The sequence below is a fragment of the Cervus elaphus genome, chromosome 8 (assembly GCF_910594005.1).
Source record: "Cervus elaphus chromosome 8, mCerEla1.1, whole genome shotgun sequence".
Classification (NCBI taxonomy): Eukaryota; Metazoa; Chordata; class Mammalia; order Artiodactyla; family Cervidae; genus Cervus; species Cervus elaphus.
In genome coordinates this window covers 36321124-36807265 of record NC_057822.1, presented here as the reverse complement: position 1 = coordinate 36807265, position 486142 = coordinate 36321124, and the positions used below count along the sequence as shown (strand labels likewise).

Below are 486142 nucleotides of genomic sequence, written 5' to 3'. Positions count from 1 at the left end.
CAGGCGAGAACACTGGAGTGGGTTGCCATTTCCTTCTCCAATGCGTGAAAGTTAAGTCGCTTAGTCATGTCCGACTCTTAGCGACCGCATGGACTGCAGCCTATCAGGCTCCTCCGTCTTTTCCAGGCAAGAGTACTGGAGTGGGGTGCCATTGCCTTCTCCGTCTTTCCTGGCAGCACTAGCCAAACCCAGGGTGTGAACATCATTGCATTACTTAGGTCACCTGCTCGCTTGTCCTAAAGGGCAAGGGGAGGTCACAGACCTAACTCTATCACAGGTGATTGGGGTAAGTGGATACTTGAAGAGAGAAGGGGTCTCATCTGAACTATAAATACATAAATTAAACGTGGAGAGAAAATATTTCCTCCAAAGTCAAGTCAGTCTGCTCCTGCTAGAAGAGAGAGAAAACCGATAGTCAGCAATGAAAACAGACCTCCTCCCATGCATGCATCCTTTAGCTCCTTGCTGCTTAGAGTGTGCCCAGCGTCACCTGGGAGCTTATTCAAAATGTAAAGCCTCAGGCTCCACCCCAGGCCACTTTAACACTCCCCTAGGTGATTCGTCTTCCCTTTAAAGCTTGAGAAGCCTCAGCTCTTCCAGTTCTCTCTAACGTGCCTAAGGAGAAGGAGCTCCATGGCAGACCACTCACAGACCACTCACAGATAAAAATTACCCCTAAAACACTTCGAGAGAATACCATCAACTCTGATGTCAGAGAGTTCGGTTATCAAGTGGTGGAAATGTGTGACTGGCGAATGACTCGTCCTGGAGACTTTCCAAACTCATGTCATTCTCCCTTGGCTGAAACCTACTTCTACCAATAGTGTCAACACCTTCTTTCGGCCTGCTTTTGGCAGCAATGCGATTTGGTACAATTAGATAAAATCACAAATCTTTGGTTAATAATTTTTTAAGACTAGCATCTGTGTTTTCCTTCATAAAGTATATCTTTAGACCACAGAAGATTAAGACATTTGTCTGATAGCACAAATCACAATAAAAATCTTTTTTCGTTGTTAACTGAAGTACAGTTGGTCTCAAAAATGTGTTAGTTTCAGGTGTAAAGCATAGTGATTCAGTATTTTTGGCAGATCATATTTCATTATAGGTTTTTATAAGATAATAAGACCCTGTGCCATACAGTAAATCTTGTTGCTTATCTATTCTATGTATAGTAGTTTGTATCTGTTAATAACATATTCCTAACTTGTCCCTCTCCACCTCCCTCTCGCTTTCCGGAACCATGAGTTTGCTTTCTATGTTTGTGAATCCTTTTCTGTTTTGTAATACATTCATTTATATCATATTTTAGTTTCCACATACAAATGATATAATTTGTCTTTCTCTGTCCAGCTTATTTCACTAAGCATAATTCTCGCTACATCCAATCACTGCTATAAATGGCAACATTTTATTCTTTTTTACGGCTGATATTCCTTTGTATACTGCAGCTTCTTAATCCAGTCATCTGTTGATGGGCATTTGGGTTGCTTCCATGTCTTCGCTACTGTAAATAGTACTGCTATGAACATTGGGGTGTATGTATCTTTTAAAATTAGTGTTTTCAATCTTTTAAACTATATATCCAAGAGTAGAATTGCTGGATCCTATGGTAGTCCCAGTGGTGCCTGTTAAAGAACCCACCTGCCAACTGAAGAGACTTAAGAGATAGGGTTTGATCCCTGGGTCAGGAAAATCCCCTGGAGGAGAACATGGCAGCGCACTCCAGTATTCTTGCCTGGAGAATCCCATGGACGGAGGAGCCTGGTAGGCTCCCTGCAGTCGAGGGAGCTGCAAAGAGCCAGACACAACTGAAGTGGCTTAGCACACAATGCATGGTAGTTCTATTTTTACATTTTTAAGGAATCTCCGTAAAGTTGTTCACAGTGGCTGCGCCAATTTACATTTCCACCAACAGTGTACGAGGGTTCCCTTTTCTCTACATCCTCTCTAACATTTGTTATTTGTAGACTTTTTGATGATGGCCATTCTGACAGATGTGAGGTAATATTTCATTGTGGTTCTGATTTGCATTTCTCTAATAATTAGTGATGTGCCTCAATAAAGAGTTTTTTATTATTAACAAGGGAAAGAAGAGATGAGTAACTCAGATGTAATGTAGGATGGCAGGATAACTCCTTATATAGCTTACGGGGGGAAAATGTTCCTCTTTTATGATGTGGCACTTACTTGTAGAACTATGACCCAAATAATTCAAGGCTAGAATGTTGTCCATGTCAAAAGCACAGTTTCCAGTATCCTAAAATTGTTTCAAAATACTGTCCTTCGCTCAGTTTTCTTAAATACCTTGAGGAAACATCATAGACACGCCCTTAAAGCCTCCTTTTTCCCTTTTATGCCTTTTCCATCACAAACGCACCACAGCTGTTCCCACTTCATCCTCATTCCATTAAAATCTTCTCTGCCCCAGGTCTCGTTGAGGCAATAGACCTATGGCCTCCAGCTGCACTTTGTTTGGCTTGTTTTCAAACTCAAGAAGGTTCACACACAGAAAATCCCAGACTTGGACCTTTGAAAAGTTAAGAGATCTGGCAACAGTGGGCCCACATTCATTCGTGGTAACGATTGTCTGGAACTGGTCCATGAAGGATGAGATGGATTTCTTCCCTCCGTTTGTCCACAACACCCACCCGTGCCTGTTACTGCTCCCAGCCCACATTTATCCCCTGTCACTTATTACTGTGAAAGTTAGAAGTTGTAACCTCTCGCCTAGATCCACTTGTCTCTCTCTCCCTCCCAATTTCTTTCTCATTTCTGTGAAAGAAAAGTCCAAAAGCATAAGCCCCAATCCTGGAGTAGGAGGACAGAAAGGTCAGGTTGAGTAGGTCAGGTCAGAATTGACTGGGAGCCTGGGAAACCAATATTTAATAGATTTTACCCTGTCTCAAGAAAAAAGAAAAAAAAATCTTAAGTAATATGTTCCTTTGATGGTAGCAACTGGCAATTTTCATGTCCCTTATAAATACATTTAAGGTTCTGCTCTCATCTACATTTATCATAAAACAGAAGAAAAATGCATGTTTGGTTGTGTCCCCGCCCATGATAAATAAAAATGTTGTCAAGTGAGAAAACGCAGAAACTACCATCTTACTCAGTAGGCCTGAACTTATGAGATGCCTGCTTGTTACTTTTAGAAGTAGAAGAAAGATGTTCTCACCGAGTCAAGTGAGGGGCATGTTCTTTAACCCAGGGCTGACGTTGAGTCAACCTGGACCTTATTCAGTTGTGTAAGTTTTTACAATATTAAAAGACTTGCTTTCCAAGACTCTACCTTATCAATGCCTGCCTTTTGCCCCCCAGACCTGTTCCGCCAGGTGTCACAGACCTCCTCCAATTCTGGCCCCTATGAGGTGAATGCTGGGTACAGCAGAGAGCTTCCACGATCCTGTTCCAGGGTCCCCAGAAGTCCTGCCTTCCAGGCACCACCAGTTGCTGTGATCCGCTCAGGGCTCTGGAGGGCTGGCCTGGGCACACCAGCTGTTTGGGAAAGTCCAGATTCTCCACACGGGCTTCTAGCAGCCTGCTGGCCCACCGGCCAGCCCACCACAGCTTTTACTTCACTACTGCTGTCCATGCATTGGCCTCCAAGTCAGAGGAAGCCTGGAGTCCTACAGGGGAGATAACAGTTTTGGGCATCCTGAGAGTCAAGGACGCAGTGCTCATGGAACCATACTTTGGCTGTGGCCACAGGCTACCAGTCTCGTTTTTCCCCAGAGCCCTCCTCTCCTAGGGTTGCATGTAGGAACTGCAGTCACCACAGATGGACTCTCACCAGAGTAAGGAGACGGGTAACAGGCACTGAGAAGGCAGTAGGAGCTTCTGAGGCCAGCAAAGGAGTTTGTAAGCAACAGATAGGTCCTGCGGAGCCATGCAGGGTACTACTGCCTGAGATACTTTAATAGTGCCTGTTGAAATTAACCTCCATTTAAAACCCACCAAAAGCCCAAAGAAAGTAGGCATTAGCATTAATTTTATACTTATTTAGTGATTGTCTCTATAGGCATCCTTATATCCTTACATTAACTCCTGTAATTAAATAACTGTAATTCTCAGCATCCCCATTTTACAGATCAGAAAACTGAGGCATAGAGAAGTTGTTTAAAACTTAATGTGCAGAGCTGGAATTTGAACTCAAGAAACCCAAGATGTCTGATCTGGCCTAATGGATTACGTTTGATCCAATAAATATTCTAATAAACAATTTTCTTGACAATGATAAAGATACCAAACAAGTACTACATACATAAAAGAGAAAACTCTCAGCAAGCTGTTAATTGAACAAATGATGGCAGAGGATTATGGATTATAAACAATCTGATTCATATAAAGAGAAATTTTCTTTTAAAAAAAAATCATTCAATAACAAATGGGAACTAATTGGAACAATTTTCTGCCATTCTCTTTGTTAAGTTCGGGCCCATATAGGCATCATTTAGCAAGTGACGTGTATATCAATCAAAGATCAACCAGATATTTCTAAAAGTTAACAATGTATTATATTTGGAAATTATTAGGAAAATTGGATGAATATTTGTACCAAAATGCACATCACTCGACAATTTCATTATTCATACTGTTTAGAGAATAAAAGCATTTTTTCTACGTATTTATTTAGATAATGTGCCAGTTGCTAAATAATTGGTCTTCTGTATCCATGTGTCCTGCATCCCTAATTCTACCAACCACGAAACCCACAGATGCAGAGGGTTAACTGTACCAGGACATTTTGCATAAAGGATGAAAGCATCCACAGATTTTGGTTTCCATGGATAGGGCAGGTCCTGGAACCAGTACCCATCAGATATTGAGGGATGACCATTTTAACATCACTCTTGCTTTCAGCACCATATAGCTTTCTTAAATGCTTCTTTTCTTTCTCTTATGACACTAATAACTGAATTAAATTTCTTGCATTCATTATAAGCATGGCATGCCAGTTAGATTTTTTTCTTGTAAAAAAAATTTTTTTCTTGTAAAAAAATTATACTATAATTAATAGCATAAAATGTGAGAGTGCCTGATCAAAGCTTTAGTTGATAGTTTGATTTTTAATATTAGTAAGCAAAAGGTTTTCATTAACATCAGAAAACCAAGACACAAATAGATACCAAGAGGGGCTTCTCATTTTTTTTTTTTTGCTTCAACTGTAGAAAAATCAGAAAGCACTCATTATGTGGACACCCAAGTATTAATAGTTTATCTCTTCCAGTATAACCAACGTATTGAACAAGCATGAATCATATAAGTTGTGAGCAGAATGCACATTTATTATTGTGTCTTGCAGTTCCTTTAAACATTAGGCAGTGGCAGAAATCTTCCCCTTCCCCACGCTAAAGACTTGGGCAGACTCGTGATGTTTCAGTCCCTTTCGGATAAAGTTCTTCTGGCTATAAAAAGAATCTCGATCATTAAAAAGTATCATTTCCAAAATTAAAATACCCAGCCTATGGAACGGTCAAAATTCCGAAGATAAAGTCGTAAGATCTGTACTTCTCGAGCACAGATCTGCCTCAGGCAGCAAGCCTGCTTTCTCCTCCATGGACTCACTTTGTCTTCTTCCTGACAAAAGCTGTTTTTTCTCCCTCCAAGAATAAGGCTGGGGGAATAAACAAAAATAAGGGAATAGGAGACATCTTACTTGATAGGAGACTGGGCATCCTGTGACTGGCAGGTGGTTTAAGCAGATTTCTTCTCTTTCTCTGTGGGCTTCCAATGGTATACCTCCAGCCCCTTTCTGCTAATTCTTCTGTCCCACTCAGGCAGCCTTACTGGACATGACCTTGATGACTTTCCCCAGTCCCTCTCCTGCGCAGCCCTCACCTGGCCCTCTTGTATTACCAACTCTCCGTACTCTGGGAGTTGAGGCAGATCCAACTCAGAAGCGCTCCTAGGGTTCCAGAACCAGAGCCATCAGCCCTTCTTTGGCTGCTGAATTTCTCCGTCCTGCAGAAATCCAGTGTCTCCCAATATTTGTCTCCCAGCATCAAGGAACACACTGTAATGTTTAATGTTCTTCAAGCATTTAAATCCTCTTTTTATTAAGCTTGGGATTAGAAAGGAGGTTTCCCTAAGGGTGCAGTGCTAAAGAGTGCAGTAGGCACAAGAGATGCAGTTTCGATCCCTGGGTTGGGAGGATCCCCTGGAGTAGGAAATGACAACCCACTCCAGTACTCTTGCCTGGAAAATTCCATGGACAGAGGAGCCTGGCAGGCTATAGTCAATAGGGTCACGAAGAGCTGGACATGACTGAGCAACTACCATACATGAGGGCTAGGAGGCAAGACCTCTCCACAGCTTCCCCACACCAAAACAAAGGTGTGACTTGGCGCATGACGTCTCTGTCCAAAGAAATCTCATCAGCTTCTTCTCATCTGGTCCCTCTCTATGTCCCCTGCCCGTGTCTTTAACCTGACGGAAATGAAGTCCTGGAGATCGTTTCCTTTATAAAGCGTCACGTGGGCAGGAACGGTTGTTACTCTCACTTCCGCGTGACGGCCCTGCAGTAGATTCTCAGGTAAAAAAACAAACAAACAAAAAATCCAGTTTAACATCCTGCTGCCTTTTCTTTTATGCTCTGTTGGCTAGGGTAGTCTCAAAATGTGGATGCCTTTAAAACTAGGAAATGAATAAATGCCACAAGCACTTGCTGAGTGCAGCACCCTTATCTGGTCCAATGGCCTCAAGGCATCCAGAGTCAAGTGAGGGAGACAGGTGATACCCAACACGCCAACACCTGGGATAAACAAGAATCCGTGGTGGAAACTCAAGGTTACACAAAACCTATGGGAGGGAAAGGAGGACGGAATAAAAAAAGGGGGAGATTTCTAAAGCAGTTCAAAAGCATGAGTGGAGGACACATTCTGAGAACATGAACGCATTTGGTGTATCTGGAGCATAGGTGGGTCAGAGTAAATGAGGCCAAGGGGGGTGGGGAAGGAAGCTTGGAGCCAGATACTGGGTCTTCTATCATATTCACAAGTTTGGATTCTATTGTGTAAGCTGGAGCCGTCATGAAAGGTTTCTGAGGAGGAGAAATGACGTGATCATTTCTGAGGTTTAGAAGAATAATTTTGACAACAGTGTAGAGATTGGACTGGAAAGATGAGGGTACAGCTGAGGGAACTAGGGAGAGGGGACCAAGACCCTGAGCCAGGAGAGTAGCAGTGACCACCTGAAGGAAGAAAGACACTCTTGACATCAAATGGACAGAACCAGGGGGTGTGAATTGTAAGAGAAGGAGAGAGATAAACTTGAGGTTGATAATTTGGGTAACCAAGTGGATAATAATATTGATGCCATTAACAAAGATGATGTATGCAGGTGAAAAAGACAGGGTGTCAGTGGGGAGTATTCATAAGGCAATCTCAGAAACTTGTCGATTCATATGCAGATCTTAGAAGTGGAATCATGACCAAAGACGAATATGAGTATCACTCCAGATTCTGGAGGGTCCCGAGGCAGGAAGAGTAGACAAGAAAAGGACAGTTGGCTTGCCCTGGTCATATCTAACCCAACTGTACTGCTCAATAATGAGCAATGCTCTCGCCGATCATCCCAGAGCGTGGTTCTCTCTGAATTCAGGCCTTACCCCTTAGGGTGAATGAATCCAGCAGCTGTGAAAGCAGTGTTGGTGACCACCCCAGATCCATGATCCCCCTGTTGTAAATCTCTGCGTGCGTTGCTAGTTTTAAGGAAAACCTCATAAGTGGGTATGATGCGGGTTACAATAGTTCCTCCTGACATTGGTTCAGTGATTTTATACTTAACTCTTCCCAGATCATCAGCACTGGTTCTTAATTTGTCCCTTGCCCCTAAGACTGTTTCATCTTAAGTAGGCAAAAGGTCTTTTTCCTGCAATTTTATTTGTTTTTAACATCTCTCCATTAAACACCAGTTATGTTGGCTCCATTTATTTTGTCTATGGATGAACATCTAGTCATCTAGAAATAACATCCTTCAAGTCAACAAGGACCAGTACAGTGTTATTAATTTTGCCATCTTCCCATAACACGTAACATTTGTTCTCCTTTCCTCATAACCTGAAACAGAACTTTGAAAAAATCCTAACATACAAATGATGGTATTAGTCCTGGAGACTGGATGAGCTCATGCAGGCTGGGCTTACAAAAGAGAGAAGAGTTAAAAAGTCCAAAATGAAACTTTGTGTAGTTCGCATATTTAAGGGACAGAGAGGGGAAAAAACAGGTGTGGGGGGAGGAGACTAATAGTAAAAACTGAGGACCTGTGATTTGAGAGAGGGGACTGAGAAATCTCAAGAGTAGATGTTAAATAGGGCTAAAATCTGCAAGAAGTCTGCCAGACAGGAGAAATGAGAAGCTGATCATTCAGTGACTTTACAGAACAATGGTGGATGCTGAAGATAGAACAGGCTTCTTGGGCTGTAGTTCTTTATTTCTTTCACATATGACCAGGGGGAAATTACATAACTGAGCCTTTGGCAAAGAAATATCTCCTCCAGCTCCCAAAGGGCAATCTGCAATGAATTTCCCACTCATAGCTTGGGGAACTTTGAATATAAATGTTTTCTTCTGGAAACGCCTTTCATCCAGGGCACACAATATTTGTCAGCATTGTCAATGATGAAAAGGCAATTTCTCTTCACTTTGTCAACTCCTCCTAGCAGTCAGATGACTATTTTTGAAAACTAGTTCTATTTCCCCTGGTTCACAAGTACTTGCATTTGCTACCTTGCCAGCACATGGTTGCTGACTTTGATACTGACTTCTAAATGAGCATAAGTAGGTTTATTTTTTTGTAATAAAAAGCATGAATACAAAATTTCATAGGAGTAAATAGACTGCTAAGTATATGAAGCATTCCAATACTATCTCAAGGGTTAAAAGAAAGTGATTATGTCTGTTCATAACTGATTTATTTGTTGGTCTTAGATTAAATCTTTTAACTAAAACTTTCAGCCTCAAAAATGAAGATAATAATTCTTTCTTATGTCTTTGTGTTTTAGCCAATTACATTTGCAGAGTGATTTATGATTCTCAGATAAAGATTACTGAGTTTTCTAATTTAAACATCATAAGAATAATAAGTGATGAGTTGATGAATGTAAAACCCTCTGCCCTCAGGACCAGTCTGGAAAACCACAGGAGATTAATTTTGGTTATATAATTTACTGTGATTTCTTCTCTAGATAGACTTGAATATATTATACAATCATGCAATCATTTGTACATAATCGCCTTTGAATTATGTTCTATTTTGATCTCATTCCTGTTTTTGCACATACATGAGTGTGAGCATGCTTTAAATATTCTATGACATGCCTATTCTAAAATTAAGTTAGTTTTCAATTTCTTAGGAAATGAGAAGAGTTTCTGATGACTCCAGAATAAAAGGCGGGGGGCGGGGGGGGCGGTGCGCTCTGTTGGCAGCCAGCTCTTACTGCAGACTTGTAGTTCTTCCCAATTATGTTGCCTGTACTTTCATTCCTGATGCCAGAGGAATCATCTTTACCAAGCATATGCGTGCATGTGTGCTAAGTCACTTCAGTCGTGTCTGACTCTCTTGACCCCACAGACTGTAGCCTGCCAGCCTCCTCTGTCCATGAGATTTTCCAGTCAAGAATACAGGAGTGGGTTGCCATTTCCTTCTCCAGGGGATCTTCCCAACCCAGGGATGGAATCCAGGCCTTTTCCATCTCCTGCATTGGCAGGCAGGTTCTTTACCACTGCGCCACCTGGGAAGCCCCCTGATCAAGCACTGGAGCTGCTGCTGCTGCTGCTGCTAAGTCGCTTCAGTTGTGTCTGACTCTGTGCGACCCCATAGACGGCAGCCCACCAGGCTCCCCTGTCCCTGGGATTCTCCAGGCAAGAACACTGGAATGGGCCGCCATTTCCTTCTCCAATGCACGAAAGTGAAAAGTGAAAGTGAAGTCACTCAGTCGTGTCCGACTCTTAGCAACCCCGTGGACTGAAGTCCACCAGGCTCCTCCATCCATGGGATTTTTCCAGGCGACAGTACCAGAGTGGGTTGCCATTGCCTTCTCCCTGATCAAGCACAATGATGCTTAATTAGAGAGGAACATTAGCAGCAATACAACTTGCCTAAAGAGACGGGCTATTTACCTATACTTTGTAAGGGAAACTTTGACCAATAAAAAGTGAAATCATATTAAATATTAGAGCATAAGTGGGTGGCTTCCACACATTTTAGAACATGGGTTAAATATAGGAAAGCAAGTAGAAGACTTCCCCTTGACTTTCACAGCTACATCCAATGTCATTCCATTTTTATAACAAAATTTCTCACCAGTTTTCTACACAAAGTTTCCCAGCATCAATTTTGTACATTGCAAAGAAAGATCCTAGCTGTGAGATCAGTAAAGGAAGTAAACACCAAGAGAAGTCTGTTTGGTTTGTTTTTAAAAAATGCTAGAAAAATAGAGATGAAAATTACCCGATGTGACACAGCATAAACTATGGAACAAGATGAAATTCCCTGTTGTTTCAAAAGTATATCAATCACAAGTGCCATTATTCTCTATTCAAGACAGTTGACTGAATCTGTTTTCTTATGTTTGAACCAAGGAGTAGAATTGTACTCAGCTATTTCTGGACCCCAGCCCTGACACCCACAAGAGAAACCCATAGCAACCGTCCCCCGATTGGTAGTATTTTTCTAACTCGCTAGGCTATGGTCCTGACACTATCAGAAAGGCAAGTCATTCTTTTGAAGAATTAGGATATTTTTCTTGCCAGCTAACAGATTTTCTTTTAGCAGATGACTGTCATTCTTAAGCACGCTAGGTAATATCTCTAGATGTAAAGAGATTGTAATGAAAGGCTGTATACGTCAGGAACTCAAAGAATGACTGCTGGGCGTATGAGAAGTCAGACTTTCCTTCAGCGGCATTTCCATGAAAATGACAAGCTAATGATCTCTAAGTTAGTGGCTATAACTGACAACCAATCTTAAGATGGTTAAATTAAATTACTTAGCCACTGCTTAGTATTTTAGCAATCCATATATAGATACCCATAGGGAAATTCTAGTATTCATTGCTTATTACCTTTTTAAGGAAATCAGAAGTTTATTGCTTTTCAAGTATGTCTTACATGCTCTTTTTAATATGCTTTCTTTTAACATGGCTTCTTTTAGTCTTCACAGTAACTCTATGAGATAAATATCATTATTTTGATTTTAAGGAAAGACAAACTTATAGGGCTAAATTAACTTATCCAGCATCACATAGACAGTAATGGTTAAGCAGTGAATAACACGGATCTCTCTGATGGAAATTCCCATACTTTCCCCATTAAACTCTAGAGAGGGTATCAGTTATCTACACTAAAAGGACACACTAAAATTGACTGTTTTATTTTATATAAAAAATAATAAAAGTAATATTTAAAAATAATAAATAATATACAATAATGTTTTATTTATGGCAATAAAATATCCAACCTGATCCTGAAAGGAAACCATGGGGTAGTATATAAAGAACATGGGCTTCCTGGGACGTCCCTGGCAGTCCAGTGGTTATGATTTCAACTTCTAATGCTGGGGATGCGAGTTTGATCCCTGGTTGGGAAGTGAAGATCCCACATGCTTTGTGATCAAAAAGCATATAAAACAGAAGCAGTATTGTAACAAACTCAACAAAGACTTTAAAACTGGTCCACATTAAAAAGAGAGAAAAACAAAAAATAAAAAGTAAAAAGAGAAAAACGCATAAACTTTCTAATCCTGGCCTTATTGCTACTGGTGATGTAACTTTGGGCAACTTATTCAAATTTTTGTGCCTCAGTTTCAACACATGTAAAATGGAGACAATTTTAAGCATATTAAAAATGTAACTAAATTAAAAATGAGTGAATAGCTCACCGGATTGTTGGAGATTTTAAACAAAATAATGTGTAGGGTTGTTTAATAGAGTACCTAAAACTCTGCAAATGCTAAATTTTCTGCTGTTTCACCTTTTACATTTTTCAAAATCACAATTAATGAAATAGCACAACATATAATTTTACTAAAAGAACATACAATACATGGTCTTGTGTACCATGCTGTTTTCCCCAAACATGTATACATCTTTCAATTCAATAAATGTAGGTTTGCATGATTTTTTTAATGATTCTATTCCTTTCCATTTGATGGATATATAGTTTACTTAGCTAATAATATATGTTTGGACATTTGCTCTGTTTAAAAATTTCACTATTATAAATGATTCTCCTTTCCTACATCTCTGCACAGAAATCTATTTCCTTAGCAAAAATGTATAGAAATGGAATTATTGAGTCAAAAATTCTTTGGATTTATAAGAGCTTTTTACACATGTAGCAAAGTTGTCTCCAGAAATCATGTGCCATTTTTTATTCCCCAAATAGAAAGATATTCCCCAAGGCCATTTTTAATCTTTGCCAACATGTACATACATTAGTTTTTCACTTTAAAAGTTTGTGATAACAACTGATGAGACACTCTTTTCTTACTAACAAGAAAACAAATGAAAAGCAGCCAGTAAGTAAGACCAGGAGATGTAAACTTACTCTACAAAGAGCCAGATAATGTTTTAGGTTTTTTCTCATCATACATTCTCTGTCTCCTCAACTCTGCTTGGTAATGTGAACACAGCATCCCCCCCAAAAAAAAAAATGTAAAACATTATCAACATGGAAATTAAAATTGTGTATAATTTTCACATCCCATAATTTTATTCTTATTTCAATATTTTTCATTTAAAAATATAAAAATTATCAGCCCACACAGACAGAGGACTGGATTTGGCCTATGCTGTCATTTGCAGACCCCAATTTGAATAGATGTAATGATTCATGCTACCTGATTTTCACATAACAAAAGCAAAGGAGGAGACAGCAGAGATAGGTGATCAAATGGTTGAAGAGACTGGTGCTGTTCAGTTTTAAAAAAAGATCTGCTCCTTCCCATAGGCCAAAATGACTCCAAATCCTGCTCTGTAATTTATGACCAGTGTGGACTTCAGCAACTTTGCCTCTCTGAACATCAGCTTTTCCTCACTTATAATGAAGTTGGAATCATCCATTTGGTACACTTAATTCACGTGAAAGCAATTAAATAATAGCCAATATTCATTCTTCAGTGTTATGGAAAATTCACACATGAAGTGTTGCATTAATATATTGAATACAAGAGTTAAAATGGACAGTCAAGCTGATATTTATTCATAAGCAGTCGCCTTGCTTTGCCTTGATTACAATAGTAATGAACCTGACATTCTGGTCCGTTGAAGTGATTATTCCTCTGAATTTGTCTTCTGCCTTGAGATTTACTAAGCTTTTTCAGCTCAGTTCAGTTCAGTCACTCAGTCATGTCCAACTCTTTGTGACCCCATAAAGCCAAAGGAATTTGAATCAAGTACTGACTTTAATTAAAATAATCTATCAATATTGGTTCATTCAGTTCAGGTCAGTTGCTCAGTCATGTCGAACTCTTTGTGACCCCATGGACTGCAGCATGCCAGGCTTTCCTGTCTATCACCAACTCCCAGAGCTTGCTCAGACTCATGTCCATCAAGTCAGTGATGCCATCTAACCATCTCAACCTCTGTCGTCCCCTTCTCCTCCTGTCTTCAATCTTTCCCAGCATCAGGGTCTTTTCCAATAAGTCAGTTCTTCACACCATGTGGCCAAAGGATTGGAGTTACAGGTTCAGCATCAGTCCTTAAATGAATATTCAGGACTGATTTCCTTCAGGATTGACTGGTTGGATCTCCTTGCAGTCCAAAGGACTCTGAAGAGTCTTCTCTAACTCCACAGTTCAAAAGCATCAATTCTCAGTGCTCAGCTTACCTTATGGTCCAATTCTCACATCCATACATGACTACTGGAAAAACCATAGCTTTGACTATCTAGACCTTTGTTGGCAAAGTAATGTCTCTGTTTTTAATATGCTATCTAGGTTGGTCATAGCTTTTCTTCCAAGGATCAAGCATCTTTTAATTTCATGGCTGCAGTCACCATCTACAGTGATTTTGGAGCCCAAGAAGATAAAGTCTCTCACTGTTTCCATTGTTTCCCCATCTGTTTGTCATGAAGTGATGGGACCAGATGCCATGATCTTAGTTTTCTAAATGTTGAGCTTTAAGCCAACGTTTTCACTCTTTCACTTGAATCAAAAGGCTATTTAGTTTCTCTTCACTTTCTGTCATAAGGGTGGTGTCATCTGAATATCTGAGGTTCTTGATATTTCTCCCTGCAATCTTAATTCCAGCTTGTGCTTCATCCAGCCTGGCATTTCACATGATATACTCTGCATATAAGTTAAATAAGCAAGGTGGCAATATACAGCCTTTATGTACTCCTTTCCCAATTGGGAACCATTCTGTTGTTCCATGTCTGGTTCAAACTGTTGCTTTTTGACCTGCATACAGGTTTCTCATGAGGCAAGTAAGATTGTCTGGTATTCCCATCTCTTTAAGAATTTTCCACAGTTTGTTGTGATTCTCACAGTCATAGGCTTAGGCATAGTCAATAAGGCAGAAGTAGATGTTCTCGAATTCTCTTGATTTTTCTATGATGCAATGGATGCTGGCAATTTGATTTCTGGTTCCTCTGCCTTTTCTAAATCCAGCTTGAACATCTGGAAATTCTCGGTTCATACTGTTGAAGCCTCGCTTGGAGAATTTTGAGCATCACTTTGCTAGCGTGTGAGCAAGTGCAGTTGTGTGATAGTTCAAACATTCTGTGGCATTACCTTTCTTTGGGATTGGAATGAAAACTGACCGTTTCCAGTCCTGTGGCCACTGGTGAGTTTTCCAAATTTGCTGGCATATTGAGTGCAGCACTTTCACAGCATCATCTTTTAGGATTTGAAATAGCTCAACTGGAATTCCATCACCTTCACTAGCTTTGTTCATAGTGATGCTTCCTAAGGCCCACTTGATTTCATATTCAAGGATATTTGGCTCTAGGTGAGTGGTCACACCATTGTAGTTATCTGGGTCATGAAGATTTTTTTGTATAGTTCTGTGTATTTTTGCCACCTCTCGTTAATAATATCTTGTGCTTCTGTAAGGTCCATACCATTTCTGTCCTTTATTGTGCCCATCTTTGCATGAAATGTTCCCTTAGTATCTCTAATTTTCCTGAAGACCTCTTTTGTCTTTCCCATTGTATTGTTTTCCTCTATTTCTTTGCATTGATCACTTAGCAAGGCTTTCTTATCTCTCCTTGCTATTCTTTGAAACTCTGCATTCTGGTGAGTATATCTTTCATTTTCTCCTTTGCCTTTAGCTTCTCTTCTTTTCTCAGCTATTTGTAAGTCCTCAGACAACCATTTTGTCTTTTTGCATGTCTTTATCTGGGGATGGTTTTGATCATTTCCTCCTGTACAATGTTAGAACCTCTGTTCATAGTTCTTCAGGCACTCTGTCTATCAGATCTAATCCCTTGAATATATTTGTCACCTTCACTGTATAATTGTGAAGGATTTGATTTAGGTCATACCTTAATGGTCTAGTGGTTTTCCCTACTTTCTTCAATCTTAAGTCTGAATTCTGCAATAAGAAGTTCATGATCTGAGCCATAGTCAGTTCCCGGTCTCTTTTTTGCTGATTATATAGAGCTTCTCCATCACCAGCTGCAAAGAATATAATCAATCTGATCTCAGTATTGACCATCTGGTGAAGAAAGGTTTTTCAACAATTTATTTAATCCTTTAAATCAATCCTGTGGGGTATATATTCTTGCCACATTTTCTGTAGTGAAAACTGATATAAAATAGCATTGAACTATACAGAAGACAGCTAGTAAATGAAAGAATTCTAGTTGAACAGGTTTTCTTCCCCCAAGTCCAGACTTCTCGTTCCACACCCAGATGGAGCCTCTCATATTTGAAAAGACTAGGCAGCTGCCTTCTCTGCTGTCCTCTTATCCCAAGGCAGTCACTCATGGCCTGACTCTCACGGAGATTCACAGTGGGTCTGCCCCCTCTGCCCACAGTTCCTGCTGTCATAAATAATCAGGGTTTAGAACATGATCTTTCTCCTGCCAACTCCATCATAGTTTGTGGAACCACCAAGGACACTGCAAGTTAAAGACAGCTAAACCCTAGGCAAAAGGATGGTGGGGATGGGGTGGGAGGGTGGGGCAGACCCACGGAGTGTAACCAAGTCTCACTAAATATGGAGCTATAGCCTGAACTGATGATCTGGTCCTTGTCACATCCTTGTCCTCACCTAATTCCCTTTCCATGAGGCCCAAACACAACTTCCGTGTTTATGAGAGTCACGTGTCCCTCTGTTTAAACTAGTCTGCATAGATCTGTTTCTTCTAACCAAATAAGCTCAAAATAAAACATACTGAATGATCCATGTAGCATTTTTCCCCTCCCAACAATATATAAAGACTTATATAGATCCATGAAATTTTCGATCAAAATCCCATTAAAATTTACATATCTGTATAATAGTGGGCATGTTTTAAAAATATCAAAGTAGTCAAATTAGATTTTGAATTATTTCTCACAGAGGGTAAAGACCATTGATTATTACTAACCATGTAATTTATTTTGGATGACGCCTAGTCCATGATCAAATGTTGATCAAAACCTTGAAGACAGAAGTTAGAAGACTGTGTTTTTGTTTATGGCATTTTTTTCTGCTTTTTCTATGATAAACACTACTTTTTTAGTTAATCGTATTTGTATGACAGTTGGAGTTCTATTTTTCAGTTTTTTTATATAGTCACCTTTTCTACATTATATGAATATAATATATACAATATATATGAATACATATATAAATATATGTATATTTTTTCAATTTATTTTGTTGATGTATAGTTAATCTACAATGTTGTGTTAATTTGTGCTACACAGCAAAGTAATTGAGATATATATATGCACAATATTTTTCATATTATTTTCCATTATGATTTATCACAGGATATTGAATATAGTTCCCTGGGCGATGCATTTAGGACCTTGCTGTTTATCCATTCTACATATAATTGTTGCATCTGCTAATCCCAACCCCCAATATATCCCTACCCCATGCCCCTCCCCCTTGGCAAATGCAAGTCTGTCCTCTATGTCTGTGAGTCTGTTTCTGTTTTGTAGATAATTTCATTCATGTCATATTTTAAATTCCACTTATAAGTGATGTCACATGGTATTTGACTGACTTCACTAGGTCCATCCATGTTGCTGCAAATGACATTATTTGATTTTTATGGTTGAGTAGTATTTTGTTGTATGTATTTACCACATCTTTATCCATTCATCTTTTGATGGGCATTTTTAAATTATTTCCATGTCTTAATGAGATGGATGAAACTAGAGCCCATTATACAGAGTGAAGTAAGCCAGAAAGATAAAGACCAATACAGTATACTAATGCACATATATGGAATTTAAAAGATGGTAACAATAACCCTATATGCGAAACAGAAAAAGAGACACAGATGTACAAAACAGACTTTTGGACTCTGGGAGAAGGCGAGGGTGGGATGTTCTGAGAGACTAGCATTGAAACAAGTATACTATCAAGGGTGAAACAGATCACAACCCAGGTTGGATGCATGAGACAAGTGCTCAGGGCTGGCGCACTGGGAAGACCCAGAGGGATGGGATGGAGAGGGAGGTGGGAGGGGGGATCGGGATGGGGAACACATGTAAATCCATGGCTGATTCGTGGCAAAAACCACTACAGTATTGTAAAGTAATTAGCCTCCAACTAATAAAAATAAATGAAAAAAATAAAATAAAAAGTAATTTTGGATTAAAAATAAATAAATAAATGATTTCCATGTCTTGACTATATGGTACTGCTAGAACACAGGGGTGCACGTATCTATTTGAATTATAGTTTCGTCTGCCTATATGCCCAGGAGTGGGACTGCTGGGTCAACTGGCAACTCTATATTTAGCTTTGTGAGGAAACTTCATACTGTTTTCCATAGTAACTGCACCAATTTACATTCCCACCAAGAGTGGAGGAGGGTTCCCTGTTCTCCACACCCACTCCAGCATTTGTTATTTGCAGACTTTTTAATGATGGCCATTCTGACCAGTATGAGGTGGTACCTCACTGTGGTTTCCGTGTGCATTTCTCTAATAATTAGCAATGTGGGGCATCTCTTCATGTTGGTCAATGGTATGTCTTCTTGGAGAAATGTTTACTTAGATCTTCTGCTCATTTTTCAATTGGGTTGTTTCATTGTTGTTGTTGCTACTGAGTTGTATGTGCTATTTGTGTATTTTAGAAATTAAGCTGTTGTTGGTAGCACCATTTGCAAATATTTTCCCCTAATCTGTAGATTGTCGTTTCATTTTGTTTATGGTTTCCTTTGCTGTACAAAGCTTTTAAGTTTGATTAGGTTTCATTTGTTTATTTTTGCTTTATTTCTATTGCCTTGGGAGACTTAAGAAAACATTGGTCCAATATATGTCAGAAATGTTTTGTCCACACTATCTTCTAGGATTTTTATGGTATCATGTCTTACATCTAAGTCTTTAAGCCCTTTTAAGTTTTTGTTTATGGTCTAATATGGGCTTCCCAGGTGGCACAGTGGTAAAGAATCTGCCTGACAATGCAGGAGATGCAGGGTCCTATCCCTGGGTCAGGAAGATACCTTGGAGGAGGAAATGGCAACCCACTCTAGTATTATTACCTGGAAAATTCCATGGACAGAGGAGTCTAGTGGGCTACAGTCCTTGGGTTCGCAGAGTCAGACATGACTGAGCACTCATGGGTATATAGTCTAATACATGCATATTTTGACTTTACTTAGATTAGAGTACAGTGGCTCTTCATCCAGTTTGGACACTAAAATCACCTGCAAAACTTTGTCAAAATATTTGCACACTTTCCTCTCCCCAGTGATCTGATTTAATTGATCAAGGATGCAACCCACATATTAATATTTTTAAGCCCTTCTGGTAAGATTCTAATCACCAAAATTGAAAAACCAATGGTTTCAAGAAATCTATCAACTTCTTCTAGAGTCCAATTAGTCAGCACTAGGATTGATAAGTGTATAGTTTATTTCTTGATCAGATAAAAGGATATCGATCCAGATGCATAACATTTTGGATCAGGAAACAGGAGAAGAGCTGAGTTTTGCTGTATCTGTAGCTCAGAAGTGCCATGTGAAATGAATCCCCAAGAGGGTCTTGAGCAGGCTAGGCTGATCTTGGTTCCATCGATAGGAATGATTATGCTGAAAATAAAGAAAAATTAAAGTATTTGATCAATGGTTACCTTTTACCTTTTTTTTTTTTTTAAAGAGAAAATCATGAGCTGTCAGAGTTTGATAGCATTTTAAATTAAGTTGCAAACATTTCTGCAAATCAGATTCCCTTCCTCTGTGGAGGAAGTGCTGCCCAAGGTCACACTGCTGGGTTCTCTGCAAGCAGATTCCCAGAGGCAGTTGGGGTGCAAGAAATAATCGTATTCACTGTGGAACAGAGAAAGCTCTCTCTGCAGGGGAGGGTCAGGCTCTGGGGTTTGTGCTGCTGCCTCATGACTGAGTTGTGGACAGACTCCCACCTTGAAGCAGAGAACAGATGGAACAAGGGGTAAAATCGGTGACACAGCAGTGTGGAGAAGTGTTACAGTGAGACTGCTTCTCCCTGGTTATTTCCTAAGGAGCCCAGCATTGACAGCTCTCCTCACACCAGTGCTGATTATTGCAAATTGCAGGGCACACAGATTAAGCTATTTCTGAAAGCTTGGCCAGTTACACACAAACAAACCTTTCATTAGTAAGAAAATATCCATAGACATAAGTGCAGATACTGCATTTTCCACATTTTAAAAGGACATGCTTTCTAAAATGAACAAAATTTCCTTCGAAATTGGTTCCTGTGCAGAAATGGTTTAGTCTCTAGGAAAACATGAATCTCTTCATTCTAAGATTGGTGGTATAAAAGATTTTTTAAAACATTTTATCGTATACTTCAGATGGAAAATTAAATTGAAGGATAGTTTTCTAAGGGGCTGCTCAGCATTTCCACCTTAATAAAACAAAGCTTCCTTCATTACATTGCAGCATAATATAAAGTAAAAATATAAATATCTTCATCATCACAATATAACAAACTGCATAATAATGAAGCCTGAGAATTGAAAATAGTTTAAATATTCAACATACTTATGTTAAATGAAAATAAATACACAGTGACTCAGCAAATATGACTTCTAGTATCAGGAAGCTTTCCTACTCTTTCAGCCAAAGAAATGTGATTGTTTATAACACTAGAAACAAGCAAAAATAGGTTTTAAGATATTGAAATGTACCTGAAATACAAGGTACTCATTTCTTCCTGTCTTAAAGCTGTAGAATAAAAAGGTGTTTGTGTTCTTGAAGCAGAGCTCTCAGACAATTGATAGGAACCAGAGGGTTGGCATGAATTAAAGTTAAAACAGAGATCTGATCTATTAAGGGACTGATCATTCATGTATTGTGATTCCAAATAAGTGGATTCTAAAATGATGTCAGCAGCTAGCATCCACCCCCATCGTCCACAAGCAGCAGCGAGTGATAATGTCACTTACCCTGTGCTTCAGGGATGTGTTGACTAACAAGATACCAAGTGGCAAGGAAAAAATTAAATGAAAATGTTCTAGTCATCTTCTCCACATAATTGCAAGGTTTATATAAGACCAGCTCTGATAATTACCAGAATTGTTGTTTGTCCATCTTCCCCAGTGTCACTCCATGAAGAAACATTATGGATTATAAAATCGAGACAAAATAAAAAAGGCTAAGCAACAGAAGAGTTCATTTAAAAGGCTCAAAGCCTATGGCATCACATCCAAAGAATGATACCAATGATAAAGTAGAACAGGCACTGCTCCAACTCCTTTACTTATATTGTGGTTATTTTGAAAGATGGCTGCAAATTCTTTGACACTCTTCCCATTGAGAGGTGGAATCTGTGTTGCTACTTCTTGAATTTGGAGGAAACTTAATGACTTACTTATAATCTATGGACTGTAGCAAAAGTATTGCTACATGGTTTTTGAGGCTGGATCACAAAAGACTAGGCAGCTTCTACCTGGTTCTCTTGGGATGCTGTCTGGGTGAAGTGAGCTGTAAAAAATCCATCTACGCAGAGATTGACACTCAGAAGTGGCTGTGCATATTTGCTCCAGTGGACAGCCTGGGCTGAACTCCAAGCTAACATCAACTGTTAGCCACGTAAGCGAGCTGTCTTAGGCATATAGACCATTTAAGTTTTCAAATAACTAGTCTCAATTCATGACTACCTGTAACTGCGTGAGAGACTCTAAATGAGAACTACCCCGCTGAGACCTCCTAAATTCCTGACTCATGGATCATGAGCCCAGTAAAATGGTTGTTTCATGCCATGAAAATTCAGACTAATCACTGGTTATGCAACAGTTGGAACCAGAAACTATATTGATTCATTTAATTTAATCCTCACAACAGCTGTACAAAGTAGTTACGCTTGTTATTCTTGTTTTTCAGATGAAGATACTGACTCCCAGAGACGTTAAGTGGTATTTACAATATTACATGGCTTGTGAGCTGCAATGCTGGTATTTGAATCCAGGAAGGGCCCAGGTTTCGGGGTCCTTGCTTTTAAGAATGAAAAGCGGTTATCATTTCTTAAGTGCCATGTTGAATCCTCTTGGACTCACCTGATTCTAGAGCCAGTGACCACTTGTTCAAGCTCTAGTCACTTCTGCAGAGACAAATACTATTTGGACTCTTGCCAACTTTACCTTGACTGGTGCCCCTGCCACATACACGACTAGTAACCCAGAAATCCTTTTGGATGCTGAAGCCTGAGATGCGGCAGGAGCCTCTCTGTGTCCACACATACATGTCCAGGGAGTGTGTGAAGGTGTCACTGAACACAAGTTTGTGTGCTCAATGCACAGTGAGCCCAAACACACTGAAATATAGTGTGGAGCAGAGGAAGGTTTATTTCAGTGCCGTGCAAGAGGATGAAAGGCTCACGCTCCCCCGCCTCAAAGCCTCAGCTCTAAGGATTTTTAGCAGAGCATGTTTAAAGACATAGAGAACAAACGTATGGATACCAAGGGGGAAAGGAGGGGATGGGGTGGACTGAGACTGACATATATATCTTATTGATGCGTAAAATAGATGACTAATGAGAACAGGCTGTATTGCACAGGGAGCTCTACTCAATGTTCTGTGGTGACCTAAACGGGAAGGAAATCCAAAACAGGGGGGACATATGTACGTGTGTAACTGATCCACTTTGCTGTACAATAGAGACTAACACAACTTTGTAAAGCAACTAAACTCCAACAATTTTTTTAAACAAAGTGAGGGAGGGACATGGTTGGTTGTTACAAACTTCTTGATATAGGAATCCTTTGTTCTTGCGGCTGTCCACATAGGTCGGGTCACAATGTTCCTGTAAACCTCCAACAAGACAATTGTTATTCTCTGTTCTGCACCTTTTTATCTCTATATGAATGGAAAAGTGTTATAGTTTTAATGGTCAGAGGCTTGAGGATGGGCCATCCTGTGTATTTCCAGCTATAGGCGACATTCTTAACTCAAAGCAAAAGCAACAGAAAATGAAGGTTCAAGTAAAAGAAACAGATCTCATATGGAGTCAGATTTGTTCTTCCCTATTTCAAAGGAACTAATACTCCATAGAGCAAACCAAACCTCCAGATACACTTTTTTTCGCTTCATTCTGTAGATACACTCTCTTGAGAAGCAGTTACTCTGAGAAGCAGGTTCTCAGAGAACAGTTTCCAGATCAAGCAATTAATTGCTCCCGTTACAAGGTAGTACTCAGCTTGGTAATGCACCATCCTGTTAGCTTTCCTCCTTCCTTACCTTGTCTGTTTTTAGTTCACTTTTACCCCCTTGAATTGCAGACCCTAGTAAGAGGAAACATGTAAACCATTATTTCAAGCCCTGTTTTCGGTGAAATTTTGGACAAGATAATAAATGAATAATGATGATGTCAAACATGTTCACTACGTTATTATACCTACCTATAAATAATATATATAGCATTATTTTGTGATGTTATTGTTACTGTAATTCTGCACGTTTTTTATTTTGGAAAATTCCACACGTTGATACATGGAACTCTAATTTATACATGTTAAATGCTATATATAGTACTATATATTCCATCATGTGACTATGTCATAGCTAATTTATCCTCCTATACATGGGTATGCATAGGATGCTGAGAATTCACTACCAAAATATTGTTGTGATGAGTAATTATTGTTCTTATCGTTTTGTTCATATATGTGGTAAATCCTCCAAAGTCTACTTCAGGAATTTTGTGCATATATTTTAATTTTCATAGATATTGCCACATTAGTCTCTAAAACTATTTTATAAATTAAGTCCTTGCTGGCAGTTCTATTCTTGCCAAAACATAGTATTAAAAGACTTTTTAGAAGACTTTATTTTTAGGGCAGTTTTAGATTTACAACAAAGTTGAGAGATTTCTCATTTTCCCACTGCCCCCAAACCTACATAGCTTTTCCTATTATCTGTATCCCCCATACCCTACTAGAGTGGGATATCTGTTAAATTAATGAGCCGACACTGACACATTATAATCACCCCAAATCCATAGTTTACCTTACAGTTCACTCTTGATGTCACACATTCTATGGTTCTGGATAAATATATAATGACATGTATCCGTCATCATAATAGCGTATGGAGTATTTTCACAGTCTGAACAATCCTCTTTGTTCTGCCCATCTGTCTCCCCTCCCTCACCAACCTCTGGCAGCAGCTGATATTTTTACTGTCTCCACAGAGAATGACAAATAGTTGAGGTCATACAGTTTATCACCTTTCACATTGGCTTCTTTCAGTTAGTAATATGTGTTTAAGCTCCTCTATGTCTTTCCATAGCTTGATAGCTCATTTTTTAAAAAATAACAAAATATCATTTAAAAATGACTCTCCCTACCTAGGAACATGGTATTTTTGCCAGTCTCTATGCCTCTGAACAATTTATGGTATCTTTTCCACAATGGCATCAACTACTTTTGTTAGATTTATCCCTGAATATCTTAGAGATTCACTTGCTATCCTGTAGATGAAACAGACAAACCTTAAAACATAGATACAACATTCAGAGAATGATAAATTTTATGAAGCAAAAAAACAGGGGAAAATAATAGCTTTCTAGAACAGGATAGGGATGACAATTTCAGGCAGGTTAATCAATAGTCTTAAATGATGAGGTTATACTTGGACTGAGACCTCAGTAGTGAAAAGGTGCCAGCCTTGTAAAGATATGGAAGAAAACAGACCAGTGGTAAAAGATTCCTGAAGGGCTAGTATACCTAGGGCAAAGTGGACTGGTAAGAGTTGGATGTCATGAGGTCAGTCATGGAGAACCTTGCAACCCAGAGTAAGGAGCTCAGAAAAGTATGAACTTGGGCTTTGGAGCTTTGCTCTGCTCGCTGAAGGACCACTGGGACTGCTCTCCTTAGAGACAGCAGCTATTTGGGCTAATGGTGCCCAAGACACCTGGGCTATATCCATTCCTGCATAATGAGTGTGAGCTTAAAGTAAGCGTGGTCTCTCCCCTCAAATTCCAAAACTGCAGCGAATGTATTCATTGTACACTTTGACTGGTAGACACACGATGACAGCAATCATGCCTCATCTTAAAATTCTAGTGCGTTGCTGCAGAGTAACAGCAGGCTCTTGCCAAAACTGTTTTTATTAATTACTATGAGTGCTTATATTACTACTAACTCTCAGATACTTACACAGCATTCTGGATTCTGCTTACTAAAGCAATATTTTCCAAAATCCAGACTGTTCTTCTCTGCTCAGTTTATTTGCAAAGAATGTTTATTTATACACTCATCTGACAACTTGGCACTTGGCCAATATTCGCCCTTCCATTTAAAAGAGAGGATAACCTTCAAGCCTGACTTACATTTGGTTACATCTGTCTGGATCTTTTTGCAATTTCCTCTCACATGTTTCCTAAAGCCCTATAGCCAGATTCTTCTTCTGACCCAAAGTCACTCTATCACTGGGTACCATCTTTGGGAAAGCTCCACATTCAATTCAGTGTCTTACACAGTGAGATGATAATATAAGAAGTGATTATCATGGAGTAGTTTGTTAATTTCAGTAGTATGATTAATCAAATTAACTTAGTTCTTTGGTTTCCTCCTCTGAATAAAAGAAATGTATTAAAGAAAGCAAGGTAGAGAAAACCATGCAGGGAGGGCAGATCTCTTACCCAAAGGCAAAAAAATGTTTGGAGGTTTTCAATGAGGTATGAGAAGTAAACCATCATGGTAATCTTAATTCTCCACTAAAATGTTATTTTGAAAACAGAACTTTACAGTGCTTATTATAGATTTTTTTCCACCTCCATATGACTCATTACCTTAAGAGGATTTGGGAATGGAAAGGACCATTAGCTCTTCTTCTAAGAACGATTAGCAGGGTTCTTTCACACGTCCTTAAGCAGCTCTCACTTGCATAATTCATAGCACTTCTTCCAAACCCTCACAACTTCACAATACTCAATACTGTAATAGAAAGTTACAGGATAACTTTGAAGCCAGACTTCACAGTTTCTATTAGCACTTTTACTGTGTAACCTCAGGCAGGTTATGTAACCTTTCTATATCTCATTTTTCTCTTGTTGGTTTTTTGGATCAATTAATTGATAATCTTAAGACAAACCTGGACATATAACAAGTACTCAATGACATATAACAAGTCTGCTATTAATATTTTTCTGAAAGATATCCAGCTTTTTCTATTAAATATCATTCTTTAAAAAGGACCTAATTGATTACTTCACAGCTTTACATAGGCCATCAAGACTGAGATCTCTCATATTCTCATTCTTCCCCTTTTCCTTCTAACTTAGCCTCTACCATTCTTCCTTTTAATCTCCTTTCTTAGGAATTACTCTTCCACCGAAGAATGATGAGTCCAGAACTTTGCTTCAGATGCTTCAGATGCTTTGTTAATTACTCTTTCTCAAATATACCCAGCATTTCCTTCTAAAATGACCCTTTAATTTTGGCCCATAAGCATATCCGAATCTCTTATTTAAAAAATTTCCATGGTACAGACAATTTGAATGACAGTTTGACAGTTTCCTACAAAGATAATCAGTCTTAAAATATAGTCCAACAATTACACTCCAGGGAATTTTACCAAATGAGTTGAAAACTTACATCTATCAAAAACCTGCACACATAATGTGTATGACGTCTTTATTCATAATTGCCAAGGATGGGAAGCAGCCAAGGTGTTCCTTCAGTAGATGAGTAGATGGGGAATTCCCTGATGGTCCAGTGCTTAGGACTCCACACTTTTACTGCCAAGGCCCAGGTACGATCCCTGGTTGAGGAACTAAGATCGTACAAGCTGTTCGGTGTGGCGAAAAAAAAAAAAAAAAAAGAAGGATAAACAAACAGTGGTACCTCCATATAAATGAAATTTATTTAGCCATGAAAAGAAATGAACTATCAAGTTACAAAAAGACAAGGAGGAAACTTAAATACTAAGTGAAAGAAGCCAATCTGAAAAAACTACACACTATTTTATTCCAACTATAAGACATTCTAGGAAAGGTAAAACTATAGAGACAGTGAAAAGGTTAGTTGCTGCCAGAGGCTGGGGAGGCATGGGAAAGAATGAGTGGGAAAGGTGGAGCAGAGAGAATTTTTAAAGCAGGAAACTACTCTGTACATCATAGTGATGGATAGATGACATTATTTGGAAAAACCTATGCAACTCTACAGCATAAAGAATGAATTTTAATGTAAACTGTCAATTCAGTTAATAATAACCTATCAAATTGGCTTATCAATAAAACAAATGTAACACATCAATGCAAGAGAAACTGTGGGCTGGAAAAGACAGGATAGATGAGAACTCTCTACACCTTGGGTGCAAATTCTTCTTTAAACCAAAACTTCTCTAAGAAATAAAGCCTATCAATATTTTTTTTTAATTTTAAGAGTATGTAAATTGTTTCACCGCAGCACCTAAGATAGTATGTTTTTTAATGAAAAACTTGAAGAAGACATTTACCAGGGGGCAGGAATCTTGGGGGCTATCTAGAATTTTGCCCACCCTACCCTATGATGTCACCTCTCAGAAACATCTTTTGTGACAAAAAACTAAAGTTGATGTCCCCTATACTTCCAAATTCGTATCTTTTTTTTCTCATTCTGTGCAGTCACCTGAATTACTTTACCTATTGATATTTCCATGGTTTCAATTACCTTTTCTATCATGTTAATCAATTTATCCTACCCTGTTAACTTTTCTGAGCTCTATATCCATAGTTCCAGCTGCCTCTTCATGATATCCATTGGAATTTCCAATAGATACTCAAGGAAAATTCATTAATGCTCCCACACACACTCATAAAATAAGAACATGATTCTCCTTGCCAACTTTTCTCTCTTTGAATGAGATCATCATTACTCAGTTGCTCAAAATAGAAAATGTAGAGTTTCGGTTGATATTTACTGAAAGCTTAGTATAGTTCAGGGACTCTCTTAAATTCTTTACAAGTGTTAACGTTAATTTCACAACATCTCTATGGAGAAAGTACTATTAATTGAAAACCTTAGTGAAGAACCTTCCCCAGGGCATTATAACTAAACAAGGCAGGGTTATAGTCAAAACTTTTTTGGCTAAGCTCCTAAGCTTTTAACTACTGTGGTATTTTTCTTTCTCCATGCTCACTTTGTTATCAAGTCCTATCTATTCCGCCTCTGCAAGTCCACCGCCTCCTTATCTCTAGCTCTACTGTCATGTCCTTAGTTCGGGATCTCACAGGATATTTTCCTAATCTTCAGACTTAGATGCCCACATGCAATCTTGCCTATTTCAAATAAGCTCTCCATTCTAGTCATATCAGTCATTTTTAAATGGATATGAAGTCTTTACTGCCTTATTAAAGTCTTCCTATCCTAACCAAATGTTATATCCTGCTGTACATAACCTTTCTCCATCTGATTCCTGCCTATATTTTGTCTTGTCCCTTTGTTTATAATTGAATGTGTATCATGTCTCCAATTGAACACTCTTCTTTGCCTGTCTTCCCTTCAATACTGTGAATTTCTTATGGCCAGGAATCTATATAGATTAGTGCTTGGTGTATGAGACAGACTCAGTAAATATGAATAAACTATTTAGAATCTATTTTTCTTTATTTCAAGATTCATATTAAAAGGTGTCTTCAAGAGGAGCAAAACTGGAGTTAACATGTACTCAGAGCTTTAGTCCTGCCCTGGCAGCTTTGAGATCCTAGTCAGACAGGCCATGTGGTAATAACATAGAAGCCAGAGACATTTAGCAACATGAGAAATTGAGAAACAATTCAAGAAAATTCAGTGAAGATCCCAACACTGAGACTTAACATATTTCCTAGTGATCAAATCTAAATTTGGCCCACTGAGACATATTACCTCTCTTAGAGTAGAAAACCTTTGACAGCCTAAGTAACATTGTGAGTGATGGCGGCTACAAGCAAATCAGAAGAAATATTGAAAGTTTAGCCTCAAGGATTGTGTATAAAGAAGTTTTGAGAAGACATAACAAACATTTGTTATTTCCCCCATGCTGTTCACAAAGCAGACAGCACTAATCAATAATAGTAGTTTTGTCTTAAAGTACCTGCCTTAAATTCAGAGTCTTTTGCAACAGAAAGGCCTTACCAATTGATCTGAGTTGACACAAGAAAGAAAACCTATTTACCATCTAGCCTATAAAAGAAACCTGGAGGAGAGCATGGCAACCCTCTCCAGTATTCTTGCCTGGAGAATACCCATGGACAGAGGAGCCTGGCGGGCTACAGTCCATGGGGTGCAAAGAGTCGGACACAACTGAGCGACTAAGCACAGAACTATAAAAAAAAAAAAGTTCTGTGTCAAGAATCATGAAGATCCCGTCTCCTTTGGGATCTACCATTAGCCAGCTAGGAAATCACTTTGTAACTCTAGGTCTCATCACCCTTATCAGTAAAATTTGGAAGTAGAGGTAGATTATCTCTAAGTTTCCTTTGTTTGTCCTAGCTCCAAGTGGCTCAGTGGTAAAAAATCCACCTGCTAATACAGGAGATGCAGGAGACTCAGGTTTGACCCCTGGGTCAGTAAGAGCCCCTGGAGGAGGAAATGGCAACCCACTCCAGTATTCTTGCCTGGAAAATTCCATGGGACAGAGGAGCCTGGCGGGCTACAGTCTATGGAGTTGCAAAGAGTAGGACACAACTGGGCACACATGCACTTGACTTAAGCAATGGAAAGTATTTATGAATTATTGAAAAAAGCATGATTATAATTCTAAGAAATGAAATTACTCATTGATGTTATAAAACATCATTGCTATCTTTTCCCTCCTGACAGAGCTGCTGATACTAATTATAAAATTATTTGTCCAATGGTGGTTAAAAAAAAAGTTCAACAAATTAAATGAAGACATTATTTCTCTGACTGAAAATACCAATAAATACACTATAGTTCTCTCTATATGGAGTAGACACAAATGTGGTTAACAGAAACTATTTCTATCTGTTGAGATAAGGCTCTGGGGTTTCTGATTCTCCATTTCTTGGGTCACACCAATATCTTTGTTCAAAATGGTGTGCGGCTGTGTTCGCTTGCAAATATTTGAATCCACAGCAATGAATTTTTCACTCAAACTGCTTCACTTGGCCCCATCCCTACTTGTTTTACTACCAGATAAAACATCTAACAATCACTTATAAACTGTTGTATAGGGCTTTGACTATGACAACTTAAGTAAAATGGCAGTTATCAATGAGACAGTCACCCAAGTTCACTAAGGAACTATAAACAATAAACCACATTTTCTAACAGCATGATTCAAATGTTCTTTCTCTAGTTGTAATAATTGATACCCACAACTTGCTGGTTTGGCAATATTTCTGCTTTGGCAAAACAAGCATGGTTACTTTCTTGTGGTTACCATTTTACAATAAATTCTCCCATCAGAGAACTTTCAAGCTTTCTCTGCTTTGCCAAGCTTGCTTCCTTTCTGGTTTACACTTCTAATAATTTTCATGTGCTCCTTCTGCTAAACCCCAAGGGTGGACTCCTGACCTCCTTGCTAGAGGTGTGAATGATGCCAGGGTTAGTGACTGCTCTGCGGTTTCCCAAAGCTCCTCCTCCCTAGACCTTGACAGTTCTTCAGATGCCAAGGTTGGGAGGCAGGACAGGGGACACTCCTAGGGTGCAGTTCCGAAGGGAGGAAGCCGAAATCTGGGGGCTAAGGAGGCCACGCAGGGGACCTGCGTGCGATGCGGAGTTTGGACCCTTTTGGCCATCCCAAGACTGCTCAACCTGACCCCTGCACTGGTCTCCCGCCCGTGCGTCCGGCGCGGGCCGCTGTCCACAGTGGGAGGTGCTGAAAGCAAGGAGCGGGCGCGGGGGCGGCGAGGCGGACTGCTCCTCCGAGCGCCCCCCTCCTCGCTCCGCGGCTCCTCCAGCCCTCCCCTCCTCCTGCAGCCATGTTCCGCGCTCGAGGAGGGGCGGGGGAAGGGGAGAGGGACGGGGGATCAGGGCGGAGAGAGTCTGCTCTGCCTCGGGGAAGGAGGGGATGAGAGTTGGGGAGAGCAGAGGGAGGAAGAGGCGGGGGCAGCGGCTAGCGAGGAGCCAGCGCTGAGTCCTGCAGTAGGACTCCCAGGAGCCACCATCATGGTGAAGAGGAAGAGCTCCGAGGGCCAGGAGCAAGACGGCGGCCGTGGTATCCCCTTGCCCATCCAGACCTTCCTGTGGCGGCAAACCAGGTGAGGGGCGCAGAGGGCGCACCGCGGGCGCCCAGGGCTGGGGGCGCTCCTGGGGCCGCTGGGGTTGTGGTCGCTGCTGCTGAGGCCGCGCCACAGCTTGCAGCTCCCTCTCTGGGGCTGGAAAGCAAGCCCTCCAAACCCGCTTAAAAACACGCATTTAAAAAAATATTTCAGTGAAGTTTGACGACAAGCAGATTGGCAATATACGTTATTTAGGGGGCGAGAGGGCAGAGAACCTAGGAGGAGGGGGCGGGGAATTAGGGGAGATAATTATGACTGGTTGTGCTCCTGTGTCCAATTCCCCCTCCGTCTCCTGCTGTAATTCCAGCCCGTTGACCTGTTGTTTTTCCAGCTCCTGCTTGTCGAATATCTGCTATGCCCACTTGTTAACCATTTTTGCTCGGATCCAGCTAGTGTAATCTTCCTGGTTAAAGCCTCTGAGAAGACTCATTTTTTATAAGAATTTTCTTTTTCCAGAAAAAAAAAAAACAAAAACCTGTAACCTATTCCAATAAACAGGAAACAAGGTTTCCATTATTATTATTATTGTTAGAGATTTGTCAGATAAGAAATTAGATTCTGAAAATCATAACCCACAAGCTGGGTTCATTCTTCAGTTTTGAGTATGACTGTACATATGAGTAATGCAATACTTCTGACCACTGGCAATTTAGGATCCAATTAGATAAAAAGTCTTCAGAATAAGAGTTGATACAGAAAATGTAGAAATTCAGACCTTTTTCGTATATGTAATTGCACATAAAAAAGCAAATGTCAGCTGTTTAACACCTGCTCATTAACAAGGCATAGGGAGGCATGAAATTTGACTTTTGCACGTCTTATCTGTTGAAAAATGTCATAAGGATGCTCTAATAATAATTTTGCCTGTGTTTATAATAATTATCTTTCTTAATTTTTCAGTGCATTTTTGAGGCCTAAATTGGGAAAGCAGTATGAAGCCTCTTGTGTGGTATGTGATATTCATCATTTAATGAGTATTTCCACATATCAAGTGGTAATTTGAAAGAATGATGTTACATGTACTGACTATACATGTTAATTCACTCAGCGAACATTACCGAGTACCTACTATGTGCCAGACACACTTCTAGATGATGAGATGGAGCAATAATCAAAACAAATAAAGGGTTTGTATTCTACTGGGAGGGGGATGGAACCCTCATAAATGAACAAAATAGATAGCCAGCCAAATGGTGGTATATACTATGGAGAAAATTTAAGCAAGAAAGGAAATTATAGAGCACTAGGGTGAAGTTTTCATGTTAGAAGCAGTGGATAGATAAGGCTTGCCTGCTTATGTGACCCTTGGACAAAGGTTTGAAGGAAGGTACTGAGGAACAGCTGAGAGAAGAGCAGAGGGAAAGTGAGTCTAAAGGCCCTGAATGGGGAGGAGTGGAGCGGAAGAGAGAGTGGGGAGGTAACAGAGAATCAGGAGACGGAGGGCAAGTCATAACAGTCAAGTCCTTAATCAGCAAAATTGAGAAATGTCATCAAATCAACAAGACGTTATTTTATGTAGTGGAAGCTCATAAAATGCAAGCCTATGAACTACTCAAAAGTAATATGCAATATTGAACTTTTATGTCTTCCATTTTTTGTGCAACTCCAAAGTGGATGATATGAAATAATTATGAAAATAATGCTATGAATATTTATGCAAAATAGAGTGCACTTGTCCTGACATTCTAAGGAAATCTCATGACTTAAAAATTGTCTTTTTACAAGTTGAAGACAAGATAATAAACTGTGAAGCAAAATTAAAATGGGATTTTTACAGACTTCATTAAAAATTGGAGCTCACATAAAGGTATTTACATTGTATGTGAAAGTGAAAGTCACTCAGTTATGTCTGACTCTTTGCAACTCCATGAGCTGTAGCCTGCCAGGTTTCTCTGTCCATGGAATCCTACAGGCAAGAATAATGGAGTGAGTAGCCTATCCTTTCTCCAGGAATCAAACTGGGGTCTCCTGCATTCCAGGCAGATTCTTTACCATCTGGGCTACTGGGGAAGCCCCAAGTTGTATATATTATAGCCTAAAAGTAGAAACCTACTCATTTGGATATTGACATGATATTTGCAAATAACCAGACAGAGAATAGATGACCTTCTAGTAAGGAGCTCTGAAATGTGTTAAGGCCACAAACTATTACAGAAGCCAACTGGAAAATTAAACACCCCACATACACACACATATATGCACAAAACACAGTCAACTAGGAATTTATTTTTTTGCATTTCCTGCTCTTCACAATTGTCACATATACTTTTTATATCTAACTTTTTAATGGAATTTATTGTACTAAGCTCAGGTTAAAGTAATTTGACACTTAAATCTCTGCGTCTTCCTCAAACCAAGCTTACAGTTATACTAGCTTAAAATAACCCTGACTTTTCTCTCTTCTTGGCAAAGATATGTCTGACATTTTAATGTAGTCACATAATATCGAGTAACTAAGTCACATTCATAGCTGCAGATAGACAGTGATATAAGTATAGAAAACAATTTCCCTGGTTTAAAATGACAAAAAGTTATATTAGTAATATTTAAGAAGAAAATGACAGTAAGTATCTAAAGCTTCCTGTGGTTATAAGGTATATAACTCATTCTCTAAAAGTGCATTCATCAAGACTGTATAAATCTTTATTATCTTTAATGTCTAACATACACACCCTTTACTTAATGAATAGTTAGGAACCAAGGGCTGAGGAATTTTAAAGTGTTTGGATCTGCCTTTATCTAGTTTCTTTAAGAAAACCCCAGAGACTACATCTCTGATCAAACTCCTTACCAAACCCCAGCATGCCTTTCATTATGAAAGTGAATTTGTTTTCTTTCTTGAGTCAAATTGAAATAGCTTTCTTTGAAGAATCTCTGTATTAAGTCATATTTTTCTTGTATATCCTAATAATTCCAATAATACAGCTTGAGCCCTTGGGACTGGTATCATGATTGTGGAGAACACAATTCACTAGACCATTTGGGACATCAAGTAGCAATCAAGTTCTGTTCATACAAGTCAAGTGTTTATTAAGTTTATTCTAATATTTGGCAACTACACTTTCCCCAACACCCTACAATAATATCTTCCTCCACCTTCAAAAAGAAAAAAACAACTCAATAGGTCAAACTTGTTCTGGGGGAGGGGTAAGTGCTTTGCTTGCTGAAAGTACTGCATCCTTGACCAGGACGGAAGATTTAATAAACCAACAAAGCAAGAAAATGGCTTATTTTCCTCCTCTCTCCCTCCCTTATTCTCTCCCTCCTTTTCTTTATTTATTCAATAGGTAATTAACTATCTTATGGTTCCAGGCATTATATAAGGGGTGTCCTATGCCAGGTCATTGCTAGGCACATGGAGTAATTCAGGGACTCCAAAATCAGATCTCTTGTAAGAGGTCTATCTTATTTAACATTTGTTGCATGTTCACAAAAATTCTGTCCCTCTAGATACTTTTACAAAAGACATCTCACCTTGGTCTGCAGCAGTGATAGCTCCTTTAGACGATCCAACCACATTTTATAAAATACTACTTCTAAACACTTCATACAGTTAAATGTGGTGTACTCTTTTTGATGGGAGCTTATTTTAGTGAAATAAAAATCATTTAATAATTCTGGCCATATACTTTGGATCAAAAACTTAAAAATGGTGTACTCAGTCGTGTCCAATTCTTTGCAACCCCATGGAGCCCCGCCAGTCTCCTTTGTCCATGGGATTTTTCCAGGCAAGAATACAGAAGTGGTTTTTCATTTTCTTCTCCAGGGGATCTTGTTGATCCAGGGATCAAACCTCCATCTCTGACTCCTGCATTGGCAGGCGAGTTCTTTACCACTAGCGCTACTTGGGGCCAGGCGGCGCTACGGGTAAAAGAGTCTGCTTACCAGTGCAGGAGATATGAGAAGTGGGTTCCATCCCTGGGTTGGGAAGATCCCCTGGAGTAGGAAGTGGCAACCCACTCCTGTATTCTTGCCTGGAGAACCCCATGGACTGAGGAGCCTGGTGGGCTATAGTCCATAGGGTCGCAAAGAATCGGACATAACTGAAGCGACTTAGCATGCAGGCCAACTGGGAAGCCTGTTTGAAAATGGGTAGATAATAGGAAATTATCGTTGACTCATTTCAAGTCAACATTTACAATGAAATGCATTGTGAGTGCTCTCTAAAGAATTTGGACTAGTGATTTGCAACTTTTAGGTTATACAATACCTTGTCTATTTTTCCACCCATCTGAATCTCTAATTTCTTATTTTAATCTTTTTTGTGTGTGTGTCTACAGTCCTTTGAAAGAGTGTTAGTAGAAAACAAGCTGCATGGCCTCTCTCCAGCCCTCTCTGAAGCCATCCAGAGCATTTCCAGATGGGAGCTGGTGCAAGCTGCTTTGCCTCATGTCCTCCACTGCACTGCAACCCTGCTGTCCAACAGGAACAAGCTAGGTTGGTGCACCTGCATTTCTTCTCCAGAACACACCATTGTCCTCATTCACGGTAACGCTCATAATAACACCCACAATAGCAACCTGTATTACTACTTTCCCAGGCACTTGGCACACATTCTCATTTAATTCTCACAAAATCTCCCTTAGTTTCATATCACTGTTATCTCCATTTTGCCAATGAGGGAACTAGCTCTCTTTTGAAAAATTTTTTAATTTTGCAGGTAAACTGTGAATATTTTCTCCTTTTGAACATTAGAATATTATAGAGAAACTAAGGACTCTTGCCTCTTCAAGATGAGTTCTAACCAGAGTTGTCCTTTAGTCCTCCGAATGTCTAAAGCAACCACCTTCATGAATTTGGCGTGCTCCCCTCCAGATCTTTTCCCAACTTTGTAGTAATGTGTGTATGCATGCATGCCTGCACATACGTGTTATTTTTCTTGCTTAGATTATTTTGTAGATTGCTTTTCCCACATAGCATTATGTGGGAAATATCTATCCCATCTATCCCAAGCTCTTCTCCATCTGGTTCCTTTCCCTTATGTGGCTCTTTACTCAAGTGTTCCCTTTATAGAGGGGCATTTCCTAATCACATCAGGCCTTCCCAGGTGGCTCAGTAGATAAAGAATCTACCTGCAATGCAGGAGACTCAGAAGACATGGGTTTGATCCCTAGATTGGGAATAATGAGCATACATGCATGCAAAATGGAGTAGCTATCTTCAGAACCAATAGTCTTAACCATTGTACTCTTTATTTGGAAATATATGTGGGTATCTGGCTGAAGAGACATGAGGCATGCAGTTTCTTTCCCTGTGGCAACATATCATTCTATAAAGACTGCAGCCAGTTAGAAAGTCCCCAAACAAGAATGGACCCTTCTCACAGTGGCTGTAAGTGGTACAGAGAAATGCTAGTGTCTCCCAGGAAATCAAGCCACAGAACCTTAAAGCAAGGATGTTCTTCCCAGATGCAAGGCTGACATCATTGTCCTGGTCACAGAGTCTGCCTTAACCTGACTGTGTGGTTGTGCTATGCAGGACACCAGGATAAACTGGGTGTTGCTGAGACAAAGCTCCTTCATACCCTGCATTGGATGCTCCTGGAGGCCCCACAGGACTGCAACAGTGAGCGTTTTGGGGGCACAGACCGAGGTTCCAGCTGGGGTGGCAGCAGCAGTGCTTTCATCCACCAGGTTGAAAACCAGGGTTCTCCAGGGCAACCTTGCCAAAGCACCTCCAATGATGAGGAAGAAAACAACCGAAGGAAGATTTTCCAGAACTCCATGGCTACTGTGGAGCTCTTTGTGTTTCTGTTTGCTCCTCTGGTACACAGGATCAAGGTAAGCAGAAAGCTGATTAGGGTTAAGGGAGACTAGAGGTCAGGTGAGGGTGGGCTTCAGATGATATTTCCATATTTGTGTGCCCATGTCTTTGTATGAGCTTATAGGAAGAGAGCTTTGTTTCTATATTAAGATATTAACCATTATTTCAAAACCATGATTCTCCTACTTAAAAATCCTTGATAGGTCTCCATCTACCCCTTGATAATGCCCAACATATTAAATATGACATGTAAAGTCAACCATGATCTGGAGCTTAAGTCCTCTCAACTGACCACTGCCAATCCCTACTGCCCACCCCATGATCCAGTTCTGGGAGCCAGTGAACCATTCCCTGAATATGCACTTGCTGTTAGCTCTGCCCTCCTTTTGCTCCGTGGTTCTTCAAACTTCAGTGTCGTCGTTTCCATGAAGCTTTTCCTCTGACCTTCCCCATGGAGACCTAGTCACTGTCTCTTTTGTATTTCCAGAACATATTGCAGGGTCTAGAGCAGAAGCTTTTACTTTTTATGTGCTGCAGACTTATTGACAGTTTGGTGTACCATGTATGAATTTCTTTTCAAAATATTTTTTAATGCATAAAATAGAAAACGTAGTTCATGGAAACAAATTGTATTAAAATACAGTTATATACAGGTACCCCTTGGATCTAAAAGAGACAATATTACCTGAAGTCACTGTGCTACCACTTTCTAGCTGTGTGATGTAGGTGATTTCACTTGACCTCTTGGATCCTCCGTTGCATAAAATTTTGGATATTTAAACACAGGGTGAATAAATGTGAAGACACAGTACGTGAAAATACATGGGGAAAAAAAGTCAAGTACATGGAAAGAAATCAAGAACTATTTGTTACTTCTGAGAATGAATAAATTGCAACATTCCATCTGAGTGCTCTGATAAGACATAGAAGGAGTTAATACACTCAACTATTCTTTAACAGGATATTAGGATCCTAATGAATGTTTAATTTTTGCAATATATTATATATATATGATGGAGGAGGAAATGGCAACCCACTCCAGTATTTTTGCCTGGAGAATCCCCATGGAAAGAGGAGCCTGGTAGGCTGCAGTCCATGGGGTCGCAAAGAGTCGGACACAACTAAGCAACTAAGCACATATATATATGAAGGTGGTTGTAAGACCATTAACAACCATTATGGGGGGGATGGACCAGAGAGGCTTTTCATCCATTTTATTTTCAGTTAAAATTCACTTTTGATTGGTTCTGTCCCATTGCTGATAGGACTAGAACTGAAATTACCTGTGGACTCTGAAAGTGCTTCACATGCACTGGCCACGTTGTCTATCAAAACTATTTAAAAAAAAAAATCAAATGTGATTTAATTAAATTTCTGCTTTAAAAACATTACGCTTTCTATTTTTAAAAGTGTTTGATAAAGGTTACGCTTAATGGAAACGTTAACTGAGAGTGTCTCCCTGGCCAATGAGACCTGCAGGACGTGAATTCTGCCCACCTGCCTGGCTTCATCTCTCTCAATCTCACTGGCCTCTCTCTTGTTCCGAAACTTGCAGGCTCAACAAAGGCTCACCTTCAAACCCAAGAAGGTTGTCTTTGCTTTCAGATCTTTGCGCTGGTTTTTTCCTTCTATTTGAATCATTTACTCCCACCTTCCACCCCTAGATTTTCTCATGGTCATGTTCTTCTCGTCAATTTACTCACCGTGTAGTTGTTACCAACCCAGCAGTACTTCCTTGGCTACTTAAGTGCCACTAGGACATGATCTACGTTTTTCATTGTTTCCTTCTTTGCACTTATCAGTACCTGAATTTATTTTTTATGTTTCTTCACATGTTTTTACATGTAAACATGTTTACATGTTTCTTACCCATCACCCCCACCAAACCCGAGGTTCTTGAGCAAAAGGACACACAGCGGTGTCTGATGTGTCTAGAATAGTGTCTGCATATATGAGACAATCAATAAATATTTAATGACTGTCACTGAATAAACCCAAGTTACTATCAGAAGCTGATCCAGGTGCTAAAAGTAGCAAATACGCATAGGCACATAGTCCCTTAAATAGAAAGGGCAAGAAAGAAAACTCCGTAAGAAAAATATCTATTTGTAAAGAATAACATATCTATTTGTAAAGAAATATTATCTAGATTAAAAAATTTGGAAGTCTCCAGAATGACTATAATTTTATTTGGAAACATGCAGAGTGTCAGTTTTGGAAACAGTCCTGAGTTAGAATCAGTGCTTGCTGCTTTGTATTCTACATAGAAAGGACATTGAACAATTAACTTCTTTAAGCCTCAGTTTTTTCAAGTATAAATTGAACATGAGAATAATTTTATGGAGTATTGTGAGGATTAAACAAAGTGCTTACCTGATGCACAAAAAGGCATCAGTAAATGATAGTATTTAGCATTGGCACTTTATAGCTATCAGCATTATGAATTATGAGTAGACAAGTAGCCAGATCTTCTTTCAGGGGAGACTACACAGATAGTTGAGAAAAGCTGGCTCAAGGTCCCCAAGTTTATCTCTGGCCTGGGATTGGAGTATTTATAAGGAGGTAAAACAATCCCTATAAAACATGGCACTGTGATTAATACATAGTATTGTATTCTAACAATTATTGCTGGCTATTATTACTAGCACTATTGTTTTTATCATTTTTCTAGATGCCATAGGGAATAAAAATATTAATGAATCAATAGATTTCCCTATAAGGCTTTTTTTTTTTAATCTGAGTGAGGGGCTTGCTTTTTTCAGCGGGGAATGTATAATCCCTTGATCGGAGTTGCTCAGTTGGGGCACCATTGGCATTTGGGGTCAGATAATTCTTTGTCCTGTGCTTTGTAGGATGTTTAGTAGCATCTCTGGCTTCTACCCACTAGATGCAGTAATACCTCCTCCCTCTGATTTGTTATAAACACAAATGACTCTAGACATTGCCAGATATCCCTAAGGAGTGGGGAGGGGTGAGAATTGCCCTGGATGGAGATCCACTGACCTAGATTTTTCATTTGCCTGCTAGTTATCAGGCCCTATCTTCCTTCCATATCTGTGCTCTAGCCATGTCAACTGCTCCTCATCAGCACCATTAATGGCCTCCTTATTCTTCCATTGCATTTGCTCTTCAGAACTCCAGCCAAAGATCAAGACCAAAAGCCACCTTTTCTTTCCAGCCCCAGCGATCTGCATGCTCCTGGGGCAGAAACCAACAGCCATCTAGACTGGTATGCCTACACATTGTGCCATCAAGCTCCATGCGATGCCCCACTTGCCAGTCCTTGTCTTGTCTCCCTCAAGTCCCCACCGCATGCTCACGTAGACAGTGTTGTAGGTTGAGGCTCTTATAGGACATGGTGTTCTGGGAGTCATGAAGGGCTGAAATCCAGTCTAGGCATGAGCCTGTGCTTCCTCTTCTCACCTTCCCAAACCCTTCCACTTGCTCCTGCTTTCCTCTAGTATGTAACAGTTCTCACCTATCATTTCTAATTTTTACAAACACCCACAGGAAGGTAGATTTTACCAAAGAGGAAACTGAAGTCCAGAGAGGTGATAATCAAGCTCATTAAGTAGGCAAGGTGGGATTCAAATCCAATTCCATCTGACTTTCTACAAAGCTATACTGTTTCTTGGTTTCTGTGCTAGAACTCGTCTAACCAGGGTCATCAGCCGCCTTGGGCTATTGAACTTAATCTTGACTTTGCTGTCTTCAATTCATTAAACCTCAGCTGCATTTGAACTAACCTTCATTTCTTCTTGAAGATTTCCATTCCTCTGGAGACACCACACTCTGCCGGTTTTTGTTGCATCTCTGGCTCTTTCTGCTGTCTCCTTTGAGAGCTCATCTTCTTTGCCTGCCTCTGTAACATTGGGGTTCCCCAGAGATGCAACCTAGGCCCTTTGTACTTTCCACTGTATCTTTTCTTTGGAAGACTTCCTCTCCTGCTTCATTTATTTACCATTTGTGTCCTGATAGGCTGAGGTCATCTAATTTTATATTTCTAAACTAGCCTTCTCTCCTGGCCTCTAGACCTTTTCAACTAGTTTCTCCAAATAGATGATCGATAGACATTTCAGATTTTCCCTGGAATGAGCTCTTGTCCTGATGTTCTGTATTTCAGATGATGGACCCATTCACATAAATGCAAAACCTGGGAGCTTCCTTTGATTACTCCTTCATCCTTACCTACACATTCTGCTAATCACAGAGTTCTACACATTTTGTCTCCTAAATATTTCTAATTTTTTTTATCCCTATTTACTCCATAACCCAAGCTTTCATCATCTCTTCCTTGGGCCTCTTACTTGGGCCAGTGTCTAACTGAATTTACAAGTCTCCTGGCTTGTCTCCTAAAATCCAACCTTAACACCAAAGTGATCTCTCTAAATGCAGATCTGACTATATCACCAATATGCTTAAAGTAATTTGCTAATTTCTCGCTCTACAGAGGGTGAAACTCTAGCTTCTTTGTGTGATAAATGGGGCCTCCATGTTTTGTGTTTTTTTGGCTACCTCTCCTGCCTATGAGCGCCAAATGCTTGAAGGCTCCCTGAGAATATAAGGTGGTTTATTCCAAACCTATTTTCATTCTGGTCATGTTACCTGGAATGCCCTCATAACCTGCACTTCTGCCTAGAAAATTCCTACTCATTCTTTGTAATTTCATTCAAGATCTAGGCTCCCCTCTTCTCTATCTGTATAATATTTTAGATGTATTTTTATTGTTATTTTTAGTTTATTTATTATTCTTATCTCTTTGTGTGTCCATCTCTCCCACTAGATTGCAAATGGTTTGAGAATAGAAATTATCATTGTATCTGGGGTAGTTAACATTAATGTTTGTGTTTAGTAGATATTTAATAAATATTTGTTGAATGAATTAGTTTACTAATTAACAAATACATCTAAATGACTCATTCTTTTGTAGGACAGTGTATAATTCAATGGATTTTAATACTTTTAACTTAAAACTAGCTCAAATATTGTGTAAGAAAATTAATATTCTGAATATTCTGTCAAATATTATAATTCTAGGCCAAATATAAATGACGACATGTGTTACAACTAAGGAATCCACTTTAAATATGCTGTCAGTATTTTCTTGATTTGATTATATTCACTTATTCCTTCAGTAAATATTTATTGGATGTCTACTGAATGCTAGGCACTGTTCAAAGTGCTAGAGAAACTGCAGGGAATTAAACAAAATACAAGCCCTCAAGGAGAATTTTATAAAATTCATATGTCTAAAGTAAACATCTTTAAAACAGAATTTAAAATAATAGTTGTTTAAGCAGATGTCTCTAAGTTACTAGAAAACACATTTAGAATTGCTTCATGTCATCACAGAAAGATTTTCATTGCAAGCTAGAAAAGAAACTGTAATGTGAAAATGTTGATTTTTTGAATGTTTACACCTTCTGGTTTTTCTTAGAAGCTTCCCAGACCATTCACCCCACAGTTATTTGAATGATAAAGAGCACCTTCTCCAACTACAGAGCATGTGTGCATATATCACACTGAGTGAGCCATTGAAGGGGACTCTAGAAGTGGAGTTAGCTCTCAGAGTTTATGCGTACATCCAGCTTAAAAGGATGTACAAAGAAACACATCCACATAAGAGTTGGCCATAGCTTCTGCAGGTATTTGGGTCTAAAGAATGATCAGACTGAGCTGGTGTTATTTGGAGAGTCTAATATATGTTCAGTTAATCAACAATTATGTATTGATATTCAAGGAAAAATACACAGAAGGAGATCTCAATTTATCTTCAAGAAATATACAGTCTAGCTGGAAGTATATCAAACAAAAAACAAAATAATGACAGTGACTGTCACTGAGTGGTAATTGTCACATTGAGAGCAGATGTTAAAAGCCAGGATGTCAGTTTAAGAGAACTCACTTCCTGTTGCCATGTCCATTGGAGTTTTGTGCCAAGACTACTTAGAAGAAACATGGAAAAGAACCCATCTCTGAAACTAAGAAATTATCAAAACCTGACGAATTGAGCATTCTGCATTTCTGGAGATAAATCTGATATACTTTGCACACTGTTAATTCCTTGCTTGCTGGATCTAATACCACACATGATATCAGGCAGTCTTCCCCATGTTTCTTTCAAAGGAAGAGGGATTCTTTCCCTTTAACTTCAGACCTGTCCATCCAGTTGTTTACCCAATAAGTCTGCTGCTGCTGCTGCTGCTAAGTCGCTTCAGTCGTGTCTGACCCTGTGTGACCCCATAGATGGTAGCCCACCAGACGCCCCTGTCCCTGGGATTCTCCAGGCAAGAACACTGGAGTGGGTTGCCATTTCCTCCTCCAATGCAAGAAAGTGAAAAGTGAAAATGAAGTCGCTCAGTCGTGTCCGACTCTTAGCGACCCCATGGACTGCAGCCTACCAGCCTCCTCCGTCCATGGGATTTTCCAGGCAAGAGTACTGGAGTGGGGGTTTAATGTCTAACAGACCTCTCAAGCTTAACATGTCTAAAACTAGACTCCTGATATCCCCAGACTTGTTTCTTCTTCATCTTGCCCATCTTTATCAGAACCTTGAATAGGACCAGGTACACAGTAGGTGGCCTGTAAATGTTTGTAGAATGACTGTTGAATGAATTTGACCAAATGCTTTATGTGCTTTTCCAGTATGGCCACTAGGTGCTTCTCCGTAATGAGTACCACTGTGGTGCCAGGATCTTGGTCTGTAGCTCAGAGTCCCCTCTATACCAACATAGAGATTGAGTCAGGGATTTCAGCTAGTCTTTCCAGTTGAGGCTTCCTTTGGTACTGAGCTGCATTGATTCACCATTTGCAGAATCCTTGTCTTCCCAAGTTTTTCAATTTTTTGCTAGCTCTCGTTCTTCTAGATCAGTGGTTTTCAACCGTAGCTAACATGGGAGTCACTAGGGGGAACTTAAGCAAATCTCACAGTGATTCTAACTTAATTGGTCTGGTTAGGGGAACAAGTGAGACCTGAGCCTCCTAGGTTTTAAAAGCTCCCTGGGTGATTATACTACGTACAAGCCAGGGTTGCAAATCACCACCCTAAGTGAATTCCTGGGTCTCAGTTGTGCTCATTAATCTGCAATCACACTCTCTGCTTTCATGTCTATGTTGATTTGAGAGGCTGCATTGTTGAAAATGTAACCTCAGAGTGTTATACGTTTGTACTTACACAACTGCATTATAAACACCTCAGCCACTCAAAGTGATGTAATGAAGCAGAGAATGTGCTTCCTGGCAGAGACCTTCAGTGGTAGACAAATTGAATGAGTATGGGTTGTAAAGTCAGTGTAATTCAGCAAATGTTTATTGAGCACCTATTGTGCACCCAAAGCCTAACACTGAATTTAGTATTGTGATGGTGACAGAGGCTGTGGAGGAGGAGAATCCCAGCTACATCTCTGCCCTCAGGGAATTAGATTGTTGAGAAGGCAGCAAGAAAAAATAATATACTAAGAAGGGTCTAACTGTAGGTTACTGATTCCATGAAATGCAAGAACAAGAGAAGGACTGGAGAATAGAAAGTCAAAATGGCCAGCATCTGAGGATATTGCCGTATGAGAGAGAAAGAGGACAATTAAATCATTAAGAGGGATAATATCAATATCAATAACCATAAGTAAAGAGATCTGCCTAGGCCCTTGAAATAAAAAGGACTCATTGAGTGCTAATAGAAAACAATAATTTGTATTTTGTGCTCTGCCCAAAGTTCCATCTTAATTAATTACTAATTTTGCCTAAAAGATATCACCATGATTTTTGTAGTAATTATGATGACGATGTGTGTGTGCTCAGTTGTGTCCAACTCTCTGCGGCCCCGTGGACTGTAGCCCACCAGGCTCCTCTGCCCATGGAATTTTCCAAGCAAGAATACTGGAGAGGGTTGCCATTTCCACTTCTAGGGGAACTTCCCGACCTAGAGATAGAATCTGAGTTTCTCCTGTGTCTCCTACTTTGGCAGGCAGATTCTTTACCTTTGCGCCACCCAGGAAGCCCATTATGATGATAATTTAAGCCTATTGGTTTACCCTAGAAACACTCATCTGAGTGAGGAAGGAAGATCTTGAAGATCAGCCCTACTTTGAAAATAATCTTATGAATGATGTTCTTTTTTAATACAATCTTTAAAAGTTACTTTCTGTTTGTAGTTATTACAAAATATTGGCAATATTCCCCATGTTGCACAGTACACCCTTGAGCCTATCTTACACACAATAGTTTGTGCCACAAACTATTGGGTGAAAGATGTTAATTGTTGCGTTGACTGTTCCCTTCAGCCAGTTCTTGGACATAGATCTTCTTTGTCTTCTTCTAGGAATCTGACCTCACATTTCGACTGGCCAGTGGACTTGTTATATGGCAGCCCATGTGGGAACACAGACAGCCTGAAGTCTCTGGCTTCACAGCACTGGTGAAGCCCATCAGGAACATCATTACAGGTTTGTGACTCAAACACCTAGTGGGATGGTCTCAGCATACATAGGAATGAAGGTGATGGGTGGTTTGCTCTTAAGAAACCAAGAGGAAGAAAATTCCTCCAGGGAGTTGTCTAGGGGCCCCTGGGTGCAGGGTTCATTTACATGATGAGAAACTCTAAATCAGGAGCACATGCTGTGGATAGTATGACTTTGGGTAAGTCATTTAAACTTCCTGTGCCTCCATTTCCTCATCTGTAACATGGGAGTTACAGATATAACTCCCATATAAATATGGTAACAAGTACTTACAGGATTATGATGAAGAATAAATGAGCTGATATATGTAAAATTGCTTAGAAGAATGCCAGGCACATAGGAAGTAAATAAGTGGTAGCCATTATTATTATTTCATGTTAATCATAATTATGATGGATGGAGTAGCAGCGCCTTAACAGTCTTGCTTTAGTGGAGGTTTGTTGTTGTTTGCTATCAAAGCATTTCACTGCTGGGATTGTCTAATGAAAGAGTCCTATTGTCGAGCTGTGGAAAGAGTACAACATGATAGCTTGAAAAGTGCCTGGAAAGCTCATGCTTCACCCCAGATCTTTTATCATGTATATAACCTGACCTCCCCCAAGTGCTTTTATGTCTTTAAGTTTTAGTTGCTCAGTTGTGTCTGACTGTTTGTGACCACATGGACTATAGCCTGCCAGGCTCCTCTGTCCATGGAATTCTCCAGTCAAGAATACTGGAGTGGGTAGCCTATCCCTTTTCCTGCAGATCTTTCCGACCCAGGAATTGAACCAAGGTCTCCAGCATTGCAGGCAGATTCTTTACCAACTGAGCTATCAGGGAAGCCCCAGATTCCATGTTCCTTAACATTTTCATCTGTAAAATGGGTCTGGTAATATACCATAAGCTACTATAGGGTTATTGTAAGTATTAAATGAGTTGATATATGTAAAAACACTTAGAAAAGAACTTGACAGATATTAGGTAGAGTGTGTGCTCAGTCACTCGGTCTTGTCTGACTCTTTGTGACCCCATGGACTGCAGCCCAATAGGATCCTCTGTCCACAGGATTTCCCAGGCAAGAATACTGGAGTGGGTTTCCATTTCCTACTCCAGGGGATTTCTGACCCAGGGATTGAACCCACATCTCCTTCGTATCCTGCATTGGCAGGCTGATTCTTTACCACTGAGCCACCTGGGAAGCTCATGTTAGGTACTATGTGGATGTTAACTGTTACAATTTTCAGTATGGCTAATTTTTTAGCACCTTAACCTATCGAGTTGGACAAATAGATGAAGAAATCTATATTGATAACCTAGAAATGCAAAGATTTTTTCATCGGTCGTTTGATTTCTCTTACAATACATGCTATTAAATGTCTTCTTTCAAGGTTTTAATGATCTATTAAAATGGGTTTTTGATTCAAAAAAGAGATGAACTTCCCTGATGGCTCAGGTGGTCAAGAATCTGCCTGCAGTGCAAGAGACTCGGGTTCAATCCCTGAGTCAGGAAGATCCCCTGGAGGAGGAAATGGCAACCCACTCCAGTATTCTTGCCTGGAGATTTCTATGGACAGAGGAGCCTTGTGGGTTACAGTTCATGGGGTTGAAAAGAGCTGGACACAACTGAACATGCAGGCACACATTGAAACATATACGTTATCATATGCAAAAAATAAAAGAAAAAAGGAAATAAAATACCTTACATAACTTATATAATCTTATAAAATTTGTGATGAGATTTCATCCATATTTGCAGCTAAGAGAAGCTCTCCTATCAATAGTCAAAGTCAGACCTGTGAATCACCAAATCAAGACACAAGACACCGAGAGGTGAGTATATTATAACCATAAGAAGAAAGGTAGATATTCCTTGAACACAGCGAGGTTTGAAGGGTAGGATTTGACCAGTGCTTTATCTTAGTAGCTAGCATGTAACACTTAATAAATGTTAGTTATCATTATTCATTCCACATTAAAGTATCTTGTTCTCAATTACTGAATCTCCTAATATTTGCTAGGCAACCCTAATATAAGTAACATAATACCATAGCAGATGTGGAGGAGGAAGTAGAGAGGAGGCTTAAGATGCAGTCCTACCCCTAAAGGAAACTAAAGTTTAAAGACAAATCCACATAAAACAGAAGATGTGTAATAAAACAATATAATTTGATGTATGTTCACCAAGCACTACTTGATTCAGAAAAGAAAGAAATGAAGGCCAGGGTAGTTCAAAGTCACATAGAAATGTATACCATCATTAATTTAATATGTGTTAGATGACCTCCTTTCACATTCAGTTCAACATGTGGAAAATACAATTTACTGTTATCCATCAAAATTGGATCCTCTTTCCAACTCATGCATTATTGCCAGGATTATTATTATTATGCATTATCATCATGCTTTTTACCCTCAAAACTGAAAATGTTAACATCTTGATATGTCTCCTACAGAGCAATTGCTAAGTATAGACACTGTGCTTCATATGCTATATTTCGTCTATTCTCAGATATAAATTTTTTTCACTTTTAACACATTTGAAATATAGTGTATTTTTCATGATCTTTGGCCTCTTACAATCTCTCTGCCTGGTATAAATTTTGATGCGATTGTCATTCTTGTGTAGCAAAATGTGATCATTTCGGCATCTAAGTTTGCAGAATCAGGGTCAGTGGCTTAGGAGAATGTCAGAGGGGATAGTGGAACACTCATAAGAAATAACACTCTTGATGGAGTGTAAATTATTCTGTGGGAAAAATATATATCAACAGCTCTGAGTTGAAATTTATAAATGTGAAAACATTTTAGGAATACCTACACCAATTTATTTCAGTTATATTTTCCTTTTTACATATACATGGGATGTATTTATACTTCTCAAGCGGCTCAGTGGTAAAGAATCCAGCTGCCTATGCAGGATATACAGGAGATGTAGGTTCGATCCCTGGGTTGGGAAGATACCCAGGAGAAGGAAGTGGTAACCCACTCCAGTATTCTTGCCTGGGAAATTCCATGGACCGAGGAGCCTGGTGGATTACCATCCATAGGGTCACAAAGAGTCACACAAAAACAGCATGCACATGCATGGGGTGGATATATAATCAAAAGATCTGCATAAATAAGGCTAAGTAGACCTTTTTAATAACTATAAAATAAAAAGTCCTCACTACTAAGAACTTAACTAACAGAATTTTTTTTTAGATCATACATAAAATAACAGTGTCTTATAACTGAAGACATCTTGGATACAATGAAATACATAAATTCAACATTTCAGTCTTTTTAATCCTCTCCATTTGATTTCTTGCTGAGTTATATTGTTTTCTTTTCATTCTGTTGCTAGATGTGCACTGCTATCTTCTAAATCCAGGTCCTCCTGTGTAGATTGCAGCTGGAACCACCTGATTGGATTTTCTACCTCTAGCCTCTCCTACTTCATACAAATATAGTTCATAATGCCTGATTAATCTTCCTAATGCATCATTTATTTATTAACTCATCATTCCACAGAGGCTCATTATATACAAGGCCCCATCCTTTTATTGCATCCTTTCCTCCTTAGGTGCCTTTAGTGGGTCCCCTCACCTCAAGACCAAACTCCTCTCCCTGGTTCTCTGTGCCTTCCACCACCTAGCATCCTCCTTCTTAGGTGACCTCAATTATCCCTTCAGTTAGTAAAGCACTGCTCCCAGGATGCAGGGCTTGCAGCATTAGCCTCTGAGGCTTTGCTCAGACAATTCCCTCATACTGGATTGCTCTTTCCTCCCTTCACCTATCTGAATTGTATCTTTCCTTTAGGGACCAATTTAGACCTTGAGCCCCCTTAAACTCTCATCTAATTGCTTTAACCCGCACTGTCCAGTATGACAGCCACCAGATCCATTTGGCTACTGAGCACCTGAAATATGACTATTTTGAATTGATCGAATAGTCTAAACTGGTGTTAAGTGTAAAATGTACACCATATTTTGAAGAAAATGTAAATATCTTAGTAATATTTATATTGATGACATGTTGAAATTAAAATTTTGGATTAAACAGAATATATAGTTAAAATTTTAATTTTGCCTATTTCATTTCACGATTTTAAAAATAAGATATGTGTCTCCTATTTGTGGCTTGCATTGTACTTTTTTTTTTTTTTGCATTGTACTTCTATTGAACATGATGCTATAATCTGTGTTTACTTGTTTTAAAACTTAACTGTAAGTTCTTGATTTCAAGGCTCAAATTCATCTACTATATTTTTTATCTCCAAAGCATCTAACATGAAACATACATAGTATGTTCTCGCTTAAGGATTCTTTGATCAAATTCAGAAGACTTATTTTATCAAACTTCTAGCTGTATTCTATTCTTTCTATGCATCATGGTTGAACAATACTTTCTTATTTTACATGAAAATACAACAGAAATTGTAAGGGGGTAAAATTCTGTGATCAGTTTTTGTGGCTCTATCTTTTAGCAAAGAAATTTATCTGTAACACTGATGGGAAAATATCTCACATCGGGCAGAATTACATTTATCAGATAAATGTAATTAAAGTAAGCTACTCTGTCAATAAAGTGAAATGAATTTGTGCTTACAAATAAAGGTTATTGTATTCAATTGGGAAAATGTCTTACATCTCCCCTCTGATGAATGATGAAAAACTCTGAACCTTGCACTTTTGTTTTCATGTTTTGGCTTTGATTTGATTAGCTGTTTCTCACTTACCCTTGTTTTCTGCCTCATGCCTCTATTCCATTCACCTCAGTACTGACATATCTTTGACGAATTATTGTTTTGTAGCTCTTCTTCTGTAGATACTGGATATGGAGGTGAAAAGAGAAAAGAATCAAGGGCAAAATGAAATAAAGGACATAAAAGTACTTAGCCTAATAGGCTTCTAATGATACAGGGGCTTTTTAGAAGCCTGTTTCTCTTCCTTCTTAGATGAAGGCAAAATCCCTTTGTCTATGACATATTTATGCTGCAAATTTTGTTTAATTTAAAAAACAATGTATGTATAATATGATAATTCTAGAAGATATTCCTGAAGGAAAAAAAACCCACTAATCTACTATCTCCAACCCCAAAAGGGACTCCAGGTGGTCTGTGAAATGTTCCAGTCAGATTCCATTTCCCCCAAGGCCACCGTTTCAGGCTGCCACCGAGGAAACTCCCTTGATGGAAGTCTGTCCTCCCAAACTTCCCAGGAAAGAGGACCATCACACTCCAGGTACATGACTGCAATATGATGGACAAAAATGTATTTCCAGATCCTCAAAGCTAAATATGCATTTCCAGCTACTTGTATAGCCTCTCTGTCTCTTAAAATGTGTAAATGTGTGATATTTGTATACATATTCTGGGTCAAAGTATAATTAGGTGAATACATCCAGAAATGAGTTATAAATAGCTCATTTAAATACATCCAGGCAGACGTGGTAAGACATGATTTAATGAGATGTCTGAATTGAATAATATTTTAAATATTTAAAAGCAGAAGCTCAAATGATGCTACCAAAAGATTATGTTGCAGGAATGTGAAAGGATCAACTTTAATGTATAAAAATACTTTATACTAGCAGATCCTTTTATTAAGAATGGGTGCCTCTAAAGTATGCACAGGGAATTCAGAAGTCTGTTCTTTGTGAACATTCCAAAGCTGCCTCTGTTAACTGGTGTCATAGTGAATTTGCTTACCAATGCCTTCTCTAGGGACAAACATTAGTCCACTTCTTCCTGCTCCCTGATGAAATTAAGGAAACCTGGATTCATGAGGTTTGCCTTTGTGGCCATCCATAAACTCCACTTAACAGGGGAGGAGACCATTTGTATATACCTGTTTTCAAATAAGGTTACTGTCTAATGGATAGTGTTTTAAAAGGAGGTATGTTTAAAATACCTTTATTGAAGTATAATTTATATACCATAAAATTCACCCTTTTAAGTGTACCCTTTAATGGCTTTTAACAAATTTCCAAAATTCTGCAACTATCAACACACTTCAGTTTCAGAACACTTCTATAACCCCCCCCAAATATCCCCTCTGTCTATCTCAGCCACTCCCATTCCCACACCCTGATCTGGATGATCTCTTATCATGCTTTTTGTCTATATATGGTTGCAATTCTGGATACTCCAAATAAGTGGAATTATACCATGTGTGGTCTTTTAACAGTATTTGACTTCTTTCCTTTAGCATGGTGTTTTAGATCATTGCATATGTCAATAGTTCATTCTTCTTTATTGCTGTAATATATCCATACAACAATATTCTGTTATTTGGAGGTACTACATTTTGTTTATCCTTGCATCAGTTGACGGGTGTTTGGGTTGTTTATAACTTTTTTGTCTATTGTGAATAACACTTTGACGAACATTATATATAAATTTTTGGATGAGCAAATGTTTTTAATTCTGTTGGATAGACACCTGGGAATGAAATTGCTGGGTTGTATGGTAAATTTAAGTCTAATTCTTTTTTAAGAACTATCAAACTGTTTTGAAAAATGGCTATACCATTTTACCTTTCCACCAAAAATATCTGGGGGTTCACTTTTCTTTATATCCTTGACAGAATGTGCTATTAGTTGTTTTATTATAGCCTTTCTAGTGGGTGTGATGTGGGATCTGACTGTGGTTTTAATTTATATCTTCCTAGTGAGCAATGATGTTAAGTATATTTTCATGTCTTTTATAAGCTATTTGAGTATCTTCTTAGGTGAAATATCTATTTAAACATTTTGCCCAAGTTTTAACTGGGTCATTTGTCCTCTTATTATTGAATTGTAAGAGCTTTTATGTATTCTGAATACAAGTCTTTATACCTCTCCCCACCCTGGAAAAAGATCTATAGATATTTCCTCTCAGTATTAGCTTGCCTTTTTGTTCTAAAATGATCTACCTTCTTCTGGCACCAGACAGATAAAAGAGAGTAAATGCATAAATAAATTATTTTCAGTTTAAGAATAAGAAGGCAAACAGGACGGGGTGGGCTCTTTCTCTTAGATACCTAAATAATATGGAGGAGATGGCCTCAGGAAGATCTGGGAAGAGCAACCCAGGCAGAGGGAACAAGCCTAAAGGCTTTGAAGTGGGAATAAGTTCAGTGCATTCCAGGAATGGAGGGAAGGCCAGTGTGACCAGGGGCTAGTGATGAGCAAGTGGGCAAGGTGAGGGAATCAAGCCAGACAGGCCATAAGCGGTCAGATCAGGGAGCAGCCAGGAGGCCATGGTCAGAAATCTGAATTTTGTTCCAGGTGTGATGAAAAGTCATTGAAGTTGTTTGAGCAGTGGAGTGTAATGTCACTGAATTATACCTCTTAAAGATCACTCCAGATGGTTTATGAGAATAGACTTGGAACGAAAAGCAGACACGGAGATTAGTTAGGAGACACTTGCCATGGTCCGGGTGGGAGAAGAGGTGGCTTGGTTAGGGTGGAGGTGGTAAGGGTAGAAAGGCTGAGGTGAGGCTGCAGTTGGGACATATTTAAGATAGAGCTGCCGTGACTGGATGTGAAGAGTGAGAAAAAGGAAAGGATCAAGCATAGCTTAAGTTTTTGGCTTGAATAACTCTGTGAGTAGTTATTAAATTTATGACAGGAGGAAGACTGAGAAAAATCATGTATGAAAGTATTCTGAACCTACTTTCTTCTACCTGTGTCTGTGGCCCCCACCGGATTGTCCAAGCCACTCGTCACCTCCTGCCTGGAGCCTTGCAACAGCCTGCTTATTAGTCTCCTCTCATTTACTCTTGTAACTGCCCAATAAACGATATACAGTCACGAAAAAACTTAATCATGCCACTCCTGTACTTTAACTTTTTCAATGGCTGCCCACTGGTATCAAGATAAAATTCAAAATCCTTGAAATACCCCTCAAAGCTCCACACTATCTGGCTGCTATCAAGTTCTCCTGTCTGACATCAGGCGATTACTCACATCCTATTGCTAGACTCCAATGTCTTTTGAGTTCTTCACATGCAGTGTACTTCCTCTTTAGCTCTGAGATTTGGAGTATGTTATTCCATCTGCCTGGATGGTTCTTCCATCTCTCTTTATTTAACCAGCTCCTCATTCTTCAAGACTCAATTTAAATATCATTTCCTTACTTCCTAGAGAAGCTTTGGCAAATTTTAAATCTGATCACAGAACTCCCTGTGTTCTCTTATAGTACAAATGGCAACCATAATTCAAAGACCTGTGTTGTCTAATAGATTAGACAACAACTAATAAATTAGTTGTCTAATAGTTATCTCCTTCACTGGACTGTAAAATGCATGAGCAAGGGACCAAATCTCCTTTATTCATTGCTCTACTTCTAGTGCCTGGCACATGGCCTTAATGAAGGGCACTGAATAAGTGAATAAATTTAATCTTCACAACAGCTGCACAAAGAAGACACTGTTCTTGTTTTAAAGATGAGGAACTGAAGCATAGAGAGATTAAATGACTCATTCAAGGACACACAACTAGAAAGCAGATCTAGATTTGAGCTTAATCTAGACAGTTGCATGGTCTACACTCTTCACTACTCTTCCACAAGAAGACTGGTCTTTAGGTGGAGCACAGTGGTTCCTATAGCAAACTCCCCATCTTCTGAATTATGTTTTTATGGAAGCCTCTTTGTTTTTGATCCCTCATTAAATTAAAGGAGGAAGTGTTGTGGTTCTTTGCCATAATTGGTCATTTTGGGGAACAAATGCTTAACATCACCTTCCCTGACCTCTCCTAATAGACCTGAAACTCAGTCTGTATTTGGTTCTGACCTACTTGGATCTTTCAGTACTTTAACCCGCATGGCCATTCTATCCTTCCTGTCACTTTCTCCTCTTCTTTTGCATGTTATGCTGGTTTCCTTCCCCTTACCTTTCAAGCTGAATCTTTGCAGACTTTTCCTTTGGCTTCTCTTCCATGGCCCTCTTCTTACTGTTGCTGTTTCCCTCTCCTCCCACATTCTCCCTCTGAGTAGTCTTATTTGCTGCCATAGTTTCAATCACTCACTGTATGTTCAGTTCAGTTCAGTCGCTCAGTCGTGTTGAACTCTTGGTGACCCCATAAACCACAGCAAGCCAGGCCTCCCTGTCCATCACCAACTCCCAGAGTCCACCCAAACCCATGTCCATTGAGTCAGTGATGCCATCCAACCATCTCATCCTCTGTTGTCCCCTTCTCCTCCTGCCCTCAATCTTTCCCAGCATCAGGGTCTTTTCAAATGAGTCAGCTCTTCACAACAGGTGGCCAAAGTACTGGAGTTTCAGTTTCAACATCAGTCCCTCCAATGAACACCCAGGACTGATCTCCTTTAGGATGGACTGGTTGGCTCTCCTTGCAGTCCAAGGGACTCTCAAGAGTCTTCTCCAACACCACAGTTCAAAAGCATCAATTCTTCGGCACTCAGCTTTCTTCACAGTCCAATTCTCACATCCATACATGACTACTGGAAAAACCATAGCCTTGGCTAGATGGACCTTTGTTGGCAAAGTAATATCTCTGCTTTTTAATATGCTGTCTAGGTTGGTCATAACTTTCCTTCCAAGGAGCAAGTGTCTTTTAATTTCATGGCTGCAATCCGAATCTGCAGTGATTTTAGAGTCCAGAAAAATAAAGTCAGCTATGGTTTCCACTGTTTCTCCATCTATTTGCCATGAAATGATGGGACGAGATGCCATGATCTTAGTTTTCTAAATGTTGAGCTTTAAGCCAACGTTTTCACTCTCCTATTTCACTTTTATCAAGAGGCTCTTTAGTTCTTCTTCACTTTCTGCCATAAGGGTGGTGTCATCTGCATATCTGAGATTATTGATATTTCTCCCAACAATCTTGATTCCAGCTTGTGCTTCATCCAGCCCAGTGTTTCTCATGATGTACTCTGCATATAAGTTAAATAAGCAGGGTGACAATATACAGCCTTGACGTTCTCCTTTTCCTATTTGGAACTGGTCTGTTGTTCCATGTCCAGTTCTAACTGTTGCTTCCTGACCTGCATACAGGTTTATCAAGAGGCAGGTCAGGTGGTCTGGTATTCCCATCTCTTTCAGAATTTTCCACAGTTTATTGTGATCCACACAGTCAAAGGCTTTGGCATAGCCAATAAAGCAGAAATAGATGTTTTTCTGGAACTCTCTTGCTTTTTCGATGATCCAGCAGATGTTGACCATTTGATTGTTGGTTCCTCTGCGTTTTCTAAAACCAGCCTGAACATCTGGAAGTTCACGGTTCACATATTGCTGAAGCCTGGCTTGGAGAATTTTGAGCATTACTTTACTAGTGTGTGAGATGGGTGCAATTGTGAGGTAGTTTGAGCATTCTTTGGGATTGCTTTTCTTTGGGATTGGAATGAAAACGGACCTTTGCCAGCCCTGTGGCCACTGCTGAGTTTTCCAAATTTGCTGGCATATTGAGTGCAGCACTTTCACAGCATCCTATTTTAGATTTGAAATAGCTCAACTGGAATTCCATCACCTCCACTAGCTTTGTTCGTAGTGATGCTTCCTAAGGCCCACCTGACTTCACATTCCAGGGTGTCTGGCTCTGGGTGAGTGGCAGTGATTACATCTTCGTGATTATCTGGATTGTGAAGATCTTTTTTGTACAGTTCTTCTGTGTACTCTTGTCACCCCTTCTTAATATCTTCTGCTTCTGTTAGGTCCATACCATTTCTGTCCTTCATTGAGCCCATCTTTGCATGAAATGTTCCTTGCTATCTCTAATTTTCTCAAAGAGATCTCTAGTCTTCCCCATTCTATTGTTTTCCTCTATTTCTTTCATTGGTCACTGAGGAAGGCTTTCTTATCTTTTCTTGCTATTCTTTGGAACTCTGCTTTTAAATGGGTATATCTTTCCTTTTCTCCTTTGCTTTTCACTTCTCTTCTTCTCACAGCTATTTGTAAGGCCTCCTCAGACAGCCATTTTGCTTTTTTGCATTTCTTTTTGGGGGATGGTCTTGCTCCCTGTCTCCTGTACAATGTCACGAACCTCCGTCCATAATTCATCATGCACTCTGTCAGATCTAGTCCCTTAAATCTATTTCTCACTTCCATTGTATAGTCATAAGGGATTTGATTTAGGTCATACCTGAATAGTCTAGTGGTTTTCCCCACTTTCTTCAATTTAAGTCTGAATTTGGCAATAGGGAATTCATGATCTGAGCTACAGTCTGCTCCCAGTCTTGTTTTTGCTGGCTGTATAGAGCTTCTCCATCTTTGGCTGCAAAAGATATAATCAATCTGATTTCAGTGTTGACCATCTGGTGATGTCCATGTGTAGAGTCTTCTCCTGTGTTGTTGGAAGAGGGTGTTTGCTATGACCAGTGCGTTCTCTTGGCAGAACTCTGTTAGGCTTTGCCCTGCTTCATTCTGTACTCCATGGCCAAATTTGCCTGTTACTCCAAGTGTTTCTTGACTTCCTACTTTTGCATTCCAATCCCCCATAATGAAAAGGATATTTTTTTTGGGTGTTAGTTCTAAAAGGTCTTGTAGGTCTTCATAGAACTGTTCAACTTCAGCCTCTTCAGCATTACTGATCAGGGCATAGACTTGAATTACCGTGATATTGAGTGGTTTGCCTTGGAAGTGAACAGAGATCAGTCTGTTATTTTTGAGATTGCATCCAAGTACTCCATTTTGGACTCTTTTGTTGACTATGATGGCTACTCCATTTCTTCTAAGGGATTCCTGCCCACAGTAGTAGATAGATGACCCTCAAACCTTTACATCTAACCTAGAGAACTCTTTAAAGCTCCAAACCCATGTTATCAAGAGACTGAGAGAAAGCTCTTCTTGTTCCTCCCAGGTAACTCAAACTCAGTCTGTCTAAAACCAAATGCATTCTCCTGCCTCCTGTATTTCAGTAGATGGTACCACTATCAACCCAGACATCCTAGTCAATAATGTGAGGTTTACTCCCTTCCAAGACCTTTACATTCTGCCTTCTTAATCTCTCTCAAATCCTCTCCTCCTCTCCAACCTTAGAGTCACTGACTTAGTTCAGATGCTTATCATTTCTTATTTGGATTTCTGTAGGTTATCATAATGGTATCTCTATATTCAGTGCTGCCTCCTTTTAGTCCATTACCTATATAATGTTACAAAAGTAATTTAAAATATATATCTCATCATTCTATTCCCTTGTTAACAAATCCTCAGTGGCCACGTATAGTTTTTAGGATACATTTCAAACTCCTTAGTCATCATACCTAAGTCTTCATGGTCATTCATGCCCAAGCTCACCTTTCTCAATTTTTCACTTGACACTTCTTTTTCCATGCTTATTTTCGATACCAAAATCTACATTAGCTAACAGTTGCAATACAAGTTACCAAAATTTCTTAGCAGCTTAAAATGAAAGACATTTATTATCTCACACAGTTTCTGAGGATCACATATCTAGAAACCACTTAGCTAAATGACTGTGGCTCAGGGTCTCTCAATAACAAGCCAGATCTGCAGTCATCTGAAGACTTGAATGGGCTGGAGAGTCTGCTTTCAAGGTGATTCATCTAGCTGTTGACTGAAGGGTTTAGTTCTTCAACACCGGGGCTTCTTCAAAGAGCTTCTGTTGACATGGCAACTGGCTTCCCCAAAAACACATTATCCAAGAAAGTGGATGAGGATCCAAAATGGAAGCTTCACTGTCTATTATAACCTAATCTCCAGATGGAATCTTCAGTGTCTTTTATAAGCTAATTACCAAGGTAAATGCCATCAACTCTTCTATATTCTGTGTATCACACCAGTCAATCCTCGTATAGTGAGAGGACATTACACAAGGTGGTGAATGCTAGGAGGCAGGTATTGAGGGCTATTTTGGAGGCTAATTTTAATAAACAATAATGATAACAATGTAACCATCATTTGATGTATAGAGATATATATATAGATGACTCTATGTCTATATTTTTATTATGTTATTAAGGATCTTCATATGCCTTCTTCACTAATTCTGTTATACATATTCCAAGGAGTTTAATTTAAATGTGATGTCTTACCTCAAATATAATACTGTGCTTCTGCCTGACTTTAAAAAATTGTGAAACAATGTTAGGGTGAAATATTGAGGTCATAAAATACCCAGGAACTTAAATTTCCTGCATAATTTTTCTCAACCACACTAAGCATAGAAATTTGCAAATATTAAATAGTATATGATCTTTTTTCCTCTGATAAAATTGATTGTTTATGGCTTTATTTTGATTTGCCTGTAAAGACAAAGATAACAATGATGTTCAAAGTTTCCTCTTTGTGAAAGGACATTGTTTTTTCCCATTTTTGAATATTGCCATGCTCAATCGTCTATGTATATATGCATTCTTTGGCATACATATATGTACACAGTCACCCATAGCACACATAAAACTACACGTGTGAATCAGTGGCACTTTAGAAAAATGAATTATGTCTCCTCTTTGCCTAGCTGCAGTGGCTGGTTGCCATGGAAATGATGTACAAGGTAGACCTTTCAGAAAATGCTAATTCTAATGTGTCTTCATTGGAGGAGTTCATGTATTAATCAGAAATAAAGAGAACTTTAATAACAAAACAATGCAAATATGTTAGGAACAAAAGCTATCTGCTTTTATCAAAGAAATCCAATTCACCATCTCTTTTGTCCTGACCTTTACTGAGCCAAGCATCACTCTTTATGGAACTCTGCAATCATAGAAGAGATAGCTAGTTTTTTAAAATTAATGTCAGATTTCATCTTTAATTACCATATGCATAGAGTTAATTTCTGCTTCATTAAGTACTGCACGGGGTCAGGTCTAATTCCCACAGTTCTCTGCCTCCATAGATTATCTATTATTTCTAAAGTGTTTTCCTGCTTCAGATGTACTCTACTTGCATCTCCCAACACTAATTAATAATAACTTGGTTTCCTTAAAGCCATAGTTGCTTGGAAAATATACTAAGACAATTCCTATCTTTTTTTGATACCCTTTTTTGTCATAATGAATTCTATGCATATCAAAGAAGTATATGCTAATTATGGAAAAGTTTTAAGGTATCAAATATTTTTTAAAAATCAAAAATCATCCATGAGCTTATCAGTTAGATATAAACATTATTTTTTTGTATATATACTCCTCTTCATTACTTTTATGTATACCATTTAGAATAAAACTGATATTCATCCTTTCAGAAAGTTTTCATTTTTTTCCTACAAAACAACTTATAGAATCATAGAATATTAAGTTTGGAAAGAACTCTTCTATCATACAGTGAGCTAGCTTCATACCATCTTTACTCACGTAAGTTTCTTTCTCACATTTAATTAGGTAGATAGTTTATTATAATTAGTTAATTACAATAACTTTTATTGGTTATTTAGTGACAAGTTGATTGACACTTCTGTCCTAAGTGAAAAATTATTGTTTATTCTTGCCCTTTGTTGATTATTCACCCCAGTGTAACTCACACTTTAAGCCAAATAAACTGGTACTTGAGTAACATTTACAATTGAGGTACTTCACGTTATAATATTTGCTATAGCGAGACCTGTTAACGTCATTCTTGTTTCAAATAGAGTTTCTTTAAACATTAGCAATTGAAATGTGAATTTACTTAGCAAATTTTGATTGCCTAAGTTACAGACTCGTTTTTAGTCTCTGAGTGCAGCTCTTTATCGGTGGGAGTTTTGCTGTTATACGTCTGATTATCAGTTGACCTTATCTGTTAGAAAGTAGTTAATGACTATGAGATTCAACTGTACATTAGTAATTACTTTCAGTCAAATAAACTTTGTGTGTAGACATAAATATAATCATCTGGCACCCTCAGGGAGACAAAACTGTCAACATATCATTCCAGTTAGTGTTTCCATGTAGGAATTGTTTTGGATGTTGGCTTACAAGTACAAAAGTCATGCATTATTTGTTTCTCAAGGGCAATTGTCCTCCAATCTTATTAAAATTATTTAAGAATTACTTGGAGAAATTAGGAGTATAGGATGAACAGATATAAACTACTATATGTAAAATGGACAAGCAACAAGGATTTATTGTATAACAGAGGGAATTATATTCAACATCTTCTAATAATCTATAATAGAAAACCGAATCATTTTGCTATGCACTTGAATCTAACATTTTAAATCAAGTATATTTCAATAAGAAAAAAAGATTAACTGGAGATATTATAAAGACTCCTACATCGTATTGCCAGCAATAGTGGCTTAGTAAGTTTGGGATAAGACTTGGGAGTTTTTCATTTTTACCAACTCCCCTTCTCCCTACCCCCCTCTTTGAGGGGCAAAGGGGCAGAGCAGCTGTGGGGAACTCTGTGGAGGGTGATTAATAAGATCTGTGACCTTCTATGACAGCCGTAAGCAGATCTCTGGGAGGGAGGAGTCTGGGGAAGGAATCGGTGTCCTTTTTCCTTCCCACATCCTGTGGGAGCCTCCTTCTGCAGAATTCATCCTGGAGCCAAAGGCCTGGGAGCCTCCTGTACAGTCTGTACAGACCAATCTTTCCAGACATGGAGGTAGAGAAAGGTGGAGAGTGGATGGGGTCAGGGAGCAGGGGTTGGAGGCAAGTAAGAGATATACTGCCCCCCAAATTACATATATAAATATTTACATTACATATTTATTATATATGTATATTTTATATATAATATATATACAGAGTTCTGTATAAAAATGTGTATATCATACAAAATATATATAGTGTATATATGAATAGACTTTCTGTATATATAAGTAGTGGATTTTTAGTCCATATTGAGAAAGTTCACGGTCTTAGTTGGCTGAAATTCTCTAAAAACAGAGGAAGTACACAACACTGAAGTGGTTAGCTTCACCTGTATTTTCCCAGGTGAATACACTAGAGTAATCAGCACCCAGATAAAACAGAACATTACAAGCACCCCAATCTGATAGATCATGTAACACCTAATTCATGTTTGTTAAATGTATATACTACCAGCATTTATTTGCCCATTCTCCTTTGGCTGACTTTGAGAATGTTCTCTAGTTTTTTATTGTAACAAAATTGCTGCAACAAACATCCTTATGCATATCTTCCTGTGTACATGAGCAAGAGTTTCTCTAAGGTAGAATTTCTGGATCACAAGGTAAGGACTAAAGTCGACTCACTTCAGTTCAGTTCAGTTCAGTCGCTCAGTCGTGTCCGACACTTTGCAACCCCATGAATCACAGCACGCCAGGCCTCCCTGTCCATCACCAACTCCCGGAGTTTACTCAAACTCATGTCCATCAAGTCGGTGTTGCCATCCAGCCATCTCATCCTCTGTCATCCCCTTCTCCTCCTGCCCCCAATCCCTCTCAGCATCAGGGTCTCTTCTAATGAGTCAACTGTTCACATAAGGTGGCCAAAATATTGGAGTTTCAGCTTTAGCATCAGTCCCTCCAATGAACACCCAGGACTGATCTCCTTTAGGATGGACTGGTTGGATCTCCTTGCAGTCCAAGGGACTCTCAAGAGTCTTCTCCAACACCACAGTTCAAAAGCATCAATTCTTCTGCACTCAGCTTTCTTCACCATCCAACTCTCACATCCATACATGACCACTGGAAAAACCATGGCCTTGACTAGATACTGCCAAACTGCACCCTGAGAGAGTCTGCCAGCAGTGTATGAGCATTCCCAAGTATTTTTACCCTCAGTAATACTCATGTCTTCAGTTTTCTGTAGTCTCACAGATCTGTTGAGTGTGAAGTGGTATCCCATTGTGGTCTAAGTCTACATTTCCCTGACTATTCACGAAGTGAAGTCTCTCTTATGTTTATTCCCTCTTTATGTTTTCTTTCTGGTGAAATTTCCTTCCATACCCTTTGCCCCATTTGAGCTATTTGTCTTCTTTCTGTCTTAAAAGCATTCTTTATTAGGAAGAAGACTAATCCTTTGCAGGCTAAATACATCGCAATTATGTTTTACATTTTGTAAACTTTTCAGTTTGTTTATGTTTTTAATAGAAGTTTTACATTTGAAATAGTCAGATTTATCAGGACTCTCTTAAAATAGTTGGGGATGTTATCTTCTTTAAGAACCCTTTCACCCATACTCAGTCACATCCAACGCTGTGACTCCCCACTGACTGTACCCCTCCAGGCTCCTCTGCCCATGGGGCTTCCCAGGCAAGAATACTGGCGTGGGTGGCCATTGCTTTCTCCAGGAGTTCTTCCCGACCCGCGGATGGAAGCCATGTCTCCTGCATTGACAGGCAGATTCTTTAACACTGAGCCACCTGGCCCCTGGGATCCTGTCATACTAGGTCATAAATATTCTTAGTGTTCTGTTTTGCCTTTTCAAAGTCTCTAGTTCATCTAAAGTTGCCTTTTTCTTTTTTTTTTTTGATACATGATGGTATGAAATAAGGATTTTGTTCTACCACATAAATAACTCAATTTTTCTCTCACCATTTCTTGGATGGTTATTTTCCTGCAAATGTGTAACTTTATTGAGTATTAGGGTCAGTGTACACATATGTGAGAGTATGATTTTGGGTTCTCCATTCTATTGCATCTCCCTGTTTGCCTGATTCTACCAATATACTATTGTCTTGTTATTATACTTGTTTCTGATTTTTGTTGTTGGTTTTAATAAGTTAATAATAAGTTTTATAAAAGGTTTTCTGTATCTACTAAGAAAATCATGTGGGTATGTTCTCCTATAATTTTTTTTAGGTAGTAAATTACTTTAATAGACTTTCTAATAGTAAGCCATCCTTAAATTCCTGGGAAAAAACCAACTTGTGCATTGCTGGATGGAGTTTGTTAATATTTTGTTATTTTTACATCCATGCTCATAAATGTGCCTTGTGGTTTTCCTCTCCTGACTGTTCTTGTCTGATTTCAGTAGCAAATTTACAATAGTCTCATGAACGCCTTCTTTTTCTGTCTTTGGAACACTTTGTATAAAACTAGAAATTCCCTTTTCCTTAATGTTTAATGAAATTTGACTGTAAACTTTCTAGGCTTGATACATTTTTTAAATAAATTTTATTTACCACAATTTCCTTTTTAAAGGTGGTGGGCCTATTTAGGTTTTAATTTCTTCTTGACTTAGTGCAGTTGGATAAATATGTGTTCATCTGGGTATTCAAACTTTTAATCCCCTTAATCATAGTGTTTCCCTCTATTTCTGAAACCATCACCATATCTAGTTATGTCTGCTTTTTCAATGATCGTATCTTGATCACACCTTTTATTGTATTTCTTGATTAATTTTTATTAGTTTTGTCAAAAAATAACATTTGATTTTGTTAATCCTATTTTCCTTTGTTTACTATTTTATTAGTATATGCTCCTCTTTTACTTTCCTGTCTTCTGTACTGTTTGGGGATTTATTACTTTTTTTTTTTTTTAACTTACTGAAGTATTAGCTTGGCCAAGAATTTCATTCAGATTTTTCTATTCCATCTTAGGGAAAAACCTGAACAAACTTTTTGGCCAATGCAGTGGATACTTACTTCATTATTTTTTACTTCCTATGGTTCCTTTAAACCGCAATAGTCTTGTAATACTCTAAATGTTCTTTTCATCCCACTTTATCTGTATTTCACAAGTTTTCATATGTGGAATCATTATCATTCCATGTAATATTTAAAAAATTCTCATTGCAACTTTTTATTTGACCCATGAGTTATTTCAAAGTGTGTTTCTAAATTGGCTAACTGATTAGAGCTTTATCTTTTTGCTGTTAATTTCTACTGGAATTCAACTATGGTTAGAGTACTAGGTTTATGTGAGATGTTGAATTTTCCATTTCTTTCGAGACTTAATTTGTAAACATTTCAAGGTACAAGAAAACCAATGTTAAGTGTAGTATTCAGATCTCTTATGGTCTTCAGTTCAGTTCAATTCAGTTGCTCAGTCGTGTCCGACTCTTTGCGACCCCATGGACTGCAGCATACCAGACTTCCCTGTCTACCACCAGCTCCCAAAGTTTGCTCAAACTCATGTCCATCAAGTCAGTGATGACATCCAACTGAAAGGTTGTTGCTGAGCCATGAAAGATGCCGGGATTCTTGGCCTCCAGAGGAGAAAATTCAATCCAGGGTCAGTGATGAGGCTTGATTGCTCAGAGATTTTGTGTAATAAAGTTTTATTAAAATATAAAAGAGATGGACAAAGTTTCTGACATAGACATCAGAAGGGGGCAGAAAGAGTGCCCCCCTGCTAGCCTTTAACAGTTTGTTATATACCTATCAGCATGCTGTTAATTAGGGAAAGGAAATGTCTCAAAACTCAGAGTGGCACTGGGCTCCTCAGCCACAACATGCATTTTGATTGGCACAAGGTTCATCCCAGGCCATGAATCTTGAAGAAAGGCAGGTTTCCAAATAAATATATAGTTTTTTTTTTTAACATAGATTAGGAGAACAATGTATGAGTAAAACATACTGATTTGTTGAGCCCTTATCAGTTCTGAGTCTTATGGGGAACCCACTTGAAGAAAGAGTCTAGGGTAAATGCATAGTTCATTAACATAGCTTAAGAAAAACATTTCCATAAAAAAAATGCATTGGTTAGCTCAAGGTTTGAGAAAAGTTAAGGTCAGGTGGAAGCTGGTGTTGTCATGGCAACACAGAATTTTAAGAGAAAGCTCCTTTTAATTTTGCATAGAGAAGGGAAAAATATCTGACACTTGTATTTTGTTTCCTCTTGCCACTTAAGAGACAGAGAAAAAACGTCTGACACTTGCAGTGTATTTCCTCTGTTTGGAGACCCCTAGCCTTCCTGCCTGTTACCCTCTCACAACCATCTCATCCTCTGTTGTCCCCTTCTCCTCCTGCCATCAATCTTTCCCAGCATCAGGGTCTTTTCCAAAGAGTCATTTCTTTGCATCAGGTGACCAACGGGTTGGAGTTTCAGCTTCAGCATCAGTCCTTCCAATGAATATTCAGGACTGATTTCCTTTAGGATTGACTCCTTGGATCTCCTTCTAGTCCAAGGGACTTGCAAGAGTCTTCTCCAACACCACAGTTCAAAAGCATCAATTCCTCAGTGCTCAGCTTTCTTTATACTCCAACTGTCACATCCATACATGAGTACTGGAAAATCCATAGCTTTGACTAGACGGACCTTTGTTGGCAAAGTAATGTCCCTGCTTTTTAATATGTTGTCTAGGTTGGTCATAGCTTTTCTTCCAAGGAGCAAGTGTCTTTTAATTTCATGGCTTCTGTCACCATCTGCAGTGACTTACTTATAGTCTTACTCATTTCTATATGCTTGATCTGCTATTTGCTTGAAAAATGTGTGTTAAAATACCACTATTATTGTTTGTTTATTTTCCCCTTGCATGTCTCTTAGCTTTTGCTTTAAGTGTTTGGTAACATTCTTATTAGGTATATACATGTTAAGAATTAGTATAGCTTCTTGGCTTAGTTTTCCTTTTAACATTATGGTAACCATTATTTATACCTAATAATACTATGGTAGGAAAGGGGACCCCTTCCAAAACTGGGCTCTTGTCTAACACTCAGAAATGAATTGTCTAAGGAGACACATGTGCTGACAAAGCAAGAGATTTTATTGGGAAAGGGCACCCGGGTGGAGAGCAGGAGGGTAAGGGAACCCAGGAGAACAGCTCTGTCACATGGCTTGCAGTCTTGGGTTTTATGGTGATGGGATTAATTTCTGGGTTGTCTTTAGCCAATCATTCTGACTCAGAGTCCTTCCTGGTGGTGCATGCCTTGTTCAGTCAAAAATGGATGTCCGCGAGAAGGATTCTGGGAGGAGGTCAGACATGTGGTGTCTCCTTTTGACCTTTCCGTAACTCTTCCGGTTGGTGGAGGCATATTAGTTCCCTCCTGTCGTAAAACAACTCACGCAAATGGTTACTATGGTGCCTGGCCAGGGTGGGTGGTTTCAATCAGTGTGCTTCCCCTAACAATACTTTCTACCTCAAAGTTTTTTTTTTATTATTGTTACACCAACTTCCTTTCAATTGTATTTACATGTTTATACCTATTCTCTCCCTTCCTAACTTTCTGTGTCCTCAAATATTAGGATTTTATTTCTTAATTAGAATGTGACTAAACCTTGTTTTGTAAATCCACTGTAAACATTCTTTTATCCCATTAATGTATTCAGTATTCATTTTGATAACTGACATTTTGGATTTGTATTTTCCATTTTATTTTATTTTATACTTTTTATATACTTCTGTATTTTATGTTTATGTTTTTCCTTCTCTGTCAACTGATTGTATTTTCTCTAATCTCCTTGTTTCTTCTTTTGGAAGGAGTTTTCTATTATATGGCTACTATTGAAAGTATAACATAGATTCTTATCTACTCAAAGTCAGAATTAAATGAAATCCCAATGTTTCAGCTCCAGTCACTCTGTGCCTTATTATATACTGTCATATACAGTTGTGAAAACATCACCATAATCAAGATAATGAACATACCCATCACCCTTTAAAATGTCCTTGTGCCCATTGTAATTTTCCCCCTTCTGAACCCCACTCTTTCTTCATTTACAGGCAGCCACTGATCTTCTTTCTGTAACAGTAGGTTAGTTTGCAATTTTCCAGAATTTCGTATAAGTGAAAACATACTCTTTTTACCCAGCACAATTATTGAATATAATACTTTTCTCCTTTTTATTGCTAAGTAATATTCTGTCATATGAATATATCACAATTTGTTTATTCACTCACCTGTTGAAGTACATTTGTGTTGTTTTAAGTTCGGGACCATTACATTCTTATAAAGTTCTTTTCCACTCCATGTCAGTTAAAAAAAAAAAAAAAGCCAAATTTTTTTCTAGTACTATTATGGCTTTATATTTCTGCATCTAAATTTTAATCTATCTTGATTTTATTTGGTGAATAAAATATATTAATTTAAGATAGGCTAAATTAAATTTTTCCTGAGGAGTAAGTCAATTATGCCAATATTATTTATTGACTAGTATATTCTTTGAAGTAATTTGATTCTTGATCTTTATGTATATATTAAATATTTGTAAATACTTGAATCTTTTGTAGCTCATATTTTATACTACTGAACTCTTGTTTAAACCCTTGACTAAATATTATTGTTGTAAAACACAGATTAATATCTTTTTTTTTTTTTTTAGATTAATATCTTGTAATTCATACTCTTTACATTTCTTGTTAAACCTCTCTTGGTTACTCCCAATTTTTTTTCATCCATTCAATTAATTTCTTTGGAAATTTCATTGGAATTTGTGATATTGTGATTTATAAAAAGAAACATATAATATTTTGTCTTCATCCTTGTTTCTGGCACAAAGTCCCTATAATCCTTAGGGTATCCTAAGTGATGAGTGGAACAACTATCTTTTGCTATGTTAATAAGGAGACTTTTGGACAGCATGTAAGTTTAAAGGGCTTTTGTTTGTTTAGTTCTTTACAGTTTCCTTGGCTCCTTTACATAATATTATCAAATTTAAATTTAAAAATCTTTATGAAGTACACATAAGGATTATTCCCATTTCTATCAAGGTACAAGTCAACCTGATGGCTTAGTATAAAAGAAACATCATGATATGAACCTCATCAGTTTCTATAGACCCTCATCATTGTCCACCACCACCCAAATTACTAACTGTACCAACTACTCGAGTCTCCTCCACCTGTTTGAAACTCATGACTTCTTTTTAAACTCCATTCCTTCATAGGCACTGTTTCCTCTGACTGAAATGCTGACCCACTCTCCTGACCAATCCTCAATTTTGCCTGGATAACTGCTACCTGACCTTTAAAACTCTCTCCAGTGTCTCTACTTCTAGGTAGTATCTAGCAGAAGTAGAATGAGTGAGACCATTTAGGAGGGTGGTAGGATGAAACAGACAAGCGACAAGTAAATGACTAAATGAGCCAGTGAGAAAAGTGGAAGCTATAAGCCATGTTTTGCCACCCCTGGGAATGTATGACTTCTGATATAACCATGTGCTTTCTGCCTTTGGAAACAGGGTCTCTCTCGTGATACCTCCATGCCAAAGGTCCCGCTATGCCACCTACTTTGACGTTGCTGTTCTTCGCTGCCTACTCCAGCCGCACTGGTCTGAGGAAGGCACTCAGTGGTCTCTGATGTACTATCTACAAAGACTGAGACACATGTTGGAAGAGAAGCCAGAAAAGCCCCCAGAGCCAGATATTCCTCTCCTGCCCAGACCCAGGAGTAGCTCCATGGTGGCAGCAGCTCCCTCACTAGTGAACACACATAAAACCCAAGTAAGAGCATCTCAGGTCCACTGTTTTTTTCAACAAACAACTTTGCCATAACAGAGTCTTTTTTCTTCTGTGTATCCAGCTCTTATTTATCCCATTGCTGACTGATTGGTGGGTTACTCTGATACTATTATCCTTTCCTTTCCATCTTTTACTACTGGACCATTTTGCTGTTCTGTTTTGCAAAATTCCATTTTGCATTTAATTGACCATCCAAAGAAGTGTTTTCTAAATGCCTCTTACACACACTAATCTAGAGTAAACTTCTGTTGATCCATAATAATGGAAAATGGGTCTTCTGGCTAATCAAAGTGCTAGTTAATAAAGAGTTTTTGTATATAACTGTCAATTACCAATATTATAAAGTGCATGACACTGGCGTTTTACTGAATATGACTTAACCTCCTTTGCATAGCTCAAAATTTTCCTGTGCCTCAATGTCATCTATCACAATATTGGTTTTTGATATATAGTCTTGCTCTTTATTATAGATGTTTGAAGGAATAAACTGAATATGTACTGATGACATCCCCATGAAAATCACTTTTTGATAAATGAAAGTACTAATAGCAGCTTAAACACTTGTTCTCTTTTTCAACATGTTAAATATGTAAAGTATGATCTGCAATGTGTTGCAGTTGTTTGAGTTTATTGAAATGTGAATTGGCCGTATCTGAAATATGCCTGCATATTCTGAAAATAAACAAGAGTGATATCAGAATGAAAAGGAAATATGTTCTGTTTTAGTAATAGATGGTTCTGCCCAAAGTGAATATCTCGCTTGGTGAATCACTAAATGGAAAAACACATTTTTAAAATAGAAAAAGAAATACCTACCCCCTTCTTATTTTCTTGGCTTTCCTAAATCTGGAACTTTGTGGCCTCACTGTTGAAATCTCCAAAGAGAAGTTACAATTAATATGAAATATATCTCTATTATAATATGTAATATATCTCTAAATCCTTGACCATTAATCTATTTTTATTGTCTATTAAGGATCTCACCATGAAGTGTAATGAAGAGGAGAAATCTCTCAGTCCTGAAGCCTTTTCCAAGGTTTCATTGACGAATCTACGCAGGTCTGCCATCCCAGATCTTTCTTCAGATCTTGGCATGAACATTTTTAAGAAGGTGAGTAGAACCACTTAAAAAAAAAAAACAGCTACAAAAAAACAGCAGGGCATGAAATGCTTCTGATTGTGCTGCCGAGGCAGGTGGGTTGAGGAAGGGACCTCAGAGTAGAGGTCCGCTCCCAGCTACAGCACTGACTTGCGGCGTGACCTTGGGCAGCATGACCTTTCACATTCTCTCCCTGTACAGGAGTGCGTCCCATTTTCCACATTATGTGGGGTTGTTAGGAGCTCAATCCTGCTATGTGTAAAGTGCTTCTAGTAGTGTGGTCATGGAGATAGTTGTGGTAGCAGTGATGGTATCATACATTTGTATAGCTCATCTCATTCTACCAAGCACTTCACGTAAATAATTCTTATATAATCCAATGAGACTTTTATTCTCCACAATTTGCACCTACAAACCTGAGTCTTTTTGCAGTTCCTTAGAGTAATGGAATCGTCATAGAACACTCATTCCTGAAGTCATCTCTGTTTTTAAGGCAATAGAAAAACCAAGCTTTGTGATAATGTAGTAAATCCTTATAACTGACCACTAGCTTTACTATGGTTACTTCTCTTTGTGAGTGACAGTGTAGGTTTCCATTCAGCAAACATTTATTGCACATTCACAAGAATCTAGAACACTAAAATTGGGAAATTAAAGGTGAGTCTTTGTGTAAATAAACTGACTTGGGAATTAGTTGATTGGTTCAAATTCCACTCCTACCATTTTCTACCCATGTGATACTGGCCAAATGATACTGGTTTCTTCACTTATAAATGGGTACATAATATACTTACCTCAAAAGGTTATGATAATTGAGATAATGTTGGTAGAGTCTTTATTGGGCCTCATACTTAGCAAGTACTCAATAAATGTTAACTATTATTCTCAACAATAAAAAAGAAAAAGACTGCACCTTAGAAACTTTAGGTAGTTTTAGAAAGGTTGAGTCCAAACTCAAAACTAGGTTTTCTAACTAAATATTTCATGCTCTTATTAATCCACTCTTCACCTCTCTTTTTTATAAGCAAATGGAGCTAATCAAATAGAAAATAATATGTGTAAGATAATGTATGTGTGGTGGCTTATTTTTTTCTTTTGCAAAATGACTAGTTTGTGTCAATGAAGAACACAGAATTACCAACCTCTCTATAAGCTCAGAGTTTGCTATGCAACATTGATAATGCAGTAAAAGACAAATGCTGTAGTTTTTCTAAAAATGTTAATCAGTGGGGGAAAAGAGGTTTTCAGTTCTGATTGCATATGAGAATCTCTGCAGAACTTTTAATAAATCAAGGGCCTGGGCCTGACCCTGGACCTATGAAGTTACAATTGCTGAAGATTAGGCCCAGACATTAATACATTTTAAAAACTTCAAGCAATTCTAAACTCTTAGATATTACTGGATCTTGAATTTCTTTGATTGATAGGAGTCATAGGGTTGTACCAATGCATATTCTGCATCTTCTTTGCCTCTCGTATGAACAGAGGTATGCATCTGAAGTCATTTGGCTGAAACAATGGATCTGTCTTGAAAAATGGAATAGAAAAAGAGTGTTTGGTCTGTGTGATGACTCAGGACTCCTATACACTAACCCAGGGTTTCTCAAGTTTTACCGAGCATCAGAATCACCTGCAGGAATTGTTAAACATTGCTGGCCCTCCCCTTTTGGCTTTCTGATCTAGAAAGATCTGCATTTCTGACAAATTCCCAGGCACTGATGCTAGTCCAGGGACCGCACTTGGAGAAACATTCCTCAAGCCCAACCCGGCAGAAAAACCTGGGAAAATATGTTATCTTTTTCTTAATTTCTTTCACTCCTTTGCACATTGTGGAAATTTTTCCCGTCTCTACTGGATGACATTTGGTGACTTTCTGGGTCTCCTTTTCCTGGAACATTTCCCAAATTTTACTCCAACCCTTTGGGAAGCAAATGGTAACCTTGCCTTTGCCCTGTGCCTGACCTTCGTCTCTCATCCCTATAGTTCAAGAGCCGCAAAGAAGACAGAGAGAGGAAAGGTTCCATCCCATTCCACCACACGGGGAAGAGGCGGCCTCGGAGAATGGGAGTGCCATTTCTGCTGCACGAGGATCACCTGGATGTGTCCCCAACTCGTAGCACATTCTCCTTCGGAAGTTTCTCTGGGCTCGGAGATGACAGACGAGGCATGGAAAAAGGAGGCTGGCAAACCACCATTTTAGGTGACCACAAGGACCTTCGAAAGTAGGGCAGAGCTTCTTTGACCTGTTTAGAAATCTGGATCTAGGGCTCCCAGGGAAATCTGTACCTTTCTTGAATAGTTCAGTCGAGAAATCTGGGCCCAAATACAGCCTCCCCAGGACCCAAATAATGCTGTGTCTTTACAGACAAAGAAATGGAAATAATTGAATTATGCAAGAATCCTGTATAATTAGAGAGCCCTATTTCTGATCATTCTATACAATGATTCTTTAAATTTTATTGAAGTACAGTTTATATATAATATGTTAATTTCTTCTCTATAGCAAAGTGACCCAGTTATATGCATATATGTATTTGTATATATATTTTCATATTCTTTTAGTATTTCATATTCTTTTCACATGATATTGAATAGAGTTCCCTGTGCTGTCCAGTATGACCTTATTGTTTATTCATCCTATATATAAGTTTGCCTCTGCTAATCCCAGAGTCCCATTACTTTCTTCCCCTCCCCTGCCTTCCTCTTGGCAACTGCAAGTCTGATCTCAGTAGTATGTCATTCTAGACATGGAAGCATGGCCTTAGAGGGCTCTGTGCATTAACTTTGTGAATCCAAAGGCAGACTTTTCTTTCACTCAGATATTAAAAAAAGAAGATGTAAAGAAAAGAAAAGGGAAGGGAGGTTTTTTTTTTTTTCTTTCTGGATGTCATATTAAGAAGACCAGCTTAAAATCAAGAGATGACAGCTAGCGGGGGCCTAACAGATGGTTTCTGACATTTGGCTTAGATTGGGGCTGACCTTCTCACAGGCAACTTCATCAATCATCTCAACCCTGAATGTTCCCAAGGCAGATTTAATTCCTGCTAGTCAGCTGTGCCTTGCAGACTTCCTAATATCCCCTGACTGTCACTGCCATCCTTTGGACAGACAAAATCTTGGCAGAACATCTTTCAGAGTTTCTAAACTTCTTGTGGTTCCTGTCCTTCTCAGGGAAATTTACCAGGCGGGGCAGTTCCGACGCGGCCACGGAGATGGAGAGCCTCAGCGCCAGGCACTCCCACTCCCATCACACGCTGGTGAGTGACCTGCCAGACCACTCCAACAGCCACGGGGAAAACACCGGCAAGGAAGGTGGGTCGGAGGCGGCCCCTGCAGGCGGGACTTCAGGTTTCTTTTCCTGTTTCCTGTTTTCTCTCCATGTTCCATTTTCATTGTAATCTGGCTCCATGTGCTTTTTGAAAACTTGCATTTGTGTATTTTATGGCTGGATTATTTGTGAGCCGTCCTTAAAATTTCCTTAGTAGCAAGAGCTATGGCATAGCACACTGTGAACACCATGCCTCTCAGAGGAAAAACAAGGGCAACCCATTCTATATTTGTTTTCACTAGAGCATAGACCTACAGGAAAGACTTCTAGGACATCTGTCACATCCCTCTGAAGGGCTTGTTCATCTTCAGGGGAGGAAAGTCCCTACCTTCTAAGGCCACTGATTCCCTTTCCAGACAGCTGCTATTCTGTGCTTTATGTGGAGCAAACGTATGCCTCTGGATGAAATCCAAGATGGGTTCTTAAACTGTGCTCTTCTTAACCTATGAGTATAAATTTAGTCCCTCTTTTCCCTGGACTGTATTTCAAGTATCTGATGACATCTATTAGTTACCACCACAAATTTATGTTCCATAATTCTTTTTATTTATTTATTTATTTTAAAATTTTTTTCTTCCATAATTCTTAAGCAGAAGAGAAAAAAGAATCTTGTTTTTTGTTGCCTAAATATATTAAATAAAACCAAATATTTTCACAGCTACAAAGTTGTGGGGAAATATTTCAACCAAACTAGCTTAACTATTGGAGAAGGAAATGGCAACCCACTCCAGTATTCTTGCCTGGACAATCCCATGGACAGAGGAGCCTGGTGGACCCCAGTTCCTTGGGTCACAAAGATTTGGATACAACTGAAGCGACCAAGCACAGCACAGTGTAACTAACCAGTAGGGTCTATCGTCTAACTGCATAAAATGCACCAGTTAGACAAAAAAATTCTATCCTGGGTCTCAAGAAAGCCAGCTAAGAATTCACATTTTCTATAGCCTTCATTGTTCGTTAGATATTATCATACATGACTCAATACCATGGGAGTTGACGATAGCCTTGAGACTCTCCATCAAATATATGCTATAGCTGTGATTGTGGTCATGATTTAAATAGTAGGTTAAGTGTCTAACATGATCTTGTAAGTTCATATCGGGGAAATAAGACATTGCTTTCCTTTTTCTAGTGCGATCTCAGATCTCCACTATTACAGTTGCAACCTTCAATACCACATTGGCATCGTTCAACGTCGGCTACGCAGACTTTTTCAGTGAGCACATGCGGAAGCTCTGCAACCAGGTGCCCATCCCTGAGATGCCACACGAACCCCTGGCATGTGCAAACCTGCCTCGAAGCCTCACAGACTCCTGCATAAACTACAGCTACTTGGAAGACACAGAACATATTGATGGGACCAATAACTTTGTCCACAAGAATGGCATGCTTGATCTTTCTGTACGGAGCAAGAATTTTTCTTACTGAAACTCAAAAGATATTGAATCTTTGGTCCAGTTTTTACAATGTTGGGTAAAATGGACATATAAGTTCTTAGAAATGTTGGGTCTTTAAATGAAAAAGCTACACTTAAAAAAGAAAAAACCTTTTACGAGTGTATCACCCATCTTAGATGCACCTTTTCTTTATTTTGAGAATTACTTTAGATTTGATCTGATATTAGAATATTTTTATAATTGAGAAACATTAGTGAATCCTGAATACACTTAGTAAATATCTGTGTATTTGTATTTGCTAAGTCCCTCATTTTCTAGACAAGTAGTAAAAAATTTTGCTTGTTTTCTTTTGTTATATAGGCAACATGACTATAAACCACCCAAACAGCAAGAGAGAATGAATAGAAGTCCATTAAAACATTTAAATCTTCATTCTCAAGAATGCCTATCTTGATTATAGTTATTAGCAAATGAAAGGGTTGTTATATTTTACAAATATATTTCACACAATTTTTTTTATTTCACATTAGGGAACCTGGCTCAGCAAATAATTTAAAATATTAAAATCAATAGAAAGACATAATTTAAACATGCAAATACTTTGCATTTAAAATTGAATGTAAATAACGATGCAATTGCAAATATTCCTCTATTATATGCCTAAGGAAACTTTTGGTCTTCACCGATTATTAGTGGAAAGGATTATTGGCAGAGGATTAAAACACTTTGATTTTAGAAATCAGTTGAACAAGTTTCCATTTGGGCAAATAATTGCTCTCCCATTAATCCATTATGCTTTGTTATCTCCATTAATTGTCTATATTATGGCAATTTTAGAGTCCTTAAATGAGATAACACACTTATACATTTTTAATTCCTTGGGTGATTTGTTGATTAAGCACATATACAAGGTTCCAATGCAGCATAATAAGATCATCTGAAAATTACCCGAATTATTTATACTTACGTGCATAAAACAGCCTAAAAGAAATGCAATAAATGGAATAGCCAGATCTATTTAGGAAGAGGTAATTCAAGTAACTTAATTACTCTCTGGTTACTTTTGTCCTCCCCCAGGTGGTTCTGAAGGCCGTTTATCTTGTCCTTAACCATGACATCAGTTCTCGCATATGTGATGTGGCGCTGAACATTGTTGAATGCTTGCTTCAGCTTGGCGTGGTGCCCTGTGTAGAGAAGAACAGAAAGAAGAGTGAAAACAAGGAAAATGGAACCGTAGAAAAAAGGCCAAGTGAGGGAACTTTCCAATTCAAAGGAGTATCTGGAAGCTCCACCTGTGGCTTTGGGGGCCCTACAGTGAGTGGAGCTGGAGACGGTGGAGGAGATGAAGGAGGAGGTGGTGATGGAGGAGGTGGAGGAGGTGATGGAGGAGGAGGTGGAGGAGGTGGAGGTGGCCCCTATGAGAAGAATGACAAGAACCAAGATAAGGTATGAAGGAACCAGCTTTTGCATACTCATGAAAGGTTATTCCTGATTTCTTTCCATATTTTTGCTTGCCAGCAATTTGTTGGCTCAATAGCCGCTAGTCACTAGTCCATCATAAGCAGTATGCTTATGCATGCAGTATGCATGCATGCTCAGTCACTAAAGTCATGTCCAGCTCTTTGCAACCTTATAGACTGTAGCCCACCAGGCTCCTCCGTCCATGGGATTCTCCAGACAAGAATACTGGTGTGGGGTGCCATGCCCTCTTCCTGGGGATCTCCCAGATCCAGGAATTGAACTCCCATCTCCTGCATCTCCAGCACTGCAAGCAGCTTCTTTACTGCTGAGCCACCTGGAAGCCTCTAATAAGCAGAATAATTCTTCTGAAGAACATTAAGTTCTTTCTCTTGATTTAAGGAGCACATTTTTAGGTAGCCTGCTTCAGTCACAGGTAAAGAGAAAAACAGGGGGTATTTTTCTTTAGTAAGTTGATTTCTTGGCATTAGTTTAGAAGACTAGCCTTTGTCCTCTTACATCGCAGCGTGTCACACCCAGGTGTCTATCGTTTTCATTATTGTTTCTGAATTTAATTTCCTTTGACTTGACAACACCTGATTTATGATTTCAGCACTTAGCATCAGTAATTAGTTTTCTAATTTGAATTTTAAATAAGAATTACTGCAGCTATATTCATATAATTTATGCTGATTTCAATTTGAGATCTTAGTTGGAAAATAGAAATTGAAATCAAAAAAAGAGATTTGAATCTCTAACAGGTGACAATCTACACATCAGGCCAAGTGTTTACAAGTATGAATGATTTCACGGTGCAGAGTTCTACCACCTACATATTATCTTAAATATAAATTGTTGTTTTTTGCAGGGCATCAGGTTTTTACATCTGAAGGTGTGCAGCGTACCTTCCTCTTTTTTTTCCCCTTCCTCTCTTTCTAGTCCTACCTCATGCCTGTTTAATTTGCATTTATCATGTTTCTTTCCTCATTTTTCCCAATATTTGTGGACTCTCATCCAATAATTCCTGCCGCAATATTCTTAGGTTCCCGAACCTAACTTTTCCTTTAGGATTTCTTCTACTGCCTCACGCATATTTATATGTCTTCCAATTCTAATAGAATCTTCTGGTACTTGATGTTTCCAACTTTTACATTCCAAAACATCACTGAGGACAATTCAAGGGTCCTCAGATCTCATTGTAGATGAAAATTATCAAAGTGATGATATTAATCACAAGGGATTTGAACTTGGATCCTAAGATCTAAGGGATTTTTCAGTCAAAAGTTATGTAGGAATTAGGAAACAAATACAAAGTATAAGGACCACATTTATAAACACAGCAAATAGTAAGATTCTTAACTTAAAATTGTTAATATGTTGTTGGATTCTGTTTGCTAGAATTTTGTTAAGGATTTTTGCATCTATGTTCATCAGTGATATTGGCCTGTAGTTTTCTTTTTTTGTGGCATCTTTGTCAGGTTTTGGAATTAGGGTGATGGTGGCCTCATAGAATGAGTTTGGAAGTTTACCTTCCTCTGCAATTTTCTGGAAGAGTTTGAGTAAGGTAGGTGTTAGCTCTTCTCTAAATTTTTGGTAGAATTCAGCTGTGAAGCCATCTGGTCCTGGGCTTTTGTTTGCTGGAAGATTTTTGATTACAGTTTCGATTTCCTTGCCTGTGATGGGTCTGTTAAGATCTTCTATTTCTTCCTGGTTCAGTTTTGGAAAGTTATACTTTTCTAAGAATTTGTCCATTTCATCCAAGTTGTCCATTTTATTGGCATAGAGCTGCTGGTAGTAGTCTCTTATGATCCTTTGTATTTCAGTGTTGTCTGTTGTGATCTCTCCATTTTCATTTCTAATTTTGTTAATTTGGTTCTTCTCTCTTTGTTTCTTAATGAGTCTTGCTAATGGTTTGTCAATTTTGTTTATTTTTTCAAAAAACCAGCTTTTAGCTTTGTTGATTTTTCCTATGGTCTCTTTAGTTTCTATTGCATTTATTTCTGCCTTAATTTTTAAGATTTCTTTCCTTCTGCTAACCCTGGGGTTCTTCATTTCTTCCTTCTCTATGACATTAATTAGAGGTACAACAATCTAGCATTACCTAGCAAAGCTGAACACATTCATGACCCAATAATCTCACTTCAGATATATTCCATAGAAGTGTGCACAGGTACACCAGGAAAAATGCACAAGAATGGTTATAACAGCAAAAGATAGGAAACAAGTCAAATCTATCAACAGTAGACCAGATGATTTTTATACTCATTCAATGATGCTGTGTAGCAGTGAAAAATGCATGGCTATGTCAGGTTGGATTATTCAAAAATGTAACTTTAAACAAGGTTTTAAGAATTCAGAGTATGGTTCTATTTTTATAAAGTGTCAAAAGAGGCAAAACAAAACAATGTATTATTCGTGGATAAATGTACATAGGGAAAATTTACAAAGAAAAGCAAGGGGATAATAAACACAAATTTTAAGTGTTAAAAAAAAAAATAAAATAAAAAAAATAAAATAAAATTGTTTTACCTGTCAATCTAGGTGGCAACTCAAAGAGACAATAGATAGAACTATGTCATTGTGTCACAATATTCAAGGGAAAATAGGAAAAATAAAAGTTGTCAAATTTTGATAAGCTCTTATCAGTAAAACTTACATATTTTCTAAATTGATGAGGCTTTGTTATGTTTGGGGCTTCCCAGGTGGTGCTAGTGGTGAAGAACTGGCCTGCCAATGCAGGAGACATGAGATATAGGTTCCATCCCTTGTTATGTTTATTGAGGATTTATGAAGTTTATTATTAGTATTTTGTTTCTGTTTGGGTTTTGTTTTAGTTCTAAAATTACACCGAACTAGTATTCACATCTAATTTTTTATTAAAGAGCTACAAATGTCTTGCCTATCTAGATATTATATATAATCTAGATATTATTAATCTATTATATTATATAAATATAAATCTATTCTATGTAATGTAGATATTATATGTAATATATAGATATTATAAACACTAGAAACTTGATAATATAGATGTTACTTTGACCAGTTAGTTTTGATTAGGATGGGATCTTACGAAGTCAGATTGTGTTCTCCAAAACAACCACAAAAGATGCAAATGTTCTATAATTAGTCCTGCAAAATAATATTCTTTGTAATGCAGAGAATTTATAAAATTGTACCTGAACATAGGTCAAGTGCATTGCACTTGTGATTCACACAGGTCTGCACTGCCTCCAACCCATCTGTTATTTTCAGTGGAATTGGGAGTTTATCTAATTTTGTAACCTAGTAATACCAGAAGCATGGGGGAATTGATTAATTCAGAAAAGAAGATCTGATTTCTATTTCTATATTTGCCGCAAACGAGTACTGAGAACTTGAAATGTTATTTAATATGTGTCCTGATTTCTGCCTATAACATGCTACATCTTTCTGAATGTCTCCTTCTGGAGGAGCTGAAATCCCAAGGACATCTGAAGATCCAAAGAAATACAAATAGATATTTGTATTTTTTACGAAAAGCTTTGGGAGCTAGGAATTTTTTTAAAGGAATATTTAATGGTTTTTGAATGTTCATAAGTCAGTCTTCCAAATCAGCTCTTTCCCAGGGTGACCTTTTCTGAGGCACGACTGCCTCTGGCCACACAGGCTGTGTACTCCACAAGAGCTCTCTGCTAAGGAGGCCAGGCAGGACTGAAATCAGGGCCAGTCAAGCCTGCTTCTACTAAGAGGCACCTTTTAGTAGAAGGTGCCTACTACTCACTTCTTCTAATTCATCCTCCCAGAACAGTGCCTTTTCTAATTTGCACAAAGTTGCCCAAAAGGATAGCAGTGCCTCACACCTAGAAATGGGCTTCCCTGGTAGCTCAGCTTGTAAAGAATCCACCTGCAGTGAGGGAGACCCGGATTCGATCCCTGGGTTGGGAAGATCCCCTGGAGGGAGGGCATGGCAACCTACCCCAGTATTCTTGCCTGGAGAATCCCTTGGACAGAGAAGCCTGGTGGGCTATAGTCCACGGAGTTGCAAAGAGTTGGACACAACTAAGTGACTAGGCACAGCACACCTAGAAATAATCATTAACACTGGTTTTGCTATTATTATGCACCTTACTTATTTTGCCTCACAAACTCTGTGAGACGGGTATTTTATGATTCCCCTTTTGTGAGGCATAGGGTGTTAAGTAGCTTGCCCAAGGTTATGGAGCTAAGATTTTAATTTAAACTTAAAACATTTCTGAATTGGTATAGGAAAGTGAAAGTATTAGTCAGCTCAGTCATGTCAGACTTTTTGTGACCCCATGGACTATAGCCCGCCAGGCTCCTCTGTCCATGGGATTCTCTAGCCAAGAATAATGGAGTGGGTTGCTATTCCCTTTTCCTGGGGATCTTCCTGACCCAGGGAGTGAACCTGAGTCACCTGCATTGACAGGTGACTTTACCCTCTGAACCACCAGGGAAGCCACTGGTGGAATATATGTACCTATAAATAAATAAATATATGTGTGTTCTATGTCTGTGTATATATATGTATGTTTGAGTCTTCCATTTGCAAGCATCTGAGCTGCAGAGTTCCCAAGAAACAGACTCGGACAAAGAGATGTGTGCAGGAGGTTTGTTGGGATGTCCACTTGGGATCGACATCTGTGAAATGTAAAAAAAGTGGGATGGAGCCAAGAGAGAAGCTGAATTGCAATGTAGTTGTAACACAGGCTTCAGCCCCTTACACAGGGGACCCCAGAGTTGGGATGGTTCTTCAAAGTAACCCCTGGGTAAAGTAAGGGAGCCCACCTTATTCCATGACCTCCCTCCTAACCCTCTTTATGCCCTTGGCCGGTCATTGGAGGCGGACTGCTTCCAGGAGGAGAGCATAACGTGGGTCAAGGCAGATCTCTTTAGCTAAGGGCAATGCCTGAAGAGGAGCTCACCTGAGAGTTATCAGCCATCAGTACTTCCAGCCTTGATTCGTGGCAGGAGAAGGGGACGACAGAGGGTGAGATGGCTGGATGGCATCACCGACTCAATGGACATGAGTTTGGGTAAACTCCAGGAGTTGTTGATGGACAGGGAGGCCTGGCGTGCTGCGGTTCATGGGGTGGGAAAGAGTCGGACACGACTGAGCGACTGAATGGAACTGAATACTTCCAGCAGCTCAGAGAATGACTGTTCAGTTCTGAAGGGGGGCGTTTCTGGGCGTCACAGCCACTACCTGAGCCTTTGGTTAGAAAAAAAAATGACCCAGTTACATAACATTAGGGGAGCAGAGAGAGTGTCTCATCACATAATGAACAGCACATGATGTCTAGATAACTCTCATACCTGACACACCCTCCCTGCTTTTGAGTATTCTTTCTATGTGGATGGCCCCAAAGTTTATGTATCAACCTGAGCATATGACTGTGGAAAAGCCCTTCACAATTTACAGATCAAGGCTTATTCATTATTTTATATTTGGCACAGTAAACTGATGAAGTAGGAAGGGAAGCTATTAAGATCAATTCACAGGTGGGAAAACTAAAACACAAAGAGATTGGTTCATTTATCTAACGTCATGTGCAATTAAGGAGCAGGAGCTGGACTCTCAGGTGGCTGTGCTGACAGCAGAGAGTCACTAGAAGGACCGAGGAAGGTTGAAGCTTCCTGAAGGTTATGGTGCAGATCTGCATCGTTCCTTAGCAACAGCTTCCTTATGCTTCTTTGGAAACAATTCAAGGGTTTTCTGGAAGCTATGTTCTCCACTTAAAGCAAGGATTATATGAGTCAAAAGAGAGGATAATAACAGTCCCCTATAAATAGGGGACTTCCTATTTAACCTCAAATGAAGAACCCATGCTGAATATTTACAAAAAATTTTTTTATTTTCCCTTTGTTTATACATGAGTATTATAATACAGCAAAAGCAAAAAAAAAATAGAAAAATCCTTCAAAAATGCCAGAAATTCCACATGATTTCAAAGTTTCAGACTTTAAGCAGTTCCAGAAATTTAGCAAAAATCCTTGCCTAGTGATGCTATCGGAACACTGCTGGTAAAGGTACCTTCTGGAAAAAGCTGTTTGCCTTTATCATTGATAGTCCACACTGTCCCTCTTTAGACAGTCATTCTGATCACCTGTCAAGCGTTATGAAAGCACGTCTTCTACTGAAGAGGTCTACATCCATATCCTGTATCACTAGAGGGTATTCAAAATGCATAAATATTTTTCTTTCTTATAAATCACATTCTAGATTTTCTAAAAGTTAGCCTCCCTGTTGAGCCCTTGACAATTCTATTTCCCAAACTTCAGGGGCTCACTATAAAACATATACTTGGTTTAATAATAAAATAGAGTTTCAGTAGCAAAAGAAACTAAGTAACTAAATAAACAGAATCCTCTTTCTCTCTCATTCTGGGTGCTAGGATGAAAGTACACCTGTAAGCAACCATAGGCTTGCTCTAACCATGCTCATCAAAATCGTGAAATCCCTGGGATGTGCCTATGGTTGTGGAGAAGGACATCGAGGGCTCTCTGGAGATCGTCTGAGACACCAGGTATTCCGGGAGAATGTAAGAGAATTAAAGTAGATTCCATTTCCTCTTCGTCTTCCCTCCTTTCAAATTAGGAATGAGTCCTTTGACAATGAGGGTCAGTGTTCCTTGAAAAAAGAGTTTGTTTTGTGAGGGTAATTAATGCTGTCATAAGGTGGGAGAATTCCCATAAGATAATCTCAAAACATCTAAAACCCAGGCTTAGGAAAGTTTAATTGGGAAAATAACTTCTGCCTCCTGCCTAGGGCAGGCCAGCTCCCAGTTGGTAAAAGGATGTATAATTGGAACATGTGAATTATAGTTTGAAAGAACATTGCAAAAATGGATATATTTAGCAAACTTCTGATAGTCTGTGACAAATGACTTTTTAATCACCTGCCTGGGTACTATGGAAGCATATTTTGTATTAGAAAAAGGGATCCACCTTTCAGATGGAGTTTGTTGTTTTTAGATATGGAAAATGGCCCTTATTGGGACAAAACAGGACTACAAAAGTAACCATTTTCTGGCTGCTTGGTTTGACAATGAACCTTGGCTGCTAAATATTGGGTTGGCCAGAAATTTCCTTCAGATTTTTTCATAACACCTTAAGGAAAATTCAGATGAACTTTTTTGGCCAACCCAATATTTATGATCACATCCCTTTGAACTGTGTGAAACTTGAAACTCTGCCCTGAGGTTTGCAAAAAATAATTCTTGTAATGGAACATGGAAATATAACTCTAGCTCATTTTCACTTGCCTCTGCTGATGACTACTTTTCCCTTCAGACTTGGGCAATAACCCACCTCTACAACAAGTTCAAGCTGGAAGAGTTGCCTCATACATATTTGGAATTGAAATAATAAGAAAATCAGTTCAGTTCAGTTCAGTCGCTCAGTCATGTCCGACTCTTTGCAACCCCATGAATCGCAGCATGACAAATAAGAGTTTGATGCAAATTTGAGTCTAGGAAACCCTTTGGCATATCTTAGCAGAGTTTTAGGGTCATGTCAAAATCTAATGCCAGCCATTTTTCTTTGGTATTAGGTTTTGTCATGAAATGTTCACACAGTTTCAGCATGCTGGCTTTCTTTTTTAATCAGTCATCTACCTACCTACCCATTTATATATTATTCTCTTTTTTTTCTATTCTATTGTGTCATATTAGTTTATTATTTGTATGTGGGGGGGGTTATTCATAATAATTACTTTCTCTAAATTCTGAAACTTGAAAACTTTGACCAAGATCTAGATTTTGGGGCCCCAAATTTTAAGAAATCAAAATGATAAATAATAATGCAGTAGAAGCTGACATTTGCCCCCATCATTGCATATATGTTTATGATTTTGGGTCTTTGATTTTTATTCTATCAGTATGAATAAATGCCCTCAAGGCTAAAATTGCATCACATCTCATGCAGAAAACTAATTCTATGAAATGAAATACCAAAATAAAAAAAGAAGCGTCATGCTGTAGCTGGAGTTATAAACTGGTTCTGATATCAGGAACTGTCTTTCTACATGTGGAGAAGGTTAGGGCTAGTTGGATCAGAAGCCACTTGTGAGATTATTGTTACTGCTTAGTCACCATGTTTTCTTCTCTCAAGAGTACTGAGTGTTTCCTATCAGGATATCCAGTTTTCTACTTGCCTTCTAAACTTTGTTGACTTATATGGCAGTACCTCCATTTTCTTGTAGCCCAGTTTTATACTCATTATTGGGATTATATTTACTTATCCATGCTTAGTAAACACATAGTCCATGAGATAGAAATTTGAGAAATCTCCCCTGGGAATGTCTAATTCAAGAAGCTAAATATTTCCAGATTTACCTGGCATTGGATTTTCAGAAGTTACTTAGCTTTAAATGCATAAGAATATTTCTTACCTCTACCAGATCAAGTCCACTATACTTTTATTTTTTTAATAAACCAATTATTATCACAATGGTATTCATCAAAGTGCCTAGTAATTCCAGGGTGTTTCTTAGAATAGTTTAATCATTAGCTTGTAGTCCCAAATTATTGAAAGGGAATTCACTCTTTATATCTCTTGGAGAAGTTTAGAATATTCATTCAGAATCAAAATACTTACAGTTTGATATTCTGATTCTTTCTGAGACTTTCAGTTGAACTCATTCAGACATTGTAATGGCCTCTAAAGAAGAGATTTGAAACTATGCCTTTTTTGGTGTATTTTATAGAGAAGTACTTTAAAACTTCATTTTATAGCAAACAGCATTAATTTTATAAGAAAAAAAAATTGCTTGAGATCTAGAAACGAGTAGCCTCTCTAGAATTCAGTTCAGTTCAGTTGCCCAGTCATGTCTAACTCTTTGAGACTCCATGGACTGCAGCATGCCAGGCTTCCCTCTCCATCACCAACTCCCAGAACTTGCTCAAACTCATGTCCATTGAGTCAGTGATGCCATCCAACCATGTCATCCTTTTTTGTCCCCTTCTCCTCCTGCCTTCAATCTTTCCCAGCATCAGGGTCTTTTCCAATGAGTCAGTTCTTCCCATCAGGTGGCCAAAGTATTGGAGCTTCAGCATCAGTCCTTTCAATGAATATTCAGGACTGATTTCCTTTAGGATTGACTGGTTTGATCAACCAGTAGCCTCTGGAATAAAAACACCCAATTTCTCGACCTAGTAAAGGAAAAATGAAAGGAAAAAAGAAATCCTCCTGACTTTGTGATATAGATGGCAAGGTCACAACAAGAAGCCATTGCTAATTACAAGTTTCAACCTTTTATAATCTTTCCTCTCCAGAGTTCTAAGAACTTTTCTCTGGGCCTTGATTTGTCAAAATGGTGATGTAACTTAAATTATCCTCTGACCCACCATTAAGGACCCAATTCTCACAAATTGCTGTCCTTGCTTCTGCCTGGTTGTCCAAATTCTCCATTAAGGTTATCCTCACTAAGCCAACTGTTTTTTCTTGATTGTAGATTTTCTCCCTCAACTCAGTTCAGTTCAGTTCAGTTGATCAGTTGTGTCCACCTCTTTGTGACCCCATGGACGACAGCATGACAGGCCTCCCTGTCCATCACCAACTCCCGGAGTTTACTTAAACTCATGTCCACTGAGTCAGTGATGCCATCCAACCATCTCATCCTCTGTCATCCCCTTCTTCTCCTGCCTTCAATCTTTCCCAGCATCAGGGTCTTTTCAAATGAGTCAGTTCTTCACATCAGGTGGTATTGGAGTTTCAGTTTCAGCATCAGTCCTTCCAATGAATATTCAGGACTGATTTCCTTTAGGATGGACTGGTTCGATCTCCTTGCTGTCCAAGGGAATCTCAAGAGTCTCCTCCAATACCACAGTTCAAAAGCATCAATTCTTCGGCACTCAGCTTTCTCTATAGTCCAACTCTCACATCCATATGTGACTATTGGAAAAACCATAGCTTTGACTAGATGGACCTTTGTTGGCAAAGTAATGTCTCTTTTTTTTAATATGCTGTCTAGGTTGGTCATAGCTTTTCTTCCAAGGAGCAAGTGTCTTTTAATTTCATGGTTGCAGTCACCATCTGCAGTGATTTTGGAGCCCCCCAAAATAAAGTCAGCTGCTGTTTCCACTGTTTCCCCATCCATTTGCCATGAACTGATGGGACCGGATGACATGATCTTAGTTTTCTGAATGTTGAGTTTTAAGACAACTTTTTCACTCTTCTTTTTCACTTTCATCAAGCGGGTCTTTAGTTCTTCTTTGTTTTCTGGCATAAGGGTAACATCATTTGCATATCTGAGGTTATTGATATTTCTTCCAGCAATGTTAACTCCAGCTTGTGCTTCATTCAGCCCAGCATTTCTCTTGATGTACTCTGCGTATAAGTTAAATAAGCAGGGTGCCAATATGCAGCTCTGATGTACTCCTTTCCCTATTTGGAACCAGTCTGTTCTATGTCCAGTTCTAACTGTTGCTTCCTGACCTGCATACAGATTTCTCAGGAGGCAGGTCAGGTGGTCTGGTATTCCCATCTCTTTCAGAATTTTCCACAGTTTCATTTCACAGTATCATTTTCCCATTTCTTTCCATTGGTAAGGACATTCTTTTTTAAGATGATCTTGCCTTATACAAGATATCAACTAATCTGTTATGTCATTCCACTTCCTTTTGGTAATTGGTGGTATCTAAATACATTTTCTCCAACAGTCACTATCTAAATTAGTCATGAGGCTACTATCAATATATTATGAGAAGTATAACCACTCTGAGGAGGCAAGACCCTGGCTTCTGATTTTGGCTCTGCTGTGAAACTTGGTGCATTAGCTTGGACAAAGTCCTTGATTTCTTTGAGTCACAGTTTCCTCCACTGTAACACAGGGAAACTCTTCAAGTCATAGAGAAGTGTGAAAGTCAAATGCTATGCATTTACAATCCATATTTTAAACAGCAAAGCACTGCACAAATGTGATTTTTCTCTCAAAGGTAGGAGGGGACTCGGGGGCCCCCCGAGGGTCCCAGATAGCATTGGTGTGTCCTGTCTGTGACCTTCTCCAGCCAATGATTGTGACTTTGTTTGTTCTGATGGTGCGAATTACTCCCTTTTCCTTTGCTAGATGACAAAATTGTTTGCTGGATCATAAGAAATACATTTTTGTGTAGCAGGGCCTAAGGCACGGTCAATTGGTTTTCGTATCCTTAAGGCCAACTTCTATTTAAATACCAAACTTCCATATTCAAAAGCAGACACAGAAATAAACAAACTAAGCTTGCTTTATTTTATGTCTCTTTCATGTCTCAAGGGTCTTTCCCTCCTGACCATATAAGAGAACTCTGGATAAACACTTCCTAGAGCCCCCTCATGCCATCTGTTGTTTTAAGTCACTTCAGTCATGTCTGACTCTTTATGACCATTTGGGCTGTAGCCCACCAGCCTCCTCTGCCCATGGGATTCTCCAGGCAAACATACTAGAGTGGGTTGCCATGCCCTCTTCTGGACCCAGGGATCGAACCTGTGTCTCTGTGTGTCCTGCATTGGCAGGCAAACTCTGTACCACAAGTGCCACTTGGGAAGCCTCATGCCCTCTATTAAATTGATTTAAATTCAAAATAGCTGAGTGTGGGGGAGGTTGGCTTCTTCTCCCTGTGTAAAGCCTCTGAAGTTTCTAATCCTTGATTACCAATCCTATCACCTACATCAATTTTACACTTTTTTTCATTGATATCTTAAAATCTTGATCTTGGCAAAAATACTGAGCTATTCCTGGGGCAGCATTAGCCTTTAGTTTGGGGTTTTTCCTGAGAAGAAGCCCTTCTCAAAGTCATCTCCCCAGCCTGTCTCTGCTCGTCTTAGTCTCAGATGCGAGGGGCTGGCAGAGCTGGCAAATTACCATCCAGGAGGGGTGCATGGGGACCTTTGCCTTCTGAAGGCTTCTGTCTGAGACCAGTTGGTATCCCCAGTGTAAGCTGGTACCTGTGACTTCTTCACTTTTCTTCCTTCCTTGCAGGCCCAGAACTGCCTCACTAAGTTATACAAGCTAGATAAGATGCAGTTCCGACAAACCATGAGGGATTATGTGAACAAGGACTCTCTCAATAACGTAGTGGACTTCTTGCATGCTTTGCTAGGATTTTGTATGGAGCCGGTCACTGACAGTAAGTAAAGCTGGGCCGAGTTCTAGGAGAAATCGCTGCCAGGTGAAGCAGGTAGTGTTTCTGAGACGCCCTAAATCTGTGGTAATAGAATGGAGAGGAAAAGATATATGTTCTGTGTGTGTGTGTGTGCATGCATGTGTGAGTCCTGTGTGTAATAAAATATAAACTGCGAGAAGCTTGCCCATCATCTCTGATGATACATTTTGGAGGCTTTTTGAGGACAGCTTAGCTCTCAGCAAATGGGAATTCAACTCGGTATAGCCATGACATCTCACCTGTAGAGCCACCATCCTCACACGATGCTCACAGCACGCCTCTGTCTCAGAAGACTTTGTTGTATGACTGCTGAGGCAAGGATCAAGGAACAAAAGAATATTTTCATTAGTTCAACAAAAGGAAGCGAGCACTTTTTATGTGCCCGGTGATTTTTTCACAACATAAAATAGGAAAGAGAAAAAATGACTGTAGTAAACATAGTAGTAATGTAACTTCGATATACACGTACGCTGAATTAAAAACAAACAAACAAACAAAAAATGGACGAAGGGATCTACAGATAGGCCCATAAACTATAGCTTTATGGCTTTAAGAAAACTCCATCATGGAGCCCTATATTACACGGATAGACCAATGAACTTACAAATGGCATCCACAATAAATGAACACTTTCAATACCACTTGAATACAAATGCAGTAATGAATGAAATGAAGGTGATGCATGAAGCCTGAGTTGAGTAAAATACACATTTTAATTTAAAGCCTTGGAAGAAACATCTTTTTAGTACAGGTTTTTATGATTTATATAGTATTAATGTGATAGTGGTTGATTAGATTACAATGGAGCTGTGTTTGATGGATTTAGAAAGTTTTTCTGTTTGTACCCCAGGCTTTATTGTTTGGTTTTCACATTAAAGGAAAATATTGTTCCCCTATAGATTCCCTGAAATAACCTATGTTATTGAAGTTGCTTTAATCCAAGCACATAACAAATTGAAAAAAATGACATAAAAGTTGGAGTTGAGATTCTACAAGAGAAATTCTTGATTGCATTTTTTTCTCTTTTTAAACCTGAGATAGAAATTGTAAGAGCAGACTAAGACATTTCTTTCTGTAATGTAAAGTCTAAAGATAACCCACAGCCCTTTGATGCAGACAGTGAGAGGTTAGTCATAAAGTATGTAATCAACACTTTAAAGTGATGGATTCCCGCTGAGATTCTAGAGAAGGTTAAGTGGCTCATAGTGAATCATCCAGCAGATGCACACATTCCTGTCTAATCTGTCTTGAAGCTGCAGGTAACTGGCCCCTACAGTCCACAGGTGGCTTGCAAGCTTGCAATACGCTCGCAAGTCCACAGAACACCCGAAGTGTCCATGGAAATGGGAAAAACTGGCATAAAGTGCCACAGTGGGTGATGGCCTCAGCTCAGTGGCATTTCATGTGTGAATGAGTTAGGAGGTGGCTCCAGGAGAGGTTGTAGATTTTTCCATTTTATATGCCCGTGGAGTCTCTGGAGGCAAGAAGCTTCTAGAAGTCTTGTATAGCTTTTGTCCAGAACTCAGTCTCATTTTTGGTTTCTGGGGCTGGTGTTAATTCCCCTCCAGGGCCCTGTCTCATCTCTTCCCTCCACTGCCCACTCACTTACTTGGCCCTACCTCACTCCCCTTCTCACAGACTGAACAATTTCCGCTGGGAAATCAGCGTTCGTCACCACCAAAAAAGGCAAATCAAGTCTGTCTCCATTGAGGGACCACTTAGTAAATCATCTTTTTAAAAAATTATTGTCTATCTAAACACTACTTAGGTTTAAAAATTTTTGTTAGGGTCAACAGTTGTCCTCTTTTTGTTGCTAAGATTTATTGACAAAAACATCCACTAAGTGATAGATTTTGTCATAGTAATAACCCTGAAGGAGATTATGAGCTGTTTATTTCTAAATCCTCACAGAGATGATCAAATCTGGAGTGTCTTTAATCCTCTGGTTCTGTATTTTTTGTGTGTGCATGCTCAGTTGCTTGGTTATGTCTGACTCTTTGCAACCCCATGGACTGCAGTCCACCAGGCTCCTCTGTCCATGAAATTTTTAGACAAGAATACTGAAGTGGGTTGCCAATATTTTGTGTAGCCCTTCACTAATTCCTGGATGCCAAGTACTTCATTACTTCTTTAAACATTGTATCTGAAAGGAAACACTGCCTTTAATTGGTGCCTTTGCATTCCAGACAAGGCTGGGTTCGGAAATAACTTCACCACGGTGGACAACAAATCCACAGCCCAAAATGTGGAAGGCATTGTCGTCAGTGCGATGTTTAAATCCCTCATCACACGCTGCGCTTCAACTACTCATGAATTGCACAGCCCTGAGAATCTGGTGAGATACCTTTTCCTCCCACAGAAGTTCTCAGTCTTATGCCGTGACCTTGAGAAAGAGAAGTTGAAATCTAAAACTATAAAGTTAAAATATCTATGTATTTTCCCAGTGTCACCAGCAACTCACAGTAGAAACCCAGCAATACCTTTCTCCTCCCTGTCACTTGTCATCATACCTGCAAATAGGCTTATCTCTTCCATCTCAGAGGTTCTGTGGTAATTGGTGAAATAGTTGCCAAGTATTTCGAGCCCTTCAGAAGCAGGTACTAGAGCCCAGCATGTTGGCTTGTGAAATACTAAAGAGTGTTATACCAAGCTTTTGTTTGAAACCGCATTTACTTTATAACTAATTCAGATATGCTGCTGAAATGGGTTTTGTCTTTTTTATCAAACACTAATCTTTTAGCTACACTTCACAAAAGACTGTGTTAATTAAATCACCAAGGCCACAAGTAGAGAGCGCCAGGTTTTAAAAGATTAGTGTTTATTGCTGCCAAGAAGATTGTGGTTTGGGATAGTAAAATATAGATGAAGACTGACACATGATATGACTAAATGAATTCAGGTCTCTCAGAGGAGTAAAGAAGCATTTCTGTATCTTACTAATCTGTTAGCTATACTGACTCCTATGCAGAAATCAGCTCATTGACATATATGGACACTGCTAATCTACTTAAATCAGAGAAATAGTTTTAAGTTATTTTAAATCATTGAAACTATGTATTCACTTGAGATAAACAGAACAAAATTCTGAATGAAAAGGAATTTGATTTTGCTGATTGTCAAGCCTCCCAACAAGGTTCTCGGAGGTTGAGAATAACTTGCATACCATCCAGGTGTTCAGTTTGGTCATGGCAAGAAGTAATTTGACAAGTGGATTATAGTATATGTGAGCTCTTATAAGTCTTACCCTACATGCACATGTATAGAAGAAATACTACATTTCTTAATTTTATTTAAATCAATTTAAATTTGGCTTTGAACCTCCATTCCACCAGAATGGCTAGAAGTTGAACCTCAGTCATTCTTGGGTCTCCCAACTTCAGAGAGTAGGGCAAATATTCTCAAGTCTTAGGCAGGACCCAGGGCTTGTGGTGAGGCTCCATGGGTTTCAAACATCAGTTATTTCTGTTAGTTCACATGGTGCTCTCTGCTGCTTAGGGATGGGCACTCTGGTGAATGTGGAACCCTTGATTTTGGAGTCTTGCCTTCCATGGAGGAGCTACCACATGAGTGAGAGCATAAGGCCTTCTTCTCACAGGACCAAAAGGATACCTTATGTTCTCCTCAGTGGCCCTTCCTTCTGCTTTTCTAAAGATTGTGGGCATAACTGTCCCAGTGGTCTTAGATTTTGAGGCCCAAAGCTCTAAGGTGTTTTTTAGGCTTCTATGTTCTTCTTTGTCATGAACCTTTCCTAAGAAGAATATACTAACTACCTTCTTAGAGAAGACAGATGGGGAAATGCTGAATGCAAAGCTTAATACCTTAAAAAAAAAGAAAAAAGTCCTGCATTAAATGTTGAATCACTAATACGTTGGTTTTAATAGCCTTGTGTCTTTGCAAGTCTATTGTCAAGTTCATGCTCAAATGGGCTACAACATACATATTATTTGTTAAGACTATGTAGAAAAATGTATCATCCTTGAATGTAAGGCTCTATTAGAATTGTCTAGAAGGTTTAGCATAATTTATCACAGTGATGCTGAAAATTTGGAGAAGTTGAACAGCGAATGAAATCTGTAATCTAGACAAAATTCTGATTCCCTTATTTTTGCAGGCATCTAAGAGTAGTCCCAAGAGATATAATTAAAAGTTTGGAGATTCAATTGTTACAAAAGCGTCTCCAACTAATAAAAATAAATGAAAAAAAAGTGTAAACTGATGTCTTTCTAATATCACCGCCAACTTTCTAAATATGTAACATGGTGACCATCCTTTTTCATACTAAAAATGACAGGCAAGGTTTTTGGTAATGTTACCATAGGAACAGTGGAGGGACAGGATACCATTAGTTGCACTGTAGTAATTTGTCTTCCTTTTATGATCCCAAGGCTCATCTAAGTCCAAGGAATTACCTTCCACCCCTCTTCCTATGAATATTCTTCAAAGACACAACTATCTTTCTTTTCCCACACTTTCCTTCTGGCCTCCAAATAGGGGCTGTATTGTGACATCCGTCAGCTGGTCCAGTTTATCAAGGAGGCCCATGGGAATGTCTTCAGGAGAGTGGCCCTCAGCGCTTTGCTTGACAGTGCTGAGAAGTTGGCACCAGGGAAAAAGGTGGAGGAAAATGAACCGGAATCTAAGCCTGGAAGAGGAAAAAGGTTGGAAGCTTGAGCTCTCTGAATATGAGGGTTTGCCCAGTCTGTAGAATATAATGTCCTGTTGTATTGTTTCATGATGTGAAATTCCAGGGCAGGGATGAAGGACTGTCCTGTATGAGCGATACCACTGGCAGTGGCCCAGCTGCAGCTTAGAAAGCGGATGAGTTTCCTATCAAACAAATGCTGCCTCGGTATGAATCAGACCTCAGTTGATCCCGAACTTTCATGCACTGGAACCTTACTTCATAGCTCTTACTTATATGGTAAAATGTTATCTATGTTTTAGTCCCTTCAATAGGTATAACTTATATTTTTTGTCCAGAAAGAAAAAGCAATTACTGATACCATATCATTCTGTTCAGCAAGTAATATTTTTAACATGGTGAAAAGATAAACGGCTGAGACATGTCCAATTCTGTTTTCTTCTAGTAAACATGAATTTAAGGGCTTTGCAGGTGGCTTAGTAGTAAAGATTCTGCCTGCCAATGCAGGAAACATGGGCTCACTTCCTGGGTCAGGAAGATCCCCTGGAAAAGGAAATGGCAACCAATTCCAGTATTCTTGCCTCGGAAATTCCATGGACAGAGGAGCCTGGCAGGCTATAGTCCATGGGGTCACAAAGAGTTGGACATGACTTAGTGACTAAACAACAACAAGGAGCAGAATTTATTGTATGCCTATTCTATAAGAAATGTCACTTATGAAGATTAAAAGAGATGCCTCAATCTAACACCCTGCCTGCAGTTACTGCCTCTGTGTGCAAGGATGGTACTGTAGTGTTCTTAGGCAATAATGCAGCTAGGTCATAAGTTAAATGGTAGGACATAAATTCCATGGCAACATAGACTCATGATGATACAGGGAGTGTGCAGTCCATTTAGGCTGTCTGTAACAGTGTTTTGCTTTATGAAGTCTATGAATTGCTGAGAAGTGGTGTCCTGCTCTGCTGTGATTGGTGGAATGCACCATTTGCACAGGTCAGAGGCGGGAAGCGTGGTGGATAAAGGCCAGGTGACTGCCGCACCTGAGGAATGTCGAAGCTTTATGTCCGGTCGCCCCTCACAGACTCCAGAGCAGTAAGTAGAATTAGCTTTGTCTCCAATGCAATGGGCTGAGCACTTACCCCTGGAAGAAATTCTATTTTCCAAGCTGCTATTTGCTTTTCCTTTCTGTTGAACTTCTCCTTGCTTCTGCCCTTTACTTTTCATTCCCGTGCGACTTATCTCTACAGGCTCAAATCACAAGTAATCAACTTCATGCTTCCAGGAAGCCTCCCTCACTGCCTTTCCTATTTCCAGCCTCTACCCCACTTCTGTCTTCCATGCACAATCTTGCAGGTAAATCTTGAAAAGGAACATGTATAGCAGGTGCAAGGGCGATGTCATCCACTTTCTTGCTTAAAATATCACTTATAAATCACTTATAACTATCAATAATTGAAGCTTTATCCAGAAATATGTAAGATAATCTTCTCTCATGTCCAGCTTTACCTGAAACGACTCATCTGTTTCATCTTGGTTCTCTCCAGAGATCCACTCCAGTGCCTCTGTTATCAATTTATTTCCACTTTTGATAATGGCAATATCAAAAGCATCATGAAAATAGTGCCCCCAGAAAATGTTAGGATTATTGTAGAAACTAAATACAGTCTAGTTCTATGCAAAACTCATTTGTATTCATTCTTCTTTTGAGACCTGTTTACTCCTAAGTGATGTTGATCAATACTTAAAATATGGTCCTTTTAGTATACCATTCTATCTCCCAAAACCATTATTTAGTACAAAATGATTATTCTTCCAGAAATTCTGTAGGGGATTCTAGGTTTTATGGTATCCCCTCTGTACAGTCAAGGAAGTCATGTCATCACATAGGACCCTGGCAACCCACAACAAACAAGCAAAACCTTTAAGGAACAAAAAGCCTGCACAATTCTTACAGCCCTTCAAAATTTTAGAAACTGCCCCTAAAATGAGTGGGTAAAAGTAGTTCAGTTGCTCTGTTGTGTCCAACTCTTTGCAACCCCATGGATTGCGGCATGCCAGGCTTCCCTGTCCATCACCAATTCCTGGAGCTTGCTCAAACTCTTGTCCATCAAGTCAGTGATGCAAGTAAAGAGAAGGTAAATCAACTCCATGGGTCCAGAGACCATGTGAGTTTTTACTTAACCACTACAGCCCCAGTGCCTCAATAGGCCTTGCTGGGTCCATAGTAAGCTCTTAATATATATCAAGAATGAGTGTATGACAGTCAATGAAAGGATGGACTTATCGAATTACCATTAAGCCTTTGTCTTCTTTAATTTCTATTCTCAAAATTGAAGTTTAGTTTTTCCTTTAAAGAAGTTTCTAAGGACACAGTAAAAAATCCCAACTTAAGTTCTAAGGGAAAAAAAAGTGAAAGGCAAATTTCCTTTCAGGGAATTTTCCCTGAAAGGCAAAGATGTGTCTGTAGCTGAATAACCAACCACAAGACTAGTTAAAAGTCCTTACATACGGAATCTATCTAAAAAAATGAGAGAGGACTTTTTCCCCCAAAATAACACTAACATCTATTGAGTTAATCTGAACAAGAAGAATGATTTAATAGGTTAACTAGATTTAAAACATAAAACTATCTACCTTGATAAGTGATTTAGTTTTCTCAGTTACAAATACTCTCTTTCCGTGGTTCTGTAAATACCACCTGATTTCTTAGCATTTAGCATGTGTCTATTCTCTCCCTTGAGGAAAGATACATGTTTTAATGTGCCTCTACATAACAATTTCCACTTGGAGCGATGTCGTAGAATGTCAAGTATGGGAATTTTCCCTGATCCAAGTGGGCCCAGGAGATGAGCTGCCATGTCCTCTGTTTAGCACTGAAGAAAGGTAGGTGGGTAATCCTGGCTCCTACTCTGCCATCTCTTTCTCTCTGTTCCCCTTCCCGGCCTTTCATACCCTTTGCTTCTCCGTTTTCCCTCTTAAAAATCACATTAAAAATTCCCTCTTAAAAATCAAATGAGTGATATTAAAAGCAGTTCTATGTGCCCATTTCTCGGAAACTCATGATTGATACATACCCTTTGGACAAAGCTGATTTGGCACTTTATTGTAAAGCTGGTCAATTATAGCTTCCCTGGACATTTCCCCACTCAGGCCACATGGTCAATATGCTCACCATTGTGTCACAGATTCCCCGGAGGTAAAAAATGCTTCATACACTGTGAGCATTTGATAAAATAACTGGGAAGTCAGATTCGGAAACACTGATTTAAATTCACACTGTAAGGGCTTCCCTGGTGGCTCAGACAGTGAAGAATCCTCCTGTAATGTGGGAGACCTGGGTTCGATCCCTGGTTTGGGAAGATCCCCTGGAGGAGGGCATGCCAACCCACTCCAGTGTTCTTGCCTGGAGAATCCTCATGGACAGAGGAGTCTGGTGGGTTATAGGCCGTGGGATCGCAAAGAGTTAGACATGACTGAGCGACTAAGTGCCACAATATTTGAGAAACAGAATGTCCTGAATGAAAATATTAAATAAACATTTTGGGCTTGCCTGGTGGCTCAGTGTTGAAGAATCTGCCTGCCAATACAGGAGACAAGGGTTCGCTCCCTTATCTGAGAAGATCCCACATGCCACGGGGCGACTAAGCCCGCGTACCACAACTTCTGAGCCTCGTGCTCTGGAACCCAGAAGATACAACTGCTGAGCCCAGCACTGCAGCTACTGAAGGCTGTGTGCCTAGAGCCCGTGCTCCACAATGAGAGTAGAAATCACAATGAGAAACCCTCCCACCGCAACTAGAGAGTAGCCCTCACGGCAGCAAAGACGAGCACGGCCAAAAATAAATACATAAAATTATTTTTAAAATGATCGTTAAAGGTTTTATTACCCTCATGACGTTCTGAGAGAGAAAACCTGCATCCCTATATAAATATCCCCAGAAAATGATTGCTTTTATACAGTACTATCCGATTTTAGGTAGATCCCAGGTTTAACCCCAATGCTTATAAATAAATCATTACCTAAAACCCCCCCAAACAAATTTCATCATATGTTACTATTTTCTCTAACCTTTTCTTTCCAAATGACTGAAGTAATATATGTTGATCAAGTTGCCAAATGTGGAAAACACACAAAAAAAATAGAGAAAAATAATTTTAAAATCAAAATACCTTCAACTAGAGATAACCACTGTCAACATTTGGTATATTATGCTGAATACACATTTGAGCATGTGTACACACAAGTTTGCACACAGACACATAATCACATGTGTGCTTCTTTAAAAATAATTAAACTGATGATAACCTGCTTAATCCATTTATTTGACTACTGCCTTTTAATTTAACAGTATATCGTGAACGTACCCCATTTCGTTAGTCTTGTGAAAATAGCATTTTAATGACTACAGAGGGTGCCATCATATGGAAGTCCCACAATTTCTTCAACTCTTTTCCTAGAATTGAATATTTAAATTGTTTCCGGTGTTTTGTCATTGGCCCAAAATCTCAGTGAGCATCTAACCTTCTTATATGTACATCTTAGTATATTATTCCATCATTTCCTGGGGATAACTTCCGGGAAGTTGAATTTCTGTGTCATTGTTGTAGCTATAGGCTTTACATCACATATTACCAAATTACCTTCCAGAAAGGTTGAATCATTATATCTCACCATGACTGTATCATAGTACCCTTGCTTTCGCTCCATTTCCCTACCCCTTCTTAATCTTTGTCCTTTTAATGAGTGAAAATAGGGATCTGATTTCAACTGACCCTTTTTTTGTTAATACCTGATGAAATTAAACTCCATATTACCATTGGCCACTTGTCTTTTTCCTCTTGTGAAATGCCCCAGTCAAAAATCCCTTTGGCAATGTTCCCATTTGTCTTATTAAGTCAGACTAAACTTTTTTTTTTTTTACTTTTAAGCCTTAAGATTCTTTCACATAAGAAAGCTAAATAATCAGGCATCATAAAAATAACAGTGAAAAATTACGATGCATTCCCTGGGTGTGGTGATTGTATTTTATTTATTCATTCATTCAAATATTTTTAAGAGTTTATTTAGGGCCAAGAATTATATGGTCCTGGGGTGGAGATGGGCATAGGATATGGTACTACACACTGCTCAGGGAACTTCAAAGAAAAAGTTAAATATTTACTGACACTGTAAGTGTTTTTTTATGACCCACACTCACAGACGATTACCTGCAATAATATTTAGTCTTACATTATGGTTGAAACAAAATGATGTCCTCAACTTGACAGCTGAGCTGTAAGTATTTTCAGGAAGAGCTCAGGGAGTCACGCTGGGTCTTCCTCCTTCCATTCCCACTCTGCCCCTTGCTAATCCCAGCCCATCACAGGTCATCTTGCATAATTTGCCTCCGTGTCACTGACAGGAGGTTGAAAGAGATTTAAGAGACTTTCACATGTGTTGTCAGGCATTTAACCATCCCCTCTGCCTGCTTTCAGCGATGAACAAATGCAAGGGGGAAACCTGGGGCGAAAAGATTTCTGGCGCAAGATGTTCAAATCCCAGAGCGCGGCAAGTGACACCAGCAGCCAGTCTGAGCAAGACACTTCAGAATGCACCACTGCCCATTCAGGGACCACCTCTGACAGGCGCGCCCGCTCCCGGTCCCGCAGGATTTCACTCCGGAAGAAGCTTAAACTTCCCATAGGTAAAAGTATGTCTTTTTTATTTTATGGATGCTCTTATTCCCTGCCATGTGCTCAAATCAGCTCATAATCAGCACAGAGCAATGCATGGGAAAGTAGAGAAAGGGAAAACTTTCAAGTCACAAACATAGGGTGATTCATTCATTCATTCATTCATTCATTCCTTTCAGCAGGTATTTCTCAAACCTTTATGTGAGCTTCTAGGGTGCGCAAACCCTGTGCTAAACCTCAGTGATTAAATGATGAGCAACATTTCACGGTGTCTGACTTTGCTGAACTTACAATCTATGAGGGGTGGCAACCACTGAAGCAGATCATTATACAACAAAGTATAGTTGCAAGCTATGAATTTTATGAAGGAAATCTACATGGTGCTGTGAAAGCATGCAATAGCAAGACCCAATTGCAATGGGAAGAGGAGGCAGAAATCAGGGAAGGCTTCCTGAAGGAGGTGACATTAATATCTGCTGAGTACTTGGGAGAAGGAGGAAGGAGAGCACCCCAAGTGGTAGAAATGCAATATGCAAAGGTATTAGGAGGGAGGGACATGGAAGAACTGAGACAAGAGCGGCTGCATGACAGTGGTGGAGCCACAGAGACCAGAGTATTGTGGGCCTTGCAGGTCACTTGGCTCTTCATCTTTCAGCCCTACAGAGGCCAGATGGGATGTTGAACAGGGGGGTAACATAAGCCATGATCAGGTAAATTTTTTTCTAGAAGATCACTGCATGGAAACATACTGGAGGCAGCATGAGTGGGTAAGGGACCAGAGGGAAAGCTGCATTATGGTCCAGGTATAAGTAACGGTAGCTTAGATGGGTGGTGACCATGTAGATGGAAAGAAATGGACATATTTGTGAGATACTTTGGAGGTAAAATCAACAGGACTTAATGGAATATGTGAAATTTGACAAGGACTGCATGGATTACACTTTTAATCACCCAAGAGACCCAGGTTCTTTTTGTCCTGATCTTAGTCATGCGATCTTATAGTCCAACAGTGAATGTTTTTGTTCAAAGCATGTACAATTTCTGTTCACTTTTGTTTACATTGGGTCATGTAACTTTCATTGCTTTTTGGGCCTATGCTAACATTTTTGTCTAATCCATTTGGGAGAAAATGCTATAATGGTCTAATTTTGTAAAAAATTATTAACTAGGAAACTGGCTGAAACGCTCCTCCCTCTCGGGCCTGGCAGATGGCGTGGAAGACCTCCTGGACATCAGTTCTGTGGACCGCCTGTCTTTCATCAGGCAAAGCTCCAAGGTAAACAGGACGTTACTTACGTAAGGGAATGTTGTAGTCACTAACAGAAAAATGTCAGGGCTGAGAAGTGCTAAACACCTGGAGGGGCTGAAGAAATTCTCTTCAAGTTAAGTAAGTTTGGGGAACTTAAATGAACTATGGAAACTAAGATGTCTTAGTATTAGGCAATCACAGAAAGGAAAAATGTGACAAAACTTTAAATAAAACTGTAACGCCCCTTCCTTCTTCCTTCCCCACAGCAAAAAAAAAAAAAAAAAAACAAAAACTGTAACGCAGCTATAAAGAGGTATATAGCTATTTGTGCCCGTGCTCAGCTGTGTCTGACTCTTTGTGACCCCATGGACTGTAGCCCACCAAACTCCTCCATCAGTGAAATTTTCCAGGCAGGTGTATTGGAGTGGGTCGCCATTTCCTCTTCCAGGGGATTTCTGGGCCCAGGGTTCAAACTTGCGTCTCCTGCATTGGCAGGCAGATTCTTTACCACCGAGTCACCTGGGAAGCCCCATATAGATATTAATTCCCAGCTACTTTTAACACACATGTGAAATCCTCACATCTTGAGATTCTATCGAAGGACACATAACTGTACAGTGTGGATATATTTCTTTTATACACACACAGAGTTTATCTTTGTTCCCTCCTTTTTCTACCATCTGAACCATTCTCCCCATTGACAAGAATAAAGAAGTTCAGGGTGATTTTTCCCACTTCTTGCCTTCATCTGTTAAGCATCATAGTAACCTGCAGTTTGGAAAAGGTCATAATTCTTACTGAAAGCCATTTCTGATAAGAATCTTCCTTGTGACTAGTTCATGGTCTGCTCACAGTAATTGTCAGCGTGTGATGGAAGTTACATTCCTTTATATACAAATTATTTGCCTAAACTTTTTCTTCTTAGATCTCACTAAAACCAATTTTCTTCTATCTCTTTCAAAAATAATATTTTGAAATTATAAAAAGAATATAGCAATATTATGAGACATTTAGAAGATATATTTGTAATTCCTCCTTCATATTCTTTTTACTAAAAGTTGGCCAAGTATTTGAGAGTCTGTGAAGTATATAGCTTCTTTACTTTGCTGTAAACAAACACATTTTAAACATTAGGGGGAAAGCATGTTATTGCACTTTAATTATAGGACACCTTGTGAATCCATTTTTACTGATTCTTACATAGAGATTTGAAATCTTCTATTTGTCTATCTTTTACTTTCATCTGATTCTCAGCTGTGGTGTTTTTTTATAAAGGATGAATAAGACTTCTTCATAAATCTGAGTTTGGACTTTAGCAGAATTAAACTCTAAGAATATCTCAATTGTTTACTAAACTATTTCCACAGTGCCCAATTATTTTACTTTCAATCTGTGACCAAGACTCTCCTTCAAAGTATAGTTGTAAGTGATATCTTTTTTGGTACATGGAAATAAACTCTATAGACTAGCTAACCAGATATGGAAATCAGAAGAAATGAAGTGACCTTTATATCACAAACAAATTATTTTTCAAGGTAAAGGTTCATTCCAGTCACTAAGTCATGTCCGACTCTTTGCAACCCCATGAACCCCAGCATGCCAGGCCTCCCTATCCATCATCAACTGCCAGAGTCTACCCAAACGCATATCCATTGAGTAGGTGATACCATCCAACCATCTCATCCTCTGTCATCCCCTTCTCCTCCTGCCCTCAATCTTTCCCAGCCTCAGGGTCTTTTCAAATGAGTCAGCTCTTCATATCAGGTGGCCAAAGTATTGGAGTTTCAGCTTCAACATCAGTCCTTCCAATGAACACCCAGGACTGATCTCCTTTAGGATAGACTAGTTGGATCTCCTTGCAGTCCAAGGGACTCTCAAGAGTCTTCTCCAACACCACAGTTCAAAAGCATCAATTCTTCGGTGCTCAGCTTTCTTTATAGTCCAACTCTCACATCCATACATGACTACTGGGAAAACCATAGCCTTGACTAGACAGACCTTTGTTAACAAAGTACTGTCTCTGCTTTTTAATATGCAATCTAGGTTGGTCATAACTTTCCTTCCAAGGAGTAAGCATCTTTTAATTTCATGACTGTAATCACCATTTGCAGTGATTTTAGAACCTCCAAAAATAAAGTCAGCCACTGTTTCCACTGTTTCCCCATCTATTTGCCACGAAGTGATGGGACCAGATGCCATGATCTTAGTTTTCTGAATGTTGAGCCTTAAGCCAACTTTTTCACTCTCCTCTTTCACTTTCCTCAAGTTTTTTAGTTCTTCACTTTCTGCCATAAGGGTGGTGTCATTTGCATATCTGAGGTTATTGATATTTCTCCCGGCAATCTTGATTTCAACTTGTGCTTCCTCCAGCCCAGCATTTCTCATGATGTACTCTGCATAGAAGTTAAATAAGCAGGGTGACGATATACAGCCTTGACGTACTCCTTTTCCTATTTGGAACCAGTCTGTTGTTCCATGTCCAGTTCTAACTGTTGTTTCCTGATCTGCATACAGGTTTCTCAAGAGGCAGGTCAGGTGGTCTGGTATTCCCATCTCCTTCAGAATTTTCCACAGTTTATTGTGATCCATACAGTCAAAGGCTTTGGCATAGTCCGTAAAGCAGAAATAGATGCTTTTCTGGAGCTCTCTTGCTTTTTCGATGATCCAGCAGATGTTGGCAATTTGATCTCTGGTTCCTCTGCCTTTTCTAAAACCAACTTGAACATCTGGAAGTTCACGTATTGCTGAAGCCTGGCTTGGAGAATTTTGAGCATTACTTTACTAGCGTGTGAGATGGGTGCAATTGTGCGGTAGTTTGAGTATTCTTTGGCATTGCCTTTCTTTGGATTGGAATGAAAACTGACCTTTTCCAGCCCTGTGGCCACTGCTGAGTTTTCCAAATTTGCTGGCATATTGAGTGCAGCACTTTGACAGCATCATCTTTTAGGATTTGAAATAGCTCAACTGGAATTCCATCACCTCCACTAGCTTTGTTTGTAGTGATGCTTCCTAAGGCCCACCTGACTTCGCATTCCAGGGTGTCTGGCTCTAGGTGAGTGGCAGTGATTACATCTTCGTGATTATCTGGGTCATGAAGATCTTTTTTGTACAGTTTTTTTGTGTATTCTTGCCACCTCTTCTTAATATCTTCTGCTTCTGTTAGGTCCATACCATTTCTGTCCTTTATTGAGCCCATCTTCACGTGAAATGTTCCCTTGCTATCTCTAATTTTCTTAAAGAGATCTCTAGTCTTCCCCATTCTATTGTTTTCCTCTATTTCTTTGCATTGTTCACTGAGGAAGGCTTTCTTACCTCTCCTTGCTATTCTTTGGAACCCTGCATTCAAATGGGTATATCTTTCCTTTTCTCCTTGGCTTTTCACTTCTCTTCTTTTCACAGCTATTTGTAAGGCCTCCTCAGACAGCCATTTTGCTTTCCTTTTTGCATTTCTTTTTCTTGGGGATGGTCTTGATTCCTATTATTTCCTGTACAATGTCATGAACCTCCATCCATCTATCAGATCTAGTCCCTTGAGTCTATTTCTCACTTCTGCTCTATAGTCATAAGGGATTTGATTTAGGTCATACCTGAATGGTCTAGTGGTTTTCCCCACTTTCTTCAATTTAAGCCTGAATTTGGCAATAAGGAGCTCATGATCTGAGCCACACTCAGCTCCTGGTCTTGTTTTTGCTGACTGTATAGAGCTTCTCCATCTTCAGATGCAAAGAATATAATCAGTCTTATTTCAGTGTTGACCATCTGGTGATGTCCATGTGTAGAGTCCTCTTGTGTTGTTGGAAGAGGGTGTTTGCTATGACCAGTGCATTCTCCTGGCAGAACTCTATTAACCTTTGCCCTGCTTCATTCTGTACTCCAAGGCCAAATTTGCCTGTTACTCCAGGTGTTTCTTGACTTCCTACTTTTGCATTCCAGTCCTCTACAATGAAAACGACATCTTTTGGGGGTTTTAATTCTAGAAGGTTTTGTAGGTCTTCATAGAACCGTTCAACTTCAGCTTCTTCAGCATTACTGGTTGGGGCATAGGCTTGGATTACTGTGATATTGAATGGTTTGCCTTGGAAACAAACAGAGATCATTCTGTCGTTTTTGAGGTTGCATCCAACTACTGCATTTCAGACTCTTTTGTTGACTATCATGGCTACTCCATTTCTTCTAAGGTAAAGGTTAGTATAAACACAAAGAATTTCTTTTGAATTGAGTTACCTGACTTCTTGTTTTTTTCTTAGGTCAAATTCACCAGTGCCGTGAAGCTTTCTGAAGGTGGGCCAGGGAGTGGAATGGAAAACGGAAGAGACGAAGAAGAAAATTTCTTCAAGCGTCTTGGTAAAAATCATTTGACCTAAGAACTGCATGCAACTTTCATTACATGAAACAAACATTTGATTAGATTAAATGATCTACTTTATATTTTCCTTGATTTCTTAATAGTTTTTTCCTCATATGTATGTTGCTTGCATTACTCTTCACCAAGTCATGGCTGACTCTTTGTGACCCCATGGACTGCAGCCTGCCAGGCTTCTCTGTCCATAGGATTTTCCAGGCAGAATACTAGAGTGGATTGCCATGTCCTACTCCAGGGGAGCTTCCCAACCCAGGGATCGAACCTGCATTTCCTGGATCTCCTGCATTGACAGGAGGATTCTTTATCACTGCGCCACATGGCAAGCCCTACCCTTTAAATAGAGATGTATATACATATGTCTCTATCTGTTAACCATTTGGTTCAACTCACATTGGTGGATGTTCTACTGTGTTCCTCATTCCCTAGTGGGCCCTGGATTTACAAAGAATAAGGCACAGGCTTTTCTTCTGCTGTTCTGTCCTTTATTAAAAATCTAAGAGCGTTAAAGAACCTTCAGATATCCTTTTATCCACCCACCATCTACTTAGGAATTCTGCACAGTAAATCCCTGACAGGTGGCCAGCCACCCTCTGAGCACTTCCACCGAGGGGAAGCTTATGACTGTACAAAGCAATCTGTTTCAGAACTAGACAGTTTCCATTGTTAGAAAGACTTTCCTTATATTCTGAAAATATACTTATCCATACTTTTGACTCACTGGTCTAGTTTTGATATCTCTAGGCAGCCCCCCCCCCCCCACCACATACGCACTTATACACTCATTCATACACACATTGCTAGTTTCACCTATTATCTATTTCATGTTCTCTCTTTTGATCTCACTTCTGCTGGTTAAATATTGTTGATTCCTTTTGTATTCTTTACATAGAAACGTCTCTAGATCTATCACCATCCCAATTCTATTTTACTATATACCATAATTAGATGATATGCTTTACAAAATGGGGTGCTTCAGGTGGACTGTAATACACCATATTTGACTTTAATCAGTGTAATAGATAGTGTAACTGTTAAGCTCCAGGGGTATAACTAGTAGATGAACACAATTTAAGACCGCATTGTCTGTTTTCACATCACAGCGTTGGTTTGTGTTGAATTTGGGATTAGCCTTTGCCAGTTGTCCTTTACATGAATGAATATCATGTATTATTTCAATGTAGCTATTATTAATTCTTCATCTCAGAATAAATAATATGTATTGTTTCATTAACATGAAGGGTAGTTAAGTCACTTACCCAGGAAGGAAGTTAAGAGATAGAACCCAAAACAAGTTAAATTCTGAGTCTTCTGTACAATTGTGCTATAAAAATCCATCAGCAGGGATGTCCCTGGTGGTCCAGTGGTTAACACTCCACTCTCCCAATGCAGAGGGCATGGGTTTGATCCCTGGTTGGGGAACCAATATCCTGCATACTGCAAAAATCCATCATCAGAGACATACACATTTCCCTATTTTCATCCAAGTTGTTGATATTATTACTAAACAGGAAAAAAAAAAAAACCACAGCTCCTAGAATACATATAGTTGACTTTTATTGATTAACAACTTGTGGCTACAGTTTTCAGCCAATGATACATTTAATATACTAGTGATCAGCAAGAACTTTTCCCACATTATTACAAAAACATCATCAGACTTTACCAAAAAATTATCTCACTGATACCTTTATAACTCTGTCAAAAGGAGGAAAGTAATTTAGTTTAACATGATATTTTCTTCACAAAACCAAGTGGTTCCTATGTGGTTTTTATTTTGTTGTGTTTTGTCTTTTTAGTGATCCTCTCTATCTAATTCTCTGTTACAGAATTTGGCTAGGTATGCATACATCAAGGGGCTTCCCAGGTGGTGCTAGTGGTAAAGAACCTGCCTGCCAATGCAGGAGATGTAAGGGATGTAAGCACTGGGGGGAACCCTCCTTGGGTTGGGAAGATCTCCAGGAGGAGGGCATGGCAACCCACTCTGGTATTCTTGCCTGGAGAATCCCATGGACAGAGGAGCTGGGCAGACTACAGTCCATAGGGTCATAAAAGGTCAGGTCTGTGGTTTCAAGAATCTTCCTATTAATTCGGAACTTTGTCATTTTGAGTCCTCTTGCACTCTTTCCTCTCGTATTTCAGAGAAGATACATCTAATGTTCAAAGTTCTTAGTATTAAAAACAGATTTTTGTGGTGGTGGTTTGAGAAGGAAGTGTGGAGCTAAATAAAGTACATTCTCTGATGTGTGCTGTGTTAGCTGGATGCCATTTGACTAGTACTGTGATTGCACCTTCAAGTCCTCTCTGTGCCCTGGAGTGTAATTTGATGGAATTGAGACCTAACCTCAGAGATTTGGGGCTCTCACATTTGTTGCCTTCTTAATGAAGCTTTTCTGTACTTTCCCATTTGTGAATTTTTCTCTTTAGGAGAAAAGAAGAAAGCACGATTGAGTTGTTTATCCGCCTTTTGAGTTGTTTATCTCCCTTCCCTTCTTCAAGTAATAGGTCAATATTTTTATTCTTATTCTTATTCCAAACGTGTTATCATTAGTCTTGCTCATGCACCTTAATTTCTTCTGGATTTTGTGTTTTTCTCACCACTTTTCTTACAGACTTCAGCCATTGTTTCACGTACTCTTTATATTTCATTCATAAATAGAAAAGACCTGATACAAAATATTCACACATCCTGAGTCTAGGGTGAGTTTGCGTCAACAGTACCCACAGTACAGTCTCTACCTGTGTCTCTAGAAGACAAAATGATAAAATTTGGAACTGATTCTGGGCTATTTAATGTGTTTTTGACTGAGAAAAGAATATGGTTTGTACATCATCATTCTTTGTCCATAATCTCTGGCTTGTTAAAAACTTAGAAAGTATTCTATGAGATAATTCTTTTGGAATGTCTTGCAAAAGACAGATATCCCCAGCTATTCTACAAAATCAAAACATTATCTGCTCATCTGAGTACTTTGTATTTTGCAACAACTGCCGTCCTTGACCTTGTAAACATTTTAACTTTGAACCTGCTTTTGCTTTTTATTTCTTTTCCTTTTTCTAATACTTTGCAATCTGTGAATAGATGATCACTGTGCATCCATTATAGATGCATTGTCCATTTCTTTCTCATTTAAATTACTTTAATTACCTATTTTCTCTGGTTCTTTAAAGTTGTTGAAGAAAACAAATACCAAACATTCTTATTCTCAGTTTCAATGTAGTACCCTAACTTTACTGGGTTAAGATAAAATGTAATATGTGGTTGAATTTTTTTAATCTAAGATTTTATTCAACAAATGAAAAATACATCTACTGAACATTTTACAGAACTGAAATTACATTCAGAGACTGGCCATCTTTTTATTCTATATTTTCCTATTTGCTAAGAATATCTCATTTTAGAAATCATATTGTCTCTATTTGAAGGAAGATATTTCATTAACTAAAACAATGTTTTTTTTCCCCAACTGATCAGGAAAATTGACTGACTTCTTTGTGCTCAGCGCTATCATGAATTGTATGGAAAATGCTTCTTAAAGAAATACTAGGTTTTGAAATGTCCTTTGAGATCTAGCAACCTTTTGGAAATGCATCCTATGTAAATTATACATCAGTTAATTTAATGTAAAAAATAGTAAATAAGTGTAACTAGAATGTATTGAGACTAAAAGATTAATCATGATGGAGCAAGCCAAGAGGCATCCTTACATTAGTAAATGTATATAAAAAATTAATAAGGAATAGGTACTTTTTTTTTTAGGAATAAGTACATTTTATAAGCAAATTACTTCTAATGTTTCTTTCAGTATCACAATATGAAAGGTCAACAGGGTACAACTAGACAGTCTGTAACATGTACAGTGTTGATTAATTTCTTACAGTAAATTTTCCTGACATAATCACAACCTTCAGCAGGATGTAAAAGTCTTCAACATAAGCATTTGGGTATTCTAAAGACATAGGGTGGCTTGGTGGTAAGAGAACAGGCTGTTTGTTACTAGTTTGAATTTGAATTCTGACCTTATCACTTTCTGTTGCATGAACTTAAACAGGGTTAGTTCATCTGTCCCCCTCTTTATCTCTCTGTTTCCATTCTTCCTCATTCTCTCTCTTTTTAAAATCATTTTAAAGATCTGTCTTATATAGCTGTTACAAAAAATAGAATAAATTATACAATATCTCTCATACAGTACTTGGCACATACTAAGAGCTCAAAGAGTTAGTAAATATATTGTTTTCTACTAACACTCTATGGGCTTCCCAGCTGGCACTAGTGGTAAAGAACCTACTTGCCAATGCAGGAGACATAAGAGACTCAAGTTCGATCCCTGGGTCAGGAAGATCCCCTGGAGAAGGGCATGACAACCCACTCAAGTATTCTTGCCTGGAGAATCCCATGGACAGAGGAGCCTGGTGGGCTACAGTCCACATGATCACAAAGAACCAGACATGACTGAAGTGACTTGGCGCACAAGCACATTAATGCTATATAGATACAATGGAAATTTTCCATTGTATCTTAAATAGCTTTTATTTATAGCTATGTACATAAATAGCTTCTGCTTATAGCATGATCCTTACATCCTGGACTTATGGGTTTTTACCAACTGTGCATCGTCTGTGAATGATTCTTCACAGAATAGGTTCTTACCAACAGTGATTGTTTTGATCATTTCTGTTTTCATTATTTTATTTATACTTCTTAACTGTGTTGTTTCGGAAGTTCTTTCTATCAAAATGACACTTTCTTGGGAATTCCCTGAAGGTTCAGTGGTTAGGACTCTGCAGGGGGCAGAGATTCGATCCCTGGCTGGGGAACTAAGATCCTATATGCCACCTGGCATGGCCAAAAAAAAAAGGAAAGGAAAGGGAGACTTTCTTTAGTAATATTGAATACATATTTTAAGAAGTAATTATCTTGTCAAAAAATATTGAAAAAATGGTGGTATATTTATTCTTAATGCTTCCTTTAATAAAATGATGAAAATTTTTAAATAAATTAGTTAAATAAAAATAATTTTTTTGACCATCCAGTCTATCTTATACATTAGTTCTGTTACAAATTTGAGAGTTATCACTTAATGTATCTTAAATCTTAATTACGGTAAGAAATAATGGAACAACTTGATTCACTAAAAGGAAAAATCTTATTATTTGGGAATCTATCTTAAATTCAAAGTTTAAATTTAGGTACAATTAAAGTTATAAATATTTAATGAATGAGATATCCTGTGACATGTGTATCTATTAAAGGACTGTATAAAAATGATTAATAAAGTGATATATAGATAGGAAAAATAATAGGAAGTTACTTGTTCTAATAGTTTTGCTTATGTTCGATGAGTAAATAGAATAGTATTTTGAAAGACAGCTGTCTGAAGACAATGTTGTTCAGGAAATGTTTGGTCATTATCTGTAGCTTCTAGCTATGCCTTCTTAGGACCATTTGAAATTCTGTCTTCTGAAAGTTTTTCCATCTTCAGATTCATTTTGTGCTACTTCCTTTTGCATTTGATACAAAATATGCTTACACTAACTAGAAAAAAATACTGAAGGTGCTGAATATGGAATTTTTATTCTGGAATATTTATACTTGAAAAGGAAACACACCCATAAGGAATGAAATATAGGAAATGTTGATAATGATATTTTCATTATATTCTGAGCCATTTTTGTACTTATGAAATTTTCAAACATAGACAAAGAGTAAAAAAGGTGGTCCAATGGATTCCAAATATCTGTCACCCACTTGTAATAATGAAAAAATTTTTTGCAATTTGCTTCATCTTATTTTTGAATATGTTTTAGAACAAATTCTGCACATCATATAATTTTACACCTGTATAATTCAGCATGATACTGAGATATTTTGAAAGCTGTTGACCAGGAATTGGTAATTATTTTTATACCATGCCATAGTTTTTTAGCTTGTGGTAATAAGTCCAATGGAATCTGTTCCCCGAGCTTAAACTGCTTTGAAAGAATGAAAAACAGGTGCTGACCTTTTTCCACTAGTACACGTGATGGCTGACATCCCTATATGTGACACGCTATCATGGTAATCCAAGCTCATGACTATAAATACCACCCTTTTATTTACAAAGAATGCAAGTAATTAAAAGGGTAAGTCTAACTCTGGATTTTATTTTTAAGTGCAAATTTGTGAACATTAGTGTTTATTAACAGAAACAAATTATTCACCATATATCCTGCAACTACCAATTACAACACATGCATGTAGGGCCCTTTAGTTGAGAGCAACAGCTATAAGAGCCACTTTTTAGCTGAGGCAGCAAGTGGGAAAGTGGGGCAGTGCTTGGGCGAGATTAAGGTATTTTTTATAGAAGAGGTGAGAAAGCCATTTCCTATAATGGCATCTGTGACTTAGTGAGGACCTGGAGTTTGCAACACTGCAAATGAATGGTGTCAGTATACATTAAGCCAAGCACTAAATCAGCCTCCTGGGGATATATTCTGAAGTGTTAAAAGTCCTTTTCAAAATCATGGGAAGCAACTTGGGCTTGGTTTTTAAAAGTATACTCAATATTATATAAGAGATTATATATATTACACATAATGTAATATACATTATATAAGAGAAACTAAATAGTATATGTATATGTGTGTATACACACACACACACATACTAGAAATTATAAAAAAGCTATGAGATATTTAGGTTTTTTTAAAAAAGGAATTGTTCAGTTGCTCAGTCGTGTCCGACTCTTTGTGACCCTGTGAACTGCAGCAGGCCAGGCTTCCCTGTCCTTCGCCCTCTCCCGCAGTTTGCTCAAACTCATATCCATTGAGTCAGTGATGCCATCCAACCATCTCATTCTCTGTCACCTGCTTCTCCTCCTTCTTTCGATCTTTCCCAGCATTAGATTCGTTTCCAATGAGTCGGCTCTTTGCATCAGGTGGCCAAAGTATTGGAGCTTCAGCATCAGTCCTTCCAATGAATATTCAGGGTTGATTTCCTCTGGGGAAAATACCTGGGGTTAAAAAAAAGATGAAAAACAGTGCTCTGTGTTTTTCTTCCTTCACGTGTGATCCTTAGACTTCCTGTATTAAAATCAGTGACGTGTTTGTTAATATTCCTAGCCCCCAGACCTATGGAATCAAAACCTATAGCAACAGAATCTGATATTATGCATTTTAAGAAACTCCAGACAGATTTTCATTCTTATGCAGCTTAACTGGAAAAATAAGTGAAGATCTATCAGTGGTTGCCAAACCTCTGATTACTGTGTGGTATCAAGCTGGCAGTGTCCTTGTCATCTATGAGGCTTTACAAAGCTCACTTTCTCATGCTTCTTCCAGAGACACTGGTTCTGGAGTTCTGAATAAGATTCAAAACTTCCCAGATAATTCTGATGCACAGCCAGGTTTGGAAATCTTGGAATTAAATGAGCACCTCCCAAGTCCTTTACAACTCTCATTTTCAATGATTCTTTGCACTGGCACCAAGATATCAGGATACTGTCTTTGATATAAGTTTTTTGTAACAGACTTGAAGTTGCACAGTGATATTGCATCTTCCATAAAAGCAGAATTTAGCTGTTGATTACAGGAAGAATTATTTTCAATAATCCCCTTAGCAGTGTTAGAGAAGAGACCTAGTATAAAAATGATCAGGCCCTATATTCCCTGGTGGTGCAGATGGTAAAGAATCTGGCTGCAGTGCCAGAGAGCTGGATTCAAATGGGTCAGAAAGATCCCCTGGAGAAGGGAACGACTACCCACTACAGTATTCTTGCCTGGAGAATTGCATGAACCTTAGGAGCCTGGTGGGCCAACAGTCCATGGGGTCACCAAAGAGTTGGACATGGCTGAGTGACTAACACTTTGACTTTTATATTTATCTTTTTAATTTTTAATCTTTAAAATTTATTTTATTGACACATAGTTGATTTACAATGTTTATTAATTTCTGCTGTATAGCAAAGTGATTCAGTTATACATCTATTTATACATTATCTTTCACATTCTTTTTCATTATGGTTTATCACAGGATATTGAATATAGTTGTCTGTACTATCCAGTAAGACCTTGCTGTTTCTCCATTCTGTATGTAATAGTTTACATCTGCTAATCCCAAACTCCCAATCCACCCCTCCCTCACCCTCTTCCCTCTTGGCGACTATGAGTCTGTTCTCTATGGATTGGACCCTATATTTAAATAGTTGTGTAACACCCCATATTTACATATGCAATGTGTCACCAGATGCTTAAAAGTCAAGGCATGGCCAAATCAAGCATTAGATAGAGAGGAGGGAGGTGTAGGTCAGGAAAATGTTCTCAGGCCAACACTACAGAAAATGTATTGTTGAAACTTCAAAGCTCTTTTTAAACTTACAACCATTACACTCTCTCTCCTTCTTTCTTCTAACATGGGAAAACCTCCACAGGTTGCCACAGTTTCGATGACCATCTGCCTTCCAACCAAGATGGCGGAAAAAGCAAAAACGTGGTGAATCTTGGAGCAATCCGACAAGGCATGAAGCGCTTTCAGTTTTTGTTGAACTGCTGTGAGCCAGGGACAATTCCTGATGCATCGATCTTGGCAGCTGCCTTGGATCTTGTAAGTTGTTGCAAGAATTTTCTCACCCTGTACTCCGTTCCAGTTAATTCTGCTAATGGAGGAAAGCGTGAATCCCTAATCCTAACCCTAACTATGGATTTATGTTTTGGCCTTATTTTTTTCCCCTCAGCATTAGTGGGAAAAGGAGGGGAAAGGTGGTGAGGTAAAAGAAGAAAAGAAATGAGGGAAATTCTTAGTAAATAAATTCTATATAGCATCATAATTTAAAGTTTATGAATCTTTTAAATATAATACATATATTAAAATATATAAAATATATTCTGTATAGCATCATGATTAACAGTATATGAGTCACATTCCAGAACAGTATGAGAATTCCTGGCTTAAAATCTCTCTGACATCTGTTAGCCAAACACTGTAAAATGAGATTAAATGTAATAAGAGTAATAATAATATTATGTCTACCTCCTAGGGCTAGTGTGAGGATTAAATGAGATACTGGATATAAAGTCTTCATCACAATGCCTGAAATATAGCAAGTCCTCAGTAAAGTAGGCCATTATTATTGTTAATTGTTATTAGTCATGTCTGTCATGTATTTATCCTTTAAACTCTGTCTTGGTTTAATTACCTATTAGTTGAGGGAGAATATGAAGCAAGGATCAATTGAAATTAATAGTGCAGAAACACCTTGAGCATCATGTGGCATTATTCACATGTAAGAGATTCAAGAGTATAATGTGGATCTTGTTTAGAAAGTATTTTTGTCAGGTAAACGAAGCCCAGACATAGAACTGTCTCTCAATTTCCTTTATTTACCTTCTGGTTTAATAAATTCTTCATATGCTATATAAATACTGGGTACAAAATGCCAGGTAAATATCAAGAAATAAAAGTCTTTTATATTAACATTTTTAAAAGAATTAAAGTAGACTTTTTACAGCAGAAACCCTTTAGCCCATTTTATAACTCACGATCATATAAATGCTGGCCACTCATATTTTTACCTTGGAAAATCATCTAAAGCTTATAATTCATGACATTTTTCTGTGACATTAATAGTTTTTACTGTCATGATATTTAGTGACCAGCAAGGTATGTAGCTTCACGTAAGCCTGAAATGCAAATATCACTGTAATCACCCAAAGGTTATTTATATAAAATTTTTCAGTCAGTTTCTCACTCTTGGATATTGGCCTTTGTAAATATTTTTCTTAATTCCAAAGTGGTTAATGTGTATTGATATACGCTATGGTGATTGTAAAATGCAGAGAGTCACAGGTCTCCAGGAGAGCTGAGGCAGGTGGCAATATACAAAGAATGAGATGCCTGTCTAAAGCGAGAGGGCTGACAAAGCAGAGAGCCAATTTCTTGTTATCTAAGTGGGAGAGTGGTAACTAGCCTGTCACTCTCTTGAGTCATGCATGGTTCTTCTTAATCACATCTTGATCTACTCTGAAAGGAGCATATTAAAATAAATTAATGTAACAAATTGATAAAGAAAGGACCACTGAACCTTTAGAAAATGAGTAAGTACATGGTTAGTTCACAAAAAATACTGAAGCCAATAAAGTGTGCCACATTTTGTTTGCACTTCAGAAATGCTCATTAAAATAGCCATAAATTCCTGTATTATAACTGTCAGATTTATAATGATTAGAAAGTGTTCACAGAGTATAAAATATCATGGTGTTGGTAGCAGTGGGAGCAGCGGGATTTGATTAGGGAACAGAAGAAAGTATTGGAATAACAGGGTGAGTAACAGTGAAAATGCAGTAAGTGTGAGCAGAGTTCTCGGCCTCTCCTGAGTTGTCAGTAGTTTTTGACTGGATCTAGTCATAGAGGAAGAGAAACATATATTTGATATGTCAAGTATCAAATGGAAAGGATGGTGAAATTTGAAAGCCTGGAAGTCAGTGTGGCTTACAAGATACTCATCATATAATAATTGATTAATTAACTCAGCCAGTATCTCTTGAAGATTTCCTATGTGCCAGGCATAGTGCAGTAAAAGATAACACAACAGAACTCAACTGGAAAGCATTACCTGTTTTGCAACTTTCCTTATGAAGATAATATTTGTATGATGATCTCTCTTCTAGACAGAGTGTACAGCATTCTTAGGTTAACAGACTAATAATTAATACTTACTGTGTGCCTACTGTATTTAAAAAAAAAAAAAAAATGAAACTCAGAAAGACCAACTGGCCAGGGCTTGAAGTCAACAAATGATAGCGCTGGATTAGAGCAGACCCTATATTTTATACAACACCATGTTGACTCTCTCATTTAAAAATTATGTGAGATCACTATAGGAACTATAAAATGTGAAAAATAAGAAGTTCTATATTTTAAACCTGATAGTTTAAATGTGGTTTTAAAAAGTGATGATGACAGCAGCTATTTGAACAATTTATTAAACACACAATAGCAATGGTGCATTAGAACTTTATGGATAATCTGTGCTGTAGAGTTCCAAATGTACTATTGTGTCCATCTTTGTCTCAATTCTGAAGTCACAGATACTTTGGAAAATTTTTAGACAAAGGAACCATCAAATTTTATTAACATTTACTGATGGTATAAAACAGAAGGAATAAATACTTCCTACATAGAAGGCGTTTAAGATTTATAAGATATGTGGGCATGGGAAAAACAGGAGGCTTGTCACCAGCAGGTTGATATACTTGAAGATTTAATAAATAACCCCAGTCAAGCAAATTAACACTGGCTTCTGAATGGAGATTATGTTAATAAGAATATTGATGAACACTTTGATAGTCATCAATACTTTGTCTTGATGCTGGAATTTTATTCCTTCTCATCAGATGTTTCCATACCTATATAATCTCTAACTTCTATAATGCTTAGAGTTTCCAAGGAGATTTAATTAGTGGCAGAATTCCATAGAACTTTAAAAATTATTCTACATCTTCCAAATAAGATTGTGGCCAGTTAGTAACAAATCACTAGATTCTCCTTTCTTCCTTTCCTGTTGGACCAATTCTGGTCTGCTTGATCTTCTCAATCTTATTAATCTCATGGTAAGAAATAAAATAAAGGAGATTTGATGTTTATAAGCAATATCTTCAAGCTTCAAAGTAAAGAAGCATTTTCTGATCATTATAGATATTCAGTGATGAAGTAGATACATTGAGAAGTAATGAGCTCTTTGTCATTACACTGGACTCAATGGGGGAGGTTTACAGGGGGACTTAAGAAGTAGGTGGTTAGTGTGAATTTCTTTATTATCTGAGAGTCTTTGATTCTAGGTCAAGGTCAAGGAGCATCCAGAGGTCAGTATCAGTCAAGATTAAAAGGAAACAGAGGAATTACAGGCAGACCTGGTTGGTTGAAAAAAAAAAAAACAGATGAGATAGATGATGATGGTGTGATGGTAAAAAGAGGGGCTAGGTGATGATGGTGGTGATGGTATAAAAAGAAGGGATAGGTGATGATGGTAGTGGTGGTAAAAAGGGGCTAGGTGATGATGGTGGTGATGGTAAAAAGAGGGGATAGGTGATGATGGTGGTGATGGTAAAAAGGGGATAGGTGATGATGGCAGTGATGGTAGCATTTCTGGTGGTGGTGGCGATGATGGTAGTCATCATGATGATAGTGATGATGGTGGTCATCGTGGTAGTGGTAGTGGTGGCAGAGATGAGGGTAGAGGATAACAAAGTAACATTTTCATTATTTATCATAGTTTATAAAGCACCTTCATATTCATTATTTTATTTGGTGATATAAGAGGACAGGATTAAGCCAGGAAATGGTCTCCAAATGATGGCACCCTTAACTCCAATTTCTCAGATACAGAAAAGTGAAGGAACCGAAATCACGGGTGAATGCTGGCAAGAGGACTGAGAGGAAAGAAAGTGTAGCTGCATGTCCAATATGTCTGAAGCAAAGTGGCATTCTGTTTTTACCATCATTTATGCAAGTGTGGCAATGGCAGTTGTTCATACCTGTTGATTTGGGGTTAAGAGCCCCTTGAGATTAATGTTCACAAATGTCTTTTATTAGATGTGTTATTAAATTTTGTATCCTCTGTGTTTGGTTTCACTTAATATCTGACCTCATCTGCTTCCTGACTTTCAGAAATGCTTCACTTTTAAATATGTTTTGCATGTTTTCCAATGCATTTGTGGTTTTAGTGTATAAATATATAGGAATAGAAATATGTAGGTACAGATATCCATCTAGTCAAAGCTATGGTTTTTCCAGTAGTCATGTATGGATGTGACAGTTGGACTATAAAGAAAGCTGAGTGCCGAAGACTTGATGCTTTTGAACTGTAGTGTTTAAGAAGACACTTGAGAGTCCCTTGGACTGCAAGGGGATCCAACCAGTCCATCCTAAAGGAAATCAGTCCTGAATATTCATTGCAAAGACTGATGTTGAAGCTGAAACTCCAATCCTTTGGCCACCTGATGTGAAAAACTGACTCATTTGAAAAGACCCTGATGCTGGGAAAGATTGAAGGTGGGAGGAGAAGGGGACAACTGAGGATTAGATGGTTGGATGGCATCACTGACTCAAATGGACATGAGTTTGAGTAAGCTCCGGGAGTTGGTGATGGACAGGGAAGCCTGGTGTGCTGCAGTCCGTGGGGTCTCAAAGAGTCGGACACGACTGAGCGACTGAATGGAACTGAACTGAGATATAGATATAAATGACATAGATGGATAGATTGATGATAGATACAGATGTCAGATATATATGCAGACGTATATGTACATACAGATAGGTACAGATAGGTAGATAGATAGATACAGATGTAGGTATAGATTCTACTATTTCATCCTATATGATTTGGGAGAGGAAGGGAAAATGAGTATATTCAGTTCATCATCATTTTATAGTCCAACACTCTCCCATCTCCTTTTTGTTGTTTGCTTTTGTTGGATGTTGCGTTCATTTTTTTAAGTACAACTTAAATGCAATGTTTACCTTATGATGTGGTTTTTATTTCAGAACAGTTTTCATTGTCTCTTTACCTGCATCATATAATTTCAATGTGATTTTTTTCTAGTTTACAATTTTATTCAGAATTAAAAAACATTATTAAATGAAAGAAATACTAGAAATGTCAGTGTTCAAAGTCTTGCCCATCTGAAGGTTTTTCTTTTAAACAATCCTCTTGTCATTATTACTATGACTATGAAGGGATAATCGGTTCAGTTTTTATTTCAGCACAGCTCCTCCTCACACTGTTTCTCTTCTGTATAAATTTAATAAATGCAATTATAAGACATTTTAAAAAAAGACATGTTTTAGAAAGGATTTGTTTCATCTTTATATTGATATAATCTACAAGCACAAAAAATAGAAAAATTGTGCAGTTTGAACAAAAGGCACTTTTGTCTGTTTTATATATATTTCAGGTGAAATTATCTTTCATTTTTTATCCAGACAAATATATAACATGCACATACATAGTGATGTCTCATCTACTGGTAATTTACTGGCATGAATAACATACAATAATGTCAATTTGCTTTAGTAGCAATTCCATGAATATAAGAGAGTCCATGGGATCATAGTTTTCTCCCTAGTCTGTGGAAAAAGAAAACCTAATTCATGTTAAATTATAATAGCTTCATAAATAGATAGCTTTAGGAGAAATGATTATATAATTTGTATTCTAAGTGGGACACTTTTGAGAGTGAAATGGGGTGTTATCAATAATCATACCAATTAGACATAAACTAGAACACTCCTGGGGAAAATGAAACATTAGGTTACCATATAGTCATACTTTTAGGTTCACTGCAGCAAATTCAATCCACATTGGAGTTTAGCATCATAAGACTACTTGGTGATCAATTGAAATTACCTTTTTTCAAGGAGTTAGGAATATATGCAGACTGGGAACTCTAAAAGCAAAGTAATATTGTGTTTTCTTTTGAATCATAGGAAAAACTGAAGTAATCCAGAAACAACCAAAGCTAAATGGTCCAATTATTCACTTTATTCTAGTGGTACTCCTATACTGAATTTTTTTTTAAAAAAATCTGACTATGAAATGTCGCAGTCGGGCACATTTCAAATTTTTTTAAGTCCCTTGCATTCCTTTCCTAATCACTCACCCCTACTTCCCAGAAGGCCCTGCTGTCTCGAACTTTAATTTTCCCTGTGCTTGGCTTATTTTGCTGCATGAGTTTGTATCCCTAGAGAATATGTCATTTTGTTCTCTTCCCTCATGCTGTATTTTAATATATCCATTTTGATATAATTTATCAAAATTTTCTTTAATGGTTTTTTCTTTAGTCTTTTTAAAGAAATCCCACAGTAATAATAATTATACACATGTTACATTTTCCTCTAAAATTGTAAAGTTTACATTTCACATTTAGGTCTTTAACTGGAATTTACTGTGTGTATAAAAGTGGGATTCTTTCCTTTTTTTCTTTTTATTTCACATGAAAAAAAACCTAGTGTGTTATTTTGACTAATTCATTCTTTAGTATCTGATATGCAACACCATCCTAATCATGTGTCCAGTTTCTGTATATGCATGGGTGTGATTCCAAGTGTTTTTCTGTTCCATTCCCAGTGTACTCTGGGTTACTCTCTGTTAATAGCTTACTCTCTTAATAGTTACTCTCTCTTAATAGTTACTCTCCTTAATAGCTCAAACTTTAAACATCACCTAATTATTCATTGCTCTTCCATGTAAATTTTATAATTAGCTTGTCAATTTCTCTGAAAATTCTTTGATATATTCTTGGAATTACATTGAGCCCACCGATAAATTTAGATATATTTAAAATTCAAATTGAGATTCAGAGTTGAACTGATTATTCAAAAGTTCTATTTCTCTCTGAGTCAGTTTATGTAATTTTACTTTTTTCAGTAATCTGTCAGATTTACCTAAATTTTCATATTTGTTGGATTAAAATTGATAATTTTCTTATTAATATTTGTAGCATCTGTTATTATTCCTAAAATTGTCTCCATTTTTCTTGATTAGGCTTGCCAAGTATTTGTCAATTTTGTTAGCCTTTTTTAACAATCTTGTTGATTCTCTCTATTGTGTCTTGTTCTCTAATTCTTTAATGCCTTATTATTTTTTTATTGAGGTAGAGTTGATTTACAATGTTGTGTTAGTTTGTTTTAGGTGTACAACAAAGTGATTCAGTTTTATATATATACATATATATATATATATATAATTTTTTTAGGATTATTTTCCCCCATAGGTTATTATAAAATATTGAGTATATCCTGTCCTTATTTTTTATTCTTCTTATTGCTTTGAATTCATTGCATTATTATTTAGCTTATTAGCTGATGGCTAGGCTCATACTTTTATTTTCTTTTGTTCAAAAACTGAGTAGTAGAATTTTAGCATTACTACTTTAATCACATACCATAAATTTTGATAAGTAGTATGTTTGTTACAATTTATATTTAAGCCTTTTAAAATTTAATTATTTCCTTTCCCATGAGTCATTTAAATAGATGCATGTGCATTTCAACTTATAAATTTCAGAGTTTTGCTAGGTAACCATTTTTATTGATTTATAACTTCATTTTTAGATACTGATTTTCTGGAATTAAAGTTGCTTTATAAACTAGATCATTATATAATTTTCACAACTGTTCCATGTGTAGTTGAAAAGAATGTTCATTCTCTAATTGTTGGGTATAACATAGTAGCTTTTCTTTCCTTTTTCTTAATTGAAGTATAGGTGACAATAATATATTAATTTCAGGTGTACAACATAGTGATTTGGCATTTATATGCATTATGAATTGATCACCATAAAGCTAGTAACCAACTGTCACCATACATGTTATTATATGTTATTGACTATATTCCCTATACTGTACATTATATCCCAATGACTTATTTATTTTATAATTGAAAGCCTGAAACTTTTAATCCTTTTCATCTGTTTCACCTAAGCCACATTCCCCACTCAACCCCCTAACCCCTACCTCTGGCAAGCACCAGTTCTCTATGTCTGTTTCTGTTTTGTTTGTTTATTTTTGTGTTTGTTCTTTAGATTCCAAATATCAATGAAATCGTACAGTGTTTGTCTTTCTCTGTCTAACATATTTCACTTTACATATTCCCTCTAGGTCAATCAGGGTATGGTGTTTCATATTCAAGCCTTGTACATCCTTTTTTTTTTCTCCTCACTTAATCTGAGATGACAAATCAGTTTAGTCGCTCAGTCATGTCCAACTCTTTGAGACCCAATGGACTCCAGCACTCCAGACTTCCCTGTCCATCACCAACTCCCAGAGCTTATTCAAACTCATGTTCATTGAGTTGGTGATGCCATCCAACCATCATCCTCTGTCGTCCCCTTCTCCTCCCACCTTCAGTCTTTCACAGCATCAGGGTCTTTTCAAATAAGTCAGTTTTTTGCATCAGGTGGCCAAAGGATTGGAGTTTCAGCTTCAGCATTGGTCCTTTCAATGAATATTCAGGGCTGATTTCCTTTAGGATGGACTGATTCGATCCCCTTACAATCCAAGGGACTCTCAAGAGTCTTCTCCAGCACCACAGCTCAAAAGCATCAAGTCTTCGGTGCTCAATTTTCTTTATAGTCCAATTGTCACATCCATACATGACTACTGGAAAAACCATGGCTTTGACTAGACAGACCTTGGTTGGCAAAGTAATGTCTCTGCTTTTTTGTCTAGGTTGATCAATATTCAGAAAAATAAGATCATGGCATCTGGTCCCCTCACTTCATGTCTAATAGATGGGGAAACAGTGGAAACGGTGAGAGACTTATTTTGGGGGGCTCCAAAAATCACTGTAGATGGTGACTGCAGCCATAAAATTAAAAGACACTTGCTCCTTGGAAGAAAAGCTATGACTAACCTAGACAGTATATTAAAAAGCAGAGACACTACTTTGTTAACAAAGGTCTGTCTAGTCAAAGCTATGGTTTTTCCAGTAGTCATGTATGGATGTGAGAGTTGGACTGTAAAGAAAGCTGAGCGCCAAAGAATTGATGCTTTTGAACTGTGGTGTAGGGAAAGACTCTTGAGAGTCCCTAGGACTGCAAGAAGATCTAACCAGTCCATCCTAAAGGAAATCAGTCCTGAGTATTCATTGGAAGGACTGATGCTAAAGCTGAAACTCCAATCCTTTGGCCACCTGATGTGAAAAACTGACTCATTTGAAAAGACCCTGATGCTGGGAAAGATTGAAGGCCAGAGGATAAGGGGACAACATAGGATGAGATGGTTTGATGGCATCACCAACATAATGGACATGACTTTGAGTATACTCTGGGAGCTGGTGATGGACAGGGAGATCTGGCATGCTGCAGTCCGTGGGGTCACAAAGAGTCAGACATGACTGAACGACTGAACTGAACTGAACTGAGGTTGGTTATAGCGTTTCTTCTAAGAAACAAGAGTCTTTTAATTTCATGACTGCATTCACCATCTGCAGTGATTTTGGAGCCCCCAAAATAAAATCTCTCACTGCTTCCATCGTTTGCCCTTTTGTTTGCCATGAGCTGATGGGACAGGAGGCCATAATCTTAGTTTTCTGAATGTTGAGCCTTAAGCCAACTTTTTCACTCTCCTTTTTCACCTTCCCAAGAAGCTCTTTAGTTCTTCTTTACTTTCTGCCATATGGGTGGTGTCATCTGCATATCTGAGATTATTGATATTTCTCCCAGCAATCTTGATTCCAGCTTGTGCTTCCTCCAGCCCAGCATTTCTCATGATGCTCTGCATTTACATAATTTATATTTAAACAAGCAGGGTGACAATATACAGACTTGACATACTCCTTTCCCGATTTGGAACCAGTCTGTTGTTCCACGTCCACTTCTAACTGTTGCTTCTTGACCTGCATACAGATTTCTCAGGAGGCAGGTCAGGTGGTCTGGTATTCCCATCTCTTTAAGAATTTTCCACAGTTGTGGTCCACACAGTCAAAGGCTTTGGCATAGTCAATAAAGCAGATGTTTTTCTGGTATTCTCTTGCTGTTTTGATGATCTAGTGGATGTTGACAATTTGATCTCTGGTTCCTCTGGCTTTTCTAAATCCAGCTTGAACATCTGGAATTTCATGGTTCATGTACTGTTGAAGCCTGGCTTGGAGAATTTTGAGCATTACTTTACTAGCATGTGAGATGAGTGCAATTGTGCAGTAGTTTTAATATTCTTTGGCATTGCCTTTCTTTGGGATTGGAATGAAAACTGACCTTTTCCAGCCCTGTGGCCACTGCTGAGTTTTCCAAATTTGCTGGCATATTGAGTGCAGCACTTTCACACCATCATCTTTTAGGATTTGAAATAGTTCAGCTGAAATTCCATCACCTCCACTAACTTTGTTCGTAGTGATGTTTCCTAAGGCCCGCTTGACTTCACATTCCAGGATCTCTGCCTCTATGTGAGTGATCACACCTTTTTGGTTATCTGGGTCGTGAAGATCTTTTTTGTACAGTTCTTCTGTTTATTTTTGCCACCTCTTCTTAATATCTTCTGCTTCTGTTAGGTCCATACCATTTCTGTCCTTTATTGTGCCCATCTTTGCATGAAATGTTCCCTTGGTATCTCTAATTTTCTTGAAGAGATCTCTAGTCTTTCCCATTCTATTGTTTTCCTCTATTTCTTTGCACTGATCACTGAGGAAGGCTTTCTTATCTCTCCTTGCTATTCTTTGGAACTCTGCATTCAAATGGGTTTATCTTTCCTTTTCTCCTTTGCTTTTCACTTTTCTTTTCTCAGCTATTTGTAAGGCTTTCTCAGACAACCATTGCATCTCTTTTTTCTTGGGGATGTTCTTGATCACTGCCTGTACAATGTCACAAACCTCCATCCATAGTTCTTCAGGCACTCTATCAGATCTAATCCCTTGAATCTGTCACTTCCACTGTATACTGGTAAGGGATTTGATGGCAAAGTTATCCATTTACCTTGAAGTTCCAGCAATTTTTGTTTCATTGATTTAGCAGAGGCAGGTAGTCTAGAAATATAATAGAAATATAATATATATCAGGTCCTATAAAAGTATTATCACTACCTTGTTGTCGTTCAGTCACTCAGTCATGTCCAACTCTTTGCGACCCCATGGACTGTAGTACACCAGGCTTCCTGGAGCTTGCTCACACTCTTGATTGAGTCGGTGATGCCATCCAACCATCTCGTCCTCTGTCATCCCCTTCTCCTCCTGCCTTCAGTCTTTCCCAGCATCAGGGTCTTTTCACTACCTAGTGACCCAATTTATTTCTAGTATATAAGGATATATTTTTCTTTGATATTAATACAGTTGAAACAGTTTTGCTAGTTTAGCATTGGACTTGTATATCTTTTTGTAAACCCTTTCCTTTCAACATTTCTATATCTTCGTGTTTTAGGTATATCTCTTGTAGAAAGCAAGTATTTGAATTAAACCATTTTAATGATCTTTTTCCCTAGAAAGTTTAGTACATTTGCACAGATTATATTTACTTGTATAGATTCAGTTCCGTCTTCTTCGGACTACTTACCACATTTTTTTCACTATTTCATTTTATGTGTGTTCCTATTTCCATTTCATTCCTTCTTTCAAATTGTGTTGGATTTTTCTTTGCTTTGGTTTAGCTTTGTCTTATTCATTTTCCCTTATCAGTTTGAAACTTGTTATATTCCATTTATATTTTTAAAATTGCATGCATATTTAACTCAATGCAGTCTAAAATTAATGAATATCTTTACTTTTCTTGCAAACAATGAAAGACTGTAGAGGGTTTTAATGCCAGTTGGCCAAGATCTAGTTCTCTGTTTTTGTTTTAACATTGACAAAGTTTTAACATTGACAAAGTAGACTTTATTTTTATTAATTGTTAGGAAAATGATTTTTAAATTTGCCCCGAAGCTTAGTATAGTCTTTGCCCACCATTTTTCCTTGCATCTCAGACGTCCCTTTCTAAGATCTGTGTCCTTCTTCTAAAAGAAACCTTTCAGACATTTCTTTGGTGATGATCAACTGGCAGTAGCTCTCTCAACTGAAGTTTAATCAAAAATACTCCCACCTGGAATATTGGCTTTATAAAGGGGTGTGTGGCCTGACCTTCCACTCCACGTGAACACTGACATTTAATTTGTGGCCCATTGAAAACCCATACTCCGGTCTTGCCATAGTCAATAGAAACCCTTGGGGCAAATATTCCTTCACTAGTTCACACATTTCTCCCTACCTTCACTCCAGAATTGAATTTTCTTGTAATTTCTACTTTTTAATGGTCTATCATCTCATATCAGAAGCAAAAGCAGAAATAAAGTGAAAAAAAACTTGGATATTTTATCCAGCATTTTTAAATGTCTAAATCAAAAGATGTTTGTCTTCACACTTAATCCATCATATTGTCAGAAGTAGCAGTCCTTATTTGGTTTTTAAAACAATTACGCAAGATATTAGCATGATCTGAGTGTTAAAATGCCAGCCCAGCCAAATCATGTACTCAATTGTAATGTCTGCATCTAGCCTGACACTGAATCATTTCAGTTGCCTGCAGCTACTGCAGAAATGCGCAGGGACAGAGACAGCCTGTCAGTTGCTTAATGATCTCGGGCAGAGAACTGAATACAAGCTAAGTAATAAATACTGGCTCACAAGCACATGCCCTCTAGCAAACAAGGTTCCAGTGTGCACAAAGACCGAGAATAACTGCTTTTTCCCAGTGGTCTTAAATAAATAGGTATCTTACACCAGCAAGAGCTTTACATTTTTTTGTAAGGCAGTAAAAATATTATTTAATTCCCCAGGGACCAACATAAACTATTGTCTTTAGAACAGTTCCTGCCCTGTGTTGTTATGTTTCCAGGATCAATCAGGGTTTCTTCTTACATAATAAGTTTAGATATAGTCTTTCAGGGGAAGGAATGTATTGTAATTATAACCTTCAATTAGCCGTCATATCTTGGTAACAATATTTTCTACGTCCCCAGGCAAAATAAAGTACAGCTGTTTGAATTAGTATTCTAGTTCTCTGCTTTACCTTCATAAAGGAAACATTCAAAATACATAACGATCTTATCAAATGCAGGAAAAAGTGCCAAAAGAAGTCAAGGGAAAATAGCCTGATACTTGAAGTTTTCTAGTTGAAGAATGTTAGAGAAATACTGCATAATGCATGATGTTTTGTAATTTTAAGTAGACAGCTCTGTAACCATTGCAGAGAGCACCTTATGTACAACCAAACCATATGAAATTGATGATATGCTACTATATTTGACCATCAAACTTAGAAATTCCATGAAGTTCAACCTAACATTTTATCTCACCAGTTCAAATTGCTTCTTGTTTGTCTGGGAACTACGAAGTTATGACATAATGGAACTGAAGCTGCTCTGTGGCATTATGGAACATAGAATAGAAAGGTGATCTGGCAGCCATGTTAATCAGAAAGAATTTAAATCTGCCTACTTTTCTTTTAGGACCACCAGCAAAATTTTCTGTGGTATATCAACGGTACCAAAGTTTGTTTTGATGTTCAGTTTTAACTATGTCTCTGAAACTCCATGGTTCTCTTCCTCCATGCAGCCTTCTTCTGATTCATTTTTCTCCATTTGTGCTGTTTTTCTCTGTGATGTGAATCCATCCCTACCCATTCTGTCATGTCTCCATTTTTTTGCTGCTTCATCGGATAGCTCTGAGCCATTAAGAGGCAAGTTCCATCAAAAGAGGGAAAACTGACTTTCCTTTATGTCCAGGAAGAATCCTTTGTCTAAGGTATTCCATAACCCTGCTCCTCAAATCAATACTTTCTAACTTACACTTTGAAAGGAACTTATAAGGAAAATAATTCCGTATGGCCACACCCACAATATAATGCCTTGACTACTCCTTCACACACTATGAAGTTGGTTCTTGTTGCCAAGGATCTTCCATGAGGACGTACAGTTGAGTCCTTAGCTTTATACTACAAGAGCACCCTCCATTGTCCATACAGTAACATACACACTACAGTACCATAGAAATTGTTAGTACTCAGGGTCCTCTTGACTATACGATCCCCAAGTCTGCTTTCACCTACAAGATTCGTGAGGTTTATAAGAAGAAGTCAATATTTGAGTTACTCTATGTCATCATCCCTTAATGCAGACAGTGACTTTCCAAAAGTTACTGAGTTTGACAATTTACGTGAATTAAATTTATCAATAATAACTAACCTTCCCTTTAATGTTGTGCTATATAGTTAATTAATGGGAATTATTTTGATAGTGGTCTCAGTTCTATTTCCCAACTTAAAGTAGGATTTCTTAGGGTCAATAACTGATAATGTCTGGGTTTTATCATAAGAAGCTTTTGAGAGCAGAGAATTAAAATTGTTTTTCATTCAAAATGCCTTGAGTTTCCTAAGCAAATAAAACATATTGTCTAAAGAAGCCAAGCCAACCGACATGGGAAGCCTTACATAGCACAGTCTGGGTTTTTTGATTCATCTTCTGTTAGTCTTCTCAGTGCTATTTAATAGTTAAAAGAAATATATATATAAGAAAAACAAACTCTGCCCCATACGAGTTAGGTTAAGTTTTTACTCTCATTAATCATGAAAAAGCTAAAGCTCATCACCTAATGCTATTCCACCAGTGTTGTTTCTGTCCTCCTGTCATTAAGCAATGAATCTCATTGCTTTATATTGGAAATGTGTCAAAATGTGACATGATAAGAATAGATTTGCATCACTTGCCTTGTCTTCCAGACTGGAGTTCCTTTTTAGAGATAGATGTTCCAGGCTTTTCCAAATGCAGATTAGCATATCTGAAATCTTTAGTAAACTGAATATTTAATACAAGGAAAGAGTATAGATATTTAGTTGGGGTGTTATGGCACCATGGTAACGATAAGTTTAATGCAGAAATTCATCTGAGCCTTTGCATTCTAAAGTCTTTCTATCCTTCTGACCTGCTATCAAGTCTTGGCACCAATAAAGTTGAGGATCGTTTCTCATCATCACTGTCCATCTTTTATTAATGATAGATGCTCATCATTGTGTTTATCTTCTATTCTGCCTTTTCACATAGATTAACTTTATCTTCAATGGCAATATGTCATATTTTTTGTAAAATTACATCCCAACATGATTAAATTTCTTATTAGGATTCTTGGTAGTTTCATTTAAGTTGTAAACAATGGGAAAATGCTTAAAGGGCTAACTTGCTTGAAACATCCAGGGTATTTGAGATAGTGTGTTACCTGACAGTGTGAAGTAACTGCCTCTGCCTGAAGAGGAAGGGATTAAGGAAATCTTCTTAGAGGAGGTAACTACACTGAAGCTTACAAGTGGGAATCTGCTAGATAGAAAAGGGGCTTAAAGGCTCTGCAAGTGATGGAAACAACACATGGAAAGGTATGAGATGTCTTATCTGGGAGACTAACCAGTTTGACATAAGTGGATCACAAAGCACTTGAGGTGAGGACAGAGAGAGAAATGAACCAAACAACAAAGGTCAGTTGCCTTTATTCATTGATGAGTCAGATGGATGGACCATAAAATATATTTTAAATGGGAAAATTATGTGATTACTTGTGTTTTACATGACATTAATGTTCATTTTTAAACGGTAACTTTTTACATGCATGCTAGAAATCATCTTTTCCCCAGGTGTATATAAGCATGAATTAAGACCTTGAAGATACCAAAGAGGTACAGATCTGAGCATCAGAGAGACCTGAGAATGAATCCCCTGTCTGCTTCTTCCCAGCTGCATAAGAGTGGAAAAGTTATACCTCGTATTAAAAAATATTAAAATGAGGACATTATTCCACAGGGCTGTTATGATAATTAAGAATTACAATTTATAAAAACTAGTTGGAACATAATTGATATTCTCTATATATTAGCACCTATTTGACATTATAGATTGAGGCATTGTTAAGAATGCTATTACTTGAATCATGAAAACTGTTTCCATTTGAAAACACATGGGACATGGGACATGGGATTCATTAGGTAACTCTAAGATGACAGCAAGGGCTTCCCCTTGATAGCTTGATAGGTGGTAAAGAATCCACCTGCAATGTAGGAGACCCCAGTTCGACTCCTGGGTCAGGAAGATCCCTGGAGAAGGGATAGGCTACCCACTCCAGTATTCTTGGGCTTCCCTTGTGGCTTAGCTAGTAAAGAATCGCCTGCAATGTGGGAGACCTGGCTTTGATCCCTGGGTTGGGAAGATCCCCTGGAGAAGGGAAAGGCTGCCCACTCCAGTATTCTGACTCTATAGTCCATGGGGTTTCAAAGAATCAGACACGACTGAACAACTTTCACTTTCAAGATGATAGCGAATATTGTTATATATATTTTTTAACTGACACAAGTGAATGTTTGATGTATGTATTTTTTGTGACCTGTTGACCTATGGGAAACTTCACATTCTTTCCCACATTAAATTTTTCTTGGCTTCTAAAGAGTAGGTATCTTACTCTCATAAGTTTCTGAGTATTAACAAAAAGCTCTTGCTTTTATTTTTCAAGCACATCTTGATAAGATGGAGTCAAATTTTTATTTTCCTGAAGAAATGCTGTTTTTCATTTGTCAATTAAGCAATTTCCTCTTTGTCAAACATTTTCAATTGAAACCATGCCTATTTAAGCAGAATTTGATCTGTTGTTTATGAAAAATTAGAGAAAGAGCCTAACTCAACTGAGTTTATTTATTCATTCATTCATTTATTTGTTTTTTTCTCATTTCAGGCCCCATTTTATTCTGTTTACCCTCACAACTCAGCCTGATGTAGTAAGCTCTTCTTTTTTTTATTAGCCAAAGTGAGAGAGCAGTTGCATGTCCTTGGAGTTTGTGGATGTTTGTGGAGTTTGTGGATAAAAAACTGACATCCTTGGTTAATCTACATCTAGTTCTAGAAATTGAATATATGTTTGCATCATGCTAATTTTAGGTTTTAAAAAGCTTCATATTTAAAACCTCCTTATTAAAAGTGATTTCACACTCAAATCCCCACTGTCTCTGAAATATGCAAAGATAGAGTCATGGAATTACTTAAGATTCTCCATGAGGAGAAAACTACATGCAGAAACCAACTTAAAATGTCTCATTATTCAATACTCAAATTTGCCTTCATGGATTCATTTTCCAGAGCTCCCACTACTTCTGTAACCATGTTAACACTACCCTGGGAAATATCGCTGCTGCTGCTAAGTCGCTTGGTTGTGTCTGACTTTTTGCAACCCTAGTGACTGTAGCCCACCAGGCTCCTCTGTCCATGGGATTCTCCAGGCAAGAATCCTGGAGTGGGTTGTCATTTCCTTCTCCAGGGGATCTTCCTGACTTAGGGATGAAACCCAAGTCTCCAGTGGCTCCTGCATTGCAAATGGATTCCTTACTGCTGAGCCACAGGGGAAATATGGCTAAACCAAATCAAAATACAAAGGCAAAAATGAACTAAGAGTACATAGGCATTTCTCTTTAAGGTCAGATTCATTGTTTGTTAATCCCACACTACTCTTTCCTTAACAACCCTACGCAGGAAGCGCCGGTGGTGGCCAGAGCAGCATTGTTCCTGGAATGTGCCCGATTTGTGCACCGCTGCAACCGTGGCAACTGGCCAGAGTGGATGAAAGGGCATCACGTGAACATCACCAAGAAAGGCCTTTCCAGGGGACGGTCCCCCATCGTGGGCAACAAGCGGAACCAGAAGCTGCAATGGAATGCTGCCAAGCTCTTCTACCAGTGGGGAGACGTGAGCTTTTGATTTTCTTCTATAAAAATTAGGCCGAGTGAAGTGAAGATGTTTTGAGCTTCTGTTTGTTCATTTGTTTGGGAGATAATTTGAGTATCTGTTATGTACCAAGTACTGAACAAAATATTTCAGGGGGAAATAATTCATTTAATCTTCCAAATAAATCTACAAAGTTAGACATTATTATCTCTTCTGTCTCCCTTCCTGATCCTCTGCCTCTTTCCTCCCTGTAAATGTAAACATTCTCAGCACCTCTTATCAGTTCTTCCTTTAAAATCCCCACCAGGATTACGTTTATTCCTGTGTTTTCTACTGCTAGCTGTATGCCAGAAGCACCCAGTTCTCTATCCACAGCACTTTTCAGATCCCTGACCAACTTCACCAACTGTACTTTGGAGGCATTCACTTAATGTTCTGAGACTAAATCTGACCAAACTAAAACACTTCTCTCCATTTAAACACACCCCCATCTGTAACCCCTCTTGAAATTTCTCTTTTTTCTGATGGAACTACCATCATCTGAAATGACAGCCTTTGAACATATTCTCAACCTCCTTGCCTTATTGATTCCACCTCTTCCATGTCACTGATGCCCTTTGAGGTCAGATCTTCATTACTTCTCCTCTGTGTGACTAAAGTATTTTCCTATTTGGTTTCCTCCCACAATTTCCCCTCTCTGACCCATCCTACACACTGCCAATAAAATCTCCCTTTGGCATAGCCCGTCTAAAAGCAGAACATTCATATCTCATCTCCCAGCCTCCAGACTCTCTCCTTCCAATTCATTCTCCAAATTGCTGTCAGAATGATTAGGCTAAAATGCAAATCATGTTATAGTGCTTCAGTGGCCCTTCTTTTCCCTTGGGATAAAAACCCAAATTGCTCAGCCTGGCATCTCGGCTCTTTCCACAATCTTTTTTCAAATCACACCAATTATAGATGATAAAGTCAATGAGCTGATGTATCTAAAGGACGTTTATCTCAATCCTTTACATCTAAGAGGTGTTCAATGATAAGTTATGATACTAAATTTTGAAAGCAGGGTATATGGTTTGTCTCTGCATTTTTAGACAGCTAGCACAGTGTCCTTGGAAGGAGTGATAAGGCTTCTCCCCCGCTCAAAAACTGCCTTTCATCCTTCTTCAGAAGGCAAAATGAAGTCCAGCTTCAAGAACTTTGGAATCTGGTCCCAATTTACCTTTCCAAGCCCTCAGGCACATTATTTCTGCTCACAAAATGGTGCTTCAGCCAAGTGGCTTAGTTGATAGTCTCTGAACACATCAGTGCATGTCCCTGAATATGGGTCTTTGGGAACCGTCCATCTGAAATATCCACTTTTCCACCTTCCCCATTAGCCTAACACCAGTTCTTGAGAATCTACAGGAATGAGACTTTGTATGATTCTCTGAAATGAATCTAATGTCTTCATTTTCTAATATATAAGGTAATTTCATTCTCTTTCACCACTTAATGTCCTTTTTTCATATGTTATTATCTCCCCTATAGACTGTAAGCTCCTTGAGGTAAAGAGCAAGAGATAAAGTCAGACACCCTATGTTTGAATCCCAGTTCAAGGCTGCTGAGTGACCTTGAGCAGGTTTTTTCAAGCTTTCTAACTTTTCTAATTGCCAAACAGTGATATTTCTTTTATGAAAGTTTATAATATATTCAGGCATATTAAATAAAGATACTGATGCACTATAACAGTTTATTCAACTTTATGTTTTCTTTAGTAACTAGCGAATTACCTCACCTAATAAATATTTGATGAATGAAGAATGAATAAACATATCCCTAAAACACTTTGAGATGTAGAGCTCTAAATTATTATTTAGATACTTTATATTATCCCATGTGTTAAAAAACGCCGCGGGAGGAAAAAAAGCCGCCTCTAAGGACCGGTGGTAAAGGCCTTTATTGAGCGGTCCCTCTCGGGCAGAACTCCCGGGGGCGGGTGAGGAGACAAAGGGAGTCTGCGAGGTATGAGGGGTGGGGAGGGGTTTTATAGCCAGGGCCGGCGTTTAAGCCAGGTCTTTTCATATAAGGAAGAAAGCGTGGGCTACAGCGGCAGTTAGTGTCCGAGGGCTCTGTGTTGGTACATGATTGGACCAGGCTGCAGAGGGTCAGTCCCCGGAAGTTAGCCAGCCTCCGGAATTTGCCTTGCGGAACTTTTTCTGGGGCATGCCCCGACCTTTCACCATGCAAGTTCATTTTCTGAGAAACCTTCTAAGTTTTGTGAACTGTGGGTTTAACTTAAATTGCTTGGTTTCAGAATCTGGGGGAGATCAATGTAGATTTTTCCCCCTTTGACTCTCACTATTAAGTCTTCTGGCTCCACTCAGACTCATAATTCCTCGTGTCCTTCTGTCGGGGGAGTGTGTAATTTCCTCGGTTCTTTCTCGCTGCAGCAAAAATTTGAAGTGATGGACAGACCAGTGTTACAGCTTCGTGTTACAGCTCAGTTTTATTTAGAAAGCAAAGGAAAATACATTCTTGAGGTGTGTGAGGGGGTGTCGACCCGGAAGACTCAAACAGAAGAGAAGCCCCCAGCTCAATTTTGGTTCCTCTTTTTATATGTTTTTTCCGCCTCCCCCTGGGCCTGCCCTATGTAAATTGGACTAGCCAGAAGTACTGTTTGTTTTACCTGAGGTCCTCACTCCAGTCCTCAGACCTTCCTTTTTTCTCTTTTCACGGGCTTTTCCCGCTTTGTCTTTTAGCCACTGCCATTCTGGACTCCTTTTTCCTATTCTAACTACCTAACACTTCTTTAGAGAGAATTTCTAAAATAGTAGCATCAGGACAAGGCTTTCTGTTGAGGTGGTAGTTTTTGCTTTCGTGTTTTGTTTTGTTTGCTTAGAACTTCTCAAGTTAGCAACCAAGCTGCATTTCTTTTGTCTTGATGTGGTTTTTGTTACTCCACAATTCCAGAGTTTAAGGAGACCCCTTTGTTTTCAAATAACCAAGATGTTCAAACAACATGTATTTTTATTTGAAGAGCTCTAGGCATATCTTTTGAGCTTTCCAGGTGGCTCAGTGGTAAGGAATCCACCTGCCAATGCAGGAGACACAGGAAATATGGGTTGAGTCCCTGGGTCAGGAAGATTCCCTGAAGTAGGAAATGGCAACCTGCTCCAGTATTCTTACTTGGAAAATTCCATCGACAGAGGAGCCTGACATGCTGTTGTTCATAGGGTCACTAAGTGTCAGATGTGACAGCATGCACATGCACACACGGACGTATTTTTGTCACTTTCCAACAGCAGATCTAATCTCTTACATGCCCAGAATTTAGTCGTTTTTCTAAATATTTGAAAAGGATAATGCAGGAGGAAAGAAGAAAATTAGCTGGAATTTTGTTCTTACCAATGCACAGATTACTCAAACTGTCAGACCAAGTTCAGTGCTCATTTTAGCTTTTTGACTCTCTTTCCTATATATGTGTCTCTTCTTTTATTCTATACAGTATGTAATTGGAATGTGAAAGGAATTAGAGGTAGCATATTTGGTCTCTTTGGGGGAAGTTACTTTTTTTAAATCAGACGTTTAGTACGCGATGATTCAGAAGAACAGATAGCAAGCATTGATTTTGTGAATACCTTATAAGAGCCGATGTTGATTATGTGTTGAGGTAAAAGTCATGTTTCTAATGCTGATGTTCAGTACACTCTCAAAAGAGTAGTTAATATTTCAAAAGAATAGTTAATATTTCTTTCTAATCCATAGCATATCATGAAGGGGAAACAAAGTCTATAAGAAAATCATTGATTGCATATATGATGAAAGATACAAATAAAGTTGCAGTTGTAGAAGTCCTACCAGCCTCCAGACTCATTAGCATGACAGTGCTATCCTCATAAAACTGCATGATCAGAAACATGCTGAGGAAATGCGGCTTCTTATTTTTTTCCTCCGTTAAAAACAACTATCTAGGACTTCCCTGATGGTCCAATGGTTAATTCTCTGCACTTCCAATGCAGGAAGCATGGGTTAGATGGGGAAACAATGGAAACAGTGAGAGACTTTATTTTTGGGGGCTCCAAAATCACTGCAGATGGTGACTCCAGCCATGAAATTAAAAGACTCTTGCTACTTGGAAGAAAATCTGTGACCAACCTAAGCAGCATATTAAGAAGCAGAGATATGACTTTACCAACAAAGCTCTGTCTAGTCAAAGCCATGGTTTTTCCAGTAGTCATGTATGGGTGTGAGAATTGGACCATAAAGAAAGCTGAGTGCCAAAGAATTGATGCTTTTGAACTGTGGCGTTGGAAAAGACCCTTGAGAGTCCCTTGGACTGCAAGGAGATCCAATCAGTCCATCCTAAAGGAAATCAGTCCTGAATATCCACTGGAAGGACTGATGCTGAAGCTGAAACTCCAGTACTTTGGCCACCTGATGTGAAGAACTGATTCATAGTAAAAGCCCCTGATGCTGGGGAAGATTGAAGGTGGTAGGAGAAGGGGACGACAGAGGATGAGATGGTTGGATGGCATCACCAACTCGATAGACATGAGTTTGAGCAAGCTTCAGGAGTTGGTCATGGACAGGGAGGCCTGGAACGCTGCAGTCCACGGTGTTTCAAAGAGTCAGACACGACTGAGCAACTGAACTGAACTGGGGAACTAAGATCCCAGGTGTCATGCGGCATGGCCAAAAAAAAAAAAAACCTTTTTAAATAAATAAAAATAGTTAAAAGAAAATGCAACTGCATACTCTCTTTTGTGAGATCTATAAAATAAATGACCTTTGAGGAAATAAAAATACTTTCAGAAAAGTTTTGTGTGAGAATAAATACCATTCCAGGTCCTATAAGTCTAGGCTGAATGACCTTGGAGCCAGCATTAGTGCCTTCCTTCTCTGGATTCCCATGTTGGGAAATGTGGTGGTAACAACACTATGGCAAACAGAGGACGCTTATGCTGAAAGCAGTCCCCATGAACTGATGGCTGACGACCTCTGTAATGTGAGAGCCTCTTTTACAGTCTGACATACACCTCACGCTGTTTCATTCTTTTTCTGTGCATGGTAGGCAATCGGCGTCCGGTTGAATGAGCTGTGTCATGGGGAAAGTGAGAGTCCAGCCAACCTGCTGGGTCTCATTTATGATGAGGAGACCAAGAGAAGACTGAGAAAGGAGGATGAGGAAGAAGACTTTTTAGATGACAGTAAGGAGACTCCCTTTACTACAAGAACCCCTGCTTGTAAGAATCTCTGCTTTAGGAGCACGTAATATTTCTCTTTCCTCTTTCACATTCTTACCACCTTGGCATGTCTTCCACTGTACCTTCTCCCCATTCCCTGTGCGTGGATGTGAGCATGTGCATAAAACCACACAAAGTGAGGGCAGGAGCCAGAGGAGAAGACTATGGACATGAGCAAACAGCTGTAGACCCTATGAAACATTCATTGCTTTGTAGTCTCTGACTCCTAATATTGTAAATGTCAAGATCAGTTTTAGTCCTCCTTGAGAAAAAGTAATTGTGGAAAAGTGCTGTTCCAGAAAAGGGTTTGGTCAGGTTTTGTGTTTTTTTTTTTTTTAATTACTCTTGAAGATATAAAAAAGGGCTAGACCAAATGAAATTAAACATGAAAAACTTCTCAAATCACTAAAATATTAAAATATTTAATCATGGTTTATTATCATTTTTAACATGAAATTCAAATTTTAAGATTCAGATTATTAGAACTATGAATGTTTGATTTACTGTACTTATTTATTAAAAGTATAATTGAGTCTCGTCATAGAATAGAGACAAAGAGATTCCTGAACATCTTTCTCAACACCATTTTGTGCAACACCATTCTGTTCTATACCATACAAGCTTGTGTGTCTGTGTACCATTGCCTTTTATGGACTAGCAAATTCCAATATGGTTTTGGAATGAGTATCATTAACTGATGAAGACACTGAGGTCTCTTCCTTTTGACCTACCCTAGTGATTTGAAATGCAGATTCCCTGATGATGTCTTAAGGATTATCCTTAGTTAAGTGATGCCAAACCTACTTCATCTTTAAAGGCATGAAATAGAAAAGAATGGCTAGAGTGTAATATTAGACAGAACTAAATAATAATCAAAGAAAACATATTGTCCTCTACTTTCATACCAATAATTTTTTTGCATTTTCCCATCATTTTGCTCTTCCTCAGCCCTTATAAGAAAATCTTGACTTAGCTGTTGGCAAAACACCAAATTTTGATGTTAGTCTTTTAATCTAATGATGAAAGTTGTTCCCAAAGATTCCCTCAAGTTCACAGGAGTCTGGGTTATCCTAGAATGACTCACAAAATTGGGTCTGATTTGTAATAGGACTTGAGGATAATCCAGCAACCACAGAATCTAGTTTAGGCCTGCCAGGAGACATCCCCAAACTGCCCCATATCTCCTAGGGGTCCTTCAGAACATAGAGAAGCCAAAGCCTCATTAGATGGAAGCTTCATAGGCGAAAATGGTCTCACATTTCCATGAGACCACATAAGTATCACTGGCAATATGGTATGCTTGATATAACAGTTTTTTGGTGAGACTATTTGTAAGTCAGTAATTGTTCCCTGTAACAGAATATTTCAGATGATACTTATGAGAAAGCCTGGACTAAGACCAAGCTCATTGTCTATGGGACTGACAAGAAGAATCTAGATGATATCTTTAGGATTATAAGCACAGAGCCAGAAGTTGATACTAAATAACTAGTGTTCAATTATGTTTTAATAAACAGTTGCACATCTAGGCAAGTTCTAGAGTCATGTAGACTCTAGAACATTCATTCACTGCATATAAGATTGGAATGTCTTCTTTAGTTCCACTTTCAAGTCAATACATAGCTCAGTTTGCATTTTAAAAATAATTATGGTATTAGCAAGTATCAGTCTGGAAACAATGAAGGAGTTTGTCTTTTTCATTCTTTTTTTGTTTGTTTGTTTTGTTTTTGGGGTTTTTTTAGTACCATTTTAAAAATTTTTATTTATTTTAATTAGAGGCTAATTACTTTACAATATTGTGGTGGTTTTTGCCATACACTCACATGAATCAGCCATGGGTGATTCCCTCCCACCTCCCTCCCCATCCCATCCCTCAGGGTCATCCCAGTGCACCAGCCCTGAGCACTTGTCTCATGCATCGAACCTGGACTAGCAATCTATTTCACATATGATAACATACATGTTTCAATGCTACTCTCTCAAATCATCCCACCCTCGCCTTCTCCCACAGAGTTCAAAAGTCTGTCCTTTACATCTGTGTCTATTTAGCTGTCTCACATATAGGGTCATCATTACCATCTTTCTAAATTCCATATATATGCATTAATATACTGTATTGGTGTTTTTCTTTCTGACTTACTTCACTCTGTATAATAGGCTCCAGTTTCATCCACCTCACTAGAACTGATTCAAATGCATTCTTTTTAATGGCTGAGTAATATTCCATTGTGTATATGTACCACAGCTTTCTTATCCATTCGTCTGCCGATGGACATCTAGGTTGCTTCCATGTCCTGGCTATTGTAAACAGTGCTTTTTCATTCTTAATAAGAGGCAATGTCCCCAGCCACATATTACCTCTGTAGAAAATATAATGGTTTTCATGGGGAAGCAATAGCCAGATATCTTCAGAAAGACCAAAATTCTACCTACTATCAAAATAAGCTATGATTATATATTATATCAATTATGAAAGCCAAATACACAGGAAATATTTTAGAGCTATTTAAAGATATTTTTAGGAAGGTTAATATGTAATGATATAGTTATTGCTTGATAAGTTGATTCATTCAAACTATTTTCTTCTGTGGGAGACATGTCTTTGTCTTCTTTTCTGAACACTGATAAGTAATCAATATATTTCTCCATTATTTGTGATGTCATGTATCTGAGAACTAATCCTGAGGATTTAAGTGTCTATAGTGTTACCTTGGCCATTATCTGCCTTTATAACAAAATCCATTTGTTGGTCTATGGTGGTTACAACGTTTAACTCATTCAGAGACTGGTATTCTTCAAAGCAAAGGAGAATATTTGCATATTCTAGTATAGCTATTCCTTAATATGACAGGCTAGCTTGTATAAACTGTATAACATGGATGACCAAGTAAATAAGTCTTGTTTATGCTACAGAAACACATCTGGGTTAAAGCTGAAACAACTTCACTGCCCTAAGAACATTAAGACAGATATCTCTTACAAAGTAAGCCGACAGGACTTTCGTAGTTCCAAATCTATTCACGGCCCTATACCATGTATAAATCTGATTGAATAGCTATGTGAAAATCTGGCAAGGCTGCTTTCTGTTTTTGTTTTCACTAAAAGGCTATCCAGCCTAGTGGAGCTGCATTTTGTTTGTAATGCCTTAAGGGAAATAATTCTTACTGATTGACATTTTAATACTGAGGTATTTGTTATAGAATTGCAAAATGGAGGGGAAAAGAGGTGTAAGGTGATGTATAGATTATGCTAAAGGGCTCAGGTAAATGAACATATACAGGTGACATCCTCATTTACAGTTTTATTTTGCACATGGATAGGTAACATTCTCATATACAATTTGATTTTACACATGTGTAGCTATGTCCATCAAACCGTGCCTCTGTATTTTTTATTGGTTGTTTGCTTATGAAAGAACTCTTTCCTTCCATAGGTACTGTGAACCCCTCTAAATGTGGCTGCCCCTTTGCCTTGAAGATGGCAGCCTGCCAGCTTCTCCTGGAGATTACCACCTTCCTACGAGAGACGTTTTCATGTCTGCCCAGACCACGCACTGAGCCTCTGATGGTTAGTGAAGCTTATTAATAATGAGGCTACTTGGAGAATCCAGCCAGGTGGCTTGGTTTTCAGTAGTCACAATTTCCTCAAATATCCAATGAACAAATATTATCATAAATGTTAAAAATTCAACCACGGGATTTTCATATATAAAAAGAAAATCTCTCTTTATCTATTAAAAAACTGAAAATTGACTTTAAAATCACAAAGACTGCACCACTGGGTAATGTCTAATTGATCACTGTCAGTTAACCTAGGAATGTCTAAGCACCTTTCTACATTCCTTTATTCTGCAAACTGTGAGGAGTTTTATAGCCAGTGATTTTCCAGAAATCACTGATAGGTTTGTTTTTTTCATACTCAGTTCAGTTCGGTTGCTCGGTCATGTCCGACTCTTTGCAACCCCATGGACAGCAGCACGCCAGGCCTCCCTGTCCATCACCAACTTCCGGAGCTTACTCAAACTCATGTCCATTGAGTCAGTGATGCATCCAACCATCTCATCCTCTGTCATCCCCTTCTCCTCCTACCTTCAATCTTTCCCAGCATCAGTGTCTTTTCTAGCGAGTCAGTTCTTTGCATTAGGTGTTCAAAGTATTGGAGTTTCAGCTTAAGCATAAGTCCTTCCAATGAATATTTAGGATTGATTTCCTTTAGGATGGACTGGTTGGATGTCCTTGCAGTCCAAGGGACTCTCAAGAGTCTTCTCCAACACCACAGTTCAAAAGCATCAATTCTTTGGTGCTCAGCTTTCTTTATAGTCCAACTCTCACATCCATACATGACCACTGGAAAAACCATACTAACAATTCATAAATTTATGTGCTTCCAGTGAATTTTCTCATTTAAATTATGAATGAAAAGACTCAAGTCTTTAGCATGTAAATGTCTCTGAACAAATATTTTATTCCTGCAGCATTTCTTATGGATACAGATAGGCAGAAAAAGACCATGTGTGCATGCACACACACATGCACATGCACACACACACGCACACACGCACACATGTGTGCACAGAAACACAAAGACACACAGGCAGGCATACATTACAGACACACTTGTATGCCATCAGGGCCTGATTTTTTTTAACTTAAGATACAAATTCCTGCAAGAGCCAGGAGTCATCACAAAGCACTTTGGACAGAGGTCCATCTCAGAGCCGATTTTCTTGGCCTTTTGTTCTCTAATGGGCACCATGCTTCCAGTGGTTCTTTTATTATAGGCCTTACCTGACCAGAGCTGAGGAAGCAGACAAATCTTTTTTTTCTCCCCTTTATACAAAATTTACACTACCAGAGAAACTGGTACACTAACAATCTATGTGCTTCCATTTAGGTGAATTTTACAGTGCGCCAACTCTCCTGCTGTTTTGACCAATCCCAGCAAGACCCTACTGCAGTCCTGGGGGGTTGGAGGTTGGCATGAGGAATGGAACCAAAAAGTCAGTGCTCTGGTATTCCTGAGTTGTTCCTCTAACTCTGATTTTCCATTGTCTGCACAGCCCATTTCCTCACATTCTAAAACTTAAAATGGAACTCTTTGTAGGTAAAATATGTTTTCTAGAGAAATGTGTCCACATTTGGACTGTGAAACTGCACCATTTAAGTACTACGAAATGGAGTTCCTCCTACTGCCCTTATTTAATTTCATGTTATCCTGAACCTTTATTTTTCTGAATTGTCACCTTTACTATTATATTGAGACTACTCTAGAAAATCAAGTAAGTCTGCCATTTAAACATGTTTAAGTCAAGGTTAATCTGTAGGTCTCTGTGAGTGTTATTCACATCAATATTCTAATTATACTGAAGTCTTCATAAAAGCTCAGAAACACATCTGTTAAATTCTCAGATTTTCATTTTTTATTTATTTTTTAATATTTATTTGGCTGTGCCAGGTCTTAGTTATAGCATGCAGGATCTTTAGGTGTGGCAAGCAAACTCTTAGTTACAGCATGTGGGATCCAGTTCCCTGACCAGGGATTGAACTTGGGCCCCCTGTGCTGGGTGTATGGAGTCTTAGCCACTGGACCAGCATGGAAGTTCAAATTTTCAGATTTTTAAAGGTCACCATTTTGACGTATAGTGATTGAAAAAAAATAAGAACCTTAAAGTCTGATTCAGTTATTTTTGTTCTTTCTTTCAACACTATAAAGCTATAGTTTAATGTTCCTTATTATTGTAACAAATTTCTTTTTTTAAAAAATTAATCAAATCTTTAAAAAATGACTGTAAAATCAACTGGCTGTCTAGTAGAAAATGCCAAAAAATTAAACTAAAACAGAGGCTGCAGTTATTCAATCAATAAGAGGAAATTTTTCATTGCCTTTAACTAGGTCTCACAAATCCTTTGTTCATTGAACTATAACTTTTATTGTCAAGTATAGGTTCATAAATTTTGGGGGGATGTGACCTTTGGAAAATGGGAAAGAGCTCATGCTTAATCTATGTAACTATACTTGATGATAAAGAAAACTTGAATCACACTGTTAACTATTACAGAAAAAACAGTATCATAAAACCATTTTACTAACACAGAAACTATAAATGCTTGAAATAGGTTTTTGAGAAGTTGCACAAAACAGTGAATCTAACAGGCTAAGCATAAATACCATTAAAATGAAATATCCTAAAGTTTTAATGAGACACTTGCTGTAAGAATATTTATAGATTTGGGGGATATTTTATTAACTGAGTAACATTTTTAACAGCAGTAAAAATAAATAGCTACCTGAATGTCCAGAATAATAAAAGTATAAGCTAGAAAAATAATCACATTAGAAACTATAAATATTCTAGTATCTGAGACTTGAGGAGGGGGGAAGATAGGGAGCATAAACTTTCTACCAAGAAAGTCTTTCTGATAGAAATGTCATAAGATCATTTCCTTGTGAAATATTTGTTTGTTTGAAAAAGTCCTGGTTATATCCGAAGTGTGCAAGAGAAAGGGCCTTCCCAGCTGGTGTTAGTGGTAAAGAATCTGCCTTACAAGGCAGGAGACAAGAGATTCAAGTTTGATCCTTGGGTTGGGAAGATCCGCTGGAGGAAGACATGGCAACCCTCTCTATATTCTTGCCTGGAGAATCCTATGAACAGAGGAGCTGGCAGGTTACCATCCATGGGGTCGCAAAGAGTCGGACAGTATCTAGCACACACGAGGAAGAGAAGGGCAAAGAGCCTAAAATACAATAAATCAAAGTTAATTTGATAGAGCTAGGCAATCTCAGGAGGTCACTCACTGGATAGTGGGGCGTGGAGGTTAGTGAAAAGGAAAATTAATATCAGCTAAATAAATACTTTTACCAACTTAACATGTTTTTTCCATCTACATCTCTAGATGGAACTTAGTTACTTGTTTCTCCCCCCAAAATGACTTCTGGTAGCATTTTTATTCTCTCTTTTTGTAAACCATACACATAAAGAATATCTAGGAAAGGGGAAAAGCAGCATTTTAACAAGATTTATCATCTAAAAAAGCATAATAAGCCATTTTTCTTCAAGTAGTGATTAACTTCCAAACTTGAAAACACAAATTTTTTTAGAGAGTTTTGTCTATAAAACTACAGATCTATTAAAATGTTTCCCTGTTGAGTTGGTGAAACCAGTAACTGATGACCAAGCAGCATGGAATTAAATTAATTCCCATCGGATGCCAAGATGATCCTTAATAACAAAGAAAAAGACCATAGAGAAGTCTCTTTACATCTATGTTCACTCATTAGGGAGAACAACGTATCAAATGCTTTTGTACGAGATTGTGCTAGAAACTGTACCAACGGTACCAGTGGGATTTAACAAGTCGCATTATAAAGAATACACCACTGGATCCCAAATGCTCCTAAAACTAAACAATCAGTGAAAGTCGCTCAGTTGTGTCCAACTCTTTGCGACCCAGGGCAGAATACTGGAGTGGGTAGCCTTTCCCTTCTCCAGGGGATCTTCCCAACCCAGGGATCGAACTCAGGTTTCCCACATTATAGGCAGATTCTTTACCAGCTGAGCCACCAGGGAAGCCCAATCAGAAGCGAAACACAATTCACATTCATATTTGCAGAGTAGATGTGAATATTTGAGAGTAAGGCTATGAGAAAGGGTGGTATAAAGGGTGCAGAGGTGGGAGTGAGGGTGATGCAGAGACGAATAAGCTGTAACAGAACCACCACAGGAACAACACACAGGGAAGGAGCAGAGGGCCAACGCCGGCCAAAGGAGGGCCAGGAAAAATCTGAAGGACCTTCCTGAAAGAGATCATATATGAATACAGCTTTGAAAGATAAGTAGGGTTTTGACTAGTAGATACCAGAAGTTGGAAGAAATAACTACTTTAGAGAATCAGAATTGTTATTACTTTTTGTCTCAACTAAGAAGCTTATCTAATTAAATTTGGCTGCCAAACTGGAAAGTAGTTAGGTTGTTTTCTTTTTCCTAAAAAGGATTAATTTCAGAGGAGCAATTATATTCCTAGAACATTTTTTGACAAAGTTAAATAGAACTCCATGTGGTTCCTTCTTTTTTCTAGATGTGATACAGTTTTCTGAGTACCAAAGGGTAACTTCTGTTCTTAATTCAAAGGGAAAAGAAACTATAAAGTCTAAAAGTTTCATTTACTAACAACAGTTGAAAGTATAAGGTTTTAATCTCAATACAAACTGGGTTTTTCAAAACATCTTTTGTTTTTCAAGCTACTTGAATCCAAGGACTTATTGTTTCATAATTAGAAAAAAAATCACTGTATAAAAATAAGGTTAGCATTTTATATATTTTTCATTTATCAGGTCCGAAAGTGTTTTATAGATTAATGATTAAATATGATCTTCAGCATGAGTGAGTCTCCATTCGTAGAACAAATCAAATGTCCATGCTCACCTCACAGATTTAACTCCTAGTAAATACTTGCATTCCCTACTTTCGGCTATGGGATCATTTTGTTCATAAGCGGATGGTAAAGGAACCCCTCTTATATTTGAAATCTTCCTAAAAGAGAAGGAGAGATTCTCCCATTGTCTGATCCTGTTCTGTGCCTCTGGCCGTCATACACGAGGTTTCTTAAGCCAGAACTGCCTTTTCCTACCTGTTTGCTGAGCAAATTTTACTTAATCCTTAGGACTGAATTCCAACATCACCTTGGTATTTGTTTTCTGTTTCTGTTCTGGGATATGATGATATGTAATAAAAAATTTATGTTTGGTCTTCATCTGCATTTCTGGCACAGTGTTCCTAAAACCCTTGGAATTTCTTAAGGAGGGTGACCAAGGTGTCTTAATGAGGTGACTTGTGTTATGTCTCTAGATTACCTAAGGATCAGCTGGACACCGAGTGATTAGAAAAATGAAAATTTCAGTACCACTCCCCTCACCTCTAGGTGACACTGATTTAATCAATCATGCCTATTTAATGAAACCTCCATAAAAACCCAAAAGGACAGGATTCAGAGAGCTTCTGGTTAGTGAACATGTGATGACTGGGGAGAACGGTGGCCTTGGAGGACTTGGAAGCTTGGTTACCCTCACCCCATTCCTGGCCCTGTGCATTGCTTCCATCTAACTATTGATGACTATATTTTGTTTATGATAAACCAGTGATCTAGTCAGCAAAATATTTCTCTGGGTTCTGTTACCACCTCTAACAAATTAACTGAACTGAGGAGGGGTGTTGTTGGAACCTTCAATTTATAACCAGTTGGTCAGAAGCACAGGTAACAACCTGGGCTTGCAATTGAATCCTTAACCTGTGGATTAAGGAAAATGTTTTCATGGCCGCAGTCTGAAACTGGCATAAGGTAGATGGAAATTGACTATTTAAATGCTGTGTGTGCTATTCAAAATGGAGTGAGGTTTGCCAGAAGACCAATGCAGTGCTGGGGAGATGCCATCATTCACATGCTCCCCACTGACATTGCAGGACTTGGAGAGCTGCAGACTTCGTTTGGACCCTGAATTGGACCGGCACAGATATGAAAGGAAGATCAGCTTTGCTGGCGTCCTGGATGAAAATGAAGACTCAAAAGATTCCCTTCACAGTAGTAGCCACACCCTCAAATCAGATGCAGGTGTTGAAGAGAAGAAAGGTATGGATAAAGCAAAAATTAATTCATGTTTCTGGGTTTCTCAAGGGATATTTGGTCTGGGTCTAAACTGCAGAATTGTGCACGGAAAGAAATCCACATTGTTGGCTCCATACAGCACTAACAGTGTTCACTCAGTGTTCACTCAACTAGGTAATCATGCCAGTTAGGAGTTGAACTCTGCAGTCAGGGAGGTTCTAATTCTAGCTCAGCATCTCTCCATACCCCATTGAATATAAGGTGCCATTAGTTGTAAAATGAACCGTTATTTTATACACCAATAACAAAGGAAAAGTACTCCCCTTTCAGCTCTTACACAATGCTTTCTTATCAATTAATTTGTGTTCTATTCTTATTGAAAGAAGACTTTCAGACGTAATTAATATAGATTTTTATTACCAGTCCGTATGATTCTCTCTGCAGGAAAGTAAACTAATTAGTTTTCCTAAACTATCTTCAATTCAGAGTTCAAATTCTTAATCACTTTTCAACTCAAAATTGTCACTGTCTGTATTTTTACGTATGATAATGTCCTCTGTGTCATCAGAATGTTAGTAATACATCATTTCTTAAAGGAATCTATAAAGCTATTGGTGCTTGTTACATAAGCCAACGTGCAATTGTATGAAGATAGCCTACCTTCAATTCCTGCTTCAGGAATGTTGCGAACACACATGACTTACCACCTCAGCCACTCCTTCACCCAACTATCATTCAGCTCCTGAGACTTAAAAGACACTGGCACCCGTTTTATACATTTTGTTGCTGGTGCTTTAGACACTTACATGAATACAAGCAATAGCAAATGTGTCACAAGTACCACCTGGCTCTAGTGATATCTTAAGATGGCATCAGTTGTAAGCCAAATCTCAATTTCAGAGATGTTCAAATGTAAAAAAAAAAAAAAAAAGTGCATCTTAAAATGGTGGAATAGAGTAACTAATCATGTGACCTTGTCCAAGTATAGCTGCTAAGCCAATTTTCTTCTCTGTAAAATTAGATTATTAACACCTACTACATTGGAATGTTGAGAGCTTTAAATGAACAATGGGCTTCCCCAGTAGTTCAATTGGTAAAGAATCTGCCTGCAATGCAGAAGACCCCAGTTCAATCCCTGTGTTTGGAAGATCCCCTGGAGAAGGGATAGGCTACCCACACCAGTATTCTTGGGCTTCACTAATGTCTCAGTGGGTAAAGAATCTGCCTGCAGTGTGGGAGACCTGGGTTCGATCCCTGGGTTGGGAAGATTCCCTGGAGAAGGGAAAGGCTACCCACTCCAGTATTCTGGCCTGGAGAATTCCATGGGGTCGCAAAGAGTCTGACACGACTGAGCAGCTTTCACTTTAACTTAAATGAACAATGCAAGTAAAACGTAAACTCAATAAGGACACAGTCTCTAACTAGGAGATAATAAATAATCATTAGTTTTTTATAATATGTATTATGAGCATATAGATCAAAACCCATGCAGAAAATCCTAAATATGAGTTAAAGATTGCAAAGTTTTAAGTTGCTCTTTAAAGCCTCCTTTAAACTGTTAACTTCTCTGATTTTTGTATTTCTTAAATTTTATTGCCCTTCAGTGTTTTTCTAACAAATTTCCATTAAGTGAATATCAGCATATTTGGAAAAAGAGTCAAAGACAGTTTTCTCCACTGGTGTATTTTCTGTAGTCAGTAACTCCATAAATGTTTGGTAGTTCAAAGAATACATGATTCTCAAAAGAAATAGCCCTACAGAAGACCTAAACAGACATTTCGCCAAAGAAGACCTTGCCAATAGTCACACAGAAAGATGTTCAATGTCACTAATTATTTGAGAAATGCAAATCAAAACTGCAATGAGGTATCACCTCATGTGAGTCAGAATGGTCATCATTAAAAGTCTACAGATAAACACTGGAGTGTGGAGAAAAAAGAACTTCCTACATTGTTGGTGGGAATGAAAATTGGTGCAGCTACAATGAAGAACCATATGGAGGGTCATTAAAAACTGAATATCGTTACCATAGGATCCAGCAATTCCAGGACATAAATCTGGAGAAAACCAATTAGAAAAGATACATGCATCCCAGTGTTCACTGCAGCACTATTAACAATAGCCAAGATATGGAAGTAATCTAAATGTCTATCGACAAATGAATGGATAAAGAAGATGTGATATGTATATACACATACATGTACATACAATTGAATATTAGTCAAATAAAAGAGAATGAAATAATGCTATTTGTAGCAACATGGATGGACCTAGATATTAGCATATTAAGTGAAGATAGAGAAAGACAAATATCATAAGGTATCACTTATATGTGAAATTTTAAAATATGATACAGATGAATTTTTTTACAAAACAGAAATAAACTCACAGACATAGAAGGCAAATTTGTGGCTAACAAAGAGGATAGCAGGGGGTGGGGCAGGAGGAGGTACTACTATATATAAAATAAACAACAGGATCTACTGTATAGCATAGGGATGTATACTCAGCATCTGTAATATGCTATAATGAAAAAACTATAATGAAAAAACTCTGAAAAAGTATAGCCTTAAATAAATAAAACACAACATGTTTAAAATATTTAAAACTTTGTAAAGAGTGGGTATATTCTGAAAAAAAAATCTTTTTAATATTTCAGATCAGATTGTTGTCACAACATTTAAAAATGTAAATATATTGTGTTGAATTTATGGTGAACAAAAGCCATGTTGCAGGAAGAATTAGCCAATTTTTATCAATTTCTGATAGCAAGAAGTATCAAGTCAAGGTTTGTTCAAATACTTCTGACAAAGAGGACTGCATATGATGAGAAACTTCCATCTTTTTTTATCACTTTTTAAAAATTGAAGTATAGATGCTTTACAACGTTGTGTTTCTACTATATAGCAAAGTGGTTTAGTTAGACATATATATACATTCTTTTTTATATCCTTTTCCACTATGGTTTATCACAGAATATTGAATATAGTTCTCTGTGGTATACAAAGACCTTGGTGTTTATCCATTTGCTATATAAAAGTTTACATCTGCTAACCCCAGCCTCTCATTCCACCCCTCCCCCGACTCCTTCTCCCTTGGAAACCACCAGTCTGTTCTCAATATCTGTGATTCTGTTTCTGTGAAACTTACGTATTTTAAACATATCCTACAGGGACTTTTTTCCCCCACTCAAAATTATTATGTTAGTTATTATTTAAAGTAGTTGAAGCAAAAAGTGTTAATACTGATATGGTTACATTTCAGCAGAGTAAATTCTATATCATTTTAAGAAATAAAACCTCAGGTTTATTTTTAAAAACACTAATCATGATTATAATTTATGTAAATTGCCTTTAATGTTCAAATGTACAAGCATTTTTCTTCTCCTAGAATGGTTATGGGATTATATGAAGCTATTTATTAAGAGCAGAAAGCTAGAAGTATAAATAAAATGAGAACATATTCATAAAATGTCCTTTACCAGTTGGCAAGAAACTTCTCAAAGATTCCTAAATACTCCTTAATCCTTTTAACAAGCTGATACCAGATGCTAAAGCTGATGTGAAAATGGGGACCGCAGGGACCCTGCTAACTCAGATTATTAAAATTTTATTTAAAGTTTCATACCATCTGTTTGTATAACATCTAAAAATGTCAGTTCTTGAAATAAACAACCTGAGGACAGTTGGATTCTACAAAGGAAAACTAATATGAAATCATTCTTAGAATGAAAAATATCTTACCTAAAATCTCCGAGCAAGATCTGATATCATTTTATCCATATTCCAGATACAAACTAAGACTGGCTTTCCAGAATACAGATACCAAGACTTGTGTGATTCCTCAATAATCATGTACTGAACATCTGCTGTGTACCAGGCATTATTACAGATTCTTAGAATACAGCAATAAAAAGGGAAAATGTTCCATGTATATTTTAGTTTAGATTAGCTAATAATGAATAACATTAAATTCTGGACTTTCAAGTAGAAATAAATAGTATGAAGAGATCAAGTTGGTGTCAGAGAATTGGTAGTGACCTGGAGGAGGAGGGATTCTAGTCACAAGTGACACTGGGCTGAGACTTCCATGATGTGAAGAGTCCAGTGAGGCTGAGGGCTGAGAGGAAAGTCTTCCACACAGAGACAAGAGTGAGCACAGGCTCTGATGCAGGAACATGGGAGCATGTGAAGAAGGGCAAGGAGGCCAACAGGACTGCAACAGAATGAGTTGGAGGAAGTATTGAAGATGGGGTTGAGCAAAGGTCAAATAAATAGGGCCTGTAAATATGGTTAGAAATTTAATTCTATTTAAATATGTCTGATAGTTGTTGGGAGATTTTGACCAGAAAAATGATATAACAAATATTATATATGATTCAAACTGTAGGAGTAGGGTAAGAGAGTACAGTTTGTTGGTTATATTAGTCCAGGGAATAGGTGATGGAGCTTTCAAAATCCTATATTTGGAAGTGTTACATCAGCAGGACTTGCTAATAGATATAATGTGGTATTAGAGAAAAGGAAAAAGCAATGTTTTAGGCAATATAGATGAATTTGTTTCTTTAATACTAGTTCTCATTGTCATGGATGTACTTTACCAAATCTGAATCCTAACAATTATGTCCTTTGTAAATAACCAATGCCATAATTCTGAATATTATTTTTTCAGTTATATGATATTTCCAATTATCTTTGGTAGTAGAACAGGGTTCTCAAAGTTAAATTTTTTGCATCATATTAAATTGGGGTTACTGTACTGTATTTGTAAGCAGAAAAATATCATGAAATCAGACAAAGAATGCCAAAGTGTGCCTCTGTAAAATTTTTAAATTCTTTTTTTAATCTTTTTGTCTGCTTCCCAGTCTATTTTGACATAATTGTATTAATAGTCTTTAAAAATAACTATATTCTGTTTCAAATGCATTTCAGATAAGTCATAAAGTCTCAATTGTGCCTAAAAATAATACTGAAAAATACAGTGGATGAGTTTGTGCTATTACTAAAATTGAGCATTATGGTCTTTGTGGAACGTATTCAACTGTGCTGCAAGAACTTCTGTCTGGATGTGAAATTCTATCCAGATGTGCTCAGGGAGCTCCATGAAGCCATTGCCAGCTGAGTGACGATAATTTTAGTCTTTCTCAATCATGGGTATAAATTAGAGATTAAACATTTCACATAATTCAACAGGATTTCTTCTAGGCTCCTTTAGATGTCACTAAAAGTGTATACTTAATTAACATTTTATGGAGTGGTACAAGCTTCTATCATAGTCACAGACTAACACTCCTATGGGTGAGAAACTTGAGACTAAAATGCAATTTTCCTGATTGGGACTAAAATATTAATAGCTGTGTCTTGCATAATTAGTAAGAAATCTTGTTCATGTCTTAAGAAGGAAAACTTAAAAAAACAGCCCCTTCCTGAGTATCACTTGAAGCCCTGAAAACTTTCAGAATCACCCTTACGGTATCAGTATGTGACAATCCCAGATCTTCAGAGGAAAAGTAAGGAGGTGTGGATGTGACTATGGGAAATAAGGATGCTTTTGATTAAAAAGTAGGTTTCTAGCTGAATGTGTTTCTTTTACCCTTTAATTTTCCTCACTGATGACTGTTTCTTCCAGAACACTAAAAAGGAGTAATGCATGTTCTTCTTGGTATATGTAGACTAAGGTTGGCGCAGGGTGTTGCAACCTTTGGACTCATATCTCACCCAACCTTTTGACTAAGAGGAGCAATCACTAGGCGCATTGAAAATGGAACCATTTCACCCTCGTGTTCACCCAAAGCACCCCACTGAAAACAGATCCTTTAGTGCCTTTGCTGAGGAGCTGAGCGGACCCCACTGCTGATTGTTGGAGAGTGAAGCAACTGTTGTTTTTATTTCTTAATGAGGTATTCCCAAATGAAAGGGTTTCCCATGAAGGGGTTTCCCAAACTCACATAAATCTGTCTGTCCCATTTCAAAAGACAAAAACACATGACTGATCGTTCCGTGAAATCAAGCAATGATGCTGTGTGAACATGCTAACGGTCCTGGAGGACTCCGTGGTGAGGGCGCGCTCATGCTTGTGAATTCTGGGCCAGAGAGAGAGAGCAGGTTGTTCCCAGCACCGATGAGCTGTGTGTCCAAGAAAGAAGCTGCACCAGCCTTTCCTGGTGGACCCAGCCTCCTGCCCGTCCAACAAAGCTGCCTGGCTGGGCACGTGGGAGAAGCTCCTTGTCCAGACCAGCAGAGAAGAGGTTGTTCAGTGACAAAGTTGGGGAGAGCTTGGCTCTGACGCTGACTGGGGAGAACTAAGGGGGAAAAAGCCCTATTTTATTCTTTTAATACAGTTCCCAGCAGGAAGATCAGGATAGGAGGTTCCCGCCTGCTCCAGATTAAAGGAACCCGCAGTTTCCAGGTGAAGAAGGGGGGTTCCTTGTCCAGCATTCGCCGGGTCGGCAGCTTAAAGAGCAGCAAGTTATCACGGCAGGACTCAGAGTCTGAGGCTGAGGAGCTGCAGCTGTCCCAGAGCAGGGACACTGTCACTGACCTAGGTAACATAGAGGAGTGGGTGTGTGCAGGGACGCGGGGGGTAGGAAGACAGAGCCCAAATCCCCATACAGCTCAAGTCCATTTCCGTCCATAGTCGGAGGGCAGCGCTGTAGGTTAGAGTGCCCACGGGGTCTGTAAACGATGTTGCCTTCCAGAGTAGGGCTGCTCCAACCTTACTGGGCACAGGGTCAGCTGGGAGCCTGTTAAAACTCAAAATCTGATTCAGCATCTCTGAAATAGGAGGCTGAGATTCTACCCTTTTAACAAGCTGCCTGGTGACGCTGATGCTGCTGGTTCAAGGATCACGGCTTGAGCAGGGAGGATATAAAGTCTACAGTAGGGAAAGAAAATACTTTAGTGACAATGACAGATTTTTTTTTTTTTTTTTTGAGATCCAAATACTTTATGCCTTTATACTTCTGAACAGGACCTTTAAAGCAAAATGTAGACATTCCCTTGATGTTAAGCTGACTTAATGTACTCTGTAAAATAAACTCTCTTTCTCAGTGAAAACAACCAAAATTTTAGAAAGGAAAGATTGTCTACACCTAATGACTAGTGACCTTCAGCAAGTTACTTAACTTCTTGGGAATTTGTTTTCCCCAGTTACCCAATAAGAATAATTCTGTGTGCTCCTTACCCACAGTGAAAAGATGCTCTAAAGATAAATTAGGAATGATTATAAAGTATGTCAAGCTCCTGAGAATCAGATTTATATACAGTCAGAGTATTAGAGTTATAGACTGTCACCTTAGGACCCAAAGAGACTGTGAATCCCAAAATGTGTTAGTCCTATGGGCTCTGATCATCATCTTAAGAGACAAGAAAAAGATTAAATGAGCATGCCAGTAGGACTCACCAGCTGCCTAGAGTTTGTTAGGTAAAAGTTGAAGCACATATTCTTTGCCATTCAGTCCCTGTGTGAAAACCAAAATGGAAAGCTCTACTTTAAAAGTAAGTTATTTCAGAAGTTAGTTAGACATTATCCAGGGCTTCCCTGGTGGCTCAGAGGTTAAAGCATCTGCCTGCAATGCAGGAGACCTGGGTTTGATCCCTGGGTCGGGAAGATCCCCTGGAGAAGGAAATGGCAACCCACTCCAGTATTCTTGCCTGGAGAATCCCATGGATGGAGGAGCTTGGTGGGTTACAGTCCATGGGGTCGCAAAGAGTCGGACACGACTGAGCGACTTAACTTTCTTTTTCTTTCTTTCTTTATCCAGGGAATGTGGATAAATTATTGATTTAGCCTGCTGAAATAGGAGCTGAGTATCTTTAATCAAAGAGAGTTTAAAATAGAAAATGTTTCTACACCTACCCACCCTTCCCTTTGAAAATAGCTAATTTATGCATTAGTTGAGATTCAGCCTATTTTTCAAGAACATAATAGAAAAAAAGCCTCATGCCATCTTTAGTTACAGATCTGAGCTGTAACAGTATCATCAGTTAGTCTGGGGAAAAATATTATTTGAATTAATTATTTAAATCGATCCCTTTAGCCTAACCAGTTAAGTCAAACTGTCTAAGCTAGAGGCATAGTTTTGTCATAGAAAATACCCAGAAAAGCTGGTAGATTGGAGCATAAAGCTTTGTTGTCTAGTATATTAAGTATACTCTCTAGTATATCTGGTATACTAAGAATTCCTGTGACATGTCTCTTTTAGAGAGGAACTTGGACAAAGAGTTATCCTCAACTGGGCACAGTTACTTCCAAATTCCCTTCGTTTTTCTGAGGCATCTTTGAAGTAGCTCTGATAGCAAAGCCAGCTGGTGTGAAGGACAGTAACATTAGCTATGGTCACAGTCCCAGTGGAGGTGGCAGCACTTTTTGTGGCCACTGCAGGTTGGCTGGTGTCCCTACTTACCTACACCTGCGAGGTCTGGGCAGTCTGGAATGGGTTTGGGCACACTCAACCAATAACTTGCTCATCTTAGCAATTCAAGGACTTGACTCTGTGTTTTTTTTTTTCTCTGCTCCCATGTCTCAAAATGGAAGCCACTGTAACAGAGATCATAAATGTCTTTGTAATTGCTGGTTCAGCTGGTGGTAAAGGGAACAGCTCCTATTAATATTCCTCCAGTAAAGTCAATGCTATGCCCTGTAACCCATTGGCCATGGTAGTGTGCCCTAGGATTCAAAAGCATGGACCATGATACCATAGCAATGTGCTCTCCAGGGAGACAGAACGGTACAACCTTTCTTGGTGTTTTTCTTTTGAAGAAGGGAGTCCTTGGAGTGCAAGTGAGCCCAGCATTGAGCCCGAGGGCATGAGTGCAGCCGGCGTGGAGGAAAATTACCACAGGAACATGTCATGGCTTCATGTAAGTAGGAGTCTCAGAAGGAGCCCTGAGATCCATTTCTTTCGGCACTGGGGGGAGATCTGTGAAGAGAGGACAAAAGACTGTACTAAAAATATCCATCCATTTCAGCCTCTTGGAAATCTATAGGTTCACATTTCAGCTGAACCTCTGGATCCTCACTAAGATGGGTCTTCTGCTGGACTGTATTCATTTGAACCTTATCTAAGACCAAGGTTGGCTTGGGAGTCAGTATAAGTCAGGGAGAACCCTGAGGGACCAGGCCAGGTTGGTGGTCGAGAGAACCTGGGTAACACAGTCAAGGCCTCATGATCAGTTTTACACAAGTCTTCACAAATGCTGAGAGCAAGATCATGGTGTCAGTCTTGAGTCTGCATTCTATCAAATTGTAAACCAGGACATGGAGAGTCTATGATTACGGTCACACCTCAAAGGGCTCTCCTGAGGGCACAGGCAAGAGGGAGTCCCAGGCACAGATTGCAGTTCAAGGGCATGAAGAAAGGAAGAGAAAGCTCAGCAAGTATGATGTGATCCACAGTTGGCAGGGTACCGGCGGCACTGTTATTGATGTTAGTTATGGAATGTCTCCATCCCCTCTTTCATCTTACTTCTAGTAGGGTCAGATAAGGGCTGCCTGGTAAGTCACACTCAGAGTGTACAGGGCTATGCCCTTGGAACTGGCTGATTCCCAGAACCAGCTGATTTTGACAATCTCTGAGATAACTGTTTTTAAAGTTAACTTTGTAGTTAAGTCAAACCCACATATGAAAAAGCATACAAAACCTATGTGCACGGTTCAATAAATTCTCATAAAGTAGACACATCTGTGCAACCACCACAAAGTCAAGAAGAACATTAGCAGTACCTTAGAAGCCCTATCCAGGCCCTCTGCCAAATACTACCCTCCCTTACGGGTCACTACTATCCTAACATGGAAGATTAGTGTTGTTTGTTTCTGAAATGCATGTCATATGCTGGGTACTCCGTTGTGTCTGGTTTCTTTTGTTCACATCAGTGTAAATGCTCTAGCTCTGGTCTTCTTCAGGATGACCAGGTCTCTTCTTGGCTATATTCATTTCTATTAAAATTACCTTGTTAGTTTCCATAAAAAAGCTTCTACAACAGCCTTATATTGAATATAAACATAGTTAAAATTGAGGAATCGAAATTCTTTATTAAGTTTCTAATGGATAAAATGGTCTACCCTCCATTAACTTATGTTCCATTATTTATTTAAGAAGTCTTCAATTTTATTCTCATATTATTTCATTGTTTATTTTTTGACTGCACTGGGTTGGGTCTTCATTGCTTTGCTCGGACTTTCTCTAGTTGCGGCCAGTGGGGACTACTCTTCACTATGGTGCTAAGACTGCTCATTGCGGTGGCTTCTCTTGTTGCAGAGCATAAGGTCCAGGCGCACTGGCCTCAGTGGTTTGGGCACCAGGCTCTAGAGTGCAGGCTCAGTAGTTGTGCTACATGGACTTAGTTGCCCCCTGGCATGTGGAATCTTCCCGGACAGGGGATTAAACCTGTGTCCCCTTCATTGGCACGTGGGTTCTGATCCCTCCAGCACTACCAGGGAAGTCCCAATCGCTTCAGTTTTTTTTTTTTCCCCCATTTATTTTTATTAGTTGGAGGCTAATTACTTTACAATATTGTAGTGGTTTCTGCCATACATTGACATGAATCAGCCATGGATTTACATGTATTCCCCATTCCGATCCCCCCTCCCACCTCCCTCTCTACCCAATCCCTCTGGGTCTTCCCAGTGCACTAGCCCTGAGCACTTGTCTCATGCATCCAACCTGGGCTGGTGATCTGTTTCACCCTTGATAATATACATGTTTCGATGCTGTTCTCTCTAAACATCCCACCCTCGCCTTCTCCCACAGAGTCCAAAAGTCTGTTCTGTACTTCTGTGTCTCTTTTTCTGTTTTGCATGTAGGGTTATTGTTACCATCTTTCTAAATTCCATATATATGCGTTAGTATACTGTATTGGTCTTTATCTTTCTGGCTTACTCCACTCTGTATAATGGGCTCTAGTTTCATCCATATCATTAGAACTGATTCAAATGAATTCTTTTTAATGGCTGAGGAATATTCCATGGTGTATATGTACCACAGCTTCCTTATCCATTCGTCTGCTGATGGACATCTAGGTTGCTTCCATGTCCTGGCTATTATAAACAGTGCTGCGATGAACATTGGGGTGCACGTGTCTCTTTCAGATCTGGTTTCCTCAGTGTGTATTGCTGGGTCATATGGCAGTTCTATTTCCAGTTTTTTAAGGAATCTCCACACTGTTCTCCATAGTGGCTGTACTAGTTTGCATTCCCACCAACAGTGTAAGAGGGTTCCCTTTTCTCCACACTCTCTCCAGCATTTATTGCTTGTAGACTTTTGGATAGCAGCCATCCTGACTGGCGTGTAATGGTACCTCATTGTGGTTTTGATTTGCATTTCTCTGATAATGAGTGATGTTGAGCATCTTTTCATGTGTTTGTTAGCCATCTGTATGTCTTCTTTGGAGAAATGTCTGTTTAGTTCTTTGGCCCATTTTTTGATTGGGTCATTTATTTTTCTGGAATTGAGCTGCAGGAGTTGCTTGTATATTTTTGAGATTAAACCTTTGTTTGTTGCTTCATTTGCTATTATTTTCTCCCAATCTGAGGGCTGTCTTTTCACCTTGCTTATAGTTTCCTTTGTTGTGCAAAAGCTTTTAAGTTTAATTAGGTCCCATTTGTTTAGTTTTGCTTTTATTTCCAGTATTCTGGGAGGTGGGTCAGAGAGGATCCTGCTGTGATATATGTCAGAGAGTGTTTTGCCTATGTTCTCCTCTAGGAGTTTTATAGTTTCTGGTCTTACATTTAGATCTTTAATCCATTTTGAGTTTATTTTTGTGTATGGTGTTAGAAAGTGTTCTAGTTTCATTCTTTTACAAGTGGTTGACCAGTTTTCCCAGCACCACTTATTAAAGAGGTTGTCTTTTTTCCATTGTATATTCTTGCCTCCTTTGTCGAAGATAAGGTGTCCATAGGTTCGTGGATTTATCTCTGGGCTTTCTATTCTATTCCATTGATCTATATTTCTGTCTTTGTGCCAGTACCATACTGTCTTGATGACTGTGGCTTTGTAGTAGAGCCTGAAGTCAGGCAGGTTGATTCCTCCAGTTCCATTCTTCTTTCTCAAGATTACTGTGGCTATTCGAGGTTTTTTGTATTTCCATATGAATTGTGAAATTATTTGTTCTAGTTCTGTGAAAAATACCATTGGTAGCTTGATAGGGATTGCATTGAATCTATAGATTGCTTTGGGTAGTATAGTCATTTTGACAATATTGATTCTTCCAATCCATGAACACAGTATATTTCTCCATCTGTTTGTGTCCTCTTTGATTTCTTTCATCAGTGTTTTATAGTTTTAGTTTTCCATGTATAGGTCTTTTGTTTCCTTAGGTAGATATACTCCTAAGTATTTTATTCTTTTTGTTGCAATGGTGAATGGTATTGTTTCCTTAATTTCTCTTCTGTTTTCTCATTGTTAGTGTGTAGGAATGCAAGGGATTTCTGTGTGCTAATTTTATATCTTGCAACTTTACTATATTCGTTGATTAGCTCTAGTAATTTTCTGGTAGAGTCTTTAGGGTTTTCTATGTAGAGGATCATGTCATCTGCAAACAGAGAGAGTTTCACTTCTTTTCCTATCTGGATTCCTTTTATTTCTTTTTCTGCTCTGATTGCTGTGGCCAAAATTTCCAAAACTATGTTGAATAGTAGTGGTGAGAGTGGGCACCCTTGTCTTGTTCCTGATTTCAGGGGAAATGCTTTCAATTTTTCACCATTGAGGGTAATGCTTGCTGTGGGTTTGTCATATATAGCTTTTATTATGTTGAGGTATGTTCCTTCTATTCATGCTTTCCGGAGACTTTTTATCATAAATGAATGTTGAATTTTGTCAAAGGCTTTCTTTGCATCTATTGAGATAATCATATGGTTTTTATCTTTCAATTTGTTAATGTGGTGTATTATATTGATTTATTTGTGAATATTAAAGAATCCTTGCATTCCTGGGATAAAGCCCACTTGGTCATGATGTATGATTTTTTTAATATGTTGTTGGATTCTGTTTGTTAGAATTTTGTTAAGGATTTTTCATCTATGTTCATCAGTGATATTGGCCTGTAGTTTTCTTTTTTTGTGGATGGTAGCCTCACAGAATGAGTTTGGAAGTTTACCTTCATCTGCAATTTTCTGGAAGAGTTTGAGTAAGATAGGTGTTAGCTCTTCTCTAAAGTTTTGGTAGATTTCAGCTCTGAAGCCATCTGGTCCTGGGCTTTTGTTTGCTGGAAGAGTTCTGATTACAGTTTCGATTTCCTTGCTTGTGATGGGTCTGTTAAGATCTTCTATTTCTTTCTGGTTCAGTTTTGGAAAGTTATACTTTTCTAAGCATTTGTCCATTTCTTCCAAGTTGTCTATTTTATTGGCATAGAGCTGCTGGTAGTAGTCTCTTATGATCCTTTGTATTTAAGTGTTGTCTGTTGTGATTTCTCCATCTTCATTTTTAATTTTGTTAATTTGGTTCTTCTCCCTTTGTTTCTTAATGAGTCTTGCTAACGGTTTGTCAATTTTGTTTATTTTTTCAAAAAACCAGCTTTTAGCTTTGTTGATTTTTGCTATGGTCTCCTTAGTTTCTTTTGCATTTATTTCTGCCCTAAGTTTTAAGATTTCTTTCCTTCTACTAACCCTGGGGTTCTTCATTTCTTCCTTCTCTAGTTGCTTTAGGTGTAGAGTTAGGTTATTTATTTGACTTTTTTCTTGTTTCTTGAGGTAAGCGTGTAATGCTATGAACTTTCCCCTTAGCACTGCTTTTACAATGTCCCATAGGCTTTGGGTTGTTGTGTTTTCATTTTCGTTCGTTTCTATGCATATTGTGATTTCTTTTTTGATTTCTTCTATGATTTGTTGGTTATTCAGAAGCGTGTTATTTAGCCTCCATATATTTGAATTTTTAATAATTTTTTTCCTGTAATTGAGATCTAATCTTACTGCACTGTGGTCAGAAAAGATGACTGGAATGATTTCAGTTTTTTTGAATTTCCCAAGGCTAGATTTATGGCCCAGGATGTGATCTATTCTGGAGAAGGTTCCATGTGCACTTGAGAAAAAGGTGAAATTGATTGTTTTGGTGTGAAATGTCCTATAGATATCAATTAGATCTAGCTGGTCCATTGTGTCATTTAAAGTTTGTGTTTCCTTGTTAATTTTCTGTTTAGTTGATCTATCCATAGTTGTGAGTGGGGTATTAAAGTCTCCCACTATTATTGTGTTACTATTAATTTCCTCTTTCATACTCGTTAGCGTTTGCCTTACATATTGTGGTGTTCCTATGTTGGGTGCATATATATTTATAATTGTTATATCTTCTTCTTGGATTGATCCTTTGATCATTATGTAGTGTCCTTCTTTGTCTCTTCACAGCCTTTATTTGAAAGTCTATTTTATCTGATATGAGTATTGCGACTCCTGCTTTCTTTTGGTCTCCGTTTGCATGAAATATTTTTTTCCAGCCCTTCACTTTCAGTCTGTATGTGTCCCTTGTTTTGAGGTGGGTCTCTTGTAGACAGCATATATAGGGATCTTGTTTTTGTATCCATTCAGCCAGTCTTTGTCTTTTGGTTGGGGCATTCAACCCATTTACATTTAAGGTAATTATTGATAGGTATGGTCCCGTTGCCATTTACTTTGTTGTTTTGGGTTCACATTTATACAACCTTTCTGTGTTTCCTGTCTAGAGAAGATCCTTTAGCATTTGTTGAAGAGCTGATTTGGTGGTGCTGAATTCTCTCAGGTTTTGCTTGTCTGTAAAGCTTTTGAATTCTCCTTCATATCTGAATGAGATCCTTGCTGGGTACAGTAATCTAGGTTGTAGGTTATTCTCTTTCATTACTTTAAGTATGTCCTGCCATTCCCTTCTGGCCTGAAGAGTTTCTATTGCTAGATCAGCTGTTATCCTTATGGGAATCCCTTTGTGTTTTATTTGTTGTTTCTCCCTTGCTGCTTTTAATATTTCTTCTTTGTGTTTGATCTTTGTTAATTTGATTAATGTGTATCTTGGGGTGTTTTGCCTTAGGTTTATCCTGTTTGGGACTCTCTGGGTTTCTTGGACTTGGGTGGCTATTTCCTTCCCCATTTTAGGGAAGTTTTCAGCTATTATCTCCTTGAGTATTTTCTCATGGCCTTTCTTTTTGTCTTCTTCTTCTGGGACTCCTATGATTCGAATGTTGGGGCATTTCACATTGTCCCAGAGATCTCTGAGGTTGTCCTCATTTATTTTGATTCTTTTTTCTTTTTTCCTCTCTGCTTCATTTATTTCCACCATTTTATCTTTTACCTCGCTTATCCTATCTTCTGTCTCCGTTATTCTACTCTTGGTTCCCTCCAGAGTGTTTTTGATCTCATTTGTTGCATTTTTCATTTTTAATTGACTCTTTTTTATTTCTTCTAGGTCCTTATTAAACATTTATTGCATCTTCTCAATCTTTGTCTCCAGGCTATGTATCTGTAGCTCCATTTTGTTTTCAAGATTTTGGATCGTTTTTATTATCATTATTCTAAATTCTTTCTCGGGTAGATTCCCTATCTCCTCTTTTGTTTGACTTGGTGGGCATTTTTCATGTTCCTTTACCTGTTGGGTATTTCTCTGCCTTTTCATCTTGTTTAGATTGCTGTGTCTGGAGTGGGTTTTCTGTATTCTGGTGGTCTGTGGTTCCTTTTTATTGTGGAGGTTTCACCCAGTGGGTGGGGTTGGACGATTGGCTTGTCAAGGTTTCCTGGTTAGGGAAGCTTGCGTCGGTGTTCTGGTGCGTGGAACTGGATTTCTTCTTTCTGGAGAGCAATGGAGTGCCCAGTAATGAGTTTTGAGATGGGTCTATGTGTTAGGTGTGACTTTGGGCAGCCTGTATGTTGACACTCAGGGCTATGTTCCTGCATTGCTGGAGAATTTGCGTGTTATGTCTTGCTCTGGAACTTATTGGCTCTTGGGTGGTGGTTGGTTTCAGTGTAGGTATGGAGGCTTTTGGATGGTCTCTTATTACTTAATGTTCCCTGTAGTCAGGAGTTTTCTGGTGTTCTCAGGTTTTGAACTTAAGTCTCCTGCCTCTGGATTTCAGTCTTATTCTTCCAGTAGTCTCAAGACTTCTCCAACTATACAGCACTGATAATAAAACTTCTAGGTTAATGGTGAAAAGATTCTCCACCATGAGGGACACCCAGAGAGGTTCACAGTATTACATATAGAAGAGGAGAGGGAGGAGGGAGATAGAGATAAGCAAGAGGAGAAAAGGGGGACTCAAGAGGAGAGAGACAGATCTACACAGTTCTCTGTTCCCAAAGTGTTCTCTGTCACCCAGACACCCACAGAGATTCACAGAATTGGATTGGGAAGAGAAGGGGGAGGGAGGAAATAGAGATGATCTGAGGGAGAAAATGGAGAGTCAAAAGTGGGAGAGAGTAATCAACACACTCCTGAGTAAAAAGGGTACTGAATATTGGATTCTTAAATGTCCAATATTGATATCAAATACTGAAAAACAAAGGTTAAAAATCTAGAGTAGAGGTTAGACTCTTAAAAATACAATATTAAAAACAAAAAGAAAAACACAAAAAATTTTAGAAATATATATGAAGTTCAGTTTAAAAATAGGGCCTCTTTTTTTTTTTTTACAAGGTTATAGTGAAATGAAAATGAAAATTAAGGAGTAATAGAGGAGTAACAGAGGACTTTAAAAGAAAATAAGAGAAAAAAATAAACAAAAAAATTTTTTTCTAATAAAAAAATAGTAAAAATATATGAAAATGAAAGTTAAGGAGTAATGGAGGAGTAATAGGGAATTTTAAAAGAAAATAAAAGAGAAAAAATTTAAAACAAAGAAAAGAAAAAAAATTTTTTTTTTGTAATTAAAAAAAGGAAAAAAAGTAAAAATATATCTAGGAATTTCTCTGGAGCTGTTGCGGGCAGTGTGGATTCAGTTCAGTTTCAGATAGCTTCTCATTCCAGCTTACACTTCTCGATATGTATGGACCCCTTCCAGTGTAGTCAGTGTTACCTACAGGGATTTTAATCTGTTGCACCTGTCCCTTCTGAAGCGGTTCCCTTTGTTTATTTGGCTTCTGTTTGCTGGTCTCTTCAGTGTCTAATTTCCGCCCTGACACAGGCGGGCGGAGGTGGTCTCTTGTTTAGGTTCGCTGGTTCAGTCGCGCTGCGGGGAGGGAGGGGCGCTGCAGACAGATATCGCTGTGTGTGGGGAGCACTCACAGTTTCCGGCCACACTGGGTTTGCCCCGCTCACGGGTGTGTGCTCTCCCCGTCTACACTGCTAAGGCTCCTGGCTGCTCTATAGGGAGTCGGCCCTGCATGACGTGCAGTCCCAGTTTTCGTGTTCTCCACAAAAGCGCGGACTCGGTTGGGCCTGCGTTTTGTGCCTTCCCCGCCCAAGCAGCTCAGGCAGCCAGGAGCTTGACAGGCGCACTCTCCCCGGGTGCGGCCCCAGCCTCAGTTTCCAGGCGCGCCAGTCGAGTGCTTGCGCCTTGTGTCTATTCTTGGGAGCTGGCCTCTAGCTGCGACCCTCCTGGCAGATGTCGACCATCCAGAATCTCAGGAAGTCTTTGGTTAGAAACTGGAGGCCTGTTTGCAGTTTGGTAGGGGTGCCGTCCATGGGGCTGAGTTTGCCCCTTTCCCCTCCTGCCTCCGGTGGGGGGATGGGCTGGTCCACCGGCTAGCTCTTCTCTGGTATTCCTCAGTCCCTTTGTTCTGCGAACGGCCAGCAGTGTGTTCAGGCCAGTTAATATTCTTTCTCTCTTTTACCATCCCACAGTTTAAGTTGCTGTCTCACATTAGCTCCCTCCGGTTGCCCTCAGGACATTCGGGCCCAGTCCTTACCCTAAGCAATGCCACCCGCTCCTCTCCGTTCCGCCCCCACTTGCTGGTGGCGGATGCGGGCGTCTGGGGTACTTTTCTGCTGGGAGTTGCTTTTAGGCATGTAATCTGTGGGTTTTATTTATTTTTCCTCCCAGTTAGGTTGCCCTCCAAGATTTGAAAACTTCCCCCAGACCCACCAGTGCGAGGGTTTCTTGGTGTTTGGAAACTTTCTCTATTACAACTCCCTTCCTGGGATGGGTCTCCGTCCCTAGCTCTTTTATCTCTCTTTTTATCTTTTATATTTTGTCCTACCTCCTTTCGAAGATGATGGGCTGCTTTTCTAGGCGCCTGATGCCCTCTGCTAGTGGTCAGAAGTTGTTTTGTGAAGTTTGCTCAGCGTTCAAATGTTCTTTTGATGAATTTGTAGGGGAGAAAGTGGTCTCCCCGTCCTATTCTTCCGCCATCTTGGCTCCTCCCCCCTTCAGTTTTATTCAATAATGCATTTTAGTTTTCTGTACCATATTAGCCCTCTAGAAGTGTTTGTGTTAAAGACCAGAGATATTTTTTCAAAATCACTGGTGAATCTTCTAGACCTAAAAATTTCTTTGTAGGAAAGTTTTTAATTACATATTTAATTCATGTCATATGATTAAAATCATTCAGATTTCTATTTCTTCTGGGATCTGTTTAAGAAAATGGATTTTTTTCCCTGGAAATGTGTTTATTTTATCCAAATATTCACATTTATTAGCAAATAGATGTTTATATAGTCTCTTAAGATCATCTTAAATTCTGTGGGATCTACAGTGACATGCCTTTACTGTTCTGATATTGATAGGTTATATCTTTCCTTTCTCTTTTTTTGATCAGTCTTGCTAGAAGTTTGTCAGTTTTATTAGTCAAAGAACCAGGTTTTGGCCAGGTTCAAGAATAACAAGGGCAACCTTACAGTTATTTGTGCCCTGCCTCATATCAGTATAAACAGAAATGTTGAGCATCTTCGATGAATCTTGAGAGAGATCTGGATATTCTGTTCACACAAAACCTGTAGTTTTTAAACTTTGAAGAGTGTGAGATATTGTTAGATGAGTTTGACAGGAGTGCGTTGTTACCGTTGTTTACCTTTGTCTCATGGTAAGCAGACCTCTTCTTCCAAGGATATGCATGGCATCCTAGCCTAGTAGGTCTGATTGGTCTTATTCATGTAGACTTACTTTATGTTCTCCATCCAATATGGCACCTCACAGGTTAGGTGTTGGGGTCGGAACTAGTTTCATGAAGGATAGAATCATTCAAAAGATTACCCTATGCAGATTTGACTAAACTTGCAGCTCTAGGAATGCTACTGCCTTTTTAGGAAAGCAACTTAAGAAGTTTTAAACCCTAGGACCTTCATTCCTTTTCTTAAAATAACCCTATCCTTTAAATCAACTAAGTTCTTTTCTGGAATCCTATTTGGGAAGTCTAGGAGATATGAGAATTTGAGCCAGATCAAGCCATAAGTGAAGAGCTAGAATAACCCAAAGCTGAAAATAAATTGTTTGTAGAGAGAGGAAACAAAGTTCTACAGTAGGTTCAGGCCCAGTTGAAGGTTAGAGGCCAGGGTGGAAGATACAGAAATGTTTTCAAGTTCCATGTAGGTGGGCTGGAGTTAAAGACATCCCAGAGCTGTCAAAGGCCAGCCAAATCCTTTGGGATGGAACTTTTCATCATTTTCTGCTCTTCTACTGGCTCCTTCTACATCAGAGCTGAAAAAAATAATATAAGTTTGGAATCTTCATTTGAAAATATCTGGGAATCATACAGTCCCAAGTTTTTGAAGATCACTTAACCTTTTATTGTTTCAAAAAGAGCTTTCTCTCAAGTGTGAATCCGGGGAGCAAAAGAAGTCAAGTACATAAAGGCTTGTAAGTCTTTGTTCTCTTGTGGGAATTATTGTTCTCCCATGGAATTACTGTGATCTTAAGACCCATTAAGGAAAACTGGCGTTCTGACTTTGATGTTCTGCCCCACATCGTTGCTCAGGATTGGCCTGTACCCTGGTTGAGCCTCAGTCACGCCTGTGTTGCAGGTCATGATCTTGCTGTGCAACCAGCAGAGCTTCATCTGCAGCCACATCGACTACTGTCAACCTCACTGCTACCTGCACCACAGCCGCTCCTGCGCCCGGCTGGTCAGGGCCATTAAGCTGCTCTACGGAGACACTGTGGACTCCCTCCGGGAGAGCAGCAGCATCAGCAATGTGGCTCTCCGGGGCAAGAAGCAGAAAGAGGTGAGTGAATGATCACGTGATATGTACCAATGATAGGGAAAACAATGTCCTAACAATCTTTTCTCTGTAAATGCAAATTTCAGCCCACTGCAGTGGTATAAACCAGGCTACAGGTCTATGTGGGTTTCGATCAAAGATAGACAATGGGTAGCTTCCTTGGGGGCTCAGCGGGTAAAGAATCTGCCTGCAATGCAGGAGACCTGGTTCAGTCCCTGGATTGAGAAGATCTCCTGGAGAAGGGAATGGCAACCCACTCCAGTATTCCTGCCTGGAGAATTCCATGGACAGAGGAGCCTGGTGGGCTGCAGTTCATGGCATCGCAGTCGCACGCAACTGAGCAACTAAAACTTTCACTTTAGAAGAGGGGTGCAGAAAAGACAAGTGCTTTGTCTTCATGTCCATGAGCAAATATAGACTCTTTCTGTGGGTTTTGTCTTATTTCTACAAATAAATATAAACTCAAAGGGGCATTTTTGATGAGTTGCTGTGGTAGTCAGAATAATGTCCCCCTAAAGATGTCTGAATTCTAATCCTTGGAACCCATGAATATGCTACCTCACCTGGCAAATGGGATCTCGCCTAGGTGAATAAGTCAAGAATCATATAATAGGAGATTATCCTGAATTATCCAAGTGGGCCGAACATAGAGATGGAGTTGTGACAATAGAAGCAGAAGGCAGAGCGATGCAGGGTATGAGCCTAGGCAGCCTCCGGGAGCTGGAGAGGACAAGGCAGTGAATGAGTGCCCCAGAAGGAACACAGCCCTGCCGATCCATTTTCAACTTCTGACTTAGAAAACTGTTAAAATCATAAATCTGTGCTATTTTTTGCCAAGAAGATTGTGGTCATTTTTTATAGCAGTAGCAGGAAACTGATACAGTTTTACCTTAAGAAATAAGTAATAAATGGCCCGACTTTTCACTGACAAATAATAGACTCAAATCAGACTAAAGGAAACATCTTCGAGAAATGATGACATTTTCTCAGTATTCAGCTTTCCTGTACTCAGTACTTTCGTGACATTTTCTCAGTATTCAGCTTTCCAGTACTCAGTACTTTCCTGACAATTAGACAGCTGAGCTGGCTGAAGATGAAGACAGTAACCAGGGTTGCCATGTTCCTGCCAGGGAAGCCCTGAGTTACCCACCTGCCCCCGAGAAGGCATGATGGCCACCGCGTGCTGCCGGCCGCATCTGCAGCTGCTTCTTGCAAGTGGTTTTGCCAAAAGATTTTTATGTAATACCTATTCATCTCAGTGAGCATTCATTGGGCACCTGCTGTTGGCACAATATGAGGCCAGATATTCTTGGAGAAACAAAAAATAAGTAAGTAGGAGCAGAGGATCTTTCTACTAAAGAGTTTGTGAGCCAAGTTTGGTAGGGTGGAAGGATGGCAATAAGATGCAAATCAAACTAGAGAATATAAGCAATAACAAAAATGCACACTTGAGTTGTATAGCAATTTATAATGCTTTCAGTTCAGTTCAGTCACTCAGTTGTGTCTGACTCTTTGCAACCCCATGAACCGCAGCACATCAGGCCTTCCTATCTATCACCAACTCCTGGGGTCCACCCAAACCCATGTCCATCGAGTCGGTGACGCCATCCAACCATCTCATCCTCTGTTGTCCCCTTCTCTTCCTGCCCTCAGTTTTTCCCAGCATAGGGTCTTTTCAAATGAGTCAGCTCTTCGCATCTGGTGGCCAAAGTATTGGAGTTTCAGCTTCAACATCAGTCCTTCCAATGAACACCCAGGACTGATCTCCTTTAGGACAGACTGGCTGGATCTCCTTGCAGTCCAAGGGACTTTCAAGAAGTCTTCTCCAACACACAGTTCAAAAACATCAATTCTTCTGTGCTCAGCTTTCTTTATAGTCCAACTCTTTTTAAATTATGAAAGTACAAGGAAGTGACTTTGACTAATATAAGAGCTCCTAGAGAAAACAATGTATATCTTATACATCTCATACATGTGCTAATTTCCCTTCTGGGATATGACCTTTTAGTGTTTTTTCTGAAACATATATATGACAAAGTATACATCATTGACAATGTACTTTTCAATTCTTACAAATCTTGTTCAGTAGATACTCTTTACCCCATTTTACAGATGAAAACATTGAAGTTTAAAAAGATGGGATTGTCCACAATCCCATTGTCCTCAATATCTAGAATATATTCAGCTAGCCTTTACGTTAGGAACATGGATTATCAAAATCAGGGCTTTTTCAACTAAACTCTCTTACATCTCATGGTATTCAGAAAACACAGATTCTAAGGGAAGATCCAGTCCCATCACTTCATGGCAAACAGATGGGGAAAGAGTGGAAACAGTGGCTGACTTTATTTTTCCGGGCTCCAAAGTCACTGCAGATGGTGATAGCAGCCATGAAATTAAAAAATGCTTACTCCTTGGAAGGAAAGTTATGATCAACCTAGACAGCATATTAAAAAGCAGAGACATTACTTTGTCAACAAAGGTTCATCTAGTCAAGGCTATGGTTTTTCTAGTGCTCATGTATGGATGTGAGAGTTGGACCATAAAGAAAGCTGAACACAGAAGAATTGATGCTTTTGAACTGTGGTGTTGGAGAAGACTCTTGAGAGTCCCTTGGACTGCAAGAAGATCCAACCAGTCCATCCTAAAGGAGCTCAGTCCTGGGTATTCATTGGAAGGACTGATGTTGAAGCTGAAACTCCAATACTTTGACCACCTGATGTGAAGAGCTGACTCATTTGAAAAGACCCTGATGCTGGGAAAGATTGAGGGCAGGAGGAGAAGGGGATGACAAAGGATGAGATGGTTAAATGGCATCACCGACTCAGTGGACATGGGTTTGGGTGGACTCCAGGAGTTGGTGATGGACAGGGAGGCCTGGCATGCTGGGGTTCATGGGGTTGCAAAGAGTCAGACACGACTGGGTGACTGAACTGAAGGGAAGGGAAGATCAGGTGGGAAAATTACATAAACTGCTAAATGATGACATAAAAAGAAAAATACATATATGCATATATTCTTGTACATGTATACATATATATGGACATGTCATTTCTGTTTGAAATGTATGTGTCTACATACCTATTTATATAAATATATATATATATTTGTACATGTATGTATCTCAAACATAAATGATACTGCATCCAAAGAAAGCTTATTTAGATAAGTTATCCTTCCCATAAAAACTCCCTTACCTATGTAAAAAAGCCTGTAAAATATGTTGAAAATTATAAAAATACACCAAACTAAATTAATGTTCATTGTTCACCATGTACATGCTGAGATTTCTTACTTCCATACCTTTGCTCCAGTCATATCTTCACCTGTAATCTATACGTGGCTGAACCCAAACATCCTTCAAGATCCAACTCAAGAGCCACCTCCTCCTCGAAACCTTTTCTGATCTCCCTAGTGTTCACCACAGGACATACTGTAGGTGGATGATTAATTTCATTTTTTTGTTCCCTTCTTCCTCTAAACTATAATGGTGTTTTATTCTGCTTTTCATATTATTCATTCAGTGATTCATTCATTAATTCACCCACTCATCCGTGTGTCTATTCGACAAATTTTAAAGACTTTCTGGACCATATTGAGTCCATGCTGTGTGCTGGGTATAATAATGGCCACAGAGATATGGCACTGTCCTTGTAAGATGCATACAGTCTAGCTGAGAGACAGAAATTAATCAACTCAGCATCCCTAAGTTGGTGTAAAATTGCAGCAGCAATAAGCACAATAAAGGGGAGAACTCTGTGCTGAGATCTTATGAACGAGGCTTTGAACTTATCGGGGGAGATAAGGCAGTATCTCCAATAAAGTCACAGATGAGTTTTGGCTGAAGGATGCCTAGATGTTAACTGAATACAGAATTCTCCAACCAGAGAGAAGAAGGAGCACCAAGGCTGACGGCGAGGTTCAATCTGGTCTGCGCTCTGCTTGCTTCTGCAGCCTCGTTATGTACTGCGGTCGTCTGTGCCCTTGTCCTCTGAGGCTGTGGGAAGGATTTTAGTCTTTATCCTGTGATAAAGCACTGAGAGCTTCTACGATCCCTCTGCCTACAAAGTGGGGCTACTTCCATCCCTATTTCTCTTCTGCCACTTAATTATAGAACTTCTCGAGAACTGAGGCAGTCTTACACATTTTGTATCCTGTGTAATACCTAACAGAGAACCTCCCTATAGCAGAGGGACAATAATATTGAGTGAGTGAGTGGGCTTTAGGGTTCTAGCATGTTTCGTGTGTGCCCTCCGATTCTGGCCCATGCAGGACAAAGCAGCCTGAAGCAGCAGAAAATGTTACCACCCTTACAGATTGCTCACATTTCTGAAGTGTGAGTGTAAGTGAAAGTCGCTCAGTCATGTCCGACTCTCTGCAACCCCACGGACTGTAGCCTGTTCTCCAGGCCAGAATACTAGAGTGGGCAGCCGTTCCCTCCTCCAGAGGATCTTCCCAACCCAGGGATCAAACCCCCATTGCAGGCAGATTCTTTACCATCTGAGCCATGAGGGAAACCCCACATTTCTGAAAGGGAAAGGGAAAGAAAACAAGGGTAAATGTTCCCTAACCTTAACGCATTTAAATTAGTCATGCCAGTGGAGAGCTGAAAAGATGTATTGAGTCTTCAGAGATAAACATATTTCCAAAATGCCAGCCTCTTGTTCAAGCTTTTTCTTTTCATTTTCTCGTGATGTTTCCATTTGCCTGTTCTGAATCTGTCACATAAATGAACAATATGCACATTTCCAGAGGCCAGATGAAAACAGAATAGGCCATAAATCAAGACTAAAAGCAGTGGTTCTGATTAAAATCAAGACTTAGAGTAATTGGTATTTCATTCCTATTTTCTTTTTAATCGGTTTTTATGGAAGAATATATTTGTGGCGGCTAGTACATTTTGTAACCCATCTAACTCTGATCAATATGCTAATCTTCATTTCAGTGCTCAGAGCCTCACTGTACATTCTGTTAGCCTGATTAGTGCATTTCTAACCTTGTTATAAATCACTTTCACCAAAAGGTAAATTCACCAAAGAATTCTTTGATTTTTCCTATATGTCTGTACCTTGTCTAATACTATGTTCTAAATAGAGTACATGTTCAATTAGTACTTGCTAATGGAAATTGGAGTGGATAAAACATTTTTTTTTCCTTTCAGTTTAAAAGGAGAGGTAAATAAAAGGTTGGAGAAGGAAATGGTAACCCACTCCAGTATTTGCCTGGAGAATCCTATGGACAGAGGAGCCTGTCAGGCTATGGTCAATAGGGTCACACAGAGTTGGACACAACTGAAGTGACTTATCATGCATTATGCAAATAAAAGGATGTTTGTTTGTTGTTATTTACTCACTAAGTCATGTCTGACTCTGACTCCATGGATTGTAGCCCGCCAGGCTCCTCTGTCCATGGGATTTTCCAGGCAAGAATACCGGAGTGGGTTACCATTTCCTACTCCAGGGGATCTTCCTGCCCCAGGAATCGAACCTGCATCTCCTGCATTTCAGGCAGATTGTTTAACAATGAGCCACCTGGGAAGCCCCTACTAATAAGCAATAGATGCCTTCAAAACTAGTCTCCTACAACAAGTTAACAAATCAAAAAGCAACTGATGATAACTTTGTTAGTCTGAGTCAGAGTCACACCAGTGTAGGACTTCAGGAACCTCACGTAATATACTGAAATGCCCCTCACATATGTACCCATCTTTGATATCTATCTTTTAGGCCCAAACAGGTCACTCAAGGAGAGTTATTAGCCCATCACCCTTGTGTAAAAGCCTTTCCAATTCCCTTCCCTTTCCACTATAACAAGCATCCTAATTATCTTGAAGCTGGCAGAACATACCGTGCTTAAGCATGCATGCTGAGATACACATATTTGATACCTGAGAAGCTTGACTTATACCCTCTGTCCCCAGCAGACAGAATTAAACAGAAGTCTACATTTCCCAGAGTGTGAGAGACATAAATGTTTGTCCTTTTTCTTCTGAGTATTTTTCTTTATCAGAAAGAAAATTCTGGTTAAAATTCCCATAAATTAATCAAAAGTATTATTCAGAAGTAACCCTGAAAGGACAAAATGTCCAGCCAAAGGAGAAAGCAATAAAATACTCTAAAAATTCAAAAACCATATTTTAGAATAACTGTAATGACCTGGGGAAATCATCATCATAATATCATAATTAAATCAAATGTCTAAAACTGTGTGCCACTCATTCTGGATGCGAGGGGAGTTTGGAAGAGAATGGATATATGTGTATGTATGGCTGTTCACTGTTTCCTTGAAACTATCACAACATTGTTAATCGACTGTACCCCAATACAAAATAAAAAGTTAAAAACCAAAACTGTGTGCCACATACATAGCGTCATCACAGCTTTGCTGTGTAGGGGGACAAAAGTCTGAAAGAAATCAAACAATGACCATCCCGGAGTTGGGTGTTATGGAGATTTTGGTTTCTTTCTTCATAGTTTTTCTGCATTTTCCAGGTATTCTGCAATTTGCATGCGTTTTTTATAGATAGAATAAAAGCAGAAAGTTGCTGCTTTTTAAATACCTTGACTTTTCAAAAAGCAAATCAGATATACTGCTACATTTATATGGAAAATGACTGCCATGTATGACTTTAGAATAGCTTTAAAATTATATAAAATAGGCAAAATATTTATATTATATATTGCTTTTACTTTCACAAGGGGAAAAAAAGCAATGCAGAATTTCTCTCCCCAAATGATATGTGTTCCCAAGTATATGCCTCCAGTATTTTTTTAATCTTCAGAAAACACAGCAAGAACTCTGGTTCATTTGTTTCCAAGTAGATTCATTTAAAAGTTCATTCCTTACCAGTCATATAATAGATGCATTGTCTTGGGTCTTTTTGTCAGTTTTGAAAGACTTCCTTGGAACATGCATGTAGTTTCAGCTTTGCTTTTTCTTTCAAAATATTTCCATCTGTAACACTGTGAAGCTCTGTTCAAAAATTCTTAAGGAGTTCATTTTTTTTTTTCCCTTGGCATTGAGGGAGAGAGTGTTTCATTGACATGGCACTGGAAAAACAAATGAGCCCTTATACTGTGCAAAGGGATGGATTCCCTTTTTGCACAGCCTGGAGTGCAAAAATAGGAGACATCAGGACTCAGGATAAATACACAAGGGCCTGCCAGCATCAGTGACCATCCTCCCAGCTGCTCTGTCCACTCCATTCCTCGCCATGTAGAGAGTCAGGGGAAGAAACTGTCTCCTCTGTGAATGCTAATGAGTCAGGGCTGTTTTACCCTGGTGGAGGGGATGGTTTGAAAGAAGAGCTGCTGTCTCATATAGACAAATATGATTTAAAAAAAAAAACACTTTACCTGGATGATAGATGATTATGAACTCATATTTCCTTGATGGGTCGTTTACCTTTCACTTCCTAACACTTCCCTGTGAAATATTTTCTCTTCCAATTGATTGACTTGTAGCATCCAACCCTTTAGAGGGACTATTAGAGAAAGTGGATTTTAACTGATGATATTTTAAAAGATTTGTGCTTTTAACAGCTTGGTGGAAAAATAGTTAGCCTTGAAATGGAAGTCGGGAGAGCCTGTCCTTTCCTTATTCTGCTAATAACCAGCTTTGCAGTTTGGTCAAAGCTACTCTATGGGCTTCCCAGGTGGCAATAGTGGTAAAGAACCCACCTGCCAGTGCAGATTAGACATAAGACACACCGGTTTGATCCCTGGATCGGGAAGATCCGGGAGAAGGGAATGGCAATCCACTCTAATATTCTTGCCTGGAGAATCCCATGGACAGAGGAGCCTGGCAGGCTACAGTTCATAGGGTTGCACAGAGTTGGACACTACTGAAATGATTTAGCACAGCAAGCTACTCCACCTCTCTGGATCCTGTTCTCCTCAGTGGTAAAAGAGGAGTTTGTTGCTAAACATCTCTAAGTGCCCTCTTCACAACAAACTTAACTGCTTTTATCGCTTTCAGAAAGTGCAGACCCATGAAAAAGCCTTAAATCATCTGTTGCATTAGAAGTGGTTACCTGGAGAATTGGGGGAAAAACAGCATTGCTGGTTTTTGAGAGGGCACAACACTCTGCCATCTATCTCATGTGCTTTGCAGTGCTCAGATAAATCATGCCTGAGGACACCTTCTCTGAAGAAGAGAGTTTCAGATGCCAGCCTGGAGGGGAAGAAGGACTCTGGAATGCTGAAATACATTAGACTACAGGTATTAATACATGGTTTGAAAACATTCATGAAGCAGGAACAGGGAGGGAACTTCAGATAGCCTTATTACTAATGTTTGGAAAAGACCCTGATGCTGGGAAAGATTGAGGGGAGGAGGAGAAGGGAGCAACAGAAGACGAGATGGTTGGATGACATCATTGGCTCCATGGACATGAGTTTGAGCAAACTCCAGGAGATAGTGAAGGACAGGGAAGCCTGGTGTGCTGCGGTCCATGGGGTTGCAAAGAGGGGGACACAACTAAGCAGCTGAACGACAATGAAAGTGTGGGATATACAATGCCAATTGGCACAGTGTTGGCATAACAGCCCCCTCTAATTTGGTGAGAAAGAGTGCTACCAAGTGTGCAAGAAAAAAATCCCTTCTTGCCGGACAGCCAACTTCCATAAAGACAAGAAAGCTTGGCTAGAACCAGGCCTCTTTCCACTCCAGGGGAGCCAGCTTCCCACCAGTGTGTGGTAGTGATGCTCACAGGTCTTGGAATGAGACAATCTGGGTTCATATCCTATACCTACTGCTCTGGCTCTGGGACCTTGGGCAAGTTAGGTTAATTTCTCTTAGTTTTAGTTGCTTGATCTCTAAAACGGGGATTTTAACACTGGACCCTGAGAAAGGATCATTGTGTGAATTGAAAGAGATAGTACACTTACCTACTTATCCAGGGCTTCACAAAGTTATATTGTTATTACAACCTAAACTCTATATCATAATACATTTTCCAGGGGAAGAGAGAAAAAAATTTCATGTTTTTCTAGAAAGTGTTTTAAATGATGGCTAAAGACAGGCTTGCCCCAAACTGACATTTTTTACCTCAATTATTTAAAATAATGGATTAAATAGTATTTTGTGGGCTAACCTGGACTAATAACCACACTGTATAATATTTTGAAAGAAAAATACCATCCAAGTTCACCGGCTTAGAAAACTAACTTTCTGAATGGAACTCCTTTGTAAATTAGAGGCTGCTCACAGTTTTCAGTGGAAATCATTCCTAATAGGAAGGAAAATAAGATGCTGTGAAGGTCCACCAGGACTTTTAACACAAAGATTTACTGACTGAAATCCTTTTTTCTCAGAGAGCTGTACTTATTCTACAGTTTATTCCCTAGGTGGTTACAAATTACTTTTGTGGTGAAAGTGTTGTAAAATAATATAATTTGGGACAATTATACATCAACTACTAGGGTATAAAGCTTACTTACTATACATCATGCCAGATATGTTCCCACTTTAAAAAGTATTTTAAGGTCATTTAAGGAAAGTGGATAGAGAAGTGACCCTTAACTTTCAAGAGGAGGACAACCACCAGTGTCTTCGACAGTTTTAAGACATCATTTCCATCTTTTTTGCAGGTGATGAGCCTGTCGCCTGCTCCATTATCTCTACTGATCAAGGCCGCACCAGTTCTGACAGAGGAGATGTATGGAGACATCCAGCCGGCTGCCTGGGAGCTCCTGCTCAGCATGGACGAGCACATGGCGGGGGCAGCAGGTAAAGCCAGGCCTCCCACGACCCTGGTCCTGCTGCCATTCATCCCAGCGTCTCAACACGAGCGAGGCGCATTCATCCCACCTTCACACTGAGGTCACATGGATAGCAGTGGCTGGACCTCTAGGCAGAGCTGTGCGCTAAAGGGAAACAGGCCTAGGCTGTCCGTATACACTTTTCACGTCCCTGTGTAGTCTGCACAAAGGCAGCAAGTCTCTCCCAGGATGTTAAAAATTACAGTGATTTCCCCCAGAACCTACATCTTCACTGTATTTCACAAAAGATTCTTTTGTGTATGTTGTGATTTCCCAGATTGACCATGAACTACCATCATTAATTTTATTAAATCTTAGGTAAGTCATGTTCCGTGTTCAAATTACAATATTGAAACAAATATCTAAAATTTAAGTGATGTGTCCAAAGCCATGTAGCTAGTAAATGGTAGAGGCAAAAATCTGGATTCTTCATCATTTTGTACTTTTTGTGCATATTCCTTTAGTTTTGTATGGTTACTTTAATTGAAAAATACATAGTAAAAATTCAAATAATGTAAAAGTATGAAATTTAAAACTGTCACCCTCCATTCCATGACTCCCAGTCCCCTTTCTCAGAGGTGGCAATTTTTAAATTTCCCAGGAAACCTTCTATAAACTATGCATATATAGTACTTTTGATGTCACAAAGCACTTTTTCATATATTATTTTATTTTATTCTAACAAGACATTTGGAGGCAGCTATATCAGCATCATCATCAGTAGTTATGTTTTACCAATAGAGAAACACAGGCTAAGACGTTAAGGGACTTGGCCAAGATCAGTTTCAGAGCTGTGACTCAGCCCCAGTTATCCTAAGAGTTGGCTGAACATGCCTTGAGGTTGTGGGGGAAAGTACAAGGGAAATTTTTTTTTTTTTTTCAGTGGGTTTTGTCATACATTGATATGAATCAGCCATGGATTTACATGTATTCCCAATCCCGATCCCCCCTCCCACCTCCCTCTCCACCCGATTCCTCTGGGTCTTCCCAGTGCACCAGGCCGGAGCACTTGTCTCATGCATCCCACCTGGGCTGGTGATCTGTTTCACCATAGATAGTATACATGCTGTTCTTTTGAAATATCCCACCCTCACATTCTCCCACAAAGTTCAAAAGTCTGTTCTGTATTTCTGTGTCTCTTTTTCTGTTTTGCATATAGGGTTATCGTTATCACCTTTCTAAATTCCATATATATGTGTTAGTATGCTGTAATGTTCTTTATCTTTCTGGCTTACTTCACTCTGTATAATGGGCTCCAGCTTCATCCATCTCATTAGGACTGGTTCAAATGAATTCTTTTTAATGGCTGAGTAATATTCCATGGTGTATATGTACCACAGCTTCCTTATCCATTCATCTGCTGATGGGCATCTAGGTTGCTTCCATGTCCTGGCTATTATAAACAGTGCTGCGATGAACATTGGGGTGCACGTGTCTCTTTCAGATCTGGTTTCCTCAGTGTGTATGCCCAGAAGTGGGATTGCTGGGTCATATGGCAGTTCTATTTCCAGTTTTTTAAGAAATCTCCACACTGTTTTCCATAGCGGCTGTACTAGTTTGCATTCCCACCAACAGTGTAAGAGGGTTCCCTTTTCTCCACACCCTCTCCAGCATTTATTGCTTGTAGACTTTTGGATAGCAGCCATCCTGACTGGCGTGTAATGGTACCTCATTGTGGTTTTGAGTACAAGGGAAATTTTAAATAATATTTTTATAATTGACACTGGCTTGTCTATAGCATAGACAGTACTCTTTTTTTTCTCATTATTCATTGACTTTGTAACTTACCATGGAATGACCTTTCTCTTCCTAGTATTTGGCTCTCCCCAAATTAAAAAACAACAATGATATTACGTTTCATAAATTCTCTGTTGGTTTCTCAATTTATTCTACCTCTTGGAAGGGTAGACGTTTCTAACTGAGTCTACCTTTTGAATTTTATTGTTACTATAACTAATGTAACTTTAATGGACATTTTTATGTACCATCCTAGGGTTACTCTGAGATGACTTTAGACATTTCCTAAAAAGGATATTTCAGCATGCAATTTCCTTTTTTCATCAGCTTCCTCTGCCATTGACTTTTCACTGTGAGCCAAGGAAAACGTTGCTTCAAATGAGATTTCTACAGCAATGTCATGCCGTCACTGCCCTCACACCAGATGTTAGAAGATTGTGGGTGGTACAAAGGATGGTGCCTGGTTTCCAGTGGCTGAAACAGGGTTTTCGGCTGGTGGCCTAGCTGTATAGCTCAGTAGTCATTTTCAAGAGACAGAAGCAGTTTCCTCCTTCCCCTCATCCCCAGGAATCATACAACTTAAAAGATGTGTAGCTGATGGTTTGTTGACTGTCTTTAGCGGCCATGTTCCTGTTGTGTGCGGTGAAAGTCCCCGAGGCTGTGTCCGATATGCTGACATCAGAGTTTCACCATCCAGAGACCGTGCAGAGACTGAACGCCGTCCTTAAGTTCCACACACTCTGGAGGTTTCGCTATCAGGTCTGGCCCCGGATGGAAGAGGGAGCCCAGCAGATTTTTAAGGTGAGGGCTACTTCTGGGATAATCCCATGGACAGAGGAGCCTGTGGGCTATAGTCCATAGAGTTGCAAAGAGTCCAACATGACTGAGTGCGTCCAACATGACGCGCGCGCGCGCGCACACACACACACACACACACACACACACACACACACACACACACACACACACACACACACACACACACACACACACACACACACACTTCTCACATGAGAATTAGATTAGCAAAGCCAACCCAAGGTTCAGTTCAATCCTGCAACTTCAAATCCACAGTGTATGGCCCAAGAGATGCTTCTTTTTCCCCCTTCTCTGGTTTTGTAAGCAAACCTAACTCCAATACGAATGAATTCTTGTTCTTTAAAAAGATTAAAATACACAGAAAGGTAAAGTAAGACAATCAAATTTCTATAAACCTCATGATCACAGTACCATCCCCAGAGGTAAGCACATAAAACTTGCAGACATTTCACTATATATACACAGATGTTTTTGGAGGATGGGGTAATTAACATGAATAGAGATCATACCGTTGAAACCCTTCATTTTATAAATGAGTAAAGTGAGGCCCAGAGACATTCATCATGTGTTTTGTAACAGCCTGTGCTCTGTAAGATTATTTCATGATTTTACTTCAGACTCAATCTAGTTTATTTCCCATCTTACTTCATTCCTCTGGTATCAACTAACAGATCCCACCTCCCAGTATAAATTTCACCCTGCCATCACCAGTGCTCGGAATGCCATCCGTCCCGATGTTTGACCCTCCCTGGGTCCCTCAGTGCAGCGGGAGTGTCCAGGACCCCATTAATGAAGACCAGTCTGTGAGTAATGGACACTTCCTTTCTTGTATCTTCAGGTTCCATGGTATACTTGTAAGAGAGAAGAGCAATGAGTGTGAGAGACAATGTGTTCTTGTCATCAGAATATAATAACACAGAAGAACAGCCACAAAAGTTCTTTAGTTCTTCTGAAATAGAACAGAGGGAACTAACTTCTGGGGTGAGCATTTGCAGACCTGCAAGCTAAGACAGTTTGTTCTATAATTCAAAGCAGCAGCTGCCTTATAAAGCTACTAAAACCATTAGGCACTGGTTTCTTAGCCCAAGGTAGCACTTTTGCTGCTCTTTATTACAGAACAATTTATTTAACCTGTATACACTATCCAAGGTGCTTCCCCGGTGGCTCAGATGGTAAAGAATCTGCTTGCAATGCTGGAGATCTGGGTTCGATCCCTGGGTTGGGAAGATCCTCTGGAGAAGGGCATGGCAACCCACCTCAATATTCTTGCCTGGAGAATCTCCATAGACAGACGAGCCTGGTGGGCTATTGTCCATGGGATTGCAAAAAGTCGGACATGACTGAGCGACTGATACGGCATAGCACGCTATCCAAAAGTGAACGATATTGACCCTGGACGAATAAGAAAAAGAACTGAGTTGGCTGCTCTTATTTTCCTTATTTGGGCCTTAGTCTGGTTTTTACCTTGTTGATCTTCAGTATCATCATCACAAACATCACTCAGAGACCTCAGGTGCACCCTATTCTAATTTATCACTGTTCTATGTAATGTAATTAATAAAGAGCTAACTTTAGAACATAGTCTATTTATAAGCAAGAACCAAGAATATGTGCCCTTTGAAAAAATAAATCTTCAAAATATGCCTTTTTCACGTGTTACATAGCATTTTTCTAAATTTCGAGAGTAATGTAGAAAATTTTGGAAAGTAAAGCAAGAAATAAAGAACATATCTCTATACACAAATTCATGATTATTTCCTTGCATAGTTTCCCGTGAAATTTAGGGCAATCAATATGTGAATATTAAAGATTTTTGATAGATCTCACAAAATATTCCCGGGACAATTGTACCATTTTACTCTCATACAACAGAATGGGAAAGCATCTTCCTTATTCAAATTAACTAGTGTTATCTTTTAATGCCACATTGAACAGCAAAAAAACAAAGTTATTAGCTTTTTTATTCACACGTCATTAAGAAGTTTGTTGAATATATGAAGTGGTGTTGAATATTTTTGCATGTCACATATATTTTCTAGCCTTTTGTAGTTTTCTTTGGAGAGCTGTTTATTTGAATTCTTTACCCATAAGAATATTTTTATTTTAATTCTTCTGCATACACTACCTTCATATCTCATGATTTTGTGCCAAGATAAAGGCACACTTGGTTCTTCCTCATATATGTAGTAATTCCAGCATCTGAACCACTGGAATAAAGTGGTATAAAGATCTGGTATACCACTGATATAAAGATCTTTAGTTTTTCTCCCATACATGCGATGGAAATGTTAGAGTCAAGTCCATCCTCTCTCCCAAGTTCACAGTGAATTTCAATCGAAGTCCTCTGATTCTATATTTAGTTCTCTTTTCCTTATTCCACAATTCTCGCTTTGTTTTATTATAATCAACCAGCTTGACCCCTGACTCTGAAAATGGATTGCCATGTGGCCCATCAATGCCCTTAATTGCTGTTATGTCATTCTTTATAGGAAACTTTTTGTCTTATGTTAAGACGTTGCATAAAGGGAGTTTTAATGACTATAGTCCTTCAGAAGAGTGACCAGTACCCCTTGTCTGTCTCTTAAATCCTACAGACCGCGGGCCAACAAAGGCATGTAGAATTGCCACTGTACATAGACATCAAACTGGTAGTGGAGAATGTCAGTGATCACTTCCCTGTTCTGACACCAATGGCTTTATCCCTAGAGGTCTTGGAATTTGTCTCAGCATAAGCATCATGATTAAGACAAACAGAATGGTCACTTTGCAGAGTGAATCTTGTCTCCTTTATTGTTTCTTATCTATTATGCTTTTGCTGCTGGTAAACAGAGTCAGATTTTACATTCAACCTTAGTAACACTACCAACTCATAGATCTCTTTCCTCCTCCTTCCCGTGGTTCTGACTTTCTCTTTTATTAACCTTACAAAATAAATATCCTTCATTTAAAATCAGTTCAAGAAATTTTGGTAAGAAAGTATTAAAAATGTTTCTTTGATGTCAGTGTTTAGAGTGAATCATTGATCTTTTTTATCCTAAAAGTGAAAAAAAAAGACTGTTTCTAGAAATTACAAACATCTTTGAAGAATTATTCAGACTGAATGAAAAAGAATAGCTTAGTTATACACAGCCTGGAAACTTGGTAGAAAAAGAAACAAATAAACAACATGAAACTAGATCACGATGCCCTAAACATTTCCTGAGAACAAAGTACCACATCTGAGTCATTCAGTAGACCACTCTTGTCTGTGACCATGCAGAAGAGTTGCTAGTAAACAAACTTGCCTTCATGTCTCCATAGAAATCCTTTTCAGCCCGGGCTGTGTCCCGCTCCCATCAAAGGGCAGAACACATCTTAAAGAACTTGCAACAGGAGGAAGAGAAGAAGCGTCTTGGTCGAGAAGCCAGCCTCATCACTGCCATCCCTATCACCCAGGAGGCTTGCTACGAGCCCACCTGCACGCCCAACTCAGAGCCAGAGGAAGAAGGTGCCTCTACACACTGGACTTCTTGGAGGGCTGGGTCTCAGAAAAGGGAAAGGACGTGCTTTAAAATAAACACTGACAATTTCATGTGACTTGAGGTGATAAGCGCCCTCTCTGTCTCACTTGCCTCCTGACACTATCTAAAGAAAGAGAAAATTTGTCTTTTTCTAAATGTTTAGAGCTGGCCCGTTTATGGAAAAGGACATTAGCCACATTGAATGAACTAATATGATAATGGATCAAGCAGTGACTATGATTCAGGCAACAGCTGAACCCAGAGTGTGTGCTAAAATATATTCAGTCTTTCATCATTAAAAATGGGGTCAGTCCATTAGCTGCTTTCAACCTTCACAAGTACTGGCAGTTTGTCAGAAAATGATTTATGGGGACTTCTCGGGTTGTCTAGTGGTTAAGACTGCACTTCTAACACAGGGGGTGTGGGTTTGATCTCTGGTCAGGGAAATAAGATCCCATGAGCTGCATGGCCAAAATATATCTGTGTGTGTGTGTGTGTGTGTGTGTGTGTGTGTGAATACACATCAATAATGGAAAAGGAAACGGCAACCCACTTCAGTATTCTTGCCTAGAAAGGCCCATGAACAGGGGATCCCAGCAGGCTACAGTCCACGGGGTCACAGTCAGGCATGACTGAGTGACTAACACACATACATATATCAATAAAAATGGAAGAAAATAAGTAAAGACAAAAAATTGTAAAGAAAATAATTTATGAACCATTCTAAATTCAGTGATTTTCCACCCTGCTTTTGTGAAATTTTGGGGAGGAGTTTTCTGTCACTCTTTCTGCGTTTTTTCCTTTCCTAAGTACACTCTAAATCATTTAAAGCCTTACGTTCTGAGAGCTGTATACACTTCGATGTAGTTGTGATGATAACTGTTGTTACAAAACCAAAGTTCACGTTCCCTGTTTTCTTTGCCAGTAGAAGAAGTCACCAATCTGGCCTCTCGTCGACTGTCTGTGAGTCCGTCCTGTACCTCCAGCACTTCCCACAGGAATTACTCCTTCCGCCGAGGATCAGTCTGGTCAGTGCGTTCAGCCGTCAGTGCTGAAGGTGTGTCCTCTTACAAATGTGTCCTTTATTCCTTATGTGTTTGAAACCATTTCATGACTTCATTACACTGTTTTCATTAAATAACTTGCTTCCTGATTTGAAGTTCTGAAAAGATAGATTGAGTGGTATTCTAAAAAAAAAAAAAATTGTTGATTTAATGCAACAAATGTCCTTGATAAGTTGGTTCTATTTTGATTATATTAATGTAATCATATTGCTGAGGGTTTAGTAAAACATTATTCTAGGCAGTTTTCAACCCTGACTACACATTGCAGTCAACCAGGGAGCTTTTTTAAAATGTCCAGGTAACACCCAAGATCAAATCAGAATCTCTAAGGGTGGACTCACCACCTCAGTGTTTTTAAAATTTACCCGGTGATATCAGTGTGCAACTAAAGAGTCAGCGGGATGTTTTAGGATGCTGTTCTGGAATAACAATAATCAAAGAGCAAAGCTCATGCCACTCCTGTAATGAAACCTGACTCCAGAGGAGAAGCGTGATGCTCTTCAGGTCCAAGAATTTATAAACTATGCCTCTCTAATGATGAGGAACTGTCTGGGACTCACTGCTTCGTGATTATACAGATTTCATCACTGATTTATGAAGTCATCAAAAAGTTAGACAGAAACCAGTTGTTCTCAACCCTTTATTGCACAGCCCTGGAAAACTTCAAATGCTAACTAAACACAACTTACAGGATGGGGGCCCAAAGATACCTATATTTTTTATAGCACCTTTACTGAGATATAATTTACATACCATAAAATTCACCCTTTTGAAATATGTAATGCAATTGGTTGATAGTATATGTGCACAGTATATAGTAGAGTTTGCAACTGTCACTGCTACTTAATTTCAGAATATTTTCATTATCCCCAAATAGGGATACCTTACACCCTTTAGTAGTCACTCATCCACCACTTCCCCCAACTCCAAGAAAAAGTAGTCTACTTTCTATTTCTATGGACTTGCCTATTCAGCACATTTTATAGGAATGGAACCATATAGTACATGGCCTTTTGTGACTAGATTCTTTCACTCAGCATAATATTTTCAAGGTTGACCCATTTGTCACATGTATCAGTTCTTCATTCCTTCTTATCACCAAATAATATTCCATTGTATGGATACACCAGATTTTGCTGACCACTTCATCAGTTATTGGACATTTGTGTTGTTTTCATCTCAGTTACTATGAATTATGATGCTATGAGAAGTTACGTGTAAATTTTGTGAGGAATATTGTCAAGCTACTTCAGAAGTTTCTGTATCATTTTATATTCTTATCAAAAAGTGTGAAGGCTTCAGTTGTTCCACACCATTGAAAAGACACGGTAATCTTGCAAATGAAGAACAAAGTTGGAAAACTCACATTTCCTAATTTCAAAACTTAGTACAAAGCTGCAGTAATCAAGATTGTGTGGTATTGACTTGAGGATTGATATACAGATCAATGGCATAGGTTGGGACCAGAAGTAAACCATTACATGTATGTCAGTTTCATGTTTAGAAAGGGTACCATGAAACTTCAATGGGGAAAGAAGAGTCTTTTCAGCAAGTTATGCTGTGACAACTAGATGTCTACACACACCAAAAAAGTGTTCTATAGGCAGGCCTTGAACTGAGAAATGTTGTTGCGTTAGAATGTTCTGAGAATGTCCCTAGCACTGAGAAAAGCTTCCCGGTTATGTCTCCCTCCTCAGATGAGGAACACACCACCGAACACACGCCCAACCACCACGTGCCTCAGCCCCCGCAGGCTGTGTTCCCAGCGTGCATCTGTGCAGCCGTGCTCCCCATCGTCCATCTGATGGAGGACGGTGAGGTGCGAGAAGATGGAGTGGCAGGTATGGCTCTGACTAGTAAAACCATCTAGTAAATACTTGAGGTATTCGTCTGACAAAGGACAGTTGGGTGCTCTTGAAGACATGAACCATTGGCCACACATGGAGTTCTTTTCTGCACACGTTATATTTACAGATTTGCTATACACTGGACTCCGCTTTCTCCGGTCATAACCTTTATGACCAAGAAATTGCATTTAATATATGTAGTTTGGTCCAGGAGTGTTGTTTATGTCCAGAGGACAGAGCAATGCTTATTTGACCTCATAGGAACCAAATAGTGATTTTAGCCACCTTAGAAATCTTAGTTACTGGCTTGACATCTTTAATACCATCTTTCTCAGTTGATTACCTTTTCAGAGGTAGTATCTATAGAGGATAGCTACAAAATGAAATAATAAATGAGGGGTAAAGATGAGTTACATTTGTGACAGATAACAGATTAATATTATTTTTTTAAAAACCTTTATAACTTAATAATGACTTTTTTAAACCCCAATAGAGAAATGGACAAAGGATATAAACACACAATCCGATGGCCAGTATCATCTGTAAATAACACTGTTGTTTAAAACAACAATGAAATCTTACTTTTAATATAAAAAATTACAAGGATTATTTTAAACAAAAATATACATGGTTGGTAAATATTCAGAGAAAAGAGCATTATCACACCTTGCTGATGGCAGTAAAAATCTAATGCAAGCATCTTGAAACAGTGTCATAGTGTGCATCATAAAAGCCTTAAAAGTGTGAACACCCTTTGACACAGATCTTGATCTCTAGCAATTTGCTAAGGCAGTATTGAGGGGTGAACAAAGGTTTATATAGAATACTGAACATTGAACATATTAGAAAGAACAAATATTTGAAAATATTATAATAGCTGACAATAGGATATTAGTTCATTGTGGTATTTCCAAATGACAGCATTCTGTGCACATTAGAAATAATATCCTAGAAAAATATTAATACGATAAGTATTCAATTTATTGCTAATTAAAAATGTGAGTACCTAAGAGTATTTTCTATACAATATTATTTAAAGATACATGTAAATATATATTTCATGTGTATGAAAAATCATACTCTGAAATGTTTATAGTGTTTTGAAGAGGGAGTGAAAAAGTTGGCTTAAAACTCAACATTCAGAAAACTAAGATTATGGTACCAGGTCCCATCACTTCACGGCAAATAGATGGGGAAACAATGGAAACAGTGACAGATTTTATTTTCTTGGGCTCCAAAATCATGGCAGATGGTGACTGCAGCCATGAAATTAAAAGACACTTGCTCCTTGCAAGAAAAGCTGTGACAAACCTAGACAGCATATTAAAAGAAGAGATGTTACTTTGCCAACGAAGGTCCATCTAGTCAAAGCTATGGTTTTTCCAGTAGTCATGTATGGATGTGAGAGTTGGATCATAAAGAAGGCCGAGTGTTGAAGAATTGATGCTTTTGAACTGTAGTGTTGGAGAAGACTCTTGAGAGTCCCCTGGACTGCTAGGAGATCAAACAAGTCAATCTTAAAGGAAATCAGTCCTGAATATTCACTGGAAGGACTGATGCTGAAGCTCCAATACTTTGGCCACCTGATTCAAAGAGTTGACTAATTAGAAAAGACCCTGATGCTGGGAAAGAGTCAAGGCAGGAGGAGAAGGGGATGACAGTGGATGAGATGGTTGGATGGCATCACTGACTCAATGGACTTGAGTTTGAGCAAGCTCTGGGAGATGGTGAAGGAAAGGAAGCCTGGCGTGCTGCAGCCCATGGGGTTGCAAAGAGTCGGACACGACTGAGCGACTGAACAACAAGACATGTCTTATTCTCCTCCTTGTCTTTTCTGTATTTTTCATGTTGCAAGCATTAAATGCCTTCCTTAAAGTCAGAATAAAAATAGTGTTATAGACATAGTTTTGCAACCAATTTCAACCTAACAAAAACCTGCATTTATTTTAATTATTTATGAAGCTACATGGGAGCTAAAGCTTATTTTGCATATCTCTTGTTAATATTATTCATAAAGCTCAGTTTTAACTGGATGGTTAGCTTCTGAAGCAAAAAAGATGGTATAATTTATTTAAAATATAGCCTGAAAAGTAAATTCATGCTAAATTTCACATTCCTAGTTTAGGAAATTGAACTAAACTATTTAAACTGAAGATCATCTATTTCTTCTCCACTACTCACTTTTACCCACCTGCTTTCTTAGCCTGGGCACTTCCAGGCAGTCTTAGCCGGCTACCTTCCCCAAAGAAGTAGCACTTTTTCTTTCACATTCAGTTCAGTTCAGTTCAGTTCAGTTCAGTCTCTCAGTCATGTCTGACTCTTTGTGACTCCATGAATCGCAGCACGTCAGGCCTCCCTGTCTATCACCAACTCCTGGAGATTACTCAAACTCACGTCCATCGAGTCGGTGATGCCATCCAGCCATCTCATCCTCTGTCATCCCCTTCTCCTCCTGCCCCCAATTCTTCCCAGCATCAGGGTGTTTTCCAATGAGTCAACTTTTCGTATGAGGTGGCCAAAGTACTGGAGTTTCAGCTTCAGCATCAGTCCTTCCAATGAACACCCAGGACTGATCTCCTTTAGGATGGACTGGTTGTATCTCCTTGCAGTCCAAGGGACTCTCAAGAGTCTTTCCCAACACCACAGTTCAAAAGCATCAATTCTTCGGTGCTCAGCTTTCTTCACAGTCCAACTCTCACATCCATACATGACCACTAGGAAAAATTATTTATTCCTAAACCATCCTCATTAGAAGTGGGAACCTTAACTATTACTGGCTCAACTATGTCATCTTTTTGAAGGAGTTATTATTGAAAGCATTTATGTGAACAATATAAGGTCAGGTCTAATTCATATGCATTCTAAACAAAAACATATTTTCTAAAACCCAAAAGATTACATTAGAAGTTTCTCCATACAGCAAACAATGAAATAGGACTTTAATAAGTACTTACCACTGTTAATATTAGGATGATTTCCAAAACAAAGATTCATAAATGTATTCTCGTTTATTAAGGTATAGTTGACTTATAACATTGTGCTAGTTTTAGCTATGCAACATAAACATTTGATGTATGTGTATATTGCAAAATGAATACCACAGTAAGTTTAGTTAACATTCATCTCCACACATAGTTACAATGTTTTTTTATGATGAGAACTTTTAATATCTATTCTCTTAACAGCTTTCAAATATACAATATAGTACTGTTAAATATAATCATCATGCTGTACATTTCTAGGATTTATTTATCTTAGAACTGGAAGTTTGTAACTGTTTGATCACCTTCATTCAGCCCCATTGCCACCCTCCACCTCTGGTAACCATTCTGTTCTCTGTATCTATGAGTCTGGGTTTTTCTTACATTCCACATGTAATTGAGATCATCCATTTGTCTTTCTGTGTCTGACTTATTTCACTTTGCATAACACCCTCAATGTCCATCCATAATGTTGTTAAGTAGGAGAATTTCCTTCTTTTTAAGCTTGAATGATTTTCCACTGTATATCACAAATACATTCTTTAGAGAAGCTAGTATTTAAAGACCATCCTATACACTTTTGTCACTTTTTCTTTATAGGCTAAAGTATTCAGAAACAGCAACAAAGAGAACAATACTTACCTTCAATAGAAAAAGTGTTCATAGAACTCTGTAAGGCAAAAATTTTAGAGAAACCAATTAAAGCTTAGAAATTATTTGAACACTATATCTGATAGATTTATGTCCATTTAAAATGAATGTTCAATTTATTTTCTCTTCTAAAGTGAGTGCTGTGGCCCAGCAAGTCTTATGGAATTGTCTAATTGAAGATCCATCAACAGTTCTTCGTCATTTTCTGGAAAAACTGACCATCAGCAATAGACAAGTAAAATCTATGTTTATAGTAGTTTTGTGTGTGAACCTGGTTAAACAACAAGCAGTGGACTTTATTGTGATATTCATGCAACATTGGTTGACACATAACCAAGAAGTACTCTGGATAATGATAATAATGAACAAATTAAACTTTGCTGTTTTCTTTTGAATTTTCCCATTAACTGATGTCTCCATATGAGTATGGTACACTGCTAGTAATGACCATAGATACTGAAAGATTCTCAGTCTTTTAAACAAAAATTAAATTCAATTTAATATTTTCAGTGTTGAGTACATTTACTGAATTCTGATTGGTTGGTAGTATGTGATACAGGTAATATTATTAGTGTATGTTGAAACTCTCCTTTAGTCAAGAAATTTAATTTACCAGTTCACCCAATAATAAGAAAATACCAAAGAAAAGTAGCTTTCTGAGAAATGACAAAATACACCAATAATTACAAATTATTTCTTCATTTCTATATTGTTGTTCTGTTTGCTGGACAATTAAGTTTAGTTTCTGAAAGGAAGGTTAATTATAAACATCTACCTAGGAAACAGAACTATGAAGTTTAATAAACCTAATTTATTAATAGTTTCTTAAGATAGGTCCTCGTCACATTTTCATCACACCCGAAAGCTATAGAAAATAGAGTTGAATAAATATACAGCTTTCCTGTGATTTGCCTGTGAGTCAGTCTATATTGCTATAGTCTGATTGCCTATAGAGTCAGTCTCAGGTTTTATTTTTTAAAAATGTCTGACTATTGCTTAGTAACTTCATATGCTAGCTTCCAGGAGAATGCATTACAGTAGGCTTAAATAATTTAATAAGCATCACAAATACTATATTAAAATGCTGAACATAAGAGAAATCAACATGTGGGCAAAAGTAAGAAAAATTCCCCCACCGTGCTATTCAAAAAGTTAACATCATTTCCTACAACATGGTAGGAAAGATGAACGAGACATAGACTCTGTTGCTCTTTCAGGATGAGTTAATGTACATGCTGCGCAAACTGCTCCTGAATATCGGAGACTTCCCTGCTCAGACCTCTCACATCCTGTTCAACTACTTGGTGAGTCTCACCTCCAGTAGGTTGTAAATGTTCATTTCCAAGTAAGAAGCAACAGTGCGTGAAAAAGACCTCGGGATTTTTTCAAATAAACTTTCGTTAACTGTGTGCCTGAAGTTGCATCATAGTCAGCTGAATTCACCACTGTTTATATGGGAAAACTCCTCCTGGCACCATCCTTGGCATGTGATGGGCACTCAATAAATGTCTGTTTCCTCCCTGTCTCTCTTTAGCATTATACAACTTCCTCATGTCAGTCCTTAATTTTAGTTTTCTGTTGAAAAATGTATGTGTCGTTTTTAGTCATTCTTTCTCTTTTCATATCTCCCTGTTTAGAACACAGACACACACACACACACACACACACACACACACACAGAGGAAAATGTTGCCCTAGATACAAAGTATTTGTGAGTGTATTTTTCCATAGCAACTCTCTATGCTTTACATTGTTCTCACAGCTCCTTCTTGAACGCTCCAGAATTTGCCAGTTTCTTCACATTCTCCTCCTTATACCCTAAATGAATGTGCAGTTTGGGGACTGTTGGCTTGATGACTGTTCTTTTAAACTACACCTTAATCCAAGCAGACAGATGGCCGAATGAATTTCAGTGCTGGGACAATGTTCTCTCTCCCTAACCATCACTGGTCTTCTGCAAGTGGGGAAATAGAAGAGTTATCCATATGCATCTGCAGCAGGATGATAAATTTAACTCAATGCTACTACTCTGATGTGCAAACAAAAGTTGTAATTCCTTCCCTATGTTTATGACTGAGGTGGTTTTCATTATGAATGCCCACCTGTTGGTGGACAAGGGGAAAAATATAAATAAGCGTCCAATCCAGTTTTAAGTTCAGATTGATAGAAATATATAAATAGTACCTTTGGATAGTATCTGGTCTCTCTTGTCTAAAGATACTTAACTTCTAGGAACTCTCCTCTCTTCTAACTTCTTTCATCTCTAGATGTTATGTGCTGTGTTATATGTTATAACACATATGTGTTATGTTATGTGTTATGAGTTGGGGGGAAAAAAGACCTTTGCTCAGAATTCTATCTCCTGTCCAGTGTTTGCTCCAGCTCCTCCCCTTGTGAGACAGAGCTCTCTATCTGGCTGGTTGCTGGATGCCTGACTGGTGGAAGCTGAAGCCCATGGCTTCTGTAACTTGCAAACCTTTTCTACTCCCAGCAGAGCTTGCTGGGAGACTCCATCTCAGCTCCTGCTGGTGCTACCCACCCCTCCGAGTTCTGGTTGTCCCATATGGCTTTAGATGAGGAAGTCCTCTGACTAGAGCATCCTGCCTGGTGAACCAGCCTATGGCAGTTCTATCCAAAAATCTCTCCAGCCAAGCTTTCTGCTACTTTTTCTCCTGTCTGCACTACTCAACACTCCAAGGTAGATTAGCACAGCCAAAAATATAAGAGCCTCCTTCGGTTTAAGTATGTGCCCTGCCAAGTTTATGTTACAGCCCAGACTGGTATTAAAAGGCTCTGTGGTGAGCTCTTGTCAGAGACACAAACACTGGAGGCAGACGCCCCTTTGGGGTGCCTGCTCCTTCCCCAAGTCACTGGATGGGGGAAACACTTATATTGCTCCCCTCCATCCTTTTACCCTGGGACAAGAAAATGGACATTTCAGTTCCCTTCTTCCAGATTCTCCTTTCAACTCCAAATAAGCCTTAACACTAGACATAAATCCTCCCAACTATGTCATTGATAAGTTCCTAGAGCAAAGGGCTGGGTACACATTGGCCATTTGCTGTATAACCTTGTTTTATATAAACCCCAATCTTTCCCTGAATCCCAAGCACATGCATGCTTCAGGTGAGCTAGAGAAAGGGGTTTTGTACTCAGAATAGCAGAACAGTGAAGGGTGGAGTCATGTTTTAAACCATTACCCCTATTGTACCTCTCTTTTTTCTAACAACTATTATAGTATGTGAGATAGGGAGTTGGAGAACATGATCTTTATCTTCCAGTCTTCGTTAGGAACTTTTAAACCCACTGCCCAACTTGACTCAGTGATCTTCAATCTGGGGGTCTTAGTCCATCTAAGGGTATGTGAAGACTTTTGAAGCAGTTTGCTGCCCAAATAGTTTTAAAGGAATAAATCTCCAAATCCTCATTTTGTAAATATGCACTGACACTTCTTGAGCATGTCTGCCATCTCAGTCATCACCGTACATCAGAAAGGCCCACTCTGACCCTCCCAGGTATCACCAGGCTGCATTGATAGACGTGTAAGACAGGGAAAGAATCTGATGGACTGTATTAGATTTAAGGAAGCCTCATTTCTGATTGATTGAGGCCCTTTAAACCCACAAGACTTCCTACCTTTTCCTGTCTTCTATAGATGTCTGCTAGATATGAGGTTTGGCCATCATTGGGGTGTTCAGCCTTCAGAGTCACCAAAGTGCACTGGGTTAGTGACACTGATTCTTTCAATGTAACTGGAAAGTTTTCTAGGTTTAGCAAATTTTTCCAGGAAAAAGTGTAAAATCCATGGGCAGTGGCTTTTACATTATTTCTTTCTGATTCTGTTGTGCATTATTGAATAAGGTAGCTAAAACTAATTTCACCAAATATGCCAGAGTATGCCTGAAAAATCCCATGGACAGAGAAGCCTGGTAGGGCTACAATCCATGGGGCCACAAAGAGTTGGATACGACTGAGCAACTTCACTTTCACTTTCACTTTTCAAGTGAAGTATGCATTCCAATTTTTTTCAACATACAGAATGTTTAACATATTCTATTCATATTAACAATATAAATTTATGATGGGACATTTTAAAGGTTAACTTAAAAATATACAAAACGGCACACAGTTTTTCAAAACTTATTCCAGAGGACACAAACAAAAACTCACTGACTTAACCAAGCAGAGTGTTCTTAGGTCAGACCATTAGACATAATCCAAATTGAAAATAGTGTTTGGACAAACGTCACATAGTCATTTTGGGTGGTCCGAGTACCTGAGCTACCGAGTGACTTGAAAGCTGGAAAAAATGATCTTTTGCTTTCCTCTTAAGCAGTAGGTAATTTGATGATAATGCAAAAATGTATGGCAACCTGCTCTGGCCAGTTTTCCGGTTATACCTTCTCCTGCCCCTGAAGATGCTAGAGAAGCATTTGAACAGAGAATGCAAAGGCAAAAAAGAATATCTAATTAACAAAATGTAAAGCTAAGGAAATGAGAATGTGAACTCAGAGTCATGGTGGCTTTGTGACCTCTTCCTGTCCTGAGTTGCAGGTGGGATTAATCATGTACTTTGTGCGGACCCCCTGCGAGTGGGGGATGGACGCCATTTCGGCCACTCTGACTTTCCTGTGGGAGGTGGTCGGTTATGTGGAAGGCCTGTTCTTCAAGGATCTGAAGCAGACAATGAAGAAGGAGCAGTGTGAGGTGAAGCTCCTGGTGACCGCTTCGATGCCAGGTACTGCCTTTAGATGACATAACTTTTCTAAGAGCATGAATACCCCTTTTATAGACCAAGTGTCTCTTTCATTCATGAGAAAACTTGCCAACCCTGGGATTGAGTGCCTCAAAGAATTTTTGTTGAATGCAATCTGAAGAAACACAATAGACCCTTTAGAAGTCAGCAATTGCCAGATGAAAAGGGGGCCATCAGAACTGAGATCCGCGTGAGTCAGTCCTTGAAGGGTTGCCAAGGTGAAAGATGTGTTTAAGTCTATCGCAGAGGGCCAGCTGAACTGAGAGCCTTTTTGAATGGATTTTTGGCAGTGCAAGGAGAATAATATTGTTTGCATGGCATGGACCCCAGGCTTTTGTGAACTCACTGAGAGATGGCTTTATGAAAAATTGCAAAGGGGAAAAGCAGGAAGGAGAATTACAAAACAACATGCAGTATGATAAAAAGTCTAGATACAGTTCCTTTTCACTTTGGATAGCTTGTCTTTCTTGGAGATAAAATAAATGTCACCAAGCCTTTATCCTTGTGCAATGACTAAGAAAATGTGAGATGATACATGTATTGATATAAAGAGAAAGACAGAATTATATATAAATAAGAACACAGTTTTTATTTAACATGGGCAGCAAAGAGCCCTGTGTTAAAATCAGAGCACTGCCTCTAATTGTCTGTATGATTAATATTAGCTATGACAAGTTACATAATTTTTAAAGCTTTCTTTTCAGGTAAATTGGGGATCTAATTCATATTTCACAATTGTGAGGAATAAATGAGTTTAGGTTTGTAAAATACTTGGCTGTCATGTCTGACACACAGTCAGCATTCAGTAAATGGTAATTGTGTATTTATGTGTCTACAGATTATTCAGCAAAGTGTTCATTTTTATTAAAGAAACTCATATTGTCAGGCATATACTTAAAATCAGCTCATTGAAAATCAAGGTCTATCGTAATGTTCACAGAGATTTATAATTGAGGAATGAAGTAGAAATATTGTCTCACCAGCCAAGTAAAATACAGAAAAAGTAAATTTAAACTACATTTCATGGGACTTTCCTGGTGGTCCAGAGGTTGGGACTTCACCTTCCATTACAGGAGGTGAGGCTTTGATCTCTGGCCAGAGAACTAAGATCCCACATGCCTCGCAGCCAGAAAACTGAAACGTAAAACTCAAGCAGTGTTGGAACAAATTCAATAAAGACTTTAAAAATGGTCCACATTGAAAAGTCTTTAAAAAAATAAATCATAAGCTGTGTTTTAGGTACTTGTTTAGCTTTTGCTAGTCTCTCTGTTTGTATTTTCTCAGCTATTGTTTAAAATTTAGGAATGTATTATTTGTTGCAGTGTTTAAAGCTTGAATTCTGCCTCTTCCAGTAAATAAATGTCTTTGACTAAGTCACTTATACATTCTTATTTATAAAAATAAGTTCTCTGTTTCTTCATTTGTAATATGAAAATAATAACACCTGTGTCATAGGGTTGTTGTGAGATTTAAATATGGTTATACATAAAACCAGTTAAAAGTATTAGGAGCTCCATAAATGGTAGCTATCATTATTAAATAATAAGGAAACATATTTAAAGCAGACATCGACTATAAACAAAGGAGTGCAGATAGTAGAATGCACAGCTCACATTAAAACCTCACTAACAGAATCCTCATCTCACATTAAACCCTCACTAATAGTCATCATAATAACAAGAAAAACATCAGCTTAATAATATTTCAATATTTCATGCTTTGTATTCAAACATCTTTATAGTAGAAGTCAGTTTATTATGATTTTTACCTACTGTAGGTACCAAAACCTTGGTAGTTCATGGACAGAATGAGTGTGACATTCCAACCCAGTTGCCAGTCCATGAAGACACTCAGTTCGAAGCCCTGTTAAAGGTAGGGATGACTTTCAACAGAAGTGATTTTTTTTAAATGCACAATGGCTATGTCACTTCGCTGATCATCCAGTTTAGAATTAAATGGCATTTTTTCTACCTTCAAATAAATATGTGCATTTATTTACATCTTCTAGAATCTGCCCCACTTTTGCATGCTTCTATTTCCTTGCATATTTTCCCCACTTTCACTGACATTTTAGCTCTGCACTGAAGTAGCCAAAGGCTCCCTCTCAGCTACAGAGCTCATAACACTTGTCTTCAGATGCCGAGAATCCTACTTTAGAGCATCCTGGTATGGCTTCTGATTGTTCTGGAGCTGCCCTGGGCTTGTACACCAAGAACGCTGGGACGAACTCTAGTGATCAGGTGACTCACACAGAGACACTTATTTTGGCACTGAGTTGACTGATACACAGTCTTGACTTGCCACTGACAGGAATGATTGGAGAAGCAGGAGATATATATATGTCTTAGAATACATTAGGTGAATCAAGAAAGTATTTTTAATGGTTATGGCAATTATGTACCTCCAGGGAAATGCAATCCATAGCTACTCATGCCTGCAAGGTTTTAAAGGAAAAGTAATAAGTATACTAGTACAATGATTCCTCTTTTATCTGGAGTCCTAACTTTAGTCCCAGACATAAGTAGAAAAGACCTCTGAGAAAACCAGCTCGCCAAACCTATGTATCTGATTTCAGTAGAAAAGGTTGTTAGGTCTTCTCTAAGTCTCACCCATTCATCCTCAGAGAATCTCTCAAACCCAGGGAAACAAACTTCAACATCCATTTTCCCTAGGCAGTGAGTTCAAACCCAGGCTCCACCACAACCAGTGTTACCGAAATAAATCAAATGACAGGCTCTCTCTAGCCTCAGTTTCTTTTTCAGCAGTGCTCAACATTAGTGCAAGTCATATAGGTTTTCTCCCTGGGGTGGGAAGATCCCCTGGAGGAGGGCATGACAACCCACCCCAGTATTCTTGCCTGGAGAATCCCATGGACAGAGGAGCCTGGTGGGCTACAGTCCATAGGGTTGCAAAGAGTCAGACACGACTGAAGCAACTTAGTATACCTACATGTATGCACGCATGCACGCACACACACACACACACACACACACAGGTTCTCTACATGGGAAGCCTTGAATGTAGAATATAGTAGATAGGTGCTCAATCATTGCAGTTCCTAATACTCTTAATGCTGCTACTAAACATGCTTTCTTCCTGATACTGAGGCCAGTAGATGCCACTGTGTCTCCACAGTTCATCAAGGCTGTACTGTAGCTGTACCTCGTTTAGCACTGTGAGGGCAGAGCAGATAGTTTGTGTGACAGTGTCTTTTTTAAATTGAGGTGTGTATGTTAGTAGCTCAGTCATGTCCAATTCTTTGTGACCCCATAGACTCTAGCCCACCAGGCTTCTCTGTCCATGTGAATGTCCAGGCCAGAATATAGGTGTGGGTTGCCAGTTGCTTCTCCAAAATTAAGGTATAGTTGATGTATAATATTATATAAACTTCAGGTGTACAGCCTAGTGATTCACAATTTTTAAAGGTCACATTCCATTTATAATTATTGTAAAATACATTCTGTGTTGCACACTATGTCCTCACAGCTTATTTATCATATATTAATACATATAGCTTGCACCCCTTAACCCCTACCTCTATCTTGCAAGATCTTACACAGTCTTTATGTTATCATTTCTTTAGATGGCTATGTGCCTATATATATTCATATATATGTGTATATAATATATATACACATATATGCACACATATAATATATACAATGTAATATATAAATACATATATATATATTCCTTATAAGAAATTACCTTGTTTTTATGGCATTTTTGTCTTTCATCTTACTGTTTGGCTCATAATATGATCTCAGTAAATGTTTTTTTAAGATTTGTTGTTGTTGTTCTAGGAGTGTCTGGAGTTTTTTAATATCCCAGAATCACAGTCAACACATTACTTTCTCATGGATAAACGGTGGAACCTTATCCACTACAATAAGGTGAGACTGTACAGCGATGACGCTCGTGAAGAGTTGTGTCCGAAGCCCGTTATGCCTTTCCTGAGGGCAGCTTCCCTCAGGGGTGTGCCACTGTTTCATGGTGGGGAGTGCGGCTCTTGGATCACACTGTCTTACTGGCAACATAGGTTTGGACTGGCCACTTGGCCTTCATACCCTCCAGTTTGCTTGCCTGTAAAGTGAAGGTGATGACGGGGTCTACTTGAGGGCTGTTGTAATAATTGAAGAAGATAAGTCAAGTAAGGTATTTTGTCACTCATGATTATTGCATCTAAGTGAAAGTTAAGTTCCCATATTGTAAGGACATATATTTATTTGGAATGGTAACATTGTTCTTGTTTCACTATATTAAGCATGATCATGGAAACATGATCTAATGAGCAAAAGGAAGCCTCAAGACCAGTGACAGCACTTTACAGTGATTTTCTTCTTCTTCCAGAATGTGCTTCAGTAAATTGCCTCTGGCTCCCTTGCTCCTGACGGGGCACTTGGGATTGGGAAAGTGTACTTGGGGAGTTTGAAGCTTTCCTGAGGAGGGGCTTCACCCCTGGGATTTTGTAGAATTTGGCCGGGGGGTGAAGTAGTAAGAATGTAAACCATTAGAAAATACGTAACGTATGTTTGTCTGCCCTTTGGGGCATGAGAAAATGAGAGTCAGAGTTTGGTCATTTGAACTCTGTTTTTGTCTTTGTGTAACCCCACCACAGACCTACGTGCGGGATATTTACCCGTTCAGGAGATCCGTGTCTCCACAGCTGAACCTTGTACACATGCATCCAGAGAAAGGACAGGAGCTCATTCAGAAACAGGTGCCTGACCACCACAGTTTTCTGCTATTATTGTGCCGTGTTACTGGGATAGACGATCTGTAAATGGTTGCTGGCCCTGAGATCCTGTGATTCTGTTATGATCTCTAAAGAGAGAAGGATGGGTTCTTGATCAATAGACAGTTCCCCCCAAATGGTGTAATTTTTAAGTTTTGCAAATTGGATCATAATGTAAAGGTATTAAATACTCACTTGGAGTAGTACTTTGATGAATCACTGGGTATAAATAATAGAAATTTTCTGTTTTATTTACCTACTAGTTTCTAAGTATGGATTTTCACTCCAGATTGGGAATACATATAATGTAGCTATAAGAAGGTTGTCTCAGAAATTTCTGCTAGCTGGAAAAAAATAAAAGGGATCAATGGATAATGCATGCCTGTATGCTAGGTGGCTTCAGTCATGTCCGACTCTTTGCGACCCCATGGACTATAGCCCGCCTGGCTCCTCTGTCCATGGGATTCTCTAGGCAAGAATATTGGAATGGGTTGCCATGCCCTCCTCTCAATGGATAGTAGCATACCTGAAAATGGCACTGAACCAAGGTTCAGAGATCTGGACTCAGTCCTAGCTCTGCCTCTGACCAGTGATCTGACCTTTGGTATGCTGCTAACTTCTCTTAAACTAGGAGGAGAACGAATCAATCTTCTGTACTTAGATTGAAGAGCAGAATAACATTCATACATCTCATCACAAATCAAACTGAACTTAAGAAAATTCACTGTTTTTCATGTGAAATATAGCTGTAGTCCACAGTTCTGATGATGCAATTTTAATGTGGTCTATGTGTTACATTCATTTATTTTTAATAAAATATCAAAACAAAGGGCTTCCTTCATAGCTCAGTTGGTAAAGAATCTGCCTGCAATGCAGGAGACCTGGGTTCACTTCCTGGGTCGGGAAGATCCTCTGGAGAAGGAAATGGCAACCCACTCCACTATTCTTGCCTGGAGAATCCCATGGACAGAGGAGTCTGGCAGGCTACAATCCATGGGATCCTGAGAGTCGGACATGACATAGTGACTAAACCACCACCACCACATGTTACATTCATTTATTTTTAATAAAATGTCAAAACAAAAAGCTTTTATCTCCTCACTTTTTCTGTACATAGCAAGATTGCCAATTTGGCAGCAAAGTATTCAGAGATATCTTCATGAGATGGCATAGAATTCAACTAGTTAAGTAATTTAAAACATAGTTAATATTAACTACCTAAATTGCATTGAAAATAAAGAAAACAGTGAATGTGTTACAAAGTGTGAGGTGTTGGGAGAAAAGAACTTAAATATTTAATTTCTAAAGCAATCCCCCCCAAACTATACCAGCCTCTGATTTTGGCAGCAAAATAATGAAAGCCATAATCAATAACAGCTCTTCATGAGCGAGTTGTTTTAAAAAACAATGTTTAAGAACATGTTTTAAAAGAAGAGCATAGGGGCTTCCCTGGCTCCTCCATGGTTAACATTTCACCTTCCAACGCAGGGGGTGTGGGCTTGATCCACAGTTGGGGAGCTAAAATCCCACATGCCTCACAGCCAAAAAAACCCGCATAAAACAGAAGCAATACTATAACACATTCAATAAGACTTTAAAAATGGTCCACACACACAGAAAAAAATCTTTAGTGAAAAGAGCGTAAAATAAGACTCTTACTCTATGTAAACTCCAGCTTGTGATCTTAAGACTTCGAAGTTCCTCAGGGAGATAATAACATGCAGATTGTGGTTCTGGGTCTGGTCAAGCTGCTGATCATCCTCCTAATCACATTCCCCTGCCCTCTGACCAGGAACAGAAAAGGCACTTGGAAAAGGAACATGAGCCCCACGTTCATGCCATCTAAACTCGGGGCTAAAGGGCCGCCAATCTAGGCCCCATTAGCTTTTGTCCCAAAAGAGGTTTTTCCTGGATCCCATTCCAGTCTTTAAGAGGCAAACCCAGAACTGACAGGAAACAGCTTAAGGCCTCAGTGGAAATGAGGGAAGCAAGTGGAATTAACTGGCTCCTATTGGAGAAGGCCTCCCATCTTATGACATCCACACAAATGGGCTCTACTTAACACTGAGCTGTTCTTGACAGTACTTGCCTTGCGCTCCTTCTCCAGCCTGGCATGAGAAGCACTTCCTTCCGTAGAGCAGACAGATGCAGAAGTGAGAGCCAATTAAGTGTTGTTTGCTCTTTCTGCATGGTAAGGGAAAGAAAATGCTTTCTCCTTCCTTTCACTCCCCCCACCCCTTAATATGTACCTAGCCTGTTTGCCATTAAAGATTGTACTTTGATTTCTTCAGTCGTGGTGGTTTCGGGGTTGCCCAGTTCTGCTTTTCACCTGCTCTGCCCTGGCCCGCTGCTAGGTGTTCACTCGGAAGCTGGAGGAAGTGGGGCGGGTTTTGTTTCTCATCTCCCTCACCCAGAAGATCCCCACAGCCCACAAGCAGTCCCACGTCTCCATGCTCCAGGAAGACCTCCTCCGACTGCCCTCATTCCCTCGAAGTGCTATTGATGCGGAGTTTTCACTCTTCAGTGATCCTCAAGGTATCAAGAAAGAAGGCTTTCCTCTCTTGGGCATCTTCTCATGGCCTAGTGTTGTCCTCAGCTGCAGAGCGTCTCCATCTTAATCAGTAGACAGTTCTCTAAATCAGTGGCTCTCAGTCTTGAACGGGCATCAGCATCACCTGGAGGACTGGAGGACTTGATAAAACACAGATTGATGCATCCCACCCTCCAGTCCGCAGTTTCTGATTCAGTAGCTCTGGAATGGGGCTTGGGAACTTGTATTTCTAACAAGTTCCAAGTCCCACGGCAAGGTTGATGCTACTATTCCAAGGACCAAACTCTGAGACCACTGCTCTGAGCTAATCGTAAGCAATTGAAGAAAGTAGTAGGGTGTTGTTGGGGGAGTACTTGACTGAGTGAAGGACAAGTATTTCTGTGAAGTTCAAGAGGAGGCAAAATGAATATACATTGAGAGAAATCAGAGCAGTAGTTGCCTTTTGCGGGGGTAGGCGCGGGGGGTGGGGAGAATGGATTTCCCAGAAAGGGATTTGAAGGAATTTTCTCAGATGATAAAAATGATTCATATATTGATTGGAATGTTGGTTACAAGTGGGTATTTTTGTCAAAATTCATTGAATTCTACATTTAGCCATCTGTGTGTTTTACTCTATGTAAATTACCTGAATTGAAAGAGAAAAATAGAGAGAGAGAAATAGAAAAGGATCCCTTTTGAAACCACATTCAGTTATTCATTTGGGCCAATTTACTTAAATCAGCATCTTTGTGCTCTGCATCTTCATCCAGATGCTCAGACTGATGGTACACGAGCTCTAGTCCAACCAGGAGTTAAAAGACCAAGGACTAGTCCCAGCCCTGCCATTTTCTTTCTGAAATAACTTATTTTTTCTCAAAGCCACAGCTTAGGCAACAGCAACACACCACACTTGCCGGCCCTGTCTTGCCCACAGAGATGAATCAAAAGGGTGACAGAAAAGCCCTGGGAAGACTCGAAAGTGTTACAGAAATGCCAGCAACACTGTGGGTGTCAGCAGTAGGCCTTCCCATCCCCTAGTTGGCGACAGCAGGGCCCTCGGGTTGGACTGCCCTCCGCGCTGACATGGGGGTTGGCGTGGGGCTAAACCTGCCTCTGTGTCTTCATGTCTCACAGCTGGAAAGGAACTCTTTGGCCTCGACACTCTTCAGAAAAGCTTGTGGATCCAGCTCCTGGAGGAGATGTTCCTGGGCATGCCTAGTGAGTTCCCCTGGGGAGATGAAATCATGCTTTTCCTCAACGTCTTTAATGGGGCTCTGATCCTGCACCCAGAAGACAGTGCCCTGCTCAGGCAGTATGCGGCCACCGTCATCAACAGCGCTGTGCACTTCAATCACCTCTTCTCCCTCAGCGGCTACCAGTGGATTCTGCCCACCATGCTGCAGGTACGTGGGCCTCCTCCCCTGCCTCTCTAGAAGGTCAACAAGATCTATGCTGAGACTTTAGCCAATTGAATTATCTGTTTTTGTGACCTCAGAAGGCACCAAATGAAACCCCCACAAAGATTTACCAAAGGTCACAGTATTCCATTCTATCCTGAGTTCTCCCAGATCTGAGCCACGGTCCCCCATTTCTTCTGGGCCAGTGGTTCTCGAAGTGTCATCTCTGGACCAGCAGCATCAGTGTCACTTGGGAATTTGTTCAAAACGCACATTCTTGGGCCCCATCCCAGACCTACTTCACCAGAAACTCTGGAGTCATGGCCCAGGAATCTGTGTTTTCACAAAACCTCTGTATGGTTCTGATGCCCTCAGAAGTTTGAGAATCATTATTCAAATGTGAGGCAAGTGTTCAATTGCTGTTTCTCCCAAGAGATTTTGCAACCTCTCTCTGAAAAGAGGTTTTCAAAATTGCCATTAAATTTGGTATAATGAGGTGGTTGGAGGAGATGAATGTAGTAGGAACAGTTTTCACTTAATCATGTTTAATGTGTATGTGGCCACATTGAGGAGTACTGAATAAAGTTCAGAAAGGGCCTGGGGGCTTATCCTAGTTGTCTATTTTTATGGAAATTTTAATAAATCATGGAAGAAGTAATACATGCTTATGTACAGTGGAGTTTGCTCAACATACAGGGGCAAGAAATTGACTTTTAATATCATCAGGGCTCTCTGTCCTCTTTTTAAATAGTTGGAATGTTATCTATTATCTGTTATTATAGTTTCTTAAATAATTATCAAAAACAATAAATGTTCATTATAAAATTCAAAATAAGAAAGTTTAGATAAGAAAATAAAGATCATCTATAATCCTCCTTCCTAGATAATTATTGTTTGCACATCTTGAAAATCCTGGTGCTCTCTCTCTTACGTTTTTTAAAACAGAAGTTGGATCATACCATATGTTCAAGTTTTTGCCTACCTTTTCTTTTAATGTGACACTAAGAATGTTGTGGGCATTCTCCCTGTAGCTACATTTAGCACTACATAGCATCTCTTAAAAAATAGTTGCATAGTACTCTGTTGTATGCATACAAATAATTCACTTAATCCCAATTGATGAATGATTTGAGTTGTTTCAAATTTTCAGCTATTTTAATGCCTTAATGCCTTGCAGCAGGCATTCCTGTTTATACATCTTTGGTATTTGTTTAATTGTTTTCTTATGACAAATTACTAGTCATAAACTTTCTGGGGAAAAAGTATATTTATATTTTTTTGCATTATTATGTATATTTCTAGATTTCTTTCAAAAAGGTATATACCACTTTACACTCCCCTCTATCAATGTATGAAATCAGTCATTTCCCTCCGTGCTTCCCATGGCTATGAGCTTGTAAAGCAAACACAGCTTTAGTAAGCTGTTGGGGCGTTTTCTGAATACGTGGTATTTTCCCGCAGGTGTACTCTGACTATGAAAGCAACCCTCAGTTGCGCCAAGCCATCGAGTTTGCCTGCCACCAGTTCTACATCCTACACCGCAAGCCCTTTGTGCTCCAACTCTTTGCAAGCGTGGCCCCCCTGCTGGAGTTTCCTGTGAGTAAACTCTGTGGAAATAAAAAAGGACCAACCCAATGAGAAAAACCCAGTTTGTTTATTCAGAACTCACTAGAGCAGTGGATTCCTGGGCTGTTTATTACAGGTTGTGGACCAGAGTTCTGTTTTTATGGATGGCCTGGTCATTGTCCATTTCTGTCATCAGGCTCTCTCAGCTCTCTTTCTTCAACCTGTGGAATGCAAATACCCCAAATCATTTCTCTTTCAATAAGAAATTTGTCTTTCTTCAGCATTTCTCTTCAAGCCTCATTTCAGCCCCTAGGATGTAAATAGACCAATTCTCTAGTTTTTTTAAATGAATAAAAGAATGGAAAATAGAAAATGATAAAAGGAAAAGTTTCTCAAACTTATGGTTTCCTGGGGGGAAGGGATGGTTATGGAGCTTCGGATGGATGTGTACACATTTCTACATTAAAAATGGATAATCAACAAGGTCCTACTGTATAGCACAAGGAACTCTGCTCAATGTTATGTAGCAGCCTGGATGGGAGGGAACCTTGGGGGGAGAATGGATACATGAATATGTATAGCTGAGTCGCTTGTGCTATCCACCTAAAACTATCACAGCTTTGCTAATCAGCTATATTCCAATATAAAAATTTAAAAAAAAAAAAGGAAGAGTTCCTGATTCTCATTTCTATCACTGTCCAGCACTTACCCCATTTTATTTTCATTTTTATGCAGAATATTTTTACCATGTCACATATAATACATGTATTTGTTTCACTAATATGTATCTCTGCCACACCCCACAGTAGAATTTGAGCTCCATTAAAGTGAGCTCTTGATCTGATTTTTGTTTGCCTTTGCTTGATTTTAGTTGTTGTTTTGTTTGTATGGTTTTTTGCTTTTGTTTCTGTTTTGCTATAACCTCAGTGCACAGAATGAGGCCTGACACACAGTAGGAATTTAATGAGAATTTGTTGTTTTTAATGAATGAATCAAAGCCATTTTACAGAGATGGCAAGTATCTACCCTGGAGATATTTCAATAGATTATCAAATACGAACCACAAAACTCCCAGGGTTTTCAAAATAAGCTTCTGTTTCTCAAACATATTTGATTCCATTATGGAAATTTGGAGGGAAATGCTGAGTCCTACTATCAAAGACCGGAGGAAACACAGGCATAAACTGTTCTGGCAGTTCACATTTCTGTATTTTCAAGAGTTTCCACAAAGATCTCTTTTGTACTGGATTAGCTTTTCCTCTTGATGCTTTTGAACTGTGTTGTTGGAGAAGACTCTTGAGAGTCCCTTGGACTGCAAGGACGTCCAACCAGTCCATCCTAAAAGAAATCAACCCTGAATATTCATTGGAAGGACTGATGCTGAAGCTGAAAGTCTAATACTTTGGCCACCTGATTCGAAGAACTGACTTATTTGAAAAGACTCTGATGCTGGGAAAGATTGAAGGCAGGAGGAGAAGGGTACAACAGAGGATGAGATGGTTGGATGGCATCACCAGCTCAATGGACATGAGTTTGAGTAAACTCCAGGAGGTGGTGAATGACAGGGAGGCCTGGCGTGCTACAGTCTATGGGTCACAAAGAGTCAGACATGACTGAGTGACTGAACAACAAGCATTTAATAGATCCTTTAAAATCAGGCATTCCATTCCAAAATCATACAGTAGCATGGTTGATGCAGAATTATGTAAACTGAATACCACCCGGATAATTGTCATCAGTGGCAGTGTTTATGAAACTTGAATTCCTGATCAAACCATATTTAGTACTGAGGTAGGAGTTAATAAACTAAAATAGCGTTTCTTTAAATTGAAGTATAGCTGATTTACGATGTTGTGTTAATTTCTGCTGTACGGCAGAGTGATTCAGTTTCACGTAAATACGCATCCTTTCTATGTTCTTTCCCATTATGGTTTATCACAGGATATTGCTTATCAGTGGACAGTTAAGTTGTCTCCTTGTTTTGGCTGCTGTGAATAGTGATGCTATGAACATATGGGTGCATGTGTCTTTTTGAATTAGAGTTTTCTCTGGATATATGCCCAAGACTGGGTTTGCTGGGTCATATAGTAGTCCTGTTTTTAGTTTTCTAAGAAACTTCCCTACTATCTTCCATGGTGGCTACCCCAACTTACATTCCCACCAATAATGTATAAGGGTTCCCTTTTCTCCACACCCTCTGCAGCATTTGTTATTTGTAGACTTCTCAGTGATGGCCCATGACTCTTCTTTACGCAGGATGCTGCCAATACTGGATCCAGCAAAGGTGTGTCAGCCCAGTGCCTGTTTGACTTGCTGCAGTCCCTGGAGGGAGAGACCACTGACATCCTGGACATCTTAGAGCTGGTCAAAGCTGAGAAACCTCTTAAGTCATTGGGTAAAAGCAAACTTTGCCTTGATATTCTATTTCTCTTTGTCATATTTTTAGTGACTTTATACTGAATATTTTGAACTAAGTCAAAACAGCAACATAAGTGGGGCTTACTATAAGTTAAATGAATACATTTTCCTATCCCCTGTTTCTTAAATTTCTTGTAATTCTTAAAGTGTTAAGGATTTTCTACCATGAAAACTGGGAGAAATACCAACAACCTCAGATATGCAGATGGCATATGGCAGAAAATTAAGAACTAAAGAGCCTCTTGATGAAGGTGAACAAGGATAGTGCAAAAGCTGGCTTGAAACTCAACATTAAAAAAACCTAAGAACGTGGCATCCAGTCCCATCACTTCATGGCAAATAGAAGGGGAAAAAGTGAAAACAGTGACAGATTTTATCTTCTTGGGCTCCAGAATCACTGCGGATGGTGATTGCAGCCATGAAATTAAAAGACGCATGCTCCTTGGAAGGAAAGCTATGACAAATCTAGACAGTATATTAAAAAGCACAGACATTACTTTGCCAACAAAGGTCCGTATAGTCAAAGCTATGATTTTTCCAGTAGTCATGTATGAATGTGAGAGTTGGACCATAAAGAAGGCTGAGCACCAAAGAATTGATGCTTTTGAACTGTGGTGTTGGAGAAAACTCTTGAGAGTCCCTTGGACTGCAAGGAGATCCAACCAGTCCATCCTAAAGGACATCAGTCCTGAATATTCATTGGAAGGACTGATGCTGAAGCTGAAACTCCAATACTTTGGCCACCTGATGCAAAGAGCTGACTCATTTGAAGAGACCCTGAAGCTGGGAAAGATTGAGGGCAGGAGGAGAAGGGGGATAACAGAGGATGAAATGGTTGGATGGCATTACCAACTCGATGGACATGAGTTTGAGCAAGCTCCCGGAGTTGGTGATGGACAGGGAAGCCTGCTATTCTATTAGAGGAGAGTTTTTTAATTACCAAAAAAACCACTTTTATTTGTCATATGATTATTCAAAAATAGAATAAAATTTTTAGTCCCTTAAGATGAGGAAATTGAGTGTTCACAGTGTATAAATAAAGTCTAATAAAGAAATACCTACAGAATATCACTAGAGAGAAAATGTTGGGAGTGATAAGCTCCTCTTTATCCCTGACAGAATCCACTCTGATTGTGTGCCTTGACCTTCTGTCCCTTTAGACTTCTGCTATGGAAACGAAGACCTGACCTTCTCTATAAGTGAAGCCATTAAGCTCTGTGTTACAGTGGTGGCATATGCTCCTGAATCATTCAGAAGGTAACTGCAGGCTTTTACTCTGTGCCTTGTAATAAGTAAATATGGCAAGGGAAATAAAGCTGAGTGAATACAAAGGTTATGTTTGTTAATATTAGCCTGTAACATTCTGGCAAGTCCATTTGCAAAACTAAATGTAGGAAACTTGTCATAGCAGTTACGAAAAATACAGTAAATCTTTATCAATTTGAAATCCCCTAATTTAGAATTTATGCAGCAGCTTAGATGTTTAGGAAATATTATCCTCATGTGTAATTGAAATTTGATTTGCTATTAATTTCTCAATAGACATTTAATATATTTAAGAAAACTCCTTTCGGGGAAAAAGAAGAACGTCTGTCACACAAAGAGAAGGAAGATAAATCATTTTCCAAGAGCAGGGAGCCTAGAGGCCTCACATGGAGAGTGTTGTTCCAATTCTAGGATGTTGCCTCTGATTTATATATATACCTATATATATATATGTTTGTGTGTATAAATGATATGTGAAGTGAAAATCAGTCTCATCTCTCTATTAAAATAGGTCTTTTAAAGGCAGAGATAATAATTCAAATGAATTATGGATATTTCCCTTTTATTATACATGCTTAAAAATAATTAAGTTGCATTTTTTCAAAATGTTCCGTTATTCTGACTTAACCAACTCTTTGGCCTTTCCTCCTCCTCCTCCTCAATTATGTAACATTAGGAAACCTCTTCCTTTTAATTCTCAATGAGATAGTCAATAATTTTTATTTGATATGTAGAATTTTTCAGCGTCTGATAAAGTACTCTTTAGCTTGTATAGAGTGGTGTGCTGGTGGACATTTAGTGACTAGATCTCTGTAGCTTTGCCATTTTGCCAATATGTAGTCATTGCTAAACACAAAATACCAGAATGACATCACTGAACATGGTGTTGGAAAGAAAGGCATACAGTAGGCTTTCCTTTCTTTATTTTTGGCCCTACCCTGTGGCATGTGGGATCTTGGTTCCCTGACCAGGGATCAAACCCTTGCCCTTTGGCAGGGCTGGACTGCCAGGGAAGTCCCAGTAGACTTTCTTGACTGGTTATTTAGCCTTTCCAACACATCACTGGCCACATGTATTTCAAATGATATCTTTTACTCTGTGACTTATAATTTTACTTCCCTAAGTTTGTCTTTTGATTAACAGAGCTCTTCATTTTAATATAGTCCAACGTATCACCTTTTCCCTAATTTTTAGTTCTTCTGTGTCCTCTTATGAAATCTTGGCTAACCCAAGGTTACAAATGTGACCTCTTATAGGCCAGGTGCTTCATTGTCTTTACGTTTACATTTAGGTTAACAAGTCACCTGGAATTAATTTTGGTATGGTGTAAAGTAAGGGTCAAAGTTTTTTTTCTGTAGAGATATCTAATAGGCAACAGACCCAGCACCATTTATAGAAAAGACTAGACTTTCTCCATCATATTGCAGTGCCATTTTTGTTAAACATCAAGTATCTGCAGATTTGTTTTGTATTACTTATTCTATTTCATGTATCTATTTGTCTATCCTTGAACCAATGTTATACTGATCTTACAACAAGCTCAATCATAAGCCTGACATCTGGTAATATGTCTTTTTATAGCTGTGAAATTTCCATCTTTAACTATAGGAATGCTATTTGCCTTAAAGTCTGTTTTGTCTAACATTATAGTTACATCAACATTCTTTTGGTGTTTGCTTTTATTGTCATCTTCAACATTTCTGTATACTTATATTTAACCTGTCTCTTAATAGCAAAATATAGCTGAACTTTAAATGATTCATTCTAGTAAGTAGCCATTTTTCAGACCTGCATCACAATGACTGTTTCAGATCTGATTCTTGCTGTAAAAATGCTTAAGCTTTAGGATTAGGAAGTCAGCCTCCTAAAGAAGAGTTTAATCTTGTCTCAAATTTGTTCCAGCTAGAAAATCACTTTTGGCAAATTACTAAATGAAAGTTTTGTTGATGGTTTTCTGAGGTTCATTTCTCTACATCGACTGAATAACTCCACCTATTACCATTCTATTGGGTTGGCCAAAAAGGAAGAGTTTATAGACAAGCCCAAACAAACTTTTTGACCAATTCAATATTATGCTGTCAACCAATTGTATATATGTTAACTCTTATATCCCTTGGACTGTAGCCCACCAGGCTCCTCTGTCCATGGAATCATCCAGGCAAAATACTGGAGTGGGTTGCCGTTTCCTACTCCAGGGGATCTTCCCAACCCAGGGATTGAACCTATGTCTCTTATGTCTCCTGCATTGGCAGCCGGATTCTTTACCACTAGCACCACCTGGGAAACCCACTGGGTGCTTGATTAATTCATTAATTAGTGTTAGTCAATATTGCCAGCAGCTTTAATTACTCTTGACATGGGTGGAGTGGGAAGGGGACTCAGATATTTTTCATCTCTCTAGAGGCTTCTCATTTCTCCATGCTCCAAAATATTAAATAGGATGTAAAATTCGCTTTGGTTTTCTTTCTGTTGATTGTAGTCTTCAGATGCTGATGGTCTTGGAAGCTTTAGTGCCATGTTACCTACAAAAGCTGAAGAGGCAGACATCACAGGTGGAGACGGTACCTGCTGCCCGGGAGGAGATCGCTGCTATGGCTGCTCTTGCCACCTCCCTGCAGGCCCTTCTGTACAGCGTGGAGGTCCTCACCAGGTAATCCCGTCGGCAGAGATGTCCACAGCCATAAACAACCTGTATCCACCACAAAGAGGAAGAAAAAAAAAGTGATGGCTAAAATCTCTAAAACCCAGTTTATACCCAAACTTGGGAGTTTCCCAGGTGGCTCAGTGGTAAAGAATCTGTCTGCCAAACAGGAGACTCGGGTTTGATCCCTGGGTTGGGGAAGATCCCCTGGAGGAGGAAATGGCAACCCACTCTGGTATTCTTGCCTGGGAAACTCCTTGGAAAGAGGAGCCTGGTGGGCTACAGTCCACGGGGTCGCAAAGAGTCAGACACAACTTAGCGACTGAGCGTGTACTCAAACTCAGCCCTTTATGGCTAAAACTGCAAACATTCCCTGAGTTGTTTGGATAAATAGTGCTAAATACTCTGAATAATAAATAATAATGATAATAATAATTAGTAGTAGTATTGTTATTGCTAAACACACATTTGCACATAGCTTGCTGAGCTTCTCTGGCAGTTTTAACCCAGTACTAAACAAATCTTTCATAAAAGGGCTAATTTAGTGACTGTGAAAATGTGATCCACATTTTTATTAGCTCTTATTTTATAAGACATGAAATGTCAGCAATTTCAACTAAGCATTTATATTATTTTCCTATTTGTAAAGAGTTGGGATTTTCGTCCTATAATGTCAGAAGCTACATAACAGACATAAACTACAAAATTTTATTCTAATGATTCAACTGGTAGATTCCCCATTGGACAAGACTCATAAGCTCTGAGAGAGGGGACTGAGGTATTTGGGAATGGAAAGGTCGATTGACACCAGGGTTCACCCTAAGCAGAGTTCCAAGAATTTAGTCCTGTCATAAGATTCTTGGGTGCAGAAACAGAAGAACTGGGTGACCCTGGGCCCACGGAAGGGCTGGGCTGATGAGGCCTGGGTGGAGTTTGGGGTAGTAGGGGAGGAGGGATGTCTGTGTACAAAAGATAAGGTGAGTGGGAATGGTAGATGCAGAAAACTACATAGTGACTGACTTCCCTTTTCCATTTTCATCTATAATTAGCTGGGAGGAGATGTTCCTCCCCAGGGGTGGAGGTGGGGAAGCCTTCTTTCTGCATTGGTGTCTTTGTTCCTCCATCCCATTTGACCATATCATTAGCCTAAAATTCTGTGATTTACTCCCATCAAAGGTACCAACTTCTTCAGCCCCATCTTGCTCAATCAGTGGAGGGACTCACTGAAATCTTTCAGTCCAGCAAGCAGCAGCAAGTGAGAGGGGGCTTGAGGTTATCATTCATTAAGTTCAATCCACATTTAGTTCCCAATCTTGCACTGCATTGCCAGCCTAGAGAAGAACACAGCCCAAAGTCTTGGGTAAACTATCTGTTGAAATGCCCACATGCATCTAAACTGAGGAAATGGGATGCTATAAAACAGGGACCCATGACAAATTGCCTCATCCCATGAGAAATGGTCCCCAGTGCTTTGATGATGGTTTTCTGAAAGTCCAAGGAGAAAGAACATCCCAAGGAGAAATACACGACTTATATTCTTCCTTCTGCACCCACCTGCGTATGTCACGAGTGCCTTCCTGAGACTAGAGGAAAGAGAAGTCAATTTCCCCAAGTGCCACTTGATTCTTGCTCTGTATAATACCCAATGATGCTTTCTATTCCTTTTTATAAGGATAAGTCAATTAATTTATCCAAAATTGACTTAACCAAAACTACATAAAGAATTATCGATGGAGCTCTGATATTTAAAATTGCATGGTCTTAAATATTCCAGTGTACTTAATATTCTTTTGATGGAGTGGATGACTAGCCTCACTGGTTGGTTATAATTATTCACAACTAAACTGGCTTCATTGTTTTTACAGAAAGCAAATATTTAATAAGAAGAATATCATTTCACATTTACAGTCTTAATTTATGTAGCTCATGAAAAAACAACAGTTCTATAGATAGTAACACATAAACAAGTATATTACAAGTGTATCAGTGTTAGTTTTCCATTGTTGCATAACATGTTGCCACGACCTCAGAGGCTTAAGACAAATAATATCACATGGCATGGCTCTGTAGGTCAGAAACCTGGGCAAGCTCAGCTGATTATTCTGCTTAGGGTCTCCCAAGGCCAAAATCAAGATGTAAGTTAGTCTGGCCTCTTATCGGAAGGTTCTGGGGGAAAATCCATTTCTAAGCTCTTGAAGATTTTTGGCAGAATCCAGCACCAGGAAGCTTTGGGTTGGAGGTCCCTTTTCCTTTCTGACCTCAGCCAGGGGCCACTCTCTGCTTAGAAGACACCGATTTCCCTTCTCACCCAGAACCTCCAATCCTCCAGCTGACAATGGTGCCCTTGAGTCCTTCTTAGGCTTCAAATCTCTCTGCCCCTAGCAAGAGAAAACTTTCTGCCTTTTAAGTACTGGCCTGTGACTCATTGTAACAAATCTGCCTGCCATGCTGGAGACACAGGAAACACAGGTTCAGTTCCTGGGTTAGGAAGATCCCTTGGAGGAGGACATGGCAACCCACTCCAGTATTTTTGCCTGGAGGATCCCATGGACAGAGGAGCCTGGCGGGCTACAGTCCATGGGGTTGTAAAGAGTTGGACATGACTAAGCACGCACGGTAAGATTAGGCCTACGCAGATCATCCCCCTCTTGCCATGTAATGTACCGTAATCATGAGAAAAACACCAGGGCAGGAGGAAGGTCTTGGGGCCAGCTTTAAATTCTGCCCACTATAGCAAAGGCACAGAGGGAGACAGTCTGGTGTTATCATTAAAGGTTCAGTTGCCAACCACAGCCAGCATGTAGAAATTGAGCATAATAAAAGCAAGCCTTAAAGAGTTTATATAAGCAATTGCTTTAAAAAGCCTTATCTTCCTTTCCATGTCACAAATGACACAGAGGCAGCTAACCTAATACTCAAAGAGAAGATATAAAATGAGATGATTCTTATCTATTTCTTAGCATCAAAATTATTGACTTAAATAGAGATTCATTTACTCACGTCCCTGGGTAGTCTTAGGTGTAAGACTAGAAAGGTTCACTAGAAAGGTTCTTTGCTTCTCTGATAGTTTTGCAGAAAAATCGAGTGGTCGATTATGGAGTAGTTGGCCTAAATGATATGTGCATCCCTTTTTTTTAACCTACTGTCTAGAATGGCTAACTTCCTGGTACCTGTAGATTTGAAAAATGAATTCTTAACTTTCACTTCATCAAAACAGACTTATAAGTCTGATTTCATAAATGTCTGGTTTGGAGTCCTAGTCCATTACTCAGGACCAAGAAACAAAAAACCTTAAATCTCATTGATAGACCTTTGGGAATTGGTATTCCCTTTTACGTGCCTCCCGGAACAAAGACAGCACCAGAGTATGACAGAAAAGCCCAAAGTCTTTATAAGACTCTAAAACTGACTTAAAATCTGTATGAGCTGCAATAACTTGAGGATTTCATAAGTGTCTCCACTTGTGTTGTTTTGTTACTGTCATTGTTGCAGGCCCATGACGGCCCCCCAGATGAGCAGGTGTGACCAAGGGCATAAAGGGGCCACCACAGCCAACCACACCATGTCCTCTGGGGTGAATACCAGGTAACTCCCTGGCCTTATGCTTCTGTGGTCTCTCAATTTCATACAACCTGAATCTCAGCCATTGGGAATGAAAAGAATCCTGACACTAGTCAATATCAATACTGAGGGTGAGATTCTCCAAAGAAAAGAAAAGAAGGTGAGAGTTTAGAGTTACCTGAAAAATCTGAGGCCATTTTTAAAAAGTGTCACCGTCATAAATGAAGAGAAATAAGACATCTTTAAAAAATGGCGTTCCTTTGTTTGTGTGAACATGCAAGATGTTCTCTGCCTCCTGGGTGGTCTTTGAACTATTCCACTGTTGTTTCATTTGCCTTTTTGTTGGACACAGATGAAACAATAATAATCAAGAGGTGGTTTCTCATTCCAGGTCAGTTGTGCAGAGTCAACTTTCTTTCATGTGGACAGATTTTCTGCAGACATTTCATCCAAACTTTGACTTAGGTCCCTACATGGTGCTTTCACGGTTGTTGACTTAATCATCTTCCTTGTTTTAGTGTAACTCAAGATACTGGCTGGACTAGTTAATACTTTACCTGCTTCATTCTGTGTAGGTTAACCTCTAAATACCCTGAGACAGAAAGAAATGTTCAATTTGCTTCTTCCTCCAAGGAAGAATTTAAGACAGGGCAAACCTAACATCAGTTTGAGAGAAAGTTCTCTTTTCCCAGTGTGGACTAGTTAGTGCAATGATCATAAGGAAAAACGAAATAATTTTCTAGTCTCTCTGAAGCACATTTTAAAGTGTGTATCATTATTTATGTAAATTCCCTGCTCATCATATGCTTATGTTAAAAATGAAATAGATTTCAAACTAGTGTTGACTTGGGCCTCAGTGTCTCACATTAACTAAAAATGATTCTTTGGGTTTTGAGTAATGACTTAAGTGATGCTTAGGGGTTTCTCTCCCTGTAGAAGGGCATGGCAACCCACTCCAGTATCCTTGCCTGGAGAATCCCCATGGACAGAGGAGCCTGGCAGGCTACAGTCCATGGGGTTGCCAAGAGTCAGACACGACTGAGCAACTAACCACAGGGGTTTCTCTAAGCGTACTGAGCTATGTTCAACTAGGCTAGATGAAAGTTACACAGAGAAAGAAGGCTTCTAAAGTCCTATTGCCAATCACTCATAAAAGGAGAAGTCTCTAGAACCGAAAGGAAGTCAGCCATAATTTCCCCTCTGGTCCCCTAAGATATAGCACATGATGTTAAAATTGTAAGTAGATTCACCTTACCTTTAAAGTTTTCAAAAATGTCCCTCATGAGACCACATTCTGTGAGTTTGGGTGTGTTTTTACAATATTTGTCTTTCTACAAATTATCTGGCAATGGAACAGCTTTCCTGGCAGCTATTACTGCAGTATCTGTGATAGCTGAATGACAGATCAAGATTTTATGCTTTAGAATTAGTACATGTGTTACGGTGAGCTTACCAAAATGTGTAGCTTCAAAGGCTCCTCATGAGGAAAAGTCTTGAAGAGGACCCACCACAGGGCCCCTGTTCTTGCTCTGATAGTGACTCAGACTGTTTTTCTGACTCTCAGGTACCAGGAACAAGGCGCCAAACTGCACTTCATCAGGTACAGAAAGACAACCTAACTATTTTTTAAAAAAAAGATAAACACCTTTAATATTTTGGAAAACATCTTAGCAATTGTTTATTTTTACACAAACATACACAGTCACATAATTATATGTAAATAGATTGTCTTCTACGGTCCTCTTTGTGAAACCTGCCTTTTTTAATGCAACACTATGTCACACCCATCTTTCAAAGCCAGTAAATGTAGAGCCTTACCTTCATGTATAATGATTGGATATGTCTGATTATAACTATATACTCTAATTTGTTAATCAAGCCTCTATTTGTGGGCTATTTAAGCTGTTTCCAATAGTTTGCAATTATAAGCAACCATGTAATGGCTAGATCCCATTGGGCAATTACTTATTATTTGACTGTCTTCCCCAAATGGCCTCTGGCTTCTCCAGGACATTGCCTTTGTTCACACTTCTTTCTTTTGAGAGGGAAGTTCTTTCTCATTTGCTTAATAGTTATTATGTCTTTTTAAAATCTTTTCCTACATGATAAAAGTAAAATTCACAACCCATTAAAGCATATCCTTCATCCTAGATTGCCCGCTTAAATCAAGGAAAGCCTTACAACACTAGAGGGTAGTGAGTTTTAAACTTTTTTAACCATGAGCCACATTAAGTAATACATTTTTTAAAATCATGAATTAAAATATACTTTGGGGGGTAGAATCTCCTACATATTTTATTCTTTTTTAAATTTAATTTTTTATTTTATTTTTTACTCTTTTTAAAATTTATTTTAATTGGAGGATATTAATTATTGTGTTGGCTTCTGCTATACATCAATATGAATCAGCCATAGGTATACATATGTCCCCTCCGTCTTGAGCCTACCTCCCACCTCACTCCATCCCAGCCCTCTAGGAAGACAACTCTAATTTTGTACTATTTAATAATTCTATCATCTTCTGATGATTTGCCTTGTGAGCTGGGGTATGGTTCCATCAGGTTTCATTTCATTCATGCGTGGCATCCTAATTCCGCATAAATCCTCAGGAAGTGACTAATGTAAAGTCACTACAGTTTGGGGTGATAGTCTCTTCTAGGATGATGGACTTTCTTTATTTTTCCAATGAGTTTCTCCTTGGCCCTGCCCTAATAGGCCTTGGCTTATTGGCCCTGCTTCATTAACTTGGATATAATATAAGGCAGGAGTCCCCAGACTCTGGGATCTAATGCCTGATGATCTGAGGTGAAGCTGATGTAAAAATAATAGAAATAAAGTGCATAATAAATGCAGTGTGCCTGAATCATACCCAAACCATTCCCTTCCCACCCTGTCTGTGGAAAAATTGCCTTCCATGAAACCGGATCCTGGTGCCAAAAAGTTTGGGGACCACATCATGTTTTTCTTCAACATGATACCCTTCTTTCACAGCTGCCCACCACACATACCTTCCCAGACCCCCAGTTAATAATTTTTATTGCCATAATTTTTAATAATAATTTTATAATTTCCCCAGAGAAAACCTGCACTTACTGGAGGAAGGGCAGGGCCTTCCCAGGGAGGAGCTGGACGAACGGATCGCTCGGGAGGAGTTCAGGCGGCCTCGGGAGTCTCTGCTGAACATCTGCACAGAGTTCTACAAGCACTGCGGGCCCAGGCTGAAGATCTTGCAAAACCTGGCCGGCGAGCCTCGGGTCACGGCCTTGGAGCTGCTGGATGTGAAGTCTCACATGAGGTACCGTCCTCCTTTTCTCGCCCCTGAGTGTGCACACCGCCAGGGCAGGTGGGGGGTGGGGGCGGTGTGCAAGGTGATTGAGACGGGGCAGGATCAAAACTTGTGACTGGTTGAAATTGATTTGGTTTGGATACATGACAGATGGAGCCCTCTGGGAAAATGGATGTCAAATCCATGGAAAAGGATCTTGGTGTGGACAGGGGGAGATATTCTTAAAGTCAGAGAAGCCCAGTGGATATTTGCTTCTCAATAAGAGAATGAAAGGGATCTTGTGTCACCTGAGTTCTTATAGAAGTAACGTTCCTCCTACTCTTGACTGCCCCAATTCTAATTTTTCTTAAGAATCCAGTGTCTCCTGTCTCTTAAACTGCACAAAAAGTGCACAGCTGCTTTCTGCCCCAGAACTTGCTCTGCTCCCACAATATCTGAGGACTCAGTGATGGGCCTACAGCGAAGGAGCAGTTTTAACTCAGAAGCACACTTTGGTTCAGTCTGAGATTCCTTTTATACACATTGTGCATGGTAGCCTTCCAGTATTTCAAAAATGTCCTGGTAAAAATTCTGCACTAGTTGAGGCCAGTCACCATGTAAAAATTTGTACTCCTGGTGTATCAGAGAGAGACCCCAGAATTACATCTCTGTGCACTCATATTTCCTTCATCCTAGGGAAATGTCATTTTACTTGTTACTCAGACTATAAAGCCTGTGTCTGTATTTTCAGGTTCTTCAAAGGAACATGATTCCAGGGGATCTTCTATTTTGATTTATAACAGTTTGTAAAGGATTATAAAAATTCCTGGAAAGGAAAATTCCATGGGTAACTGAATATTCCCTTGAAGAGTTTAGTAGATCTATAAAGCTAAAGGTAGGCTTAGGTTCTAGCCTTTCAGAAATAACATTGCAATTTGGCAAAACACACCAATTTCCTGATTATCGCCTCATTTTTCTCCCTAAAATTATCCCTTGAAAAATTTAGAAAGTACTAAGTGAGGGAAAATGAGAAATGTATGAAGAACACAGGCTCTTTCTCCTTCAGACTGATTTCACACTCTCTGAGTTGGCGCACACCCAGAACTCCATAGCATCACATGTGTTCACACTCCCCACTGCGCTGTGATGGGAAGAGCTTATTTTACACTAAGAATTTCAGCTCCAACACTGGGAAAGGGGAAGAAAGTTTGGAGCGTTAAGCTCCTGTTGCCATAGTAACTCAATGCTTCAGTCAGGCCATCTCCCCTCCTTTCCTATTGATCATGGCTTGTTGTTCAGTCACTAAGTCATTTCCAACTCTTTGTGACCCCATGGATGGCAGCACCCAGTCTTCCCTGTCCTTCACTATCTCCCAGAGTTTGCTCAAACTCATGTCCATTGAGTCGGTGATGCCATCTCTCATCCTCTGTCATCCCTTGCTCCTCCTGGCTTCAATCTTTCCTAGCATCAAGGTCTTTTCCAATAAGTCAGCTCTTCTCATTAGGTGGCCAAAGTTTTGGGGTTTCAGCAACAGTCCTTCCAGTGAATAACCAGGGTTGATTTCCTTTAGGATTGACTGGTTTGATCTCCTTGCTGTCCAAGGGACTCTAAAGAGTCTTTTCCAGCACTACAATTCGAAATCATAAATTCTTTGGCACTCAGCCTTCTTTATGGTCCAACTCTCACATCCATACATGACTGCTGGAAAACCATAGCTTTGACTATATGGACCTTTGTCAGCAAAGTGATATCTCTGCTTTTTAATATGCTGTCTAGTTTTGTCATAGCTTTTCTTCCAAGGAGTAAGTGTCTTTTACTATTGTGGCTACAGTCACCATCCATAGTGATTTTGGAGCCCAAGAAAATAAAATCTGTCACTGTTTCTACTTTTTCCCCATCTATTTGCCATGAAGTGATCATGGCTAGCTGACCTAAGTTATTCCACGTCATATTTCCAGAGTCAGAGATACGCTACTATCAACAGACATTTTGTGGGAAAAGATTCCTAAAAGATAGGAGAGTAAATGAAGAAAGAGAGGAGGGAGACAAAAGCTGGAGAGTGAGGTCATAACAATGAGTGAGTAACTTGTCCTGTAACCTGATGGTCTGTATCTGGATTCCTTAAGGCATTTGGAGGAAGGGGAGATCATGAGTCAGAGAGGCCTGGAGCTCCCTCTAGAGGTCAAACCCTGTTAAAGATTAAATGAGCTTGAGAAAGGCAAACAGCTTCATGCCTGGCACAGACCTAGGGATCAATAGATACCAATGCCGATGAGAAAGATCCAAACACTATCCTAGACACTGGGGATGTAAAATAAAGCCCTTGTCTTAACAGGATCGCAGTCCAATACTGAGACACACATAAGAATGCAGACTGCTGAGTTGCAAGTACTATCTATCTCATGTGAGTGTTTAGTTTATTATTTTACCAAGTACTTGAGGCAACTTAGAAAATCATATGATGCAAAAGGACACAGTTTACAAATTAGAGAGTCAGAACGATGTGAAAACTTAGCAGCGAAATAATTTTTTTAACATGGCAAATCTATGATTTTATCATATTAGATGCTACTCATGAGCTATAAATTTGACTTTGTGCTGTCAATAGGGAGACATGACCAATCGTAAGATAATAGTGTCAATAAGATAAAAACAACTAGTTTCTTGGTAAAACACCACCTTTTTAAATATGAAGAACAAGAAGTATTTATTGTTGATGTATGGTAAAAGGAAAGAGTAGTGTGACAGACACCATCCTTAACAACATCCCACAGTAGATAAAGGACCATCTTCCTGGGACTGGATGCCTGTCAGTGCTGAGAGTTGCATAATGTCATCATGCAATTCAGCAAGAGTCAACTGTATGGAGCCAGCATAAGGTCATTCTAGGGCACCATTATTTCATGGCCTGAATCTAGAGAAATGTAAGCAAAACTTTTACTAGCAGGGAATATTTAGACTAAATGCCTTCTAATCATGCAATTTCTCATAACAAATTTTCAATAAAAATGGGCCTTCCTTGTTCTCTGGCCAGAGTTTTCTAAGTAGTGATAGTTCCACATGCTTTGACCTTATACCAATCAAAGTATATAATGAAGGCCTTCTTTTATAAATAAAGAATACATTTGGATGTATGTGTAAGTCAGAGCTCACTATATAAGTTCTAGAACTGGGGACGTATAGGTAGTACATAAATTTCAAAGAATGGATAGTATCAACCAAGGAGAGAGGGTAGATTTAAAGAAAAAAAGAAATGGGATGATATAAAAGAGGATATATTTGCAAGAAGTACTTGATTTGAATCAGAGTCAAGAGGAGTGTTGAAATGATCTGTACCCCTGCATTTGCAGAATATATGATTGATTGCAAGGCTCTCAAGAAAAACATTCTTGATTGAATAGTTTCTACCCCAAGGGAATTTATTGCCTCATTTTCTCAGACCAAAGCTGCTTAAGCAGTGGAACAGAGAACAGTAAGCTCTGCAAACGCATTTTTCCTCCCTCTCTCTCTCTCTCTCTGCTTCCTCCCCTCCCCTTCCCCCTCTCTCCAACTTTCCCTTTCTCCCCCTCCTTCTCTATCTTAGGTTCTCAAGATTATTCATGCAATAGTACAGCAAACCCTGTATTAAAGGAAATTTTTGTTTTATGCTGAAATATATTCATGTTGTAACAGCCCAGGGATGAGCATTTTGGGGGCTCCAAAATCACTGCAGATGGTGAATGCAGCCATGAAATTAAAAAACGCTTGCTCATTAGAAGAAAAGGTATTACCAACCTAGACAGCATATTAAAAAGCAGAGGTATTACTTAGCCAACAAAGATCCGTCTCCTCAAAGCTATGGTTTTTCCAGTAGTCATGTATGGATGTGAGAGTTGGACCATAAAAGAAGCTGAGTGCCAAAGAATTGATGCTTTTGAACTGTGGTGTTGGAGAAGACTCTTGAGAATCCCTTGAACTGCAAGGAGATCCAACCAGTCCATCCTAAAGGAAATTAGTCCTGAATATTCATTGGAAGGGCTGATGCTGAAGTTGAAACTTCAATACTTTGGCCACCTGATTTGAAGAACTGACTTCTTAGGAAAGACTCTGATGCTGGGAAAGATTGAAGGCAGGAAAAGGGGACAACAGAGGATGAGATGGTTGGATGGCATCACCTACTAGATGGACATGAGTTTGAGTAAACTCCGGGAGTTGGTGATGGACAGGGAAGCCTGGTGTGCTGCAGTCTATGGGGTCACAAACAATTGGACATAACTGAGGAACTAAACTGAACAGGGATGAGAGAACTTCAATAAATAATCCATTACATGACTCAAATTCAACTCTAAGCATTGTGTTCAAGTTTGGAATAGACCAGTATTTTCTCCTGCATTTCTTAAGGTTGCCTCTAAAATAATGCTTCCCAGGTGGCTCAGATGGTAAAGAATCCACCTGCCAATTCAGGAGGCCTGGGTTCAATCCCTGGGTCAGGACGACCCCCTGGAGAAGGGAATGGGAACTCTCTCCAGTATTCTTACCTGGGAAATCCCCATGGACATAGGATCCTGGTGGGCTACAGCTCATGGGGTCATGAAGAGTTGGACATGACTGAGCAAACAAAACACAAAATAACAAGGGAAAGGAAATGCATGTATACTGATCTACCCTTACCTGTCTGTGAGACAACCTGAAAAGTAAAGAATTATTTTCTGTGTGACACATCTGTGAGAAAGAGATAAACAAAAGAGTGTGAAGGCTGTTTAAGATAATTTCTTTTAAAACATTCTCACTCACACAAAATTCCCAGAAGGACAATGTGTACATTCAGTCTGGAGAAAGGATGAGTGGGAATGATAGTGTTGCCATGGATGTTTGGTTATACTGCATTCATGCTTCCAGATGAGGCCTCATAGGAAAAATTTGAGAGAATTTGGGAACCTAATATGAGGAGAGCTTTCCACAGTATGGACCTCCAAAGATGGAATGAGCTGCCTTGTGGAACAGTGATAAATCCTCCATCCCTGGCACTAGTCAAATGGATACAGTTGTGGAGCACTCCATGTTTTGAAGGCAGGGGCTTAGCTCTGATTCCTATACCAGAGTGCCTATCAGAATCACCTGGGCCATTCTTAAACTGTAGATCTTTTAAGCACCTATCCTGTCTCTCTTGGAGTATGTAAAATACTTAAAATATGTAAAATAGATGACCAGTGCAAGTTCGATGCATAAAGCAGGGCACCCAAAGCCGGTGCTCTGAGATAACCCAGAGGGATAGGATGGGGAGGGAGGTGGGAGGGGGGGTTCAGGATGAGGGGGACATATGTATACCCGTGGCTGATTCATATTGATGTGTGGCAAAAAACCATCACAGTATTGTTAAAGTAATTATCCTCCAATTAAATAAATTTTTACAAAGGAAGCTTCTTATTAACATGTTATAGTTAATATACGAATAAAAGAATGATACAGTACTACCATTGTACTACTTCTGATGAGTTAATGAATCTGTGTAGTGATCACTGATGCCCGCTGACATCATCGAGTAACAACTAGGAATCACATGCCTCCGAATGAAAGTACACATTGCCTGTGAAGGACACATACCAGGAAGTCAAGATCTAATCTGATCTAGCTCCTAGATATAACTAACAATTGAATTAAATACGGGAGAAATAGGATCAATTAAATGACACCATGGAGACTCAGTCAGGAAAATCCAGTATGTGGGGAATGCTACAGGACAGAAAGCGAATTTCTCCCACAAATAAATTACTGAATGTCTAAAAAAGAGTAGAAGAGGGGGAACTGACAAATAGGAAAGGCTTCAGAGACATATATGGGTCTAATTTTGTCCGGATTTTTTAAAATGTTTATTTACATAATATAAGAAAATGTGCTAGAATGTTCGTAGCTCAGGGAGTCAGTGTATTGGAAGGAGGGTGATTAGCGTGATGCCGTGTGAGGAAAATTCCCATGGTTGGTGGCATTCTAAGCTTATTCTTTAAACACAAAACAAAATGTTTTAGGTTGGCAGAAATCGCACACTCCCTTCTGAAGCTGGCCCCATACGACACCCAGACCATGGAGAGCCGTGGGCTTCGACGCTACATCATGGAGATGCTCCCCATCACCGACTGGAGCGCTGAGGCAGTGCGGCCGGCCCTTATCCTCATTTTAAAGAGATTGGATAGGATGTTCAACAAAATTCATAAGATGCCCACTTTGAGGTGAGGAGGCCTCCTAATCCACTGCAGGTATTGCAAGCCTCAGATTTCAAGTCTGTCAGTTTTTAAGGTGGTGAACCAATCCAGAGTTGAAGGAATGGCTCAAAAGTGTTCTGTTGGTTACATGTGCAGAGCTAATCAGGATATGAATGCATAAGTAGCTGGGTCTATATTTTTGAGGAAATAACATATTCTTCAAAAGTACATATCTATCTTAAAAATCTATTTGTTTCTTAGCTATCATGTTCCTTATCTGACACACCTAAAAAGTTCAATGTGTATCCTTCAATTCCTTTTCAAATAAGGCAGGATATGCCTTATAAATTAAACAACTAAGGACAGAAGAAAAATTAACTTGATGTTCAAAAACTGCATGTTTAACATAATATTTTAGGTATCACTTTAGAGAAATGACAAGCTTTACAATAATCAGTAAAGCACCATCTAAAGAGATCTCAGGGTTGATAACAAGTACCTAATTCAGATAGTACTAAATCAATGTTGTTATCACTTGATCTCCATTCTGGGGCCTGAAGTATTGTTTGGTAGCCTGTCTATGAGCAGTTGTCTCTGAACCCATCTACCTGGAGATCTGAACCCAATCTGGAAATCTATAGCTGCAGTGGGCAAACAAATCAATTAAGAAATGCTAATAAACCCAGTAGATTGGAAATTTGAAGTTTCGGTGAGACTATTTTCTGTCCTGTTAAACTAAGCCCAAATCAATGCAACTCTTGCCCAAGAATTTGTAGCACTTATCGCTCAATGTGCCAGAACTTTTCCAGGTTTTAGCCTGTGTTTTTCTTCATTTATGCAGTCATCTGAAACTGTTGAATTTATTAAAAAGAAATTGAAACATTTTATTCTAATAAATGTTTAACAGTTTGATACTATATTCTTTTCTACCATGATGATGGTTGCCTATACATGATTTCAAGGTTATTTTAGTAGCATAGAAATGCCTATCCTTAAAACACTCCTATTTTCTTTAATAGTCCCAGTAGAACACTTGTCTTTACTGGCAAATGACCAAAGTTTTATACATCTTACAAAGATGTATAAAAATAGCTTTTTTTTTCCCATTTATTTTTATTATTTGGAAAGATGTGTAAAAATAACTTTTCATCTAAAGATGTTAACACCTCCATAAGCACCTCACTTGTCATATAATTAAACGTGTTATGAAGAATAGCAGCTTCCTAAAAGTAGACTTTTGGATTAATATGTAGACTTAGTTAATAATAATAGGCAATTTTCTTGGGGTACAGTGTGTGAATTTGGGGTTGCCTTGGATTAAATTTCTTCAGGTGATCTGAGTTCAACAAGAGAAGTGTTGACTGAACCTGACCTGTGGGTTACTTGTGCGACAGGGATGTCAACATATCCTCATGTATGAACATTCCTGTTTTATTATTATAGTGATTTCAATCTGGTAGGCAATGTAAGCTTAGAAAGTATTTCCAGGATAATATTTGGAAATAGCATTGATCTCAGTAAAGCCCAACCTGTTTATTTAGGGGACCATAGAAATGACTCTTTGGTCCTGAGACAATTACAGACCAGATTGTCTTTTATTACAGAAAATCTCATGCTCATCTAATTGAGCTATGTATACTGCCATATTTACTACCACAGAAAGTACTCTCAAAGCATCATTTTTTAGAAGGTCAAGAAAGAACACTTTTTAAATAGACTGTTTTCCTCTAATGTCTTCTTTTTGGCAGGAGTGAAGTCATATAAGTCTAATTAGTTATAGTCTGGTATAAAAGCTTATGAAATCAACTGTAATCTGATTTAAAAAAAGAAAGCATTATAGAAACACAGCCTATAGTAGATTACTTCTGTTGTGAGGAGTGACTCCTACAGTAGGTTTCCTATAATGGTAGTCTCATACCCTTTCTCAAAGCTAAAACCCGGAAACTTGAAAGGCCACTCATCCGTCATCTCTGTTTTTTCTTCAATAGATTTTGTCTCGTTAGTCGGTGGGGCAGGAGTGCCTCAGCTGCGTGTTCCCTCTGTGGTCTGTGCTTTTGGAATATGGGTAAACGTCATCCCTTGTGAAGCGCTTTGTTGTCTCAGACACCCATCCTGTCTTAGGTGGCATCAGAATCACTGTCTCATTCGCTTGTTTCAGGCAGTCTCCAGAAGGGAGCCACACTGCTAATGGCTCCTATATTGTATTCCAGGCGACAGGTTGAGTGGGAGCCTGCCAGCAATTTGATTGAAGGGGTTTGTTTGACACTTCAGAGGCAGCCAATCATATCCTTCCTGCCTCACCTTAGGTCACTGATCAATGTCTGTGTCAATCTGGTGAGTAGCCAAGTGGCAATGTTATGAAACTTTACAAAATTTAACTCTGCTATTGACTTCTCTGAGCTGAAGACTTACAGGTCAACCTACCTACCTACATACCTACCCATGAAAACAGATGGCTCAGGTGACTCTGAAAATAGTGAGGTACATTTCAAGGTGGTGCGTGGGGAGATCCCTACACAGGTGGGGTTTTCGTGTGCTGCTTCCCACGTGCTACTTTGACAATTGACCTCTTCAAGTTGCGCTGAGAGTTGAGGGCTGCCAGTTGGAGACTGGGGTGGTGGGAGACTGTACAATTGGCTAGAAGTTGAGGTAGTTTGGGGTGGGGGAGTTTAAAGGGCAAAGAGGATTTTTTTTTTTTTAGTGCAAAATGACACTATGAGTTGGCCAGTCTAGGATTTATGTGAAAAGAAAAAACAAAACAAAACTTTTATCATTTATGTAATATCTAGAGTCTGATCTTGACAAGGTTTTGTACAATGTGGAAACCATGGTAGAGCATTTCATGAATAGAATCTGCTGCTTAGTTAGTTAAGCAATAAATCTGTAGCTGGAATGCCTAGCGCAAATAGAGCTCTTGCCATCATCATTGTTGTCAGTAATTACTCCATCAAAGAATGTTGACTGCATTCCTTTGAGTCCACAAGTAAGTATGTCCAGTCTCCTGATTAGACTAATTTTTGATTCATCTCTCATTATTTACATAGTTAGTTATAAACAGCATTCTACAAAACCTTGGCTAAATCCGGTGTGATCATTTGATCTGACTCCAGATATTACATGCCTTCAGAAGAAGGCAGCACGAACAGATTGAAAGTAACATGCCCAACCTTCAACTTATTATTATCATTGACTGAGACTCCCTTCCTACAGTTGCATGAAATTGCAATAGTCAAGGCTGGTCATGTGCTCTGTTTGTATTTCAGGTGATGGGAGTGGTAGGACCCTCCAGTGTTGCTGATGGATTACCCCTTCTTCATCTCAGCCCTTATCTCTCACCACCTCTGCCCTTCAGCACAGCTGTTGTCCGGCTTGTAGCATTGCAGATACAGGTGTGACTGCCTTACCTGTTTGTCACGCTCATTACATTGCTGGTTGAGGCACCAGATCATGGTGTTCTCTTTTATCTTTCTGCAAAGGCTGGGCAAAATCTGTGAAACAGAAGTGTAAACATCTCCAAACTTTTGCAGGTTTGGAGCTTCAGCCCTGAGCTTGATCCTAAAGTTGTGCTTCTGTAATTCTTCTTGAGATTTCAAAAATAGCAGAGTCATTGCAGTCCTGCCACAACCTCAGGAACCACTTCTATCATTTAAAACATGTGCCAAAACTTTAGGAAAATAATGGTCCACAGATAATCAGCTCACAATTGTTCATTAAAAGAGTAATATTCAAAGTCTGGTTTTAAATTATTTGCAGAAATAACTGCAATGAAAAAAATTTTCAAATGTTATTACTAGACTTTGAATATCTTACTTTTCTTTAATGATTGTGGGTTAAATATTATGGGCATTTTTTATCATTTTTCTCCCAGGTCTTTTAGTTCCTAAAATTAAAACAATCATTCCCAAGCCAAAAAAAAAAGTGTAGAATCTCAATTTCTCTGCTTATTTGTTTGTAACCTATTTTAAAGAATGGTAAATCACCAGAAAACTCTGTGACCAATGGAAAGTATACAATTGCGGCAAGTGGATAACTGACCCATTCCTTATCTGACAAACCAAGTTTGATGGTCATCATCCAGCTAATAGGTAGATTATGGAAAAGAGATTAAGCAAGTGCTGTGTTTACTATGCAGAAAGGATACAGAGACATCCCTAAAGTGATACATTTTAACAACCTGTATACAGAGATCATTGTTTCTTTCTGTATTGTCTATTGCTTTCTGGCTGGAAGAAGTTCTCATACAGGGGTCAGATGACTTTTAAGTAACTCCCAAATGGAGCAGGCAGAAAGTTCTCCTTTTCTTCTTTTTCTTTGGTCACTAAAATATTTATTGGTGGATAGACACATGGAGAAATTGAAGGGGGTAATGTGGGGTTTTTGTACCAAATGATAGGTATTAAAATTTTTCATTTGATACTCAAAATATTACTGTTTTTTAGGTATATAGCTCTCAATTATATCAAGCAAATGGTAAAGTATCAATTTGGCGTGAATCTTGTCTGCTGCACAGATGACAATTGAACTCCTAGTTTGCAGGTGCAGTCGGCAGGGAGTCCCCGTCTCCACCATGCTGTGTAAGAACAAACAGACTGAATGGGTGAGGGGGTCAATTAATCTTTTTTTCTATTATTGCTGCACAGGCTTTAAAAGAAGATTTCCCCTTAAGCCATGTGATCTCCCCATTCACCAATCAAGAGCGAAGGGAGGGGATGCTTTTAAATCTGCTCATCCCATTTGTGCTCACAGTAGGATCTGGAAGCAAAGGTCTGATTAATTTAACTAAAAGAAATTTATTATTGTTACTGTGTTTTCTTAAGTATCAGGCTGTTATATCTTCCTTTTCCCATGGAGACCATCATTAAACTCAATCTGAATCATTTAAACAGGGTTATCTTAGGATATACAGGTTTTCTTTCCATTCAATTTAGCTGCCCTTGGTCAAGACTTTCTGTGCTCCACTTCTTAGAAGACACATGCTATTTAACATCATTTCAGGATAGCAAAAATCAAGAGAGCATTGTTTCAATTATGAAAATGGGACTACCTGAAGTACAGTATGATATGAATTGACAGATAAATGGACTTGATAACCTAAGGACACTAGGTTTAGCATAAATCCTGCCATTGTCATTAAATTTCAATATGTTTTCATTACTCTTTCTTTTGGGGGGATTTTTTCTTTTAGGAAAAGTTTATCTCAAATGTAAAGGTAGTGTGTTATGAGTATTTGAACAGAAAAAAAAAAAAGAAAGAAAGGAGATTGAAATGGTAAGCAGGAGCTTTGGCTAAGCACAGGGACCCTTTGGTGCTGACCACGGAGGAGACACCCAGTACCAGGAGCACCACTTCTGTCCATAGGAGAAGCTGTACTTGGTGGGGAAGACACTCGAATTTCTAGCATGTTCTAGTTTGGAATTGGAAAGAGAGTTGAATTTTTCAGTGTCTCATGTGGAAAGTTTGCCTTGTGACTTGCTTTTATTCCCACTTCCTCCTTCCAAACTCTGCCCTCAGACAGCCCGTGGCTGGAACAGCCCGAGGTGCAGCTGCTGCTGCAGACGGTCATTAACGTGCTCCTTCCGCCGCGGGTCATCAGCACATCCAGGAGCAAGAACTTTATGTTGGAGAGCTCCCCTGCTCACTGCTCCACGCCAGGGGATGCAAGCAAAGACCTGCGCAAGGAAGGGCTGGCAGAGTCCACCAGCCAAGCAGCATACTTAGGTGGGTACCTCTTTTTCTGTCAATAAATAGAGAAATAAAAATAGAAAATAGATATAGGTATAGATAGAGATGTATACACAAACACATATATGTGTATATGTACACATTGGAAGGACTGATGTCGAAGCTGAAGCTCCAATACTTTGGCCACCTGATGTGAAGAGCTGACTCATTGGAAAAGATCCTGAGACTGGGAAAGATTGAGGGCAGGAGGAGAAGGGGGCGACAGAGGATGGGATGGTTGGATGGCGTCGCCGACTCAATGGGCATGAGTTTGAGCAGACTCCTGGAGATGGTGAAGGACAGGGAAGCCTTGTTTGCTGCAGTCCATGGGGCCGCAAAGAGTCGGACACGACTGAACAGCTGAACAACAAAATATGTATATACGTGTGTATGTATACATATTACTTACTTAGCTATGTTCCTCCTTGACTCAAAAAGTATTTTAAAAGACCTGTATCCAGAGAGTCTTTAAAGAAACCACTTCAGCAAGTACAAAGCATCAGTCTCTACTTCTGCTTTCCTGTTACCTCTCCCCACTGCCATGACTTGGTTCTGACTCATTAAATACCAGAAGCTACTCTTTGACTAGAATTATCTAAGCCAGGGAGAAAAGGCTACCCTACCCCTGCCACAGCACTGAGGCTAAGGAGCACTGGCCATAGAAAATCTCAAAAGGAGGAAGCTGAAAATATCTTGCCTGACATTTTTCGGTTCACCAAGGCAGACAGAACGGTAAAAACAGGTCCTTCGAGTTTGGAGTATGTGGGGGGTTGTGGGGCAGTGGGTAGAGGTGTTTGGACTGCATAATAAAGGATATATTTGAAAATGATATGATCGACAACGAAAATGAAAAAAGAAGCCAAGGCTGTATTTGCACAGGGCCTGCCCACGCATGGGACTTTGTTGCCAGGGGCAGGAGAATGTAGGTTTCTGATAAAATCCAGACTCTAGGACAGAGCCCTGCATGAGGTTTGGGATTGTGCAGAGGATGTTGGAGAAAGAAGCCTTAACATGGAACAGAGGGATAGGAGGAAACACTTAACAAGTAACTACCTTCAGTTCTGTCCACTTTCTGCCTTTTATCTTAATTGAACTATACTTGATTTACAATATTATGTTAGTTTCAGGTGTATAGCAAAGTGATTCAGTTCTGCATATAGAGATACCTATTTTCTTTCATATTCTTTTCCCTTACAGGTTATTATGAAATATCTAGTAGAGTTCCCTGTGTCACACAGTACTTCCTTGTAGGTTATCTATTTTATATATAGTAGTGTGTGTATGTTCATCCCAAACTCCTTATTTACGCCTCTCCCTCTTTCCCTTTGGCCACCATAAATTTGTTTTCTATGTCTGTGGGTCTATTTCTGTTTTGTATATAAGTTCATTTGTATCATTTTTTAGATTCACATAAAAGTGATACTATATGATATTTGTCTTTCTCTGTCTGACTTCCTTCATTTAATATGATCATCTCTAGGTGCATCCAGAGAAGGGAATGGCACCCCACTCCAGTGCTCTTGCCTAGAAAATCCCATGGACGGAGGAGCCTGGTAGGCTACAGTCCATGGGGTTGCGAAGAGTCAGACATGACTGAGTGACTTCACTTTCACTTTTCACTTTCATGCATTGGAGAAGGAAATGGCAACCCACTCCAGTGTTCTTGCCTGGAGAATCCCAGGGATGGGGGAGCCTGGTTGGCTGCCATCTATGGGGTCTCACAGGGTTGGACACGACTGAAGCGACTTAGCAGCAGCAGTAGCTAGGTCCATCCAGGTTGCTGCAAATGGCCGTATTTCATTCTTTTTTATGGCAAAGTAATATCCCATTGTATAAATATACCACATCTCCTTTATCTATTCACCTGTTGATTGACATTTATGTTGCTTCCATGTCTTGGCTGTTATAAATGGTGCTGCAGTGAACATTGGGGTGTGTGTATCTTTTCTAATTGTCTTTCTCTGGATATTTGCCCAGGAGTGGGATTGTAGGATCATTCAGTAGCTCTATTTTTGTTTTGTTTTTTTTAAGGAACCTCCATACTGTTTTCCATAGTGGCTGTACCAGTTTACATTCCCACCAGCAATATAGCAGGGTTCCTTTTCTCCACACCCTCTCTAGCATTTATTATTTGTAAACTTTTTGATGATGGCCGTTCTGACTGGTGTAAGGTAATACCCCATTGTAGTTTTGATCTGCATTTCTCTGATAGTTTGCAATGTTGAACATCTTTTCATGTGCCTTTTGGTCATTCACATGTCTTCTTTGGAGAAATGTCTAGTTAGATCTTCTACCCATTTTTTCTTATTGGGTTGTTTGTTTTTTCCATTTTCTGCCTTTTTAATGAAGGCAGATTCTTTGGTTACTTAGCCAGGCTACTGGACTTCTCTTTTAAATTTAGTTTTACCTTTATTTTGAGCATTTAGTGGGCACTGTTTTCTAAGCTTTACATTATCATCACTCTGAATTCTCACAACAGCTCAAAGAAATAAATGTTCTCATTTTAGTAAGAGGCTAAGACCTGGGAAGATCCCTTGGAGAAGGAAATGGCAACCCACTCCAGTATTCTTGCCTGGAGAATCCTATGGACAGAAGAGCCTGGCAGGCCACTGTCCATGGGGTTGCAAGAGTCAGATGTGACTTAGCAACTAAATGACAATGACGAAGGCTCAGAAAGGTTAAATAACTTACCTAAAGTCACACTGTTTGGTGGCAGGACCAAATTTCAAATCAAATCCATCCATCACCAGAATCCCTGAGCCCTCTGCCATTCTGCTTGTTTTGGGCTGATGCTGGTGAAGGCGGAAAGCAGGAAGGCAGAAAATCCAAAGAAGGCCCACAGGCACACAACAATAGAAGTGTCACCACGATCAGGGTAGGATTAGAGGAATGCTACTTTTTGTTCATGTGCTTGCAATGTCAAGGGAGAGGACTAGAGGTGAGTAGATGGGGAAGGAAGAATCTTACCACATCTTTCCCTGTGTTATATACCCTAGTTTCCCCCTAGAAATGCCTGAAATAGATGGCAGTGGTGATTTCTGAGGCCTTTAAGGAGCTGGATTTCTATGTGTCTTCTAGATGCTGAGATGGGCCTTAATACACGATGGACAAGGCCCAGGTTACCTTGCTTGCCCCACAGGAGACCCTCGGGGGAGAGCTGGGGTGGCAGAGGAAGCCCCCACCATAATCTTTGATGTCATTACAGTATTCTGGTTTGTCTTGACACGCTGAGAAATCTGCTTCCTAAAAATATATTTTAAAATGTAGTTTGTAACAAAGCTGCCAGAATCTGGAAGAAAAGAGATATTGTAAAATAAATCCCATAGGGTTTAGTAATAGACATGATGAGAGGCAAGGGAGGAAGGATAGAGTTTTCTGGAAGAATCTACTCAAACCCATTTTATTGTTTACTCTGGGGAGCAGTTTAGAGTAGGGTCAGGAAGGGGAAGGACTCTTTTTTTTTTTTTAACTTTATGCATTTCTGCATGGATTGATTTTACTTCTAATGACAAGGATATATTATTTCTAAGCTGAAAGGGAAAAAAAGGAAAATATTTTATCTTCGGATGTGAATGGTATGCTGGTATTACCATAAAGCCGCTATGACAAAACTTTTAGAAAGCAAAATATTAGCTACGTATCATGTTTATAACACATTTCCCTTTCAGTTGTATGAATTGCTTCAGTGTATATTTTCCAAAATGGTAGTTAAATGCACTTAATGAAGATATATGTGTTCTCTTAATCAGAATCAAAACATATTTACTATACAAATATCTGTCTTTATATCAGAACACTCACTCAGGAGTACACTGAAGATTTTGGAAGCATGGAGAAAGTTTAGATTTTGAAAACTGTCTGATGCGTAAGAGGGCTGAGGATGCAGGCAGCTGGATGTGGGCAGGGTTCCTCTGAGGCACAAGTGTGCAGACTCAGTTTTCTCTTTTCCTGGTGTGAAGCGCTGAAGGTGATCCTCGTCTGCTTTGAGAGGCAGCTCGGAAGCCAGTGGTACTGGCTGAGCCTCCAGGTGAAGGAGATGGCCCTGCGGAAGGTCGGGGGCCTGGCCTTGTGGGACTTCCTGGACTTCATCGTGCGGACCCGCATCCCCATCTTCGTGCTCCTGCGCCCCTTCATCCAGTGCAAGGTGTGCTGTGTGCTCCTCCTCTAGGAAGTAACAAGCCCCGTGGACCTGCTGTTCTCCAGATTTAAGGCAGTCTTGGGGGAGATGCTATTGCTAGTCAGGAGGACCTGTTAAGATCACGCTTGATGAGAAACCAGCCCAGACAGGTATCCCTCTGGGGAATACCTTTACAGTAAGAGCTTAGTTAACATCTTAAAATGTTGCCCTCTGCCCTCTTACCCCTTCCCTGGGAAAACAAAAAAAAAGATTGATCCAATAGAATGATCTGAAGAATGATCACTTGTCTTTGGTGGCATAATTGAGACCTGATTTTAAATAAATATGTAAAAAATGAGATAGTTAAAGCACGCTTTTCCTCTGAGACCCTCTGTGTTCATCTACTCTTTTTTATTCTTTTCATGCCTGATTTCTGATGTCTGGGGGCCATGATTCAAAGCAGTGGATTGATTAAGCACTTCCTAAGCACTGTTCTAAGGACAGTGTTCAATTCTCATCTGCAGTACTTTATTTAATCCTCACCACCAACTATGAAATCAATACAATTATTAGCCCATTTTACAGATGGGAAAACTGAGGACCGGAAAATCTATGCCTTCCTTTCAGCTTCTGGCCCAACCGGCAGAGAACCATGAAGAGCTTTCTGCCCGACAACACATTGCTGACCAGCTAGAGCGGCGTTTCATTCCACGCCCTCTGTGTAAGAGCTCCCTCATTGCTGAGTTCAACAGTGAACTGAAAATTCTAAAAGAGGCAGTTCACAGTGGATCGGGTGAGTATGCATGGGATGGTTTGACTTTGACTAGTAGAACAAAGAAAGCTCCTTTTTATAGGTCACTGCTCTTTCTGGAACCAAGTGTGAGTTAGCCATTTTGGTACAACTAGTATTGGTGACCCTGTCATCCTTGTCAACAGTGCAAGTCAAGGGGGTATCATAAGAATTTAATTTTATTCCTTCTCCAATATATTTTTCGGTCTTTATTTTAGTAGTTCAGCTTTTTCTTGAAGACTTAGCTAGGAGGAAAAACTTACTTTAATTCATACTTTTATTTCCCTTTTGAAAAGGAAAGGGGACTTACATTCATTGAGCATCTGTTATATGGTAGATTATTTCATAGATGTTATCTCATTTAATCCACACAAATACCTGCAAAATTGTAACTGAAAATCTACTTATAAAAAGAAGTGAAGATTCAATAGAGGATAAATAACTTTCACAAAAAGACAATGACACCTGTGAGAGGACTTAAAACTGGGTCTGTATGATTGATAATAAAGTCTAACTTTTCATGACTTGGAGGGAGAGAGGGTTGAATCAAAGCTGATGGGCTAGGAGTTACTTTCTTTACATTATTCAAGAGATTTTCTTTGGGAATGCATTGTTTACTTTTGTAATTATATTAACTTCGGGTTACTGAGGAAGGAAAATAAATCATTTTCTGCCATTAGAGGGCAGTCATCACCTATAAGTAGAATATTCTTATACATTTGGCTTCTTGTCTTTCTAAAACCTATTGTTGGCGATGTATTAAAGACCAAAAATTAAAAAAAAAAAATTTGTCAAATACAATCTTGGTGAAATCTGCACAGGACCATTCAAATGTTCTGCTTTTTAATGAAATAATATGACAAAGAATCAAGGGAGTGTTTTATTGTAACCTCCAGAAAAGGGGAATAAGAACACAGTATTAATTATATATTCTGATTTTGCGCGGTTCCTTTCAGACAGGATGTCTATTACTTCTGTGTGCTTGTGTCAGGTATAAGGTACATTTCTCAGTGAAATTGATCAAGTTGATATCTATAATTCAGCTCAAAATGAATCTGCATTCAGCCAGCCTTGGAAAATGAAACTGGAAAACAATGAGACAGGCTGCAACATCAAAGCATTTTTTATTGTTAGAGATGTTATGCTCCTGCAAGAAAACTATTCAATTACATCAGTGGCTGACTCTTTTTTTTTTTTTAACATTTTCAATTCTGTTTGCTATGTATGCATGTGAAAGTCGCTCAGTCATGACTGACTCTTTGTGACCCTATGGACTGTAGCCCACCAGGCTTCTCCATCCATGGGATTTCCCAGGCAAGAATGCTGGAGTGGATTGCCATTTCCTTCTCCAGGGGATCTTCCCAACCCAGGGATCGAATCCCCGGTCTCCCACATTGCTGGCAGACTCTTTAGCATCTGAGCCACCAGAGAAGCCCTTTGTCCTAAAGGTCATCTGTCTGGGACATACTATTTAAATGACCTTTCTTTTAAAAAATACAAGCTGTGAGGGAAGAGTTTGAAGCTAGCATTTGTTTTCTTCCAAGCACCTGGGACTTCCCTGGCGGTCCAGTGGTTAAGACTCCTGGCTTCCAATGCGTGGGCACAGGTTCAATCCCTGGTCAGGGAACTAAAATCCCACATGCTACATACCACACGCCCTCTCCACCCCGCCCAAAAAAGATCCTCACTCTGGGTTTTCTTTGGTCTCAACCTCGCTAGCTTACCAAGGAAAGACGTCCATCAGCACCGTGGGCACTTCCACCTCTGCCTACCGCCTGAGCCTGGCCACCATGTCCCGCTCCAACACCGGCACTGGCACTGTCTGGGAGCAGGACAGTGAGCCGTCCCAGCAGGCTTCCCAGGACACCCTGAGTCGAACTGATGAGGAGGATGAGGAAAGTAGGTCACCTGCAGCATCTGGGGTGGGGAGGTGGTGGGGCTCATGTGTGACGCAGCTTGGCCATGCAAATGAGGACTTCGGTGGATTTCTGCCTTTCTGATCCTTTGCAGTTCTGATCCCCTGGTCATTTTTACAAACGGAGTTAAAATGGAATTGCGACCGATCCCCTTATTTCTTATGCCTGCTTTTCTATAGATTCCTTAATATCCATGGTCATTTGGTAGGATTTTAGGCAAAAAGTAAATCTTTAATGACCCCTAAATTTTCTTTGAGTTTATGCATTCAACCTTTCCACTAACCCATTTAAATTGTGGTTAAGGAACTAAGGGGAGCATTTATTCTCCTTTTTCGTGGCCAATCTTGTTTAGAAGATCAATCAGCACTTAGGTAACATAGGACTTCCCCGGTGGTCCAGTGGTTAAGACTTTGCACTTCCAATGTAGGGGCAAGGAGGGTGCCATCCCTGGTCAGGGAACTAAGAGCCTATGTGCCATGTGGCAGAGCCAAAATGTTTCTTTTAAAAACAGCACTCACGTGACCTGACTGCAGAGAAAAGTGAGCAAGGCATATGCTCACAACTCAGAAAAAAATAGTTGGCAATGTTGTCTAGAACGTAAACCCAGCGGACTGCCTTGAGGGCATACAACCCAATTTAAGTGTCCCCAGTCACTGAGGCAGCCCAGGAGCTTCTAAAGATTAGGTGTTACAAAACTAGGGAAATATGCGTAATAGTTTTTAAAAGTTTCATTAAATACCACTGTCATTTAATGTAGTTTAATTGTATCGATTATTTTCCAGTTGTGTTTTAAAGATACTCTGATATAACCTGTAAAGTGTGCAGTCTATGCCTTAAGAAAACAAAATCTAGACCTTTACTCAGAGCCCTTCTGTACCAAACAACAACAAAGAGCCCTACTCGGAAGTAAGTTAGCGTCAAAGTTAGAATTTTAATTAATTAAGATGAATGAAAGTTCTTTAATACCCTACTACGGTTGGAAGCGTAGGAGAGGGAAAGAAGTAACTACTTTGTCAAAGCACCTGTCAGTAATATTTCCAGATTTAGTTTTAGGGTTAAGTAGATAACAAAGTGATAATCATAGTGTCCTGTACCTAACTTCCAGACATATTTGTTTCTAAATCATTTCTCGTGGAAATAATTCTAAAATTGTAATTAGGGAAATCTTGAAATCTTGACCAAAAAAACAAATTGAGATAGACAAGAATTAGCAGTTCACATATTCATTATAAGTCCTAGCAATAGTCCAGAACTTAAAGTAATATCTATTTTTCTTTAATGGTTGAAATAGTCTCTCCCAGAAATTTTTTTAAATGATAGTAAATGATAACAAACTCTCTTTAATAGAGCTAAATGTATTTTGCAGGTAACCTTATGAATTAGAGGATGACGAAGGCAGTAGGAAGGAAGTAGGGAAGAAAAGTTTAGTGCAGAAGACATAAATAGAGATAGCACTGACCAAAGGCCAACATTAATACACTGACATGTATACAAGTTTTTGCTAATCTTTCTGCTCTCAAAATCACAACTGTCCCAGTGACAATATGATGTGGGTGTATATTAATTTATGAAATACAGTATGAAAGCTAGAGTGTTAACACCTTTGAATTAAACAAATTTTCCATTCAGCAATCAAACCTGTATTAAGTCCTAGCAGGAACAAGAGGAGGAACAAGAAGTATGAGAAGGATATATTCTCTGCTGTCTAAAATCTTAGAGTTTTCTAGGAGATAACAGACATTTTTTGATAAAGAACACCTAACAAAAGAGTGAATGACACAACGTTGTAAATCACTATACTTCAATAAGATAAATAAGATTTTAAAAAAAGAATGGAAGGCAATGCATATAATCACAAAAAAAATATTGAAGGGGTAAGTGTTAAGTAATATATGAGTTTGAATAAGAGGGGGAAAAATTACTGGAATCCCAGAAAGGTCTTAGTAGAAATAGCTCAATCTACCCTATCACATTTTTTCATGTTTTTTAAGGCATGTTTGATTATACTCTACTCTGTGAACACACCTAAAAAGGCAATACCATTCTATAACAAGAATCAACTTCAAGTCAGTTGTTATGTAGCAAATTAAAAAATTTCAGGACTTTATATACTCATCTCTGGGTTTGAAATAAACTTCTCTAGAAATGTGACCACTTAGGATATTTTAAATAAGTGATGTCAGATGACGTGGTAGTAAAAGTTCACCAAAATCCTAGGTTAGTCAAGATATGTTTCTTGTTCAATGACAAACAATATTAGCTCACTTACAATGAGGTCATCTTGTCACAAATACTACACTAAAGTTAATTTTCATATGGATTTGAATACATGAATTTCAGTTTCTATGGAGAAAATAAGTGTCTGCTTCTAATTTTAAAATTACGTTAAAACAAGCATTTATTTCTGAACTTTATAGATTTTTAAATATTTTTCAGAAAAAAAAATACCTGAAATAGTCTTTCCCTCAGCAGTCTAAAAATCATGAAATGTCCTGAGCGTAGTGTTTGAAAGTCAAACATGCTTGATTTGTTCAATAACACCGTCCCTTACTGAACTATTTCTGGAATGTTTAAAATGTTATAGTCCAGCTTTTCTGAAATCTTTAATTTGCCAATGCCCCTTGATTTTTACAAATAATCTGCTAGTAGAAATGGACAAGAAGTTTACGTTTATTTTATGAAAGCTGTTTGAGGGTGGGAGATGTGTAGATGTGAAGAACTATCCTTCACCGTTTGTGCAGATTAAAAACTCAGCTGCAGAAGGTATTTTTTTTTTTCAAGATAAGGATACATTCATGATGTGTTATTGATGCTGTTTCCCTCAACCAAATGAAGTAACTAGTCACTAACTCAAAGTCCTCATAATGTTCATATTCTCATAAATGACAACGTTCAGTGATACTAAAGGCTTAGCTATTAAAGTCTCTGCTTATGTAAAAGCAGTGAAAATGTTTCATAAGCTCCCAAAGGCCTTAGTTTTGACTCTGTACAAAGGGATGAATGATAATTTAACTTTAGATATTGTCCCAAGGTGGTATTCTCGTCAAGCATGGAACCCAAGTACGAAGCTGGTCTGGGTTTGCTGGTCAGCATCATAATTCCCTAACACTGTCTCCTCTGGCGCTTTCAGATGACTCTGTCAGCATGCCCAGTGTGGTAAGTGAACAAGAAGCTTACCTCCTGAGCACCATTGGAAGGAGGCGGTTCTCCAGCCATATCTCCAGCACGTCTGCACCTCAGGCTGAGGTGGGCATGTTACCCAGCCAAAGGTAAACAGCCCTGGATATGTCACACTCCACATCTGGGGGCAAAGGTATAAATTCTGAAAACTCACTCCTGTTACACTAAAAAGGGCCTAAAGAGAAGCAAACAATCCATTTTTTTCAAGTGGACCATTCAAACAAATTTTCAACAAGGGTTTGCACAACAATTTGTAGCATTTTCTAAGTCAGGCAAGTCGAGGGGATCTCAATTTCTGATCCAAGCATTGTTTCTCCTTAACATTTTTCTATAAATAGATATATGATCTTCTTTCATGGTCTTCTTTCAGATGACATTCTTGTATTTCATATATATTATCAGCTAAGCTAATAATGGGTACCTGGCAAGTGTATGGGACTGGCTTGATATACTTGGTAGTTTAGACTTCTGATATGTCATCAGTATTTAGTTGGAGGTAGTGATGCTTAACAAAGCAAAAAAGACTTAAGCCAGTATGTGTGACCTTGGGCGGGTCATTTAATAAGAGCCCACAGTTTTCTCCTCTGTGAAATGAGAGGTTAGCTAAAATCTGTTTTTAAAGGTAACTTCTCTACCTATAGAATTTTATGATTCCATAATTAGACTCTTTAAAACATTTTCTTTGGTGCTCTCTAACCTCTAAGAATATAGATTTGAAACTTTATATACATAGTTTACCATTTATATGGTAATACAGAAAATGATCTGACATAAGAAATAAAACATTATCTATTTCAGAGTCAGGACTTTTACTTCAGGAACTGGATTCTTTCAAAGAATCAGTCTTATTTTTTTATCTAGTGTATTGTTTATTCTTATTACCTATGGAGTTATTGTGGTATAACTTATACATGGAGAATAAGAACAATCAGGAGACATTCTTGTGCTCAGATAAATTTAATTTACACGCAGAAATAATTACTGTGTACCTAAATCCTTTAGCAAATCATTCCTGAACTGTACAGATGAAGTAAAATTTGTGAAATATAGCCAAATAGTTCAGAATATTTTAAAAATGGGGGAAATGATAAAATATTAATAACTAAATTACATACTTGTAAAGAAAGCATTAGTTATATACTATGGAGTTATAAAAATTGGTAATATAAAAGTATTATTATCATTGTAAGATTGTAAGGTACTGCTTTACTTACTGATAATTTATCTTTGATAAGGAAGTCTTATAAATAAAATATACCAAAAAAGAGAGCCAAATTATAAAATAGCCAAAAAAGATGTAAAGTCATACAAGCAGTTAATACTGGTACATAGTGATTTATTTTTAATTTCTAGAAATATGCAAACTTTATTGAGAATAAACAAAAACTATTAGTCTATGTAAAAGTTTTTATTTAAATTAGGGAATTTTAAGTAGAGATTCTTTTTGGTTATTTACATGACATAACCAGGCCATCAACTCCCTTTGTACATATCCATTAAGGAGTTATCTCATTTCTGGGGAGAAAATTTGTTCTATTATGGATAGACCAGAAATCCAGAAAAATAATATAGCTAAACCCTTTGGTCTTGAGTCATGCTTGGGAGGGCTAGCAAAGGTAATGATGTCTCTCTCTGTTAGAAAGCCTCTTTCTGAGGATGGATGCTATTTTTACAGTATAGGTGAACAGCAGTTCTCTAGGGGAAGGCACTCCACTTTCCTAAAGAGTTTAATTCCATCCATTTTAACAACTACTTATTGAGTGCCACGTGGACACTTAGCTCAGAGCCAGTCACTGAAATATGTATGACGTAGTTTCTGTTCACAAATCCCCAAATCACCCCAATAAATCAGCGGCACCCAAATAAATCAATAAGCTATTTAACTATTCTTTCACCAAGCTGACAGATTTTTTCTTTTGGCATTTACAATTCAGTCACTAGAGGATGGAGTGAGGAGGTGAATGCAAGTTCCATGTGAATATACCAGGATTGTCTTCCTTCTATACCTTCACTTCCTTTTTCACTGCAAAATTAGCAGGTGCAATCGGGTTCTTTCTTTGCTTTTCTTAATGGCATCAGCTCCAAGAGTTGGGTTGTGACAGTTCATGGTAAGAGGTTTCTGTGTGATCGGGTCACAACTCACAAGAAAGAAGCAGGATTCTGGTCAATGAAACATTATAGAACAAGACAGGTGAAAAGTCATAGCCACCCAGCCAAATGGTTATCAAAGGAATGATAGTTTCATCTTCTACAGACTCATTCCACAGTGTGTTCCAGAGCTCCTGTGTCCATTCGGAGCTTATCACAAGTCCCAACTCCCGACCAGTAAATAGATCACTCCTCTAAGAGTCATATCCACCCAAAGGCCCCCGCTCCCCATTGCCTTGAGTCCTATGTCTTGACCAACCCAGCACAAGGTGAAATGGTTGACTGTCTCCTTTTCCTTCCTTGTTCTGTTAAATTTATTTATTTATTTTTGGTTCTTGGAAGCAGAAGAGTGCATGCCTTTTTTTTTCTTTCTTTTACTTTTATTTCTTTGCATTTTCTTTCCCTAAATGCTTCATCTCCCTACCCCTCCTGCAGTGAACCTAATGTCCTCGATGACTCCCAGGGCCTGGCCGCCGAGGGCAGCCTCTCTAGGTACAGTGTCAATGCTACCTGTGTATTGGTGTCTGTGCTGGGAAATGAGCTGTTCCCTGTCTCCTCCGTCTCTCTGTCTCTCTGTCTCCTCTCGCCCCGTCTTGATATCGATTTCCATTCCTTGCCCTTTGTTGCTCATAAACACACGAGCCTGGAAGTCAAAGGTGTAGCCTCTTTCATTTTTCAGCTTCAGAGCTCCATCACAAATGGCCTAAAAAGTTTACTTAAAAAAAAAATCCCTGGAGTTCTTCTAGGGGTTTATCCCATGGACCATCTCAAGAGTTTGATATACAAAATGTTAAATTTATCCCAGCTAAACATTCCCTCCCATGCTGATAGTCTTTAAGAATTTTTTTTTCAAAAGCCTTTTAATACAACTCCCCATCATTAGGAAGCCCCAATCTAGACAAGTCTTCCAGCCAATACCATGGGTGATAAGAAAACAGTGATGCTATAATAATACCAATGTCAATATGATTTATATAATTCCCTCTCTTTGGTGCATGCAATGTGACAGGCTGTTATGATAGCTTGTTCAAACCATGTTTATATAAAGACTGTCTGTCCCAGTGCTAAGATGACTCCCAGTTTGCCATGAAATATCAGATACAAACATTTCTTGGTAAGAGACTTCTCATGATGTGAACGATATAATGGTTTGGCTATTGGTTTAAAGCTTCAGAAAGGGGGCCTGCACCTTTAACACTCAGATAAACCACGTCAAACATTCCTAATCTTGTGCTGTTGATTCACATCTCTCAACTAATCCTCATAGGGGTAATGCTTCTTGTTCATGCTAAGAGTGCCTTTGTTTCATCTCAAGAGAAAATATTCCCTTTCAGGTTTGCATTATATAGTGAGTGCTCCGTGTTTATTGCTGTGTCACAAAGATGAGGAAATGTTGAGAGGCCGTTCCTGTGAAAGGCTGTCCTTTTTTAATTTTTTGCATCTTGTTCAGATTTCACATTTTCTTTCACAACTGAAAATGGGAAATTTATTGCATCATCAGGTGTATCTTTTTGTTTTGTTTTTTTACTGGCCCCATAATTCATGGCATTCATTTGTGTTTGCAAGCCCCTGCCTGGATAGATCAGTCTCTTATTGGTGGTAAATGTGGAGGTGCTGAAGAGTGCAGGCTTAATTCCGTTATTGAGAACTTCAAGGACAGGGAAGAACAGAGTAGTCCTCAAGCTGGTTTCTTTCATTGTTCACAGTATTGGAAGAGCTCTGAACCAAGCCTAGCACCATGACCACTGGTTTCAAAGCATTTATTTGTTTAATGCTTAATATTACATACAAGACAGGAGAATCTAGCTAGGAAGATGATTTCAATGTCCTACGGACAGTAGAAAGTATTAAATCAGATTTTGTCCCAGATCTTTTCTAACTAGGCCAAATTCTATTCTTACTGAATAAAATACTAGTCTGGGGTTGGTGAGAGAAGACAAGAGTTTGAGTTAATTTTTATAAATTCTCCCAAGGACTTGGCCCTCTTTGTCAGGCTTAGGGTTCAAATGGACTAATCTGGAGTTGTCTAAACCAATCCAGTCTGCCTTTGGTCCAGTGTAGGTTGGAATAAACCCCGAGTTCTTGCTATCTGAGGGTGGTTCAGAGCCAATGCTATAGGTTTTATCTATAGATGAGTTAGTCAATCATGTGAGTTCTTTGATGACTGTTTTGGATCAACTTTTGTTGATCTGTTGTTCCCGTAATTGGTGTGTTTGAGTTCTGGATGCCACTCACCCTGATTCATTAGTGATCATTAAGAAACCAGAAAATGAAACACTCACTTTGGATTCGAAAAAGTTCCACAAGTGCAGAGGCCTTCTGACAGCCGTAGCACATCCACCTTTGCCATACACTGCAAATCATCTCTCTCAAACGCTATCATGTCACCAAGTTCTCTTTGGAGGAGAGGAACTTTTGGCATTACTAAGAGGTGGGTTTATAAAATAGGATATATACTTTTTATGTTTGGTTTCCAGGCTTTCTTATTTTTGGCATGAAACTTCTTTATGGTGCAGATCCTTAAGGTTCTAAAGAAGCAGTAAGATATTAACTATGTAAATTACATTTAGCACACACCTGAGCCCTCAACTAAGGAAAACCTGACTTAAAGCTTAAAGAATATCAGGAACATCCCTAACAGAAAGTAATAGACCCTGCTGCTCACCCCAACCCCACATTTTGATAAACTTTCTGGGGATTTGCTTTTGAAAGAACACTTGTTTTAGGCAACATGGGCAAGTTGGTCCGAGGCCTAAATGAGGAAGTCTCCAGGATAATAGTATAACCTGATAAATAGATGGAAACCAATAAAAATTTTGCAGACCTTTAGAAAATTTCTTCCAGGATTTTTTTTTAATGTGTGCTAACTGGTTTCTTATAAAGATTCATAGGAAGATGTATAAGTCTGTAAGAATCACTATGCTATGGTGAATTTTTTTTTTCTTTTGGAACTAATAAATTGCAGTAGTATGTATATCATGGAAGAATTCTCTTCTTTAAGAGTTTTGCTCTTAGAAATACAGAAACTTCATTGTAGATCTTCCCTCCCTGTGCCCACCCCCAAATACACACACCATGGGCCATATTTCTCTCTCCAGAAGAATATAAACATGCAAAATGTTATTTAAGCACTTAAGCCTCGAAGTTTATACTTGAGAATTAAATTTTGTTTGGACATGTTAGAACATTTTGAAAGGAAGGAATTGACAATCAACTCTAGCTTAAAATATAAAAGAGAGAGAAGAGATTACAACGCTATTTGATTCTGTAAGGGTAATTTTAATCACAGTGGAAAATAAGAATGTGACTCAAGCTTGAACAAGATAGATAGTCTGCATGAAACAAAATAAAAATAATCTATCCATCTCATGATCATCCACATTTCTAAACTATGAAAATTTGGCAAATACACCCAAATAGAAAAGATTAAAACAACCTTGTTATGGAGTTGAGAATTAATAACTAAAAAAATATCTGTTTATCTGTTGTGATACACAGAGAAGTGTACTTTCCCGGTGTTAAATCAGTTCTTACAGGAGAACTAAGATCCAGATCCTTCCCTTTTTTGTCTGAATTCCAGTCTCTAATCTCTAAATGCTGTGGCATTTAAAATACATTTTCTTGGATGTTGTGGAGGCTAAGTAAACTTTAAACACTAATCTTTTACTGGGAAAGGGAAGAGTAGGATTTTGTCTACTGTTTATGTCCCTGTTTCCTATAAATGCTTTATGGTTCTGTCTGTACTGGCCTCATGCATTCCTCAGCACAAGGCAATCACCCAGTGAAAATGGCTATGCTGTGTGCCTTTTGTTCCGCCTCCAGATTTCTCTAACCATAATAAAATTAAAACTAAAAGTATAGATAAAAGCAATGAAAATACAAATTCATTTCCTATATACTAATTTCACCCAGTATTTTTACTTTAAACTTTTATTTTGAATTCTATTTCTGTGTTGAAATACACTTTTTTTTTGTACTTTGAGATGAGTGACAGAAATTTTTATTGCATTACTGAATGGCCTTTTGTTTCCCTATCCTTTAAGAAATACCATTAGATATGTATTTCATTAGGATATGCATACATATTAATTGTATATGGCGCTTCCCCGGTGGCTCAGGTGTAAAGAATCCATCTGCAATGCAAAAGAGTCGGACACGACTTAGCAACTAAACAACATATTTATACACTCCAAGTCTTCATGCTGAAATGAGAGAAAAGAAGTCATTTGTGCCAGAATTGTCTTCTAACATTGTCTAAATTTTTCTAGCTTATAAATTACTTTCTTGCATTTTGAGTAAGGTCTTTGGTTTTTGTAGACAGTTGACTCATACCAGTTCTGCCAAGAACCATATTTACTTCTCTAAAATCCAGATTGTTTGCCAGAGTAATATTGCTTAGTGACTCAGAAATACCAAGGATGATTTAACTTCAATTTAGAAAGTTTTGTTTGCTTTTATACTTATGGTTTTACCTTTTTATTTGACAAAACAGTGGAAATCAGCCATTTCTCATTCCCAAGATTAAAATTTTTAGGGAATCAGTTTTCTCTAGAGAAGTGCTTAGGGCAGACACCATGGTCTTCTGGCTGGTGTTACATTGCACACTGGACAGTCACATATCACAAATCCTGCACATGACAGAAATATTACATGACATGGGGAGAACAAAACTGAAACCACATTTTACGTGCAACTCCAATTTGATATAGACCCAAAATTACTTCTGTGTGCATTACTTCTATTATTAATTTCTCTGGTTGTTTATTACTAATGTATCCTCTGCACACAGTTAAGCCAGACTTTGATGTTCCAAATATAAACATGTTAGCATCATATTTTTAGGGAGAATATATTAGCTGAGCTGTATTTCCAAGGGAATGTTCTATAATTTAATCATTGATATGTGCATTCCATGAAACACTAACTGTATCATTTTTATAAAGCAACTAAATACTAAATCTATAAACCTGATCCATTTCTTAGATTAAACCTCTCTATCCATAGAGAAAATTTTGATGCTTTTGATTCTTCCTTGGAATAATCATCGTGAAATTACCATTACGTTTTGGCATTTAACACTCCCTGAGTGACATGTATTTCTTTTCTTGCACCATTTTTTTTCTCACAATCTCAGATTACTGAATAAAAGTGAAACAAGCGGACTGCCTCTATTTCATTTTCTCTACCCAATTATTTTTAAGACTTTTTATTACCTACTTCCTTCTGGTGTTCTAGAAGCAATAAACTCATTACAGATGTAAAACAATGAAGCATACTATGTTGCATCACTTTTCATGTTCAAATCATTTTACATTGACTAACTTCTCTTCTCTACCTTAATGGGAGGTAGATGGTAAGTATTAACCTCCCTTTATGGCCAAGGGAACTGAGGTAACATTTAGATGTCAATGAAGAATCCATTCCAGTGAAAGCTTTGCTTGGTCTTTGGGAAAAACTTGTTTCTACTTTTGTGCATATGGTAATTGAATACTCACTCTTTCCAGTTTAAGACACATATTAAAATGTATAATTAATAAGGAGATGTCATTTCAAACATGCCAGCAACTTAGTCTGTATTGCTTATCAGGATTTACTGCATTGTTCCTTTGAGGTAATTTTCCATCTACATAGAAAGGTCATTTATGGTACAAGGTTATATATGTATAAAAACAATGTACATTGATCTTTTTGAACTTGATATTCAGGAGAATAAGAAAGTCTAAAGAAACACCTGTTTTAAAAACTCTTTATGGAATTTCATGTATCCCAAATGGCCTAATTATGATATAATTACTTCCTTATTTCAGAAAAACTATGGTAAACTCCATTTGGGAATCATTAATTTTTCTTCTAGTGGAAATATGAGTAAGACTTTTAAAAAATGACACGTGACTGTGTCAACCATGTAATGATTAATTATAGGGGAAATGTCTGATTGTCCATCTTGCCATCAACTTCTCTCCCTACAACTGCAGGGAGCTCATTTTTTTTTTAAATGGCAATGAATGCATACAGTCTTTTCCTTTTCATGGACAGTTGCTGACACTACATTCCTCTGTGGAATATTTTACTGTAAAAACTATTTGTAGATGACTCTCCTTTCGCAAAGGCAAAGCCGAAATTAATTAATCACATTGGCATCATCCACAGGATTACAATGTTCTCTGGGGCACAATATATTTCTTTTTTTCACCTCCACTCCCATTATAAATCCCTATTATACATGCATGCAGAATGAAAAAAGATCATGGGTCCGTGACAGTGTTTTCAGCTTCACCCAATACTAAAATAGGGACCATTGCGGGTAGCCATTTTTGCATATAAAAGACACACATACACAGTAAATTTGGGAGGAGCAGGTTGTTACTTTTACAAATTGTGTGCTATATTTGGGTGCAGCTATTCGATATTAATTAAGCTACTAAGCTGTAATGATAGCTTAATTACTTTGCCAGCCTTATAAATCTAAAATCATTTTTAAAGACATTTTCATTGTCTACCTATGTGACTATTTACTCAGTCACAGAGACTTCAGGCTGCAAACATGTGTTGAATGTGACCCTTCACCCAAATGGATTCTGTGTCTGATGTGTTTGATATTTGTCCATCTTATTTTCATGTAAACTGAAATATTTTAAAAGGTGTTCCCATCCATGTGATAGAGTTGTTTGTGTTTGTTCGTCATCACCTTTCTCCTTACCCTTGAAAAAAAAAAAAATTGAGATTAGCATATGACATGTTAAACCTTTTGGCGGCTTCCAAACCAGGGGTGTGATCGAATCGATGTTTTGCTGAATGACAGACCGGCATCAGTGATTGAAAACAGAATCTCAATTTTGGCAGCTTGGGGCTACAAGGCCTCGTGTCCTCCTTCCCAAACCTGTGGAAATTCCCATCCCAGGGGTCCTTTCCTAGCCCTCCTTCAAAGATAATGGTATCTTTGAAGTGACTGTTTCCTGTAAGTGATTTTGACTAACACCCACCAGAGGATGGTCTCATGTGCCTGCTCCGGGCACGCTGACACTGGTGACGCTCTTGACAGGGTGGCAAGTGTGCAGAGTGAGCCTGGCCAACAGAACCTTCTCATTCAGCCGCCACTGGGGAGGAAGAGGGGCCTGCGGCAGGTAAGTAGCCCTGACGGGGCAGGGGAGGCATCCGGTGAAAGGGAAGCCCTAGTCAATTTTTAATGTATATTAAGACTCTTACCTGAAATATTTATTCCCCACCTGAAATAAGCAATACAGAGCAACTTTAAAACATGGTGAGTGCTTGGGCAAAGTGGAGAGTCTGGGGCTTCTGTTTTTCACTCTGCATCTTATTAGCAAACCTGGTCTCTTGGTGAAATAGGTGGGCTTGTATTTTTATTTGCTCCCTATCCAGAAACCATGGCCAGTCAAACTACTGACCATGGAAGATTTGTTATTAAGTTCGTTGCAGGCCTCTTTCTGTAGAGAGGCAGAGACAGTCATCCTTTCTTCCTCATTTCAAGATTAATGATTCTATTTAAAACTGAAATTGAAGTAAAGATTATCCTTAAAAATTCCCTTTGGTGGGGTAGGTTTCCTTTATGTTACCATCTAAATAAAAATCTAAATGAGGCTTTGTGCTGTGGCTTTGATGGGAACATCCCCGCACTGATTTGGAGGCTGGACATTTTCGCAGAATCTAGGGTGTTTTTCATCAGTCTTTCCTTCAAAGTTAGAACATATTCAGCTACAGCTTTTGGGTGAGCAAAGGCTGACTGGTAAGCAATCACTGCTAGTTTTATATCCTGAAATTCTTACTATGACTATTTTAATTTCTATTAATGTTCTTAAGCTATATTAAGGGGTAATAATCGTAAGATAGAATATAGGATTGGTTAAAGGGGATGCCAGAATTATATAAGTACTTGTGTTTAAGTATGCAGGAAGAAGTTTATTTTATTGGCTAAGAATGTAAGGAACAATCATAAGACTCCGCAGAGACCCTCAAAGAAGAGAACAAACCATAGAACCTCTGAATTCAGTCTTTCCTCCCAGCAGTTAGATCCTTCCTGCTAGCTTTTTCTTCTGCCTATTCCCTTTAGCTAAGGCGTCCTCTACTATCACGTCAGAAGACTCAGACTGAACCCAGAAACCGCCATGGGGCTCGGCTGTCAACCACCCGCAGGAGCATTCAACCTAAGACAAAGCCATCCGGTGAGGCCTCCTGTGTCCCTCTGGGTAGACATTGACACACGGCCCACTGCCCTGCCACACAGCAGGGAAGGCCTTCAGAGACTGAGAGTCATGCAGTAAACACACCTTTGGAAGCCACTAGGAAAAGGGAAGAAGTTTCCCAGGAAACTTGAGTGCCTTTTTTCCCCCTCATCTTCCTCAATCCCATCTCTCTCGTCATGCACCTAGGTAAATGAATAATTCCCTTGTCTTTGGGAATTGTCTTTACAAAAGTCTTTATACTCTTTGCTATGAAAAAACTAAGAAATACTTAATAATTAAAATTACTATTGAGGGCTTCCCTGAGGTTCCATGGTTAAGAATCTGCCTGCCAAATGCAGGGGACATAAGTTTAATCCCTGGTCCGGGAAGTCCAAGTTGAACCACAAATACTATGAAATTTGATGATAGAAGGTTGTGTTTTATTTACCCAAGCCAGGAACTGGGTTTGTTATATGTCTTACCAAAGACGAGGGAATGATGAGTAATAGGAACTTTTAATTCCTGTTGGCAGTTGTTATGAGCGATGACCCAGTTCACTTAATACTCTGTACTGATCTTGTTTTTATGGAAAAACAATTTATGCAAAAAGGCTGTTTAATGTAAAAATGATTTTTCTACCCATGTGCTACTGTTTGTAAGAAGTGAAGTGAAGGGTTAGTTGCTTAGTCATGCCCAACTCTTTGGGACCCCACGAACTGCAGCCCACCAGGCTCCTCCATCCATGGGATTTTCCAGGCAAGAATATTGGAGTGGGTAGCCATTTCCTTCTCCAGGGGATCTTCCTGACCCAGGGATTGAACCTGGGTCTCCTGCACTGCAGGCAGATTCTTTACCGGCTGAGCTATGAGGAAAGCCCCTAAGAAGGTAAAATCAAAACATGTACCTAATGGCCTAATGTGCTCTCATTTATTGGTAAACCAGCAATGTCTTTACTAAGAAAGTCAGGAGACACTGGTTAAGGCTAACTATTAAGCCAACTTACTATCCTCCTATTCCGATTTACTGCTCTATTTCCGACCTACAGCAGACCAAAAGCGATCTGTGACCTTCATCGAGGCTCAGCCAGAGCCAGCAGGTGCCCCAACAGACACACTTCCTGCCACAGGCCAGCCACAGGGCTGCAGCCCAGCCCCATCCAGGAAGCCGGAAGGAATGGACAAGCCAGTGCTCACGTCTTCCCCCGCCATTGTTGTTGCTGATCTTCACAGCCTGTCTCCCAAGCAGGTGAGAGCCCTGGAGAAACAGGCAAGTTTTGCTCTTCGCATATGTCTGTCTAGGAATGGTGATATGTAAAAGTCATCCATATCATTTGAGCCTGAGTCAGTAATGTTTCGTCAGACACTGGTCCTATCATTATGAAAAAAAAAAATCAATTGAAAAGTATGGCCAAGAGTATATCTACTTGAGAAGGAATAATAGAAGTCTTTATACTCTTTGTTATGAAAAAACTAAGAAATATTTCATAATTAAATGACCACTGAGGGTTTCCCTGGAGGTCCATTGGTTAAGAATCTGCCTGCCAATGCAGGGGACACAGGTTCAATCCTTGGTCCGGGAAGATACCACATGCCACGGAGCATCTAAGCCTGTGTGCCACAACTACTGAGCCCATGCCCTAGAGCCCGCGCTGCATAGTGGAGAAACCACCGCAGTGAAAATCCAGCGTATCTCAGTGAAAGAGTAGGCCCCACTAGCCACAATTAAGGAAAACCCATGTGCAGCAACACCTAGCACAGTTAAAAATAAATAAGTAAATATGTAAATAAAATTTTAAAAAATAAAATTATCATTGAAAACCAGTATACTATACATGGCTGACAGTTCAATTCAAAAAAATAAAGTTACCAATTTAGATGAATACATCTTTAAATACATACTTAATCACTCAGTCATGTCCTACTCTTTGCGACCCCTCTGGACTGGCTGCCGGGTTCCTCTGTCCATGGGATTTCTCAGGCAAGAATTCTGGAATGGGTATCCATTGCCTTCTCTAGGGGAGCTTCCCAACCCAGGGATCAAACTCGCGTCTCTTGCGTCTCCTACAATGAAGGTGGATTCTTTACCATCTGAGCCACCAAGGAAGCCCTTTAAATATAGAATCTTCTGAGAGGAACTTTTGTTTTGATCTTTTTTTGTTGCTGTTTAGATATTTTTCTTGTTGTTTTAATCCCAGGTTCTTCTCATGTGGTATTTAAAGAAAGCTAAGGGGCAATATACTATATACATTTTTAAAGTCTTTAATGGTTAAAATCATTGTAATACCTTTATCTCATTTACCCTCACAGTCTACAAGGTGAGCAGGGCAAAAAATGAGGCTCATGCAACAGGTTAGAAAACTGAGACTTAGAAAGTTGAAAGGGCCTATATAAAATCTCGCATATGCCAAAGGCTAAAAAACTAGGTCCAGCCTTGCGATTCCTTTCCAGTCACAGCTGGACAACAGTATTTTTTGATCCTCTTTCCTGGTATCCATCCTACCTCTCAATGTGACGATCCTTTTGGTCATAGGGTGAGATCCCGCCAGCTGAAGAAGGAGGAAGGAAGGAGGACACAGAAGTACCAGGTGCTACGGCACACAGCCCCCTGTCTACGCAGCTCTCAGACCCTGATGACTTCGCGGGCCTTGAGACATCCATCCTCCTACAGCACGGAGACACTGTTCTTCATATCAGTGAGGAAAACGGCATGGAGAACCCCCTGCTGGCGAGCCAGTTCCCTTTTACTCCCACGGAGCGGGGGGAAACAGATGTAGACCTAGATGAGTCTCATGTTTAGTTCTGTACCTTTTAAGTGTTGTAGGTGTAGACAAGATGTGGAAGGGATCAGTTTGCTGAAAGTTGAAAACGTTCACTTGGAATATATGAAAACACAGCACTTTACACCCAATGGGTAGCACAAATCCCAGTAGATTTTTCTGCCAATGTGCATGTTGTTTCATGAACATCTTTAAAAAAGTAATGGCTAAGATGGTTTGGTTGTGTAAAGACCATGAAATCCAGGGAGGAGTAAAGGGACAGAGCCATTTCACTGCACATTGTTTATGATTCAAGAAGCCTTGAGCAATTAAAAATGTATAATATTACAGAGCTGCTTACCTAGGAATATTAAGAAGTAATGTATTCTAAAAAACTAATGTAATTTTTTGAGGTTACATAATACATCTCATGCAAATGTTTATTTTTCTAATTTCAAAAACATTAAATCAGGTGGCTATACAAGTAGCAATTTACATAAAAAATAATCAAGAGGAAAATATTAGTTTGGGGAAACTAAATATTAATAGCAAATAAGCTTGCAGCCATTTTTTTTTTTTGGATCAAAAATATACCCATTTAGAAGAGGAAAAAATACTATTTTTAGAACTGTGAACTTTTCAATTTATTTTTTAACTGTCATTTTCATTACATATTGTAAATCAAAATGCTAATGCCATCAGATCATTCCATTTCATAATCAACACAGAGAATATTCTAGAAATTATCAGACATAATTCTAAATTAAGAAGACATAAATAGCCTATAATATGATAAAAATTAAATATAACAGCTAGAAAGAGATGGTATTCTTACTTCTAGCCCTGACGACATCAATGCCAACATTGGAAAATATCGGGAAATTTAATTATTTTCCCTTATAGTGTCCTGTGCCTGCCCTTAAGGGCATATTTTCAGATATTAAGATTAGTGTTATTAGAATTGGTTCAATGAAATAGCTTTTCTCAATGTTAACAAATTTATATGATCCTTTAGATGTTAAGCTTATGAAGAAAAAATATAAAGTGTGCAATTTCTTTATAGACACAGTCAGCTTGTGTATTTTACTTTAACTTGAAGTTCAGTTACTTCAAGAAAAGAATAAAACTTAGGAGGCTCATGAGGCCATATTTAGTGTGTTATTAATCCTATAGTAGGACTTGGCATCTTACAATTCAAGATTAAATTTCAAAACTTTAACAGTTTATATTAGAAAATTGTTACATAACTTCTAAGCTTATAAAAGCTCACATACATACCTAAATTGGTATGGTGGTGGGTTTGTGTATGTGTTTTCTAGCACTCAGGCTACAGTTTAGACTACAATTACATGGCAATGAATTTAGAACCCATTCTGTACACTTAAACTTTGACTATGGTTATGAAATGCATATGTATATATAAAGGAGACCTGTTAAACCCACCCAAATCACAAAGGAAAATTATTTTTCTGTCAGCATTGCTTCTTAAAGAGGCATTGTTTTTTATTGTGATTTATATTTTCCAATATAATTTGGGGTTTTGGTCTCATTCACTAATAGAATGAAAGATATCTGTGAGTTAAAGGACAAAACTAAACATTTCAAATCTAAACATTCAGAAAACAGAGGTGGTAAATGACCTATGTTTTACAATATTTTCAGGACATTTATGCTTAATGCTGAGTTCTCAAATGCAGAAATACACATAAAGAGGTGGTTTTATGATTCTTGCTAAGCTGATATATTTCATCTGCTTAAAATTATGCTGCTCCCTTAGTGTTAGAGGCCTTATGTTTGGTAATTACAAATGTCTGGGCTATATGAGTCTCCTATATGTGCGTGTTTTGTTCCAGTTCCTTGATGCTTGACTCAAATTCTCTGTGTATAATTGTATCAAGTATTTAAAAAGTAAAAGGGTCGAAGAAGATTGTTAAATATCTGACCAGAATCCTATATACCTTTATATATATTTAAAAAGTAATAGACTGTGTTGAACATGACTATGCTGACCTGTCTGCCTTTTAGCCTGATTCCTTCACTCTAGTGTTATGGAAGTCTGTTGGAAACTTTTCCAATAAGCTAAGTAATGTTGTACCTTGCAAAAAAGCCTCCACTCTGACAAACAGGGCCTTATAGAATAGGAATGTTTTCATACTGGGACTATGGAGATTTTACAGATGTATACATCTGTTCCATTTAAGGTGCCCTTAAATGTGTTGAATGTAATGTGTTAAATGTCTGTGTGTAATTGATAAAATACATGTATGTGCATAAGATTGTCACAAGATGTATTCTCAGGAATACTGTTCCCTGGAGTTTGAAGGAGTAATTATTTAAAAAAAAAAGTTGGAGAAGATTAGAAAAAGATCAAGATAAGTAACAATTTTTTATAATTCAAAATGTTATTGAGTATATGACTAAAAGTTAATTATTACATATGATAAATATAGTATTGGTAATACTAGATCATTTCTTAAGCTATGATACTTAATAATATTTATCTTGTTCAGAGGAAAATGAAAACAGACACCTACTTCCCATGTATAAAAAAGTTGGACTCAACCAAGAGATTGCTCTTCTGAAATTAACTTTTGAGAGACCTTGGAATGAGCATGTGTCCTCCACAACAGTGGGTGTAGATTTACTCAGATTCAATTAAAGCAGTTCAAATTCTGGATACACCATTTTATACAACAAAACATTTAACTTTCGTTTTTCAGTATTTGCTGCTTTCTGTAATTCTTTTAGCTAAGTTTTACTTCTTTTTTGCAAAAATGAAACTGAGTTATTGAGTGCATTGGGACAAGGCACTTAGAACTATAGTGTCAAAAGGCATAAATGGGCACAACAATGCTGGGAGAAAAATCCGCAGAATTTGGGGGTCTGGTTTGGGCTTGTTGAATAGGCTGGAAGTAATGTGTTTACTATTCCAAGCCTCCAAGAGTACTCTGGGCAGAATACCAAGAGTACTTTCTTTAGTATTTGTCCCTTTAATCAATGAAAAACATTCTCGACTCTGCTGTCCAGCTCTGAGAGTATCTGAACAGGAACAGATTGTATGTTGGGACCAACAGGGAAGGAAAGGTCATAAATAGAATGACAGTCCAATATAAAATTAAATGCCCTCCGTCACGTTATGCGGAGACTTTAACAGTCTCTGTAATTTGCTGCTATCACACCGAGTTTTGCTGTTGCCCTGTCACCTCACACTTCCAAGTCCATGGCCTTATCTTGGCAGTGACTAGGAAGTCTCACTTCCTCATTTACTTCAATGGGTCCTAACTGCACCTTTTCAGAAACAAAGTTTGGTTTGACACTCAGGAGAATAAAAATAAGTTAGGGCAGAATGTATTTGGAAAAACTTAAGACAAATTTACTTATGTTGTTTTCAGATCATTTAGGATTACAGATCAACGTACCTCCATATTTTTCAAAAGTCACTGTGACTGCAGGATGAAAATCCTTTATTAGCCATTTTACAGGTAAAAGCAAAAGATTGACTACACAGCTGATTTCCCTCAGATGACTATAAAGTTTGTTATGAATACTGAAATGACCAAAGAGCATGGAAAAAATGCATATGAATAAATATTGAAATGTTTATGAAAGATATTTATGAAAGATAAGACTTCTGTGTTTGAATATGCACATATAATAAAATAAATCTAAAAATATTTAAGATGCCTGATTGAGTTTCATTTCTCATTTTTCAGCACAGGGCTTTCCTGGTGGCTCAGACGGTAAAGTGTCTGCTTACAATGCCGGAGACCCAGGTTCGATCCCTTGGTCAGGAAGATCCCCTGGAGAAGGAAATGGCAACCCACTCCAGTATTCTTGCCTGGAAAATCCCATGGACCGAGGAGCCTGGTAGGCTACAGTCCGTGGGGTCGCAAAGAGTCGGACACCACTGAGCGACTTCACTTTCACTTTCAACACAGGAACTAGGTTAACTCATTCAGGAAAGTGTTCATTTTAGACCCTGAGGTGTGCTTTGTTTTGGATCCCTGGAGTTCATCTTGACATTCCTCCTCAACCCTCATAGTCTGGCCTGAAGTCACCTTTCAGTTCAATACCTCTAATTCCTCCCTTTTCCAAATGAACTCCATTCTACTCATGCTTTCCAATCCTAACTTTCAAAATTAAGGAGAATGCGCACATTGGGAGACAAATTTCCCAGTAGGACTTCTCTGCTCAAGTGTGATCATTTGGAAGGACTGGTAGATTTCCCAAGAGGAATGTTAAGGGCCAGATTATTCTCTGAATGTGGCCAGAATCACCATGGGATCCAAGTTTACCATCACAGTTCTGTCTTTTATACAAAGTGCCTTATCCTTAAACTCAAAGTAATGCTCTTACTAAACTTTCTTTTTTTTTTCCATGTGAATTTGTTACTGCAAAAACTATGTTCCTCTCTTTGTGGGAATCAAGCCAAAAGACACAACCAAGCCAAAGATTCGAGAAGGAAGGATATATTGCTTGCAGCAATAAAGAACAGTGAGAATCTTTCCCAAAGTAGCGTCTCCCCAACAGGGAAAGTGGGTATTATGTTTTTCCTCTTTTGGTTTGGGGGGGAGGGACGCTGTTAAGTTTTAAGCTAAGAGTACATGTGTATTCAGGAAGGGGCTTGGTGGGTGGACAGTCCCTGATTTAGTGATTAAAGACATCAGGGTCAGAAAAGGTCAACAGCATCATTCCTTAGGTTCCAACTGATCTGGTGGTTGAGGCTTCAGGCTAATCATTTTCATTGAAAAGAACTGGCTGAATTCACAACTTATGCTGTATCTTTGCGGCTTCCCAGGTGGCTCAGTGGTAAAGAATCTGCCCGCCAAGCAGGAGACCTGGGTTCGATCCCTGGGTTGTGAAGATACCCTTGAGAAGGGACCGGCTACCCACTCCAGTATTCTGGCCTGGAGAATTCCATGGACAGTCCATGGGGTCGCAAAGAATCGGACGCGACTGAGTGACTTTCACTTTCACTGTATCTTTAGGAATGTTACTTCTACCTATGCCTGATAACAGTGTTTGCCCCCGCATTCTTTGGTTCCCTTAAGATCATTAACTACTATACAAAAGAATCTGAAGAAGATGAAAGAACTTAACTAAAAAAGATTAAGAAACTCCTCAGAAGACTGGGAGACCTGACAGACCTGCTTTTTAGATTTTGTTTTTTGAAAGCCCTGTTTTAAAAACTGAGGTCCGAGGAAGGAGGAACATGCCTCATTGCGAGGCCCCGCCCCTAAGCCTTAGGGCGGTAGTCCCTCCCTCTAGGGGAGGCGGGACTTCCCCCTCAGGGCAGCTACTTCCGGCGGAATCCGGAAAGATCTACGAAGAAGAGGCGGGACCAAAACTGCTCGGCCAATCTGGGCACGACGCCTTCACCGAGCCGGGCTCTAGTGCAGTAACTTGCTTTGGAGTATTAGCACCATGGCGTCTGGTTGCAGGATTGGCCCATCCATCCTCAACAGTGACCTGGCTAGTTTAGGGGCCGAGTGCCTCCGGATGCTGGACTCTGGGGCCGATTATCTGCACCTGGATGTAATGGACGGGTAACTCTCCGCGGGGTTCGGGCCTGGGTTGTCGCGTGGGGCGGGATAGGCTCCCCTTGACTGAGTACCTGTTAGGTGTACGGCGTCCCTGTGCCGCGAAGCCCCTCACTCTGAACGAGGTACTGAGGAAGGCGCCTGAGGTGGAAACCCAGGAGGCTCCGCTTGGAGGGGACCTGGGCTGCGACCGTGTCCCAGTCCTCATCTCCTCCCCTCCCCCTCACGTAACGTGTATTCTTCTAGCACTTAGCACCCGGAAGCGACCTTAAATCTCTAGGACCTGTCTCTCATTTTCAGTTGGAGAAACTGAGGCCCAAGGGGATAGGCATGACTTGCCCAAGCTCATATAGCTAGTTAGTGGCATTGCTGGGGAGACAGACTTGTATAACGATGACGAGCTTTGCACCTGGAGTGAGAACGCCCGAGTTCTGCCACTTGCTAGGTTACTTGGGACAAGCCATTTAACCTCGTTGAGCTTCAGTTTCATTCTGTGAAAAGTGGGAGTAATAACACTCTACCGCCCAGGCATCTTTGGAAGATGAAATGAGCTGATACAGGTAGTTTACAGTGCCTGGCGCATGGTAAATTTTCTATAATTGATGATAATTGTTGTCTCATTGTTCGAATTTTGATTTTCCTATCTATTTTCTCTTCAGGCACCCTGCTCTTCAGGGAGGTCAGTTTTTTGTAAGTAATTTTTAAGCACTGTAGTTATAGCCCATAATCAATATTGTTTGAAATCAGATTGATGATAGTTTCATAAGTTGGTTATAAAATGAGGAACAAAGCTAGAGAAAACAGTTAATACTCCCTCAGGGTTACATACCTTGTGACAGAGTTGCAACTTGGCATTTGCCACACTGCACTGATAACTGCCTTAAGATCAAAACAGCCATTAACCATGGTTTGGGGTAGAAGAGTAAATTTATTGCAAATAGGTAAAATCTCTGTGTACCCTCATGCAAATCTGCAAATTCGTGTTTTTTACAAAAATTACCAGTCATTTCCCTTTTCGGTGTCACTCATGAAAGATTCGTCTTCTTTGGTCTGGTTAGATCTGCTGTTTCTCTTTTCCATTTCATTCAGTTACTTCAACACTGTGCCCAACTGTTTAATGGCAAAATCTTGACCTTAAAATTCTCTTCTGTCAATGGGATTTCCCAGGCATGAACACTGGAGTGGATTGCCATTTCCTTCTCCAAAATATTACTTCTTCCAAAACCTAGATTTTTAGTTTGCTATCACATGTAATTCTACTTATGTACTTTGTTTTTTGACACTCTTGCTTGAAAGCCCTGACCTTCCAAAAGGTACTGTTACTGGAGTATGTACTCACAGATGGGTAGCTACATTTTTGTGTCTGAGATATAGAATGAGACAAAATTCTGGGTCGCTTAGGAGTCTCAGGATAGAACAGACTTCCCAGGTGGTGCTAGTGGTAAAGAACTAGTGTCTGCTAATGCAGGAGACACAGGAGACATGGGTTTGATCCTTGGGTTGGAAAGATCCCCTGGAGGAGGAAATGGCAACCCACTCCAGTATTCTTGCCTAGAAAAATCTCATGGACAAAGGAGCCTGGCAGGCTGCGGTCCATAGGGTTGCAAAGAGTTGGATACAACTGAAGTGACTTAGCACATATGAGTATAGTCTGAGCATGTTTAAGTGAATGAATGGAGAAAACAATTTGTCCCAGTTTACCAATCAGAATATCAGTGATAACAATAGTTAATAATAAATATAGAGCTCATAAAGAACACTCGATTGTTTCTGTTCTAATACTTTTTTTTAGAGATTTTTTTTCTTTTTACTTTATTTTTTTATTGAAGGATAATTGCTTTACAGAATTTTGTTGTTTTCTGTCAAACCTCAACATGAATTAGCCATAGGTATACATATATCCCCTGTTCTAATACTTTTTGTGAATTATCTCATGCAGCCCCATGAGCCTGCTGCTGTTATCAACACCAGAGTTGACAGTGCAGAGTCTAATATAAAGAGAGATTAAGTTCCCTTGTAGCTAGGAAATGGTGGAACCAGGATTGGAAGCAGGTAACGGTTTGTTTTGTCTCAGAAACTGTCTTCTCTGGGTACTCGGCTTACCAAGAATGATTAAGATATTGTCTGTCTCTGAGAGACAGCTAATTTATATTTTTGTTGTTTATTTGATATCTCCTGCTGCATGGTAAACTCCCTGGAAGCAGAGCTCACCTCTGTTCTCTGCAGGAAAAGTACTTTGGGAGGCCTAGTTATAATTGGTTGGATGAATGGCTTTATCATAATAGAGGTATCTTCTAAGAAATCTCTTGCCCCTCCCAGGCCTATGGCAGTCCTCAAGCTTGTTAAGTAAATGTATTTGTTTTTCATTGACTCCTTTCCCCTTTTACTGAGAAACATCTTGGTTTGAAAATAAGCAAATTTTGCATACACTATTTTAAAAACCTTCCCCTGTTAAGCATCACAATTTTGAGTTACTTTCATTCCCCTTTTGCAAAAGGAAACCAGTTGGGGAGGTTCAGCCCCTTCCCCAGTGTCCCATCAGAAGAGGCAGAGCCTGGCTAAACTGCAGTGCCGCTTAGGCCCGGGGTATGAAAGAGGGGCTGCGGACTCCCTCCACGTTCTGCCTCCATCCTTTTCCTTTTCCTTGCCCCTTAAAAATCTCCCAAGAGTACATCGAGCTTGATGCACTGGTTTTCTGGTCCTCTCTCTTTCCCTGAAGTCCCCACTGTGTCTTCTGATTAAACTGAAGGACTTAGAAAGTCAGGAACAAGTTTTGGAAACACTGGCGGGTGGAGCACTAGTGTGGTTGGATATTTGAAGTAAAGGACAGGTGGATTTTTCTGGAAAAGAAAATTGGAGAGCATATAAACATAAATGTGTCTTGACAGGAAGTGACTGGAAATGTATTGGTCTTGTAAGTATAGGAACAGAGCAAATAAGCAATTTCTAAATTAGTTGTTGTCTAGTTGCTAAGTTATGTCCAGCTCTTTGTTACCCCATGAACTGCAGCATGCCAGGCTTCCCTGTCCTTCACTGTCTCCTAGAGTTTGGTCTTGTTGATTGAGTTGGTGATGCCATCCAACCATCGCATTCTCTGTCACCCCGTTTTCCTCCTGCATTGTCTTTCCCAGCATCAGGGTGTTTTCCTTTGAGTTGGCTCTTCTCATCAGATGACCAAAGTATTGGAGCTTCAGCATCAGTCCTTCTAATGAATATTCAGGTTTAATTTCCTTTAGGATTGACTAGTTTGATCTTGTTGTCCAAGGGACTCTCAAGAGTCTTCTAAGCACCACAATTCAAAAGCATCAGTTCTTTGGTGCTAAGCCTTCTTTATGGTCCAACTCTCACATCCCTACATGAGTACTTGAAAACCATACCTTTGACTACATGGACATTTTTCAGCAAAGTGATGTCTCTGCTTTTTAATATGCTGTCTAGGTTTGTCATAACTTTCCTTCCAAGGAGCAGTAGTAGTGTTAGTCACTCAGTCATGTCCAACTCTTTGCGACCCAGTGGACTATAGCCTCCCAGGCTCCTATGTCCATGAAATTCTCCAGGCAAGAATACTGGAGTGGGTTGCCATTTTCTTCTCCAGGGGATCTTCCCCACCCAGGGCTGGAACCCAGGTCTCCTGTATTGCAGGCATATTCTTTACCACTGCACTGCCTGGGAAGCCCTCCAAGGAGCAAGTGTCTTTTAATTTTTTAATTTCATGGCTGCAGTCACCATCTACAGTGAATATGGAGCCCAGGAAAATAAAAGTTTGTCTCTGTTTCCACTTTTTCCCCTTCTCTTTGCCATGAAGTGATGAGGCCAGATGGCATGATACTAGTTTTTAGAATGTGAAGTTTTAAGCCAGCTTTTTCACTCTCCTCTTTCACCCTCATCAAGAGGCTTTTTAGGTCCTTTTCCCTTTCTGCCATCAAAGTAGTATCATCTGCATGTCTGAGGTTGTTAATATTTCTCCTGGATATCTTGATCCAGCTTTTGATTTCATCCAGCTCACCATTTTGCATGATGTATTCTGCATATAAGTTAAATAAATAGGGTGATAGTATATGGCCTTGCCGTACTCCTTTCCCAATTTTGAACCAGTTCATTGTTCCATGTCTGGTCTAACTGTTGCTTCTTCACCTGCATACAGGTTTCTTAGGAGGTAGGTAAGATGGTCTGGTATTTCTATCTCTTTAAGAATTTTCCCACAGTTTGTTGTGATTCACACAGTCAAAGGCTTTAGCATAGTCAATGAAGCAGAAATAGATGTTTTTCTGAGATTCACTTGCTTTTTCTATGATCTAGTGGATGCTGGCAATTTGATCTCTGGTTCCTCTGCCTTTTCTAAATCCAGCATGTACATCTGGAAGTTCTCAGTTCACATATTGCTGAAGCCTACCTTGAAGGATGCTGAGCATTACCTTGCTAGCATGTGAAATGAGTGCAATTGTGTCGTAGTTTGAGCACTCTTTGGCATTGCCTTTCTTTGGGATTGGAATGAAAACTGACCTTCTCCAGTCCTGTGTCTACTGCTGAGTTTTCCAAATTTGCTGGCGTGCTGAGAGCAGCACTTTAACAGCATCATCTTTTACAATTTTAGATAGTTCGGCTGGAATTCCATCACCTCCACTAGTTTTTTCATAGTAATGCTTCCTAAGGACCACTTCACACTCCAGGATGTCTGGCTCTAGGTGAGTGAGCCCACCATCATGGTTATCCTGGTGGTTAAGACCTCTTTTGTATAGTTCTTGTATGCATTCTTGCCACCTCTTCTTAATCTCTTCTGCTTTTGTTAGGTCCTTACCATTTCTGTCCTTTATCATGCTCATCCTTGCATGAAATATTCCTTTGATATCTCCAGTTTTCTTGAAGAGATCTCTGTTCTTTCCCATTTTGTTTTCCTCTATTTTGCATTGTTCATTTAAGAAGGCCTTCTTATCTCTGCTTTTCTTTGAAACTCTGCATTCAGTTGGGTATATCTTTCCATTTTTTCCTTGCGTTTCACTTCTCTTAGCTGTTTGTAAAACCACCTCAGACAACCGTTTTGCCTTCTTGTATTTCTTTTTCTTGGGGATGGTTTTGGTTACTTCCTGCTACACAGTGTTATGAACTTCTGTCCATGGCTCTTCAGGCACTCTACCCAGATGTTACCCTTGAATTTATTCATTGCCTCCACTGCATAATCAATCATGAGTAGTTTGATTTAGGTCAAATCTGAATGGCCTAGTGCCTTTCTCTACTTTTTTCAATTTCAGCCTGAATGTTGCAGTAAGGAGCTCATGACCTGAGCCACATTCAGCTCCAGGTCTTGACTTTGCTGACTGTGTAGAGTTTTGAGCTGCAAAGAGTATAATCAGTCTGATTTTGGTACTGACCATCTGGTGATGTCCATGTGTAGAGTCATCTCCTATTGTTGGAAGAGGGTGTTTGCTATGACCAGTGTGTTCTCTTAACAGAGTGTCTCTGTTAGCCTTTTCCCTGCTTCATTTTGCCATTCATTTGTTCATTCCCTGCTTCATTAACAGGCAAGCCAAACTTGCCTGTTAATCCAGGTAACTCTTATGCATTCCAATCGTCTGTGATGAAAAGGACATCTTTTATTTCGGTGTTAGTTCTAGAAGGTTTTGGAGGTTTTCATAGAACCATTCAACTTCAGCTTCTTTGGCTTTAGTGGTTGGAGCATAGAGTTGGATTACTGTGATACTGAATAATTCTCAGGATCATTCTTGTTGTTTTGAGATTGCACCCAAGTACTGTATTTTGGACTCTTTTGTTGACTGTGAGGCCTACTCCATTTCTTTCAATGGATTCTTGCCCTCAGTAGTAGATACGATGGTCATCTGAATTAAATTCACCCATTCCAGTCCATTTTAGTTCACTAAGATGTCATTGTTGACCGTATCCAATTTACCTGGATTCATGGACCTAACATTCCAGGTTCCTGTGCTGTATTGTTCTTTATAGCTTTGGACTTTACTTTCCCCACCGTGTACATCCACTGCTGAGCGTCATTTCCACTTTGGCCCAGCCTCCTCGTCCTGTGTGGAGCTGTTTCTCCGCTCCGCTCCTGTAGCATGTTGGACACCTACTGACCCGGGGGACTCATCTTTCAGTGTCATATCTTTGTGCCTTTTCATGTACTGTTTACGGGTTCTCTAGGCAAGAATACTGGAGCCGTTTGCCCTTCCCTCCTCCAGTGGACCATGTTTTATCACGTCCATCTTGGTGGCCCTGCACTGCATGACTCAGCTTTATTGAGGTCACAAGCCCCTTCTCCATGACAAGGCTGTAAATCCGTGAAGGGGTCCTAAGTTAGTTAGGACGATTTAAAAGCCAGGGAGATTTCACAGTAGTACTAGATTTCTGACTTTTGAAAAACTTGCAGAAATTTCCAGTACTGGGCGCACAGTTTCACAGGCCGCCATTAGCCAGGCCAGATCTTCTTCGTTTGTCCCTTGTCTCCTTCTGCCCTATTTCAGTCCTCCATGCTATCTGCCAACCCAGCCACCCCCACCCCCGCCTGCTTGCTCTCTCTTAAGACTCTCCTCCCTTGGACTCTTTTTTCAGTTAGTTATTAATTGTCAGTGAAGGGCAGACAGGCCTGGCAGATAAGAGCCTGAACTTTGGAGCTAGGTTGACTGCCTCCTGCACTTACTGGTTGTGTGAGCTTGAGCCTCTTTCTCATCTATAAAAATACAGGTAACAGTGGTACCTGTCCCACCGAATTGTTGGTGTGATTTTAATGAGTTAATATGTTCAAATTGTTTAGAATGGTGGTTGTCCTGTATAATTTTTTATTAACCCGCATCCTGCCTGCTTGTCATCTAAGCTCAGGACTTTGGCGCTGGCTGCTAAGTTGCTTCAGTCGTGTCTGCCTCTTTGTGACCCCATGGACTGTAGCCAGCCAGGCTCCTCTGTCCATGGGATTCTCCAGGCAAGAATACTGGAGTGGGTTGCTGTGCCCTCCTCCAGGGGATCTTCCCAACCCATGGAGCGAACCTGTGTCTCTTATGTCTCCTGCGTTGGCAGGCAGGTTCTTCACCACTAGCACCGCCTGGGAAGCCCCATGGTTTCTTCTCTTTGACAACACTTCCCACCCCACCACCACCCCGCTGCATCTTATCAGAAAAATCCCGTCAATTGCTGTCCTTGTTTCCCTTTTTACTATTTACTGCCATTTACCAACCCCTCTTGCCTTGCTTCTTCCAATTTACTGCTCAGTCGATTGTGCTAATACTGTATTGTTTCCATCTTAATTTTCCATTGCTTCTCTGATGGCTCAGCTGGTAAAGAATCCACCTGCAATGCGGGAGACCTGGGTTTGATCCCTGACTTGGGAAGATCCCCTGGAGAAGGGAAAGGCTACCCACTCCAGTATTCTAGCCTGGAGAATTCCATGGACCGTATAGAACATGGGGTTGCGAAGAGTCAGACGTGACTGAGCGACTTTGACTTTTCTCTTTTAAAACCTCACTTGATGAGGATTGAAGTTCAAACTGTGAGCCTGGCATTCTGTATCATTCAACGTGACACAGTCCTGCCTCGTATTTTATTCATAGTAGCCAAGGTGGGCAACACCATCTCCTTTTCTTTGAGCTTAACTTAGTTTTCTCTACCTTTGCTTCTTTCTTTCCCCATCTTTACACATTCCGTAAGTTCTGTAATTCCATGACCTGGGGGTTCCCTGGTGGCTCAGATGGTAAAGAATCTGCCTGTAACGTGGGAAACCTGGATTTGATCCCTGGGTTGAAAAGGTCCCCTGGAGAAGGAAATGGCAACCCACTCCAGTGTTTTTGCCTGAAGAATTCCATGGACATGAACCCCATGATCTATCCCTTTTAAAAAAAATGCTGTTCTACTTGCCTCTGGAACAATTACCTTATATTGCATACTTTAGCTTTTCTCTATAGTCCTCATTCAGGGTAATGCCTACTACTTTAACAAAAGAAAGCCTAGATTTCAGTGGCTTAATGTTATAAAGTTTATTTTTCCTTCATGTAGTAGTTTGGTGTGAATGTCCTTCCATGCAGAAATTCAGGGACGTCAGAGTCCCCTTCCATCCCCCGTCTCTACCTTAAGGGCCTCTTTCCTGGCAGAAGGGTAAAATGAGAACAGAACAGGAATATATTCAACCTTCTGGGCTCTGCAGTGACAGACATCACTTGTGTTCACATTTCACAGCCCATTTGTGAGAACTAGTCACCTGGCCCCCTGGTTTTAAAGGGAGTTGGGAAATGTGGTCCTGGGCAAAGCTGCCTTCCTGCCAACAACTATACTGTGGCAGTCAGTCATGAATTGTGGTGAGTCATTAGCCATCTCTTAGTATCAGTGAGATTGTAAACTTTTCTGTGGTGAGCAGAGAAACTCATATTTTTTTAAATAAAATATAGTGCTCTGAAGCACCCAGCCTAAATGTTGAAGTGAGCTCGTGATACAACAAGAGACCTGGAGTAGGTAACTATCTTGGGTCTGATATCAGAAAGCCTTAATTTGAATCCTGCCCCAACGAATTATTAACTGGGTGACTTGAGGAAGTTATCTGTTCTGTGCTCCTTAAATGGAGATAATAATGGCATCTACTTCAGAGGGCTGTTGTGAGGATGAAATAAAATAAGGTACAATATCTAGTATGTTACAAACCTTCAGTCAGTGGTGGTTATTAATATACATTAGATTTCTTTATTGATAATCTTTAAGGAAGCTTAAATAAACTTGTCATTTTGTGCCCTGTGATAGAGGTGGATTAGAGATAGCCACAGGTGACCTGTGATAGGCTTAAGATTTGAGAAACCCATATCAGAGTCTTGAACTTCCTAACTAGTATGTGACTTGGGCAAGTCATATAACTTTTGGGGCTTTGATTTTGTCATCCTTCATTTCTTCCTGTCAGGGGTTTTGAATTATAGCGTTAAATTGGTAAATTATGTGACATTATGACTTACTGGAATATCAAGGAGTTACTGCTCAGTGAAACTGAAATTCTATGGGTATTTTTAGTGTTTAATACTGATACTGATGTTAAATATTAAATTGAAAAATATTACAGTCACAGATAATTTCCTCTTTGTCTATCAGGATACATTTTGAGAAAAATACAGAGACTGAATTGAAAACATTTTCAGAGTAAGATTTTGTTTGTCTTATAGGCATTTTGTTCCCAACATCACCTTTGGTCACCCTGTGGTAGAAAGCCTCCGAAAGCAGCTAGGCCAGGACCCTTTCTTTGGTAAGTGGGTGTTTACGCCATCTGAAGCTGAGTATCTTGCTCAAGTAAAGGGGAAGTAGCTGGTTGATTTCTCAGCCTCCAGTTTCACAGCATACGCTTTTCCCTTCTCTCTGTGCTGGGACTTCACTGGCCTCCTGTCAGAAGCCGAACTTGCCCGCCTCAGGGCCGAGGCACTTTGGCTAGTCTCTTTGCCTAAAAAACTGTGTTCCCTTGGTCATTGCTACTTCATCTTTCCGCCTCAGATCCTTTGTTGTTTTTTCTTCAGAGAGCCCTGTCTTAAATTAACCTTTTTACCTTGCTGATTTTCTTTGAATTTCTTAGAATTTCTTTCAATCTGTGATTGCTTTTATCAGACTCTAAGCTCCTTAAGGGCAGGATTTCATTCACTTGGTTTGCTGTGGTTTTCCCAGAGCTTAGCGTAGACACACAGCTGAGGCTCAATGTGATTGTTAAATGAACTTAGGAATCGGTTGATTTATGGTCTAGACGAGAAGTTGATTCATGGAAATTGGAGCTTTCTACAGGTCTTTGTGAATTAAGGTTTTTTTTAAGATCACAGAGTGACCTAGAAGTTACTCCTGTGGAACGTAGATTCAGTCCACATATCCTTGTCACTGCTGCTGATGTTTTAATCTAAGCTAGCAGAGCCTGTCTTGCCGGATCTCTGGTACACAGAAGACATTTGGTTAGTTTTTATAAATAATGTGTGTTTTTGTAATTCATTACTTAATTTTAGTAAAACTTATATTTTTTTATTGACCTGTTGTGGACCAGTTTTATGAAGGGCTCCAGCTGTGCTGTTCAGTATGGTAGCCACTGGTCTCGTGTAGCCACTAGGTCAGCTAAAATGAACAGTTGTTTCTTAGTGGCATAGACTGCATTGCAGGTTCTCAGCAGCCACGTGCGTCCTGTCCCAGTGAGTGGTGGAACGCCGCTGCCACTGCAGGAGGCTGTCCCGCCTCTGTAGGCCTGTCCACTTCGAAGGCACTGACTTTATCAAATCATGTGACAGGAGGGAAACTGTTCCACCAACATGTTCACTGTTTTGAAATTTCCGAATAATGGAGTATAATCCTCTGATAACCTGAACTTTTTTTTTTTTAATTAACGTTTTGGAAGCTGAATTTTCCAGGGTAAATTTATCCTTAACAACTGTTGGAGTTGGATGAAATAGTGTCTTTGCTCTCTTGCGCATTGTACAATGGCCACAGAATCCTCCACTCTGGCTTTGTGTGGATTTAACGTATGTATATATTTGTCTTTTTCCCTTTTAGTTGATCTCCCAACTGTTACTTCTCACTGCGGTTTGACTCCCCTCCTGTCTGTGCCCCTTCTCCTACCAGCTCAGCTGCCACCCCCACCCCCCCACAATCTATTATTTCATTCCTATTTTTAGTTTGTCATTTGCTGACAAACTTGCTAATCAATCTTACAAGAAGACAATCTCAAGTAAAGATTTCATATGCTTTAGTGTTTGTGACCTTTGTTTTTTATATTATATGTTGTTTGTTTAATTTTTGGATACCGGTTGTTGGTTAATTGGTGCATTATATATCTTAGGAGTTAGATCACAAGTTGTATATATAACTGCTAAAGCTTTTAACAATTCAGTCCCAATATTGAGTAGAATTTACTGTCTTAAGAAGTAAAGTGGTAGGGAAAAGTCATTTTTGCTCTTAACCTGAATCAGCGGTCTTCAAGTATGGTCTGAGGACCTGTGGGAATCCTTTTCGGATGGTTCGTGATGTCAAAACTATTTGTAGTTCGATTTGTAAGTTATTTGTACTAATGGTGCAGAAGCAGTGGTGAATGAGTCTGCTGATGCCCTAGCCAGAAATAAGGCTGTTTTACTGAACAGGTTACTATAGGTCGTCGTGATGTTCTTACACACCACGCATGCCTTCACAGTAAGTATCCTTGATAAGTTAGAACAGGTGATGGATTTAGTAAATCTTGATCCTTGAGCGCACGTCTCTTTAGTATTTTGTGTGACGAAGTGGGAAGGTAATAAGTACAAAGCCCTTCTGTTGAATCCTGGAGGATGATTGTTTCCTTGAGGAAAACCACTCATTTCATTGTCTTGAGCTGTAAACTGCAAGTGCTCATTCTTTCGCAAACACCGTTTCCATTAAAAGAATAACTGACAATGAACTGTGGTTATCAGACTTAGGTATTTTCCTAATACTGTCTTTAAAATTAACTCAGTGGACCTGTCACTTCAAAGAAAGCAGCTCATCAGTTTTCATTGCCACTGACAAAAGTTAGAGTTCGTAAGTGAAAATTGGAACTTTGGAAAACTTATATTTGCTGCTTTGAGCTTGACAGCTTCCCAATGCTTACAGCTTTTTTGATCATATCTGTAGTGACATTGACACATGTGGGTTTTGGATAGTATATAAAGAAATGTGTCACTGTTTGGGAGATCTGTGTAACTCAGTGAACCAGTAGTACTTAAAAGAGCATTCAAAATACAGACTAACGAGTTTCAGCGTTAACAAAGTGTGGAAGGGTCACTGGCAGGGTTTACAGATCCCGCATTGCCAGTGATCTTTCATACTGCTTGTTGAGTTTTGGGGTATAAACGGTACAATATCCAAACTTGAGTGAAAAGGCTATGTGTATAGGGACGCCTCCTTTTCTGTGCCTTTTTTTCCCCTACTATAAAACAACAGATTTGAATGCAGAGCGGATGTGAGAATACAGATGTATTCTCTTAAGCCAGGCACTACGTACTCGCAAAAATGTAAAATAATGGGACTCATACCTTAACATGTAATGAATTTATATTTATTATCATTATTTTTAATGACTGACTAAGTAGACACTAAGGCTTCCCTCATGTTTCACTTGGTAAAGAATCTGTCTGCAATGCGGGAACCCAGCTTCGATCCCTGACTCAGGGAAGATCGTCTGGAGAAGGACATGGCAACCCACTCCAGTATTCTTGCCTGGAGAACCCCATGGACTGAAAAGCCTGACAGGCTACGGTCCATGGAGTCACAGAGTCAGACACAACTGAAGTGACTTAGCACACACAAGTAGACACTAAAAGTTTTTTTTTAGTTTGCCTTTCTAATACATTAAATATTGATAAATACAAACCACATCATCAGTATTGGGGTGGGGGAGTCTTCAGGAATTTTTAAGAGTGCAGAAGGAGCCTGACAGTAAAACATTTGAGAAATGTGTTGTAATTACAGGTAGAGTCGCTGAGCCATTGATCCCCCGAACACCAGAGATTGGCCAGTGATGGTTGCTGGCGGTGACTGCACGCTGGAAATTGAGTAGCGATGACTTAGCTGTCTAGTCTGGTGACTCAGGAATGAGTAGACTTGACCTTGTAAACCAGATTGAATTTTTCTTGATTATGATATGAAGGAAGAAACACCAAATTGAGTTTATCTTCTGAAAACAAAGTTTTGCCTATTAAAATATGTTCTATTTTTGTTACTTTTATTAGTTTAGAAATATAAATGTTAGTCTTGACTTCATTAATCAGGCTCTATACTCCGTTTTCCTGATGTTTTTCACAGCCTTGTTGCATTTTATAAATCTTTGCTACTGAGTTCTGGAATATTAGATTTTTTTTTTTCTTTAACGTAGCTTTGCTGGGTCAGAAATGTGCTCTCTGTTACAAAATAAAAAGCTCAAAACTCTCCTCATTACTATCTGTCTGGCACAGGAGTGTTCACTATTCTCTTCTTTCCTGCATCATTTCTTATTTTCACTTCTTTTAAGCTGCCCTCTCTTTGCCGTGAAATGCTATTAATATTATGTTTTAAGTTGAGATGTTTAAGAAGGCCACACTCATTTCTTCCCAAACATTTTCATATGATTTGAGCTTTAGATTTAAGGACCTTTGGCAGGCTGCTTCTGGTTGACTTGTTCTTTCCTCTGAGTCTGTTCCTCCTTTTGCAGTGGTCTGCCTCTTAGTTGGTGACACTTCCGTTCTAGCTCCTTAGGCCCACATCCTTGCACCATCTGACCCTTGTCTCACTCTGCATATCTGAGCCACAGCAGCTCCTGTTGGCCCTGCCTTTAGAAAATATCCGGAATCCCCACCACTGCTCACCATCTGCAGTCACTAGTTTTATTGCCTTGATCTTCAGTTTTAGTATATGTGCTGCCGAAGTGAGCACTTGCCTTGATCTTCAAAGTCAGATCTAAGTACTGCAGTATTTGTTCTGTGTCATTCAAAATAAAACCTGATGGTCTGCAGAGTTCTGTAGTTTTATCCAGTGTTTCTCTGACCTCATCCTCTTTCCCCAGTGGGGCGCCCCCGCTAACTCCATCAACACTGGCTTTATTTTTTACCAACTTTATTTGTATTCACTCCTTTATTTGTCTCCCTCACTAAGAATGTAATCTTAAGTTTTTTACAATGGTATTTCCTGAATCTGAACTTAGGTTTCCTGATTTCTAGTTACTACTTCTCATAAATAGTGCCGCAGGCTTTTTGTGCAAAAATGTTGGATTTTTTTTGATAAATGTGTTTAACCAAAACCTTATCTTAAGGATGCAGGGAAGCTATCTGTGCCGAAGTATGACTTCTATTTAACAATTATCATGATGCCAGAAGAGTCCATATCTGAAATAGCAAAAACTACAGATTGACTTCAATAATAGGAGCAGCTGTTTTCCTTTTCGTGATACTTAGGGGATGTGTCTTTCCTTTCCAGACATGCACATGATGGTGTCCAGGCCGGAACAGTGGGTGAAACCAATGGCTGTAGCAGGAGCCAATCAATATACCTTTCATCTCGAGGCTGCTGACAACCCAGGAGCTTTGATCAAAGACATTCGGGAGAACGGAATGAAGGTAAGAGCTTAGCAGTGAGGGTGATGTTTTATACTACTCATTCTCAGAGTTGGGAAGGTTTGGTGGAAGGCCCAAAATGATAGGTGAAGACCAGACATAGGCAGCTGTTCTTCAGCTTTGAAGCTAGACTTTAAGTATAAAGTGTTTGTCAGATAAAATTAATACATTGTACTAATGTTTTCTAGAAATTGCTACCTTTTAGAAACATTTGCTTGTGATATCCATTTTGACTTAAAAAAAAGATTACAGCTGAACAATTTATGTACCTATTCCATTCTTGAAGAATAGAGCTTCCTACTGGGCCTGATAAGCCACAATAATGTAATATGGAAATAGTTATTGATGTGATGTAGCAAATTTGTTTGTTACAGGTTGGCCTTGCTATCAAACCAGGAACTTCAGTTGAGTATTTGGCACCATGGGCTAATCAAATAGATATGGCCTTGGTTATGACAGTGGAACCTGGGTTTGGAGGGCAGAAATTCATGGAAGATATGATGCCAAAGGTAAAAAGAAGTATTTGGTTCTGGAGTAAGGTTTTTTATTGTGTATATTCATTCAGTAAGCATGTATTGGGCTACTTGTATGTTTGTGCCTTGCTCTGAAGGTGGGGAGATGGGGGTGCCTACATATCATTGGAATATGGGATGAGAGAGGCCCAGAAAGATTTAGGTTTGGAGATCAGAAGAGATACCACATGTTAGTGTTTTTGTTTCCAAAACCATTGGAAACTGTTCTATAACCTAAGATATCTCTCTTGGGAATTTTCGTTGACTGTTGAGGGTTTTATCTTTGCCTTGTTTCTGTGAACTATATTTTCTGCAAAGCCATGACAAATTCAATGCCATTTGCCAAACAGAACAAAGCTTGCTTTTATAAAAGTTTGTTTCAGTATATTAAGATAGTTTTCCCTAGTCATAACTTCTATTGATGTGTTTGGTGTGTTTTCCCTCTACCTCTCCACTTAGGAGTCATTTATTTCCTTGTGTACATCTAGGTTCATTGGTTGAGGACCCAGTTCCCATCTTTGGACATTGAGGTGGATGGGGGAGTAGGTCCTGACACCATCCATAAGTGCGCAGAGGTAAGACGGCTTCTTGACGGCAACCTGGACTGATTTGCTTTCAAATGTAATGCCAGGACGGGTCTTGTTTGCCAGAGAGATTCCCCCTACACTTCCTAACTAGTCTTCCTTTCTTGGAAAAGTATTTGTTTGTTTAAATGTAAAACTAGGAAAGTAAACAGTAAGTCCTGGCTATCTCAGTAATGATGAAAAAATTCTTTGAAAGAGGAATGTGCTGACTGCCAGCCTGAGGAGTATCATTGAGAAGCTCCAGGGCCTTTGAGAGTTTTCCAAAATAGGCAATCTTCCTATTTTGTGGGTTTTTTTTTTTTTTTTTTTTTTGCTTCCAGTGTTTTGTGTAAATGCCACACACTTTTCTGCTTGATACTTATCAAAAGCTTGACTGTGATCAGTATGGGATGACACTGGACAGACAATTAGTGAGCATATATCTTTTGACCCCGTTAGAATTCATTTTTACTGAACTGTGCTTTGTCATTAATGCTGTTTTTGCTTACGTTGAGACATATTAAGTTGTAATGCTAGAAAATGATGTTTATTTCATTTTTATGAGGAACATTGTTGGACAGTGCACTGTATCATAGCACAACAGTATCTCTCTCATTGGAGAAATTTTCCTCAGTTTCAGCGGTTCTCTCAATGGCCCCCCTTTCTTTCAGCTCTGAATCATATAACAGGTTGGATTTTCCTCCCTGAGTCAAATCTCAGATAAATTTGCACTCATTTTTGTAAGTTTTTACTTGGTTCTACTCTTTGATTTCGTATTGAAAATCATCTTGAAAATCTTTTTTAAGCCACCTCAAAATCATTCTGGAATGCAGTGAAGCATACATTAAGAATATGTTCCATTTCTACTGGCATCAAAATGAGAAGATATTTAAATGTAGTGTCACTGTGTTTTATGGATCATCTCACATTTTAACAGTAATTGTCCTGTTAGACTGTCTGCAAATTCTTCTACATAGTTCAAAGATGAAAACATTGATTTTTTTTTAGGAGCTGAGGGGGCATTGGTACACTTGGGGAAAACTTTAATAGAGGAGAAGATTAAAGATTAAACCTTACCTAAGTATTAGCAGAGATGCACTATAGTTTATTTAGAAGAGGGTTAGGGGTTACCAAAAAGTCAGTGTTTCTTAGACATGTTTAAAAATAATTTCACATTCTCTTTTAAGCATTTCAGCTTCTTTCTTCATTGAACTAGCTGCTTAGGTATGTTCGTCTTGAAGTGGCCTTTACACAGTTTAAGTGCTGGCTGCCAGCTATAAGGGTGGACGCTCTAGTCTGGGAGCTCTGTTTTAGGTTTTCCCACATCTCCCTTTGAGGCGTAACCTGAAGTGTTCACTTCTTTCAGGCAGGAGCTAACATGATTGTGTCTGGCAGTGCCATTATGAGGAGTGAAGACCCCAGATCTGTGATCAACCTGTTAAGAAACGTTTGCTCAGAAGCTGCTCAGAAACGTTCTCTTGATCGATGAAACAACAAGGAGCCCAGCCTTTCTGCTTAGGAGATCTCCTTTTTACTGGAAAACAAGAATATTGACTACCAATGTTACCACAGTTGAGGCAGTGCTGCTTTTCTGAGCAATTACTCATTCCAGTGACTAAAATCCATTATGCAGAATGTTCCAAGAGGTTAGAAATTGGTGTGTATAACTATGTTTTTAGTGATGGAATTGAGAGATTAGTGTGATAAAATACCCTTTTTATTGGGAGATTTGATTTTTATAAAGAGTAAAAATATGGCTGTATTAAGGTTACAAGCAGAAAAGTACCTTAATGCCCAAGGAAGGCATGTAAGCTACTATGAAAAACAAATTTTTTTTCTGAATTTCTAAAAATAATTTTCTTTGGTTTCTTTTACTGTTTTCTGAAAGCAAAACAGTTCTTCAGTTTTTCCTGTTTCATGTCATTTTTGATCTGTGTGTGTGATAACTAAGTTTGCATCTGACTAGGAATGGCATACTTACTCTCCTAGCTTCAAAAACATTTATTTTTTACTTTGCACCTTATATTTGATACATTAAAAAAAAAAGTGTATTATGAAGCCCAGGGATTTTCAAGTTGTCTGTTCTAAAATATGAGCACAAGTTTTATCAGGGTATTTTGTTAGCTTTCCTAGAAGGACAGATTATTTAGTGATTTCCCCCCTACCCCGCCATTTCCACTTTTTCTTAATTATACACACTATTCCTAAGGACATAATGTTTTGCTAGCTCTATGTTAAAAAAAGAAAAAAGACCTCTATTTAGAAGTAATATTAAGTTGAATCCTGACCCTTCTATTTGTTTGATCTTAGCAAACCAAATCAGCCAACCTCTTTGAGCTTCTATTAACTGATTTATACATTGAATGTAATTATGAGAGTGTGGTATTCTGTTGAGGATTAAGAGATTATTATATATGTAAAGCTTCCACTATTCCTAGAATTGTAATGGTGTGGAATTGAACATGCCAAGGCAAAGTAACTATTATATAAATTTATGTTTTGTAGATTATAAAGTATGTTGATACAGTCTCACTAAACCTACAGAGTCAGTCCTATAAATGGTAAAAGAGGTGTGTTTGTCCCCATTTAAAAAAAAAAATGAAGATACTGAAACTCATCAACAGGCTGGTACCATGGAAAGAATCCAGGAAAGCATAGGATTTCTGGTCTGTACTCTTTTTTTTAATAGATGGAGCGCTTAAGAGGTGGGTTAAGCAAAGGAAGCTTAATTGTCTTATTTCCAGTCTAAACTAGAAAAACCAATGGCTAAGAATATTCTGCAACTAATGACTTTTGACTCCAAGGATATATATTTTTTTAATCCAAGAAAGACCAGATAGGCTAATATATGACAAGGTACTGAGTTAATCCATACACTATTTATGATTGTGTCCCAAATTACACTTTGACAGTAGATATGTATTACCTACTTCATTCTTGTAAATACTCTTGCTGTGTAATACACATGGCAAGAAATAATAGGACCAATGTCATTAAACGTTTTCAGGCTACTATGAGTTTTGAGAAGTAAGGTTTGGAAAATAGGAACGTTAACACTTTTAAGCATGGAATAGAGCTTCCTTGGTTTCTTTGTTTTCAAGGTAAAATTTTATTTCTTACTGTCTGTTTTTATTTTGGCTTAGGAAAGGCTTTGCCACACAGATAGGAGATGACGAGGCATATGGAAATAGACACAGGCAACACAAGGCATATAGAAATAACTTTTTAATTAAAAAACTTACATAGAAGATTATAATATCAGACATGACAAAAAAAATTGAATTTATTTGCCTGGACAACTTGGGTTTGTTCTGGCTTTTGTTTTTTAAAAAATAAATGTACAGTAAAACTACAAGCAAAAATTTGTCAGTATTGAATTGGAAATTTTTTCTTTAGAGAGACTAGTATAATTTCCAGTCTCTAACAAAACCTTACTGTCATATCCCCCAGATTAGGCCAGATGGCTAGGATTGTCAGTTATATGGGTACTACAACTTGAATAACCTGTTTTACATGAGAAAAAGTGATTCATATAAATTGTCCTCAATTTTTACATAGGAAAAAATAATGTAATAGCGTCAAAAGAGATTTTACGTAATGTACACTCCAGTATCCAATACTGAAGTATTAACTTTTTAAGAATTTTAATTATCTCTCTAGGATACAAGTAAGAATAGATGCCTGTTTGAATAGAGGAAGCAATGGTAAGGAGTGACCAAATGAACTACAAGTACAATAATATACTAATGGGAATTTCCTGTTTGTTGCTCATTTTAAGTGGGGTGTTTATGAGATACATAAAGCTCAAATCTTAAAAGATTAGTTTTAAAATACACTAATATTTAACTCACCTTTGCTTTTCTTATTCTGTTAGGAGTGAATAGAAAATAACCTGTGTTTAACCCAACAGATTATCAGTGATTTCAAATAAAGTATTATGTTACCTGGTATAGAAATTTCCATAAATAACTTCTATTAAATATGTTTTTTAAAAGTCTGGACTACTAAAAGGGATGTTTTTAGATGTCCAATATCATTGGAAATCTGTGCTTCTTTATAGTGCAGCTGATATTTCATGGGATAATTCATACATGCATTTTTCAAGTGGAGTGGTCACTGTTTTTTAAAACTACTTAGATGTGTGTATATGTATGCATGTATACTCTATACACACATATTTTTATATTCTTAATATATTTCTGAGGCAATTTAAGATTAACCATTTGTATAGAAAAAAAAGGAGCTGTCCTTTGATACACAGGGGTGTGCGTGTGGGTATAAGTTGTTTAAAAATTATTTACCCAGTAATGTGATTTGACAGCAAATTACAGCAGTTAATTTCCTGGTACTTGTGATCTGCATCAAACACAAATGACGAGCACTTGTTGGTCAGTGAAAAGCTCCTTACTTGTGGCTTCAGGAAGGAAAATGAAACTAACTTGCCTGTTTCATAAACGGCATGAAAGGTCAGCGTGCACTCTGTGCTCACACTCTGGAACTGCGCCTGGAGGGGCTGGAGGACAGGCTGGCTCTTCTCTCCTGTTTTCCCACTCGTTACACCGTTCTCTTCGCCTGTGCCCTGTCACCTATTTTTTTTCATATGAGTAAGTCCTAGACCAAGGGGTTTGTACTCTTCCATTCCGTCTGCTTGCCTTTTTGGGTGGTGGCCATTCTCTGGCACACTGGCGCAGAAGGCTTCGCCGTGGAAAGCTGGGCTTGATCTTTCAACCTGATCATTTTTTTCATCTTGGCATAATAAGGCTTCTATGTCTTCATCCTTCAGCGGAAAAGCCCGTCGTTCCCACCACAAAGACTGAAAGAGAAAACATTTTCAGTTTCAGCTAATTTGTTTCAGTTCATATCTCAGATAATCTGTAGATGTCAATTTTGTAATAGTCATTGTTCAGTACAAATTCTTATTTGGTCCTAAGTATCTAGCAACGTAAAGTGGGACGTAACTGAGGATTATTTAATAGGAACCTTTTGGAATTATTTTTTCACTTTGCCTCTTCCAAGAAGAGGGAAATGCTGCTATTAGGGAGTACTGGTCTTCATTTTAAGCCTAGGTGCATGTTGGGGAAATTCCCTTAAATGTGTTTGGGTCATCTTCTTCAGTATCTCCATTTTCATTCCATTATTATTATAGACACCTATTAACTTTTCTGTCTCTGAGCTTTCTATGACTTGCCTCTTAATTTCTATTATCTCTACTCTCTTTATTCTAGATGTTATTCTTTTCCAATATCTACTTATGAAAAACAGTGCAAGAACTTTACAGATGCAGTGTAGAAAGCACTCCTGTTGAGGTTAAAACTGGACAGATGGGGAGACAAAATCTTTTGTAAGGGGAAGAGAAATAACCTTTCTATGTGCCAGGTGACATTCTACTTAATCCAGTTAGGTCTGTAATGAAACTTTGAGAGAATTCCCTTTTTCTAACACACAAGTGAATAGGTGGAACTAGGTTTTGGCATGTTACTTAAAAGGGCTTCCCTGATGACTCAAGCAGTAAAGAATCTGCCTGCAATGCAGGAGACACAGGTTCAATCCCTGGGTAGGAAGATCCCTTGGAGAAGGGAATGGCAACCCACTCCAGTATTCTCGCCTGGAGAATTTCATGGACAGAGCAGCCTGGTGGGGCGATAGTCCATGGGGTCGCTAAGAGTCAGATTCGACTGAGCACACACATACACGCTGTGTTACAGAAAAGGGGGAAGTGTCTGTAGTTAGTGATGGAATTTGAATGCTGGAATATGGATCCTCTGGTCCCTACACCCAGCATTCTGTACTGGACTGGTGCACTGAAAGTGTTACATAATGATGAATCCGTAGTCAGCAGCAAGCAATTCTATAAACAAGTTTTTCAGAGTCGATTAAGGAAGCTTACCGGTTACACAGGATACTCTCACCTTGGCCTCTTGACTCTGACTCAGTGGAGGTGAGCCGTGTGCGCTGGGAGCCTGGCTCTCTGAAGGAGGCTCAGCAGGGCTCCCCACTGTGCAGTGCTGCCCACCGCTGGAATCACAAGGGTAGTCTTTCAAAAGTAGGTCCTGTCCTTCAACATTTTTAGTGTAAGCTCTAGCAAGAAAATCAAGAAAACATTTTATAAACAACCCAAAGTGTAGTTCATAAGTCCATTTAACTTGGTAACTTTTCTTTAAACAGTTCTGCCCAAAAGGTTTTTAAAAATTCATCTGCTGATCTTCCCCATGTTATCCTCACATCTCAAAGGCTTTTATTTAAATGGTACTTCAGGAAATCTTTTGCCAAATTATTATAAGTAATTTTGTTTAGTGGTATTTTTAGTTTGTTTTCCAGAAAACAGGAAAAGATAGTTAACTTGACTCTTACAGTCCGAGTTCCCAGAGTATCTATGATTATTGTAATGTCATCCATGAAGAACTCGATTCACGTTTTCCTCTGTACTTCTGGAAAACTGTATCTCTGTAATGTAGAGAAAGTTGAGAATAGAATCTCAGGTATGTTAGGATAACTCTTAGAATAAGGATCTACAACAAATCTGAATATCTTGACTTAAACAGAGAAATGTGTTTTAAAAGTGAAATAAATGAGACCCACACTACAGTGACTACTAGGTTTCAGCATGATCTTGTGCTTTGAGTTTTGACTATTATCAAAAAATAGTCCAATTAAATATAAAATACCAGGGTTTTTCTCAAATACATTAACTGTTTTTAGGATTTATTCCCCCTTCCTTCAAAGTCATGTTCAAAGTATTTCAGGCTATTTGCTTTTTACCCTAGATAGGTTTTTAAGGGTCTTTTTTTGGTTCATTTATTTTTAAGAAAAATATTTTTGAAGTAGTTGTGTTACAGATTACTCAGATTCTAATCACTAGTGTTAGGTCTGCCATTATAGTACACTGAAATGACCTTTTTATGGAGGATTTTCACATTATTTGCTCAGTTAAGTCTACTACTGACGCTGACAATTAGCCTGAGAAGTAGGGTGGAGTAAGACATAGAACTCTTCGCATCATGTGAGGAGCCTGAATATGGTTCGGCACTTGCCTGCTGTTTCTTCTGTGCCACTTGCTCTGTTCCCACAGTGACCATCTGGCTTGCTCCTTCTCTTCATACTTTTTATGTCTTAGGGAGAAGACTTCATCAGAGAGATTTTCTATCTGGAGTTAGAAATGAAAAGTTTTGCTTTTGTCAGAAACATTTTGAAATGAGAACAGGTGTCACAGTCCCTCATCAAGAGAACAATAGGAAGAAAACAACAATAAATGCAGTCTAAGTCATGAGAACAAATGTTATGAGAGGAGATTTAGATTCCTAAAAAGAGGGAGTTTGAAACTTTTTCACCATTGGGTCCTGTTTGAAGACTTACCTAGAATACTTAATAGGTACCTTGAATACACGTAGGTTCACAATGCTTTTTTTGCATTTACATAAAATACCCTTAATGCTTTATTCATTCAAACCTTTGTATTGATTGCTTCTTATGGAGTATACTGTTCATGGAACATAGTATCAATGAAAGTAAAACTGACATATGAGAATTAGTTTAATGGATTTCTAAAGCTTTGGTTGTGTTTCTGGCTAGGATCATTCTGAACTAGGGTGCATTAAAAGGGAAAAGCATTAAAAAGTAAATTTTGGTAGCTGAAAAATGAAATCACTTGGCATAGAAAGACCAATAGAAACAATGTCTTTTATATAATACTGCCTCTTCAGATTGTCACTCTGGAATTAGTTTGGCTATATAGTATTTTTCTCTATAATTTTTCTTGTCTTAATGTAAGTTTTATCTATGCAGGTCCATAATCCCTTTCCTGTGGTTCCAAAACTCTGGAAAAAAACACAAGTTTTCATAATTCATTTGGTGACACAGCCTGATCTGAAAACGATGTGAGGCTATTCTACTTCCTATGAGTATTTCACTACAGAACTCAGTATTTGATTGAGAACTGCCCTAGACTCCCATACAAGACTAAATCTCATGCATAAATATATGACTAATAGTGAAAGTGAATACAGATATTCATATAAGTTCAGTATTTCAACAATTCATATATGGAAATGGTGTGTTTTATTTTTGCTTTTGTTTATTCTTTATGCATGTTGTCTTTGTAGGCAAATTTGTACAAAACATCTTCCTAATCAAATTAATACCTTTAGTGAGGAACTTTTCATAAGTTTTGAAAATAAAAAAAATCAGTGTATTTTAGAGGGCTTATAGTTCCAATTTAGTTCCTCAAATATCAAATGAAGCACATGGAAAAGATATTAAGCAGACTTGATAATATATTAAGTGCAATTATCCCATAAGTGAAAGGCGACTTACCTCTTCTTCACCTATATCATTTTCATCCAAAGGCTGAAGAACAACCATCCTCCAGCTGTTGAAGATAGAACCAATTTCAAATAGATTTTGTTAATCTATATAACTAGCAATTTTATTCTGTAAGCACAACCAATATAGAACTGTTTTCTTTCTTTGGGATTTCCATAATTCAACTGGTTGTAGTATTTTAGTACTTCATTTTTTAAGAGATAAAATATTTGTATCATAAGAAGGGGACAAGGAAAAGATGAGGCTTTACTTTGGGCCTTACAATAAACAGTCTCTTCTACATAGTTGCATTTTCCACCTAAGAATGTACTAATTTTGAAGTAAGTTAGTGGTATGCTGATAAACTGGTTCAGAAAATAAAAAGGAAAAAAAGCTGTGATTTGTAGCATTTGCCAGTTTCTTTGTGTGAAGACTCCCATCATGGCCTCACATCACAGGACTTGTATGTTAAACAACCAGGTCAACCAGCGAGCTCCAGCCTACCACTGTAAGCTGGAAAGACACTTGCTATAGAACACTGTAACCATGAAGTGTTTTTTTACTTCATATGCTCTGTATCAACAGATCCTCTGTAGGAATTCTCATAATACTTCCTAGAGTATTAGGAGTTCTCTGCCTCAAAGCAGTTACAGATAAAAGAAATTAGCTAGGCTAGAGATGGGTAGGAATAACTGTAGTTGTCATCAGCTGTCTTGTTTCCATCCTTTCTATATCTGCTTCTTGGTGCCAGATTTATAGTCTTTAAAGTGCTTTCATCATTGCTAAAACATTTGACTAAGTTGGCTGCCAGCAGGAAACAGATCTGTGTATGGCATTCGAGGACATCCATAACCTGGTTCCAACTTATTTTTGAGCCTTCATTTCGTTTATTACCCTAAACAAAACCTCAGTCTCTGGCTTGGCCTTGCATAGTTGCTCCTGTGCCTGTGTTATGGTCTCCCTGTGTGAACACACACTTTCTCCTTCTGTCCCATCCCCTTTTCCTAGTAGACTCCCAGGTCTTCCCACGCTTCTTGCTCTCTGACATGTGTACTGCGGACCTGATGATACAGTAGAATCTTTTGTTGTCACAGGAGTTGTCCTCTTACAGTGTGAATACCCTTTGCAAAGGTAGTTGCTTGCTTTGAACTCTGCAAATCTCCATTTTAAAGAACAAAGATTGTTACTGGAATTATTTACATCCGTAAAGTACTTTTTAGTGCCATGTACATAATAGAAGACTAAATGTTGAATGAAAAAATACTCAAAATACTAACATAAGTAAATCTTAAGAATTTCCCTTTCTTAATACAACCTGAGAAATAAGGCTGTGCTACTCTATGGCATTGTTTTTCACCATGAGTAATGTAAAGGTTTCTTTCCCTGTCTTCCCTCCATGTAACCACATAAATGGGGGAAAGGCAGAAAGCAGCATCTTCTTTACGTTAAATAATATTTTTAACTTCACTGAAAGTTATTCAAGAAAGGAAAACTGAAGGATGTAAGTGTGCGTACCTTGGCGTAAGTATTTCCTTGTATTGGAGCTTCTCTAGTTTAGCTGGGGCCACTAGCGACATGGGGATCACAATATTGTCTATGTCATAAGAGCTCTCGCTTCGCAGTCTCCGCCGCGCTGTGCTCTGCGAGACAGGGTTATAGGAGGTGGACAACAGCTCTGGTTACGTATGATGATACTCCTTTTATGAGTGTTTACACAAAGAAAATATGGAGTGCCTCTAAGTTTTAGGAATATATTGTTATAAAATCTGACCATAAGATGTTAAGAAAAACAAGTATACATAACTTCTATGAAACAGTACATTTGTGTGTGCACACATTCAAGTCTGTTTTTAAAACCATTAAAAATATGAATGCCTTAAGATACAAAACTCTTAGCAGAAAAGGGTACTATAAAGCACCCTAGATGCCAGTGAAATCTTTTAACCAACTTGTTTTTATAAGGAAGAACTATGAAGTAAAATGTTTGGTGAGCCATTTAATAAAGATTATTTTTACAGTCTTCATTTATGTGTTCCTGAGCCCCGAGCGTCATGCTGTTTTTATAAATCCTCCTGTGTCTTGACCTCTACTCCCGACTAGATAACAACACAAAACAATGTAAGAACACAAGTGCTGGATTCTTACTTAGCATCATGAGTTTTTAACACACACACAAAACCATAATCAAGAATTAATGAACAATTAGCTCCCTAAAAAATTTAATCAATATATTGCTTCTTAGTAAGATAATTCTAAATATGCTAATTATGTGCTAGTAAATGAAGCTGTTAACAAAATATCCTGTTTAGGTCCCCCCACCCCCCAGACCCCCACCAGATGTATGAGCTTAAAAGTCTGTAAAGCAGCTTGAAAGTTCACTGTACAAAAACCTACTTGTGATGATGAATTCTGGGTTCTTGATATAACATTGACATTAGTAACTGCAGTAAAACTGCCTTGGGATCCTGGTTCTGTGCGCCGAAAAGCAAATCCTTCAAATCTAGTTCTTTCTCCTGCCATGGAAAGACCATTGAGAGTGTCATACATTAAACGTAACTGGTAAGTATTAGAATGTCTGTTTTCCTAGTTTGGTAATGTGAGTCTTGATCTGTTTATTGATTTTTTAAAATTCATGTATCAAAAAACAAAAGGAAATTTTATAAAAATCTCAGTCACAATTTCCATTTTCTGGGGTCTTGACAGTTTATACCCAGTATATCATTTCTTTATCTCATCTCCCTTTACTATGTTTGTGCTTTCTGTAACTCTTATTCAGCTATTGAACTTCTAAGATTTACCTGGTAATTTTCTTGTCTTTCATTTTTAAAATATCTTTGACTTTATGATCGACTTTGTGGAAGATTTTTAACTTCTGACTTGATTTCTGAAAATGTTTCTCTATTAAAGTACTAATTTCTAAAAGTTCTTGTTTTCTTTTACTCATTTTTTTTTAAAATAACATCCTATTTCAGGAATGAAACTTTCAAGATACTGATTATAAGATTATTTCCAACTTTGTTTTCTGTTTTCTTTCATGTTCCTTTTTTCCATTTGTTTTGGGTCTCTGTGCATATATGTTTATTTTCGTACTGCCCTTGTTTATATTACTTACTACATATCTTGAAAAATAATTTCCTGTGTAATATAAAATTTAATACAGTTTATATATTATTCTAGTTGTTTAAAAACGTCCTTCCTAGCTAGTTGTTTCTTCAAATCGGTATCCATGCATTAAAAATGATTGTTGCCTAGAGAGCTGTCTAGTTACTTTGTAGTATAGCATTTTATCTGTGTTATTCTTGTGTTCATGTTAAATCCACCATGTATAATATAGTTCAGTACATCTTGGGTATAAATAGTTTCTAATTTATTGGGTATACTGACATACTACACCTAGGGCATACTTCACTGACGTATATAATGTTAGAGCCTCTAGAACAACGAATAAGATCCAACAGAGTATACAGATTATTTGTTATTTAATACACATCATCCCAGTTAAGTTTTGTGTTACTAGCAGAGTTCTAGTTTCAAAGGTATCTCTATTCATCTTGGCACTGTAAGTTCCTAAGGGCAATTCAACTAGGTGGTTGAGTTACTTAGATGTATCTCATCCAATTTATCAAAATTCTGAGGAAGCTTCAGTGAATATCTCCACAAAAGGAACCAGGTATGGTAATCTTTAAAGGGCAAACTTGTACTAACACGTTTTGAGTCCAAAGCACAATGCTAGAGACTGAAGTCCTGTCCAGAAGGACAGTTGGTAGAAAATAACTCCGGTTAGGAAACATAGGAAGGAAATTCTTAATTTCCATAAAGTGGATGGAATCCCAGTCCACATAATTCTGAATTGACTACATGAATTTGCTGTTTGATGTTCATAGAACCATGGATGTTGTGTGTAATTAGTGACTTCTGGGTTATTACTCCCATGAGATCGGGCTTTTGGAGATCAGAGTTTTATTTTCAGTTTTTACTACTAGTGCTCATGTCCTCATTTGAGCTTACCTATTGCTGTTTCACTCAAGTGTCTTTTCTTTCTTCCCTGTAATAGCTGCACAGAAGATTCTGACTTTATTTGAGGCTTGCATATAGAGGAATATCCATTTCTCCATTGATTCAGAGAATTATTACGTACTAAAATGGAAAGAAAAATGAAATTTTAGTTCCTTAACACAAATATGATGAACATGTTAACTTGCTTTTATTTTATAACATTGCAGAATATTGATAATACCAGTTCAAAATGAAATAATGAAATAAATAACATATGAAGATGAAATACCCCTAAGCTGAAAACAATAGAGTAAGATTTATTAAAAACATCTTCATGAAGTGCCCCAATTCCTATAGTTTCTCCATTATTTGAAGAGGAAGGTGATCGGTCTTCTAAGTTACAAACTTTTACAGAGAAGATACCTTCAGATCTGTAAATCTTGACTGAACTTGATCTGAATCATTAAGCTCACCCTTAAATCTGGGAAGACTTCAGGACTAAGTAAGATTATAGAATCATAAGAGAGTGGGATCTCTTGAGAGCAATAACCAGATTTCATCGATCTCTTGAGAGTACCCAGGTGCCATTCTTTTTAAAGCAATGAATTTTTAAAACTTTAATATCCCTCTTTAATATCATTTAATATCTCTGTGCATCAGCTGCCTCAACTGTAAAATAGGGATAATAGCTATTGTGGGATTATGGAGATTAAGTGAGTTAATTCCTGTAGTGGTCACTAGAAGGATTTCTGACCTAAGTATGCAATAAATGTTAGTTTCATCATTACTGTTTTCTATCTGAACCCTATATTTGCAATGCTGGATTAATAACCATATTGGCTTCTTTTGAAATGTTTGGAGATGTGGAAAGGATGGCTTAAGTGACAAATTCTAACCAATACTGAAAAAAAGTATGGATGGCCTGCCAACAGTGACAGGGACTCAGATTTCATGATGGCGAAGCACCCTAAAAATGATAGACAAAACTTTTACATATAGGTGCACAGATCTACACATTTACATCCACATTAGCATGTTAAAAAATGAAACTTTTAAGTAGAACAATTTCTGAACAATCTCTGAAAGCCTAATACCTTAAGAAAATTGAAGAGCAAACTGCAAGAGCACAAGAGAGTATTGCCACAAAAGTGTAATCATCCAAGGAGCTCTGAATGCGGAGGAGAGACAATTACCTGCAGTAGAATTACCTGTAGAGTGACTACACAGACTAACACAGCCGGGATCCTTGAAGCTTCAGCAGAGAAATGGATGGGTGGATAGATGAGGCATCGCCCAGGTGCCCCAGTTTGAAAACATGTCCTGCCCATCCATAACTGCGTCTGAAAACAATATTGAGTGTACATTTCTTCCTCTTCCATGAAGAGGATCTCAAGCAGTGGCAGAACAATCTTAAAACAGTCAACATGAACCTTAGAGATGAAAACACAAGACTCCAACAAGAAGTACTAACAAGTGTAAAACTTTTCTCAAGAAATATCTAATGGGTTCACAGAATACAAATTTACAAGTCTTCAAAATAATATTGCCAAGAGAAAGGCAAAAGGCCTCTCAAAAGAGTCCTCGGGAATGGAAAGGATAATTGCTCAAATTAAGGAACAAAATCCTTGCTCATTGGCCTATAACAGAATGAATATAACAAAATCAAGATCATTCCAAAACTCAAAGAAACAGAGTGATGGAAACAGGAAAAAAATTTCTAGAGGACAAATCAACGTAAAAAAGGAAAGGATAGAGAATATTGGAAGAAGCAATAACCAAAGATTTTTACACAATATTAACCCTAACGTTTCAGTAACTTGAGCATCAAAGCAAATGTGGGGGGTGGGGAACAAACATCAGTATGAAGACATCCTAAAAGTTACCAGAGAAGGGGGAAATTATCACGAATGCGAATCAGATTGACATAAAAGCAAATGCAGGAGAAAAATGGTGACTTAGAGCACTCGTGGAAGTCTAAACAGAATCCTAAGGTTTCTACCTACTCCCTCAAAGATTTCTACCCAAGAAAAATAATGTAGAGAAAGATGTTAAATAGTAAAATAAGATAGCAGGCATAATTCTAGAATTCATTTCTACAAAGGTGTATCTAGAATTGTGAGTTGGGTTTTAAAACACCTGGCATGTATTGGTGTTCTAATAGGGTCCACCACTCTTGTTTTCAGAGTATTTTCAAGAAAAATCCAAGTAAATTCAACCCATCTCTTCTAAAGGAATTCACCACCCACCTTGTCTCGTAAAAGCACATCAGACTTTCCAGAGAAACCTTAACCTTTACTAAAGTGATCCTTTTAATTTTACCCAAAAGTTTTCATTACACTTTTCTCCCTCTTACTCTTTGATAATTTGTAGTGTTATAATGGACTCTTGAAATAGTAGGAAATATATGGCAATTCAGAGTGTAACACATTCTCTTTACCTATGCTCATTGTAGTAACTCCAGCCTTTCAGCTTTCTTACCTAGATCTTCTAAATTCCTTCCTAAGATATATTTTGACCCAGTATTTTTCTCATATCCCCTGTCTTCCCTTCCTCCCTTTCATTTATAGAGAGCCAATTACATGCCAGGCATGTACTTAGATTTACTTTTTAAAATATAACTTGCTACAGGGATTTGGGGGAAATAATAGATTAGGCTATTTCAGCAGTATAGATAAGGGATCATTAATTTGGACTAAACTGGTAGAAATACAGAGGAGCAGGTTTGAAGCGTAAGATCACTGTGGGGTTTAGATATGAGGTAAGTGGGTAAAGAAGGCTAAGCCTTAGGGTGCTGACCTGTGTGGGTTGTTCCTCTCTCTGCACTTTGAACTTTTTATTTTGACATAATTTCAGACTTACAGAAAACCTGCAGTAACAGCAAGTGCCATTTTAATTCAGATTCCCTAAATACTAACATTTTACCACACTGGCTTTCAATGAAATTAAGTTGCTGACATGATGCTTCTCTATTTTAGATATTGCAATATTTAAGGGCATTCTCTTACATAGCCACACAGCTATCAAAACCAAGAATTAATGCTATTAGCTAACTGTACACCTTACTCAAATTTCACCAGTTAGTCCTCTAATGTTCTTTACAGAAAATCCTTATGCTGCATTCAGTTGACACGTTTCTGTTTCCTCATATCTGAAATAGTTCCAGTGTCTAGTTTTTCATGACTGAATATTTTGATGAGTATAGGTCCTTAAGTTGGCTTTGGTATTTTTTCACCACTGGCAACTACTCAATTCTTCAATTTTTTGTCTTTTCCCTACTTTGCTGTTAGCCGAAATGAGTAGTTGTCAAATTGCTAACTCTAATGAAAAGTATAGGATAAATCTAAGATCTAAGGCAAAGCACAAAAACATCTATTTACCTTCAATTTACCCAGCGAAAATAACAGCCTATGACAAGGTATGCAATTGTTTCCATTTAAAAATTTTGTTACATATAATGGGCCAACAGCATCTGAACCACCTGGGACCTTGTTAGAATCTCAGACCCCATTCCAAATTTATTGAATTACAATCTGCATTCTAACAATAGCTCCAAAGTAATTTGCACATTAAAACTTGAGAAACAGTGATTTGGAACACTTGACTTTTCCTCCAAATTCCAGATCAGTATTCTCTAAAGCTACACTTGGCATCACCATCTTACTGGAGTTCCTTTTTGCCCTTTACCCATCACCCTTAACCTCTCTTCCTCTGCTGTCCGCTAGGCAGTTTACACACACACCCTCTTTTTTAGAATATTTTTATCATGTTGGTACCCATAATGTCATTTAATAGTCATTTGTGTGTCTGCTTCTATCACATAAATTAACTTCCCATGATTCACCTTTGATTTTTCAGCACTTAATAGTCTACTTGGCACAGAGAAGGTAGTCAATAAATACTGCGTTCTAGTTTTACTCAATTCTACAGAAAAGAAAAACTAGTGACCATCTATTTAAGACAGATTCGGGATGAAATTTGGGTTGAGAGTGGGAGGGAATGGGGAAAGTAGAAAAGAGTGAAAGCTGCTCACTTGTCTGACTCTTTGTGGCTCCATGGACTATACAGTCCATGGAATTCGCCAGGCCAGAATACTAGAGTGGGTAGCTTTTCCCTTCTCCAAGTGATCTTCCCAACCAAGAGACTGAACCCAGGTCTCCCACGTCGCAGGTGACTGCTTTACCAGCTGAGCCACAAGGGAACCCCAGGAAAGGAGAGATTGGTATAGAAAAAAGTTTTAATTTGCCTAAAGTTACAGCACAAGTTCGATGCAGGAAGCAGACACACAAAGCCAGTGCTCTGGGACAACCAGAGGGATGGGATGGGGATGGGGAGTGGGGGTTCAAGACGGGGGGACACGTGGGCACCTGTGGCTGATCCCTGTCAATGTATGGCAAGAACCATCACAATACTGTAAGGTAATTACCCTCCAATTAAATTAATAAAGTAAAAAAAAAAGGTAGCATTCAATTCAAATGTTTTCCACTCCTAGCTTTTAATTTTCCATTACTGACATGTCACTATATTATTGATACATCAGTAATTTTGTGCCTAATGTTTACACTGCTCCATTTTTTTAAAGTCAGATAAATTTGAGTTAACATTAGAAGAAACATAATTACAGAAATATAATCACTTAACTTTGTTTTTGCAAATTCACTTTCAGTCATATACATAAATTTCATATTCACATTTCAAATGTAATAATTTTAATTTGGATATATATATAACTTTTTTTAACCTGATAACTGTTATTTTTTCAGATGTTCACTTAACATTCCTTTTATTAGAAACAGTAGCATTTAACTATTCCCTAGCTGTTGGAACTACTTATAATCATAATTTTATTTGTATTATGGACATTCTTAGAATAATCATCTTGCACACATCTTTTAATTAAAAAAATGTTAGTCTAGCATAAATCCCAAGAAGCATAATTGTATCATGAAAAGTATCTATAACATATATTTTCCTGTATTTCTTTTGCACAGGCAATTATTTGTTCTTAGTGCTTTCATTTCATTTCTTTTAACTTCTTACAGTGGAAAAATTTCAAGACACATAAATGGAATAAGGAACTTCCCTGTTCCTATGATTCAGCATCAAGAGTGCTGGTAACCAAATTGTTTTCTCTCTCTCCCACTAGTTGTTTTTTGCTGGAATATTTTAAAACACATTCCAAATATCACCTACATATATGTCAGCTTGAATCAAACTAACAGATAAACTGTGTTTATGTAACCACATGCATTATTACATCTAACATAATAATTTATTAATATGCAACAGTAAGTCCATGTTCAAATTTCTTGTCTCAGAAACCGTGTATCTGTGTGGGCACACAGCTGAGTTGTTAATGAGGATCTCTTAAGAGGCCTACAGGCTGCATGTGGCTGATGCAAGTATAAATATTTTTACATGGATATAATTGTATCATTTGTTTTTGTTCAGTCCCTAAATCAAGTCATGTCCAACTCTGTGACCCCATGGACTGTAGCCCACCAGGCTCCTCTGTCTATGGGGTTTCCCAGGCAACAACAGTGGAGTGGGTTGCTGTTTCCTTCTTGAGGGCCCCTTCGCGGACCAGGGCCTGAACCTGTGTCTCCTTCACTGGCAGGTAGGTTCTTTACCACGGAGCCCCCTGGAAAGTCCCCATTGGATCATACACAGAAGTAAAACTTCTGTCCTTTTGTATCACTCACCATTCTTGGGTAAATGTTTATATCCTTAGATAAACTTCTACAATGTTTTTAAAAATGTATATTCCATTGGGTTAGACAGATAACCATATTCCTACTGTTCTCCAAGTTGTTTTTAATTTTTCATTACCACAAAAAATGTTAAGTATATCTGTGAATAAAGGTGGTTTCATATTTAGGATTAGATTGGGTTCTTGGAAATGGATTTATCAGGTCAGAATAGAGTTAACAGTTTAGTCAACATTTATTGTGAACAAGTACAGAAGTTTTTTTTTCTTAATGAGATTAAAAAATTAATCATTTAAAGGCCTTATAATGCATTTCAGGGGATCTTCCCCCCTCAGGGATCGAACCAGCATCTCTCAGGTGGGTTCTTTACCACTAGCACCAAGGCTATAACAAATGCGTTTCACAGTACTTCCCAAAAGGCTTGTATCAATTAACTGTACCTGAAACATTTGAGGGTACTATTTTTGCTACACAGTTTTGCCAGAACTGATGATTATAATGTCTAATATTATTAATGTAATTGAAAAAGGGAGAAACATTTAGCATAGTGTCTGTCACATAGATAGCCAGTACACGTTAGCTATAATTTTTTAAAATTTACTTATTTTTAATTTGAAGGATAATTTCTTTACAGAATTTTGCTGTTTTCTGTCAAACCTCAACATGAATCAGCCATATGTATATATATATATGTATATATATATATACCCACCCTTTTGATCAATTAGCATTTTCATTATTATCATTGAATACATCTAGTTTTTCTTCTAATTCTTTTAAGATACCACTTTTAATATTTACCTCTTTAATCTACCTGGAATGTATTTTAATGTTCATCCACCTTAAATTTGTTTTAAGGTGCTATATGAAAAAAAAGATCTCATGTCATTTTACCAAAAAGTCATTCCTTAATACCACTGATTACAGAAAAAAAGTCATTTTAAACCTGGGCTCTGAGCAAGAGTACTTGGATTTGAGTCCTGCATCTACTACATCTTAACTGCGATTTGGGAAACGTTAGTCAAGCAGAAAAGAGTGGATAGCCTGACATACTATGCAGAACAGTTTAAAAAAATGTTTTAACAGAGCCAAACAAATATATATAGGACATTTGAGCTCATAGCCACCTTAACTTCATTTTTTGTCTAAACAAATCACTTTTATACTTCATGGGAAGGCCACCAGCTTGAACAATCATCTTAAGACAAAGTGATAGATTTTTTACATCAAAAACTGTTAAATCAGATTTCTTTCAACAGAAAAGAGATGTTAAGATAGGAAACTTCTTTATATCTTGCATTAAAGGAGTGGGAAAATTATTTTAAAGGTTTTAGCAGTCCACTGTGGCTCCTTTGCCTGTGTGTGAAAGGGCTTCCCTGGTGGCTCAGATGGTAAAGAATCTGCCTGCAATGCAGGAGACCTGGGTTCGATCCCTGCATTGGGAAGATCGCCTGGAGTAGGGAATGGTCACCCACTCCAGTATTCTTGCCTGGAGAATTCCATGGACAGAGGAGCCTGGTGGGCTACAGTCCATGGGGCCAAAAAGAGTCAGACACAACTTTGCCTGTGTGTACTGAAACCTTACAGGGTTGTACAGATTAAAGCAAATTACAGATATAAAGCCCTTCAATATTGTACTAGTGTATAAGGAATGCTTCATAAGAATTGTTTACTATTATTTATTAGTTAGGCTATCTCTTCCACACTAATAGGAAATATCATTCATATAATAAATCCTCGGGCTTATGTCTAGGCTTTCTATTTAGTTCCCTTGGCTTCTAACAGCATCACAGTGTTTTAATGATTATACCTTTATATTTTGATATCTGACACCTTATCAGTTTGGTTCAGTCACAGTCAGGTCCAACTCTTTGCGACCTCATGGACTGCAGGACACTAGGCTTCCCTGTCCATCACCGACTCCCAGAGCTTGCTCAAACTCATGTCCATCGAGTTGGTGTAGCCATCCAGCCATCTCACCCTCTGTCATGCCCTTCTCCTCCTGTCTTCAATCTTTTGCAGCATCAGAGTCTTTTCAAATAAGTCAGTTCTTCAAATCAGGTGGCCAAAGTATTGGAGTTTCAGCCTCAGCATCAGTCCTTCCAATGAATATTCAGGACTGATTTCCTTTAGGATGGACTGGTTGGATCTCCTTGCAGTCCAGGGGACTCTCAAGAGTTCTTCTACAATACCACAGTTCAAAAGCGTCAATTCTTCTGCGCTCAGCTTTCTTTATGGTCCAATTTTCAATCCATACATGACAAGTGGAAAAACCATAGCTTTGACTAGACGGACCTTTGTTGGCAAAGTGACGTCTTAGCTTTTAAATATGCTGTCTAGGTTGGTCATAACTTTTCTTTCAAGGAGTAAGCATCTTTTAATTTCATGGATGCAGTCACCATCTGCAGTGATTTTGGAGCCCCCAAAAAATAAAGTCTCTCACTGTTTCCACTCTTTCCCCATCTATTTGCTATGAAATGATGGGACCAGATGCCATGATCTTAAGTTTTCTGAATGTTGGAGTTTTAAGCCAACTTTTTCACTCTCCTCCTTCACTTTCATCAAGAGGCTCTTTAGTTCTTCTTCACTTTCTGCCATAAGGGTGGTGTCATCTGCATATCTGAGGTTATTGATATTTCTCCTGGCAATCTTGATTCCAGTTTGTGTTTCATCCAGCCAGTGTTTCTCATGATGTACTCTGCATATAAGTTAAATAAGCAGGGTGACAATATACAGCCTTGACGTCCTCCTTTTCCTTTTTGGAACCAGTCTGTTGTTCCATGTCCACTTCTAACTATTGCTTCCTGACCTGCATACAGATTTCTCAAGAGACAGGTCAGGTGGTCTGGTATTCCCATCTCTTTCAGAATTTTCCACAGCTTGTTGTGATCCACACAGTCAAAGGTGTTGGCATAGTCAATAAAGCAGAAATAGATGTTTTTCTGAAATTCTCTTGCTTTTTCGATGATCCAACAGATGTTGGCAAATTTGATCTCAGGTTCCTCTAACTTTTCTAAATCCAGCTTGAACATCTGGAAGTTCACAGTTCACGTACCATTGAAGCCTGGCTTGGAGAATTTTGAGCATTACTTTACTAGTGTGTGAGATGAGTGCAATTGTGTGGTAGTTTGAGCATTCTTTAGCATTGCCTTTCTTTGGGATTGGAATGAAAACTGACCTTTTCCAGTCCTGTGGCCACTGCTGAGTTTTTCAAATTTGCTGGCCTATTGAGTGCAACACTTTCACAGCATCATCTTTTAGGATTTGAAATAGCTCAACTGGAATTCCATCACCATTTCTGTCCTTTATGGACTGACACCTTATAGAACTTTTAAAAGTTTTATTGGATATTCAACATTTACTTAAATAAGAACGCCTCTGGGATTCTGATTAGAATTACATTATAAGTTCATTTGAGGAAAAATGACACCTATAGTTACAACTTTTCTTTTGACAGGAACAGAGTATTTCTCTCCATACAAGCACATATACTCTTCTGTTCCTCAGTAAACTTTTCAAGTTTCCTTCATGTAATCCCTTGTTAAGTTTAATCCTAGATATTTTATATTTTCGTTGTCAATATGTCTAGGATAATTTATTATTTTACAAATTCTAATGGGTTATTATTGGTATTTATAAAGGCTACTTGTTTTTTAAGTTTATTTAAAGATCTGTTACATTTCAAAACTCCACTTCTAACAGGTATTCACATTCAGTTGATTGCTGAGTTTTTGAGGGAGATGATGATTTCATCTGGAAATATCTTGTTTTGTGTAACATTTTGATGTGGAGAAATATGCAGGTATATTTTCTTTCTTTTTCTGATTGCTTCCAAGCACAATGTCCCCATCCCTAATTAAGAGTTTCATTATAATTTTTCAAGTTTTATTTTGTAACTTTAGTGTTTCATTTAACCAAATAGAATTTACTAATACATGATATGAGTGTATAAACATTTTCCTCAAAATGACTAACAATACTATTTATTGAATAGTTCGCCACTTTCTTACCGATTTACAATTCTTCCTTTAAATAATAAAGAATAAGCTATGTAGTCTGCCTCATGAATCTACTTTGCTAAATGTAAGCAAAACAGAAGCTATTCTAATGTTTATAGATTTCTGTAATGTTTTCATATGTGGTTGGGCTAGATTCTCTCAATATTTTTTCTAGCAATTCCTTTTACATTTTCCCATTAATTCTTCCAATGGGCTTTACAATTATTTTAAGTTAACCAAATTCTTTTAGAACTTCAAGTTACTTTGTACCAAACATGAACCAATAGGAAGAACTGATATCCTAATTATTCTTACCATCCAGTAGTGCTGTTTTCCCATGTTTATTTAAATTTCCTTTTATATTTATCAATAACATTTCATAATTCTCATTCAATATTCAGTAAGTACTGCACATTTCCTGTTAGGATTACTGCTGTGTATTTTCTATTTGTGTGTGATGTGTGAAAAGTGAATATTAAAAATGAAGGATTTACATTCATTCCTTTGTTAATTTTATGTCCTTAGCAAAAGTAGTAAGTATATGAAAGATGTAAAAAGTATATAAAGTACAAGATTTATAAGTAACATACCAGGTGATGGAGATATGATACAGTCTCCTAAAATTTTATTTTCAGTAAGATCTCCTTTTATTTCATTTTTTTTTAACAATGTTTCAAAGTGAAAATGAAGAGGCACATCTAGAAAAGTAAAGCAAACAAAAATATTTTAAGTGATAACACTCTTTATACCATCCCATATTAAGATTTAGAAAAATAAGCAAAAGCTTGAAACATCACAACTATTAGAAGTGACAAAATATTCTTTCCAAGTGTAAGCAATATTTTGGAAATTACTGATTATGCATACTAAATAAACACTATGAACAATTTCATAAACTAAAATAGTACATAAGGTGAACAAAATTATAAACATTAAATACTACTTGCAGATGAAACAAATGCTCCCAAAAGGTCTTTAATAAAATATACAGTCAAACCTAAGTCCGTTCCACCCACCCCTACAAACTCTGCATTTGAAATAATGAAGTTTCCAAAAGACATAATTATACAAGTTTAGTTAACTTGAAGGAAAAATACTATAATTCAGATGCAATCTTTTATGAAAATGTCATTTCACATTCCCTTAGTTTACTACTGTTATGAATCACAAAATTAAATCTACTTTTACAAAAATCAAAACATACTGACAAACTAGTTCTCTTCTTTTAAGTAGAGACTTAGGAGAGTTGTTTAATTCACTACGTTTATATTCCATACTCTCACAACCAAAAGAGAAGCTAAGTAAATAAAGTAGATGTGCTTCACATTTATTAACTAAAGTGTATTTTCTTCAATCAAGAATGCAAAAACAATCATCTTAAAAAGCATTCAATAGAGATACTTAAACTTTTTCCTAAGAAATATAAAGAAATATTTTATAAAGTGGTTGATTTATTTAAAGTTTTGCTACTGAAGATATTTTTTAGAAGACTAATTATGAATGCATAAATTAACATAGATCCAGAAAAAGTCTCAATTTTAAACAAAGAAGTAGTTTTCCATCAAAATAATGTATTTTAATAGCAGATCCATACTCAAGTGTGGAAAAATATGCACACAAAAATGGGTTCGTAAGTATCATCTTGGAAACTTTCCCATGGGGCAGAGGTAAGATAGCTTTCAATGCTATCACTATACTAAGACCATAGGAAAACTATATAACAAAATGAAAATAAGAATACAAATTAAATATACTGTGTAAACATTTCAGGATTCTGATATTTCCAATTACCCAAACAAGTTTCTCCAAAGAAATATCACCTATTTATATAGAGCATCACCTATTCTACCACTGTTCTTTAGTTGTTAGAAAACCTGACATAAGTAGGGAAGGTGCTTGTTTTACTCATATTCCTTCCTTAGAACACACCCTGTAACCTGTGAGCTTTTATTAAAATTTCATAACACTTTATTCCACTTAACGGTTTATATTTCAGTTGTAAAATTGGAATGCAAGTACCTTGAGGGATTTATTTGTATGTATTTTCCTATCATACCTAGTATACAGCAGGTATTCAGATTTTTATTAAATAAACACAAGAAGAAACAGATAACCCTAACTAGTAGGTAAGAAAGCTAATCTTAATTTATTAGATGTAACATTAGTAGGATGAAACATACTTATGCCAGATCTCAGGTTTTTTCATCAGAAACAAATTTACTAATAAGAAAACAGAGAGGCAGTAAAGAGTATGGTTAGGAGTATGGCTCTGGAGAATGACTTCAGGTCAAATCCTGTCTCCATCATTTACTAGCTGTGTACTCTTGGATGAGTAATTTAACCTCTCTAAGCCTCAATGTTCTTATATGTAAGATAAAGAAGACAACAATCACTCTCATGGGGTTGCTGCAAGAATTAGAGGAAAATGTAATGTGCTTATAGAATCCAGTGTATTCTAAGATCAAATGTTGGCTGTGTTATTATTGTCATAAATTTTATTTTTTCTTTCTATTATTAAGGTATCCTCAAAGATACAGTAAAACAGCTCCTACCAGGAGCTTACTTCAATGTATGGTATAGCTAAGAAACCACTGTAATATTGGTAAAAACCAAACTAAGCTTCAGGGCAGGAACAGGTACAAGAAATGGTGCTTTACAAAGAGTAGTCCCTGGATGATTAGAACCAAAAGCTGAAAAGGAAACAAAAGCTCATTTGAGATATCTTCCCATAAAAAGATGAACTTGAGATAACCAGTGTGAAGAATGTTTTCTTTTTTTATCCTAAATATTTACTTTAGTTTCAATGTACATAAGACTGGAAACATTCAAACAGAAAACAGGAACTGGAGAGAAACTTAAAGCCATGTTAGGGGACACAGGGATTTAAGGCCTCATCTGCTCCATGGTAGATTACTGGTATTTTTGAGGTTCAAAAGTTGAGTACATCTAAAGAGGGACAATTTTCTTCTCTGAAATTCAATGCTGATTATAGATGGGGGAATACTATATGGTGGGAAAACTCCATGAGGAAAAAAAAACACATTAGAAAAAGAACCCTGACTTACTGAGAAACATTTCAATAGCATAGCCATATTATCAATAAAATGTTAAAAATTTAACACTCAAAGGGAGATCAAAAGCTAAGTACTTTGCAAAGTGAGTCAAAATGGTTTCCAAGGAATTAAAAAATCAACCTGCAAAGATATTAATTAATTCATTAATTAATTTATAAAGAGGTTTACCTGATGGCAATGATAGAACAGAATGGAAAGAAGAATCTAACTCTGATACATGTTCTGTTAACATTTGAGACTTTGAATTGTGTTCACAGCTACTCCAAATTGAAGCTGACTGCAGGCAAGGCATCTGTGTGGTATTTAAAAACCTTGTTTCTTTTGAAGGCAAAGTCTGTAAGGAAAAAAAAAAAAATTAAAGACTTCATCTTTTTGGAAAACTGATTGAGAGAGAATATAACAGTTATAGTACAGTGTGTGAATGATATCAGCAAGAAGTCCTGGATTACTGAATCACCTTGGAGAGAGCACTTTATAAAAAAGAGAAATGAGTTTGAACAACTTTAGGTCAAAAGAAAATGATTACACTTCAGATTAGTGAGAAATGCAATACTGAGCAGGTACCATGTTAAGAAAAAGAACTGTGCATGCAGCTGACCCTTGAACACAGGCTTGAACTATGCAGGTCCACTTATATGCGGGGTTTTTTTTTTTTTTTTTTTCCACTTAATAGGTACTTTAGTATTACATGAGCCATGGTTGGCTGAATCCTTGGATGCTGAATCACAGACAGGGAGGAAGGCCAACTGACTATAAAGTTATACATAGACCTTAGACCTTTTTTTTTTTTTTTAACTGTGTGGGGGTTGATGCCTCTAACCCCACCTTGTTCCAGAGTCAACTGTACTGTTTTCCTCCTTCTAATCTGTTATAACCAATGAGTGAAACTAGAGTCTGCTTTGAATTATAATGCCAGGCAGTATCTACACTGGAACAACAGTGAAACACTATGAAGAATATCATATATTTACATTAAATAAAACTGAATTTAAAATAAAACATTATTTAATTACGTGACCATATGTAAAATAGATAGCCAACGGGAATTCGCTGTGTGGCTCAGGAAACTCAAACAGGGGCTCTGTATCAACCTAGAGGGGTGGGATGGGAGGGAGATGGGAGGGAGGGTCAAAAGGGAGGGGATATATGCATATCTATGGTTGATTCAGGTTGAGGTTTGACAGAAAACAGCAAAATTCTGTAAAGCAATTATCCTTCAATAAAAAAAGAAAAAAAGATATGTATAAAATATGCAATATGTTACATGAGTCTGAGTTTAAGGTAAAGTTAAGATTCCAGAAATCTCATGAAAACCATGTTGCTAAATAAAAAAAGTTACACTGCTACATTAAAAATATATAATGTTTAAATGTTGGGTTCTTAAATTATTTTTTTCTGGTTATATAGTTGGGCTTCTCTGGTGGATCAGATGATAAAGAATCAGTCTGCAATGTAGGAGACCCGGGTTCAATCCCTGGGTCGGGAAGATTCCCTGGAGAAGGGAATGGCAACCCACTCCAGTATTCTTGCCTGGAGAATCCCATGGACAGAGAAGCCTGGCCGGCAAGAGTCCATGGGGTCACAAAGAGTTGGACATGACTGAGCGACTAACTCAGTTGGACATGACTGAGCAGATAAGGATACAACCAATGAAAAAAATCTATAAAACAGAAAAAATATTTTAAAAGTTAATAGTTTACTTGTGTTCCTTCTGTCACCTCTTACCTCCACCTACTACAGTATCATTAGGACTCCTTTTTTTAATGAAATGATATTTAAAATGCTCATAGTAACAGAATTTTAGATGCTATATTTAAAAAATTACTTTGTAAACTTACATTAAGTTTGCCAACTTTCTTGAGTTTGAGTTTCCTGGCTAACTGGCATGTTCTCTCTGTGTTGAGAGAGAGAGGCATAGCCATGCCTGCCATAGCATTTCACAAGATTTCCTTTGGACTGTGAGCTCCTTGAAGGCTGGGACTATAATTTGTTCAATCCTGTATTCCCGGGACCTGACACAATCCCGAACACATGGTTGAAGCTTGAGTGCTGACCAAATGAATTTTATCTCATATGCTTTTTAAAAAACTTAAGTGAATAGAATTTTCAAATACATGTGTGCCTGAGACTATTCCACTGGGGGAAAAATAGTTCCTGTTAATATATGCTAAAATTTATCATGTAATGACTTCTGTTTATATTGCATTGGCCAAGACTCAGGTCAGCTAATCATACCCAGCTGCAAGAAGTCTAGGAAATGCAGTCATTATTCTGGGTGGTCAAGCAAATTGATGATTTTGTAAGAAGATATAAGATGTGGGACATGATAATAAAGCTGTGAGTTATTTCCAAAATTTATTCTAATGATGCTATATATCTATGGGAACAGTTGCAATTTCTTACCTTTACAAGATGCACTGGTACTTTTGACTCACTCTAGAATTATTTGTTCTTTTATGATGTAGTTCAAAAAGATATAAAGAACAATTATTTAAAATTACAAAGAAAAAAATGTGCTAACCTCTCTTTTTTCCATGTATGGCTAGAACATTGTGAATAAAAGGTGATAAAATCTGAATATTTACCATGTAATTAGTTTTCTCTTGCAATTTTTCCAAATCCAGGAAACCCATTAGCCAATTTGAAACTATCCTAAATAATTGAGACAAGTGAGGGGCCTCTAGGAAAAGGCCTTTTCCTGCAGAGAAAGTGAAGCCCAGGAGGCTGAAAAGGAATGGATGGAGAAATAAGAGAAAAACCTGGAGATTCTTGCCAATAAAAATTCAAATGTCTAGAGGGAGTGCTCAACAATACCATATGCTGCATAAGATTCAAGTAAAGTAAAGCCTGAAAACTATCCACTATATGTTTTAATTTTAGTAATGAACCATTTCATATATACAGAAGAGTATATAATTTATAAGGGAGGTATAAAATAATGTTTAAAAAGCACCTATATACAGTATCCTACTTTTAGAAACAGAACAATGCCAATACCTTTGATGACTTCTCTTCCTGTCCTGCCTCCCTGAGCCTGTGGTGAAGACGGCTACTTTCCTCCCAATATCTGTGCTGGCTTCCTCCCTGTTCTAAAACTCCTGATTTTCAGTTGGGCATATTTCTCGTGTCCGTGCATCTAAATATTACTAAATTCTAGTCAGAACACCATGAAGAGTAGTCATCTGGGCAACCTTTAGAAACTTCCCTTTAGAAGGTCATTTAGCACTCCATTCTTCCACCTGTGGTGGTGAGCCCTGTCCTGCCCCCCGAGTCTTGTGAGTAAGGGTAATGCTCAAAACAGCAAACAAAAATTCAGGAGGAGCCTGGTTCCTAGACGTTTTTCCGTTAGTCAAACATATCCTCTACGAGTCAGGACAGTTTAGATTCCTTCATTTAGTCCTAAAAAGTTTAACTATTTTTATTTATAAGGTTCCAAACATGTTGGATAGGCTCACCAGTTCAATAATGAATAGAAATGGCCAAAAGACATATTGTTTTGTCCCTTATTATACAGTAAATGCTTCTAATTTTTCATAATTAAAAATTACAAGGATTAAGAATGATTGCAGATTTTTTTTTTGCATATTCTTTATCAGGATGTATGCCTTCTCTGCCAAAGTATTTTTTTAACTATGTTAATATTTAACTTAATCATATACTTTTTATGAATCTATTGAAATGATTACTTGACTTTTCTTAATGTGGGTTACTACATTAACAAATTTATAAATGTCAAAGCAACTTTCAATTTTTCTTGAGGAATTTTGCTAGGGATTTAACAATTTCTTTGCAAAGAACCAGAAACTGGATTTATTTTCTATACTGCATATGGAAATTTTTTGCATATGTATGTTTGTTCTTATGTTTCACTGATTCTGGTTTATTAGGATTGATAAAATATTTTGTCATGTTTTTCCCCTCAATTAACTTAAACTTATACATTCTTCTCTTTTCTTTTATTTGGTTTTCCTAGAGATTACAATACATATGTAACTTATGGCTTTTAGAGTATAAAACAAATTATTCCTTTTACCACTTCCCTGAAAACAGTGGAACATTAGAACACTTCTAAACTCCATTCAATCTCCTCTTTGTTAACTGTTGTAATGCATTTCAATTCCATATATAGTTAAAACACTACATTATACTACCATTATTTTTATTGTCAATATTTATAATACCCATATATTTATTCTTTCCATTGTTCTTTACTTCTTTCTACAATTCTGTTTCCATATAGGATCATGTTCCTTCTCCTGTTGTCATTATTATTAGTGTAGACTTGCTGTCAACAAATTCCCTCCATTTTTATTTATCTGAAACATTTGTATATCATCATTTTAAAGGATATTTTTATGGCTATAGAATACCAGCTTGACTTTTTTTTTCTTTCAGCACTTTAAGAATATTCACATTTTCATCTGGTTTCCATTATTTCTACTCAGTGTGCATGTATGCTAAATCACTTCAGTCATGTCAGACTCTGCAACCTATGGACTGTAGCCCTCCAGGCTCCTCTTATCATGGGATTCTCCAGGCAAGAATACTGGAGTGGCTTGCCATTTCCTCCGCCAGGGAATCTGCCCGACCCAGGGCTGGAACCTGCATCTCGTGCATCTCCCGCACTGGCAGACAGGCTCTTTACCACCAGTGCCACCTGGGAAGCTCCTTCTACCTAGTAGTTAAGTCTTATTGTTGACCTCATTTGAAGGTAATATATCTTTTTTACCCTGGCTACTTTTAATATTTTTCTGTGTCCTCACTTTTGAGCAGGCCTCCTATGTCTTGATATAATTTCTATGTATTTGTTATTTTTGAGTTTCAGAGAATTTGTATCTATTGGTTGATGTCCTGCTTTAGTTTTGGAAATACTATTATTATCTGTTCAAATGTAACTTCCCCCCTATTTTCTCTCCTTTCTTCTAGAGTCCAATAACATATGGTTAATTTCTTTTTTTTTTACTAATTCACAGTTCTCTAATTCTGTTTGTGTATTTTTTTTTCTATTTTTATCTCTGTGCTTCTATTTGAGTATTTTATCTTCATAAGTCTTTTGGTTCATTAACTATATCTTATACTCCATTACGGCTTTCCTGGTAGCTCAGCTGGTAAAGAATCCACCTGAAATGCAGGAGACCCCAGTTCAATTCCGGGGACAGGAAGATCCCCTGGAGAAGGGATCGGCTACCCACTTCAGTAATCTTGGGCTTCCCTGGTGACTCAGCAGATGGTAAAGAATCCATCTGCAATGTGGGAGACCTGGGTTTGATCCCTGAGTTAGGAAGATCCCCTGGAGGAGGGCATGGCAACCCACTGCAGTATTCGTGCCTGGAGAATGCCATGGACAGAGACTGGAGGGCTACAGTCCATAGGGTCACAGTCAGACACGACTGAGCGACCAAGTACAGCACAGCGTGCTCTTAACAGATAAGCATAAGATATGCTCCACTGCTAACTGTATCTTAGTAATGTAATCTGTCTTTTTCTCTCTTGAAGGCTAGTCATCTGGTCATATCTTTTGGGATGCATAGTAATTTTTGATTGAATGCCAGATGGTATATTTTTAAAAATCATAAAGGCTCCAAATGATGTAATCTTTCTCCATAGTGGATTCTCTTTCCCCACTGCTAAGCAGATAAACTGCAGGTTTCTCTCCTTTAATCTACTTGGAGAGTGTGCTCAGTTAAGTTTAGGTTGCGGCCCTCATGTGGTTTTCTATACCGAATTTGTTCTTGGCCCTTCAAGATTTTCAGTTAAGTGTTTGGTGTATTTTACACACTTTCCCCTAATCATTCAGACCTTAAGAAAAAAATCTTAACAGTACACTGAGAGTGCCACCCTGCTTTGAAGGGGTTTTGTCACTGATGATTTTTTTTAAGCCTACTCTTGTCTGCAGCCCGAGTATTTAGCAAGTGTTATGAGGAAAACCGGAGAAGGCAATGGTACCCCACTCCAGTACTCTTGCCTGGAAAATCCCATGGACAGAGGAGCCTGGTGGGCTGCAGTTCATGGGGTCGCTAAGAGTCAGCATGACTGAGCGACTTCACTTTCACTTTTCACTTTCATGCATTGGAGAAGGAAATGGTAACTCACTCCAGTGTTCTTGCCTGAAGAATCCCAGGGACGGGGGAGCCTGGTGGGCTGCCGTCTATGGGGTCGCATAGAGTCGGACACGACTCAAGTGACTTAGCAGCAGCAGCAGCATGAGGAAAACATTGGTCAAAAATGTCCTGAAGTGAAAACTGGCCGTGTGTTTCAGGTCTCAAAAAAAAGCCCAGCAGCATCCCCCATAACCATCATCTACTAGCAACTGCACCAAATTTGAAAATTTCTGTCAAAGCTCCAGGACAAAAGTGGTTCCAGAAGCCAGCTATCCTTGGTGTTTCCCTCTGTGAACACATATGCTGGATCTTCTCCTCTAACCTTTGTATTTATTCATATATTTTTATATCTTCCAATTTTTTTTTCCCTCAGTTTTGTCATATAAAATTGGGCATGAAAGAAGAAATATGTATAAGGAATTCATAAATTGAAATAGTGTCTGGTGTATAATAATTGCTTAATAAATATTAGCTATTATTATTTGACATTCTTATTAGAGATTAGTATTGTAAAAGGGACAAAATCAAGTAAAAATGCATACTAAATTATGCTTTTTGTTAATTTTGCCCAGCAAAGGGATCATAACCTCTACAAATGATGAGTCTAAATAATTATCCCAATCCTTTTACCTCTATTTCTTTTATCTTATTGCTCTGACAGAACAAGTAGTGTAACAGTTGCCTATAAAAATGTGGAGGATAAAAAAGGTACATAATGAATTCATAGATCTGGCTAAGGAGGTTTCTAGGCAGAATATTTAAAGTGCCAGTTGTTCACTTAACTGCCTATGATTAAGTATGGATGGACTGATGAGCTTAGGTACAAAAGGAGCTAAGTTTTCAAGCAAAATTTAAAGCAAATACAGAACTAAGACTTGATGGGTTAAAAAATAAAGACTGTTTCTCATTTTCAGCCACTCCAGACAGCAAAAGTTTCACACAGTAAGACATGACATCAGTACAAAGATCAAATCCAGAGAGCTGCCAGTAAAACTGTGGGCTCAAGGTCAGGATCTCAGAGATGAGACTGGAAAATGAAGGCCTTAGAAAGGTTTGGGACATGTTCGTAGATCCTCACATGTAGACAAGAGGGCGCCTAAGAATCTTAAAGGTGCGCCTTGTGTTACACAAAAAGTGCCATGAAGTATCTTCAGGATATTGTCCCACAGCAGCCTCACACAAAATCCAAAACCCAATAAGGGCCTGTGTTGAAGAGGTATACAGATATGATTTTTCTATAATGGAGTTTATTTCAATGTGATACACAGGAACACCACAAAGTTTTAGATTTGAACTTGTACTAAGAAAGAAGCAGCTCAAAATGACAAGACCTCTGGGCCTTCAGTGTTTTACAGAGAGGAAGCATGCTGAGAAAACCACTACATATTTTAAAAGGTGCTTCTTTTTATGGAAAAGACAAGATTACTCAGAGGATGTAGCCAGGAATTGCTAGGGCAGAACTAATAGCTAGGAAAGAACCATTTCTAGAGGAACAGGCCCACATTAACAAACCTGCAACATGTAGTAACTTACGTATTTCAGAACTGCTATATTCTTCCCATTCCCCCCTGTCTGAGCAGTATTTCTTCTGATTATCCTTGTCTCACTATTATATGTTGGGTATAAATCAAATAACTAATAACATTAGTTCACAAATCTTTCTACCCAGAGAAACCACATAGGAGGAGCTAAACCTAAAGAACTACACTTGGGAGCCATACATAAAAAGTCTAAGTGCAGGTACCTGGGCATGATTTAAGAGGATGATTTTAAGATTTTAAGCCTGAACCTAATGAGGTAATGAGATGAGAAATTAGAGGTCTTCAGGGGAAAAGAAGTACTGGGGCTGAAACTCCAATACATTAGCCACCTGATGTGAAGAACTGACTCATTTGAAAAGACCCTGATGCTGGGAAAGATTGAAGGTGGGTGGGGAAGGGGACGACAGAGGATGAGATGGTTCGATGGCATCACTGACTCAATGGACATGAGTTTGAGTAAGCTCCGGGAGTTGGTGATGGACAGGGAGGCCTGATGTGCTGAAGTCCATGGGGTCACAGAGTCGGACACAACTGAGCAACTGAACTGAACTGAACTGAGGGGAAAAGATTAGGTCGTTTTTATATATGAGAGAGATGTCAGTAACTGGGAATCAGAGATGGTCAATGGTAGTCCCTACTGATGGTTCCTAGTATTCTTGCCCTTGAATAGTCTCTCCCACATTAAATCCTGCATGGATTCCCTTTAACCAATAAAACTGCACTAATTCCACACCAAAGTCTTAAAAAACAGTGACAGCTTTCATATTTGCATTTTTGAGAATCTGGATTACCAAGTAAAACTACTGTGCTCAAGAAAAATCTGGTGGGGAAGCTCCATGGAAAGGCTCTGAGATTACATAAAGAGAGAATGAAACCCAAGTATTCTAGCCCATTCAAACCCTAGATGACTCCAGCCCAGATGCCATCTCACTGTAACTGTATGAGACCCCTTAGGCAAGACTGAAAGAAGAACCACTCAGGTAAATTACAGAATCATGAGGGAATAAACTGTTTTTAAACCACTAAATTTGGGGATGGTTTATTATGTAAAAGGAGATGACCAAAATAAGGATGGGCTAACTCTGCGTAGCATGAACCCATATATACTTCTTTAGTGAAGAAGATACATATGATCAATCTTTGCACACATGCACATGTAACACCCGCCACCATGACCGAGATTCAGGGCAGTTCCAGCAGCCCAGCGATCTTGGCTGCACCCTTCCTGGCCAACTCCTACCACTTGCACTCAAGTAACCACAACTGTAACTTCTATCACTGCTAACTTTTATCCATGGTTAATACACAGTATGTACTCTTTTCTTTCAGCCAACATAATTCTGGGAAACACACCTAAGCTATTGAACAGTAGTCTATCCTTTTTACTGATATGCCACAATTCTGCTGATAGATACTTAGATTGCTTTAGTTTCAGACTTTTAATAAGTAAAGCTATTACAATGTGTGCTGAGTTGCTTCAGTTGTGTCCGACTCTTTGCAACCCTATGGACTGTAAACAGGCTTCTCTGTCCACGGGATTTTCCAGGCAAGAATACTGGAGTGGATTGCCATTTCCTTCTCCAGGGGATCTTCCCGACCCAGGGATTAAACTTACGTCTCTTATGTCTCCTGCATTGGCAGGCGGGTTCTTTACTACTAGCGATACCTGGGTACAATAATTCTTATATAGGTCTTTTTGTGTATAAATGTATTCATTTCTCCTGGGAAAGTTCCTAAGAGTAGAACTGCTGAATTATAAGGATAGATGCATGCAGTGTATTTCACTGTAGTTTTAACTGCATTCCCTTGATGAGTGATAATTTTAAACACATTTTTTATATACTTGTTCATTTGGATATCCCTCCTCTATGAAAGATCTGTTCAATCTTCTGGCTTTTTATTTAAAAGAAGTTCTTACTGTGGTAAAATACCCATAAAAGTTTACTATTTTAACCATTTTAAAGTTTATAACTCTGGGTTATGCCTATTTTTAATTGGATTGCTATTTTCTTATTTTTTAGGAATAAATTTAATTATTAATGACTTCCCATGTGGCTCAAACAGTAGAGAATCTGCCTGCAATGCTGGAGACCTGGGTTCAATCCCTGGGTCGGAAAGATCCACTGGAGAAGGGCATGGCAACCCATTCCAGTATTCTTGCCTGGAGAATCCCGTGGACTGAGGAGTCTGGCGGGCTGCAGCCCGTGGGGTCACAAAGAGTCAGATACGACTAAGCAACTAACACCTTCACTTTCACAATTACTAATATATTCAGGATACAACATCTTTGTTGGATATATATATATAGACATACAAATATACACATACAGCAAGTGTCTTAACTCAGTGTATACTTTATTGATCTTTTTCATGCTGTCTTTAATGGAGATAGGTTCATAATTTTAACAAAGTCCAAATTAACAATTTTCCTTTTATGATTAGTATTGTTTATATCCTGTTTAAGAAGCTGACTATTCACAGAGACATGAAGATATTGTTTTCTTCTAGTTTTATTGTTCTCCTTTCACATTTAGGTCTATGATTTACCTTCTTTTTTTTCAGAAGGTTAGTACTTTTTTTTAGAAGGTTGTTACTGAGTAGCTCTATCATGCATTGCCTGACTGTAAAATTTTGAGGGTCTAAAAACTTTTATTTTGTGCAGTTTCTGACCTTTTCAATATAAGCCAGTAATGTTAATATAACATTCTTAAAAACCTGGTGGGTCTCCCTGTATGTCAAGATGACCCCTGTCATTAGACAAGAGGGTTTTCCCTAGATCTTATTTGAATAACGCCGTCTCTATTTCCTGAGTTCAGTTCAGCTGCTCAGTCATGTCTGACTCTTTGCGACTCCATGGACTGCGGCGCGCCAGACCTCCCTGTCCATCACCCACTCCCAGAGTTTACTCAAACTTAGGTCCATGGAGTCAGTCATGCCATCCAGCCATCTCACCTCTGTCATCCCCTTCTCCTCCCACCTTCAATCTTTCCCAGCATCAGGGTCTTTTCAAATGAGTCAGTTCTTTGCATCAGGTGGCCAAACTATTGGAGCTTCAGCTTCAACATCAGTCCTTCCAATGAACACCCAGGACTGATCTCCTTTAGGATGGACTGGTTGGATCTCCTTGCAGTCCAAGGGACTCTCAAGAGACTTCTCCAACACCACAGTTCAAAAGCATCAATTCTTCGGTGCTCAGCTTTTATCATAGTCCAACTCTCACATCCATACATGATTACTGGAAAAACCACAGCCTTGACTAGACAGACCTTTGTTGGCAAAGTAATGTCTCTGCTTTTTAATATGCTGTCTAGGTTGGTCATAACTTTCCTTCCAAGGAGCAAGCATCTTTTAATTTCATGGCTGCAGTCACCATCTGCAGTGATTTTGGAGCCCAAGAAAATAAGATCAGTCACTGTTTCCATCGTTTCCCTGTCTGTTTGCCATGAAGTGATGGGACCAGATGCCATGATCTTAGTTTTCTGAATGCTGAATTTTAAGCCAACTTTTTCACTATCCTCTTTCATTTTCATCAAGAGGTTCTTTAGTTCTTCTTCGCTTTCTGCCATAGGGGTGTTGTCATCTGCATATCTGAGGTTATTGATATTTCTCCCGACAATCTTGATTCCAGCTTGTGCTTCTTCCAGCCCAGAGTTTCTCATGATGTACTCTGCATATAAGTTAAATAAGCAGGGTGACAAGATACAGCCTTGATGTACTCCTTTCCCGATTTGGAACCAGTCTGTTGTTCCATGTCCAGTTTTAACTGTTCCATGTCCAGTTCTAACCTGCATACAGATTTCTCAAGATTTCTCTATTTCCTGGCTTCAGCTAAATTGGATCCCGGGGTCATATGCATAATCTCTCTAGCAAAAAATTGTCCAGCCACATCCTTGGATTCTCTCCAGAGCATGCTATATAATTTTTTGCAGAAGCATGAGAATTTCCCTAATTATTAAGTTCTGGTTCCTTTTCGCTTAACAGTTTCTTCCTAATTTATCTATATCCTCCAATACATGCATGCTAGGTCAACTTCAGCCATGTCTGACTCTTTGAGATCCTATGGACTGCAGCCCTCCAGGCTCCTCTGTCAATGGAATTCTCCAAGCAAGAACACTGGAGCAGGTTACCCTCCTCCAGGGGATCTTTCTGATGGAGGGATCGAACCAGCATCTCTTACATCTCCTGCATTGGCAGGCAGGTTCTTTACCACTAGCGCCACCTGGGAATCCCATATCCTCTGATATTTTAACTATAAACAATAAGTAGAAACCAGACTGCAAATTCCACACTTTGCTTGATAATTTGCCTAGCTAAATATCTAAGAATTCAATGCTTACAAATTCTGACATCCATTCAGCAGTAGAATATTACTCAACCAACTTTTCTACCATTTTATAACAAGGATCACTTTCCTTCCAGTTTCTAGTAACATCTCCTGAAATCTTACCAGAATCACCTTTAACATTCATATTTCTTTCTGGTAACATTCTGTTCATGACAATACATCTATTCTCTAAGATGACAGCACCTTTGTCTTCTATCCTCTTCACTTCCTTCTGAGTTTTCATCAGAATCTAGACTTGATTACCACACACCTCAAAATCCTTCCAACCTGGATCCAATTACCCAATCCCAAAGTCACATCCACAATTTTACATATCTATTAAAGCAGTATCCTACTTCTAGGAACCAAACTCTGTATCAGTTTCCTAGGGCTGTCATAACAAACTGCCATAAATTAGGCAGCTTAAAATCACAGAAATTAATTTTCTCACAGTTCTGGAGGCCTAAAGTCCAAAATTGAGGTTTTATCAGGGCTGAGCTTCCTTTGAAGACCGCAGGGGAGAACTGTTTCTTGCATCTACCAGCTTCTGGTGGGTCCTGATGTTCCCTATTCCCTAGCTCTAATCTCTGCTTCTGTCCTCACAAATCCTTCTTCTCTGTATCTCTCTGCCTCCAACCTCTCTTTCTCTTATAAGCATACCAGTCACATGATTTAGGACCCATCCTAACCCCCAAATGATCTTATCTCAAGATCTTCAACTTAATTGTATATACAAAGACTCTATTTCCAAATAAGGTCACTGTAATAGTTTGCTAGCTCTATCATAACACAGTACCACAATTGAGTGGTTTAAACAACAGAAATATACTGTTTCATAGTTTTGGAGGCTAAAAGTCAGATTCAGCAAGACTGGTTTCTTTTGAAGACAGCAAGAACCTATTCTATTCTCCTCAGCTTCTGGTTTTTGCTGCCCATCTTTGGTGTTTCTTGGTCTATAAAAGAACCAAGGAATTGATTCTGATTTCAGTCTTCATCGTCACATGGCATTCACTCTGTATGTATAAAAATTTCCCTTTTTCTAAGGACACCAGTCAGACTGGGTTAGGGTCTACCCTAATTACCTCATCTAATGTCTGCAAAAACCTTATATCCAAATAACCCCTAAGATACTAGGGGTTAGGGTGTCATTAAATGAGTTCAGTGGTAAAGAATCCACCTGCAAATGTGGAAGATGTTGGGAACATCCCTTGGAGAAGTAAATGGCAACCCACTCCAGTATTCTTGCCTGGGAAATCCCATGGACAGAGGAGCCTGGCAGACTACAGTCCATGGGGCTGCAAAGAATCGGACACAAGTGAGCAACTAAACAACAACAACCCGTTAGTTTGTGACTGCTGCGGTTTCCCCTCCAGACCTTGGCTGTGACTCTGGTTTGCTGTCTCTCCAAACGTCAGGGCAGCAGTCTGCCCCGCAACCTCAGTTCTCTGATGGGTTCATGGAAAGGCGGCAGTTTTCAGTTTGTTCACCTTCTTCTTGCTGTAAGGACCGGAGCAACAACTTTCAAGCTCTTTACATGTTGGAGCTAAAACCAGAAGTTGCCCTAATGTATTGAATAGTATGATGATTTTTAAAATAACTTTTACATGTAATTGTTGCAATGAGAATATTGATCAGCCATCTATCTACTATATGCTACTGATAGCGGAAGACTCCCACCTCTCTCCATTGCCCTTTATATAAGCTTTTCTCAACCAATACCCTATTAGATTAAACACTATAGAAAATTATTTAAATAATTATTTTCTAAATTCTGCCAAAGATGTTACACAGCTAGCGCAATGCCAGATGCATAGGAGTTAATTTATTACACAATATGGATGCCTTAGTCATTTTATCCCATACACATTTTATGTGTATTTCTTAGAATAAAGATATTTTCTCACATAACTGTAAAGTAGTACACTCAGGAAACTCAACATCAATACAATATTTTAATATAACCTACCATCAATAGTTCAGTTTTCTCAATTGTCCCCATAATCTTTTCCCTCCAAAAGAATTGTGACCTGAATCATATATTCATTCAGTTGTCAAATATCTTAAGTCTCTCTTGCAATCTGAAACATTTCCTCAGCTTTTGTTGGCTTTTATGTCACTGATTTATTTTAAGAATACAGACCAGTTTTTGTTTCTTAATAGCATGTTTCTGATTTTGGCTTTGTCTGATGTTTCCTTAAGACTAAATTCAGGTTATGTATCTCTGGTCAGAATACTTCATAGTGATATTGTATCAGACGCGTAGTGATACTGTATCCTTCCCATACTAGTTTCTATCACTCAGGCAAGATTATTGTCTGGTTCTCTACCATATAGCTAAGATAATACTAATCTTACTCCTGATCACACTTCACCTGAATCCTGCCCCCAGACTTTTCATGCACTGTTGATGCTTACCCAACCAATTTTTACTATGATTACTGCAATAATTGTCTCATTTCACTGCTCACTCTACATTAATCAGAATCCTACTCTATGTAAAAGTACTCCCTTTTCCCTTTCTCTCCCTCCATCCTCTCTCTCTCCCTCTTTCTTGTCAGAATAGATTCATGGCTTCCTATTTTTTTTCACTGGGTTCATTACTGTTAATTCTTCTGATCCTCAAAGAGCCCCAGATTTGGCCAGCAGGAGTGAAGCTTGTTCAAACAAGCTCTTGGGTTTTTGTTTATTTTTCTTGACATGCCATCATCATTTTTTAAAATATGTCCCCCTGCCTTCTGGTAACAATAAGATGTTCCAGGCCTATTTTATACCCCCTCTTGCCCAAGCCTGGAGTTCAGCCATTTCTCTAACAATCCATATTTCCTTTCAGGAGAGAATGGTATTAGAAAACAAGAATGAGTGCCAGGTGTTCTCACTGCTATCATGGTAAGTTTGAGTTTAGACTTGTCATATCCAGTTTGGTAGTCATTATCCAAATGTGACCATTTAAATCAAAATTAATAGAAACAAAAATTCAGTTCGTCAGCTGCACTAGTCACATTTCATATGTAGTTACATGTATTTAGCAGCTACCATCGGAGAAGGCAATGGCACCCCACTCCAGTACTCTTGCCTGGAAAATCCCATGGACGAAGGAGCCTGGTAGGCTGCAGTCCATGGGGTCGCTAAGAGATGGACACGACTTCACTTTCACTTTTCACTTTCATGCATTGGAGAAGGAAATGGCAACCCACTCCAGTGTTCTTGCCTGGAGAATCCCAGGGACAGCGGGGCCTGGTGGGCTGCTGTCTGTGGGGTCGCACAGAGTCGGACACGACTGAAGCGACTTAGCAGCAGCAGCAGCTACCATACTGGACAGCACAGATAATCATAAAATTTCCATCATTACAGAAAGTTCTATTAGACATTATTGTTCTAGACCCTTTCACATAGCAAATCCACACACACATTTTTTTCCATCTTTGTTCCAACTACTCAAGTGCTTTCTTTATCTTGACCCAAACCCTTTCAAAATTTGGTTTATCTTTCAAAACCAATCTTTCGTGGTGCATTTCTTAGTGCCTTTAACTAAGCTCCTTCTCCAACCCCCAAATATACAGTCTTTACTGATTTCAAACAAACAAAAATTCTGGTTTAGCCACTGTGGAAAACAGTATGGAGGTTCCTCAGAAAACTAAAAATAGAATTACCATAAGATCCAGTTATCCCACTCCTGGCATAAATCCAGACAAAACTATAATTCAAAAGGATACATGGACCCCTATGTTAATAGCCAAGACACGGGAACAAGCTAAATGACTATCAACAGATGAACTGATAAAGCAGATGTGGTGTAGTAGAATACACTCAGTCATAAAAAATAACAAGATAATGCCATTTGCAGCAACATGGATCCAACTAGAGATAATCATACTAAGTGAATTATATCAGAAAGAGAAAGACAAATACCATATGATATCACTTACATGTGGAATCCAAAATATGATAAAGTGAACCTAACTATGAAACAGAAAGCATCACAGACATAGAGAACAGACTGGTGATTGCTAAAAGGGACACGGTTGGTGGAGGGATGGAGTGGGAAGTTGGGGTTAGCTGATGTCAACTTTTATATAGCAAGGTCCTATTGTATAGCACAGAAAACTATGTTCAATATCCCATGACAACCATAATGGAAAATAATATTAAGAAAAAATATATATATGTGTGTATAGAACTGAATCACTCAGCTGTACAGCAGAAATTAACAACACTGTAAATCAACTACGCTTCAGTAAAAATACTGATCAAAAAACAGCTGGGTGATTCTTGTTGTTACCAATGTAAATATTAACTGGTAAAAACATGGGCTTTGGAATCAGACCTGTTTCTTACTAGCTATATGACCTTGGGAAAGTTACTTAATCTCCCTAAACTTCAATTTCTGCATCTAAAGGTGGGATTAATAATGCCTCATAGTTATATGCTTGAAGACTAAAAAAAATAATGTACTGAATATGCTTAGCATTTTGACTGGAATATGATAAATTATATGGCCTATTAGTAACAATAATATCAGACTTCTTTCTCCTTTGTTTCCTGAAAGTTGTAAATTCATTCACTTTTCTACGCCAATCTTTACATTACTAAGGCATACATAGTACGTTAGCAATACAGAGCAAATCCTCTAAATTATTCAAATAGATTCCTTCCAGTCAGAATATTAAGACCTACTTATATGTGAAATATTTCTCTTAGACAATTCTATTTATAACCATGAAATTATAAAATCAATTTCAAATATTTATTGCTTATAGCAACTTTAAATAAAAATTGTTAAATAAAGTATAATTTCTTATATAAAAACTAAATATTTTCCTATTAGGTTGATTAATTATGTAAAATTTCTGAAAATTCTGAAATAAAACTTTGAAAAATTTCAAGTTGAGAGAGCATACTATTAACTGAACTACAAAATGGCAAAAATCAAATTATTGATAAAAATTAATTTGTCAGAATTCATAGTCCTATTTATAAAAGGATCCTATAAAACCTTTTTTTAATGAAACAAAGCATCTTGATTTTTTTATAGAAATATATTTAAAAATAACTAATGTAGTAATACTTAAAAACAATACTAAAGCAAAAATAAATTCCTTTCCTCTGACATATTATTTAAAATATAGAAAAAGAGCATGTTATACCTAATGATAACTAGAGATAATTTACTTTGCCCTCCATCACAGTTTAAGATATGTACTGAAAGATGTAAACCTAATATTTTGCTAATAAATGAAAACACACTTTTCAAAATGAATGCTTTTAGTAAAGCATATTTTATTTGTAAAAAGTGTAAGCATGGTCATCTAAACTTTCACTGCTTACATGGAAAAGGGGTGCTCATCAGATTTAACAAATACTAAGCCTAAAAGGGAGAGCAATGTCCTTCCTCCAAAATAACTACAGCCCTATAGATTTTTACCTTTTTCTTTACTAAGCAAAAGACAAATATATAACATGCCTGTGTCTTATTACCCTTACTGGTAAAATTTTAAAATCAACTTGATATGTAATTTTCTTTCAGATTAGTTTAAGCATGGTTTAAAAAAAATGGAAATGTGAGAATTACAGAATACACTGCTATTTTAAAAAAAATTATTAAATCTCACTTCTTCTAAATAACTATGTACAATTCATATCCTGTCACTTGTGAAATATATGGACAGTAAAATTTTTGTTCATGTTTTCCCAAAGGCAACCTTACCTGTGGAGTCCAATAAAATGTTGGGCTCAATCTGTAGAGTTTTCGTTTGTGGAAACTCTGAAGTGGCCTTGTTCGAGCGGCCGTGCTCATGATAGTCAGGGATGGAGATTTCAATCTTGTCCTGTCTTTTCTCCTTTTCTTACTGTGCTTCTGGTTAAGCAACCAGCTACTGGAGGAAGAGAGCTCATCTAAATTCTCTGAAGCACTGAAATGCCATGAAATAATTGGGGAGTGGAGGGAATAAAACAAAACAAACAAACAAAGACAAAGAAAACTAAATGTAAATCACCTTGATCTATTATGACAGAGGAGCATTAATTTTAGCCAATTTTGTGGTAACAACTGATGAAAGAATCAATATTAATGGAAAATTACATTTCAAGTTGTGAAAACAGAATCTGTATTTTCTCCTGCAAAATAAATATCCCATAGGTTAGAGATGCTCACATGAATTCAGTAGTACAATGTAAATTTCACTGTAAATCAATAATCATGAATATTACAGTGTTAAAAGTATTTACATCAAATTCTTTTTCAATAAGGGTGAATTTACACAGGATTGTAGATTTTAAAAAGGCTAACGTCTCATCACTACATCATTAGCTGCTCTTACATAAGCATTACATATCTTTTCAGGGAATTCTGAAACAAAGATGCAATCTGTCTACATTTTAAGAATTTTTTAAAACTGATGACATAGAAGACACAAACTATAAAATATTTTATCAGATCACACAAACTACACATGAAAATAAGCATAATTTTATAATTATCTCTCATATTAATTTTTAAATATTTATTTAAATATTTTAGAACATCGGGAGGGAGTTAATGCTTATCTCCACATAAATTTAACTTTATTTATACCAGTATATTACATATAAAATATTCAGCTTTTCAGGTACTATAATCTACAAGTTCAACCTTATTTATATAAACAAAACCTAGCCAACTTAGTATTCTAAGATCAACAAGTGAATCTATATGTGCTATTGCTAATCACAAATAAATTCTAAATGTGCTATTTGGTTCAAGTAGAATCAGTATTTAAAGGTAAACATAAGATATGGTTTTTCTATAGCTTTATCACTGGTTTTAAATATTTATGGCTGCAAAATATTCTATTATCTTTCAGATAAAGCAAGTAATTCAAGAATATTTTATATAGTAGTAAGAAACTAGAAATAAGGGTACCTGAATGGCTCTGTTGGTGAAACCAAAAGAGAATAATAAAATATGGAATTTGGTGATTACATACAAATATATAATTGAGTATGTCTATTGGCCAGACCAGTATAGGGAAAAAAATCTGATGATAAATATTTTATTTTTAAAATATTAACTTCAGTCTTCAGAGAGCTCTAGTCATGAATGTTTTAATTGTCAGTTAATAAATATTCTAAAGATGTCTATCTGAGAAAGGTTTAAGATATACCAATACTCTCAAATTAACAGGTACAGTCTCATATACTGATGTTACTTTTTGTAAGATATCATATGTATTACTATAAAAACTTCAAGTGTATAAAGTGCTAAGTAACAGTCTGCTCTTGAGAAACCAGCCTTTGACCTGGGCTACCACGTCAAGGGTAAACAGAAGGCATAAGTGATAGCCAGTATCAAGTTAGGTACGAAGCATGTCAGGTACAGAAGTGAACCAAGGTCAGGAAGAAGACCGGTTACAGTGGGTGGTTAGTACCAGAGGTGATCACATCAGGACAGTGAGGATTCAGGGACGTAGGACTAGATCCAGCACAAAAGGCGGCTCTCCTAGCAAGTGGGAAGTATCTCTAGGCAGATGGCACTGGCTCCCTAGAGAGACGTTGCTTGGGTAATGTCTGGGATAATGAAGAGTTTCTGTTCTAGCAATCTGGAGCACGGTTAACCAGTTCTCGCCTCTGTTCAGTTCTCTAGTTGTTAATGGGCATTTGTTTCCCCTTCCCTGCGGGAGGTATGAGGAGGTGAGCCACTATCTTCTCACTGAATGACATCTCTCAGCTTTTGAACTGGTGAGAGGCTCACAGGCTAGTTTAAAGATAAATGGAAAGCTTATCATTTGTGTCCCTAAATGTTATATTTTCAAGTTTCAAAGACTAATACAATATCATTGGAAAAAGCTCACCAAAGTTGGCACTTCAGTCACTTTATAAATAACTGATGAAAGTGAAAGTGTTAGTCGCTCTGTCGTGTCAGACGCTTGGCGACCCCATGGACTGTAGCCCGCCAGGGGATCTTCCCAACCCAGATATCGAACCTGCATCTCCTACACTAGCAGGCAGATCCTTTAACCACTGAGCCACCTGGGAAGCTGTCGTAAAGGGTTATTGCAAACCACTGATAAACTCACTTATTCTGCCCAATGGTTTACACTAAAGAGAATGAATCTTACTGAAAAGGAGAACAAAGGAAATTATTTGGAGGACAACACAACGCTGCTGAAGTGACTCTATAATCCAAGGGTATTTTTCCCCTCAGGAGAGAACAATCCAATACCTGGCGCTAGTGGTGAAGAACCTGCCTGCCAATGCAGGAGATGTAAGAGACACCGGAGGAGGAGGAGAAAACCCGGGAAGGAAAAACATTTCAATGAGAGACAAGGCTAAGTTTTCCCACAGAGCTGTGGGTACACCTAGGAAACTCCAGAAACTGAGGATACAATAAGCTGCTGTCAAGTACCATCATAACTGTCACAAAAATTATCAACAAATGTCAACATATAGTTTTGAAATGGCATTTTTACAAGTGGGGTAGTACTAGATAAGGACACAAATCACACTCCTTTAGATTTCTAACTGGAAGCTTTTGTTCAGAGAACAATAAAAATCTCCAAAAGGATAGCCTAGGGCCACTGTGTAATAGGCAGATAGTACAATTTGACTCTAAAATAAACTAAATAATTGAGGAGAGGGAAGAAATGAGGGGGTTTTTAGGCTTACACATTTCTCCATTTCCACAACCACTGTCTTAATCCAGGCTTTTTTCTGCCAGAATTCCTCCTATACCCTTGTAACTGTCTCCCCCTCATTCACACTTTTTTCCATCCAGTCCCTTCTAATCTTTCAGGAAAACAAATCTGGTCTTGTTTTACCCTTTCCTCCCATGCCTGAACTGCTTAAAATCTCTCAAAGCCTTCTCATTGCTCTTGAGAAAAATACTTAAATCCTTAATGGAAAAGGCCCTGATTGGTCTGCTCTCTCAGCCTCCTCATGTGTCACGTTCCCTCTTCTTCCCTGTGTTCCAGCCACATTGCCTCTTTTAATTCCAAATAACTCACACTTGCTCCAGTACAAGACCTACTTTATGTAATATCTGCTTCCAGGCATTTTCTCACATCCTCCTTCACTTACGTAATTTCCAATAACCATTTGGCTCTCAGTTCAAAAGTTAGTACCTCAGGCAAGTCTTTGAGCCCTTGCATAGTCTCTCCAAAGACAAAGTCAAATTACTTTATGAGTTCTTTTCTTCATAGTATTTTTCATGATGCCAATTTTACAACGATTTGTGTTACTATCTGATTAGTATCTTTTTCCTTTTCTAAAACTGTAAGTAATACAGAGACTATGTTTTAACTTTTTATCAGAAGTTCCTGACACTATACTTGGCATACCACAGTTCAGTTCAGTTCAGTTCAGTCTCTCAGTCGTGTCCGACTCTGCTGCCCCATGAACCGCAGCACGCCAGGCCTCCCTGTCCATCACCAACTCCCGGAGTCCACCCAAACTCATGTCCATTGAGTCGGTGATGCCATCCAACCATCTTATCCTCTGTCATCCCCTTCTCCTCCTGCCCTCAATCTTTCCCAGCATCAGGGTCTTTTCAAATGAGTCAGCTCTTTGCATCAGGTGGCCAAACTATTGGAGCTTCAGCTTCAACATCAGTCCTTCCAATGAACACCCAGGCCTGACCTCCTTTAGGATGAACTGGTTGGATCTCCTTGCAGTCCAAGGGACTCTCAAGAGTCTTCTCCAACACCACAGTTTAAAAGCATCAGTTCTACGGCACTCAGCTTTCTTCACAGTCCAACTCTCACATCCATACATGACCACTGGAAAAACCATAGCCTTGACTAGAAGGACCTTTGTTGGCAAAGTAATGTCTCTGTTTTTTAATATGCTGTCTAGGTTGGTCATAACTTTCCTTCCGAGAAGTAAGCGTCTTTTAATTTCATGGCTGCAGTCACCATCTGCAGTGATTTTGGAGCCCCCCAAAATAAAGTCTGTCACTGTTTCCACTGTTTCCCCATCTATTTCCCATGAAGTGATGGGACCGGATGCCATGATCTTAGTTTTCTGAATGTTGAGTTTTAAGCCAACTTTTTCACTCTCCTCTTTCACTTTCATCAAGAAGCTCTTTAGTTCTTCTTCACTTTCTGCCATAAGGGTGGTGTCATCTGCATATCTGAGGTTACTGATATTTCTCTCGGCAATCTTGATTTCAGCTTGTGCTTCCTCCAGCCCAGCATTTCTTATGATCTACTCTGCATATAAGTTAAATAAGCAGGGTGACAATATACAGCCTTGACGTACTCCTTTTCCTATTTGGAACCAGTCAATGCTCAATAAATATTTATAGAATGAATGGAGAAATATACACACATGTTATTTTCAGATTTATCACTCCAGCTCTGTGCTTTGCACAGGGTATGTATATTACACCACATAATGTGAAAGTGTTAGTTGCTCAGTCATGTTAGACTCCTTGCAACTCCATGGATTGTAGCTCACCAGGCTCCTCTGTCCATGAAATTCTCCAGGCAAGAATATTAGAGTGGGTTGCCATTTCCTTCTCCAGGGGATCTTCCGGACTGAGGGACTGAATCCAGGTCTCCTGCATTGCAGGCAGATTCTTTACCATCTGAGCCACTAGGGAAGCCTATAACTTATATGGGAAGCATATAACACTACATACCTTACCTAAATAGTTTAGTGAATGAGTAAACATGGAACATTATAGTTTAAGAGCCAAAAGAAGCTCTAAATAGAAGGTTATAAGAGAGCATTTAGAAAAATAAGACATATTTACACTGCCTTGAGTTCCATTCTAAATCTCTTAACTTTCACTTAACAACAGTTAGTTTCTAATAGTAAGCTATGATGTACCTTATTTTATCTTATAATCATATATGCCCATTATAAATGTATAAGTCTAATAAAGCAGATGAGAGCTGTAAGATATTTTGATTTGTAAAAGAGAAAGCATGGATAAAGTTTAAATTTTTTCTTCTAATTTAAAAAGTGCAAAATGACCAAGAGTTTTATCAAAGAAAATATTCCAAAAGTCATGAGTTCATGTTTTATTAACACTGCCTAATTTTTCTAATAGTAATGACTTTCTGATATAACTGATTGTCTATTGCAATTCTAGAAAATCTTAGCAGTTAAGATATTTATGAATAACAACAGGCATTCAATTTACTTTTACAGAGTATAAATGGAATTTTCAAGTGAATTTTTTTAATTAAAATTTTACTCTGATTACTACAGAAACCAAAGGCCCAGAAGTGAAGCATTTAAGCTTTTAACTGATATTTGAATATTAATTCCTACCAAAATAAATTTCTGCAAATGTTGTTCATTGTTCATGGGCTTATAGGGACATATATTTGATAAGTTCTTTGTGTCGTCTTGGTGGTGGAGAAAATGGTGAATAAATAAGGAAGAACAGTCTAATTTCAATCTATTTTATAATAAACTCAATGAAAGATAGTCCAGGATTTTTAGTAACTTGTTCAAATATTTCATAACTTTTTGCCTAAGCCAAGCTGTATTCTTAGAAGGACTGAAATAATTATAATTATTATAATTAATGCCATGCTCAAATGATGTTAGTAAATAAGAAACTTTTGGGCCTGGCTATAAATTTAGAAAGTTAAAACAATAAAAACACAGACAAGATTTCATAAAGTTATTTTTATCTTATAATCTCAAGAAATAGCAGCAGAAAACAACTATTCAACACAGATTTTTAAAATATTGTTTTAGTACTTTTCAACATTTCCCCCACATTCATGTACTCATACTAAACACACTTAAGAAAAGCAGAACTCCACATGGAGAAGAAAATTAGAATGTGTATTATCTAAGAGATTACGACAGCCTGCCAGTTCTCAATCTACTCTCATACACAAATACCCATACTTGCTATATGGAGCTGAAGAGTGTTGTCACAATATATACATCTACCAGGAACCTCAGATTGCGACCCTACTTGGAAATACAGACTTTCAGGTGTAATTAATGAGGTAAAATTATGTCAGAGTGGATTAGGGTGGCCCTAAATCCAGTCACTGATGTTCTTGTAAGAAGAGACAAAGAGTTCAGGAAGAGATCCCAGGGAATAACATCCACACATGTGAAAACAGAAGAGAAATGTCTATAAGCCCAAAATGCCAAAGACTGCCAGGAAGCCAGGAAAACGCAAGGAAGGATTCTGCCCTAAATCTTCAGAAACAGTATGGCCCTGCCTGACACCTTGATTTTCAACATCTAGCCTCCAGAACTGTGGAAGAAAAAATATCTCCTATATTAAGCCACACACTTTGTGCTGATTTGTTATAAGATCCTTATGAAACTGACATATTCATAAAGTATATGCCTAAGAATCACTATTTTTGCATAATTTGTAATCTCTATTTCAAGTCTACTTTTCATCTTTTGGAGTTTCTTGATGACCTCAATCTATAGCAGCTAAAGTAGGCGGCAACCTTTTTCAAACCTTCCCTGATGCCCAGAGTCCTGCCAATAGTTGAATTTACTATCTTTATTTTTCTTGATAATATTTGGAGAAATGAACACATTATTTACTCAGATATACTCAATGATATTTTAAAGAAATTACATAAAATAGGACCTTATAGAAACTCACTAAAATGGCCTCGTAGGGGAATTACTTGTCTTCCACATGGCAAAAACAAGCATCTCTCTCAAATGACCAGTGGATCAAGATCCAGGCATTATCTACTACATATAGAGAAAACAGTGCCTTAACCAGCCCGTTTTCCCTACTCTAGGAATTAAATAGGAAAATTACAACCCCCCATTCACTTAAAAATACAAGTCTCTTCTACTATAGCAACAAGAAAATGCTGAAATACACTGTAAAATGACCTTCTAAATTAGATCTCTGGTTCCTCTGCCTTTTCTAAATCCAGTTTGAACATCTGGACGTTGTTGGTTCATATACTGTCAAAGCCTCGCTTGGAGAATTTTGAGCATTATTTTGCTAGCGTGTAAACGAGTGCAATTATGCAGTAGGTTTGAGCATTCTTTGGGATTGCCTTTCTTTCGGATTGGGATGAAAACTGATGTTTTGCAATTCTATGGCCACTGCTGAGTCTTCCAAATATGTTGGCATATTGAGTACAACACTTACATTTGGTTGTTATTGTTGATAACAGCATCATCTTTTGGGATTTGAAATACCTCAGCTGGAATTGCATCACTTCCACTAGCTTTGTTTGCAGTGATGCTTCCTAAGGGCCAGTGGACTTCACACTGCAGGATGTCTGGTTCTAGGTGAGTGATCACATCATCCTGGTTATCTGGGTCATTAAGATTTTTGTATAGTTCTGTATATTCTTGCCACCTCTTCTTAATATCTTCCACTTCTGTTAGGTCCATACCGTTTCTTTCCTTTATTGTGCCCATCTTTGCATGAAATGTTCCCTTGGTATCTCTAATTTTCTTGAAGAGATCTCTAGTCTTTCCCGTTCTATTATTTTCTTCTATGTGTGGATCATGACAAACTGTGGAAAATTCTTCAAGAGATGGGAGTACCGGACCACCTTACCTGCCTCCTGAGAAATCTGTATACAGGTCAAGAAGCAACAGTTAGAACCAGACATGGAACAACATACTGGTTCCAAATTGGGAGAGGAGTACGTCAAGATGGTATATTGTCTTGTCACCTGCTTATTTAACTTATATGCAAAGTACATCATGAGAAATGCCAGGCTGGATGATGCACAAGTGGAATCAAGATTGCTGGGAGAAATATCAATAACCTCAGATATGCAGATGACACCACCCTTATGGCAGAAAGTGAAGAAGAAATAAAGAGCCTCTTGATGAAAGTGAAAGAGGAGAGTGAAAAAGCTGGCTTAAAACTCAACATTTAGAAAACTAAGATCATGACATCCGGTCCCATCACTTCATCGCAAAGGATGAGGAAACAATGCAAACAGTGACAGACTTTATTTTTGGAGGCTCCAAGATCACTGCAGATGGTGACTGCAGCCATGAAATTAAAAGACACTTGCTCTTTGGAAGAAAAGCTATGACCAACCTAGGCAGCAATTAAAAAGCAGAGACATTATTTTGCTGACAAAGGTCTGTCTAGTCAAAGCTATGGTTTTTCCAGTATGGATGTGAGAGTTGGACCATAAAGAAGACTGAGAGCCAAAGAACTGATGCTTTTGAACTGTGGTGTTGGAGAAGACTCTTGAGAGTCCCTTGGGCTGCAAGGAAATTGAACCAGTCCATCCTAAAGGAGATCAGTCCTGAATATTCACTGGAAGGACTGATGCTGAAGCTGAAACTCCAATACTTTGGCTACCTGATGCAAAGAACTGACTCACTGGAAAAGACCTTGATGCTGGGAAAGATTGAAGGTGGGAGGAGAAGGGGATGACAGAGGATGAGATGGTTGGATGGCATCACCAACTCTATGGACCTAAGTTTGAGTAACCTCTGGGAGTTGGTGATGGACAGGGAGGCCTGGCGTGCTACAGTCCATGGGGTTGCAAAGTGTCAGATGCGACTGAGCGACTGAACTGAACTAAAAAAAATTAAGATATTTACCTACTCTGAAAAATTAAGTTACATCTTTATGCAGCCATTAAAATGGAAAAGAAATATTTTAAGTATAAAAAGCCTCAGATATACTACTGAAATAAGATACAAAACTTCTAGTAGAGCTCAACAATGAAAATAATGTATGATAGGAAGGAAATATATTCTGAACAATACAAGTGATTTCCACTTTCTTGTTGATAGCTCATGAATTTTTAAGTTATTGTATAATGAACTTGTATTAATTTTATAAGAACACCAAAATGTCATCTATAATTGCAGTCTTTTTTGGCATTAGGAACTTGCAATACATTTTGAAGTGGCTATTCGAGAATAAGAGACTTAGGAGGCATATGGATTTTGTTTGGGTCCTGATTCTAATAAATTGTCCATAAAAAGATGATTTTGAGACAGCTGGCAAAATATGAATATGGACAGAGAATTTTATGATAGTGATATATTATGACTAAAATACTATAAGAATAAAAAATAAGCACATGACAACAACATGGTGGGTATGTTGAAAAAAAGTTTATCAAAGAAACAAATGAAAGTCTTACAGTTAAAATATCAATAAAAATTTTTTTAAGTCCATAGGAAAAAAATATATCAAGAAGAGAAATAGCTGAAATGAGTAGCAAAATCTTGAGAACTATTTAAGCTAGGAATAAGCTGATTCACTTTTGTATGCTTTCTGTATGTTCAAGTTTTATATAATAAAGGTTGAGAGGAAAAGAGATCAAATATTGTAGAGCCATCTGCCATTCCCATCTCTGGCTCTTAATTTCAAGAGGACTTTTTAGAGCATAAAGGCAAGGAGACTAGGAAGCCAATATTATGAGAGCTATATTTTTTCTGAATGTGAAGTGCAAGTGGCTCAGTCGTGTCCAACTCTTTGCAACCCTATGGACTATACAGTCCATGGAATTCTCTAGGCCAGAATACTGGAGTGGGTAGCCTTTCCCTTCTCCAGGGGATCTTCCCAACCCAGGATCAAACCCAGGTCTCCCACATTGCAGACGGATTCTTTACCGGCTGAGCCACAAGGGAAGCCCAACAACATTGGAGTAGGTAGCCTATCCCTTTTCCAGCAGATCTTCCCGGCTCAGGAATCGAACCGGAGTCTCTTGCATTGCAGGCAGATTCTTTACCAACTGAGCTATCAGGGACATAAAATCTATCAAATGTTTCTAACTAACCTATAGTTTGGGAGTTCAGCTCAGATTCTTCACTATAATCTCTGAGCTATTTTTCTGACATATGGAATATAGTTTGAAATTGAGACTTTCTAACATTTCACTATTTTTTTTTCATTTTAAAGGAAAATTTGCAAAGAGACAAAATCTGAAAAATTCTAAAATATTTTTTTAAATCCTTGCATCTAAACACAAATATAGCATTAGAAAAAATTTGATTTTTCTCCTTTAAGTCTCTTTTTGTTCCCCTATAAAATCACACCCCTATGAGTGTGAGGGTCTAAGGGTCTAAGACCCTACGAGGGTCTACGGCTGTTGCTGTTGAGCTGGTAAGTCGTGTCTGACTCTGTGACGCCATGGTATCACAATGATTGTGGTATCCCGAGGTTTTCTACCTGACATTCTAAAGGAAGTAAATTCCTATATGACCACATCTTTTTAATACAGATCATTTTTTAAATAGTTATATGACATGTCTTCAGTAGTTGTATCACAATTTAAACATTTCCTATAACACTAAGTTAAAGACTTACATTAATAGAGGTTAAAAGGGAAAAGTATAAGTTTACAAAAGAAAATAAATCCTATTGGTATTACTTTAAAAACACATCAGGAGACATTTTATTTCCTTATTGATATTGTACATCTAGCTGATACAATATTTAATGTCACAGAAACTCAAAATTATGTTTGAAAACTTCAGCCTAGAATTTGCTAACCGTTTTCTCATAACAGAGAAGTGACTATTGAAAATATTATGAGGGTAAGAGAATTACTTTATATGTGATTAGTTTATCAGTTCAGCTGCAGTTTTCAATTATGATGCCCAATGAGAAAGAATCATTACATTTTGTGAGATAATTATCATTTGTGGAAATAAATAGCATGACAATGATTCATTGGAATTTAATTTCATATCATATTCTGGGACACATTAAAGCAAAACAACAACAACAACAACAAAAATTCTAGACATTATTTCAAGTAGAAATTCACTTTCCCAGAGGTAATACCCCATGGGGTAAATGAAGATGCACTTACAGCACTTTATCTTCATTTTAGAGTATGAGATCTAAAAACAAATAACCGTCTCTATGAAGATAAAATGTAACGCTTCTTTGTTTGAAGAGTCAGTCTTTTCAGCTGCTCAGTTCCCGGTGACTCATCTGAAACCCTGCTGCCAAGATTAATAAAGCTAAGGAAACAACCCTGACTTCTGGGAGACACTGCAATTAAATAAGAGTTGGGGGTTGGGAATAAATGAACAAAAAGTGGGCAAAACAGCTGCCCTGAAAAATAATTAACCAAGTGAATTTACTTTAGACATAAGAACAGATCATTAGGGTATTATAAAAATTATCTTAAATACTTAGAAAAAATTGTATCACACATTAAGTTCTATGTGGTCCACTAAAAATAATAATACAGAATAGGTAACCAAACTTTAAAAAATCCAAATTTAAATTTCTTAGACCTAATTTAAATGTGATATAAAGCTAGAATGAGAACGCTTTATTAGAAGCACTGATGAGTTTACTTATCATAAGTAAGTCCAAGTATACAGAATACAGCTGAAACCGCAAACACTTCTTAAATAACCAAAAAAGATCTCAATGAGTCCATGGATGAAAGCTCACTCCTGTTACTATTAAGAGAGAGGACTTATCTTTTACTTCAGAATCTCTTATTATAGGACAGGTACTTCTACCATCTGACTTTGTTTATCTGATTTTCTAGTCCAGAGTTAAATTAAATGAGAGGAAGCAGAATTGCAGGAGGCAGCATGAGATTAACAACATATCAATCTGACTATGACAGAGAAAAAGCAAACAAGTACAAAATATTTTGGGAAGAATGCTGATTACCTGTATGAAATCCTAAAAGATATTTCATTCATTCAAAAAGTATTTATTCATGTCCATGTTATGACTCTTGATCTAGATGTCAAGAAAATAGCAGTTAAGACAGACCAGAAAAATTCCTACTGTCGCGGAGCTTACATTGTCATCCAGGAAGGTAGATAATAAACAAGTAAAAAACAAGAATAAAATTATATAACACTTCTCTCATTTGATCCTCACAATAACCCAACAAGCAAACTATTTGCATTTTAACTGTGATCTAGAAAGTTGCTTAAAATCACAATGCTACCAAGTTCTACAGTTGGGACTGATCTCAGACCCATCTAATTTCAGAACTATTTAACAATGCAATGAGTTTTCTTCATAGCACTTGACCAGGATTTTAATTTTATTTTTTTATTTAAAATTTTTCTTCACATTTGTCTGTGGCATGTGGGATCTTACTTCCCTGACCAGGGATCTAATCTGAGCTCCCTGCCTTGGAAGCACAGACTTCCATCTGCTAGACTGTCAAGGAAGTCCCACCAGGATTTTTTTTTTTTTTCAGTATTTACTTTAAAATTTTTATTTACGTATTTATTTGCTTGTGCCAGGTCTTAGCTGTGGCACACAGAAGCTTTTAGTTTCAGTGTGGGGGATCTAGCTGCCTAACCAGGGATTGAACCAGGGTCCCCTGCATGGAAAGCATGGAATCTTTGTCACTAGACCACCAGGGAAGTCCCAGGATTTTAAATTACACATTTATTTGTGTGGTTCTTCAGCTGATACCATTTTTACCCAGTTAGACTCTATACCATAAGGTCAGAGACCACACCTGGTTTTGTTCAACATCACAACCCAATCCAGTCCAATGCCCGGCACCCTGTATCACTCGGGATGTATTTGCTGACAATTAAGTGAATTCTTTCATTGATATACATTTATTAATCTTGATAGTCTGTGAAGATGTGGACACAGGGATGAGCCTGAGTTATCAAAGAAAAACTAAGTTCAGAAGCACCCAAGAAAGGCAATGTGTAATAAATTTGGCTTAGTTCTTACCAAATGGCTTATTCAAAAGTTTTTGACACTTGAGTAGAATCATCATTCCTCCTATTGTCTTGGGTACTTCTTTCCATAATAAATTCTATATTATGCTTTAAAGTTAATAAAATGTGTTGAGTAATTTCTCTTTATTCACTAAATCTCTAGATATAAGCTAACATAAAACATCCAAAGCAAAGAACAATAGTGATGTTACAAAGAGATATATATTTTAAGCTGTACTGAGATCTGTTTTTCATTTTTCATTTGTTTGAAAAAATGGAATTCTTTACAAATAAACATTTGATTGAAGACTATTAGCACTAGAAATTACTTTAGAAAATATTTGTATCCCAGTAAATTTAGAATAAAAAAAGTGCAATGTAAAGAAATTAACTGACTTGCCCAAGGTCACAAAATGTTGAAAACAAAAAGGACATGAAAAAAGTATATATGTATTTCCATAATCTCAAGTTACCCACAAACCACTAAATTAAAAGCCACTATAACTAAGCATAAACAAAAGTTAATACCTTTTGGGGGGGTGAAAGGAGATTAAATGTCCCAAGGCAGTCTTTTAGAGAAGGTATGTTTTCCTAATGTAATATGAAAATAAAATGTAATAGGAGAAAAAAAGCCAATAGTGTGTTTATCCTCAATTTAAGAGTACTTGGTTTAATTACAGTAAAGTAATGCTCAAAATTCTACAAGCCAGGTTTCAATAGTACATGAACCGTGAATGTCCAGATCATCAACCTGGATTTAGAAAAGGTAGAGGAACCAAAGATAATTGCCAACATCTGCTGTATCATCAAAAAAGCATGAGAGTTCCAGAAAAACATCTACTTCTGTTTTATTGACTATGCCAAAGCCTTTGACTGTGTGAACCACAACAAACTGTGGAAAATTCTGAAAGAGACGGGAATACCAGACTGCCTGACCTGCCTCCTGAGAAATCTGTATGCAGGTTAGGAAGCAACAGTTAGAACTGGACATGGAACAACAGACTGCTTCCAAATAGGAAAAGGAGTACATCCAAGGCTGCATATTGTCACCCTATTTATTTAACTTATATGCAGAGTACATCATGAGAAACGCTGGGCTGGAGGAAGCACAAGGTGGAATCAAGATTTCTGGGAGAAATATCAATAACCTCAGATATGCAGATGACACCAGCCTTATGGCAGAAAGTGAAGAAGAACTAAAGAGCCTCTTGATGAAAATGAAAAAGGAGAGTGAAAAAGTTGGCTTAAAACTCAACATTCAGAAAACTAAGATCATGGCATCTGGTCCCATCACTTCATGGCAAATAGATGGGGAAACAGTGACAGACTTTATTTTGGGGGGCTCCAAAATCACTGCAGATGATGACTGTAGCCATGAAATTAAAAGACTCTTGCTCCTTGGAAGGAAAGTTATGACCAACGTAGATAGCATATTAAAAAGCAGAGACATTACTTTGCCAACAAAGGTCCATCTGGTCAAAGCTATGGTTTTTCCAGTAGTTATGTATGGATGTGAGAGTTGGACTATAAAGAAAGCTGAGCACTGAAGAACTGATGCTTTTGAGCTGTGGTGTTGAAGACTCTTGAGAGTCCCTTGGACTGCAAGGAGATCCAACCAGTCCATCCTAATGGAAATCAGGCCTGAATATTTACTGGAAGGACTGATGCTGAAGTTGAAACTCTAATACTTTGGCCACCTGATGCGAAGAACTGACTCATTGCAGAAGACCCTGATGCTGGGAAAGACTGAAGGCAGGAGGAGGGGATGACAGAGGATGAGATGGTTGGATGGCATTACCGACTCAATGGACATGAGTTTGAGTAAACTCCAGGAGTTGGTGATGGACAGGGAGGCCTGGCGTGCTGCAGTCCATGGGGTCGCAAAAAGTCGGGACACGACTGAGCGACTGAACTGAACTAACTGAAAAGTACCTTCCCCTAGAGAGAATCTGCATTTGACTTTGCATCTATCTTGTAGTGTCATCCATTATAGAATCATTTTAAACTAGGGATTCCTTGATGACTCACTGATGGAAATTTGGACTGAAAATCCATGTCAAATCCCTATAATGTTCACATTATTTCAACATAGGTTTGCTATTTTAAGGCAACTCTCCCCATGGTGCCCCAGGAGTGGAAAAAGGGAAACAGTTTGTTTTTTTTTAATTTATTTTTTTTTTATTTTTTATTTTTTTTTATTATTATTATTTTTTTCCAGTGGGTTTTGTCATACATTGATATGAATCAGCCATGGATTTACATGTATTCCCAATCCCGATCCCCCCTCCCACCTCCCTCTCCACCCGATTCCTCTGGGTCTTCCCAGTGCACCAGGCCCGAGCACTTGTCTCATGCATCCCACCTGGGCTGGTGATCTGTTTCACCATAGATAGTATACATGCTGTTCTTTTGAAATATCCCACCCTCACATTCTCCCACAAAGTTCAAAAGTCTGTTCTGTATTTCTGTGTCTCTTTTTCTGTTTTGCATATAGGGTTATCGTTATCACCTTTCTAAATTCCATATATATGTGTTAGTATGCTGTAATGTTCTTTATCTTTCTGGCTTACTTCACTCTGTATAATGGGCTCCAGCTTCATCCATTTCATTAGGACTGGTTCAAATGAATTCTTTTTAATGGCTGAGTAATATTCCATGGTGTATATGTACCACAGCTTCCTTATCCATTCATCTGCTGATGGGCATCTAGGTTGCTTCCATGTCCTGGCTATTATAAACAGTGCTGCGATGAACATTGGGGTGCACGTGTCTCTTTCAGATCTGGTTTCCTCAGTGTGTATGCCCAGAAGTGGGATTGCTGGGTCATATGGCAGTTCTATTTCCAGTTTTTTAAGGAATCTCCACACTGTTCTCCATAGCGGCTGTACTAGTTTGCATTCCCACCAACAGTGTAAGAGGGTTCCCTTTTCTCCACACCCTCTCCAGCATTTATTGCTTGTAGACTTTTGGATAGCAGCCATCCTGACTGGCGTGTAATGGTACCTCATTGTGGTTTTGATTTGCATTTCTCTAATAATGAGTGATGTTGAGCATCTTTTCATGTGTTTGTTAGCCATCTGTATGTCTTCCTTGGAGTTTGTTTTTTTTTAAATGAAGTATAGTTGATTTACAATGTTGTGCTTCTGATATGCAGCAAAAAATATGAAAAAGAATATATATATACATATATTTACATATACAAATATATGTATTTACAATATATATACATATACAAAGGAATATATATACATATATATATATATATATAGGCAAGGCCATGGGCTTTGATTTATCATCCTCTAACCCAAGCTATTAAAGCCTCACTTGATTTTTCTGAATCTGGCCTCTTCTCTTTCCACACAAAGCTACCAAAACCTCAGCCTGATAATTGTCAGAATTTGGTCTCAGACAAAGCAGACTGCTGTGCCTTGTTTAATTTTCTGGGCTCTTGCTTTTTTTTTTTTAACTTTTGGCTTAGAAATGTTAACAGCATTCAATAATTTCTCATTTAAAAAGTAAACAATTGAAAAAGAAACTTTTATTCAATCCACCAATTCCCCTTCTGGGTACATATGTAGAAAATAAAAAGCTGGGACCTCAACAGATAATTGTATACCCCTGTTCACAGAAGCATTATTCACACTAGCCAAAAGGTGGAAGCAACCCAAAAGTTCATCCAAGGATCAATGGGTAAACAAAACAGCAACTCAGAGCCTGAGGGTTGTGGGGGAATCTGTTCTTACAGACTGGATGACTGCCTGGCTGAGTGCAGGCCTAACTGCCCCCCTCTCTCCCTAACAGGTTCTGAGCAGAGGCATGAGACTGGGGATGCAGGAGTGGCCTACCCTGCTTCACTGAACAGCCTGTTTTCAGGGAGGAGGAAGGGGGAGACATCTATCAATATATTGGGTGAGGGGGCACAGGGGTGTCAGAGAGGCAAGTGTGTTGTGTTACTATGTCAATAAACTGATTTAAAGTTTAAAACAATGTTCATACATAAAGTAGAATTTTATTCCCTTAAAAAGGGAATGTTGACATATGCTACAATATGGATGAACCTTGACAACATTATGCTAAGTGAAACAAGGCAATCACAAATGGACAAAAACTATATGATTTCATTTATATAAAATACCTAGCATAGTCAGCCTCATAGAGATATAAAATAGAACAGTGGTTGCTAAGAACCAGGAAGAAGGAAGAATGTAGAGGTATCATTTAATAGATACAGAGTTTCAGTTTAGGAAGATGAAAAAATTTCTGGAGATGGATGATGGAGACTATTGACAAAAATGTGAATCACTTAATGCTCCTAGAACTTAAAAATGGTTAAAATGGTAAATTTTATGGTATGTACATTTTACCAGAATTTTTAAAATTCTTACTCAAAAGAATTTTCTTACCTTCACATTTACTTTAATTCAAAAAGTGAATAGTAAGTGCTTTGTGGTTTGAATACCATTAAACAGAGTAAGCCCTTACTCTTGAAAATCTCTAAGTTTAAAATATGTTTTCTTCATATTAAACTACATGTAAAGGAAAAAAAATATCAAGAATATTGGAAAAACAGAAAGATGTGAGAAATAAAACTAGGCCTCACTTGACATGGGCTTCCCTTGTGGCTCAACTGGTAAAGAATCCGCCTGCAATGTGGGAGACCTGGGTTTGATCCCTGGATTGGGAAGATCTCCTGGCGAAGGGAAAGGCTACCCACTCCAGTATTCTGGCCTGGAGACTTCCTTGGGGTCGTAAAGAGTCGGACATGTGACTTTCACTTTCATTTGACATTTTACTCCCAGTCAGAAGCTTCACAAAAAATAAATTTTACATTGCTTCAATATAGATATCTCTTAAATTAAAACTTTTCCATATATTACTATAATGTGAAATTATATATTTGATTAATTTTTAAAATCTATGATAATACTCTTAAATATGAGTAATGTAAAATAATCTGTTAAATTATTTTACATTACTTTCTCCTGTCATAAGGTTCCTCCATAACTTTGTGGTATGTATCTCTACATTTCCCATCTGTAGCTCTTTCTCTTCTCTTTATTTTAATAAAGATGTTTACATAAACACCTTCCTTCTTAAAAACAAAAACACCTTCCTTGACTTTGTGCATTCATTTTATTTCAGCCTTTACAGTCAGCACCCTTGAAAATACAGTCTGGACTCCTCTCTATTTCATCTCCCGTTCTGTTCATAATCAGCTCTTATTTCTGTCATGTCACACTACATATTCTTGCTAAAGTCTCAACTGACAAAACCAAGAGATATTTTTTAGTACCTCTCTTTGGTATCTAACACAATGACCACATATCCTCAAAATTTTCTTTCAGTGTTATTATTTTCTTATCTGTAATATATTCTAGTTTCTATGTTCCTGGTTAATATATTATAGTATATACTATCATAAATATAATTTTTACAAAATTTTTTATGAGATCTGGAGTATCCCCCAAATCGTTTGTTTCATATAGCAGTTTACTGTTATCTGGTAACAAGACTTATTAAACTTAAAGATCAATTAGGCATTTAAAAAACTTAACAGTCTAAATTCTCTCATCTTCTCTCAGAGTTGATGAAAGGGAGCTGTGTTACTAGCAAATGTTAGAAAATAAATATTATAATCTTTCCTTCAAGGGAATATGACATTTTGATAGGAAATGTGAAAATAAGTGCTTTTTGAAAAAAAACTCATGTATAAAGTACTTGGAAAAAAGTGTTCATTGTTGTCAAAAATAAACACATTAGTAAAAACAAAATTAATTAAAACACATACACCAGCACATTTCAAAATGCTGGAGGGCAAAATTTTACCTGCTCTTAAATATATCAAATAATTTTAGGTTTTCAACCTGTTACAAACTTTCAGAAATAATCTTTCAAATTAGTTTGTAGGAACAACTACTTAACATCAGGAAAGATGGCAATTACTAGCTGATTTCAATAAGAACCTTTTGACTATATAAAAGATAGGATTGAAAAAGTATCATGATTTGGTAAACATAGCCAATGTTACATTTCTTTCATTTGGATTTGTATATTTTTATGAAGTACGTTTTTCAACTATGACAGCTATTAAAACCAAATATTCAAACAACTCCACACAATTCCACTATTATTATATGGTATTTTAAACAATTACATGTTTAACCTGCTAAACTGTTTAGGCCATTTAAAAGTGAAGATTTTGTCTTCTTAATCATTGTGTTCCTAGGACTTTAACTATAGGGCATACAGCAATAGTTAAGCAATAAATACTTTGTGAATAAATGATCAAAAATATATGCAAGTACATTAAGATGAAAAGTAGTACACACATACACACAGACACCACACCCACATAAGTGTAACAGCATAAGACCTAGTTAGGTAAACAAAATGTTATCTAAAATTGACACAGCCCCAAGTCACAATTTGATGGTGCTTAGTGGCTCAATTTGTAATTATGACTTTTTTTAATGAGGAAATGTTCTCATAAATGAAGATATTATTAGAACACATTAGAATCTTTACTTTCAAGAGAATCATCAGTGATACAAGGATTGAATATAAAGTCAACAAAAATAAAAGTAAAACCAACAGAATAACTGCTTCCACAATAGAATAATGTAAAAATGACCCTGCACACACAAAACTGTAAAACTATTAAAAATTACTTTCAAAACAACAAATTAGAAATAAAAATAACAGCATTTTTAAGACTTAGTTTATATACACTAGTCTCATTAAGAATCTGATAGCTACTCAGCATAATTTTCACTGTGATATAAATTTTCCTTTCTTGTTATTTTTAATTTAATAATAAATCATATATAATTATTAATATGAATATTTCCAATACTAAATTACACTTAATTCTTTATGGTACTTAAGGCAAAGAAGCCCACACTACAATTTTATTTGAAAAAAATTAGATGCACAAAATAATATTCTAGTATGTCTTTAATTCTAATTTATCTTTAAAATGAAAGATTAAAAGAGAAAAGTAAGCAAAATAAAGGGCACAAATGCTGTTCCCAAAACAGGATTCATAGTATCTATATTTTTTGCTAACATGACATAATAAATTGCCAAGGATTATAGGAATTACCATATTAACTACATTTAGTAAAAAATTTATCTTACAAAAGCTGAACTACAGAATGACTCATTTACAAAATGAGTAAACTTTAAGCTCAATTTTATGGATGGTATCTACCAATCAGTCTTCCACACCCAAACTATATATAGGATCTTTTATTAAAATGCATTGCAACGGCAGTATGGAGCTGAAGACTACAAAATGTACAAAATGGAAGGCATATTAAATATGGCAGTACTTCTGAAGCAAATGATAGCACTGTTTTTCTTTTTAAGAAACATTAAAAAGCTTCCCGGAAAGCTTTCATCCTCATTCTCAGGTTTACAGTTCCCTTAGTTATAAAAGTTTTATGTTATCTAAAAATGTATCCATGGTTGCTGGATTGTACTCTAATAATGCTTAAGGAAAAAAAGAAGTTACAATACTTAAAAGATCAAAACAAAATAAAAATAAAACAAGCAAAGCCAAACTGAGAAGTAAAACTAACCCACTGATACCTACCTCCTGGAAATGCCATTAGCCAGACATTTATGGCTACACGATTTAGAAGAGAGGGGTGATGATGTAGGGGACAAGTTGAGAGGGGCAATCAAACTATTGATGATTTCAGTCAACTGTGCACTCTGCAAGAAAACAGTAAACCTTTTACTGCTGCTAACAAGAGATACGGTTAAATCTCAGAACTTCAGTGCCTGTTAAAGTTTAACCTCTCATGAAACAAGTAAATGTTTGTTTTAGTAAACAGTTTACTCTATAAAGACAATTTATACCATTACTGATTTTTCCATTTATTATAAATACATCTACATTTTTAAGTACTCCTCTTTTTCCATATCCATTTTTGCTCAGTTCCTTTGTCTACTCATCCTAGCCTCTAAAACACCGAAATTCAGCTGACAGCATCTATAAAATGCTTCCTTTGAGGTAGCCAAATTAATAATAACAAACTCATAACTATAATTTATTAAATGCCATCTATATGCCAGGCACTAAATTAAACTCTAAACATAGATTACTGCTAATCTTTACAACTAACCTGCAAAGTAGATAATATTAAAACTACTGATACTGCTATTATTAAAATCAATTACAGACAAGGAAGCTGAAGAAAAGCTAGATTAAGCTGCTCGATCAAGGATTATAAAATTGGTATGGTGTGGAGCTAGGACAACTCGGTGCTCTGTGACAACCTACAGGTACGGGATGGGATGGGTAGGAAAGAGGTTCAAGAGAAAGAGGCCATATATATATATACGTATATATATACGTATATATATATATATATACACACACATATATACTTATGGCTGATTCATGTTGTATGACAAATCAACACAACATTATAAACCAATTATCCTCAAATTAAAAATAAATTTAAAAGGAAAAGAAATGGATCTAGAATTCAAGCTTAGGTTTCCTTCTCAAATTTTTTCCTAATTTGAATATACCAGTTTTTTCAGATACCCCAAATTTTCATTCACTCTTATCCAAAATTTACATGTAACCTATTTGTAATATATAATAAATATTAATTATTCTCAAAACAATCACATATAACAATTGTAATATGCATAAACCATATAAATGGAAACAATACATTTCTATCAAAGAATGACACCTTTTTCATTACACATGTAATCTACTATAGTTCATTACAGAAAAGGGAAAGTATGAAGAGATTTCAAAAATGAAAAGAAAATAACCTGTAATAATATTTCACAGAGAAAACCATTGCTAATTATCTTTTGCTAATTATATATCCATTGCTAATTATATATCCATCTTCCAAGACAAAATTTTTTATTTTGAATATTTATGAGTTATTCATAAGAGGATTTAAATATCAGAAAAAGTTTTAGAATCAAAGTAATTTATCAGAGATTTATTAAGACTATTTCCACGATCATTTTTTAATGAAATAATCCACATTCCAATGTTATCTTTCACTAAAACCTTCTATCAATAAATCAATCAAATACCCCACTCAGATCTATTAAGTGGTACCCTAGTTCTTTCTCCGTGAAAAAAGTTCAATGATGAGCAATTTTGTTAGAAAACAAGTTTCCAACCCTAGTATACTGAGTTATCACCCTATAGCTATGTGCCAATGCTTAACATATTATATTTAAATAACTTTAATTATATCACTATTATAACAGACTAGATATACTAAATATTTTAATTGTACTTAATGTCAAATGACCAACTTCAATAACCAATGTCTTAAGAAATTGATATTCTTAAGAAACACATTTAAGTAGAACAGTTTGCAAAATCCATTCAAAGTCATTTCAAGCCACTCATACTTCACATTACCTGTTTTTCTATATTGCGAAGAAGCAGCGTAGGGCTACTTGGTGACATTTCAAAATCTTGTTCTGGTAAAGGATCTTGACTCTCTTGAGGGATATGGGGATTCCCAGAAGTGTTTAAGGAAGCTGGCTGGTCTGCAAATTGTACTTGCTTTTTCAATATGTCTTTTGAAAGTCGACATTCTTCTAAGATCACTATCCCCTAGACAAACAGCAATTAAAGAGTTGCAATGAAAACAAATTGATTGCTGAAAGAACTTTAATGTTACAATGCACGTGAACCATGCTTTTTATTATTCCCTGGGAATCAGAAAATAGACAGTTGGAAGTACTAGTTTTTTTTTAAGTGTTAACATTTTTAAAAATTATTTATTTAAATTGGAGGCTAATTATTTTACAATGGGTGTACATGTGTCCCCCGTCCTAAACCCCACTCCTACCCCCCTCCCCATCCCATCCCTCAGGGCTGTCCCAGTGCACCGGCTTTGAGTGCCCTGTTTCATGCATCAAACTTGGACGGAAGTACTAGTTTAACTCTGTAAAAAAGTCACGGATCTAAACTAAAATAAAGTGAAAGTGAAGTCGCTCAGTCGTGTCCGGCTCTTGCAACCCCATGGACTATACAGCCTACCAGGCTCTTCTGTCCATGGGATTCTCCAGGCAAGAATACTGGAGTGGGTTGCCATTTCCTTCTCCAGAGGATCTTCCCCACCCAGGGATTGAACCCGGGTCTTCCACATTGCAGGCAGATGCTTTACCCTCTGAGCCACCAGGGAAGCCCAAACTAAAATAACATGTATATATTTGATGGATTAGCCTTGTAAAGAACTGTCATAAATTATATATAAGCGATTGCCTTTCTTACTGGTTTTAGTTATTAGCATTAAAAGCATGATACATTCAGGATAAAGAAAAAGTTGGAAGGAATGATGCTGAAGTTCCAATACTTTGGCCACCTGATGCAAAGAGCCAACTCACTGGAAAAGACCTTGATGCTAGGAAAGATTGAGGGCAGGAGGAGAAGGGGATGACAGAGGATGAGATGGTGGATGGCATTACCGACTCAATGGACATGAGTTTGAGCAAACTCCAGGAGATAGTGAAGGACAGGGAAACCTGGAGTGCTGCAGTCCATGGGGTCGCAAAGAGTCGGACAAGACTGAGTGACTGAACAACAACAAATTTCATAAATTAAAATATCAAACTTACAAACAGCCAAACAACAATCTAACTTTATATTAACTCCTTTCAGAGCATTCTAAAGAACCCCAACACTGTTGTGACCAGCCAGCAACCATGGATAGGACTGTACTATTGAGAAAAAGTACTCTCTAAACTAATCAAGTTCTCTTTGCTTACAGAGTAGACAGGTTAATAATATAGACACAAGTTTTCAACTTTAAGGGGTATTTTCTGAAATGTAAGTAACTGGAGAAATGAGTAGGGATCTAGCTGCCTCTGTACTCCCTGCCTACCATTCATACACACACATACTACTCAACTGACTTGCTGAACTTTCTCCCCCATTCCCTATCTTCTTCACTCCAACTGTCCTTATCCTTAGGTCCCTTAGAAGTAACGAAGAAATAAGAGAAAGGGGAAAAAGGAGTGCACAAGTGTCATTTGAATGGTTTCATAGTTCTCACCATAATATTTCTTCCCTTCCTATCTATTTTATTACACTTGCCCCTGCAAATAATACATATTATTATGAAACATTTAAGTGTGTGTGTATATTGTGTGCATATGTGTATATTACTATTTTTCTGGCAAAACGTCAATAAGTTCCTATAGGCTGGTTGCAAAGATATTAAATGCCTAATGTGGCTAAAATATTATATTCTTGAAATGAAAAATAGACTAAAACAATAATACAAGTGTACAGTATTTCAAGATGGGATAAATTAAATTGCCATGGGCTAGCTTATATCACGGAGAAGGCAACGGCACCCCACTCCAGTGCTCTTGCCTGGAAAATCCCATGGACGGAGGAGCCTAATAGGCTACAGCCCATGGGGTCGCAAAGAGTCAGACACGACTGAGCGACTTCACTTTCACTTTTCACTTTCATGCATTGGAGAAGGAAATGGCAACCCACTCCAGTGTTCTTGCCTGGAGAATCCCAGGGACGGCGGAGCCTGGTGGGCTGCCGTCTACGGAGTCGCACAGAGTCAGACAAGACTGAGGTGACTTAGCAGCAGCAGCTTATATCATGTGTAAGTGCTATACATAGGGGGGAAACCACCTATAGATTATATGTTATATATCAGTAATCTTAGTTTACACTATAGTTGAGAGAATATATCACTTTAGAATTAACATATTCAGATACTGTATAAGTATCCATTTTAGTATTTTATAGTAATATATTACAAATGATGCTGAGTAAAAGTAACATTTCTTAAACTATACTTTAACAGCACTAGTAACTTTTACAAAGATAAGGGAGTCCAACTGTTGATCCTACTTCAATGACTATTTTTATAGAATGCACAAATATGGCTCTCTAGAAATCTCAAGAAATGTATTTAAAAGTAGCTTCTGTTTTACTTGATATTTTAAAAATTAAATTAGATTTGACAGATGTAGTATCATCCACTTCAAAAGTTCTTGAAAGTATCTGAAATATCTACCCCAAATTTGTACAAGTCTCTAGCAGGTTTTTCACAAGTACTTGATAGAAAAGAAATATAAGTTTTCACTATATTATTTATAATTCCATTTGTTTTTATTATAGTTTATATTATGGGCCAGGCTGCTGTAAATTACCATGATTTTATTATCCCTACTTAAAATATTGTTTCTAGGGAAAAATTGATTCTGAATTTCAAAAGTCCAATTTCCAAACCTTTAAAATACTACCTTTTTATAAGTAGAAGGCCTGCTATCGTTAATTCAATTAAGAAAAACATTTTAAAAATTCAGCAAGGGAATCACTCATAACCAAATTCATAATCCATTTTGTTCTCTTAAACTGTTGCCCTGAACAAAACTCTCACAATAAAAGAATGGCCCACAATTTTTCTCTGCCATATCCAAGAACAGAGAAGAAAGTAAAGAAGATTAAATCCTCTGGAGACATTGCAGAAATAAGTTTCTGTTCTTAAAAATCAGGAAAAAAATATATGTGTTGGGTCGCCATGATGGTTATTTTACAATGTTTGCTAATCATAACTCAATTAATCTGAATTTTTTAAATAAATCAGGAAAATAGTCTAATGATAGATAAAATAACATAAATAAAAAACACAAAGTTTTTTTAGAAGGATAAACTGGGTTAACTGAGACAAGTGAAAAGCCAAGCATAAGATGAAAGCAAATCAGTTGCTCAGAGATGACAACCATTCCTGATAATAACTCTAGAGAGATCCCCACTTCCACCCCCAGATTCCTCATTAGAGATGACATAAAAAATATAGACATTTGCCTCAGTGTAACAGGAGGGAAGGGGGCAGGGCACAGCCTTTAAAGGAACAAGACACCCGTAGGATAAGACAAAAATTGGTTAGAACCAACCAGGCCAAAGATGGTGGAATATTTGACTTCCAGTGGAGCTCCGGCCTCTTACACGCACACGGTACTACATTAGCATGCTCAATGACACACCCACCAGTGCCGCGACAGCTCTGAGGTGGATGGACTATAAAAGGTCAAAAAGCGGGCATAGCGCAATTCCTGGAAATCTCCATCCCTTTTCCCTAAATAGTTGGACTAATCCTCCCACGTGCTAGTCTACGAAATTACCCAGCCCATAAAAACTAACCACATCATATTTCAGGGCCTTTCACCTTCTGAGACGTCCTACACTCTGTCTGTAGAATGTGTTTCTCTCTAAATAAATCCACTTCTTACCTATCACTTTGTCTCTCACTAAATTCCTTCTGTGATGAGACATCAAGAACCTGAGTGTCATTAAGTCCTGAGATCACGTGTGATCTCAATTAAAAGACCATGGGTTCAATTCCCAGTCTGGATTCTGGCTGGGTTTTCATCCTGGCCTGTGGGATCAAGTTCCATCTGAGATGCACGGTGTCATCAGTGACATTTTATATGAAGTCATCAAAACTAATTTTAAGCAAAAACTTAAATGAAAAATTTTAAAATAAAATACACAATTTAAGATGTAGAGGACCCTATTATAAGATAACAGAAGAAATCTAAAAGAGAAATTATTTAATATAGTTTAGCCAGTTTCTCCAACTAAGAAAAATTATTAAAAAAAAATTAAAGTGAAAAGAAGCTACTGTCTGAGTAAAAGCTGGAGCAGAGAATACGAGAAATATGGAAGCTGTCATGTGTTGACAAAATTGTTGCAAGAACAAGGAAGGGATGTTGCTAATACTCTTCTAAAAATTGAAGCAAAATTTACACCATCTGGACTGTGTCAAAGAATGGGCAATGACACATTCTAGGTCATCTGTCCCTTATTTTACCCTATGAAAACACTGTGTGCTTCCTGACCAAAGATACACAGTAACACCTATTTTAAAAAGCTATTTATAAGGTAGGACATGGAAGCAATCTAGACATCCACTTGCAGATGAATAAACAAGGGAGTTGTAGTACATACACACAATGGATTATTACTCAGCTGTAAAAAGGAACACATTTGAGTCAGTTCTAATGAGGTGGATGAAACTGGAGCCTATCATAAACAGTAAAGTAAGTTAGAAACAGAAAGACAAATACTGTATATTAACACATATATATGAATTTAGAAAGACGGCAATGATGATCCCACATGTAGGCCAGCAAAGGAGAAACAGATGTAAAGAACAGACTTTTGGACTCAGCGGGAGAAGGAGAGAGTGGGATGATTTGAGAGAATAGCATTAAAACAAGTACATTACCTATGTAAAATAGATGATGAGCGCAAGTTCCATGCAAGAAGCAGGGCACCCAAATCCAGTGTTCTGGGATAACCCAGAGGGACAAGGTGGGTAGGGAGGTGGGAGAGGGGTTCAGGATGGGGGGACATATCTATGCCCGTGGCCAATTCATGTTGATGTATATGGCCAAAACCATCACAATATTGTAAAGTAATTATCCTCCAATTAAAATAAATTAATTTAAAAAATAAAAATGCTTTTTATAAAAGAGCATCTCAATTTCTTTCCCTTCTCCTTATCTCTGAGAAGGGTTTTTTCCCTTTCAATATACAATAAATAAAAAGTTCTATCTCACTTACAATGCATTACACCACTCTTCTCAATTTTTGAACTACAGAAATTCAAGAAGATATAAGAATAAAAAGTTGTTTTGCCTATTCAACATAATAGTTAATACATCAACTAACCTGCACATAAGTAAGCAATTAAATATCTTGATTATTTCTAAAAAAGGTAAGGCAAAACTACCAAAGTAAAGAAACATGTATTTTGATGGCTAATTATAATGACATTTTCCATAAAATAAATATAATCTGACTTTTATGGAAACAAAGGGTCAGATACACACCTAGCTTGAACCAAGAAAAAATTTAAAGCCATATAAAAGCCATATTATTGCTGGAAAGATTTATTACCTTAAAATAATTGACTACAAATAGATATTATATAAACATATAACCAAAATTTAAAAAATGTTTAAACAACAAGTATAAAGTATTGCTTAGAACACAGAATATTAAAATACCCTTTCTCAAGTCAAAGCAAAATGAACCAGACTGTCTAGATTCAGGTATAAAACTTAGTTATCAATTCAACTAGGAATAATTTTCTTGGAAATTTCCAAATTGCTTTAAACTTAATTTGTTCTTACAACTCTACTGGCTATAAAAAACACTTGTGACATCTTTCAAAGAAAATGATCAAGGAAGGGAACTTTTCTGGTGATCTTGAGAGGATTGGGAGATGGCCACAATTAAGGCCCAGCTGAAGATGTTTAAAAATGAGAAACAAACTGAACAGGACTTGCATCAAGAAATTATTCCTGAACATGACTGCATCAAATTCAACAAACAGAATGGGTAAGCCTAAGGTTTTAGGTCTATGCTTCTATCCACCTTCCTACAAACATCACCATCAAATTTTACAAAGTATTAAACGACTTTCATGACTTGCCTAGCTTCCTCTCCCATCCCTGAATAACTCACACTTCTGCTTTTTTGAATACAATACTAATTTGTCATTCCTAAAACAGATCATGCTGCTATATGCCTTCAATTCTTTTTTTATATTAATTTATTGATTTTAATTCAAAGCTAATTACTTTATAATACTGTGGTGGTTTTTGCCATACATTGACATGAATCAGCCATGGGTGTAAATGTTTCCCCCCATCCTGAACCCCCTTCCCACATCCCTCCCCTTTCTGGGTTGTCCCAGTGCACTGGCTTTGAGTGTCCTGTTTTATGCATCGAACTTGGACTGGTCATCTGTTTCACATATGATAATATACATGATAATATACAGTTTCAATGCTATTGTCTCAAATCATCCCACCCTCGCCTTCTCCCTGAGTCCAAAAGTCTGTTCTTACATCTGTGTCTCTTCTGCTGTCTAGCATATAGGGTCATTATTACCATCTTTCTAAATTTCATATATATGCATTAATATACTGTATTGGTGTTTTTCTTTCTGACTTACTTCACTTTGCATAATAGGCTCCAGTTTCATCACCTCATTAGAACTGACTCAAATGTGTTCTATTTAATAGCTGAGTAACATTCCATTGTGTATATGTACCACAACCTTCTTATCCATTCATCTGCAGATGGACTAATTTAGGTTGTTTCCACATCCTGGCTATTGTAAACAGTGCTGAGATGAACATTGGGGTACACGTGTCTCTTTTATTTCTGGTTTCCTCAGTGTGTATGCCCAGCAGTGGGATTGCTGGGTCATATGGCAGTTTTATTTTCAGTTTTTTAATGCCTTCAATTCTTTAAGGAATTCCTTTTTCAGTTCCATAGGTTCATTAAGCAAACTACTATTTATCTTCCAAAGTTATACTAAAGCATTACCTCTTTACTGATGTTTTCTCTGATCTGCAAACCCCTAAAGACAGAGTTAAACACTCTCTCTATGCCACATTTATATCTTATTAAAACCACATATCATTCCACATATTGCATTATATTAAAATCAACTATATTTTACATGCTCTATCTCTCCTACCAGAATATAAACTCACGATAGAATTTAAAACTCAATAATCCTTATTGATGTGCAGACCCTAGGTGGGGTTAGGCTAACTGCATGGTTTGAGGACTCTATTTCCTTCCCTTCTCAGCATTTTTTGTTTCATACTAGCCACCATCACCCTTACAATATTATCTCCATTATGTCCAGTTTCACTATGTAGAATATGGTTTCTCACAAAACCAAAGGTAGAAATTTTTTTTGTTTTTAGATTCCACATACAAGTGATATAATAAAGTATTTGTTTTTCTCTGTCTGGCTTACCTCACTTAGTATGATAATCTCTATGTCTATCCTTGTTGCTGCAAATTGCCTTATTTCATTATTATTCATTAAAATAATACAAATAAACTCATATACAAAACAGAAATAGACCCACAGACATAGATAAAAAAACCTATGGCTACCAAAGGGGAAAGGGGGAGGGATAATTCAGTTTGGGGTTAACATATACACACTGCTATACAGAAAACAGTTAATCAACAAGGACATACTGTACAGCACAGGGAACTATATGGAATATTTTGTAATAAGCTATAAGGAAAAGGGACCTGAAAAAAATAGATATATACGTATGTATAACTGATAAACACTCTGTTGTACAGCTGAAACCACACAACATTGTTAACTATACACCAATATAAAATGCAAATTTTAAAGAATACGTTGGAATCAGTAGCATGGGGAAAGGGAATTGGATGAGGAAGGACTATACAAATATTCCAACTGTAAGGTAATGCTTCATTATTCTAAAAACTACACCAAAACTAGTAAAAATTTTATATTTGATAAATTTGGGGGTGAATACACAGGTATTCATTATATTGCTTTCTAGAACTTTTTTATGTGTTTATAATTTTTCTTGAAACAAAAAACTCTAAAGAGATTTCAATAAGATACACTCAGAATTTCACACAAGTTAAAATAAATGTCAACAAAGTCAGGCTTATAAAAATGTGTATCATTTGCATTAATTGGAATCCAGTAAAGAAATTCTTTAACTGCTTGATGTGATAAAATGATTGTGAAAAATTTTAAAAATAGTTTCAACTTATAGAGTATAAAAAATCTTAAAATATTAACTACATTTTAATAAAGCCTAGTAACAATTATTTTATGTGGAGAGATGAGAAGAAACTAAAACCAGTATTTTTTTTTTTTAAACAGAAGAACACACAATACCTTGGAGGCACGAATCTGCCTGTGAACATCTGTTAGTTGTTGGATTTTGTATTCTAGCTCTGAAATCTGGGCTTGAAGCCATGTCCATCGGCTGCCAACTCTTGCTCTGTCTACAAGCCACTTCCATTCAGTACTACAGTTACTGTGAACAAGACAAACACAGCTAGTTAAAGCACAAAGACAGTTAAGTTTTCACACAGATTGCTTAATACCTTCCTTGACTTTTGTCATACAATCCCAAATTCCTTTACAAAGCATCTAATTATGTTAAAGAAGAATGGTACATCAACTTCTTTTCAAATATTTTATTTCCTTATATTTATATCCCATAAACACCTGTTTTCATTCAATATTGTATACCTGGTAGGATAATCCCCTTGTTATTTAATATTTTATTAATGGTCAAGGCCTGAAACAGAAGTAGATCAGCCAAGGAAAAGAAACAAAAATGTCAGTACTAACACCACGCAAAAACTGTTACATGAGCCTTTTATATGTAAGCAGGTATGAAGTATAGGACAAGTCATTTGAACTGTACTAGATCTAAATCCATGTAACAAACCACACAGTACTCAATTTTACTATATGTAACTTTCATTTGCTAAATAGGTATATTTTTAAATGGAAAAAATTATCAAAAACAGGAGCACTGCTACATTACAAATATATAAATCTTGACATGTTAATTAAGATAAAGTTTGTTAAAAACCTGATTCCTAGGATTCACAGTTCAGAAATGACAAAAAATTTATATAAAGTCTTTCATGAATATTTGAAAATGAGATTTGCATCTTATCTCCTTTATCTTTTGGCAAAAGCACTGCTCTAATCCACAGTTTGTGAGATTACAAATTAACTACTTTATGAAAATATTTCAACCATTCCAACTAGAAAACAATCACTTACAGTTCAGGGAGGGGAGGAGAGACAGGGTTTGTGTGTATTTTGGATAATTAATTAGGAGCTTCATCTTGCCAAGGAAGAAACTGGACAGTATAACAGAAGAAATTGAAACTACAACTGAAGGGCAATAACTACTTAATGGCAAATCACAAACTTCATGAAAAACATGTCTAAAAATTGCATTTATTGTCAAAACCCATTGAAGGCACAACAGCGAAAGTGAGCCCTGCTGTAAACTATGGACTTTGAGTGATGAATATGTGTCAGTGTAAGTTCATAGACTGTTATACAAACACCACCTTTATGCAGTATGCTGACAGTAAGGGAAGCCATACCTGTGTAGGGACAGGGGATATATGGGAACTCTGTATTTTCAACTCAATTTTGCTATAAACCTAAAACTTCTCTAAAAAGTAAACTTTATTAATTTTTATACATATAACCATAAAGAAATATCTTTCATATAAACTTTAGCCAGAGAAAACATTTAAGAGATCATTTCTTGTCAGAGAAACAGAATTATTATAACTCTACTGCGTAGAATTTATAACAGATTTTTATTATACCGATGTTCTCAAAATGTTTTTTTTTTCCAGATTCTAATTATGTATATAATGTGGCTGCAGAGACTGACATATAAATCAGGACTTCTTTTGGAATTGTCCAGTTATAGTTACTACTGTGGTTCTGCAAATGTGATACTTTTAAATCACATTTTCATAACTATAGGCAAACTAAAAATGCCTTTTCAAAATAAATACTATCTACGAATAGTGTAATAATACTAACTGCCAATCATGAAAGAAGTGAAGAAGGCAAGGACCGTATCACGTAGTAGTCGCACAGGTGAAGGTAAAGGGCTGGATGTTATGCCAAAGGAAGTTATTCACTAGATAGTAATACAATTTTTTTTCTGAGCACTCAAGCTGCTAGGCAGATAATGTACGGGGATATGAGAATAAATAAGGAAACCAATTAGGACACCATTTATAAAACCATTTATAATAATCTAAATGAGGTACAGATAATGTGATCTCTAAATATTTCAGGTGCTGTCCTACGTATCCCAGCCTTCACTGCACTTAGGTTGGAGCCATGTCACTACTTCTGACCAACAGACTGTGAACAAAACTGATATAGTCATTCCCGGTCCACCTGATCACCTAAAGCTATATAGTGCAGATATTACAGTTACAAGATGGAAGAGGGTCATAGCTCACACCACACTGGACTTTATGTAAGCCACTGTAAATTTTGCTGTGCTAAATTACTGAGATTAGAAAGTTAATTTGTTACTCCAGAGCTTATTCTGACTAAAACACAGAATAAAATATGAAAATGGCCTGGACTGGAAATGAAGTGAGAGATAAAGAAGAAATGAAGACAAGAGGATGGACTCAAGATTTATTTAAAGTGGATAGGTCTTGAAGAAGTATGATGAAGTAAGCATGGGGAAATCAAAGATGGTCTTAAGCATTCTTTCATTAAATTTTACTCCAGTCAGAAAATTTTCCTACAAAATGCAACTTTGTTTGGTAATCAAACTGATTATTAGCTCATGAAAAAATAAAGAAAAATAAAAATTTATGGAGTTGATGTTAGCCTGTGGTGGTGGTGGTTTAGTTGCTAAGTCATATCTGACTCTTGCGACCCCATGGACTGTAGCCTGTCAGGCTCCTCTGTCCATGGGATTCTCCATGCAAGAATACTGAAGTGGGTTGCCATTCCCTTCTCTAGAGGATCTTCCTGACCCAGGGATCGAACCCAGGTCTCCTGCACTGCAGGCAGATTCTTTACTCCCTGAGCTATCAGGGAAGCTCTTGTGCTTCTGTTAGGTCCATACTTTTTCTGTCCTTTATCATGGTCATCCTTGCATGATATGTTACCTCCATCTCACCAATTTTCTTGACAAGATTTCGAGTCTCTTATTCTATCGTTTTCTGCTATTTCTTGCACTGTTCACCTAAGAAGGCTTTCTTTCTCTCCCTGCTATGCTCCGGAACTCTGCATTTAGTGAGGTTTATCTTTCCCTTTCGTTTCTCTTCTTTTCTCAGCTATTTGTAAAGCCTCCTCAGGCAACCACTTTGCCTTCTTGCATTTCTTTTTCTTTGGGATGGTTCTGGTCACTGCTTCCTGTACAATGCTGCAAACCTCCATCCATAATTCTTCAGGCATTTTGTCTACCAGATCCTTTCCCTTGAATCTACTCATCACCTCCATTAGATAATCATAAGGGATTTGATTTAGGTCATACTAGAATGGCCAAGTGGCTTTCCCTACTTTTTTTCAATTTAAGCCTGAATTTTGCAATAAGGAGCTCATGATGTGAGTCACAGTCAGCTCCAGATCTTATTTTTGCTGACTGTATGGAGTTTCTCCATCTTCAGCTGCAAAGAATATAATCAATCTGATTTGGTATGGAACATCTGGTAATATCCATGAGTAGAGTCATCTCTTGTGTTGTTGCAAGAGGGCATCTCCTATGACCACTGTGTTCTCTTGGCAAAATTCTGTTAAACTTTGCCCTGCTTCATTTTGGACTATAAGGCCAAACTTGCCTACTTGACTCCCTACTTTTGCATTCCAATCCCCTCCAATGAAAAGGACATCTTTTTTTGGAGTTACTTCTAGGAGGTCTTGTAGGTCTTCATAGAACCATTCAACTTCAGCTCCTTTGGCATTAGTGGTTGGGGCATAGTGTTGGACTACTGTGATGTTGAAAGGTTTGCCATGGAAATGAACCGAGATCATCCTGTCATTTTTGAGACTGCATCCAAGTACTGCTTTTCAGACTTTTATTTTGACTATGAGGGCTACCCTACTTCTTCTAGGGGATTCTTTCTTTGAGCAAGGGATTCTTGCTGGAAAATAGGTCTAAAAAATAATTATGATTGTAAATATGTTACAGATAAGTATATGGATATTTCATTCAAAGGAGATTAACACCTGTTGTACCTCAAAGACAAAACATGTTTTTGTAAACAATTTATATTATCAATGATGTAATGGCTCATATGGGCTTCCCAGGAGGCAGCATGGTAAAGAATCCACTTGGCAATGCAAGAGACGCAGGTTCAATCCCTGAGTCGGGAAGGTCCCCTGGAGTAGGAAATGGCAAGCCACTCCAGTATTCTTGCCTGGAAAATTCCTTGGACAGAAGAGCCTGGTGGGCTACAGTCCATGGGGTCACAAAGACTCAGACTTGACTGAGCGACTGAGCACATACAAGAGCTTATGTAACTTACAGTGTAACAAATCAGAACAAAGCTGAAGCAACAAGAAATTAAAAACAATGTGAAGCATACCCAGTATCGAGACTCCTCAGTTATCATTAAGCTTGGCCTTTCAGGCCATTAAGAATTTGACTCCCTACATCTCTCTGGAGTGGGTTGAACTGATCACAAACCACCACATGCCCTCCATCTTCACTGGAAATAGGAGCTCCTACTTCTAGTGATGATCAGGGCAAATACATCCATGAGTGGACCCGGGCAGTGAGACTGGGCAGTCAGTCCTCAGAAAGGCAGTATAAGCCTTCAATGCTCATCTTTGCTTGTTTGCATTCACCATTTAAATTACTGATGGAAATAAGTATAAGCTGATTAACCCAAGTCGTTTTGAGTACAATACCTACTGGTACTAACTTCTGGTCAACATCAGCAATCTATATCACTCTTTTGCAGTTTTTTTTTTTTTTTTCTCCTTTTACATCACTGTTTTAACCTTGAAATACAGTTTGTTCCTCAGAATAAGACAGAGCTTTCTAATAATTACACTTTAAGTTAACAAGACTTAAAGAAAAAGTTTTATAAATTAATCTTGCCTTTAATAGAGTCTGTTAGCTTAGTAATAAAAATGAGTTAACTATGATTTAAAAACAAATGAAGAAGATCCAGCTGTAAAATAATTACAATTCCAAGAATAATAAGATTTATCCTGGGAAAAAACACATTAAATTAGGCCAAACCTCTCTGCTGTCTGTTCACCTAGGAAGAATTTAGCCTTTCCTGGAATTTCATTCCTCTAGATAAAGGGATAGCAAACTTTCTGTAAAGAGGGAGACATGAAATTTGTTTTGTAGGCCACATAGTCTGTTTAATAACTGCTCAACTCTGCTGTTATAGCATGAAAGCTGCCATAAATGAAAGGGTGTAGCCATGAAATTAAAAGAAGCTTACTCCTTGGAAGGAAAGTTATGACCAACCTAGACAGCATATTTAAAAGGAGAGACATTACTTTGCCAACAAAGGTCTGTCTAGTCAAGGCTATGGTTTTTCCAGTAGTCATGTATGGATGTGAGAGTTGGATGGTGAAGAAAACTGAGTGCCAAAGAATTGATGCTTTTGACCTGTGGTATTGGAGAAGACTCTTGAGAGTCCCTTGGACTGCAAGAAGATCCACCCAGTCCATCCTAAAGGAGATCAGTCCTGGGTGTTCATTGGAAGGACTGATGTTGAAGATGAAACTCCAATACTTTGGCCACCTCATGCGAAGAGTTGACTCATTGGAAAAGAACCTAATGCTGGGAAGGATTGGGGGCAGGAGGAGAAGGGGACGACAGAGGATGAGATGGTTGGATGGCATCACTGACTCGATGGACATGGTCTTGGGTAGACTCCGGGAGTTGGTGATGGACAGGGAGGCCTGGCGTGCTGCGATTCACGAGGTTGCAAAGAGTCGGACACGACTGAGCAAATGAACTGAACCATGTATCAATAAAACTTTGTCTTCAAAATAGACAATAGGCCAGATTTGGTGCATGGCCTATAGTCTTCCAACCCCTGATGTAGAACATGTTTTCATATGACTTCCCTTAAGGAAATGTCTTTTTAAATCTTTTGCTCATATTTAATTAGCTATCTTATTCATATAAGACTGTATCAGGCTATACGCATTAAAATACTTATAGCTCCCATTCTGTAGCTTGCCTTTCTTTCTCCTAATGGTGTCTTTTGAGCAGCAAAACATTCTAATTTTGATGCAGCCTAATTTTTAAATGTTCATTTATGGACAGTTCTGTTTTATGTCCTAAGAAATATTTGCTTAACACAGTCATAATGATTTACTCATGTTTCTAAAATATCAAAGAGTTTTACAGCTTTAACTTCTAGATCTATAATCCAATTCAAGTTGTTTATTGTATGAGGTATGGTCCAGATTCGTTATTTTCTATAGGATATCTAGTTCCTGAATCATTTGTTGAAAAGATTCTATAATCCTTTAATAGAAAAAAAAAAGCAACTATCCTTGAATAGATAAAAGATTACCCATATGAATACTATATGTTGTATATATACTTACATACACACAGAGAACCCTTAGGATATCTTTCCATCGTCTACCTACGTACCTACCTACCTGTGTCAACACCATGACCCAGTATCACACTATCATTGTAGTTTAGTGTAATTCTTAATATCCAGTAAATTCTCCAACTTTGCTCTTTCTCAATATTGTTTTGACAATTCTAAATTTGAGAATCAGCTTGACAATCTCTTCAAATAAATGACCAGTGTTTTGAATAGGACTGCATTGCAGCCATAGATCTATTGGTAGAGAATTAACATCTTAACAACACTGAATCTTCTGATCATGTATAAGGTATTATTTCTGTTTTTTCAGATACTGATAGTTTCTCTCAGCTATGTTGCATACAGTTTTAAAATTTTATCTCTATGTATTTCATGTTTATCAGTTCAGTTGCTCAGTTGTGTCCAACTCTTTGCGACCCCATTGACTGCAGCACACCAGGCTTCCCTGTCCATCACCAAACTCCTGGAACTTGCTCAAACTCATGTCCATTGAGTCGGTGATGCCATCCAACCATCTCATTCTATGTCATCCCCTTCTCCTCCTGCCTTCAATTTTTCCCAGCATTAGGTTCTTTTTCAATGAGTCAGTTCTTTGCATTAGGTGGCCAAAGTATTGGAGTTTCAACTTCAGCATCAGTCCTTCCAATGAATATTCAGGACTGATTTCCCTGAGGATTGACTGGTACGATCTCCTTGCAGTCCAAGGGACTCTCAAGAGTCTTCTCCAACACCACAGTTCAAAAGCATCAATTCCTTGGCACTCAGCTTTCTTTATGGTCCAACTCTCACGTCCATACGTGACTACTGGAAAAACCATAGCTTTGACTAGACAGACCTTTGTTGGCAAAGTAATGTCTCTGCTTTTTAATATGCTGTCTAGGTTGGTCATAGCTTTTCTTCCAAAGATCAAACGTCTTTTAACTTCATGGCTGCAGTTAACATTATTCATGCTTATGGACGCCAGTATGTAGCATTCATAAATTGTTTGGATGTCAGAATATAAAAATATAGTTGACTTTTGTATGGTGACCCAATATCCCTTGATGTCAAATTCACTTAGAGGAGTTTTAGTACATTCCTCATAAAGTCCTTAGGATTTTCTATCTATTACTATATTATGTCAACCGCAGATAAAGACAGTTTTATTTTTAATTGGGTTCCTTTTATTATTTTTATCTTACTGCACTGGCTATGAATTCCAGTATAACGTTAATTATAAGCTGTGTAAGTGGACTTTCTTACCTTCTTCATAATCTTATAGAGAAAGCATTCAGTCTTTTATCACTAAATTTAACGTTAGCTACAGATGTTTTATAAATAGCCTTTATCAGATTGAAGAAGTTTCTCTCTATTCTGGGTCTGCTGTGAGTTTTTATCATGAGTAGGTTTGAATTTTGTCAAATGCTTTTGGTCAAGAAGGAGGCTTCTGCCATAAACTTTACACTTTCCTTCTTTTCTAATGTAAGAATCTGTAACTTTAAATGTTTGTCTAAGCATTTCTTTAGTAATCTAATAGCTGCATCTTACAAAACTGGACATACTGTATTTTCATTATCATTCTGTTTAAAACATTTTATATATTCTCTTGTGATTTCTATGATCCAAGCAATATTTAGAAATGTATAATTTAATTTCAATATATTTTAGACATACATATTTGCCATTTTCTATCACTTCTTTCCTTTGTGTAGACTGAGTTTTCACTGAGTTTATATTCATCCAGTGTAAAGAACCTTTTAAGATTTCTTATAATATAGGTATACTGACAAGAAATTTTCTTACTTTGCTTATTTGGAATGTTATTTTGCCTTTGTTTTTAAAGGTAACTTTAGGTTGAGTTTTTTCATTCCTTTCAGCCCTTTAAATATATCATTCCATTGCTTTCCAGCATGCTTATCTTCTGATGAGAAGTCAGCAATGATTTTTCTTTCTTTTCTTCCCTATGTGCTTTTTTTCTCCTCTCACTGCTTTTAAGATTTTCTCTCCATCACTAGCACTTGGTGATTTGACTACAGTACACCACAGTGTGGTTTTGTTTGTAATCCTACTTGTAACTTATTGAGATTCTTAGGTCTGCAGTTTTATGTCCTTTTAAGTCTTTGAGCATACTAACCATATTTTAGATATTTTAAAGTCTTTGCCAACTGATATCTGTCATTTCTGTGTCTGTTTCTATTGATGATTTTTCTTCCTTTTTGCATGTCTAGTAGTTCATTGTGTGTGTCTGTATATGAATGTATGTAAGCAAATACACACACATTTATTATGGAAACTGCGAATATAATATTGGTGAATTTCTAGATTTTATGATCTTCCTTTTAAAGAGAAAATTTTGTTTCAAGGGATTATTACATTATTTACTGTTCAACTTCATTCTTTCTAGCTTTCTGCAAAGATTTGTTAGAGCAAGTATAGAGTAACCATTAGTCACCAGGTCAAACTCAGCCTTATTCTTTGAGGTATCACCAATCTGGGGCCTCTACTGAATGCTCCAGATGTTCAACAAAGTCTCTCCACTCTGCTTATTCAGAACCCAAACATCTCTCAACCTTGTATAGGCACTGGAAATTTTTCAGATTAGAATTTCCTAACTTTTTGGGTGCCCTTATGGAGTTTTACCTACACATGCACAGCTTAGTATTTAACAAAGGTCCCAAGAGGACTACATGAAGATTTATGAAGCTTTCTTTGCATACTTAGGTCCATCTTCTTTAGTATTCTGATCTCATGATTCCAGCTATCTCAGCCTCTCCAACTCTTTATTTCAGTCAAGAAGACCACTGTGCTCTATTTGGCTTTCCTTTCCCTGCACCAGATATTTAAAAATGCCTCTAGGCAGAAAACAAGGGCAATTATAGGGCTCACCTCATTTGTTTCTCTTCTCAGGAATCATTGACTCTGACCTCTGCTGCTTTATATCCATTTTATGAAAATAATGACTTTCATATATTTCTGTCTCATTTCGCAGATATTTACAGTCAAAGAGAACAAACAGTACCAGTAACTCCACTCCATTATGGCTAGAAATCAAAGAATTTTACTTAATATGCATTTGTGTATGATCTCTCTAAAATGTTTCTATTTTGTTTCAAATATTTCATACTCAGAATTTCATTGCCTTTAAAAAAATAAAAACCAGGGACTTCCCTGGTGATCCAGTGGCTAAGACTCGAAGCTCCCAGTGCAGGGGGCCCAGGTTTCCCTGGTCAGGAAACTAGATCCCCCATGCTACAACTAAGATCCAGTGCAGCCAAATGAAAAATAAGTAAATATTAAACAAGCAAAACTACAGTTGCAGGTTAAGACCAGAATCTTAACAACAACAAAAAACATTAAAATTGATTCACGGGTTTCTTTTTGGAGTGTTCCTGGACTATTTCAAGAAAGCAGAGCTGTTTATCCATCATCTATCTATCTTTCAGCAGTTCTATAAGAAATAGTTAAGTTACGTTGGAGCCACTACAGTTTTAAGTCTCTTTCTTACAACTTAGCCTGTATGCTAAATGCTACAGAAATTCTTACGACCAAAGAGTGATTATAAGATAAACCCAAAGCATGTGTACTAACTTAGAGGTAGGGACAGAAATCAGACAGGAAAGAGACAAAGGTTGATGATCCTTTTTTAATTCACTATACCATATACACTATCTTGGCAAAATATCATCATTTAAAGAGAGACCCAAGTGCCTAACAAAACAATAGTTCTAGTAAAAGCAGCTAGATAAAGTCATAATGATGTAATGTAGTGACAGTTCCTTGGTGTTTTAATCCTCATAAACAAATCAATTTAGGCAAGAATTAGTTCATTTGCAAGAGAGAAAAAAGAATACAACTCTGCTTAGGGAGGCTCTCTCTGACTACAGCCTACTTCTAACTTAATGAATAATCCAAGAATACAGGGCACCTTGAAGGAATAGAAAATTCAGTTGCTTCTCTGCTGCTAACAACAACAACAAAATGTATTCCAACAATCTCTCTTCAGGGTTCTAGCCACATGATGGGAGCCAGCCCAGGAGCAAAAAGTCAGGTTAATCCCTACTCAAATGTACTGTTTCAGGTGGCCACAAGGTAGCAGTCATTAGGATGAGGGAGAGGTGGATGGCTTGAGGAAAATAACTAATTAACCAGTTTGTAGGCTAAGCAACTATGAGCAAGGGAGATTTTTGGTTTTGATATTTTTACATACAGCTGACTGGAGGCAAACAGAATTAAAAACTACATTTTTGAGGCAACTCTATTAGCAAAAAGATCCCACAAGTTACCATGCTTTACCCAGAAAGTCCAAATTTGCAGTAATAGGACACAGGATGAGAATCCAGTGCAGCCTCCAATAAAGGTACACTCTCTAACACCCATTTCCCATACAGGCTTCCCAAGGGGCACCAGTGGGAAAGAACCCGCCTACCAATGCCAGAGACGCAAGAGATGTGAGTTTGACCCCTGGGTTGGGAAGATTCCGAGGAGAAGGAAATGGCAACCCACTCCAGTATTCTTGTCTGGAAATCCTATAGACAGAGGAGTCTAGAGGGCTACAGAACACGGGGTCGCAAAGAGGTGAACACGACTGAACTGCACACACACAGATATAGACACAAAGGATGATGGGTAAGGATTAATTCCCAAAAAGCAAAGTCAGGGACCACGGAAAACAAAGGACAAAGGAGCTTCTCTCAGAAAGCAGAATTAGGATCCTATCAAGACCTACTGCACTTCCAAAGCAAGAAGCCTTACTAATTATTGTAGAACCAGGAGCTACCATGCATGTCCTCTCCTTCCCTCTTTCTAGTATTTTACTGTAGCTTTCCTGTCCCTACTTCAACACACATACAGGAAACAAGAAGGCAGGGGGGTTAAGAAACTTGTCTATGGGCTTAGAGCTTACCACATATAAGGAACAACACCTGGATCCAAAGGAGACGACTTTACTCTACCTGCTGAATGTGGCTTTGAATCACAATCTTAATATATTGTACAATTCTGTCCAGAAATCTGGAAAAACTCAATTTGTCAACAATCTAAACTGATTTTTCAGTATTAGTTTTAAAGAATTCATACACTGGATTGGCATATTTAGTCTTGTTCTCCTACCATCTATCATCCCCTCCCCCAGTCAAAGAAAGGAAGAGAGAAAAAATAGAGAGGTTGAAGAATACTAAAACATTCTATCAATACCACCCCCCCTTCTCTTGTATGAAAGGAATTTTTTAAGTTAATTGTCTGTTAAATTGTCTTCTCTGTGCTTTAAAAATCCTTGCATAATGTCAAACATTAACATTTAGGGACATACAAATTAATACATAGGAGATTAATGATTTTTAAACTAATAAAAACATATTTGCTAAAGAATAGTCTGAAATCATGCATGTGATCAGTTCAACAAGCACTGTGTGTGTGTGTTTGCACATGTGTACACACACATTTATATGTGTGCACAATTCTTTTGTATAGAAAGTCAGGACATGGTATAATGTTACCTAACTCTACACTGCATAAAGGCCTGGATGAAAGGGCAAGCAGCCTGCCCACCAGAGGACCAAGACCCAGCTCCACCAAATGCAGGCCAGATACTAGCCTGGGACCAGCTGGACCTGGCTGCTGAGAGGGGAGTGCACCCCTGGGACACTGCACACTGTTTCCCACAAAGGGCCTCTTCTCCAAGGTCAAGATACACAATCAACCTACTACATACATAAAAATACAAATAGCAATTTACTCAAAATTAGGTGACAGAGGAAGATGTTTCAGATGAAGGAATAAGATCAAACCACAGGAGAACAAAGTGACATGGATACAGGCAATCTAACTGAGAAACAGTTCAGAGTAATGATCATAAAGAAGATCAAAGAAATTGGGAGGAGACTAGATGCACAAAGCAAGAAATTATAAGTTGTTAACAAACAGAAAACATAAAGAATGACTAAACAGAATGGAAGAATACAATAGCTGAAATGAAACATACATTAGAAGGAATTGATACTAGACTAAATGAAACAGAACGGATCAGTGAGATGGGAGACAGAACAGTGGAAATCACTGCCACTGAACAGAAATAAAAAAGAATGAGAAGAAATGAGGACGGCTTAAGTGAACTCGAAGTGTGCTAATATTGCATTATGTAGGGCTCCTAGAAGGAAAAGAGAAAGAGAAAGGGCCCGAGAAGGTATTTTAAGAGATAACAGACATAAACCTTCCTAACCTGGGAAGGAAACAGTCATTCAAGTCCAGGAAGTGCAGAGTTCTATACAGGATTAACCTACAAAGGAATACACCATGGCACATTTCATCAGAATGACAAAATTAAAGATAAAGAGGGGATATTAAAAGCAACAAGGGAAAAACAACAAATAATATACAAGGGAACTCCCATCAGACTATCAGCTGATTTTTCAGAAGAAACTGTACGCCAGAAGGGAGTGGCATAATATACTTAAAGTGATGAAAGAGAAAAAACATACAACCAAGAATATTCCACCCAGCTCATTCAGATTTGATGGAGCAAACAAAAGCTAGAAGATTTCAGCAGCACCAAACCAGCTTTACAACAAATGCTAAAGGAACTAGGTGGAAAAGAAAATATCATAACTAGAAACAAGACTATTACAAACTGGAAAAGCTCACTGGTAAAGGCAAACAAAGAATAAAGGTAGGAAATGATCCATGCGCAAAGCTAGAAGGGATATTTAACAACAAAAGTTGTGAAACCATTTGTGTTCACAATAAGCAGTTAAGGGATACACAAAATAATTAGATGTAAAATATCAAAAATAATTATGAGGGGAGGAGAGCACAAATGCAGGGTACCTAAAATGTGTTTGAAATTAAGAGATCAGCAACTTAAAATAAGCATGGAAAAATATACACTCCTATACAAAAGTCTCATGATAACCACAAAATCTAAAAAAATGCATACACACACACAAAAAGGAATCCAAACATAAAGACAGTCATCAAATCACAAGAGTAGAGCACAAAATAAGACCTACAAAAAAAAAAAAACTTAATTAACAAAATGGCAATAGAACATACATATCAATAATTACCTTAACTATAAATGGAATAAATGCTTCAACCAAAAGACACAGACTAGCTGAATAGAACAGGGCCCATATATTTGCTGCCTAGAAGAGACTCACTTTAGATCTAGAAATACATACAGAATGAAAATGAGGGAAGAGGAAAAGATATTCTATGCAAAAGGAAATCAAAGGAAAGCCAGAGTAGCAATACTTATATCATAAAAATAAAACTTTAAAGACCATCACAAGACAAAGAAGAACACTACATAATGATCAAAAGATCAATTTAAGAAGAAGATACAATAATGGAAATATATATATGCACCAAACAAAGGAGCACCTCAAAGATAAAGCAATTGTTAATAGAAATAGGGGAAATTGGCAGTAATACAATAAGAGCCCACTGATGAAGGTGAGAGAGGAGAATGAAAAAGCTAGATTAAAACTCAACATTCAAAAAACTAAGATCATGGCATCTAGTCCCATCACTTCACAGCAAATAGATAGGAAAAATGGAAACAGTGACAGACTTTATTGTCTTGGGCTCCAAAATCACTGCAGATGTTGACTGCAGCTATGAAATTAAAAGATGTTTGTTCCTTGGAAGATAAGCTATGACAAACCTAGACAGCATATTAGAAAGAAGAAACATCATGGCAACAAAAGTGTGAAAAATGAAAGCTATAGATTTTTCAGTAGTCATGTACAGATGTAAGAGTTGGACCATAAAGAAGGCTGAGCATCAAAGAACTGATGCTTTTGAACTGTGGTGCTGGAGAAGACTCTTGAGAGTTCCTTGAATTGCAAGGAGATCAAACAAGTCAATCCTAAAGGAAATCAACCCTGAATATTCATTGGAAGGACTACGGCTAAAGATCCAACACTTTGGCCACTGGATGTGAAGAGGCGACTCACTGGAAAAGACACTGATGTTGGGAAAGATTGAGGGCAGGAGGAGAAGGGGGCGACAGAGGATGAGATGGTTGGATGGCATCATTGACTTAATGGACATGAGTTTAAGCAAACTCTGGGAGAAAGTGAAAGACAGTAAAGCCTAGCATGCTGCAGCCCATGGGGTTGCAGAGAGTCAGACACAACTGAGTGACTGAACAACAACAACAAAAATAGCAGGGTTACAGTAACAACCCAGTCATATCAGTGGACAGATCATCCACACAGAAAATCAACAGGAAAAACAGTCCTTAAATGACCCAGACTTAACTGTTATTTATAGAGCATTCCATCTGAAAGCAGTAGTGTACACATTCAAGTACACATGGAACATTCTCTAAGATAGATTACATCCTGGACCACTAAGCAAGCCTTGGTAAATTTAAGAAAACTGAAATCACAGCAAATGTGTTTTTGGACCACAACACTATGAGGTTAGAAATCAATTACAAGAAAGAAAAAAAAAAAAAAAGAAAGCCACACATACACAGAGGCTAAACAATATGACACTAAACAATCAGTGGATCACTGAAGAAATCACAGAGGAAAATTAAAAAATACTTAGAGACAAATGAAAACATGACAATCTAAAACCACGGATGTAGCAAAAGCAGTTCTAAGAGAGTAGTTTATAGCAATACAATCGTACCTCAGGAAACAAGAAAAATCTCAAACAACCTAACCTTACACTTAAAGCAAACAGAGAAAGAATAACAAGCACACCCAAGGTTAGTAGAAGAAATCATAAAAATCAGAGCAGAAACAAATGAAGTAGATGCTAAAAGAAAAAATAGAAAAGATCAATGAACCTACAAGCTGGTTCTTTGAAAAGATAAACAAAATTGATAAACCTTTACCCAGACTCATCAAGGAAAAAAGGGAGAAGGTTCAAATTAATACAATCATGAATAAAAAAGCAGTTATAACTGATACCATAGAAGCAGAATGGATCATATAAGAGCCTATGATGAACAACTATATACCAAAAAATGTACAACCTAGAAGAAATGGATAAATTCTTAGAAAGGTACAATCTCTCAACACTGAACCAGGAAAAAAAAAAAAAAATGAACAGACCAATTATCAGTGATGAAGTTGAATCAGTAATTTAAACTACCAAAAGCAAAAGTTCGGGACAAGATGGCTTCACAGGTGAACTCTACCAAACATTTTCAAACTATTCAAAAAAATAACAAATGAAGGGACACTTCTGAACTCACTCTATGAGGCCACTACTGCCTTGATACTAAAACTGGACAAAGATATCACAAAAGGAGAAAATTATAGGCCAATTCCACTGAAGAAGATAGATGAAAAATCCTCAAAAAAAAAAAAAATACTAGCAAACCAAATCCAACAATACAGTAAAAGGATCATACACCATAATCAAGTGGGCTTTATCCCTGGGATGCAAGGATTTTTCACTATCCATAAAAGTTCAAAACTGCATGAACAAATTGAAGAATAAAAATCATATGATCATTTCAACAGATGCAAAAAAAGTTTGTGACAAAATTCATTTATGATAAAAAAACTTTTCAAAATTAGGTTTAGAAGGAACTGACCTCAATATAATAAAGGCCTATATGACAAGCCCAGAGCTAATGTCATACTCAATGATGAAAGGCCGAAAGCATGTTCTCTAAGATCAGGAATAAGACAGGAATGCCTACTCTCACTACTTTAATTTAACATAATTTGGAAGTCCTGGTCACAATAATCAGAGAAGAAAAAGTAATAAAAGGAATCCAAACTGGAAAACAAGAAGTAAAGCTGTCACTGTTTGCAGATGACATGATGCTATATATAGAAAATTCCAAAGACACTACCAGAAAACTACTAGAGCTCATCAATGAATCTGGTAAAGTTGCAGGATACAAAATTAATATACAGTAATCTGTTGCATTTCTATATTTTAAAAGAGAAAGTAAGGAAACAATCCTATTTACCATAGAATCAGAAAGAATACTTATGAATCTGTTCAGTTCAGTCAGTCAGTCATGTCCAACTCTTTGCGACCCCATGAATCACAGAACGCCAGGCCTCCCTGTCCATCACCAAATCCCGGGGTTTACTCAAACTCATGTCCATCGAGTTGGTGATGCCATCCAACTATCTCATCTTCTGTCATCCCCTTCTCCTCCTGCCCCCAATCCCTCTCAGCATCAGGGTCTTTTCCAATGAGTCAACTCTTCGCATGAGGTGGCCAAAGTATTGGAGTTTCAGCTTCAACATCAGTCCTTCCAATGAACACCCAGGACTGATCTCCTTTAGGATGGACTGGGTGGATCTTCTTGCAGTCCAAGGGACTCTCAAGAGTCTTCTCCAACACCACAGTTCAAAAGCATCAATTCTTCTGCACTCAGCTTTCTTCACCATCCAACTCTCACATTCATACATGACCACTGGAATAACCATAGCCTTGACTAGAAGGAACTCTGTTGGCAAAGTAATGTCTCTGTTTTTTAATATGCTATCCAGGTTGGTCATAACTTTCCTTCCAAAGAGTAAGCGTCTTTTAATTTCATGGCTGCAGTCACCATCTGCAGTGATTCTGGAGCCCAAAAAAATATAGTCTGACACTGTTTCCCCGTCTATTTGCCATGAAGTTATGGGACCAGATGCCATGATCTTAGTTTTCTGAATGTTGAGCTTTAAGCCAACTTTTTCACTCCCCTCTTTCACTTTCATCAAGATCTTTAGTTATTCTTTGCTTTCTGCCATAAGGGTGGTGTCATCTGCATATCTGAGGTTATTGATATTTCTCCCGGCAATCTTGATTCCAGCTTGTGCTTCCTCCAGCCCAGTGTTTCTCATGATGTACTCTGCATATAAGTTAAATAAGCAGGGTGACAATATACAGCCTTGACGTACTCCTTTCCCGATTTGGAACCAGTCTGTTGTTCCATGTCCAGCTCTAACTGTTGCTTCCTGACCTGCATACAGATTTTTGAAGAGGCAGGTCAAGTGGTCTGGTATTTCCACCTCTTTCAGAATTTTCCACAGTGTATTGTGATCCACACAGTCAAAGGCTTTGGCATAGTCAATAAAGCAGAAATAGATGCTTTTCTGGAACTCTTGCTTTTCTGATGATCCAGCAGATGTTGGCAATTTGATCTCTGGTTCCTCTGCCTTTTCCAAATCTAGCTTGAACATCTGGACGTTCATGGTTCACATATTGCTGAAGCTTGGCTTGGAGAATTTTGAGCATTACGTTACTAGTGTGTGAGATGAGTGCAAGTGTGCGGTAGTTTGAGCATTCTTTGGGATTGCCTTTCTTTGGGATTGGAATGAAAACTGACCTTTTCCAGTCCTGTGGCCACTGCTGAGTTTTCCAAATTTGCTGGCCTATTGAGTGCAACACTTTCACAGCATCATCTTTCAGGATTTTAAATAGCTCAATTGGAATTCCATCACCTCCATGAATAAACCTACCTAAAGTAGTAAAATACCTATACTCTGAACACTGTAAGACTCTGAGTGAAAGAAACTGAAGATGACACAAACAGTTGGAAGGATATACTATGTTCTTGGATTGGAAGAATCAATGTTGTTAAAATTGACCATACCACAAGGCAATCTACAGATTCAGTGCAATCCCTGGCAAATTACCAATGGCATACTTCACAGAACTAGAACAAAAAATTTTGAAATTTGTATGGAAACACAAAGAACCCAAATAACCAAAACGATTTTAAGAAGAATATAGCTGAAGGAATCAGGCTTTGTGGTTCAGACTAAACCACAAAGCTATAGTAATCAAAATATTATGATTCTGGCACAAAAACAGACACATAGATCAATGAACTAGGATAGAAAATCCAGAAGTGAACCCATGCACTAATGGTCAATCTACACAAAAGAGGCAAAAATACACAATGGAGAAAAGTCAGTCCCTTCAATAAATCATGCTGGGAAAACTGGACAACCACATGTAAAAGAATGAAATAAGAAAATTCTCTAATATGATATACAAAAATAAACTCAAAATGGGCTGAAGACCTAAATGTAAGACTGGATACTATAAAACTCTTAGAGGAAAATATAAGCAGAACACTCTTTGAGACAATTCACAACAGTATCTTTTTCAATCTGTCTCCTAGAGTAATGGAAAAAAAAAAAACAAAAACAAAAATGAATGGGACCTAATTAAACTTAAAAGCTTTTGCACAGCAAAGGAAATCATAAACAAGACAAAAAAGACAAACTATGGACTGAGAGAAAATGTTTGCAAATGATGCTACCAACAAGGGATTAATTTCCCAAATTATACAAATGGCTCATACAGCTTAATGTCACACACACACACACACACACACACACACACAACCAAAAAATAGGCAGAAGACCTAAATAGACATTTCTCCAAAGAATGTTTAGTTGTTAAGTCATGTCCAACTCTTTTGGGACCCCATGGACTGTAGCCCATCAGGCTCTTCTGTCCATTGGATTTCCCAGGCAAGAAGCCTGGAGTGGGTTGTCATTTCCTTCTTCAGGGGATCATACCAATCCAGGGATCAAACTTCCTGCATTGACAGGCAGAATCTTTACCACTGAGCTACCAGGAAAGCCCCAAAGAAGACATACAAATGTGATTGCTAACTGGCATACGAACTGATGCTTAATATCACTAATTAAAGAAATGCAAGTCAAAATTACAATGAGGTATCACCTCACACCAATCAGAATGGATATCATTAAAAAGTCTATGAATAATAAACACTGGAGAGGGTGCGGATAAATAGGTAGTCTTCTACATGGTTGGTGGGAATATAAATTGGGGCAGTCACTATGGAGGACAGTATGTAAGATCCTTAAAAACAAAAAATAGAGCTACCATTTGATCCTGCAATTTCACTCCTGGGCATATATGCAGAGAAAACTTTCATTTGAAAAGATATATGCACCCAGTATTCATAGCAGCACTACTTAAAATAGCCAAGATATGGAAGTAACATCAACAGATTAATGAATAAATAAGACCCCCCCCCACACATATACATACAAACAACAGAATATTACCCAATCATAAAAAAGAATAAAATAATGCCGTCTGCAGCAACAAGAATGGACCTAGAGATTATCATATTAAGTGAAGTCAAACAAAGCAAGACAAATATCATAGGCTATCACTTATATATGGAACCTTAAAATGCAATACAAATGAACTTATTTACAAAACAGAGATAGATTTACAGACACAGAAAACAATTTTATGGTTACCAAATGGAATAGCAGTGGGGCAGGGAGATAACTGGGAGTTTAGAATTAACATATATACACTCAGTTCAGTTGCTCAGTTGTGTCTAACTCTCTGCAATCCCATGGGTAAACAACAAGGACCTACTGCATAGCAGAGGGAACTATATTCAGTATCTTAAATTAACCATATATAAACAGTCCTATTAAGATTGTTTATTCCTTCTTGTTTGCAATTTGGCAGATTGTACCTTTCAAGGTACAATCTATAACATACCTATACAACAACCTATAATGGAAAATAATCTAATATATAACAACCTATAATGGAAAATTATAGGTTTATAACCTATAACAACAACCTATAATGGAAAATAATCTTTTATATATATATATATACACACACTTGAAATATATATGCACACTTGAAAGTAACATAACACTGTAAATTAACTATACTTCAATTTTTAAAAAAGGTTTGTGTGTGTGTGTGTATGTGTGGAAGGCTAACAGGTCCAAGGGAGAATTGTAACCATTAAACTCACTAATAAATAACTGCTATACTAAAAAAAAACAAACAAAAAAAACACCTAAACTGAAGACATAGAGAAAGTAAGGCTATTCTAACACTAATCAAAAGAAAGTAGGAGGGACTTCATTGGTGGTTCAGTGGTTGGGAGTCCGCCTGTCAATGTAGGGGACACAAAGCTTTGATCCCTATTCTGAGAAGATCTCATATGCTGCAGGCCAACTAAGTCCATGGGCCACAACTACTGAGCTTGCTGTCTGCAACGAGAGAAGACACCACAATGAGAAACCCATGCACTACACCCAGACAGTAACCCTCGCTCACGGCAACTAGAGGAATGCCCAAGTGCAGCAACAAAGACCCAGTGCAGCCAAAATAAGTAAATATCATAAATAAATATATAAAAAAAAAGAAAGTGGGAGTAGCTACATTAATTTCAAACAGGACAAACGTCACAGCAAGAATGTTATCATGAATAAAGAGGGGTATTAGATAATAATAATACCTTGAGAAGGTAACAATCTTCAATGTGTATGTGTCTAACAGCAACAACAAAAAAACCACATCAAACTATGTGAGGCAAAACTGCAGATGATTGCAAGAAGAAATAGAAAAATCCACTACTATAATCAGAGACTTTAACATTCCCTCTATCAGAAATGCATAGATTCAACAGGCAAAAAATCAGTAAAGACAGAGGTGAATTCAACAGCACCAGTAATTATTAATAGCTGGATATAATTGATATCTATATCCTACTTCATCCAACAATAGCAGATTACACCTTCTTCTCAAGCTAACATTAAATATTCACCAAAAGAGATCACATTCTGGGTCATAAAATACACTTTAACAAGTTTAAAAAAACAGAAATTATATAATGTCTGCTCTTAGGACACAAAGGAATTAAATTAGAAATCATTAACAGAAAGGTTAACTGGAAAATCTCGAAATACTTGGAGATTAAACAACATACTTCTAATTAACATGTGGACAAAGAAGAAACCTCATTAGAAATTTTAAAATGCTAAGAACGAAGTGAAAAATGCAAATACACGTCATCAAAATTTGTGGGATAGTATCACTTTTGTAATTAAAAACATAAATAAAAATTAAAGAAAAGCAAAAAAAAATTGTGGGATACAGTGGAAACAGTGCTTACAGTGAAAAGCATAAGAGAAAAGCAGAATTTACAGCATTAAATTCATATATTGGAAAATAAGAGAGATCTAAAAATCAATTGTCTAAGCTCCACTTTAGAAAACTAGAAAAGAGCAAATTAAATCCAAAGTAAGTACAAAGAATAATAAAAATCAGAGCAGAAATCAATGAGACTGAAAACACAAAATCTAAGTCCACTAGTTTAATAACCTAGAGAAAATGGGCCAATTCATTGAAAAGGACAATCTGGTAAATTGCAAAAAAGAAGAAATAAACAATCTGAATGGGTCTGAATCTGTTAAAGAAATTAAATCAATAATTAATAACTGCCCAAAGCAGAAACCACCAGGTCCAAATGAGTTCACTGACAATTTCTACCAAAAATTTAAAGAAGAAATTTTACAAATTCTCTAGAAATTCTTTCAGAAGATAGAAGCAGAGGAACTATTTCCTAACTCATCTATTAAGCCAGCATTACCCTAAAACCAGATAAAGCTATTACAAGATGTCTACAATCTCATGAAAATAGACACAAAGAACCTCAAAATATTAGTAAATTGAATTTAACAATGTATAAAAAGACTTAAACACCATAACCAAGTGGGATTTATTCCAGTATGCAAAACTGGATCAACATTCAAAATCAATTAATGTGATCCATCACATCAACAGGCATTACATGATCATACCATTATCACATCATTATATCATACCACATCAAAAAGAAAACAATCACATGAACATACCAATAGATGCACAAATAGCATTTCAGAAAGTATAACACATACAACGAAAATTCAAAGTAAACTAGGAATAGAGGGAATTTCTTCTCTTGATAAAAACTGTCTACCAAAAAACTAGAGCTACATCATACTTAATTGTAAGACAGCAGAACCTTTCCCATTAAGATGAGGAACAAGACAAGATATTCCCTCATCTCTCCTTCTCAACATTGGGTACTGGAAATTATAGCTAATGCAATAAAATAAGGAAATAAAAGATACATAGGTTTGTAAGGAAGAAATAAAACTCTCTGTTCACAGATGACATGGTTATCTATGGGAAAAATCCAAAAGAATCATGTTTTAAAAGCCAACAACTAATAAGCAATTATAACAAGGTCGCGGGATACAAAGTTGATATAAAAAGTCAACTGCTATCTCATATACTAGCAATTAAGAGGCAGAATTTGAATTAAAAACACATTACTATTTACATTAGAACCTCCAAAAATGAAAACAGTTCAGTTCAGTTGCTCAGTCATATCTGACTCGTTGTGACCCCATGGACTGCAGCACGCCAGGCCTCCCTGTCCATCACCAACTCCCAGAGTTTACCCAAACTTGTGTCCATTGAGTTGGTGATGCCATCCAACCATCTCATCCTCTGTCGTCCCCCTTCCCTCCTGCCTTCAATCTTTCCCAGCATCAGGATCTTTTGCAATGAGTCAGTTCTTTGCATCAGGAGGCCAAAGTATTGGAGCTTCAGCTTCAACTTCAGTCCTTCCAATGAACACCCAGGACTGATCTTTAGAATGGATTGGGTGGATCTCCTTGCAGTCCAAGGGACTCTCAAGAGTCTTCTCCAACACCACAGTTCAAAAGCATCAATTCTTTGGCACTCAGCTTTCTTTATAGTCCAGCTCACATCCATACATGACAAATGAAAAAACCATAGCCTTGACTAGATGGACCTTTGCTGGCAAAGTAATGTCTCTGCTTTTTAATATGCTGTCTAGGTTGGTCATAACTTTCCTTCCAAGGAGTAAGCATCTTTTAATTTCATGGCTGCAATCACCATCTGCAGTGATTTTGGAGCCCAAAAACTAAAGTCAGCCACTGTTTACACTGTTTCCCCATCTATTTGCCATGAAGTGATGGCACCGGATGCCATGATCTCAGTTTTCTGAAAGTTGAGCTTTAAGCCAACTTTTTCACTCCCCTCTTTCACTTTCATCAAGATCTTTAGTTATTCTTTGCTTTCTGCCATAAGGGTGGTGTCATCTGCATATCTGAGGTTATTGATATTTCTCCCGGCAATCTTGATTCCAGCTTGTGCTTCATCCAGCCCAGTGTTTCTCATGATGTACTCTGCATATAAGTTAAATAAGTAGGGTGACAAAATACAGCCTTCACGTACTCCTTTCCCTATTTGGAACCAACATGTTGTTCCATGTCTAGTTGTAACTGTTGCTTCCTGACCTGCATACAGGTTTCTCAAGAGGCAGGTCAGGTGGTCTGGTATTTCCACCTCTTTCAGGATTTTCCACAGTTTATTGTGACCCACACAGTCAAAGGCTTTGGCATAGTCAATAAAGCAGAAATGGATGCTTTTCTGGAACTCTCTTGTTTTTTTGATGATCCAGTGGATGTTGGCAATTTGATCTCTTGTTCCTCTGCCTTTTCTAAATTCAGCTTGAACATCTGGAAATTCACATTTCATGTATTGTTGAAGCCTAGGTTGGAGAAATTTGAGCATTACTTTACTAGCGTGTGAGACGAGTGCAAGTGTGCAGTAGTTTGAGCATTCTTTGGCAATGCCTTTCTTTGAGATTAGAATGAAAACTGACCTTTTCCAGTCCTGTGGCCCCTGCTGAGCGTTCCAAATTTGCTGGCATATTGAGTTCAACACTTTCACAGCATCATCTTTCAGGATTTGAAATAGCTCAACCAGAGTTCCATCACCTCCACTAGCTTTGTTCATAATGATGCTTCCTAAGGCCCATTTGACTTCACATTCCAGGATGTCTGCCTCTAGGTGAGTGATCACACCATCGTGATTATCTGGGTCATGAAGATCTTCCTTGTACAGTTCTTCTGTGTATTCTTGCCACCTCTTCTTAATATCTTCTGCTTCTGTTAGGTCCATACCATTTCTGTCCTTTATTGAGCCCATCTGTGCATGGAATGTTCCCTTGCTATCTCTAATTTTCTTGAAGAGAGCTCTAGTCTTTCCCATTCTACTGTTTTCCTCTATTTCTTTGCACTGATCGCTGAGGAAGGCTTTCTTATCTCTCCTTGCTATTCTTTGGAACTCTGCATTCAAATGGCTATATCTTTCCTTTTCTCCTTTGCTTTTGGCTTCTCTTCTTTTCACAGCTATTTGTAAAGCCTCCTCAGACATCCATTTTGCTTTTTTCCATTTCTTTTTCTTGGGGCTGGTCTTGATCCCTGTCTCCTTACAATGTCACAAACCTCCGTCCATAGTTCTTCAGGCACTCTATCAGTTCTAATCCCTAAATCTATTTCTCACTTCCACTGTATAATCATAAGGGATTTGATTTAGGTCATACCTGAATGGTCTCGTGGTTTTCCCTACTTTCTTCAACTTAAGTCTGAATTTGGCAATAAGGAGTTCATGATCTGAGCCACAGTCAGCTCCCGGTCTTTTTTTTGCTGACTGTATAGAGCTTCTCCATCTCTGGCTGCAAAGAATATAATCAATCTGATTTCGGTGTTGACCATCTGGTGATGTCCATGTGTAGTTGGAAGAGGGTGTCTACTGTGACCAGTGCATTCTTAGGTATAAATCTTACAAAATATATGTAAGATCTACATGAGGAAAAAAACAAGAAAACTATGATTAAAGATCTCAAAAAAGAACTAAAAGACTAGAGAGTTATCCCATATTCATAGATAGGAAGAATCAATATTATTAATATGCCAGTTTTTCCCAACTTGCTCTATAGGTTCCATGCAATCCTTATCAAAATCCCAGCAAGCTGTTTTGTGGAAATCAATAAAATGATTCTAAAGTTTATATAGAGAGGCAAAAGACCCAAGATAGCCAACACAATATTAAAGGAGAAGAGCCAAGTCAGAGGACTGAAATAATCCATATTCAAGATTTAACATAAGCTACAGTAATTAAGACAGTGTGGTATTGGCAAAAGAATAAATAGATTAACAGAACCCGATACAGGGCCCCCAAATAAATCCACATAAATACAGTCAACTGATCTTTGACAAGAAGTGAAGGCAACACCGCAGAGAAAGGGCAATCTTTTCAATATATAGTATTGGAAAAACTAAACATTTCACATGAAAAAAAAAATGAATCTAGACATACACCTTATACTCTTACCAAGAATTAACTCAAAATTGATCATAGACCTAAATGTAAAACACAAACTATAAAATTTCAAGAGGATAACATAGGAGAAAATCTAGATGAGTTTGCATATGGTGATGACACTTTAGACACAACATCAAAGGCATGATCCATGAAAGAAATAATTGATAAGCTAGACTTCATTAAAGTTAAAAACTCCTCTGTAAAAGACACTTGAAAGAGAATGACAAAACAAGCCATAGACTGGGAGAAAACACTTGCAAAAGACATATATAATAAAGGACTGTTATCTGAAACATATGAAGAACTCATAAAAGTCAATCCAGTTAAAAAATAGGCAAGAGACTTGAATAGACACCTCACCAAAGAAGATATATATAAGTAGGCATATGAAAAGATATTTAACATCCTATGTCCCTTGGGAATTGCTAATTAAAACAACAATAATATACCACTACACATCTATTACAATAGCCAATATCCAAAACACTGACAACATCAAATGCTGGCAAAGATGTGGAGCAATAGGAATTCTCATTCATTGCTGGCTGGAATGCAAAGTATTACAGCTACTTTGGCAAACAGTTTGGCAGTTTGTTTACAAAACTGAACATACTCTTACCATATAATCCAGCAATTGGACTCCTTGGCATTTACCCAAATGAATTGAAAATATATGTCCACACAAAAACCAGCATGCAGATGTTTATAGCAGCTTTATTCATAACTTCCAAAACCTAGAAGCAACCGAGACATCTTTCAACAAGTGAATGGATTAAATAAACTCTGGTTATATGCAGACAGTGGAATATTATTCAGTGCTAGAAAGAAATGAGCTATCAAGCCAGGAAAATATGGAAAAAACTTAAGTGCCTAGTACTAAGAAGCCAATCTGCAAAGGCTACACATTTCATCATTCCAACTATATGACTTTCTAAAAAAGGCAAAACTAAGGAGGTAGTAAGATTAGTGGTTGTCAGGGGTTATGAGGGAAGAAAGGATGAACAGGCAGAACAAAGAGGATTTATGGGGGTAGTGAAACCATTCTGTATGATACTACAGTGATGGATACATATAATTAACAATTTTGTCCAAACCCATAGAATGTACAACACCAAGGGTAACCCCTTTATTAAACTGTGGACCTTGGGCAATGTTGATGTATCTTTGGAGGCTCACTGATCGAAACAAATAGTCAGGCTATGGTGGGGAATGTCAATTGAAACAAATAGTACCACTGCAGTGGGGGTGTCAATCTGAGAGGAAATGTATGTGTGGAGCGGGGAGGGAGTATACAGAACTCTCTGTGCTTTCTGCTCAGTATTGCTGTGAACCTAACACTACTTGAAAATAGATTTTATTAGTTTAAAAAAAAAATACAAACCAATGAGCTTATTTTAACTGAGGTATTACTTTCCTCAACAATGTGCATATACCACAATATAAAATATTTTCTTTGCCATTTTGTAACTAATAATGTTTCACAATTACATTTTTTAATTTCTGCTCTTTACTTCCCTTTCATCACAAGCTGTCACTCAAATACCACTGCAATTTCTCTAGGACTGTCTTTCATTCAACTTTTTCTGTTTCCCATACCAGTAAAATAAAACAAAAAAGAATCAGACATCCCCCATATATTTATGAAGCACAGAGAATTTAAAAGGTGATAAATACAAAAATAATTTGTCAACATGATACTATACAAACTAAATACTTATTTGCAATTTATTAATATAGCATTACTCATCTCTTTACTCTCTGAATGTCACACTGAGTTCATACTCCTATTTATCAAATTCCTCAAAGGAACATTCATCACCTGAATTTTTCCTTTCTGGAAAAATTAGAAAGTGTTTAGAAAGCTGAATATTCAATTTCTGCTGGTCTATAAGAAGCTACTTTGTTTTTTTCCTTTCAATCTGGAGTCACCTCACAGCTTTTAAGCAAGCATCAACAATACTCCTTTATTTCTTAGTGAATATCTGATTTTGTTTAAAAGAATTTCCTTTTCAAGAGAGCCAATTTACATACTGAAGTAAACAACTCAAAGAAAATTTCAGTATATGGAAACTAAGTTGGAAGAATGAAGAGATTTTTCTCCCAACATCAAAGATGGTTGAATGATTTAAAAAATATTGGCAGATTTTCTCAAATAAGACAAGAAACCATTTTTCTTCCTTCTTTTTTTTTTTTTACAAGCTTGGAGGATCAGAACATGTTTGTGTTAAAAATCTATAAGTTTTCCCACATCCATCTTGGAAGAAAGTAAATAACCATCATTTCCCAGAGGGGGAAAAAAAGCCAGAACTCTAAGCCCTTACCACCAGAAAAGAGCTAACATAATTGCAGCAGATTCTGTCTGTGACCCACACATCAGTTCAGTTCAGTTCAGTCACTCAGTTGTGTCTGATTCTTTGCGACCCCATGAACTGCAGCACACCAGGTCTCCCTGTCCATCACCAACTCCCGGCGTCCACCAAAACCCACAACCGTTGAGTCAGTGATGCCATCCAACCATCTCATCCTCTGTCGTCCCCTTCTCCTCCTGCCCTCAATCTTTCCCAGCATCAGGGTGAGTTTCAGCTTCAACATCAGTCCTTCCAATGAACACCCAGGACTGATCTCCTTTAAGATGGGAGTTATTTCTCCACTGATCTCCAGTAGCATATTGGGCACCGACCGACCTGGGGAGTTCCTCGTTCAGTATCCTATCATTTTGCCTTTTCATACTGTTCATGCAGTTCTCAAGGCAAGAATACTGAAGTGGTTTGCCATTCCCTTCTCCAGTGGACCACATTCTCTCAGACCTCTCCACCATGACCCATCCATCTTGGGTGGCCCCACAAGGCATGGCTTAGTTTCATTGAGTTAGACAAGGCTGTGGTCCATGGGATCAGATACTTTCACAACTTACCAATTCACACACACAGACCTGACTTCCAAATGCCAGCATTTGCATTTCTTTAAAGGCTTTTTGTTGTTGCTTAAGTGATCTTTCTCACTCAAGTGGCAGAAGAGAACTGCCAAGGAATTGGAATTAACACAAATAGGAATAGTCTTAACTCAGTAACTGATGGCATTTCATGTACAAATAAACACTCCAGCTTCTTTGCTTCTCAAATGGTTAACTTAGGTATATATTTTACTCTCTTTCCCCAAGTTTTCCATGGGATATTAAGCTCCGGTTTTCCAAAACTATAAATTGCTTAATAAGACACTCTATATTGGCTGTCAAATCAGTGCCTTATTACATATAGGTACATTATTATTTCATCTAATCATCTCCAGAACTCTTTAATGTACACCAGAAAAAGAGGAATCTGATTCAGTGGGTTAAGGATAACCTAACCATTGCTCAGAGTCACAGAGCAAGCCATGATCGTAATAACAGTATGTCCAGAACTTGTGCTCCTTCCACAAAGGAACAGAACACAGAGGGGGGCGGATTCCATTAAAATAGGATTATATCTCAAACCTACAAAGAAGTCCTGCTATCTTGATTTTCAAAGTAAACTGACTTTAAAAAAGTGTTTAATGCACACTAGTCTTATTAAAGTGTATCAGTAATGTCATTATGAATTATATGTATTTAAAATAATTGGTAATGGGCAATATGAGTACTTTCCAATTTCCTAAAACAATCATATCTCTTCACAGATATCTCTCATATTCCTGATGAGAGTGATGGCGTAAAGAAATCTGTTTTTCTTATACACACTATAAACTAAAAAACAAAAATAAATAAGACACTTGTAACTATATAATTCAAGACTTTAAGAAAATATATTTTATCAATTTTACTTATCAAAATTAAAATGTTAAATATTAGAAAAATCACATTTAAATGTCCACATTTTGGCATATTTCATTTATTCATTCAACACACACTTATGCTGGTTCTAAACTGTATAAAATACATCTTGTGACTAGTTTGTTATTACAGACAAGGAAGAAAGGAGGAAAAATCAAGTAAACGTCAGAATGGAAGGAGAAAAGATAAAAAACAGAGAAATTTTACAGACTGCCAACCACAATTTTTGTAGCTTTACAACTACATAATACAAATACAGAAAAATTCATTCATTCACTCAACAAACAACAAAAAACTACTGAAAAGTCGACAATGCTAGCAACTGGGTATACAATGACAGAAAATAGTAGTACTTGCCTTAAGTTGCTTAAAATTAAGTTGGTTAGCAAAGGAAACTACCAAAACATCAAAAGGCAGAATACTGAATGGGAAAATATATTTGTAAATGATATATCTGATGAAGAGTTAATACGCAAAATATACAAAGAACTCATACAACTCAACATCAAAAACAAAAAACTTGATTGAAAAATAAGCAGAGGATCTAAATAGACATTTCTTCAAAATAGACACAGATGGCCAACAGGTACGTGAAAAAGAGCTCAACATCACTGCAAATCAAAACCACCATCATGAGCTTTTCACACCATTAGAATGGATATTATCAAAAAGACAAGAAGTAACAAGTGCTGACGAGGGTGCGAAGAAAAAGGACCCCTGTGCACTGTTGGTGAGAATGTAAATCAGTGCAACCACTATGAAAAACAGTATGGAGGTTGCTCAAAAAATTAAAAAAAGAACTACTATATGATCCAGTAATCCACTTCATGGTATTTATCCAAAGAAAACAAAACACTAACTCAAAAAGATATAGGCACCCACATGTTCACTGCAGCATTGTTTACAATAGCCAAGATAAGGAAGCAACCTAAGTATCCACCCATAAGTGAACGGGGAAAGAAGTTGGTTTATACCTACACACACACACGCGCGCACACGCAATGGTACCTCATTCAGCCATAAAAAATTACATCTTGCCATATGCAACAATATGGATAAATCTAGAGGGTATTATGCTAAGTAAGTCAGGCAAATACCATATGACTTCACATATGGAATCTAGAAGGGCAGGGTGTGGGGTGGTGGGGTAAAGAAGTGAAGGGAATTAACCTCCATGTATAAAATACATAAGGCATGGAGATGTAATACATAAGGAATACGGTTAGTAATATTGTAATAACTTTGTATGTGGACAGATGGTTACTAGACTTTGTGATGATCACTTTAAAATGTATGTAAATGTCAAATCACTACACAGCATACCTGAAACATAATATTGTATATCAATTATATTTCAATATTAAAAAATCCTGCCCATTACCTCTCTCTAACAACAAAAAAAGTAAATAATCTACATTTACCTACTAAATATTAAACTGAATTACTTCAAAAGCATTATAAGTAGAAAATCTGATAAATTTCTGGGCTTTCTTCAGAACGTGTGTGCTTAATAATATAAGCACCACTGATATAATGTTGACAAAGCTGCATGGTTCAATAGAAAGTCCAGAGGTATAAAGTTTCATATACATGGGGCAAGAAGCCTACCTCCATCACTTAATTGGCTTTTTTACCATAGGCAAGTCATTTATTAACTGAAATAAAGATAACAAAAATTACCTTTCATGGTTGTTGAAAAGATTAAATAATGTCAACTGTAAAGTAAATAGCACAACAATACCAGTTAAAAAAACATGTCCTCAATAACTATTAGCTGTCACATTCAAATACATTTCAAATATTGTGAAAACAGAACACCAAAAGCCTGGAATGGTCACTTTGTTTTATATTTTACTCTTCGCTAGAAAAATTAATACATTGACTTATAATTTCCTAGTAAAGATTAGTGTATTCACTTCCCTGGTAGCTCAGATAGTAAAAAAATTTGTCTGCAATACGGGAGATCCAGGTTCGGGAGACCCAGGTTCAATTTCTGAGTCGGGAAGATCCCCTGGAGAAGGAAATGGCAACCCACTCCAGTATTCTTGCCTGGAAAATCCCATGGACAGAGGAGCCTGAAGGGCTACAGTTCATGGGGGTTGCAAAGAGTTGGACACGACTGAGCAACTAACACACATACACACACACACACACACACACACACATTAATGTATTCAGCTTCTAATTCTCTAATAATTCTTATTTATCTGAGAATTTGATAAAAATGATGAACTTCTTCCTCCCCAAATACCACACAGTATTTTGCATCAATTTAGGGACATTAACAGGTTATGTGAAAGCTAGATTAAAAACTATATCTAGTTTTCTAAAATAAAACTAATTCAAATTGAATAAAATTAAAAATTCAGTTCTTCAGTTGTACCGGCCATATTTCAAGTGCACAATAGCCACAGGGGGCTAGTGGCTATTGGATACATGGATATAAAACATTTCCATCATCCCAGAAACTTCTACCAGAGCTGTTCTAGAGTATTAAAATAGTATGATGAGTAAAACTATTTTTCTCTAAGTTTGTTTTGTTTCATAAGATATCTAGATACCACTCTTTGTGGCAGATTCCCAAGAGGGTAGAGGCTGTGAATATTTTGCCTACAAACTAGGGTCCAGCAAATAAGAAGCACTGAATAGGTATCTAATAGATGACATTTTAATTTTGTTTTGATTATATTAATCTAGCAAAAATTGACTAAGCTGGTAAAGACCAGAGCTGACAGCTGTGACTATGAGTCTATAAATAGCTAAAATTTTTTCTAAGTAGCAGCTCAGCTTATAAGTACTACCAACTGACTCCTTAAGCCAATGAGGGCTCCTTATGCTGACTTTAAATCTTTTGAATGATACATTTTGGCTAGATTACTTGAGCAAAAATTTAAGAGCTGTCCATAGCCTATTCCATTGAAGAACAGAAAAAACACATACTTACAGCTAATTATTTTTCATTATTCCTATGTGGGTTTTTCCTAGATAGAGAAATTAGGTAACTTATTTTTAAATAGTATGTATATATTCACACAGTCATTTTTAACAAATGAAACATTTTTAAAGTTTACCAAAGTTTTATAACTTAAGAGATTATGGCATTAAGATTTTAGAAAACTGCTTTCCTTTTAACATATCTTGAAATCAAGAAAAAGTTGCTGCTATACACAGAACAGTAAAAAGTCTAATAATAACTTTGCACTTACACTGACACATTTTTTCTAACGGTATATTCATCCAAATCGTCATCAGAGCTGCTATCAGTTGCATCAGAATCCAGACCCTCTTCAACATGAGACAACAGCCCTGTAGCAGACAGTGCAAATCTTCGGATTTCTGCAGCCGTACACTGTGCAAAGCCATTTTTTGTGTCATTCCACAATTTAGTCTCTGCAGTCAATATGTTGATGTCTGGCTTAATTTCAGTGCATTTAAGTAAACTGTTATCCAAAATTGTGGTAGGTTCATGAAAAACCTTTACTTTGGGGAACTGATGTTTCATAGAAAATTTCATCTGTTGACCATAGTGTTTAACAACATGCTTTGCCAGGAGCATCTGCAAATGTTTCTGAGTTCTTCTAGCCTGGCTAAGTAAAATTTTCTGTTTACTTACACACTGAAGTAAGCGAGCATTCACTTCCTCCTCCTTTTCAGCAGCTGAGGAACTAATAGGCACATATGAGGGGTCAGGTCCAATTTTGTTTTGAGCACGGTGCAATAAACCCTTTTTAATCTCACCACCACTAACTTTATCCAAAAGTGCATTCTTTTGGTACCATTTACAGTTTTTCAGTTGTACTTTATCTACATTAGTGTCTTTGGTTACATTTGAATCCAAAATAATTTGTACATCTGTCACGCATGGACTTGTGGTATCTGACAGAGGTTCCTTTTTGATGAACTCCTCAGAACGAGAATGACAGATTTTACTGAGCTGAATATTGCCACCATTACACAGTATGTTTTTCAGCTTATTGCAGTTGGGTTCCCCTAATTTCTTTTGTTTATAATTCTCATTGTATTTATTTAACGTAGTGTTAGAACTCATTAAAAGAACTGTCTGGTAATGTTTTGAAGACTGAGGGGAGCCAAAATGTTTTAAATTCACAAAATTAGTGTTAAGAGTAGGTTCAGGAGTTGGAAATCCCAGCATTTGAGAGAAAGTGTCTCCTTTTAGCTTTTCATCTACAGTTCTTGGACTTTCCACGCATAGCATCTTGTCCGATTCCATGGTACTTGATAAAGATGAAAAGCAGATACCCTTTGTTGCTGCCTCCCTCAGAGCCGGGGTCATGGCGAATCCTGCAGATAATTACTGGAAACCTAAAACAATGTAAAAATAAAAGATCAAATATCAAGAAAAAAGTTTTCTGCTTATACTATTACCAAGGGCAACACTTTCAATGTCTCTGGTTAAAAAGTGAATGGAACCAAACTCTTTCTTAATTTGCCAACTCCTAACATTATCTCCGCTCTTTGCTAGTTCATAAGGAATAATAAGGATTATTCTTCACTCTGACTATAGTCCTACTACCCAAAACTCCAATGAAAGATGTATTGTACCTAGTACATAAGAGACAAATATTTGTGAATGCAATTATACCTCAAGATTTCATTTTTTTTACAATGATTAGTGATAGTCAAAAGAAAAAAAAAAATCCATCCTGGGATTCATACTTGAAAATGTGAATTGATTCCACATTTCCAAACAAAAATATAATTTTTATAAAATATAACTGCTCAAAATTTTCATTTCTCAATTTAAACTTCATAATTTGAACAGTATTAATAACTAAAACATAGAACTGAACTACAAATAAAAAAGTATATAATTGGAAATTCCCTGGTGGTCCAGTGGCTAGAACTTGGTGTTGTCACTGCCAGGGCCTGGGTTCAATCTCTGCTCAGGGAATTAAGATCCTGCAAGCCTCGTGGCACAGCCAAAAGAAAAAAAAGGTATATTATTTCACAGGTGCATAAAATAATGTGGTAGTGAAAACGAGCCTAATCAGCGATATGAAAATTTTTTTTCTAAAAAAAGTCTGCAATCATTATTTTCTTTTCACAAATGGATATTCATCAATTATCATTACAGAAGCTCTTACTCCTGCCTGAAAACATAGTGGGGAATATAACAGATGATATTCCCATAATTAAACAAATTCCATATTATTTTATCAAAGGAAAAAGTATAAAATTACATATTCTGACATAAAAAAGGTAATTTAGTACTATTAAAAATTATGAAGATTAAAGAGTTAGTGAAAACATTTTATATAATTAACAATCACACATATTTGAAGATACTTTGTAACTATAACACTATAATTTCTGTCTCAAAACACATGACAGTTAGTAGCCATTTAAATAGCCAAATTCACATAAGCTAAGTCCCTGGACTTAGCTGTAACTCTAGATCCTTCATTCTTGTTTAAAAACACAAAACCAAAATCATATTCTCTGCAAAGACTAACAAGAATTATCAAAAGGGAAAAAAAGGCACAAAATGTCTATGAAATTAGAATAAAAATCTATACACAGGGTTAAAAGTGACAGACTAGGAGAAGATATCTGCAACATATATCAACAAAGGATTAGTATCCAGAATACATAAAGAACTCCTAGAAATGAGCAAAAGTTACAAGTCAGATACTTCAGAGATGATGACATCCAAATGGTCATTAAACATATACTCAATCTTACCAGTAATAAAGCAAATGTAGATTAATAAAGCAAGAGATGAGTTTTCTAATCAAATTGAAAAGAGAGTTTTAAGTCTGAAAATATCACTTACCATGGGAATGTGGGTAAATAAGACTTCTTACATCTATCTGAACCCTAATTTGATGCTAATTTGACAATAATGTGGAAAGGTGCACAAGAGATCAGAGTTTGTATGAGAAAACCACTCTTTCAAAGTAACCTACATATCTAACAATAAGAGAATGGACATTAAAACAGGAAGGAATGCTAGATAGTGGTTAAAAAATGAATGACCTAGATCTATACGTATCAATATGGACAAACCTCAAAAACAAAATAAGTTTTAAAAAAATGGTGCAGTGGTGATGGTTTAATCGTTCAGTCATGTCCAAGTCTTTGCAATCCAATGGACTGTAGCCCACAGGCTCCTCTGTCCATGAGATTCCTCAGACAAGAACACTGGAGTGGTTGCCATTTCCTTCTCCAGGGGGATCTTCCCGACCCAGGGGTTGAACCCAAGTCTCCTGCATTGCAGGCAGATTCTTTATCGACTGAGCTATGAGGGAAGCCCATACTATGGTATGATATAAATAAAATACAAACACAAAACCATACCATATTTATGTATATATAGACGTGTGTGTTTATGTGTTTACAAGAACAAAAGAGGGACCAGAAAAATACCCACCAAAACTGTAACAGTAGTCAGGTAAGTTGCATGAAACAGAACTAAGAGTGCTGTTTTAAGATAAGCTGAATTTTAACTATAATATTTTCTTACTTAGGGGAAAGAGATTAAGTGAAAAATGAACAAATGTTAATGGTTGCTAATTCTGTGTGATAAAAATATTTGCTTTTTATATTTTGCTGTTCAATGTCTCAAAAAACAGATTTCTGTATAATTCTGTCTCAAAATTTATATACTTGTATATGTCTCAAAAATGATAAGTCCTATTTATAAAAGATTTTCAATTTTTCCAAATGCAAAACAAATAGGAAAAAAATAACCAGAATATTGGGTTTTCTTTTTAAAAACATATTTTGCACTTTTATGAAAAACAGAAAAATATTAAAAAAGCTAGCACTGGGAAATTTTTTTTCAAGACTCAATCTGTCACTTAATGCAATGACCATAACTTAGCACTGGGAAATTTTTTTTCAAGATTTAACATGTCACTTAATGCAATGACCATAACTTCTAATTTATAGATATCAACAATAGTGTTTAGATAATTACATTGCTCTCTGAGGGAAACTGCCTTAATCACAGTTCTGAGGTAGTTATACTCAAAAGATACTATACTCTATCCCCTCCTTACCCACATTCTCTCCTTTAGAAATTTGAAAAGGGTGCCAAGTATGTAATCAAAGTGGTGGGCAGGAGGGACATGGGTGAAATAACGAAAAGCAGTGGATTTCTTATGCCCTGGATAAACTAGAGATAAAGGAAAACTAAAAACTGAGCAGAAAATGATACACAGATATCTAGATAAGAACTAGAGTTGACAGAAAAAAGAGAAAAAGAAATGTAGACATTGAGAGTGGCTAAGAAACATTTATGGTAGAGAACTAGAATAAAGCATACACACAAAAAACTCTGGTAAGATCTCTACGGCTTACTTGGCGTGATAGGCAGTTTCTAAAATGATCTTAATAATCCCAGTTTCCTGGTATTCATGTCTTTGTGTAATCCTTTCTTCTTGAGTGTGGACTGGATTTAGTGACATTTTTTTCTAGCAAATAGAATGCAAAAGAGATAATGGGATGCCACTCTTAAAATTAGGTTACAAAGAGACCGTGGCTTCCGTCTTGTCATCCCCTCATGCACTAAAGAACACTAACTGCCACACTGTGACCTGGGAAGACTCTTATGGCAAAGAATACTGACTTCAGCCAATAGACGGCAGTGACCTGAAGCCTGACAACTGTCATGCCAGTGACCTGAGAAGCAGGTCCTTCCTCACTCCAGCCTGCGGGGGCCTGGAGCTCGAACACCTTGACTGCAGCCTTGTGCAACACCTTGAGCCAGAGGCACTCAGCGAAGCCGTGCCTAGATTCTTGACCCACAGAAACTGTGAAATAAATGTTTTCAACCATAAAATTATGGATTAATGTGCTACACGCTACGTTAGTTCAGTTCAGTTGCTCAATCATGTCCAACTCTTTGCAACCCCACGGACTGCAGCATGCCAGGCCTCCCTGTCCATCACCACTCCCGGAGGTTACTCAAACTCATGTCCATTGAGTCGGTGATACCATCCAACCATCTCATCCTCTGTCGTCCCCTTCTCCTCCTGCCTTTAGTCTTTCCCAGCATCAGGGTCTTTTCAAATGAGTCAGTTCTTCACATCAGGTGGCCAAAGTATTGGAGTTTCAGCTCCAGCATCAGTCCTTCCAATGAATATTCAGGATTGATTTCCTTTAGGATGGACTGGTTAGATCTCCATGCAGTCCAAGGGACTCTCCACAACCACAGTTCAAAAGCATCAACTCTTTGGCACTCAGCTTTCTTTATAGTCCAACTCTCACAGCCATACATGACAACTGGAAAAACCATAGCCTTAACTAGATGGACCTTTGTTGGCAAAGTAATGTCTGCTTTTTAATATGCTGTCTAGGTTGGTCGTAACTTTCCTTCCAAGGAGTGAGCATCTTTTTTTTTTTTTTTTTTTTTAGGAGTGAGCATCTTTTAATTTCATGGCTGCAGTCACCATCTGCAGTGATTTTGGAGCCCAAAAAAATAAAGTCAGCCAGTGTTTTCACTGTTTCTCCATCTATATGCCATGAAGTGATGGGACTGGATGCCATGATCTTAGTCTTCTGAATGCTGAGCTTTAAGTCAACTTTTTCACACTCCTCTTTCACTTTCATTAAGAGGCTCTTTAGTTCTTCACTTTCTGCCATAATGGTGGTATCATCTGCATGTTATTGATACTTCTCCGGGCAATTCTGATTCCAGCTTGTGCTTCATCCAGCCTGGCATTTCTCATGATGTACTCTGCATATAAGTTAAGTAAGCACGGTGACAAAATACAGCCTTGATGTACTTCTTTTCCTATTTGGAACCATTCTGTTGTTCCACGTCCAGTTCTAACTGTTGCTTCCTGACCTGCGATTTCTCAAGAGGCAGGTCAGGTGGTCTGGTATTCCCATTGCTTTCAGAATTTTCCACAGTTTATTGTGACCCACACAGTCAAAGGCTTTGGCATAGTCAATAAAGCAGAAATAGATGCTTTCCTGGAACTCTCTTGCTTTTTCGATGATCCAGCGGATGTTGGCAATTTGATCTCTGGTTCCTTTGCCTTTTCTAAATTCAGCTTGAACATCCGGAAGTTCACATTTCACGAATTGCTGAAGCCTGGCTTGGAGAATTTTGAACATTACTTCGCTAGCGTGTGAGATGAGTGCAATTGTGCAGTAGTTTGAGCATTCTTTGGCATTGCCTTTCTTCGGGATTAGAGTGAAAACAGACCTTTTCCAGTCCTGTGGCCACTGCTGAGTGTTCCAAATTTGTTGGCATATTGAGTGCAACACTTTCACAGCATCATCTTTTAGGATTTGAAATAGCTCAACTGGAGTTCCATCACCTCCACTAGCTTTGTTCATAGTGAGGCTTCCTAAGGCCCACTTGACTTCACTTTCCATGTCTGGCTCTAGGTGAGTGATCACACCATTGTGATTATCTGGGTCATGAAGATCTTTTCTGTACAGTTCTGGGTATTCTTGCCACCTCTTCTTAATATCTTCTGCTTCTGTTAGGTCCATACCATTTCTGTCCTTTATTGAGCCCATCTGTGCATGAAATGTTCCCTTGCTATCTCTAATTTTCTTGAAGAGAGCTCTAGTCTTTCCCATTCTACTGTTTTCCTCTATTTCTTTGCACTGATCTCTGAGGAAGGTTTTCTTATCTCCCCTTGCTATTCTTTGGAACTCTGCATTCAAATGGCTGTATCTTTCCTTTTCTCCTGTGCTTTTAGCTTCTCTTCTTTTCACAACTATTTGTAAAGCCTCCTCAGACAGCCATTTTGCTTTTTTCCATTTCTTTTTCTTGGGGATGGTCTTGCTCCCTATTTCCTGTATAATGTCACAAACCTCTGTCCATAGTTCATCAGGCACTCTGTCTATCAGATCTAGTCCCTTAAATCTATTTCTAACTTTCACTGTATAATCATTAGCAATTTGATTTAGGTCATACCTGAATGGTCTAGTGGTTTTCCCTACTTTCTTCAACTTAAGTCTGAATTTGGCAATAAGGAGTTCATGATCTAAGCCATAGTCAGTTCCTGGTCTTGTTTTTGCTGACTGTATAGAGCTTCTCCATCTCTGGCTGCAAAGAATATAATCAATCTGATTTCGGTGTTGGCCATCTGGTGATGTCCATGTGTAGAGTCTTCTCTTGTGTTGTTGGAAGAGGGTGCTTGCTATGACCAGTGCATTCTTCTGGCAAAACTCTTTGCCCCATTTCATTCTGTACTCCAAGGCCAAATTTGCCCATTACTCCAGGTGTTTCTTGATTTCCTACTTTTGCATTCCAGTCCCCTATAATGAAAAGGACATCATTTTTGGGTGTTAGTTCTAGACCGTCAGTAGGTCTCCATAGAACTGTTCAACTTCAGCTACTTCAGTTGGGGCATAGACTTGGATTACCATGATATTAAATGGTTTGCCTTGGAAACGAACAGAGATCATACTGTCGTTTTTGATACTGCATCCAAGTACTGCATTTTGGACCCTTTTGTTGTCTATGATGGCTACTCCATTTCTTCTAAGGGATTCTTGCCCACAGTGGTAGATATAATGGTCATCGGAGTTAAATTCACCCATTCCAGCCCATTTAGTTCACTGATTCCTAAAATGTCGATGTTCTCTTGCCATCTCTTGTTTGAGCACTTCCAATTTGCCTTGATTCATGGACCTTACATTCTAGGTTCCTACGCAATATTGCTCTTTACAGCATCAGACCTTGCTTCCATCACCATTCACATCCACAACTAGGTGTTGTTTTTGTTTTGGCTCCATCTCTTTGGTGTGCTACATAGCAAAACATAATTAATGCACTTGGGTTTAAAGACTTGGGGATTTTGGACTCTGGAAGGTCTAGCCATATCACAGTTCCTGTTCTAGTATTTCCATTAAGTTTTTCTGTATTCCAGTCTCAAGTGAATCCTTATAGAACAAAAACAAAAAACAAAACCCTAGCCTGAAAGTCTCTCTACTTTGCAACCAAGAGAACTTCACAAAAATAGCTATGTCTCCTATAATTAAAAAAAGGTTAAACTATGTTCATGTAGTTTTAGTGTAAGACACAAGTCCATTTATTCCAACTTTTTAATTAAACATATAATCATTATGCATAATAATGTTTACTGAGCATTCTAAACTCTATCACTTCTAACTACCTGCATATGACATAAGCAACTACACTTATTACTAACATTTCAACTGCTTGAACTTTTTACTATTTTGTTAACTACTCTGTCTTCAACATGCAAAAGTATCTGAGATATAGCAGATACTCAATAAATAGTTGGTTAAAAAAAAAGTGGTTGCTTATACTTAAAATCCAAACTTGTTCTTATCACAGCCTACAAAGTTCTTCACTATCAAGTCCCCGACTACTTCGCCTCCTAGTAACTTTCTCCACAGGTTGCTACATTCCATAAACACTGGCCTCTGTGCTATTCTTGAAACACACCAAACAAGTCCTTGCTTCAGAGACTTCATATTTGCAATTCTCTCAGTATGGAACAATTTTCCACATATAAGATGGCTGGCTCCCTCACTTCATTCATGTTTCTGCTCTAAAGTCACCTCCTCAGAGAGCCCTACCTTAACTAATTGTTTAAAATAGCCCTAGCACCTCATTTCATGATTCTCCATTCCCCTACACTGTTATATTGAGCCTCAGAACACTAATATCAGAACCTGACATCTATTACATTCTAGGAAATAATATAATTCAAGGGCAGAACTCAGTTTTGTTCAATGTTCTAATCTGCAGCACTTAAAACAATGTCTGGTACACAATAATTGTCAGATATTTGTTGGCTGAATAAACAGTCATAATTTTTAAAGGTATTCCAGAACTTATGTAGTAGCAACGTCTATTTCAGTTATCATTTTTAAAATAAAATTAATCATTGAAATCCACCATATCAAAAGACTAAAGAAAAAAAATAAAAAGCATTTGACAAAATCTAGTGTCTGTTCATAATCAGGAAAAAAACTCAGCAAACCAGGAAAAAGAGGGAAATTGCTTAACCTGATAAGGAACATTACACAAAAGCCTAGCGACAACTTCATGGTTATGATGAAAGACTGAATATTTTCATTGTTAAGACTGGGAATGAGGCAAAGTGTCTGTTCTCATTACTCCTATTCATCATCACATTGGAGGTCCTAATCAGTGGGACAGAAGAAGAAACAAGAGTCACGTATATCTGGAAAGTAAAACTGTGTCTACTCACTGATGACATGATTTTCTACATAGAAAATTCCACACACACATGATCACTCAGTTGTGTCTGACTCTTTGTAACTCTATGAACCATAGCCCCACCAGGCTCCTCTGTTCATGGGATTTCCCAAGCAAGGGTACTGGAGTGGGTAGCCATTTCCTTCTCCAGGGAATCTTCTTGACCCAGGGATTGAACCTCTGTCTCCTACATTGCAGGCAGATTCTTTACCACTGAGCCACCTGGAAAGTCCTAAAAGAATCTATAAAAAAGCTCCTAGATCTAATGTGCTTACTAAGGTAGCAGATAAAAAAGTCAACACACAAAAATCACTTTTATTTCTAAATATTGGAAATGGAAAAAAAAAAAAAACAGAAATAGAAAATTTTAAAACAGTATTAAGTTCAATAGTTTAAAAATATGAAATACTGAGGTGTCAATCTAACAAAAAATGTGCAGGATCTACACACTAGAAAAAACCACCACCACTTCAGAGTAAATCATGTCAAATGCTGGGCTGGATGAATCACAAGCTGGAATGAAGACTGCCAGGAGAAATATCAATAGCCTCAGATATGCAGATGACACCACTCTAATGGCAGAAAGTGAAGAAGAAATAAAGAACCTCTTGATGAGGGTGAAAGAGGAGAGTAAAAAGCTGGCCTAAAACTCAAAAAACTAAGATCACAGCATCCAGTCCCATCACTTCATGGCAAATAAGATGGGGAAACAATGGAAACAGGGACAGACTTTATTTTTTTGGGCTCCAAAATCACTGCAGATGGTGACTGCAGCCATGAAATTAAGACGTTTGCTCCTTGGAAGAGAAGCTATGATAAACCTAGACAGCGTATTAAAAAGGAGAGACATCACTTTGCTGACAAAGGTGCATATAGTCAAAGCTACGGTTTTTCTAGTAGTCATGTATGGATGTGAGAGCTGGAAAATAAAGAACACCGAGCACTGAAGAATCGATGCTTTCTTATTGTGGTGTTGGAAAAGACTCTTGAGAATCCCTTAGACAGCAAGGAGATCAAACCAGTCAATCCTAAAGGAAATCAACCCTGAGTATTCGTTGGAAGGACTGATGCTGAAGCTCCAATACTTTGGTCATCTGATGCGAAGAGCCAATTCGTTGGAAAAGACACAGATGCTGAGAAAGACTGTGGGCAGGAGGAGATCAGGATGACAGAGGATGAGATGGTATCACCGATTCAAAGGACATGAGTTTGAGCAAACTCCGGGAGACAGTGAAGGACAGGGAAGTCTGGTGTGCTGCAGTCCATGGGGTCCACGTCAGACACAACTAGCGTCTGAACAATAAGATTTAAATAAATGGCGTGACACATTGTGCTCATGGATTAATTATTCAATATTGTTGCAATGTTAATTCTCCTTAAACTGATATATAGACTTAACACAATCCCAGTCAAAATCTTGGCAGGAATTTTGTTAATATCAATAAGCTGATTCAAAAATTTGTATGGAGCATTTCCCAGATGGTCCAGTGGTAAGGAGTCTGCTTGCCAATGCAGGAGACACAGGTTTGAGTCCTGGTCGGGACAGATTCCACATACTGCAGAGCAACTAAGCCCACAAGCCACAGCTACTCAGCCTGTGCGCTGCAACTGCTGAAGTTCACATGCCTGGAGCCCATGAGCCCATCCAACAAGAAATGCCACCATGATGACAAGCTCATGCAAAGCAATGAAGAGTAGCCCATGTGCAGCAAGTAAAGACCCCATGCAGCCAAAAGTAAATATCAACACATTTTTAAAAATTTGTATGGAAACAGAAAGGAACTAGAATAGCCAAAACAAGAACGAAGCTAAAGGACTCATAATGCCTATTTACTTTGGTCAAAATAAGCATGAATTGGCCAAAAATGAACACAGATCAATGGGGGGAAATAAAAAAGAAAGCTGTTAAGTAGACCCACAGGTATACAGTCAATTGATTTCTGACAAAGATGTAATGGCACTTCAATGCTGAAAGACAGCTTTTAAACAAATGCTTCTGGAACAATAAGGTACCTATCTGCAAAATTCTGAGCTTTAACCCATACCTCCTCCCTTATACAAAAACAGTCACATACATCAGAATGGACAGACCTAAATGTAAAACTTAAAGCCATAAAATGTCTAGAAAAAAATGGGAGAAAATCTTTGTGATATTGGGTTGGGCAAAGTTTGTTTTTTTTTTTTTTTTAAACTATGACACAGAAACATTCATAAGAGAAAAAACTGGTAATTTGGACTTCCTCAAAATTAAAATAAACAATAAAACAAACATCTAACAACCATTTAAAACATAACAATTGAGGAGCCTTTGACATAAATATACAAAAGATTGTATGTCTAGGAATTAGCAGAGATCAGATGTGCATACTCCTAAAAGTCACTGAGTTTACCATTCAGGTTAACTGAGAAAAATGGTTTCAACTATTATACAGTTTTAAATTGTAAGCATTTTCAACCGTGTATTATTTGATCTTATGCATAACAGACAACTGTTTAGAGGCAGAGCACATGAAGAACACTGATTTGAGAGCATAAAATAATAATTCTGCCAGTTCACCTCACAATATCTTCACTAGTTCCATAAACTGTATTCCACATGATCAAAATTATTTTATCTAAAAGGTATCTCCAGTATTTTGGAAGCCAATTTAAGACACTGAGAATAACTACAAGTAAGACTACCTGGTTTTTCATTTGAGTATAAATCCATCCATACCACAACAAGTTATTTATATAGAAGTGCTTGTGACTGGCAAATGAAAACCTATTTCATCTTTTAAAAACAAAACATTTCCAAAAAAACATGGAAATTAACCAGTTGACCTTTTAAAGGCTGAAAGTGAAGAAATTTATTTTTTCTCAGAAATATAGTTTTGTTTATTTCTGGTGGAAGCTGCATTTTATTTTTTTGTTGTTTAATCGCTAAGTCGTGTCAGATTCTTTTGCAACCCCAAGGACTGTAGCCCACCAGGCTCCTCTGTCTATGGGATTTTCCAGACAAGAATACTGGAATGGGTTGCCATTTCCTTCTCCAGGTGATCTTCCCAAACCCAGGGACTGAATCCACATCTCCTGCATTGCAGGCAGATTCTTTACCACCGAGCCACCAGGGAAACCCACCTTCATTAAATGTATATTTGATCTAAGATCAAACATTAAACTATTCAGTTAACACACACAATGAGAAGCATGTTAAGAGACACTATGTTAGGTACTAGAAAGATGGTAGTGAGCATGAAAAGTAAGGTTTCTATTCTTACAGAGCTTACATTTTATCCAGCAAATAGTAGACAGAGAATACACAAATAAGAAAATAAAAAGATAAGAAGTAAATAGGGGTCTCATTGTTTTTATAAAAATCAAAGTAGAGTAATAGAGTATCACTATACTTAGACTGCAAGGAGATCCAATCAGTCCATCCTAAAGGAGATCAGTCCTGGGTGTTTATTGGAAGGACTGATGCTGAAGCTGAAACTCCAATACTTTGGAGACCTCAAAAGAATTGAAAAGAATTGGAAATTGCAAAGAACTGACTCATTGGAAAAGACTCTGATACTGGGAGGGATTGGGGGCAGGAGGAGAAGGGGACAACAGAGGATGAGATGGCTGGATGGCATCACCGACTCGATGGACATGAGTTTGAGTAAACTCCGGGAGTTGGTGATGGACAGGGAGGACTGGCGTGCTGCGATTCATGGGGTCGCAAAGAGTCGGACACGACTGAGCGACTGAACTGAACTGCTGTTGCAGTAGGAGTTAATTTAGATTTGGAGATGAAGGAAGTCTCTTGATGACATCTGCTCTAAGACTAGAAATGACTAAAATCTAACCAAGATTTCAAGTAAGAGCTTTCCAAGGAAAAAAGACAATTCATAAAAACCTTTAAAACAGGAATAAATTTGGTGTGTTTAAAGAACAATTATAAACTTATCTAGAACATGAGCCAGAGAAAGGAGTCCAGGATCATGCCAGGGAGTTCACTCACATTTATCTGAACAAAGGAAGAGACATTACAAAGGAGAAAGAACCCTAAAAGAAAACTTAGAAAGTTCAGCTGGTGGGAATTCCCTGGCAGTCCAGGGATTAAGATTTTGACTTCCCAACGCAGGGAGTACAGGTTCAATCCCTGGTTGGGGAACTAAGATCCCACTTGCCATGTGGTCTGGCCAAAAAAAAGAAATGCTAGAGACTAACACCACCATAACTGAAATAAGAATGCCTTTGATGGACTCATTAGTAGACTGGACATGGCTCAGAAAAGATCTGAGCCTGAGGATATATCAACAGAAACTTACAAAATGAAAAGAGGATAGATGGTGGTGGGGGAGGGAGAGGTTGGGGGACGGGGACACATAAACAAGAATATCCAAGAACTGTGGGTCAACTAAAAAAGGTGTTAACATATACACGTAATGGGAACACTGAAAGTGAAGAGAAAAGAAATATTTGAAGCGATAATGACTGAGAATTCCTCCAAATTAATGTCAGACATAAAACCACAGATCCACAAAATTCAGAGAACACAAAGCAAGATAAACTCCAAAAGTAAATTATACAGCATAAGTCATTCAATACATGAAGCACTGTATTAAAGTACATAAAATTATAGATAATAGCCAACAGTATTTAGAATAATAGTTCATTAAAAATTTTTTATCACTAAAAATTCTTTATCATACATTTTTCCTACTAGAATGAAAGCCATATGAAAGCAGGATGTGAATGTTTTCATTCACTGCTCTATCGTAAAATATTGTTGGGTACATAGTAGGCCCTTAATAAATATTTCTTCAATAAACATCATCCAAAATAATAAAATCATTTAAAAATTTCAAGGGGACTTCCCTGGTGCTCCAGTGGCTAAGATTCTGCACTCCCAATGCAGGGGGCCCAGGCTTGATCCCTGGTCGGAAACTAAATCCTGGATGCCACAACTGAGAGTTCATGTGCTGCAACTAAAAGATCCTGCATGCCACAGAGATTTGGTGTGCCACAACTAAGACCCAGCGCAGCCAAATACAAAAACAACAAAAATTTCAGGGAAAGGGGTTCATAAGATACTTTACTGTGAAAAGAATCTCAAGGCTAGGAAATACTAGTATAGAGCATTGTTGTCCAATATAAATATGATGTGAGCTACACATGTAATTTAAAATGTGCAGACACATTTTAAAAAATAAAAAGAAACATGAACTTTTAACTTGTTACCCATTATATACAAAATATTATGACTTCAATCTGTCAGGATAAAAACATCCTTATGAGATATATTTTTTATGTGTGCTAAAACCTCAAAATATAGTGTTTATTTTACATTTAGCACAAAGTCTATATGGACTAGCCACATTTCAAGTGCTTAATAGCCACATGTGGTTAAGGATTACTGTACTAGACAGTATAAAGTATATAGTACCCCTAAAGTAAACATGAAACAACCATTAACTAAAACATTTCAGTTTCAAATCATAATAGCAGCTTAGGTTATACAAAAAGAATGCGAAATAGGCAAATCCTCAAAGGAGTTTTCCAAGCATCTTGATATTCTTATGAATATTCAGTTCCTAATTATGCAGATATTGGGTGGGAAAAACAGTATTTGGATCTTTCTTAAATCTAAGAAATTTGTTTCTAGTTGCTAAAATACTGTATTCTGTTTACTGTTGGCACCACTATCATCTTTGATATTTATTTTATATACACCCAAGATACTCAAGCAAAATAGGTTCCTTCTCTAAAAGGAATTTAGTCAGTCCATATATATAAGACTTCAAAGAATATGGAATGAGCAAAACTGAGAAAAAAAACAACTTCCTTAACCACAACATACAGAAACTAAAATAGTAATCTAACAGGATTTAAGAAGCAAGACTGCAAGAAATCTTATCACCCTTTGAAAGGTGATAAGAAAGCAACCAGATAAATTATTTTAACTATTGGTGGCTTAGACAGTAAAGAATCTGCTGGCAATTCAGGAGACCAGGGTTCAATCCCTGGGTCGGGAAGCTGCCCTGAAGAAGAGAATGACAACCCAGGCCAGTATTCTTGCCTGGAAAATTTCGTGGACAGAGGAGCCTTGAGGGCTACATTCCATGGGTCACAAAGAGTAGGACACGATTGAGTGACTAATACCTTCACACTTTCTCTTGAAGAAGCAATAGTTCTAGATAATCCAAAACTCAATTATATTTGCCGGGTGTGAACTTCGCTTTCATGTTTTTTACAAGAGTTTTCAACCTGCATTCCGAATTAAAATAAATAATAATCATTCCTTAGCACATCTGCAGCCCAGAAATTTTAGGCATAGTGAACAAAAAAACACACCAATCCACAGCAAAACTGTCACAAATAATCCACAATGCAAATAACCCTACAGCAAAAAGTCCAGATTTCAATAAACATTTTCTTAGAAGTATCATAAAAACTACCAACCAGAGACAACTTCAGTAAGACATGCCAAAGTTTATTTCTTTAAATTATAAGCATTTAAAAACTACAAAGAATAAAACAGTTTTTTCTTCCTGGTTACATTAAATTTATTATAAATAAAATCAAGTTACTCCCCAAAATTGGGGAGACTGTAAAGTTGGGTCTACAATTTAATCCAACATTCACTGTGAATTAAGGAAGAAGTCAGTTGTTCTGATATTCACATGACTACAAATAAAAAGTCTTGCCCTGTTGTCTCCAAAATGCTTCCATTAGTGACTTAAATCTTTAAGATTTATAAATCATATTTATGAAATTTATCATTAATTAAACACAATCTGATCCCTTGGACATCATGAGATATAGTAAATACTATCATTTTGTTGCTGTTTAGTCACTTAGTCACATTTGACTCTTGTGACCCCATAGTCTAACCCACCTTGCTTCTCTGCCCATGGGATTTTCCAGGCAAGAATACTGGAGTGGGTTGCCATTTCCCTCTCCTGTGGATCTTCCCAACTAGGGACTGATCTTCTACATTGGCAGGTAGATTCTTTATCACTAAGCTACCAGGGAAGCCCAATATCATCATGTCATCCCTCAAAAGCTGCATGTACATAGTGAGATAATTACATCAATAATTATTGAGTTGATCCTGACACTAGTAACCAGGTCTTTACAACTACTATTTAAGTATATGCAGGTCACATATACCAAATAAGTTTTGGCATTTGGGCTAAAGAAAATCAAAAGTTTGCCAATCTAGTCCATTTTCAGAGTTGAAACTAAAAATATAGACAATCTAAATAAGACCCACCCATCCTCCTGAGAATGAACATTAAAAATTAAAAACCAAATCTGATTTTCCAGCCCCTAAAATACTACTCCAGATTTGATTATGACTTACATTCTAGCATGCATATGTATATTCCATAAAGTCCATGGAAAATATATCAATATCTACCCCCTGATATTAAATGTATTCTCTCAACTGAAATCTGGATAATCCTAATTCTCTTTAATGCAACAATATAAGCTAGGAATAAAAGTAGCATGAAGAAAGCAGATTCATCCTCAAGTTATAAGAAAGTGAAAAAACTACCAACAGATAGAAGGGAGAACTCTGAGGCAGAGATAAACATTAAATTGTTTCCACACTTATAACTTTAATGTGTTTCATATAGTCAATCCATTATGGTAATAGTGAAGGAGTAGGAAAAAAGCATAACTTCTTTTAGGAAAATGTGAGCAGCTCTTTCAAACATTACTGAAATACAACGGAGCTAAATTTCCAAATTTGTAACTCATAATTTAAATTAAGTCAATTAAACCAATTAAGTCAATACAAGTAATGAGAAAGACTCTATATTGGTATAACTTTATTTCTGAAAAATACAGGAATTACTGGAAGGTGCAAATACAAAACACACTGCTGTGTTTTCAAGATTTCTTTATGCCACAAATGGGCATTTTCAATTTATAGCAGAAAGCACTGCAGTAATTGGCATGACCAAGGTACAGTTAGCTTAGTACTTTGTATTCAATAATGTTTATAGCTAGAACTCCTTCCACTTTGAAAACTATGCCTAAAAAGGAATTCTCTTTGAAGACTAAAGGAATTTAATTAAAGATAAAGCCACTTGGGTGGCCACATAACACATCAAACAGATCATACTTCAAACTTCAAGCAGAATTATAACTATTCAGTTACAAAAGTATGACTCATAGGAATATAAATGAAGAATCATGTTTTTTCTGTGTACATCAACTTAGATCCAGAAATTCATGTTAAAATTTAGCACTATCACATTTGCTCACTATATACATTTTAGCTTCAAATTAATTTCAGGTGGTTAAACACTGATCAATGACCTACTATCAAATAAAAACAAACTTTTAATTAAACAACATGCTTGACAATTCTTGATCTTAAAGGACCAGAAATAATAAAAGTTTATTAGAAATATAACAAAGCTTTAATATTATAAATGAATGCATTTTTCCCAATTCTGCAAGAGAACTGTCTCATTCATATAAGAAAAAAAAAGTGTTCCTAAAAACCTAAAAATATTATCAAGTATTTAAAAACTTTCACTATAAATTGTCCTCAGATTTCCATTACAGACTGTCTACAGGCAAGTACAATATCATTTTCTAACACTTGCTGATTTGTTTATTTCACATAGAATAACAAGCACAGTTCAGTGAAATCTCTTCAGAACATGTAAAAAGGAAAAAAAATCAAAACTTTTCAGAAATGAATACACCTTCCTTGCCTTTCTAAATCAAACATACTGAAAGTAAGACTGTATTGATGACTGAGGGTCATCACTAATGTACCATATTCCATTACAGTCCTTTAACATATTAATAGTAAGGACTTTATGGCTAGAGGTGTAACAGATGATATGTTTTAAAGTCAGTAAACTAGTTGCTAATTTCCTATTGACTGTCACTTCAGTTGGAGGCAGTTTCATTCCTTCATTGCTGATTGTAACCTGAAGAATCCAATCAATAATCTTCTACACCTGAAAGAAAGCTTTCGGCCTCTATCAACTAACACGGTACAGACAATGTAAAAAAAACAGGGAGAGAGACAAATAACTGAATTAAGTAAAAATTGCTCATAACAAATAAGATTTACGTGGTAGATTAAAGATAGGGTTTATTTTGTTTTTAGTTGCTAAGTCGTGTCCAAGTCTTTTGTGACCCCACCAACTATAGCCCACCAGGCTCCTCTGTCCATGGGATTTCCCAGGCAAGGATGCTGGAGTGGGTTGCCATTTCCTTTTCCAGAGAATCTTCCCAACCCAGGGACTGAACACAAGCTCCTCTATTGCAGGGAGATTCTTTGCCACTTTGCCACCAGGGAAGCCCCAGGTTAAAGGCAGTAAAAGATGTTATAGGCAATTCAGAGATCGGCTGTCAAGAGCATCTAAATAATGAAGCAAAGTAACTTCAGATACTAGGCTTTTTTCTTTTAAACACAAAAAGACTGGCTTTTTTCCTTTAAACACAGAAAAGGCTACAAGTGAATCTGGAACAATTAAAGTAAAATTTGTAATCGAATTCCACATGAGACAGCTGAATGAATTAAGGAAATAAAATAGTCTAAGTTATTATGATAAATGGCATCAAAACTGGATGGAGTTACTGGATAATGCAGCAGTTGCACAATGAGAAGTCACTGGGAGACAACAGACAGATCAAGAGGCCCCACCTGAACAGAGAAGTACTCAAAGTAACGAATAAAAAAATAAGAGTATATTGCCATAAAGTACTCCTAAACTAAGACAAAAAACCAAGATATAATTGCCTGAAAAGTTTCAGAAGATCAAAAAGATAAATATTAATTGTCAACTTGCAAGTGTTTATTAAGCATCCACTATGTAATCTGCAGTGTATCAAATATGAAATATATTCCTCTTCTACAAGGGGCTTGTAAGAAAATAAAACATATAACACAGACACATGAAAAAAAATTTACGCTAATGAAAGCAAGTTCTTTTATTGCTAATCCCAGATGATGAATAAAGATGTAATATGAGGCATGCTCATACACTAGATGAGTATTAAATACTCTGGAAGGTAATCTGGGGACATTACAAGAGCCTTAAAACACACACACTTCCACCAATAATTCCTCTTTTACAAATCTAGGAGAAATTTTTTCCCAAAGCTTTACATAAAAGGCTGTAGTCTCTATAGTGAAATTTATTTCAGCAAAACATTAGAAACATCCCAAACATCTGCCAACAGGAAAATTTTTAAATATGATAGTTATACGATATAACACTGAGCTGCCAAAAATAATTTTTTCAAAGACTAAGGACATGGAACAGTTTATGAGGTAAAGTTAAAAGACCACATAATCTTAGCTTTAGGAAAAATACGCAAATATTTATTGGAACATATAAATACAAATTATTTGTATTTTTATTATCTGCACCTGTTCTCTTTCTCCAAATTATTTTATAATAAGATTTAAAAACAAGCAATTATTATTTGAAAAGGTACATAACACATACACACAGAGTAAATGTTTAAAAAAAATAAATCAGTGCGATAGAACTGGCCTGGATTTAGAAAAAATTCATGGAAAAAAAAGTTAACCCAGAAGGACTGGGTAAAATAAGTAATGATTATCTAGATTAAAACTATGAGAAATGGTAGAAACCTTGACACTGATCTGATTAAGTGGAAAAAATGGGAGAATCAATGATAACAATTACAACAGATTTTAAAGACATTCAAGTATATGCTATTTCATCATTTATATTCTTCTAAGATGCTGGCTTTAAAAAAAACGGACTTCTGTTATAAAAACGCATTATCTGTCAATTTCTGTATGTGTAGTGTTGATAAAGATTATAAACACTTTTACTAACACAAAGCATTTGATTCTCGTAACAACCTCTTAAGGCAAGGACAGTATTACGAAACTATTTAGAAGACGAAACAGAATCGGAGAGGTTGTAACTTGCCCAAACAAGCTAGTTAAGAACTGGAAACAGCAGCGATCACTCACTGCTAAGCCTTTTTCAAGCAATCCACAGTCCAGAACACCAGGTTTTTTGCTAATGTTTAATTATTTTTAGAGCCACTTTTTCCTAGTCAAAAACACTGTCGATTTTGTCTACAGTAGTGGTAAATATCTTAGGTTTTGTTGCTAACAAACCTGCCCCATCCCGCGGTACTTAAAAAAAAAAAAAAAAAAATTCCCACTGACCCAAACTCAGCATGAAGTTAAGCAAACTGGTTAGGAAGGACGAAGGAAAGAGGAAAGAAACTATCCTCTTAAATCTCGCCAGTTGACCAAAGTTTGGATTATCAAAAAGTAAAGAGAGTAACTAACACCTGCTCACCCTAAACAGAAAAACCCGCGCAGCAAGAAAGACCAGCACAACCAAATATAAAAAAACAAAATTTTTTTTTAAGTAACATGCTTTCCACAGTTAAAAAAACAAACAAAATCTATCCCCGCAGACCGCTGATGCGAGGGGGAAAGAGTGAATCTGCACGGAGAAGAGTGAAAGCGGGCAATGAACGAACCAAATAGTACTGCTGAGTAAGAAACCACCACAAGAAGGTCCATCCAGTGCCTTTCCTCCCCATAAAGCTAGTCTCTTCCTTTCCAGTAGTTTAATAATCGGAACACAGTCATGTATTTCTTGCTACCAAACACCACACATCCTCAAATTTTCCGGCAATGCATCAATCCCTTCAGCACACAAACTTAGAAACAACCGTTCCTCAGCAATTCTCTAGATTCCCCTCCATCCCACGTAATTCTAAAGGCCAAATCAACATCTGCCTAGATAAAGTGGAAACAAGTAAAACAACGATCCCATCTAATGCAAACAGGTCCGCCCTCAGAGATTCCCCAAAACAGGCGTCACCACAACCGCACTCGGCGAGGCGCGGTCGCCGAAGCAAGGGGCGGACCCGGGAGACCACGTGTTCGGGCCTCTGCGCACGCGCCAGCCAAAACAAAAGGGAGGACGGCCAAGCCCCGCCCCTGCACCCACGTGACCAAGTCTAGATCCGCCCCTCCCCTCCCTCCACCCCTTACCTCCCCTTAGCTCTGCCAAAGCTGTTAGGTTTAGCCGTTTAAATTTGGCTGCGGTCCGACCCTACCCTAGAGCGCGATCCTGTGCCGGGACCCAGAGTCCAACAGCTCAGAAGATTCGGGGGGCGAAGGGGCTGCCGGTCGGTCGCCTGGCCCGCAAGTCCACCCAGCGGTCTTCTCCGCTCTCCCCTCCCCGCGGGGCCGCCGTCCCCAGCAGAGGAGACCCAACCCCCTCAAGCCCGCCGCTGAGACGCCGGCCACTCGCCTGCTGGGGTGCCCTGGCTCCCCTCCGCCGCCGCACCTTCGGTCCGGCCGTGGTGGGGGCTGCCGAGGTGATCTGTAGCTGCCCGCCCTCCTCCCCCCACCCGGGGCGCAGCTGACTCGTCTCCAGAGCGCGTCCCGCTCCCGCCCCGGCCGCCGCCGCCGCCGCGGTTTAACAGTCCGCCAGCTGCCCGCAGCTCCGGGCGGCTCGGGGGACGGAACCTTGCAGAGGTGGAGGGGCAGTGGGCGGGGCGCGGCGCCGGCCAATGACAGCGGGGGAGGGGCAGTGCCATGCAAATGAGCGCGGGTGGCGGGGAAACCCCGGCGGGATGCTGGGCAGGCAGAAGCGGCCAGGAGCGTTCTGGAAGTGGCTGGAGCGCTGGCGCCCGAATCCTGCTGCAGAGGCGCGGCCGCTCCCTTGGGGCGGGCTCCGCACTGCTCCTGCTTCCTCCTCACCGCGGTCCTCAGCCAGCCGGGAAAAACACGCACACTCACACATACAGACACCAGAAGTATGGCCCGACGACTTCCCGCCGCTGCTCTATTTCTGTATCACCGTGATAGCAAAAACAAAGCGATACACCCTGCCGCCCGCGCTGGCTTCTGGCGGCCAGACCCCTATCCCGCCCCGCCACTGGAGGGACACGTTTTAACAAAGCTTTGTCACTGTTGCCAAGTCTATACGTGTCCGTGCGTTTGCTTTTCTTCAGGTTCTGCGCTCGAATGCAAAGTCATAATTCTGTAGAAGGGTCCTGGGAGACAGTGACAAATCTGCCTTGAATCTGAGTTGGTTTTATGGTTAAAAAATAATAAATCAGGAAAGGTCAGCTCAAACATTTAAAAATCTGTACAAAGCTGGTTTAACTGCCGTTGTAGTTAACTCCGTTCTGCAGTAGCACAGTCAATTGACAGAGTTTTACGTGGAGATAGTTTGCCAGGGACACACAAAAACATCGCTGAAAAGTTTGCACCTGGCCCGGCGCTCCACTCACCACGAAACTACACCCAGGCATTTCCCTAGCCACGCACTCAAGGTGTGTGTGTGTGTGTGTGTGTGTGTGTGTGTGTGTGTGTGTGTGTTTTAACGTAACTGAGCACTAAATATAGCTCCTTAGGCTGTAGATGGATTACAGGCTTTCCTAAACACCTAATTTACACATGAAATGATTTAGGGAATGAAGCGCACCAAAGACAATTACCAGTATTTCTACCTTATTAATAGGATAACATGCGGGGGTGGGGGGCGCCTGGGGGTGGAGGATGGAATCCAAAGAACTGGAGTTTTCACAAAACCTAAAACGACACAGATTATTGAAATTGGAAAATAACCGGCTTGTTTTTGGTCTTTAATAGATTGTGACATAACTGCAATGGTTTTTATGACAAGCTGCGTTTATAGGAGAGAATACTGCTTAAAAATTGCTCAAAACAATCAATAATTGCATCTTCATATGGAATAAGCAAAGTATTTCAGAAAGCGATGTACCATCATTGGAAAAAAAAACTAAGTGAATGTTGTGAAAATAATTGAATCAACAAATATTTTTTGGATATTCAAAGGGTTGTCCTATCCCTGGGGACAGGGGTTAAAAAAAATAGATAAGGCATTAAATTTTTTTTTAATGAACAGGCTGAAAAGTCAGGCAAGTATTACAATAATTCAAAGATATTTTTTATTTGGTCTGAGTATTTTAAAAGACTAGGCAGTGAAGGAAGAAAGGCATCACTACTTCAGAGGATAGCTAACTTTGAATTTTTAAAATGTATTTATTTATTTTAATTGGAGGCTAATTACTTTACAATATTGTAGTGGTTTTTGCCATACATTGACATGAATCAGCCATGGGTGTACATGTGTCCTTTGAATTTAAGTAGAGGTTGTGTGTGTCATATCATTGGGCTGAAAAGTGCTGTCATTACTAGGATTGAGAAAATCTCTATAGGTCTGGAGATACAGCACTAAACGAAGTTCCGTCCCCATGGAATTTATAGCAGTGATATGGAAATTAAGCTTTGTAATTATACAAGCAATAATTTAGAAGGCACTTTTATATACATTATCTAATTTTCCAATGCTCTAAGTTCTTTTATCTTATAGTCAATCCTGCAGTCTGCCAAATTTGCAGACCTTAAACTTTTCAATTTATTGAACCATCAGACAAATAAAACTTTCTTACTTCTTTTATATTTACAATACTTTAATAGGAATTGGGGGGTAGGAAATTAATAAAACAAAATATATCTTTGATATAAAAATGTAGAAAAGCACAAAGAAGAAAATCATAATCATCTGTAAGACCTGCTGTATGTTATATATGAGATGACACTGCATACTGTGATTTTTACCCCATTTAACTACATATTAAGGACATTGACCCTTGACACAGAATATTATTCTAAAGCTCGATTTTAATATTTATAGCATATGCATGCCAGTTTTCCAGAAACTGTAGAATATCAAAGCTGCTTAATAGGAAAATTGACATACTGAACCATTTGTCCAATTGTTTATATTATTCTGAAAAATGCATGCAGTTACTTTTTAAAAATCAAGGATATATTTTCATTTAGAAGGTACATTAAAAGCATCCTGATTTCTAAGAAAAAATATAACACTGGGTAGAAGACTTATAAAACCAGCAAGAACAAGGAGACTGGAAGGCACCATTCTTGCTGACATAATTATTACCTATCTGGAAGCATGTAAAAGTGTCCAAGTAAGCAGTATTACAGTGATTTCATGAGATAATCTTTCTTAAGATTCAGTCACAGCTTTCATTCAGGACACATGTGTGCAGCCCTTATATGTAGCTGACATGATAAACGCTGGTGATACAGGAGAATTTAAGCAGCTTACAGCCAGAAAGAGGGTAAAGTTACTTTTCTATCCCCCTTCTCTGCTGTTTTTCTCCATGGAACTTATGAAAATCTAATTTAACATCAATTTTGATTCTTTTTTGTTGTCTTGTCTAAGTCAAATGCAATCTCCATGAGGTCAGTCACCTTTTCTGCTTTGCTTACTGCTGTATCCTCTGAACTCAGGACAGGTCCTGGCAAATGTTTTTCAGTATACATTTGTTAAATGAATATATGCATTTAGTTCTCACATTCTGCAAACTGAGTGTTATATTCATTTTCTAAAGTGAGTGGAAAAGAAAAAAAAAACTGAATGAGGTTACATAATGTAATATATCCAGATTCTCACACTAAAAAATATCCAAATTTGAAATTTGAAAAACAGACCTGCCTGTCTCCAAAGCCAGCGTTCTTTCCCCATTACCTCTCATAGAATAGAAAACTAGTTTGGAAGCCTGAACTATTATTTCTGTATATTTCCATACCCAGGGCAACTGTCGTCCACTGTCATATTCTAGTATATTCAATTCTTTCTTTTTTATAATCATGTTTAGAAAGTGAAATAGGAGAAGTAGCAGTGCTAAAAGTGGTCATTCCTATTCAGGATAGATTTAGCTTTAACTAACCAGGATCATCAAGTGAAATGAGGGCTGGATGAAGCACAAGCTGGAATCAAGATTGCAGGGAGAAATATCAATAACCTCAAATATGCAAATGACACCACCCTTATGGCAGAAAGTGAAGAAGAACTAAAGAGCCTCTTGACGAAAGTGAAAGAGAGTAAAAAAGCTGGCTTAAAACTCAATATTCAAAAAAAGAAGATCATGGCATCTGGTCCCTTTACTTCATGGCAAATAGATGGGGAAACAATGAAAACAGTGAGACACTTTATTCTCTTGGGCTCCCAAATCATGCAGATGGTGACTGCAGCCATGAAATTAAATGATGCTTGCTCCTTGGAAGGAAAGTTACGACCAACCTAGACAGCATATTAAAAAGCAGAGACATTACTTTGCCAACAAAGGTCTGTCTAGTCAAAGCTATGGTTTTTCCAGTAGTCATGTATGGATGTGAGAGTTGGACTATAAAGAAAGCTGAGCACTGAAGGATTGATGCTTTTGAACTGTGGTGTTGGAGAAGACTCTTGAGAGTCCCTTGGACTGCAAGGAGATCCAGCCAGTCCATCCTAAAAGAAATCAGTCCAGAATATTCATTGAAAGGACTGATGCTGAAGCTGAAATTCCAATACTTCGGCCACCTGATGTGAAGAATTGACTCATTGGAAAAGACCCTGATGCTGGGAAAGACTGAAGGCAGGAGGAAAAGGGGACAGGGGACGACAGAGGATAAGATGGTTGGATGGCATCACCGACTCAATGGACATGAGTTCCGGTAAGCTCCAGGAGTTGGTGGTGATGGCCAGGGAAACCTGACGTGCTGCAGTCTGTGTCCAAAGAGTCGGGCACGACTGAGTGACTGAACAACAGCTGTAACAAGAAGCCAGGATCAACAAAAAAGCAGACAAAGGATAGGGGTAAATAGCAAGAGCTACAGGATTCTTCTTGGAACGAGGGCAGGATGTAAGAGTAGTCAGAATTGACCCATGACTTTAGAGAGACCGAAAAATGACTCCCCGTGTATACAAATATTCATAGCACCTTTTGTCAAAATAGCCCCAAGCTGGAAGCAACCCAAGATCCATCAAATGGTGAAAAACCATTTGTGGCACATCCATATGATGGAATGCTACTCAGCAGTAAAAAGGAAACAGACTACTGGCACACAGGACAACATACCTGAGTCTCAGCATGCTAAGTGAAAGAAGCCAGACACAAAAGAGAATAAATATTTTATGATTCCATTTATATAAAGCTCTGTCTACAAAAGACGAATTTAAACCCATAATGACAGAAAGCAGACCAGTAGTTGCTGAGGCTGGGGTAGGGGGAACTGAGGGGGATGGGTATATGACTTAAAGGAAATACACTATCTTGATCATGATGGAAGTCAAATGGGTACATGCATTTGTCAAAACTCATCAAAATGTGTACTTAAGAATAGGTACATATTATTGTATGAGAATTATACTTCAATAAAGTTGATTTTTAAAACAAGGGCTTTCTGATGAAGGTTGTGACCCAGAAATCTCAAGGAGTTTTAAGTCCAAAATGTAGACAGGCAGAAAAATTAAAAACTAGCCTACATCAGTTATGTGTGAAATGCATTTGAAAGCTCCAAATAATGATGGCTTAAAAACACAAGAATTAATACTCCTTGTTATATTTTATTGATACTGACACATTTTTTCACAGCAATGCAATAACAAAGCAATAGAACAAGAATGTTTGATTGGCAGTGGGTTTTTTCTTAATAATATATAATGGTGCATCTTAACAGTTAATGAGACACGTTTTGTTTCTCTAAAACATTTATTTATTATTTGACTGCACCAGGTTTTAGTTGTGGCACATGGCATCTTTAGTTGACACTTGTGGGATCTAGCTCCCTGACAAAGGATCAAACCTGGACCCCCTGCATTGGGACGACCAGGACCACTGGGTTAAATCTCTGAAACATGTTTTTAAAAAAAAAAAAAAAGTTGAGAGACAGCCCAGAGCTGATATTTCAGCTCCCCAAGGTAACCAGGAATGAAGGTTCCTTCCTATTACTCTCTTCTGCCATTCTCAACCCTGGTTTCCATTCTCAAAGTGACTTCATGTTGCCTGAAGGCTACAGGAACTCCAGTCATCATATTCATTTCTCAAGCAGCAGGCAAGAAAGGGATAGAAAGCAAACTGGGCCTCTAAGGTGACTTCCCTGATGTTCCTCTCAATAATTCTACATTGTGCATGTATCTAGTTGCATGGGAGACTAGGAAATACAGCTAACCTTGAACACATTGTTACCTCTTGTGACAGTTATGTCCCACTCTTTGTGATCCCATGGACTGCAGCACACCAGGCTTCCCTGTTCCTCACCATCTCCTGAAGTTTGCTCGATGTCAAACAAAAAGACAGACAAGAGATTTTGAACTACATTCCCCTTTCAGGCTCTGTGGCTGTGCCCATTATTCTTTTTAATTAATGTAAGTCTGCAAAGGTTGATTAAGACCAAAATATGGAAGTTTAAGTAAAGGATGTAAAGTTATTCTGCAGGTAATAGTTGAACCACTGAAGAGTTTTGCATAAAGAAGTGAAATGATCGAGGTGTTGTTTTCAGACACTAATCTCACAGGTCTTTACACTAAACAAGCATATCCAGAAATATTGGTCAGAACTCACTACAACTGAAAAACCTATCCCAATATTCTGACTCATTTCATATGAAGTGTGCATATCATGGCAGTTTTGTGGGGTCACTGAGGTGTTTAATATTGTAACAGCAGTTTTATATCCTCTATTACATACAACATATAAGAACAAATGGATGTTGTATCAGTCATGGTGGGTTATGATCAAGTTACAATACAATAACAAACAATCCCCAAATTACAGTCAATTAATGCACAAAAAGTTTATTTCTATCTCACACAAAGTCTGTTGCAGGCCAGGTAACTTTTCAGAACACTTGCCTTCCAGAGCTGAATCTTTATTCTATGCTTTGATCATATGTCACCCCAACAACACCTCTACAGTTGCTGCCACAGGGTAAGACACATACCTCACTTCCATCCACAATCCATTAGCAAGAACTAGTCACACAATTACAATGGAACCAGGAAATAGAAACCTCTCGTGTGCCCGGAAAGGAGATATGTGCATGGATGAACATTAAAGCTTTCTACTACAAAAGTCATGTCAGAAAAATGTTAAATGGCACCAACAAAGGAAACCATATCTAGTTGGAGATGTGACAATTTTCAGGCACTGATCTTAAAAAAAGAGGATCTTTATTCCATAATTTCCCTTTCCTAACATTTTCCTGTTTTTCATGCTCACATGCAGCCCTCCTCCCAGTTCATGAGCTCTGAGTGAATCTGCTTCTATTTCTATGTCCCAAAGTAGACTCCCGTTTGCTTAAGCCAAGTAAGGCAGTCCATTTCCTTTGGCACAATCATTGGTTCAGAGATCGGCATGAGACTAAAACTAGCTGCTGAAATTCATTCTCATGGGCTAGTTTTAGTCAACTATACATCTATATGCAAAAATTAAAAATGGACCTTGACATCTCACCCCTAAAAACATTACTGAATTGAACATAGATCTAAGTGAACAACATAAAGTATAAGATTCCTGAAAGAAAACAGGAGAAAAACTTAATGACTTGAGTTTGAGCAGAGTTCTAACGTATACTAAATGTGTGATCTAGAAAAGAAAAAACTGATATATCAGAATTTGTCAAAATTAAAAACTTTTGCTCTAGGAAACCCACTGTTACAACAGTGAAGGAACTAGCTACAGATAGGGAGAGAGTATTTACAAATCACATATCTGGGAAAGGACTTGTATCTCTAGGAGTACAGCCAGAGCCTGACAACCTTGCATGTTTCCACACAGACCACAAAGACAGTAGCTGAATGGTGACAGAATGCCATAAAGTCTGGTGAACCTCCTGGTACAGGAGAGCATGGGAGACATGGGATGTGCTGCTACAATGTTATTTTTCACTTGTTCTCCTATCTACCCAGGGGGCTGTCATGGGCCAGTGTTTCATTCTTTCCAGGTTTTGGTGGAGTCTGAGGCTTTCTGCCTCACCATCCATAAAGCAAACCTGCAGTTGTAAAACTGATTAGCAGCATGCTGGAACGGAATCCTCCAAGGAGTGCCCCATGCTTCTCACTGCAGTCAGCCGGCCTCATCTGTTTGTTATCCCATACAAAGGCCACAGAGGGCTGGCACCTTTGGCTAGTTATCTTTGCATTCTCTATGTGAGCAAAAAACTGAGTATGTTAAGGGCTCATTGCTTCTTTACTGGCTGAATCTGTCAGCCTGAATTTGCCTGGTGCTTGACAGTATTCAGTTCAGTCGCTCAGTCGTGTCCGACTCTTTGCGACCCCATGAACGGCAGCACACCAGGCCTCCCTGTCCATCACCAACTCCTGGAGTCTACCCAAACCCATGTCCATTGAGTCGGTGATGCCATCCAACCATCTCATCCTCTGTTGTTCCCTTCTCCTGCTCTCAATCTTTCCCAGCATCAGGGTCTTTTCAAATGAGTCAGCTCTTCACATGAGGTGGCAAGGTACTGGAGTTTCAGCTTCAGCATTAGTCCTTTCAATGAACACCCAGGACTGATCTCCAGGATGGACTGGTTGGATCTCCTTGCAGTCCAAGGGACTCTCAAGAGTCTTCTCCAACACCACAGTTCAAAAGCATCAATTCTTTGGCGCTCAGCTTTCTTTATAGTCCCACTCGCACATCTATACATGACCACTGGAAAAACCGTAGCCTTGACTAGATGGACCTTTGTTGACAAAGTAATGTCTCTGCTTTTTAATATGCTGTTTAGGTTGGTCATAACTTTCCTTCCAAGGAGTAAGTGTCTTTTAATTTCATGGCTACAACCACCATATGCAGTGATTTTGGAGCCCAGAAAAGCAGTCAGTCACTGTTTCCACTGTTTCTGCCCATCTATTTGCCATGAAGTGATGGGACCAGATGCCATGATCTTAGTTTTCTGAATGTTGAGCTTTAAGCCAACGTTTTCACTCTCCTCTTTCACTTTCATCAAGAGGCTCTTTAGTTCTTCTTCACTTTCTGCCATAAGGGTGGTGTTATCTGCATATCCGGAGAAGGCAATGGCACCCCACTGCAGTACTCTTGCCTGGAAAATCCCATGGATGGAGGAGCCTGGTAGGCTGCAGTCCATGGGGTCGCTAAGAGTCGGACACGACTGAGCGACTTCACTTTCACTTTTCATTTTCATGGCTTGGAGAAGGAAATGGCAATTCACTCCAGTGTTCTTGCCTGGAGAATCCCAGGGACAGGGGAGCCTGGTGGGCTTCCATCTATGGGGTCGCACAGAGTCGGACACGACTGAAGCGACTTAGCAGCAGCAGCAGCAGCATCTGCATATCTGAGATTATCGATATTTCTCCCGGCAATCTTGATTTTAGCTTGTGCTTCCTCCAGCCCAGAGTTTCTCAGGATGTACTCTATTAGAACATATAAAGAACTCTCGAAGCTTGACATTAACAAACAACCCAAATAAAAATGGATAAAAGATCTGAACAATTCACCAAAGAAGATACATGGAAGGCAAATAATCACATGAAAAGTTGTTCAGTATCATTAGACATGAGGGAAATGCAAATTAAAACCACAGTGAGATATCACTACATAGTATTAGAATGTCTAAAATAAAAAAACCAAGTGCTAGAGAAGATGCAAAACAGTTGGAACTATATTGCTGGTGGGAAGGCAAAGTGGCACAAGAATCCTGGGAAAATAACTACAATTTCTTGTAAAATTAAACATACATTTACCTCTGTGAACCCAAAATTCCTCAGCAATCAAAATGAATGGATAAATAAGCTGTGGTATATCCATACAGTGAACTACTATATAGCACTGAAAAAGGAATGAGCTATTAATTCCCACAACATGAATGAAACATAAATGCATTTTGCTAAGAGAAAGCTGTTTGTATCAGGGGTTGTCAGGGGTTATAGGGCTTTCCTGTGGCTCAGTGGTAAAAAATCTGCCTGCCAATGCAGGAGACACAGGAGACGTGGGTTCAATTCCTGGGTCAGGAAGATCCCCTGGAGGAGGAAATGGCAACCCACTCCAGTATTTTTTCCAGAATGGCAAGAGGACAGAGGAGCCTGGCAGGCCACAGTCTGAGGTTTGCAAAGAGTGCGACAAGACTGAGCGACTGAACATGCATGCATGATGCCAGGGGTTAAAAGTGCAGAAATGACGTGACTATAATGGGAAAGAGGTAGTTTTTTTGGTATAATAGAACTGTTCTGTATCCTGATTATGGTGGTGGTTGCACAAATCTATATATATGCTAAAACTTAGAGTACCAAAAAAAAAGACAGTTTATCATATGTATGTATACCAAAACAAGCAAATTTGCTGTCTATTAATTAAAAAATAAAATGTAAAAAGGGAGGACGAAAAAGAGAGAAGACTGTTATAAAAGAGGGAGTTCCCTGGTGGTCTAATGGTTAGGATTCCAGGCTTTCACTGCCGTGGCCCAATTTCAGTCCCTGGTCAGGGAATGGAAATCCTACAAGGCACTTGTGTGTGGCCAAAAATAAATACAATTTTAAAAGTTAAAAAAAAAAGAAAAAGACTAGTGCCTAGTATTTGGGACTTGCCTGGCAGGCCAGTGGTGAAGACTCTAAACTTCCACTGCAGGGGGCACAGGGTCAATTCCTGGTCAGGGAAACAGGATCCCACATGTTGCACAGCAAATCACAGCCCCCCCACCCCAAAACATAAAAGAGAAAGAAAGTGAGAGATGTAGAAGACAAAACCAAAAATGCAATCTGTGAACCTTGCTTGGATCCTGATTTGAACAAACCAGGTACAAAGGGCATTCTTGATACAACTAAGAAAAATTTACTGTTAATCTATAACTATATTTTAAAGTTTTTAAATTATGATCATGGCCTTGTGGTTATATAAAAAAAACTTAATCCATTAGACACACATTCTGAAGTATATATGTGTGTGAAATAGGATTACGTCTGGGATTTACTTCAAAATTATTGAAAAAAATTAGGGGCGATACATTGGCAATTGTTGAAGCTAGAGGCTCATTATATTACTTTCACTATTTTTGAGTATGCTTGAATCTTTATGTAATTTTTCTTAAAATCTGTCATGATAATGAGATTTCAAAACAGGATATTTGAAAGAACTCCTTTTCAACATTTATTATAAAGCAGAAGACAGATCGGCCTACAGTTGACTTCCACCTCAATGTCAAATCTTTCCAATGACTTCAAATAAATAAATGCTGTGTGTGCCAAAAATAATACTGACATATGAAAAAAGCAGCCTCCTAGAAATCTTATACCGTGAGCAATAAACTACTAAAATTACTAGATTAGTAAAGATTTGCTGTTAGATTTTTAAAATAGCAAATCAAAACAGCTTCTTTTATTTACTGTCATTTTCAATGACACTATCAAAGAAACAAAGGGCAAAAATAATTTTAGGGCAATAATTATGATTTTAAAAATCTGAGCCAAACCCCAAAATTACTCAGGCCTTTTCATTCTCATTATTTACACAGTGTGGCTTTCCTGCTGTGTCGGTCCAGTCTGTTCTTTTGAGCATTATTATTATTTATCATTTCTTGAGCACTTAGCACTGCATGAGATACAGATGCTAAATTCCTTCCCTGGGGGACAACAATCAAAGCCACACAAGCAAAATATGAAGATTAGCTATTGAAGAAATGAAAACTAAATAAAAAGCTAAGGAACACACTCTGAGCCCCCTGTTTTGCTTTATGCTTTAAGTTCATGATACAACATTTGCTTCTTCGGAGGGAGTGTAAAAGAAGACTGAATTTGCCAGATAAACAACTAGCTTAGAAGAAATAGAAAAACAGATTTTCAGGGATCATTCTAGGAAATATCCTACCTTAACAATCATTTTACCTTCTGATAAATACAAATTACAAGAACCTACTCCCGGGATGCAGCAATGCATACATGGGACCTTTTGAACTGAACTGAACTGACTCCCTGCTTAAGGAATGGCTTCTCCCAGTCTGTGTTCCTGATGAGTGTCAATCTCACTTTACGACGACATTGTGCTGAACGATGTAGGCTAGGGGCAGCCCCAGGTTATTTTTACAGGCCCTGTATTGAAATTTCTCTGCAGTGTCCATTGAGCCAACTTGTAAAGAAAAGTAGAGATAAACGGATACAGTCTAAGTGCTGGCAGTTCTAAATCCCAGAATCAGGCTCTTAAGTGCCTACAGTTCTTTGCTTCTGCTTCTGCTGCTAAGTCACTTCAGTAGTGTCCAACTCTGTGCGACCCCATAGACGGCAGCCCATCGGGCTCCCCCATCCCTGGGATTCTCCAGGCAAGAACACTGGAGTGGGTTGCCATTTCCTTCTCCAATGCATGAAAGTGAAAAGTGAAAGTGAAGTCGCTCAATCGTGTCCGACTCTTAGTGACCCTGTGGACCGCAGCCTACCATCCATGCGATTTTCCAGACAAGAGTACTGGAGTGGGAGTGCTTCTCCCTACAGTTCTTTAGATTTTATGAACTACTCTACAATTCATTTTAGCCAGCACACTCAAGTTTTTGCTTAGGATAGTCTGAATTGGATTTCCTTATCATTTGCAACTGAAAGAATCCTGACTCAGAATTTGCCCAAGGTCCAATAGCTGCTAAATGGTAAGAGTCATCATTCAAATCTAGGTTTGTCCAGCTCTACATAGTAAGCATTTCCTGTTAGGTTACTTTACTGTTATCCTACAGATGTGTAATTCCTAAAATCTAGTTTCCTTTAAGATTGGGAAAGGAGCTGGGGCTGGGGTGGGGTGTTGGATCTAAGTCTCTATTGTTCCCTGGCAGTTGGTGTGAGGTGAAAGCAACAAATACAGTAATACCTAATAAGAATTTATATTCACCCATTTTGTAGAAGATTTACTGAGCAAGAACTCAAGTTGTCAATCATACAAAGTTCTACCCAAGAGCAAATCAAAGTTATGTAAGACACTAGGACAGAATGGTATAAAAATATTCTCTCTTCTCTCTGCTCTACCCAGTTGTAACGACCGCATCATAAAACAATGTTTAATACCCACAACACCAAATAAAATATCAAGATTTTCTAGGTTGAACGAGAATACATCCATTTATTTCCACTTAAAAACTACTTTATTCTTTGTCTCACCAATACATGCAAAGGAAAAGAAGTACTAAAATGATGCTGGCAGTTTACAAATTAATGGCCTATTTTTTGGTAATAATTAAATTAAATGTCATTTCCTCATTTTCCTATTTAAAATACTTCATTTCCTTTATTACCTTTATCATGATTTGAAATTATTGTTTATTTACTTCTTACTGTATGACAACTTGTTTATTAATTTATGGATCTTGCCAATTTTTGAAATCATATTTTTCATCAATTTAACAGCCTGGCTTATAGATGACAACACAAAGTATAAATCTGTTAAATTAATTAAAAAATTATACTGCTCCCAAATAAAAGTCATTGTTTTGGTACCTATAAAATATACTAATATCTTAAAACTATTAAGGATAATGGTGTGCTCTCCTAGCAATTAAACTGGGATGGAAATCTGTTGAAAGCCCAGGTGTCAGTGGTTTAAGGAACAAGTGGAATTCTCTTGTGGGGATTTGCTTAGCTGAGTCCTAGTGGTTTTAAGGCCCTAAGGTAGGAGGCTTCCTGCTTCAACCTAAGCAGCGCTTCACACATCAAGATTTCACAAGGACTTGGCATAAGCTTTGGACTGAAGAAAGTGTCTCATTACTTAAAAACAGGTTTAGGGGTAGGGTGGTAGAAACACTGTTCTGGGGAACTTGGAATAAAAGATATCTAAACTTATTTTGCATTGTCAATTATATTTATTCTTCTTTTTCAAAATCAATGTGCCGTAAAAAATTTGATAGTATAATAAAAAATTACTTCTGCCTCAATTTTAAAGACTGAAGCATTTATACTCTTTTAGAATTTTAGAGATAAATGAAACATTAAGGCTTCTAGAATCAGAGAATCTTTGCCATTTAGCTATGCAAAAAATTAACAGTTTAAACCTTATATTGGAAAACTTTATGATCTTTGGATTCAAAGATTTCTCCCCCCACGGTGTTAATCTTATATTTGCATTTGATATCTTCCTCTATATGGAGAACAGATAAAAACTTGTTTAGTGTTCCCTCCCTTTCTGGGTTGTATTTTATCTCGAGTAGATTTAAAACCAGATTAGCTGTAATAGGATTCCGGGATGTGGGCAGATGTCTACTGGTCATGGATGATCTCTCTTGCAATCAGCTCCTTCATTATTTCATTGGTACCACCATAGATTGCCTGGACACGGGCATCCACAAAAGCTCTGGATAAATAAGAAGATGATTAAAGGAATAAACAAAGGATATTAGAAATTATAAATTTTGTCTCACCAGGTAACTATTAATTACTTTACAAGTGTTCATTTAATGAAATTCAAACAATAAAAGTTCTTCATAAATTACTTTTTTTCAGTATGGCATTCATCCAAGATTGGTATGATTATAAAATTCTATTCAGATAGTGATCATTTGCATAGATTTATTTTAGTTTGCTTGAAGAGAGTACAAATTCAAAATAACATTTCTAAGTATGTTTCTTTTAATTTTGTAAAATTCAGCACATATAATCCTAAAAAAAGTGCTATTTTAAATTTAGAAATGAATGCAATGTCTTAATAGTTTGTTACCTTTAATGTTTCCCCCAAAAAGTTGAAATGTACTGGTTTTATTTAAAAAAAAGAGAAAAGTACATATTTTCTAACATCCTTTAGATTCCCACCAATACTGCTGCCATCAGCAGTATAAATTGATGCTTCAGAAAATTATTACTTCACAAAGTTAACAAGTAACTTACTTTTGGAAATGATTAATAATCACCCCAGTAATGTAGGAGTTTAAAATACCAAGTGACTGAGCACACTGCTATAAAAAAAGAGTTTACTTTTGGTAGTGATGACAGCAAACATAACACTATATAGTTGTTTTTATCTTATCTCATTTTACCCTCTCAGCTCTGGAATTAGGGAGGGTAAATATTATTAATTTTGCAGGTAAAGGAACTGAGGTGCTGAAAAGTTAATACATATACTAATTAATGGTTGCTATTTAATGGTCACATAATAGATCATTGGCAACCTGGAATGAAAAGGTAGGTATCTTGCCACTTTGGCAATATCTTTTTAATTATATCAATATTTTTCATTGGTCCAGAAATGTAAGATTATTTATTGAGCTTTGCAGTTTTCTAGTAGGCAAATTCAAAGGCATTTATTTCTAAGCCTTAAACTGTTTTTTTTTTTTTTATTTAATTTGAGACAAATTAAATGTGCTGGCTCTCTAGGAACATGATCAATTCTGAACTTTTCCTTGTTCACGTTCATCATGGTACCTTGCAATGGTACCTCACTTGAGCACTCAGTATTTATTGATTTGATTTACTGTATTACAAAGGAATTTTCGAGTCTCAATACCTACTTTCTGATGAAACTTGAAATCTAGAGACATTTGTGTTTTCAAAATATATTTTTTCTTTTGGAAAAATTCCATTGTTGCCCACAAAATCCAGAACTTTCATTTAGAGAACCTATCTGGCATTTCAGCCTACTTCAGCAATTTCAATGCTTTTGGATCTTTTTGGACCGAGTTGGGCACATTTTTTTCACATTAAAGAAGTTCCAATGGAGTAGGTAATTGACAGAGACGAGTAGGACTTTTATAAGTTATTAATTAAATTCAGTCATCAACTAAAATACAGAAGGCAGCAGAAGGAATGTTTAACCACACAGGGATGAAGCTCTTTATCTCACCCTGTTCTTCCCAGCAAACTGGTCTTGAAACTTAAGCATCTGTTCTCATAGCCCCAAGCCGAATGAGTAAGACTAAAGGAAAACTCACACTTAAAACCACTTATTTTTATACAAACAGGAAAAAAATAAATAAAACAAAAAAGCATCTCCTTGATCTGTGAAACCAAGGCTCAGCAACATGCACGGGCATAAGTTCAGTTCAGTGGCTCAGTCACGTCTGACTCTTCGCAACCCCATAGACCACAGCATGCCAGGCCTCCCTGTCCATCACTAACTCCCAGAGTTTACAAACACACAAATAATACAGTTTAACCTTAAGGTATAAAAAACACCACTAGAATGATTTTTTTTCTATCATATCAAAATCTGTATACTTCATCCACATACTGCCTAAAGTATCTAATTAGCTTTTTTTATATTATCCACTACTCTCTCATCATCTTATGAAAAGTTCTTTCCCTTTGTCTTTGGAGAGAAAAAAAACAGTCTGGTTTAAAAGTTCATACAGTCTTCAAACTAAGAACCTGGCCAAGAAGGGGATTGTTACTCCTGAAAGGAAGTATGTCTCTCAAATTGAAACCAGAAATTTCAAATACCATTTTTGCTTGCTCCTGATCTGATGGAATAGCCTCTGAGAAAGCAGACCAAGACGTATGCTATACTCTAATCCTGGACCATGCAGATGGCTGACTCTTCTTCACCTAAATGCCTTTCTTAGGAACAGAACTAAACTAGACAATCACTGAGCCATGACATTGTCTGCATTCCCAGAAGCAGTTATAACTGCACAGTTAGCGGAAAAATACAAACACCCATTATTATTTTACTTTCTTAAGCACTGTGGATATTATAAATAAGATGAGTTAATATTGTGACTAAAACATAAAAACACACAGGAGAAATCCCAGCAATGCTTTAATTTGTGCTAGCATAACTCAGTTTACTTCCAACTTCATGACTATTCAAAGATTAAAAAAAATAGAAATCTGCTTTTGTTTAAGGCCTGTTTGAAGCAGTTCTGAAAGGATATACCAAAACCCAAGTCCAAGGATTGATACAGAAAAGGAAATAACATGCCTACATTCTAAAGGAAGGAACATACTCTACTTGTTGAGTTTTTATAGAAAGTTATAAATTATATATACTCTGTGATTAAAGCTTTCTGAGCTACCCAGTGGTTACTGGGTAGTAAATTACATCTATGCTGGAGCTTCTGTTCTTAATATAACTTGAATACAATGTTTATTTTCCTTATTAAGGACTATAAGCAAATAAAATGTCTTCAGTTATGCTTGCCAAAATGATAAATTTGAAACTAAGTTTGGATACTAGTTTAATACTGTTTCCCTTTTAGATATTCTGTATTTAGATTAATGTTATAAGAAGTTTTTAGAAGCTCACAGCATTCTCATTCTCAGATTCAAAACTAAATTGGACTTCTCTCTATATAGCAAAAACTTCCTTGGGAAAATTATATAAGCTGAAAATATTGCCAAATAAGAGGAAAAATATATTTTCTATAATGAGAAGGAGAAATGCCATGGAGGGATTATTAAGGCAAAGACTACAGGAAGAGGGTAAGAAGAACCTATGGAGATGGAGGAAGAAAACACAGAAGAGGATGCTGCCTATTGACAAACTGGAACTGCTTCAAAATGGTAACAAGAATATTCACGTGTAATACAATATAAAGGCTGTAGTTATTTTAATTTGAAGGAAATACAAATTCTACTTAGAAAAAAAAACCACTTTTTGATTTGTTTTTAGAGCTAAATAAACAATAAAAAAAATTTAAGATTTTTTATTGACTTCACATGTAGATTAATTTTTCTGTAATGTATTTTTTTTTATTTTTTAAAAAATGGTATTTTCAAAGACATACAAATGACCAAAAGGTATATGAAAAAATGCTGTACCACTAATCACCAGGGAAAATGTAAATCAACCACAATGAAATATCATCTCACATCTGTCTATGAGCTAAAAGGCCAAAAGACAAATGTTGTTGAGGTGATGAAGAAATTGCAATACTGGCATACTGCTGTCAGAGAGCGGAGAAGGCCATGGCACCCCACTCCAGTACTCTTGCCTAGAAAATCCCATGGACAGAGGAGCCTGGTGGGCTGCAGTCCATGGGGTCGCTAAGAGTCGGACACGACTGAGCGACTTCACTTTCACTTTTCACTTTCATGCACTGGAGAAGGAAATGGCAACCCACTCCAGTGTTCTTGCCTGGACAATCCCAGGGACGAGGGAGCCTGGTGGGCTGCCGTCTATGCGGTCGCACAGAGTCGGACACGACTGAAGCGACCTAGCAGCAGCAGCAGCAGCTGTTAGAATGCAAAATGGTGACAGCAGCTGCTATGAAACAGTACAGAAGTTCTTCAAAAATTTAAATAAAACTACCTTATGACCCAGAAATCCCACTTCTAGATATTTATACAAAAGAATTGAAATCAAGACCTCCAAGTGATGCTGGCACTCACTTGTTCAATGCAGTATTACTCACAATAGCCAAGATGTGGAATCAACCTGTACGTCCATGGACAGATGAATGGATAAAGAAACTGTGGTATAACATACAATGGAATACTATTCAGTTGTCAGCAGAAGGAAATTCTGCAATATGTCACCACCTGGATGAACCTTGAGGACATTCTGCTAAGTGAAATAAGCCAGTCACAGAAAGACAAATACAACATGATCCCACCTATATGAGGTATCTAAGGTAGTCAGATTCATAGACTCAAAAAGGAATGGTGGCTGCCAGGCGCTAAGGAGAGGGAGAAATGGGAGGTTACTAACCAATGAGCATAAAGTTTCAGTCAAGCAAGATGAATAAGTTCCAGAGATCTGCTGCATAGCATGTGCCTAGAGTTAACAAGACTGTACGGTACATGTAAAATTCCGTGAGGAGGGTGGATCTCATGTTAAGTGCCCTTAACAACAGTAAAATAAAATAAAACAAAATAAGTAATAGTCCGTGCAAATTAAGGGCTTCCCCGGTAACTCAGACAGTGAAGAATAAGCCTGAAATGCAGGAGACCTGAATTCAATCCCTTGGGTCAGAAAGATCCCCTGGAGAAGGGAATGGCTACCCACTCCAGTATTCTTGCCTAGAGAATCCCATCGACAGAAGAGCCTGGCAGGCTATATAGTCCATGGGGTCGCAAAGAGTCGAACACAACTTAAACAACCAAGCACATAACTTAAGAGGATAAGTCATCTTCAGTCTTTGTTCATGTGAGTACGAGTTGCTTCAAACTGGAGGAAATGATCTGGAAATGCATTAAAATGTAAAATATGCATACTTTTGAACTAGCAGTACTACTTTTGGGACTTTGTCCTGTTATAATAAAAAACACATGTATCTAAGATAAACGTATGAAAGTGTTTATTGAAGCATTGTTTGTCACAGTAAAAAACTAGAAAAAAAACTGAATAAACATAAACAATTATAGTAAAATACTATTAGACTATAAAAATGATACTAATCTTTCTGAATAATGATTCAAATAAAGCTTTAGTATATTATATATTTATTTAAATTTAATATCTTGTATGCTAAAGTATATGTTCACTTTTTAAAAAAATGATTAAATCCTAGTGGTAAGCTGATAACATGAAGTTGTTTCTATCTACCTGAACACACTCCATAGGCAGTTGAAAAATGCAAAGATTTTGCACCTCCTTTCCCTCTATACTCAGTGTAAAAAAGACAGGTAAAGGAGTTTTCCTTTTTCTTCACACCACCCAGAAAAGCATAACACAACAGGCCTACTTACTTTGCAATGGGATACTCCCACATGTATCCCCAACCTCCATGCAGCTGCAAACAGTCATAAGCTACTCTGTTTTGCAAATCAGATGTCCTAGATGTCCAAAATAAAAAGCAGAAAAGGAATATTTAAAATGAATTTTCATGAGATGCTTTACAACCAGAAAACAAATGGCTGTTTAAATGCATACATTTATCAAACAATTAAAAATAGGCATATCAGTCAACCAGAGAAGATTGATATAAATTATATGTAAAATAGATCTCAAGAGTATTTTCACATAATGAATACTTTCTTCATCAACTATATTTCTGGCTGGGTTTCCGTTAAGTCTAGAGACAAAATGTAGAAAATTTAGACTATTTGTTAGGTGTTGGCTACTTTAAGCCTAAAAAGAATATAGTAAAAACTTGACTCTGGTCTAATTTATTCAGATTCTCTGTGTGATATGTTAGCAGAAAAATTATATAGTCACCTATTTTCTTTTGCCTTGTGTAATATGTGTTTGTTTTCTTCAAATATATCACTTCCTATGCAAAGGTTGCAATTCTGAATTTTTAACTGTAAAAACATGGTTTAGGGTTTTCAGAAATAAACTGAAAGTAAAAGTGAAAACCTAAGAGGATAGACCTCTATTAAAGCACATACTATCATCTAGGACACTTATTAAAGATTATTGGGGAATTATTATTTCTGAAGTATATGTATATTAATATGAGGTGCTTGAAAAATATATTCTTTTCTGATCTAATCACAATTTTCACTACTGTTAAAATCCGTAAAATAACTGGTTAGTTCAAAATCTTTTCAACTTACTTTCAACAGTGGGAAATATAAAACAAAGGTAAGCATAGACCCATTTTCCTATAAAAAATAATTTTTAACTCAAGCCATAGGACAGGTCAAGATGTTCCTGAGAAATACAGTAACGATATAATGATTAACAGACAAGATTCAGGGGGCAGTGATATTTGGAATTCTACACATTTTTGTCTTTGACAAGTATTTTAGTGAAATATTTGCTGGATTATAAGTAGTTGCTTCCTCTTCTCCAATATGAAATACCAGTATGTCTATAAACCTGGTGTTTTCAAAGAACAATAAGGCCACCAGCTATCTAAATGTATTTTTCCAAAAATATCTAAAAATTTTACACTATTTCCCCTAGTTAAAAAACTTGCTATAAATGTAAATGTAAAGTATCCTCTGCCAAAATGCTAATTCCTAGTAATTCCACATGACTTTTCAACCTGGCAAGTTTATTATTTTGGAGTCATTACATAAACCACTATTCTGCATATTTCCTCATTCTACTTCTCACTGAAGTGAACACAAGTTAATGAATAACAACAGGAATTTTTTCCAGGTTATTTTTGGGCTAATGAGATGTGAGAATGTTTTGTTTTTAAAAGAGGAAACAAAACCCACTTTCAGAATCTGATTTAAACTATGTTCTTGCATCTTAAAATACACAAAAGGCCTGGGGGGGGGTCTTTTTTCAATTAACTCATCTTTGATAACATTGCTAATCATGTTTAATGAAAACAAAAAATTTTTTTGTTTGTTTTGGTTTGTGGTTTTGGCCATACCATGAGGTATGCAGGATCTTACTTCCCCAACCAGGGATCAAACCTGAGACCCCTGCAGTGGAAACCCAGAGTCTTAGCCACTGGATGGCCAAGGAAGTCCCTGAAAGTTGTCTTACAGAACATTTTTTTTTTCTTTTGCTTCATAGAGCATGTACAACTTTTGATTGGCCAGTCAAAACTTCAGAAATTTTTTCTGAGGTCTAGAAAACCTCTTAGACAGAAAAATCTTGTGCAATCTACTCATTTCACAGATATCAAAATGTTGGCCCAGAAATAATTAAATTTAATTGCAGTTATGTAGTGACAGAATTGCAGCTATTACTGTTCTTTTGTTATCTTACTCTACCGCCACTCTTCAGCTAATTTGAGATTGAACTACTACTTGAAATAACGAATTAGTCATCATATTTAATATTTACTTTTCAAGGGTAAACTAAAAGTTAAAAAGTAACTTGGGTAAAGTTTTAGCACATTATAAATAGGTTTAATGGGAACGTTCAGCATTTTTTTAAAAACTGGTCCTTACTGCTAGTTTTCATTTACTCAGCATTCTTCCTTTAAGACCTTCAAGGCTGAGTTTCACTTTGGAAGAATTCCATGACAGCCTGTGCAAACACCACATTTTCATTACCGTAGCATGCATACCAGTATTTCGCCATGGCAGCAGTGGCATGGTCCAGACGTTTCGCTCTGTGCAGCTGGAGACAGCTGTCCACAAAGGCTCTGGCTACACATATGGATGTTTTTAATTCTGCCAGCTTATGCTGCACCGTCTTGAGTTTAAAGGAAATGAAAGGAAAAGATGAGTGAAGGAGAAGAGCATATTTTGAGTCACAGCATATCAAAAATTATATGATAAAAGATCTTTAGAGCAAAACAGACGTGGAATTACTGGGGTTGTTTTCCCTTCAAAAAAGATGCACGTTAACTACACAGCTAATGTTATATTTCATTGCTAAGAAAACTTGTACCAAAAGACAAGATGCAAAGGTCGATAAATACAAAATAACATCTCATATTTTACGTTAAAAAATTTAGACTATTTAGGGAACTTTTGGAAGAACAGCATGACTAAGGGTGAGTACCATTGTGTGGTACAGTCCTTTAGGTACAGCTGTTGAAAATATCTGTTCTCCTCCAGAATCTAAATCCATGAAGAACTACTAATTAAATTAAGTATGCACATTTCCTGCTTCTCTGTATTGGAATAAAGAAACAAGCTAGAAGGACAATATCAAAAATATTATTAGACATTAAGGGCTTCTCTGGTGGCTAAGTGGTAAAGAATCCACCTGCCAACGCAGGAGACATGGGTTCGGTCCCTGACCCAGAGAGATCCCACATGCCTTGGGACAACTAAGCCCATGTGTCCCAGCCCCTGCTTACCACAACTAGAGAAAAGCCCATGCAGAAACACAGACACAGCACAGCCAAAAAATTTTAACAAATAAATAAATAAAGTTTAAAAACTGTATATTTAAAAAATACATTTATACTTGTTGTTCAGTCACTCAGTTGTATCCGACTCTTTGAGACCCCATGGACTGCAGCACGCCAGGCTTCCCTGTCCTTTACTACTCCTGGAGTTTGCTCAAACTCATGTCCATCGAGTTGGTGATGGTTTCCGTACATAATTAATGGAAAAACCATAGCTTTGACTACATGGACTTTTGTTGGCCTCTAATTCAAAAAGTGACAGGTTACACCAAAACTTTCTTCCTTTCTCAGACTTTCCCTTACTTTTTCAATCTCCCTTCCTATTCATTTATATTTAACAAAGCCAAATGTCTACCTTTTAGTCAGCACAAAGTTTCCCACTCCCACCCCACACATCCGAATTTACTCACAGAAAAATCTAAAAGGGGAATAGGAAACAAAATAGTGGAGCAATACCCTTCTACACATTGAAAACAGATGAGTATATTCCATGAAAACCCCTGAAATGGAATTTTTAGCTTAGTCTTGGTGTAGATCAACGACACTACCTATGACACTTCATTTGGAAAATAAGGAAGAAGCTGACAAGTCTCAATATACTTTTGCACACCCCCTCCACAGCATGTGATGGCACATTTAAGAATTTTTAAAAGCTGGTTGTTTATTTATGTATTTATTTTTGGCTGTGCTGGTCTTTGTTGCTGCTTGGGCTTTTCTCTAGTTGTAGTGCACAAGCTTCTTGTTGCAGTGGCTTCACTGTTGCAGAGCACGGGCTATTGGCAAGGAGGCTTCTTAGTTGGGGCACATGGACTCAATAGTCGCAGCTTGCAGGTTCTAGGGCACTAGCTCAGTAGCTGTGGTGCAAGGGCTTAGATGCTTCGAGGCATGTGGGATCTTCCTGGATCAGGGATTGAACCCGTGTCTTCTGCACTGGCAGGCGGATTCTTTACCACTGAGCCACCAGGGAAGCCCAGATTTAGGAATTTATGCACTATTTACAACAGAATCAAGATCACTAAGCCCAATTATCTCGTAAGAGAGCTGCTTCGATGGAAATGCTAAGAGCTTCTAGAAGCTAAAGTTAAATTTCAGAGCAGGATGGGCTCATTTAGAAAATCCTTGCTTCAGTGCATTCAGGTCCACAGGTTTGAAGGAATTAATGCCTGCGACAGCACATTTACTCTTCGGCGATAAAGAGTAAATATTTACATATTCTTGGCATTGAGCTGAGTGTTACCAAACAGACTTGGTCTTTGCTCTTCACTGCAGACAATGCATCATGCTTTCAGAAATTATGGTAGCTAATAATTGTACCACGTGTTATTAGCAAGGTGCCTTTGGTGAATGATCGGCATGCTCACAGCAGTACTTTTTAATACTCATTACTAGTCACTCATAGATACTACTGCAGCTAGCATTTTCCCCTAAAGTTGCAAAGTGGATCAGATAGCATCTCTTTCTGAGTTCTGAATAATACAATTCTTAAAAACACAGAATTATCGAATTGGAACACACCCTGGAGAAGTTACTGAGCCCAGCATTTCATTTAAACAGCGTGACTCAAGGATAAACTATAACAATTTAGGTTTACTACCTGATTTCACAGTTAATTAACCCTACACTTGGGCTTCCCAGGTAACACCAGTGGTAAAGAACCCTTCTGCTAGTGCAGGAGACTTAAGAGACGTAAGTTTGATTCCTGGGTCGGGAAGATCCCCGGGAGGAAGGCATGGCAACCCACTCCAGTACTCTTGCCTGGAGTATCCCATGGACAGAGGAAACTGGCAGGCTACAGTCCATGGGGTCGCCAAGAGTCAGACACGACTTAAGTGACTTGGCACGCATGCACACAATCCACACTCAAGGTCAAAGAACTAAATAGTCCCTTTTTGGAGAAATGTAAGGAAGAAGTGTTATTTTTTACCTCTCCTATTTTTTTTCTCTAATACTTTGTCCTCTTAGAAGAGCATATACCACACAGGAAATAACTAAAGCTTGTGTTAGAAAAGAACGGGAGAAGGCCATGGCACCCCACTCCAGTACTCTTGCCTGGAAAATCCCATGGATGGAGGAGCCTGGTAGGCTGCAGTCCATGGGGTCGCGAAGAGTCGGACACGACAGAGCGACTTCACTTTCACTTTTCACTTTCATGCATTGGAGAAGGAAATGGCAATTCACTCCAGTGTTCTTGCCTGGAGAATCCCAGGGACGGGAGAGCCTGGTGGGCTGCCATCTATGGGGTCGCACAGAGTCGGACACGACTGAAGTGACTTAGCAGCAGCAAAGAACACTGAATTTTCACTTCACTGTCCATGGGTGAAAGAGGTGGGAAAAGAAAAAGAGTCTATCTACTTTGGCTTTCTGGGTAATAAAACTAGTGAATGGGTTTCGCTAGAGGCAGTAAAACTAGCTCTGGAACCTAAACCTAGAGTGTAGGTTCAGAGCTAGAATACTTATGAAATCTTGAGCATATAACTAAATTGCTCCATGCTCCAATATCCTTTTCTGTAAAATAAGGATAAATATAACATTTATTATATGCAGTTGCTATGAAAAAAGGAGAGACAATCATTTAGCACAGTGCCTGGCATACAGAGAACATCAATCAATGACACACATTATCATTATTTAATATCTGAATTTTACTATTGTATTGTCCATTCCATGGAAAATCATAAGACTGGACAGCAACTTTGGAGAGTATGGATGAGATAAAATGAAAATCCTGGAACTACTGCAACTTAAGTATGGTAGATCTCCAGTCTAAAAAGAAAATAAATCTTGTCAAATGTGCCCAAGTGGTCAGAAAGGCCCAAAATGTTCAAAATTCTAGGATAACAGGTATCAGGAAACTGAATTATTATATGGTCATAAAAATGACATTTGGCCACATATAATACAATATTTAAAGGTCTACTATTTCAATTTAATATTGGAACCATAATGGTAAAGAACCCGCCTGCCAATGCAGAAGACATAAGAGACACGGCTTTGATCCCTGGGCAGGGACAACTCCCTAGAGAAGGGCATGGCAACCCACTCCTGTATTCTTGCCTGGAGAATCCCATGGACAGAGGAGCCTGGTGGGCTACAGTCCATGGAGTTACAAACAGACACAACTGAAGCAACTCAGCATGCATATATTATTCATTCTTCTCTGAATACATATCTAGATTGAGTATGAAAATATTATTCAAAGGTACTTATTTATATAAAACAAGAAGATCAGAAGAAACATCTCAGAAATCTCAGAACCACACATCTACTTGGAAAACAATACTGCTCTTACCAGAGCTGTAGATACCTGTAGAAGCAGAATCGTACCGCCACCTAGTGAAGTTTTAGTAAACTACCTTTGAAAGAAAGAAAGGGAAATCACTCAGTCGTGTCCGACTCTTTGCGACCCCGTGGACTGTAGCCTACCAGGCTCCTCCATCCATGGGATTCTCCAGGCAAGAATACTGGAGTGGGTTACCATTTCCTTCTCCAGGGGATCTTCCCAACCCAGTGATCTAACCCGGGTCTCCTGCATTGGAGGCAAATGCTTTAACCTCTAAAATGGCACTTGCTTTGAAAATGACTATTATCTTTTTGCTATCAAAATACATACATACATATCTACACATATGCATGTATATGTTATTAAATAAGTAAATATTTTAGAAGAATCTTTTTCTCCCATTGGAAAATATTATACCAATTTTCTATATTTTTCATGGTTAAATGTCAAATAATATTTAACATTCTGAAGTCTACAGGCAATCTGGGTAATACTACTGTCATTTTTGTTGTAATTTAACATGAAATTACGGAGCAGGAAATGGCAACCCACTCCAGTGTTCTTGCCTAGAGAATCCCAGGGACAGGGGAGCCTGGTGGGCTGCCGTCTATGGGGTCGCACAGAGTCGGACACGACTGAAGTGACTTAGCAGCAGCAGCAGCAGCAATATGAAATTCATAAACACAGCAAGTGTAGATTTCCAAGGGAATGGAAAATATGCCTATTTGATTCACTTTTTATAGTACCCAGAATAGGGCTAAAGGCAAGAGTATTTTTTAAATTATTTTTTAATTGAAGGATAATCGCTTTACAGAATTTTGTTGTTTTCTGTCAAACCTCAACATGAATCAGCCACAGATATACATATATAAACAATTTTGATGTGAAAGTGGTAGTGGTTGGCTTTGAATAGTAAATGATACTAATTCCACTTTGGATACATCTGGGAAAGTCAGAGTGATAACAAGTAGTATCACTCTCTTTGTGTTGCTAGGACCTTATAGTATTTCCAGAGTCATGTCTATCAAGTTACATTTGAGCATACAACCTTCAGAAGGCAATCAATATATATTTGCTCAGTGAGACAAATAGTGTGTATCAATGTTTTTCAAAATGAAAAGATTACGTGAAAAAGAAATTTACAGGTAAAATGACTGGTGCATTGACAAAAAAGAAACAGCAGTGTGATTACTTTATGGTAGCCGAGCGTAATCAATGGCATCCTGCGTCTGTGTGCATAAATTTTGATAAATTTAACTTTTTATAATAAATGTATATATACTTTCTGGTAGTAAATGATAAAATAGACAAGTATCTACACATTTTATGCATTCATGATATACATTTTCTCATTTTTTTCATATTTCTCAGCTACACAGTTCGTCTGCACTATTTAAGTTGTCTTAAAATCTTCAGAAATTTTTCCAATGTATTTATTGAAAAACATCCACGTGTAAATGGACCTGTGCCATTCAAACCTGTGCCGTTCATAGGTCAACTGGAGTAGCTAACTTTAATGAAAGCTTGCTTTGCCAGGAAATATTCTAAGCCCTTTATTGGTATTATCTTCATAACAACTCTATGAGGTACCTACTCATATTACTCACATCTTACCAAGAAGAAAGTACTTCTGAGAGAGATAATACAACTTGCCTAGACCACAAAGACTTAAGGAGTTGTACTAGGATTTAAATCACACCCGAATTTAACTTCATATAACGCTGTGCTGAAAACTTACCAAAGTATTTCATCTTTCCTTTTCTCTTCACAACGCGTTTCAGGCAAGACACTGCACTTAGAACTTTGCAATTAGACTTCCAACTGCAGGATTTTTGATGACTGCATTATTTATAAGTTGTTTCTTCACTTAAGAAGAAATTAGAGGGTTTAAAATCTGATGGACATTTTAGTGATTATGGCCACCATATTATGAGTTATTCTGAAAATACCTTAAACTTCTTGGCAAAAGCCAGGAAGAAGCAAAACCCTTGCAGTAAAGCTAATACACAAAAAAGCAGAAGATTCTGCTATAAATGCATGAGCACTAACCTCATGTGGGTCCTCAATACTGCCAGAAAGCTTACTCTAAGTGGCCGTAGTGTTCCGTCTCTCACTCCGAAGAGAGGATTTCAAACCTTCCTACTTCCATCCCTATTCACTCACATGTCTTATTTCCCTATTGATGTAGAAAGACATGGGTCTTCTGAAGAGAGCTTTTGCAATCAATAGAATGGGAAAGACTAGAGATCTCTTCAAGAATATTAGAGAAGGCCTTACAAATAGCTGTGAAAAGAAGAGAAGCAAAAGGCAAAGGAGAAAAGGAAAGATATACCCATTTGAATGCAGAGTTCCAAAGAATAGCAAGGAGAGATAAGAAAGCCTTCCTCAGTGACCAATGCAAAGAAATAGAGGAAAACAATAGAATGGGAAAGACTAGAGATCTCTTTAAGAAGATTAGAAATAGCAAGGGAACATTTCCTGCAAAGATGGGCAAAATAAAGGACAGAAATGGTACAGACCTAACAGAAGCAGAACAAATTAAGAAGAGGTGGCAAGAATACACAGCAGAACTATACAAAAAAGATCATCATGACCCAGATAATCACAATGGTGTGATCACTCACCTAGAGGCAGACATCCTGGTATGTGAAGTCAAGTGGGCCTTAGGAAGCATCATTACAAACAAAACTAGTGGAAGTGATGGAATTCTAGCTGAGCTGTTTCAAATAGCGAAAGATGATGCTATGAAAGTGCTGCACTCAAAATGCCAGCAAATTTGGAAAACTCAGCAGTGGCCACAGGGCTGGAAAAGGTCTACTTTTCCAGCCCAGATGGAAAAACATCTACTTTTGCTTTACGGACCATGCCAAAGCCTTTGACTGTGTGGATGACAACAAACTGTAGAAAATTCTTAAAGAGAATACCAGACCACCTGACCTGTCTCCTGAGGAATCTGTATGCAGGACAGGAAGGAACAGACTAGTTCCAAATTGGGAAAAGAGTACATCAAGGCTGTATACTGTCACCCTACTAATTTAACGTATATGCAGAGTACATCATGAGAAATGCTGGGCTGGAAGAAGCACAAGCTGGAATCAAGATTGCCGGGAGAAATATCAATAACCTCAGACATGCAGATGACACCACCCTTACGGCAGAAAGTGAAGAAGAACCAAAAAGCCTCTTGATGAAAGTGAAAGAGGAGAGTGAAAAAGTTTGCTTAAAGCTCAACATTCAGAAAACTAAGATCATGGCATCTGGTCCCATCGCTTCATGGCAAATAGATGGGGAAACAGTGGAAACAGTGGCTGACTTTATTTTTTTCGGGCTCCCAAATCACTGCAGATGGTGATTGCAGCCATGAAATTAAAAGACGCTTGCCTCTTGGAAGAAAAGTTATGACCAACCTAGACAGCATATTAAAAAGCAGAGACATTAGTTTGCCAACAAAGGTCCGTCTAGTCAGGCCTATGGTTTTCCAGCAGTCATGTATGGATGTGAGAGTTGGACTATAAAGAAAGCTGAGCACCAAAAATTGATGCTTTTGAACTGTGGTGTTGGAGAAGACTCTTGAGAGTCCCTTGGACTGCAAGGAGATCCAACCAGTCCATCCTAAAGGAGATAAGTCCTGGGTGTTCATTGGAAGGACTGATGTTGAAGCTGAAACTCCAATACTTTGGCCACCTGATGCAAAGAGCTGACTCATTTGGTAAGACCCTGAGGCTGGGAAAGATTGAGGGCAGGAGGAGAAGGGGACGACAGAGGATGAGATGGCTGGATGGCATCACCGACTCGATGGACATGGGTTTGGGTGGACTCTGGGTGTTGGTGATGGACAGGGAGGTCTGGCGTGCTGCGGTTCATGGGGCCACAAAGAGTCGGGCACTACTGAGCAATTGAACTGAACTGAACTTGGATGTTCCAACTATCTGGTTTTTGTTGCAAAACTCTTACCTATCTGGTTCCTCCCTCACCTGTTTGGATCAGTCCCTCAGAGCTGTCTAAGAGGCTGTCTTTGGGGCTCACATCTGCAGCTTTGTCCATCAGGTAAAACAGAATTCTCAACTTTTAAGTTGTGCATATTTTTCAGTTGACATCACCTATGTGAAAATTACTCCACATTCATGTTTAGCTGAGACCCATTTCAGATGAGCAAAGTGAGACTATGTGAAAGTGAAAGTCACTCAGTCATGTCTGACTCTTTGCGACCCCATGGACTATACAGCCCATGGGATTCTCTAGGCCAAAATACTGGAGTGGGTAGCCTTTCCCCTCTCCAGGGGATCTTCCCAACCCAGGGATGCAACCCAGGTTTGCCACATTGCAGGTGGATTCTTTACCAGGTAAGCCACCAGGGAAGCCCAAGAACACTGGAGTGGGTAGCCTATCCCTTCTCCAGCAGATCTTCCCGACCCAGAAATTGAACCAGGGTCTTCTGCATTGCAGGCGGATTCTTTACCAGCCAAGCTGCCAGGGAAAATGAAACTATGTAATGCCAGTGAAAAGCTTACCTGTAAATCTGCAACTGTCTTCCCAAAAGCTTTTCTTTGTTTAACGTAGTCCCTGGTTTCCTCAAACATGAATTCACAGGCTGAAACTGCTATCTCGGAAATTATCAGCCTTTCCTATAACCCCCAAATTAGATAATTACTCTAATTACACAAGTGATTTTCATATGATTTCAATGACAATAAATCACATAAATAATCTTTATAAAACTCCTAAAGATTAATTTATTTAACTCTTCATAAGAAAGACTCCCACTGAGACTTTTTAAGACTATTTTGATCATCTATAATAAGTCTCTTAAAAAAATCTTTTATCTTTATGTATGACTGTCTTTATACAGATATATAAGTAATTCATTTCCCTCTTCTCTTTACTTACCTATGAGAAAAGAAATTCCAAAGCTGTTCGAGTATTACTTTAAAAAAAAGAACTTGGCAAATATTTTGGTTATTTCCTTACAAAGAGCTAAAAATTCTTGACTTGCAGGTAAGACACTAAACTCATTCCAAGAAGGAATCATAGGGCTGAAAATCTTATTTTCCTGACTCACTTATAAGTTTTAGTTAGATATCCTTGAGTTCACTTATTCATACATCCAGTCATATATCTGATTTTTGTATGTATATATATATAATATATATAAAATAAATAATATATATAATATATAAAATATATGTATATTTTACAACTTCAAGTTATAGTCAAGTGACTGGCTACATCACAAGTTTTGTATGCATGGATTTATATAGTCCTGTATTATTCTACTCCAGTGCATCATCTAATCAAAAGGTGGATTCTTTTAATACTTCTGACCTGTGGAAGCTCTTGCATGAGGTAATAGAAGCCTTTATTCTCTTCTCCAAGTAGGGCACCTGCTGGCAACCGTACATCTTCAAAGAAAAATTCTGCAGTATCCTAAGGGATCACACGATTGAGTACAGAATTACCTCATTTAAATCTCCCAAGAACCTGATGAGGTGATTAGTATTGCCATTCAGAAAACAAAACAAATTGGCAGACAATATGAAGTTGTTAATGATCACAATTAGTAAGTGGTAAACCTGGGATTCAAATCAAGGTCTATCTGATTCCAAAAGTGGCTTTCCCACTGCGATTACCTGTCATTCGAGTTCTGATACTGTTCTGTTCTACAGATATTGAGCACTAAGGATTTCTAATGCATATCAAGTAAAACATGTTTTTCTTTTTGGTAATGAAAAAATTACTAAGTAATTATCAAGGAGTAGGAAAAAATATTTCCTGTTATAATTCAATTTCAAAAATAGACAGTATTGCTGCTACGTCACTTCAGTCGTGTCCGACTCTGTGCAGAGACGGCAGCCCACCAGGCTCCCCCATCCCTGGGATTCTCCAGGCAAGAACACTGGAGTGGGTTGCCATTTCCTTCTCCAATGAAGTAAAGTGAAAAGTGAAAGTGAAGTCGCTCAGTCGTGTCCGACTCTTCGCGACCCCATGGACTGCAGCCTACCAGACTCCTCCATCCATGGCATTTTCCAGGCAAGAGTACTGGAGTGGGGTGCCATCACCTTCTCCGATAGACAGTATTATTATGCAGTTAATGTTCTAAAGCAGATTTTAAAAATATCCTAATTCACTTCTACTGCTGACAACAGTTGCATAAACAGTGGAATAAATTTCCACAATCATTCCTGAAAAAGCATATTTTAAGAATCCAGCATAGGAAGAATGGTATGATTGTGCTATACGTAGTTCTATATATAAAGCATAACTGAGTAAACTCAATTGTATATAAATAGTATATTTATAAAGGATTTATATTATGAAAACAAATTTGTATTATGACTTACCTGGGCTTTTAGTCCAATTTTATCTAGCTTTCGTCCCTTGACAAATCCTTTCATTCCATTTTCCACCAGAAAAAGGCTAATGCCATGGGCAGGAGAGCAAGCCTCGCGATTTGTGGTTGCCACTACGATCACAACGTCACACAGCCGCCCATTAGTGACAAATACCTGCAAAACCCCAAGTATACTGTGATGCTCCACAATAACTCAGGTCCATGTGTAAGTCAAGACTGTGCGAAAACATTAGAGAAAACTAAACCAAACAAAACATGTTTATACCTCTCTTTGTAACCTCTCCAAATAGTTGCAGTGTTGATTATTCATACATGAGGCTATTACATGAGGGGAAATTATTCAATGTTTCAAAGAATGAATTCTATACATTTTCTTCCCACTATCAATACTGTAAATAATAATAATAATAATGAACTGATTATGTTCTTTTTAAATTAAAACAAAATTATCTATAAAAATGATACACTGTATTTTAGAAAGAAGTTTCAGATGAGAAAATGGAATCTGATGAGAAAATGGAATCTGCTCTGAATGGCATGATACTATTGAAGTATTTGTACTTTCAGATTTATCAGTTGTTGAAAAGGCACAGTTTTTGATTTCATGGTAGATGGCCTAAATAAGAAAGGTACTGATTACGGAGGGTTTCCCTGGCAGCTCAGCTGGTAAAGAGTCTGCCTGCGATGCAGGAGAACCTGGTTCAATTCCTGGGTTGGGAAGATCCGCTGGAGGAAGGACAGGCTACCCACTCCAGTATTCTTGGGCTTCCCTGGTGGCTCAGTTGGTAAAGAATCTACACGCAATGTGGCAGACCTGGGTTCGATTCCAGGGTCGGGAATTTCCTCTGAAGAAGGGAATGGCTACCCACTCCAGTATTCTGGCCTGAAGAATTCCATGGACTGATTAAGGAGTGATAAAACAACAAACTCAGTAAGATATTAGTTTATCAAATATTTATCCAGAAGACAAATATACACAAAGTAAATATGAACAACTATCTTCTCATTCTGTATCTTCCCTGGGTCCTCTCAGCCGCTTCCACGGCTTCAGTTGCTATGCATACGCTGATGACTCCAAATCTTTATCTAAGCCAAATTTCTTGCTAGGTTCCAGAACTGAATATCCACCTGCTTCTGGATAGTTCCATCTGATAATTCAAGGAACATATTTCTTCCTAGCTCTACTCCTATGTAATCCAGAGTATCAATCTGTTTTTCCCCATGGCAGGGTACGATGTACATGTGCACTTAGTTGTGTCCGACTCTGAGACCCCAAGGGTTGTAGCCTACCAGACTCCTCTGTCCATGGAATTTTCCAGGCAAGAATACTGGAGTGAGTTGCCATTGCCTCCTCCAGGCAATCTTCTCAACCCAGAGACTGAACACAGGTTTCTTGCATTGGCAGGCAGATTCTTCTCCACTGTGCCACCTGGGAAGCCCCCTTCCTAATGTCAGTGAATGGTACCAACAAATCATGTTATTATCCTACTTAATATTCAATTTGACATACAGTTCTTTCTAATCTATTTCAACAGTTTTTCAGGTTTTTTTTTAAGCAGGGTTCATCACATACTGGCACTAGCTTACCAGTCCAGCCTTATCTCTTATCCCACTTTCTCCTCATTCCTTTGTTTTAGGTGAGATCTATTGCATGACTTGCTGTCCCCAATGTTCTAAGGTCATCTTTACCTATGGGTCTTCGGAAATCTTGTTTCCTCTACTTGAGAGGCCCTTTTCCAACTCTGCTACAATGAATCCTACTCATCTTGGACTAAGTTCAGACATCACCTCCCGCAAAAAATCTCCCCAAATTCTCCAGACTGGATTAAGTGCTCCATAGCATCCTAAATTTACCGTCTTTCAGTTCAGTCACTCAGTCGGGTCCAACTCTTTGCAACACCATGAACTGCAGCACGCCAGGCCTCCCTGTCCATCACCATCTCCCAGAGCTTGCTCAAACTCATGTCCATCGAGTCAGTAATGCCATCCAACCATCTCATCCTCTGTCATCCCCTTCTCCTCCTGCCTTCAAACTTTCCCAGCATCAGGGTCTTTTCAAATGAGTCAGTTCTTCACATCAGGTGGCCAAAGTATTGGAGTTTCGGCTTCAGCATCAGTCCTTCCAATGAACACTCAGGACTGATATCCTTTAGGATGGACTGGCTGGATCTCCTTGCAGTCCAAGGGACTCTCAAGAGTCTTCTCCAACACCACAGTTCAAAAGCATCAATTCTCTGGTGCTCAGCTTTCTTTATAGTCCAACTCTCACACATCCATACATGACTACTAGAAAAATCATAACTTTGACTCTCCAGACATTTGTCATCAAAGTAATGTCTCTGCTTTTTAATATGCTGTCTAAGTTAGTCACAGCTTTTCTTCCAAGGAGCAAGTGTCTTTTAATTTCATGGCTGCAGTCACCATCTGCAGTGCTCTTCAGTTCAGTTGCTCAGTCGTGTCCGACTCTTTGCGACCCCATGAATCGCAGCACTCCAGGCCTCCCTGTCCATCACAAACTCCTGGAGTCCACCCAAACCCATGTCCATTGAGTCAGTGATGCCATCCAGCCATTTCATCCTCTGTCGTCCCCTTCTCCTCCTGCCCCCAATCCCTCCCAGCATTAGGTTCTTTTCCAATGAGTCAACTCTTCTCATCAGGTGGTCAAAGTATTGGAGCTTCAGCTTTAGCATCAGTCCTTCCAATGAACACCCAGGACTTATCTCCTTCAGGATGGACTGGTTGGATCTCCTTGCAGTCCAAGGGACTCTCAAGAATCTTCTCCAACACCACAGTTCAAAAGCATCAGTTTTTCGGTGCTCAGCTTTCTTCACAGTCCAACTCTCACATCTATACATGACCACTGGAAAAACCATAGCCTTGATCAGACGGACCTTTGTGGGCAAAGTAATGTCTCTGCTTTTTAATATGCTATCTAGGTTGGTTATAACTTTCCTTCCTAGGAGTAAGCGTCTTTTAATTTCATGGCTGCTGTGACCATCTGCAGTGATTTTTGGAGCCCAAGATCTTAGCATCTGTCAAACTCTATACAAATGATCTAATAATGATCTAATCTTTTCTCTGTCCCTTTGGAACAGTACAGGCATAAAACGGTGTTGGTTACTCTCATCACCTACCATCCATGCCTCTTATAAGAAGATTCATCTCTAAAATACAGAGTGCTGATACTAAGCAATAATGGGAGATGGGAGTGATGTTAGTGCCGTGTCCCTGACAGCAAATGAAAGCATTGGGGATGGCACAGTTGTAAGTGACTTAACAGCAAAAAACTCTCAGCATCTCTAGTAGTTCCTTGAGGGTGGAAACTATTTCCTATGCACGTATCCTCAGTACTTAGAACAAGGTTTGGCATATAGAAGGCCTTCAGGGATGTTTGCTCAAAAAGTGAGAAAAACATACTCCTCAAAAAAAATTGTGCGCATCATGGTAAACATATCTTTTTTTTTTTTCCTACAGTGTTTCTCCAGTATACCACTCCCTTGCTCAAAAGCCATTTAGGTCTCTCAATTTCCTACCTGTTTAAAATAATAAAGACCATTTATGCAGTTACCAGTTGAATTTCTGAAACAGTATTTGTTTGTTATCTTTATGTGACTAATACTTAATGTGAGCATTTCCACCATGACTGATCCTCTTTTCTAATAAAATTACAAGAGAATTCTCTTTGTATGAGATCACTTTGACTTCTTTCTTAATTACGACAGTCAAAACTTTTTATGGGGCTGGGATTATCCCTAGTGAAGGCATCATTTATTTTTTGTTTGGTATTGAATGTCTATAACAAACATTCTTTACAGATGTAGATAGTATACAGTATTACAAAGAAAAAGGGAAAAAAAAATCCTCCATGAAGCCATCATACAAATATCATTGAGAAATTCCTTTCTGATCTTTTTTCTTTTAATATAGTTGAAATTATTCTGTATTTACATTTTATATGCATGAAGTGAAAGTCACTCAGTCGTGTCTCTTTGAGACCCCAGAGACCATACAATCCATGGACTTCTCTAGGCCAGAATACTGGAGTGGGTAGCCTTTCCCTTCTCCAGGGGATTTTCCCAACCCAGGGATCAAACCCAGGTCTCCCGCATTGCAGGTGGATTCTTTACCAGCTGAGCATTTCATTTAAATGTTTATATGATCTTTTCACTTAATACAATTATTTTCCTATACCATTAAAAAGTTTGTGTTGATGCTTTAATAGGTATATATTAATTCATTTTATTGATGTAATGTATTTACTTACTTGCTTTTTTACCTCTGCTTCCTTTAATTTTTTTACTATGCCTAATAGTTTTTTTTGAAAATCTGAGGTAGTTTCCTGGGTGGTTCCCGCAGAAGAGTCTAACTGAGAAGATTGGGCAGACTTAGAAAGTTGGAATCTTAGGAGAACATGGTTCCCATTTCACTTTTGACCAAATACCCTACTCTTCTACCAAAACAAGCCCTTTTTGTGCAGAGTTAACTGGTTATATATCATTTTAATAGTCAGCACCTGTTTAGTATAATCTTTAGAAAAATAACTCAGATTAATATTTCTTAAAGTATATTTGGCTTCCCAGGCGGCTCAGTGGTAAAGAATCTGCCTGCCAACGCAAGAGACACAAGAGACTCAGGTTCAATCTCTGGGTCAGGAAGATCCCCTGGAGTAGGAAATGGCAACCCACTCCAGTATTCTTGGCTGGAAAATTCCATGGAGAGAGGAGCTTGGTGGACTGTGGTCCATGGGTTCGCAAAGTGTCAGACATGACTGAGCTACTGAGAATGCAGACAAGTTTGAAAAACATCAGTAATTCAAGATAGTCTACAAAAAGAGAATTTCCTTTTTCTTACAGGCATAAAACACTCTATCTCCAACTTTAAAAAGTTTATGATACATACCAGCTTCTCAAAGAGTGAGGAGGACACATTTCCCAAATTTTTTGATACTGCAGATTGTTTTTCTGTATAATGACTATGTGGACTTCCCTGGTAGTCCAAAGGTCAAGAATATGCCTGGCAATGCAGGGTACACAGGTTCTATCCCTGGTTCAGGAAGATTCCTCATGCCACAGGGCAACTAAGGCCCATATGCGACAACTACTGAGCCTGCGTTCTAGAGCCCAGGAGCTGCAACTACTGAAGCTGTATATGCCTGGAGCCCATGCTCTGCAACAAGAGAGGCCACCACGACAAGAAGCCCACATACCACAACTAGAGAGTGGCCCCTACTCGCTGCAACTACAGAAAGCCTACACACAGCAGCAAAGACCCAGTGGAACCAAAACTAAATTAATTAATTATGAAACTAGATAATGGAATGGTCTTTAGAACTGGGCTACTCAAAATGTGTTCATCAAACTGATGTCAGTTCACAAACTGTTACTAATCCTTGATGATATAAGTACAGAAACTGGATGTTTAGAAAGTTTTATAGCAATTTAACAGCATCACAACATTCAAGCTTATGATTTTGCAAACGCAAAGGTCTTAGTTGAAAACAAATAAGAAAATTTTTGGTCTTCCCTGGTGGTCCAGTGGTTAAGACTCTGTGCTTCCAATGCAGGGGGTATGGCTGTGATCCTTGGTTGTGGAACTAAGATCCCATATGTCACGTGGTGCAGCCGAAAATTTTTTAAAAAGAAAAAAAGAAACACTAACAACAACAACAAAAACTAATAAAAAAATTTAAATGTTCAAAGACATTTTAGTTGTTCAGTAGTCTTTGAAACTTTTGGAAAGATACCCTAGTGCAGACAATGAATATCTTTTCTTCACTTAACACTCAGTCATCAATAAATCTTTACTGGGTGTATACTAGACACAGGTTTAGGTAAACAAAAACCTCTGCCATCAGTGATGTGAGACTCTACAAGATACATTTACTTCTGAGCCTATCTATAATCTCAATCGCAGGTGCTCTCCAGTTCTATCAGTGGATTGAGGTGATGCTCAGAAAGGTTGAAGGGCTCTTGAATTCTATTAAAAATACTTTTTCTCTTAAGATCTTTTGAAACTCTTCTTGATATTTATAAGAAGTCTTTCCCCTCATTTCTCATCAACATCAAATTCATTAACTAAGTTTGTCCCCTATTTGGACAATGTAAGCCTCACCTTTTCTTTTTCTGGTTTGAAAAAGGCTGCCTGGAAGCTAAAACAACATTTTCCATATTAGTGAGAGAACATGCAACCAGAACAAGGAAGAGGAATATATCTCAGGTAATATGAATGCTGTCCAGTTCTTACTGTCTCCAAAACAAGTCAGCTCAGTTCCAGTGCCAGCTCAAGTAAACAATTCCCATGTGACTCAGAGATCTGAGAAGACTCAATGATGACTAGTCTTTAAGGCTTTGTTACCCCACAGCATGACTTCAGAGAGGAGAGTTATGGAAGCCATCCTTTACAAACCTTGCTTCCATTGAGAATCCAGTCACTTCCATCCTTTTTGGCATTTGTTCTTATTCCTTGCAAATCACTGTAATTGAAAGAAATGATAAAAGAATTCATTAATTGGCAAAAAATAAACTATGCAAAAGTTGTTATGTATCTACTGTGATAATTTACACTGCTATACCATTATAAAAATTGACATTTAACTAATATTAGGAATGTTCACACAAATGCACTGAAAAATCATGTCTGATATATTCTAAGCTGTTTATACAAATGAATATTTGATTGAGATTCATAGAATAGCCTGATTTTTACAGAGCATAACAAGCCTATACTCATTCATATTTGTGGTTAGGACCTTGCTTCTGACATTTCAAAACCAACCAAACGTTGATTTACCTTCCAGCCCCAGGCTCTGTCATTGCTATGGCACCAATACATTTCCCTGCAACCATCTCGGGGATGAAGCGCTTAATCTGTTCTTCTGAACCATAGTTTGCAATATAGGGCATGACGACATCTGAATGAAGATTAAAACCTGGGCCTGTACAATTTGAATATGCTCTTAGAAAGAAAAAAACAGAAGACAATTTAAAGCACAACACAGTTATTTTTTCTCTTTTTAGTTCCTCTGATTCTTAATTAGAAAACAAGTACTAGAAGGTTTTTTTATTTTTTTTTGATGTCTGATCTTATTCATTTGTTACTCTTAGAACATCTCAGTTTTGATCTCTGGGCAAACCGTTCCTGGCATTTTTCTTTGGCCTCCTTCATTCTCTTGGCCAAAAGTTTCTCATATTCTGTAACCTCTCCCTTCTTTCTCTTAGTTCGCTGTTCCTCCAGAGCAATATGCCGATGTTTGTGTTACAGAACATGGGGAGTCACAGGCACTGAATCTTGGGTATTCTGGTCCTGGGTTTCTAATCTTCTTTGTTTAGAGGCTTTCTCACAACATACTGGTGGACATCATCTTCTTTAGAGAGACTGAAAAGCTTTCAGATTCTGCTACCTCTTTGGGGCCCTAGGGGATGAGGCACAACAGTATCAGCTGAGTCCAGGAATATCCGTCTCCCTATTGTTAATGATGACCATGTTGAGAACACTCAGACTGGCATCCACAATGCAACCCCGCACAGGTGTGCTCTTTTTTCCTCTGGTCTTCCTCAGTCTATAACAGGAATGCCCCTCACTCAGTAGTAGGCAGACTTGCTCATGGGTCAAGACACCTTGCTTCATGGGAAACCCTGATTGTCATTCCCACCAATTTGGACCACATAATCCTTCTTTTCTTCACCTAGAGTGTCAGTGTCTGTGGCCATACATTTCTCACAAAAGGTATGAAGTTTTTGTTGAAGTCTTCATTCATCATCCACTTCAATATGTTTCTGGCAGCCAGTGGCCAGGAAATAGATGTTCAAAGGGCAGTACTAAACCCTTATCACATTATGTACTGACAGCTTGTCTCCTCACAAACCCATGAAGTTCCTGAAGGTTTTTCTCTCTTTGTTTTTTGCTAACCTTTTAATTACTGGCTCTAGCATAATAACAGCACTCTAGCAGAGCTCAATGATCACTTATTTAATGAATTAAAAGATAAAACATTAAAAAAAATTTACCACCTACAACTGTATTAACCTAAACACAGTAACTATATTCATTTTAGCAAATGACCTTTGCCATAAGGATATATGTATTTCTAATACAGCTGTATTAGAACTGGACATGGAACAACAGACTGGTTCCAAATTGGGAAAGGAGTACGTCAAGGCTATATTTTTGTCACCCTGCTTATTTAGCTTATATGCAGAGTACATCATGAGAAATGCTGGAATGGATGAAGCACAAGCTAGACTCAAGATTGCAGGGAGAAAGATAAATAACCTCAGATATGCAGATGACACTATACTTATGGCAGAAAGCGAAGAAAAATTAAAGAGCCTCTTGATGAAAGTGAAAGAGGAGAGTGAAAAAGTTGGCTTAAAGCTCAACATTCAGAAAACTAAGATCATGGCATCCAGTCACATCACTTCATGGCAGATAGATCGAGAAACAACGAAAACAGTGACACACTTTATTTTGGGGGGCTCCAAAGCCACTGCAGATAGTGACTGCAGCCATGAAATTAAAAGGTGCTTGCTCCTTGGAAGAAAAGTTATGACCAACCTAGACAGCATATTAAAAAGCAGAGACATTACTTTGCCAACAAAGGTCCATCTAGTCAAAGCTATGGTTTTTCCAGTCGTCATGTATGGATGTGACAGTTGGACTATAAAGAAAGCTGAGTGCTGAAGAATTGATGCTTTTGAACTGCAGTGTTGCAGAAGACTCTCGAGAGGCCAATAGAGGAGATCCAACCCGTCCATCCTAAAGGAAATCAGTACTGAATATTCACTGGAAGGACTGATGCTGAAGCTGAAACTCCAATACTTTGGCCACCTGATGTGAAGAACTGACTCATTTGAAAAGACCCTGATGCTGGGAAAAATTGAAGGTGGGAGGAGAAGGGGATGACAGAGGATGAGATGGTTGGATGGCATCACTGACTCCATGGACATGAGTCTGAGTAACCTCCGGGAGTTGGTGATGGACAGGGAGGCCTGGCGTGCTGCAGTCCATGGGGTCGCAAAGAGTAGGACATGATCGAGTGTCTGAACTAACTGAAAACAGCTGTGGTCACGGCACGAATATACTTATTCATTCTCCCACTGCCATATATTTAGATTGCTTCCAAATTTGAGGGATTATAATCTAACAAGGCAATGATGTTTGTACATAGCTGTTATTTTTTTCTAACAAATTATTTCCTAGTGACAAATTCCCCAAAATGGCATCCAAAGAGAAGAAAGATTTTCATTTTTTATGTATCCATGATTTTCATCACCAAAGCACTTATTGCTCCAATATATAATGCCACCAAGAGTACATGAGTCACTTTAACGTGCAAGCTTGTCAGCACTGGGTATTATGACTTTTCATTTGGACTACCTTTTGTACTCAAAATGATATATCTCTAGATATAATTTAACTTGCATCTGATTGGTAGAAAGGGTAAACTTTTTCATTTAAAAAGCTATTTGCATTTCTTTTTTGAGGATTTGATGGTTCAAATCTTTTCCCCATTTATCAACTGAAATCTCTGAAACAGTCACATGGGTCAATTAGAAATGAAGCAACTACTTTATCAACTTAAAAGATTTTCAATCTTATAAGAAGATTAGAAATCATTTTAAAATCATCTCAGAAAGGTGAGATAACAAAACAAGACTCAACTTCAAATGTTTTCATACTTACTGCTCCTCCCAGACAATAGCTGATGAATACAAGTCCCCCCCAATGCCACCATGGAGATCTGCAATACTGATACCAAGTAGTCCTTGTTTTCCAGCTTTTTCCCAAAGCTCCCTACTCACTTCTCCAGCTTTCTCCCATCTGCAAATAACAAAACATTTTAAAATCAGAAAAAGTGTTTCCATATTTTTAAAATGGATACAATTTGAATTTATGAATGATTTTGAGCAGGAATGGTCCCTTAATTTAAGATAATAAAGGGGGTGCTCTCATACTCTGTGACAACAGTAGGGCCCAACAGGAATAAGAAAGACTCCTTTTTCCCAGCCACTGAAAAGCCATGGACCCTGTGTTTGCCCCAGCCCTCCCAACTTCCTTTTTCTATGAACATGCTCTCCTTCCCTTGCTGTGGCGGGGGTCGGGGGGAGCTTGCACACAGATCAGGTTGGTTGCAGACCCCAAACTGCAATTCTCTGCTGATCCTGAATAAACCCATTTTTTTTTTCTTTGCTTGAGAAATAACAGGCAATCAACTTGTCTTAGGTCAACATATAAATATCTTTAATTTTTTAAAGTCTTTGTTGATTTTGTTATAATACTGCTTCTGTTTTATGTTTTGGTCCTTTGGCCACAAGGCATGTGGGATCCTAGCTCCTCAGCCAGGGATCAAACTGGCACGCCCTACATTGGAAGATGAAGTCTTAACCACTGGACCACCAGGAAAGCCCCTTAACATGTATTTTTTAATTGTGTATTTTAAAATTCATTTAAGAAGCTTTGAACTTAGTTTATGCATACATGTGTGCTCCGTTGTGTCCAACTCTTTGCAACACCACGGATGGGGAGCTTACAGTTAGTTCACCAGGCTCCTCTGTCCATGCAATTCTCCAGCCAAGAATACTGGAATGGGCAGCCATTGAACCTGAGTCTCTTACATCGGTAGGAGGGTTTTTTACCTGCTGAGCTACCAGGAAAGCCCTTGAACTAGTTGAAGAATCCTGTAATCTTACACTATTATATTGAAGAGTGGTAAAAATGCTAACAAAGCACTGAACACAGTACTGTTTCTATTAAACAACAAAGAGCATTCTAGAAAACAGTCTTAAACAGATTGCCAGTCCAGGTTGGATGCATGAGACAAGTGCTCAGGGCTGGTGCACTGGGATGACCCATAGGGATGGGATGGGGAGGGAGGTGGGAGAGGGCTTCAGGATGGGGAACACATGTAAATCCATGGCTGATTCATGACAATGTATGGCAAAAACCACTACAATATTGTAAAGTAATTAGCCTCCAACTAATAAAAATAAAGGGAAAAAAAAAAACAGCTTGAACATCTGGAAAACAAACAAACAAACAAAAAAGAAAACAGTCCTTCTTGGACTTCTACTGTGTATTACTTTAAAAGAAAATGTGCCACTTACTCTGCATGATAAGGAATCACTTCTTTTCGAAAAAACTTCCTTACACTTTCCCGGAAAATGTCATGTTCTGAAGAGAAGATTCTTCTAGTTCCTATATCTGTTAATTTTTTAGCAGAAGAAGTTTCTAGACGTTCTTTACCTCCAGAATGAGAACATCTTAAAAATACAAACACATTAAGAAAATTCAGTCAAAGGTTACTCTTCACATCTGAATTAATGTCATCGAACAACATGGAAAATTAATTCTATAGGATAACATGGAAAAAATTCTGACTCCCTTCCACTGCCCTCCCCACCCCCGAGGCACTTTAGAGATAAGTAGAGAGTCTGAAACCATACAAACTGGTTCAGATTTGGGCAGAACCACTTTAGGATCTGCTTCCATTGGATGAGGTTAAGAAGTAGCTTACCCTGATTCAACTCAAACTTTACTTCCAAATCCATAAAGAGGACATGGTGCCTAAAACTGATCACATGTGTGAGCTGCGGTGACTAACACTGTCATGTGATGCTGATTAAAGAATGTAAAATTTACGTGATGTCAACTAAATCATGTAAAATTCAAATAGTACAACAGAATAATCATCATGATGTAGTCAGTTGCTCGGTTGTGCCTGACTCTTTGCGACTCCATGGTCTGCCAGCTACTCTCTCCATGGGATTTTCCAGGCAAGAATACTGGAACTGGTAGCCATTCTCTTCTCCAGGGGATCTTCCCAACGCAGGGATCGAACCTGGGTCTCCCACATTGCAGGCAGATTCCCCACCATCTGAGCCATCACTTATATGTGGAATCTCCCATGTAAGTCAGGAAGAATAATATTGATGTGTTTTCAAGTAATGTACAGTATTTAAAATAATGTAATCCCCATCAATATTTTATCCATAATTATACAATTTCAAATGGCACGTATATAACATGCAAACTGTGATGATTTTTTTAATTGATTAATTAATTTTAATTAGAGAATAATTACTTTACAATACTGTGATGGTTTTTGTCATACATTAGCAGGACTGTGTTGATTTTTATTGCTACATTACAACCTAATTGTAAAGCAATATCAAAATGCCCACCAGTTTCTTTAGGGATTAGTCCAGAATTATTCAAGATCTTTGGAGACTGGCCTTTCATTTCCCTGCAGTGCCCCATACCAGGCTTCAAAAAAGACAAAAAAGTTCCTTTTGTTAAATGGTCTGAATTCAGATCTCCCCACTCCCTAGGGGTACACCTAAAAAGATTTCAAAACTCTGTGTACCACTTTGTACCTTTTGAGCTCACATCTAAAAAAACTTTTTATCATATATTTGACTATTGCTAAAAAGTATTTTTCTGTTTTGCACGATACTGTTTTGGGTTTCTCTCTTCCTTATTTGGACTCCGATCTGATCCTATCCTTTCCTTCCTTTTCCTTTTTCTTCCTTTTCTTCTTAGTCTAGAAAAGACTAAGTCTTCTTTATTAGCAATTAGGCATTTCTTTTGTGTCCCCTGAAATGGGCTATTTTGTTCCAGTTTATGTGTCTTTGCTTAATGCAATGAACTGAAATGCAATGGACTAAATTGCACTCGCTTCCCTCCCCTCAACCCAATTCATATGTTGAAGCTCAAACTCCCAATGTGATGGTATTTGGAGATACGCCTTTGAGGAGGTAATTACAGTTCAATGAGGTCCTAAAGCTGGAATCTAAACCAAGAAGCTAGACTTACATTATAAGAAGGGGAAGAGAGAGATACAGTTCTGTGTGCACACAGGAAAGGTCTAGTGAGGACCAAGGGAGAGCCAGGAAATCAGGTCAGTACTGAAATCAGATTGACTACAGTCTTTGCAGCTGAAGATGGAGAAGCTCTATACAGTGAGCAAAAATGACCAGGAGCTGACTGTCTCAGATCATGAAAGCCTTATTGCAAACTTCAGACTTAAATTGAAGAAAATAGGGAAAACCACTATGCCATTCAGATATGACCTAAATCAAATTCCTTACAGTGGAAGTGACAAATAGATTCAAGGAATTAGATCTGATAGACAGAGTGCCTGAAGAACTATGGATAGAGATGCTTAAGTTGGACCATAAAGAAGGCTGAGTGCCAAAGGAGTGATGCTTTTGAACAGTGGTGTTGAAGAAGACTCTTGAGAGTCCCTTGGACAGCAAGGAGGTTGAACCAGTCCATCCTAAAGGAAATCAGTCCTGAATATTCATTGGAAGGACTGATGCTGAGCTGAAGCTCCAATACTTTGGCCACCTGATGCGAAGAGCCAACTCACTGGATAAGACCCTGATGCTGAGAAAGACTGAATGCAGGAGGAGAAGGGGACGACAGAGGGTGAGATTGAAGAAGGAATTCATAGGGCCTGGACTCCATCTCAGGCCTGTCTGTGCTGATCGTGCGCGGCCACCTCTCCAGTGGACTCTGAACTCTGTGCTTAGCGCCTGTGGGAATGACAATGGAAGGATAAGACCCCGCTCTGGGCAGAGGAATCTTGAAGAATAGACACTAATCACCCCTGCCTCTGGACACTATCTATCAGAATGTAAGCACAGGCTTATCAGTTATTAACTATTTGGAATGTAACTGCGGGCTTATTGATTATTGACTGTTTGAACACATAACACGTGAATGATGGGGTTATTGTAGTTGTATTTACCCTTCCTTTGTTTATGTAAGTCTCAAGGGAATTGGGGTAGTGGGTTTGGACACATGGGATATAAAAGATTTTCACAAATGCTGGTCGGGGTCCTTGGCTGAGAGGAGACTCTGCCTTGGGCCCGCCGGTGTAATAAACTGCACTCCACTATCTGCATTGTCCTTCTGAGTGAGTTTGTTTCCCGGAAAGCGTGGCTATAACAAGATGGTTGGACTGTATCATTGACTCAATGGATATGAATTTGAGCAAGCTCCGGGAGATGATGAAGGACAGGGAAGCCTGGCTTCCTGTCAAGACAGGAAGCTGCAGTTCATGGGGTTGCAAAGAGTTGGACACAGCTGAATGACTGAACAACAACAGGCCAGGAAGATGGTTCTGACCAGGAAATGAACTGTCCAGTACCTTGATTTTGGACTATTCAGTCACTAGAATTATGAGGAATAGATTTCTGTTGTTTAAACCACCTAGTCTACAGCATTTGGTTATGGAAGTCTGAGCTGATTAATACACTTAATATGTATATTGTGTCATTTTGCTTTAGGCTTACCTACTATAAGCGACTCTAAGTTGAGTCTTACTTGTTAATATAATCTGAGATGTCTTTTAAGCGGTAACCTTTAGTTGAGAACAATTAATAGTACAATTGTTATTGTACTGTCTGCTATTTATCTTCACTGATATTTTTCTGGTTTGCTACTCTGTCTTCCAAATCATCATTTTTAATAGCTTATTTATTCATATAGCCAACAAATGCTTTCTGAGTGTGTAATATGTACTAGGAACCATGCAACTTGGGATATCAAGCAACTTGGGATACAATAGCAAGCAAATACACACCACTGTAACATTACAGCAATAGAGAGAATAAAATCTACTTCATTCTCTACTGAAAGGATTGGTTCCAATTTCTTTATAATATACAATGTCTTGGTCCATACTTGGGATTTTTCCTCAAGGGAAAAAATGTGCTGAGACTAGGGTACTGAGACTTGAAGACACTGAATCATTTGTCAGCATGATTAGTAAATAATAGAGTGCAACTTATATTTGAGTCTTCCTGGATCTTAAAATTTTATATCCCATGTAACATAAAGGAAATCTTTGGAACATTTCTAAATAAAACACACTAAGACACAGGAAAGTGACAGAAGTGCCAGAAAGAACAAAAATGTTCAGATCAGTCAAAAGTGTTCAAAAGAGAATGTGCAGGGGGAAGGAAATCAAAACACTTGGCAGTAAGTTTTTGGAATAGCCATTTTTTTCCAAGACCAAGGAACCAGTACTAAACATATTGGCCCCTTTTCTCCCTACAAAAACCAGGAAATCTGTACTGAATAAATTGTTCATTGTTTTCCTAATGCATTAAACTGCTACTAATCTAACAGGCTAGGCTCTAATTATTATCATAATTTTTTAAGCCTCATTTACACTATAAAAGAAGGGAGACGGTCTCCACCAGTACCTTCAGGTTGGGAGCTGGTGATAAATACACAATTTCAGGCCTCATCCAAGGCCGACTGAATCAGTCAGCATACTTGACCTGTGAACAACATAGGGGTGAGGGACGCCCAACCTTCACACAGTCAAAAATCCAGGTGTACCCCATCATCAGCTCTCCATTATTGAGATTCCTCCAGAGCACAGTTCTGCATCCTCGGATTCAAGCAACCAAAGACTGTGTAGTACTGTAGTGTTTACTACTGAAAAAAAATTCCCATGTAAGTGGACCCTCAAAATTCAAATACACGCTATTCAGGCCTAACTGTATTTTAATATTTTATCCTAAATGATTCACATGCATGTTAAAGTTTAAGAAGCCTGTGTGAAACGAAAATATCTCCTGCCATATTCATCAACAAGAAATGTCACAGCAGATTGGGAGAAAATAATAGCAAATGAAGAAACAGACAAAGGATTAATCTCAAAAATATACAAGCAACTCTTGAAGCTCAATTCCAGAAAAATAAATGACCCAATCAAAAAATGGGCCAAAGAACTAAACAGACATTTCTCCAAAGAAGACATACAGATGGCTAACAAACACATGAAAAGATGCTCAACATCACTCATTATCAGAGAAATGCAAATCAAAACCACAATGAGGTACCATTACACGCCAGTCAGGATGGCTGCTATCCAAAAGTCTACAAGCAATAAATGCTGGAGAGGGTGTGGAGAAAAGGGAACCCTCTTACACTGTTGGTGGGAATGCAAACTAGTACAGCCGCTATGGAGAACAGTGTGGAGATTTCTTAAAAAACTGGAAATAGAACTGCCATATGACCCAGCAATCCCACTTCTGGGCATACACACTGAGGAAACCAGATCTGAAAGAGACACGTGCACCCCAATGTTCATCGCAGCACTGTTTATAATAGCCAGGACATGGAAGCAACCTAGATGCCCATCAGCAGATGAATGGATAAGGAAGCTGTGGTACATATACACCATGGAATATTACTCAGCCATTAAAAAGAATTCATTTGAACCAGTTCTAATGAGATGGATGAAACTGGAGCCCATTATACAGAGTGAAGTAAGCCAGAAAGATAAAGAACATTACAGCATACTAACACATATATATGGAATTTAGAAAGATGGTAACGACAACCCTATATGCAAAACAGAAAAAGAGACACAGAAGTACAGAACAGACTTTTGAACTCTGTGGGAGAAGGTGAGGGTGGGATGTTTTGAAAGAACAGCATGTATATTATCTATGGTGAAACAGATCACCAGCCCAGGTGGGATGCATGAGACAAGTGCTCGAGCCTGGTGCACTGGGAAGACCCAGAGGAATCGGGTGGAGAGGGAGGTGGGAGGGGGGATCGGGATGGGGAATACGTGTAAATCTATTGCTGATTCATGTCAATGTATGACAAAACCCACTGAAAAAATAAATAAATTAAAAAAAAAAAAAAAAGAAATGTCACAGCCATCAGTGATTTCTGGCCTCCAAAAGAGAAAGAGGACTCCCCAAACTGAGATCCATCAGATGCTGCCATCCCCCCACAGTGATTGCTGAGGAGTTGGGGAGTTGCAAGAAGCAAGGTGAACAAGAAAACAGGATTGGCTCTAGATAGCTGAGGTGCATATGAAGGAATGAATTCATTGAGCCAAGAGGCTTGTCTCTTCCCGTACATAGAATGCTAAATTCCTTAATTTGATACCTGATCTTTGATGTTCAGACTGCCGTCTCCCTCTGTTGCAAACCTGTATATAGCCTGACTCCCTTCCTGCCTCCTTGTAGCAGTTTTCTCAGAGCTTCTGGGAGGCTGTCTCCTGGGCTTGGAGTCCTAAACATTTCCACCAAATAAAATAACTCTCTACTTTCAGATTGTGACTATAATTTTTTGTCGACACTTGTTATAATAAAACTAGAGCCTCTGACCTATTTAGAGGGTCCCTCAGGTCCTCTTTGTTCCAATATTCTTTCTATGTGTGTGCTAAGTTGCTTCAGTGGTGTCCGACTCCATGTGACTCTACAGACTGTAGCCTTCTAGGCTCCTCTGTCCATGGGATTCTCCAGGCAAGAATACTGGAATGGGTTGCTATGCCCTTCTCCAGAGGATCTTCCCGACTCAGGAATCTAACCTGTGTCTCTTACATCTCCTGCTTTGGCAGGCGGGTTCTTAAACACTAGCGCCACCTGGGAAACTCATTCTTCCTATCCATCAACCAAAGCAACATCACAATGGACGATGAAGAAGCAGGTATGAAAATCAGGCAGTCTTAATTTACAGACTTAAGAGAAGGCACTTAGGAGGGGGAATGTTTGGGGGAAGGATGGGAGAAGGGATAGGCAGGGAGTTTGTGATCAACATGTAGACTGCTATATTTTAAGTGGATAACCAACAAGGACCTACATACATAGCACAGGGAACTCTGCTCAGTGTTAGAGGCAGTCTGTATGGGAGGGGCTTTTGAACTGTGGTGTTGGAGAAGACTCTTGAGAGTCCCTTGGACTGCAAGATCAAACCAGTCAATCCTAAAGGAAATCAGTCCTGAATATTCATTGGAAGGACTGATGCTGAAGCTGAAGTTCCAATACTTTGGCCACCTGATGTGAAGAACTGACTCATTGGAAAAGACCCTGATGCTAGGAAAGATTGAAGGCAGGTGGAGAAGGGGGCAACAGAGGATGAGATGGTTGGATGGCATCACTGACTCGATGGACATGAGTTTGAACAAGTTCCAGGAGTTGGTGATGGGCAGGCAAGCCTGGTGTGCTGCAGTCCATGGGGTCACAAAGAGTCAGACATGACTGAGCGACTGAACTGATTGACTGACATGGGAGGGGAGTTTGGAGGAGAATGGATACATGTACATGTATATGTAAGGCTAAGTCCCTTTGCTGTCCACCTGAAACTATCATAACATTGCTAATTGGTTATATGCCAATATAAAATAAAAAGTTTAAAAAGAGAAAAAGAAAATCAGGCTGTCTTCTATTAAGCCTGATATTAAGGGATCTACAAAAATGCAAAACAATGTCACTCTTCTCACTTTTTTCTTTGTGGAAAAGTTACTTTTTATAAAAATGTTGTTTATGTTAACATGTAATGAGCTACTTTTATGTGAACTAAAATATTTGTAAAATTTCACATTTTCAAATTTTGCATGCTTGTCTTACACCTAGTATTTCTAAACTGATCTTTTTTCAAGGTATAACTTATGTTGATTTTCACTGAAATCATGGTTCTGTCACTACTTTTGTAAATTAATCTGAAAGGATATGCTTGGGAAAGTGCTCCCCTTTTATCATCAGTGTAACTCCTTAATCCTTTTATCATCATTGCAACTCCTTAATCCCCTTCCAACCTAATTCATTTATCTTGCTATGAAAATAAGGTGTAACTTTGTGACTGAAGACTTCCAAAGAATGAAGACAATGGAATGTTTCATTTTCAAAATTGTGACATATTACCTGCAGCCACAGATTCAGTATCAGATGTGAGAATAAAGATTTTTGGTGCATTAAAAAAATTCTCCCAGTTTTGTAGATATCTGTTGACCTCAATGTCCATGGATAAAACTGACGTAAACAAAAGATCTTTGAGGCCCTCTCATTTTCACAGCAGGCTTTGCAGGTGGCTCAGTGGTAAAGAATCTGCCTGCCAAGCAGAAGATGTAGGTTCAATCCCTGGGTGGGGAAGATCCCCTAAAGAAGGAAATGGCAACCCACCTCAGTATTCTAGCTAGAGAAATCCCATGGACAGAGGAGCCTGGTGGGCTAGTCCCTGGGGTCACAAAGAGTCCGACAGACTTAGCGACTAACAACAAAGTTTAACAGGACAAAGTTTAAAATCCAAAAATTTGAGCATCACTGTCTTATGAAGTTTGGGAGAGAGCTTAGAAAAGTATGTGTATTCAAAAGTAAAGTTACTCCTATAAGAAGCCTTCCCAGCCCTCCTCAGGAGCAGCAGGAAATTTGTTTCCATCCCCATAGCATCTTGTGTGTGTGCAGTCCCATCTGACTCTTTGCCACCCCATGGACTGTAGCCCACCTCTCCAGCACTGGCAGGCCGGATTCTTTACCACTGAGCCAGAATCGCCATAATGCTGCCGTAAGTTGATTTATCCATCCTGTCACTTTTTTTTTTTTAACTGTTTTTACATAGGGAATGAATAAATAAACAAGTGCTTCCAGTTTATTTATCCAATGATTGTATTTGAGGTGTCAGCCGGTATCGGAAGCTTTTGATCTTATAAACATTACCTTAATAATCACCCAGTCACTTAGACACCCTCTCCATTAATTCCCATGCAAAACTTAACTATAAGGATTTGTTAAGCCTTACGTTCATTTCCTTATCGAATGCGGCCATCACCAGGTCTTTTCCTGTCCTGGGATGTCTTTTCTGGGCCAGCATCGCTCGCTGCACGTGCTTGCTTTTCTAGAGATTTGGGAGGCAGTGAAAGTCCCGCTTCAAGTTCACAAGTTGGCTGTGCCTTCTGCCACAGATCTAACTGGACCAGAGGTCGTGCCTCGAACTCTTGCCAACTGTGCCCAAGGGTGCGTCGACGCTTCACAAGAACTCAAGGAAATGCGGACTCACAGTGCCCCTTGCGGCCCCACAGTGCCCCTTGCGGCCCTCGGATCCAGAGGGGCTAGACCGGAGCCACAGGAGTATTTGGGGACACCCCCGCGCCTCCCGCCGCCTTTGGCTGTGCTCGCGTTGAGGCTGCTCGCCCGGCGCCCGCCCTGCTAACCGCTGTGGGTCCCACCAGGTCCTGGGAGTCCAGGGGCAAGGCCCAGCCTCTTCTCCCACCCACTTCCGCCCCCACAGCTCAGCCCCAGCCCCTGGTGGCGAGACCGCCGGCCCCGAGAGCGCGGCCCCCTTGTTTTCCGGCCCCCAGGAGTGGTGCGCGGGTCGCCGCCCGGCCCTGCAGCCCCCGGGCCGGACTAGCTGGAGCCCGGCCGGCACTCACCTCGAGGCCGGCGGCAGGCACGGTGCAGCGCGGCCGCCCCACAAGCGCAGGGTCCCGCGGAGGAGGCGCGTGGCCATGGCGGGGGCTGCGAGGGCTGCCGCGGGGTCAACGGACACGTCTCCTCGGGACTCAGAGCGCGCAGGGCGAGGGGCCGGCCCGGGCCACTATCCCTGAACCTTCCCCCGGGGCAGTCCCGCCCGAAAAGCGTCGCGCAGCCGCCCTGGTACCTGGGCGTGCTTCCGGAGCGGTGTCCGCGGCCTCCCATCCCCGGTGCCTGCGGTGGTGAGTCGCCCCACGTTGGGACACGCCCCCCCGGAATCTTACCAAAGGAAAGACTCCAAGCTGGAAATTGTTCCTTTTTTCCTACGGCGTTGTTGTGTATCTAAGCAGTTCTTTTCCTTGTTCTGAACCGCTTTGAGGAACTGGTGTAAGTTCTGGAGCCTCAGAAATCCACCCAAATACAAGCTCACAAACTTACATGAAGTACCTTTTCTTTTCCTTTTTTTTTCCTTTTTAGGATTTTTTCCCCTTATTATTATTTTTTTAATTGAAGTAGTTGATCTACAATATTAGTGTCAGGTGCACAACGTACCTGCGTGCTAAGTCGCTTCAGTCCTGTCTGACTCTTTGCGACCCTATGGAGTATAGCCCGCCAGGCTCCTCTGTCCATGGGATTCTCCAGGCAAGAGTACTGGCGTGGGTTGTCCTCCAGGCTGGTGCACAACATGCCAATTCAAAATTTGTGTAGCGAGATGGATGAAACTGGAGCCCATTATGCAGAGTGAAGTAAGCCAGAAAGATAAAGAACATTACAGCATACTAACACATATATATGGGATTTAGAAAGATGGCAATGATAACCCTATATGCAAAACAGAAAAAGAGACACAGATGTAGAGAACAGACTTTTGGACTCTGTGGGAGAAGGTGAGGGTGGGATGTTTCGAGAGAACAGCATGGAAACATGTATATTATCTATGGTGAAACAGATCACCAGCCCAGGTTGGATGCATGAGACAAGTGCTCTGGCCTGGTGCACTGGGAAGACCCAGAGGGATCGGGTGGAGAGGGATGTGGGAGGGGGGATCGGGATGGGGAATACATGTAAATCCATGGCTGATTCATGTCAATGTATGGCAAAAACCACTACAATATTGTAAAGTAATTAGCCTCCAACTAATAAAAATAAATGAAAAAACAAAACAAAACAAAACAAAATTTGTGTAGCTTATACTCCATTTTTAAAACATTTTATTAGGGTATAGTTGATTTACAATGTTGTTTTAGTTTATGCTGCATAGCAAAGTGAAGTAATTATACATATACATATATCCACTCTTAAAAATTCTTTTCCCATATAGGTCATTACAGAGTAGAGCTCCAGGTGGTATATAGTAGGCCTTATTAGTTATCGATTTTATTTCTGTTGTTATTTTGTTTTCCAAAACTCACCTATTTTATATATAGTAGTGTGTCTATGTCAACATCAATCTCCCAATTTACCCTTCCCTTCCCTTTATCCTCTGGTAAGTTTGTTTTCTACATCTGTGAGTCTATTTCCCTTTTGTAAGAAAGTTCTTCATTTGTATCATTTTGATACCCCACATATAAGCAATAATCATGATATTTGTCTTTGTCTGATTTCACCTAGTATGATAAGCTCCAGGTCCATCCATGCCGCTGCAAATGGCATCATTTCATTCTTTTTATGGTTGAATAATCTTCCATTGTATATATGTGCCACATCTTCATTACCCACTCCTCTGTGGATGGATATTTAGGTTCTTTCCATAGCTATTGTGAATAATGCTTCAGTGAACGTTGGGGTGCATGTATTCTTTTGCATTATGATTTTCTCTGATGTATGCCGAGGAGTAGGATTGCTAGATCATATGGTAGTTCTATTTTTAGTTTTTTGAGGAACCTCCATACTGTTCCATGAAGTTTATTTTCTAACATTGCAGATTGATTTACTTCACATAGATGACTGTAAACACTATTTTCAAAGAAATGTGATGTTATCATTTTTTTTTCTCGCAAAAATTAGTAGCCATTTCTTGGCAAAAATTAAAACATGTTCAGTATGAAAATTTAAAAATTTAGTTTTGCTCTTCAATAGTATTTTATTTGAATTCATGTCTTGCCATTTCCTTTTTGTTCAAGCCATCAAATACTGTTTAATAATCTACAGTTCTTTGTTTTAAAAAAGAATCTGCCTACAAGGCAGGAGACTTGAGTTCAGTCCTTGGGTTGGGAAGATCCGCTGGAGAAGGGAATGGCTACCTACTCCAGTATTCTTGCCTGGAGAATTCCATGGACAGAGGAACCTGGCGGGTTACCGTCCATGGGGTTGCAAAAAGTTGGACATGACTGAATGACTAACACACGTCTATTTATTTATTTTTGGTTGTGTTGGATCTTTGTTGCTGTGCAGGCTTTTCTCAAGTTGCAGAGAATGGGAGCTACTCTCTAATTTCAGTACGTGGACTGCTCATTGTGGTGGCTTTCTTGTTGTGGAACACAGGCTCTAGAGTGGGCAGGCTTCAGTAGTTGTTGCACTTGGGCTCTGTAGTTGTGGTTCCCAGGCTCTAGAGGACAGGTTCAATAGCTGTGGCATCCAGGCTTAGTTGCTCGGTGACTTGTGGGGTCATCCCAAACCTGTGTCTCCTGCCTTGACAGGTGGATTCTTTAGCACTGAACCACCAGGGAAGTCCAATAATCTACATTTCAATTTAACGAAGTATGCACTTTTGAAATTTGTGGATGTGGTTTTTTGGCAATAGGAAATCTCTGAAAGATTGAACACTGAAGAGTTTTCAGAGTGGATTTCTAAGGGGGTAAAGCAGGACATTAAGGCCATTCTAATAATCGAAGATCATTATCAAGGGCCTGCAATGGTGCAAGTGAAAAAAAGACATGTCTTGTTAGAAATGAAGAACCAACAACTAATTGAATGCAGTATAAAGAAGTTTTCTTTTTATTTTAAAGAAAGTTTTAATTGCAAACAAAAGCATGTGAATATTATTAGCTAGCTGGGGAAGCCCAAGACTCCTTGCAGGCTTTCTGGAATTCTGGACTTGATAACCAACCTTTTTAAGCCACCTCAACTATTAGGAGTCTGTGCCAGGGTATTTACTCGCTTCCTGGGACCAAAGTTGTTTTTTCAGGATGCTGATTAGCTGATCAAGTAATCTGTTATTACTGAAACCATTTACTTCAGGTTGGGACTTGAACCCATGTGCTTGGACTTGAACCTGGCTAAAACCCAGTTTGGGACTTGAACCTTTGTGGCTTCCAACTGAGATCACACACTTGGTTTTAGGACTTAATGAAGCTCAGGTTCTTGAGGTTTCATCACAGAAAGAATTCAGTGAGACACAAAGTGATAGGTAAAAAGTGGATTTATTTAAAGAGAAACACACTCCACAGAGCGTGGGCCACCTCAGAAGGTTAGAGGCCCTGAAATATGGCATGATTAGTTTTTATGGGATGGGTAATTTCATAGGCTAATGCATGGGAGGATTATTGCAACTATTTGCAAGAAGGGGGTGGAGATTTCCAGAAACTGGGCCACCTGACTCACAGGTAAAAACCCTGATGCTGGAAAAGACTGAAGTCAGAAGAGAAGAGGGCAACAGAGGATGAGATCGTTGGATGGCATCACCGATTCAATGGATATGAACTTGGGCAAACTCTGGGAGGTGGTGAGGGACAGGGAAGCCTGGCATGCTGCAGTGCATGTAGTTGAGAGCAGTTGGACATGACTTGGCAACTGAACAACAACAACTTGGAACTGTCATGGTGACTGTGAGGACCACTATCCCTTAGCTTGCTGATGTGTTACAATGAGTGTATACTGAGGCTCAGGGTCTAGTGGTGAAGAAGAAAACCGAGGGATCTGAACTCCATCTTAAGCCTGACCTACATAAGCTACACGCATGGTCACCCTCCCGGTGGGCTCTGAACTTTGTGCTCGGTGTCTATGGAAACGACATACCAACGAAAGAACAGACCCCCTCTGGACAAAAGAGCTTCAGGACCTGTACCAAGATTATCCACTGTCTAAAGGAAAACACACTAATCACCCCTGTCACCGGACAGGGTCATAAATTTTGTTGTGCTTATCGGAGGGTGATCTCAGACCTATTGATTAATGACCAATTGTTTAACTGTTTAAGCTCATGACACACAAGTTATGGGTTTATTGTGATTGTATCTCTCCCTCTTTGTTTGGGTACGTTTCAAGGAATCTGGGGAGGTGGGTTTGTGCACGTACACTTAAGGTATATAAGGTTTTCACAGAAACTGTTTGGGGTCCTTGGCTAAGAGGAGACTATGCCTTGGACCTGCCGGTGTAATAAACTGCACTTGACTGTCTGCACTGTTCTTCTGAGTGACTTTGTTTCCCGGTACGCGTGCCTACAACATTTGGTGCATTGGCCAGGAAGCTCCTCACTTTAAGGAGACAAGTCTCGTTTGAGGCCACCCCAAGGCTTGCGGCTTGAATCTCCTAGAGGGCGGAAGGCACCTAGCCCCTCTGGAAGGATTCAGCTACCCAACGCTGGGTTCTTTCGCATTGACAGATAGTGAATGGCAGCCAGGGAACTGAGCGCTCAGGTGAGGAGGAACCCATCCAACAGGGTGGAAGAGGGGGCCTGATCACCCCCCTGAGAGGGGCTAAAAGGGAGACACGGACCCGTGAGAGCCTGATTCAGGCAGGTGGCGATAACCGCTCGGTACACAGGTTTACGAGCCTGCTACTGCTAAGTCGCTTCAGTCGTGTCCGACTCTGTGCGACCCCACAGACGGCAGCCCACCAGGCTCCCCCGTCCCTGGGATTGTCCAGGCAAGAACACTGGAGTGGGTTGCGATTTCCTTCTCCAAGGCATGAAAGTGAAAAGTGAAAGTGAAGTCGCTCAGTCGCGTCTGACTCTTAGCGACCCCATGGACTGCAGCCTACCAGCCTCCTCCATCCATGGGATTTTCCAGGCAAGAGTACTGGAGTGGGGTGCCATTGCTTTCTCCATTACAAGCATGCTAGGGAAGAGGAAAAAATTTTTGAAAGCCATTTAGCAGGTGTGTCCACGCCGTCTCAGAGTAAATTTACCGAGCGGTCGCCAAAGGGTTCTTTGTAAAGGAAACCGGTTCTTGTGTGCTTATATTATGCCCTCACCCAGGAGGTACCCATCTGCTTCAGACCCACCATCTCCACCAGCTGGTTAAGATAGATGAATTGGCCTTTTGGAGAAGCCCGGAGACGTGAGGTATTTGATCCACAAGAAGCAGGCCAACAAGAAGGTAAGAGAAAGGGGAAGAAATGGATCTAAGACAACTTTGCTGAAAAATATGATTAAGAATTTTTAAAAGGGGGTTGACGGGGACCACAGGAAGAAGATAGCCAGTTGGCTTTGCAGTCTAATGGCCCTCAATGGGAGTCGGCTGGCCACCAGAGGGGACCATGGACTTAAACTTAATAAAGACAGTTTATGTCATAATTACAGGAAAACCCAGACACCCCATCAGTTCCCCTACATAGACTCTTGGCTAGAAATAGCCCAGGACCCCCTCCCCCCCACTCCAAATGGGCCTGTTTTTACACTCATGGTGGAGAAAAAAAATATTAATGACTCAAAAAGTAACCAAGGACGAGAAGGAAATTTTACAGGACTCAGAAGGAAAAGAACTTCCCCTACCGCCATACTGGATGATGGTCCAGCCAACCAATGTCGCCATGGCATCAGGAGCCTCCTCACCAGGAGTCAACCGGAGACCGGAAGGCCTCCCAGATTCTCCGGCCCTCCCAACGGCCCCCCAGGTTGTAGAGCCGCCACCCTGGCAGGCTCCAACCTCGGTTGGGGAAACAACGGAATACAGCCCACCAGATTTGACCACCGCAGATGTTGTTACTGCAGGTCCTAAGCTTTACCCTCTGCTCCGGGTAAGTACCACCAGACAAGAAGGAGAAAATACTGGAATTAAACAGAGACTGCGTTCTGCCAAAGAGCCGGAAGAAAAGATGCCTTTACAGATGCCCCTTAGAGAGGTCCAACAACCTCCGGTGCAAGGAGAAGACGGTAATTACCATCAAGCCCCTGTAGCTTATTACTACCAGCCCTTCTCGTCAACGGGACAAGGCAATGGCACCCCACTCCAGTACTCTTGCCTGGAAAATCCCATGGATGGAGGAGCCTGGTAGGCTGTAGTCCTGGGGTAGCAAGAGTCAGACACTACTGAGCGACTTCACTTTCACTTTTCACTTTCATGCATTGGAGAAGAAAATGGCAACCCCCTCCAGTGTTCTTGCCTAGAGAATCCCAGGGACGGGGGAGCCTGGTGGGCTGCTGTCTATGGGGTCGCACAGAGTCAGACACGACTGAAGCGACTTAGCAGCAGCAGCTTCTTGTCAACTGATATATTAAACTGACAAAAACATACCCCCTCCCCCTTACTCTGTGGAACTACAAGACATGACCAGATTAACGAAAACTATCTTCCACACCCATCGAACAACTTGAGATGATGCCATACAATTATTACCATCCCTCTTCAGCACAGAAGAGAGGTATAAAATCAATACAAAGACAAAAAAAATGGTTGCGGAAAATGGTTCCAGGAGACATTACAAACCTGGAAAGGTGGGTAGAACAAGACTTCCCCACTGATAAGCCTAATTGAGACTATAATACAGAAAAAAGGAGGATTCAACTAGATAGAAATAAGACAGCTATTATACAAAGATTAAAGAAGGGAGCCTGTAAGTCTATGGACATGTCAAAGCCTGTTGAGATAGTTCAGAAGGAGAGCGAGTCACCTTCTGAATTTTATGAAAGACTTTGCAAAGCCTATAGACTTTATACACCCATAGACCCAAAAGCTATGGACTCCCCGATTGTTATCAATTAGGCATTTACCTCACAGACATGTCCTGACATTAAACGAAAGCTTCAAAAGACCAAAGGGATATTATCTATGTCCAGCTCCCAGCTAATTGAAATAGCAGATACGGTGTTCTGAAACAGAGACACAGAAATTAAAAAAAATACGAGAAAAGATATAAAGAGGAACAAAAGAAAACAGACCATAGATTTGCAATGCTAGCTGCTGCACTAGAAAAGTCCTTCTAAGACTTCACAAGTTCTAAAAGAAAGAAACCTCCTTCAGCTCAAAGTCAAGACAGCCCCTTAATTGGTCCCAATGGAGGCCCCAATGCACGCAATGGTTTGGTCACTGAAAAAATGAATGTCCTGGGGGGAAAAAAAAATGGAAAACCCTCCACAGTTGTTGGGCTCACCAACCTAGAGACTGAATAGGAACGCCAGGACTGAAAGACATTATGTCCCCAAGAGCCCATGATAGCCTTAAAAATAGGGGACCAAGACATTGACTTTATGATATATATCAGAACAAAACTGTCAGTAGTGACTAAGCCTGTGATGCTACTGACCAACAAGACTACCACCCTAACTGGGGTATTAGGAGAAAAAATGATTAAATCATTTTGCCAGCCCAGAAAATGTCAGATGGGGGGACACCAAGTGACTCATGAGTTCCTTTATATCCCTGAGTGCCCAGTGCCCCTGTTGGGGAGAGATTTACTCTCCAAGCTAGGAGCACAAGTGACCTTCTCTCCTGAAGAGAGACCCACCTTCCAGGTGGGCACTACAACTTATTTGCTCTCTCTCTGTATACCCCCTCAAGACAAATGGAGGTTACATGAACCTCCAGAGGATGAACTAAATGGAACAAGAAAACTTGAGAGAGAACTAACTCAGTTATTTACTGAGGTCTGGGCCAAAGATAAGCCCCTCGGGCCGGCTAAACATCAGGCCCCAGTAATAATACAACTTAAACCAGGCACCACCCCAGTGAGAAAACGTCAATACCTACTGCCCATGGAAGCCCGGGCCAACATATTGCCCCACATTAATACACTGAAACAGGTGGGCATCCTGGTAAAATGCCAATCGGCTTGGAATACACCAATTCTGCCAGTCAAAAAGGAAGGAGGACAAGACTATAGGCCTGTACAAGATCTCAAGCTAGTCAACCAGGCTACCATAACTTTGCATCCGACTGTTCCAAACCCCTATACCTTGCTTAGCCTCCTCCCACCAAAGACAAAGATTTCCACCTGCTTAGACCTTAAAGATGCCTTTTTTTAAACATGTGCCTAGCCCCAATGTCACAACCCATCTTTGCTTTTAAATGGGAAGACCCAAGTGGAGGCACCAAAAAACAACTCACCTGGACTCGCCTCCCACAAGGGTTTAAGAACGCCCCGACCATCTTTGGAAAAACACTGGCTTTGGACCTGGAGTCACTCCAGCCAGAAAAGTATGGATGTTGGCTTCTACAGTACGTGGATGACTTGCTACTGGATGCTGAAACCTGCAAAGAATGCTGAGAGGAGACTAAGACACTGCTTCAGCTCCTAATGGAGACAGGATATTGGGTATCAAAAAAGAAGACACAAATCTACAAAGAAGAGGTAAACTATTTGGGGTTTGTCTTAAAAAAAGACACAAGGTGGTTAGGCCAGTCCAGAAAGGAAGTAATTCTAGGAATCCCAATGCCTAAGACCCAGCGACAAGTCAGGGAATTCCTTGGAGCCACGGGGTTCTGCAGAATTTGGATTCCAAGATATTCCCAAATGGCTCAGCCCCTATACGAACTTCTAACGGGGCCTGAAAAAAACCCATTAAACTGGACTGAAAAATAACAAAAAGCCTTTGATGAATTAAAGTTGGCAATTGCCTCAGCCCCTGCCCTAGGCTTGCAGACCTCACTAAGCCTTTTACCCTCTATGTAATCAAAGGATAAAACAGCCATGGGGGTGTTAACTCAGGCCTTGGGGACATGGGACAGGCCGATAGCTTACCTCTCAAAATGACTTGACAGTGTCACCATCGGGTGGCCTGGATGCTTATGGACAGTTGTCACTGTTGCCTTGCTGGTACGTGAAGCTACTAAACTAACTTTGGGCCAAGACATGATTGTGAGAGTCCCGCATGAGGTCAACGCCCTCCTCACGGGAGACCCTCACAAGTGGCTGTCAGACTGCCAAACTATTCAATACCAGGGGCTATTATGCAAAAACCCTAACCTCCTCAGTGAGCCTTGCCAAGGTTTGAACCCGGCCACACTCCTCCCAGTGGGAGAGGGCAGGCCATCTCGTGACTATGAAGAGGTCCTAGAAAAAGTCTACGCTAGCAGGCCCGACCTCCAGGACCAACTGATTCAGAGTCCTGACTGGGTCCTATACACAGGCCGCACTAGCCTAATAAAATAAGGACAGTGATTATCAGGCTAGACCATGGTTACAGAAAGACCGTCATTGAGGCTGGCCCCCTACCACAACACTGGTCTGCTCAGTGAGCCGAATTATGGGCCTTGATTTGGACACTCCAGCTGTCCAAAAAGGAGAGAGTAAACATCTTTACCGACTCCAGGTATGCTTTTGCCACTCTACATGTTCATGGAGCTCTATATCGAGAGAGGGACCTACTGACGGCTAACGAAAAAGACATCAAAAACAAGGAGAAAATCCTAACCCTATTAGATGCTGTCTGGGACCCAAGAAAAGTTGCAGTTATGCACTGCCATGGACGTCAGAAAAAAGACACCCCCACCCCCCAAGCTCGGAAAAACAAACTAGCAGATGAAACTGCTAAACAAGCGTCCAAAGACATAAAAATGACCAGACAGGCCTCTATAACGACACTTGTTTTGACAAAATTACCTGAACTGGTCCTAGACTCCCCAACGTACACTGAGGCTCAAGACCAACTAGCCAAAGCAGAAGGAGCAACCAGGATGGAAAAGAGATGGTGGACACTACCGAACAACAAGTTACTGGTGCCAGAAGAGTTGGCACCCTCTCTAGTAAGCCAGGCACATCAGTGACCCACCTGGGTCACGATAAACTGGAAAAACTAATTCGGAAGTACTTTCTGGTTCCCTGCCTCTCTTCTTTATGCAGAACAGAATCTCAAAACTGTGCCGCCTGCTCCCAAGTCAATGCTGCCTCACAACACAGAAACCCCCAAGAATTCAGCTAAAGGGCACACTGCCCTTTGAACATCTAGAAGTGGACTTCACAGAGATAAAACCACACCAACATCATCGCTACCTGCTAGTAATAGTATGTACATTTTCGAGATAGGTAAAAGCTCTCCCCACCCAGACTGAGAAAACATCAGAGGTGGTCCGGTGCTTGCTTACGGAAATAGTCCTGAGATTTGGATTTCCCACCAGCATCAGATCAGACAGTGGCCCAGCCTTTATATCTGACTTGGTACAACAAGTAAGCAAAGCCATATATACCAAATGGAAATATAAAATATAAATATAAAATATAAAATGGAAACTGCACACTGCATACAGACCCTAGAGTTCCAAAATGGTAAAACAGACCAACCAAACTCTAAAAGAGAATATCTTTCATATTCTCAGATGGATATCTGAGAATATCCATCTCAAATGGATCATAATAACTGACTGCTCCTGGGTGCATTTACTCCCTATGGCCTTATTCAGGCTTAGGATGACCCCACAATCCCATGGCTATTCTCCAAATAAAATTATATATGGGAGACCCCCTCCCATAATAAAACGGGTAACAACTAATTTGTCTCAGGGAGAGAGAGATGGAATATCGCAGCAGATGGAACAAGTGGGTAAGATAATTAATTAGGTAACTAAATTTATGCAGAAAAGAGTACTGTTCCCCTTACAGATTCATGAGTTTACACCAGGTGACCAAGTATGGGTCAAAGATTGGAAACATGACTTGTTAGCCCCTCCATGGAAGGGTCCCTATACTGTTATTCTAACCACCCCTACTGCATTTAAAGTTGCAGGTATTGCCCCCTGGATTCATCATACAAGGACAAAGAAAGCGTACCATGCAGACCCAAAAAACACAGAGTGGACTATGCAGAGAGACCCCACCAACCCCCGAGAGACCAAGATCATCTTAAAAAAAAAAAAATAAAGATCCTGGACGAGCCCCTTCCAGAATAAACTACATAGCCAACTCCTGCTACTCAGCCTCGTCAGCACGATTTTTGACTTAACTGGTGTTTCAGCCCGGGACAATGTCTTTATCTCATGGACACACTCCTACACGGATTTCCACAACAGCTCCAACTGTTGGGTATATGGAGCTATGCCCTTATCAGTGATGGATGGACTTCCTTGGTGAGTGGCATCACTATTGTCACGAAGACTTTAAACCAACCTGATCCTTTCTGAGACAGCAGAAAGAGACTTTCCTTTCTCTTGCCAATCATAACCTCTGTCTGCTTTCTTGGTGTGAGTTAGAACCACTGACAGACTTAAGACACAAAATCACATTTGACATAAATGCTAGTCTTATAAAAGGAACACGAGCTTATACCTTGTACTTAAAAAAACAAAAAGGAAAGGGGCTCCCTAACTAGTAAGACCGGACAAGCCTCTTGGTACTTTGAACAATTTTATCAGGTCTGGAACGAGTACTTCTAGATGACCCCAGAAAAGGGCCAGTTGGTTGTTCCTGCCACTATATGCTGGGAACAAAAGGAACACAGGGTCGGGCTTGGTGACTGCCCATTAGAGCCAAAAGAACAAAAATATATGAAATATCTGTCTCCTGAACAATGTAGACATTCGAGGTCACCTACCATCCCAACCAGTCTATCCATTGGCCAGGCTCAGACTGAAAATATAACCCTGAAATCCACTGGGTGGCTCCCAATGGAACTCAATGGCTCTGCGGGCCCAGCCTCTGGCCCTGGCTCCCAATTGGCAGAGTAGGCTGCTGCACACTGGGGTTCGCTTTTGCTCATGACAACATAAGGCCTATCCTACGCCAAGCCCCAGTGAATCTACCTTATTTACATACAAGGTGGACAAGGTCTGTGTTCCAACGGTACGAATATATCGCTGACCTATATACCCTCCATAGGGGCGACAGACATTATGATCAAGGTAGAGGCCTTGACCAACTTTACAAAACAAGCCCTCCTAGATAATACAAAAGCCATCTAAGCCCTAAATAAAGAACAGATCCAAATGAGAAAAGCCATGATCCAAAAGAAAATGACTCTAGATATACTCACCATGCCTCAAAGAGGAACCTGTACCATAATATTAAGGTTAAATGCTGTGTGTATATTCCCGACCTGTCTGACAATGTATCAACTGCTCTGAATGATATAAAAAACCAGATAAAAACAATGTCTAATGAAAATATTCCTTTTTGGACCTTGGTCCTGACTTGGGTGAAAGGTGACTGGTGAAAAACTATATTTACTGTTGTCATAATTGCCCTAATGATTCTGCTTTGTGGACCTTGCATTCTACAATGTATTGTAAATTTTGTAACCTGGAGACTGATGTCCTTCTCCCATATTGAGAACCGAAGACTAGAGTACAGTACGTAGCAATAAATGATGCTCATCATGCAAATTAAGAACATCAAGAAGGAGAAATGAAGAAGGAAACCGAGGGATCTGGACTCCATCTTAAGCCTGACCTACATAAGCTACACGCATGGTCACCCTCCCGGTGGGCTCTGAACTTTGTGCTCGGTGTCTATGGAAATGACATACCAACGAAAGAACAGACCCCCTCTGGACAAAAGAGCTTCAGGACCTGTACCAAGATTATCCACTGTCTAAAGGAAAACACACTAATCACCCCTGTCACCGGACAGGGTCATAAATTTTGTTGTGCTTATCGGAGGGTGATCTCAGACCTATTGATTAATGACCAATTGTTTAACTGTTTAAGCTCATGACACACAAGTTATGGGTTTATTGTGATTGTATCTCTCCCTCTTTGTTTGGGCAAGTTTCAAGGAATCTAGGGAGGTGGGTTTGTGCACGTGCACTTAAGGTATATAAGGTTTTCACAGAAACTGTTTGGGGTCCTTGGCTAGGAGGAGACTATGCCTTGGACCTGCCGGTGTAATAAACTGCACTTGACTGTCCGCACTGTTCTTCTGAGTGACTTTGTTTCCCGGTACGCGTGGCTACAACAGTGGAAGTTAACTTGTCCACCATCTTGGATCCATTTGGTTTATGTATTGTCCTATATCATTCTTTTAAAGTCTATGCCCTGTCCCCTTCTTTTCTGTGTCCGTATGGAGCAATGAGACCCTTCTCTACATGGTCTTGCTGAGTCTCTGACAGTGAAGATAATAATAAAACACTATTTCAGTGTGACTTAATGGTCTGAGAATAACTACAGCAGCACCACTTGTTTAATCAGAATATCTGATGATGAGGTCCAGGATTCAATATTGTTAACATGTATCATGTCTCCAAGGGCGTCCCTGGTGGCTCAGATGGTAAAGAATCTGCCTGCAAAGCAGGAGACCTGGGTTCAGTCCCTGAGTTGGAAAGATCCCCTGGAGAAGGGAACAGCTACCCACTCCAGTATTCTGGCCTGGAGAATTCCATGGACAGAGGAATCTGGCAGACTATAGTCTCAATTCAGTTCAGTTCAGTTTAGTTGCTCAGTTGTGTCCGACTCTTTGCAACCTCATGAATCACAGCACACCAGGCCTCCCTGTCCATCACCAGCTCCCAGAGTGTACTCAAACTCATGTCCAGCGAGTCGGTGATGCCATCCAGCCATCTCATCCTCTGTCATCCCCTTTTCCTCCTGCCCCCAATCCCTCCCATAATCAGGGTCTTTTCCAATGAGTCAGCTCTTCACATCAGGTGGCCAAAGTATTGGAGTTTCAGCTTCAGCATCAGTCCTTCCAGTGAATATTCAGGATTGATCTCCTTTAGGATGGATTGGTTTTATCTCCTTGCAGTCCAAGGGACTCTCAAGAATCTTCTCCAACATCACAGTTCAAAAGCATCGATTTTTTGGCACTCAGCTTTCTTCATAGTCCAAGTTTCACATCCATACATGACCACTGGAAAAAAAATAGCCTTGACTAGACGGACCCTTGTTGGCAAAGTAATGTCTCTGCTTTTTAATATGCTGTCTAGGTTGGTCATAACTTTCCTTCCAAGGAGTAAGCGTCTTTTAATTTCATGGCTGCAATCACCATCTGCAGAGAATTTGGAGCCCTCCAAAATAAAGTCTGTCACTATTTCTACTGTTTCCCCATCTATTTCCCATGAAATGATGGGACCAGATGCCATGATCTTAGTTTTCTGAATGTTGAGCTTTAAGCCAACTTTTTCACTCTCCTCTTTCACTTTCAACAAGAGAATTTTTAGTTCCTCTTCACTTTCTGCCATAAGGATGGTGTCATCTGCATATCTGAGGTTATTAATATTTCTCCCAGCAATCTTGATTCCGGCTTGTGCTTCTTCCAGCCCAGTGTTTCTCATGAAGTAATCTGCATATAAGTTAAATAAGCAGGATGACAATATACAGCCTTGACATACTCCTTTTCCTATTTGGAAACAGTCTGTTGTTCCATGTCCAGTTCTAACTGTTGCTTCCTGACCTACACATAGATTTCTCAAGAGGCAGGTCAGGTGGTCTGGTATTCCCATCTCCTTCAGAATTTTCCACAGTGTATTGTGATCCACACAGTCAAAGGCTTTGGCATAGTCAATAAAGCAGAAATATATGTTTTTCTGGAACTCTTTTGCTTTTTCTACACGGTCACAAAGAGTCGGACACGACTGAGCAACTTTCACTCACTGACTCACTCATCGTGTCTCACAGGTGATTTTAAAAATTAGGTTTAATTAATGCACTTTTTTCCTCATAAAAATACTCTGTATTGACCATGACTGGATTTTCTATGTCTCTTGTTACTTGTTTGTGGGAAATAGGCTTCATTCAGGCTTCCCAGTTGGTGTTAGTTGTAAAGAACCCTCCTGCCATTGCAATGGTCCCTGGAGTGGAATGATCCCCTGAAGTAGGAAATGGTATTCTTGCCTGGAGATGATGGTTTGATCCCTGGGTTGGGAATTCAAAGAGCTATTTATTAGGGAAGGGAGGGAATGCAGAAACAAAGGAGAAACAATCCAAAAACAATAATGCAGCTTTAGGGCAGGGGCCTGATTCTTCCTCAAGGAATATACATAACAAAATACCTTTGAGTTTTCTGTAGGAACTAAGGCCCCCACCCAGGTGGTGTTGTTCAGTCACTCAGTCTTCTCTGACTCTTTGAGACCCTGTGGACTGCAGCATGCCAGGCTTCCCGGTCCTTCACCATCTCCTGGAGTCTGCTCAAACTTATGTCTACTGAGTCAGTGATGCCATCCAACCATCTCATCCTCTGTCATCCCCTTCTCCTTTTGCATTCAATCTTTCCCAGCATCAGGGTGTTTTCCAATGAGTCATTTCTTCACATTAGGTGGCCAAAGTATTGGAGCTTCAGCTTCAGCATCAGTCCTTCCAATGAATATTCAGGACTGATTTCCTTTAGGATTGACTGGTTTGATCTCTGTGCAGTCAAAGGGACTCTCAAGAATCTTCTCTAGTACCACAGTTCGAAGGAATCAGTTCTTCGGTGCTCAGCCTTTTTTATTGTCCAGATCTCACATGACTACTGTAAAAACCATAGCTTTGACTATATGGAATTTTGCAGGTGAAGTAATGTCTCTGCTTTTTATTTTATTTTTTTAAATTAATTAATTTATTTTAGTTGGAGGCTAATTACTTTACAATATTGTAGTGGTTTTTGCCATACATTGACATGAATCAGCCATGGGTGTACATGTGTTCCCCATCCTGAACCCCCCTCCCACATCCCTCCCCATCCCATCCCTCAGGGTCATCCCAGTGCACCGGCCCTGTCTCATGCATCGAACCTGGACTGGCAATCTATTTCATATATGATAATATACATGTTTCAATGCTATTCTCTTAAATCATCCCACCCTCACCTTCTCCCACAGAGTGCAAAAGTCTTTTCTTTACATCTGTGTCTCTTTTGCTGTCTCGCAAATAGGGTCATCATTACCATCTTTCTAAATTCCATATATATGTGCTAATATACTGTATTGGTGTTTTTCTTCCTGACTTACTTCACTCTATAAAAGGCTCCAGTTTCATCCACTTTATTAGAACTGATTCAAATGCATTCTTTTTAATAGCTGAGTAACACTCCATTGTGTATATGTACCATAGCTTTCTTATCCATTCATCTGCCGATGTACATCTAGGTTGCTTCCATGTCCTGGCTATTGTAAACAGTGCTGTGATGTACATTGGGGTGCATGTGTCTCTTTCAATTCTGGTTTCCTTGGTGTGTATGCCCAGCAGTGGGGTTACTGGGTCATATGGGAGTTCTATTTCCAGTTTTTTAAGGAATCTCCAAACTATTCTCCATAGTGGCTGTACTAGTTTGCATCCCCACCAACAGTGTAAGAGGGTTCCCTTTTCTCTGCACCCTCTCCAGCATTGTTTGTAGACTTTTTGATAGCAGCTATTCTGACTGGAGTGAGATGGTACCTTATTGTGGTTTTGATTCGCATTTCTCTGATAATGAGTGCTGTTAAGCATCTTTTCATGTGTTTGTTAGCTGTCTGTATGTCTTCTTTGGAGAAATGTCTGGTTAGTTCTTTGGCCCATTTTTTGATTGGATCGTTTACTTTCTGGAATAGAGCTGCAGGAGCTGCTTGTATATTTTTAAGATTAATTCTTTGTCAGTTGCTTTGTTTGCTATTATTTTCTCCCATTCTGAAAGTTGTCTTTTCACCTTGTTTATAGTTTTCTTCTTTGTGCAAAAACTTTTAAGTTTAATTAGGTCCCATTTGTTCATTTTTGCTTTTGTTTCCATTACTCTGGGAGGTGGGTCATAGAGGATTCTGTTATGATTTATGTCAGAGAGTGTTTTGCAGAGAGTGTTTTGCCTATGTTTTCCTCTAGGAGTTTTATAGTTTCTGGTCTTACATTTAGATCTTTAATCCATTTTGAGTTTATTTTTGTGTATGGTGTTAAAAAGTGCTCTAGTTTCACTCTTTTACAAGTAGTTGACCAGTTTTCCCAGCACCACTTGTTAAACAGATTGTCTTTTCTCCATTGTATATTCTTGCTTCCTTTGTCAAAGATAAGGTGTCCATCGGTGCGTGAATTTATCTCTGGGTTTTCTATTTTGTTCTATTAATCTATATTTCTGTCTTTGTGCCAGTACCATACTGTCTTGATGACTGTAACTTTGTAGTATTATCTGAAGTCAGGCTGGCTGTTTCCTCCAGTCCCATTCTGCTTTCTCAAGATTGCTTTGGCTATTTGAAGTTTTTTTGTATTTCTATACAAATTATGAAAGTATTTGTTCTAGTTCTCTGAAAAATACCATTGGTAGCTTGATAAGGATTGCATTGAATCTACAGATTGCTTTGGGTGGTATACTCACTTTCACTATATTGATTCTTCATGAACATGGTATTTTTCTCCATCTATTTGTGTCATCTTTGATTTCTTTCATCAGTGTTTTATAATTTTCCTTAGGTAGATTTATTCCTAAGTATTTTATTCTTTTCATTGCAATGGTGAATGGAATTGTTTCCTTAATTTCTCTTTCTGCTTTCTCATTGTTAGTGTATAGGGATGCAAGGGATTTCTGTGTGTTAATTTTATATCCTGCAACTTTACTATATTCATTGATTAGCTCTAGTAATTTTCTGGTGGAGTCTTTAGGGTTTTCTATGTAGAGGATCATGTCATCTGCAAACAGCAAGAGTTTTACTTCTTCTTTTCCAATCTGGATTCCTTTTATTTCTTTTTCTTTTCTGGTTGCTGTGGCTAAAACTCCCAAAACTATGTTGAATAGTAGTGGTGAGAGTGGGCACCCTTGTCTTGTTCCTGACTTTAGGGAAAATGCTTTCAATTTTTCACCATTGAGGAAAATGTTTGCTGTGGGTTTATCATATATGGCTTTTATTATATTGAGGTATGTTCCTTCTATGCCGGCTTTCTGGAGAGGTGTTTTTTTTTTTTTTTTTTTTTTTTATCATAAATGGGTATTGAATTTTGTCAAAGGCTTTCTCTGCATCTACTGAGATGATCACATGGTTTTTATCTTTCAATTTGTTAATGTGGTGTATCACATTGATTGATTTGCAAATATTGAAGAATCTTTACATCCCTGGGATAAAGCCCACTTGGTCATGATGTATGGTCTTTTTATTATGTTATTGGATTCTGTTTGCTAGAATTTTGTTAAGGATTTTTACATCTACATTCATCAGTGATATTGGCCTGTAGTTTTCTTTTTTTTGTGGCATCTTTGTCTGGTTTTGGTATTAGGGTGATGGTGGCCTCATAGAATGAGTTTGGAAGTTTTCCTTCCTCTGCAATTTTCTGGAAGAGTTTGAGTAGGATAGGTGTTAGCTCCACTCTAAATTTTTGGTAGAATTCAGCTGTGAAGCTGTCTGGTCCTAGGTTTTTGTTTGCTGGAAGATTTCTGATTACAGTTTTGATTTCTGTGCTTGTGACGGGTCTGTTAAGATTTTCTGTTTTTTCCTGGTTCAGTTTTGGAAAGTTAATCTTTTCTAAGAATTTGTCCATTTCTTCCAAGTTGTCCATTTTATTGGCATATAGTTGATGATAGTAGTCACTTATGATCCTTTGTATTTCTGTGTTGTCTGTTGTGATTTCTCCATTTACTGTTACTGTTAATTTCCCCTTTCGTACTTGTTGGCATTTGCCTTACATATTACGGTGCTCCAATATTGGGAGCACATATATTTATAATTGTTATATCTTCTTCTTGGATTGATCCTTTGATCATTATGTAGTGTCCTTCTTTCTCTCTTTTCACAGCCTTTATTTTGAAGTCTATTTTATCTGATATGAGTATTGCTACTCCTGCTTTCTTTTGGTCTCCATTTGTGTGAAATATCTTTTTCCAGTCCTTCACTTTCAGTCTGTATGTATCCCTCGGTTTGAGGCGGGTCTCTTGTAAACCACATATATAGGGGTCGTGTTTTGATATCCATTCAGCCAGTCTTTGTCTTTTAGTTGGGGCATTCAATCCATTTACATTTAAGGTAATATTTGATAAGTATGATCCTGTTGCCATTTATTTTGTTGTTTTGAGTTCAAGTTTATAAACCTTTTCTGTGTTTCCTATTTAGAGAAGATCCTTTAGCAATTGTTGAAGAGCTGGTTTGGTGGTGCTGAATTCTTTCAGCTTTTGCTTGTCTGTAAATCTTTTGATTTCTCCTTCATATTTGAATGAGATCCTTGCTGGGTACAGTAATCTGGGCTGTAGGTTTTTCTCTCTCATCACTTTAAATATGCCCTGCCATTCCCTTCTGGCCTGGGTTTCTATTGAAAGATCAGCTGTTATCCTTATGGGAATCCCCTTGTGTGTTATTTGTTGTTTTTCCCATGCTGCTTTTAATACTTGTTCTTTGTGTTTGATCTTCGTTAACTTGATTAATATGTGTCTTGGGGTGTTTTGCCTTAGGTTTATCCTGTTTGGGACTTTCTGGGTTTCTTGGACTTGGGTGGCTATTTCCTTCCCCATTTTAGGGAAGTTTTCAACTATTATCTCCTCAAGTATTTTCTCATGGCCTTTCTTTTTGTCTTCTTCTTCTGGGACTCCTATGATCCAAATGTTTGAGTGTTTAATATTGTCCCAGAGGTCTCTGAGGTTGTCCTCATTTCTTTTAATTCTTTTTTTCTTTTTTCCTCTCTGTTTCATTTTTTTCAGCCATTCTATTTTCCACCTCACTTATCCTATCTTCTGCCTCAGTTATTCTACTGTTGGGTTCCTCCTGAGTGTTTTTGATCTCAGTTATTGCATTATTCATTATTGATTGATTTTTTAATTTATTCTAGGTCCATGTTAAACATTTCTTGCATTTTCTTAATCCTTGTCTCCAGACTATTTATCTGTAACTCCATTTTGTTTTCAAGATTTTAGATCATTTTTACTATCATTATTCTGAATTCTTCTTCAGGTAGACTCCTTATCTCCTCCTCTTTTGTTTGGTTTGGTGGGCATTTATCATGTTCCTTTACCTGCTGAATATTTCTTTGCTTTTTCATCTTGTTTAGATTGCTGTGTTTGGGGTGGCCGTTCTGTATGCTGGACGTTTGTGGTTCCTGTTTATTGTGGAGGTTCCTCCCTATGGGTGGGGTTGGACAAGTGGCTTGTCAAGGTTTCCTGGTTAGGGAAGCTTGCATTGGTGTTCTGATGGGTGGAGCTGGATCTCTTCTCTCTGGAGTGCAATGAAGTGTCCAGTAGTGAGTTTTGAGGTGTCTGTGGGTTTGGTGTGACTTTTGGCTGCCTGTATTTTAATACTCAAGATTATATTCCTGCATTGTTGGAGAATTAGCTTGGTATGTCTTTCTCTGAAACTTGTTGGCTCTTGGGTGGAGTTTGGTTTCAGTGAAGGTATGGAGGCTTTTGGATGAACTCTTGTCAATTAATGTTCCCTGGAGTCAGGAGTTTTCTGGTGTTCTCAAGTTTTGGATTTAAGCCTCTCACCTCTGGCTTTCAGTCTTATTCTTACAGTAGCCTGAGGACTTCTCCATCTATACAGCACAAATGATAAAACATCTAGGTAAATGGTGAAAAGATTCTCCACAGTGAGGGACACCCAGAGAGCTTCACAGAGTTACATGGAGAAGAGAAGAGGGTAGAGGGAGATAGAGGTGACCAGGAGGAGAAGAGGGGGAATCAAAAGGAGAGAGACAAATCTAGCCAGTAATCAGTTCCCTAAGTGTTCTCCACAGCCCAGAACACCAAAAGAGATTCACAGAGTTAGGTAGAGAAAAGAAGGGGGAGGGAGGAGATAGAGGTGACCTGGGGGAGAAAAACGAGAGTCAAAAGGGGAGAGAGCAATTAAGCCAGTAATCACACTCTTAATTAAAAATGGGTACTGATGATTGGATTCTTAAAGTTACAAAATTGATAACAAATACCAAAAAGCAAAGATTAAAAATCTAGAGGTTAGATTCTCAAAAATACAATATTTAAAAAACAAAGCAAAATCACAAAAATTATAAAATATATATATATATGAAATTTGCTTTAAAAATAGGGTCTTTTTTTTGGCAAGGTAATAGGTTATAAAAATGAAAATGAAAGGAATAATAAAGAACTTAAAAATTAAAAAATTAAAAAAATGACAATAGTAAAATATATCTAGGTATTTCTCTGAAGCTGTTGAGGACTGTGTGGGGTCAGTTCAGTTTCAGATAGTTTGTTGTTCCAGTTTATAATTCTCAAGGTCTATAGGCCCCTTCCAATGTAGTCAGTGCTAACTACAGCATTTTAATCTGTTGCACCTGTCACTTGCAGAGAGGTTCCCTCTTCTTTGTTTATTTTGGCTTCCTCTGTTTGCAAGTCTCTTCAGTGTCTAATTTCCACCCTGACACAAGGGGGCAAAGGTGGTTATTTATTTAGGCTCGGGAGGAGCACTGCAAACAAATATCACTGGTGTGTGTGGGGAGTGATCGCAGTGTCTGGGCCACACTGGGTTTGCCCCTGCTCACAGCATGTGTGCTTTCCCGGTCTACACTGCTCGGGCTCCAGGTTGCTGTGCAGGGGAACTGTCTAAAGCGGGCCCTGAGTTGTGTGCACTTCCCAGGTCGAAACTGCTCAGGTTCAGGTCCTTGTGTGCTCCACAAAGGCACAGACTCAGTTGGGTCTGTGCTTTGTGCCCTTCCCAGGTCCGAGGAGCTCAGACGACCAGGTGCTTGGTGAGTGCACTCTCCCAGGTGTGTGGTGCGTCTTATCACCTCCCCGGTCCCAGCCACTCGGTTTCCTGGGTGCGCAGTAATAGCGCTGTCTCAGGTGTGCTGTGTATCTCCTCTGGGGAGCTGATCTCTGACTGCGACCCTCCTGGAGCATGTCACCATCCAGGATCCCAGGAAGACTTGGTCAGCAACTGGGGGCCTGCTCGCAGTTTGGTAGAGGATGCCATCTCTGGGGCTGAGATTGCCCCTCGCCTTCCAGCTCTGGCTGCCACCTGCCTGCCTCTCTGCCTCCGGTGGGTGAGCGGCCAGTCCGCAGCTGGCTAGCTCTCCTCTGGTATTCGCTCAGTCCTTTGTTCTATGAGCAGGCCTGGCAGTGCCTTAAGTTAGAGCTTTTCACAGGAAAGTTCTCTCACTCTCTTTTTTCTCTCTCTCTGGCTATCCCACAGTTTGGGTTTCTATCTCACGTTAGCTCCCTCAGATTGTCCACAGGGCATTCAGGCCCAGTCCCTAAGCGCGCAGCCTGCGCCTCCCTGTTCAGCCCCTTCTTGCTGCTGGAGGAGGCGAGCGTCTGGGCTACTTCTCCACTGGGAGTTGCGGTTAGGCATGTAATCTGTGGGTTTTTTGTTTTTTTCTCCCAGTTATGTTACCCTATGAGATTCCAAACCTCCCCACAGACCCGCCAGTGAGAGTGTTTCCTGGTGTTTGGAAGCTTCTCATCCTTCATGACTCCCTCCGCAGGATGGGTCTCTGTCCCTAACTCTTTTGTCTCTTTGTCTTTTATATTTTGTCCTACCTCCTTTTGAAGAGAATGGGCTCCCTTTCTGGGTGTCTGGTGTCCTCTGCCAGTGTTCAGAAGTTGTTTTGTGGAATTTGCTCAGCATTCAATTGATCTTTTGATGAATTTGTGGGGGGGAAAAGTGATCACCTCATCCTATTCCTCCACCATCTTAGAAGCACCCCCCCCCTTCTCTGCTTTTTAATATTCTGCCTAGGTTTGTCATAGCTTTTCTTCTAAGGAGCAAGCTTATTTTAATTTCAAAAATTGTTCTTTTCTCAGGGGAGGGTGTAATATCCTCGGTTCTGTCTTGCTGCAGCAAAAATTCGAAATGGTGGACCAGTGTTACAATTCTGTTACAGCTCAGTTTTATTAAGCAAAGGATAGTACACCTTCGAGGTGTGAGGGCAGGCCGACCCCAAAGGAGAAGCCTCAATCCTTATAGGCTTCTTCCTTTAAACACTGGTCTCCCCACTGAGCCTGCCTTATGCAAATTGGGCTAGCCAAGAAGGGGGAGTGTAAGTTTCACCTGAAGTTTTCACTCTGGTCCAGGGCTTTTCTTTTGTTCCATTTTCAAGACCTTTCCCCTTTCTTTGTCTTTCAGCCACCACCATTTTTGACTCCTTTTTTCTTATTCTAACTACCTAACATTCCCCCCTCAAGAATTGGGAGGTCCAGTTCTTTGGGAGTAAGGCTGTTGAGGTATCTCTGGCTATTTCCTGCTGAGCTGGGATGGCAAGGTACACTGGACCTCCCCCTCTTGCTAGTCTCAAGCCTCAGAGTCATAGTGGTGCCCATCTAAGGTTGAGTGATATCTTCTGTGGTTGCGTGTAGTTTTATATATCCTTGTTCAACTCGCACTGCATGTTGCAGCTTGTTGACAGGTGTATTGAATGTCCTCTTCTGTTTTCTTCCACAGTTTGACTTGTGAGTAGTTAATCCAGGAGTCATGTCCTGGCACCTTGACTGCTGTGGGAGTAGAAAGTATTACAGGGTAGAGGTCCTTCCATGTAGGCTGGAGTTGAGCCTTTGGAGACCCATCTTTCCAGACTTTAATTAAGACTTGAGTCCCTGGAGCATATCAGTTCAGTTCAGTTCAGTCACTTAGTCACGTCTGACTGTTTGTGATGCCATGGACTGCAGCACACCAGGCCTCCCTGTCATCACTGACTCCTGGAGTTTACTCAAACTCATGTCCATTGAGTTGGTGATGCCATCCAACCATCTCATCCTCTGTCATCCCCTTCTCCTGCCTTCCATCTTTCCCAGCATCAGGATCTTTTCCAGTGAGTCAGTATGTCGCATCAGATGGCCAAAGTATTGGAGTTTCAGCTTCAGCATCAGTCCTTCCAATGAAAATTCAGGACTGATTTCCTTTAGGTTGGACTAGTTCAATCTTCCTGTTATCCAAAGTATTCTCAAAAGTCTTCTCCAACACCACAGTTCAAAAACATCAATTCTTCAGCACTTAGCTTTCTTTATAGTCCAGCTCTCACATTCATACCTGACTACTGGAAAAACCATAGCCTTGACTAAACATACCTTTGATGACAAAGTAATATCTCTGCTTTTCAATATGCTGTCTAGGTTGGTCATAACTTTTCTTCCAAGGAATAAGCATATTTTATTTTCATGGCTGCAGTCACCATCTGCAGTGATTTTGGATCCCCCAAAACATAAAGTCTGTCACTGTTTCCATCGTTTCCTCATCTGTTTGCCATGAAGTGATGGGACCTGAAGCCATGATCTTAGTTTTCTGAATGTTGAATTTTAAATCAACATTTTCACTCCTCTTTCACTTTTATCAAGAGGCTCTTTAGTTCTTCTTCACTTTCTGCCATAAGGGTGATGTCGTCTGCATATCTGAGGTTATTGAGCATATATAGTGGTGTCTCTTTAGAATCTTTTGGGTCCTGGTTGATACCCCACAAGCGTATATCTTGTTGGAATTGCCCAATGGTCTTGGTATAAGACCAGAGGGTCTGAGCCTTTACATCTAGGAAGAGGTCATTGACATAAACAAAAGGCCTCCATGTAGCATCTCATAAGGACTAAGACCAACCTGTTCCTTAGGTGCAATACGGGTGTGGAGGAGAGCTATTGGTAAAGCCTCCTTCCAACCGAGGGAGGTCTCCTGGGTTATCTTTTTTATCACTGATTTTAAGAATTGGTTGGGTCTTTCTACCTTTCCTGAAGACTGAGGCCTTCAGGCACAATGGAGGTAATAAGTAATGACCAATGCTTTGGAGACCCCTTGGGTGACCTTAGAAGTAAATTATGTTCCATTGTCACTTTGTAATGACCTGGGCAGACCAAATCTTGGAATAATTTCATGGAGCAGCTTTTTTTTTTTTTTTTTAACCACCTGTTCAGCTGTCTCAGTCTGGGTGGGAAAGCCTTCAATCCATCCTGTGAATGCATCTATCATGACTAATAGGTATTTATACTGTTGAGAAATTGGAATCTGGGTGAAGTCCATCTGCCAATCCTCTCCTGGGTAGGTCCATGCCATTGCACAGGCTGGGCCAACTGGGGTCTTCAAGCTCCTTGGGGGTTGTTTAATTGGCATGTGGGACAAGAGGAGACCACTTGCCTTATAGTCGTTTGGAGGCCTATTCCTCTGAAAGACCTTTCTAGTAATCTTTGGAGGGCCTTCTCCTCTAAATGAGTGATGACATGTAAGTCATTAACCAACTTCCATTGAAGGTTCCCAGGCAGAAAAAGGGGTCCCTCTGTTTGGAACCACCTCGTATGATCTTGAAAACCCTCACTGTTAGCTTTAAGAGTCTCACCTTCTGTATATGAAGGTGTTTCTGGCAAATTAGTCTGTGGAACTTAGGTGGCAGCCCCTTTTAGGTCATTACTCTGTAATGCTGCTCTCTTAGCTGCCTGATTTTGCCACTTGCATGCTCCCTTTTTGGTGTCCTTTACAACGGGAGACTGAAACCTCAGCAGGCAGATGGACTATCTCCAAGAACCTAAGGATTTGATCACCATACTTGACTGGGGACACTTTGAGTGACCTCTTTCTTTCCAAATAGCAGCATGTGCATGTAGCACCAGAAAGGCATACTTGGAGTCAGTGTAAATGGCTACTCTTTTTCCTTTTTCCAGCTATAAAGCTTGAGTTAGGGCTATAAGCTCAGTTAAATGGGCTGAAGTACCTGATGGAAAAGGTTTGGCCTCTATGGTCTCAAAATTGGAGACTACTGCATATCCAGCTCTTCTTTTTCCATTCAAGACAAACCTGCTTCATTCAGTGTACCAGATTTCATCAGGGTTGGTCAGCGGATCTTCTGACAATCCCTCTTGGGGTTTTGCCCAGTAGTCCAAAGTTTCTAAGCAAGAATGAAAGGGAAGAGAGCCCTTGGGGGTAGGCAGGAGGGTAGTTGGGTTAAGAGCCTCACAAGGGGATATAGTCAGGCCTGGATTTTCCATCAGCAATCCTTGATATCTGAGGATCCTTTGATCAGACATCATAAGTGGCCTCTCCCATTCAGAAGTTGTTTCACTTGGTGGCTGGTAAAAGTAGTTAGTTTGCCCCCAAGAGAGAGTTTTAAAACATCTTCTATCAGGACTGCAATAGCTACAAGATTTCAAAAAATCTCTTTCCAATAAGGGAGTAGGACACTCAGTGACCACCAGAAACTGGTGGGAAAATATTTGTCCATCCCAGCAACAAAGAAGTGCTCAGGCTTTGTAATTGTTTTTCCTGTAGCACCCGAAATGGTACTGGTTTTGGAGGAGAAGGCTCTGGAGTAGGAGGTCAGGGCAGAGTAGGTAGCCCCTGTGTGAACCAAGAAATTCTCAAACCTACCTGCCACATCCAGTTGCACCCTTGGCTCAAGTCCTGTGATGGTTATCTGTGACAGGCAGGCTGGCTGGAGTGGGCTGTTTCGGTCCTGTTGAACAATTGTGAGGGAAGGCTTGGTGCTTGGTCTTGAGGCTCTTGGGTGCCAAGGGTAGGGTGTTGACCAATGTCTCAACTGATGGCATTTGTAGCCAGCCATTTTAGGAGGCTTGTTACAGTTTGGACACTTGTTGGCCCATTGTCCAGCCTATCTACAGATTAGGCATTTGCCTCATGCCTTGTTCTTCAAGGACTTGCGGTGTGCCATATGGCTTCCCTGGAGGGTGGCCAGCATCTGGGCATACCTTGTCTCTTTCCTTCTCTCCCTTTCCTGGGCCTTGGCCTCCCTCTCCTGTTCTCTGCTATAAAAGATATTGGTGACTATCTGGACAATCTCATCTAAAGAGGCAGCAGGGTCCTGATACTGTAGCTGTTGTAACTTTATCCTGATGTCTGATGCACACTGGGAGAGGAATTTGTCCTTTAAAATCACCTGTCCCTCGTAAGAGTCTAAGTCCAGATTGGTAAACTTTGGAGGGTATCTTTTAGCCTTTCCAGAAAAGCAATGGGGTTCTCGTTGGGCTCCTGAACTACTGCTGAGACTAGGCACAGTCCCATAACTAATAGGCCTCCTCCTGTTTCCATGGGTGGACTTCCTTAGGAATGAGTCTTTCTGAAACTTATCCTACCCAGGACTGTTGTAATCTGACAGCCAGGCATCCTTGGTCAAGGTGCAGATCCCCAGGGAGGCTGAGGCATGACAACCTCCTGGAGATCAAATCCCTGGGCAGGGTGAGACATGTAGGCCTCCTGAGAATTGGGTCCCTGTCAGGTCAAGGCATGTCAACCTCCTGGGACCCTCGGACTGGTGGATCCCAGAGCAGGTTGAGGCGTGACAAACTTTCTAGGACCAGATCCCTTGGCAGGTCAAGGCAGGTCGATCTCCTTGGAACCCCATACTGGAGTTGTGCATCCCCAAGTTCTCCAGCATGACCAGTGCTGGGTAGGATTAAGGGGTTGTAACTCATTACATTGTAACTTAATTCATTGCTGGTCTGTTCACCATGGATGGGAATAGATATGATGTAAAGCAATCCAAGCCTGTGCCCTGAGATTGGGAACCTGGTGAAGCAGCCATAAACCTTATCCTCTTATTTTTCTGAGAAATGTAAGTCACTGATTTCCTCCCCTCGTCCTCCATAAGAGCAGTTTAGGGTGTTTCCAACAGTAAACATTTCATCGTCATAGACCCACTTTAGGTAATAACAGAAATAATCACAAAGGAGTGGGTTATCTGGTCCTGTTAGGGGCATTAAGAGTATTTTAATAATAAGTGGGGTGGAGCGATGTTGTCTACAAGGGACATGGTCCTGGTTGTGGAGTTAGTAAGTGGCTTAAGAACAAATCAATAAGAGGCAATAGACCAGATGTTCCATAAAAGTGGAGTGGAGATTTGATCCAGGGGTATGTTTGTAACTTTAGGAGAAGGGTGGTAAGGGTTTGGGCCCAAATGGCCTTCAGGGCTAACACCCAAAGTGGCAAACATTATCCCTGGAAGCCCAATTGCCCTTGAAGGGATGCCACCAACAGGTGGATTTCTAGCAGGCATTGTGTTCCTGTCATCTGCCCTAGTGGGTCCACTGAGAGGTGCTGTTGACACACATGTTGTAGGGAACATGGAAGATGAAGGCCTGAATCTCTAGAGGGATTGGATATTATACAGTATTTCCCTCCTAAGGGCTAGCTATTTTCTGGTTGTCCCTTCAGAAGATTGTAGAGGCAACATTGTGAGCCCGGATGTGGCTCAGGAAAAGAGCATGAAACAGGAGGGAAGGGGACAGGGAACAACTTTTCAAAGAATGACATAGCCCAAGGGTATAACATAAACCAATTAAAATCAAATGGTTCCAAGATGGAAGACAAGTCAAATTCAACGAAACTTTCTTGTTTTAGTTTTAGATTCTCAATCTGCAAGCTAAGTGGCACACGGAGAGGCACCATGACTATTCTAAGGCACTATCAAAAGACCAAGGAGTGGGTGGTTCCCCAATTGTTAGAGTGATCCTCCAACTCATTAGCATATGAAATTACCCAGCTCATAAAAGCTAACCACACCACATTTCATGGCCACTACATACACCCTCGGCAATGACACAGACTCTGTGGAGTGTGCTTCTCTATGAATCCAAACAAATCTACCTCTTATGTCTTTCTGTGTCTCTCACTGAGTTTGTTTTGCAACAAGACATCAACAACCTGAGCTTCATTAGGGCCTGAAACCATGCACCATGGGTTTTGGCTGCGCTCAAGTCCCAGTCAGATACAACTCAGTGACTACACATAGTACAAAGTCCCTGCCACGTGGGTTTGAGTCCCAATCTTAGGTAAACAGTTTCAAACACAACGTTAAGAAATGGAAAGATGAGGACCTGCCCAACACTTTGTAAGTAGTGGCATAGATGGGAGAGGAGCTAAAGGATGGGAGGAAAAAGCAGTGGGAAAAACGTGCTGAGGAATCCCCTTCATAATCTGCCAGAAAGTCTGCTAAATATCTGACTAGCGCTCACAGTTTTCATTGGCCTGATCCTTGGCACAAAGAAGATGAAGGACAGAAGAACCCTCATCCACTTGGGTAACAGTTAATAGGGCACAACAGAGAGTGGAGCCTTCAGGACACACTGGAGAGTAGCTCCTGCCAGAGTCTCACAGTTGCACCCACTGTCTCTTGCCTGTTCACAGGGGGTTCAAGGAAACAGGAAATGAAAGATTGTAAAGGAATTAAGATTTTGTTAGGCATATATGCTTCCAACCATAGAGGTGAGGACCTCATCATAACTGGAGGTCTTCTGGAATCTGAGACTGAGCCGTGTGAACTTTCTGCCAAGCTTGTTTTTGTTGTCCCAGTTTCTGGCACACTAGGCTTCTTGTCCAGAGAAGGAAATGGCAACCCACTCCAGTGTTCTTGCCTGGAGAATCCCAGGGACGGGGGAGCCTGGTGGGCTGCTGTCTGTGGAGTCGCACAGAGTTGGACATGACTGAAGTGATTTAGCAGCAGCAGCAGCAGCAGTACACCTTTGAGGCATGAAGGCAGGCTGACCTCAAAGGAGAGGCCTCAATCCTTCTAGGCTTCCACTTTTTGTACATTGGTCTCCTCCCCTCTGAACCTGCCCTGTGCAAATTGGGCTAGCCAAGAAGGGGGAGTGTTTGTTTCATCTGAAGTTCTCACTTCCGTCTGCAGGTTTTCTTTTGTTCCATTTTCATGGCCTTTTCCCTTTCTTTGTCTTTTAGCCACCACCATTTTGGACTCCTTTTTCCTATTCTAACCACCTAACACTTTCAAGGAGCAAGCATCTTTTAATTGAAGCTGTAGGAGAGAGGAAAACTTGTCATGCAAGAAACTGCTCAATCTTCACTGTAAAATGTAAAGAACTATTCATAACTAAAGGCATCTATTTTTAGAAAGCTAATATCAATCACCTCTTCTCTTGCTGGTCATGTGGTAGAGATGTTCTGATTTGAAAAATGCCTTGATCAATAGAGATTCACAAGAGAATTCATACTCGGATACCTCATCTGAAAGTAATCAAACTCTAACAAAATAAACATGGCATGAACTTAGAACTGAATTGAATTTTAATTTTCTTATTGATACCCTAAAGAAATTGCATGATATTAAACTCTTCAAGATAATTATGATAGTGGTGGAACATAATTGTTTCTGTTAATGGGAACAAAATACTAATGATTTTTCTAGAAACTCATCTTCCAAGAACCATATCTTTGGAATAAAAGTGATAAGTATGGTAGAGATTTGGCTCTGCAGACCCAAGATGAAATTCAAAATACAACTCCTGAAAATTCTAGATTCAAAACAAAGATTTTATACTTCAAAGTCAGCTAGACAGACATCTTCAATATACCCCCCTTCCATTTCAGTTAAAAAAATTTTTTTTCTTCATCAGTCCATAAAGTGTGTTCGAGACCAAATTTACCATTTCTTTTATTCTTCTTTGCCTGCAACTTTCCCAAATATGTTGATGTACTATTGTTCTCTAGCCCACTTAGACTTGAATCCTTGGGCTAATTTCTCTTACTTCTGCATGCAGTTACCAAATATTAGTGATAATACTTCCATTGTATTACAGACATCACTATCTTTTACAGTCCCACTATCAAAAATTCTCTATTAGTTTGTCATCTATCTCTAATGATCTTTTAAAATACAATAGCATTGGTAGTGGATTAAATTGTAGTCTCCCAGAATACGTGTCCATGTCGTAACCCCTGGTACCTGTGAATGTAAATTTCTTTGGGAAAAGAGTCTTTTCAGATGAAATTGTTAAGGATTTCAAGATTAAATCATTCTGGATTAACTAGGTGGACCTTAAATCCAATGAAAAGTGCCTATATTAAAATGACAATGAGATACTACTACAAACCTACTAGAATGACCAAAATCCAGAACACCAACATCATCAAATGCTGCTGAGTATGTGGGGCAAAAGGAACTCTCATTCTTTGCTGGTCAGAATACACAATGGTACTGCTACTCTTGAAAACAGCATGACAGTTTCTTACAAAACTGCTGCTGCTGCTGCTAACTCACTTCAGTCGTGTTCGACTTTTAGTGACCCCATGGACTGCAGCCCACCAGGCTCCTGCATCCATGGGATTTTCCAGGCAAGAGTACTGGAATGGTTTGCCATTTCCTTCTCCATCTTACAAAACTAAACGTACTCTTATTATATAATCCAGCTGTCACATTTCTTGGTATTTACCCAAAGGAGTTGAAAACTTATGTCTATACAAAAACCTGCACATGGATGTCAAAAGCAGTTTTATTCATAATTTTGAAAACTTGGATGCAATCAAGATGTCCTTCAGTAGGTGGCTGGATAAATAAACTGTGCTACATCCAGACAGTAGAATATTATTTAGTGCTAAAAAGAAATGAGCTATTGAGCCATGAAAAGTCATGGAAGATACTTAGATGCATATTGGTGATGGTTTAGTTGCTAAGTCATGTCCGACTCTTGTGATCCCATACCAGACTGATCCCTACAGTCTGGTGTGACTGTAGCCCACCAGACTCATCTGTCCATGGGATTTTCCAGGCAAGAATACTGGAATGGTTTGCCATTTCCTTCTCCAGGGGATCTTCCCAACCCAGGATCAAACCCAGGTCTCCTGCACTGCAGGTAGATTCTTTACTGACTGAGCTACCATTACTCAGTGAAAAAAGCCAATCTTCAAAGGCTATATACTATAAGATTCTAACTACAGTTGATCCTTACAAGGTAGGGGGCTTCTGGCAGTGTGTGTGTGTGTGTGTGTGGTGGCGGGGTGTCTGGTGTTGTAGTTGGTCCTTGTGCAGATGGTACATGATTCAGCTACCTGACTGATGATGCTTTTTATAAAGCCAGGAGTTACCATGATCTCAACAAATTAATTATGTAAGGCTTTCTTCTCACAATGAGCCTCTTGATGAGCCCCACTGATGGCTCAACAAGCTGCAAGAAAGAAGAATTGTCCAAAATTCCCTGGTGGTCCAGTGGCTAAGACTGTATTCCCAATGCAAGGAGCTGGGTTCGATCCTTGGTCAGGAACTAGATCTTATACACTGCCACTAAGAATAGCTCCCACATGGTAATTCCCCAGATGAGGCATATTCAGACCAGAGAGACATGTCCTAGAGAAGACTGGCAGACTTATTTCACTGTCATCCTGAGAGTACTGGACAATTGCAGGTATCTCTTGGTGTTAGTAGACACATTTTCTTGGTGGGGAGAAGCATTCAGAAGACAAATGGTAGCTGAAGTGGTTAAAGCATTACTGAAAGAAATAACTCCTAGGTTTGGGTTTTCTAGATCCCTAGAAAGTGATAATGGTTCAGAATTTGTGTCTCAAGTGAGGAAGGGGATAATGAGTGTTCTGGGCATAAAATAGACCTTGAACTCAGCCTAAGAGACTCCAATCATTGGGGAAAGTAGAGAGAATCAACTAAACCTTGAAATGAACTTTTGCCAAGCTGTGCCAGAAACTCAAGAAAATCAGATTAAGTTGCTTCTGATTGCCCTGCTCTATATGAATTTGGCCCCTCATATGAAGCTAAGGGATAAGTTAAAATTGAGTGCACTCATGTGATTTCAAATGCACTCGACTTTAACTTTTCCTTTGGGGCCAATCTCAGATAAAGCAGGGTAATCAGATGCAACTTAATCCAATTTTCTTGAGTTTCTGACATAGTTTGGCAAAAGTCCATTTCAAGGCTTAGTTGATTCTACTTTCCCCAATGATTGGGGTCTCTTAGGCTGAGTTTGAGGTCTATTTTATGCTCAGAACACTCATTATCCCCTTCCTCACCTGATAGCTCAGTTGGTAAAGAATCCGCCTGCAATGCAAGAGATGCTGGTTTGATTTCTGGGTTGGGAAGATCCCCTGGAGAAGGGAAAGGCTATCCACTCCAGTATTCTGGCCTGGAGAATTCCATGGACTGTATAGGCCATGAGGTCACAAAGAGTCGAACATGACTGAGCAACTTTCAGTTTCTTTCACTTTCCTGTGGTAGACCCATTCTCCAACTCTGAGAGGAGGGACACCTTAACACCCTTGAAACAGAACAACTCAAGTTGCCCTCAAGGTGGGAGAAACCATGAAAATGCTCAAGAAATATGGTAACCAGGTGTTGCCTGCACCTACTGACCTGGTCCCACACCCAGCCAGAAGGCTGAGTGAACCCAGAAACCTGGAAAACAGGCAGCCTGCAAGATTAGGCCACCACTCCTTAGGCAGGGAATCGACCTCACTTAGGGATCCTCACCACCTATGCTGCCCTGAAGTTGCAGGGGACCACTACATGGGTACATCACAAGCTGTGGCAAACCCAGACAGAGTATTAAAAAGCAGAGACGTTACTTTGCTGATAAAGGTCCATATAGTCAAAGCTGTGGTTTTTCCCGTAGTCTCTCTCGGATGTGAGAGTTGGACCTTAAGGAAGGCTGAGTGCTGAAGAATTGATGCTTTCGAGTTGTGGTGGTAGAGAAAACTCTTGAGAGTCCCTTGGACAGCAAGGAGATCAGACCAGTCAATCCTAAAGGAAATCAACCCTGAATATTTATTGGAAGGACTGATACTGAAGTTGAAGCTCCAATACTTTGGTCACCCGATGCAAAGAGCCACCTCATCAGAAAAAATCCTGATGCTGGGAAAGATTGAAGGCAAAAGGAGAAGAGGGCAGTAGATGATGAGCTGGTTAGATAGCATCATCAAGTCAATGGACATGAATTTGAGCAAACTCCAGGAGACAGTGGAGAATAGGGAAGCTTGGTATGCTGCTGTCCATGGGGTCTCAAAGAGCTGACACGACTTAGCAATTGAAGAACAACATGTAAGCTGGTAGGGAGTGCCGGAATCTGAAGGAGCCCAAACTCAGAGCTAATTATTCCTGTTAATTTTCCGCCATGGACTTTTGGTAAGTAAGAGGAAGTACCACTAAGATTATACATTGTTGATGAGAAGTGCAAATTGTTACAACCTTTAAGAAATATAATTTAATAATAACTATCAAAATCACACAAGTGCCTATACCTTTTGACCAGTAATGAAATTTGGGGGAATTTATCCTATAGCTATACTTGCATATCTGGTAAGTGAACAATATATAAATTATTCTTTGTAACATAGTTTGTAGTAAAAGAAAATGTAAATATTGCACATATATGAAATTGAGTAGCTAAGTTATATTCAGTCATACAATATGTCATGGGTGTATAAAAATGAGGACATATTCTATGTACAATATGGAAAGATCTCTAAGATATATTTGTTAAGGGAAAAAAAGGGAAGATATAGGATAATGTCTGTGGTGTGCTACCGTTTGAGTAACAAGGGGAGATAAGATATTTTGTATTTGATTTTGCAGGTATGAAGAAAATCTGACAAGATATACAAGAAGCAATAGTTCTTATCTGTGGGTTTTTCTGAGGGGAAGGGTAGTATTGAAAACTAAATGGATGGTGAACATGAGTGAGAGAGAATTTTGATGTCTTACTTAAATTTCTAATGCTATAGCAATGTATTACATTTTTGAAGTTAAGTTAAAAATTATACTTGAGTTTACAGAAGAGTCAATGAAAACCCAGCTGTCAAAAATAAAGGGAAATATGGGACTTCCCTGGTGATCCAGTGGCTGACTCCATGCTCCCAAAGCAGGGTGCCCAGGTTGGATCCTTGGTCAGGCAATTAGATCCCACATGCTACAGCTACGATCAGGTGCAGCCAAAAAAGAAACAGAAAATGAAAAGAAAAAAACCGGATGTGGGCGTCAGAAATTTCATTGCCTTTGGAAGCAGGTAGGGAATTTCCCTGACCTTGACAATTTAGAACTTCTCCGACCTTGAGTTTAAGTGATTATCCAAAAGGTGTCGACAGAAACTAAGATCCTACATTAAACTGGAACCCTTAAAGGGCTAAAATCTAAGTGAAAAGACAAAGAAAAATTCTGCTGTTGTTAGGAAAGTAGATCTTAGAAGTTATCACAAGAAAAAAGAACTTGTAACTATGTGTGGTGCTGGATGTTAACTTATTGTGGTGATCATTTTGCAATATATACATGCAGCAAATCCTTATGTTGTACACCAAAAACTAATATAATGTTAAAAGGTAATTATATCTCAATTTAAAAGAAAGGAAAAAAATTTGCCCAAAAGCCCAAGCAGGAAAGTGATCAGGAAACTTATGCATCTCAACTTTGGCTCTGAGTATGGGAAAAATATTCTCCTAAGGATTCATAACTATTGACCTGAACTCACTTGGGTTAGGTTTCAAATATGCACCCACAAGAATGGCTATAAGTTAGAATAAGGCCAGGTTGCCCATTATTGCCATAGTATTTAATATTTTACTGGAGTCAAGAGAAAATATATATGTAAAAATTGAAAAGGGAAAAATAATTGCAGGTATTATTCTATATCTAACACCCAAGAAATTAAGTAAAGTAACTCTATATACAATACAATAATTTAGTAAGGTAGCAGGAAAAAAATAGTGTACAGAAATGGTAGTCTTCCTAAATTCAGCTATAAGCTGTTTATAGCAGACAAACTTAACACTTAAGAACCTGGGCACTTCGGAAGTAAAAATATAATAAATATGTTAGATAAGACTGAACCAGTGGAAAGTCATGTACCTATATCAAGATGAGACAAAGTGGATTAATGTAAAAAAAATGATAAAGAATAAAAAGGTCATTTGATAGAATCCAATTTTAATCATGATAAAAACCTTTTAATAACCCAGAAATCTTAAACCCAATAAAGGGGTGTGTGCAATATAATCTGCAGCAAATATTACAATAAATGTCAAAACCTCACAAGTATTTCCTTAATTTCCTTTCTAATATTACTTCTATCTAAAATTAAATTCCAGTCATTAGAGTCATAAAATTAGGAGAAGAAATAAAAGTTCTAAAGATTGAATAGGAAGTACAAAAGTTATTGTTAGTAGATAAGGATTACCTATATGGAAAAACCCAAAAAACTACTGCAACCAATTATTAGACATAAGATCTCATAAAGTATGAGATCAATATTGAACACTCGGTTGGGCTCTTATACATCAGCAAGTCAGAAAACGGGAATGTGAAAGAGGTGACTGTGTACCAGACCAAGCACCTGTTCTTTATTATCAAGACTTTGTTATGTAACCTGCAACTGATGAGCAATTATGCTGATGATATGCAGTTTCATCGAAGAATGGGCATTAGTCATTTTCCCTGAGGCTTTAGGAGCTTATAAAACCTGAAGGACTCCAGTGCTGATGGTCTGAGTGGCCAGACCTCTTAGTCACCAAAGTTCTCTTATGTTGTCACACAGTCTATTGTTGGCTATTGTATATTCTTTCTTCAAATTCAGTAAACTTGGGGCTGATGAAGGCAATTTTTTCTTGTGAATTTAATCGCTAGTCCAAACCCAAGATTACTACTGCTGGTTGAGAAGAGTGAATGTTTCTTTTTCCAAAATTATTTTGTAAATTGAATAAAATTCCCATCAAAGCAAAAAGTCTACAATATATATGAAATAACAATGGATCAAGAAAAATCAAGACAGTTCTGAAGAAGGACAAGTTGGGGAGAGAGACTTACAAAATAATATTAATTAAGAAAGTGAATTTTAATGAGATAAATAAATTGACCAAGAGAACAACTTAGCTTCAAAACATACCTTCCTATTTATGCAAGCTTAATATATGACAATGCGTGTGTGCTAACTAACTTCAGTTGTATTTGATTCTTTGCAACCCTATGGACTGTAGCCCACCAGGCTCCTCTGTCTATGGAATTCTCCAGGGAAGAATACTGGAAGTGGTTGCCATTGCCTCCTCCAGGTATCTTCCTGACCCAGGAAGCATCTCTTGCAGCTCCTGCATTGCAGGCAGATGCTTTACCACTGAGCCACCGAGGAAGACCCCAGTATATGACAGACATGGCACTAAAAAGTAGTGTGAAGTAGGTGAATTATTC

At 38.6% G+C, this 486142-nt stretch overlaps 4 protein-coding genes across 28 annotated transcripts; 2 read left to right on the top strand and 2 right to left on the bottom strand.

The window, feature by feature from the left end:
• The first annotated feature begins 30260 nt into the window (after positions 1-30260).
• UNC80 (unc-80 homolog, NALCN channel complex subunit) lies at positions 30261-253723 on the top strand. 15 transcript variants are annotated; one of them, XM_043910184.1, is made up of 65 exons: positions 30261-30774; positions 31696-31744; positions 35076-35232; positions 36274-36575; positions 44876-44999; positions 46750-46823; positions 50076-50215; positions 67887-68148; positions 69143-69277; positions 71249-71465; positions 72437-72613; positions 73726-73994; positions 75068-75436; positions 81844-81975; positions 87408-87555; positions 89778-89926; positions 92083-92249; positions 93227-93325; positions 97709-97923; positions 99076-99182; positions 103403-103499; positions 111924-112096; positions 129512-129724; positions 134754-134925; positions 138359-138492; positions 144383-144548; positions 150865-151068; positions 153285-153385; positions 164371-164571; positions 172681-172788; positions 174159-174297; positions 176686-176867; positions 177557-177688; positions 180186-180372; positions 181311-181442; positions 183147-183290; positions 187063-187163; positions 188146-188232; positions 191483-191666; positions 193462-193556; positions 195488-195577; positions 196303-196404; positions 198774-198954; positions 200084-200352; positions 201808-201942; positions 204169-204307; positions 205491-205587; positions 208076-208246; positions 211730-211822; positions 213363-213398; positions 214875-215093; positions 221069-221269; positions 223453-223576; positions 224506-224631; positions 225883-226006; positions 226754-226960; positions 230923-231107; positions 231708-231873; positions 233590-233769; positions 236917-237055; positions 239550-239606; positions 246157-246238; positions 247183-247294; positions 248340-248539; positions 249824-253723. In XM_043910184.1, the coding sequence occupies exons 1-65, from the start codon at positions 30683-30685 to the stop codon at positions 250088-250090; spliced, it is 10038 nt and encodes a 3345-aa protein (XP_043766119.1). In that variant the 5' UTR covers positions 30261-30682; the 3' UTR covers positions 250091-253723. The 15 variants fall into 15 exon arrangements, with proteins under 15 accessions (XP_043766119.1, XP_043766118.1, XP_043766117.1 ...); XM_043910183.1 differs by having other exon boundaries at positions 81844-81990; positions 97709-97917; XM_043910182.1 differs by having other exon boundaries at positions 81844-81990; positions 181314-181442.
• A 1660-nt stretch (positions 253724-255383) lies between these two features.
• On the top strand, positions 255384-272759 carry RPE (ribulose-5-phosphate-3-epimerase). 7 transcript variants are annotated; one of them, XM_043910173.1, is made up of 7 exons: positions 255389-255584; positions 256249-256268; positions 264730-264809; positions 269489-269628; positions 270000-270134; positions 270626-270712; positions 272067-272759. In XM_043910173.1, exons 1-7 carry the CDS (start codon positions 255474-255476, stop codon positions 272187-272189), a joined length of 696 nt encoding a protein of 231 aa, XP_043766108.1. In that variant the 5' UTR covers positions 255389-255473; the 3' UTR covers positions 272190-272759. The 7 variants fall into 7 exon arrangements, with proteins under 7 accessions (XP_043766109.1, XP_043766110.1, XP_043766108.1 ...); XM_043910177.1 differs by having other exon boundaries at positions 255478-255595; positions 256249-256279; XM_043910178.1 differs by having other exon boundaries at positions 255488-255584; positions 256249-256279.
• Positions 272760-273910: 1151 nt separating this feature from the next.
• Positions 273911-397596, bottom strand: KANSL1L (KAT8 regulatory NSL complex subunit 1 like). 5 transcript variants are annotated; one of them, XM_043910170.1, is made up of 15 exons: positions 397476-397596; positions 376208-377324; positions 344046-344187; positions 335726-335923; positions 333911-334032; positions 313442-313646; positions 295940-296105; positions 293288-293395; positions 283007-283135; positions 281393-281511; positions 280514-280638; positions 279011-279065; positions 277732-277844; positions 276610-276778; positions 273911-275513 (listed from the first exon to the last, which is right to left on the bottom strand). In XM_043910170.1, exons 2-15 carry the CDS (start codon positions 377293-377295, stop codon positions 275283-275285), a joined length of 2970 nt encoding a protein of 989 aa, XP_043766105.1. In that variant the 5' UTR covers positions 377296-377324; positions 397476-397596; the 3' UTR covers positions 273911-275282. The 5 variants fall into 5 exon arrangements, with proteins under 5 accessions (XP_043766105.1, XP_043766103.1, XP_043766106.1 ...); XM_043910168.1 differs by lacking the exon at positions 397476-397596 and adding an exon at positions 397243-397422; XM_043910171.1 differs by lacking the exon at positions 397476-397596 and adding an exon at positions 380325-380910 and having other exon boundaries at positions 313442-313610.
• A 12436-nt stretch (positions 397597-410032) lies between these two features.
• ACADL (acyl-CoA dehydrogenase long chain) lies at positions 410033-449598 on the bottom strand. Its single transcript, XM_043910166.1, has 11 exons — positions 449381-449598; positions 440304-440459; positions 438883-439020; positions 435991-436155; positions 435607-435673; positions 429191-429355; positions 428175-428276; positions 427364-427477; positions 418781-418908; positions 416553-416639; positions 410033-411285 (listed from the first exon to the last, which is right to left on the bottom strand). The coding sequence occupies exons 1-11, from the start codon at positions 449455-449457 to the stop codon at positions 411192-411194; spliced, it is 1293 nt and encodes a 430-aa protein (XP_043766101.1). The 5' UTR covers positions 449458-449598; the 3' UTR covers positions 410033-411191.
• Positions 449599-486142: the final 36544 nt, after the last annotated feature.

Bases quoted from the DNA above. Each gene is read 5' to 3' on its own strand.
- UNC80 (XM_043910181.1), top strand. From the start codon at position 30,683: ATGGTGAAGAGGAAGAGCTCCGAGGGCCAGGAGCAAGACGGCGGCCGT. The intron at 75,437-81,843 runs GTATGAAGGAAC...TCTGGGTGCTAG, and splicing joins ATGACAAGAACCAAGATAAG to GATGAAAGTACACCTGTAAG. The intron at 87,556-89,777 runs GTAAGTAAAGCT...TTTGCATTCCAG, and splicing joins TATGGAGCCGGTCACTGACA to ACAAGGCTGGGTTCGGAAAT.
- RPE (XM_043910173.1), top strand. From the start codon at position 255,474: ATGGCGTCTGGTTGCAGGATTGGCCCATCCATCCTCAACAGTGACCTG. The intron at 264,810-269,488 runs GTAAGTGGGTGT...TTTCCTTTCCAG, and splicing joins AGGCCAGGACCCTTTCTTTG to ACATGCACATGATGGTGTCC. The intron at 270,713-272,066 runs GTAAGACGGCTT...CACTTCTTTCAG, and splicing joins CCATCCATAAGTGCGCAGAG to GCAGGAGCTAACATGATTGT.
- KANSL1L (XM_043910170.1), bottom strand. From the start codon at position 377,295: ATGACCCCGGCTCTGAGGGAGGCAGCAACAAAGGGTATCTGCTTTTCA. The intron at 281,512-283,006 runs GTAAGCTCAAAT...TTTCCATGGCAG, and splicing joins CTTGAGTGAAACAGCAATAG to GAGAAAGAACTAGATTTGAA. The intron at 275,514-276,609 runs GTGAGAGTATCC...TTTCTCTTTCAG, and splicing joins GTCAGAGTCAAGAGGCCAAG to TCTTTGTGGTGGGAACGACG.
- ACADL (XM_043910166.1), bottom strand. From the start codon at position 449,457: ATGGCCACGCGCCTCCTCCGCGGGACCCTGCGCTTGTGGGGCGGCCGC. The intron at 436,156-438,882 runs GTAAGTATGAAA...TTTCTTTCTAAG, and splicing joins GCTATTGTCTGGGAGGAGCA to AGCATATTCAAATTGTACAG. The intron at 427,478-428,174 runs GTCAGAAGTATT...TGGGGGTTATAG, and splicing joins TCATGCAAGAGCTTCCACAG to GAAAGGCTGATAATTTCCGA.